Raw genomic sequence first — 492,377 nt, 5'->3', positions numbered from 1 at the left:
GATTCATCTTCTATTATTGGACTAGCAGTAAATAATAAGGCAAAGTGAATGCTATTTATGGATAGTGTATCCATTATTACCATCTGCTTTCTCTGGAGCAGACATCTTAGTAGATACTGCCTTTGACCCTCATGAATAAAGCAGTTTCCTATACTAAAAATGTAAAATTTATGGTAGCATGTATTTGATGAGATATAACATTTTTCACTAAATTGCCTTTAGTTGTGTAACTGTGTTATTGAAAGACCATGTAATTGCTAATTTTAAGCAAATGTTTTAGCATTGCTCTCAGATATCTTTCTGGCAAGGAACATATCCTGTCACCTTATAAGAGGTAATGACTTATATCTCAGGTTTTGTGGGATTTAAATTACTTGGTGAAAACAATTTTAAAACAGTTAGCATTTTTTTCCCTTGGAAATAATTTGCAAGTCACTCTATGGGCTGTTAAAAAGCTAAATAAAATAAAGTAATTTCTTTTTGGATAGGTATTAGAAAGAATGTTACAGATGATAGAAGCATCCCATTTTATCAGAAGCCAAGAGCAATGTTATATTATTTATGATTACTATCAAAATATGAACTTATAAAATTAATTGTCAGAAGAAGACTTTTTTCTTTTCAATGTACAGCATTAATCCTAAGAGTTCAGAAAAAGTAGTTTTCCTCCTGCAATTCAACTTTCAGAACTTTCCATTTTAAGATTCTGGATGTGCTAAACACAAGTCAAGGGAGAGCACTCAACTGAGATTGCTCACGAGGGTCTCCTGCTGAGAAATCTCTGAATGTTCAAAGCCTAGGATAATATTTAAAGGAAGTTTCATATTTTCTTACCCTGCTCTATTCTAACTCACTGCCAGAGAACAGATTTTGTTAGAAGGCCTGACCCTTTATGGCAGTTTTCCCACTCTGTGTCCTTATGTAGAGGAAGTTTAATTATGTGTCTAGCTTTTGACACTGCATAACACTGATATGCACTTTTTACTTCCTGTGAGGAAGCGCTCAGTGCTTTCTGGGATTGGAGTAATGTTTTGCGTTTTGTTTTTAATGGAAACATTGTTGCTGTTTGTTGATGTAAGGAATATTCTCTGTTAAGGTCAGGTGGACTGAAGGTTTTGGACAAGTCTAAGAAATCCCATGTAAGACCAGCTGGGCAGCCATGCATGCCCAAACCCACACTGAATCTAACATGGAAGGTGTCTTACATACCACTATACTAAAGCATACAGAAATTAATAGCCTTAAAAAGAAAGCATACTGTATGTTCTGTATAAATGTATTTTATTGCCATTAGCAGCATTGTAGTATTATACCATATGCTCATTATGAAGTCTACTCCATATATGGATCTTGATACACTTAAGATGCTACACTAACCTGTGATATAGCAGCTCTAAAGGTGATTTTCAAAGCACCACACATAAGGGAAATAGATGGTCACGTTTATTAAACAGCAACATCAAAAACTAAATTGAGAATTTGAAATGAAGATAATCAATTAAGCAACAAATCTGGGTCTACTTGAGGAAGTGATCATGTTTTGTTTTTCCCCAAAGTAATGTGTAACCATTTGTTCTTGAAATACATGGGGAAAGGAAAAAAAGCAAGTTGCTCCGGGGAAAAAGCTGGAGCTATAAACTGGACACGGACAATTTGAGTTCTCAGCTTCATTTAAAATATTCCTGAGACTCTTAATCTTTCCCAGTGACAGGAGTCTTTGGATCACCACAAGGTTTCAATGTTCTTTTTTGTAGCCTAGGAAATCACTCACACTGCACAGCTTTTTCATATGTTTCTCTAAGTGCAAGTCATGGTGTGTGACAATTCATGAGTCACCCCGTCAGTTTCTCTTCCAATTGAAAAATGAAGATGGTTCTAAGAAACGTGATGGAAATTCTGCCATTCAGGGGAGCTTTTGCTTTTGCAAGAGAGGTCGGAAGAATAAAGAAGCCTTGCCAAAATGATAATTTTGTCCTAACTCTAATGTCGAAAACCTTTAATCTAAGTAAAATTAATTTATTGGAGTCATAGGTACAAATCATGCTTTACAGTTTAGCAATGGAACAGAATAGTTAACCTCAAATTCCTGATTTGCATGGAAAGTGAATTACATATCTATTTTGTTCCACTTAACTTGTTTGTCTTTAAGGGCTATGGTTTTTCTCTTTTATTACTACTGCACATTTATACACCACATGTTCAACAGTATTCCTTCCCTTCTCTTTCCTCAACCCCCTACCTTTCCTGTATTGTAGTCTCCTTGGAAATCTCACAAATGGGGTGAAATTGTTTCAATTGAATCTTGCCTCTGGCCTGGTCTTTAAGTGGCCGAAGCAGGGCTCTGGCCACCCTACTATATTACAAAATTTGTTAAAACAATAGATGCAGAAGTCCAGAAAGCACTTTTGATATGTAAATTGCATTCTTCAGTAGAGTGTGTAGTCCAGACCTGTAATTAAGCACCAGAAGGTAATTACTATTTCAGATGTCACTCCTCTTTGTTACTTCCTCTGGGTCTGGGCATCATGCATAAGCACTGCTGTATGGTATAAACAAGTCTTGGAGTCAAGTTTGGGGCACACAACTCTCCTAAGCCAATGTTCAAGGAATAAAAGTGATGATCAATTCCACTTTTTTTCAGTAGTGGAGGTCACATGGTTTTGTGTTCACCACAACTTCACTTGTGGTTAGTGGTGTTCCCTCTTTCATTGTTTTGAATAAAGACCGAATGGTTCCAACTGGTCCTGACTATCCAAGAAATGTGTCTGAATTGGGATTCTCTGGAAGAAGTCTATTCACCCTAAGTTAAGTAACTTATCTTCCATCAGTGGATTAGTGTTTCTCGTTATCTAAAACATTAAGATCCTACAATGTTAAACATCCCTGCTGTGAACTATTTCCTCTTTCTTCCTTTTCACATCCAATACAGAGACTAAACTAGAAAATGCATTGATCGAATTCACAGAAGGTTTCAGGTGCAGCCAGGAATGTAATAAGGCCTCCTGGGGAAAAGTTCAATGCTTTAAGTACAGCTTGTACTTAAAGCATTTTTTTTTCTAACTTCAGAGAAGAGTTATCGACATTTGGTGCACTGCTTTGTTATGTAGATGTTGGTTCTACATATTAATTTGTAAAAAGGCTAGGACTTGGATAATGGATTGAACCACCATAGCACTGAAATCCTTAAGAACTCCTGCATGTATCATTTTCAGAAGTTCACCTTATAGCGTTCCACTGACTCCATTTTCAAAGGGCAGACTTGTGTCACTGCTCCATGCCCACACTTTTCTTATCTGTAAATCAGGTCTACCATCACTAAAGGTATTCTATTCATGTGAAGGAGGACTTTAATGATGGAACAAACTTTTAGCCCACAGCTCATGAAATAATTTAATGGGTGCGGATTAAAAACAAGCAAACAAACAAACAAGCAAAACTAAATTAAATTTTAAAAATATGTGTGTAAAAGCTAATGTGTAACTGGGTGGTTGGACTTCAGCTGCCACGTAGCTGGGTGCAGCATTATGGTTTATATTAGCCCTGAAGTTACTTAACCCCATCAAGATAGGAACAGCTCCCTCTGGGAATATTGGGATACATATCTTGGGATTCATATCTGGAACACATCTTTCCCATCAAGTCCCATGGTCTGGGTGGATGAACTGCAGCAAGATCAAGTGTAAAAGAAGTGTAAAGTTCTCATTTGGAGGAAAGAGGATAAGCAGCAGAGCTGTGCTCCACTTTTAGCTGCTTGCTCTAGCCACTGCCACCAGGCTTTTCTGGGCACCATCCGTGTAGCAAATGGAAAGAATATTAGGAGGAAGGCTCCCTTGGACAATAACCACCAGCCAGGAGAGGCTGGCACTTTGTGTATTCAGCCAGGGAAAATCTCTAAGGAGACCGGTTTCCTCCCTGAGGAGCCTTCTCTTTCCACCAGCAAGGAGAAGAATGAATATCTGAATTTCAGTAATTTCTGAAAGTGTACAAAGGCCTAGTTTCTCAGGGGCTCGACTCTATTTCCCAAGCTGACTCCAAATGCCATTTCCAGATCTGTATGCCTGTGCTTCCAATGGCTTTCTCTCAATTGACATCTGGGCCAATCCAGATTCCAGACCTGACCTGAGTGACTGCACCTGAGAGAAGGAGGTCTGACTGCAAGCACTGTAGGGTAGTACAGGCTGGAGACTTCTTCGCTGATGTCAGAGAGCCAGATTTCATTCAACTTTCATATCCATTGCTACTTCCCTTTTGAGATGAGTTGGACCAAGCAAACTTAAAGAATCCCTGAAATGACCATCTGGAACTGTGCCCAGCACAGCAGTCTCTCCTTGTCACTGTGAGTGCTGGTCAGGATGAAAAAACAAATGAGAACCCAGGCCTTCCAACAGGGCCAGTATCCAGCTGGGCTCATTCCCCTGAACACTCCAGTCTGAGGCTGGGCAATGGCTTTTTGGCAGGTTTCATAACAATGTGGAATCAGGAACGGATGTTCCATCCACGTTCCAGCTTCAGTACATAAGTCCTTTGAGGTTCCTCAAGTGAAGTGCTCTTCACTTCTTCCCATACATCATTAATGGAAGCACTGCAGTTTTATGTTTCTGCCACGATAGTTTAACCAGCCAAGGGAATAAAACAAGATTGCATCAGTATTGCAGGATTTGCTAAGTAAACAAAAAAAATATTAAGATGCCATCTATTTTGCTAGACAGTTTTAAGGGAGCACATCAGTAACTTGAGAACAGACTTGCCCTTAGCGCATTTTCAAGATTTTTTTGTTTATTTATTTTGGAACGGCTTGTCCATAAAAATTCAACTACTGCCCTATACACACCTTTCCAAAGAACCCCCCACCTGAATTAGAAAAAAGGAATGCGCTGTTAATGGGCAAACAGAGTAACATTTCAAGCTGTGATTGGTATTGTTGCTGTAAAAGAAGTTTGCACTGGAATATCACATATTAAGTATTATTACAACCACATAAGATTTTCAAGTAAAAAGCATCTCTAAATCATTAATCAGATCCCTGAGATGCTGGGTGCCATTTTTGCCAGATAATAAGTTCTGATCTCCTCGAAGTTGTGGCCCATCTAATGTTTTAGGCAACATAGGTAGATTATAGTTGAAGAATAAATTTGGATTGAGAGGCTTAGGCACAATGTATTTCTGGTACCTAGTGGTCAAGGTTCAGGGGTGCACACCAAACCACAGCCTCTCAGTCTTAAAAACCCTCCAAAGATCTTTTTATGTTTCTGCTGCAAACCCAAAGCTTAAAGCTTGTCCTAAACCTGTCCCTGAACATCTACACTTCTCTCATCCCAATTTAAGACTGTTTATACTTTCCATCTACCCTGGCTGACAGCAGGGCCAGTTCCTCCAGGAAAGACCACGGAGTGGTTTGTCACTCAGCCATGTGATCCAAAACGGTTTGGAGACACAGCAAGGCTGGTCTGTAGGGCTGATGAACACCTTGAGAACCCCCTGACAAAGCAATATGTTTTTCTTTGGACATAGAGTTTAGGCTGCCTCAGAAGACTTCCACTGTTTTTTTGTGAACAAGCAGTAAATCTGGTCCCATGGTAGTTCAAGTTCGCTTTTGCAGAGCAGTGGTGAATAATGAGGTAGGATGCAACTCCCCTCATTATTTTGGTGATGCTCACACTGGACTCCAGACTGTCTTGCTACTTCTCTCCCTGCATCCATCATGTTGAACACAGCTTTGAATCACCCCAGTGCTTATCAGTTTACAATACAAATGCAATTGCATGAGTGCTGCTGGAGTTACAAGCAGCACAACTGAAACATAAGGGTACTTAGGTCGAATACTGAAGATTATTTTAATGCTTTGCGTTCAGACCATGAACAGGATTGTATAACCTGATTGCCAACATTTTCAAGATGATTTAGTGAGCAAGGAAGTACTTTAGGGCTTCCATTCGGTGGTTGTAGGGTCACTTAACATCAGGCATGACTGTGACATGAAGGGTGGGTGTTCTGCAGCTGCTGGTGGTGCTCCAGTGCAGCATCCTACACACTGTACACAGACACCATGGAGCAACCAGCCAAGAGAAACAGCGCTGAATGTGGCTCAGTCTTAATTAAATTCCTTATCATCCTGACCTGTGTGTTATTTCTTCCAGATGGAGCCAGTCAAGCTGCTGCAGCCATGAAAAACAGTAAAAACGATCAGGATAAACTCGAAAGACAGAAGTAATCATGAGCAAATTGCACTGAATAAACAAAGAAAACATCAACTTTATTTGGAATGTGTAACCTGATGTCTGTGTTTGTCTTGTCTCTACCACAGCCTACTTTTCAGGTCTTCTAAGTACTTCCACAAAGGCAATTCCCAAAAAACCCTTTAGGCCACTGGAGCCATGTGCAGTTTTCTATAAAAGCATAAAGGAAGGAAGGAAGCATGAAGCCCAGTGGTCTCTTTTACCTTATAATGACAGCAAATCAACCATAGAAGACAGTCCACATATCTCAGTCCTGGTAGTCCTTCCTGGTAACCACCATTTAGTGTCTGTTTAAAAGTCTCCCATATTTCTTCCCTCACAGAAATTTTTCAGGGGAAGGAAAATTTGCCCTCTGGTTCAATGCTTTGGTGTTGCCAGGACACAGGTCCGTGCAAACAAACTTTAAGCTCTTTAGGGCTAAGCAGTAATTATCCAGCTTTGCCAGCTGACTGGTTGACTTGCTGCCAGGGGACTGAAGCAAGGCTGAAGACTTCTAAGCATATTGCCTGACAAGTGACAGAACATGCAGTGGGCCTAAGGGTACAGATTAGCACAGTTCAGTGGACAGAAAAAGAAGCAAAATGGGGCTAAATGGGATTTGGTCAAAATAGATACTTTTTCATTGGGTGCAAACTTCATATAGAGAATCCTGGGATGGAACTATTCAAAATTTCAAGGGAAGTTTCTCCCAGCTCCAGTTTGCCAAAAGTATTCTTCCTTAGTGGAATTTCCTTCTAAGGAAGAGCTATGGTTACAATCCTATCTAAACCAGTTCTCTTCTATCCTCTACCCAGTCTTCTAAAAGAAAATTTTAACTTCTACCTGTTTCATTGAATAAAAATGGCAAATCAAACCTGAAATTTAAGAGAAAAATCAGTTGCAGTGAAGCAAAAAACCAAACTAGTACTGCTTTTCCTTTGGAAGTACTAAATTAGGGATGCAGCTTAACTTTAGGATCACAGCCTAAATTAAGGAAGCTTTAAATTGTATTTGAAAATTCAGTTTGTTCATTGCTCTGCTTGAGCAACAGGAATCTTGATAGGAAGAAGCTCTATGAAGCAAGGTAATTAAGAATTAAAATCTGAACCAAAAAGTCCTGTTCAAATCATACCCTAATCTTCCCAGCACATGCAGGTTTTGCCATCTGCCCAATGGGAAAATGTTTCAGAGACAGGCAAAAAATACATAAGCAAATAAATATAGGTAGAATCTGATCTATGTGAAGAATGCCAGGCTAAAAGTGAGTCTTTTTATAATGTGGCATATCAAGAGGAGTCTGCCTTGATTCTCCAAAAACAAGAGGCATCACAGAAGTGTAGATGACTTCCCTTTTTTAATGAATCTAAAGTATTCCTTCCTTCTTGCTGTGAAATGCCATGATCTCTTCAGCAGTGACTGGACTCCACGTTGATGTGAGCTGAGAGCAATGTTTGTATTCCTCAGTGAGGCCAGATCCAGTCCCTACACAAGCAGGGATCACAGGTAGGAGCATTTTTCCTACCTTTAGACGTCCACAGGGTGGACCTATACAATCACCCATGAATCCTTTCTAATCAGTGAGGAATAATCCCCGTTTTGAGGGATGATTTATTTTATTTTAGATGTCTCCTGTAGGACAAGGTGAATTCAACCCTGGCAGTGGCTCTTTCTCTCTGCCAATGTAGTTGGAATTTGGGGTGGTGACTAGCACAGAAGTCCTTGTTTAATGGGGTAAATCCATCACTGGATACTAGGCTTCATGGGAACATCCCTGTTTACAAGGCAACAGCATGACAACCTGCTGAAATGCACTGAGATTTTGGAAAATTTTTTGATAGTTAAAACTTGATGTTGTCTCTTTGGTGGTGTGTGCAACACTTTAGTGAACAACAAATGATATCTGATGCCTTCAGTTGATTTTTAGCAGGACAAATAACTTTAAGTCACACTTTTTTTACTCTGATCTGGACAAAGAATTCAAAATATCTGTTCTCTCACTCCATCAGGAAAAGATTAATGTAATATTTGAACCCACAGGTTTAATTTTAAATAGATATCTTCTTTGAGCATTTAAATTGCAATTAAGATATTCTGCAACATAATTTAAAAAAAATCTTGATATGTCTTTAGAACATTGACACCAAAAATAAAAAAGACATTGGATATTATTAGTTTCACTGTGTACTGGGTTACTTAAAATGCAAATTGTTTTCTGAAAATTCCTAAACCTTAAGGTTTAATTATTGATATCTATTCTTGTCACTGACTAGCTGTCTCTTTTTTGGTCATGCTAAAAATAATCCTAGTACTATTTCTCTTTCTTCCTATTTTGTGGGTGTTCCTCACTGTCTGTTTTTTTCCTGGAATTTTAAACTAGCTTTTCTGAAAAAATAAAGTCCATATGATCACTCATTTGCTGACCTCTCCCCATCCCATCCGCTCAGCAAGTGACTTTTACATTTCTTGTCCTGTTTCAACCAAATGAAACAGAGGGAGAGAGGTTTTCAGAATAATTACATTCGTACCAGATCTGTGAAGACTTGCAGCTAGGAAGAGGAAAGAGCTGGACAAAGGGCTCTGCTGATGGACAGACAAACAGACCTAGGTCATGACACTGCTTTGACCCCAGTATGCAATTATTTTTGTGGTCTGTGGAGGACTCCAAGGGGACTTGGGGGGAATTTGGGTTACTATAGGATGAACACTTAAATGCACATAAAAGGAGGGGATCCCATTCAAGAAGTCTGATTTACCTATTACTTGTCTCTCATGAATCGTGTGATCTGATTTCTCTGCCTTTTTTTTGCCTCCTCGTTTGTTTTTCTTTACTTTACCCTGTTTAAGTTAACTGATAAGAGTTTTCTAAACTTGTGCAAATATGCAAACAGACTGAAAACAGAGTCCATTTGCCCTTGGTTCACTGCCTCAGAATAAGCTTTTCAGTGTGTTTTTAAGAAAAGCGTGTAAAATTCCAGGAAGAGAAAGCTGTGATCTCAAAGTTTTACCCTGAACTCCTTGAACTCAGAAGCAGGGCTGCTATTTCTGTGCCAGAGAATGACACACACTGTGGATACACAGCAATTAGCGTTACATTTAGTCACTACTTGTAGAAGCCTCAAATGGGATTGTGGCCTCTGAGCTTGATGTTTTACAAGTGCATGTGTGCAAGAGGAAGAATGAGACACAAACCAGAAGCAAAAAATGTTCAGTAGAGTTTTCTATATAGATTAGACATGGCCAAGAACTTTTCACCAAGGTGACTGTCAACACAAAATGCCAGTTATCTGAAATGAAAACTCCTTTTTGTACAAATGCATTTGTTTCGGTTTTGTTATTTGCATGCCATAGGAAGAACTCCCGGGCTTGGTCTGCCCTGTGCAGAAACCTGTTGCTGTCTGGAGAGAATAACCTCCCTGGAAGTTCACATACTGGATGATGAAGCTCAGTCCTGAAACTCTTACCAGGACACCCTGCCTGGGTGTCCTGCTTATGGAAGGAACCATGTGAGCCTGGTCATGGGAGCTTCTCCTTGGCAAAGCGTGGAGTAAGCTGCCCACAGCCCTAAAATGGACAGAGCAGCACCTCCACTCTGGGTCTTGGGCTCTAACTCAAACCGGAATCTCACTGTAAGAGGGAATTTTCATTTGGTAAGGAGGAGGTCATGATGCATCTGTCACTCATATGATTTTGTACTAACTGGGTAAAACCCTTAACCCCATAAAGCTTTAATACTACCACAGAAAAGACTTTACCCCACCCTGACTGTGAAAATTAAATATTTTAAAATTCCTTCTTTGTTACATATTGAGGCAATTGAAAGAGAAGAATTCTATTAATAATTAATATGGTTTTTTACTCCTTATCACATATAGGACCTGAAATTTATCTCTTAAAAATTCATATTCTGGTATGGGGATGGATTTGGTAATTTGCTGAGTAGCATAGAATCAAAGAATCATAGAACTGTATAAGTTGGAAAAGACCTCTGAGAACACTGAGTCCAGCCATTAACACAGCACTGCCAAGTCCATGGCTTAACCATGTCCCTATATGCCACATCTACACATTTTTTAATTTTTTAAAAATTTGAATTTTTGTGTATTTTTAAGTAGCTCCAGGGATAGTGACTGGGGTTGGTGGGATCAACACAATCTTCCAGTAAAGTGCTGTTGGATTTTGAAGGCTAAGTACTCTTTTCCTATTGTTCTTTTCTAGGAGTACTTACAGTGTTTTTAAACTTAAAAACTTGCCTTTTTTGCCAAAAATGGAAATAAGCTATTTTTTTTCTGACAGTTTCATAGGTTGTAATTACTTGACCCATCACAGAATTTTATGTTTTGAACCACAAATTGTAAGGCAGAACATTGTGTTTGGACTGATGGACACACAGACTTGCAGTGAACCAAGGGAGACAGTGTGATTAATGAGTTTCTGAACTCAAAATTTACATCTGGGTTGGAAAAGAAAGTCTAAGGCAAAATTTGGAGAAAGAGTTAGTGTGGATTAGTGTGTTTAAAATAGAGGGAAGATTATGGAGAAAACTTCCTAATTCAACTCCTCTTTGTGCTGGCAGTTTCATTTCAAGGAATGGCAGAATTATGTCCCACTCCTGCAATGTACAGCTGACGTTGGCTGATTACTGCAAATTAAGACAATCAGCAGACTAATTTGAGATGTGTTGGAAGTGAACCAAAGAATCAGGAAGTTGTTGCTTTCAATTTTGTTGTGAGCCTGTTCTCTCGTAGGGAGAATCACATGATGTGTATGCATTTGTTCATGGCAAAGTACATCAGACACATGATATTTCATAATTTCTGGTCTCACAGGCCACATGCCAGTGAAAAATAGGTTCAGACATTTATGCCCAATATGCTAGGCCCAGCACCTAGCCTGTTGTTTCTGAACAAACAGGCAAGGAGGGATGGAAAGGCACAGCTCATGGGATCTAAGCAACTGTGGCACATAGAAGAAAAGAGGGAGTCCATCATGTCCTTGCAGTAAGGAGCAGTTCTGCTGACAGCAACCAATTCCTGTTCCTTGGGCTCTGCACCCACGCTCTACCTTTGCTCTCAGCAGGTTGTAAAAGCACAACAAGCTCTTATTTTCATGTAGGTATAAGCTTTTGATATACTGACTTCTTAAGCTAAAGCTTTTGTGTAGGATCCTTCTGAACAAACTGGACAGGATCATGCCAATGCCTGTGTCTGAGCTGATTGTGACTCATTAGAGAGGGGTAGTGATGTTGGGGCCTGATTCCTTTTTAAAGGTCTGAACTAGGTCAGATGCACTGCCTCAGACCTCAGAAAGTGAGCATGCCTGTTCACTTTCTTTTGCTGTAAAGAAAGCATGCGATACAAGTAAAACTGTGCAGATTGTAACTTGTGTACAATTTGGCACTAATAAGAATTCTACTTCAGAAACAGTGCCACCTTAAAAGCAAATTTAAATTTTTCATTTTACTATAATAGTGTTTTCCAGCATTTTTACAGTAATTCACAGTAAGACAGTGTTTCAATTGGAATTGCCCCTCAGAATTAAAAGGCACAACGAACATTTCCTGTGACTCTAGCCGATGCTGTATGAATTGAATCATATCATGGATGTAACAAGATACTCAGACTGAAATAACTGAGAGCAGTGCCCACACTTAGAGCTACTGCTGAGGGAGAAATTACTGAGTTGAAGCGAAATGGTTTCGAAGTTTGACTCCTGGCCACAAATCAGCCAGTAATTAGACTGTGGAGAAAAATTCTGACAGACCATAGATGGATGTGGATTCAGAAAATAAATAGAGGAAGAGGTCAGCCTTTATTTTACTGAAGTCTATAACTGTTTCTAGATTTTATTCTGGATTGTCTGTAAGTTGATAATTTCCATTGTGTTCCTGGAAGAGCACAAGAAAGAGCAGGACAGGTAGATTGTGTGACACAGTGCAGCTGTGTTTGCTTTGTGAAGCCCAGCAGTGTTTGATGTATCAGTCTGTGGGTGCTGTCATGTGTCCATAGCTATAACTTGTCACTCTGTTTGCTTATATCTGATGGGAGATGTGGGAAATGGGAGCAAAATCCTCTTTCCTAAAATATCTTTTATTCCAGTGAAACTTCGCCAAAATAGCTTGCTATAATGTGGCTGTTTTCCTAACATAACATTAGTAACCAAACGTTTAACTCAAATATTCCTACTCAAGTGTGTAAATCATTGGAGCAGCTAATTCCCTTAGTAGGGAGAACTACAGGAAGAATTATACTGTATGCAATTCAACCCAAAGACAGTGATACTTACATAATTGTACTCTCTATGTAATGTTTCCATATACAATTTTCTCTGTTCCAGATATGCAGTGATGTATGTGGCTTTTCCACCCAGAGCTGCAGGAAAAGAGGAAGATGAGAAGTGGCACCTCACCAGCAGTTCTGGCCAAAGGCATTTTGCTGGGGGGGCTGCTGCAGGCTGAAATTTTCTGTGGCTCCTGGGAAAGCTCCCTTTGAAGCTGCTCAACATTGCTTTTTAGAAATGAACTCTACAGCCTCTCTGGAAATATCTGTACTTGAATTAGGGGACTTGTTTGTTACCTCTTTTTCAAGACAAACAAACCTTTTGAGGTTTGTAACCTCACAAAAGGAGTATCTCAGTTGCCTTTAACACAGGTACAGAAAAGGGAGCTGTCAAGGCCACATTTCTTCCTCTCACAAAAACTGAGGAAAACCGGAATCCAGTCATCATGGAGATATTGTTATTTCCTCTAAAAAAGTCCTCTTCACTCAGGCATGTTTTTATTACCTAATGCTACTCCTAGATATGCTGTGTATTATAATATACCTTGGCATATTGTGTTTAAAATAAGAGATTGCATGATCTAAAACCCAGCTCACACATTCACAGAGCAATTCTGAAGTTTAAAGAAGTCCTGCATCCAACTAAAAACTGAAAATTGAAAGGTAACAAAAAAAGAAAAAAGGCCAAGTATTATGACTGGTCTTTGGTTACCATTTTGGCCAATAAGTTGAGACTGACATATTTAGAGCTGGCAACAGAGACAGCCTGAATATATGAGAGCTATCTGCACATCTGGCACACCAAGCTGTGCTAAAAGAGCATGAATGCTTTGGACCCAATCTCTAAAAAGTTAGGAAATGCCAGGAAAAAAAATTGCACAGGCAACCTTAATAAAAATTAAATTTTAATTTTCCCCTTTGTACAGTCATGTTATAATATGGGCTTTAGCTGTTCCTTTTCCTCCAAAGAATTTCTGCTTTCATCTGCACAAAGAGGAAGAGTCCTGATTATTCAAGAGCTGCTCCTCAGTTTGTTTTATCCTGCTTTAGCCTTCAGCCTTTGGCCTGGTTTGCTGGCAATGGAATTAGAGGACAGTTGTTCAAAGCTCCCTCTGGAGTCACAGTAGAGAGACATTAGTGCTTCCTCAGAGTTTTTCAGTTCAGCATAGGTTTTGAGTTACTTTCTGGAAGCATTTCTTTCTCCCCTTTCTGTAGCAGGGAGCCTAAGGTGAATAAGTGCTTGTATCATGCACTTTTAATCAACATTTATTTAGGTGAAAAAAAAAAAAAAGCCTGTTCCATAGGCCTTGTTTACAAAAAATGTTCTGCCCCTTTTCTCCAAACAGTGGGTAATTTCCCTATGTGATTTGCCATGATACATATTGGTTCAGTATCTTGGTGCTTTCCAAATTATAACGTTCTTCAAGATCCTCTAAAATGAGGGGATGACACAGCTCCCATTTGTCTGTTGAGAGCTGATATCCTGAATAAGAATTAAAAAATGCTGTTAATTTTATCTTCTGTGTACTATGCATTATATATATATCAAGAGGGAGTTCTCGTTGCCTTGGCTGTAGCTCTGTATTGATGCATGAAATCCAGATCACTTCACAGGATTCAGGGCAAGCCCAGAAAAATGCACTTTGTGAGCCATTGTGAGTGGTCTTGAGTAGACAATCTGCTCAGCATCATTCAGGATGCTGTCTCCTAGAAAGGGCAGAGTTTCCTTCTCCACAGCATCTTTCTGTCAGCTGAACTGCATGGCTTTCCTCTCCTTCTCTTATCTCATTCACCAGTTGTCTTACAATTTCTGTTAGTTCAGGTCTTCCTGCTCCAGGTCTGCCTTCCTCTTGACCTCCTGCACTTCTCCAACTACCTCAGTCTGGGCTTTCATTCCCCTGAGCCACATCAGGAAATTTCCTCAGCTACCTCAGTACAGTGGAAGGGTCTCCCAGGAATAGCTCTTAACAGGAATCTTCTTTAAAAAGTTGTCTTGGCATTAAGTAACCGTCTTGGCTCTGATTTGAAGCTACATCTGAAAAACAGAATATCCAGCAGTGCATAGGTCAGCTCCAGCACTGAGTTGAGACTCTGGTTCAGATAAATTATCTTCCACTTGCAGTAGTTTTTCTTATCACATTTTGGTTTTGCTGGTAGGTTTCTCATCCAAAGAAAAGCTTGAACTCATTAAAATATTGGCCCTGTGGACTTTGTGTCATGTCATGACTGCTATTACTTTATGCTTACCACAGGGGAAAAGTGCATGCCAGCCTTCAAAGTTCAGAGGCAGAATCAAACATGACTGACAACTTTCCTACATTTCAGGTTTTCCATATAGACATCTTGAACCAAGTCTGAATGTTCTGAAAATTCAGAGACTAGAAAGTCTGGAGTCCTCTTCTGGATTTTCATTTAATCTCAGTTTTCTTGGAATTAAACACACAGATTTCCATCTGATTAGATTGACTTTGGACATAGTGCCAACAGAACACTTATTTTAGCTGGGAATGATTTGTATAACTCATTCTAAGAGCGTAACACTGAAGTTAGAAGCTTAGTTAAACAGAAATCAGGAGGTAAAGTTTATAATTGGTACAATATATTAAAATAGAATTACAAAGAATAACTTTTTATTAGCTTATTATGGTATTCATGCTCACAAGCTGCTTTTCAGGCCAGGAGAAGAGAAAGAGCAGATGTAGGGACAATGAGCTTGGGGGACATTTCAAAACACATTCCTCAGCCGTTTCCCAAATCATCTAATTTTCTGGATGTTTTGTGGCTGTTCCCCACAGGTCAAGCATCAGGTAATTTATGATTATGTCATTATGGCTGTATTAGGATCTTGGAAGCTCTCAGCGGCCTTAAACGTGTCTCATGAGAGCTGCTGTTCCAAGGACAGATGGTTGATACTTCCCTTACAACACCTCAAGCAGGGTCTCAGCCGCCTTGGCCTCTCGAGCTGCCCTGTGTTCCCTGCAGCAGTGACCAGCTGACATGGTCAGCAGTGTGCAGCTCAAAACCACAGTCCTGTCAAGCCAGTTATTTGGCAGCCACAGAGGCAGATGCAGCATACTCACACACTTTCATTCAGCTACTCCTACGCTGCTGGTAAAACTGTCCCTGGTGTTTCTAGTCGCTGACTCTGTGAACCTACATGACCCCGTAATATGACCCTCATTTAAGGCTTCTGCCCTGGGTTTTGCTGAGTGAATGAATGCACAAGGCACATAAATCACACATAAACCTTCTAGTAAATAGGCATTTACAGCTCTCCTTGTTTAGTACCATCTTGTCTAAATGTTCTATACTGGAACCACAGATTATACTACTTTTATGTTTTCGTTCTCCCTTTTCTTTAGGTAATTTATGGATTGAACACACTCTCTGGGCAACATGGATGTGTAGACAGGTTTTGAACTTAGAAGTTATGGCCTGTCTAGTCTCGTGGAAACATGCTAGACACTTTTGACCACAGCTATGAAACTTGTTGACTCAAGCACACAAAAGAGACCGAATCAAACCAAAAGTCATTTGAACCCAGGCAGATGTCAGATGGAACTTAAACCTGAAAGAGGGCATCTGCTAAAGCCCTTGATTTGTCCTTTATAAGTGAAAGGACAGAGCAGTTTCTTAATGGGAAGTGGAGCTAAGAAGAGCAGTCAGTTCTTGTCTTTAATACAGCAACACGTGAAGAAGAAGACAGGATTGCAAAATAAGAGATGGGCGTGTAAAAACACAGCTCAGGTAGGTGCTTTCAAGACATGGCAGTTGCAGACGGGAATTCCCAGTTAATGGGATATCTTGGATAGCTGATCCTCTGGTGCCTGGTGATCAGGCTAGTTTGAGCTGTGCTTTGACTCATCTGGTCTGGTCTTTCTCCTGTATCGCTCTATTAGCAGAGATGACAAGCTGCATCTGCTGTATCTCATTGCAGGAATGTTGCACTACATCTCCCTCATAAAAAGAGGGGAGACATTCCACATATCCATTCTATTTCTGAGTGGTGACTGTTGTGTTACAAGGATCAATAATATCCAAAATGTTTGTGAATACCAGAGTGCAATAAGGACAGCATGAAGAGTTAATTTTCAACACACCAGCAAAACCAATTCTGTTTCCCACATTTGCTCTCCCATCTGGAAATGGATCCTCATCTGTCCTAAATTGTCTGAAAGACAATTGGCAAAGAAAGAAAAAAACCATCATTCCTCCCCTCACTCCTCCCTAAGCTTCCCCAGCAGTAAGCCACACTCACACAGACCACTGCAATTCACAGTGCTTCTGTTAGCCTTGCTGTTACCCTCCCAGTGACTGGAAAAGTGGGGGCAGGAGCTGCTGAAGTCTTCTCTGAAAATTCCTGCTTCATGGAGCAGAAACATTCAGGGTCTAAGTCATATGAAAATATGTATAAAAACAGGATTAAGACACTTTTAAGTGTTTTTAGAATCACTGAGGGTTGGAAAAGCAGAGAACACTTTTCACTGAAATGTGTACTTGTAATTCATAAAAATACTGTGGATGCAAAATGCCTTTTACACTCTGTAAACCAGGCTGAGCTGTTTTTTATGCTCGCTTCACTTTTTTTCTGTGTGTTTTATTCCTCTTCTAGATGGCGCCAGTGTCTCATTACTGAGATGGCTCCTTGCTCACCGTGTATCTTATTTTTATGTTTTTATTTTAATGACTGCTTATGTAAAGCACTGAAATAGGTATTTGCCAAGACCCAGGTTTGCATCCTGTTCTGCTAAATTTTGCCAGGGGCTATTATTTTTCACACTGTCTTGGCTTTATGGTACGGAATATTTTCTACAGGTGTTCATGGTTTTAGTATTTCTTTTTCACCTGTTTTATGCCTTATTGTTGTTAAATGGAGCATGCCAGTTAATGTGAAATATGAAAGAAGATTAATGATATTAGTCCAATTTTTCCATGCTCCTGGGCCCTCAGGAATAGACATTCTCTAAGAGCAAAATAGAGCCTGTTTTTGCTGAGGTATTGTAGTTCATGTGTAAGGAAGAAATCAGGGGGGTTGTGGTATCCTTTCACATGCAGCTGATGCAGTTCAGTTTGTATTCTCTATGCCACTGTAGTTTTAAATGCTTTACCACCTAATGTAAATTGGTTCCTCCTGCAGGATGCATGTCTCTGGTTACAAAGAAATGTGAGAAGGCTGAATGTGAAAAAACCTTTTACTTTCAGATGAATCAGACAAAGACCCAAGAAAAGGACCTGTTAGGTATAAAGAGAAAAATACTATTCCTTAACGTAATATTTTTTGTTGGAAGGGTGGTGTTGCTTTTTAAAGTCTGGAATAACATTTTTTTTTTGTCTACCCACCCTGCCTAACAGAGTTTTTATTATATTGCTCTGTTAGTCAAAATCCATACCTGTCACAAGGTTTTCTACAGCATGTGTCATCCAAAACCCCAAACGCCCTCAGTGGAGCTGAGATTTTCTGGCTTTTCTAGTAGGAATGTTGAAAGAAGAAGGAGAATTTTGCAGCATACCTGAAGGTTAATAACAGTTTTTATCATTTTGATTTCCTTCAGGATTTCATTCCCCATTGGAAATCTTGAACTGCAAACATCTGTCTGTGACTCACTGCTTTGATGCTGAGATTTGTTTCAGCAGCCAGCATCTGCCTGGGTGGCACAGGGAAGAGGTAGTCTTGCTGTAGCAGGTGTCTGTGCCTGGACCTGATGCTTTTCTGCCCAGCTTCTAGGATGGGTGTTTCTCTGCTCCTTCAATACCTCCATACCACTGCCTTGGTAGTGCTGAGGGCCTGCTATTTGCAGCCCTGCAGCCTGCATTTTACTCCCAGCTCTAGAGCCTCTCACCACAGCTGTTGTGGTTGCAGATTTCCCAGCTTCTGAAGTGGTGCCTTTTCCTTGTTGAGCTCCATCCTCTTGTTTTTCATGCTCCTTTCATGGTTTTGTACCTGCAAACCCAGGCATGGCTATAATGTATTTTCACAGGAGACAATTACCACTGGCATGAGTCTGCCACCTTATTTCCCCTTTTTCCTTATCTCTCATTTTGTAGTTTGAATCAGAGAAAACCAAAACATAGTTTTTAGTAAAGTAGATAGAAATAATTTAAATACTCAATGAATATTGTCCAGCAATTTACATGCAATGCTTGCACCTAAGGGGCAACCAAAGGAGGACACTAATCTGGGTCCCCATCACTGCTCTTCCTGGTCTGACTGTTCTCTCAGACAGTTTTCCCTTTCTCCCTTCTCTCTCCCGTGGTGATTTTTTGTTTCTTCCAAAACCGAACTTTCATTATTAGAGGAGATGTCAGCCATCAGCTGCAGAACCTGCAAACAGAACTGCATGTGCACCTCTCTGAGCATTCTTTGTGCATCACAAGCACAAAGACAGCAGTCCTCTGCCATCCTGCAGCGACACTGTGGTGCTCCTAAAAATAGCTCACACGCTTCAAACCATACGAAAGAACAGGACTCCCTGGTCTCTCTTTTGACATACAAGGAAGAGAGAGAGAATACAAGTCTATATAAAAGCAAGTTTTTAGTTCAGACTGAAAAAGGCTTAATTGAGGAATTTTAATCCCAAAGCCACTTCAGTAAAAAAAAGCACTGTTTTTAATCCTATGATTGCAAAGTGTCATATGAACCACTCTACATGTAAGAACTTGCTTTCTTCCTTTAACAGGAACTGGCAGGGACTTTTGCTAACTCTGTAGATATAAATGGAGATCAAAGAATGCTCACACCCACAGATCACACATAATTCAGCAGATTACTGGAAAAGTTTTAAACCCCTTAATCAAATAGCAAATGGCAAAATTATATGACAAATAGGCTTCCATTAAGAGACTGCAAGAACCAGCATGCTTGAAATTCTGCTCTCCCTATTCACACCAATTCTCCCTATTCAGACAAATTCACTTTGCAAGCAGATTGACACCTCTTTGAGAAGTAATTGCAAGTCAGTTTTTAGGTATTTTTAGTATTTCTATAACACAATTGTTCCTTTTTCCAAACACACAAGTGAGAAGTCTGACCTTTTCAAAGATGAACTGAAGCTTCGCTGAGAACAGCTCTGGCTAATAGAGGCTTTGCCATCCCATGTCTTGAATTACATCAAATCTGTTAGGAGAAGCTAATAAAGTCAGCCAAAAGAAGGGGCAAGAGACTTGTGGCTAAGAAATTATCCAATTTTATGTGAAGTATTTAAGCTTGTGGGCACTGTGGCTGCATGTTCTGGCATTCTTCCCATATTTACACTGGTGCCATCCCGTCAGTAGTACCTCAGACCAAATCCTGCATCATTCCAGCACTGCTGTCCAAGTGCTGTCACACACCAGAATAGCCGAGCCCCTCTCTTCTGCTGTAAAGGACAGACTTTTCCAGTAGGACACAGCTGGCACATCTGGCCTTGCTCAGGCCTTGCACCACCCCTCAATGGCATCTCCTGCCTCAGTGCTGCCCCACTGCCAAGGGACTCAAATTTACCTCACAACAGGTAAGTGCATGAAGAGATTTTATGCTTGAGTAGCTGCTGTTTGCAGCCACAGCCTGTCCTGGCTTGAATGTGTGTCATCACCCTCCCAACATTTTGACAGAGACAGCTCAGATAGACAGGGCTTTAGAGCATTACAGATCATGGCCAGATTTAAACAACAGATGGAGATAGAAATCCCAAACAACAGAACTGAAACCCTGATTTTGCCTTCGTGATTTCCCCTGGAATGTGGGTAGAGAGTACATGTGTCTGGCATCTCTCGTAAGTTTCACTTGGGCACCCAGGGAAGCGTACATGTTTCTTTGGGGAGCCTCACTGTGCCACAGACTAGGGATACAGTGAGATCTGTGGGGCTGTGGCCATCAAAAGTTCTCTTGATGCTGCCTGTCTCCTGCTTAAGTGCCCTGGGCAGGCTCCCCTTGGGCACTGAGTGTGTCAGGCTGCAGACCCAGGCTTGTGTGGCTTCTGCAGGGCTTTCTCAGGAGACTGCCCATGAAAGCCCCACAGAGTCTGTGAGTGAGGAAGGAAAACGAATGTGTTAAGCCTGGCAGGGGAAGGGGAAATGAAATGTGTATTGCGTGACTGTGTGTGCCTTGCATCCTGACTTGATGCATTAAAGCTCCCAAATCCCACACCACTCCTTCATCACATCCAAGTATAAATCCCAGAGGACAGTTGCTCCCCCTCTCCCATGGCCTAGGCATGTGGTCTGTCATGTCCATGGGTGCTCCCAAGTTGTGCTGCTTTTGTCTGAGGTTTGTGAGCTCCTTCTGTGGAAGAAGGCCTTCAGACTTTTACCCCATGCCAGGAGAAGCCGTCAGTATGCTGCTGGTTTGTCTGTCTGTGTTATCTCATGGTCACCGGATCTTGTCCTCCCTTCTTCTGTGACAGGAGGCAGGCACCTTGCTGAAAACTGTTTTCATATGCTGAGTCACAATAGGAGCTAATGGGAATGAAGTAAATCCTTCCCAGGCCTTCCAAAATAAATTAGGGCTTAGAATTTTACACAGAAACTATCTATAATGTTGTTAGTAGATGCTGGCCAAGGGGCACATTTGACTTCTAGATATAGCATGGACTGCTTAGACTAAATTTACTTTCAAACATTCACATTATAAAGTTCTTCAGAAAGTGCATGGTGGTAACAATCCATTCCTAAAACCAAGAAAGAAGAAAGTGACAAATGACAAGGTGAGGAATGTTTGTATCCTTCAAGACAACATCTTTTCTGAGGTATAAACAAGACATGTAATAGCTTCTAGGATATAATACACTTATTAATCTGGTCAGGAAAATGAGAGCTCCAAGATTGGTTGAGTAAAATCATTTTAGTCTTTTTGTTAAACTTTGTCAGAATTAACTACAGGTAGAAATTACTTCCTTTTTCATTTCTGGTTCCTGTAGAGGGTGTTGAAGTACTTCTTAATGCAGCGTCTGCCTGTGCTTGTTTTGGTGGTTTGTAAAACTGCAGATACATTAAAATATGTCTTCTGAAATCACAACTCTGCTTTCAGTTCTTTGCTCAGGCTTGTTTTTCAGATTTTTTTTTCCTCTGTCTACGTGGAGATATTGTTGAACTGGAGACCTGAAATGCAAGGAGCACTGTATTGAGGAGGCGACCATCCACCCACATTTTGGCCCTTTAAAATGCAACTTCCGCTGTCTAGTTTTTTTGGAGCACTCCAGCTCTGCTGGGGTATTCAGTTCAGGGGCTGCAGCACCCCATGGATGCTTGAGGACTCTGTCCTTTCTGACAGTCAGGGATTTGTCACCTCTCAAATCATTCTTGGCATCTCATCCCTCACCCACAGTAAACCCAGAAAAGCCCATCACTCTTCATTAGCACCTGGCAAGGAAAGAGATCAAGCACAAAATGAACTTGGTGCACTTTATGACATTGTCCTCAAGCTTTGGCTTGGGAGCTGACGTGCTGGGCACAGTACAACCATTACTTGCAATAGAACAGCACCGGAGGGACTATTTTGGATGCCATATAATTTACCCATAGTTAGTAACCAGGAGCATATACAATTGACAAGAAAAGACTGCATTTGAGAATCGGAGTCTCTGTACCTTAAGTAACACTTCTGTATTTTGCAATCTTCCTCTTCCTGGACACTTCGGGTAGGCAGTGCAGTTACCAATATACCAGAGTGTGGGAAGGAAGAGCTTTAAGTGAAATCTCTCATAGATATTTCCCTGAATAGATATAATTTTCCTTGATATTTTTTAGACTTCTTTTCTATACCTTTATGAAGATGGTTGCTTAGTAGAAGTTCCAGGTATGCTGCAAGGGCAAGATCTGCAAAGTGCCTCGAACATTACTTTCTACTGACATATAATCATAAGGAGACAACAGCCCAAACTTATTTCAAAATTAATAACCTTGCCTTTTATTCACTGTCATGATTTTCTCACTGATGAAGCCATGATTTTAATGTGTATCAGAAATGAATGCATACTGAATCACTTCAAAGAACCTTTCTTACTGCATAGGTAAGCAATTTTGCTCTAAAAAAAAATCCTTTGCTATTCATCCAAGCATGCACTAGATACCTGTAGTTTTAGCTTGCTGACTGCTTAGATCAAAGTCCTTAAGTCATTTTCTGCAGGCTTTTTGTTGCTTTTGCTAATAAGTAGCCAAGAACAACCAGTCTTAAAACAAAAATATATCCAAGTGAATTTCAGTAGACAAAGTTTTAGTTTAGCATGGGTAGTTCAGCTCCTCAGTCAGATGCACTCTAAAGTAACTCAGTCTGTTCCTTCAGCTTATTTTGGGAGTTTTACAATAGTTTATATAAGAAAGCCATCTGCATCCAGTAAACTCTGTGCACATTCCCTGCTTAGTGAAATATCACTGCATCACCTGTCAGAGGTACAGTCACAAAGACAAGATGACAAAGCATCAGTTCAAGACTTACTCTGGAGTCAAGGAAGGTTACATTAATAGAATAGCTGGTCTTTTGGACAGAGAAGAGACACAGATGGGTGGGTTGTAAGACTTGTTATCATTTTCCTTTGTGCACATCTTGCTCGTACTTCTGCAAGGCTTTGCTCACCCCAGCTCCACAGATTACCATGGCTGAGGCAAGTGATTCTTTAACCAGACTTCACACAGCACCTTCTGCCAATAGACAAGTGCCTGTGCATCACCAGAAACAAAGTAAAAACAGACACCCTTTAAATTAACTGAAATATTGTCTATTAGTATTCTAAAATTGTTTTCTCTGCTGCAGCGAGATGAAAAAAATTCATAACCCTGGTGTTCTCTGCAGATTTGTTGCACTGGGGGAAAGGGGAAAAGGAGCTCACTGGCTAGTTCATTCATCATCACGGATTTGAGGTACAATTTAGTAATGTCTCCCAAAAAAGCAACTCCTCTGGCAAAGTCTCTCTTCTCCTGGACATCTCCACATGGGTTTTTCTCTCTTTTGCCTTTAATGGGAAATGTTTCAAGTCCTGTAACTGCTGAATCAAGATGCATGCCTGCCAAGTGGCAGTGGTTTTGTAAAATCTCCTTGTAATCTACTCCATGGACAAGATATTTATATTAAAAGTAGGAATGCTCAGTTCATTGCATATAGTGCTGGTGCCTTTGCATGGTAGGCAATTGTTAGTATATTTTTCACTGTCTTTTCCCTGCTTTGGGAGCCACTCTAAATTGGTTTTGCAGCCAAGGATCCTCTCCCTCAATTGAGATCTGCCTGTTTTCTTATAAACTCATTTTTTATTTACTCAGAAATCTGCTGTTTCCCAACCAGATTACGCCTCAACTCTTGTCCTGCGTCTCTGAATCAGCAGAGAAGATGAGTGTAGGTTTTAGTAGGTTTTAATCATTCCTATTTTTCAGCTCACTTCCCCAACCTATTGCAATTCCCATGGCTCTGGCTATACTAATAAGTGTGCTGACCCATCCTCTAACACTGAACTGAATTGGCCTACAAGCACCTTGCAAATCTGTGACTGCTTCAGTCTTTATGACCATTTATGTTTCCCAACTGACCCATCATAATGATCCTGGTAACTTCCAAAATATGCATGGAAACTGGAAGACGCCAGGCTGGCATTCCCAATACCAGATTGTTTTAACAATTTAGCACTGTAGACTATCTGGGAACATTTCTGACATCTGAGAACATCTCTGCGCATGTATCATTTCATTCTTCTAATTGTAGCCTGCATGTCTTAAAATAGCTGTTTCTTCCTAGGAAGACTCATGGTCTTCCTAGGAATATCCATTTATGAGATGGATAAACCCCAGTGGGGGGTTTTCCAGAAATAACATCTAAGGTTAGCATTTTTCCTACTGCAAATGCTACTAGTGTTTACTGTTCATCTCAAATCTTAGATACACAGAGTCATTGGTAATTTCTGCCAGAACCTCCCCACCTCTGTTTGAGGAGATCCCAGGGACAGGTTTCAGTGGACACAGTACACTGGTGGTCCTGTTGATAGTCTTCCCCCTGCCTCAAAAGCTGAAAATTTCTCACTGTATTCCCCTGGTGCACCCAGTCCTGTCTATCTGTTGCTGAATTTCTTTGATACCCTTCCTACAAGTGGATGAAATCTGTTAACAAAACTGTTCTTTCCTCTGTTTCTTGATTTAAGAAGTCACCCTCAACAAATTGCATACCTTGGGTCTTGTCCTCCTGGGGGGCTGAATTTTAGTCATGCAGCAATGGGATACTCAAACCCAAGACAGCCTTCAAAGTTCAATCTTCACCTGACTCGTGCTCCTAATGAATAAATGAATAATAAGTGAATAAATCTGGGCACCAAAGGTCTCATTCTCTCCCAGCACTATTTTGAATGATAGTATTCAAGCTTCCATCAAACCCAGCTTTACCAGCCCAGGCATTTGCAATATCAGTATTCATTCATCGCTGTGTTAGCAACAATCCACCTCATTCCATTGCTGTCCACACTTTATTAATACTTTTCCAAGGATAAGGAGGCATCACTGCCCTGAACAAACCGTAATTCCCACAAGACAATTCCTTGTCTCTGTCAGTTCAGGTCTTAGTGTTGATCTCTGTGCTTTGCTCTTCAGCCTGTCTTTATCTATTGATTAGTGATGCTACTGGGAGAGATGGAGACATCTCTGCCCACCCTCCGAGCCCCACTAGTCACGTTCTGACAAGTACTAAACGTGTCTGAGTTAGTCATCTTGTGCTATTAACAAAAACAAAACAAAACAAAACAAAACCAAACAAAAAAAATTCCACCCTTTCCCCTTGATTCCTTTTAGCTCTTCCTGTGCTTCAAGAAGCCCCCTTACAGCCTTTCAGTTAAATCTTCAGTCTCAAAACCTTCCTCTTTTTTGCCATGGAGTTTTAATGTCACTTAGGAAGGCATTTCATTTCCAGTATGACCCAAGTGTGGCCTACCAGCTGGCCTACTGGCTTCTATAAAAACAGATTCTCCTGCATCAGACACATACTTTTCAGGCTAAAATTAATTCCCTGATCTTTAATCTGAGGAATTAAGTCCTTTATTATGTCCTTAAATAACTCTTTCAGGAGTAACTTAATACTGAAATATTTCTACCTTACAGTGGAAACCACAAGAAGATGAGGTTTTTCCCAGGGGTGCCCTGACATTGGTGTATTTCCCTTACTAATCAGAGTGAAGTAGCTGCCATCACTCCCTTCCTTCGCCCAAGTGTTATATATCAGAATTAAGCTGCTTACATAAGATTAACCCTCTGGAGGCTGAGATACCCATGGAAGGAAGGAAAAGCTGTAGCAGTGGCCGGTTTGATCATTACCCATATAAATAACTGAGCTCATAGCAGTGGCTTGCTTGCCATGTGACCCTCAAAGCGCACCTGAACCAGCTTCTAGGAAATGCTGGAGAGGTGTTGGTACCTGTGACCTCTGTTCAGCAGGAAGCTGAGGATCAGGATCTCTCTAGCTATACTGTCCAAAAGGCTCTTGGGACATTGTGCAAGGCCAAGAAGAGGCAGAGATGTAACTCCAGCTGCGGGGAAATAGTCTGGGCTGATAGCTGCACAGGGAGTGCCTGGGCATTGGTCAATGGGCAGTAAGTAAATGTATTGTGTGTTGTTTTATTACTTTCTCATTTTTCACAATGTCCCTTTGCTACTAATAGCAATTACAATTGCTATTAGTAGTAGTATTATATTTAACTTTATTTCAGTTATCGTATGTTCTTAGCCAACAACATCATGGTTAAATCACAGCACCACATTGCATTATTTTGGGGTATGTTATTATTACTAGATAATATTACTTAATAATATCACAGAACATTTGTAGGCACTTCTGGCTACTGTCTACTTCAGTCACTCTGCCTCAGCTGGAGTAGATTACCTGGGACTTCATGAAGGAACAATATTAGCATTTAGTGACTTACTGTGGAAGAGCCATTTGGTAGTCGTGACCCTGATGTAAGTGAATTTACAGCATTTTCAGGATCAAAAGAAGCAAGAACACTCAAAGAAGCAACAGCCACATTACAGCTTTTGTATTTTGCAAAGGGGAGCTATATAAAGGAGAGGGTGCTTATTAGGTGTCTACAAGGGCATTGAATCTCTGCACACAACTTTAGTACCAGCTAAGGGTTCCACCATGGAGGGAAAAAAAGAAATCCCTTCTGTTAATCAAAAAAGATTTGAGAAAGCATTGAAGGAAGGCAGCATACATAGACACCGTTGAAAGGAATGCTGTTGCAGACAAGAAGACTTCCTTTAAACAGCTGAAGTTGTGCCCAAATAGGGTGAATGGGAAGATCTGTTTGCTGTAATTAAGGGCAAAAGCATAGCAAAGCAGGCCAAACAACTTCCTCCTTAATCCCCCTTCCGAATTCAAATAACCCAGGGAATTATTTACTAATATCAATTAATAAATCCTAAAACCACATCAGAAACCCTGACAGGGGTTTGTTTGAGTAGGTCAGTGATTGGAGTGTGAAACATGCAGGGAAGAAAAAGCCACAGACAGAAAAAAAAGAAGGAAGTATTCATACTTTTCGGATCCATCCACTGAAGAAGAGTCTGAATAGCTCTTCTTGCAAAAAATCTATCAGTGGACATCTCAATTTTAACTAAAAGCGTCTTGGAACAAGCAGACAGTATTAACATTAATGAGTCCCCATTACTTGATGGTTTTTATCCAAAGTGCACCCAAGAAGCTCCAGGCAGAAAGTGCTGTATTTCTCACTGTAATGTATAACATTGCACTTAGAGCTGTCTTACTACCAAAGGAATGGAAGAGAGTTAATGTGAAAAATTAAGCCACTAATTCGGAAACCTGACATGTGTACTGGGCAAATTACTTGTAATGGTCTTAAAGAACCAGAGAGAATTAGTGGATAAACCAGACAGTGTGAGGAAGGACTTTTTTCTGGTGAGGAAGAACTTTTTTCTGGTGAGGAAGAAATTTTACAGTGGTAAATTGTGTCACAAAAAGCATGTTGGGTTCCTCTGAATGAAAAGTTATGAGAATGAAGGAGGTTTGGATTCAGCATATCTGATGTTGTCTGAATAATATTGAAGAATCTAAGTGTAAACCTTTCAAACAATTGAGCAGCTGGTGCATAGAAGGGAAGGTCCTTCTGTTAATAATCAGGAGGAAGGGTGAAAGAAAATAATATTTTTTTTTAGGGCAAAAAGGGGTTGCTACTGGTGTGTTCCAGAACCTTTGCTGGGACTTAGCAGTTCCACATAAGGTAAAAAGTGAGGAGATAAAATTTGAAGATGAAATGCAGAATATTTTGCTTTTCTGCAAAATAGAAAAGATGAGAATTGACTTTGAAGAACTGCAAAAGCACCATGTGAGTATGAATAACAGAGCAATTAAATGACACATGAAATTTAGCAGAGACAGATGCAAAATGATGCATATCAGAAGCCTTCGTGTTCAGCAGTTTTACCTTTATCCCTAAGATGGGGCGCTCTGAGCTCATGGCTGCCCCTCAAACACAAAAATTCATTGTAATAAGACCTTGGAGTTCATGAGAAGACAAAACCCCCAAGTTACTGCACCACTGGGTAAATCCAGAGTTTTAACATTCTGTGCAGCATTTAGGGGCCCTGCTCAGTGGTTCTTAACTCCAATAAGGTTTACAGTTAAAAGTTACCAAGGTGAGCAACCTGTCTTCCATACGTGGAATGAATGTGTAGGCTGGGACCCTCTAGCCTGCCAGAAATGACCTGGAGTTGTGTCAAAGGTCTACAGCCTGGAAGGGGTCATTACAAATTGACTGTTCTCACACCAAGGTTGAAAATCAAAGAGAATTTTTCACCTATGTAAATGCCAGAAAGATGCATGCTTTCTTTCAAATGTACCATGATTTTCTGTACTGGTTCAAGGGGTCAAAAATAATTCAGAATAAACAAACAAATTTGTTCATGCTAAAAATAATTTCAGGATGGGAGAATACTAAGGGGAAGTAGTATATAAGTTTTACCTTGTTCCTGTCCTTTGTCACGCACACAGAAGACCGAATGCTGCTCTAGGTACATCCTCATTCTGAACCAGACAATGTTTTCTTCATATGTAGGAAGAAACAATTTTTTCCTCTCCTTTTTCTGTGGAAGAAGCAAAGAGTCTCAAAGAAAGGTGACAGTCAGCAGGTTCAATGACGATGAAAGAAAGGGATTTTCATTCAGGTAGTTCTAATATACGTATGTCTAATGTACGTGATCTAATTCTACAGCATTTTTTCTATGATATTTACTCATTCAAAGGAATTCTTCTGTGCAAGATGTTGTGTTGCCAAAGGCTGACATTCATTGAAGGAAAACCCATCAAGGGTTATTAAATCTGCAGACTTTTCTCCTGCAGCAAATCTTTAAGCAAGAATTGTAGACAGCTGAAAGACTGTTCTAGGAAAACGTTGCTACATACTTGTTTTTTATTGAACTGCTCCACAGGCATCCTTGATTTGTCCCTGTTACAATCAGGGTGCCAGGCAAAGTGAGCGTCTTGGCTGATTTTGTATGGCCTTTCTTGACATTTGACTTGCTCTTGCAATGATGTGAAGAACGTGTGTGTACATCCAGAAGTTTGATCTTCCAAAACCTGGTCTTCAGGATAAAGCTTGGGGTTTTTTTTAACAGTCAGCCGGCGTCAGTATGTTGGACATATCATCTCTTTCATTTTCATCACTGACACGAGAAAGAGCTTTTCCCCAAGCGCACAGAAATAGCTGAGATACAAGGCTAATTCTTATTGTATAGCTTATCATTCTGAGTGGTTTAAAGAAGGCTACTATTGAGCACTCTCAAAGGCAGTCCCTGCTTTCTAGCTATAGCCTCTTCTGTTGCTGGTGAACACAAGTATGGCCTTGGTCACCCAGGAGTGAGTTCATACATATAGATCAGCTATTCATCACTAGTTTGATTTCTTTTTTCCTTCCATTGAATAGTTGCATAAAGCGAAGCAAAATATTTATGTTTCTATGGCTATGGCCTGCAGACATTGTATATTGTATCTCAAGAAAGAGAGAAACATAATTTGGATGGTATCTTTATTGGTGAGAATCGTAGCTGTGGCCAAGATTTCCTTTCTGAAGCAAAGGAAGTTTTCATTTTAAAATATTTAAAATTGTGTTAGGTTTAGTACAGTTTGCCGTTTCAAATAGAAAAGAGCCTCTATCACCCATTTGCAAACTCTTGACATAGCAAAACTGTGCTTTCGTCTTTTGGATGATTCCAGCACTTAAGTGTTACAATTCCTGTTCTAATATGTGTCAGCAATACAAGTGATGGATCTATGCACTAGAGAGATGAAAAATGAACAGAAAACATTCCTAAAGTGGGAGCATGCAGTTTCCTCAGCCAATTTGCTTACACCAGCAGATGTTTTCAGTATTGCCTGTCAAAGGGAAGTAGAATTTTCCAGTGTTATATCTGGTGGATATTGTACATAATGCTGCTTTGCAGGGATGCAAGAAGAGGATATTAGACCTAGGAATTTTGCTTGACAAAGGGCAATGTTGCTGATATGTAAAATCTACTCTATTACCTACAGAGGCTGTAGTGACCATGCTTAATTATTAAAAAAGAAAGTAAGACTTGATACTGTAGGCAAATTAAAAAGATTTGGTTTGTTTGTAAAAATTGTCTTTGATTAGTGGTGTAAGGTTTAAATTATAATGTAATGACGCTAATACAATATAAATGCTGATACAAATTTGCTAGAAGTAATTTAGCTAGCTCATAGGAATTATACTTACTATCCTACTGAATGCACTTAGGCGATACTTAGGAAATTAAAATGTAGAGTGAAGCAAATGAAGTGCAAAAGACATATTAAAGGTCTTGTTCTTTGGAGCTTACCTCAGTGGCATTTTTTAGAGTCTGCATCATGAAGCTCTGTCAAGTCATTATACAAAAGGTAAATTGCTGCCTTGGTTTAGCATATTAACTTCATCTTGTTTCCCCTTTACATAAGCCTTTGACTTTCTGTAATAACTTTAATGTCACAAAATAACAAAGTTTGAGCATCTCAACCAGATGTGATGGGCCTCAGTCCCACTCTTGTCCTGTGGATGGCTACTTGTGATTGTAGAAAGAAAGAAAACTTACATTTCTCAAAATTGAGAAATGCAAAACATCAGTCAGTCAGAGACATAATTTACACTGATAAGGGCTTTCCTTAGCCCAGCACAGTGCCACACACACACACCACATGAGTGGGTCAGAGATCCCAGCAGATTTGGGAGGGTACCTCTGGGTTTACTGTTTATGTCCCCTTTCTGCTTGGCAAATGATGTTCTGATCCTAGGGAAATCAGTTGAGATCCTGAGGGATTCCTGCAGCAGCAATGGTTGTCTGATGCATGTGAGGGTCCCACTGGGACAAAGCATGAAATCCGTGTGGCAAAAGCCATCAGATTTCATCTGAACTGGAAATCTACTGAAAGCCTGCTCTGTGCTTTGCCTCTTGTCTCTCAGCCTGGCAAGATGTTATTAAAACCAGTCTAGCATGTGGAAAGCAAGAGCAGGGATTAATGTGCTAGGCAAACACAGCCTTCACAGGGATCCAGGATCAGCCTTGTTGCCAGCAGAGTACAGCATGACACCATGGAAAACAGGCAGCTACTGAAGATGTCACCAGCAGGGCAGACAACACAGACCTTTCCCGTGGAACCATTTAATCTGCCTGGGGATATTGCTTCTATGGTATTGCAACACAGATTCAAAACCTGAGGGAGTTCAGTGGGCAGATGTTTTGGCCAACGTTCATACTTCCAGAGTGGCTTCTGCTCTGCAGCCATGGAAGTGTGTTAGCTGAGCTTACAAGATGCCTGGGTAGAGAGGAGAAGACTGTGTATAAACTGTACTAGCACTTAGTCCCCTTGTGGTTTCTCCATGTCCTAGAATTAACTATACCAAAGCTTCCTGTACCTGGTCCTGTGAAGAGCCAAGAAGAGCTAATTGTGGCATGGACAGTGAGTCCTGCTGTAGCTAACTAAGGCTACAAAGAGTACATTTTCATTGTGTCATTCTCTTTAATGACAAATAGAATATGAGCTAATGCAGGAGATCCTGGGCAAGAGAAAGCTTTATTACATATAAAAACTTCTCTACTTTCCAACCAGTCTATTATGTGAAAAATGAGTCATATTTTTGAATGTGGCTGATAAGAAAAGTTGTGGCTGATGGACTGTGAGTACAAAAGGAAGCAGATGGATGGGTGTTGGAACATGCTGAACAAACAGCTTACTTCATTTTGTTTATTCTCTTCTAAATGATCAGTCCCTGGGTGTTGAGAAAGTTGCGTAAAACTAAAACCATTGTGCTAATTCCTCTCTGGTGGCATGCTCTGTATTTCCAGAGAATTACAGCGCTGGTCTTGTAGCAACACCAACAAAGTGGAAGAAACATCTCTGCCAAACAAAAGTGAATAAAATTGTGCATTTGTCTTTAGGTTGTTCTTCCAGCAGAAGACCAGTCAGACTCTGCCCAGCTTCTCCACATTGCACTGAGGGCTCTGAAAGCAGAACATGAGGTATTTTAGTCATCACTGTAAAACCCTATGCAAGATTGACTGACTATCGCCTCGTTATGTACCCAGCCCATGTCAGGCAGCTCAGAGCTGCCCTGACTCGTCCCCAACACTACTTGAGCTGGTGAACAAGGTCACCTGACGACAACCAACCACAAAGAGTGGTGGTGATATTGGAAATTATCTAACTTTCCCAACTAATTTTAAATTAGTTATTATTCATAAGCAGTGCCCACTTGTAGCCAGCACAAATTAAATTTTTTTTTTCACAGATCGTTATTGTTACTTTGATCACTAAATCACCAAAACCTGAAGTCTGAAAAACTTACCCTGGTAAACTTCAATGAACAAAGCTTGAGGGAGTCAAAGACTGGATATCTGGGATCTTAAATTTATGGCTCTTCAAGGACATGTTGGAGTAACCAGAAATACAGAGGAGATTACAGCCTGAGAGTTGGAGATTCCCTGTCTCAAAAGAAGATGATAAGAACGATAAAAAAAATGTGGACTCATTATCATGAGGAGTGAGAGATCATGTCACAAAAACATGTAGCCTGTGACAAAGATGAGCTTAAATGAATTCTCATTTTTATCTGGGGGGGACACTAGTTCCAAACTAATTACAAAAGAAATATGTTATCCTAGCAATTTTCAAGGCTAGAAATTTCATTTTTAAATGGACAGGTTTTTTTCATTGTATTTATGGCACATCGCAGACACATGGATATTGTCCTGAAATTCTGAGCGAAGAAAAAGGGACAGAAGGTCATATTATGATCTCTTTCAAAGCCACATCTATAGATAACTTCGTATGGCATTTTGAAATACAGTTTAAAAAACATCAAACAGCACACAGTAAACCGTTTCCCCAAAGTCAGTAGAGTAGAAAATGTGTCTACTGAGATCTAATCCTATCTGAGTTTTATCTGAAGAAACATCATTAAAATCCAGGCTGAGGACAAAAATTTAAACTTGCTTTGTGTTGGCAGCAGCCAATGCCTGGAGGAAGAACTTCCCACATGCCCCAGGGAGAGGGACCTCTGGCAGGTGGAACCCATCAGCTTCAGATGAAAAGGTTGGGGGACTCAGGTCCCACATTGTGCAGAGGCACATTGTGGTCTCTCGTAAAGTTTTTGCCAACTATCATTATGAGTACATTGAAATGAAAGCAGACTTAGTGGTAGTGGGTTATGTGGAAGGACTTGCAGGTTGTATCTTACAGTGGTGTTTGGCCATTGGATATAAGAAGCAGAGTGCCTACATCTGGTCATCCTGATTTTAGAATGTTGTGGTTGGATTTTATCCAGCTCTTGGGTCAGGGATATTTGAAAGCCTCACTAAAGAGAGAAAAAAGAAATCTTGTTTTGCTTAGAGTTTCTATATTTGTAAGGAAGGAGAGTTCAGCAGAATTCTCAGGATTCACAGAACATTTCATATGTGGTAAACACAGACCAAAATGCAGCACTGTGTGCATGTATGCATACACGTGCCGGCATATACAAATAACAAGTCTTTGGGAGACCAGATCTTGAGACAGAGGTGACTAGATTCATTGCCAAATCCTTCAAATTCTGCACTTTCATTATCCCGCCAGTTTGCAATCCTGCAAGGTCTGACACACAAACCAGAAATAATAACACAAGCAGAAAGCAACTTCAGCACCATGGTGATTGGTAAGTAGAGAAATGGCTGCAGAAAGATACATTTGAGAGGCACATTACATGAAGAGGACAGGCTATACCTGACACGCTGACAAGCTTGCACATGTTACATCTGAAATGCTTTTAGCTAGCTGAAGAAGAAAGAAAAAAGGAGTTGTTTTTTCTTACAGTCAGTTTCTTACTCTGTCTTACTTAGGTTTTAAGCCAAAAAGACACTATTCTTTCCAATGACTTCAATGGGTTTTAGATGAAGGCCTTAGAAGGTGTTTAGTGTTTTGTCCTGCTCCAGTTCGGTCTTTTCAGAATCAAGAATTGGATCGATTATTCTCTGGGAAGAGCATTAATGCTCCCAGCTGTCATCAGCTCCACAGCTTTTGGAGACAATCAATTTTTCCCAGGACCCACAGCCACCTTTAAAGGAGCTGGAAAAAACATTACCGGTTTTGGTGCTTCATAGTCAAAAAAGAACAGTTTATTTTACTTAAAGACAGCATTAGATGCCTTTTTCCATTCCAGCTATGTATTAAGGCTACTCCACTCTCAGCAGTATTTTAATGAGGAACTGCAAACAAATAAGACAGGACCACAGGCAATTAAAAAATATGTCATTACTAATGTTGCAAAAGAAACAGCTTGAAATCCGTCTGTGCTTTTCCTTTCTGTACAATTCCTTTTAAAATTGACCCTGCTTCTTCCCCCTTCTTCATGCAGCTGTCACTTTTTTCTTCCCATCCATCCAGCCTTACGGCTGACAGCAGATGAGCTACTAACATTGGATGCTGTTTTTTTCTGGATTGCACAGAAAATGAATGTAGGCTTGTAATTTTGGTCTCTGGAAATAGATATGTGTTAGTAGGCTAAGCTGCCGTGTTGAAGTCATGCAGTGCTAAAATCTTCAATGGAGGTAATCCCTTCTGGTTTTTTGACAGATCCATTTTTACCAAAAATCTTTTGGCATGAAAAAAAAGTGAAACTCTGCCACTAGGAGTTTGTGCCTCCAGACAGCAAAACACTGACTGAGCAACTGGAAAAATATGCAGGCTCCTTCACCTAGGTTGCCTGGGAGACCTGGTATCTCACCCAGTTCTCCTGTACAGGGTGTGTGCTACACAGTCTCCTTGACTGGCAGCCCCAGCATATAGTGCTCAGCCCATAAGGGCACTTGAACTAGCCTATAGGAAACTTTGAAAAGGTGAAGGAGAATCTAAATTTTTGCTTCTATTAACCTGGAGTACTTACTTCAGACCCAAAATCTGGCTTCTTCACACATTTGGGGCCCTCCCCTGTGGGCAGTACCCCTGTGCACGGCTGGAGGGCATGTGGTTTTATGAGCAAGGGGGAGGAATAGGATGAGTAACCCCCTCCTGCGTTTCTGTCTTGAAACTGGGCTGTTGTGGAGCCAGAAGTGCAAAAGGAAACAGAGACAGGATGGAGATTGCAGCCTGAAGGCATGGTTTGCACTCTGCTCTGTCCTCAGACGTCTATGCGTTTTATGGACTCAAAATTCAGAAACCGTCTAGGCTCTTAACTGTTAAATATGTGATATGCACGCAGCATCTTGTGATGAAAGTCTTTGATTCTTCATGATATTCTGAGATGTCTACTCCAGAATTACTGAAGTTTTTATTAGTAAGAAATGTAATAAACTCCCCTCGGAAGCTGAGTCATACAGCGAATGTTTCTAAAAAATTCCAAGCAGTCACTCCGGATCTAGCTCATCAGGTGCAGGGTGAGTTGGCAGCCAACCTCATTTATTCAAAGCCAGGCTAAAAGCAAAACATAGAATTACTTTATAAAAGGGAGGAAGCAGTACTCTCCAGAAAGCAGGGTGTTTAAGGAGGTGAATATGGGAAATTACCCAGGCAATGAAGATGTTCATATCACATGGTGAAATAGATGTTCTCAAAATATCTCAGGAAAATAAAATGTGATCAATGTCTTAACTTTTCTGCGTGTTTCAGTCTCCGATTCTGTATCTGAGAGCAGTCTGCCTATCAGTCTCAAAGTGATTATTGCCAAATGCCTTGTGATGGGAATGTCATCAGACTGCTACCGCAATGCCTAAATTAGTCTCTGCCAGTTGCAGATGAGATGCAGTCTGAGTTACTGGGGCATTGCCCAAGTGAAAACTAAGGCCAGAGCTGCCTTTTGCCAGTGGTCTCACTGGCTGAAGTGGCCTCAGTCCCTGATGCATATCATGTCTCTTTCCCAAGGGACTCTGTTCACAAAGATGCTCACAGGATGATTTCCACCCTGCTTTAGTCCATGTGACCTGGGTGAGAAGATTCATCCTGTTTCAAGTGTCTACAGTACCTGCCTCAACGACTGGGTGGGGTTAGAGAGCACCCAGGAGCCACTCTGCAGGCAGACCTTGGCAGACAGGGAAACAGCTGGAACTGCAAACAAAGTAGCCAGCACAACCACAGCTGGAAGAGGACACTTATCCATGGGCTTAGGTGCCAAAAGAGTTGACAAACAGTGGTTTGAAGAGGGTCCCAATTCATTGTTGTGCTGCACCTTGAAAATTCACCTCATGTGGGTCTCTATTGGGAAGTTTTTAAGCTGAATTTGCTCTGTCAACTCAAATGCAGACAAATGTCAAAAAAATCACCTTTTGTGCCCAGCTTGGAGACCAAAAGAGTTAGACTAGTTCTTCGCTAAGCTGGTTTTCTATGTCTTTTTTCAGCTCCACGCTAAAAAAGAGGACCCACAGAGCTGTTTGCGGGTCCAGAGATTTGTGAGTTCTGGTGACACAAGTCTTTGCAGCCACTGCACTTTACAACTATGACCCCACATGGAGGGCACACCCAAAGGACTATTTTGGCCGTTCTCAAGTTGACTTACAAATGGTAAATAGAGGAGAGATTACAATCTTTATTCAAAGCCCTTTGGGGTGTAGATAACTACAAGTGTGGGTGGCAAGAAGATTGGATTTTTTTGGAGACTCACCATCTGCTTTGCTAAGCAGCCGTGTGCGGACTCCTGACCTGCTGCCAATATGAAATACAGCACAGCAACCAGAAAGCACTTGGATGTGTCTGGTCCACCTGCACTTGCTGACAGCACATACAAGAACAGAAATAATCAAGCTTTTACACCTATAGTGTGTACAGAAACCTATTTCACAGCAGCAGTGGGCTCAGAGCACCCATCTGTGAAGTCAGCATTGCTCCACTAAGAAGTGAAACTTAAGGAGGTGTAAGGCATTCACTGCAGCCATTTGCTCATGGCCTAGCAGAGCTCTATCTGCTCCTATAAAAATTCAATGAAAATTAGTCCCTCAGCTTGTTAACTCAGCCTTGAATTACAAGTTGAATGAGATTATGCACCAAATCCCAGCAGCCTATTTACAATTTTGTTATTTATGTGTTTCCTGGGAAGTAAACAAAACCAAATATCCTCTCCTTAATTCCCAGAACATATTTCATGATTCATGCTAAGATTATTTGCACATTCCCACTAATATTTTGGGCAACTCTGACAAATGAGAGCACATATATAGAAGTGTGGGCCCAAACACAGAAATTCAGAACGCTTTTCCACATGTTGCTGTAAAGCCTCTTTCACTGGGTGAAAATAGTGAAAGACTGCCCCGTGATTGCTAGCACCACTCCTTGAGCGGAGAACATTTCTCTTTTAAGAATATGTAAGAACTTTTAATCAGGATTTACTTTCTTTACCCTGTTCATGGTTTTTCTTCGGCTTCTGCATTAGTGGCACTTGGTTTTTGCATCAAGTTTTTGTGGGTTTCCTTTCCATTAAAAATCCAGAAGTCTGTGAGCAACAGCAAGCAGAAGAAGGAAATACTGAACACACCAGAAGGACCTTGAGCTGAGGTAAGACAAGATTTGTCTACTTTCTCAGCTGTAGATAAAATGGTTGCAATGATTAAAATACAACATACTTTTCTTCCTCATTATTTGCAGTTAGGGTATTATTTGCCAGAAACATTGATAGTTGACCAAACTTCTCTATAACAAAACTGGTGTTGAGAAATTTCTTTGGCAGAAAAAAAGGGTAGATTTATGTAACTGGGATTGTTTGCCAGATGGAAGATAACAATGAAGTTGTGGATCTGATTAAGTGAGCCTTGTTTTTTAACTAGATGAAAAACATGTATTTGGCTTATGGTGAAATTTAAAAATAAAAGGTGTTAAATGTCAGACTCTTGGGGGTTTTTTTCATTATTGTGCATTTAGTGAGGTTAATAATATGCCATGCTTTGATGAATTTAGTGTTAATTCTAAATATTGCATTTTTTTTTCATTTATTCTTGGTAATCCTGCTCCTGAAACACAAAGTGAATATTAGCAATAAAGCCAATGAGAACTTTAAAAAAACATGAGAACTTCTGTTTTTCTTGGAAGTGCAGTAGCAAATGCAAGTGATCTCCTCTATAGCAGCAATATTATAATTGCCTTTCTATTTGGGTAACAAACAACAGACTCAGGTGTCTGGGGTCCTCTTCAGACAAAAGGTTACTGTGATAGATGCAAAGATCATCTTTTTTTTCCTGGCATACAAGAGGTTCTATATACTTATCACTTTACAGAGCCAAATTGTATATTTTGATGGAACAGCCTGACTTCCCTATTTAACTTAGCATATGGAGAACGTCTTATTAAAATGAAGTTGTTGTTTTGTCATTCCTCACGTTATAGTGAATGCAGTGTTTCAGAGCAGCAGATCTCAGATCAGCAGTTTGGAAATGGAGTTTATCTACACCTTTAGAGACAGTGGAGGTTTCATATTTTGCCCTTCAGCAGCAGCACCCCTCCACCATACATCTTCAAAATGACTGTGTCCTTCTGTCCAGGCATGGCACAGAAATCCATCCCATTCTCTGCTGAGATGCCGTTTGACTTGACTGACTGCACTCTGTATGAACAGGGGTAGCCCAGGGCTGCTGACTACTTCACTTGCCTCTCTCTGCACGTTCTCGAACTCCATAATCTTTGTTATGAATATAGAGACAAGAACTGTCCACTATGGGAATGCATCAAGATTTTATGCAAGGTGATATCCTACTTTATGGTGCCCCTCATTTTGCTGATAATTTTGGTTGCTTCTGCTGTTGTAGCCAGTGCAGAACCGACTTCAGCAAATGGTCAAGGATGCTAGTGCCAAGCGCCCTTTCCTGAATGCAACAGCCAGTTTAAAGTTCATGTAATTAGGCACGATTTAGATGATTTTTTCCCCAGCATGCTTCACCTTCTATTAAAATATACTAATTCTCATCTGCCACCCTTCCAGCATGGGATCTGGCAACACGGAGAACTGTCATCTCCAGACTGTTGATAGTGACGCTGGGTAAATCTAGTCTGAGTACCAAAACCTAGAGGACTCCATTGCTTATTTATTGAGTCCTCACTTTGCTTCCTACACATCAGCCAGCTTTCAACCCACAAAAGACTGTGCCTTCCAGCTCTCTGGCAACTTAGGTACTTAAGAAACCTTTGTTGCAGAGCTATGTTGAAGGCTTTGACAAATGCAACTCTATAAATGCACACATAACATAGAATCATAGAATGGTTTGGGTGGGAATGGATCTTAGAGATCATCTCATCCAAAGCCCTCTGCCATGGGCAGGGACACCTTCCACTGGACCAGGTTGCTAAAAGGCTCATCCAACCTGGCCTTGAACACTTCCAGGGATTCCATTCTCCCTTGCCCTATTGCTTCATGCTCTTATGAATAGTCCCTCTCAAGCTCCCTTTGTAGGGCCCCGTTAGGAACTGGAAGGTGCAATAGGGTCTCTCTAGGGTCTTCTCTGCTCCAGGATGAACAGCCCCAGCTTTCTCAGCCTGTCTTCACAGATGTGCTCCAGCCCTCTGGTCATCTCCATGATCCTGATCTGGGCCATCTCCAGCAGGTTCATGAAGTTCTTATGTCAAGGTTTCAGAGCTGAATGCAGTGCTCAGGTGGGGTGTCACAAGAGTGAAGTAGAGCAGAAAATCTCCTCCCTTGGCCATATATATGTATAAAATGACCAATAGGTCCCCTTCATCCATTGTCATCACAGCCCTTCAGTAGGTAAGCCAAACAGGATGCCTCTTTTCAGAAGACGTAAAGACTTCTGCTCAGCAGACTGGCATTTCAACGAGCTCAATGCCTCCGTTCTTAATGACAGATGCCCCAAAATGTCCCAGAGGAGGAAATTCGTCCTGGTGGACAGTAGCTCCCAGGACTGATGATGAGCTCATGGCCTTGAGCTGTCTTGTCAAGCCTTTCTGGTAAATGAGAGGTACACTGATGACACATTAGTCCCCTGGCACAGTGCCTGATTGCAATGGTGAGTTACATGCCTTGGCCAGCAGTCTCACAGTTGAGATCCTTTGGGATACTGATATGAGTGCCATCTGGTCTCACTTATTGGACTCTCACTTATCTGGTTGGTTTAGTACTTCCTGCCCACATCTGTTGAGTGGAGCTGGCTGCTCTGTCCTTTTTACTGCACCAGCCATGAAAATATCCCAGCATCGTTGGTTGGAGAGAGTGAATTCCCTGACTTTTCCTGCTATGAACTTGTTCCTAAAAGATCTTTTGCCATCAAATTCCCCAGTGCTTTTCAAGTGGTTTTTCTTCTTTCAGTAGGTTTACGAAACTTACTGGCAACCCAGAACATCCTTTACCAGAAGCTCTTCACTATTTTTTTTTTTTTTTTTTGTTTAATGCTCCTGGTTTTCTCTCCACGTTTGATCGGTCATAATACAGACTTTCCTGTTCTCCCCATTTTGACAAGTCTTCTGCTTTCCAAATGGAAGTCTTTTCCTTATGGTAGTCTTGGTAACTATTTGATAGACATTGGGCTCCATATTTCATAAAATTTTTTTTTGGAATGTAAGCTTGTTGAAATTTCTGTTTATTTTCAAAAACAGCCCCCAAATTTATGTAGGCTTCTTCCTTCTGGGACTGCTTCTCTCTCCCACAATGATGCCAAGCCCAGCTCTACAGTGATTAACAGCACACCAAAACCTGCTTGGACAAGGGCCTGTGCAGCACTAAAGATCAAATGGCATCTTGTAGAGGTACAATGCCAAGGTAGAATGGCATCTTATGTCGTGGATTTTTTTGCAGGACTAATTATTCTAGGAGTCAGGCAGCTGTTGTATATGGACATAACATCTCATCCTGCTGCAGCATTGTATCTTTATAAGGACACCCAAAACCTCCTCCCATTGCTATCTGCTTTAATCTTCCTACCCTCACTTAATGCTTTCTGGCTGTTGTCGTAATCATGGTAAGGAGTTCAGTAATGTATTCCTAGTACTATGTTTTTATTATTTGAGTCTGCTAACAAGAACCCTGTTGTGCTTCTCTTTAGCCACAATATTTTTACAGTTTTGCGAGTTATGTAGTCCCTCCTGCAAAGAGCCACTCCTCCACCCGAGCATCCTACAGTATCATTACCATAAAGCTGGTAGCATGGCAACACAGGCTCCTATTGATTATCCTCTCTCCTGCAGGTCTCTGAGATTTCCTTTGCGCCAGGGTTTTGGTCTAATGCCAAGCCTGATAGGTGCCCTGTCTCTTTTTCAGGTTTGGGATCGGTGCAGAATTGCATGTAAGATTTGGTTTTGATCAGACATTCAAAATAGCATATTGGATTTGTGGGCAGATGGATCCTGAGCTTAAAATATGACAGGTTTGAGGCATTTTTATTAGTTTAGTATCTCTTTCAATTAAACAAGTCTATTTTTACTTTTTCTCTATCAGCCCCCTACCTGTTTTGCACACCCATCCATTTGCTAAGAGTGTAAAATTCACTTTAGGCAAGGAATATCTGTCTGACATAATCTTACCTAAAATTGCACTCAACCCAGGCTAAGATAAAAGGAAAAATATATATTCATAATAAATATGTGTAATTTATAATATAGATGTATTTTTAAATGAAAGGTAAATATTTATTTATAAAATCCATTCTAATCAAGCTGTAAATATTTTTTAAAGATTTCACATACATGAAGAAAAGATAAAAACCCACCCAAACCCTATATCTAATCTACTTATGCAGCAATTATTTCAGAAAAGACTCCCTTTTTCTTTCTCAGCTGATCTTCTCTTTCTTATGCCAGGGAGATTGTCAGAGCCTCAGGACATGTGTCAGCTGCTTCTATTTGATATCTTCCATCAGTGAAACTCATATATAGAAAAAATATCTTGTTAGAGAATTTCTATCAGAGGAATCTTGCAGTACCCTTGAAGAGAGAATCCCATTTCGGTTTGTCCTTTTCTCTCCTTTTATTTTTCATAGGACTGTTAGGTCTTACTGCATATCTCCCTTCTTTTGGGGGACACAGAAAATTCCTATAGGTCCAGTCTCTCACCCTTAACCCATCCTGTTCGTTCCTGTCCCAGGACTTTTGCTGAAAATGAAGTTTATTGCCTGTCCTTGGATAGGTCGTATCTGTATATCTAAGAGCCATCTCCTAATCTTAGCTGGCTAATAACAGTTTCTGGATTCAAGGAAGGCTAAAATTCTCCCCTTATCCTCTGCGGTTGGTTGAGGTAGTCCCACGTGAAATATATCTTTCACTTCACTTTCCTTTCTGCATTGATCTGTATGTCCAGACACAGCTAACAGGAGTGTGTACATATGAAAGTTGCATGGGTCATTGTTGGCCCTTTATTGAGTGCAGGCACCAGGATGCTTTAAGAGCTCTCAGTTGACTGGTCTCCAGCTTCTTTCACTTGGACATCTCATAATAGCTTGAAACTTGTGTTTGAATAACTTGGAGAGGAGTCTGAGAACTGATTTTCTTGCCAGGGTTGAGGATACTGAATTTTCTCAATTGCATTTGCACTGTTCTACTTTTAGTCTTGGTCTAGCTGGAAAGAGAATTGAGGAGCATTTGTGCAGTTAGAGGAAAAAATAGCTTAAATGGTAGTTGTTAGCTAGATACCCTCGTATGAGAAGCCTGAGCAAAGTGCCCCTGTGCTTGTAGTGCTCTCCCCAAAAAACAGGGACCCAAGGGCTTTCCATCAACTGAATCTTCATTGCCCCAATCCCATCCTTCATCAGACAGCACTGGACACAAGCCATCACTCGTAGTGCTGAGCAGGGCTTGGAATTTGTCCACACTCCAAGTTCTTCAACCTCATTTGACTCCTCTGCCTCACAGCTTTCACACACATTGATGCTTGAAGGCAAGGTTGCTTGGACCACAAGAAAAGAGAGTCAGAAGGGCTCTTCCCTTTGCCATACCTCAGGCTGTAATGTTTCCCTGTAAAATGGGGGGATCATATTCAATCTGGAGAAAAGCTGGTCTTTGATCCCATACAGAAAATGTGTGTATCAGACAGTTGTTCTGTAAAGAAAGCCAAAACAATTAGAAGTCCTTTGATTGCAAAAGATTTGTCTTGAAGAAGAGTATCTTCTCCATCTCCTCTGTGAAGAAAGATGATCTCAAACAAGGAGGACATTAACTTTAGGAGCATGTGTTTAGTCAGTCCAGGGCTTGGCTGAGACCCAATATCCATGAAGAGCCCCATGGGAGCCCAGCCTGGGGCTGTGCATCCCATGCTTCCCATCTCAGTGGGGCCGGATAAAAAGACATCTGCTGTGGCACATCTGGTTGATATATTAAAGGACTTGGACAGACTCTGAGACACCTCCCTGGAGGTACCATGGCCTGCTCTGAATGTAGCTCAGGCTCCCACACCATGGCTTCAGTTTGCAAATTAGGTCCCATTTACAGCACACTGGGAATACCACACTGGGTAGCTGGGTGTTCAAAGAACCCAAATGTAAAGCCAAATTTATCCCCAAGGAGGCTCCACCTGTACAAATAGTTTCAAATTGTGAAGCCGGTGAAGTCCAGAATAAGAGATGGGATGTAGTCATATACTTGGGCACATTATCCCTCTCACTGGGGCAAAATTAAAAGCTTCTTTTTCCATGCATCTGGAAATGCCATGTAGTTGTGGTAAAAGGCTAAAAATTTCCATACCCCATCTTTAGAATATATTGGCAGATATGAAGAGAATTGCTCCCATTGTCAAACAAGAAACAATACTGACACCTCTCTTTGAAAATACTACTAGCTGCAGGACAGCAGAAAGAAGAAATCAAGAGTTCAGACGAGAAATAGACACTAATGAGAAAAAAAAAAACACCTATTATTTAGAGTGTTTTAGTAGTGATTGGGTTTGATTTGATTGAATTATAGTCTCACAGGAGGAAAAATGCCTCTCTCTGTGTACACAGCCCATTTTCTCAGAGGCTATTTTCATTAGGGCTGCAAATGTGGGCTGTCCTGGAAGCTGCAGCGTGTGTGGATGACTGACTGGTTCAGAACAGCTGAGCACAAGAGAGTTAAGAGAGTGGTACTTGAAGCAAAGGCCCCACAAAAAGAGACATAAAAAGCTACCAGGAATTAACAAGAAAGAAGAAATACTGTGCAAGGAGGAGGGAGTTAAAAAAGGAACCCTGCATAACTGGCATTGTGTTTGCATAGTGTTTAAGGTCAAAATGTCCTTAATTTTTACATGTATCAAAATACGTCTCGTATTGCTCAGGAAATACTGCCAAAAACATACCAGAAAAATTTCCCTGATTCCAAAAGGCAAATTCAGTTATTTTGGCCTTCCATCGTAATTTGAAATGCAGGCCTAGCAGTGGGCAGTGATTTCTTTCCTGATCAGGTTTTTATGTTTCCATGGCAGGTGACTGGGGACTCAAAACTTCCCTGCCACAAAATGGCTGACAGCAGGTTGGCTTGTTTTGCACAGCAAAGATCAGAGACTTGTCATTAAAACACACACATAGCACCTCTAAAAGGCAGCACTTTTACAGGCTGAGACAACAACCAGCTGCTGTAATACTGAAACTCATTAGACTTTACTTGGGGCTTTGTGTCTTGAGATGTGTATTTACTGGGACATCACAAGTAATTACTCATTAACAAACCCTTACTTCCCACTCCTGTCTGCATCTTGCAATTTCTGCTCTCAGTGAAATAGTCCCAAATAGCTGAACTCCCTGCCCTGCCTGTAACCCAGCACTCACACCACTTCTTTTCATTTTGGCAGAAAAATGGAAACACTGGCTCAGACTATGAATATTTCCAAGGTGGCACTAGATGGCAGCTTCACCAACAGCTCCTCCAATTGTTCAATTGACGGCTTCAAACAAGTAATTTATCCTATCATGTATGTCTCTATCTTTTTCCTTGGTGCTATTGGAAACGGCCTCTCCATTTATGTTTTCTTCCAGACTTCGCAAAGGACCTCAGTAAACATATATATGCAGAACTTGGCTATTTCAGACCTCATGTTTGTGAGCACTTTGCCCTTTCGGGCCTCATATTTCCTCTTGGGATCACGTTGGATATTTGGTGATATCCTCTGCAGGATCATGACTTACACCTTGTACATGAATATGTACTGCAGCATTTATTTCCTCACCGTGCTCAGCGTGGTCCGTTTCATAGCCATCGTCCACCCATTCAAACACAGAAAAGTGAACAGCACAAAGTATGCCAGGATAACCTGTGTGGCCATATGGATCTTTGTGCTGGCAGCTACCAGCCCTCTGTTAGACAAGGGAATTGCTGGCTATAGCAACCCGGTCAGATGTTTGGACCTCCACCCCTCCAGCAGGCAGAGGCTCCTCATGGTGAACAGCTTTGTCCTTGTAGTGGGCTTCATTCTGCCGTTCAGCACAATTGTGTTCTGCTATGTCTTTGCCATCAGAGTGCTGCTCAAGTCCAGGGCTCCGCAGAGCAGGAGGGCAATCTGTCACAGGAAGGCACTGTTAACCATTATCATCACTCTCATCCTCTCCCTCATCTGTTTCCTGCCATATCACATCCTGCGAACTGTCCACCTGATGTACAGCAGCTGCAGCCAGGCCAACCTGCACAAGGCGCTGGTGGTCACTCTCTGCCTCGCTGACATGAACAGCTGCCTTGATCCCTTTCTCTATTACTTTGCTGCTGAAAATTTCAAAGCAAAAATCAGAAGTTTGTGCTGCAGGTAGCTGGTGCAGAACTGCAAAGCTATAGACATACAGTTCCTGATGGGATCTCTAGACTGGGCTCATACTGTTCAATGACAGAGGCTGTGTGCGGTTGGCCAGCCTGCAGCTCTGCTGCTCACTGTCAGGCATCTCTGGAGCAGAAGTCTCTGAGAGAGAGCTCTTTGTGGGTGACCAAAACTGAGTCAGCATGATCAGAGGTCAGGTGGCTGGTAATGATCCCTTGTTGTCTTCTGTTTAGCAAGGTAGAGATACCTCTGTTGTTCACCCTCCCCAGGACAAGGCACTGAAAGGAATTCACCTTCCTGCTGGAGTCCCTTTATTTTATTTCACAATACTGAGTGACTCGAAAAGGAAACTGCTCACCTGACCACTTCAGTGTCTGTGCCTGACCCTCTCAGCGTTCCATTTCCCTGCATGTGCAGGCATTCAGACGCTGTGATTCCCTGCACATACACAGTACCCTGCCAGTTCCCCTTGCAAACACTGGCAAAGGGGTTGCACATTAAAGGAATGTAAAGCATCACTGATGCTTTCTACTTAGGCTGACTTAAAAAGCAGGAAGAGAGGCAAACAAGACTCTGCACTGGCTCAGGCTGCTCAGAAGTCTAAATTTTCCACTCTGAGCCAGTCATCAAGGTATTCTGCTAAACATTTCATGGGTTGCCAAGTGAGAGAATGATTTCAAGCGAGTGGCATCATCATGGAGTGTTGTGAGTAAGATGACTGCTGGCAGTGAGGGCAGGATGCGGGCGCCCGGAGCACTGGGCTGCATCCTGCAGCTCTTCATGTGGTGTCAATTCCTTCAAGGTCATTGCAACACTTTGTTTTTAAGCCCAGTGTTTCCAGTGCTTTTCACAAAGCTGAGGCTAAGCAGTTCCATTACCCTGCGGGGATCCAAAGACAAACTTTAAAAATTATTTTGGTCCAAAAAGGTAGCTAGGGAGTGGTTTCCTCTGTACAGGTCAACCAGTCTGACACCAAACTGCTGCCAAAGGCATTCCTAATCCCTCATTTTCAGTCTCCTCTGAGGAGGAAAGTGAACCCTTTTTTCATATGATTAACTTCCTGTTGGTTTGAATTTCCTACATCAAACGTGAAAGAATGCAATGGGGAAGCACTAGCCCAGGTACAGGAGGAAAGATGTGCAGCAGGGAAGGTGGAGAAGAGCCTTTTTAGAAAGCAATGGGAATCTACTCCTATGTTTACTTTGGAAAATTTCATCAAATGGCTAGCTGTATTTGTAAATCTCTGAATATTTTCTAAAATATGTTTTCTAAAAATCATACCTAAGTGAAAACAGGCTCCAAAGTCAGTTAGACCATATTTATATTTTGGGTTTAATTACCTCATCTTTTACTAAAAACAGACAAGAAGTTTAGTCATATTTTCCAAGAAAGCAGCTGGGATTATATGAAAACTAACAAAAATGTTGAAAGCCTTCCCTCACCATGAAATTCAACCAAAGAAAGGTTTCTCCCTGTGAAGAAACTTCTCAGTGCTCTGAACTTTTTATGGATAAAGAAGTTCATAAACTAAATGTTATTGCTCCCAAACAAAAATAACAGCAACAAGCTATTTTTAGTTCTGTCTGAAATATGCAGAAAACTAATCTTTGCTGGTCAGGTAGAAAAGTGCTTGGCAAATCACTGGGAAAGACACTTTTTTTTCTTGGCTATCTAAGGGTTATGTTCAATCTATTTCAGTCACTTGAAGCTGCCTTTGATGTAAACACAGATTTTTATCAAAAGTCTTCACTAAAGTTCATGCTCCAAATCCTTATTTCAATAATGCAGCAGCATAATTGAGAGCTGACCTAATGATGCCATGTGAACTCCTTGATCCCATGCTGTTGATGAAAAAGGGAATATTAGCAGTGGTTTGCAATGGGGATATGATTGAGATGGTAACTGTGCAGATATAGCGGGCACATAATTGGAAGGAAGGGGCAAACTCTTTTTCTGTGGTTTTCACCTGTCAGGAGTAGACCTGAGCAGCAACTAATGACAAGCTTGAAGCCTCTCATGAGACACCACCCACTTCAAACACTGCAAGAGAATGCAAAAAATTAGCCCAGTCTAAATTCACTAACATGCTTCTGTCTGTATCTGTCCAGTGCATCCGATTATCAGGTAATTTTGCATTTAGAGGATGTATGAATCTCACTTGTGAAGTCACTTTTTTTTTGTATTGACCACGCTACAACTTTGTTGGCAAATGAATTAACTGTCAGACCTGTGTTTTAATAAACTAGATTTACTTGTGGCTGAAGGTATGTTTTTTATTGATCGCACGTCTAACAAGGGATCTCCTCTGAGTGCAGGGGAGAAGGAACAAGAAACAGATACTGAGCTTCCCTAAGTGGGCCATTATTTCACAAGACTGAAATGTCCTTGGAGGTGTGAGAACATCCTGCTGCCTTATTCACTTTACTGACGAAATAGTGGGGAACATGAGTCAAAATCTGAGGTGCAGATAAAGTAATAGAAATTTTAGATTATGATTTACTTATGAAAGGATTCAAGACCATCCTTGTTAGGGATCTTCTCATGAAGTTTCAACAACACTTGTATAACATGCCACATTCTCGTTTACTGCCTTTTCTCCATTTACTGCTCTTGCATGTCTCTACTCACAGAGCTGAAGATTAGGGTTCTTCACTTCACTATCATAGTAAAAAATGTAGTTAAAAAAGCACCAACGTATCTATTCTAAAAAATAAAGCTCCTGACAGTTAAATTGTTAGCAATGCCTCTAGGTCCCTCAAGGGACCACATTCCCCTTAAAAAGTACTTTGATATGTTTCCTCTAATTTCCAGGAGGCAGAATCTAAGAATAGCTATGTGCATAGAAAGTTAAAGCAACAGTAAACTTGTGAGCTTGAAGGAGACATAAGAAGACGAAATGAAGTCTTTAAGTGACTGGGACCCTTAAGCAGCAGCAAATGATCTACTTTCATATGCACGATTTCCTGTCATTCAGGGAACCCCTGGTACTTCTAGGCAAAGTTAATTTTTCTGTTCAGAGCTATGCTAGAGTCATAGAGAGACAGCAGAAGGAAATGCCAAAATATTCTCTCTTCACAAAATATGCCACTCTTCACCTCAGCTTTTAAGCCCATTGGAGTGGTGTCACAGTGACCAGGGGAGCATTTCATGACTGTGATCCTCCCCCTCTACTCCGCTCTCATGAGATCCTTCCAAGAGAGCTCTGTCCAACTCTGGGACCTCCAACACAAGAAAGACTTGGACCTGTTGGATTGAGTCCAGAGAAGGGCCATGAAGATGGTCAGAGGGCTGGAGCACCTCTCCCGTGAAGACTGAAGGCTGAGAGAGTTGGGGGTATTTCAGTCTGGAGAAAAAAAGGCTCCAGGGAGACCTTATTGCACCTTCCAGTACCTTAAGGAGGTTACAGAAGAGCTGGAAAGGGCCTTTTGACAATGCAGTGATAGGACAAGGGGAAAAGGCTTGAAACTGAAAGAGGGTAGGTTTAGATTAGAAATTAAGAGGAAATCCTTTACTGTGAGGGTGGTGAGGCACTGGAACAGGTTGCCCAAAGAAGTTGCGTATGCTCCACCCTTACAAGTGTTCAAAGCCTGGTTGGATGGGGCTTTGAGCACACTGATCTAATGAAATGTATCCCTGACCACAGTAGGGAGATTGAAACTAAATGATCTCTAAGGTCCCAAACCATTCTATCATTCTATGATTTTATTTTATTTATTTTAATCAATTCATTATCCCACTAATTTTCATGATCCATCCTTTGCCTTCAACATACATCCTGTCACCATAGCTTATATTTTGCTTTGATTCCTAAGTGTGTTGGGAGAAAGGGGTGCAGATTTTGCTGATGAGCATCTCCTTCTGAGGTGCCTATTCCTTTATGCTACAACAGCACGCTGTGCTGGCAGCAGAGCAGGCATCAGATTTTTTTCCCCATCTTAGAGCTGTTGACATTTCTCTTGGTCCTTTGGGATGGGCAACATAGAAATGATCTGCTGCTGATAGGAGTGGAAATAAGATCTAGCCAAAACAACCAAGTGTAATCACAGTCAAGAGCAGTCAGATGCTGTTTCAACAGTCATTCCATCCCTGGGCTAGTGTTTTTAATTCCTGCATTGTATCTGAGGCAGTTTAAATGATGGCCTATTTAAAAGACAGTATAAATGATGTGCAAGCACAGATTTCCTGAGAGAGTCCAGTATTGTTCAAGGTGCTTCTGCTTCCTGGCCAGCATGGAGCATGACTTCCCAGGCACTATGACTGTCCCAATAGCCTTTGCAGCCCTCTCACATGTTGTGCTGTGTATATACAGGAACCTTCCTGGACATCTGCAAAGACAAGCAGTATATTTAATTGCATTCAGCTGATGTTATGTAGCTACATCTGTTCATCCTCCAGTCAACAGTTTAAGGAGGCCAAAGAACTTATGTAACTTTCTTTGTCCCAGTTTCCCTTTCTGCCTTTCAGAAAAACTGGCCAGAATTCCACCACTACTTCTCCTTTTGGTTTTACAGCTGAAAGGATGAAGCTGCCTAACACAGGGACCTGGTCACACAAGTCACATTCCTGTTCACAGGAGCAAAATGTGAGCCTTTACTTCTGAACCTGAGAAATAAAGCTCTGGACCTTGGTCCACCTCTCATACTGTGTCACTCTAAGTTGGAATGCTCAGAGAGGTGGCTGGCAGGTTTGCTGGCCATGTTTGCTGTCTGCATTTCCAGATACTGAGATGCTGAACATGTTAACAGTTGGATGATATTATGTCTTCTGAGCAGCCACGGCAGATGCAACTGGGGATGATTCACTCAGCGTTTGAGCTGTGTTTCATTACAAAAATTTTGGCAAAGGAACCCCTGAAGGGGGGATCTTTGCTCTCTGCAGGTTTTTCTTACATTATCACCAGTTTTCAGTTCTGGAGGCAAGGAGCCTGTCTCTGGCAGGGCCAGCTGCAGAACCCTTCTGATGTCCAGCCCAAAAAGCCTTCCATAACAGATAAATACCTTCTTGTGTTTAGTTTCTCCTTGCAAACAGTCTCTCACCAGAGTTTCAGGATGTTTGAGGATGTTTTGCTCATTGGTGAGATACTCCTTACATCCTGTAAGTTAATTTTTTTTGGCAACTACGAGGACAAACAATCCAGAAAGAATGAGCCATCATACATCTTCTGAACTTTCTTACTGCAGCTGGAGCAATCTCTTCTGGTGGTCCCTCACCATTAAAAAAGAAAATGTAAACACTGATAATGATTGAGGATATGCTGAAAAAACAGTGCTCTCAGGTAGGTTTCTTTTTTTTCTTTTCCTAATTTTGAATCTCACTCACCTAATCACTGAAGACACTGAAGCTTGTAGAATTTCCCTGGTAAAGCTGCTACCAGCAGCACAGGCATACCTGGATCCTCCAGAAGTGGAAGTGGTGCGTGGAGTACCCAGCTCAGTGCTGCTACCCCAGCTTTTCACAGGCACACAGTCACTGGGGCAGTCTGTGGAGCTGGGCAGAAGAATGCCCTGGAGGTTCACAAACCTGTGGCCAGCCAGGTTTGTGAACCTTCCTATTGCCTGGGAACAGTCCAGATACACCTGACTCCGCACCAGCACAAACCCAGCCCTTCCTGCACCTGTGTGCCCTGGTTGCCATGGAAAGGAAAACCAGGTGCAGAGACCAGATGAGAAGGACATGCTCCAGCAGGTCTCCAGCATGCATGACACACCCAAGTGATGTGTCTGGCCTTACCACCTCCACTGACTTGTTAGTGCCAGGTGCAATTGCAGATTGGCCGCTTCCCAGTTCCTCTCCTTCCAAATTCCTAATGGCATCTAGGTACGCCTGAGCTAGCTGAGCTATGTAGGTAAAAGTTGCCCTGGGAAATATAAGAGTAGATGGGCATATGGCCCAGTTGGGAATTGCATAGGAGAACATGTTACCCCATTCTCAGAGGAACAGGGCATTCAAGCCAACACCCAAAGACAGAGGAGCTGATGGCCACCTTCAGAACCATCTCTCATTGTGACATTTACTGTCAGGGTGATCCCAGAGCAAGTAGCAGCCCATCCTCTCACAGGGAGAATCAACATGCTTGCAAGGAGATCTGATTCAAAATCAGCAAAGTTCAGTAGCACAAGAGGACATGACATGGGCATCCTGGCAATGGGGAGAAGAACATATTCTTTGGGTTGTGCTGTGGGAGAGAAAAAATATGGAAATGCTGCATGTGCTTCAGACACCAGTTCCAATGATGCACTTTGCACCATCAAGGGTCAAAACATTCTTATTACTTAAAAGTGTTATTGCTGTCTCCCCACATATTATCTTGGGATTATCCAAAGCTATGAAAAAAAAATCAGGCCCTCAAAGCCACCATCCACCACAGAGATGTCCCTTGGCTTTAATCCAAGGCACTGCAAATGCCCATGGGTGGAGCTACTTTTAACCCATCATCAACAGAGCTGACACCATGGTCACCAGCTTGCTGAGGCAAAGATAGAGCACATCTAAAGAAGCCTTTCCCAACACCGCTACCAAAATAATGCCTTCTTTTCCCTGAATAAGCCATCAGTAACAGCTTTTAAAAGCCACAGGATCTCTTACTGAAAATCCTTAGGCAACTGTGCTCTTTTAAGACATCTTCTAGAGCAAGACTGCACACAGGACTACCCACTCAACCAAGCTAGCAAGATCAATTCAGAGAAACCCACAGATAAAAGGAAGCCACCAAACCAAAATACCTCCTCTCCTTTGCCTCTCCTGGTCTAGTACACCTTGCTGTTTCCACCCTTACAGTCTTTACCTCATCTAAGGACAGGGCCCACGTGGGTAAGGTAGCTTTGGAGATAGTTCAATATGTTGACAGAGATTTGTACCTGATCAGAAGAGAAGGGGCAATGACTGCAACCATTCCAGAGCTGCTTGGCCATCAAGAATACCCTGACACCTGCCCATCTTTCCTGTCCTCCTCTCCACTCAGATATATGACAGCTTTCTTACCTTGAAAGTCCAATGAGCAGAGAATCAGAGGGAAAATATTGACCTGAGCATGACTACGACTGACTCAGATGCATTTTTCATTGGGAACCTGGGTCACTTAGCAAAGAGAAATCAACAGTCAGGGCATGAATGCCAGAGACTTTCTCAGAAAGCTGCAAAAATCAAGGGACTTATGAAACCTCTGTGAGGAATACTATTTATAGTATATCTATACTATACATATTTCCAGGAATCGGGAGGAACTGTTGACTCCCTTGAAGGTAAAGAAACCCTGCAGAAACGTCTTGACAAATTAGAGGGCTGGGCAATCACCAACTGCATGAAGTTTGACAAAGACAAGTGCCGGATACTGCACCTAGGGAGAGGCAGACCTGGATGCATGGACAGACTTGGGAATGAGAGTCTGGAAAGCAGCACCTTAGGAGAGGACCTGGGTGTTCTGATCAGTGGCAGGTTGAACATGAGTCAGCAGTGCCCTGGAAGCCAGGAGGGACAACCCTGTCCTGGGGTACATCAGGCACAGCATCACCAGCCGGGCAAGGGAGGGGACTGTCTCCTCTGCTCTGAGCTGGAGCAGCCTCACCTCAAGTGCTGAGGGCAGTTCTGGGTGCCACAATGTAAGAAAGACAGGGAGCTATTAGAGCATCCAAAGGACGACTACAAATGTGGTGATGGGCCTTTGCGAGGAAGCCATGTGAGGAGCAGCTGAGGTCACTTGGTCTGTTCAGCCTGGAGAAGACTGAGGAGAGACCACACTGCAGTTAAAACTTCCTTGTGAGGGAAAGAGGAGGGGCAGGCACTGACCTCTTCGCTTCTGTGACCAATGACAGGAACTAAGGGGATGGCAAGAAGCTGAGTCAGGAGAGGTTTAGGTTAGATATCATGAAAAGGTTCTTCACCCAGAGGCTGGCTGGGCACTTGAACAGGCTCCCCAGGGAAGCGGTCAGAACACTAAGCTTGACAGCATTCAAGAAACATTTGGACAATGCTCTCTGGCACAGGTGTGACTCTTGTCCTGTGCACGGCAAGGAGTTGAACTTTGATGATCCTCATGGGTCCCTACCAACTCAAGGTATTCTGTGATTCTGTGTTCTGTGAATGGAAAGTCATGGCCAAATCTCAGTTTCAGAAATTCATCTACTTTGAACTGCTGTACCAGGAAGGAGCCTCAGAAGTCATAAAGAACTATGCCTCTGTTGCTTAGACTGTGTGTCACAGCCAAGAACTTTCTTTGTGTTTCACCCAAAAGGACATTTCAAGATATTTAATTTCTCGCTTATAACAGGCATTATCATCACCATCACACAGTACTATAATATACTTGCCTTCAGAGTGCCATCCTGATTCCCTATTTCTTCAAGTAATAAGTAACAAAGGGAAGAATGGTGAAAATTTGGAAATGATGCTAAATGATGTTAGTTCCCTGGAGATGCCTGAGGATGGAGCCAGGCTCTTCTCGGTGGTGCCAAGCAATAGAACATGAGGAAGAACTTCCTTACTTGCAAGTGACCATACACTGGAACAGACTGTCTGGACAAGTCTTCTCATCGAAAATATTCAAAAACCATCCGGATACAATCCTGAGTAACATGTTCCAGGTGAGCCTGCTTTAGCAGGGGTGTTGGATGGGATGATCTCCAGAGGTGCCTTCCAACTCCATCCATTCTGTGATTCTGTGATTAATTAGTCTTGGATTTTATACTTCACATCCAGTAATTAAAGGCAGCAGAAAAATTAAACACTTTAATACTTTAACCATAATAAGTAAGAGAAGTATATACATGTATTTATGTATATATATATATATATATATATATATATATATACATGTATTTATGTATATATATATATATATATATATATATATATATATATATATATATGTATGTCCAGGAACATACACAGTTTCATATTTATTTATTTTATCATTTTTAACATTTTTATCTGTTTATATATTTATGCACATGACCATAGATTTGCAAAGTCAAAAAATACGTATTTAGCAATCAGTGTCAAACCCCTCAAAACTAACGTCTCCTGTAAAACCCTATTCCATTAATATCTCAGTAATGGATTTAGTAAAAGAACATATTCAGGACTAACTCTGCTCAATCATGAAATTGTAATGTAGATCTGAAATATAAGAAAGTGAAACTTGTTCCCTAAGTGATCTATCAAAATTCATATCTGCTCTGATGAGCATTCTTCAATAAGGGAAAAGTCAAACCCAAATACCTCTTGTCCTACATCTTCCTAAACTTTGCTTGACATCCCTATTATGAGAAAATTTCTGCTTCCAGTTTCATTGTGACTCTGCCTTTGGCCTAAGGTGACAAGTAAAACCTTTGACATGCTGTCTTTTTTAAGAAGTTGACAAGCTGTCTATTTTTCACACCTGGGAAAAACTTGTGGAAAAGATTTCAAAAAACTCTGCTGACAGCTGTGAAATTAAGAACAGGTTTTTGGGCAGATGTTGGTATAGCAAAATAATGTTTCTTACCCTGTAGTGTGCAGACTGGTGGGCTCCACAGATTCTTCTCACACCACAGTGTGTAAGAAAAAATATCAAATCTGTTGTCAGTCAGATCAAATGTGCTATTGGAAGGTTCACGCCTTCAGAGGAAAGCAGAAAGCTGTCACAAGGCATCATTCCCAAATGTGGACATGTCCCTTCCCAAAATGCAAATGTCTGTGTTCTGTGCAAGCACTACCAGCACGCGTAAACAGGAGTGTAAGAGCAGCAAGGCTGACATTGCATTTTGAGAAATTCTGCACAAGTTCCTCGGGAGATCGCTGCACACTGGCAGTCCTGAGCATTTCCATTTGTATGAAGGAAAGAAAGAGATCTAGCAAAATTCAAGCCCTTTGAAATCCCACTAAAGAAAATAAAAGGTTCCTATTAAAATATTTAGAATTTAACCTGCTCCCTTTGATGGTAATCAAAGGCAATGTTCCCAATTACAACTAATTTATCATTGTGGAGGCCGTCAGGAGAATTCCAATCTTTAAATTAGAATGAAGTGATGTAAATGTAATACCCAAAAATAAAGATGAAATTGAAGACTCATGAGAAATTGAAATTGATTTTAAGGCCAATATAATCTTCCAGTAGAAGACAGTCTTATATCTTCTTTTCATACACAAATATATAAGAAGCAATCAAATTTTATTGTTTCAGAAAAGGTGTTCCGTAAGTGGAGGTGGTAACAGAACAGAGTCAGATTGTTCTGCTGCTCTGGGGACTTTTGCTCAGGCATTGTGGGATTGACCAGCTGCCTCTGGCAACTGTGGAAAAATATAAAATAAGATACAAACTGCACTGCTGCTAGATTTTCAAACTCCAAACAGAGTATTTAGTAAGTGTCCAAACCCAAGAAACATAGAAAAGGATGTTGATAATTATCTTATTTTTTTATGGGATGAGATAGGTAAAAAAGTAAGTCTGAGTAGGAAGAGAAGTGAGTATGAAGAGCATAACTCTAAAGAAATTCAAGTTCATGAGCATTTAGTTATGTCTTGGCATTGTCCGATGCCTTCCTGAACTGAATTAAGCAAGATTAATTAAAATTATTCAGGTTATTTAAACATCAATATTTCTTTAGCATGCTGTGATGTACAATAAACCTATATGGAATGGGTGTCAAGGCAAAGTCAAAGTTTAAACAGTGACTGTGGAAATCTGCAAGACAGTGCCCTAAAGAGCAATGATTTCCTTTACACAAACCGTATTTGGAGAGAAATCACAACAGTGCAAGGTTCAGAGACATGTGTAGAGGTCACATAGTGAGGATGTGGACTTAAAGCATCCCAAGTACCTCTGTCCATAGTCAGCTATAAAACTCCTGTGAAGGAGATTCACCTTGGATAATCTTGGCTGGAGATGCATGTCTCAAGCTGGAGGGCTGTGAAGGAAGTCCTCGAATGTTTCAAGAAAACACTCCAGCACATTAAACACGGTGTCATTTCTTAACACAGAATTCAGTGCAAGATAAGACATCATTTCCCCCTGATCTTTGGTGTACGAAACCAGCTCCAGCTCCTTGATGTCTCCCCAATGCACCCCATTGACTGCTTCAGGTTGTCTCTCCCCCTCCAGGTGGATTTTGCCCTGTCCTTGCAAAGGTTGACTCCGTTTTCCTTGATCTCTGCCCAGGCTGGTTGCCTGCAGCACAGCAGTTCTCACCCCTGCAGCCAAGCATGTCCCCGGCTGTGGGCAGGTACTGGGTCAGTGCTGCTGTCAGCCAAGGCGTCCCCACCTGCTCCATGAGTCATCTTGACAGGAATTGCTCCTGTTGCCTTTAACGGCAGCTCAGGGTAATTAGCTCCATCCTTGTTTCTATCTTACAAATAACTACACTTGGGCAGGACACATTCCATCTTAAATCTTCCAGTTCTCACTCATAAATACTGCAGGGACACAGCACTGGAAGAGGTCTTCTGGGAAATGGTGCTTTTTGCTAGCAACAACATCACCGTATGTCCATCTACACAAACTAATCAGAGTTGCCTGAAAAGGGTTACACTACTTAAGAAAAGATTTCTTTGACACTGCTTTTCCAGGTGACAGTGCTTTGATGGCAAAAAAAAAAAAAAAAAAAAAAAAAAAGAAAAGAAAAAAAGAATTTCCTGTTCCCACTCTCCGGTTTGACTCTCTCCTGTGCTTTGCTAAGTCATTTTTCTCCATCTAGAGGTTGTCTTCCAGGTATACTCTTGAGGGGATACATTTCTGGTTTAGTTTTTGCTAGGATAAACACGTCACATACTCTTGGAACAGTGTCTCCATTTGCTTTAATCATCCTGATCATCCTCCACTTGAGGTTAAAACTTTAGAACTTTAGTACTGTACGTGGTGTTTCAGCTCAAGAGAAAGAAAAATCAGCAATGGCCTTTTTTCTTGCTTTGTCAAGAAATTACATGACTGGTAAGTCTCCAAACCACAACAGATTTCCTGATGGTTACATCATGTTCTTGGGGCCCATATTTGCCCTGTGGCTACCTAGCATACTTCTATACACTCAAGCTTTTTATTCTCCATCAGAGTAAAATAATTTGTCTGCTTTTTCACTAGTCTTTATGGCAATTCCTACACTCTTGGATAAAGATGAGGCCAAGAAACCCAGACCAGCTCACACCCATACAGTCATGTAGAAGTGCATTGGATAGAACCAGCTGACATCCTCCAAAATGGAGTGAAGTAACAGGGTGCAGTGAAGCAGATAATCAGCTTCTGGTCTTGGCCTGGTTCTCTTTTATCTAGTGATGTGGAGACAAAGAGTATGTGGTTTCATAATCAACATGGTCAAGTGGAGACTTTCCCATCTGCTGTACCAGCATGCACACAAAAAAAGTTATGTGAAGAGAGGGAAGCAGGAGATAACAGAAGGAGGAAAAAAAGAGTGGTGAGGGGAAAGGGAAAGGAATGGTGAGGAGAAAGGGAAATGGGAAAGAAAACAGAATTGGAGACTTCTTAGAGGGATAGCTCATCATAGCATGAGTCAGCTAAAGGCACCAGACCTGGACCTTTCTCACGGGTTCAGGGACAGTTGTCTTTGGCTTTCCTTATTTCCGTGAGATGAAAAATGGGTGTGAGTGTCTGAATGAATGGCTTGTCCCAAGTGAGGAAGTGTGAGAAGTCAGCCAGACAGACCCAGATTCCTTGCTGCTACTGTTGGGAGAGGACCTGACCTCAGTGAGGAGGATTAGGGAAATATTGATAAAATAAATACCTTGGGGAGTAAGATTTTTGTACCAGATTGGATGCTGAAAGAAGCTCCTTGGTTCTAGGAGTATGGCTATAACCGTTGTAGTGGTTTGAAAGCAAAACAAATGAGAGGCTCCAAGTCAGAGATACAATTTAATAGGAAAAAAAAGGAAAGAAAGTAAAATAAAATAGATGCAATAATAAAAAGACCACTGACAGAGTCAGAATACAACCTGAGCGTAGTGATGGAAGCAGTCCAGATGAGGTGGTCTTCCTGAAGCAGTGATCCTGTAGAAAGGTCTGGTAACTCTGTTCCTCTGGGAATCCAGTGGGTAAGCGCCCCTCTGGTGTTCAGAGTCTCAGCTTATATCCAGGCTGGAATGCTTGGTTCCTCCCTCTGGGCGGAGCATCTCACAATGGGATGGTGAGTCATGTGATAAGGCCTGATGGGCCCATTAACAGGAGGTAGTCCAGGAGGGGGATATCTGTGAGCTGTGCAGCAAAGGTGCTGATGGGCCCATCAACAGAAGATAAGCCAGAGTGGAGGAGGCAGGGAGCACTGCCTCACCTGGTTTCAACAGTTCATGAAGATGGTGATAGAATATACTTCAGCCCAGGACAACTGTGTTTTGGTGCTAACTTCTGGCAGCATGCAAACTTGTTGCTTCTGCAGCCACAGAAAAATGGAGTGGGACACAGACCCAAGGAAAGGAAGAGGGAAGCAAAGGGAAGGAAAGCATACATTGGTGTGGACATGAGGACGAGGAGAAAGGAGAAATAGTGGGCAATATGGAAATGTGTGAGCAAAAGAAAAGGGACAGTAGAGAGAGGGGAAAGGAGATAGAAAGAAAATCTCAATGCTGAAGTCCGAAGAAGGAAAGCCACTCAGTGACAGAGAGGAAGATACATGCTGCAGTTAGAGTACTATGGAGAAGTCTAATATGCATCAGTCACACTATGACTGCGACATAAACTCAATAAAACTCAGCACTTACCCAGTCCTAAAGGGTTTGCTCACCATGGGAACAAAGAGGAAGAGAGTTTTTGCATGTAGGCACAAGCCATGTTGCACCACTCCGTCTCAGAGCGAAATAAGAGACTCTGGTCCGTTCTTTTCAGTGGTATAGAGGTACAGACAGAGACACCAGGGGAAGGTTTGGGTTGAGGCACTGATTACAGTGGAGATGTCTAAAAAAAGGAGAGATGAAACTGCCCTGGTTCACTGGCATCCCTCTTTGTACTATTCCCTTTGCTTTTCTGGCCCAAGCAAACTCTGTTGCTTCTCCATCACATGAGTGAGCCACTTGTTTAAACACGTAGCCTTTTAATTCTCCCATAAACAAAATGCAACAAGTAGTATGAAGACCTGTATGATTTAAAACAGCAGCTGTAATTCTAATATCCCCTTTCTTAAACTGCAGGTTTTTATCAAGTTTTTATCAGTGTTTGAAGAATTTCAGCTGAAAGTAGGAACCTGGGAGTATGAATAATTTTGCCTTGTTGCACCAATGTATAAAGTCTCTGTAGTGCCACAGAGGTCAAGGATGTTTCAGATTCCTACAGGTGAAACTGACTACGAAATATGAGCAGCCTTGCAGTGGATAAAACTAAATAAAAATGAATATAAATAAATAAATAAAAATCAGGTAAATCCTGCCCCAACACATAGACTTTTAGATCAACTTCATGCTAATAATTATTGCATGCAGCCTGGCATTCCTAAACATGATTTTTCAATAAAAGAATGCAAGCTTTTAAAATGCAGCCATCACAGAGCAGCAGACACCTCATACAAGTAAATCACTAGATGACAGCACCAAGCTTTTTAAGTGATAAACTTTCACCTATGTGAGCCAAACAAAAAGAAGCCTATTTTCTTGCTAAAAATTCACCACACAAGCAAATTGCATACACTCAAGCTACACATTAAAATGCAGAGAATGCTCTCTGGATTTGAGGACAAATATAGTCCTGTGTCAGCGCTGACTGATTTAAGGCTGGTTAAATGATGCTCTAAAACAATTAAAAATATCCAACAGTCCTGTCAAGATGCTCTACTGGGCTTTTCCATCTCCTGCTATGGTAGAGCAATTCCACAGTGATGGGCTGATGGTGATGCACTGTGACATATGAGAGTGTAAGGCTGAGGTCTTACATTTCCAGTCTCCAGTACTCCAGATAAAGGACAAGGAGAGGGGTGGTTGCCAGCAATCAGAGTCCTTGAACAGCACAAAGCTTGGAAATGTCAATGCATCCAGAAAGATAAAAAGAACTGAAATACACAGCAAAGACACAAAGCTCACAACACATTTTGAAAATGTAGATGTTTCAGGGTGATTAGGGAGGATGAGCATTGTATTCTCCTGGGACAGAGAATCAACATATGTTGGATTGGATTTATAAGCTCCTTGTTCCATAAAATTATCCCATATAAATTCTCAGTGAAGAGTGACTGTATCCAAGCATACCTTGTAAAAATCTTACTGTGCAGGAGCAGGAAGGTGAGATGGTGTGATTTTATCCAGCAAAAACATTCAGAGCTTACCTTGGCAGTCTAATCCATGGCTGTCATGGATTTTGGACCCAAAATACCTGGGTGAAGGTGCTGTGGGTATCCTGAAAATCCCTGATTTCCTCGTTACCTGTTTGCATTTCCAAAGAGATTAACTGTCTGAAGACTCTGAGACCAGAGACCTTGCTGGGCAAGAAACCTTCCTGACAACCACTGTCTGAGAGATGGGAGATTTTTATCTTCAGGCTTCATTTCTGAGAATCTCTGTCCAGCTGTGTATGGCTTTAGCCTTGCCTTACATGGAGATGGAACAAATCAGTCCTTCAGTGAAGTGGCTGCCAGAGACATGAATAATGTAACCTCCTACTTACACGACAACCTCCTAGCCTGACACGGTTTTCTTTTACTTCATACTTACATAAAGAATTTTTTTTCTTTCTGCTCTATCACTAGACTTCCAGGGTTTCCAGCAGAGGCAAGGTCCATAGGACTCTGTCCACACAGAGCAGCACAAATCTCTAGACCTCCCCATTGACAGCAGAAACAAGAACACAACAACTTGGTAATCCCCAGCATGCTGGGATATTTTCATGGCTGAGATCCCTCAGCTACCTTTTTGGGGCTATTCAGTTTAATCTCAAGCTCCTGGGACAACAGCAACAACTGAGCTGAATGCGGGGATCAGGTACAAGAAAAAGGAGCTGCACAGGCAGGCGAGACCTGTTTGTAAAGGTTGCTGCAATTAATAATAACCAGTTGTAAGGTTTATGGCTTTAGTACCTGTGGCCTTGCCTGTGGGGAAAACTAGGGTTAGCTGCATCAGCCATCACCAGGTGCAGCTAACATGAGAGCTGCTGACATTGTTCTGAAGGGAGAAAACATATTTTTCACTATATTAGCAATAGATTTTTAAATAGCCCATTAGCTGGGAAAGCACCCAGGTGAATAAAGACTCTTCATTAGAAAATGAAGTGATCAGGGAGGAGAAATGCATTGTTACCATCACTTCTCGGGTCATTTTGTTCTGGTGCTTTCAGCCATGTGCAAAGAAACTCTGCAAGGAAAATATAGAGAATAAATGTATAAGGCAATGAGTTATTGATTATCACAGACAAATCCCATTACCCACAGACTACAGCCTGGAGGGAGGAGGAGCAGAAGGAGCATGTCAGGAAATGGAGTTGAAGGAAATGTCCTCAGCTGGTCATAGGTCATTCCTACTACCTGCTCACAGTTAAAGATTGTGAAGTTGCTCATGGGTGCTCCTCAGCTGCAACCTCTTGTAAAAGATGAGCCCATCTAATGAAGGATGCAGAAGGATGAATGAGGCATCTCAGCACTGGCTACAGCTGCTGACTGCATCACAGAAACTTCCAGAGCTGCCAAAAGATGAGGACGCAGGAGATGAATTGAAGGTGTTTCCCAGCAGCTCCTTTGGGGACAGTATTTTTTCTTCTGCTCTGGCAGTAGCACCATCACCTCTGCTTCTTCCCAGAAGCTCAGCCCAGTAAGTGTTTGTTGTCACCTGTAATTTTACTCTGCTTCACTATAAAAACAAAGTTAAATGGCCATGTCATCAGCCTGACATTTCCCTGCACTAACTTCTGAATGTGCAAGCCAGTTATGACCCCATTTGACAATGGAGGGGTGAAGGTTTTAAGAAATAGGTCTTTATATTAACGGCATGTATGTTTTATAGTGACATTGGGGAGACAAGAGACATCCAGATTCACTGCCCCACAGAGCAAAAGGCTGCCATCACTTGTCCTCCCCGCTAGACCATCAACATTCTCTCATAGTAAGGGACAAAAGGGTGTAGGATTTGTGAACTGGGAACAGGAGCAGGGTACAGGAATCTGTAGGTGCCATGGTAAAAACTAGAGATTCAGTATTCCTATTATAAAACAGCTTATTTTCCCACGGTACTAGGAAAAGTGATTTTCTGCTAAAGAATTAATGGGTGGAAAATCAGGATGTTTTTCTGTTTATTTGGGGTGCCACTGGATTTGTTAGGTGGAGGGAGCCTGGAATGGTTTCTCCATAGGGATAGTGCAGTAAGGTCTCCAATCCTTCCCTTGCTCACACATGTACACATTCATACGTGAACAGAAATAAGGTCTCATGAATGGCAGTTCAAAATGTTTTTCTCATCTGTGGTGTCTGGTTGGAGTCAGACACATCTCCATATCTCTCACCCATTCAGCATGCCTCTGCTTGTTCCAGCTTACGGACAAGTGCCTACCTACCAAGGACCAAAACTCAGGAACTCCAGAGAACAATTTGTCTGTGATCTAAACAAAGGGACTCATCAATATAATCAGCTGAGTTATCCACCTATTATTAACAGGATGCTTGATAATTTACTTAGTCTTTAGTTTGAAAACTTTCTGTATGCTGAGGAACTCACAGCTCCAGATCATATCACACCTGACAGATGAACTGGTATCAGAGTTGAAAAGCTGCTGCAAACCTTGCTTTTATACTGGGTGTTGAGTAAGCTCTTACAAATGCCCACACACAACTGCACACTGCCTCCTTACACCAGGAAATTGCTTTGCCAGTCACAAGATATGGAAAGAGTAGAGCACAGCAATCCACACCATGGATATGGTTGGGCACTGGAGCAGCAGACTGCCATTTCCCTGGGCACCTACCACCCACATGGACTGAGATGAGGGAAGCCTGAGAAGCCTGGAAAAAATTGTCAGGCAAAAGTTTTCTTACAAGCATTTATTTAACTTGTATTTCATAGCCATCTCAAAACTACCACACTTAGGACAGGCATGAGACAAATCTGGTCTATCAAAGACTTTTCACTGGCAGGAGGGAAGTCTCTTGGGCATGAGTCCATTCCCAAACAAACCTAGTGGTGCTCCTGTGCTCGTCTTGGGAGCTGTTGTTTGGGGCTGCCAGATCTCAGGGTGCAGGGAAACCCCTTTCTCCACAGGTCCACACACACTCAATGCTCCCCTACTGTCACACACAGCTGGGGTAGGATGCAGATCAGTCTCTGTGTCAGTGAGAAGTCTAAATTTTCAGCAGTGGTGATTCAAGGCTCAATTCAGCCACTCGTAGTGCTGCTGAGCGATCTTGCAACACGTCCACAGGGCCAAGAGACATGGCAATGAGCCTTGGGGTACCCAAGGGCATCCCAGGGTGTGGCAGATGCTAACAGAGACTTCCCTCTCACAACTGCTCAGTTCAGAGGCTCATTAGGCTCCTCTGGCTGTACCAACATGGAACTGGGTTTCATTTGTCCAAACATCTCTACAAACTTGGAGTCGATTTGTGGTGTCAGCCTGATGCTGATTTAGATGGTGCAGGAAATCCTTCCTGTCTGGTGTAATAGGGCATGGACCTACTGTAATCACCGTGTCCTTTCTGCCAGTTCTTAGAAGATGTCATGGGACCACAGGGCATCTCAGAGGGCACCAGGTTACAAGATGCACCTGGCTGGAGCTGGCAGCATAAATATCCAGGTGGAAGAATCCAAGCTGGACCTGGATCCCACCCCAAATATCTAAATTACAAAGAAATTTGCAACTGCAACTTCTTCCCCTGGGTTTTCAGTACAGTTTGATCGATAGCAGCAAAGCCTCAAATCAACCCATAAAACACTCACTCAAGCACTTTTATTTTTCTCCTTCCCAAATTGAAACCCACCATATCAGATTCTTAAATTGAGCTATTACCTCCTCAGACAAAGACTGAACAGAGGGTTTTGGCATTTGCCCATCCAGGGTCCTTCCCCAGTCATTTGACAAGATGAGCATGTAATAGCAATACAGTAACACTTTATATTTCAGTGCTGTAACAGATCACTGGTATTACATCTGTACAGGTAATTGCTTTAATATTGATGAGTACAACCTACGCTGCTCTGTCTGCACAAGGCACCCACTGCTTCTACCCCTACTGTGTTCCAGGTAATCAAATAAACAAATCTAAAATAACTTTTGCCACACTAGCTCTGTGTTCCTTCCCTGCTAACTCTTCTGTATCTCTTATTAATAAGCATGATATTGGGTGCACAGTAATATCAGGTTTTATGGTCTCAAAAGCTGTAGACTTTCTGCTGAAATTTTGGTTCCAGTATTTCACGCTACTTACCTTGCTTCAAAGTTACTGCCCAACAGCTGGGGTTAGTTCAGTATTTCAGCACAGTCAAAACCCAGTGGGAGATCTTTATGTGCACCTGGTTTTGGCAAAATCTCTTTCCTCCAGTGACTTTGTGAATGGCTAAATTATGACTGACAATCTCACACAGAAAATCCATTCCTGTCTCATTTGGGATGTTCATAAGGACTTAGGAGCTGCCAGAGACATGCACAGGGACAGGCCACAGTTCTAATGCAGAGCTCTCTAACAATGTCTTTGATATAGAATATGACAAAAAATGTACATGGGAAAAAATATCCTCCCATCTGGCCTGCATAAGGACAGACAGTCTTGGTTCTGGCTGCCTCTGTGACCATGCCTAGAAGTCCTTCAAGGTCAGAAAGGACAGGCCCAAGTATTTATTTAGAAATATTTAGGAATTTTAAGCAGTGGGAGGATTAAAATGCGTGTCCTTTCCCTCAGATAAGCAAAAACTAACTAAAAATATATAAATATATGTTGAATTGTGGTTTGTTTTTAGAAGAGACAGGTGGGTTAAAGACCATATTGTGCCACCTGAGTGTGGACCTGAGTTACCCACCAGGAGGTGGAAGTGGGAGTTTGACAGCATCTGTATGGCCATTGCAACTGGGAGGGACAAGATGACAGCCCACAGATGGCTCTTGTTTGTCAAAGCCTGAGCTGCTTTAAAAAACTAACCCATAGAGCCCGAAGGAAGGAGAATAGCCCTCTGTCTTTTCTGACTGCACAGCACAAAGGATGTGGTTTTCCTTTTTCATGTGGGACTTGCCACAGTTGTCTTTTCTGCCACCTCCCAGCTGGAGAATGCTTGTGTGGCTATTTGAAGGTCACATGGAAATTTTTGTTAGCACAGGATGGATCTCCATGGCTGATTAGTAATGTTTAGCAGCAGGTACCTTCATTGTTTTCTGCCTGAAAATGGAGCTAAATCCTGCTGCAGTTTGAGGTGCAGTCCAACCAGCTCTTTTTAATTCCAGTCCTTTCTTGCTGGTGTCCTCTGTCTCTGACAGCTTGTCTCCATATTAAAAGAGACAACTTAAGTGAAGATATTGCCAGATCATCCAAATGTCTCGAAAAGAAAAAATATTTCTCCTTATATATATTGAAAATGTTTTCCCCCCTCCTGATTCTTCCTCCCATTTTTGTGTTTTCTCCTCTTGTATATTCTCTAATGGCAACTGTAACCTCTCCCAGAGTTTCAGATACTGTTTTTCTGGTTGAGCTTCAAACCCAACTCAATTTCTCTTTTTCAGCTTTGCCTTTAATTCCTTCTACATTCATGCATGTCTATTCACCCTCTAAATGTAACTTCCTTACAATGAAACCCAGATCTCTTCCCTTTGGCCTTTTCTGCATTATCTGTCACTGTGGACAACTCCGTTTTCTTGTCGCTGTCCTATAATCTGGCCTCTCCTCTCTTCAACCACACTAGATCTTGTCTCATTAAATCTTGTCATTGCTTCTTTTTTTATAATCAAGATCAGTCTTTTTTCATTGCTATCTCCAGTCTTAACACCTGATTCATTTTCTGTCCTTATGACAATAAGTTCCTGTAATACATAGATAACAGGAATGCTGCTGGAATGTTTCAGTATGGGAATAAATCCTGCTTGTCTACATTTTTTTTGTTCAGTCTGATTGATTTATTGCTTTATCATAGCCTGACTTTTCTTCACGGACAGAACAGACTTTAGGTGTAGTCCTGTTCTGTGTGCTGTTAATTGTATGGCCAGCATCACTTTTCAACATTATTGAACAAAATTTCATGTCGCATTTTGAAATTCTTTTACTACTCCATTGGAGGGTCATCTGATCTGTTTCCTGTTCTACAGTAATTACTTCATGCCACTCATTACAAGGGAACAAATTAATTTAGTTTGTAATCTCTGACTCTTCCTGTCAAAACACTTTCTCCAATGGGCTGCTTCCAGCCTGTGTTCTTCTCTGAGCCACTGACTCAATAAGCCTACACCAGATATCATGGAGAGAAAGATCTTTTCTCTTTATTTACAAATTGATTCAGTACTAGCCGTACTTTGATGGGAAAGGTGACAATTCCTCTACGATACCTCTTTACTTGAACTCTTTTATTTGCACAATCTGTCTCTGTTTTATGCATTGCCAGTTCAAACCTTTACTTAACTGGAACTGTATTGCTCATGCTCAATGCATTTGCAGTGTGTCCATCAGAAAACTGGAAACTGTGCCAATCATTACAAGCCCCTCTGCTTTTCAGTCACATCAGTTCCAGGCCAGGCCTTTAGAATCCTGTCATCACCCTTCAACCCTTAGGAATTCTAAGATCCATGACTCTTGTACATTTATATGTGTATGATGCTATATTCTAGAGAAAACTGGTAGGGATTCTTTTTCTTTAGGAGGTCTAAATCTTCCTCACTGCCAAGAAAATTTCACTTTGTAAGTCCAGGATGGGTTTTACTTCTTTGAACCATTTGGACACCTGGGAAATTGCAGTGACAGCAAGGATGAAAGGTGTGTGCAGCTACACATAAGTGTGCATATTGCATATACATACATACATACATACACACACATATATATATATTTATATATATACACGTATACACACACAGACACATGTCAGCCTCTGCCAAAGGAATCTCCACCACATTTGAGCAGCACAGGACCCATGACAGAAGCTAAATATGTCTGATTACTCCCAGCAGAGGTCAGTGGTATCTTAGCTGCCAAAATTGCTCCCCGTGTCCAGTCCAGCATGCACACACAACCCTGCATCAGAAAAAGTCACCGTGCAGAGGGATGCCTCAGGCAAAGGTTTACACCCAGCATTGGGAAATTTCATATGGATTTCTCAGTTTAGGGCCAGAAGCACTTCCCATATAAAATACTGCTTATTTTTTTCCTGAGAGGTGTATTGGACTTTTCATTTTAGAAAATGATACCTGTGGCTCACAGCAGCTTCTCTTTCACACTGGTTCTTTTTTGTCCATCAAATCATGTTGTAAATATTACTTTGTCCATTGTGGTCAATTTAATATAAAGTTAACGGTCTTCAGAAAGTTTTTTTTTTTTCTTTCTATTGAAAATACATTATCTATTAAGAAACTGTTTCATTTCATGTTTTCTTTTCTCTCTTTCTGAAAATGAGATGTATGTAAAATACACTCCCTGTCATTGTTTCCACCATCTTTATGACTCCTCCAAGACTCATGCTGCCAGTATAAAGTGAGGCTAGAGACCTCATTTAATAAATGGCATTGCAGAAGATAATTTTGTATTGTATTTTCCAATACAATTTCTTCTTCTTTCTGCAAAGCATTGCAAGTTTTATTTCACATCAGCTTTCAGTACAGCCCAGCCACCAAGTTTGTGACAGAAAGTACAAGTGAATGGTAACAAACTTTTAATTGGAGCTCAGTCTGCCTCTGTTAATATATTTCAGATTTAGCAACCTTGAAACACTTGATATATGGCAGACACTCTTATAATTCACAGTTACTCATCATTTAAATAGCAATAAAAGAGCTGCAGAACACTTAATAGATATCAATGACCCCTAGGGACCTGTTTGACCTAAGGCCAAGGCCCAATAACCTCAATTGATCATAAATTCCCAAACAAGTGCTTCAGCCAGAGTTCACCATTGCTATTGGAATCTGAAACAAGCCTGTTTTCTCCCCACTGTCAGATTCTGTGATGTGCATGCCCTAAATTGACCTGGAAATGCTGAGAACTAACAGAGAATTAACTTTCCTTGTGTTAGCCCACCACATTCCATTTTCATATCTGAATTACCCAAGTTCCCTAATTTAGAGACTAAGTTCCAGTACCCTGTAAGATTATTTAGTCCACAGGTTTCAACACACCCTTCTAGTGTTAAAATAAAGTACATGGTATTGAAATGTGCTACAGTCTTAATGTCAAAACCAAAGATGTTGAAGTCTGATCACCTACAGACTTTACTGCCTTCCTTCTGACATGGATTTGTCAATAGCTTTTATAGATGAACTATCTTCTGTAAAATAATGAGGATACCCAAGTCAGAGCATCCCAGGGCAGGGCACAATCCTTGTGGACCAGCAGAAGCAATGCTTACAGCTGAAGTAATATCTAAATTATTGATGGTATCAAAGCTGGAAGGGAATATAAATACTATGGAGATATCAATAAATCAATGGCTTTGGTGTGTAAGGAATAAATCATGGAAAACCTCCTGAGCCACTGTTAGGGAAAAAGAGCAGCACAAGCTCAGGATTGTATTCTGGCATGGCATGTCCCGTGCTGACTTTGATGCCCCTATGATATCAGGTCTGCCTAAAAAAGATGTAAGGCCATCTCCATGGAAGCACATGCTTGCAAACACTTCTGTGTTTGACCTGGCCAAGATCCTTCCCCCGGAGGCTTCAGTGGAGCTGATCAAGGGGGAAATTCCCATCAGCAATCTCCCTCACCTGCTCTTTATTGCACCTTTCCTGTTTGATTCCAAGGGAGAAGCAGGGACCACCCAAAGGGAAAAGAGGCGAGACGAGATGCTGAGAGACAGAGACAGAGCTGGAGAGATGCTGTTTTATGGGGAGGGCAGCTGGGCAAAATCCATCAAACCCAAGGAGGAGCTAAAGCAACAAAGACCTGGTGAAGGACCGTGAGTGTAAGGCCATTAATTTTTAGTCATGCTTTTGTGGGAGGTGAGGCTACGAAATTATGAGGCATACAGGAAGACAGGGGAGAAGGTGAAGGATGCTGAAAAAATTGACAATTTCATACCAAGATCGTTTATTTAGCACTGCTTAGGTGTTCTTAGGGCGCCCTGTATTGTATCACAAACTTGTAACCAAAGGGGAAGAAAAGATGTAATTTTCATACCTTCACAACTTCTACTGCCTGTGGTACCAAAACCACATGAACAAGTAAAAATATTTAAATGTTTCTCCCCAGATATATTCCTTTGTCATACTTAATTTTGTGTAACCTCCCACATCTATTTCTGACTCCTGAAGGATCACTGAAGTTGCACCTGGAAGATTTAAGCAGATAATCCACCTGAACATTACTGTGCAGAGCTCTTCCCTCCACCCTTTGACAGTACCATATTTATCATAATGACGCAGTGGAATCATAGAGTCATTAGGGTTGGAAGAGACCTTTAAGATCATCCAGTCCAGCCATCAATGCAGCGCAGCCACTGTAACCACTAAACCACATCACCCAGATGCCTCTTAAACACCTCCAGGGATGGTGACTCCACCACCTCCCTGAGCAACATTTTCCAAGGCTTGACCACTGTCACAGTGAAAGATTTTTTCCAATATCTGATCTGAATCTCCCATCTCAGCTCAAGGCCATTTCCTCTGGCCTTCTCACTGCAAGCACAGTAGAAGAGATCAGCTTCACTACATCCTCCTTTCAGAGAAATGTAGAGAGCAATGAGGTCCCCCCTGAGCCTCCCCTTCTTGAGGTTAAACAAATTTCATTCTTAAAACATTTGCATTTCTTACCTACGTGCCTACTGTCAGAAAGCAGAATTCTCTTCCTATTACTTAGTGCACCTGCCTGAAAAAAACACACCAGAGGAAAGATTTCAGCAGAATTTCTCTCCAAGTTATCTTTCCTGATCATTTCCTAGTATTTCAAAAGGTAAACAGCAGCACCAAAGCAGAGTTTTAAAAACTACTCAGCCAACAACTGGTTGTTTTCTTCAACTAGTTTTCTTGCAATAAATATATGGGCAGCACAGCATAAATCGGAGGGATAGGTTGTCAAAAAAATCTAGAAAATAAGATTCTCCATTACCTACAGTTTGTTACAGCTGCAACTGTACCCCTTTTGGGTTGCTTTTCTGCAAATATTTTTTATGGGTTTTTCTGCTTGTGTGGATGGATGAGTATTTGGATGGATGGATAAACAGATGTCTGGAGAGGGAATTTTATTCAAGGAAATGAAAATTCAGCATGTGAACAAGTACATTCATGCCAGAATTGCTTTCTTCCTTGTCATGGAGAGAGACATATAACTAAATATAGGTATATATATGGTTATAGGCAGAAATGCGAGATAAAAATGAGAGGAGTGTCTTTCGCAAGATAGAATTTCTGCTGTGTCAGGAGGGAAGACTGCTATTTAAAATCTGGGACCAACATATCAGGAAAACATAACACCCTTTGTTGGGCAACAAAAAATCCCCAATGAAAACATTGTTAAATGCTTTGATTTTTCCTAGTTTTATATTTCAGCTGTCTGTATCTGAAGTGGTGGAATAAACCCAAGCACCAACTAATACGTCTGAGCATCCACCTCCACTCAGTTATTTGAAATTCTCATGGACACAGAATAACAAATGACTGAAAACATATTTTGAGTGAAATAAAAAGTGATGGGGGAAGCTCCTACCTTTTTCTGCCAGCTTCCACCCATAACCTGAACACAGCAACAAGCACCAATGCAAAGACTTTGTAAACAGAACCCCCTGACAATGCAGCAAAGCCAAAACTGAAGTGCACCAGGACAAACTCAGAATGCAAATGCAATAGCAGCTGTGATGTGTTTTAAAGAAGTCTTACCAGCCTGCAGGACCCTGTGATGCTGTGAAAACTGGCAAGTGCTGAACATCCCCAGCAAATAAGCCAAGTGGGGAGGAGCAGAGGGGCAGGCAGCTCCTGGGCTGAGCTCAAGGCTTTGCACCTGCACAGCCGGGCAGCTGTGTGCAGGTCTCCTCTGCACTCGTGTACTGGGAACACAGGTGCTCACAGGTATGCACTTACACCTGGCAGCACATCTGTGCACCAGGACAACCAGCTGGTACCTGCATCCTGAGGGAGGGGGTCCTCTGATGCCCAAATTGATACTGAGATTCAATTTACTTAACCTAACTAGATTTTCCCCAGACTCAGGCAGAGGCCATCAGAGTGTATAGACTTGTAGGTGAAATATCTGTACAAGTTAAGTCTGTTTCTTTTGGTCACAGGATTTGCACAATGTGGATACAAGGGCAAGCTGAGATCTGAGTAATGCTCAAATTATTCTTTTTTGTCCAGCATCCCATGAAGCCCAGCTAGGAAACGCATTCAGGTTATGGGATGCTGTGAAAAACATGCTGTAACCAAGTGCCATGATGCAAATATTGCAGACAACACTATGGGCTTTGAAGGGGTTTCTGTTGAATTTCAAAGCAGATGTCCAGCTCTGCAGTCACAGGTAGTGGGGGTGAGGGAGTTCAAGGCTCAGTCCAGATACATCACAGGATGCCTATTAGTAAAAGAATTCCAATAATAGCAAAAATTAACCCTGGGACATAGTATTCTACATGCTGATCTTAAAATTGTTCCTAGAAGATACTCATGTGTGCTCCCTGGTGTGCTGCATTTGCCTTAGGAGCACAGATTTCTGATCTCACAGGCTCACATGCTTCACTTTGTGCTACAGAAAAGATCCCATCATGGTTTACTGGGAAAAACATATGCAGAGGCCATGTCTTTGCCTTATGAAGTCTTTCAGTAGGTTAGGAACAAAACCCACCCTCAAATCAGGGACATTGGCCTTTGTCTGCTGGGATAGCCCCCATTTAAAGCCATTATCACTTTACGGGGACCTGCCCGTTTAGCCTAGGGGAGCAGGCTGTCATGTTTGGTGTAATTTCTTTTAGCACTGCTGGAAAAGCCAGAGGGAGACTCATAAAGCAAGCTACTGCCCAGAGGGCTGTGGGTTGCAAGGTAATTTGGTGCTATGGTACTGGGATATTTTTTTCATGGTGAAGCAAGAACACGGAGCAGGTACTCTGCTTCAGGGAGACATTTTGAGACTACAAGCTTCTCCCATGTATCTTAGTGCTTTCCAAATACAGGAATACAACACCCAGCAGTTTCTCTGCCAGGAAAGGTCTTCTTTTTACCTCTGTTTTAAAACATGGCGCTCAATAGATGAGCATTTAAGATACCAAACGAACCAGACCTGCCCCTAGCTGCTGCCCCATGACCTGTGCCACTGCTGCTGTTCCAAACAGATATCTCAGACATGCTGAAGCATTGCAAACAGAATCAGGTGCCTGTGCAGGTGAGCTAAGAGGGGCGTTCAGCTGGAGGGCTGAGGCACCAAGCACTGACAGCCTGAGAAGCCGTGCTCCCCAGCTTGCTGTTCCCATAGGGGCCAGGGCTTGTGCTGGGATACCAGCAGAGACAACATCTTCTCCCAAAACCTGTTTCCCCAGGCAAGCTCATTTCACCTGCCTACTTTGGGCTGAAAAATTCAGTTTTGCATAGATTGCTGTGAAGCCTGGAGCCAGTTCTGAAAGACAACCCCAGATGTAGCATGTGAAGGCACATGGGCTCACAGCAATCACCATCTTTTGCCTTCCATCTCCTCTGATTAAACATGTTTGTGACAAACTGGCTGTGCATTCCTCCAGGAGAATATTCTATTAAAACAAAGATCCTAAATTGAAATCAAAACAAACCTGACAAGGCAAACCTGTTTGAAAACTGGGAGCTCTAAACTGTGTCTTTCTGAAGATGAAGTTCTTTTCAACCTCCCCCCTCTTCCCTCTAATATTTTTATACAAGGAGGAAATTATCTTGGGAATCAAAAGTCCAGTTCCTTTTCAAATGGGCATAGGGTACAGTGCTCTTTCAATCTTTCAAGGTGTGCACTGTGAGGGGAAGTTGGGCAGATCCTGGCAGCCACCTTGACAGGTCCAGCAGAGCCCTGGCCCCCACCTGGCCCAGCAGCCCCTCTGCCCATGAAAGCAGAGACCTCTCTGCCTCCTGCACAGATCACCCCAATGGCACCTGAGGTGCTCTGTGGCCAGCATTTCAAGGAGGATGCCAGGATGGGCTGTGGAGTGGGTGGTCAGCCATCCCCTAAACTACCTTTTGCTGCTAATACCTTTTTGGTAAGAGCTCAGGCTTGAAGGTGTCTGAAGAGAAGCAGTGTTACACAGGATGAGCCCAGCGTGCCTTAGATAAGGACATTGAATCTCTGCTATCTATTAGATACCAGGTAGGAAATGGACAGGATAAATTATTACCAGGCCTTTGGAAGTACTGTTCCCCAGCTGGGATACAGAAGCTCTGATGTGCATGGAGGTTTTCACCAGCCCCTGCCTGCCCCAGGTGCTGTTAAATGTCACCACGCTTCATGATGAGCTCTGGACCTTCATCTCCTCCTTCTGCCTCCAGCCCATCAGCCCATCCACTGGTAATTGAAAGCTGCCAGAAAATTACTGGTCAAAGTTTCTGCAGCACAGGAGAGGCTGCTCTTGTGTATTTCCTTCATGGTTTCCAGCAGCCTCTTGTTATGAATGTCAAACCCCTGCATTTCCCTTGAAAAGAGCTAACAAAGCCTTCACATGGGCTGTTAGTTATTCCGCTGCTTTTTACATCCCTTTCTCCTGACCTTTTGAACGGATTAAGAAACTCTCCGATATTTGTACCTGGGGGAAATCTCAGCTGCTCACCTTATATGCAAATTCTGAATGTTTATAATTCAAACTGTGTTGATTAGGTACAGTAAATAAGTATTGATTCCAACTAGATGGTTTATGTAACTAAGCAGCACAGCAGGAATGAAGCATTACAACTATTACAGCTGCATGTGCAAATTACAGAGCTCTCATTTATTGGAATAGTTGAAATGAACTTCTCCTGCTGTGCTGATTAGTTAAATAAGCCATCAAATCAGGGAACATAACCATGTGCCATAACACCATGCTCAGTCTGGAATGATGTATTGGACTGTAGCATTTGTGATTCATACCAACCCGTCATCTGTCTAACCAACTCAAGGCAAAGAGCCATTTGTCTTATCCTAAACATATAATGTGATATTCATCCTCCACAAATATTTAAATGCAGAGTTAGCCTGTGGTGACTAGCTAGGGCTTTGAAGTGTTTGTGAGCATGAACTGCACAGATATTAAATGTTAGCAGAGAGCAGGTGGGAAAGATTTTGCGAACAGGAGCCACATCTGAATTCCAGGCAGGGCTGGCCATGATCCTCATCTCTGCCAAATCCAAGTGCTCTCTAATGGTGCCCTGGCAAAGCAACTCACATCTCTCAGGTGTGGCTGATGCCCCAGCTGGTCCTTCAGGAGAGAATTGTATTAGCAGCCCCATGGTGAATTTTGTGGAGTGCTTACTTTCAGCATTTTTATTGTTTTTTGTTGTCACATCCACACAGCATGTTGAGACAAAAAAAGGCAGCAGTGCATCTCGCATGCAGGAGGTGTGAAGATTTGTGATTGTTCCTACTTTTGTGGTCTTAGATGATTATTAGCTACAAGTAGGCTTGCTATCCAGCTGGAAAGTTGCACAATGGGCTCTCCCATGCTGTTTTTGCACTCTTTCCTATGCATCAACTTCCTCCTCCATCCAGAGACCATCAGAATTCCTGCTTAGATGGACTTCTGGTCTGCCCCACTAAGGCTGTCCTCATTTTCTTACCTCTTGGACTGTCACACCTTGAAACTGTCTCCTGTCTTTTGAAAAATTGTCAGATAGAATATGGTGGAGAAGAAGAAGGGAACAGTAGAGCTCTGTGTGTTTGGGTGACATTGGACTGAGGACTGTGAGTTGAAGGAACAGAAATGAATGTGAGTTGATATTTTAGGCAATGCTGGGATTTAGGCAATGCTGATGCAGGGAGGAAAAAACCAACCCTATGGGCTGTGTGGCAGCCCTAAGGGATGCTCTGGGAAACGCTCTGACACAGCACACTGCCTTTTACTGGGGTTTCAAAGCGACGAGGTCCTCCTTTGAGCATACCCTCCCTGTTTATTCTTCACTCTGGACTCTGTACTTCCCCCATCAGCGAGGATGGTGGGCAAGGCTGGGGTACTGCCAGCCAGTGCTGGTCCTGCCACAGGCTCAGCGCTACAGAAAGCCACTCCAGCAAAGCCTAATAACTCATTTCATCACGTATAGATATGTGCTTCTCCCAGACATTTAACTGGTTGGCCCACTACATTAAGCTTGGCATCACACTTTAGTAAGCTTTTGGGGGGATGCCTGACAGTCCTTGCACAACCCATGTGAATGAGATATGGTTTCTCAGAGGCAGGGAGCAGCGCACACTAAGCCACAACAACAAAAACATGAGGCACCCATTAACAAGCTGGATCTGATTTTGCAAAATCTGCCCAGATCTTTGGCTTAAGCCTTACAGAGATGTGATGAATATCAAGTAGAGTGGAGTTATATAATGTTTTGCAGTGACTGGTAAGATTGATGACCTGGAAAATAGGATTTGGCACTGCTGGCAGCTACTGATGAGTGTGCTGCTGTTGCGTGCAGGTAATGGTGGGTCTCTCAGCCAGGACGCCTCTACCTCAGATCCTGGCTCAGGTTTGTTCCTTCCCTACACTGACGTACCTCCTGACTTCACACTGACATCCATACTCAAGAGATGTTTTCCCATTTTCTGTAAGCATCCTCTCAGATGCCTCTCAGTGGCCTGGTGAAGGGGGTGGACTGCACCCACATCCAGTTTGTGGAAAGTTGGGGGAGGGGTGAGCTTCAGTGATCCTACCTAGCCTGAATTCTTCTCTGGTTCTGTAAGTCAGTAATACTGCACCTGCTGTGCAAAAGGAGAGTTCATATTTTGCAGGGCAAATGAATCCTATCGTAATTGGAAGTCCAGATCACAGGGGAATAGGCAAAACTTTACTTCAGAGATCCTCTGGGAAGTTCTGGAGTTTGCCTCCCAAAGCAATCCAAGCATATTGCCAAAACAAATCAACTCAGGCTTAACCATGCATCTGCAACCTAAAGCTAGCAGAAAATGTTAGCTTCTGTTTTATATTGCCACAAGCATGAAGAGGATCACACTTTTGGTCTATCAGCCAGGCTTCATGCACTACATGACCTCCAGACATCCCTTCCAGCCTCAACTATTCTGTGATTCCATGACTGAAGGTGAAGGTTCTGAAGCACAAGTCATATGGAGAGAGCAACTCAGGGAGTTTGGGTTGTTTAGCCTGGAGGAAAGGAGACTGAGGGGAGACTTTATGGGTGTCCAGAACTATGTGAAAGGAAGTTTTAGCAAGGAGAGGATGAGTCTCTCCTCCCAAATAATAAGCAATAGGACAAAAAGAAATGGCTTCAGGTTGCATCAAAGAAAGTTTAGATTGGGTATTAGGAAAATTTTCTTCTTGGAAAGGGTCATCAAGTATTGGAACAGGATGCCTGAGGGAGTGGTTGAGTCACCATCTGCGGAGACACAAAGATGTATAGATGTGGCACTCAGAGACATGGTTTAGTGGTGGACTTGGCAGTGCTGGGTTGACAGCTGATCTTGGGCATCTTTTCCAACCTTAACAATTGTATGATTCTATGACTGTATTTGTTTAGTGCTTTCTCACAGAAAGCAGTCATGGTATTGTACAATACTCTGTTGCAAAATGCCAGTGAAAATATCAAGTCCTGGCTGAAGGGTTTGTAAAGGGCTCAGCACTGGAAAATATTTCAATTACAGTGAATTTCCATTAATCATCCTCAGTTCAGATCTGACTCCCAAGCAGCACAAAAATGCACGTCAAAATTCCTATAACTGTACAGTTTTGCAGAGCCCTTCAGAGTGAGCTTCAACATGGTTCCATGCATGTAAGGACTTGGTTACAGAAGTTGTCACAGGAGCATAAAAAGTTGAAAGCAGACTGACCATCATAATTAACCCATGATTATTGCCATGAATATAAAACATTACAATAAAAATAAAGAGTGACTTCTACCTGAAGTATCCAATTCTTTTTGGCCATAAAACTATATCACAATCAGGAAAATAAATGTATAAAGGCAGAAAACCTGATTGGACACTATGTGGATCTCCATCTCTTTGGGGTGCTCTGCCAAGGCACCACAGAGCCCTTCTGAGCTGAACAAAGGCCAATATTTCCCAGAAAGCATGCAAAAAGGTCAAGCCATGTTTGCCTCTAGGAATGAAAAACAGTGGCTTCAGGAGTGAACTCTTCACTGCAGCTAAAGGCTAAGGGAGCAACTTGCTAAGGAGGGTTATGTGAGGGCAGGAGCTTTGAGCTGGACTGAGAAAGGGAGAAAATTCCTGACATCATGACATCCTGACATCACCATTTTGTAGACTTGAATCAATATGGTTTTGTGCCTGGATTGTCTATAGGTGTGAGTGGTCCTCCATGGTGTGCTAGGGGCCAGTGGTTCAAGGGTTGGAGTGCTTCCCATCATTGTCAAGATCTGGTGGCTGAAGTACTTGGGGACTGGGAGTCCCAGTGACTGTTCCAGCTGCCCATGAGACCCCCAGAAGAAGCACTCTAGTGCACATCTGGAGCACTCCAGTGAGCCCCTCTCCCTGCTGTTCTGACTCCCAGGACAACAGAGATGGGAAACACTTTGGTGTGGTCATGGCCTTGCACCCTCTTTCCTCTGGCACAGAGCACTCAGTAAAACACCACAGGCAATGAGTGAAGACAACAGGTTTGTTTCAGGCAGCTAAAAGCAAACCTTGCTTTTGCCTCTAGGCCTGAGCAGCTTCCCACTTTGGGGAGCACAGAGGGAAGACGTGACTCAGCTGCTCTCACCTCACATGTTGTAAAATTCTGTCCTGGGTTGAAGTATATTCTATCACCATCTTCATGAACTGTTGAAACCAGGTGAGGCAGTGCTCCCTGCCTCCTCCACTCTGGCTTATCTTCTGTTAATGGGCCCATCAGCACCTTTGCTGCACAGCTCACAGATAACCCCCTCCTGGACTACCTCCTGTTAATGGGCCCATCAGGCCTTATCACATGACTCACCATCCCATTGTGAGATGCTCCACCCAGAGGGAGGAACCAAGCATTCCAGCCTGGATATAAGCTGAGACTCTGAACACCAGAGGGGCGCTTACCTACTGGACTCCCAGAGGACCCGAGCTACCAGACCTTTCTACAGGATCACTGCTTCAGGAAGACCACCTCATCTGGACTGCTTCCATCACTCTGCTCAGGTTCTATTCTGAGTCTGTCAGTGGTCTTTTGTATTATTGCATCTATTTTATTTTACTTTCTTTCCTTTTTTCCTATTAAATTGTATCTCTGACTTGGAGCCTCTCATTTGTTGTGCTTTCAAACCACTACAAATTCATATTGTTCAACAAGGATGTCACCAGAGGAAAGCCATTTCAGAAACACCTAGGCAGGGGGGTGGTGTTAGAGGTGCAGAGATTTTGAGAAGCAAAGGTGTTAAGAGGATCATATCTGAATGCCTCATATGGAAGCTCAGGGCCTGCCTGGACAGAAGCATACCCCAAGGAGGCTGCCTACATGGGACCACTTCCCACAGGCACCCTCGTTCCTTCCCCAACCACTTTTTCACTACCTTTTCACATTTCACTGACTTTTTCACTTCTGCTTTTCTCCACAGGACCTTGCTGTGGCCCTACCTGCTCTGTTGGATTTCAGCATCTACATACTGACTTGTTGTGTTCAAGCTGCCATCTCTTGTAAAACTGCAAACGGGTGGTACAAGAGACTGTATTTACAAAAGAAAAAAAAGAACAGAAAAGGCAAAAAGAGCAGAGTTTACAGTAATCAGGAGAATAAACTCAGAAGTGGACGAATTCTTCAAGGGGAAGGTGATGATGATTTTAGTTTTACTAGTGTTGCATACCTTTGCTGGATCTATTTAGAAAGTGGTAGGGGGTTGCCTTATCTCTGCGACAATTCATACTACCTGAGCACTTCCCACAGAGCAGACATGCTTTGCAGTTTCATTTTCCTTTTCATTTTTCATCCCTGGCCCACTGGGAAATCACTGCAGCAAGCACAGAGCTGTGTACACACACACACACACCCATGGCAGGGGCCAGTGCCAGCCCTGAGCAGGGGATGGGGACAGAGAGCTGCCCCGAATCAGGTGCCTGCTGCATACACAAGGAGTCTGCATGCAAGGGGATTCCCACCAAGGCTTTGCCTTTCCACGGTAAGAAGAAGACTCAATGGCAAATTAAATTCCAGAGGTGGTGAATTTAGCCAACTGCAGGCCTCAGTTCAAATGGTTGATAGAAGATCACACAGTAGTTCTCTGCTGGCATTAGCCATGGCACATTGCCTAAGACTGAAGGCTGTAGTCAATCCTCTTGAGTTCTGTTCTATGCTTTTTGGGCACTTTTGTGGGACATCTTCCCAACAGAGAAGGAGGAACAATATGTTTTGTGTTTTCAGGTCAGCCGCTGTCCTTGGGAAAAGCAGCTTATCCACGGACCATGACACCACTTCCAATATTAACAGCCTACAGAAACAATGTGCTGGGTTTGTGTGGGTGGTGGTGGCTCTGGCACCCTCTCAGCACCACACCTGGAAGACAAGAGGTGACCAGGATGATATGGTCAAAGAGAAGGAGCAGGAAGAAGTGCACTGAAGGATAAAGTTGACATCTGTGGAGATCTATGGTGCAGTCGCAGCTGTGGCATCCTCTGAACTCTGGTCTGGCTCTGGGAAGCTGCTGGGTAGCCAAGCAGTGCAGGCAGGTCTTCTGCACCCCTTCCGGCCTGGTCCCTCAGAAGGTTTTTCTCCGCAATGTTTTTGCACACCATCACCTCCAAGCACTCTGGCAGGGCAAAAAAAGCCTGTGTTTTTTAGCCTGACTGATGCCCCAAACACACATCTCAGGACCCATGTGGTGTCCATGCGGTGCGTGAAACCAGACTTACAATGCAAGCCCTCACTTGAGTGGGTTTTACTTTTGATGTTATTCAAAACAGTGACTTCAAATGCACTTGTGCAGCTCCGGAAGGGCAGTAATGTGGGCTAAAGAGGCAATGTCAAGTCTAGAACAGCAGGTCAATATCTCCTGCTCCTTTATCTCCTGGTATCTTGGACCAAAAGGATCAGGCTTGCTTTCTCCCCCATCTTTTTTTTCTTTATCATGCACTCTCCAACAGCATAGGTTCCCTGCCTCTGGCTACCACAGCAGCCCTCCCAACAGCCACAGCTGGCATCTCTTGACAACACCTACCACCTCAGATCTATATCTGCTGACTTTTATTGATTCTTCCACCACTTTTTCTTGGTCCCCAGAAATAAAAACTGTCTGTGGCTTGTCTGTGAGCAAATGAACAGTGTGAGGACTTATTAAGAAAAACATTGAAAACAGAGTTTAAAATAAAAATTTTTAAAAAAGCCCAGATTGTGACTCCTGGCATTTGGAAGGAGCCAGATCTGTGCAGAGAAACATGGAAACTCACAGTGGGAGCTGGCAGAGGCAGCCAAGTTGCATGCGTCACTGGGTTGAGTAGGGTCCCAAAGCAAGCAGCAGACCTGAGGTGACTCGTCCAGTGAGGAATGTCAGCACAAAGCACAGGCAGCAGGTACCTGGACTGAAAATTCTGGTGTGGCAGGCAGTGAAGAGACTGAATGTACTAAGGATAGGCATGGAAGAAAAGGAAGGAGATACCATGCTCACTGGGGGCTGACCAGGTCCCCATCATCTGTGCTGGCTCCAGGCCCTTTCTTCCCCAACTCAGTGCATGCTGAGGTCAAAGGCAGGGGTCTGATGCAGAGACAGAACCTTTGGGCAGCAGTCAAGTGAAAGAAGTGCTGCACGGGCCCAAGACTGTATAGGAGGGTGGGAGGCAGCATGTGTGGAGACACCAGGAAGGGGGAAGGAAAATGCAGAAGAGAAGCCTGTGGTAGAGCCACAGGAAGTCAAACCAGGGAATGACAGGGTCTGAAACAGCAGAACCAGGCCAGAATCAACAGCATTGCTGGATCCATGGGCCAAAGCCAATTGTGTGACATTCAACAAGGAAAAGAAACAGGTCCTGTACTTGGGTCACAACCACCCCATGCAGCGCTACAGGCTGGGGGCAGAGTGACTGAAAAGCTGCCCAGCAGAAAAGGACCTGGAGTTGCTTGTCAACAGTAGCTGAACCTGAGCCAGTGTGCCTAGGTGCCCAAGAAGGCCAACGGTATCCTGGCCTGTATCAGCAATTATGTGGCCAGCAGGACCAGGGCAGGGATTGTGCCCCTGTACTCGGCACTGGTGAGGCCACACCTTGAATCCTGTGTTCAGTTTAGGGCTGCTTACTGCAAACAAGGCATTGAGGTGCTGGAGTCCAATGTCATCTCTGTAATTGCATTTAGGTATGACATTTGTGTTCAAAGACCTAAATCTTTGCTGCTATGATTTCTTCATAATTAAATGTAATTATAGGTGGATGTCTTGTTAATTGCTCATGTCACATGAGTGCTTTTTCTCGTGGATTTCTTGACATCTCCTGAAAGTGAGTTATCCCCTCCTCGATCCTGTTGGCATTGGAGAAAGGAGAAGATTTTGCCTGGCCTCCTGTTACAAAAAAGGCAGCCAGATTTTCCTGACTTTTGGTATTCTTGGTGTATTCTCAAGGCAAATAATTTTCAGGGTTGTGCTTCCTTTGAGTGGGAAAGTATTGTGAAAACTTGTATTCTTCCCTTTGGTAGGAGCTTATTGCAACACACAGCACCCTGACTTTCAAATAACAAGGTAATTGCATCATCACCTAATCAGTTGCCTTAGTAACAGATTTGCTAAATTTCCCTGTTGCATTTGCATGTTCATAAGTATGAAAATCAGATGTGGGAGAAGGAAAGGAAATAAAAGGAAGTCCAAGGCTTTGTAGGATATGGTCCTCGATGGGAAAGCACTCATAAGGCAGTTTGCTGGTGGCCTGGGCTTTGTTTACTCGCCTTTGTGGTGCCTGTGGCTCCTCAGTGACACGGCAGCAGCTGGTGTTGGCTAAACTGTGGAGGGAGGGGACAAATCTGGAAAATTACTGGCATCTTCCCTGCAAGGTTTGGAGGCAAAGAGAGAATTAGATTATGGGCAAACCTTTGTATTTGTAACTTTCAAGGGAGCGCTAAGGCAGACCTGGGAAGTCAGCAGATAATGAATCATGGAATCATTTAGGTTAGAAAAGACCTTTAATATCATAGAGTCCAACAATTAATTTACAATTTTAGGAAAGCTTGGGGTAAAGGGCCTGGGTGTTGGAGTGCTGCTTAATCATCAATGCTTGATTCAGCAAAGGTTACCACAGCAAATGACATTTCCCTGGAATTTGCAGGAAGTGTTCCATTTCTGCTCCTGTTCAATACAGATTCAGATGGCCCCTCTGACTTTCGCACTTGGAGGAGACTCTGGAGATGCTGCTGCTTGCAATTTCAAGGGCATTTCTCCAGGCAGTTCCACTGCAGCTCAGTAACCAGCAGCCTTTCAAATCTGACACTGAGCCTCAACATGCAGTTTTGGCTTTTCTTGAACTAACCTCAGATGAGGAACCATGCAGCCTGGACCTGGAAAGGCTGCTCTCCTCCTTTCTGCCAAGCTTCACAGTAAGAAAATGAGCTGAGACTAACCTGAAAATAATAGTGAAGCTGAAGGTGAAGGTGCTGGTTGAACTTAGAACCATCATCCAGGCCAATTGTAATGGACTGAGAACAGCAATCCTGGGGGATGGATGGGAACTCGTCCATGTGAGCATGAGCCCTGCTTTTCCTGAGGGAACCTGCTGTGCCTGGAGATGGGATAATGGGCTTCTCCCTGCCCTGGACACTCATAGTTCCAAGCCCCTGAGTCAGTGAAGCCCCTGAACTTCTCTTCCTGATTGACCTTAGGGGACACAATATGTGAAGGCACTGTGGGAAATTATTTCTTTTAGTACTCCTCACAATTCATTATGCATCTGTCTTCAAGGAGGGCGCTAAGGGCACTAGTGAGGTGCCCAGGCTCCCCACCTTGCCCAGCACTGCCAGCACATAACTTTGAGACCTCCCCTATCAAGAACAAGAAACTGACAACAACCACAGAGGTATTTTTCATCATGTAAACACAGCCCAAGTGACAAGGCTGAGAAAAAGCTCCAGTCACACATTCTAAAATACAGCTGCACCTACCCTGTACCTACCCAGCACTGCTCACGTGTGGGAAGAGAGCAAAGGCTACAGCGTGAGGTTGAGAAACACAGCAGACACATGGCCACTGTGAAGTGGCTCTGATATCTGGAGTCTTGTTTTCAATTCCCCTGTTTAGTCTCTAACTCAGTAATATGCATTTGAGAACTAGAGCATGCCTTGCTAAAAGGTGAATGTTGAATACAATGAATTAAGAAAGCACAGTATACAGAGAGTTCTGTAATTATATCATCAGAGAATATCGTGTACACAGTGCAGTGTTATGATTCATGATGTTACAAGTAAATAACAGGAGATTAAAAATGTTCTTGGATTCTCATCTGTAATGTAGCCCAGTTCAGGGTTATACTTTAAAAATTATCAGTGGAAGAACACTATTTCAGAGCTGAGTCACAGAGTCACCAAGTCAGAGACGAAGGTCTTGCTGGGAGAGCTGGACTTTGTTGCCACAAGCAAAACCCTGAGGTATCCCCAGGGACTACCACATATTGAAAATACTAGGGAGAACATTACTGGATCTTTAGGGAATGGCTGTAAGACGTGGGTTTATCCCTATTTTACAGACCAGTTACTTGGAAAGCAGTTCCTCAAGGATAAAGGACAAGGTACTCCCTGAGCCAGGAGAGTAGCAGGGCATAACCCTGCCCCTGCTCAGTCTGGCAGGGCACACTGCCTTTGGTGGGTACCAGCTCTCTTCTCTGGGACATGCAGCCCCCTCTCTCATGCCAGCACTTCTGTTTTCACACCTAACCAGACAGAAGAGAATTTTCTCTCTGTGTTGTTAAGAAAGACTTCAGCAAATAATGTCAAGTGGCAGGAATTGTCATCACTGGGAGCTGCTTTGATAACTCGGACATGGACATGAGAAAGTCACCCTACAGAAGGGTGGGAGGCTGGGAAACAGGGTCCCGAACCTTCAAACCAATTTCATCTCCCTGTGTTGGAAATGGTAAGAAATCATTTCAGTTATCCAGGAACAAACTTGTCACAGAAAAAAGACAGTGCAAATACAAGAAACCTTGATGGTATGAGACAGGATTTCCCTGCATATTGAGCTGAAGAAGAAAGATACTATGCATGGAACAACTGATATCTGAAATAAGGCCAGAAATGGGTTTGACTGTAAACAAAGGAAATACTAGAATGGGATGTTTAAAGAACTTAATGTTCATATGAATTTTTACAGCTAATTTGAGAGGTATTAACCCCCAGCTTGACAGCTAGGCAAAATACTGAGCAGGGGAGGCAGAGAACTGAATGCAAGTGGGCTGATGACCTGTAAGAGGTCTCAGAAGGTGCAGTACTGACAGTGAGGTGAGTATCAATGAGTACTTTGCAGCAACACCTATGGGAGAGCCAGAGGTCCCTGCCTACATTGCAGCTCCATCCCAGTGGTCACTGCAGGGTGGCAGAGAGTCCTGCTGGTGCTCTGCTTTCCCCTATGGCAGGGGAGGCAGGGTGAGAGGGAGCCCTGTCTCCACAATTGCCAACGTTCAGATTTAGACACATGATTAAAAGTTTTCTTGCTGACAAGAGATGCTCACTACTCACATTTCAGGCCTCTCAGTATTAAGTGCCTTCAATAAATCCAAACCTTTGAACAGATTCAAGGTATTTAGTGGTACTACTGTTGATCCAGGAAAATTATCTCCCTTAGTGGTAAAGCTGTCTGTGGATCACTGAGTTCCTGCATCCTTGATCTGAGGTCTACCAGAGATGATTGAGAAATTCAGAGGCATTTCAGACAGGCTCCATCATTGCTATTGCCAACATAAGAGACAGATAACCAGTGAGGGGACAGCCATGGGTGATGTGTTCATCCCAATAGGCCATAGCATTTGTGAATGGGCTGAATCCATGAAGAAAGTAGCTAGCACAGCTGGGCATGTTTCAACTAACAGCTGAATCTCTGCCCTTCCAGCGAGCAAGCCAGCAGCTGGATGGAAGGTCTGGGACCAGGCAAGTATGCATAGAGCTAAAGTTCTTTGGCAGCTCCTAGATCTGTAGGGGGAAGCATGGCACTGCTGCTGACTTCAGGAATTATTGGGATCTGGGGATGCTGCTCCAGCTGGTTCAACATGCTGCCAAAGGTACACAGCCGTGGCCAGCAAATTGTGTGGTATGCTCCAAGGAAAACCTTCCTGCCTTGCCCCTTGCTCCCAAAGTGACCCACATGTGGAATCATCCAGGTATCAGAAATCGGAGCTCAACAAGAGACCCCAGAGACTGTCCAAGAGAAAGACAAAGATGTCTTCCCAAAGGCAGCACCTGGCTAGGATCAGATAGCCAAGGCAAAGGTGTCCCAGGTGCAAAAGCCCTTATGGGCTTTCAACTCCATACAAAAGCTCTTTTTGTCTCCTCTTGACCTGAAGACAGCAAAAAGAACAAAACAGCCATAGATTTCCTCTCACTGTGGTGAAAGCTGTAGCAGGGCTTTACTGATGGAGACTGGGTAAGTTAATGGTGCTACAGAGAGGTCAACAGTTCTGCCTTTTATTTCACCTCCAAGTTTTGGTTCCTGATGCAGTTCAGTGCTGCTACAGCTCTCTCTGTTCATAAGAAAGGACTCAGGGCCAGACAGTGATGTTAAAAGAACACTGAAGGACATTGCTGTTGGGCTGCTGCTGGCCTAAGGCTCTGTCCCAGTTCTGTAATATCTCACCACAACCCAGTGGTGACTGAGGAAAAACCTATTCACCAGAAACCTGCCAAATAGTGCACTGGAAACCTGAAAGTGTTTGTCCTTCACGCTATTAAATAATAAGGGGGTAAACTCTTTTTGTAGACAAGGTAACTAATAGTTGTTACATTAAACTATAAAAGAAAACAAGAGCTGGATTACTGAAGTCATTTATCAAAGCTGGTTATAGTTTTATATACAATAAAGGACACTATCATAAAACAGATGCCAGTTTGGAAGAAGAAGCAGAAAGGGATGCTTCCCCCTTGCTTGTCCTTTGAGGAATGACAGTAGTAAATTAGCTCTTTGAAGGTGCCCCAAGCCTTTACCACCACCCAAAGGTGGTTGCTTTTGGGAAGAGACACCCCAAACTGCACTGCTGTTACGTAGGGTAGGGCATAAATCCTACTTAGTGCTATGAATGGTGCACAGGCACTAGTGTGCAGAAGAGATACTTCCAAGGTATTTTTACAACTATTTCCAGGAAAAAAAAAAGTGACCCTTCGAAAGGGAAGAGAGGGCTTAGTATCCCTTATGTCAGCCACGTCCTTATGAGCCTTGTCAGCCTTTCATGAAAGGGAGGAGACTTCAGTGACCCATGGATGACTCACGTGGTCCCTATGTGTCCTCCAGCAGTGCCCAGAAGGAAACTGTTGAAGATGTCCCCAGCAACTGGGAATCCTCAGCTGCATTGCAGGGCAGTGCCTTCCATATCTGCCCCTCTTTGAGCAGGGAATGCCCAAAGAGGTGGGAGCAGCAGAATCCCCAGCCAGCCTCTGCCTGCCCATGCCTCAGCACAGCAGGCTCGCTGGCCCCCTGCAAGCAGCTCCTTTTTGACTGCCAGCAAAGCCCACGTTTGGGAACGGAGCTTTAGCAAGGTCAGACTGCGGTGAAACTGCTTTTCTGCAGCACACCGCAGAGATGTGAACTGACACGGGTGCTGCGAAGCATCCTTCCAGTTTACCCTGACTTTTCAGTGGTTTTTCCTCATTTTTATCACCTAAAATAAAACTCTTATGGCAGGAGGGGAAAGTATCAGTCCTATGCCTCATAAACTAGGCCTCCGATGCCATTTGGAGTCATCTTGTTTCATGATTAAAGCCGGGCTGGATATTTTATTCATAACAATCACGTTAGGCTTTTTTTCTGATGTTTGTGCTACTTCCTCCTTTGACCCCCCTTTTTGGGGGCATTGACGTGTATAATGATTTCCTCTCTGTGGGAGCAGAGTTCATAGTATAGGAATAAACACGCACTTTAGCCAAGGGTGGATTCATGACTTTAATTCATATTCTAAAACAAGGCAAGCCTTTTGCTTATAGACAAGCAGATCATGTGGTTGCAGTTGAAACTTAGGCATGAAAACACAAAGTGTGACATTTACAGAGCAGGATCCTAATGGAAGTGGAAAAAAGGAGCAGGGCACGAGCTGTCCCCTTCTGGCAGCTACCTGTCCAGATCCTGCTTTTGGCATTAGTGACCTTGCCAGGACATAATCCTGCGCTGCTTTCCTTGTTAAACATGTGGACTTAATTTTGATAAGTTTAAAAAGGCATGGAAAGGAGATGAGCTCCATTTGGCTGAGGAGGTGAGGATCTGCAGAGGCTGTTGAGTCACTTTGAAGCAAAAAAGCATGAAAATGAAATGACAAGATCTTTCATTGTCTGCCAGTCACACAGGGATCCTGGGAGCATCTGCGTGGGTGCTCCTTCATACCTGCAAAACTTGAGAAGGAAGGAAATGCCCTGCAGAAAAAGATATGTAGCTTTAAAAGAATAAAGAGTAAAACAGTCTGGTAAAGGGAGGAAATGCAAACAATCTTGAAAGCTTTCAGAGGCATGAGACTGTTGCAAAGAACAGTCTCATTCCTGCAAAGACACACAGCTAACATTAGAGGCAGAGCAGCCCCATCAGACAAATCTGAGCACACATTTATATTTCTGCCACATTACCACGTCTGTTTGTGGGCTTAAGTGCCACCTTGGCAATGTGAAAGGTGGACAAGTCACCATCTCTGGAAATCCAGGATTGGGACTGATCACTCAGTGCTCCAGCATGGATGGCAAAGCTCCCCAGAGAAACCTCATATTCCTCTCCCAGTTGAGTAGGTGTGCAGTGTAAAGAAGGCATGCACAGCTCCAGGAGTCACTTCAAATATATGTCTGAAGCAGTTCACACAAAGCAGCAAGCAGCATGCGAACACTCAAAATCAGCTGTGTCCCAACAGCTGAAGCCTTTACCTGTTAGTTACCCAGGGTTACGGATGCAGGAGTTGTTCAGTGAGCTGCAGACATGGGGAGGTCTTGTTTATTTGGGGAAATGTGTCCTTCAGCCCCTTGCCTTTGCATGTCAATAACCCAGCTACCCCGTGGCCTTTAGGACATCATTCCACAGGCAAGAGACAGCATAATGTGCTTCAGGCTTCAAGTTTTCTGTGCCCCAGTGGCCTAATAAATAAGCACATGCCCAGCACCCACCCAGATGTTATCACAGACAGGGCACCAACAGCTGGATTCACTCTGCCCTCATCTCCAGCAATAACTGCATCCTTCCCTGAGGAGCAGCCAATTTTCATGGCACCTGTAGAATATTTCACCCTGAGATGTCCTTCCCACCATCAGACTGGAATGAAACAAGGTCACAGGGTTTTGGGGAGGATGGGCAGGTGGAAGCAATAGAGAGCTAGATGGGCAGCCTCTTCAGCCTTGTTTCTTTAGCAAACCAAACTAAAAATAATAACAGCAAGAGACAAATATTTGAGAAGCTGAGAATAAGGCAAGAATGTCAATGATGCATGTGAATCACGGGGCCTAAAAGGATGTCTGGGCTATCTCAGGCAACTGCATTGTGTTACTCCTTTCACACACCATCCTCAAGGATGGTTTGCTCTTTCATTCCACCTACTCAATGAAAAGCTTAAGTTGCCCTTTATTCATCTGGCCACTGAACACATCCTCCTAACTTCCAGCTGAAATTGTCTTACTTAATTGGATAACTTGATTGAAACAAGAACTTAGATGGCACCCAATGAATTTAAAGATAAAAAGGAAAATTGTGAAATCAGGAAAAGTAATGTCAGTAGAAGAGCTGAGACAAGTGTTTTGAGAAGACTTCTGCAAGAGGCCTGTTGGTTTGCATATATCTGAATGATGTTTCACCATGTTCGTGTAACACCTCTCAAACAATGTGTTCAGGAAGTCAAAGCTCGACTACCACTCACACTTCTGAAGCTCAGTCTCACAAACATTGGTTTGAGGTTTTCTAGAGTTCACAAGCCCTTTGCTCTACAGTGAGATGCTGTTCTGAATGGTGCTGGGGTTGGAAAAAGGAAAAAGACCATTTTACTGTTCAAAAACCCTTGCTTGTTGCAACATGTCTTAAACAAAAAGTGAGGCTGAGGGTGAAATAGCAGGGGAAAGACAAGCAGAAGATCCTTTTAATATGCTAGGAAGTACTGGCTTGTGCAATTACTTTTCTTATCAGCCTCCACTTTATTTCTTGAGTGGCAGTTTTTCTTACAACAGCTACCGCCTCACCTGAAATCCACAGCAACGACAGGGCTGATGTGTTTGTACAGTGTAGCAGTTCTGACATTGCTGCCTGGAGGAGACAGCCCCAGGATGGGACTGCAGGCTGTCAGAAAATAGCTACTACTGCATGTCAGATGCATGCTGTGTAGTGAATGCACAAGCTTCACCAACCTGTACATATTTGGGTATGGATCAGGTAAGGCACCTTTGGTCCACCTACACAGCTGGACCTTACTTCTCCTCTTACACTTTGCAGCAGTTTGTTTCGTAGCAGCCTGTGGAGGAAAGGGTCAGGTTGAAGGAGGTTCTTCAGCAAGTGATGCAAAAAACCAAATATAGTGTGTGCTGTGAAAAGCTCACCGGGCACACATTAGGCATGGGAGATGGGTGAAATACTATGAAAAGGAAAATGGCAAAGAGACAGCATAAGAGCAGGAGCAGAGGGACTAATTTTTTGTAATTGCAGTATTTGGATAAGGAGAAATAGAAAAGTTCAAAGCAATCTTCACATCCTAAGGCTGGGGGACTTGGGGTGGATTATTTAAAAAGAAAAAGCATGAACAAAAGATTCCTGACTCAATATTTAGGTATGACAAGTAGGTGGTGTGTTAGTCGAGGACCTTTCCAGGGTGGAGCGATCACCTGAGGATCCTGAAAAGGATGTGTCATGAAGAAGGCCTGAAGAGTCCTCTTGAGCCCATGACCACACCAGCCACGGTATGAACCTGCTACAGTGGATGCCGTGGATATCTGGCAGTAGAAACAAATCCAGATTTCTCCACAGCCTGAGGTCTTCATATAAATTCTCTTCTAGGTAATAAAATGCCTAGGACTAAAGCAGTAGTCTCTCCCCAAACCACGATGACCGCTTCTGATCAGGAAGTGCACTCTGTGTGCTTCCCAAAACCAGCAGTTCCCATTAGAAACTAAACACCCAGTCCTTTGTTTCAATGTTCCAGCAGCATAAGCACAGGGAGCAGTGGCAACATTGGCAGCAGGCAGTGGGGTGGAGGGAGCAGTTGAGCACAGATCCTGGAGAGAAAACCATGACCTTTCACAGGCTGCCTTTTGTTTGCATGACTGGATGGAGGAGAAGGGGAAAGGCTGCAGTGACGTGTCAGGTAATTATCACCTGAGTGTGAAGGGCTCTCAGAGAGGCCAACAAGATGCTTTGCCAGCAAGGGCACATCAGTGTCTGGGTTTGCCCATGTTTTGTAGCCCATTGGTATCATTGCCCTCTGCAGCTGTAAATGCCAGGCTGACCAGGCCAAATGCAGGGAAAAGGCTGCCCAAATCAGGGCATGTTGTGTCTTCTGGCAGCACATTACATGCCAAGCAGGACTGAACACAGTTCCTGGACTCCTTGCGTGCTGACAGGGCATGAGGTTGTCACCCACAGCTCTCCTGGGAGACAGGCAGTGCTTTTGAGGTGGAATAGGTCCAAATGCATTTAGAGGGTTATCCCTACATCTGGGATCTTCCTCTAAGGCATTGTCCAGTTGAAGGATGAGAATGTGACTGACCTACACTGTACAGGCAAGAGGAGAAGACAGTCCCCATATTAATGAAATTTTCTCCTTCTGTGAACAGAAAAATTAAAATACCCCCTAAAGGTCTTTCCTTGATCAAAAGGTTGTGATTCCAAGAAATAATTGGCTGCTGTGAACTCCTACATTGGTATTTTTCGTTTGTTTTTTTAAAATAAGAAATACAGTCAATCCACATAAATGTAAATTGGATTTACAGAGGTTCAAGAGAAAGTCTTTTCTTTATTATTCCTGCATATTTTTGTGTCTTGTTGTGAGGACATCTTCTCCTTCGGCAGAAGCTATAACAGGATGTGAAGCCAGAGATACAGCAGCTCAGTCCTTTGTCAGTTCTGCAACTCTAGTTAACCTCGAGTGAGGACACTATCGCTGAAATATGAGTTACTGGGCAACATGATCTCCTGTTTCTCGAGTGATCAAATAAATTATTCATCCTTCTAGACTGAACCTAAACTGACATCGGCCTTTTCATTTAAAGCAAATGAAGGATCTCAGACTAGTTAACATGAATGATGATTTTTTTGTTGGTATTTTTCCCCCCTTAATTAAATGAAGGTGGATTTTATATTTTAAACATTCTCACACACTGTTGAATGAATGCAAATTTTTAATGTGATTATTCATGCGTTGCAACAGCAGGCTGAAAACAGCAGTGTTAATTCCCCTGTGATTCCTCCAGAATGTATAGGGTGCATACAGAGAGTTACAGTAGCTCCTGGAGACCTGCCATGGAGGGCTTCATTGTGCCAAGTCATGCACAGAATAATAGGAAATGGCAGAGTGTACTCCAGCATTTCCACTCAAAAGCAGAAGCTTAATGTGATGAAGAGGCTGGGAGCAACAAGAGGATGCCCTCCTTTCCCCACTGCACAGCACTGCACAACATGTGCGTGGTGACATTTGACAAAGCAAAGCCTGGACCATTGCACAGCTCCTTTCCTGGCTATGTCCATCCCTGCTTAGCCATGGGATAAGGCAGGGCAGAGGCAGAAGGAAAATGGGGGTTATGGATAAAGACGTGAACTGCGCCATGACTGGGGTGGCTGGGGCATACAGGCTGGTCATGCTTTGGGGTCATGCCTGTAGGGTAAGTCATGGGCAGGATGTCCCCGATGCCACTGCCATCGAGTGGGCTTGCAAAAGTGGTGAGGCTGCAAGGACAGTGCAGGTCCTGGCACCACTGGTCCTGGCCTCTGGTACTGCTCACCGCAGCCAGAGACCTGCATGGTGAGACATCCCTGGGCACCTGAGCAGGACAGGGTGTTGAATGTCCTCAGATGCAGATAACCTCTTCCCCAGTGTCATGCAATATGAGCTCCATTTGGAAGCAGTGGGAGACAAGAGCTGGTATGGGTGTGTGACTGAGCCACCCCACAACACCTGCAAAGCTATCCCTCTCTGGAGTCCCCTAAGGAGCCTTGACTCCCTGTGGTCTTTCCTTCGGTATGTTCCACTACCAGCATGACTCCCTACACTGGATCAGTTTGTGAAGAACTGCAGCCCATGGGAAGTTCTTATGATGGAAAAGTTCATGGAGGACTGTCTCCTGTGGGAGGGACACTGCACTGGAGCAGGGGAAGAGTGTGAAGCATCCTCCCCTGAGAAGGAACAGCAGAGACAACATGTGATGACTGATCACAGTCCTCATTTCCCATTCCCCTTATGCTCTGGGGTGAAGGAAGTAGAAAAAACTGACAGTGAAGCTAAACCCAGGAAGAAGGAAGGGGTGAGGGGAATTAATTTTAAGATTTGGTTTTGTTTCTCCTTATCCTACTCTGATCTGATTGGCAATACATTAGATTGATTTCCCCAAGCTGAATTTGTTTTGCCCAAGATGGTAGTTGTTGAATGATCTCTCCCTGTCCTTATCTTGACCATGAGCCTTTCATCATATTTTCTCTCCCCTGCCCTGCAAAGGAGGGAAGTGATGAGGCAGCTTTGGTGGATACCTGTCATCTGGCCAGTGTAAACTGCAAGGAATTAGAGGCCTTCTGAGCAGGAGATTGTATCTGCAGTATCATCCTTAATAATCAAAGTCAGAGGTAATTTATTCAGTCTGTCATGAATATTTGTATGGTTTCCACCTTCACAATTTGTACAGCAACCAGTTCCATCATTTTATAGGTACTCTGTGAAAAAAGTACTTTATTTTGTACTTTTGTACAAAACTTGATGGCTGGAGTCCCTCTATTCTTACGATGTGAGAAATAGTAAATGACCTTTATTCCTTTCACCCTTCTCTATGGCATCCCAAGTTCAGTGGGCCCCAATGGGACATAGAGACCTCTACAGAACCTCAGCTGCCTGTAACCCAGGGTGGAGACTCCTTATCCACTTTGCTTCTCTTAGTCAGGAGAGCACTTTAAAGTCATATCATTCTCTAGAAATTTTCTAGCTCTGAGATGAGGGAAAGCCACTGCATCCTGCATTCACAGTTGGAATACTCATTACTTAGTAACATAACGGGTTTTGACCTATTAATAATTCATTTCTTAACAATACCCTTACAATAACCTTAACAATAGCCTTTCTGCAATAGCACCATCTTACCTCTTAGCTAACAATTTCAAACTGCATTGTCTAGTATTACACCTCAGTCCACAGGAAATGTGACCTGACTTTTCAGTGCTTCTCACAATTCCCATTGAAGTTGTTCGACTCAAATTTCCCCTGAAGTGCAATCAGGTAAAGATATATGCATTCCTCTATGGAATTAACCTACATATTTCTAATGAGCAAACAACCATCTGTCTCTAGCTGAAATATGTACGCTGCAGAACATGCCTGACTAAGCCCTGGTGTTGCCGATGGCTCCCCTGTGACAGTCCTGAGCACTGGAGATGAAGCACTATTTTACCCCACAGAAACCTGTTGGCTTCAACTAATGTTAGCCAGACTTTAAAAGGAGTGCAGCCCACTAGAAATTATTAATTAAATTCAAAAAATGTATGTATGCATGTATGTTTGTAGGTATGTATGTATGTATGTATGTATATATCAGGAAAAGGAATGGCATCTAAGCAAAAGCATCATGAGTTGGAATTAGGCTTAGTTGTAGTGTTAGCCTTGGTGATTGTTGTCTGACTTAACCTAGTACACTACAGAACCAGATTGAGCTTGCTGTGTCCACATCCATGACCATGTTTCCTTGTGTGTTCTACTAGGCAATCAGAAGAGAAAAATCCATGGTTTTCTGTGCTTTAGCATCTCAAAACCTCTGGTTCTTCCTCATTCAACTGCAGGAAAATGCTGTTGCATATTGTTGAGTAGAGAAGGGGTTCATGGGGAGGCACTGGGAAGATGCACACCAAGTAGAGCACAGCACTGCACCAATTTTGACCTCTCCATATACTTCTTATCTGGGCCACCCATGGTACAGGGACCTCAGCCTCAGTAGAAAGCTGCCATTAGGGTTAAGGGTTAGGGTTTGGATTCAGAGAACCACCATGCCTACAAGCTCCACAGACCAGGGCTGAAAAAGGCACGTCAAGGAGAGCACGTTGCTGCATCAGCATTGCTCCATCCACAGCTTCCTGATCTTGACGACTCATGGTACCAGGGACTTCAGTCTCAATCCCAAGCCTCCATCAGGGTTAAGGAAACAGTTCAGAGAGCTACAAAAGTGATAGCTCCAGGGACAGCAGAACTGAAAAGGCATGCTAAGGGGAGCACAACCCTGCACCAGTATCAGTCTGTCCACATATTTTTTACCTGGGCAACCCGTGGTACATGTGGCCTCAGTCTCTGCCACAAGTGAAAGCTGTGAGTGGTCTCTGGTGAAATTTTTTAGTCTCTCAGCATTGGAAATCTTGTACCTTCCCAGCACGATGTCAATGTCATAGCCCTGAGAAGGGCTATCAGGGACTTCAGAGGAAGAAGCACAAAATTGAATCAGACCACTGTGGAAATATTCAAACAGAAATGTTTTTTTCCTCCTGTTCATTCAGAGTACAAATATAACTTGTACTTAGGATCCTCAGCCTTTCCAGAACTCACAGAGTTTTTACTCATTTTGAAATGTTTGATAATCAAATTGGGTATTTCTATTGTCCAGAAAAATATCCAGTTTTCTTTTGATTCATACTAAACTGCTGGCAAGAGTGTTATATAGTCCAAGTTTCTAGAATAATTCAGCACAAATTTGGAAATTTACTTTGAGATTAAGTTTTGTAGCAGGGACCTACCTCACAGAAACATTCACAAAAAAAACTATGAAAAATGATGTCTGGTTCTTACACAGCACTTCTCCATAGACCTCAAAATTATTTGCAAAACAGGTCTACATAATTTCACTTTTCCTTAAAACTGAAATGACTCATTTTTATCTAATTAACCAGGAAATTAATTATGTCAAACTTCTGGTATCACTCCAGGGATCTATCTAATAGTCTACACAGTCTTACAGAAAATAGATTAAATTATTGACAGTGTGACCATATGTAGACCTCCTGACACATGTGCATCTCCTGGGCATCTTTGTACTGCACAGCCACACAATGTGCCTGCACTGACCCACACCAAGTCACTGCTGAGCACCCTTGAGCAGCCTGGGTCCTTAGGGCAAAGACCAAGCAATCACTGGGCTGTGGTAGTAGAAGCAGGGCCCACAGGTCAAGGGTAGAGGCCTTTGCCCTTTACTCAGCACTTGTGGGACCACATCTGGACCAGGTGCTGTGTCTGTGTTTGGGGTCTTCCATACTGAAAGGCTTGAGCACAGCAGAGCAATCCCACTGGAGAGCCACCAAGCTGGCCAGGTGACTAGTCCATGGCATATGAGGGGAGGCTGAGAGAGTTTGGCTTGTTTATCTTGTAAAGGACTCAAAATTTTCCTATGTTTCGATGACTGTGGATTCTGAAGACCCTAGCAATTGTACCAGTTTAACAGTGGGTAATAAATCCCTGGATAGGCTCTGTTTACCAGTTACCAAACATTTGAGAAGACTTTGGGGTGAAAATCACAGCATGTAAGTTAAGATAATTATCAAGAGCTTTGAAGTCAACTCCAATGTGAATTTTGCAATTTTCCCAGCTCCTCCCTGTTAAAGATAATAGGTTCCATGCTGAACTGTGGAGCATTCAAAATACTGATCTAGGCAAGGCGTCTGGTGCCATAATTAGCACATCATTTAAAAGGAACCTTGAGCCCAATCTGTCTTTTATATAACCCATTGTACTAAATCCCAAAAGGTGGAATAAGGCTACTAGAATCAGCTGATACTAAGTGAAAATGTGAGTAATACTTGAATGTTTCAGAATTTTTTTTTTCTCCATAGTTAGCAATGTGTGAGTCACTCAGGCTCCCTAGCTACTGCACTGCATGAATGACTCAAAACTCTATCGAGAACGGAGGCACAAGCAGTTCTCTCTTTGTGCCAGATTTTCTCCTTTCAAATTATCCTTGCTGTATCTCTCATCCACTTCAAAAAGAAAGGGAGAATCTCCTTCCCTATTACTTCCTTCCGCCGTCCCCATGCAAGCCCAGATAAAGCATTGTGCACAAGGATGGTCAGTGCTTGTTGTGATTGAAAAAGTACAGGCTGTGATTTGTTAAAGTGAACTCAGTTAACCTTTTTTAAGAAGTGAAAATGTACATAAACTAGTTGCTTTGCTGAGCTCCTCTGAAGTTCTCGGAAGAGCAAGGACATTGCACTTTTAATCATGTTGGACCCAAAAGTCCTCTATGGAATTTTCCTGTATAACAGAGTCTTTGTGGTCCTGGAAATTGTAGTCAATCATTTCTTTGAGAGAAAGGTTCAAATTCAGTTAATTGTGGACTTTGAAACACCTCAGTCCCCAGAGACCTGTACATTTTCACAAACTAGTAATCCCCCTTTAGTTTAAATGGGATAAATTGCTGCTGAGGGGACCCATTTAATTTGTACTAGGTATCTCCATCAGAACAGCACACACAACCCCATTTTTACTGATGGCTGGCTACATGCCTGAACCTAAGTTCCCTCTGCAGAGTTCTGAGAAGCTTTTCAGGGTCACAGGCAAATCTGTTCTTGGTGTCATATTCCCACTTTCTCGTCACTTGATGCATCACATGAGTCATTTTCCAGGGACTGAAAGGTGGAGAGGGAAAAATCATGCTGGACAGTATATTAGCTGCCACTTGAAAAAAAAAAAATGCTGCATAATCTGGCTATTGCCTAACCCCATTACCTCACCCCTAGGCTGATCACCAGCTCCTTATTCTCTCATCACATCTATGTTGCAATGACCATGGGATATTTTGGACAGTGATCATTTCCTCTTCTCAAAACTCGTCCTCCATAAGATCAGTCTGACCTTTTGGTCACATAGCGGGAAGAAGTGTACACAGCCATTTGTCAGAGCAGATCTCAGTAAGACAAGCCACTGGTTTCAGTTCTGCAGTCTGTTTCCTATTTATAAGAAAGTTACCAAGTTCAGAAGGAATGACTGTGAATTGTTTTCCTAAACCATGTTTCCCATTACACATTTATAATTTAGCTTTTTTCAGACATTGTTTAATTCTCTTTGATTCTTCAGCCTGCTGGATACAACATCTTTATACAGACAAAAGCAACAGTTGTCCAAGAGTCAGGAGCTCCTAATGCTGTTAACACGAAGTCTTTTTGCTAGGATTTCTGTTTCAGAGTTAGCAATTTCACTGGTGGCTGCCTTAACCATCTGAATCCAACAAAATGATCCAAGAGTGGACTATTCTGCTAAGTAGGCAAAAGCCTTCACTTCCAGGTAAACTTAGTTTGGATGAGTCCCATCAGCTTGTCCAGAGTTTCTTCTCTTGTCACCATGAAACACAGAATGCTTCTGGGCCAGACATTCGTCCTCTTACCTTGGGGCTTCCGAAACAGTTTCTGATCACAGGTCTCAAACTGTGGTCACAAACCACTGACTTTGTCCTCTCTTTTGGCTAACACAGACTCCTGTTGGTGTTTAGACACCTAATTCAGGAGTCTAAGTTATGCTTTAGTCATCTGAGAAAGCAGATATCCAGAAGAACATGGGTATATGAGGAACAGAAGATGGAGTTGGGCTTGTTCAGCCTGAGGAAGAGAGAGTTTGGGATAATCTCATTGTTTACCACAACCACATTATGGTATGATACAGAGAAGGCAAACTCTTCTCAAAGGTGTAGAGGAATTGGATGAGAGGCAGCAGACACAAACTGCAAAACAAGGAATTCCAATCAGATTTTAGGAGACATCTTTTTACTAAGAGGACAGCGAAATATTGATAGAGGTGTTGGCATCTCCATTTTTGGAGATGCTCAAAACTCATTCAGACACAGCCCTGAACAACTTGCTGAAACTGGATGTGCTTTGAGTGAGGGATTAGACAACAGGACCTCCAGAGACTCTTTCCAGCCCAGATTTTCCTATAGCTCAATAATTCTGTGAGTTTTCAGGACATCTCTGATACAGAACAAGAGTCAAAGCTACCCTGCTAAATTGCCTTTCACATGTAGCTTAAGAAATTTTACACTGGGAATTTCCTGTGAGCTAATAGTTCTAATCTAATAGTGAGTTTTTGTCTCCTTTAAATAGTTTACTGAAGTTTAATTTTGTTTCAGGTGGGGACCTATTTATTTTTTAATAAAAGTACATCAGCCATAATGCTACCTGAAATACTTTGGACATAGACTAAAATCACTCAGTTCTCTCTTTCTTTCTAAGTCTTCCTAGAGGATCTCATTTTTCTCCTTGCTCATCATTTTACCAGTTGAATTATTCCTGTATATAATCTCTTCTATTCATTAACTTCTGCTTGTCTGTTGGCTGCAAAGATATTTAGCATTAAAAATTGACAGAGTATCAGTATATGTAGTGGCCTGATAACATGATTAATTAGTGCTTGGAGAGCACTTTGCAATCAGTCAAGGAAAAACTGCAAGGTTGTGAGGGTTAACAGTGAGATCTTTTCCCCTACTTTTTGCTTGATTTGTTTTATAAACAGTGACGCAAGCAAATACATCAGGACCCAAATTGGAAAGCCACTTCTTACTATGTTGGATTAAAGGAATAGAAGATCAGTGCAATGATTTTCCTCACTTTTTGCAAGATATGACAGCTTTGGCTTTTTCTATACATTTGCAGTCAGCTTAGTTCTCATCAGCCTGTATTTTGTCAGTTAAGTACTTATCTGAAACCCTTGCCCAGCAATCTTGCCTAATGATGCCTTTCTCACTACTGTTGCTTTCAAAGCAAAACCTCGCACAATCTTGTTTGGCATGTTATCTCCTATCAGCTCTTATTCAATTGAGAAAAATGTCTTCAAAAACAACAGGAAACCCAAGAAAATGTGATAACAAACAGCAGTGTATTAGGGTTTAGGAAAGTGTGATTACAAGCACCATGGAGACCATTGTCAGGTCAGATCTGTCTTCTTAATTAACTGAAATAGAGAGAAAATATAATGTTAATGAGATTAACAAATGAAATTACCAAATTGTAGGTGTTAATATTGCTAAGTATAATTTTGCTAGATAGGAGATATCAACCTAGCAAATAATTTTCTTTCCATTTTTTTAGTATGTTTCTCACTTCTTTTTTTTCTTTTTCTCCATCTAACAGATATTGGAAAATGTTCTGTGAGAGCCTCCTGAGGACTGGACTGGAATTGGCCTTCTTGTACTCTAGCTCAGAGATCAAACTCTTTTACAGAGAAGAAAAGGAGTGCTTTTGGTTTTCTCTTTTTCCTAACTTAAAGGTGTCATCCCTTGGGAAAAATTCTAGGCTGCAGCATGAAGCTTTCTTTATTCTTTTTCATATTTTCAGAATCATCTCCTGGAAAAACTGATTTAGGGACAGGATTGTTTGGATTTTTTTTCCCATTTTAAATCTTCTTAGTCTTCCTTTGGAAAGACGGAAAATAAACATCTTGGAGAGAGAGCACAGATACACACTTCTGTGCAAAGTTGGGGCAGTTTTATTGCAGAATCTGTGTCGGTGATTTGGAGCTATCTAAAACCACTGCTGGCAAATGTCATCATTTGCCATTAGCCAACCACCTACTAACACGTAAGTAATGTGGAAGACAAGTGATGGGGAGGACAAAGCTTGCCACAGAGACCAATCTGGATTGATCAGCACACATGCACCATGAAAACATAGTTTGGAATACACCATAGTGAAATGAAAGAATGAGTGCATGTCATTCAGGAAGGAGACAGATATACCTTTCTTCATATCAAGAAGTTCTCCAGTCATTTACTAGTAATATTTGCATTTACTAGTAATATTCACACTTACAATGAAAAAAAAATGAAACATGTCACTGGTACCACTGTCAAAAACTGCAGTCCTGCTAACATATATTATGAGGCAGCATGTAAACATTGAAAACTACAAAGAAGGAAAGGGACTCCTGCCCCTTTGATGTCTGTACAGCCTTGGCCACTTCCTTAAGCAGTGTTTTGGTGGGACTTTGTAGGCAAGAGTAACAATTCTATTTCAGTCTCATCCACCCTTTCTACTTCTTTATCCTATATAGAAATGACTAGAAATTAATAATGTCTTAGAAAATTTTGGCAATGCCCACACGGATGCCAATAACTGCTCCTTTCACACACAGAGTCCTGTACCAAACACTCTCCAGCAAAAATTGACTTTCCCTTTGTTTTTTATAGTGCACATCACAAAAGCTTACACAAAGAAAAAATAAACTGCTGCAACTATAAGTCATACAATTCCCCTAAACCAGAGATCTTTTCTTCTAACTGGAATTATACAACCAAGTTATGAGCAGGTTATTCTCGATATTGGAGACCTAAATATCTTCCTCCATCATACCACACTCCTGGTTCTCAGTATAAGAGGGACACATGACAAATACAGATATGGTGTGGAGAACCTTACAGAAGTCACTAAGGCTATAAGGAGCACATGAGCCCTCCATGTTTCAATATATCCAGAGTGCTTGCAAACACTACAGCAACAGCAATGCCAACCCAATGCCAAAAGATTACAGAAGGGTTCTCATAGCTCAAGGTTAATAAAGGCTGCCTCCTTCAAATAGATTCTGTGGTTGGCAAAGGCAATACCAAGCTTTTTCCAAGCACTAAATTTCAATATAAACTATGCAAAACACATTTTCACACCATCTTTTACTATACAAATGGGTTTGAAGTAGATATCCCATCCCAGGAAAAAGACCTAGGCACATTCACTTGCTGCCTCCCTGGGGCCCAGGTTAAGAATGTCACTAAGAAAATTCTCAGACAGGCACAGCCCTTAGACTATTAGCTGTTACTGCTCCTTCATCTGGGCGGCAAAGAAAAGAGTCCTCAGTGTGTTATGACAGTTGGCAAGGAAATCAGGAATACAGGTTATTTTTTTTCTCTCTCCTTCCAGTCGTGGGCACCAACACTGAAAGAAACAGACAGACCCAGTCTACTAATGGCTCTGTGACTGATGTCCACACCACAGTCTTGGGCTGACCTACACAGCACCAGGCCTGCAGCTGTCAGATGGGATCCACCTTTCTGACAGGGGAAGAGCTCAAAAGCTTGAGGTACTCCTTCGCAGAGCTTCAAACTGGACTTGAAGGGGGAGGGGGATAATATCAGGCTTGCCTGAAAAGCTGTGGGAATATCCATAGCAAGTTTATAGGGACAGAGAGCTAGTGAGGGCCTTAGGCCTATTTCTAGATTGGAGCACACTTGAAATCTTACGGAGATGATCCAGGGCCGCCTTTGGTAATAGGAGCCAGCAGGGAAACACCAGTGAAATGCCTCAAAAGATTTAAGGGTTATTTCTCTAAGAAGGTGACACATTCAACAGCCCTGCTGAAGTGCCTCTTCACCAATGCACATTGCACAAACAACAAACAGGAGGACTGCAAGCCACAATGCTGCTAGAAAGTCAGCTCATAGTTGCCATTACTGAAACTTGGTGTGACAAATCTGGTGACTGGAGTGTGGCTGCAGTCATCACACAATGGTGGACTTGGAAGTCCTGGGGAATGTGGGTCAGGCAAAGAGAAAAGTCAGGCCCCTCCTAAAGTTCACAAAAAACTTCCAGCTATTCAAGTAGGTCAGTAGGGCTGCCACCTGGGAAACTGCCCTCAGGAACAAGAGAGCAGAACAGAAATTATGGTCTTCGAGAACTCCATGGACCTCAAGAATCATTTATCCTCAGGTGCAAGAAATCAGGAAGGGAAGGCAAGGGATTGGCATGGCTGTGTCTAGATCCACTGGTAAAACTTAAGGACAAGAAGGAAATACACATCCAGTGGAAGCAGGGGCAGGCACCCTGGGAAGGGTATAAGGACACTGCCCAGTTATGTAGGGATGACATCAGGAGTATAATACAATCGATATGAGAGGAGAACAATGAGTGTATGGGGATTTCAGGAGAAGTGCATAGAAAGTATGCCAAGTAATGTGACTGCAGTGACCCAGTACACCCTCCTGCTCCCAGGGTCAAGAAGGAGACACAGCACAAAAGGTCACCAGGAGACACAGGACCCTAATCCCAGGTGAGAAGCTGTTTGAAATGATCTCTAGTCCAGGTCCTTCACAGATGATCTTCCTCTTCTACGGTTGCAGGAGGCTCAGCCTGGGACTCACGGTGAAGTCAGAAGGACAATGTGCCCAGCTCCACACCTCAGGCCATTGAGTTGGTACACAAGGACTTGTTCTTGGGCACGAGCAAGGCATTTGGATGATCCAGATAGACACTCCCAGTAAATCTTACGAACTCATGCTGACAGCATCCCAGGAAATGTCAGAGGAGGAGGACATGTCTCAGAGCTCTGGCTACCCAAACAGCAAGTAGCATTTCATGAGTAGATGACTTTAGGACAACTAATGAAATCTACCACTCCAGGTATTTTTTTCTAGGTGAGCCTTTAATTGTAAAATTTTAATATTTAATCTGTCTCCTCACAGACTCGCATAGCCTTTCTACTTTAACTGGATTCATTAGGAGTTTGTCAGAAGCACATTTTGTCTTGATTTGAATCCTTTGTCTTCATCTTCTCAGTTACTGCTGCCCTGGAACTCTGCCACTGGCATAGCTCTCCTATAGGGATGCAAAGGCACCAACTCTAGTCACGGCTCTATGCAAAAAGAAAATGACTGTCAGCTGCTTTCTTGGAGGCATTTTTGTTTTATGCAGGGTGGGAAAAATTTCTGAGAGAAGCATTCATTTCTTTGGTAATGAAGTCAGCCATCAAGTTAAGTGCTTCTGCCAGTAACTGTCTCCGTATTTCAGAAAAGAAGATTTTTGAGAATGAAATTCTGTGAACGAAGCACTTTTTTGGAAACCTTGTCTAGACAGTCTTCTCAAAGTACAGGTTTTTTTGTTGTGCTTTTTTTGCAAATACATACTACCAAATTTTTCTCAGTTCCCTAATCTGCCATTAAAATCAACAGGAATTATGCCTGTACACCTGAGGAACCATGTGTCTGGTAGTTCTTAGAAATAAGAGATGAATTAATTAAAAATGGATTTCCCATTAAAAACAGAGGAATCAGCTGACTATGTGCTGTAGAAAGGAAAAGAGCTGACTTAGAAAGCCTTAGGAATCTGGGTTATCACAGGAATTCTGCCAAGACATTTATCTGTAGTGGTAGATACTTCTATTTTGACTTGCACACTTCTAAAGAAATATAGACTTCTTTATTCCCTTGTCCCAGATAGATTAGTCAAGTACTTAAGCACTTTATCTTTTAATTAATTGTATCAGCTAAGTGTGTATTTTAAAACTGATTTTCTGTGCAGAAATCCTCAAAATATTAATCACTTCTTGTACACCCTTCTTCTCCACAGCCTGCCAAGCACTGAGTCATAATTCCATTTTATTCTATTCTTTCCATTGCTGCAAAACAATTACACAGTCTGTGAGAAAATTGTATTTATTGTTTAATCATCAGGGAGAGCAGCCTTTCACAAGAGGAGAGAGCATCCTGTATAGATAAAGGATGATTAAGGGAGGGTTGCAGAACATGATCTGGTTAAAATTCATCTAAACTCAGTAAATGGAAGATTTGGAAGCTGTGGTAGGAGGTCATCTCTTCTGGCAGACTATTTTGAAAGAAAAATTGTAAAGGAAGAATACAGCTGGTGTTCTCACATTCATTGTGCCAAAAAAGCAAACTTTTTGTTTTTCAAAACTTTGCTAAACTAGAAGAAACAGAAACTGCATGTGACTGTTGTTGAGGGTTTAGATTGTAAAACAAAATCTAAAATAAATCTTTCCTAACCACATATTGTTTTATTTGCCCATTGCGAATGGAGCAACACCAGTGGCTAAATACAGGAATAAGTCCAGTCAAATGACTCCTCCCCCTCATCCATGCCAGCATGGGTTTTTAGAAGCTGTGCTTCCCTAGAAGCCTAATCCTGAACCTAACCCTAGCTAGCACTGCAGGGCAATCCCTCCCTCCTGACCACTCAAAGAGAAACAGGAAAAAGGACATAGGAAAATTTGGTCACAAAATGCACATTTTTAAAGAATGTTGAATATATAAAATCTGTTTTCAAAAACTCCAAGGTTGGACAGTTGAATGGTTATAAAAAATTTATTTTCAAAAACTCCAAGGTTGGACATAGTCATCTTCTACTTCACAAGAAGTCAGATTGCCTTGACAAAAATCAGTGTTTTGGGATGTGTTTTGCAGATATAAGCATGAATTCATCATGAAACGGTTCCTGACTAGACAAATCAGATGCCCTCAGATAACAGCTCAAATCAACATGCCCGGGTCAGGGCTGTGCGGGCAAGTAGCCTGCCTTGAAGGACTGTGCCTGGGCTGTAGTTGCTCCATTAGAAGGCACAGTGGAAGGACTGTACACGGCAAACAAATAAATCCTATCTGTAAATGTCAGTGGAGTCTTATCCCAGATGTGACTGCTCTCTTCAAGCCAGACCTTGTGGTTGGGACTGAGCTCTCCAGACCTGCCTGGACCCGCTACCAGTGAGAGCACTGGCTCACCTTGACTCCCTGCAAGCTAGCCTGGTGCTCACGGGTTGATGGAGTAGGGGCTGTCAGGGCATGGTGGACATGCTGCCAGGCAAGTCTGCTGCAGATCAGAAGCTTCTTCAGCCACTGGGAAAGTGCAGATTTACTGTGTTAGAGGTCACACTGCTATGGCTGGTTTCTGACAGCATTGAGTTAGGACCAGGATCAAATCAAACCAAAAATGAGGCCTCGGGTGAGAGACTAAAGCTCTGGCAGCCAGGGGCTTGCAGTTACAACTTTAAGCCAAACTTCTGACTCATGCTGGATGTGTGAACATGAGCAATGCAGTTGGCTCCTTACTGCCTAAATCAGCTAGACTGGATGATTGAGTCGTGGCTGGACCTCCCAGAATCCAGATGCAAGGTCTGAAGTGACCTTCCTAGAATAAATAAGAACAAGTTTGCCCATTGCCTTCAAACTCGGCATATAAGTGTTAGTCTGTGCTAGAGAGCTACAGTGAAGAGGGTGAGGGAGAGAATGACGTAAGTTCCCCCTTCCTTAGCACAGTGGGGAGCTTCTTGTAGAAATGAATGGGGCCTTTTCTCTCTTACACTGTGGGAATGCTACTTTCCAAGGAGTTTGCACTTAGCTTGCCTAAATATACACTCCATAACATAGCACCATAACATAGCACATGAGTGTATCCAGGACACTGGAAGGAGAAAAAAATCCATAGAATCATGCAAGAATGGAGGTTGGAGTGGCCTCTGGAAATCACCCAGGGTGACCTCTACTCTCTTTACACCCCAAGGACTGTTTCCAAAGTTAAATCAGCTGGCTTAAAGCCTTGTTGAGTGAAGTTTTTGATGCCTCTAACTTGTGAGGTTTTTTGAGAAACCCATTTTAGTGTTTGACCATCCTCACTGAAGAAGTTTTCCTTATGTCTAGTCAGAATTTCCTTTGCTGCGGCTTGGTTTTCATCTTTCTCTGTCCACCCAGAGAGCTGTCTGGCCACATCTTCCATTTAAACCCTTTCAGGTTTAAAAAACAGTCTGTAGCTTTTGTCTTCTTCAGCCTAATCTCAGCCCTCTGGGAATTTTAGTGGTTCTCAGCTGGACTTGCTCCACCTTTTCAGCATTTTTCTTGCACCGGTGTCCCAAAGCTGGACACTGTAATCAATATGCAATCTCACTGGTGACAAATAGAGGGGACTAGTCTCTTCCCTTGGTCTGTTGGCTATGCTCTTCTCTTTCTGCGTATTCCAGTATGCATCAGTCTGTGCAAGGGCACACAGATCATGTATTCAGCTTGAGGTCCACTTTTGGTGAGATGCTGTCTAGCCAGTCAGTCCTCATCTTGAACAGTCACACAGGGTTTTCTGCCCCAGGTGCAAAACATCAGGAGTGAATCCATGCTAATTAGCACACCTATTGCTTTGGCTGGAGCAGTTTATAGCTGGAGCAAGCTGCATGAGGAGGGTATGGGGGCTCAAAGTTCCTTCTCCCTGCCATTACTAGGCAGGCTACTGGGCAACTGGAATGCAGGGCTCTGTCTAGCACACAAGGAGAGACATAGCTGAACCATGATCACAAGAGAGGGAAAAAGAGGTCATATGGATCAAAGATTTCTTCTTTTACTGGTCTGGCAGGCTCCTCACTCTAGATGGGTTCCTGAGAATGGCCCTTACTGAATGTACCTGTGGCTAAAGCTGCTCCTCAAAAACGGGAGGAAACATCCAAGTATACGCTCCCTTTGGGGAAGCTGAAATCCCTGTTATACCCATCCTCAAATGAAGAAGCAAGTGTGTGAGAAGCAGAAGAAATGTCTGCTGTAATCTCATACAAACTTCTGTCTATAAGTCCTGTTATGTTCCAGTTGTAGAGCTGGTGCAGAGGCAAGCAGGGTTTTGACACCTAGTCTGTGGCCATCCTAAGTGGATACAGATCTCAGCGTAAAGCCTCTGCCAAGGGCTATGCAGGCAACAAGGGGGCATTCAAAGTCAAGAGGCTACAACTCATTTCTCAGCTTTCAGCATCCTGGTGACCTTTAAGACAAAAAGGGGGACTTGTAATTGGGTCTTCTGAACCAACATGGGAATTTCTGCTGAAAAATCCAGTGAGCACATCTTGCCAGCACCTATCAGAGACAACTTGGGGAGAGGACTCAGTGCTGCCCATGGATCATGAGACAATGTGAAGACTCTGCCTTTCCCAGCTGGGCACTGTGAAAGTGTCTCACTTCACCTCCTCCTCGTCTTCTCCCTGGAGTGTCTCATGTAAGTCAATGTTATGCTCCTGCCACATCTTGTGTCACAGTGGTTGCACCCAAGTTAGATTACAGGTGCCTGGGGCAAATTCACATGAGGCCTGTTCCTAATGTGAAGTCAATTAAAATCAAGTAACCAAAGAAACACATCTGGTCATAGACATTCATGGTAATAAAGAAACTCCATTATGCTACTCACACAATACAATTACTAAGCAGCAATTTTTGAGATCGCCTTAGGAAGTAGCCGGAGCCACAAAACCGAGATACTTACTTTAAGGTGGATTTCAAACCTTTAGAGTCTATAGATAAATAGATTCCATTTTCTCTTCAGATTATTAAAAAGCTAGATCTTAAACACAGCATTGAGCCATACAGTTAGTTCTGCACTTTGAACACCTACTCTGCAGCAACTCCACCAGAAACCCTTACCAAGAAGTCACCTGTCGTTCTGATTTGGGGGAACGACAAAATTAGGAGAGTGGGAAAGCTTTAAAGCTGGGATCCATCATTTCAGTAAAACAGAGCAACACACCAACATCTTAATGACCTGAAGCAGCTAGCTCAGCCTGATTCCTGTGAATTTAACTTAATTTGCTCACTTTGAGCTTTTTTCTCTTTTATAACATCTATGAATCATTGCACCAACCAGAATGGATACAGACAGAATGCTTCCCTGGCTCAGAGATAACAGCCCCTTGCTTAGTCAGGAGAATGATTTAAGAAAATCAATGGCTTTGCTTTGGTTACAAAATAAATTTAGAAAATAACAGAGCAAGAGCTAAACAGTTGCAATGCCAGCAGGAGGATGTTTCATTTGACTTGCCTTCTATACCAAAAGTTTGCCTGACAGCAGTTAGATAATCATGTTTCTCAGCAACATCAAATCTTAGGCAAAGTCCTATAGCTATTATTCCATCACTAAAATATTATGAACAATCTTATTAGGGACTTGCCTTGCCCAGTAAGGGAGCCCCATGCACCCTAGCATTGTTCACCCTAATACAGGGCCAAAGCTAGGACTAGCCTAGATCTTCAGGCCACATGATCCTGATAGAATGATAACCTTAGCTTACAAAATGCTTGCAGTCATCTACAGAGTTGAATGTGGGTGTAGATAATTTTTTAGGCTGAAGCACAATTCAGTCCTGCTCATGGATGTTGACCTTGAGCAGAGCATGCAGTAATTCTGCATTTCCCAGCTCAGGAACTCCCATTCGTTGTTTTCCTGTCCTCCTTCTCCTTCTGCCTTTGATTTCAACTGCCAATATGCCACAAGAAAGTACCTGCAGCACACCTTTCCTTTCTACCCTCTGTAGCAGGACCCTGCAAGCCTTCATTTTTTGTCTACGCTGCTAGCAGCAGTGAAGCCTGGTGGATTGCCTCTGACTCCAACCCTCTCTTTGGGATTAAAGGGTGCAAAGAAGATGTTCTACCCCCTCAGTGCATATTGATGACATACATTGTTCATGAGAGCTTTTCTCCATTTGCTATGAGTTTAAACTGTGAAATACCCAGAAGAAGCACCCATGACAAAGTAGAGTAAATCATGGAGCATTCAATAAATATCTCAGCTGTCCCATAGGTTAAAATCTATTCTTTTAAGTTGATTAATTTCTAAACAAACTTCAAACTTACATAGCAAAATAAGTCTTTCATATTCCTGTTCTGTTATCCTATCTGGCATGCAGCTGGTACAGAAGCTGAGAGAGGTCTGTGTTTCCCACAGCTCCACATTTCTGACGGAAAAGTGCAAAGAGCCTGCATGAGCAGCTTCCTCAATCTTCAAGAGGGCAGAAGGAGAAACCAGACTCATCCTTGTAGAATCTCTGGCTTTGTGCTACCCAGCAAAAGTCCTTCCAAAGTGTGTTTTTTTTCACATCATTTCACCTGGATGCAATGCACACATCAGGCACTGGATTACCACCATCTCCTGGACTACCATAGTGAATCTAGCATTAATACTGTCAGCACAGGTTCCCTTGGCTTGCCCTGGCTGGCCCCTGTAGCCCATGACTGGAGGTCTTACTCCAGAAGATACATCCACCCCTGCTGAAATTCACTTAATTGAGGCCAACCATGGCATAACCTTTCACCATGAGGTCACTAGAACTGAGTCACCTACACTCTTTTAAAATAAGTCACTGAGTAACCGTAGCTTGGTAAAATGTTCAGTCACAGCAGATGTGGGCAGAGTTAGGATTAGTCATGGAGGATGAAAAGGCTTCATCAGCCACTCACCCTTAGAAATGACATTTCCATACAAAATAAATTCAATTTAAAAAGCAACCAACTTCTTAAATATGAAGGAAAGCCCCCTCCGAACTCAACATTTGTTCATTGTGAGCATCAGTGAAGCCTTCAGTGAAAACTAGCCTGCTTCATGCCCAGGGCAGCAAGCACCTGTCTTTCAAAAGCTTTCTGTTAGCCTGAGTCATCATCTGCTTCCAGTGGGTCTGCAGGGGAGAGATGAAAGGGAAAGAAATGCTTGGTTCCCTGACAGCAACACAGAAAAAACTGCCATCTGAGGAAAATGACAGCTGAATTGGCAGAGATCGGTCCCAGGGAGTGGTTATATCTCCATGATTTTACACACACATTTCCTCTAGAGGAAGCCCAGGAAAATCCCTCAGTCTTTCCAAGGACAGCAGACTTTTTGGAGGAATGATAGGACTCAAAGGAAACAGAAACAAACAAACCTGGACACACAAACATCCTTAAAACTTCATGTTCAGGTTGATGTATGACTGAAAATGAACATCTGCATTATTGTGCTTAAAAAATGGAGGAAATAAAAACAACCAAGAAGTTCCAACTGAAATCTTGGCCAAAATATTTTTCAGCTGCCTACTCAATACTGGAATAATTGCTCCTTGCATGCCTCGGGTACAGTCCCACCCAACAGGGGCTGCAGAGCTGAGGCTGCCCCGTGTGACAAGGCTCTAATCTCCAGCAAGTGTGGCCCCCCAGGCCATGTGTCCCTGCCATTTCAACACCCCATTGCTCCCTCACAAATGCAGAGGTCATGGCACAGGGGCTGTTGTTTTCATCTCCAAGCGCTTCTACATCCCAGTGACACCTGCAGCAGTGTGATCCAAGCTCATGCCCCCGGGGAAAGCAAACTGATGGTTTCTACACAGTCCATGTTTGTAGCCCACACTGGCAATCATGGTGTGGACCATGGAGGAATTTCATCTGATAAGCAATTTTTGCTGCAAAGGTGTCAAAAACTCATCTTTAAATGGGATGCAACCATCTCTCCTGCCATTAAAAAACAAAAGCAAAAAGGACAGCATGATCTTTGCAGATGACCACTGCAAGCTGGATCCTGTGAAGAATTCAGTGGAAGCAGGTGGACATCTATAAAGCAAAATGATGGCTGGGACCTCACTCTTTGTGACCCAAATACTCAGCTAAAATACTTCAAATGAAAAAAGTCAGTTGGCTTGCAGTCATCAGTCCACTGTGGATTGAAGAGAATCTCCAGTGGGAGAAAGAAGTTTATTAAACAGATGCTACAGGATACAGCAATATGGGGCAGAAAGGAAAACAATATGATGAAATTACTTCTGTCTCAGATACCCAGAACAGTTTTTATTAAAGTCAACAGGAATTGCACACATGATTCCAGGAGCAGGCACAATCCTTCAACAGAGGGTTAAAGCACAAGCTATGGGAAAATTGAAAGGTTTGAACACTATGATGGCTAAATCATAGCAACCTTTGATGCTTTTTACAAACAGTAAGGCTTGCAAATCTTATGTGTGCAAAACCTCAAGTCTGACATCTCAGAAGAACTGAAATTCTGCACCAGTTCCTCTGTAGAGAGGTGCAGGAGATAACCCACAGGCATGCCAAGCAGAGGAAGAAGTTTGGCACTTCCTCCCGTAACAGAGAAGCAGAAGCATCTGTGTAGATGCAAGCAGGCAATAAATAAATATTGCCGAGATTTTTTTGTGCATCAGACAGAGAAGGTTTATATAATGTGTAGTTATATTAGATTGCTTCATGCACTCTCTTGGATTTTTCTCCCAGTCAGACCAGGTGAAGTATTTAGGGAACTTTTGAATTTAATCACCCATAGACTATGCTGAGTAACTGGTCTGTGTAAGGTAGTGATTAAGTGTCATGACAAACCCCACAGCACTTGGCAAGATTTAGCTGCACAAAAAGATCTTCTCACTTACCACTGACACGCAGCCCTCTTGTGTTGCAGCTGCTTAAGAGTGCAAGCAACTTTCCTTTAAAACCACAGAGAAGAAATGAAACAGCCTTCTATAAATCCACCAGTAGACCTACCATCCTCTCCAGTAGAGGTACCAGCACCTCCCCACACCACAGTGCAGCAGGAGTGCTGTGACACCACAGAGTGCTCATAGCCCACCCACATGGCAAGTAATGCCACCCAGCACTAGCTACCACTAAATGCCATCACGTGGTGGCTGAAGATGACAACATCATGCATATGTATATGTATGCATATCCCATGTATACAGATGATGGCAGCCCAGCTGGTATGTGGTGACTAATGAAGGCATAAAGGGAGCTTAGGTGCAGGGTCCTGATTAGATATCTGTCTGAAGAGCCACCTTTTTGCTCCGTAGGGAAACAGTGGCCCAGTGAAAGGCCTGAGAAAGAGATGGAGTCAGGTGCTTTTCTCTCGCCCCTGTAACAGAAACAGCAACAGCCGAAGCTTTCCACACTGTACTAAGTTACTTCATTCCATGCTCTCTTCCAAGGATTTCTACCTATTTATGCAGTGAAAAGCAAACAGAAGTTCTCAGCGTGGTTTAATGATGTCATTGCGCAGCTAACTTGCAACAAATCATTGCACACATGAATTTTGCTATCCAAGTTCATAACAGGTTTTAATTCACACTGTTGAAAGGCAATATCAACTCATACCAGTCAGCTGAGTGTGTGCCAAATGGAGGACCCTAGCCATGTGACAAATCAAAAACACCATTAACAAGGGAAACTTCTATTGCTACGGAATTTCTTGCCTCTGGCATAAAGAACTTCTTCCTTTGGCAGATAGTGCAGTATTGGAACCAGGATCCAGAGACATAGTGCAGGCATCTCCAGCCTGGACGGTTTTCAAGACTTGACTGTACAAAACTACTTCTCATGTGACCCAGCATCAATGACATTCCTGCTTTAATTGGGAGATCAGACAAGAGCCCCTTGCAAGCAACATTTCCATGATCCTGTGAGCTCTTCCTGCAATCTCTCAGTATATTTCAAATGCAAATAATTTTCCACATTAAAAATGAAAGGAAATTAAGATTTTTATGGGGCTAAAATATACTTGATCTTTAAATGATCTTGAAATTAAATTGATGGGCATTTAAGAGGGATGTCCTAATGGACTCATGCAACTGTGCACCATAGTGTGGGCTATTTAGGGGCAGACCCTGAGATGAACATGACTGTTCCCACATGCAGTGATGCCAGCTCTCTTACTAAAGAAGGGAATGTCAGAGAGGGACAGTTGACCTTTAAGATGCCAGCACAGTTGTGTTAAATTTCTCTTCACAGTGAGAAGACTGTCAAATGTCACCATTCATTGTAGAACTGGTCAAAGCACAGGGCAAAGCTGTTGCAGCATTTTTCACACTAGAGCTTTGAAACAAGTAATTTTTATTTTTTTGTCTCTCATTCAGACCAGCAGCTCTAGCATGAAACCTTCCTCTGCAAAGCAGATTGAGTTGCAGAGACTTTTATTCATCCTCGCCAACTTCACGTGCTTTAAGATTTCCATAAAGCAAAGAACATCTGTATAAAGACTCTGTCCTTGATGGAGAAAACTGTCAACACCAAGTCACATGTTATTTCACATGAGGACAGGCTCTGTCATCTTAATCCAGTTTCGTATACCACAAATTGTTTTCCCTGCAGGAGAGGAACAGTGGTTAAGTGTTATGTACTCTTTCATATTAGAGCTTCCCCTTTTACCTTCCCATTGAAAAGTACCTTCAGTTAATCCAGGTTATGAATCAAGCCTCATATTAGTCTCACCACACTGCTCTGCACAAGTATGACTAATGCTTGCCCTTTAGACATTCTGTGACACTTTTAACAGACTTGTTTGGAACTGACCAAATTCAGCTGGGGAAAGGCAAGACGGAATAGGACCCAGACCACAAAACTCTTGTTCCGTTCCCTTCTCATTCAGTTCCAGGGTTACATAGGTCTGGCAGATCCCAAAAACCGGCAGAGTGGGGATTCCTGCAGTGATGTCAGCAGGGGAGCCAGAGGCAGCCTACCCTGGAGTCCTATAAGGCAGGGTACAGGGAGCAGAGCTGCTGTAGTTGTGAGTCTTTCTATGCTGCACAGACACACACAGGCAGCTCCTACCTAGGCTGAAATGATGTACTGCATGTACAGCTGCACTGTACTGTACTGTGCTGCATGTCTTTCAAGAAAGACAACACGACCTGTTTCCTGAGGGAGACAGAACCTGGATATGGACAAATCCTACAGAGATTCTCCAGCCTCTGCCTTTTTATTGCATTAGCAAGTAAACTTAGTTTTTTTTCAAAAACCTCTTGCAGAATTTTCTTTTCTAAAAAGCAAAGCCCGTCTTTGCAGTGCCTTTGAAATGACCTCAAAGTATGACATGTGGATGCCTGATGCAGAAATAGAAGGAGCTTGTCAAGCACCAAACTACAGTTTTTGGGTTTTTATTTCCACGGTTCCCAGTCAGACGCCTCTGATACTGATTTAATTGTAAGCATTGTTAACAATTTCCCAGCTTAGAGAGGGGATAAGAATGGGAACATTGAATTGCTCTGCTAGTCCTCAAGATGTGTGAGTGTGCATGTGCATATCTACAAATGCGTAAGCAGCGATAGAAAAAAAAGGAAAACTAAATAAACTATATAGGCCACCACCATACATATAGTGAACTCAGGGAGTGATTGGTTTAACTTTTTTGTAAGGAATTTTCTACAAAGGGGCTTAACACTATTAAAGCTTGCTTTTAGGCTTCTTTGTTGTTCACAAAATCTGACATGAAGTAGAGAGTCTCAGCAGAGATTTTGAACCAACAACTTCAGAGTGGGTGGTAAAATTAGACAAAATCAATCTTTCCATCCCTCAGAGCAGACACAGCTGCAGGTGTGGGTGAGGACTAAGGGGCATCACAAGACAACACAACCAGAACCCCAAAAAAACACCTTATAAGGAACAATGATATCATAAGTTGTTGCTAAAGCTGACATAATGTTCATGCCATTTGCAAAATCATTACTTTTCAGGCAAACCCTCCTGAAGTGTAAAAAAGAACAGGTGCTGAGTAAAGAGACAAACATTTATTTTAAATTTTCATCTGTGTGGAACTGGCACACTTCTAAAGTAAACATTATGGTAATAGCCAGGGCCCATTTAAAATTTCTAAAAATGATAAACGTCACCTCCAATTTTTTTTCCATGTACTGAAAATATCTTGATCTTAAAATATCTCGTGAAAGACCCCGAGACTGAAAAAGTAATGCATTTGCTCTCTCCATGTGTCAGTGGTACTTCTCATCCCTCACTTTGTGAACTTAAAATTCAAAGAAAAATCTGCAAGAAAAGAAGAATGATGACAAAGACCTCAATACCCTGAAAATCATCTCTCTGCTTCTCAAGGAATATCACTGTGAAAATGGCCACACTGATGTCAGCTCAGGAGAGGGTAACAATTGAATTCTGTATTTTGGTGCTGGCAGATACCACAGTGAAGAAATGTAAGCTCATTGATTTCTGCTGCACTGATAGTGTGAGATATCATCTTATCTTTCATATGCATTTGTGAAGGTGGTTAAAAAACAGTGTAACTTCACAGCATCCTTTCTGTTAGGCAAGTTATTATTCAGCTCCACAAGGCCGAGAGGAAATTATGCTAGCATGACCAGATTACAAAGAGCCTTATATATTTCTTGTGATGTAGGAGTTTTCCTTATGTATACATGCCAGCCACACATCTACTACTCTGCCTGTGGTAAATGTGAACTTTTTCTTTGGTTAAAGATGCTCTTTCAGGTACACTGGACTATGCAAAAAAATTGCATGCAACCTCATACCTATCATATCTGGCTTGCAGTATTTCTATCCAGATCATTTTATACCTGTGAACATTTTATCACATTCAGAACCTTATTAACTGGACCACAGGTGCCATAGAAAGTGTCTATTTCCATAACTTTTTAAAAGACAGCTGATAAATCATAGAATCATGGTTTGAGTCCGAAGGGAGCTTAAAGATCACCTAGTTCCAAACCCCCTGTCATGGGTAGGGACACCTTCCACTAGATTAGGTAGGTATGTATCAATTGTAGGTATGTGGATTAGTTACTATTAAATGCATTAAAGGTAAGTATCAGTGCATGTACAAGTGTTTGTAGGGAGAAACTGAAGATCCTTTTTCTCATTGCATGGTGGGTACGTGTGTGCTTGGTGAAGGGGACACACCCAGACAGAGAGGGCAACGTCTGGCCTTACACAACATTTTCAGCCCTTTATTCTAACAGATCTACTTGTCTTCCTAAATCCTCTGGATACAGCCTCTTACCTGGGTGTGCAAGATCCTTATGAGGGTTAATGGCTTTTTCTTTAGCCACCAAGAGCCCTGGATCCTATTTTATAAGTTGTGAGCTGAAGTTCAGAGAAACTTTGCTAACAGTCAGAAGTCACGAGAGAAATCATAGGGAAGTGGACCCGAACACAGCTAAATGAACCCAGTGTCCAGATCACGAGGCATGGCCCTAAAGAGCTTACCCAGCTCGTAGCAAAACAAGCCAGGATGACAAATATTTATGCAATGGGTATTTGGAATGCAAATGGTATGCATTGGGTAATGCAGAGCAAAAGTTCCCTGTGATAACAGCGGGGTTTGCTTAAGGGTATAGGGATACTAATGTCATACTGTAGCACCTACAATGATTTTATTTCAGATGTATTCCTTCACCCCCTGAGGTGCCCCTCAGGCACCTCTGACTGTCACTGTAGAGCTGGTAGGTAAAATAAAAGCTCAGTCTCTCCCTGACACCCCATTCAAGGAATTTGTTTGGATTTGGTCGTTGGGTTTGCTTGTTTTCAAAGGGATGATGTGACTGTTATTGGAAAGATGAGTCAGTGAAATGAGTTTTGCCATTCTGGAGGCGAGAGTTATTGGCTGCTTTTTACAAAAATGTAACCCCAAACGGCCTCAGGGCAGCCTCTGAATGAAGTTTTGACTCCACACTCTTAACATTATCCCTGAAAAAGACAGATATCCCAAGTCATTTTTTTGTCTATATCTGTGTTTAATAGTTTTCTCTTGCCTCAAGTAAGAGGGGTTTGTCTGATCAAAAGTGGGTGAACCATAAATATATGACACTAAACTGTATTATTTCATAGTAAAAGAGTAGATAAGCAGAAACATGGTTGAGCAAAAGGTAATGCTAAATTTGTCTAGTGTTTTTGCTGTTTTCAATCTCTGTAATATCAGACATGTGAGATGGCAAAGCTTCCTTCCCCCACAAAAAGCCTTCTGGAATCCGAGTGAAGGAAGGAGCTAAATATCAAATTAAAGAAATTACTTTTTAAGTGGGCATCATTTTTAAACTACATGCGTTTAGACTGTTAGAAGATTATTTTGCTTGAATCAGAGTTACAAGACTGAATGCAGTTATGCTAAAATTGAAATGCCTATATTTTGATAATTTAATAACAGAGTATCTACAGATATTTTCTAACATTTTCTCCCTCTTTATAACCTTCAGGGTTCTTTTGCACATAAGCCCCAAAGCCTCTGACTCTGATGCAAAACCTCAGGTGGAATACCATGGGTGATTTCAGGCTCCTCAGCCCAAGACAGACCCTGGAATACTGGAATGAGCCCTGCAGGGCACCACCAACGTGCTGGGGTTGCAGTACTAGTTGTATTTTGGAGGTGCACAGAGACCCCTTTTCATTTAAATTATTTAATTATTCTATTCTTTTCCCCTTCTTTTTCCTTCTCTGTGTTCAGTACCATTCTGGTAACCCTAATTCACTTAATCCTGTTTTGGCAAATAAGGATGTATAGTCCAGGAAGTGATTTGAAACCCAATTTCACCAGGTTTCTAGGTGTGGTTTGAGACAGTGTTTTTGTACCTTAAAAACTGAAACCTGACCCTCTGCCTCCCTGTTACCAGGCAGAGTAAAAGTCCCTTTGGAAGTTTGCAAAGGTCAGTGAGGCTTACTAGCTGGGGTTGACAATTCAGAGCCACCTTTTGCCCTCCCCATTGCAGAGCTTCAGGCAGCATCACTGTCTTTTAGAGTCAGCCAGATTGGTTCCCCCAAACCCCCTTGGTGTTGTCTCTTCAGGATATTAAAGACACTCTATATCAAAATAGGTCAGAATCAAGCTTCCTGGAGCATAGAAATTCTCTCCCTTGGCTTTGTTCTCCTTAACTTTCTCACTCTACTTATTAATTCTACCTTATGCAACTTCCTTTTTCACTCTTCCATTTTTCTTTTTAACATTTTACCAAATTTACTTACTGTTTGATCTCTGAAAACATTTATTTAATCCTACTTTTCTTCTAACTATTTCTGGCTTAACCCCTTTCCTCACTGCTGCAATTACCTCTCTTATTCTTTCTTCTCTTCTACCGTTCTGAAAACAAAAAAAAAACAGCTCTTAAGTCCCTTTTCCTAGCTTCTCCATCCTCTCTTATTTTCTCACCTGTATCTTCTGTCTTCTTTCATGCTGGAAACCTTTTTTTTTATTTCATCTGGCTTCTCACCAATCTATACTCCAAGTTGTTTCTCTGCTGTTGTTTCCCAGTTCATTTTCCAAGGCACTCACCCTGTTGCTAAACAAATGGCCTTTTCCCCTGCTGTTGGCATTGGCCATATTACATTATTCTTTTGCCACCAAAATACTCCCAGATTATCAGCGAAGTTGCCAAAAGACTCCAAAAGCTTTTCTCCTTCAGGGAAATCCACTGTGTCTCCACTCCAACTTTATTTCTCTTCTTCTACCTACACTGGTGTTGTCAGATAACCAAAGGGAATCTGCATCTGTCTCCTTCATTTAGAAGCTGCTCTCACATGTTCTGAGGGGCCACCTATGAAAAATAATTAATATTAAATAAAGCCTTCCCAAAGACAATACAGTAACAATATCTTCTGGAGCATTTTGCCCAGACAGAAGAAGCAAACATCCAGCTCTCTGTTTTCCTGCAAGAGAAGCCAAACATGGCACTTCTGCGCACGTTTCTTTGAGGGAAAGACTCATGTCATCCTCTCTGTGTAAATCACATCTCAAATTCTTTTTGAAGTCAGTTAAGTATACTTCCAGAAAAGCATCTCAGAAAATGAAAGTAAAGAAAATAATTATTTAAAAACTATGCTTTGCTTCCCATCCAAGGTTAATTTTTGGATACTCTGAAACTACAGACAGATGAGAAGAAACTCAGAATATTGAGAGAGTGCAATAATTTTGTGCAAACCTCTCACACCCACATACTCTCCCTTTTCTGTGTCTGGCTGAGTCAGACAAGTCAACTTCAGGGAAAAGAAGCACTTTAGGAAAGCATACCCCATCAGCAACTAATCTCCCAGTGGGGAGATGTGGCGAAGGTGCTTCTTTGGTCTCACCTTGCTAGGACAGCCAAAACAGCACTTACAAGTACAAATGCAAAATTTGGGAAAGAAAGGCTTGGTCAGTAGATGATCCCTTTTCCTCAATGTTTGTTTTTTGTTTTTTTTTTAAGATGGTAGTCAGGGTTCGTTGGTGGCAGTAGGATTAGAAGGTGAATTGAGTAAAAGTTCAGGGGAGTTTGTAGACCATCTGCTGTGCAATGTTTCGTGACAGATGTCTTATTCTTTCTGGCAAGCACTGTGGGAAGTGTGAATATTTAAGTTGCTGGATAACTCCATTAAGATTTCTTTTGCTCTCTTCAGGAATAAGACATCATTTTGAACCTGATGAGCCACTTTCTATTAGCTCCTACCCATAATATATCTGCATAATGGGGTAATATATCTGCATAATGGGGGCATAGCCAAAAAGGATCCTGGAGGATCACCAAACCAACCCTGAAAAACACCAGATCTGGAGCCAGGAACAGGCACATATCCGGACCTAAGGCAAGGATTCTTAACACCAGACGCAGCCCGGACATGCCCTCAGATGTACTCCTTGGCAAGCTCTTTTCCTCTGAGTGAAGTCTGGTAAATCCATTTGTGTCATCACTTATCTCAAAGAAAATATAAGGATATGTCCAGTAATAGCTAATAATCAGTTACTTAGACCACCATTTAATTCTATTGTGAGAGATCCAGAGGAAACTCTCAGTAAAAGCAGGCTTAAATAATCATTAAAGTCTCTTCAAAAACTCTTTTCTTTAACAACCAAAATTAACTTTGTGAGGTAGAAAAGACAGATTTTCTTTTTCTTTTGCAGAAAAACACAGTTTTCAATTAAGAGAGTATCACTGTCATACAGATTTGGACATGAAAACAACAAATTGCTTTCCACATTCATTTCTTAGTAACATCTTCTGTACACCTCTGTTTTCCCTGCAATAATGGAGATAATTGAATTCCTTCTGTGCAAGTGGGGTAAATTGAAATTATGGATCTGAGCATCGTTTCCCTATACATCCCAAAGTCCTCACAGAGACCACCAATCAGGAAGGCTGGGACAGGGTGAATGTGTAACTTGCTGCATTGCATAGCAATGAGTAAATTACCAAACCAAGTGGATTCAGTATTGCACAGTTTGGTGGCACCAAGATATCATCTCCAGTTTCCTGCTCTAAACTTGATGAGTCCTCATCAACACCACTATCAGTGAGTACTAACTGGCCAGCACATCTCAGGAAAATTCATAAGGGCAAACCCATTATTATGTCACTATTTATTTCTTACCAATTGTCAGTACCAGACTTGGATGCCTAAATTAGAAAACCACCCTTCCTGCCTGCCTTGGCAGTCAGTGCAAAGAGGAAGGTCACTCCCAAGGACAACTGAGAGAGGGCACTAATACACTAGGTGTATTCTCATCCATTATTTGTGTAGGAAGATGAAGCTCTTGTCCAGATGTCCCCACTCAGGTTTTGTACCTTTCTTGTCCCGGCTCCCAGTCTGTTTTCTGAAGTCCCTGTAACACCAATAACCTGACAACCTGACTGCTCTAAACCACCAGTATTGAAAAATTATTTTAAAGAGGAAATACCGTTTTACAGTTCAGATCCAAACTGTAGTCAGTACTGATGCATCCATTCATGTCTTTAGCAGCTCTCTTGCAGACCAGCAAAACACAAATTCTGAAAAATCCCTGAACCTTTCTCTGTGCAGTCAGAATCACTGGAGAGCCTTGACCATGTTCTAGGCTCTCAACATGGTGCAGCAGAGCTTCGCTTGGACTCATGCATTCCTCATAACTTATGTCCCATTTATACCCGGAATTGATTGCTCTAATTAGGTATTCAAATAGAACAAGGAAAAAACAAATTAGAAAAAACAAAGGTAATATTAAAATCATGTATGACTTAGCTAGTGGACAACTGTATTTGATTAACCAATTGCTAAATCTTAAGAACACCATTTGCCTGTTAATTGCTATATTTTAGCCAAATAACTCTATCAAGTAGATTTATCGCAGAGTCTGGACTATAAAGTCAATATGGGAGACTATGAGCAGAAACATTGCTTGAAAAAGCATGGAAAAAGCATCAAATTTTTTTTCCCCTGCTGGGACAAATTTTCCTTCATAAAAGCTATGAAGAAGGAAAAAAAAATCACTGACACATTTAAAAATTCTTGAGCACCAAATCCATTATTTCACCTATGATTCCATCAGTCAGAAAAACCAAACCAAAAAATCCCCCAAACCAAAACACCAAAAAAAAACCCCAAACTATAACTACATGTATAACTATGTATAAATAAAATGTATAAATGTATAAATACATTTGCTCTAAAGTAACTGGAGAGTAGCTGTTCTGTCTGCAAGACTGAAAACAGTTCTCCATTTAGGAGATAGTTTTCTACAAAGCTTGAGCATTATTTTCCTGATACTTTCCTTAAAGGACAATTGGAAAAAACAATGATTTACACGTGAAATATGAATAATTACATGTTGTGGAATTCAGGTTGGAATCCAAAGCAAAACAAGCAAAAAAAAAATCAGAATTATTTTACAAACCTCAAGTAATAGAAATCAAAGGAATTCAATGAAAGCTAAGATGAGGAAACACATTAAAACACTCTGTGTGGATCTTCCAGCAAACATGATGAAGAAAACAAAATTTCAGATGCAATATAATTTGCCACAACTGAACATATCAATATATGAGTGACCACAAGAGAAGAGAAGATATTCCTTTTAATTATAGGGTCGTCACAAACAACTTTGGATTTCATTAAATCTCTAGAAGAAGATACCCTTGGCAATTTTTCATTAAATAGCACTCTGCATATCAGTATTCTTATTCTTCATACACTCTGTCTGCTTGCAGTTTTGTAAAAATTACTAAAGCCAGGGTAAGAGTTTTTACATATGCAAATCTCAAAAGTCCAGGAGATCACACAATAGCACTGATATAAGAAAAGAAGAGGCAGCAGGGATGAAAAAACACTGTACTTCCAACCAGTGTAATGCAGCATAAATTACACATATTCTGAGTGCAGAATGAGTACTACAAATTGAGAACACCCATGGCGCAAATCTTGGGGCAAAGGAGGAATCCATGAACCCAGGAAATGCAGTTCCATAAAGGGAATAATACCTATTCCCACCAAGTAGGATGTCTGGGCATTGCACCCCAGTTACTTCTGTGAGCTGTGCCAAAGTTGTAGGTAGGCACTGCAGCTCTGAGAAGCTTTGAGCTACGCCAGGAACCAGGAAGGGATTGACTTCAGGGCCAGGGAACACGAGAAATTCACATGCAGAAAAAGCAACCCATCCACATCTTTAACATGTCTCCTTTCAGTGCAGATGAAATGCACCCAAGAAGTGCTCATTCCTCTCCATGACTATAAGGAAACTTAGAGTGCCTGGCTGGTGCACAGAACATTTCACAGCATTGCCACAGGGACCCCTATCAAATGCCCATGGAGACATGACCTTCACAGGCATCAGCTGTTCCTATTCATTATTCGAAGGGACTGCACACTGTCTGTCAGATGAAGGAGCTAAGTTAGCTTTTATAGAGGTTTTTGGGCAGACAATCTACAAGAAACAGAACTTTTTCAGGAAGAGTGGGAAGATAAGTATGCATTTTAAATAGTAACAAATGAGGAAATGTGTCTCATATGTCATGCTAACTGTGAACTCAGCCATTGAAGAATTCTAAAAAAAAGTCACTTCTCTTCCTAAGAATGAAAATAGTCTCAAAAACACTTTGAAATGACAAGTCCAGATATAACAAACATTAAGAAGTACAGAGTTGGCTTATACCCTCAATTGAATTGATCAGAACTTATCCAGACCTTTTGCACTACAAGAATTAATCCAAGAACTTCAAAAATGGAGCAGAGCTTTTATGTGTCTTCTTACAGAATTCTAGCACAAAATAAAATAATTATTATACTTTATACTTTTTAAAAGGAAAAAATATAGAAAAAAACAAAGCATAAGAAAATATAGAAATGCTATGTACAGATGTATTACATCATCTCAGAATATTGTCTGATGAGGGTGACAGAATGCACTCAAAACCAATATGTTTCAGAGCCTTCCATGGCAAATTACTTCAATAAGTTGGATTCAAAGTGAAGGAAATATTATAGCTGAACAATGATAGAGTGGAGATGGAAATCATCATATAAACAGAAATTAAGCTAAAAGCCAGAATAAATAATTTAGACCATTAATTCTTTTATATATATATATATAAATATATATATATATATAAAAGGAACAACTAATAAATGAAACTTACTAATCTGAAGTAGTCCTAAGTAGACATCAGAGGTAAAGGATAAAAACTCCTGCTCCAGGGACCTGCAAATTAGAAGCATCTCTACTCATAGGTTATTGCTGGGGAATTGAACACTGCCAACAGGGAATGAAAATTGCTGTTATAGTAATGACCTTGCTCAACACTTTTTGGAGAAGTTCACTCTGAAGAGACATTGCTTTGAAATGCATAGAACTCCAGTGCATACAAACCACGTAAGCACACTTCTCTGACTATGGTAAGAGGTAACTTTATTCAGCATATTGAGTGATGAAGTACTACAGATGCACCTACACATATGAAATCGTGACATAGCCAGCCAGATCCTGGAAAAAAAAAATCAGTAAGATAGTAACTTGGAGGTGAGGCAATATTAAGAATGCAAAGAAATCCACATGGTACTTCCAGGAGAAACTAGCTGAAATGTTCCATCAAAGGGCTGAATGACCAGAGGTGGGCTTCACAGCACGCTGCCAGGAAAGCATCACAGCGCTCTGCTGCACCCAGGCCAGAAGACAGGTCATACACTGTGAAGGTCTCATGCTTCTGTGATCAAGACCAGGTCTGTGCAGTGTCCAATCTAAGGCCTCTTGGCACAGCCATGTAAACAAGAACCAGATCCTTTGATTTCAAAATTGGTGTTTTTCAAACACAAGAAAGTTCCTCTGTGGGAAGTCTATGACTGAGATTGCTGTGCTATTTTGAGCTATTGACTGCATAAACCCATAGGAATATATCTGTATATTTGAAGAAATGTTACTTCTTTGAGTAACATAATGGTTTGGCAAAGTTCATTTTAGTTTTCCATGTGCAAAATAAGTTCTCTTTGAGAGATCAATTTAAGTAAAAGAGTAAAAAATAAGAAATACTCCTGTGATTTAACTGCAGAGTGATAGCTACAACCCTGTAATTAATCTGCCCAATAAAATAAGATATGTGCACTTTTACCACTCAGAGATAAAGCTTTATTGGCCTACCAAAGCTTTTTTCTACTTTCACACCTCAGCTTTCATGACTCAAGCTTTGGCATACAGCCAAAAATATGTGTGCCATTGCCAATATAGTGATGGAGAGATCACAGAGAAATCATGGGGATCATCTGGAGTAGAAGATCAAGGAAAAGAGGGTGCTTACCTTGTGAACAAGATTCTTTACAAGTATTTCAGGGAAGGTGCCAAACACAGCTTTCATATTTGCTTCTTAAAGCAGATCAGAAATCAGTGTTTCTCATATCTTACCACTTGAAAAAAATGGCTGAAACAACCTTCAGTAGATTGAGGTTCTTTTGTGGAAAATGTCAGCAGATTTTCTCATACTCCAAGGATTAATTGCTTTTTTCTGCTTTCTGCACTGATAGCTGCTCGACGACCCATTACCTCGCTGTTGTCCATTCTGACAATGTCCTGTCCACTTTCTATCTCCTCAAGCCAGGACAGACAACAAGGTGAGTCAATAATGCCTTTTTAGCAGGTAGTTTGCTCCCTCATGGTAAGTACCAGAGCAAAAAATGTAGGAGTATTTCAGTGCTCTCACATGTACAAATATACTGGTACTAAACTAGGAACCACTGCTCCAATCTAACTTTTGTTACCCAAGGTGAATGGAATTTAGCCTACAGTATTTTAGGGAAAATAAAGTATCAGAAAACTGTCTCTACACACATAATCCTAATTAAACAAGTTAGTAGGTATGTATTCAGATCAGCAGGGAAACTATTTCCTATTATTTCTTACGCTTGTGTATGATAAAATAAAAATGAGTTTTAGGGCAGTAGAGTCTGAGACATTTGAGAAAGGTATTTAAATTTAGAAGAGAGCAGAAGTGTAGTTGCCAAACAGGGTTTCATCTAGAGAAACACTGTCACTGATGACATTTGGATTGAGATAGAAAGCTAAAAAGTTGTGTAATGGACAATTCTTATTAGTGTGCCTCCAGAGGAAGTGTCTTCCTGACCCTAAATAGGAAGTGTCTGACTTTCATCCTGGAACATTAAGTTTTATAACTTTTTGCATGTAATTTTCTATTTAAGGCAGCAGCAGAAATTCTTATTCAACTCCTGCTAAAACACATGCTTGAGTAATGAGTTCTGAAAGTCTGTGTGCTTTTTGGAGAGATAGATTTCATCAGTTTGAGGGGTATTGCCATTTTAACCTCACCAGGAACTTCCTTGAGTTCATTCTTTTGCAGAACCTAAGGAAAATTTTGCTTATACCTACTATATCATCCCTTGTTTGTTCTTGCACAGCATCTAATAGCCTGACCTTTCTGTCTCTGCCTCAAACAGCAGCCTATTTTTGTTCCTTCCTCTAAAGCTTTTCCTGCTGTGTTCTTATTTCTGAGAGGATCTGACTTCAACACAGTGACTCCAGATATACCACTTTCCAACAAGATTTTCTAAAATGCTACTGGACACAGTCTCGCTTTCCACTAGTGTGAGATTCCTTGGCAGACTGTCTACAGGCAACAAGCATTTCCTGGAAATGTCAAAAAGTGGTCCAAGAGATTGTGTGCAAGACTGCAAGACAGGTTCTCTGCCTAACAGCCCACACCTTCAGTCTTGCAGATATTTGGGGGTTACTCTCATGATATGCACAAATCTATTCCAAGAAAGGCAGATTCTGCAAAAATGTAATATCTTAACATGGTCCACATTAGCCTTTAGTACTTCCCAAATAGTCCCACATCTTTTGGACATACCTTACATCAAATGCCCCCACAGTATGAAATGCTAAAACACCTACAATAAAGATAAATTCTTCAGCTACTGCACATCAAATTTATTTACTGGGAATATGGAAATTCTTCCTCTACTGAAAGCAAATGACTTTAGTAAGACTCACAGCCCTGAGCACAGGACCTAAAATCTCAATGATCCTGTGAATTGTAGGAGGTTGTGAGGCTAAAGCAGTCTCACCACTTCTCATAAAAATCCTTGAAGAAATAAGATGCCATCACTGAAAATATAAATATGCCCTAAACAATTGGAACAGGACTTTAGATAGGCAAAATAATCTTATCCTGTGTGCACAGAGAGATCTGTCTAGACTAATTTCCTTATCTTGCAGCCAAAATGTTCTCCATGTAGCAGTCAGTCATACCTTTCAGTGGAGTCTCTGTCCAGACACACAAAAATATCCAGAGCAGGAGCTCTGTAAAAGTCCATGTTCTGTTAGGAAAAACTATTGGTACTGTGTCACCAGATAAAGAGAATTCTCTTTCAAGTACCTTGGGTTGTAGTTAATGAACAAGCCATTGTGCCAGCAGCAGAAATAAATTAAATACAATAATATTATTTTGAAGAGTTAAACTAGTGAAAGTGCCAGAGGAGTTGAATCCCTACGGATATGCACAGAAGGCAACAACAACAACAAAACTATGCATTGCATCACCCTATATCTTCCATCACTATGTGCCAGTGGGAAGGAAGATTGTAAGAGACTTATGCCTGACAGCAGGCAATTTGGGCAGAGCTGTTCTCTACTCATTTTCACCTAAAGTCAGAGGGAAGTTAAAAACATTGAAAAGAAAAAAAAATTGTGGGCTGCACCACACTGAAAATAAAATAGAAGACTAATGTCTAAATCAAAGTTATAAAAAATTATACCAAATTGAAAGGATCTGTGACTGATCTAAGAGTGAAGACCCAGTACCCTGGATGAAAAAAAGGAGAAAGAGTTAGCCAAGGCTTTGATGACAGGGCACACTGTGACTAGAATCTAAAATGTGGAAAAATCATATAATTTGCATGGCTTTTACCAAGAAACCCAAAATTAACATTTCCCCAGGCATCTCAAATTTTGCATCAAACAAATTGCTCACTCCAGAATAAATGTTACTGTGTAAGAACCATGCTTGAATGTCCTCAGCAATATGAAACCCCAAAACACTACATGAAAAAAGGTCTGAAGCAAACTTTTTTCTTTTGAAATGTGATATTCATTCTTCATTCACTTCAGTTACTGGTATGAAGAACAGGCTTACACCTAAATTTAGAAGTTGATGAAAGATGAAGAAGAGGGGGAGAAATAATTAAGAGACATTATAATAATGATGACGCTCCTATATTTTTGAAATTCCTTTGTCTATATTTTAAGAAATGGTCAGAAAACTGAAATACTTACAACAGAAAGAAAATATTTGTGAAGAAAATACGTGCAAGATGGCTGCTGTTTCTTACAGACTTGATGCCTCTTTCCCAGACAAAAGTTTCAAATCACAGTTTTGCCCACAGAGAACTTCACTATATCCTGGGTTTCATCTTTCTGAAGGTGAATCTGATCTGCAAACATGGACAGGTATGTTTTGCACAATAGAGGGTGAGACAGTAGTGGAACTTCCCAACATAACACAGAGCTTAAGAGGGGTCTACTGAGGCAAGAGGGTTATACTATGTAGATTGTATCCCTGGACTCTTCTCACTTTCCAGGACCTTTGGAGTGGTGCTCATTTACCCTGGAATAAATGAGGAGTGATTCCTCCAAGATAAAAGACAATGAAGAAGAAATATATTTAGCTCTTTTTTACACCATCAATGAAACTTCAAGCTGTGTGACCCTTGTTTCCAAAAACAGGTCCAAGAATTCTAGGGCTGTTATCATTTGGAAAGTTAGCATACAAGAAATCTGCTTGAGTTACCATCACTGAACATATCCTTTGCTTGGATTCAAAGAACACTGAAGTGAAAAAAAATCAAACAGTAGCTCAAATGGTTTGTTTATATTCTTTTCTGTTTATTATTCTCAATACTTTATTAGGAACCATTTGTCAGTTGTCTATTTGTAAAAACATGCAAAAATAAACAGAAGCTGCACACTTCTACAGTAGAGACTCAGTGGAGTCTTTTAGTTTGCACAGAAGTGTCGGCAGTAGTCTTCCAAATCAGACACAGACAAGGTTTTAACTACCTACTGTCTCTGCTTGAATTGCATGGAAAGATTACAGGCTGCTTGGGAGAAAATTAAAGCAGAATAAAATAGTTTACAGAGATAAAATCAGCTGGAACCAAAGAGATGCTTCAAGGTAAACATAAGGATTTGATTTTGTTAAGCAATTTTTCCTGGCAAGAATCTAAGACCATAGGAGGTACTTATGTTTTCTGCTCGTGCCTCGCATACACTAATGTTCATCACCAACTACACCAACATACAGAGCTGGACAAATCCTTGGCTGGGGCCTTTCTTTTCAAGGAATAGTTTTTCCTTACAGATGAATACAACATAATTTAATTTCCTGATAGCCTACTTTTTGTTACAATCATTTTGCACATAAAAAATTTAAAAGCAGATGCAGATGGAAAGGCGTAGTAGATCAGACCAAAGAGCAGTTCTTGTAAAAGCCTGGCTGCAGCCCTGCCTCCAGCAATGGCCAATAGCAATGCGAGGGTCACCTGCAAAGAAATACTTACCAATATTTTCCCATCTTTTAGAAATTTGTATTTCAAAGACTCCCAAGCTGAGATGGTGTCTCTTTTTGATAGCCCTTCATGGCAAGGTTATTTCCCTTCTTCATCCTGCCATGCTGCAAATCCTTCTGCAGTCAGTGCAGTTGCATTACCCAAGTGACCAGCTAAATATTGCAGTTTGCTGAGAAGTTGTGTGTACATTAACCAGTGCCATTCTTCCCAAATGAACAGAGACAACATAAAAGCAAGAGATGTTGCTTTTCTGGGGGCTAAAACAAATTCACTTACAACACGATGATTAAAAAGGAGGAAACTACAATTCCAATAACAGAGTTTCCACTGCTTGTAGCACTGAGGTGCCTTAGCTATTTCCTGCCGCAGGAACCAATTGCCAGTTGCTTGACACTGCTAACATCTCTGAGACACCTCATCAACCATGACTTGAGCTTTTCACTGCACAGAACTTCAGAAGACAAGACTGTTCTTTGTGCTCATCCTGGTTTGAAGATTTTTCAATGGCTTCATTATTCTGACGCTAGTGCAATTTACTTGACTTCCACTGTCATGGAATTTTGAGGTGTGAACAGCATTTGTCTAAACACACAGATTGTGCTTTCACATCATCTGGATTCTTCATTTGGAAGAAAAATACCTGAAATAAATATGAGAGGAACCTCCAAGCCACCATGAAGCAGTTAAATTCTTCTGGAAAACCACAAAGAATGTTGGCGACATGCTAAATATTCAGACTTCTTGGGGGAAAACCAAACAAACAAAAAAACCAAACTAGGAAAATCTGAATGAAGAGACTAATTAGTATTCCCTGAGCACACTGTACTCAGGCTGTTATCTTGCCAAACAAGGACTTGCTCTGCAAGGTCTTTTATTGAACAAGCTTGAAATACACTCTTATGTGAAGAGGCTGATGAAAACTTTCTTTAAATTCTTTGTTTTCAAGCACAACATGGGTCTGCTATTTCAAAGGGCTGGGAAAAAAAAACCAGTCACAGCACAACCCCCAAATCCAGCATTTCAGGATGAGATAATGGAAATCTTGTGCTTCTTTCTCAATACTCCTCAATATAGGGGCATAGCTGCTCAAACAGGACAGGTAACTTCCTCTCATCTCCACTAGGTCAAAAAGTCCTAAGAACAATTAGTCCCTCTTAAACTCTGCCAGATATAGCTCTTCACCAAAAGAAAGAAATTCACATTTCACTCTCAGTGGTCCAACAGATGAAACCTACTTTTTATCCCAAGAGCAAATCTCCTGGAAAAATCTAAACTTGCATAAGAAATTCCTGAATATTCAAGAAGGAAAAAGGTCCTAAATAAATGTAGTTCAGAAACTTATCCACTTAAATTCTGCACCTGAGTTTTCTGTCTTTGTTTCCATACAATGGAGCTTTTAATGTCTAACTTTTCGCCACAGATTGAAAAGGAAGGCTACAAAATTATTTCCAACCAACAGCAAGAAGAAGCACAAAGTCAAAATATGCTTCTGGTAAACAATTTTATTACAACCAGGGCTGGCTGATTATTCAACTTTATTTATCACAAGCCAACTGCTAACTAGGACATCACTAAAGATAGTTCAGAAATACCTCTGTTCATAAAGCCAAAACTAACATCAGTGTTTTCTAAAAGTGTTGAGGACAACAAATATTGCTTTGTTGGTGTCTGCAACCACTGTTTTAAATATCACTTCAAGGGAAAAATAATATGAAAACACAGCTTTAATTCATGATGGGAAAACCACATCAAGTTCAACCAAGTGGCTGATTTCAACAAAGATTTGCAAGGTACAATATGATCAGTTGCAAGAATGCCAAGGTGAATGTAACTGTGAGGCATTTTTCATTGTTTGAGTTTTAGTTTTTTGACTGGAGTTTGAAAAGTAATATTATAACAAGTAAGTTTGCACCATATTTTTTTTCATTTTAATAAAGTAAGATAAATTAATCTGAGTTCCAAACCATGTATTTCATCTTTGTGTGTATGCATTTTGCTTTTCCTGTTGGCAAATTAACATATCAGAAAAACAAATGCCACACAATATGTGCTCCAGTGAATGTTTTTGAAGTCTAAATCATGGCACTAAGATTAAAAATTTTTGAATAAATTATTTTTCTTAAAGAGTTTGGTTTGGTTTAGTGCTTGAACATCCCAGGTGCACATTTCCATACCTGTTCCTGTTTTTCAACATCAGTTCTAAAAGTAATCCCATTGAAATCAAGGGAATTTCTTCAAGGAAATGAAACTAATCAGTCGGAGGGAAATGGCAGATTCCAGCTAACCTCTGAATTTAGGAAACTGCAATTTCGCTCAAATTCCTGATTCTGCGTTGGAGTTACTTCTGTAATGAGGAGTTGAATAGCTGAATTTTGTTGCCTCTGGTGGAATTAGTATTTTTGTCCATTTAATCCTCTCTTTCTTTTTGGTACCATCATTCTAAACTTTCAGCTGGTTCAGTCCTGTCATAGAATTATTTAGTTCATCATCCACATCCTGAAAAGCAGGTAAAGAAAACAATGAATTGTGGATTTGTGTCCATCAGCATTTTGAGAAAAGCATGGTAAAATATATCATACAATACTTAGAGTGTAACAAGTGTTAAAAAACAGTTATAGACATGATAAACATTTTATTACGTGCCATTGCTCAATGTGTTCAGAGTTCTACTAATTCACCAAATTGTGTAAAAACACAACGGATCATATCAATTAAATCCGAGATGCCCTTTTACCCGCAAACACGTATTTTGCCGTTGAAGTGAATCATGCTTAGCATTAAACTGCTGTCAGCAAACCTTTATTTTGATAAAACATTCTGATATTAAAGTTGGATATTTTACAGTTCAAAACCTTTCATACAAATCAGAAACCAGCAAATAGTTTATACTGATTGGCAGCCTCTTTGAAAGGAATCTGGACAAATCAAAGAATGTTATGCAGCTCAGGTGAAGACACAGGATGCCCAATGACACAGAGGAATCAGTAACTCAATTTTGTGATAATAAAAATTCTGCATTTTTTTTTGCCAACACATCAAAATTAAACCTCATTCACCTTGCTATTATCTATAGCAAGTTTACTTTAAGGGAGTAACAGTCACACATCATAGTCATTACTTGTTTTAGAAAATAAGCACCAGCTGTATTTCTTTCATTGTTGTATATTACACTGATGCTGCTTGTCAGGAAGAAGGCAGCAGTGCTACTGAACTCATGGCTTTCATAGGCCACAGTCCATCCACACTGCTCTCCTTGTGGCCTGTGAGACCAGGGTCAATGTTCCCACTAGTGGTTTCAGATGAAGTTTAGATGACAAACCTGTTTGTGAAGACACTGTTAAGTCTGACTGCAGGTCTGCTGATCTACATTTGGCCACCACTGCCCTTACAGGCTCAGGAAGCTGTGACAGCAGCAGAGCTGCCACTACTGAGAGAGGTCACCATTCTCCCTCCTGGCAGAGGTGCTACAGGTGATAATAAATTCAGCTGAAGTCTGAAAATGGGTCGTTCACTATGGAGGCTCATGCTGTGTGCAAGACACTTGCTGAGCTCTCTAACTTAAGCCACGTTAATTTAACTTTAGAACTGGTTTTCCCCATTTAACTATTGAATGCTTCATAGAATAGTTTGGTCTTGAAGGGATCTTTAAAGTTCTAGTCCAGTCCCCTGCAATGAGCAGGGACATCTTCAACCAAATCAGGCTTATCAGAGCTCCATTCAACACAGATTTAAATGTTTCCAGGGATGGGGCACCTTGCAAGAATGGAGAGAACTGGAGGATTAGATCAAGTGACGTAGGTTTTAAAACTATCATGAGTTGCTCAGTTCTGGTCCCAGCACCAGATTGCTACACGTTTTGCTGGATAAATACATCTCAATGCAAACCTGAAATAATGACTGTTGTAACACCAATTCTTTACAGTTGTCTGGAGACAGTAACTTGGTTTGACTGAAAAAATGAGAGCCAGAGGAGGAGGACATTATGATACAGTCACAACTGTATGTTAAGAGGGTACTCTGCAACACATTTTTGTATTTGTCTCCTCACCTCTCCTCTGCTGGATTTAGCTACCATATCAGATTCATAAATGTTCAATGATTAGCACTTGGATGTGTATCTGGTACATTATTGTAAAGAAATTCTGTCTGGAATGAATCTTTCTGGGAAGTTCGGCAGTGGATGAAAGCAAAAGCATTTGGTCAATCATCTAGAAGTACCTGAGAACCATATAGGCAACTTTGATTTGTAAATAATTCTAATCTAGTTTAGTTTTGGTTTAGAAAAATCCGTTTATTCAAAAGCCCCTAAAGAGAGAAAAAGAGGTCCTTATACTGGTTCCCCAATGCCTTCCACCCACTTTTAATATTATTCAGTGTGATTTCTAGGTGACTTTAACTGGGTTTCAAGCAGAAAATGGAATTTCATAAACACTTATTTATACACCTATGAGCTAAAAAGGAAGGAAGCAGGTGAAGGAGGGTGCCATGCAGTGCAAACTTACACACCACCAGGACAGTGTTTGGATGGGGAGAAGAGCCCTAAACTCTCTCATCTAGCTTCTGTCCTAGCTCTATGTCTGCACCCCTACATCCAAAACACCACACAGATTTCTTGATTTTACCTGCAAGGGAAGTGTGAGGGAAGCAGCCCTGGGAAGCCAGGAGGAGGAATGAAGGATGGTCCCTCCCAGGGCTCTCAGCAGTGGGGCACGAACAATCAGTGCTGCATCATCAGTTCAAACTGTACAGTCTGACACAAAGCCAGGATCTGTGGGTGCCTACAGTGGTGTCCATGGCCACTACCACCACTGCTGTTCTCAGCCCCACTGCCATTCCTGCCCCACTGCCACCAGTGAGTGGTGCCTGACAAAAGGTACTGTAGAAACCTTTTGCTGTATTCCACCATAACTGCTGGCCAGTTCTGGAAAACCAGCAGGAAACTGGAATAAGGCAGGAAAATTAGTGATCTTCCAACAGCTGCAGCTGGCAAAAATCTCCAGTTTATGCCCCTGAATGGTACGACCCACTAGTGCTGTGCAGTGGCATTTGTTCAGCCCTGACTCATAGACAGAAGAATGCCACTGAATGAATCACCAGCAGTATTTTCCGCAGTATCTAACGAGGTAGCTCATCCAAATATTGATCAGTCACAAGTCTCTCTAGTTTTTTGAGATCTGAGATATCACAGTCTAGTATGCTACTCACCATTAAAATTCTGCATTTGGGAAAGGGGGCCTATAGCGAGAAACCAGGTGATGACCAAACATTGGTCAGTGCATCCTTTGTTTATAGGAGATACCCTCTGCCTGCTGCGAAGCTATCAAAATTGTACTAACACTTCTGAAATGCAAGAGAAATAGGAACTTAGGAAGTTAATAACAGAGAGCTTTAAGGCAAATTAACAAAACCACTTTATAAAACATCTCATTCGGTTTGGTCCACTGCTGCAGAAGGTCATCAAGCCAAACACTGTAGTAAAATAATTTTGATGCATAACTGCTGAAAGGACAAACATTAAGCAAAGGATAATCACAAATTAGCATTCAGGACACCAGCTGAACATTGCAGGTGTTGAGGGAAGATAGTTCCTCCCTGCACAAGTGCCTGGAAAAGCACATTTCTTCCCCTTTCCTCTCCAATGTTGGACACTACATGGTTGGGCAGCAGGCAGGGGACACCTCAGGTGCTCACAGTCCTGCCCTGCTCACCCTCCACCCTTTGACTTTCACTGTGATAATGGCTGTATAGGAAAGAGGGAACCCTTCCTACACTTCACTCCACTCAGCAAGAGCACAGTCTGGGCAAACCTACCCCCATGATTTGATTTGCATGTTACAGGAATTACTACTGCAGAAACCACACAAAACAATGGGGAAGAAGCCTTACAAGAAGCAGGGCAAGTGCATCAGTGAGGTGGCTTTGGTGCCCAGTATCTCCACAAAACACACCTCTGCCATCCCAAGTGACTACCATAACTGGCGGAACCCGAAGTCATAGACTACATGAACTCCAGGGACATTTTATGGACATTTTGCAAGGGTGGTCCATCAACTGACAGAATAACATCTGAGTATTATATCAAATTCTGGGAAGAAGGGTGGTGGTTAGTGAAGTTATATTGAATAGCGTGAGGGCTGGCTGTGGCATGGAATGAGGGGTGGAATATGTGCTGGGTGTGGCTGAGGTAAATTTCTTCACAGTGGCTGGTAAGGGGCGATGTTTTGGGTTTGTGCTGAACACGGGGCTGACAATGTAGAGATGTTTTTGTTATTTCTAAGCAGGGCTTACACAAGCAAACCCTGACCCCAGACCCCGGTACAGGCTAAAGTCAAGGCTGAGCCCCGACCCCACTGACCCCACCGACCCCTTCCCGCCCCCGCCGGCCACGCCCTCCTCACAGACCACGCCCCCGAAGTGCACAAGTCACGCCCACACACAATAGCCCCGCCCCTCCCTCCGGCCGACGCCCCCGCCCTCCCGCCCGGGAGGACTCCGCGCAGGCGCACTGCGCGCCAGAGCCAACTGCCCCCTCGCGGCCCCCCCAAGCCCTCCCCAAAGATGGCGGCCGCGAGCCGCCGGGCGAGGCGGCGGGCAGCGCTGAGGCGGCGGGGCGGGGACGGCGGCGGGAGCGGGGTGCAGTGACAGGTGCGGGGAGGGCAGAAAGAGGCGGCGGAGCGGCGGCGGCCGGAGCGCAGGTACCTCGAGTGGGCGGGCAAAGGGGTGGGGGAAGCGCCGCCCCTGCCCGAGCTGCGCCATCGGGAACTCCCCCTGGCGCTCCCCGCCTCGGCGCCGCTGCCCGCTGGCGGCGGAACGCGGACCGTTAGCCGGGAGAGCCGCGGGGCCATGGCGGTGAGTAGGCGCTGATGGCGAACCGCCGCCTTCCCCTCCGCGGGGCGGTGAGAGGGGTGCGAGGAGACGGGGGCAAGCGCCCGTGCCTGCCCCCGGTGCCTGAGGAGCGGCGCTCCCCGCCGGGGAGGACCGGGAGCCGGCGCCTCCGACGGAGCCCCGCGAAAGAAACTTTGTGTCTCCCTCCCCTCCGCGGCTCGGAGATGCCTGTGCCGGCCGGGGCGCGGGGATCCGCCCGCTGTCAGCGCCGGGCTGCGGCGCGGCGGCCGCGGGAGGAGGCAGGCGGTGGTTGAGCTGGAGAAAGCAGATGCGGAGCTCGACCAGAACAGCTGAGCCGGCTGTGACAGGCGGGGAGGAGAAGGCAGTGGTGGTGTTCGACACCTCTTTCTCGTTGTTGTTGTAGTTGTTGTTGTTGTTACTGTTGTTGCTCTCCGCCTGAGCTGTAAAGGCTCCCTCGTAACGCCCAGCTAAAGGGATTGAGCTTCTCTGTGTAGGTAAAAACAGTCTTCCCGAAAACACGGTAATCATCTTGCCGACTCCGAGCAGAGGCGTTATTCTTTTCAGCCGGATTTGCTCCCGATTTCCCCCTCCCTGAGTATCGCCCAACCTAAACAGAAACTTTGCGTTGCTTCCAGGCAACTTAGAAAGTGAAACCAACTATAAGCAAAAATGAAACTTTACAGCTGATTTTTATTGTGCGAAGTAAAGAAAATAAGCAGCAGAAACAAGAGAAAATATATTTGGCAGGAGAAAATGTTATAAATGGCACCTCAAGACGTGTTAGTCATTTGTTTAACCCTGGCAAAGGCAATTTATTAGACACCTTGCATGTCAAGTGTTATTCTAGAACATTTCGCGTTATGAAGTAATTTCTGTGAAATGTTCTTTGTTTTCAGAATTTAAGTCTGCATTTGATCAAATACGTACCTGATTAGAAAAGCCTTGAATTTTCAAGGAGACTTAAAAACTCTAAATTTTTTGCTACTGAGTACTTTGCAGCTTCTGTCTTAGGAGCTGTAGGACCCAGTCCTGCTACGCTTTCTGCTTAAAAGAAGCTATTTTGTTGTTATGGCAATAGGAAACTTTCTGCTTTATACAGCGTAGAAATTTAACTGATGTGAATATGCATCCATAGATGTGTTTATTTTCTGTGTTGTGAAATAGTATGAGTCACAGCAAATCAGTGGTCCTTAGAATTCAGGGAGGATGATCAGTTACATTTTTTCTGCCTCTTTTTTGTTTTTCAAGGAAATGGTCTCAAATAATTATGAAATTTAATCACATGGTGAATGGGGAAGTAGCGAGCTGTCAGGTAGGGAGAAAGCTGTACACACATGTGAAAGCCAGAAGTAGCTGAGTATCTCCAGCACTCCATGTTGGCAAATTGGATAGAGTTCTTGACAGCCAGTGTTTCTACTAAGCATGAGGGAGCAGGAAGGGTGCTGGTCAAGTTTGAAAACACGGCATCTAGTTTAGATTCACTCTGTGGATACAAGCCATCTTGGCACACATATACTGAATCTGGGAGTTGTTTGTGCAAACTACACTAGAATGATTTTTCTGGTGACTTTGGAGTGGGGGAAAGTTGGTACGCTGTATCAGTTCCACAGGGGCACTGGACACTGATTTTTTAGCAGATGAAGCCCTGGTTAAGAGAGACAGAAATCCTTGTCCTCAGAAAGGCCAGGACTCAGTGATCTGTTGCTTAGATCACTTGGTCGGGGGCGAGCAATCGGCTTTGAGCAGAGTCACAGGCTGACTACTGTAGATGATAATATTAAAACAGAATTAGGTGAGTGTCTCAGGGGTTTTTGCAGGGCAAATGGAGCTCTTCTGAGGCTTTTTTATGTATGACAAGCACTAGGTGTATGAGTTACGTGAGGGTCAGGTCATTACACCAACACTAAAGTTACCTGATTTCAGTCCATTAATGGCATTTCTACCTTTTTCAAGTTGGAGTTTCTATTAGTTTGTGAACTTAAAACTCAAAAGCTTTAGATTTTTATGGGCAGTGATGTAATGGAGCTGCAGAAACTTTTAACTTTAAACCTCATTTGCTTTGGGCTGTGAGTCCTGTGGATCTTGGGGTGCTTTAGTTTGTTAACCTTTGCCTTGTGGCCATTTAATTTTACTTGAATTTGGACCTCCATCGGCTATCTCAGAGTTATGCTGATGATCATTTTGGCTGAAGATCTCAAAGGGATCCTTTAGAATTGTTATTGCAGCTTTAACTGCTCAACTGAACATGTTTCTGCAGTGTTCTGTCTTAGGACTTGAGAAAAACTCTTAAAGTCTGACTTCAGGAGAAGTTCAATTTTTGATCCTAGTCAGTACTTTATCATGGATGGTTTTAACATCCAAATGCTTTTAGATGATGCCACAATTTCCCTTGCTGGCAGGTTATTTCTGCAGTAGCGTGTGCTGTTGTACATGTGTTGGTCTCTAGAAAAGCTGAATGCTGGGAAGGTGTTACGTGCTGGTGTTCTGATTGTCTATTGATGCCTCTGTCAGTGGCAAATCCTGTAACCCAGCCCCACCCCACCCACTGCAAACATGCAGTCTTGTTCATTCCCAGACAGAGAGGTACCAGAGGAGACAGTTTTTTAAAGATGCAGGCCTACTTCCTAGACAGTGTTGTCTGCATCCATTGATGTTCCTTGTCAGTGCCTTCTGGAACCTCAGGAATTCTTATCTTCCTCTAGCAACTTTGCATCTTTTTATGACCTCCAGTGTCTAATTGTTGTGGGATTTCTAGTTCAATCTCTACTAAAAATGTCTGCAGATAACATCGTGTTCCATCAGTGCATTTCTGTTATCTAGAATATGAATTGGATTCTCTCTGTTATAGGTGTCAATAACACTATTTTATCATTGATTTCTTTAAGACTGTTGGCTTGGGGAAATTCCCAGGCAATTTGTAGTAAAATTCAACTTCACTGCAATTTGGAGTGCATGAGTTGAATTGAGAGCCGATGTTTTTCCAGTAGGACCAGATCTCAGTAAGAATGGATTTGACTTGGACTGTCAAGTCTTTAGTTTAACTGAAAGATACTGTGTGTATCTGAGGAAAGTGATAATGGTTTGGAATGAATACACTGCTGCTTTTTCTCTTCAGCAAACATGAACAATGTTTATTTTGCACATGGGGCCAATGTTTCCTGAGCGACAGAAATGACTGGTTGTTTGCTTGTTCTTTGCCATATACAGTAAACTTTGAGCTTCCTTAATGCTGATGTTCACTTGATGTCAATAGAAAAACACTATCAGCCTTTTTCCTTAATCTTGTCTATTCATGAATTTTAATGGTTGTGTTTATGTCCACTAGGATTTTGGATTGTTATCCTCAGGTCTGTATTTTGTAGGGCTGATGAGGTAGCAGGATGTTTAGGAAATGTCTGTAACACTTAATACTATTATATGCTTCTTGTAGGTTGTCATCTTTAATTGTTCCAATTAATTAACATTTGGATTCAGATGGAACAAATATTTTTGAAGTCATTTGGTTTGCCCCCCAGAAATCTGGTCCTACTCCAGCTGCTGACACACTCTTGAGCCTGTAACCACTGAAAATCTGCAGACTTTGCTAACCTGTCACAGATGACTTGATTGAAATGTAAATTAAAATAGCATTTTCTATGCTCTTTTGTCAATGATGAAATAGAATTTTTAGCTGTTTCTTTCATGGTGGACTCTTGATGACACTTGTTAGGTTGTGCACCTTTTCTTGGTTGTATTGATAATCAGTTTTGGTTACAACACATGCTGCAGAAAGTGTTGGTCGTCTTCACTTTGATGGCACAGTTGTGTAGAGGACTCTGTTATTACTCTTCTTGGATGTGTTGATTTAGAAAGCTTTTGTATTCAGAATTGCAGTACCTCAGGAATGGAATATCCTTTTATTTTCTAAATACTTTATTAAAACTTTAGTGCCATGCTCATTAGTGATGTCTTCACAGCACATTTCAAACTGAGTTAGGCTGGACATACTTAGCCCTCTTTGTTCATGACTCCATGTAAATTTTCACTGTTTATGTCCAGGCAAGCACATTTTTTGGCCTGTCTCACCAGACCTACCAATTAATCTACCAGTTTGTTTAACAGAATTTATATTCTGTCTCCCTTTAAGTTTTTACTTTTTCAGGATATGTGGACCTTCTGCTCATGCTGTTCTGCGGTCAGAACATCACTTAGGTTAACTTTGGCATCCTCTCTTTCAGTTTAGTGCCTTGGGCATCAAACACCACCCCAAGAGCAGTTTGCAGAAGTTAAACAGGAGCACTGAATATGCCTAATATACCTCCCCCCCAAATTTGCTGCCAGAGTTGTTCCAAAGCAGTTAGGACAGATGAAAAGATACACTGCAAATTTCTGCATTTATAGACAGTAGAAAATATTGTATCTTACTATATATTTAATTACTTGAGGCATAACAAATTGTCAAAAATTAAATTACCTACAAGTCTGCAATCCCAGTTTGACCAGTAGAGGTAATTTTTATTAGCCATTAATAAGAGGAGCACAGCACTTTCTAAGATGTAATAAAAGTCCTCAACAAGGTCCAGAAGGATTTACACTGTGACAGGTATGGATAGGTAGTAACTTTATTTTGTAACTGGAAGTGAAAAGGAATATGCAGGGCACGAATGTTAGCTTTACCTTCTGCATAACAGTTCTTTTTGAATCTGCTTTGGGTTTTTTTGTACCTTGGTTGAATTTAAATCTGTGAAGCTCAGTTCTTACTTGCTTTTGATATTGAATAACTTGAAGTGAAAATGAACTTAGTCAACCTTGAGCTTTACTGTTATTGGCAGTAAAAAGTAAAAACCACTGTGGTTCACAAGTGTAAATACTCCCTTGTAAATGGCGTTGAGTTTCCCCAGTGTATGGAGCCGATGTCGGTGGTATACAGGATCCTAAAAGCATGGGCTGCTGCCCAGCTGTTGTCTAATTTCCCATCACTAATGTAGCCTACTCCATACCAGATCTTATTCCTTTGATTATAAAATAAATCCTTATTTTCTAACTTCCAGTTTTTAAACTGCAAGGTTTTGGTTTTTGTAGTTTGTTGTCCTTTTAACTGGAAGAACTGTATCTACTAGATAACTTCACAGAAGGAAATGAAGACAATAGAATAGCAAGGAGGAGTAATTTTACTCTGTGACAGAAGAACACAATTTAGATAGGGATAAAAAATCAAGTAGTAATGATCTACACAAGAAGTGTGCAGGTAACTGGAAACTAATCTGTAAGCAGAAATTGAATGGATAAGAAGGTTCAGCACAAACTTTGGTGACTTACAGTGTCTTGGCAATGAGAGAGAGCTGTGACTGTAACTATGCTGTAATGTTTCAAAATACATATTGATAGGCTGTTACAGGACTTTTTTTACAGTAAGAATAAATGTCATAAAACACAAGAGTTACCATGCCTCTGCAAATCCTGTTGAGTCTACTAAAAATGTAAGTGGGGAGGGCGACACTCTAAGACAAGTATTTACCCATTTAGTCTAGTATGAAAGTGGATTGGAGTTGTTGAAATGAGGTACTAAGAAGTTAGAACTAAAAGAAGTTGTGGAAGTGAGTAGTGGCTGTTGGCAATAATTAATCTTATATGCATCTGAAATGTATTTTGTTTTAATTTGTTCAGGCTTGCTAATAACTTAACTGCCCCCATTTAAGAATATTAGTTTATATGCACATTCCACTCAGTGGTGGCATTTCAATGGTGAGGATAAGTTACCATACATCAAGCAATACTTCTTGAAAGTACCCCAGTACATTTAAGTATGTACATCATGGCAATACATCTCAAAACAAATCAGTTTCTGACTTTGTGACTGTATTGTTAACAAATCGACAGCTATTCAGTGTTGCAACTTTGTATGTAAAAGAGGAAGCTAAGAGCAGCTTTGTCCTCTTGACTTGATTGGGCAATCAAACTAGTTGGTCCCATGGTTTTTTGATTAACTAAAACTTTTCTAGGAGGATGATGTGGAACTTGGGAGAAGGGATTGCTAATATCACCTGAGAAACCTGCTCTCATTTTGCTGGTCTTCCCCTTCAGTAGTTGCAGATGCTCCTCCATTGGAGAAGTCTTGAATGAGTAGCACATTCAGACTTCAAGAATTGCCTTCAGGTTGAGATACTGATTGGCTGTTCTCCTTCTTTTTTTTTTTTTCCTTTTTTTTTCTTTTTTTTTTTTTTCCTGTGAGGTTCAAGTAACTGCTTCTGTACCATTGTGACTGAGTTTAATATTAAGAAATTGAAGAATCTAGCAGGTTGCCTCTTGACCTTTTTTACTATCATGGTCTGCAGCTTCATGAATGTGGTAGATTGACACTGGCAGAAGCAGCTCCTCTTGAAGCACTTCCTTTCTGTTTATTCCTAAATTTAGCATTCACTTGTGTATTTGCACATTTTTGTGTAAAGTCAGTCAGGAAACTTCTGTGTTAAAACTGATGAATTCTTATATGGTTAATTTTAAACTGCATCTGTCCTTCAGTTTAATTCACTTTGTTGACCAGTTGCTTGCAGTGGTCCAAGTGGGATCTGCTAGAACGATTTCGCTGAACTGACTTAGAGGAGTTTAAATTCTTGATAATAGAATGCCCTTCAAATGAGTTTGTTAGGCCTCAAAAGACCTTCTTTTTTGGTGATTTTTTTACTCTTGGGAAGCAGTTTTCTATGTCTGTCTTGATTTGTCATGTTCTGTTGTTGTCCTGTTCCTTATGGAAGCAGAGACCTACAGCTTTTCCAAAAGAATCAGTGGAGAGAAATTTTAAAGTCTCTTAGACTTGCAGCCTCATTGATCCTATGTCACCTTACATTTGGATAGCACAGTTTTCATTTTTCAGAATGAGCAGGAAAAAGCTGTTTCATAAGAGTTCTTTAAAAGCTGCTCATGCTGCTTGAGTCATGCACTCTTTTAGCTCCAACACCAGCAGCTGTCTCTGCAATGAATTTATCTCACTGACCAGTTGCAGGCATTAATAGAAATATATCCATGTTTTTAGTTTGCCTTAAAAGTATCGTACGAAAAATTATTTTGGAAATTTCTCGTTGCTACTCACAGCCTCTGAGAAAAGGGAGTCAATGACAAATGAGGAAGTAGCTTGATTCTTGGCATCGAATTTGCTTGTTTTCTCAAAAACTAAGCCTGTTATTAAACAGAAATGAAGGCAAAAGTAACAGTTAAGTGGGAAAGGCCAAGTTGGTTTTGAAGCCATGTGATTTTCAGTAAACACACTGAAGGAAATCCAGTCCTGGCAGAAGCTTAGAAGAATCTAGTTTTGCTGGTATAAAAGTAAAACTAGGAGGGTTTAAGGAAATTCTTGAAGGTTACAAGAGTGTAAAACAAAACATAGTTTAGATCAATGTAGCATAAATAAAGTGGAATTGCATTGCAGGTCTTTTACAAGTGGTGCAAAGAATACGCTATGCAGTTCACCCTCCTAATTTCTTTTCAGGGATGATTCCCATGAGCATCTAAATGGAAGGTGTTCTTCAATACAAAGGAGGTCACAGTATTGCACCCTCTGTGTGTCAGTGCATTGGATTAATGTACCTAGGTATAGATTTGCACCTGGCTGCTGACAGTTTCCTCATTGATTGTAAAATGCACACTATCAAACTAATTCCAAATAAAATTAACAGATTAATTTGATTTGTGTTAGGTTTGCACTTACCCCTTACTAAAAGCTTAGACTTCTTTGAAGGTCTAAGAGGGCCAGGCAAATAGGAGGGAAGTGCTGAATTTTTCACAGGCAACAACTTCAAGTTACATGTACTTCATCCAGATAAGAATTGTGGATTTTTAAAAAACAATATAATAATAACAACAACATTTAAAACCAGAATATGATGTTTTGAAGTCGTTTTGGTTGCACTGGTCTTGCTGTGTACAGTCAAGTGTTCTGCACTTGTGCTGGGCAAGCTGAGCTAGTAAGTGTCCATGAACATATTGTGCCTTTATGGATGACTGGTTTATAACTGTCTCGTTTTTCCTCTATGTAGTCTTCACCTTCAAAAGTTTAGTTTGCTCCATCAGCTACTGTTAAAAACTTAGCCTCTTTGGCTGAGATTCAAAAATTGCTGGCTCATAAATACAAATGCATTAAACTTGAACAGCTGGGGTATTTCCAATTATCTACTCTGCATTCTTATAGAGGTTATAGTACCCATGGCATGAGTGCATGAACTGCATTTGAAACTGCTCCTAAATCATTACAGTTTATAGTCTGAAGGTAACCTGAAATAAGTATTAATTTACTGTAGCACACTAAACTCCTACAGTGCTGAGGTTTGCTGTTGTAGGGCTTGGCCATTCTCACTCCGAGTAGATTGGGTGGTGACTATTGGGTGTGAGTCAGATCTGGTTGGCTGTTTGGCTGTTGACGTGCAGCTTTTGCATTTGCCCACAGTCAGTGTTCCCTTCACAAGAGTGCTGCATTAATTTTACACCTTTTAGTGTTCACCTTCCAGTGGTAACATACTGTGAACAGAGCTGTGGGTCGTGTTTCACAGGACTTTGAGAATTATGTTGTGTGAGTGCCTGTGACAACACTTGAAGTATTTCCATATTGATGTAGATGTTGTAGATTCTTTTAATAGGAACTTCCAGTGCTTATTAAAACCTTTAGCGTATCTTCACTCTTAACTGACTGTCAGACTTCGACTTTGTTGATTTACTTCATGAAACAATACTATTATTATGATTTTCTTGTGTTGCCTATCTGTGACTTTAGTATTATGACCAGCACTGAAGGGAATAGCCATTTCGTTTTCACTGTACTTAAAAGGGGATTGACCAATTAGCGAAAGACAAATGTTCCCCAGAACACCCTTCTTCTGACAAAAAATAACCTTTCTCTGTTCCGTTGGAAAGTATTTTATCAAGTGTCCCAGGAAAACATTTCTAAAACAGGAAAAATACTTTATCAGGAACAAAGTGTATATTTTAAATAAATTGCATATTAGTTGAAGTAATTAGTTCAGAACTGAAAAAAAAAAAGCTGGTGTACTGTAATTGCCACATCTGAAACTCTTTGACTGGAAAATGTGGTAAATGTACTGGGAGGGAGAGAAATTAAAATCCTTCTGCTCAGTTCTGATTCTTAAAAACAAACACAAAACTCTTCAGCATGCTTCATAACTTTAATAGCTCAGCTACAACCTTATGGATCTCTGGGTAATTATATTCTAATACATTTCTACACCAGCTGCATCACTCTATCTGAGCTTTTTCCAGTAGTGCATTAAGTGATATTACTAACATCTGTTGTATATTCTTTGTTCTTTCCTCTTCACCCTAGGGCTGCATTGGAGTATTCTAGAATTTTCCTCATTTTAGCATATTTGTACATCTTGGGCACTTCTGTTTGTCCACTCTTGTCTCATAAGTTGTGAACTGGATGGCTGATTTGGCAGATTGGAAGGAGTTAGTAACTTGTACAAGTCTGAAGTTGTCAGGCAGGAGATACATTTTGAGGGCTGTAGAAAATAATAAAGAATAAATTTATCTCACAGTAAACACTAAAGAACAGATGTGGTGAGTATTTACTTAAAAATATCTCACAGGAAAAAAATTAAATAGTAGCTTGCATGTTCTTGAAAAGAAGAGTCAGATGTGAGGCTCTAATGTATATAAAACAGGGCTTTTTTGCTTCAGCCATTTGAAAGATGCTTGCTTTTCAAGTGCATCTGCTGTCTCCATGTTGGAGCATTTAATGCATTAAGATTGGGTGATGGTTTTATGGTCGTCTAGGTTCTGTAAATTCATTCCTTGGTCTTTGGCAAAACCTAAGTGTTGTCTCCTGTTCAGAGCAGCTTTTATTTCTTACTGGAAGTTATCTGGACTGGAGGATGGGCCTTGCCTGTGGTTCCTGGGGAAGTGTAGCTGTGTGAAGACCCAGGTGAAGAAGGAATGCACACCTGTTCTGCTGTGCTGAACTCACTGCGAAAATACACCTTATGGCAACCTGGAAATGGCAGCTGTAACGTGATATTGCTTGAAGCACATATGAAACTGCAGTACTGACAAAGAAATGGTGGAAAAGCACTGGGTTTGTTACTTCTTGTGTAAGAGCAACATGCAGTTTGGAAACATTTAGTATTGATTTCATTAAGCCAGTTTCTTACACTGCACCTTTCTGTGTTAGGTGCTTTTGTCTCTTCCCTGCTTAAACTTCTGTCCTTGTGTTGTGTAGAATTCACAGCTCTTCTTAGCAGGTCTCCGGAATAATAAAAGTTTGTGTCTGTTGTTCACTAGATTTGACAGAATTAGGATGTGAGAGAGTATTAAGTTGCTGTAAGCACTGTGATGATACGTAGGTAGGTAGAGGAGCAGTACTCTGTAAATCATCAAACTGAGGAAAGAAACAGTGATGCAAGTTTCTCCTTGGTATGCACCAGCGATACCACTGTGGAGTGTGGCCTTATAAGTCCTCTCGTTGTGAAGAAATCAGTTAATTATATTTTGTATCAAACTCAATAACCAGAAGCCGTGAATCTCTAGGAAAGGAGTGGTCCATATGTTTTTCCTGTATACACCACTGTTACTAGATATCACTCTATCCTAGTAGTGCCTACATCCCAGCTGAACTGGAAAGCCTGTTTTTCCAGGATGTTCATGCAAAAGTGCAACTTTTTAATTCGTAACTATCCTCTTATGCTGTGTTCCTCTTTTCGGGGAAAGGCCAGATTATAAATTAGTTTTGTTATGGACAGAGTTATGTCGTCCAAAGTTTGAGCCTTAGGTGTCCAGGTTTGAGTTTTGATTAGCGTTGTCATTGTTACTTTGAAATTTGAATTGAGAATCTGACAGCTTTTAAGAGCTTGGAGGCAAGCTATGGTCCTCTCTGTGGGTTCTGATCTACTGTAAACCATTCAACTTTGGCATTATGTGTTGTATTTTGTTTAACTAATACTCTGGAATTCATAGGAGAATTCTGCTTGACAGGATCTTTGGAGATTGCCTTCTTCAGCCCTTTGTTAGGACATTGCATGGTCAGATTTTGACTTTCTACAGCACTGATCTCCAGATTTTTTGGTTGTGCACCTTGTAAGTAAAGAATGCTTTAGGCATGCACCTCCAATATAATTTAATTATATGCATATGCTGCTCTATTGATATATGCATACTATAAAGCATATGCAAAAAAAAAAAAAAAAAGAAAAAAGAAAGGATAAAGTAGAGATGAAAACCAGTATTTAAAAGGGGTTTTTTTTCCAGTGACAAAAAAATATTTTCTTCTCACGTGCCAAGAGTTTGACTTGTGCTGGGGTGTGTTTACCCCTCTTTGGAGACTACTGATCTACAGGGTTAAGAATTTTGCAGCCTCTCAGGGTGCAGTATGCCTGTGCTACACCATCTCATTGTCAGGATACCTTTTTTTTATCTTTATGGACAGACAGAATTTCCAGTGGTGCAGTGCATGCCCATCACAGAATCATAGAATATGCTGAGTTGGAAGGGACCTGTCGTGATCATAGAGTCCAACTCCTGGCACTGCCCAGGACACCCTGGGCATGCCTTGTGTCTGAGAGCATTGCCCAAACACTTGGGCTTCTGCAACACGTCTCCAAGAGGAATTTGATTTAAGGCTGTCAGCCAGCATCCCTCAGGTAGTGGCATCCAGCTAGCAGGTGACCCCTGGCTACTCTAGTGCTCTTAGCTCCTCCATGTCTTTCATGGGCCTAAGCCAAGGAACAGTCTTTGTGGCCTCTCTCTTGTAGTGTCAGGAGGAGGAGGTGGCTGAGAAGAGACAACTGAATGCAGTATTCCAGATTCCTCCTTATTACCACTGAATAGCAGAGAGTAATCACCTCCCTGAGCCCATTGGCTGTACTTCTCCTTAACAGCCTCCTGTGCCTTCGTTGCTACAGAACACGTGCTGCTGACTCATGTTGTTTTACCTTGGTGATCCAGCTGATATAATGCTGATGTGTTTTTCAGAGACTATCCTTAAGATCAGCTGCTAGTCTCTTGGAGATGGAAATGCTGATCCTGTGCATGTGCAGAGGAAATGCACTGAATGCACTGCCCAATGATCTCAGCCTTACAACACTCCTTAACCCTCAGTGAACAACTGACAGTAAAAAGTAAAAAGCAGCATTGTGTAGTGCTTTATAACTCGATGGTAATGACACAGAAACAATACAGGACCAAATCTGAAGGCATTTAAGGATTGAGTTAAATTGTCATTACAGTTCAGGAAGGCAAACTTGCATACTGAACTATGGAGTGGAACACAGTTCTTGAGCTTCAACATCATTTAGCCTTTTGCCTTGTTAGTGTAATTCATTTCTTAAAGGTTCCTCAGGCATAAGCCCTGGAGTCTAAACAAATCACATCCAGTAAATTTAGATACCCTCACTTTGTTTCAGCTTTGATAGGCTTCAGAAAACTCTTTCAAGGTATTTTCAAATTCATATAATAATAGGAAAAAATAATAGTTCGAGTGGGGGTAGTGGGCAATAGGTAGTTTACAATGTAAGTCTTGTACAAAGCGTTAACCTACACAATTTGGTTGTAATCTCGAGAGACCCTGTACTTGCATTGTAGAACAGACTCAGGACAGATTCAGAGTAGACTGAGTTTGCAGTCCTGAATTGACTTTGAATGTCTGCTGCTAGTTCAGTATATGCAGTAGCAAGACAAGAAATGAAATAGCTGTTCATGCAGCAGTTGTTGCTGTATATGAAGCAGTGAAGGTTTCTAAATAACCGTGCGTTTAATGCTCCACCAGTAGCAAATTACTTCTCAGCTGCTTCTGTGCTTAGCAACTGAGAATTCTCTTTGTATTCATCTAATGTGTCCTCTTCCTTGTCTGATCCCTTTTAATATGTCCACAAGAATGGTGCAGTGAGTAGGCCTTAAATAAATCCTTTGGTTCACCCCACACATTATTTTACCCCTTCTGAAGGTTGCTGCATCAGAGTTTTCAATGGTACAGGAAATCTGACAACAGGCTAGTGAATTGTTTGTAGTGGTTTTGCAGACTGAACCTTACCTGTTGTCCATATGCAAGTTGTTTTTCTTGTGCCCTTTTCAATACCTCATTAAGTCCTGAGTATATCCAGAAACTAGATGGTGTTGGAGGACAGTTACATCATCCAGAGCAGCTTTATGAGGATTAAGGCTGAAATTATGGTATGCACATACTTTGCTTTCAGTATTTTCAATATGGAACAATATGTTCAAGAAGTTGTTGCTCATACTTGGAAGAGTTAGCAGCAATTTTAAGTCAGAAAATTGGAGACAAAGCTTGTGAAATTATTCCAGTAGAGATGGTAGGTATTTGCAGCCAGAGGCAGGAAAAACATCCTCCCCTCCATGTTGCTAAGGGAGGTAAACCTGTTGATATAACTGATAAAGCCTTTTGGCAAGCTTGTGTTTGCCTGTCCACTTTTATTTTTCTGTCCTTGTCAGAATCAGTTCTTCACAGGATTGAGTTCACTCTTTTTTTGTTTAGAAAGAGCAGCTTTACCTTTATGCATTAATACTTTTTGCTATGCCTAACTTTTTAAGCTATTCATGCCATTTTAGTTGGCTGAAATGATTCAGTCTCTTATCACTGTCTGGGCTTGTCATTTTCAGACTTCCTTTTGACTTCCTTTTTTTAATTTTTTTTCTGAGAGGCAGGTTAAAAACATGTTCTGTAATGAGAAGCCAAGAACAGATATCTTCCCTTCCTACTGGAAACTCACATGGCTCAACAGCTCTGTACTGTTAATATTTAAGGACTGTCCATTTAGTTTTAATCCATCTGTTCTGTTTTTCTATTGAAGAGAAATGGTCTCTAATGCCAAGTAAGATTTTAAGGTTATTTTTCCACCTGTTAGTACCTTTTCCAGCAGTATCTATCACCAAAAGGTTTGTATGAAGTTAATTGGAAAAGGTTTTTTCAATCAATCTTAATTGTATTTTAGTTCTTTACAAATAACGTCCAGTGTTGACCTCAGATTATTGTTTGCTACTAGTTTGAAGTGTTTTACTAGGACTAGATTGTCCCCTTTACAACACAGTATTTAATGCAAAATTTTTAGTTTTCTTCCAGACCCCTGAGACTTTCCTAGGACCCAAATCTTTTTCAAAGGTCTGGGTAAATGTCTTCAAGACGTCTTGAATGCAAGCTACTGGGATCTGCTGATCTAAAAGCTCTGTCTGCACACACTTGAGGTCCTTGCATTGAATGTGATATAATTTATTTCCAAAATATATTTATTGAGCACTTCTGCTTGTCTTGATGCCAACCTTTTGTCCATTTTAGCTGACTTCTCCTCCTGCCACACATTCTCGCTTTTCATATTGGTATCTTCCTCTGTCCTCATAGCAAAAAAAAGAGGCACCTGCAATGTGTGACCATACCCTGTCTTACTGTGTGACCGCATTCCATGCACTGACTTGTATGGATTGCTGCCCCCCGACTATTGATGGGGAAGAGGCTTTTGGTGAACATGTAGTATAGACCCACATTGGTGTGAAGTTTAAACCTTTAGTCTTCGAGACTAGTTCAGTGACATTGCAGAGAAATCTAATATTGTATTGTCAAGAAAACTTTTTTTTTTCCTAGATTGATTACACAGTCTGACAGGTAGCACTTTTATTATTGTTGTAGAGGGTGTCAGGAATAACATTCTACATAGTGCCTCCTGTCAGGGTTTATTGATGAGCAGTATGCTCTGTCTTCAGAATAAATTAAATGCTTGAGTCCAGACATGGAATTTAGCTGTGTCCCACTTAAGGCACTAAAGACTGGGTGCCAAAGGTGAACTCCGAACCTAAGCCCTTGGGTGCCCGAGGGAACCTAATTTTCACACAAATCAAATCATTAAACGTCCGTGCAAGAGAATGGAAAGCTGCCTGGTGGAAGAGAGCCTGGGGGGTGCTGGTCAACAGCAGCTGAATATGAGCCAGAGTGTGTGCACAGGTGGCCAAGAAGGCCAGTGGCATCCTGGCCTGGATCAGCAATAGTGTGGCCAGCGGGACCAGGGCAGGGCTTGTGCCCCTGTATTTGGCACTGGTGAGGCCACACCTCAACCCTGTGTCCGGGTCTTGATCCCTCACTACAAGGACTCTGAGGTGCTGGAGCAAGTCCAGTGAAGGGTATTGGAGCTGGGAAGGGTCTGGAGCATAAGTCTGGTGAGGGGCAGCTAAGAGCTCGAGGTGTTCAGCCTGGAGAAAAGGAGACTCAGGGGAGACCTTATCACTCTCTACAAGTTCCTGAAAGGAGGGTGGAGCAGGTGGGGGTCAGTCTCTTGTCCCAGGTAAGAAGTGATACAGCAGGACGAAATGTCCTTAAGTTGTACCAGGAGAAGTTTAGGTTGGATAGTTGGAAAAAATTCTTCACTAAAAGGGTTAAGTATTGGCACAATCTGTCCAGGGAAATGGTGGAGTCACCATTCCTGGAGGTATTTAAGAGATACATAGGCGAGGTGCTTAGGGACATGAATTAGTGCTGGGTTAATGGTAGGACTTGATAATCTTAAAGGTCTTTTTTAACCTAAATGATTCTAGGAATGAATGAACCTGAGACCAGAGTTAGACGTGTTCAGAGCTATTCCTGTCTTGGAAGGCCTGGAGGTTGTAATGACATTTGTATTTGAGTCAGTTCAGGTTATGTTTAATTCTCACTGGTGTTCAATTCGATAGACATGTTTTGATTTATGCCTAATAAGTGGTGATCATACTGAGTGCATCATAAGTTATGAACTCAGTCAAAAGTGTGTGATAAAGGCAATTAGTGCTTTCTGATACAAGAGACTAGTCATTAGCATGGTGGCTTGGAAATAATGAGCTCCATTTACCTTAAACATGGGGAAATTCAAGCCAGTTTAGGGCAGGAGTGTGTGGCATTATTGCTTGGAGTGTTGGATTACCTTTCTTCCTGTGACACTTTAGATAGTAGCACAAAATATTTGGAGCTGTAAGACCAAGAAATGGCATGACATCAAGCCTGGTTGTAGCTGTTGTAGGTGGAGGGATGCCTTGATTCTAACCTCTGCTTTCAGGCTGTGCATTCATTTCGCATTAAAGAGTCATTGGATAATATCTTGGGAAGCTTACCATCAAACCTCCTGGCTTGAAAGGTAATCCAAATAACTTCCATCAGCCCTCTGCCCGCCTGCAGAAGTGGTGGAGACTGACTGTAGCCTGGAGGATTTGTTTGATAATGAGGAAATCTTTTAAAGTAAGGTAGAAATAAAAAAAACCCTGTCCTTATTGCTTGAGAGACCAATTAGTCTGGCTAAGCAGGTATAAATGTTTTGGCATAGGCATTGATGAATTCCTAAGTAATCACAGATAGGTTTGAGTGTTTTAACCTAGAGAGATTTTTCTTTCTCTCCAACTTAAATCTTTGCAGATTATGCCATGGAAAGAAATGAATCACCTAAATAATGTTAGAATGCGTTTTTATTGACGTTCCTAGTTTTACAGTAGGACAACCATCAGTATGGGAATAGTTCAGCTGGTATGTGTAGCTGTACAAGAGGCCTGTAGTGCTTTATTAATGTGTGAGTCCTCTTGTACTGAGAGCCCTGTACAATTTCAGCCCACAGCAGAGCTACAATATCCACCCCAGAGGAGCAAACAAGTAAAAAAATCCATTGGGTGGGATGAAGTTTTAAGCAATGCCCCTGAGTAGTAAGCTGTACCAGTTAACCAAGTATCTCCAGAGCTTGGTACTGAAGTTAGTGTCATTAAGCTGACTTTATCACTCCTTCTATTTTGTAGGGTTTTTTTTCATTTGAAGTTAATGCTGTGACTAGTAAATACCTCTGTTAATGAGCAGACAGTATATCTGAACTAGAAGTTTGGAAGTCTTTGTAGGGAGTTTCAGTAGCCAGATGATATCAAGGCAAAACTTGTAAAAGCCTGTAACACTACTGGCTGTCAGGCTGTATAACACAAAAATTCTATTTACTTTTTTTCACCAGGCTACTGTAAGTACTTGCTAAGAGAGGCAATTCTGCTTTAGAAATACTGTACAAGCTTCTTCTCAGCCTAATCTTTGTCTGTGTTTGATGTAAAGCACTGCTTTCAGATGCAAAATGTGATTAACTTGTGGGAATTCTGAATGTGCCGTGCACCCCTAGTGAATTCTTTCCATCTGTCTTTCTGTTTTGTTAAGAAATATCAGTTTCTCAGTTCTTGTTGATCTAATTCTTTTTTTTATTTCAAAAGCTAAGTGTACTAGGTCTAGCTGGGATTGAGTTAAGACCAGTACAGTAAACCAATGTAATTTAGTGATATTTTTTTAAACAAAATTAAGTGCAATTTCAGAAGCAGCTTCTTAGACTTGCAGTACCTTTTTCCAGCATGGAAAAAATGTTAATCTTCAGCTTTTTTGGTCTTAATTCTTCCATCCAGTCTTCATATAGCACTAAGATGCAAAATATCAGAAAACATGTTACTTGTGACTTGTTAATATAATTGAAAGGAATGCTGGGCTGTATTGTGCTCTCAGTAATGTTATGTGATATCCCTCAGAGTTAAAGGGTATCACTGCTTTCATGGGCCTCTTGCCCCTGTGGCTTTTTTTCTTGTTATCAGGTTCCTTGTAACTTTACAATGTGTGCTAGCAAAAGCTTTTTTGTAGTATGGTTATGAGGATTACAATTGTGTGTGTGGGCATTATCTCTTCCCTTCCTCTCCAAGTTCTGGCTGCTGATTAAAGGGCCACTGGTTATCAAAGTGACACAGCTTTATTTCTGGGTCTAATAATTTTTAAAATGATGAAATGTCATATTGTGCAGAAGATTTTTTAAATTATTATTCATTTATTTGTGCATCAGTAGGACATTTTCTAGTAACAAGTTGTTCCTAAAGTATTTATCCATTATAATAATAGAAAAAATGGGTCGATTATTAAAAAAGAAAACAAGTGTCCCTGTTAGTATATCTTGTTTTTTTTACCGATTTCACATAAACAAGAGAGCTATATATGTAAGTTCTAAAGCAACTGCTTTTTTCTTTTTTTTTTTTTCTTTTTTCCTCAGTAGGTGTTTAGTCAACAGTGCCTGTCAGATGAAACCTTGGTTTGTTACAAAGTGAAAAGATTCAGGTTTGTTAGCTCGAGGGCAGTGATCTATCTTCTTCTGAGGTTCAGCCGCTAGAGGGGGTGTAAAGCACCTTCTCTATATAACTAAGGCTAGTACTAGCTGACAAAAACACGTCTTCAGGCTTGTGTGATTGCTGGTTGTTGTGGAAACATACTTTCTTAAGGTTTCTAATTTCATAATCTTCTTTTGTTGTTGTTATTTCTAAAGTGAGGCAGGTTTTAAGGATAATTTTTCAGAAATATTTGTATAGTTTAACCATCTGAGTAACTTTTCTCTGCAGGTGATCTTGTGAATTAGTGTACCATCAATGATGGCAGAACATCCACCATTACTGGATACCACTTCAATTATAAGTAGTGAAATCCCTCTTCTGACTTCCCCTATTGTTAGTGGGGATGGAGCACAACAGGTAAGGAGACTTCAGTATTTTTTTTTCCCTTCCAACACATCCCTGACATGTTGACTTTGTAAAAGATAGTAATCCTTCATCTATCTATGGAATATATTTGTGCAGCTTTAGGCATACAGTTATGTTAGAGATTGAGGTAAACGTGGTGCAGACATGAGATTTGTAAGAAAACCTGTGTTGTGGAAGAACCTCTTCATGGAAGAATGGGACTAAATACCTGCCAAGTTCTTAAGCCATGATTGTGTCTTAGTTTGGGAGTTATATATAAATATTACTGCATGATCTTACTAAAGCAAATAAACCTTTCCCTATGGTAGAACATAGTAGCTGAGGCACAACGTGTGCTAATAACTATGATCTCCAGACTGATACTTAAGTACAACTGGATAGCTTGAATAGTGGGACTTGCTTTTGTATGTTAATGTCTGCCTGGATAGTTCTTGAATTTGTATTTCTCGATGGCAATGCAACCATCTATGTATCAGCTGCTCCACTTAGATTTGTGTCACTTGTTCATGGTGTGCTTTGTCCCATCATCCAGATCTTTAAAGAAGACTGTTGTCCTTGTCTGCCCCACTGTCAGCCACTGCAGTAGGTGAGCAGTGGATGGCCACCTGCTAGGCTTTGCACTGCTGATCTCAACATTTTGAGACTGGCACTTGATCGAGTTTTCAGTCTGCTTTGGTGCCTATGCTCTGTCTGTGCTTCATCAGTTTCTGTGTTGTTCAAAAGAGTGTCAAAAGCCTTGCTGAAGTCATGATAAACATTAACTATGCTTCCCCTCATTCACCAAGCTAGTAATGTCACTGTAGAAGGCCATGCAGGTTTGTCTGGCATGATTTACCCATTGTGAATCCATAGTGACTACATAGTCACCTTTTTGTCTTTAATGCATTTGGAAACAGCTTCTAGGAAGCTTTGTTCACTCATCTGCCCAGAGCTAAAGGTGATCTTGGCAAGCTTCTAGCACCCTGGATCATTCTCCTTGCCCTTTTTTGAAGATTGCACTGACATTTGCTTTCTTCTAGTCCTTGGGAACTTCCCCTGTTCACCATGAGCTTTCAAACATAGTTGAGACTGAGTTACTTGTTCTGCCCTCCATAAAAATAAGACTGTCAGGCTGTACTGTCAAGCTTACACTGTAATCATGCAAGATTTTGAGTCTTATGTGAGTTTAAATGTTCTTTTGGAAGGTATGATATATTCAAGTACAAAACATTGCAGTGTTAAGCCTTTTTCATACTTCCAAAAGATAATTATAATTTGAATACTTTTCATTGTATTCCTTTGTTTCCCTTTGAACTTTGAAGCTATAAGAAGGGAGAAGACTTCTGTCTTTATGATGGAGTTACTAATTTTTCTGTAAGTCTTTTTACTTAGCTACAGTACACACATTTTTAGTGATTACTTCCTTGATGTATGGAAAGTACTTCTCCAGATCCTTTCTTAACGGCATTGGTGTTGGATTGCATAAACTATAACTTAACCTGTAGAGCTGACAAAATTTGTGTTACTGCAATCAAAATTCAGAGCTGTTTTGTCCACATAAAGAAATGTATATTTTCTTCCATATTCATAGTGTATAAGTTGGTCTGTAGCTGAACTAATTAGTTTTAGTCAGTCTTGACTGAAAAGGTATTGAAAACCAGTAGAAAATTCTTTATTTAACAATTTTGCTTCTATGTTGGTATTTTTTATGTTAGACTAGCTAACTGTGTACTAAACTTGCAAGTTTTTTGTTCAGCTGTAAAACATCTGAGGAGTGTTTAAATCAATTTACCCCTTCTTACATTTTACTGGAATTAGCTCTTGTAATTATGGTGACTTAGATTGTTTATACTGCGTGAGTTACCAGACGGATACAGACCATTCCATACTTTTCTGGATCAGTTCATATCTTCAAGATAATCTATTTCAAATACTTGAAGTTCTGCTAGCAGTGCAAATGTGAAATAGCAGTACAAATATTTGAACATGTTAAGATGAAAGGTCATATGCTTCAAATAGCGGAAGTGTCTGATCAGGTTAAAGCTGTAACTTTCCACCATGTTTTAAAACAAAACAATCCAAAGTTAGAGGAGTGTGTTAGTGTTCAGTCAGGGAACATGGGGAACCATCTGGATGTTTGTATGTCCCTCAGTACTGTTGTAGGAGGTGCCTGGTTCTCTGTCCCACAGGATGAGGGAGTACTGTGTGTTTCATAGAAAAAAACCAGTGAAAAGGGAAAGCAAAGACCAAGCCCGCTGCCTCCTCCTCCTCTGTTCAGCACAGAAGTGCTGCTTGCTTTTACAACTTCCTATCACTGTTCAGCACGAGGGCATGATGTGCTTCTTATGTCTTGATGGTGAGTAAGGTTGTAGATGGAGAATGGAGCAGATCTATAGGAGTTGATAGAAGCCAAGTGAAACTGGGAAAACATGGTATGAGGACAGAAGTGCTTGAGGGTTTTTCACATAAGGGTATAACTAGTGCAGTGATGCTTTAGTGATTATTGCTGAGGCTGGACAGGAAGGATGTGCTTGATTATGTGAGTCCTGATTTGGTGGATGGAGAGGAAGAGAAGAGGCAAGAGTTCAAACTACTTTAACACACTGATGTTAAATTGTTTTGGAAAGTTGCTACAGCACCCAGGGCTATTCCAAAACAATTCAGTAAATTGCTGACACAAGTATGCAGCAGCCCTGGAGTTCTGGACCCTCACAGTACCTTCCCAGTAGAGCTAGCAGTTGCAAGGTGAGACATTTCTATATCACCTATGTGTGCTTTATTACCAGAAAATATAGACAGAGAGCACTCTCAAAGTAGTCCAGTACCTGTTAACCATTTCGTTTTCTCTGGGGAATGGGACATAGTGTTTGACCTTTAGTTGACTTTATTTCTTGGCAAGGCATAGGGATGAAGTAACACTTCTAGCTTGGGAGATTGCTTGCTTATACTCCAGATTTTATTGAGAAGTTTGGATGTTTGGTGGTTTTTCTAAAAATCCCACTCTGTGTGTATGTATGTGTAGAGTATCTGTATTGTGTGTGTGTTTAAGTAGATATTTGACATCAAATCTACAGGTTAGTGTTCCTAAAACCAATTTCTTCTTTAAACCTCTGATATTGAAGTTGTTATTATTAACCTGTTATCATAGGAGGATCTTCAGTCAGCAGAATAATACATGGCTATAAAACAAATGAAGTAATCCCCTTTTTGGCTTTCAGATTGTTTACATATTTGGCATTAGAGAAAAAAAATATAATGGTGAAGATGGTATTGGAAAATATAAATCTAGACTAGATTGCTAAATTAGTTTCCTGGGTTTTTGTTCTGGCACTTCTGCTTCTGAAAACCATATGGTACATTATCAAGTTCCAGCTTGCTTTGGTTTTGCCTTGCTGCTGAAAATCAAGCCTAGAACTGCAATATGTTTCATGATCTTTTCCTCAACAAGAAAAAAATATCTGTGTTAAAAGTTGTTTAACAACATATAGTGTTATAACTGTTCTCACTTTCTATCGCTTTCCATATTGTGCTGTTTTCCTTTCTTTTATCTGTGCTTTGATTTCACAGAACTCAGAGTATGTGCATGGCTGCTTCTGTCCTTTTTGGCTGATTTTTTTTACTTTTTTTTTTTTTTTAACTTCCCCTTTGGCTCTATTGAATTAGCAGATATTTCTAACTTTTTCATTTTTGAGGTTCATTGAAGTTTGTTTTAGTTGACAATTATTCTTCCATTCTTCAGTGACTTCATAGCACTGAAGCACAGCAGAAATGTATTTAGTGGAACCACTGGAACTCTCAGGCATGCAGTGCTTCAGTGCCAGCTTATGGAAGCTCATTATCAAGCTGTATTTTCCCCAGGTTTGATTAGTACTTCTGTGTAGCAACCATCACTGCAAAATACATAATCAAACTTATATGGGACATTCCATATACAGAAAAATCTTTTCCATGGAAGTTTTTAACTGGTTGTTGGCTATGGTTAAAAAAAAACAAAAACAAAAAACAAACAAACAAAAAAAAACCCCACAACCCACAAAAGCTAAAAATATGTGAGTTTTGATGACGAAAGGTTGGTAGATCCTTCCTCTATCTGACTTAATCCTGTTTTTAGTTAAGAAGGGTGAAGTTTTTTCTTAGTTAAGTGTAAAATTTTTTTTGCCTTAGAGATCAGAATATTTTTTCCAATTTATTTGAACCTTATTATTGATTGCAGATGCATTGAAAATTTGCTTTCAATTTCCTAGAAGCCATCATCCTCAGAAGAAAGTGAGATTCAAATTTCTTTGATGTATAGTAATGTATGAATACTATGCAGCTTTTGCTGAGAAGAAAAGATGTATTGCACAATTGATACTACCATTCAGATATGTTTATTTTAATGCTTTCTGTTTGAAAATAAGTGTAGAAACAAGAATAAAGGCTATGTAGCTCATAGCCTTTTCTGCTTCTATTTGGTATGGAAATGCATAGAATGAAGCATCCTCATAAAACATTTCAGTAATTGTCCTTTCTCTCTAAAATGTCTGTTTTCATATGCATGATATGAATCTTAGATTAATTTTGGTCTCTGATACAGTAGATTTCTCCCAAGATACTTGAGGCATTCAGCCCCTGTTGAATTAATCTGTTCAGAAACTGACATTTGGGAGAATTGGATGACACATGAAAATTAAATTTCAAGTCAGTTAGTCACTGTAGGTTGCTAATACAGTCAGTGGGGAGAAATAAGCATGTCCAGGAGATGATCCCTTTCATGGTGTACGAAGGTGACTAAAGGTCTATACTTTTTTTTTTCTCTCTTTTTTTGTCAGGTGAGAAGGTGCAAATTGCCTGGTGCTATAAGCATTGAGGTAGCTTGGTTTTTCTTGCAAATGGGTCTGGTTGCTGGGTCTGTGTGCTCATCTATCAGTAAGGTTTGGAAGGGTATAGTTAACACCTGAACAGTGTCCAGAACCCAGGCATGTCCCCATCTCCCCCCTTCTCTGTGCCATGGGACACTTCGTGCTGAGTAAGCCATGACCTGAACACTAAACTCCAAGACCTACAAAGTCACCCCAAGTGCTTACCTATGTTTCTTCAAAAGACAGCTCCTCTAATCTCTCTGTAAGTTGTGACAAAAATGTAACTACTTTGCAAAGACATACTTTTAGTTACAGAAACTCCACTCTTAAAATATGTGAGAATTACACACTTGGCAAATGAGTTATCTGAGGTACATCCTCTGCTAGCTGAAACCTGTTTATTCCTTAGGAAGCATTTCTTTACTGAGACAATGGTCAAATGCTGGAACAGGCTTTCTGGAGTTGTGGCCAAAGTCCCAAACCTGTCAGTATTTTAAGAGGCATTTGGACAATGCCCTTAACAACAACTTGGTCAGCCCTCAATCAGTTAGGCAGTTAGACTAAGTGATCATCAAAGATCCCTTCCAACTAAAATAGTCTGTCATATTCCATTCCCTAGAGACTGAGGCTTTGCCATGACTAGGTAAAGTCCATGAGCCCTCTGCATGTTACAGAATTACACACTTTATGCAGCAGCCAGAATGACATTCTCTGGAAACAGACAGACTCAGACTATAGTTTACACACTATAGCAAAAAATGGCAGTTGCCTTTATTTTTTCTCCCTCTCTCTTTAAAGTAGAGGATAAAATACATGGGAAAGGATTGGGGTTGTAGAGATTTCTTCCACCAAGCCCCTGGTCCATTACTGACTACGTCTTTCCAATCTGATCTAATTGAGATGTATCTTTTAATCTCCCTTCCAGCTCAAGTTTGTATTGTCATGGTGTTTTGATAGACAGTGATGCCCATATTTACATAAAACTGGGTACATAGGGTACTTTTTCAGGGTAAAAAAGGGCTACTTTAGAAGTGATACTGAAATTCTTAACATTTGGGGTTTTTTAATTAAATGCTCTTTTTAATAACTAGGAAACACTGTTCTTCCTTTGGCACTTCCTTTTATGCTGTATTTAGGGTAAAAAAGTTAAACACATCCATCAGTCTTAAATATTATGGGCTTTTAATTTGCTGTATCAGCAAACAGGAATCTGAGCTGTCAGAAGCAATGTTGGGAAATACAAAATTCTCTTCTAGTCCATAATACATACAGATTGGTCAGGGAAGATGCCTGCTGGGGGGACTAGCCCCTGTGAAGTGTTAGCTGGAAGCTTAGTTAGCCCCTGCTACCTGTTTGCTGTGCAGTGTGAACTCCATTTCTCATCCACTTTCGCTTAGTATTATGAAACTGAATTCCTAGGGACTTCAAAAACAAATCATGAAATGAGAATAATCTGATTGAAGTATTACAGTTTTTCTTTTTAGAGGTTGATGTGTCTAACCACTGGCCATGACCAGATGCCTCAAAGTTCCAGAGTTCAGTGACTGCCCCTAACACTGCTTCCTTCTAATTCTCTGTAAACATGGATTAGCTTAAAACTTTGAAGCCCCAATGTTTGTCTGTTGCATTATCCAGATTCCTTGAAACGCTGCTGTTATACTTATGTTTATACTTTTGCTGATTTAAAGATATAATAGTGGTAATATTTTAAGTAACAAATTTTCTATGCACTATCTGCTAACTACAGACTGTGTCAATGCTAATGAGACAGATTGGGTTTGTTGTAAATGAGGCAAACAAACCTTTGCTTAGGCAAGCTGTGAGAACTGAGAATGCAAAAGAGAAGAGACAAGAAGCAAGTAGATCAAAATTGTAATTATTTCTTAATACTAAAGAATGAGACAGACACTAGTGGAATGTACACTGATTGGCACTGTTATATGTGGACACTAACAAGTCTTGAACATTTATCAGTGACATTTGATGCAGAATAACATTTATCTTTTATTGGTTCTTCTCAAAAAAACTTGTATTTTTACTAAACAAGGCTAGAAATCATCTTTGCCTGCCCTTCTGAGTGGTCATCTTTTTCAGCTGATCATCTTCCATGTGAAAAGAAGGGGAAGAAACAGAAGTACAGTAAGAAATTTTAAAACCTTTGATAAATTTGTTCTCTAGGAAAAAACAAATCATCAGTTTTTGGATCTTTCCAGCCTACCTTTCCACAAAAAGCAATGGAAGTTTATTGAGATCTATAGTTTTTTAATGCCAGTGCCAGTGAACAGTCTCACCATCTTTCCAATCTCCCTATTTCCAGTTGTTTCTAGGGATATTCTGTCATCTTAGCACAATCAGTGGTGCTGGCAGTATCTTGTAGCAATGGTTAAAGATTAAATGTTTACTGATTTTATTATCTGTCAGCTGCCTTTTAAAAAAAATGATGCAGAGTTGCTTGGTCTGTCCTCTGAAAATACAGGCCCTAAAAGCATGTCACTGAGAAGATGGCTTCTTTCAATCACTTTTTCCAAACCTGCAGCTATTGTCTGTGTAAGCTGAAATAGTTTGGTTTGTATTTGGTTTTTTCAAAATCCCTAGCATGTAAATTGCTATTGCAACATATTATGTAACAATTAATTCTGTATGGATTTCCTCTCTGGTCCTGATACCCAAGATTTGTTAATGCCCTTTACTACCCATATGTTTACTATTCTTCATGAAGCAAGTTTTAAACTCCATATCTAGAGCAGTTAGATCCTTATAGCCAGTACTAGCAGATGTTAGGATAGAGAATTGTGTGGTCATGGGAAACCTGTAAACTGGAATTTGCTCAAATAAATACAGTGGAAAATAGAAGATTTACTTTGGTGTTTATGAGTGTTATTTCACATTATTTTGACAAGGATCAAAGTCTATAGGACGTTTCTATGAATAATGGTGAGAAGCCTGTTTTTGTCTGTCATTGATACTAAAACCAGAAGATAATTTAAGGGAAAAAAAAATCTAGTATTTCCTTATAGATAACACAGAAATGTTGTGTGCTGAGTCTGCCACGAATTGGTGTGTTATAAAGCCTAATCTAAAGTTTTCAAAACTCTTTATTGGTTGGTAGCCAATGTACATGTGGAGAGCGGAGGCTTTTATTAAGTTTAAAAGAAGATGGGAGACAGATCTTTTGAAAGATGACTTTAAGAAAGAAGCACTTGGAAGTACCACTTCACAACCATGAAATTCATAAGCCTTTGGCAATTTAAAACAATTTAAGGTGCTATTTTAATTTAGCTTTTATTACTGATGTCGGGTATTCCTATTTAATAATTATATACTCCCTGTAATAGCTGTTACACAGATCTTTTGCATTTTTCCATTTAATATGGTTTTTAAGTGATAGTGGGCTTGATTATGGAATAGAGTAGTTCATAGCCTCATTAGCCTTGTTATGATATAAGCACCAGATTTTGAACATACAGTCAATGGAAAAACAACTTGTGCTGTGTTTGTAACTGACATCACCTTAGCTCGACCACAGATGTGATTCCATCTGGCAATTTCTGTGCTACTAATGAATAACAACACTCAAGTCTTGCAGTATTCTTTGATCAGTAGCAAGTAGGAACTTACCAATACTGTTGGACTATCCTTGCAAGTGGGAACTCTGGCACAGGTGAGGTGACAAACCCACCAATCACAGGAAGTTTGTATGGGAGCCACAGCAATGTTAGTATCTTGAGTCTGTGTCTAGTTTTCCTTGCTCACTGGACCACACGCTGTGGAGCCAACCTAGATGTAATGATTCTCCTTGTAACAAAAGATGGGTGGAAAAACATCTGCTTTGAAAACTGAAAGTAGGTGTTCTTAGTAATAAAATGATACTGGATATGAATAATCAATACTAGAAAGCTTTGACGTGGTAAATAGTTTCATGCTGATCAAATGTTAGGAATATGACTTGTAGTTATAAGAAAGTTAGTTTTTTTATTTTAAGTAGGCTGTAGCTTTGAGTCCTTTTACATAAAAGGACTTTGCCCACTTTGTGTTTGTACACTACTTATTACCTCTGAAGACATTAAATGTTAGCAACATTGGAATTTTTTATACCTTAGACGGCATTTAATCTGTAATGTCATGTTTTGGCATTCTGAATACCAAGACAATTTGAAAGCAGTTTTCTATATCTAGTCTGCCTGTGGGTTAAGACTTAAACCAGTAGTGCATAAATGGTATTTGAAATAATTTCTCACAAGAAGAGAGGGATGTATGTTTTGCCTTGTGTAAACTGTCTTTCTTCAGGTGAGGGTGTGCCAGTGGTCCCCTTCTGTTGTTGGGTTTAAAAACCACAGATGTGAGGTTGCCAGCAAACAATACTGGATGTTTTCAGTTTAGCTCTGAAGTGGAGACTAATAGAGGGAAACCATCTTTGTCAGCTATCTGAAATGTCTCTAATATTAATATTTAATAAAAGGTATTTCTGTCTATAATATTATTCAGGGCTGACGTGTAAATTATAAAGCAAAGTTCAGAAACATACTTCTGTCTTTCCATTTCTCTTAGTAAATGCATGGTATAAAGTAACACAGTGTTTGAGAGAGTGCATTAGCATCCAGTTGATTCTTTCTTTGCTGTTTCCTTTTATTCTTTAGCAAAGTATATTTTTTTTCCCTTCTTTCTGGCTTACTTGAGAAATGAAGTCATAAACTGTATTGCAGATTATAAAGTCAGAAGTTGGTTCATTCTGAGTTAGTGTATCCTATCTGGGAATCAGGAGGCTAAATTAAAAATGCAGTTATAAAACAGCGTATATTTGGAAGCTTTGTTCTCTTAAACCCGAACCTTCTGTTGACTGACGTTAGATGATCCAGAAGCAGATGCTGCAGCAGCTATTTGTTGATTTAGTTGCTATGGTGACTTGATACATTCATGTACAGCAGGAAGCTCACTGTACGTTGGCTAATTTGATAGGAAGGAAGCCTTGAGGTAGGTATTGCTGACTATATTGTTAATTGATCCTACCTTTCACATCCTGCCTCCACATGCTTCGTGGATGCACAGCTTTAGAGGAAGGTGAAGGGGGATCCTCCTGCGTGGCGTTCAGGTTAAGGTGCCCTGTTAACGGGAGGGGGGGGCAGTGCTCAACACATCCCCGAAGATTACCTCAGTATTAAGTGAATGGAACAGATTGGAGCAGCCGGAGTGGTGCCTGTTGAATCTTCCTTCATCCTTTGTCACTGGGGTAGCACCAGTTGAATGAGAGAAATAAAAGGATGCGAGCAACAGTAAGTCTAAGTGCTAAGGCTTTTGAAATGGGGTATGAGATAAAGCATGTCACTAATTAACATCTTGATTGGAACTGTTAGTGGAGAAGAATGTAATTGTTCTGAGTACGTGCCCTAATGACAGAGCATAAATGTGGCTCTGCCTGGAAGTTGTGTTGCATTGTATTCACCCTTTTCTAGAAATACACCCTTTTATAATATTGTTGCAGACAGACTGTTAAAGATACAGTGTACATCTTACAAAGAGCTTCGCTGTACCACCCTCTTAACAGATTCAGTGTTTTAAAAATTTTTGGAGTCAGAATGACCGAGAGTATTAGCTACGGTGTTTTTCTAAATTTGAAAAATATTCAAAAATGCATCTACCTTTGTCCTTTTAGGTAAAAATCTTCTCATGAGTACTGGTGAGCTAATTTCACTTGCAGTATTTTTAGACAAACCACTGCTGTCTTTTTTTTTTTTCATGTTGATGTGTATTAGCAGTGCATTTGGAAATACAATTTTGGTCAAGTTTTTCCATTATTTGTGATTGTTGACAATCTTTTGCTACTGACTCAGCACCTATAACCATATAGTGCTGAATATAGATGTTTTAAGATTAATAATAAAGAAAAAAAAACCCAAAAACCCAAGCCTGAAACACTCTTCTCTTTCCTAGTAAAACATCTCAGAAAATAGTATAGTTTCTGTTAGTATAGAAATGGTTTGTGATTCTATTATCTTTAAATTATGGTTTTAAAGGTCCAAGCAAGGATTTTGGAACACTTCACCCTCTTGCATTTTAGGAAGTTTGTTAGTAGGAAAAAGCCCCAAAACTCCTCATAACCCCCAAAACACTCACATTCCCCCAAACCACTCCAGAATGAGGGAAAAACAGAACTCTGCTTTTTAGTAATATTGTTTTGCTCCAACTTGAAATCTTCTTATTGTGCAGGAACACTTCTTACTATATAGTTAGGTACATTTAAGTGTGCTTTAACCACAGTTTGTAATGTAACATACTCTTATTTCTTCAAGGTATATATTTAATATTAGCAATGGCTAAAATTATTGAACCATGTTCCAGCTTCCCTCCCCCGTCCACTTTCTCTTTCACATCTTACTTCCCCACATTTTTTGCTATTTTAATGTGTATGCCAAGCTAGGAATTGGCTTTGATGATATAGGATTGCTTTGTTTGTTTGTTAGTTATGATATATTTAGTGGTAGATCTATTAGCATTCTAGTTATGTATGTTCAGAGGCTTTTAGCTTGGTTGGAAAATTTGTCCCAGATTTCACTCATTCTCGAAAAATATGTAAATTCACAAAGTGTAACTAACTTCTTTTAGAGGAAGATACAAAGTAACGCTTTCAATTCCTTTCCCTTTCAGAGTGAGGTGGTGTGTGGCTTGGGAGAGGGAAGGATTCAAAATGTCCTTTACACTGAAATTCAGTCTGGTTCCTTTGGTTTTCTTGCCTTTGTGGCTGTAGACAGAGTTAACCTATGGAGAGAACAGAATGCCAGTTCTCACGTGTTCTTACCCCTCAACTTCACATATGACACAAATGTTTAATGTATTTTGGTTTCTTTAGTCTCAGTCAGGATTAAAAAATTTAACCTTTTTCTTTTCCCCTTCAGGAGGCTGGTAGTCCTTGGTACTGAAGGATGGGTTTGAGAGCCAAGATATTCTGGAGACAGAACAAGCTTGTTGATTTTTTTTTTCTTTATTGCAGATACAAAAATCTTTCTCCCATATCCCAGCAACTCTAAAATTATAGTTTCAGTTTTTTGGCTAACACTTAGCTCTTTTGGAATAAACCTATAAGTATTAAGAAAATTAAATTTTTTAAATTATGTTTTACATTTAGTAGCTAATGACTTCTATAGACAGAGAAGCTTTTAGGTATAAAAGCTAAATTTGGACAACATAGCATATAAAAGCATTTATTTGGACAACGTGGTTTGTTATGTGCTAGAAAAGATTTGAAAATTTGGCTGTAAATACCAAACTTGTAAACAAAGTTTCATTGTATCTGACTTGATTCTCTTGATGTTTGTGCTGGCTTAGAAGAATCAGAAACTGTATCAGTCAGTCCTGTCCTGTTAGAAATACAGGTATTGTTTGAACAGTGGCTCTAAAATGTGTAATATTTAAGATCATTATGATGTGGTAAGGGTAAGTTAAACTCTCTTCCATAAACCTTATTCAAATCTGCAAAAACCTTATTGTGATCTGCAAAAAAATTCTCCAAATTAGGAAGAGCCTCATAACTTTATAGAGCAGTGTGAAGGAGAAGGTTAGCAAATGTCTTAATTCTGGATTGGATTTGTTTTGTTTTGTGTCTATGTGAAAGAGTATCTAATATACTTTTAAACACAATCATTTGTTGTTTGGGGGTTTGTTTTGTTGTGGAGTTTTCAGGTTTTGGTGATTTTGTTGGTTTTTTTCTTACTTTGGACTAAATTTAAATTTTTAGAGCCTAAACAATAAATTAAGAGTATTATTAATATTTTGAATATGTAGGTTTTTTATCAAATAATATCTCTTTTGCCTTATAGGTCCTCCACGTGTATGTAATTGATAGAAATGGCAAAATAATTTTGAGGTACTAGTTTTCGACTGGCTGTATGGTGTATGTTTATTTGGGGAGGAAGCTTTGCTCTTTAGCCTTATAAATTTTTTTTTTGAGAACTGCTTTTGCATATGTATAATGGTGAGCAAAAGAGAAATGCGTCAAACTTGCTGTGAGATCTTTTGAAGTTAGCTTTTAGAGCTTTTTGATTTATTTCATTATTTACTTACCAGCTTTTTTTTTTTTTTTTTCCCCCTCCAAGGGGACAGAAATAGTTGGGACTTCTAATTGTATTTACAGCTTCTGCTGTGGGAAGATGTTGCCTTAAAACAGTGAAGATGTTAATGCTTAGGGATTAGTCTTAATCTGTTTTTGTTTTCTTGCTCTGCAAGTCTTTCACCTCATCTAGGATCCTTTTCAGGATGAATCTAATTTTGAAATTAGTATTTCACGGTGATGTCCATAGGTTTATGTTTCCATTTTTCTTACTAACCACCTGATGGAGACCAGTTATTAATTGTGCAAGGCTATTTATAGTTTGTTGATTTTTTTTTTTCCACTGAAAGTACCAGGGAAGGTTTTTCCTTCATATTGCAATGTAAATACACATTTGTGATGGTGCCACAAGTCTAATGCTGCCTTTCTTTTCTGTCAGGTAGCTGAAATTATTTTGAAACCTGTCAGTCTCCTGGTACATCACTACTTCTGTTAGGAGGATGGACGTTCAAGTAGAGAAACTTGTAGAAGTGCGTATCTTACAGAATGAAGGGTTGGTTTTAATTGTTATTTCAGTGGAGTTAATGGGCTTTTTGGCCTTAATTAGTGTGCAAACAAACAAATCCAAAACAAGATTAGCTAACTCTGTATTTTAAATTCCATTCTGCCTTCACTGTGCTCCAGTGAAGAAATAAGTTAACTCTGTATTCATCTGGCACGAGCAAAACCTTAGGTTGCTTCTGGAAGTATTCTGTATACCTAATGACAAAGATTAGTAAGATACAAGTCAGCTATATTTTATATTGTTGCTGTTTTGCTTTTCAAAGACACTGCTGTGACCATATTGGCAGAGTGAAATACCTCTGAGGATCTTACTTTGGCTTCTGCAGCCTCTGCTTCATGCTGATAAAAATTACTTCTAGACCTTTATGAAGATAAGTGTTAACATTTGGCCTTAAGTTTTTCCTTTCTTTGGAGCAGCCTGCTGAGTCAAGGTGGCTGCAGCTCTGCCTTGCACAGCTTTCCCTTCCACCTTTTGTTACTTGCATTCTTACAGGGTTTTCTTTATGACTCCAGACATTTTTATCAAATTCATTTCTTTCGTATTAGAAACAAGCTGAAGATTTGAAAAAAACATTAAACTCCTTTCCTGGTTCAGTCTTCAGAAATATCCTGTATTTTCTCTTGCAGATGATGAAGAATTTTACTGAAAAAAGATAAGATTGAGCATTCTCCTCTATGAACATTTGTACTTCCATTGATTCTTTAAATGCAAGATCTAAATACTTTTCATCCTGCTCACACTGATGTAGTAATAAATCCTATATGAGATCTTAAGATATTATAATTTTAAAATAATTGTGTCTGTTAATGGTAGTATGTGCAAGTCAGTGTTACATATCTCTGTAGGATGTGACTATACTACTTGATCTGCAATAAAATTATATTCAGTTTGGAATTCTTTAGAAAGAGAATTACTATAGAATAGTTTCATGTAAGAATTGTTATATTCTAAAAATGTATTTGCCACATCTGACCAGCTCAAATTGTGATTTAAGGTGTAGAATAGATTTTCAAAACCACTCAAGAGTGTCCCTTATTTAGTTTTTCAAAAAGGCAAACTATTGTAGTGCTTCTTCAGGATACTGTCAGTAATTGTTTACATATTAGTAATTTAAATGTGCTCCAAATGTTCATGGAGACTGAGGCTAAATGTTATGAAACAAGTCAGTTTTAGTAAATCTTTTTTTTGCAAACTGTGTAGTAAGAGTGATCTCAGGAACAGTTTTCAGTTCTGTATGGACTTGTATTATGCTCAGGACTACTGTAGCATATTCATTATTGCAGGTGTCTTTTCCAGCACCTGGGAGTGTTCCTGAGTACTGCTTACTTTGCTGATGTAGATGTGGCTTTAGGTATCACTGATGTGGTCAAGGCAATATAGCAATTCTCCCAGGAGAGATCAGAAATATTGAAACCCCTTGGTTTGTAGACTGGGTACAAGGAGATGGGGATATTAAAAAATGTTGAAGGAAGTGGATGAAATTTATTCAGAACTGTTTTTCAGCAAATCCCATAGCAGAGAAGCTAGGGAACCTGTAATTAGTAGGAGATGGTTGTAAAAAGTCTAAAAAGAATATTTTTTTGGAACTTACTGCCATAGGAGATTGTGGAGGCAATTCAAATTGTAAGTGAACTCAAAGAGTTTAGGCAAACATATGGACTGCACAAAGTGGCCTTGCTGACATACTCTCCTTAAACAGCATCTCAATTGATATAATAGAGTCAAAGTACTTGGCTAGATGGGCTGCTGACCCAGACCATCAGTTCGTTTCCTATGTTCTTGCTTGGCTTCAACTTCTGCCTGAGTTCAAACAGCAGTTTCAGGAAATACACACTGGGCTTTCTATTACATGGCATTATTAGTTTTGTTAGAAGGCTTTTTGTTAGGAGGTCTTTGCCAATCCAGGCAATTAAATTAAACTACTACAAAGCTCAGTACGTTACTCATTTGGTTTGGATTTATCTTCTAAAGTAGCTTGTATAGAATAAATTAAGTACTATTGAAAATGTGAAATTTCACTTCTAAAACTGATAGTTTTGACAACTGATGTTTCAGGTATTTCAGACTTCAACCATTCAGTGGCCACATTTTATTTACGCAAGAACTGCTTTTAGCATGTGTTTTTGTACTCTTGTATTGTCAACTTGTATGCTTATCTCTGGAAAGAGATTTTGTATTGTTTTTCATCAGGAGCTGTATTGAGGTTATGTGGATCATCATTAAACAACTGTTTAAAGGAAACAACTTATAGTCACGGTGGAAATGACATAGAACTAGTAGACCTAATATTCCTATTTCTTAATGGCAATACCTTAACATGTTTTGAGACAAAAATACATTGAGTCAAAATTCTGATAGCATTCAGAAATTACACTTTTAAATTTTATTAGGTTCCATTATAGTTGGTTGTGCTTTAAAAGTGCTTGTATGATTCTATAATTTGTATCAAGGCTTCAGTATTCTAAGTTCACATTATTTTGTTAAGATTGTAAAGTTCTCGATTAGTGTTTTGGTGATTTAGTAAGAGAAATAGCCCTTGAAAAGTGCCCATGCTAAAGATGCTTCCCACTGAGACATCACAAATTAGATTTTTTTCTGAGTACCACAGTTATCTTAGAGTAGCAGGCAAAGGATAGAATGCGTGTCAGCCTTTGGGTAGCCGAACTTTAGATGATGTGAGTAAAGCAACAGAATTTATCACAAAAAGGTTGAGGCACAGGAAGAGAGGCTGTACCATCAAATTTTTCCAAAGCTTTTCTCTTAGTTCAAGCCAATTTGAATGTTTTGCCCAGAAGAGGAAAGAGGTCAAGATCTAGAATATTCAGTGTGAAAGACTCTGGCCCTGGTTTTCAGAAGTACTGATGTCAGGGTGCATGCTTTAACATATCTGATGGGGTGGGCAAGGCTGCACGAAGGTAGCCTTTGAATGAGATGAAAAAGCTGTAGAGAAGCAACCCACAGATTTTTTTTTTTTTTAACCTAGAACATGATGCTGTAAAATCATGTTGCATTTTCCTTGAGAGAAGTTTTCTTGCATCCTTGATTATGTGCTGCAGACTTTCATTAGATAAGGGGGAATTCCTGTGAGTGACTGTCAGTCTTTAGTACTATCTTTTCCTACCAGAAAGGTACCAATCTCTCTTCATAGCATAGCTAATTTTTCTGATTTCAAATCATATTTACTGAGGTTCAGAGTGTCAGAAACGCCTTTCTCAAAGCTGTGATTGTTCCCTGGGGTTCAACTGTGATAAGGTCGGTCCAGAAACCACTTTTGGTCATGCACTGCCCCAACACAAAGACTTTTGAAGCCAGCAGTTCTTGAAACTAACGAAATTTCTTCAGCCCTGATTCAGAATCTCTTTTGGCACACTTGGCAGCATACACAGCCTACCTTGTAATAGCTGTAAAATAAAAATGTGAATGCACTACGTAACAGCAAGGCTGAAAGGGAGAGTCAGTGAAATACAGTCAGGCATCAAGGAGGCTTATTGTCCATTGGCAAAGGACACTCTATATCCTGTTTCTGGGAACTGAGATCTCCTTAAACTGCTTTAAGTTGGTGAGTCTCCCCACCATTTGGATTGGCAGTCAGAGGTCATCAGAGATGTGAAATTCTGATGGCATCCTAAGTGTCAGAATGGTGCTGGACTCCATTAGGTGACCTGTTGCTGCTGCTGAGCAGCACTTGTCTCACTGCTCACCATGGCTGCTGTGCTGAGCTTTTAGCTTCTCAGAGCACCTGTGAAGTGAGCAACAAAGGTGCTCACACAGGAGAAGCTGATTTAACACAAAACCAGGAGGCACAGGGCCCATTTGCTGCAGTTGGGCCTATGTGTATGTTCCTATGTTCCAATCCACTCTGCCAGCTGGAGCCTCAGGTTTGGATGGCCTGCAGCAAGGGGCCTGGGAGAGGAAAGCCAGCAGGTTCCCAAGAGAACGTTATTACCTGGATTACCAACCTCAGGCACTCACAAAGAATAAATAGGAACAACTGGGAATACCAGTCAGCCCACATTCCCAGGTACTTTAAAGCAGGAATCAAGGGCCAGCCATCACCCTAAAGCTTTTCTGCTCACAGTTCATATGACGCGACCAAGAATATTGAGCTGAGAATGGTACAGATTGACATGTCAGCTGTCGCCAGAATGGCTCCTCCCAGGATTTTGGACACCTAAATCAGCCAAAAGAGATGGGCAAATGTAGCTATCCAGCCCACACATAACAGATGGAGAGACATTCTCATGTACCATGAGGCTTTTAGGTACTTTTATTCCAGTCTAAACTTCAAACTAAAATTTTCAATTGTAGCAGAGGGAAGAGTATATCAATGAAATATGCCTTCAAAAAGTCATGCCTGCTTGGGGAATCCAAAAAAGTAATTGTAAGAACTCACCTATTCATATTTCTCTCCTTCATCACATTCTGAAGGTGATGATAGCCAGTTGTTAAAATGCTACCTTCCTTAAAAATAAAGTCTGGTAATACAGTATTTTCTGAAGACCTTTAGGTCTTCTTTGAAATTCATTACTGAAATCATCTTGTTTAGATTATATTATGAATGCTAACACTTAGTGAATTTTACTTTGAGCCAGACTTCAGAAGATCTGGAAGACATATTAGCTTGAAAAAATGTAAATGTGAATACAGTTCATTGTTTTTTCTCAAACAGCCTCAAGCTTCTAGAAAAAAACGTGTGAAACAAGGTAGTATTTTTAAAGTGCCTGCTCAAACCTGAGCTAATCAGTGTTGAAATCACACAGCCCAAGCTTGAAAATGTGAATGTCTATCATATCTCATCGATATGTTAGTGTTAGAAGATAGAACTTGCCATCTTTTCTTTAATTTGTGAAATTGCTCCACCAGAAAGGGAGGAATTCATATGATTTCTGCCATTTTCTTATCCTTTCCTTTGTCTCTGGTACTCCTAAAATGAGTAACACTTAAGTTTCCAGTTCTGGACATGTGGTTTTGTTTTTGTAAACATGAAAGTTTGTTGGTTTTTGTTTGTTTTTTTAGCAATTTAACAAAGTAAATTTTTGGCCATAATGCTCAAGTGTTGTGTTTATAAAGATTTTCTTTCCTTCTGATTTGTAGAGGGAGGAGGTCATAGGCTCTATTTAGACATGTGCAAACAAGACTGAAGGAAGTTCTGTCCAGAAAGGAAATTGTAAAATGCACCTGCTCTTCAACTTTTTTTAAGGGGTTTTTCTCCTTTGTTTGTAATTTTAGTTAGGTTTTTCATGTTTACAAACTTTTTTTCTCACAGAAGGGCAGGTTTCAAATAAAAATACAGAAATCTAAAATGGTAACAAGCTTCTGCTTTGGTACAGACTTTCTCTGTTTATTTTGGCAGCTGTGTGCTTTGCTATCATTTCTGCATTGCTTGGGTTTACAAAATTAGGATAGCCAGCTTTCCACAAATAAAATTATACATATTGTTTCATGCTGGGCATCTGGTACACTTACTTTGTCATGACTTCTAATATTTTTTTATCATTAATGAATGTACAAATATGCTTGGGTCATGTAAAGAGTGACATGACACAGTATTTTCCTTGTCTTGAAAACTTTTTGTCAAGTGGTTGATGTCAAACACTGGGAATTCAAGACTTCTTTCTGAAAGTTAATGTAATGGTTTGATTAATGTTGAAGTAAATGAAATTTGATGAAAAAACCTAAGCTGTACAAATAGCTTTTTAATTATACCAAGCAGTTGAGAAAATAAGATTTGTGCAGGTACTGTTTTACTTAGTTGTTATTCTATCTTTCATTCTTAGAAAAATTTTGTTTAAAAATATCTGTGTTTATTCTTGCTCTTATCTCTTTCTCTGTGGAATGAAGACAGCAAGAAGTGTGAAGTGAAAAATAATGTATTTACTAACCAGAAAAAAAAAATGTTTTTTTCCCAGTAAATTTTTTTTTGCGCATACCAAACTTCTGTTACATATTCCTGTGTAATGGTTGTAAATACTTTTTTATTTTTAAGGTTATTCTTGTGCAAGTTAATCCAGGGGAAGCATTTACAATAAGAAGAGAAGATGGACAGTTTCAGTGCATTACAGGTAAAGTTGTTAAATTTATTTTAAAATTTTCTGAGTCTGAATCAGGATTAATAAAAGGCAATTTCTGGTGAAAGTAAAAGAATGACAGTTTTTAAATACAAGTGCTGTTTAAAGACCTAAAAGATTATCTGCTAAGGATCATTGGGATTTAGATTTCACTGCCATAAACCAAGTACTTTTTCTTACATTATATTAGATGAAATTACATTTTTTGGGGGAGCAGAAGGGAGGAACAATTTCAGATTGCAAAGCAAACACAGGAAGGCTGTTGTAGCAACTTTTGACTAAGCTCATTCATTTCACAGACCTCAAATTAAAAGCTACAACTGTTAATATAGCTTGAGTTTAGTTTTTTTTATTCCTTGCTATCATGTGGACATTTTTTCCCTGTCAGTTATCCCACCTAGTTTCTCATTATCTCTAGAGGCCAAATTGCATTCTTTCTGAGTTCTGGCAAGTGCAGCTTCAAAGTACAAATGTTTCATCTAAGCACAGCATCCCCTTATGCAATGGTCAGTTTGGATGTTGTTTTCTATTCCGAATGACCATAGCTCCCAGTTAAGCATATCTAGAAAGTACTGTGAGAAATGAGCTATCAGCTGTTGCTGTTGCATAGAATACCATTTTACTGTCTTGTAAGAGAGCATCCATAGATTCAGCTGTGGGGTCACATTTTTGTTTGTCATTATCTGAGCCAATGAATCCTTCATTTTTATTTTTTCTTTCTGGATGTTAGCCCAGCTCCAACAGATATTGTTCTGGGAATTTGAAGCAAGTATTTTCCAGCTCCTTTCCCTCTTCTCTCCAGTCTGATAAGAGCTGAAAGGTCTGGTTTCCAGTGTCATAGGCAGGTCCTTTGGCTACAAAACAACTGATTCAAAGGAGGCCTTAGATGGTAATTAAGTTTATATTGACAGTTCTTAAAGTTTATGTGTCAGATAAGCACCATATTTCAAAACTTTGTGCTGATTGCATGGTATTCTTGCATTGCTGGGGCCCCAAATGGATCAGTGTTGCAGCTCATCATTCTATACAGCTTATTTGAAACATGATATGTAATAATTACTTGACAGTACATGAGGGAAATATAATGAGTTTTGTCTTGCAATTCAAGTTAAAGAACAGATAAGATATATTTTGCTTCTATTGCACAAAATACTGAGGGGAGTGGCATGCATTGCATATTTGCTTCTAATTTTTGATTTACCAAATGGTCTTACTGGTGGAGAATGAATTGACACTTTCCTGGCATGATTGTCTTCCAAGAAGGAAGAGTTTCATGAACTGCAAAAATATCAAGATCATGTCTTTACAGATATGGCTCTAACCTTCCATGGTACGCTATCCTTGGCTGGTGCCTCTATTTTGGAGTAGGCAGCTTGCTATTGTGATTTGATCCAGCTGTGGATTTCTTCATCCTTTTAAGCATGAAAGTGAGCATGAGCAAGTTACTAGACAATTGTTTCTGGGACTCACTAAGTGTAAGCTGAGGTACAGTCTTTACAACTTCCCCGAAAAATGGCACTGCAATCTGGAAAACTACATCCCAAATCAGTACCACAGCTTTTGCAAACCTCCTGCCACATAGTAATTCTTCTTGTCCTTCCCCCTTCCTGGAGATGAAATTGTGCATTACAGTTGGTAGTAAAATAGGGGCATAAAGATTTTTTCATATCTCTGAATTCAGTAACCTACATACAGAACCTGAGTTGCACCTGATCTTCTGAATGTTGCTTTTCTCGTCTATTCTTGCCTCTTCTGAGACATTTCTGTGGTTTTGAGTGCTATGCCAATAGATCTTTCTACCTTTTGGGTTGTTGGGTCTGTCTGCCTTAAAGAAGAAATTCCCTTAGTAATTGATGCTGTTCCTTTTTCATTATATTGTATTGCAGCTCATGAGGAGTATCTAGTGTTTGATTTTCTGTGTAGAGATTTATATAAAATAAACTATTTTAGATGGTGTAAACTATAGAGAGTAATTTGGTATTGGTCCTTTTTGTTTAGCCACAACTTCTCAAACATAGTTTGCTTTTGACTTGTCTACAAAATGGATTTCCAGTCTGCAAAATGGGTTACAACTGCAGGAGTCTATTGCATTGTCTTGAAAGTAAGAAACAAAATCAAGCTCGTATCAGTTCTTTGGTTTTTTCTTCACTGTATGTACTGTATGCACTCAGTTGTTAGGTGAAATCATAGTTAAAGATGCAGAAAAATATAATGAGAATGGTTTGGATAAATGTACAAAGATGTTTATTTTTAGAAAAGCATGAAGAGGAACAAGATGGCTGAAATTTAGTGGAAATGCAATCAATGGGAAGTTAATTTAGTCATTATAATGTTTCTTAATTATTTTTTTCAATCTTAGTTTTTCCTGTAAATATTTATCCATTTTTGTACTCTTCTCTGACTTAAAAGTCTCTGCAAAGAACACGTGCAGTTTTTTCAGTGATGTGTGATATAAAAAATTGGAATTATGTAAATACAGTACTAAAATGAAAGAGTGGAAGTTAAGAAGTTGCAAGCTGCTTATGGATTCCAGATAGCAGTGCAGATAGCCAGATACATTAGTTTGAATGATTTGGTAAGTCACGCTTCCTTGGATAATTCTAAATCTCTTTTTGCTTTATTGCTGGTCAATTCACCTTGAGATTGTGCTGTCTGCTGAAGTCAATGTGGATTGTAATAAATCTAACCATAATGTTAATTGTGTTTTCTTGCATCAGATATTTTCCTGTTGGAAACATTGAGATGCTCTGTCAGTCTCCATGCTGTTCTTGTCATCTATTCTGTTTTTAAAGAGAACTGTCCTTACTTTAGCAACACTGTACATAGGGTAAAATTTCTCAACCTGAAAATGATGAGAGTTAGTGTCTCTTCAGGAGAAAGGAGAGGTGTGAATGAAGTGGCTATTTAGAGCTGTTCTTGAGTCAATGAAGTAATGAAAACTTAAAGCACTAATTAATGGAGAAGCACACAATGCATTTTCTGTGAACTGTGCTTCTGAAGAAAATGCTGCATTTACACGCAGGTCTTTGTTCTGACTTACCACATGTCTGCTCTCACAGCTAGTCTGTAAAGCTGTTTTGGGACTACATTAAGTGAGAAGCAGCTTCTTAATGTGGTCCTCTTCCATGGCAGTGGAATATTGAATGAATAATATTTAGTGAAAAGACTCCTAAGAATAATTCCTGGTTTGAAATCTCCTAAGAATGGTAAAAGAGCAGCGATGGTTAAGGGATCATTTATCCTTGGTGAATTCCATTCCTTGATTTTGGTGACCTTTTAATGAATTAAAATAACATATATTTTATTCTTTATTTCTGTAGAATAAGAAGCATGGTTACTTTATATTTCTGTAATTAGCAGTCTTGGGTCATAGCTGGGTTTCTGTTGTCTGTATTTTGACTTAAATACAGCTTTGATTGAGCACTTCTGTGTGCCAATAGCCATATTTTTTGGATATTATAAAATATTTTCTTTGCCTGTGTAGTGATTTGTCTGATAGTGACAACTCATGCTCCCCCTTGAAGCAGCTTCAGTTTAAACCATTTGTCAGTCTCTAACTTTACAAAAACACTGGGCATTTCTTGGTAGACAGATAGGAACATATCTGTCTGTGTAACCACGTGTTAGACCAAAATGTTTCTTTTCAAAGGAGGTCTTTTAAATCTATGAACATTTTCTCATATACTGGAAATACATAGACTTCTGTGGAAACTTTCTTTAGGCCAAAATTTTCTTCTGTTAATATGAAATAATCAGCTACATTACAGTGATTCAGAAAACCAGGTTTGAAATACATGAATGGATTCTTGTTGTAGAAGTGAATTACTGCAGATCACTCATTCATGAATTCTTCCTATTGAAGGACAGATGAATGAAGATGACTCATCTTGAGGACATTTTGTAACAGTCCCAAGTTACAGCTAAAGGCTATTAAGTGTTACTTGACACAACAAGAGAGACCATGTTCTATATGTCTCTGCAGAGGGAAATTGCCATTTTCATAATAGAATAAGAAGAATTATGTAAATTGGAATGAGTCATAAATTCTTCATGCTTTGAAATTAAATGAAGTGTCAGTATTAAGGTTAGGCTCTGGGATAAAAGTTAAGCAAGCTTAACCTAATTTTTTCTCTTTGAAACAAGAAATAAAATTTCTCTGAAAAGTGTTTTCAAGGAAGTCAGGAGGAAAAGAAGATACATCAATTCTGAGACTACAGTAGTGAAACACAAACTTTAGTTTGTTGAAAGATCAACTTGAGCTTTGCAAAACCAAACCTGCCCATTGCCCAGAATATTATGTGAATAGAACTGTTACAGAATCACAGAATGGCTTGGGTTGGACGAGACCTTCAAAGGTCATCTACTTCCAACCCCTCTGCCGTGGGCAGGGACACCTTCCACTAGACCAGGTTGCTCAGAGCTCCATATAGCCTGGCCTGAAACACTGCCAGGGATGGGGCATCCACAGCTTTTCTGGGCAACCTGTGACAGTGCCTCACCACCCTCATAAAAATTTCTTTCTTATATCCAGCCTAAACCTACTCTCTTTCAGTTTAAAATGTTGCCTCTTGGCCTGTAACAATAGGCTTTGGTAAAAAGTCTTTCTTCATCTATTTTATAAACCACTTTATATAATCCAAGGCTGGAATAAGGTATCCCCAGCACTTTCTCTTCTTTAGACTGAAAACTCCAACTCTCTCAGCCTGTCTTCACAGGAGAAATGCCCCAACCTTCTGACCATTTTTTCACCCTCCTCTGGACCCTCTTCAAGTCCATGTCTGTCTTGTGCTGAGGAACCCAGGACTCCAGGTGGGAGGCAGAATCACCTCCCTCACCCTGCTGGACATGCTGCTTTTGATGCAGCCCAAGATACAGTTGGCTGGCTGGGCTGCAAGTGCACATTGCCAGCTTGTGTCTAGTTTTTCATCCACCAATATCCTCAAATTTTCTGCAGGGCAGCTTTAATCTATTTTCTGCTCTTTTCTGCTGTCAGGCTTGGCATGGTTTTGATTGTTTACAGATACTGTTAGAGCAGCCAAACTGAGCATCTTAAAGTCTGAAAGTAACTGCTATTTAAGTACATTTGAAGTAAAACCCCCTAGATTTATCTTGTTCAAATATCATCTTATGCTTTGGTGTTGAGTTTTATTTTGAAACAATTTATTAATACTGGAAGTGGTTAAAGACCTACCATAAATTCTGTACAAGTTGCTCCAGACCCCTGAGAAGGGACTTTGTTAGTTGCTAACGGTCATTTGGAGGTACTTCCCTCACAAGACCGCCATAGCTTATTATCAAATCCTAAACCGCTGTGGTAAGTGGAGGAGGTGTGTGCTGTCATTCTGTGGTGATTTTTAGAATGTACAAAGATACATGGCACTGCAGTAGTGGTCACATTTATAGACTTAAAGGGTGACATCACCTCTAGAAATACTGTATCTTTGTTAAATTACTCAGTATCCACATTAGCACTGGGCAAAGTTTAGGGATAAAAGAATGTTTATTTAAATACACAACTCTCTAGTAATGGAACAAACTAGCAAAAGCAATAAAACACTATTAACAAGAGTTCTCTCCTAGAGCTTATCCAGTCTTCTAGGTGGCTTAATAGGCTGAGTAATGGACCCCTTACAAGTAAACCCCGATGTGTATTACAGAGGTCTAGTGCTTTGGTTTTTCCAGCTCCCATTAAGAACAGTTTACTGAAGCCAGCCAGAGAAGCTGCTCTGGGTGCTCCTTTTCTTTCTGTAGGCTGAGAAGAAATGAATTGTTCATCCTTCTTTCCTTTTACCCGTTTCTCATTTCTAAATACTGAAGTGCTGCATGACAACATGTGTAAGTTTATTTGCTTTCCTTTTCATCTTCAGTGATGCTTTACAGCTTTTCTCCACAGTAGCCTTCTGAAAACACAGATGTAAGGTTTTATATATCAGTTCATTAAAAAAAGAGTCTAAAACACCCTCAAAACACCCTCACCCTAAATGGTAAATGATTTCAGTTGTCATCTCCATTCCTTCTATGTAGAAGATGAAAGATATTATGTAAGGCTAAAACTGGATATGGATACCTACATTAACATCCTTTTCTACATATTAATTTTAGGATCTCCACTGGAAGTATTTAGAGGGCCTTTAAAAAAGGCATTGAGGGAAGCTAAAACAAATCAACTGAAAGTATGGGGTCAGAGCAAGCTACAGTGGTTTGCATCTAATTAACTCTTGGTTGAGAGTGTCCATGCGGAGGGTCAGAGCTGAGTCTATAGGAGCAGCTTAACTCTAAAGCACCTCTGTTTGGGAATGACCTTCAGTATAAAAAAGTTTTGTTTTTTTAATTAAAGGGGGGTTTTTATTATTTCTAGGTATCTGCACTCAAACTAAAAATAATATTAGTATTGGCCAGCTATGTGGGAGTATGACTGCAGAGGAGACAGAATTCCATTTTGAATGGAAACAAGATGATGAGGGAAAGTGGTCACAAAGCGTGGTTGTAGCAGCTTGATTTGGAGCTGTCTCATTCCAAAATAATTTTAAGTAGGAGCTGCTCTTTTTATAACTTAGGTTGATAAACAGGGTCCATGAATGCCCTTGCAAATATTGTTGAGGACTTAACCCTTGTATCTTTTACTGGTAGGTTAGCTTAAAAATTGGATTGAGATATGGCAAATACCCTTCTGGTAAGGTAAAGAAATAATGATGGATTTAAGCCCTCACTGCAGTGCATGTATAATGCTCATGTCTTGGCTTTGACACATAGCACAAGTCCAGTTGGTAAGTCAAGTATTATTGGCAGGTAAAACTTGCCTGTAAGCTCTGCTGCTGCTGCTCTTCTAGTACAATTGCTGAATTGAAGCTGCGTTCAGACACATCTCCCTGATTCTGTAGGCCCTCTTGCAGTAGGGCAGAGGCAGTCTTCATGACCATTGTTCAAATTTGTTGTGCTAACTCAATGAAAATTGCAAAGTAGCGCAAAACAAGGTCATTCTCCCGACAAGAATAAAACACAGCAATCCAGAATTCTCTTCTTTAGATTGACTTCTCTCTGCTCTGGGAGTGGCCATGAGAATTACCCTCGTAAGGGAGCTCCCTCAGCCTTCTCTGGGAACTGCCTGACCTTGTCCTCCATTAATTCTGATGGCTGACCAGGTCTTTGTGATCCCAGTCTCATCGAACCATTAAAGAAGCAGGCAGGGATGACACAAGAAGCTGTTATTGGAAAAACTTACTTTATCAAGCTGCTTTTCTGCCAGAGCAGCTCGCATTACTGTGTGCCTACTTTGTTAGTGTTATAAATACTAGACTTCTAAGACATTCTATTCTCAGAACAAATTTAATTTGGTGAAAGTTTGATTAAAAAGCCAACTAGACTTGTTTTATCCTCTTCTGCAGCAGCAAATTAAAGAAAAAAAGGGAATGCATTAATTCATATCTCTCATGATGTTGATTGTCGTGTGTCTTAGGAAAAACATAGTTTTCTGCTATTGATTTCTGTTTAAAATGAGTTAAATAGACTCAATATCTTTATATGGAAAAAACATGTCTGTGACATTTTTTGTCTTATTTGTCATTCTTCTAATAGGTATTTTTTAACTTTTGTTTTAACTTAATTCATGCACTGTGAAATGTGAGTTCATGAAGTACTATATTCATTGTAAGGTGTTCAGTCAGGTTCTCCTTTTCCTGTTTGATTTTCTTGTATATTCAGATCAGCTAATCTTCCCTTGTACCTTCTTTAATCTTCTCCTTTATTCCTTCTTTTCACTACACTGCAGTCTCCACACTGCAAACTGAGCCTGACTGTAGGAAGATTCTGGAGACATTTGTTTGAAATATCAGTGCTTCAGCTGCATACTGAAGTCATCTAATTTTAGGTGTCTAAGTGTGTGTTTCTATATGTGGCCTTGGATCTAAGCTCCCATTGAAACTAGTGAAGATTTAGTCACTAGGTATAGTACACTCAGTGCTTTTCAGCTGACATCAGTTTGCACTCAATAGCTCTCCAGGCTCCACTGTCTGTACCAACTAGGTCTCCACTTGCTATAATGGGAATTTGAAGTCCTAACTTGCACGCAGACATATAATTTTAGATATCTAAATGAGATGTCTCCATTTTGGCACTAAAGCCTGACTATTATAAGCTGAAGTAAATAAGGCTACATCCTGAAAGTGCCTCATTTAGGTGTGTTGATTCACAGTTGTACCCTGAGTGAATGTCTTTTTCCTCAAGCACCTGAACTCTTCGAGCTCTTCCATTTCCATGAGCATATAACATCACATTTTACAAGGATGGTACTGGTTCTTGAAGGTGCATGTTGGGAGTTAATTTACAGCCCTAAGCTGCAGCTGGAGAATGCCCCTAATACTTGGTTTCCATTACTCTAGTCAGACATGTCTAGCCCCCAAGGCTGTGAAGTATTAACTCAAGCTGCTGAGATTCAGGTGCTGTTACTGCCTCTGGAATTAGCTGGATGAGCCTTGTATGTAGCATGTTAGGCTTGACAGGTTTGTGTCTGGCAGTATTATAATATTTCCATAGCTCTGCAATCAGTTAATCTGATTTCTTCTCTGACTGTGCTGTTGATGGGAAAGAAATAACCCTGTGTTACTTGCTTTATGGGGGAAAAGAAGGGGGGGAAATTGGTAGAATCTCTTCTTGGTCTCTAGTAAGTAGAAGTAGTTAGTAGTTTTTTCTAAGTGGAAAGTTTGTCTAATGTAAGCAGTAAACAGTTTGAATTAAATAAAAAATTAGAGCTGTGGACATTTTACGTAGTATTTTCACTTAATGTACAAACATTTAGCATAATTTAAACTGATAGCATTTTCTTTATCTTAATTGGATGCAATCTGATTAACTGAAATAATAAAGATTCATGAAGATTGCTAACCTTAAGAGTGGAAGAAGCTCCTTAATTTCATTATCTGATTATTTAAAAAGAAAGGGTGCTTTTATTTTGTAGAAACTCAAACTATGTTTTTAAATGGACTTTGTACTGGGTTTCATGAAAATGGAAAGGCTAGAACTTAGTATATAAAGGACTTTTGCTGGGTCCTCTTTCACAACTACGTACAGTACAAATACAGGCTGGTGTGTCATCTGTTGGAAAATGCTGTGCGTTGTTAGATGAGGCCTCAGGAGAGTTCCTTGTAGTTCTGCCCTGTGCAATTCAAGTTGTATTGCTGTGTTCTTGAAGTATAGTTGTAGATGTCAAACTATTCAGACTTCTATCCCAGAATTACTGTTAGTAAGAAATAGCTTTGAATTTATGTTGGTTTACTCTTGTTCCATTTGTAGTCATGGCTGCCTTACCCTGTGCCACTGCCACTGTCAGGCCCTTGGTAGTTGTGAAGGGTTGCAGACTGGAAAGGAAAACAGTCTTCAAAGTTGTGGAGAAGCTCTCTGTGGCTATTGTTTGTACAGTTTTCCTCAAAACAAAGCCAGTTCCTCATACATGCCCAGGCTGTCACAACCGTGTCACAACCAAGCTTACAAGCTGACATGACTCTGCCTCCAAGCCTTCTCTGATGCCTAAAGTTGTTGGGTTTAGTTGTTTAGTCTCCCTTTCCTTCATTTTCACCTGTGTAAGGCTAATGTGTTGATGTGTTGTCTGTTCTTTCAAGAATGTAATATCTAACTAAATGCTGCAAATTTGAATCCAGGTATTTTTAACTCTGTTCATAGTTTTGCTTTTTTTTTTCTTTTTTTCTTTTTTTTTTTGGTAGTAATAGATGAATCAGCAGCACATGGCTTGATAGATGTGGCTGTGCATGTGTTATTAATAGTAAATTAATAGCTGTCTTTTTTTGACTGTCTGTGAAATGACTGAGGTTTTGTGAGCTTCTATGACTTACGTGATCATGTCGCTCCTCAACTTTATTTAAAATCATGGTAATATAACTTCCCCTTCTTCCTTTTGCAGACATGCAGCAATCTGTTTTACATCTAAAGCAGTTTATTATCCAAATGAGGGAAAGGAAGAAGAGACAGAAGATAACCAAGGTCATTACATATAGGCTAGCTGTGCACAAATACAAAACAGCTCCTGTGTAATGTGAGTTAAAGACTGGTTACAAGTAAGTTCAGCCAATTAAAGCCATTAAGAAACCATGTAATCATAAGGAGTTTCAAAGCTGGAAGGGCCAAATTCATTGGAAGTGAGTACAGCTATCCACACTGCTGTTCTTGTTTCTTTATGCCAGAGAGAAGCTCTTGGTTGCACTCCAAAGGGCTTTCCAGTTGTCCTAGAAAACTCAATTGTCTACAGCAGGTGCTCTAGGACATAATTCAAAGAGCTTCAGATGTTTTCAAGTGAATGTATAGCATCCAGTAATTTGTAGGTGGGTCTCAGTTAATGGTACTGGAGCTTCTGACAGCTTCTGGAAGCTGACAACACCTTCCTTCCCTTTTGATTGATCAGCTGTTCAGTGAGGATATGGTTTATCTCCTTTGCTTGTTCTCGATTTGTTTTTCCAGTAGCCATTCCTCAAAAGTTTCCTTTCCCTTTTGCCTTGATGCTCTCTATATGGGCCGTTTTCATAAATACTGTGTATAATGTGTTTCCCTTGGATGATCTTTGGAGTTCAGAGGTTGAATAGATGTGCCTTTCAAAGCAGCTGAAGAAAGAGCTGCAGTCAGAACTATAAATGCCAAACCAGAAGTAAATATTAATGCTCATTAATAATTCTTCAAAGGAGTTAATATACAGAGAGTGGTCAGCCTTTCTCTTCTCTGTCTTTCCAACAAGTTGTCTTTAAGGTAGTCTCTTGAAAGATAGAATTTAAGTGAAGTGCTCTTGTGTTGAATCCTCAGCTGCTTTAAGCTTGAAGAGTTTATATTCTGAAAGACACCACTCTCTGGACAGAGTTAACTCTTTTGGTTTATGCAGCCAAGAGACATCTCAGTAAAGCTCTTAAGCACCAGGTAGATTTGGAAAATTATATGAAACATACTTAAGTTTGCATTTATTCTTTTTGTTATGCTTTCTATATACTTTGTATTTAGTTTCTTGTTTTGTGATCAGGCGAAGATTTTGGATCAATTCTTTTAGATGTACCAAAAAAAAAGGTACTTTGACACTTACCTAGATATAAAATTCAGTTAAATCTGAAATCTTATGTGACTTTTTACTCTTATTTTTCAAGTGATAGCACATACAAATAAAGCTACCTTGCAGGCACATCCTTGGGGTGCTTAAAGCCCGAGGTGAGATGGGGAATTTGAGAAGCTAAACTGTGTTTTTTCTGAGAGAGATTTTTTTTCTGAATTGGGGTCAAAAGCAGAGTGAATATCTCCCATTAGAGTTTGACACTGCTGGTGGTGCAATTTTGGGGAGCATCTGGTGGCTATGCAATGCATTAACGAGTGAAAATATTTAGTAAGTTACAAGGGCAGTCTAAACAACTGAAACCAGTTAAAGTTCTTCCAATATGAATGAGTTTTAAAAATCACCTGCTAAGTGAGCTGAAAAATAAGAGTGAATATAAACAAATATTGATCAGAGGTGCAGAGGACTGGCTAGTGTGAGACTAACTTCCATTCATTTCCCTGATCTGTACTACAAATGGATACAAGAGGTCTGTCAGGTGTGAGGTTTTTGAGATTGATTATTGATGGTTTGATCACTTTTTCGCTTCTGGCCCATGTGTGTTAGAACAGTGCATTTCTACACAGGTTGTAAATCTGACATGATATCTATGTATCATTTTCAATAAAATATTTGTAAAAGATTTGGGTTTATGCTTACTACCCCTTTCTAATGCTTATGAAAAGGAAAATTGCATGAACAGGAGGAAAATGTACCTTGGAAATACCCTAGCTTTTGTTTTAATTGCAGCTATATACACATCAAAGTTTCCTTGCATCACTTTCCAGCAAAGATATGACACATAGTAGATTATTAATATGCCCACACATCTTTCTCTGTTCATCCTCTGTCAGGTCTTTCAAATGCCATACGGAGCAGTGATTTCTCCACAATAGCTTTCCAGTTGTGCATTTTGTTCTTAGAATTGTAGTGTGTTGACTTTTTTTTAGTTACTGAGCCTTGTCCTCTCAACTGAAAAACAGATCTATTATTTTTGATGGGAAAAAGTCTAGTCTCGTGTTGGTGACTGTAGTTAAACAGAAGGGTATTGGGTTTGGAGTTTTTTTCAGAAGCTCATAAATGTATGTTGCTGGATCATCTTCTTGTATGGTGCTACTGTGCTGCTGGGTCTGGGCCAGTAGTATAGCAAACACTTCTGTGCAGCTTCAGAGAGCTGGAAAAAAGGTCTGAAGTGCCTGAGAACATTCCACAGAGAAAAAGAGGCTTAATGTTGGGTAAGGTTACATCTATTTAGGATATAGTTTCAGTGGATATGAAGGCCAGTGGGAAGCAGATAGGACTAGAAAATGCAGGTGTTAAGAATTGCAGGTATGCAGTGGAGTCTTGAGGCCAGATACCTGCATGTTGCCTGTTTCATTGAATACGCAGCACAGAATGCTTTTGATCACTATTTCCAAAGAACTTCAGCGGACTCAATATAACCTTTTTTTTTAAGGTTCTAAATTGTGCATGAAATAGGAAAGGATTGAATGCTAAAGTATGATGCACAGCTAGCCTAGGATGTAGATATATTCCTCCTTAATCACTCAGTAATCAATGCACTCAGGTGTCTTTCAGCTAACAAGACATTCTAGAAATACTTGGTATTTCAGCAAAGCTGATCATCCAGACAACTCTAATGGCACAGGAAATCCGTATTCCAGAAGTGGTTAAAGATCAACAAGAACATGCAGTAGTTGTCCAAAGGAGTGTTGTTTGAATGGTGCCACTGAGCTGGGTGAAATGCAGTTATATACAGTGCAAAGTTGTGCATAAAATTAATAAATTATAGATGGGGATCTCCTCACTTGAAACTTGATAATGAGGAGGAAGAAGCAAGCCGGCTATCTATTTGACTCACGAGATAAATATTATCTCCAGTATAATGTATCTGTGAAGCTTAGTGTGATCATAAAATGCATCAGGACTGTCATTGCTAGTATAGCTTAGGATGTTTAGTAGCATTATACAGGATTCTGCTGAGATTTCAACTGTAATTTGATAACTCATGTTTGCAAAGGATGAAATGAAGCTGACTCCAGGTGTTGTGAAAAAGAACTGTTAGGATAGTCAGGAGAAAATATAAAAAGAAAGTAGAAGAGCTTCATTTACTTGGCTAAAAACAACTTTTGATGGAAAACAACAGGGATTTAAAAAAAAATAATGAATGCCAGAGCTAGTTTAGAGTCCAGTTAGCTATAAAATGGCTGTGAAATACTTTTATATAATTACAAGAAACCTGGCCCCATAGGAGAGTGGTTCTCTAGAGGAGTAGTCCATGGCTTCTCAAATAACAGCTTTGGTATTGGTCTTCATGCCTCTACAGAGACATCCATTTATGGTGGATCTTGATGTATGATGATGGAGTAGAGGAATGAAATTGCAATTTCAGGTGAATAGACTTCGTTTGTGAGGTGTTTTTCAGGCCTTGAGCCCTCATGGTTCAACAACAGAAAATTTACATCTCCTGCATCCAGACAGTAGTGAAGCAATAAAAAGATTTCTGCACAAAGGGCACATTTACTTTACCACTATTAAGGAATTTTCTTGTCTCAGCTCCTTCATGGAGGGATATATTGATCCATACATAATGTATTGTAAGGCACTCCACCATATGCATGTGTCTTTTCCTTTCTTCTGGTTTGGAATGACAACTGTTTTATGTCTGAGCCAAGTTATTTGTTTCATCCCTGGCCTCTTGTTTGGCCCAGGTAAGTAGATTCCTTACATACTTCTTTCTGACTCCAGGTTCATTTTGGATGCCAGAGCAATGGGTATGTTACTTTCCAAAATGTATTTGGTTACAAAGCAAATTGAATTTGAAGAGAACACTGCAGTGGTATAGGCTTATCTTGATTTCTGGTCCCAGCTTACTGTTTTTGCAGGTATTTTCTTTAGGCTTATCTTGATTTCTGGTCCCAGCTTACTGCTTTTGCAGGTATTTTCTTTCTGGTAATATATGTTTATAAACATTACTGAAAGCTTTTTATCAAGAAAAGCCTTTTTCATAGATGCTCTTAATATTTGAGCTAACGTACTTCCCATGTGTGGTAACTTGCTGGAGATTTGTAGAAAATGATGCCTCATTGAAGTGATCTGCGAAGAGTTCATTGTGGAGAATCAAGGAGTCTTATAAAATACCAAAAAGACCAAATTTTAAACTTCAAATTCCAAAACAAACTTAAACATACAAATTTTAAAGTCTTTATTAGTTATTAGTTGGACTGCAGACCCTGAAAACCATTTTCATATCACTGTCAGCAGTAAAATGTGAGGTTTGCAGTGCAAATTGGCTGATAGTGTTAAGGGATTTGTGCAATAGTAGAAGTATTTCACTGCAGAAGAGGCTGCAGATGTTTGTAGCAAGCATGGCACCTTTATGTGTTGCTAAGTCTGACAATATCAGTGCTTTTTTATGTGTATCCTCGTTTGGGATTAATTTATTTGGGATCAAATTTCTGCAAAGCTTTTGGACATGAAAATTCTTATATGTAGACCTTAAGTCATTAGCAGAACGAGAAATCTTAATCTAAATGTTTAAGTATTTATCATGCTGGTCGCAGTGATACCAATGTTCAAGATTAGTAGTTTTTCAGTCAAACTTTTATTTCCAGTGTCTTCAGAGCATCCCCTATTTTAGCTGCATTCATAAGCTTGTTATTAGTGAAAAGACAGAGAAAAATATGTCTGTGGGAAGAATTGTGATTGCAAGGGGTCATGTTTAAGATGCTTGGATTCCACCTTAGTTGTAACTTGGATTTAGCTGCAGAAGTATCAGATGCAGCCCAGCTCCTGTTTTGACCATGGAACTCCCTACGTGCCTCTAACGCTACAAAGTTTGAGGCTGCAGGGGACAGTCAGGAGACAGACACCAAAGATAGAGACAGTATATAAATTATGCCTTTCTGTCTCTCCAAAAAGAAAGGCTGCTTGTCTACTTGGGTTATATTAAGTTTATACTGAAATGCAAACAGCATCATCAGCAGGAAATTGTTTAAAGCACTTGCCCACAACCGAAAAAAAATCTGAACTCTGCAAGTACCACAGAATTTAAACCTGTAGCTCCCCAATTCCAGCAGTGTCCCTTAGCCAGGAGGCTCTGGGAAATTCTGAGTTGGCCTTTTCTTTTGTTGTCTTTTGGAGATGGGCATCTTCACCTCAAAAAAAGATTCTAGAGGGAAAATACGTGGAAAGCAAGCTGCCTTTTTCTGTTGGTGTAATGGGGATTCCTCTATGATTTAGGTGAAGTCCTGGGTTCTACTTCCTGTTTGAAAGGCTGGCTCTGAATTTTCCACTTAGAAGCTCTTGGATTAAAGGAGTTAAACGTGTTCCATTCCAGTTTCTAGTGGTCCATCTCCAGCAGAAGTGAACATGTTATTTCTTAGTTCGATGTTCATAGCACTCTCCTAAATAGAAGCAAGCTGTGGTGAACGTGCCGAAGCAGAGACTTGTCTTCTGGAGGCAGCCAGTGAATCATGCTGCTGAAGCCAAGTGTTTGCTTTAGATGCTGCAAAGTGTAAGGTGTATGACATCAGATGTTTTCAATTTGGTCTTAAGTCTCTCTTTTGTCACATGATTCTGTAGAATTTGCCTGGGTCTTGTTCCCTACAGTTTGTGGCATGACACAATGATTTCTCATCACAAATGTCATATTTTGAATTGTCAGCCTCAGGGATTGTTTTCTCCACTCATGATTTGAAACAAAATTGTGTAATTAAGTGTGACTTCAAGATCTATTTCATGGTTAAGAAACCTACATCTGTACATTTGTTTGTGGAACTGCAGTGTTGCCAGAAACTTTGTAGATGGACTCAAGTGAACAGCACACATGGAGACATAAAAATAATTGTATGCAGTGAGTGTGAAGAGAGGTAGACCTGTAGGACCAAACTCTTTCCATTGCTTTGTATTATTACAAATAATCTTTTTATCTGATCAGAACAGCAGACTCACCTAATACAAGAACCACATCTAAGAGAGCAAAATTTCAGCGAGACGGAGCTGTTGGGTGAGAGGGTTTTTAGAAGTCAGCAGTTGACATTCACTTTTTGTATTACACTGAGAAAAAGATTTATCTCTGGTTTTGCACCGTAGAACTCTAGTGGTGGAGCCAATGTCTTTCTAAATTTTCCTGGTTTTCCCTTTTCTGCTAAATCATGTAGAATTCTGGATTATGGGGTTTCTGGAAAGCTGAAATACCCCACATCCTACTAACTTAGTTTTATGTCTTCTAGTTAAATATGATCACTCCCAAACTGGTCCCTTCAAAGGAAGATGCATCTTGTATTTATTTTACATATTAGGAAGATTTCAGCTGTTAATAATTATAATAACTTTTGTTCTGCTGTGGTTTTATTTTAAATGGGCAATATGAATCTGTGTTGTATTAATTTATATAATTAGATTGAAACCTAGACAACTCAAAAGTTTTCAAATGAAAGTACTTGTTTTTAGTAGATTCCAGAGATTCACAGTAGTATGTCTTTAGAGGTGTCTGCCTTGGATAGAAATAAAAATTTGAGTTGGGCACCGAATTCCTTCTTGGCAGCCTTTTCTGATAATAACTTCTTGCTGTGTTTTCTGACACTGTCTATGATATATTAATCCCAGTTTCTCAAACAGATATATATATATTTTATATATATTTATATATTTATATATATATATTATATTTATATTTTATATATATATATCCATAAATATATCTATCTATATCTATATCTATCTATCTATCTATAGATATAGAGATAGAGATGATAGAGATAGAGATAGAGATAGAGATATAGATAGAGATAGAGATAGAGATAGAGATAGATATATCTCCATGGACTATTCTCGCTTGTCCATAATTTTAAAATACCTTACCTTAGGATCTGGTAAAATTGTTCCAGCATTTATATGAATGCTATTGATTTTCTTAATCAGTACATTAGATTTGTATAAGTGTTACTCAGTAAGTCATATTCAAGCCATTTTATGTATCTGTGTGTATGTATATACATAGATATGTGTGTGTGTATGTGTGTGCATAATAATTTGGGAAGGGGTAATGTTAAGAAATTTGCACAAAGGAAAGGATGCTTCTTTGAATGCCAGCTGAGACAGCAGAATGTGCCAGATAATTCTACGTTCTAGTTTCAAGCCAGTGTAGCCAGGTAAGTAAAAAAAACCCCTCATTAGTGTAATAAGTTGAATATCAGGATGATGAAGAGACTTTCACAAGTAATTATACTATGCAATACTATTCTTAGCACAATCAGGCAGGCAGGGGGAGGAAGTTGAAGTTAATGCTTGTTCTTTCCAAGATCTGTCTTCTCTGGATCAACACAGTCTTTTGTAGAAGACACTGTCTACACACCAAGAACTGCCAACTGTTGAGACTCACTTGTGCTTTTCACTCTTAAGCAGCTGTCAGTAGCAGTGCTTTTTAACTTCCTGGTCTGCAGTCCTATATGGGAAAAAAAGCCAAACCCACCTGATTAGAAAAACACCAATTCTAGTAGTAACAACTGTTAGATTATTAAATTGTAGATTATTCTGAATGTTGTGAATCAAGCACAACATGGTTAAGCAGCATGCACAAATATAAAATTTCAGTTGGAAAAAATTTCAGATCTGTACTGCACAACATCAGTGCTAGGAAATTAAGCTCTTCTTGAAGAAAAAGCTAAGCAAATATGCAGTGCAGTTAGATAAGAATGAGTGCAGATTATTTTTCCTGCAAAGAATAATAACGTTTTTATCAAAGCCTCTCTGTGTGGTGTATCACATTTGACTCCCTTTGAAATGCAACAATTTATGGTTCACCCAATATTTAAATTGGAACTCTGTGAGGGAGTTAACAATTTTTTGACGTAACTCTTCAACAGAGTCACTAAATCATTGCCCTAAGCTGGAAAACTAAACAGAGTAATTCAACAGTCTGGGCTGCACAATACAAAGTGTATGTTGTATTTCCACATTAACATCTTTGAATTATTCTTACTTTTTTTTAGTGAAGTAGAATTCGTCACTGTGGCACACAGTTGCTTCAGAAAGTAGGTATTAGAAGTCTTATTATTGTAGTATCTCAAACGACTACAATCATTCTTCTGCAAATTCCCAAGTGTAACTTTGCATTACGAAGTTTGTGCTGTTCAAAGGCATGGAGTTGCAGTCTTTTTTTTAATTACAAAATTGCACCATGGTCATTGTTTAGAAACAGGTGAAATAGAACTGCGTTTAACATCTGAACATTGAAACCATTGTCACCTTTTTCCTTTGAAAGTGTATCAGGCCATTATAAAAGAAAACTGATAGCTGCATTCGTGATAAAGTGCTATAGGAACCTGTCATCTCTGCACTTTGCCAGAGAAGGGATTTTCTTGTGAATATGTATGTGTGGTTTCATGGGAAAGATCAGGATCTCATTAGGTTGTAATCTTTAGAAATACTCTAGTTAGGCTTCATAGCTTTCTGCTCTTTTATCCATTATTCCAAAGTCTCTGTAAAAGAAACTGATGCTTCCTTCCCTCCCCCCACTTTTGAAAGGAACCACGATAATGTCTTACCTTCCGTTTTTCCTTTTGTTTGCCAGCCTGCTGTCTACTGATAGGTTTCCTTTTTTTTTTTTTTTCCTAGTCAGTTAGTACGTTTCAATTGATGTTGCGGCTTTGTCAGCTGCTGTTCCCCTGCCTTGATGGCAAAAGTAGACAGATGGATGGGGGAAGGGGAGGGATTGTTTTGTCAGGATGAATTTAGAGCATAAGGGATGCGTTAAATTGACAGCACTGCCAGCTGAAGTCTTCTGATCACCTGTGTCCTTGCAGAGATCCCAGATCCTTATGTTTCTTCTCCAGTTTAGGCCAAACAGTAAGTTCTGTGCTTGCTTTCCTTTTTTCTTATTAGTTGCTTTTATTATGTTGCACCTAGTATGTGTAAAGTTGAGGTTAACCTAAAGTATTAATTTGGAAGTGTTTTCCCGGCATGGCTTACAAGACAAACATAGACCAGTTGGTGGTGGTTGTTGTTACTGGATTTTTTAAATTAGTTGTAGCTCTTGGGAGCCCAAAATAAAACTTTGAAGTCTTAGCCCTTATGTAAAAGACAGAGTGGTGCAACTGTTTGTGGCATCTGGGACTATTGATTTACTGCAGCCCATCAGTGTTAGAGGGGTGTGCTGCTACGTCAGCTGGCGCTCTATTGTTTCAGCTGCTGTGGCCTTTGTGTTTGATCCTGTCACTGCTTGCGTCAGTGATGCATATCATCGCCCGTGTGATGTCAAAGTGTGGGTGTTCGGTTATAGAGCCATAGTTAACCTAATGTGCTGCAGTAAATCCTGAATGCTATTTCCTCCTGGGGATAGCAGTGATTCATCACCGTTCACATTAGACTAATGCTAAGTATAGCACTGTTCATGAGCCGCAGTATCCAAATAGATTAGTATCAAAGTCATTGCAGCTCTCCAAACGCTGGGCCGGAAAGTGTTTGTTTGCAACCAGATCGGTTTGTGCACCCCCTTTCTTAGGCGTAAACTGATTAGCAGGTCAGCTCAAGGAAAATCCTCTGAAGGACTGGGCCTGAGTAATTCTTTAGCTCTTAATTATGCTAATTAACGTAAAAGCCTTCAGCTGAATGACTCGGATCACACCAGGCACTGACAGTCGGTAGATTACCGTACAAAGCGGAGCGGGGAGCCCCGCGGGATGGCGGAGGACGTCGCTGTCCGCGGGGGCGCTGCCCCTTGAAGTGGCGGCGCGGGCGGGGCGGGGCGCGCAGAGGCCGCGGGGCGGAGCGGAGCGAGCCCGGCCGCGCACCTGAGGGCCCCGCCCCGCCCCGCCCCGCCCCGCCCCGCTGCCGCGGCGCGCCGGGAGCTGCCGCCCGCCCGGCCCGGCCCGGCCCGGCCCGGCCCGAAATGAGCGGTAAGGACTCCCGCCTGCCCGCTTCGGCCGCCGCGGTGAAACACGACACCTGCGGGCCGGCGGCCTCCGCGGTTGTGCGGCAGTGGCGGATGGGGGAGAGCTGCAATGGCCGGGGAAAAAAAAAAATAAAAATCTGTGGGGCAGGAGTCGGAGCGCGGCCAGGCCCCTCAGCCGGTGGTGCGCTCTCGGAGGGGGGTGGCGGCGGTCCCGGGCGCCGCGGTGGCCCCGGAGCCGTGAGGGGAGCTGCTCTGGGAGGCCGTAGGAGCCCGGGTGCCGAAGCGCAGGGCCGGGCGCCCAGTGCCCCGGAAGAGCATTCCCTGCCCCGGCGCTGGGAATCCGGTGTGTGCACCTTTGCCCGGGGCTTTTATGAGCCGCTTATAATGGAGCGATGCTTCGTGGTTGAAATAAAAAGAAATGGTGTATCTGCTAGGCGAGCGGTGGCGGTGTCCTCAGGTCTTCAGGTGTTACTATGTTTAGATCAGCTTCTCACGATCCTAGCGATGATGCAGCGCTGGTAATTTTGCTGCATGATTATGGTGGCTGTAAGGAGCATAATGAGGTTTTTGTAGTCTGCTCAGATGGACACGATGGCGAGGTTCACCAGCTGTTGCCAGGGGAAGGAGGTATTCCTCCCGTTGGTGGGATTTTAGGACAATAATAAATTCGGAGTGTGGTGAAACATCTGTTTCTTGGGTTCAGTTCCATTACATTAACCCTTAGTGAGTTTGATGAGACATTTTTCAGTAATAAAGTAACACGAGTATGTGTTTGTTTCCACTCCCACAATGTTTCTTTTCCGCTTACAATGTAAGAGAACTCGTATACCTGAAAATGTATCAAATATTTGAGACCTCCCCTTACCAACAATCAAGTCATCAGCATTCATTATACGGTGATTTGGATGAAATCAATTCTATTTATGTGCAACATGGAAAATTAAATGTTTCCTTAAAATGAATTCTTGATCCTGTTGTTTGCTGATTCTTTATAATAACTCTCACCTCATAGTAAAACACACTGGTTTTGTCATGCAGCAGTCCAGCCAATACCTAAAAACATGAAAATTCCTCTTACAGTGTATTGCACCACAGGAGAGCTGCAATCTTCACATTACCAAAGAAAAAAATGCGTTTTTATAGCATATTAGTATTTTATCTTCAGATAAAAATTTTGCAGGTTGTAATGTGCTTCCTATCAAGAAATCAGCAATCTTGCTGTAAAACACAGCATTCATTTAAAATACCTGTCAAGTCTGCCAACTTTTTGTCCCCTGCTTATCATTTTCTTGGGTGTCCATCTAGAAATTTCATTTCACAGCCACCTGGAAACCTAATCAGAAGTAAATTAGAATTCTTGAATATTCAAATATGTTTTCAATAATTCTGGTACTTTAAAGTGCAAAGGATGGGATGCAAATTTCGAAACTACTGATTTGATTCTGTTCTAATACTGCAATACTTTTTCAGGTTCACATGCAGTTTATGCCTTTATTTTTGTGACTGCTAGATTATGGTATACTGAAAATGGCTTTGTGGACCAACCTTTGCACTGGATGGGAGATAACTGCTCTGTGTTTGTTTGAGAGATTAAAGTGTTAAATAAGTAAGCCTTAAAAAGGTTGTTAAACTATATTCTCTAGACGCTTCAAGCAAAACAAAACCAAAAAGCCAAACACAGATAATTACCAGTTCTCAGAGAAAACGCTTGCTTATGTGAGTTTCGTCATCCCCCAAGGACATTGTGTTCTGTAAGAAGTTCAAGTAAACGTGGTCTTAATTTTCTGTTTACTTGAAACTTACATAGTTTAAAATAGTGAGTTTGATGGAAGTGTCAGTGTTTTGTACTCATTATGGCAAAACTGCAGATAAGCAATGCAAGATACAAGTTGCATAAAATCCACCTTCTTATGTAAGAATTAAACCATTTTTATTTCAATGGCAACTTACAATAAATGTGCTTCCATTAATTTTGACCTTTTTGAATTTATTGTTGGAAGGTAATACACTATTTGAGGTTTCTCTTGCTGATTTTTGCTTCACTTTAATTTCTTTTTAGCACTTCATACTCTGGAGGAACTTTTGCTGAAACATTTTTGAGTTTCAGATGAGCAAAAACACTGGAAGAATGTTCAGTTCTCTGTAGCTTACTGTAGTCTTTTTATTCTTTGCTGCTGCACAGTTCAGTGAATAATTCATTAAAGACCTTGTTCTTAAAAAGTCTCTTCACCCCCTGCCCCTGTTGTGGGTTAGCATTTGGTTGATAATAAGGCTGTGATTCTTTTCGGTAACATGTTTGCAAACTTCTGTGTCTTATTGTAAAGAAGTTCCTATTATATGTGCAATCAAGTTGGATTGCATGCTGCTTTTCTAAGAAGTGCTTTCCATTCCTTTTCCCTGCTCTTGGCTTTCAGACAGAGGTACCTTTATTTTTCTGTTAAGTCCATACATATCAGAATGAGGTATGCTAATCTTATTTACTCTACTTTGCATTTACTTAGTACTTTCCATTTGCAGATCCTAACAGAGTTTTAAAAAACATTAAGGTGGAGCTGCAAATGCCCTTTCAGAAGTATGACTGAAACTGTGCCAAGTTGGATTGGTACTTTTAGTAGCTTCAATATCCTGAATTGGAAATTTGCAGAATGTAGCCTGCAGTGTCTGAATCCCAACCTTCTGTCTTGTCGCAAAGCTTGTTCAAATGATACTGTGTTTCAGTATTTCTTCCATTATTAAACTCCAGTGTTTGTTCCCTTGTGTATTTAAAACACAGCAAGGTAAGGATGTCCCCCTTGAGCCGGCACCAATGTGCTTGCTCTGGTAAAGGCCGGGATCAAATACTAAAGGGCATGAGGATAGGGCAGGCATGCAGAAGGAACTTCCTTGTTCATGGAACAAAAGTAGTACCTGTATTTTTTACAGCTCTTAATGGATTACTTCTCCCAAACTGAACCTAATCTTTCGTTTCTACACTGTTCTTAAAGCAAGGAGTTACATAATTTAGCTGTACATTTTATGAGAAATTCCCTTACCTGTTTTAAAACTTACCTGGTGAATTAGTTAACTATTTCTGGTTCTTGCAAATGAGAAACTATAAATTATCTATCTTCCCATTTTTAGGTGTTTTTTAAATAGGTCTTTTACTGTTCCTCTGCTGCCAGCCCTTTTAACCATCTTCTGCGGGAAGAATATCTTGAATCTTTCCTGACAAACAGATGGAAAGCCACTGTAAATGTTTTTTTGTTGTTGTTTTCTAGTCCTGTGTATTCTTTTTGAAATGTGGCGTCAAACACATTGCTCAAGGATCTGAGGTACAGCATAGATTTATAGCACAGTGTGATGATGTTTTCTGCTTGTTCCCTGTTCCGTCAGTAATGATTTTTTGATGTTCTCTTTCTTTCTGCGAATGCCACTAAACAGCACTTGACTGGGATTTCTTTAGAAATCCATGTAGTAGCTGCATTGTGTGTTTGTTTACATCTGATTTATGGCTTCTCACTGTAAAGAAACACTTCTGGTTTTATCCAGGTGCATCACTTTCCACTTGCCACCATTATTCCTTCTGGGTTTTTGTCATCTCGTCAGTGAGTACTGTGAGATCCTTTACAGCACTCTGAGAACATAGCAACAATTTATCACCTGGCTGTTCATTTTTCATTCTGGAAACTTCGTTTAGTACACATTACAGGTTCTTTGGGTGCCTGCGGGACTCTCTTTGGTCACTCAAAGAACTTCCAAAGCTGGTCATTTATTTCTCTTAGTTTCCTGTTCTCCAATCAGTTATTAATGGAAAGACCTTTTCTCTTTTTAATCAAAGGCAGCAGTACTTATTTAAGAGTCTTTGAGAGACATTGTCAAAAGCTTTTTGAAAATCCAAGTAATGTGACAGCATCCCTGTTCACTTTGAAGGTACCTGATTTTCTAGGCAATACTTTACCTACAAATGCCACCTCAACACATTCTCATTCTCTTGTTTATCTAAGTGTGTGTAAACTCCTTTCTTTATGGTTTGCACGGTACAAGGATCACCATGGTGTTCTGACTTTTCCTGTTAGCTGGAGCAGACTAACTAGTTGGTAATACACTGGCTTTTCCCTGAGACCTTGTGTCTCATTTGCCACCTCCCACTTCTGTGGTACTGAGACTACTTTAGTTGATAAGACCATAGTGAAAAACAGCCATTTTGTAAGTAATTTTCTTTGTGACTCTTAACTGAATACTATCTGGTTTCAGCAGTTCGTTTCAAATATTTTTGTTTGTTTCTGTTTTATAGTCTCTTCTATTGTCTTTTCATCTTGGGGCATTTCTTTTGATTTGTCGTCTGTTGAGTTTTGACGTGAGCTCTTCTGTGAGCTTATTGACAGAGATGGGAGGAATATTTGCTGGGGATTTTTTTTAGCTTGTTTCTGGTTTTCTTCAACTGTTTTTTTTTTAGATTTCAAAGAGTGCCCTTTGCTATAATTTTATCTGTACAGTTCATTGCCTTTGTTTATCCATGTTATCTTGTATATTTTTCACAGAGACATTGCAGTTCAGTATGTTCTTTCAGCTTTCTCAAATTATTAAATGGTGCTGTACTGAATATTTCTGTAACCCACTTAGGTCCTGCTCAGGTTCCAATGATGTCCCCAAATGGTTCAGTGCCTACTATTTATGTGCCTCCTGGATATGCCCCACAGGTATGTCACTTCACTTGCTTCTTATTTTATTTCTTTTCATGCAAATTTTGGAATTGGAACCATAATCGCCAGTTCAGTGATATAATTTATTAGTTTTCAGTCATTGTGATCAAGTGAGGAGATCAGAGATGTCTCTCAATATTTCTGAGCTGGGAGACTTCTCATGCTGTGTCTGTGCCTGTTCAGTTATATATTAACTATGTACATGACAGTAGCAAGCACAGTTCCTTGCTGAGTTCAGAATCCTAATGTGTCAGATCCCTTCTGAACATAAAATGCAGTCATGACCCAAACATCAGCTTGTGCAGGACTTGTACTGATTCCTGTGTCAGTGGATATTTTATCTTGGCAGCTATATATATAGAGTATATATAATCAAATATAATTTATACATGTACATAGTTCATGTCTGGGAAGTTCCCTGCAGATAAGGAGAAGCACAGGTCAGTTGAAAAAGTACAGCAAACAACATGGAAAAATTGTCAGCTGTCCATTGGGACTAAGTTATTATATGGTGTTTCCACCACTTATCTTAAAATGGGGCCCTCATTTTTTCACTGCTGTGTGATTCCTAATTTAGATGCCTGTAAATTAAATGTGAGCTAGATAACCTGGACATCCTTTAAAGCAGATTAAAAGGATGATTTCTCTTGGCTATTTTTGACATGTGAATTATAATGAGATGTGTGGCCTTTTTAGATGGTGCCTCTTTCTTTCCCTCACCTGCAGAACAAGTCTAGGGCTTAGTAGGTCAGATCTGGAAGTCAGAGCAGTTGAGTGCCACTCCCCAGGGTGTAAAGTCTCTCTCAAGGCATTCTGCTGTCGTGACCAGTCCACCTCTGACTTAGTGTGCATCCAATGGTATACACTGACAAGGGACTGCAATGCATGAAATACAGCAAAACAGCCCACAGTGTCAGCAGAGCTTGGACAGATTATCTGAACAACATTTAAAAATTTGTCCTCTAGCAAAAGAAAAGGCTGTTAGGGCAGGCAGACTACTACTCTGATTTTATCTTTCATCTCTTGGAAGCTGGCTGATAAATTGATTCTATGCATCCTGTGTAGTTGAGTTCCCAAGCAGGCAGAAGAAAAATGGCTTATTAGTATCACTAAATTTCCATCTATCTTCAGATGGTAATAAAAAGTCCTGATTCCTGTTAGAATTCATTTTTAAAGAACTGAAAGAAGTTTAGAGCTAAATGAAAATCGGAATTTTACCATATTATTTGTTTTCAGTTGATGAAATACATATTTTAAAAGTTGTGTAACTGCCAATCTGAAAAATATTTTTTTAATTAGTTTATCCTTCCTTGGAGGGCAGTTTGAATCAAAGATGCTGAAGGGCTGGGCCTTGCAGAGGCCCATTCATTAACCTTTCATTGGACTTCGTTAGTCCAAGCAGGTATTGTTTTAGCACAGGGCTCTGACCTTTGAACTGAAGGTGCCTCACATCTATCCAGCTCAGAGTGCAGGTGAATGCTCATCTGCTGTTCTCATCTGAGTGGAAGTCCAGGACAATTTGTAGTTTATGAGCCTTCTGAAGTGTTTATTACTGACAGAACATAACACACTTTGAGGTTTACGATGGGAGTTCCTCTTACAAGCCAGAAGATTTGATAGTAGTCTTGCAAAACAGGAAAGTCTAACATTATTGAGCTAAGAGTTTTCCCAGACTTACTGCAGTCCTAGCAAACTTCTATGGTTTCTTCAGGTATAGTATATTTTTAAAGGTCAGCAGCTGCAGCTGTATTTTGAGTTGAATAGGAAACCAGCTAAATGTCCTAAGCTGTCAGCCTGGAAGAACTTCAACATAACCATCTTTTGTCTCTCCATTATCATTTAGTTCTATTATGCCTCTGCTTGCTTCAGTTCCTGTTTGGCAGTGATACAGTGTACTGTCCTCTGTTAGAAGTTGGGGATAACCACTGAATAAAAGATTTACTTTTCTTATATCACATAACTAAATAGCAATTCGTCAGCTGATTTCCTTTTCCCTTCCTCTTCTTTTGAAACTGTAGTTGTAAAACTGAAAGAAAGCACATCTTTATTCATCCTCTCTTAAGCCATCTATATTCACTGTCTGCAGTGAGTTTTCCAGTGGTGTTTGGTTGGTTCATTTAACCAAACAGGCCTATGCCAGAACCACGTTTTGCTAGCACAGTTGGGGTAACAGAGAGCTTGTTTACTTTCCCAACTTAAAATTATAGACTTAGCATGATGCTGTGACTGCTTTTTGGAGTGGTTTTTTTTCTGTGGAGTTGTCTGCTAGAGGCCTACCAGTGAGCAGATGTTAGATCTGGAAGCACAGTTACAGACTTGTTAAACATAAGGTCCCTGCTGTTAGAAATTGGGTGACTATTTCTAAGTTGCTTAGGCTATTAGCACACCCGAGGAAACAAGGTATAAACTAAGCAGCTTGTTTGGTTTTTTAATGGAAGCTGCTTTCTACATAATCTGAGTTTACTCATAAAATCATAATAAGTTGCAGTATTTGGGGGGTTTTGTAACCAAAAGGGACTTAATTAAAACTACATTTCAGTGTTTAGAGAATTTCATTGGACAGCAGAAGTTCTAGTTGTATTTACTGCTAATATATTCTGCCTTTAGGATACCACACAGCTATGGTTACACAGATTTCAATAGTATTGTCTTTAATTACTCTTTCCCAATAAGGAACAATTTCTGTGTACTGAAAATAGCCCATTTCTTAGAATCATATGGTATGCATGTTTTTTAAAACTGTGTTCACTTAAGTAACATTAATTTTCAACTGTATATTAAGTAAAGTGGAGTCAGCTCCATTGTGTACACACTTCTGTGTCTTCTGAATGTTGTTGCATGTGCATATCCTACAGTACCAGAAGCATGCTGCTCTACCTACAGCACTGTTTCTCTCGGCACAGTGGTGAAGTTTTGAAACAATTTCCTGTACCAGTCTCACTGAGCTTGCATTGGTTCAGCTAGCAGGATAATTTAGGGCTGTACAAATTAGATTGCTGGCAGAGAAAACAAAATCAGCAGCTCTATTCCAGATGTACCAGATGCACACCAACCCCTAATGGGGACATGGTAAAACCAATGATCCTCCAAGCAGCTTTCTGTCATGGGCTTGATGGAAGCATTCACTCTAGGGCAGAGGGCTAAATCTAGCCAAGCATGATTCCATTAACCTTAAACACTGGAACTGAAAGCAGCTTGGCACTAAGTGTTTTGATCTATTGATCTCTTCCTGTTGCACCAGGGTGTTTATTTGTGTGTGTATACATGTCCCCATCTCATTTCAAATGTCAGTAGAAACTTATGTCATAGGGTTGCTTTGTCTCTTGTTATTGAATGTAGTCATGATGTTCCATCTTTCTCCCCCTTTTCTGGAGAAATGTTACATCTAAAACCTTACAGTGCAGTTTCTGCTGTGACTTTATTCTTCAGTGTTTTACTAGGAAATGAAGAACAGTTTATTCCTTGGCATCCCATACACTGAAGTTACTGACACCGTGATACACACAAATCAAAATATGCCAAGATCATCTCTAGGTGTCACCAACGCTCATGAATTTATGTGAATTTGCAAAAATTTAGAGAAGGTCATGATGTGAGGTGCTTTAGGGGCAGATCCTTGTTCCTGGTCTAGTTGATGACCTACCCTCATTTACTGAAGAGGGTGAGTCGTCAACAAGACCAGGAAATTTTCTGCTTCAGTACTTTCTACAGTTTGTGCCCTTGTGCCTGCTCTCTACCAGAGCCCCACGTGCTCCACAGCCCAGACATGCTACAAGTACCATGCTCAGGACACCTCAGCTCCCTGCATCTTACAGATTCTCATCATGGGATTGCATATGCTACTGCCATTGCTTGGAACTTCTGGCAGCATTGCTAAGGGCCACACTTAGGTGCCATTGCTAAGGGCCACACTTAGGTACCTCACACAAAGGCTGCTGTCACATCTCCCATTTGCTAATTTTTCACAAGCCCTTGCACTACAATCTGCCAGAGGCTGCCACATGGGCCCATGTTTTCTGAGTAGCACATGGCTCCCTTCAGGGTTCAAGACCTCTGAACAGGTGGAGGGATAGGGGGAGGAGAAGAAAAAAAAATTTAGAACAACTTGACTTGTGAAGGAGTTTTGAGAGGGCTGACTGCCATGCTGGTAGTTTGCTTGCTAACAGCCTAATGCAGATGATGGCTGCTGCAGGGCCAGTATGGCAGATGTCTCCTGGGTTAGTGTTGGTGGGCTGAGCTGGGGACAGAGCAAAAAACAGACACTTCTTACTTTTTCTCTCACTGTTGACACAGAGTGAAGTCTGTCAGTTCACCAGTTTATTTCTAGGGAGCAATCTAGTTGTTATGCTGTACCACAAATCCTACAGCAGTGTAGCATACAAGCAGTGTGAATGAGGGTGGAAACAGGACCCTTAGGAGAAGCTTGGCTTGGTGCTGTAAATGTACCAGTTTGGTTGTTAAATACCCTTACTGTCAGATTTTTTCAAGTTTCTTCCCCACCACATTGAGAAATTAATGGAATTGCTGCAGTTCATACACTCAACATAGATGGCCCTTTAATGTCCCTTTTCTTTTCCGTGCTATTTCCTGTTTTTCTTTTGTCAGATTTACTGTCCGGTTTACTATTCCTGATTTCGTTTAAGGATCTATAGAAACGTATTTCCCAGACTGTCATTTCTCTTTTGGTGCGCGGTGTCTCTCACTGTACAGGTTATTGAGGATAACGGTGTTCGAAGGGTTGTGGTGGTTCCCCAGGCTCCAGAATTTCATCCTGGTGGTCACACAGTGATACACAGGCCTCCACACCCCCCACTGCCTGGCTTCCTTCCTCTGCCAGCCATGATACCCCCTCCACCCCGGCACATTTACTCCCCTGTGACCGGAGCCGGTGACATGGCAACGCAGTACATTCCGCAGTATCACACTTCACAAGTCTATGGGGATGTGGGTAAGTAGCTCGTCAAATGTTGCCAGTTTTGTCAAAGGGAGTAATGTTCTGCTCATTTCCAGCATGTTGCGTTGTTGTGTGGGCTTTGTCAAGCAAGGCTTACAGCTTGAATGGGAACCATACACCAAACATTTTATGTGGATACCAGGCTTGATTTGACTGAAAGTTACTATTCCAGAAGTTGTTTTAATTTGTTTGGTTGTCTTTTCAGTGATCCACTAAACATAGAGATTACTTTTAACATGTACAAGTTACAGATTTTCCTAGGAAAGCCATGCAGAAAGTGTTTGTAGTGATTTAGCATTTAAATCCATGCCTGAACACTGTTCTGAGATCTCATGTCCTGCAAACATCATGTTTGAAGCATGAAATAGGAATTCTAAGTATTAAGCAAAAAAGTGGATTTTATATGCATTTAATTGAATGTCCCTTTGAAGTCCAGTTGGAGTAATGAGGTGCCACTAACCTAAACTTAATGAAGTGGTTGAAGCCATCTTTGGTAGTGCTGTTGACATCTGCCTTTACTGCGGTTTGGTGGCAAAGTGTATTTGTGTTCTAACTCAGGTGCTGGGTTCTTAGATAAATATTTACATTTCTGGTAGACCTGCTTTTCTTTAGATAAGGCAGGTGCCAACCTTGAAAGACTTTCAGATAGCAATTCTAGGTTGCTGTTTTTAGAGAAAACCAGAAGCTATGGAGAGGGGGGCTAAGCACAACTTCTCAGCATTCTGTGATACTACTAAAATAATCTAAAAATGGCCTTCATCTATTTGCTGAGCTTAAATAGTCAGGATGAACAAAGTGGTCAATTAAGAGTTTACCAGTTTTTTGATCTTCCTGGAATTCTTAGTGTTTCTGTATTCTTATATTGTATTTTATTTCTTCTTGCACTACTTTGATAACAGTACATTACTAGATGCTCTTTGGGTGCTTATTTGCAGTTTTATTAATTTCCTGATTTCTTGTGGATGGCAGTTGTTTGCTTTTAGTTTGCTAAATTAAGAAATTGGAATATGATAATTAAACGCATAAAAGATAAATTAGCTTCTTAATGGAATAATATTTGTTTAAATCTCTGCTGCCAGGTTCTATCACTTTAAATACAAATTCAGTGATAATTTGTGAAACTGCTAATGTAAAAAAAAAAGATAAAGTGGGATTCTTTGTTTGCTTTATTTTCAATATATGTTTAAAATGCCCTTGGGTTTAGGAAAGTAAAGGATTAATACTGTAATTTGTTATTTATTTGCTACAGATTTCATATTTAATTCTGGATCTCTGACTTTGGCTGTACCTTTCAAAAGTCAAAACCCACAGTTAGGCTCCTATTTCAGGAATCTAAATTTAAGGAAAAAACCAAACTGTTGCCAACAAACAAAAAAAAAACCAAAAAACTGCAAACAACAAAAAAAAACAAACAAAAAAACCCCACAAACAAAACAGATGCTCATAGAGCACAGTAGTTACCTGACAGGAGCACTGAACTCTCTAAAGGTAATGAAAATCACATTTCTAAATAGACGCAGCTTATGTAGAAGTCCTCTCTCAAACTTTCTGTGAATTAAGCTGACTTCTAAAAAATGGAAACTGAGAAGTTCTCTATTTTTTTTTTTGTTTTTATCCTTGCAAGGAAGTTCTTATTTGATCTTATTTTCAATACTTCCTATCTCACAAGGAATACCAAATAATGTATTCTTTGGACTGACTGATCCAACTTACCTGAAAATTAGTAAATTCTATGGTGATTTTGAAGGATGTACTTTTTTAAAGCTTTTAGCATTTATCATAGGCAGGGTTACATTGAGGAAAGACTTGACATATAAAGTCTTGAGTCAGTAAAGTGTTTCTAAGCGTACAGGTGAAATGAATACAATCGTTAGAACTGGACAGAATAGTTCACCAGTTTGCGGTTTAATGCTGTCAGTAGTCTGGTACTGACTTCTTTCCAAAGCCAGTTCTGACTTAAAAATGACACTTTCGTGCTGCGCAGCAATGCCTGGGGTTACTGTGTACAGGTATAGTGCACTTACAAGGTCTGGCCTTACTGTCTTCCATGTCTTAGTGTCTTTCCATTGCCCCATAGATCACAGGTTCTATGTTCCTAGGCTTTTAGAGCTGTTTTCCCTGTTGATCCCTGCTGAAGCATTGTTGAAGTATTGGAGCTCTAGCTGCATTCCAGAACTTAATGGATTTTTTTATTCAACATTAGATCAAACCTCCTCTAGTGTAATAAAGTAGCATGTTTTTTCTGTATAGACTTTATCTTGTACCTCACAGCTCAAGGAAGATTATAGAAGCATTTCAAGAATAATTTTTAAGTGGAGAAAATATGGGGGAGGGAAAGATTACACTCTCTTCCCTAACATATTGTTAATGTCCATTTATTGTCTATCAGTTTCCCTGCTGGACACTTCAGTTTTTAAATAGGAGTAGAGATACAATTTTACACACATGTGCACATTTAATGTACTTAGCATTTTTAGGTAGATTTTTAAATTACATTCTGTTCTTAATGATTTGTTTTTCCTTCCTTTGTTTAGATACTCTGCCTGCTCATGGAAGGTCCAACTTTAGAGATGAAAGGTCTAGTAAAACATATGAAAGATTACAAAAGAAGTTAAAAGATCGACATGGAACTCAGAAGGATAAGTTAAACAGTCCTCCATCATCTCCTCAGAAATGTCCTTCTCCTACAAGTGAACCTAATGGACTTACAAAAGGACAAGATACGGCTGGTATAAGCACAGGTTCTACCAAATGCAAGTCTTTGGGTAAAGGAAAAAGCAATTCTCAGACAGACACAGAAGTAGAAGGTAGGTGTTACCAAAAATATTACATATACACATACATTAATATATGATGCAAGTCTAATGCCTGGCTGAACATAACGTCTGTGAATTGACCACCACACTTTGACAGTCTTGAAGCTGAATAGCAGCCTGTAAATGCCCTGACTTACATAGAGTGGAGTTAAGGGTGATCAACCTGCTCATCACATGGGAATGTGGGCCTAAGAAAACAAGAACTACTGGTATGGAAGTCTTCATGTAAATTTGAGAAAATGACTCACTCTTCATGACACTGTTTAAAGAAAAATCTCTGCTTTGTTCAGAGTGCTCGAATTTTAAGGAATCACTGAATATTGATGACCTGCTTGATATTGTAGAAAAGATGGAAAGAACCGAGTGTCTGGATCAGAAAACAGATATCCAACTTGATAAAGAATATTTTGTAAAAGAGATACTGCTGTTACATAAGATTGATCTATCCCTACCCACTCACTGTTGAAAGGCCCTTGTAGAAAAAGGCTGGTCCTGACATTAGTCCATATGAGTTCCTGTTTTCTAAGACACTACCGTGGGGAGTGTGCTTATTACTAATATCTTTATTTCACTGGAAAGCTTGTGATCTCATAGATGGGCTGAATTCACTCAGTCATACAGTCAGTTATCAAATCTGATGATGTGTCACTATGTGATTTGAAGGTCTCTGCCATAGTCCTTCAGATTGTGAACATGACATCAAAGACTTGTTATTAGGCAGGAGCAGTGCTTTCAGAATAAGGAACTGTAATTGGTGATGCTAAGGAAAATAAACCAGGATTTTTCTCAATTCTCTGAAGTTCGCTTTGAGATAATAATTTTGCGCCAATGTATGTTAGATTGCTGGAAACCAAAAGAATTGTGAAGAAAGTACATCTAATCAAAACCAGGAAATCTCAGCCTGTGAGAGCTGTTTAAAAACATGTGTAGATGATATCCTCTGAAAGCCTAGAACCAAAGGTCACATTTGAGATACAACATAAAATCAGAAGTTGGGAACTATTGCTCCAAACTTGAATATTTGTCACTATAGTTTCACAGTGGCAGTGTACTTTCTGTTAGGCTTCAGTTTACTTTCAATTTGTTGGTGTTTATCTGTGAACTGACTTGAACAAGGCACAAGTGATGAAATGTACTATTGTTTACACATGTTACAAAAATGATGGCGATGTTTCCTTAGAAGTATTTTATATGAAGAATGGGAAAGTCCACTTTTCAAAATTATTTCCGGAGACACTGGGGGAAATTATGTACTTGAGAAAGACTTGTCAAACAGAAGGAGGTGATTTAAAGTTGTCATATAAGTCAGAAAAGCATTTGATTTTTTTCAACAGCATAAACCATCTCAGAAACAAAGTTATAAACAGATTTGATCTATGTTTCTTAAAGAATGTTGTCAGGCTTTGTTTTTCTTTTATGTTTAGTTTAAGGCAGGTTAAATGGATTAAAAATGCCTGGCCACACCTTCAAAACTGAGTAGCCTGCACACTTACACTATTGAGATAATAAAATTTAAATATTATGTGGGAAAAGCAGATAAAATGCTTTCTTTAAAATATAAATCCTTTATAAAGCTCAGCTATTCCTTCAGCTGACACAGAACACTTTGGATTGTTTCCCTTGCAGTTGAGGAAGGCCAGCAGTGTTACCAGTAGGCTTCCAGCTGATGTGCAATAACATATTTAAACTGCTGCAACTTGACGGCATCTACATCCAAAGAGAAATCTGTGGGAAATATCCAAGGTCTTAAGTTCTCCAGAACAGCAGTTGGTTTAAAGTTATACATTAATAAATGATAATCTGGCTTTCTGTATTCCATAAAGAATAGAAGGGCTTTGGAAATATTTTTGTATTAACAACTTCTTCAGAAGCTTTTTTGGTTTTATGTTGTCCTAGATGAATGCAAGTTAGCAAGATGTTCTACTTTATAAATGCTTTCTTCTGTGTGCAGTTGTTGGATTTGAAGAGCTATTTCACTGTAAAGTTACTGCACAATATTCATGGGTACTTCTCTTCTGCTTTGATTTTGTTTTTTAAGAAAAGGATGAAGAAACAAAAGCACTGGAAGCACTTCTTTGTAATATAGCCAAGCCAGTGGTAAGTAACAAAAGCTTTCCATAAAATCAAAATATATCTGTTGCTATTTTACATAGTCACATCTCCTTTTCTCTCTCTTAAGTTTAAAGGGTCCTTAATTTCCCATACTGAAGCAAATTCACTTAACTTCCAGTCACTGTACTGTAAACAACCTAAGCAATTTTTAGTGTATTAACATTATGAAACTAAAACTGTCTTGATACTTACTCCGCAGAATTCTTCCTGGCTATTCTGTGAATCTCAGTATTAACAGAATTATTTAAAAAACACAGAGAGAGATTGTAACATTACAATTACATCATTATAGTAGCATAATGATGCTGCTCAATGGAATGTGCTGCTTAACATTTTATACTGCAGAATCTCTTCTCAATTTCCTCAACTTTGTTTAGTCTTAATTGCTCAGGGACCAATTTTACACACCACATATCCCTAGGCATGAAAGATACCTGGCAAGGTTTTGGAAGCATCACCAAAAATGAGGTTTTGTAAAACCTTATTTGCAAAGTAGAGAAAAAATATGACCTATTTCTCTTTTGAGAGTTTCTTGCAGCTTCAGGGAAGAGAGACATAAAATTCACCACAGAAGGTGACTGTCAGCAGTGGACTTCTGACCTACCTGCTTGAAAATTTACCAATATATTTTCAGTTTCTAAAACTAATGCATATTTTTGTGTAGATACTCTTTAAAGCATTGTTGCCAAATTCAGTAGTTTCTTGTGTTAGAGCAGGCCAGTCTCTTTTTTTCTTTCATTATCTGGACTTTCCCTGGTCCCAGCCTTTCTGTGAAGATTTGCATATCTTTTCCAAACATCTTCACCACAATCCTGAGTCCACCATCTTGCCTGAGTAAAAAAAGTCCGTGTTTCCCATCGTAGCATAGTACATAAAACTGAAACTCGTAGAGGAGCTTGCCATGGGTTTGTCCAGTCAGTCAGCTACTTCCTCCATTCATCAGCTACATACCTTCTTCCCTTCAATTTCCAGGCAACCTCACCCCAGTTGAGTGCCCTAGTCTTAATTCTTCTTTCATATGTTTCTTTACAGCCTGATGAGGAGAGGCCAAGAAAGCTGGGGCTGTTTAGCCTGGAGAAGTGAAGGCTCAGAGGGGATCTTATCAATGTATATAGATATCTGCAAGGCAAGTGCACAGAGGATGGAGGCAGGCTCTTTTCAGTGTGCCCAGCATCAGAACCAGAGGCAATGGGCCTAAACTGAAACACAGGAGATTCCCTCTGAACATCAGGAAACACTTTTGTTCTGTGAGGACATCAGCTCTGGCACAACTTGGCCAGAGTTTGTGGAGACTGCCTCTTTGGAGGTACTGAAAAGCTGTCTGGACATAGTTCCAGGCAACTGGCTTTACATGGCCCTGCTTAAACAAGGGAGTTGGACCAGATGACCTCCAGGGGTCCCTTCCAGCTTCCAGCATTCTGTGATTCAGTGGTTCTCCAAGCTCTGAGCAGGGATTGTACAGAGGAAGTCCTGAACACTTGGTGTCCTGCTGTGTCCAGGCCTCAGGATAGATTGACATATCTTCAGTGCCCCTGTGTCATTGGTGGCCAAGCAGCATGGAGGTGGGAGCTGCCTGAAATCAGGGTGTTAGCAATGGCTGCATTGCCAAGGGGAGCTCTGAACTCTCTCTGAATGAGACTGAGAGGGATGGATCGACAGGTGGGGTCTTGTGCTGTGTTGCTGATGACATAGGGAAAAGCAATACAGTGCCAGTACTATCATGTTTTCTTTCACTGCTGCCCTCAACACTCAACCATCCGTGCCTTTTAGACAAGTGCCCTCGTTCCTCTCCCTGCCATGTTCTTGCTTGAACATCACTGCATGTAGCTGTGTGCAACAAGGGATCTCTGCAGGCCTCAGAAGGCAGCACAGGTGCAGTGTTAGTCTGCTACAGAGTGTACATGAGGCAGAAAGCCAGACTTCCAGCACTTGGAGAGGCTTATCCTTTATGAAGGCAAGGGACTGTCAGGGCTGTGAGGGGGTGGAAGTCTGGCTGATGTTGCAGCCTGGGGGAGTGTGGTGTGATGTGATAGGAGTCTGTTACCTACTTGAGCCTTGCAAGAGCTCAAGTCACCCTCCCACAGTTTCATCAAGGAAATGTTTTCCTCACTTCCCTTCAAATGAACCAGGACATTGTTTTTTTCACACCTTTTCTTTGTGGTTCTCATCAGAGATATTCCCGCAGGTTTTTTATTAGTGTTTTGGTTGAAGCACTTACTATGAGGATTGTGGTTTCTGATGGATCATCAGTACTCTGGTCCCTGGGTGAACCGTGCTGGCAGTACTGGCTGTGGTGGTGGCTGTACGATCAGATGATCATACAGGGGGCTGTCCAGGAGTATCCATTGCACCACATCCTACTCCAGAAAGCCTGGAGTAGTGCTGAATGCTATGATCTGTCCTGGGCTGTCCCATGTCTCAATGCCTAGGTCCAGGGCATGCACATCTAAATTAGGTGGTGGTCTCTGTCATATTCTTTCATTCACAAATACCTTTCAGTTCTAGGCAGTATGGGATGCATCAATTTTGCTACCTCCAAACTCCTGTTGGATTCTGATTTCCTTGAACTTTTCCTCATATGGATCCCTCATTCTTTCATACATGGCAGTGTTAAGTCACATTGGTAACATGATACTGATACCAGATGACCCTTCTACTTAGGGGTCTTGAACTATTTATACCCAGATATAAATTGGAGTGGTTCTGGAGATTGCACCTCAGTGTTTGAGCAAAGTCTTCACCAGCTGTCATAGCTGTTAGCCAAATAACAAGGCAGACAGAAAAGAAGACCTGAAAAGACAAAAGTCAAATGAAGAATGATGCAGAAGGCTGAGTATTTAATAAGAGGCAATAAGAGCTGAGAATTTGAGGGTTGGTTGTATAGCATGCAAATCCCTTGGAGAACATCATACTTTCTGGTTCTGCGTATGTTTGCAGACTTCTGGCATGTGATGCACCTCACTCACAGTTAAGTATCTTATATTACTGTGAATGCAATCCAGAATACACATGCTGAAACTGCTCTTTTGTTTGACCCAAATGGCATGTGTAACACATTTAATGAGGAGATTAACTTTGGCAAGCTGGATTGCTAATGAAAACATGACCACCTCTTGTTTCCACAGTGCTAGAGCCTGACCCAAGTATTATACTCTGCTTTGCAGAAGCGCATACACAGTGCTCAGAGTTGCAACCAGAATCAATTGCAGCTGCTTGCATAAGCATATAAAGTAATAAGTAATGCCAAGCTTTTTGAAAAAGCCATTCCCAAGTGTCTCAGAGCACATAATAGGAGTGGATTCTTCTGACCTTAAATCTTCAAAAATACTTCTTTTTCCTTATGTCACAGAGGTGGTTTTTTTTAAAATATCCTATGTATGAAGGAAATGTGATCTGTCAGGTGGCAGTTTGGCATTAGCAAAGTGTTAGATGGGATATTCTGGGCAAAGCACTAAAGAGAATCAGTGGAGATAAGGAGAACAGTGATAAGGAGATAAGGAGAACAGTGAAAATTACCAGATTTTATAGGTGAGGGGAAACTCAAATGCTCACAGTTGTCAAATGCATGAGAAACAACTGCAAAAGGAAGGGAAGATCTAATGTTCAACTCCATGGTGCCTAGGATTAGTAGGCTTAGCTAGTAGTAAGAGTGACACTGCCTGGACACTAGGGAAAAAGATGCAACTGTTAAAATAGCTAAACCTAGGAACAGATCATCTTAAAATGGATCTACTAGTCCTGAAGTACAGTAAGTCCTTGGGGAACCTGCATTTCTTTCCCTCAGGATCTCCTGCCACTTGCTTCAGCTCAGGAGGGTGGGGTAAAGATTGTCCAGGAGGGAACTTTATCAGATGCTTCCCACAAGTCCAGAGACTCCCTGAAATGCTAGAATTTTACTGCAGTGGTTATAGATAGTGTAGTTTGTGATTGCATCAATATAGTAGTGGAATTTTTTTTCCAGATTTTAAATGGAAACTTCAGTGTTTAGTCCTACCAACATTTGATCCCTTTTAGGATATGATGTACAGTCCTGTTAGTGCATAACAGTTTAGTGACATTATTCCCAAGACACTGAGGCTCACAAAGTGTGATTTTTCTTCTTTTCTGTTTGCTATCAATAAGTCATGTCCTCTTTGCTTCATTCCTGAAGCTGACCTATTCAGTTTTTTAGTTCAGTAGATTATAGCAATTTGAGAGCACCAGTTGTGAAGGTAGCTTTTTGATTCTGATACTCTGGTAATAGGTTTTCAAAAGCAATTATTCCAAAAATAGACATACACTATAGTCATATTGTAAAACTAGTAATTTCATATAATGAAATGTGTTTTGAGTTCTCTTATAAATGATTGGAAACAGTAGGTGGGTGCAACATATAAACCGCAATAGCAGATGTGCAATACTTAGGAACAGCCACAAATTTCTAGGCATTCTCCTATAACAGATCCTAAAAAATTGCAATCACCTGCATGCACCTGTGCACTCACCTACAAAACCATGAGTATCCTCAGCCTCTTGCAGCACATATGGGTTTTAGGCAGCACTCACTCTTTTGGGAGTGTGGGTGCCCCTAGTCACACATTTCCTTTGGAACATGTGGCTGCTTCAGTAGCTTTGTGTGTGACTGCATTGTTCCCTAGGATCTGTTGTTCCCTACAATGTGCTAATCCACAGGCCATTAAGAAAGCTCTCCACCAGGTCACATGCACTCACCAGAGCTGCAAGTCCATGCCTGCTGCACCCCAAAATGCTGTTGCACCAGCTGGGGTGCAGCTACTCAGAGCTTCCATCAGGCCTGGATGAAGGCAGCAGTGGTTGGCAATTTCTCACATTGTCAGGCCAGGTTTTGATCATTGCTCTGTTCCACTCCAGCACCTCTTACCTGTCCCCTGTGACAAATTTTCATGCTACCTCTACACTTCTAAAGCTGATGATTTCTATGTTTCAGGAGTCTCCTTGTGATTCTCCATTTAACCCTCCTGAGGGTCGCTGCCTTTAGCATGATTCATCTGCTGGGGCCATGTATTGGATAGGTGGAGCTCACTGACACTGGTTATACTCCTATTTCTGTCACACCAACTGTTCTTATCCAGGCCTTTTTGTAGTGGGTGGGGTGCTCAGGCAAACACCACTGCAGAAATTCTTCAGGATATTTTGTCTATGTGTATGTACATGGACCTTGTGAACGTGCCTTCATCTCTCTGTATTCCATAAGAAACAAGAAGGTGTTAAAAAAGTCATAGTGCTTCCGGTGGCTTCCAAGAAAAGGGTGCCATAAGCATGGTTTAATGAGGCGCCCGATGTCCCAGGATGTGCTTTTCTGTCCCTGTCCCTGGCCAGCACTCTGGTCCATGTTTCAGCAGCCCACTGGGTGGCGTTCGGTACCAACAGGCATCTCTGCCCTCAGCCCCCTGCCTGGCATTGCGTTGTTCCCGTGGCATTCCTTGCATTTCCAACCTGTTTTCATCTAAGAACTAGTTAGTTGCTAGCATATCAGTATAAATACTCTGATTTGCTAATGGTGCATGATTTTCCTTTCTCTTCTTTGATCCTTTGTGGCAAAGTAACATTTACATACAATAGCATTTAAATGGCAGAGATCTCAAAACCCTGTGTTTCTACAGGTATCAGATATTCAGGCAAGAACAGCATTGCTGATGTGGTCCCCTCCATCCAGTGACACCGGAGAAGTCACAGACAAGAATGACATACCAGAGGTTTATACTTATGAAGTGATGATTTCAAGTACTGGAAAAGATGGAAAGTATAAAACTGTGTACATGTAGGTGTTGGCTATTTTTATTTAGTCACTGCTGCATTGAAATATGTGGCTTAAAATCTCATTAAAAATCTGCTTGTTATAGATAGTGTTAGTCTCGTTTTCCAGAATGTTAAATGATTAGCAGTTTTGTGTAAATTTTGTTTTGAAATTATCTACCTTTTTTTTGGTAGGATTAGTCTCATTTTATTACTGAAGTCTCTGCCATCAACTGGAATGTAAAGATTTTGTTCTCTACATATTTTAATATCATATAATTAATAATTACATATTTAATATCACTTTTGCTGTGTTTCAACCAGCTGCACTAGACACCATGAGCTCTCAAACAGTGAGACATAAAAGTAGTGAGAAAAATAAATTGTATTTATTACTTTTTATGTCAGCACATGCTCCTCCTCCCAGTAAGGTTATCCCTGCCTTCACTAAAATTGATCTTGATAAGAGACCCTCTTATGATATGAAAAAAAAATAAACAAATTCGCACAGAACACAACTCACAGCAGCAGCAAAGCAAACAAAACTCTTCAATTGTTTCGTTCTTTACACAGTGGTTTTCAGACAGTTTTCTGCAATTTGGAGAAGTATGACAGTAAAATATAGAATTAAGGGTATAGAGTTCTCTAATAGTTATAAACCTTTGTATCTAGCTAGTTTATCTTAGTCACCTTCCATGGATTTCATGTAATTACAAGTTGAGTATCCCTATCCAAGAAACTAGAGGCAGAGAAATGACCTTTGCTAAGATAAGGTGATGCCAGCAAAAGCAGACTAATAGATGTTTTGATGCCTTTTCTGTTTCCTAGGCTCTAACAAGTAGGTATGTGCAGTCAGGTACAGTTTTAGATAACAGTTTTTGCAAGGCTGAATCGAGCTGCTGTAGGCTCCAGTACTTCAGTGTACTGGACGATGTACAATGATTTTTGAACAATAACATACATGCATACACGTGCAGCTTGTCTTACTAAGTAAAGAAGAAAATAATTGCTACTCTTTAGAAAGCAGCAAACAAATTCCCCAAAACCACCAGGGCAAAAGAACAGGAATAACAGAAGAAGCCTCTAAAATTCAGAGATAAATGCATTTATGCGTTACTGTATTTACCAAAAGACAAACTCTTAGCAAATACATTTCATGGAAGGTGTGTTGAGTTAGATGATACTTATCTTTTTTTATAAATGTATAGGATTCTGAAACAGTCTTTAAAACAAGTTTGTATCTCTTTCCAGTGGAGAAGAAAATAAAGTTACTGTAAATGATCTCAGGCCAGCAACAGATTACCATGCAAAGTGAGTATCTCGCTTTCTCTTCATAAAATTCAGTGGAAATGTTTTAAAAGCTTCATTGTGTATTTGCATCTTCCGAGGTGGTCTAACCACTTCTCACCCTCTTTTGAGTCACAAATCAAGATTCTTGACTTAGCTGACCACTCAGTCCAGTTTGGACAACATAAGACAAGATTGGTGCATATTCATCCTACATTCATGCTCTTATCTTTACGCCAGCACAGATGACCTTTTTCTGTTATTGGAGCCAGGCACAAATGCCACTTTTCAATTTTCCGCAAGCAGCAGAGGGAAGTACCTTGTCCTGGAAGATGCTCCCTGCTTGGCCCCCTGAAGGTCATATTATGCTGCTTTTGCTTTGCTCTAGTAGATCAGTGAACCTGACCCCATATGCATGACAAAATGTGCCCCCAGCTCAGTGTAATTCCACCCTTCTAGCAGAACTGACTACTTCAGTAGGTCAGAAGAAATAGCATAGGATTGGGGAAATGTGGTTAGGTGTTGTTCTCCCTCTTTTTTTAAAATATTAGAGGGTCATCTGGAACCGAACTTGGCAAGGGATGCAAGGACTAAAGGCTTCTGTAGCTTTGTCAGCCAGAAACAAAGGTCAGAGAAAGCGTATCCTCCCAAATGCACACAACTGGCAAACTGGTAGCTATGGATGAGGAAGATGCTGAGGTACTCAACAACCTTTTTGCCTTAGTCTTCACTGGCAACCTCTCTTCTCACACCTCTCCAGTGGATGAATAGTAGGATATCGACTGAGGGAGGAAAGTCACTCCCACAGTGAGAAGAGAACAGGTTTGAAACCACCTGAGGAACCTGTACGTCAATCTGCATCTGATGAGATTCATCCCAGAGTCCTGAGGGAATTAGCTAATGTAGTTGCCAAAGCACTCTCCGTCATATTTGAGAAGTCATGGCAACCAGGTGAAGTCCCGTGTGACCGGAAAAAGGAAAACACTGCCCTCATTTTTTTAAAGGGTAGGAAGGAAGACTGTGGGAGCTACCAACCTGTCAGCCTCACTTCTGTGCCTGGGAAGATCATGTAACAGATCCTTCTAAAAGCCATGCTAAGGTGCCTGAAGAACAAGGAGGTGATTCGGGACAGCCAGCACAGCTTCACCAAGGACAAGTCCTGCCTGGAGAACCAAGTGGCCTATGATCAAGTGACTTGTGTCAGTGGACAAGAGGACTGCAGTTGTTAGCTATCTGGATTTCTGCAAGACCTTTGAGGTAGTCCCCCACGGTATCCTTCTTGGTGGATGAGGAATTGGTTGGATGGTCACGCTCACAGAATAGTGGTCAATGGGCCAACATCCAGATGGAGATTAGTGACTAGTGGTGTCCCACAGGGACTCATCTTGGACCGGTACTGTCAAATATCTTCATCAGTGACATAGACAGTGAGATTGAGTGAGCTTCCAGCAGAAAACACCAAGCAGTTGAAGTGTCAACCACCAAGTGGTGCAGTTGACACACCTGAAGGACAGGATGCCATCCAGAGGGACCTAGACAAGCTTGAGCAGTGAGGCTATGGGAACTTCATGAGGTTCAACAAGGCCAAGTGCAAGGTGCTGCCCTTGGGTTGGGGCAGCCCTGGTACCATCACAGGCTTCAGGATGAAGGGTTTGAGAGCAGCCCTGCCAAGAAGGATGTGGTAGTCCTGGTGGATGGAGAGCCAGGTATGACCTGACAATGTGCACTTGCAGCCCAAAAAGCCAACTGTGTCCTGGGCAGCATCAAAAGCAGCGTGGCCAGCAGGGTGAGGGAGGTGGTTCTGCTCTTCTGCTCTGCTCTGGTGAGACCTCACCCGGAGTGCTGTGTCCAGCTCCGGGATGCCCAGCATGAGAAGGATGGTGACCTGTTAGAGTAGCTCTAGAGGAGGGCCACAGAAGTTGTTCAGCCTGAAGAAAACTCAGTACTTAAAGAGGGCCTGTAAGAAAGATGGAGACAGACTTTTTAGTAGGGTCTGTTGTGACAGGACAGGAGATAATGGTTTCAAACTAAAAGAGGGTAGATTTAGACTAGCTATATGGAAGAAATTTTTTGCACTGAAGGTGGTGAAACAGTGGAACAGCTTGCCCAGAGAGGTGATGGATGCCCTATCCCTGGAAACCATTCAGGGAGAAGTTGGGCAGGGCTCTAAGCAGCCTGATCTAGTTGAAGATGTCTCTGTTTATTGCAGGGGAGTTTGGACAAGTTGACCTTTAAAGGTCTCTTCCAACCCAAACTACTCTGTGATTCTTGGGTTTGAAAGAAATAGTGTGAATACAGCAGTTTACAAATAAATAACATTATGAAGGCCTCCTTAAAAGAAGTGCCTTTTCAGGAGGTAATGGCAAATGTAGAGTACCTTCTTAGACATTACTGAATGCCCTGCCTCTCGTGGCTGTGTGTACTGACCAAGGGAAGGAATTTAGAGGCAGCTGGTAGGGGAAATAAAGGGAACAGAAGTGTGTCAGAGTATGGGTCCCAGTTAACAATGTTCTGTCTCCTTCCACATCGGGTTTAGGATAGGATTTGCGTTGTACAACAGCCTTTTTGACATTTGCTCATGTGGGAGAGCTAAGTTCCCAGCTCTTGGTGTGAAGGGTCAGCTCCCAGAGCTGTTTTCTAGAGTATTGTTCTGGCTGTCAAACTGACAGCAAAAGAGCGTTGGTCTGTTCTTATCACAGCCCTCATTTAATTTGAGGCCCTGTATTTCCTGGAACACAAGGTCAGGAGAAGGATGAATGGTAAGTTGGCTCTAATCTCTTTCGTATGAAAGTGTTTACATGTGATTTTTGTTCCTATTTTTAGTATCATTTATGTATTTTACCCAACAAGGCTGAAGTTGAAAATTCATGGAACATAAGGGTCACCCTAATAAAAGTTTGTATCTCTACAAGAGATAGTGAGCCTGCCAAATACTACCATTATTTTCCACCCAAAGTACAGCTAATAATAGATATATTTCAAATATAATTGTGAGACTAAAGCCAACTGATGGTAATGATGTACATCCGAAGTAAAGGACTCTTTTCTTCCGTATTGCTTCTCTTGACTGAGATGTTTCTCCCAGTTATTTATTTATAATAGTGATATTTTAATAATGAAGTAGCAAGGCAGCAGCTTAATTCCAAATGCTTGGTTTTCTTTGGAAACTATACAGATTTTGAAGCAAAATGTTATTGACTCTTTTTCACTTTAGAGTCCAAGTAGAATGCAACTGTGTAAAGGGATGCCCTTCAGAAGCAGAGAGTTTTACCACAGCGAGTTGTGAACCTGATACTCCAAATCTGCCCAGGATAACTAATCGGACCAAAAATTCTCTTACTCTTCAGTGGAAGGTAAGGATTGCTTCACAGCCTCTAAAATAAATATTTTAAACTCTTCAGAATTGTTACAGATTTACCAATAAAATACCAGTGCATTGAAACTGAAAATTTTTGTCAAACCTACTCATTTCAGTCATAGTTCCTTGACTGGAAATAGATTTACTGGGTTAAATGTGGGCTTGAGTAAAAAGAGGAGGATTCACAGAAAAGCAAGGAGTCTTTCAAGGTAAAATTACTGAGTTCAGTACCCAATGCATTTCAAGGACTAAATTGGAAAAAAACCCATAAACATGAGACAAGCATTTATTGTATGGCGACTGAACTAGGACTGTCTTGGCAAGTGAAACATTAATTTAAGGGGAGCATTATTTGTCTTCCACTGTTCTTCTCATGGTTTTAAGTGGTCTTGTATCTAGTTAGAATTCTAATTTTCTTGTTTTCCTGTTACAGGCATCTTGTGATAATGGTTCCAAAATCCACAGTTACCTTTTAGAATGGGACGAAGTAAGCAAGTTATTCTATTGTATTTTTAGTCTTCTATTTTTTTAAGTAGCTGTATGTGACTGTGCACGTCAAGCTGTGTGAAAATATAGATTTCTGCCTAGAGGCGTGGGACAAATACATAATTCCTGAAACAATTACTATAGTTACTGCTCAGTTTTTTTCTAGGGGGATATAACATAAAAGGATCTTAATCTTGCATGATTCTGCCACTCTTAATAGTGGCTTTTTCACTTTAGTCCAATACTGTGTTCAAGAGCTGACACGGAAGGGTCATTTTCCTGTAAAAGTCTTGCTTTTTTAGTAAGTGGGTGGATCAACTATAGCCCTGCAACAATCTTGCAGTCTCTACCTGGACAGCTATCCTGAGATGGCAGAGCTGCAGGATCTTCATGGCTTTTATTCTTTCAGCCCCAAGGAACTGGGAAATGGAAAGGAAGGAAAAAAGCTGCTAATTGAATATAAAGTTTCGTATGCTATGTCTCACCATATGGAGATTCTTGAGTTGTGTTTAATTTCAAAAAGGATTTACTTCATGTTTGTGTGTACTTAAATTGATTGGATGCATATGTAATAAGGTGAATAATATGATTAACTTATTACTTTTTAGGGAAAAGGAAATGGAGAGTTTTGCCAGTGTTATTACGGTCAACAGAAGCAGTACAGGATCACTAAACTATCACCAGCAATGGGGTACACCTTTAGGCTAGCAGCCAAAAATGACATGGGAATGAGGTAAATACTCTTACATACATAAATATGGAATGCATATGCATGCGTGTGCTACTCTAGGAAGAACATGTGGTGGCATTTAAAGAAAAAGGTCTTTTGTCCAAATGGTCTGAAACGGAATATAGAATATATATTTCAGTTGTAAGGTACCTGCAGTAATCATCTAGTCCAACTGCTTAGTCAACTCACAGCATGTGATTGGATTATTCTTTTTGCAGGTAGCCTGTGTGCTGGGATATTGTCCCTTCATCTAAGGTGTCTCTTAGTCTCCTGTTACCCTGGGAAGTAAACAGAATATGACATTACCATATCAATTAATTCTTTGGAAGTTCTAGAGCTTATTATAAATGCTTAGGATATGTGGTTCATGCTTTTAATTACTACTTTTCAGATGCTAAAGAGCACCAAACTTTGTTTTGAATTTTTGAATGAATGACATGTGACTTCAGTGGAGAATATAAGTAAGAACTTGGAAAAAAATGTTTTGTGGAGTTACACTTGCATTACTGGGTGCTTTAGTTCTTAAGTGTGCTTCTTGGTCATCAGGCAAAGCAGATGCACCTGGCTAACAATCACACTACCAGAGCTCATCTCCTCTACAGCAGACTCCTGGTGTCCATGCTACCTAGTGGTACTTGGACCTTGAGGTCCCATGGGACATAGAAATAGTTTCCCTCACAATCAGCATAAAATTGCTTCTTCTGTTTGTTTGTTTTTTTTGTTTTTTTGGTTTTTTTTAATTCAAATATTAGGAACACTGTGCTGCAGCTCGCTAAAGTGGTATTTTTATAGCATGAAGTAGAGAGGATGTGTTGTGTGTCCTTTATCTGGCAGAAGGATGTGTTTGAAGCAACAGTTCCTGCTTGGCCAGTGTTGAAGAACAATGGAAAGAGTAGGGAGCCAGACCCAGGGTCATAATCCATGCCGGGCAGAAGGAATCTTCTGCAGACTATTAAGTATGTGAAAAACACAGCTGGCTCAGGAGATGATGTGTTGGGAGGCTTTGGAGAGTACTCAGGGAATGCATTGCAAAAAGTGCCTGTTCCTATGTCTTTCCTTAAGCAGCTGCTTTGTGCTGCTGTCAGAGGACATTGCAGTGGACTAGAATGACTTTTGGTGTGCTCCAATAGCCTTTATTACATTACTGCCTTCTGGATGATGTTCCTGGAATTAATTATTCTCTTGAGTTGCTCCTGTACTTTGTCTTGATGAGATTCAGTTGGAACTGTTAAAAATAAAGACAGGGAGGGAGCTGGCAGTTAAGCAGGGTGCAGTGCCTGAGCTCTCTTCCTGTTCCCCTTCTACACCTGAGTGTAAATGTAGCCCTCTAGGAATAGCTGCATATATTACAGATTCCTCCAGCATAAGCTTTGAAGACACTGGTCAGTTAAGTACCCTTCTTAAACTAATCACACTGAATAGATTTTTAAATCAATATTTCATAGTCTTGTGAAGATGTGCTTTATTGTCTTTATGGTATTATTTAATTAAGAAGTCTCTTGAAATAATATTTATTAGTGTAGAGTGCCTGTTTATCCCTTATGAAAAATGTTGACAACATTAGGCATCTGGAGACAGAATTTTGTCTAAATAATTTTACCAACAAGAACAGATATTTTATCTATGAGTTACTAATTTTTAAATTTAATTCTAACAGTGAAACATGACCATAAAACAGTGGTTAAAGAAAACTGGAAAAATAAAATCTATTTTCAAAAATAGATAGTACTGTACTTCTGTGGGAATTGTTTAATAGCCATTCAAATATGGCTAGGACTGGAACTCTTAGGTTTTTTCAGTGTATTTTGAAGTGGTTCAAGCAAGTTTAGAGATTAAATCTTTTTAAGATGTGGGGTTTTTTTACTTTATCTACTTGTAAGGTGACTCCTTCAATAGTTAGTTTTGAAAAGAGGTAGACATACTACTTGTATCTAACCTTTCTTCATGCTTTCTTTAGGCTGCCTACAAAATGCTGATTGTTTTTTAGTAAATATATTGTAGGTACCACTTAATCTCCATTCCAGAAATTTTCTTGCTTGTGACTTCTTTCAAGAAAAAAAATTATTATTCCCACAAATTTGGAAGTCTCCTTTTGTTTTTTACTTTTTTCCCTTCTTGCTTCACGTCTCTTTGACAGTCCTCACAGACTGTTTTCTGTGCTATCAATACTCTTGATAATGTGTTGTCTAAGATTTTTCCCTTAAATGCCAAAAGTACCTCAGTGCAGACTAAAATTTATAACGTGCATCACTATAATATAGGTTGAGTAAGAGAGAAAGTGAAATTGAGTTATCTTTTTATTGAGATTTCTCAGGGAAGTCAGGTTCAAAAGACATGAGATATTTAACTGGTATCTTTGTTTAAGCTATACAGAGGATTTTATTTTCAGGGCTTGCTGATGCTCACTTAGGTAATCCTTAGCTTTTAGGTTAATATTACATCTTTGACATTAGTTTCATATGGTTAAAAATAGACTAGCTTTAGGCTTGTAATTGATTCTTCAGATCTGATGTAAAGCAGCAAAGCCAGCTGAGAGTGGGTGGGGCTTTATAGTCTAGCTGGATGCATGTCAGACTATCTGTGCAAGCACAGTACCTGTTCACTAACTTTTGCATCCCTCTGTTTCACAGTAGCTCTTTATATGTAATTTGTTTGTATTTTCACCACAAGGTGTGTCTAATCTAAATCAGATAAGGATAACAGTTGTGTTAGGGGATTCACTGGTATACACCCTACTTCTTTTTCTGTAATAAGACTTTCATTTTTTCAACTCCTAAAGTAGCTCGCCATGGAATGAGACTGTCCTATTATTTTCTGAATCTCTACAGAAACCAGTACTTTAAAGTAAGCTCAGAACACATTAGTAAACTTTGTTTTTAGGTCTTGCCATAAATGTGTTTTGCCTTCATGTTTTCACTTTGAAAAGGAAGGACGCTGTGGTATTAATTTATTATTGCAAATAGAGCTTTAGTGTTTCAGAATACCGAGTAAATACGGAAAAACAAAATGTTTCGGTTAGCAAAACATTGTAATTATATAATACAAAGGAGTCTTTCAATTATGAACATGTTAACCTCGTTCAGATATTTTGTTACTGACAGACTCATGGGCAAGTGAAGTTGTTTGCGTGTAACAGCTTGCAATTTCCCATTGTGCATATCTCCAAGAAACTGTCATAGCTGTGTTTAGTAAGAATTTCGGGTTTTAGCTATTAATTATTGTGTCTAGTTAGTTTACATATTGTCTGTTTTAAACAGTGATTTTAGTGAAGAAGTCCTGTATCATACCTCAGGCACTGCCCCAACCACACCAGCAAGTCCTTTGTTGATTAATGCTGGAGTTACATGGTTATCCCTTCAGTGGACAAAACCCTCAGGAACACCATCAGATGAAGGAATCTCATATATATTAGAGATGGAGGATGAGAACTCAGTAAGTTTAGAATACTTATTCTCAATATGTTTGATACATTATTTTATTAGTGTAGCAATGACTATTTTTGCTAGAATATTCTACAAGGAATTGTATTTTCTGAAATTTAGCTAATGACTTGTCATTGCTGTGACCAAGCCACCTAGATTTCTTCTTTTAATTGTGCTAAGTGTTATTAAGTCCCATTTCTGCAAAGTCTTTTAAACTGTTTATAACTTTGTGAATTTGTGTGTGCAAGTTAAGCCTATAAGAGCTGGATCAAAGCAATTGCATCATGAAGTGTGGTCCCTCTAGATGTCATTTCAGACTAACAACATTTGTTTTAAAATCAGTACTGTTCTACCCTTTGAAAGTATTAGGTAAAATTTCCAGTGACACTGTATATGTCTTTCTTACTGATCTTTTCCCCTCTCCTGACTGGAAAATGGTTAATGAATTCACACCTCTTTAAAAAATGTGTTTACACAATGAAGGTGCTTATTACTTTGTCAGAGAAGCATAATAATTAGAGTTTGAAATATTAATTTATTTGTATGAAGTATGTTAGATCCTCTGGTCTGCAAAGATAATGTTTCAAATAATCCTATTTAATTCTGCAGGGATATGGTTTCAAGCCAAAATACGATGGTGATGATCTTACCTACACGGTGAAGAATTTGAGGCGTAGTACAAAATATAAATTTAGGGTAAGATTTTTTTCATATGTTTGGGCACCAGACTAGTTTGAGATTGACTTAGAAGTGGGGAGGGCCATTTTTAACGAAAACTGAATTTGATGCCAGTTTCTTACAGTTTCAGTCTCTTAAAACTGTCAGCTGCACACGTGCATTATTGTTTCTGCAGAAGCAATAAGAATCTCTGCAAGAGTATAACACAGTTGCAGGTATCTTGAAATTCCAAGTCATAAGCGCATGTTTTTAACCTCCAGGAGGGGATTTTTTGGCTGATTATTTGGCTATTTTGGGTTTTTTATTTATATTTGTTTCATATACAAATATATGATATATTTGGTTGATATTACTTAGTGTAGCTATGGGTTCTATGATAGTAAACACAATGAAGGTGTTAGGGTAAGGAGCAGCCTTGATTAAAAAAAAAAAATTGTAAGTAAGTCATCCATATTACATTGGTGCTGATAAGCTTGATGGTTCTAATAAGCTTGAGGGCTGAACTTTCAGTTCAGGAGGAAGTCTGGCCTAACTATGGGCTTTTAGGTGTGGTTAAAAGGTAGAAAGAAGTATACTGGCCGTGCGAAGGTGATCAAATAGCCATCAAGGGCTACAAGAAATTTGCCAGGACAAGCAGAGTTGAAGTCAGGGAAGCTTAGGATCAACTAGAATTGTAATTGGGCAAAGATAACAAAAATGACATAAAATGCTTCTTCAGCACAGGGAAGACACACAGAGGCCTTTCCTACATACAGGGCAAAGGGGCAAGTTACTAATAATGCCAGTAAAGCAGAGGTTCTCAATACGTTCTTTGCCTCAGCCTTACCAGTATAACTGGAGCCCAGATCACAGGATAAGCTATCTGTGACAAGTCTCGGGTTTGGTCTCTTGGAAGGGCTCAGTCCACTTCTGGATGTTAAGAGAAGTAGCTGACATTGCTGCAAGACCCCCATCTATAACATTCGAAAAATGATGCAGCTCAAGGGATATCCCTGGCATCTGGAAGAGGGCAAATGCAAAACCCCCCATCTACAAGAGGGGCCCAAAAGAGGACCCAGGGAACTACAGGCCCATTAATCTTACTTCGGTCCCTGGAAAGGTCTTCCTAGGAAGTACTACAAGCCAAACAAAGCAGGCAGTTGGGAATAGCCTACACCAAAAATATGGCTGACTACCCTGATTACATCCTACATCAAGGTAACACTTCCATTTGGTCCAAGGAGATCAGTGGATGTTCTCTACCTGAACTTCAGTAAGCATTCAGCAGCTTTCCACAGCCTTCTCCCTGGTCAAACTGGCAGGACACAAAGTGTATAGGTAGTATGTGAGATAAGTAAAAAACTGACCAACAGGTCCCACTCAGAGGGTAGTGATCAATGGTTTCTAGTCAGGCTGGCAGCCTATCTGAATTAGGAACTCCTAGGGATAGGAGGCCCCATGCTGTTCATTTTCACAACTGATCTTGACGATGGGATTGAAAGCACCCTCACCAAGTTTGCTGGTGACACCACACAGAGTGGTCAGATGAAGACATCAGAAGGCAGAACTGTCTTAGAGAAACATCTGGACAGGCTAGAAGGATGAGGTAGCAAAAACAGTATGAAGTTTAACAAAGACGTGCCAAGTTCTGCACCTGGGCTGGAATAGCTAAGCAGCCCACTCTAGGCTAGGAGCAGCCTTGCTGAAAGGAGCCTTCAGGCAAACTGGATCATGGGCTGACTCAGCAGTGGCATTGCTAGCAGAGATAAGAGATCTTCCCTGTATTCAGCTTGTGTCAGATCACACCTGGAGAACTGTGTCCAGTTCTAAACCACACAATCCACAAAAAACAGACAGAGTGGGAGTTGGTCCAAAGAAAGGTCACAAAAATTATAAAAATTATGAAAGGGCTGGAGAGCTTGCCCTATAATGAAAGTCTAAAGGAATTACGTATTTTCTCATTGGAGAAGGCTCAGAGGGACCTCATCACATTTTGCCAGTACTTTCAGCCTGACTACAGAGAGGAGGGAGGTTCTCCTTTCACAAGGAGCCACCTGGAGATGACAAGGGGCAAGAGGTGTAAGGTGCAGTGGAAGGGGTTTCATCTTGGCATAGGAAAGAAATTTTCCACAGTGAGATAGAGTAATCACTAGAACAACTTCCCAGAAATGTGGTGGAGTCCCTATCACTGGATGATTTCAAGATATGACTGAAGAGGATGTTAAATAATCTCATCTAGGTTCACTTTGCCTTGAAAGGTTGGACCAGTTGATCTTTCTGGGTCCCTTCCAGCCTGAGCTTTTCTATATTCTGTGTCACACTTGAATAGTTGCTTGGGCTTTGGAACAAAGCTCCATGTCCCACAGTATGAATCACAGAATCATTTAGGTTAGAAAAAACCTGTAAAATCAAGTCCAACTCTTAACCCAGCACTAAACCATCCCCCTAAGCAACATATTTGCACATCTTTAAAATACCTCCAGGGATGGTGACTCAACCACTTCCCCGGGCAGCCTTGCCAATCAATGCTTGACTGCACTTTCTGTGAAGGAATTCTTTGTAATGTTCAGTTTAAACTTCCCCTGGTGCAACTTGAGGCAGGTCAGAATAACCTCATCTGTCTGCAAGTGAAAAATGTTGATAGCTGTTGTCACAATACACCTAAAATACTATTTCTTAAGGAAGAATTGGGAACTGTTGAAGAACAGCTTCTCTTTGCAATATGAATGGCAATAGTTTAAGGGTTGATTGATTTGAGTTGACACTAAAGCATGTAAGTACCCCTTTTCAGATATTTCGCACTTCTGAATATAATTTTGTTGGGGGTTTTGCATAACTTAGTATTTAAATAATTTCGAAGTACAGTATGTTTCTAGCACTATTACGGCTACATGTGTACTAAAGAATAGCTAATTGTCTTGACACTAGCTTTTGCAGGGCATGTCCATACTCTTCCTTTGAAAGTAATACTACACATTAATCATACTCATTACTAGTAAATGTATAGTTACTTAAACATCCTAAGTTTCTCATTAAAACAAACTCCAGTGTTTATACCCTATTTTTATTAGCAAAACAATAAACAGAAGTCTCTGTTCACTCATTCACGGAGCATAAAGGAGAAACAAATGCTATGTTAATCAGGTCTTTAATTTTTATTATACAGGGGAAAGACTTAATTAGTAGTAATATTCCTTAAGGCTTTTGAAAGAATGTTTATAACCATTCGAAACCTTATTATAATACGTAAATGCTAACTGCCTGTTTAACTTCATTTGTAAGGGCACAAAGACAACCAGATGATTATTAATCTTGTAAACTCTATCAGGAGACTTAATGTCTGAGGGACATGTTAGCTTGCATTTCCTCTTCTCAGTCTGTACTAACATCACTGCTGTCATTTCAATTTTGCTTATTTTTAAAACAGATCTAAAAGCTGAAAAGGCCTTTTTACCTTTTTTCTTTTTTCCTAGGTGGTTTAGCTTTTAACTAAACTAAAAAGTAGAAAGTAAAAAATAGCAAGAATTTGTTTTCCTAGAGTAACAGAAAAGTCTAGGTTCAAAGGGACTTCTGGTGATCATCTGGGTCAAATTTGTGTAGAAAGCCAGGCCTTAGTTAAGGCAGTTCAACCCTGTCCCAGCCCTGTTGAGCTGAGATTTCGGTACTTCCAGCAAGGACAATTCAACTACTTCTTTGGGCTGTCTCTTCTAATGGTAATAAATTTATTTTCTCATTTCCAGCTAGAATTTCCCCTAACACACCTTGTGTCTGTTGGCTCTTGTCCTGTCATTAGAGATCCTTTGGAAGCAATGTCTTCATCTCTTCTGTAACTATCTCTTAGGTATTAGAAGGCTGTGATTAGATCCTTCCCAATAAAACTTCTTTTTCCTCAGGCAGAATAAAACAAAGCTTTCTTTCCAATGTCAGGTTCTCTAATCCTCTGATCATCATGCTGGCCCTCCTCTGAACTCTTTCCAGTTTCCCAGTCTCTTGAACTGGGAGGACCAAAACTGGACACAGTATTCCAAGCATGGTTTTAGAAGTGCTGAGTAAAGTGACATAATTAAATCCTTTGTTCTGCTGGGTAAATTCTTCCTGATGCAGCCCATGAAACAATTTGGTTTTGCTTCTGCCAAGATGCTTTGCTGATTCATTTGGCTTGTTCCTACTCAAATCCCAATGTCCTCAGCAGAGCTGAAAAAAGAAAAACTGGCTACAGTCAGACCCCAGACTGCACTGGTGCTGGGATTATTCGATCCCAGGTGCAAGACTGTATCTTTGTCCAGAGCTCATACAGTTCTTGTTCATGCAATATTTCAGCCTGTCAAAGTCTGTATGATGGCTCTTCCCTCCAGCATGTATCTGTCTTCTCCCAGTTTGGTGCTATATGCAAATCTGGGAGTATCACTCACTCCTGTCATCTAGATCACTTCTAAAGATAATTAATAGAATCTGACCTTAGATTGGCTGCTAAGGAAATCCACTCATCAGCAGCTGCTAATTTGCCTTCAAACCATTAACCAACACCCTTTGAGCCTGGCATTATGTCAGGTTTTCTACACCCATCTTGTGGTCCACCTGTTCTATCTTAACCACCTTGTCTATGTAGATGTTGTGGAGATCAAACTAAAATTAGGGTAGACGATGTCCCCAGCTCTCCCCCATTTGTTGAGCAAGTTGTTTCATCATGGAAGTACTCAGGTTGGTTAAACACAATTTACCCTCAACAAATGTAATTCCTTTCATGACAACCTTTGCCGTAATGATCCTTGGGACTGAAAAGTTTATAAAAAATCTTTGCTGTTGTTAATACATCTTACCCGTATAAACACTTCTTTTATCTCTGAATGTATTTCTGTAAAAGAACGTGCTATATTAGGATGGGAGGGATTTCTTTAAGGATTTGGGTTTTTCTGGCAATTCGCATGCATTTATATTTTCAGTATAGTGATTGTCTAACTAATGAAAATGTAAAGTGAATGTATATAATAACTTCCGTTCTCGTGGTAATTTATTATGTCTCTGTCTATTTATACAATATAAATTAATTTGTCCTTACCATAAACAGTGAATAGCATACCACTACCCAGTGCATTTACTGTATTTTATATATATTTGCAGGTCATTGCTTATAACTCAGAAGGGAAAAGCAGTCCAAGTGAGACAGTGGAATACATTACTTGTCCAGACAAACCTGGGGTACCTTCAAAACCCACAGTGAAAGGAAAAATTCATGCACAGAGTTTTAAAATAATCTGGGGTAAGAATGTTTTCCAGCTCTATTTAGAATATTTCTTCTGTATTTTTAATATATATTATATACATAACATTTTTTATACAGAGGGTCAGGTTTTACTTTGGTAACAGTTGAATCAACTGAGGCATTATGATTCATTTACATGGAAAAAGACTGACTCAAAATTCTTAGTGTGGCAGTACAACTAATTATATGGGAAGAATAATATATTAATTGTAATAGGGACTGTTATTGCAGAGGACTACAACACTTTTTAAAGTGTGGTTAATTGATGCACTAAAAAGTTCTGTTTCTCTGGCACAAAAAGTAGGTGCATGGCATTCTGGGTTCTTACTTAAAGAGAAGATTGAAGTTCAAGCTGTATCTTCAAACTATTTGGTTTTGATAGATAAATTTTTGTTCACTTAGGATGTTGAAAAACTTTTCCTCAAGCTCAGGAAATCTAGCCTTATGCTGTAAAATAGGAGAAGGTTAAACAGTACTGCGGGATACAGTACTTTAGCAGAAAATCAGACAGTAAAAAATTACATTTATTGTCGTTTCTTACCTATTTCTGTTTGATAGTGTGTTTAATTCTTTAGCATCAATAATAAGAAGTTTACTTGTAGAGTGTAAATAGTACTCAGCAGGTCCAGTCTTGCATCTTCCTAGAGTGCTTTGCTACATCGGGACCTAATACTTGATCTTTTATGCATAATGAATGAAGTTATTAAAAATACTTGATTTGTATATCAAAAGCTACCTAAAATATCAATTTAAATATAAAACTTTTAATAGTTTTTATTTGAAACAGTGATACTCTTTCTGTGTGGTAATTAATGTGACAAATTTATTTTTCGTTTGGAGTAATTTCCTTCAAACTAAAGAAGTGCTATCTGCCATCTAAGCCTCATTTTATTTAGCTGGTATTTTACGATACATAACCCTTGCCTAAGAGACAACATGATTTCATCCAGCACATCCATAATGTGATGTTTAGGCAAGAGTACCCTTCTGTGTTGAAGTATAATGCTGTCTTTGTATTTGTTCAAAATGTTGTTGTTTCACATTATTTTAATTTCGCTCTTTTCTAAGTCATCTTTGAGAAACACTATTAGGTTATATGTCAAAGAAAGGTCTGTAGATTTGTATGTTGTACATGAATACTGTACCAGGGAGGATAGTGCACTCAATTTCTAGTGATATATTAGAAGTTAAGAGATACATTTTCAGTGTAGAGCTCTTGACTTCCATTCTGTCCCAGAATATTTAGGTTTTTGAAATTCTGTCCTTAAATAATTGCAAAACATTTTTATATACAAATCCTTATGGTAATTCTTCCTGTCTGCAGTCCAAATTACAGGACCATTAGAGTCTGTTTCCCTGAATCCACACTCAGGTAGCCTTCTACAGCACTTGAGACTGAAATGTTTGCTGTGGCATCTCCCTGGGTTGATTCCCTTGTTCCTTTTCCTGTGTAGAGTGTACAGAAGGGCTGAGAGCTGGCTTTCACATAGCAGGAATGATTTGCCACTGCCCTGGACTAGCACACTCTCCACCTAAATAAGCACCCATCTCCAGCTGTCTGTTGATTTTGCCACTGGGAAATCCTCCCCAAAAGCTATAAAGCCATTTAACTTACCTCGCTTAGCTGGAATATTGCTGTTTTTTATAGATCCACCAAAAGACAATGGGGGAGGAGCAATAAATACATATGTTGTGGAAATGTCTGAAGGCCTAAGTGGTAAGTATTAGGATCATACATTAGCATTCACTTGTGTGGGTTTTTTTTTTTTTTCCTGTCTCTGTATGCATGTGGGAAGAATAAAATGTGTATTATGACAGGGAAAGTTATTGCCAGGGACTGACATCAAAAAGAAAATAGAGGTACATTGATGCTTGTACACAAGAAGTTCTTTTTCTCTGATTTAGAAGAGAAAGATGCATCAAAATTCTATGATGTAAGAGATGCTTTTTGTTTAACTTACTGATTAGATCTATTCAGTTTTGGAAATGAAATTATACATTTCAGACATTTTAGGGCAAGAAGACAGGGAAATGGAGCTTTTGTTGTCTACAAGGCAGATGAAAGAAAAACTTGTACTCCATTTACTGTTAAAAGAGAACAATGATGCAGCTGGGATAAGTTTCTGCTATTTCTTTTTCTGTTATTTCATACAGAAACGAAATTGACAGTATATCTAAATTGGACATAAACCTCTCTTGCTAAAGTATCTAAAAATCTAGACCTCTTAAGTAGCCTTAAGGAGTTCAGAAACACAATCACATTGAGACTAAAAGTTTAAACTCCTCCAGTGCTGTGTCAGATTAAGATAGAGCACTGCCCCCAGATATGATGGGAACCCTCTCAGGCTGTTAGTCTGTTCCTTTCCTCTCTCTGTCATGTGTGCCCACAATAAGTCTCTTTTGGAATGATGCACCCAAGCCTTTCATGGAAATTTAGTGAGCTGTGCTTTACATTTCATTCCCAGCCCTCTAAATTCTGTGGTGTATTGAGTTGTTGGAGATTTAAAAGTCCCCAGGCTCCCTGCTTAATCTCTTAAAAAGAGAGAGAGAATATTGTAGAGTTTCTGATTTAAGAGTAGCAAATAATGGAATCAGAATTTCACATGCTTCTGGGCCATTCAGGAACACAGCAACAAACTTCATCAATTGTAAACTGTAGTTTTAGCCTGTGAAATGGTAATGTAATGTTAGTTTTCATGAAAAATTTTACTTCTGTTTCTTTTCTGTTTATTTGGGTATGATGTTGAATGTGATTGCTGACCCAGTAAGTTCTCTTCTTGTTAAGGTAAATACCAAATAAGGAAGCTATTTCACTTCAGCAGATCTACACCTAGGAAACTATCTTTATGAAATTATAGGATCATCCAGGAAATTCAAAGCAGTCTCAGTTTCTGAGGTTTTTTAAATAAACATCAGGAATACACTTATTTTAGTGAAGTTAGGATACCTGCTGTGGCTGGTACTGAAGTGTGGCAAATTATACTTTGGTTCATTGCACACTTATTCCTAACCTTTCAGGAAACAAGTGGGATACAATATACAGCGGAGCCACTAGGGAACATGTGTGTGACCGACTAAATCCGGGCTCTTCCTATCGGTTACGTGTATATTGCATTGGGGAAGGAGGACAAAGCACGGTAATATCAGCTAATATTTTTATTTAATAGAATTTCTCTCAGTAAAAAAATCTGGTCCAGTAGATATTTAAGCAAATGTTGTGCAGAAGTGCCTAACAAAATAGCCATAATTAGAACCTCAGAGAAGTTCCAGTATTGCTGCACTGTGGTTTGAGTTTCTGCTCATTTCTTAAAGATATATATCTGAATATTCTTTTCTGATATTATCTTTTGACATGATTGTCGTATTTACAGATACTTTTCCTATGTGATACATTTATACAAGGTCATTTATTAGGGCCTAACCCAATACAGCAGTTTAAGAGGGGTACTTGAAAAGGCTCCCCATGGAATTGGTCACTGCACCAAGCATAACAGAGTTCAGAAAGCATTTGGACAATGGTTTCCCACACAGTGTGATTCTTGGGGCTGTCTTGAGGCCAGGAGCTGGACTTTGATGATCCTTGTAGGTCACTTCCCAGCTCAGAAGATTCTATGATTCTGTGAATTGAATGTATTTCTTTTAGTCAGTGGAGTAGCTTGTCTGAGTAGCCAAGTCACCCCAGCAGGCAGGGGAAGAAGTCTTCACTCAGGCTTTACAGGGTTCTGCTTCCTGTACCCTCTCATGCACAATTAAAATGTTTACATTGCTCTACTTTTCAGTATTCCTAAACAATTTGCTGTGCCATACTATGCTCCTTTATACACATAAATTTCATACACACATATGTGCGCTGTTAATTCTGTGGTGTAGTTCAGCTGCCAGTGCCAAAATGTCTTGCTGTATTTGCTCTCCCTTCTCAGCACCAAGTGTAACAGAGCCAGCCCTGGCTCTCTGCAGACTTCTAGCAGGGCCTTACTGTCAAGCTGCTGTCACAAAAATCATAAAGCCTTACATTCTTGGTGTTTGCCATTTCTACCCAGCCCTGCCTTATGACATCAAATGTATGTGCTCTTCCTCCACATAGGAGTCTCCTGCAAAGATAACCTTGACTACAGTCACCTTGCCTTAAGAATAAATCTGGACTCCTTCAATGCTGGCTTGGTTGCAGTGCTTTCCCAGTTACCAGACCACAAGTCTTTGGAGACTTTTACTGTGGCAACCTACTTCCCTACAGCCCAACCCCATGATTTTAGAATTAACATGAGTACCAAAGTCTTGATACTTTCTGTAGGTGTCAGAAATCAACAGAAGAACTGTGAAGAAAGATTTAATTAACTCTTCTGCAGCTTCTCATGAATATATGCGAAACATTCTGCCTTTTAAGTAGCAGCAGTTGTTCAGTGCATCAATATATTCAAAGGAGCTGAAAAGCAGCAGATCATCCAGTCCACTCTTTCTTGAACATACATAGAAACCAGCTGTGAAATGAGGCACTGAGATTCATTTCTTCTGTAAACCTAAAGGCTTTCCAACTTCCTGTTTGTTCTGTATCACGCTGAAGCAAATAACCCCTCATTGTCTCTGGTCACTTCTGTCTGCATCCAGAACAGTCAATGCCATCTGCTGCATGGGTTGTTATGTTCTTAGGCAGTTTTTGCCCAAAGTTCAAATCAGACATAGAAACTTGTTGCACATTAGGTATTGCTAAGCAATGAAGAAGTTGAAATGTTTTTTTTATCTCTTCTGATTGACACTTCTGCCCACTTTTGCTTTCTGAGAGGTTCTACCACAGAAAGTATAGAACCCTTAGAGTAAGGATTTAGAACTCATTAAACTGCAGTCTGATGCAAAAGAGAATTAGTTTACATTGAATAAATCATATTTCAAGCATCTGTACTAGGTTTATACTGATGATTAACCACTGTTTTTAATTCTACTCCTTGCATGTTTACCAAAATACAAAAGCAAATTTTGCATATTGTGTGATTATTTTGGCATGATTTATATTATGAGAAATACATACAAGAGCACTTTAGCATCTTCACAAATTTGAAGATGTTATTAAAAATGGGGAATATCTTGTTTCTGACTCAGGTATTTGCCTTTACTTGTGGCATAACGGATAGTTCTTGTTTTGGCCTGGATAACTTCATTCGTCTATCTTTCTGGTTTAGGTATCTGATTCCTTACTGGTGCAGACACCAGCAGTGGTTCCTGGTCCATGCCAGCCTCCGAGGCTACAGGGTAGACCAAGAGCAAGAGAAATTCAGCTGCGTTGGGGTAATTTTATTACAAGTGTTAGAAATTGTAAGGGGTCCAAACGTGTTATGTGTTAAAATTAAATAAGCTTTTCTTTCGTTCTTATTTTTAGGACCACCTCAAGTAGATGGTGGTTCACCCATTACCTGTTACGGTCTGGAAATGTTTCAGGCAGAAAGCGATGAACACAGAGAGGTTTACCAGGGTTCTGATGTTGAATGCACAGTGGGCAGCCTTCTTCCAGGGAGGATGTACAGCTTCAGACTGAGAGCAGCTAACAAGGCTGGGGTAAGGAGGCAGTCTGAAATGAAACTCATTCCAGAGACTGCAATCACTGATTAAGGATTTTTTTTATTTCAAAATAAGCATTTAACAGTAATTTTAAAATTAGGATTTCGTAATGTAGAGTCATTTGAGTCACAAAGCTTATTGTTGTGTGGGAACAGACGGTTAAACATCAGTTTATAATGAAGGGGATTTTTAGATGAAGGGAAGAGAAAATAGCTAATTATGTCTTTTATCTGAACAGTAACATTAGGAAATCATTAGGAAATGCTAAGGACTTTATTAAAGCTCTGTTACAACTTCACTGTTCTCATGTGAAGTAAGGTAGCAAATTATTTTCTGTATACAGCTTTGTAAATTGACCTTTATTTTTACAGCTGTTGGTGTTCGGAACATAATAATTAGTGTTTCCTGACTCTCCATTTTTATATTTAGTTTAACTTCTGAGTACATGTTCTATCAGATACAAGACTATTTTCCCTCTTTGGAGTATTAAATGTGTTTAAATCAATTGTTGCTGTAGAACAAGATTTTTTTAGTTATGTACCCAAAGTCCTGATTTCTTCAATAATGTACACTTCATTAAAAAATGTCAGGGTGAGTTGGCACTGTTTGTGGAGAGGTCTGCAGCTTAAGGCCTTAAAGCACTATCCTAACTTTTATCTCCTCTCCACCCTGCAAAGAATGGTTCATAGCTCAGCAGTTTTTGAATCCTTTATTTATTTTACATAGATATAAATAGGCAGTACCAACTGGTTTATGTTCCAGTGCAGCCATCGTGTAACTTCAGAATAAGGCTTTGGGTAGTACTTCCCTGGTTTTCTCAAGAGTTTGAAGTGTCAACTTTATTCACACTGCATTTGCTGGAGAGAAGAAAAAATTACAGCTGTTCTGGAGAACAGTCACATACTGAAATAAATCCCGAATCCACAGTCCACAGAAACTTATTTTATAAAGAAGTAATACGAAGTTTCAGGTTGCTGTTACATGTCCCTACTATGGTAAACTGTTTTTTAAAAAGTAGTAATTTCATTTTTACAATGTAGTTGTATTAACTCCCTTTTTAATAGTTTGGACCGTACTCAGAAAAATGTGAAATAACTACAGCACCTGGACCTCCAGATCAGTGCAAGCCCCCTCAAGTGGCATGCAGATCTGCTGCCTGTGCTCAGGTGTCGTGGGAGGTAAGAATGCCATGGTAACACTTGTCTTAACATAATGGTCTTCTGCATGTTTGAGTTCAGCTTGAAAAATCACTTTCTTTGTAAGCAAACTTACCTGATTATCCTCTAGGTGAACCCTTAGTCATTCATCATGCCATTATAAGGCAGCAGTAAGCTGGCAGGCTGCAGGTGCTGGATCTTACTGTGTTCTTTTGTTTAAAAGTTTTGCCACAGCTGCTGCTCTGCATTTGAGTGATGCAGTCTGGTCTTGAAATTTTTCTTTAACATAGTTATAGTTCCTCAGAGACAATGTATCCACATAATACAATAGATTATTGTGCATTTGTTGGTTTTATAATCTGATTTAATTTTGTATTATTACATCAGTAATAATATAGCAAAAGCCTCACAGACTTCCTATAAACCCATAGTATTTAGATGTCTGATTAAAAAAAAATGCAATAGATAAAAAAATAAGCTTGTTAAAAGCATCATTCTGTCTGAGAATACTCTTTAAACACAGCTTTTTAGTGGCTTAGAGATGGGGCGAAGTATCTGAGTTACACAACTATACAGAAAAAAAATTTAAACTGTTTTACCTGGAAAGTAGTGTTCATGCTTCCTACTGGAGGAATGTCAAAGGAGCACTCCTTAAATATCTACAAGGCAAAGCCTTTTTTAAAAAATACCATAAAACATTCAGGTAGAGTTAATTTGAGTGATGTTAGATGTCTGTTTTAGAGAGTCACACAGTAATTAAGGCTCAGGTAGACCTCTAGATGTCATTTAGTTCAACCTTCTATTCAAATAGTTTAAGTTTCTCAGGGCCTTTCCCAGTGAAATTATATTTATCTCTAATAATGAAGATGTTTCAGCCTAGTAAAACTGTCTGAGTAAACTCTCATTCTGTAGGATTTCTTTTTGTTTATGTCTAGTCAAAATACCCTTTAATGCAAGTCAATGACTCTTGTCATGGCACTGTGCCATCTTCAAGAAAAAAATTTGTCATAGTGTTTGTGCCCTCACAGTAAGTAATTTAAGGCAGCAGTAGGATCTTCCCTAAGCCGGATCACCTTGCTATCAAGTAAACTTTACATTTTTGTTGTGTGTTACACTCCTGCTTCATGACCCTTCACTGGACCTACTCCATTATGTCAATGTCCATTTCCTTTTGGGGATCCCAATACAGGACATGGTACTGGAGATGCAGCCTCACAACTGCTGAGTAGAGGGGAAACATTATTCCTTTTACCCTTCTTGCTTCTCATTTTCTAATACAACCAATATGTAGTTCACCTTCATCAGACACACACTGCTGATTCTTATTCAACTTTCTCACCAGGACACACAGGGGGTTTTTTTTGGTAAAGGTTGCTCCTCAGCTCCTCAATCTGTACTTTTTTCTATCAGTCCAGGACTTTGTGTTTGCAATTGTCTTACTTTCTGAAGTTTGTATCAGATCCTGCCTGTTATTTTTATTGTACTTAATTAAGAATCAGCAAAGAAATGGGAGGGTAAGACTCCTCTGGAACAAGAACAAAATATAGATGTGGTGAGTTTGGTTGATTATTTTCTGTTATGTCAGCATATTTAACTTTTATTTCTTGATATCCATTTTAAAGGTACCAGTAAGTAATGGAGCTGATGTCACAGAGTATCGACTGGAGTGGGGTGGTGTGGAAGGATGCATGCAGATCTCCTATTGTGGGCCCGGGCTCAGCTGTGAAGTGAAAGGGCTCTTGCCTGCCACTATATACTATTGCAGGGTTCAGGTAAAGATGTAAAACTATTGTTAGTGAAATCTGAAAACAGGAATTGACTCTGTCATAAAAACATGGTCTACTTTGGATTTGCAGGCAGTGAATGTTGCAGGTGCAGGCCCTTTCAGTGAAGTAGTGGCATGTATGACTCCAGCCTCGGTACCTGCAGTTGTGACCTGTCTTCGTGGACTAAGTGAAGATGAAGTTGAAAGTCCACACTATTCTCCTTCCACATGCCTTGCTATAAGCTGGGAAGAACCTTGTGACCATGGATCTGAAATCCTTGGCTACAGCATAGACTTTGGAGATAAGCAGCCAGTAACTGTTGGGAAGGATCTGACCTATCTTATAGATGGCTTACAGCCAGATACTACCTACAGGTATGTGATGCACAGCTACTTGACAGCCTACTGTTTCCTCCACAAGAGCAAGTGCTTTGTTTCCTTGTATTTTTTATTGTCTTCATTATTACTCTCAGAGATACGTTAGTGCACAGCCATGGACCAAAAAGAAGTTTTGTAATGATGATCATCATAAACAGATATGCTATTTTTATTTTCTGTCAAAAGTAATTTATGTTAGTTAATTGCAGTATGGTTGTATCCGCCTGGTTAATGTGTCAATTTAACTGCATTCACATCACATATTTAGATTCATAACTGGGTTTGGACTGGTTGCTTTTCTGTTTGAAAAGGTAAAATCCATCTTAGGAAGGACTGTGTCCTGTCTGATCTAATGACTCATTGCAACTTGCAATGCCTTTTCTGCAGAAAAAGTGGAAGTCAGCATGAACAGTATCAGTTTGAAAAATCAGCCAACTATGCATCTCTTTTGAAGAATTTTAGTTGCTGAAATCATCTCTTATGTTCAGTCCAAGGGTTACTGAAAGATACAAATCCAAAAATCAGTAGTTTTGCCTGAAGGCACTACATCCCTTTACAAAAACATGTCCTCAGTGTTAAAGAATGGCAGTCCCACTGAAGTCAGACTTTTAGCCCACTCTGATTTCAGTATAATTAGGATATCATCTGGCTACGCAGTTTTCCGAATCCTTAATTACTGTTTTATGGCTATTTGTCAGAATAATGTTTCTGTGTGCCTTATAATTATTTAACAATAATGCTGGCAGTGTGAAGAGCTGTTGCTCTCTGTGTCGTCGACTGAAAGAGTCGCTTCCAGTGTGGAGATAGGTCTACATTTCTACCCACATAAGTTTTTTTTATAGAATACACTGTCAACTCCTTGTGCAAATAAAAAAAAATTGCATGTATTAATCTTAGTTCTGGGCTGTAATAAATTAGGATAATAAATATTACAGTAGTGAAGGAGGAATATTTATTATTTAGCTTGCATACACATTTATGTTTCCACATTTTGCAGTTGTGTGGTTGACTGTTTCAGAATTTAATTACTGTGATTACTTTTTTCCAGTTACCTAGGTACTGTTTTGGACAAGCAAATGTTAAGTGTGCAAAATGAAATTAGACACACTTTGCTCCCTGTGGCCACCTGTGAAATTCATAAAGAGCCTCTGTTATCTGCTTTTTCCTTTTCAGAAATAAATTTCTTGGCTAAGTCTTTTAATTCTTACTTACAGATCTAATACCAGCATTGTCTTCCTTGGAGTATCAAAGAAGAAAATAACAAAACCCTACCTTATCCCCAAGTATCAAGTTCTACAACTTCCTCAGCTTTGTGTCTTTTGGCGACTTCTGGTTTCCCCCTCTCACTTTGCAGGCAGACCCAAGAGGGCTTGTGTTTGCAAGTGCCCCGAGATACGTTACTGGTGGAAACAGCAAGAGAGGTGGCTGGGCACCATCACTTTATTTTCACATGAATAGGATCTGTTCAAAAAAGTCCATAAAAATGTCTGTTATTTGTCCTTGAATTCACCTGGTAAAACAGTCAGAGATATGGTTTCCCCTCTTCGGGGTGGGTTTTTTCTACCTTCCCTCATCACTCCAATGTGACTATCAGATTTTTTGGTTCAAGGCCTGCACAGTCAGAGCGATGGACCACTACGGAAGTAACTCGTAGAGCTTTTGCATCTTTTCACTAATGTGAATTTATTTTGAATTTTTTTATTCCTAATCAAGCCAGCTCCTTAAAATGTAAGGCAACTGATGCACCTGCATATTCTTGACAATCTGTCAAAGCATAATATTGATAAAAGTCTTCATTGTAGATAGTACCATTATTCTCTGTTTAATGAGAATGGTGGATATGACCAGTTATTTTTAGAATCTAATTTCAGGTTAATTTATTCTCTCTTTTTCCAAATCTAGGGTACGAATTCAAGCCCTAAACAGTCTTGGAGCGGGTCCTTTCAGCCACACCATAAAACTGAAAACAAAGCCTCTCCCCCCGGATCCACCTCGCTTGGAATGTGCTGCATACAGTTCTCAGACTCTCAAGCTGAAGTGGGGAGAGGGAACTGCGAAAGCATTGACTGACTCCATCCAGTACCACCTTCAAATGGAGGATAGGAACGGAAGGTTGGTTTTGGCATTGCTTTAATCTGCCCAGTGTCGCCGTGGTCTGATGCTTGGGAGATGGCAGCAAAAGGCAAAATTCCATATACTCTGGTGAATGTACGGCAGATGTAGGAGGTCATCTCATCTGGCAAGGCAAGAAGGGCTCTAGTGTTCTGTGCTGAGAAGTACAAGATAAAAAAGGTCATTGTTTTTACTTACAGTTCAGCATGTTCAGTTTAATGCAGTGTTTCATACCAGCAACTTTTCTCTCTCACTTCTGGTTAAATATTTTGTCAAACTAACAAGTCCAATCACTGCTGTGAATTTTATATACCTAAAATTCATCAGAAGGGATGAATGCTTTACTCTCTGTTGCCTTATATGCAATTATTTTAGTGGAAATTAATACAAATTATTATTTTGAGGGATCCCTCGTCTCATGTTAAATAGAATGTCGGCTGAGGTGGTACAGCAAGAGCCCTTGCCTAAATGGTAAAATGAGCTGTACTGCTACAGAGTGTTCCATGTCTGATGAGTAGCTTTAGCTTGACAAAAAGATGAAAGAGATCTACTATGTGAAATTGCTGTGCAGTAAGGAGGGAAATAAATTACTCTTCAACTGGAAAGAAATTCATCACCATTACCAAAGACTAGGTCATTTGCAGCTACCATCTGTTTTAATTTTAAAAGATAAGAAAAAGCCAGAGTAGATGATAACCCATGCAGGAAGAGAGAAATCTCTGCTGTGTCCTGGGGACACCAAAACTGAAAATCAAACAAGAGTTGCCATGATCAGTTCGTGCAAGAATTGCCACATGAAGGAGAGTGGCCAGTGTACAGAACTCTCAGAAACACGTTTGGTGTGTGCTACAGGTGTGACTCTGCCCTCCTGTGCAGGTCTGCATGAGCCCATCTCCAATAATGATGTACCAGAGCAATTGGAACCATGGCACTTTTTTTAGGTGTAGTAAGGGAGAGTTGCAAAAGCTAAAATCTCATTACCTAATTTTGAAAAGCTAAAGATGTTGGAGGAGTAGATGGCCAAGGGGAAAAAATGCAGCTCATTGAGAGACACTACTGCTGTCTTTTCCCATTGTTTCAAATGCAAAATAGTTTCTTAAAATGCTTAGGAACATTTTTGGTATGAGAGAATCTGTAGTGTTCTTTGTGCAAGAGATCTTTATTTTAAAGACATGAGAAATAAAAACTTGCCCCTGGAAAATGAGCTTATTGTTTTATAGCAGCCAGAACACTGAAATAAGTGTTTCTGGGCTTTTCATTAGATTGTGGGAAATTGTGGGAACAGATTTCAAGACAATACTTTAGCTGGTTCAGAAGTCCTTTTCTGTGTTCAAAACAAGCTACTTGTTCCATTTTCAGGTTTGTATCCTTATACAGAGGACCATGTCATACATACAAAGTTCAAAGACTCAGTGAGTCAACATCATACAAATTTTGTATTCAGGCATGTAATGAAGCTGGCGAAGGTCCCCTTTCTCAAGAGTATATTTTCACTACTCCCAAATCTGTTCCAGCTGCCTTGAAAGGTGAGGGTGCTTCTTTTGTCATTTGGGGGGTGGGAGGGAATAGCAGGTTGGCTCTGGTATTATGTTGTATTTGGGATATTGAGAATACTAACCCCTTTTCAAGTGCAGGTAGGGATATTGGGAGAATGCTCCTTTCATGTAATTGCCTAAAATATTCGCTCAAAAAATTGAAAGACTTGGGGTTTATACATTCTTTGACATAAGAAGTTTGTACTTAGAATCCCCTGCTTACCAGGAGATTGGCAAGTTAAGGTGGAAATGCTTTCTAGCGTGTTTAGAATGATATTAAGCATTGTTTGGGGTTTTTTTGGTATATGATGCACACTTACACTCACTAAATTTTAATTGCTCTCTGTTGGATGATACCTAAACTGGGAGGAGAGGCCTGTATGAATTGTTAGCTGTTGCTCCACAAACACTGGAGGAAGAATAAATTTGAATCTGAATGTTTTGCCTCTCTGAGACAAAATAGTAGACCATAGAATTTTAAAGGTCATTAGAATGTGACAGTATGTGATGGGGAAAGCAGAGCTAGCTGTCACTTTTATGCTTCCTTCCTTCAGCACCAAGGATAGAGAGAATAAACGATCACACTTGTGAAATCACATGGGAGGTTCTGCAGCCCATGAAGGGTGATCCAGTTATCTACTGTCTTCAGGTCATGGTGGGAAAAGACTCAGAATTCAAACAGGTATGGTGTGCTTAAGTTATTGTCGTTTGTCATAACTAGTTCAGTAAAATTAGTTGAGATTAGATTTAGTAAAGCTTATTGTGTTCCAGTATCGTTTCAGTCACCATGTTAACTTTTTGTTACTAAACAATATAAGGTAGTATCTCCTAAACCCATCTTCTTCATCTCAGAAGGAGATTCTGTACTAAATACAGCCTCTCTGGGTTACACTGATGTTCACTAAATATAGCTTGACACATCAAGTGGTGAGGAAGTCATCCACTAATGGAACAACTTACAAAAAGAAACGTTTTACCTAATGGTACAGAATTGAGACTGGGGAGAAATGGGGCAAAGGGTTCTCTTTGCACTAAGAGCAAAGAAGCAGTTTGAAATGCCAAGGTACAAATTATCCTGCATTCAGTGCTAATTCTGCTTCCCAGTTTGTTTTTTTTTTTTGCCTCACAAAAAAAACCTGCCTGATATTTGCCATGAAATTAGGCTTGAAAACTGTTTTATACTAATAAGCCAAAGAACTTTCCTTCCAGGACAGAAACAGTTAATTCTAGTATATTATAATTTTATTATAGTTCAGTATTAAATAAGTTTCACCTGTGCTTTGGTAGATTATAGGCCTTAATATTTTCATAACTTTTAGTGTAGCACTGTGTTTGTTTTGGCTATTTGTTAAATTTTTTAGTAAAAGATGAACCATAAACTGAGATGTCTTGGCATATTCTTTTGGATATGAATATTGTGAATATTCTTTTTTGTAACTTCAACATTGTAAATGCAACATTAGGTACGTAAGGTGTGGTCTGTGTTGCTTTTAGACACAGAGTCATATCGCGTTGTGATTGTCAGTGTCTATTGCCAAATGATCTGGGCGAGAAAAAAAAGTATGGTAATAACAAAGTAGACGGAGGTGTGTGATTGCTTTTGCCTCTGCAGAGCAGCCTAGCATAGTAAATTAGAATAAAATAAAAAGACTAATTTGCAAAAATTAAAATTAGAACAATCAAGAAGTAAACAGTATGAAAACAGCCTTTAAGACACTTAGACATGATGGTGGAAATTTTATTTGACAGGGACAAAATAAACTGCCTGAAAGTCTGCTCTAAGCTGTTTCCTGCTATTTCACTGCCAAAACTTCACTCTCCTCTCCTCCTTCTTTGTGATCCATCATCCAAATTGCTCCTGTCACTGCTCCTTCCACGCTACAGACAAAATAAGTTAATTTGTGCTGTTTGAGCTGTATACATCAGTCAAAGATCTTAAAGGGGTTAGGAAGCAACCATATAAATAACCCAGAAAACACACTGGAGGAGGAGGCAACTCCTGGCAAGGCACTGGGGACAAGCAGCTGAGGATGGTAACCCCTGCCAGCTGGCAGAGCTGGAGCTGGAGTAGATGTGTGTCAGTGACCTGTTTGCTCACTCCCAAATGCATGATCCAAATCAGCAGAATTTTGAGGAAGCTGCACTTCCGATGGCCTGCCCTGCCTCAGAGAGAAGAGTCTCCAGGTTGTAGATTCCAGTGTAGCGCAGCTTGTCAGAGAACTCTAAGAGTAGCCTCAGGCACAGCAAGAGCTCTTTGAACAGCAGAATCCGAAGGGATTTCCTGTTTCTTTACACTTCTAGTTTGCGTTTTCAGGATACTATCTAATAGTATGGTAGCTGTAGGGAAAGCTCCTGATGATGTGATATTTCTGTATTGAGCTACCAGTTAAATAAAGCAAATCCAGATATTTGGAGGTCGGAGGATGAAGGGGTTTAAAGAGAAAAATCAAATTGCGCTGTGCTACCCACCTAATACCTCCATACCTATTGAAGTACCTATAACTGTGTCCTTGTGAGGTTTTGTTGGCTTTCACAGAACCTTTACATAGCTGCAAATTTAATTAATTTGCGAAACTGAAATTTCGATTTCACTGAATTAGGCACTCCATGCTGAAACATTGTGAACTCCTGTTTACCTGCCAACTGAGAGACCTCTGGAGAGCACCCTCATAAGTCATCTCTGTCTTGGGAATATGATGAAATTAAGAATCTCAAAGAGGACTCTGTGACTTTCCTGATACAGTGTTTATTGGGATAAATCATAATGTTTTAAATACAGATAACCACAACAAAGTACATTGGATTGAATTAGACTTCATGAATTAGCTTGATACAGAGTTAACTGCCTACAATCCCATGATACAATATTGCGTGTTGCATCCCATTGTGAGTGGTCACTGAAACACCTGAACTCTGGGGCTTATGACAGTTTATTTGGTGTGTACTCATTATTCCACACAAGCAAGCGTAGTTCTTGTGTTTCAGCAAAAGAACTGGAGACTCTATCTGGTATTTAAATTGCATGTTTGAGCTTTTTGTCCATTTTTCTTTGCATGGGTAAAAACACTGGTGAGTTGTCCTTTTTAGTTACCTTCACCATAAACCAAACCACGCTAACATACATGTATGTATACAGTCCTTTTTTACTTGATGTATCCCTTCTTTCCCCCTTATTGCCAGATTTACAAGGGCCCAGAATGGTCGTTCCGATACACAGGCCTCCAGCTGAACTGTGAATACCGATTCCGCACATGTGCCATTCGCCAGTGCCAAGAGGCCACGGGTCACCAGGACCTGGTGGGCCCCTACAGCGCCCCAGTGCTATTCATCTCTCAGAGGACTGAACCACCGGCCAGCACCAACAAGGACACTGTGCAAACCACAAGGACACAATGGTCACAGAGCGACCAAGTGTGTGCTGCTGTCATCCTTGCACTTTTCGCTATCTTTTCCATTCTGATTGCTGTTATCATTCAGTACTTCGTCATAAAGTGAAGAAAAGAGATCTATTTTATAATGCTGCCCATTACATTTTACTTTCTCATCATCTAAAAGTAATTCTGTTCTCTTGCTTTTACAAAACCAGGCATTTAGCACCGGCATTGGGACTGATGCAAACTTTCTCAGCCACTTTAAAATGCTTACTCGTAGGTGTAGGCTGACACATGTTATTAAAATGCAAGCCACAGAAATATAACCTTTTCTTTATATGCCTTCATACAGTACAAACTCTATATGGGGCAGGCACGCAGTGTTTAACGAAAAGGCTTTGACCAGTAAATGCAAGTGTAAAGATGATTTCCTGGCCCACACTTCTAAGGGTTGCTAACATAACAGGGAAGAATGTGTAGATCGCATTTAAAACTTACACTAACAAACTTGTGCTGTACACAATATTAATCTGATGCTGTGAAAGCAATTTAGCGCTGTATTTCTACCTCCTCATTTGTCTTAATTATTTGGGAAGCAGGATTTATGCTGAAAAACAGAAGGGGCTTTTCTCAGGCAGCAAATAATAAACTGGATGGAAGAGTATGCATGAAGGAAGCTTCTTATGTGATAAATGTGGAGTTCTTCACTGCAAGTAGATGTTTTTGAAAGACTACAAGGAGATGGCACAAGTGGTTTATCTTACCCCCAGGATCTGATGTTTACTTACAAAAATGCCTCTTTTACTTCTTCTGAATATAAAAGGGAGAGTGTGAGAGAACTTCTTAGATTTGTTATTTAAATTGAAAAACACATTTCCAAAGTTGACCTTTGATTGGATACAGTTTATACAGATGTCTGTTCCCTCTGATTTTGGCTAGTCAATAGAATTTTGAGATAAAATTCGTTATTGAATTTTTGCTGTTTCCCCAACATTCACTTGCCATATCAACCAGAAATAAGCACTGCCTTTTTTTTTGTTTTGTTTCTATCTTTCTTTCTCTTCTTTTTTTTCCTTCTTTCCTTCCTCCTTCCTTTCTTTCTTTCCTTCTTTCTTTGGGGCACCAAATCAGAAGACGAAGTGTAGTAATTTGCACCAGAAAACTTAAAGCTGCTTTTTTCTTGAGATCCTAATGTTTAATGTAATGTCTCTTTGGATACTGTACGTTGATTGCATGTAGTTAATGTTGCATTAGAGCACTTTGCAGTTGCATAACTCATCAATGTTTTGTGAGCTTGCATTTGTGAGTTCTTGAATGACCAGACTGAATTTTAACAAGTATCCCATTGAACATCTTGCTAGATGTCAATGATTGCCAGTGACACAAAGCTTGTAGTGAAACTATCTTTAAAAAAAAAATCCTTGTCTCATCACACTTATGTTATTTGTTATACACTTTGTAATTAGCTACTTTTAATTTATTTGAGTTACAAGATAGTGGATCATTAATGACTTCTAGTTGTGTTCAGTTTAGCATTTTTAATAGTATTAAACACTTCTGTCAGTCTTAATAATAATAAAAAGAGGAACCTCTGTCTTGTGCTTTGAAGATCTCTGAAGAATTTCTCTTATATTAGAACGGGCATGTATTGTAATTGTTTATACGTCCAATGATCTGTGCTGTAGAATAATGTTGCTGAGTTTCGTTTTTTTTTTAAGAAAAAAAAAAGAAATGGCGAAGAACTTGGCCTCCACGTGGCGAGAACGATCTGTCTTTAAAATGTACTGTATGTTTACATTTTATTTCAAATTTGTCATTTGTACGTATAGGCTGATACCTTCCCGCAGGATACCGCGATAACTGATGTTTTCTAGAACCTTCTTAAAAGTGCCATGTTTGGCAGTGCAAATGAGGTTGCGTGTCACAGCCCAGAGATTTCTTACGGTTGAATGTCTAAAACGGTAAGATTTGTTACTGCAGGTAACCTGCAGTGACTTACGTTTTTCATAGTAAAATTCAAATGAGCTCCTATTTTTGATAGTCATTTAATAGTGTATTTGCCATTTGAGCCTCAGTGCATATTACTGCATTGAAGACAGTTTTTAATGTAATCTTAATTTTACCTCATATACTGTACATTCCAAAAATAAAGAAAAGAAAAAGAGAAACTCTAAAGTTTTTAAAACGCTATAGATACACTACCAAACATATCACTTTACGGTTGTACAACGTCGGGCTCCATGAAGACGAACCTGTATAGTCTGATAGAAAATACATAAAACGATGTAGCAAAGTACCTTTAAGAGTCTGTGGACAATAAAAGTACCTTCTTTTTCGCTGCTGGTGGTCAGTCCTGTGCGCGCACCGCCGCCGCCCCTCTCCCCTCCCTCCTTCCCTGCCTGCCCCCTCCGTGCCGGCCGGGCCCACGGGGCGGGGCGGGGGCGCGGTACCTGCGCGGGCGGCGGAGCCGCGGGCGGGGCGGGGCCGGGCCGGGCCGGAGGAAGGAGCGGCGCTGCCCCGGGCACGGCGCGTCCCCCGGCGGGATGCGGCGCGGCGGCGGCGGCGGGAACGGCAGCGAGGGCGAGCCCGAGTGGCCGTGGCCGTGGCCGCCCTGCGACGAGCGGCTGTGCCTGGTGCTGCCCATGTGGGTGCTCGTTCCCATCACGGCCGTCTGCCTGGGGCTCTTCGTGGTCGGCGTGGCGGGCAATGTCCTCACGGTGCTGGTGATCCGCAGCTACCGCGACATGAAGACCACCACCAACCTCTACCTGGGCAGCATGGCCGTCTCGGACCTGCTCATCCTCATGGGGCTGCCCTTCGACCTCTACCGCCTCTGGCGCTCCCGGCCCTGGATCTTCGGGCAGCTGCTGTGCCGCCTCTCGCACTACCTCAGTGAGGGCTGCACCTACTGCACCATCCTCCACATCACCGCCCTCACCGTGGAGCGCTACCTTGCCATCTGCTTCCCCCTCAAGGCCAAGGTGGTCGTCACCAAGCGCCGGGTGAAAGCCACCATCGGCGTCCTTTGGGCCTTTGCCTTGCTCTCCGCCAGCCCCTTCTTCTTCCTGGTCGGCGTGGAGCAGCCCGACAACCACACTGACTTCAGCCGCGAGTGCAAGCCCACCCCGCAGGCGCTGCAGTCCGGCCTGCTGGCCACCATGTTCTGGGTCACCACTTGCTACTTCGTCCTGCCCGTCACCTGCCTCAGCGTCCTCTACGGCTTCATTGGCCGCGAGCTGTGGCGGAGCAACTCCCGCCTGCGGGGCCCCAGCTCGCTCCTCCGGGAGAAGGGGCACCGCCAGACAATCAGGATCTTGGGTGAGTCCCGCTACCGTCCCCCTCGGGCTATGGCTGGGGCAAGGACCGGGGCTGGGGGGCCATGGCAGGGCTGAAACACCCGCAGCTCCCGTACAGGATGGGGAATAGCACAGGGGGACGACCCAGCCACGCTGCCGAGCCCACCAGTACTCCCGGGAACTGGGATTTCGCTCCCTCCCAGCTGAGGCTTCACCCGCGTGGCATTGCACATCCAGCAGCACGACTGCCTTCCGTAGAAATACCCGTTGCCCGAATTTTACCAGGCAGAACCAAGTACAAGGTAGCCTGCAAGTTCAGAAAAACTGTGTTAACATCAGTGGTCTCTTCCAGTGGGCAGCAACACCTCTGCATAGAAAAATTCAGTTTCTGAAAAGCAAGTTCTTAGTGGTCATTTGTAGCTCTCCAAGGAGTAAATCCACTGGTTGCCCAAGGAGGCTGAAAAACAGCAACTTAGCCCATACGAGCTGTTTGGAGACAAATCCCGTAATACCGAAGCACTTCTACAGATGTAGGATTCTGATAGTTTTTAGTTCATTTTCTTAGTCATACGTTCAGTAACCCAGCATCGGACTCTGGAAAGTTAGAGATCTTAGTCTGTTCTGGGGCTTTAATGTTTGTAAGTAGTGACCAATCTGAAAGGAAAGAAAAAAGAAATCCAACTATTTGACTAAGGAATATAAAATAAAATGCCCCAATTATTATCTTTGCCTACCTTTAGTGTAGTTTTTACATGTCACATGGGAGACTTCTTTTACTGAGAATGTAATCAGCTGGATGGAAATAGCGTAGCACAAAGGAAAGAAGCAAATAAGCCTGAGAGAATTTTGCCGACTTATTTGAGGAAGGTACTGACGCTGAAGTAGGCACAAGGTTTTCCAACAGAAACACCCATATCCATGTTCTCAGAACCCACTGAATGAGACCAGTGCCCCCTTATCTCAAAGATTCAGCAGCACTAGGTGTGTGGTGTTTTTCAGATGTGAACTTTCTTTGACTGCATCCCTTTTATTTAAGCTCTGAGAAGCACGGAGGATGCTCTACAAATGATTGTTTGTTTTACTTACGTGCATTTATAAACAAAAATAATTTTAAGTATGGATACAGTAATACACTTATGTAATTGTTCCTCATCTGTTCCTGCTGTGTGGCCATTGCAAGAGGGTTTGTATTTGTTCTCATTGTGCTAAAATGTAACACAGGACCAGGCGAACAGCTGAAGCAACACGAGCTAGAGATCCATCTCGGCAAATAGCTGTCTCCAGCAGTAGTGGTCTGGGGATGCGTGAAAAAGCTTTAGTGGAAAAAAAAAATCAATAGCCCAACTCTACACTGTAAAGTCTTTATGTTAAGACACCGTCCCATCACAACAGAGCAAATTCTGTGGGAGCTTGGGTGACCGAGGTGCAGCCCGGGTCTTCTTCGGCGATGCAGACAAGTTAAACAACAACTCTGCGGCAAATGGAGCTGCTGTGGAGCTTCCACAAAAACTCCTCATTCTGACTTTTGTTTTCCTATCTCATATGTGGTGTTACAGACATAGCCAGCGGGAATTTCTGTAGTGCCTGATGTTATTATACAGATGTTATGTTGTCTGTTGTCATTCACATTTTTCTCAGCAAACCTCATCTCACAGTTCAGCTTAAAATTTTACCGGTTACCTTTAACTTCAAAGACTAACAGTCAAACTTGATGCTGTTCCCATTTTCATGGTTTTCCAACAATTTAATGCTGCTATTTCTATATATCATTTGTATCAGTTAGAAGAACCTGCAAAATCAGCCGCATAAAATCTAGTTTACTGGATGGTTGAAAAGTTAACTCACTCCTTAACTGCCGCATGTGTTATTTTGTCTTATAGCTGTGGTGGTTCTGGCCTTTGTAATTTGCTGGTTGCCTTTCCACATTGGCAGGATCATATTTATCAACACCCGGGACATGAGGACGATGTTGTTCTCCCAGTACTTTAATATATTCGCCCTGCAACTTTTCTACCTGAGCGCATCCATCAACCCCGTCCTCTACAACCTCATTTCAAAGAAGTACAGGGCAGCAGCCTGCAAGCTGCTGCTGCCACGCCGAGCTGCACAAAGGGCTTTCACCATCACAAAAGACGCTGGGGGCTACACAGAGACCAGCACAAGGAATGACTACACCACCAGCTTCTGAGGCTGCGCCCTGCACTTCTTCAGGCATTCTTGCCTAAGGAAGGCAGCTTCCTTCTCACGGGAGAGTCACAAAAGGATGAACATTTGTTAGGGCATGTGGTATTTCCTGACTGTCTGTATTTTGGGATGCCCGTATTTTTGATAACAGAGCAAGCAGGCACCATGAAGTAGGGAGAATGATGTGCAACTCGTGAAAGATGAAAAGTCAATAGAAAAAGCTGGAGTAAATTGCCAGTAAAACCACGGGTTTACTTTATTACATGTTGTTCATTGCACATGTTCTGTGCCATTTCTAGTATTTTCTAAAAACCATAACACCGAGGTCTGCAAAGGAGAACTTCTTGGGATCTGTAATGGGTAAGACTCCAAGACAGCCTTCACCATTTTAAAAAACGGTTTTCTTATAAATGAGATTTTACAAAACACAGTCTTGCGAGGAGATGGACGCAAAAAAAAGTCACCCACCGACCTGAAGAGCCCTGGAAAAAGAGGCATATGCTTTTAGTACCTGGTCTCGTAATCATGAAGGGGACTTTCCTGGGCAGTTTCACAGATTTCCCTTAGGAAAGCATCTGCTGCACACAACAGTCTCTGGGCTTAGCCCTTTTTGTCTGACCCATAGGATCAAATAAGGCTGTTTATTTATATGCTAACAACCAGTCCTCTGTTGTATAACTTGAGATATCCCAGATCACTTCCTTAAGACAGATGAGCAGTATTTGGTAAATGGTAGCGGTGTGTCTCCACTGCGTCACATTGTGTATTACATGTGCAAATAATATACCAAGTTAACCCACCTTGCCTCAAACAAGAGCCATCACTGAATGTGCTGGACTGTGCCCAGGACTTCATGCTGCATAATGCTGCACTGCAAGTCAAAAACCAACTCACTAATTCTGCTCCAAAAGATTTTAATTGGAAACTTCGACTGTACACTTTAGGAAGGAAAAGCTAGAAGCTGCAGCAGTGTTTTCTCTGGAGGATCATTGCCTCAGTGCATTTTCCTTGTTACTTTATTGGCCCTGGTGGTGTACTCTGCACTTACAGAGCGTCACTGATGGTTTGTCCATGCTTGCCCTTGGTTCTCTGTTAACTTCTTCTCCTTTCAGGCAGTTGTAGAGGGTGATACTGTCCCCTCTGAGCCTCCTTTTCTCCAGGCTAAACACCCCCTTCTCCCTCAGCCACTCCCGAGTTGTGCTCCAGAGCCTTTACCAGTTCCATTGCCCTCCTCTGGACATGGTCCAGCACCTCAATATCCTTCTTGTAGTGAGGGGCTCAGAACAGGATTTGGGGCATGGCCTCACCAGTGCTGAGTACAGGGCCTGGTCCTGCTGGCCACACCATTGCTGATCCAGGCCAGGATGTCATTGGCTTTCTTGGCCACCTGGGCACATGGTGGCTCATGTTCAGCCACTGTCAACCAGCATCCCCAGGTCCTTTGCTGCTGGGCCACATTGCAGCCACTCTTCCCTAAGCCTGTAGCGCTGCCTGGGGCTGTTGTGGCCAAATGTTGATCCTCATACAACTGTCCTCAGCACATCAATCCAGCCTGTCCAGATCAATTCAAGAGAATTCAACAGCTAGCTCAGAGATCTCAGGACAGCAGAATTGGACCCAAGTCTTCTCTGAGTTTTAAAATTATGACCAGTTCTCCATTAAAGAGTCTGTAACTCTGAGTCACTGAATAAAATCTAAAAAAACCTGAAGACAGAAAAATAATCTTTTCTCTCTCTGCATACATATTAAGTATTCTTTTTCTGTCAGCTTCATACTGGTGGAGAGCAGTTAGGTTAGGTTGCTTTTGCTGGGGGGTAGTCATTAAGATGTTCAGCTATCATAAAAGAACAGCTGTTATTTTTTGGGAGGTTGGACAAGTTATTATGAACACTAATCTTTGTAAATATATGTAGACCGGGGGGGGGTGGGGGGAGGGGGGGAAGCTTTATCACATTGATATGTGGCCGTGGAGCTGCTTCTGCATGCCTGTGGTCTCCTGATAATGGCTTTTTCTTTATCAATTCCTGCTAAATTGCACTGGGAATGAATACTTGCTCCTCAGAAATTTCCCCAGAGGCAATTGCATAGGTAGCAGAAACACAAGGTGAGTGGAGGAAGGAGGGAAATGCCCTGGTGGGATGCTGCCCTGGGCACCCTTTTCTAGGGTGCACTCCCTGCCGCAGACAGCCCTGGCACTGCTCTGCTGAGTGTGTGTGCTGGGTGTCCAAGGCAGGTCTCAGCTGGGACTCCAGCTGGCTGCTCCCAAGCTGCTCATGGAGTGACTGTGATTCTGCAGGGAGCTCCAGGCTTGGGCTGCTCCTGCCCAGCCTCAGATGCTGCAGCTGCAGGCTTCTGCTCCCACTGGCAGACTCCATGGAAATGCTCTGGTTTTCTGGGAGTCATTTGTATCCCTGTTTAAAGGTATCCCCCTTGCATGCTTAGTAGAATAACACAGGCAGCAAAATCCCACCTGTGAGATTGCAGTGCCTTGTTCTTCATGCTCTCTCCCCACCAGAACAGAGGCTTAGGAAACAGATGAAGTTTTGGGTGTTTACTCAGCACTAACCAGGCCTGGCACTGCTGTCTCTGGCATTAAGTACTGGATTGTGTAAGCAGGGATCTTGTAAATAAAATAGCTCTTCCCAGGAACTCTGACTCCAGGTGCAGGCAGGCTATCTCTAAGTATTTCAGAAGTAGGTTCCATACCATGAAGGCTATAAAATACAAGATAAAATGGACTAGAAAGAGAGAGAAAAGGAGCAGGGGTGTAAAAGAAAAGCACAGAGTCCAAATGATAAAAAAGGAAGCATGGTGAAATAGTCTTTTTTTTAAAGCACGCATGTAATTGTGTTGAAAATCACAGGAAAGACAACCAGTGATTTGACAGAGCCCTGAGACTTGCTAGAGTTGTGGTTGTACTGAGGAAGAGCTGTACCCCAAGTTAGCCACCTGAAGCTTGAAAGGAACCTAAAACTGTTCATTTTTGAACATGTGAACAAGTTTTCCATAACAGAGAGGAAAGAAATTCTTCCCATGGACCATAGCAAAAAAGCACAGCTCAGCCGCCAGCACTGAGGTGGCATTGGGGTACACCCACCAGGAAGGAAGGAAGATAAAGAAAATGAGAGAAAGGAGGGGAGGGGAGGGGAGGGGAGGGGAGGGGAGGGGAGGGGAGGGGAGGGGAGGGGAGGGGAGGGGAGGGGAGGGGAGGGGAGGGGAGGGGAGGGGAGGGGAGGGGAGGGGAGGGGAGGACTGTTTTAGAGAGGTTTGGTGCACTTGAGTGAACAAAGACCTCTCAAGTTCAAAGCTGCTCTTGTACTAGCTGAAGTGATGCTGTCTCCAAGGGCCATGTGCAGCTGGCCTGGCAAACAGAGAGGTGCAGGGACATGTTTTCTCCCCGCAGTCATGCCCTTAAAATTCCGTTTGTCACTGTGCTGCTTCACTCTCACAGGAAATACAAAGCCTAAGGCTATCTCAGCAATCAAACAAAGGGATTATACAAAGTAAGAGAAAAACCAAAGGAGGTATAAAATGGCCCAAACTGCTCTAAATTAGCTGAACCAACAAACGTGGTCTTGGCCTTGGATCTAGTCTGATGGGAACAAGCCCCAGCATCCCTGGGGTGCCACTTCCTATTTGATTTAGGAGCAGGCTTAACATTGCCAAAATAGGCCAGTTCTATGATAAAATTAGTATTCAGACGTATATTTCACTGCTTTAGGGAACTATTTACAAACTGGCATACTGTTGCTATATGCTCCTGGACACCTGTGATGCTGCACTTGAGCTTTGGTGGGGATTTCCTGTAACTCAGAAAAAAAACGGGGGAAAACACTGCAAGTGGGGAAATTGAGGAGTTGGGGAGCAGACACAAAATTTAACCACTTGGGACCAGTAGATGTTAAAAGATTTTCCCATCAGGCAAAGCACAGCGTTTTCCACAGGCTCAAGTCCAGTTGTTGCATTGTTGTTTACTGCTGAGGCAGGCTTAGTGTTTCTCATGATAAGGCAGACAAGGGCTTGCAACATCTGGGTGAATATCAAGGGACCAAGGATCTCTGGTGCCTGCCCAGACATCACTGATGGAACCTCAAACTGAACCTCAAAACACTGGAAAGCAAAAGCAATGCTGTATCCTGCTCAGTGTCCCTACTGTGGGAACCCTCTGGTGACCCAAAGTGTTAAGGCTGATGTCATCCAGTGCTTCCATGGGCCACATAAATCTCCAAGCATGCCACCAAAGTCTAAGGTTTGCAGAGCATATAAGAAAGCCAGTTTTGGACCAGAATATGGCTGTCCAGGTTGGGAAGTACCTAATGGAGATGAGGTTGGAATCTCCTCCTGCAGCAGCTCTAAGCAGCAACACTGCTTTGTTTTTCCTGGGGCTGTGCACATCCAAGAGCCCATGTCCTCAGTCCCCCATAGCCAGGATCAAAGCTGCCCTACGCATCACCTCAGTCTCCTTCCCAGTGGTTGGGGGCTTCCAGGCCCCCTGGAACAGCAGAACCCCAAGGGTATATACCCAGGATGGGGGTGGTAGATGCCCTGGGAGAGGACAAAGAGCAGGGGGGCTGACAACTCTGTCCTGCCTCTCACTTGCCTCATCTTCCCCTCAGATCACCCCATTTGCATGCTGCCCCTTTTCCAAGATGAGTCCCTGCTCCTTGTATCTCCACTTTCGGACTTCGTATTCCTTCCCCCCCCCCCGCTGTGGAGCACAGATAATGTTGTCTGCTTTCCCTCCTTTTCCCCTTCCTTCTCCCAGCCAGAACTCACCAGACGGATTCATTTATTTCTCTTTCAGAAGCTGCGTGTGACAAATATCTCTGCCAAGGAGCTCATCCAGGCTGCCAGGGATTGGTGGGAAGCCAGATGCTTCAACCACAGCCTGTCCCGGTCAGCCTTGAGCCTGTATGAGCTCACCTTAAAGTTGTTTAAAGTTTTAACAGCACCTCTGTGTGAGCTGATTTTAAAAAAAGATTAACCCTTAAGAAGGACCTGGGTCAATTTCTTCCCAAGATACGAAGGCCACGTAAAGCCCTTGCACAGGTTCCGTTGCTCCCCATAGCTCCTCATGGACACTGTCCTAGGGCCCACAGGCAAAAAGGCAGGGCAGGAGAGGAAATTCAAAGTGTTTTCCCTCAACCTCAGCATGATCCCTGCAAGCAACCAGGAATGTATACACAAGGTCAACCTTCAGTGTGGGCTGAAGTCAGGTGTCCTAAACCTGAGACTCCATCAAATACCACTGTCCTTAGCAAAGAGCCCAAATTCAGCACAGTGAATCAGCCTGAGATGCATCATCTGGAAATCACTAAAACCAGTATGAAGTGACAGGAATGCAAGCCAGAGGGGAGGCTGTATTTACCTGGAATGGAAGAACCACCACCAGTGTTTTGTTGCAACACGAGGCACTCAAATCCTTGTGGGAGTTGGTGCAGTTGCTGTATCAGAGGTGACAGCTACCCTGGCCAGAGTAAGAGAAAGAAGGCAACAAAAGGATAAAAGTAACCCTTTTTTTTCCCCTCTGGAATTTATTTAGCATCGTCCCATGTGACAAAGAGCAGCATTTCACCACAGCAAAAGCCAGTCAGCTCTTTGTCAGTGCTCTCAGAAACTCAGCTGTGAGGTCACCTCACAGACCCCCTGACAGTTCCATAAGACTGTTGTTGTATCGGGGGTATCCAAGCACAGCAGGACACTGCAAGTGGGTTCAATCCCTGTTTGGGCCATTCACTGAAGGGTTAGACTCGATGATCCTTGTGGGTGCTTTTCAACTCAGCATACTCTGTGTTATTCTTTGTAATGTTTCTGCACTCTGAAGCTCTGCAGAGGTTGCAAAGCAATGTCAGAAAACCTTGAAAGCAACAAAAATGACCTGGCATCTACTATAAATCAAGGATACCAGCACTGCCCAGCTTGCAGCTAAACTGATTATAAAGGGAAGCACATGCCCAACAAATGTGTGGCTCTTGTGCAACAAATTTTCCCCATCTTAACAAGGAAATTGGTTCCCTAATTTGAATATAGGTCTGCTTTTTGTCTGTGCTGTGCAAATACACCCCAAAGACAAGTTGTGTTTTGAACCTGTGGGAGCAGAAGCTGTCCACAACCACAGAAGAAGAGAAATTTGGAGAGAGGCTGAGTTTCCCCCTCTTCTGCAGCAGCTGAGCACAGCATAGGGAACATTCTCTTGTTCCAGGGTTTCAATTCTGCCAAGTCAGGCAGCATTCCCAGCCCTGGACTTTATCTGAGGCTTGTAGGCATTACCACTTTACAGACTTCAAGAGACTTCAGCAGAGTCTGCTGGACTGACCTGGACAAGCCATATCTGTGCCAGGGAATCCTCTCATCCACTTGCCTGCAGCATTCTGCTCCTCCAGAGCAAACCTGTGAGCTAAGGCAGCTGAGACAAAGGAAGCTGCTTCCACAGAGTGCCAGGCCAATTTTCCAGCCTCTGGGAAGTTACCACAAAGATGCAGAAGGGACAGACTCAGAGCATAGAAATGTTTGCTCCTTTCCATGCTGCCTGTTGTGAAGGGAGATCTCTCCTGCAGAGCCTGGGGATGGGAAAGAAGCAGGGAAGGATGGACATGGCTGAAAATAGCCCTGGCTGAGACAAGCCTGGGAAAGGCAAAGGAAAACATGGAAGAGCAGCAGGAGTTGGTCCCATGGAGCAGAAGGCCACCAACCACACAGATGGGATCCACCCAGATCCATTTCTTCCCCATAAACGCTTCCCTCCTTACGTGTTTTCCCTTCACTAACTGATTTGGTCTTTAGTGTCCATTTTACAGCTGTTGGTGGGAAACAACAGCTCATCAGGAGCTTGTAATCGCCAGAGTCCTCACTTTCATTTGGTTTCCCTTCTCAGACACCTCTTGCTTTGTGAAGTGCAGTGAGTGTGAGGAGTAATATGCCTCTATGCGGAAATGTCAAATGTATTACATTTTAGTCTGAGCTCTAGGAATACTGCATTTATTTCTAAATACAGAAATTAAATTGATTTCTTGCCTCCTTGTCAACAAAACATGGGACAAGGCTGTCAAAGGAAACACATGCCAAAAAGAAAAAATTGACAGATAATTTCTGTTACATAAAGGGAGAAATATCCAAATTAGACCATTTGACAGCACACATCATTGCATTACAACTGATGGTCATCAAAAAAAGACAACCTTAGAAGAAACTGCCTCTGTGGGCTTGCAGACTGGAAGAGCAGACAGGGTGCTGGTTTTGTGCTGGGCAGCCTTTGGGATATTTACAGAACAGAACCTCTAAAACCAAGCTTTATCACGCAAATGACAGGGAGAAAAACCCACACCTGTGCTTAGAGAAGCTGGATCGTGAATGAGTTTTGGTCACAGACCCACAGGGCAGGGTAGTGTGGAGTGACCAGGACCTCACACTCATCTTGAAGCCAGTGGAGGAAACTCAAAGTGGTTGCTGAGCTACAAAGGATCCTGGTAATACTTGGTGCCCTTTGGGAGGAACCCTGGTGCAGCCAAAAGGATGTTCACTCACCACCCCGCTAAACACCTCTGCTGTGCTTCAGTGGCTGCTATTGACCAGAAGATATAAGCAGGAGAGTGTTTGACTCCAAATATCTGTAAGTAACTGCAGAAGCAATCACTTCCAGGCTGTCTGCACAAACCTGGCCCTGCTTGGAGGGATGAAGGAAGGAAGAGGCATCACTGGCTGCTTTCAGTGACCAATGAGGAAAAAGCTGCTCATAAAGAAAGTATCAGTGGTGCCATGCACCACCAACATGGCAGAACACTGAACTCCCCCTCACAAAACAGGGACTGGGGCCTACACAACTTATACAGCAGGAGACAGGCAGAGAATTTGCAAAATCATTTTTTTCTGCCTCCATGACGTAGAGTTGACAGATGCTGCCTTCATTGTTGTCAAACTGACTTTTACATGATTCCTTATCTTGCTCTTTTTCAAAGCAGTGAAAAAGGCAGTGAGTGATAAAGACAGAGGCTCTCAGAGGGCCTCCTGCTCAGGGCAAGTTTCCCTGCTCAGCATTGCAGCCATCACAAATCCCACTGCTGCCACCACACACTCCAAATATTTCCCTTTCCACTGTGTGTACTTCAGCACGCTGCTTTATAAAGAACATCTGTTCCAAGGTCATTCATACAAGGGGTGTTAAGAGACAAAAAGAGCACCTTGTTGTATTTGCATGGCACTAACAAATATCAGGTATTTCCTACATGAACTGATGGCCCTAGCTGTTACAGATGCTTAACAGCTCACAGACAAAAATTTCTAAGAGGAGAAGGTTTGTTTTTAAATCCAGAAGGCAAAACAAAGGTCAAAGTAGAACTCCTAGAGAATAATAAAGATCCAAACCCCCAAGAATAAGCACTCTAAGTTCTTCTTACTAGTCTTTAAACAGATTAACAGCTTCACTGTTTATCATTATACTCCAGCTAGAATTTTGAGGTAGGTGCAAAGTCATCTACCTTAATAGAGTTGATGGTAGTGCAGGAAACCTGGATCTAGGATCTAAAACTTGCAGTGCATAGACACAGAAAAATACTGCAAAGTAGGTAACTGCAATGCAGGAATAATTTTTCTCAGCAAATCAACCCCAAAAGAGATGCAGATGGGGAATGAGATTTTCAGTCCACCAATACCATGAAGATAAGGGTGTAAAAAAGTACTAACAGTGGTACGAGAAGCACCATAAAAACCCAGCAAAACATCTCAGTAAATTGTGAGCACTGTTGCTATACCAAATGACTATTAAATTACTGCAAAGGATAAAACCCTGAAAGTCATCAGCCAAGATGATCACACAGCTTCGTAGCTGTGTATCAGAAGGTGCCTGCACAAATGGAAACATACCAGAGGTATGAGAACACAAGGGGTATGACAACTGCCAAAGGACATTGTGTCAGAGAGAGCTTTTGCTTTCTCCCGTATGTCAGATCAAAACACAACACGTCAGGAATGAAGAGCCTTCTGGGACACCTCAAACGGGACATCCAAGCAAATGGGTCTGCTAAGTAAAGAAAAAAGGGATGAGGGGAAATGGGTGTTAAGCAACTGATCACTTGAATGAGTTGGGTTTGTAAGACACAGATGCAGGAACAAACCACAGCTGTTAAGAGAAGCAGTAGGTTTTTTCAGCAGATCTCTTTCAAGGAGAAAAGGCCCATCCAGAAATTCTTGCCAATCTGTAAATTATAAAAATTGAAGTTCAGACATGCTGGTTAACTGGACAGGCTGAATTGCCCTGAATTGTATATAAAAGAACAGCAAGACTAAGACCTGCTTTTCCTCATTAACACCATCTTCTTCTCCTCTGTACCCTTGCCAAAAGAAGCCCACTTAGTCCCTGGGTAGGGATGATTTCTGCAGTAGGGTTGATGCCACTTTCCTTTCAACAAATTTTGGGGAATGACATGATTTCTCTTGGCACTAGAATGAATGAGTACCCTCTTCATGCTCCACACAGATGCTGTTGTCAGCCTCTCATGTAAAAGCTGCCCTCTAGTTTTTACCTGCAGCCTTTGTTGGAAGGCAAGCAGAAGCAGCAAATCCTTCAGTCCCACTCCAGTCAGTGGGAGCTTTCAAATTCAAGATCATAATTAGATTAAAAAGCCATTGTAGGATGGGACATTATCTATCTATCTATCTATCTATCTATCTATCTATCTATCTATCTATCTACCATGCTGCCTCCCCTCTTATGAAGATAACTCCAGCACAAAGAGGTGATAGCAAGTTACAGATGAATGTTGCTGTAAATTTGATTTCCACTTACTTCAGGCTTACTGACCCTCAAAAATGCCACTTCCGTGCCCAGCTCTGAATGGAAACCCTAGAGCACACAAGTCAAGTACTGTGTCTGAATCAGCAAGCTACTTGTGAAATAAAAAGTTTCTCTAACACAGAGTGGGAAAAAAAACACTTCAAAATGTAACAGAGCATAGAGACTTCTTGGAAGTCTTGGTTTCGTTTTGGAATACTGGGAGAAAAAAAACATACTGAAAGGTGTTACCCTTTTGCTTGATGTAGTCTATTTTAACACAGAATTCAGCCATGGTCTGGTCACATTTGAGAGACTGGTAAGTGAAAATGCATAAATCATTTTTGTGGTCTTTCATAAAGAGGGTGTCTAGAAGGGAATTTTTCCAAACAGAAGAAAAATTCATCTGACATAGTCATGCAATGCATGCACAACAAATAAATCAATTTTTGGCTATACAGGAAACAAAAGGATCCTTAGAAAGAAACTATTTATAACCTGCTCTCATCCAGTTTTTAGGCTTCAATTGACTTGAGACTCAAAAAATTCTGTATTGCTTTATGTCACATTCTCAGGTCACATTTTTGTCCTTCTGGTCCTTAGTCTTTTTAGTCTAGATGGTCTAGGACTTCTGAAAATCTTCAAGATGGCATTCTTTTGTTACTGACCCTGAATAATTATTTGGGGTTTTATACATGACAGCAGTTTATGGATGTATCTCCAAAAATGTATCCACAGAGAAGCTTTTACATATCCTGATATTTAGAAAAAGTGGCAGGGACCTTAAACACTCCACCCCAGAGGCTCTGGTCAAAAAGCCCAAAGGTCACAAGCAGATGCCTTGGTTTATACAGACCATGATGCCCTGCAGAGCTTATTAATGAAGGTCGGTCCCTGTAGACATCTCTGGTGAAAGCTGAATAACCTATCAGAGCACAACCCCCAAATCCCTCAGAACACCAAAAAGTAAAGCACAGTAGCAGAGGCTGTGGTCTTTGCTCCACCTGCACCCTTGCGGCTGAGCCGCCTGTTGCAGAAAACGCCTTTCTGGGATCCCATTCAAGTAAGAGTTGGACTTGATGATCCTGGTGGATGTCTTCCAACTCACAATATTCTCAGTCTTCTGCGATTCTATTAGAGAGTGTCCAAAAGAGAGCTACGAGTGTAGTGACGGGCCTTGAGGGGAAGCCGTGTGAGGAGCGGCTGAGGTGCCTTGGTCGGTTCAGCCTGAAGGAGGCTGAGGGGAGACCTCATTGCATCTTCGACCTGAGGGGAAAAGGAGGGGCAGGCACCGATTTCTTCTCTGCGGTGCCCAGTGACAGGACCCGAGGGAGTGGCCTGAAGCTGTGTCTGTCAGGGGAGGTTTAGGTTGGATATCAGGAAAAGGTTCTTCACCCAGCGGTGGTTGGGCACTGGAGCCTGACAGAGTTCAAGAAGCGTTTGGACAGTGCTCTCAGGCGCATGGTGTGACTCTCGGGGCTGGTCCTGTGCAGAGCCAGGAGTTGACCGGTTGACCGGCGCGTCGCCTCCAACGCCCTCACCCCGTGACCCCGCGTTCCCCGTGAACTTCCCGCTACAGAGCGCGGATCCCCCCGGGAGCCACCGCCCCGCCCCGCCCCGCCGAGCCCCGCCCCCCGCGCCCTTCGCGCCTCCCATTGGCCGAGGCGCCCGCCCGTCAGCGGCGTTTGCCGTGCGACCGGCCCCGGCTCGGGGCGGGGTGGCGGTGGGGGCGGGGCGGGGCCGGCGGCGGGGTCCCCGGGCACCGGCACCCATGCACGGCGCGGAGGAGGCGGCTGCGGCGGGGCCGCGGGTGAAAGCGGCGAGCACGCAGACGGACAGCATGGCCGGTGAGCCGGGCTGCGGGGCTGAGAGGGGGGGCGGGCCGGGGCCTGCCCCGCCGTGAGGGAACCGCGGCGCTGGCGGCGGGCCGGGCCGGGCCGGGCGGGTGTGAGGGGCGTGTGCGCTGGCCGGCCCCTCGCGGGTCTCGCCTCACCCGCCGGGTCCTGCCAGGGGCCGCCCGGTTTGTCCTCTTCTCAGGGGACTCTTTCCGCCTCTTCCCGGGGCTGTTCGTAGAGCCCGCGCCTTCCCCCTCCGCCGGTGATGCTTCAGAGAGTGCTCCTGCCCCTCACAGTGCAATAGAGTGTACACATACACATACACATACACATACACATACACATACACATACACATACATAGACATAGACATACATATGTGTATACATATGCGTATATGTAAGTGTGTGTATATATGAAGTATATATGTACTTATGTGTACCTATACTTTCATATTAAAATACAAATATATGTAGTGTATCTCTAGTAAATAAGTGTGAGTAGATACTTTATATATATATATATGCACACTTTATGCTATGTATACAGCGTGTGTATATATACATAGAGTATATCTATGCTTCTGTATAGTGTCTTTAAGCATATATCTATACATAAAATAAATTTTAAAAGAAATATATATATATATATATATTCTCCATCCTCCCCTGCTTGACAGTGCCCTTCTCCATGAGGGCCTTTTGATAACATAAGCTTGAACTTTGTTCCCCCCTTCCACCCCATTACAGTGATTTCTTTCTCCAGCCCTATACCAGATATATTTAATGTGCATACAATGCAATGTGCAGGAAAACTCTTGCCTTCTGAGGGGTGTTCTTACTGACCCACAGCAGGCCCATGGTATGGGTTTGGTAGAGAGCAACTTTCTCACAGGGCTGGGGGTGCCCAGCAGAAAACAGGTGCTGATGGATTCCACAGATCCCACTGCTGCAGTGCCAAGGGAGTGGTGTGTGCATACAGATGTGATATGTATGTGGTTCTCAGACTGAGCACCATGGCAGGGCAGCCAGGTCTCCGGGGTGGGTGTATGAGTTTCGTTTCATCCTGGTTTGAATTGCTTAATTCTGAAGATGGGGTGTAGTTTCCTTTTTCCAGGCAGCAGGATGATGTTGCTGTTAGCTTCCTCCTTGGTGTCAAGCCCTTGTTGGAAGCCTTTCAGACTTTGGACTCGGAACTCCTGCATTATACCAGGACATAATCCTGGATCTGAGCCATGTGTGGGTAGGCTGTGCCCTGCTCCTGTTTGCTTCCAGGTGCAGCAGGGTTGTTGGCACCAGCTTTCACAGCACACTTTCCCTGGAGCATGCCTCACCTCACTAAAGCAAGATCCTCCAAGCAGGAGGAATAAAATCATACCTTTGTGTGAAGTGGGCCTGATGCATCTGGAAAGGGCACTCCTTTTTTTTATGTGGCCTTGCTCTCAGTAGCAGAGCCTGATTCCTTTACTTCCCCAGTCTTCTGTAGCTGCTTTTAATTCTGTAAGACGTCTTCTGCCTTTTTTCCAGTCCACTTTAAATCAGCCTTCTCTTCACCCTGTTGAACTTAAGGGAGTGTTTAGCCACCTACGTGAGTGAAGGTGCACAGACATAGATATGATAACTGTAACTAAAGGTCTTTCCTTCTTCATAATATTTTCCTACTTCTCATTATAAATTCATGCCAGGATGTTCTTCGGTTTGTTTCCCATGTGTTTGACAGGTCACATCCCGGTTAGGTGCAAGAAAACAAAGAGTAATTAAAACTTTTTTGTGGTGCAGGCAGTTTTAAGTCCACTCTGTGTACCAAATCGTTGTCCATTTTAGAAAACACAAAGGTGTGTGTGTGTGCATTGGTATAAATTGCACTGTTTGTTTTAACTTACCACTTGGGAACTGTACTTGTGTGTGCTATGACAGGAGTTAACAGGGGCTGTAATGAGAATGAACTCAAATGTCCATTTAACAAAACAGATTCTGCTTCTTAGATGTGGCTTCTAGACTTACTTTTACAGCTTGCTTTTAGTACAAGTGAGAGCAAATCTTGCTGTGTGCTGCTTGCCATGTACATTTTTAGCACATGTATCTGACTGTGCTAACCAGGTGCCCCTTGCTGTGCTTGTGCCAAGTGGGGTAGCAGAGCTGGGCACCCTAAGGAACAATGGACAATGTGGCATCGGATAGTGCTGCTGACAGACATATATTTGCTTTCCCAAACCACACTTATGTGTGAAAAAAGCTGCTAAAATACCGTCTGCAAACGGTGTTTCAGTCATGGATTGCATATGTTTATCTGTTGTCCTCATTGTTTGGGTTCACAGACATGCCATTAAACTAACCCTCTCCCCCGGCCACGTAATCTTAGTGTCTGATTATATCCCTTCCAAGCTGCTGGAACTACTTAAAAAGAATGTTTTTCTCTATTCTGTTCCATTCTTGCCACTGCCATTTCCTCCTTTGCAAAAACTGTAACATTTGTGGGAAAAGATAAAAATAATGCTATAGTCATACAGCATGTGTGAGACCTGCAGAGGAGTATGTGTTCATTACAGCTCTCTGTAAGCACCCCTGAAATGGAGACTGGAGATATTTCAAAGACTTAATTAACTTCTTGCCAAGTGTGAGGCAAGACAGCTTTACATCTGGAACCGTGCAAGCTTTACTGAGCAGCGCAGTACTTCCTCCTTTTTCCTTTTGTGGGACACTCAGAATTGCTGAGTGCTGGCCCTCACAGGACAACTTCCAGATTTTGAATAGAAGCACAGCACAAGGTGGTGCTCCAAGAAGGGATTTTTGCATTTGGGTATTTTGTCAGAAGTGACAGCCTGAGCAAAAGGTTTAAATTTTTGTAAAAGCCTAGCCAAAATCTAAGCAGACTGTAAGAATCCAGAAGCAGGATCTGCAGAACTGATGGAGCTGGAAGGTTTCACAATGGCTCATCCACTCTTGCTGTGGGCATCTATGTAGGATCATGATATGTGTGCTTGGATATTTTTGCCCTCTTCTGTGGTGAGCCTGCAGCTGAATTAGAAGCTGTCTCAGATTTCTGTAAGCGTCTGGGAATCATTTGAGCACATTGAGTTGTATGGGATCTCATGATCTGGTCTGTGATTTCTGCCCTACACCTCTGAGTCAAATTAACTCACTGAATTTCAGTGAAAGTTTCACCAGTTCCTCTTGTTGCAGAAATCAGATCTCTGCAACTAGGTGTGTGAGCATCCTGAGGTGGGAATGACTGCCCTGAGAAGGATAGTGTTGATGTAGCAGCTGAAAGAGCACAAGGGATTGATGAACCAGCTTCTGTAGCAGCTGTGGTGTAGAAGACTTGAGAAATAATGTCCAGCAATATGGAGTTTCTTTATAAATATTCTCTAATAAATATTTCTTTATTTTCTTCTTCTTCATAACAGGTCAAATGCCAAGACTTTCTAAGGTCAACCTTTTTACTTTATTAAGCCTCTGGATGGAGCTCTTTCCCTCGGCTGAGCAGCAGAAAAAGTCCCAGGTAAAATGTCTGTGCTTATTGTTAATTGGTCTTTCTGAAGAGCTCCTTCAGTGAATTTAACCCAATTGCTTTTTGGATGGGACACAGTCCAGGTGAAAAAAACAAAGTCAACCAAATGTAATAAACTTTTTTCAAATATTTCTTAGAAGTAGAAAAAAATCCAGTGGTGGGAGAAAAATAGCAAAATGGCTAAATAGCATACTATTTCTGAAAAACTTTGGAAGGCAAGGTATACACCCCAAGAGGTGAAGCAAGCACTGAAAAACGTTAGGTGTTTTAAAGAGCATGACAAAGGAGGTGTGGTGTATATCCTGTGTGTAAAGTCAAGGCAGTTGTTGGTGTGGAGAGACTTTTAGAGTTACAATGCTCATGACTGTAGATGAGTTCCTTTATACAGTGGAGGTGTACACAAGTATTTGAAATGTTTGCTGATCAAAAACTTGTAGGTAACTACTTTAGTTACAAGGAAAAGAAACTGCCCTTGAGAGTGAGTCTTCTAAACAGTAGCCAGTTACTCTTCAAAGTCAAGAGACATTTTCAGACTGACCTGGAACAGGATGTTTCCTTTTGTGACCAGAGTTGTTACCAGTGTCTTTAAATGCTAACTGCATTGTGCAGAGCACACCCATGTGCTAAGATCCATAGCATGTGTATCAGCCAGGGCAAGGAAAGATAGGAAAATAATCTGAGAGACAATTAGGCCTCATTTTCAGTGCTGGGTATGTCCCAGGCTAGATCTGAAAGGGATAGATGAGCAGCACCTACAGCCTTCAAAAGCAGTTTGAGATTTAGTAATTCAGTTAGAAATGGCATTTGGCTTGTATGTAGGGCTTTAGTAAAGTCTCATTTCTGTAACCACAAAGCAGTTGTACAATTTACAGGTCTGAGGCAACAGTGTTCAGTAGCAGCTGAATTGCATCATGAGATCTGTTTCACCAGCCTCATCAAACTAGCTTGTATCCAGTTTTCCCACAGTACATGGGAATCCAGATGTAATAGCTCTCATCTGTGGTATGCAGACTTCTTCCATGGAAGATTCTTTAGAACCAGGACTCATTACGTAAATGAAGAGACAGAAATAAAGCTAGAGAAGCTGTTGGCTCTCAGGATGGTCAAGCTTTAGACAGAAATTAAATTCACAAGCATTTCCATATGCTGGCTGATTTAGAGAAGGTTTCAGCCATTACTGACAGATTTTTCTATGCTGCTTCTGGACATCGTTATGGGCAAAGCAATGACCAGAAAAATCAGGAATTTGTGACAAGTCCGTCTTTGGAGTTTGACAGAGACACGGCACCCTGATATTAACAGGCACATGTGAAAACAAAACAACAACAACAAAAATGCTTAAGAAAGTGCAGATCGTTTAATGATTCGTTTGTAGTGAAGAGCTCTATGCTTTGCTGCTGGTTGGTTACTGTCATCCAAGGAAGAGCTGTAACATCTTTATGGGCTCAATGTTGAAAAAAAGTAAAATAATAACAATAATGCCTTTTTCTGTAGGTGAAGAGGAGTGGTCTAGTTGTGGTGAAAAATATGAAGATTATTGGTCTTCATTGCTCCAGTACAGACTTGCATGCTGGCCAGATTGCACTCATTAAACATGGATCAAGACTTAAAAACTGTGATCTTTATTTTTCCAGAAAACCATGTTCAGCTTGCTTAAAAATGATTGTAAATGGTAAGCAATGACTGTAGTAGAGCAGGAGTAAATGTTACACTTGTGATTGAAAACAGAAAGCCTGTTTTCTCTTTGGACTGTCCCACTTGTGAATGCCAGTCCCTGATTTGGGTAGCCTGCACTGATGTTTTCCATAGTGGTGAATGTACATTTCCTGGAGCTGATGGTCAAGAAACTGGGGTTTGCTGCCCTGTTTCTCTGTAATGTGCAACCATTGTTACTCAGCTGGGATGCACTGCTGAGGTTCTGATGGTCCTTCTGCACTCTGCCAGAGCAGCCCTAAGCCTGTTGACTAGGCTTAGATGGATGTATTTTTCCTTGCTTTCCCATTGCTTGTCATTGACACCAGGGAAGAGTGAGTTTTTATGCAGAAATCAGAGGGAGTACTTAAGGGTTTCCTTTTCCCATGAGAGATGAAGACAAACCAGATCATTCACTTCCAGAAATGGGATCTGCTGGTACAGCCCTTCTGCAGATATTGTTTTTTAATCTCAGCAGCGATGTCTATCAGTGCTAACTTCTTTTTGTGTGTTGCTAATTTATCTGTTGGATTTAAGATGCAAAATTAGGCAGTCACAAAGATCTGAGAACATGGGTAACTCAAATTTTTACCTGTAGTCCGATTATCAAGTTGGATAACCCTAAATACTAGTATCTACCAGCATTTTTCTTGTCTAGACGCCCATTAGGCAGCACTTGGGGCCCTAAAGAAGTAAAACCAGGGTTAGGCAATAGCGTGTTGCAAATAATCTTCATGTTCCACTACACTTGCATGGTTCCTTCTGCTGCATTTCTTCTCTTCCAGCCGGGGTGAACAGGATTTCTTACTGGCCTGCAGATCCTGAAATCAGCTTGCAGAACGAGGTATCCAACCCAATGAGCACTGAGGATGCAAAGCTGGATGCCAAAGCCGTGGAAAGACTGAAGTCCAACAGTCGTGCTCGTGTGTGTGTGCTGCTTCAGCCTTTGGTGTACCAAATGGTGCAGTTCATTGAAGAAACTTCCACCAAGTTTGATTTCATTCAAAAAATAGCAAAATCACAGCCTGACTGTAACACTGACTTTTATACCGCATGTAGGCAAGAGAGAATAAAAGAGTATGAAAGTTTATTTCTGATTTCGAGTGAGGAAATGCACAAGCAAATACTGATGACAATAGGACTGGAGAACCTCTGTGAAAACCCGTACTTCAGCAACCTTAGGCAGAATATGAAAGATCTTGTCTTGGTCTTGGCGTCAGTGGCGGCCAGTGTCCCTGTCTTTGGCTGCTTTGGCTTTTACAGGAGTGGATCCCAAGGAGCAAAGGAAGCAGAGGATCAGTGTTTGCCCCAGGAGGTGGCAAGGCACTGTATGATCCAGGCCAGGCTGCTCGCCTATCGCACAGGTGAGTGTTACCGGGGCTCCCGGCAGTAGAGCAAGGTCCTCATTTCAGTCTTATTCTTCCAAATACTTCCTCGAGCAAGGAATTCTCAATTCCATTCCTACATGTGTGAAACAAGGGCAGCAGTAATAGTAAAGACTCCACAGGGGCACTCAGTATTGTGTGTGAAAGTTTTCCATGAGGAAGACGTGCCCAGCACCCACCTGAAAATAGAACAGAATGACATTTATATTCTTCAAGCTGCTCTGAGGCTCTTTTTACTGAGGTCTCACAAGATGCTTCTGTTATCAAATAAATGTCAGTATTTCAAGCAGATTATGTACACTTCAGAAAAAAAACAGTGAAATAATATCCTTCAGTAGGACATTAAGTAGAGTTATATTAAGTCTCTTAGTCCTAATGTTATTAGTGGAAGTGCTTACATGTCTGGTGGGGGTTTTCTTTGCACAGATGCTAGAGTTTTATGTCCAGGCTTCTGAGGTAGAAAGATGGTTATTGACTCTCTCTTGATAGAGATGACTTCTCTTAGCTGCTTTATTCTCTCTGGGTATCAATGTAGGGAAGTGATAACTTCTTCCAGAGAACAGAGTGTAAAAACTTTTGACTTGATGGTACTCCATAAAAATGGCTTTTTTTACTCTAGATCTGATAGTTGCTTTTTTTAAACCATTGTAAACAAACAAATAGTACATATATAATGCTTAAACTAAAACTAGTTCCCCAACACACCCATCCAAACTCAACCTATTAAGTCAGGTAAGCCTCAGCAAATCTTGTCTCCAAAAAATTGCAGAGATCACATTTTTTAGATGTAATTCAGAAGTTTCATGTAGCCAGTTATGAGTTTTTTGTGCAGCTGCTGTTATACAGAACAAGATGGAATGACCAAACTTGAGTACTCACTCTGGGGGCAGCAAAGTTCAGGTTTATCTGAAGTATTCAGCTTGGACTCAAGTCTGGGTTTTGAGTCAACTTTTATTGTACTGTAATGAAATTAAAATAAATAGCAGCTCACACACATATTTAAGTGCTTTAGACTATTATATAGGTGGATATAAAGGGAGCAAGAACATAGGATGTTTTCTATGCTGGTTTAATCAATCCTATCATCTTCTCTTCATCAGTGACTAATGAATATGCAGAATGTAAATTAAGACAGCTTTGATAAAATGCATCTTTGGCAGGAAAGACCCTCTTTGAGAGATTGCGTATGGTAGTGATACTAAGGACGATAGAAATGATTCGTGGAAACAGTGTGTTCTGCAGTATTAATCAATGTAAGCCTGAAATGTTTTTCTCCTTGATATGCTCAGTTTTAACTGGTCAAGATTCTCCACAGTAGCCACTGGGGAAGATTTTCAAGTGCCATAAAACCTATCCAAGTCATATAATGAAAGCTCTGTACCAGTTTTCCTGTGGTGGTGATAGAGTACACCCCCAAAATCCAATTGTTAATATTTCATCTCTGAATTGGGTATAAGATAGAACTAACTTTGGTAGGACTTCAGGCCACAGAACCATGAACTTAAAGAATGGCAGAAATTAAGTCATTAAATTAATAAACAACAAGAAGGTTTCTATCAGTTTGCTGTCTCACATTAGTGAACCTGTCCACACATATTCTTGGCACACATATTCTTATCTGTGTGATGGTTACTTCATTGCATTTGTGAACAAATGTACACAGCAAAATCTTAGAATGACTGCCTTGCAGTAAGAGCACACCTAGCTTTTAAAGTAAACTCATATGATTTCCAAGCTTTTAATCTTTCTGCATTTCTTTCCTCCCATTCACAAAATAACAATAAATGTTATTCCTTACTCTAGGATGTCATATGTTAATGTATAGGTAACTCAAAAGTGTTTTATTTGTTATTTACTCCTAAAATGTTATGTATTTTAGAGGATCATAAAACGGGAGTTGGAGCTATTATTTGGGCAGAGGAAAAATCAGTAAGTATTGAAAAAGTTACTTTTTCTTGCACTCACAATTCATACACTGGCTTTGAGCTTGTTATTGTCCTTAAAGTTTATACACTTCTGGTTTTCATGCACACACACAGCTTTAGTAACTAAGTTAATGACTGGTTCATTGGTATGCTTTAAGATGAAGGGGAAGTATAAATGATTTTAGTAACTACGACAGTGTCTCTACCTGGATTTTCAGTGCGCCTGCTTCCCCAGCCATTGTCAGTTATTCCAGGTATCCTGGCTACGAGGTTTTGCCACAGCTGCTGATCAGGCAGCATGTGCCTTGCATGGCCCCTCTTTGCAGCTCTTTTTAGGAGAGGTCTCAGTGCAATTACAGCCTGACAGTCTCCTGAGGATATTTGTTGCAGTTGAAATGCTGTATGGGCTTTAGCACATTCTTTTTTGGATCAAAGTGGTATTTTTCGGTGAATATTGTTACAGTGCTTTTTCCCATCCAAACGAAGTTTTTGTTCTTTGTATCTCTGCTTATGGATGTTACCAATCCCAGGAAGCGTCACTCTTCATGCAGCTGCAGCATACTCTTAATTTGTTTTTAACACTTCAGTCATCAGCTGCTTATTGCTGTTTTGTTTCTTTTCCTTATTTCAATCACCAGTGCCTCTTACCAGCCCACTGGTCACTGGGTCTGTTAAAAGACAGGCAAAACACCATCTCTGGCACATCAGGGATGAACTCCAGCTGTATTTAATCATGTACATTGTTAAGGACTAAATCCTTCAGAGTTCTTGTCCCTGCTGTCAGGATTACTGGCCAAAAGGAAAGCCTCAAAAGCTTGGTGCAGGCAACTGAGGTGTTACACTTGACCTGTGCAGCTCCTTCAGGGCTCAGTGGAAAAGCTTCCTACAGACATGGAGCAGTTGGCAAGAGCTGAGCTGTCTGATTATACAAAAGTATACATTGCACAGCACTTTGACTTAGAACTCAGTTAAAATACCTCCAAATTTGATGCTTTGTTTACTGTTGCAGAGAGGCTGTGATGGAACAGGAGCAATGTATTTTGTAGGCTGTGGTTACAATGCCTTTCCTGTTGGATCTGAATATGCTGATTTTCCACACATGGATGATAAGCAAAAAGATCGGGAAATCAGAAAGTTCAGATACATTATCCATGCGGAGCAGAACGCCCTGACGTTCAGGTAATAGGTTTGGTTTTACCACAGAGAAGAATGAGATGGTTTGGAAACAATTCCATGACAAATGCATGCTGTGGTTTAAGCCCAGTGGGGAAGGTGCACATCAGGCAGCCTCTCGCTCATCCCCCTGCCCCAGTGGAGTGGGGAGAAGAATCAAAAGTAAAACTTGTATGTTGAGACAGGAACAGTTTAATAATTGAAACTAAATTTATTAATAATAGTAGATGATAATAAAGATAAAACCCAAGGTAAAAACAAGTTATGCACATCACAATTGTTCACCAGCCACTGATACCCCATCCCCAAACTCTGATCAATGTCCCTTCTAGGTGACTCCCCCAGTTAATATACTGAGAGTGACACTCTCTAGCATGGAATATCTTTTGGGCCAGTTTGGGTCACCCTTCCTGCTTCTTGTGCAGCTCCTCAGTGCCAGAATATGAATCAAAGCACTTGGCTCAGAGTAAGCATTACTTAGCAACAACTAAAACATCAGTCTGTTTTCAACATTATTCTCATACTAAATCTAAAAGACAGCAGCACTGCACCAGCTGCTGAGACAAAATTAACTGTATTCCAGCCCAAACTAGGGCAATGTGTGATTTCACTGTGATGAATCATGGATTGCAGTCAGAGTTTTCTTTATGCCTGTGATGTAGAAGTTGGATGTGTATGGACACAGCCAGCTCCTGGGGTTTCTTCAGATTTCTTTTATGAACTTGGGTTTTAAAGGATATTGGCTCCTTCACTTATCCTTCAAATACAAGCCACTGGCTCTGCTTCTTGCTAGACCGTGCTATAATCCAAAATGAGGAAGTGTGGCAGTTGATGAAGCTTCCAACAATAATAGGTGTGGAGACATGGGATGGGTGTTGTTCACAGATAGTGAAACCAAACCAGATTCCATTGTGTTCTTGTGCAGTTGATTAGGAATAAGTTGCTTCTGAGAGTAAATAACACTTCTTGGCTTGCTTTTTGAGGTATCAATTTTGTTACAATTCAAAAGTACCAAGATACAAACTCTGAAATTCTGTTTTCTGACTGCTTGTAGGTGTCGAGAAATAAAGCCAGATGAGAGAAGCATGATATTTGTAACAAAGTGTCCATGTGACGAATGTGTCCCTTTAATTAAAGGAGCTGGTATCAAGCAGATCTATGCAGGAGATGTTGATGCTGGAAAAAAGAAAGCAGACATATCCTATATGAAATTTGGTGAACTTGAAGGTGTAAGCAAATTTACAGTAAGTGTCTAAATGTACTGTATTCTAAAAACGGGGGGCAGCATTGTTGGGAGAGTAGAGTGAGCAGTCATCTGCAGCCAACATAGATGAGTGCTGTGCTGCTTAGTCAGGTGAGTGGAATTGAGAGGTTGCTCTGTCATAATTCTGGGGAGCAGTGCTGTGCCACGTGCCAGAGGTTGGGGCCAAACACCTCTGTTTTCTCTGTCCACATGGAGGATTTCCCTCTAACTCGCTGTTGTTGGAGGTGGTCTCTTCATATGGTGAAGTTGTCTCCAAACCTCCCCTGTCACAGCATGGCAGCTGATTTGGGAGGTCACTGTGTGACTTCGTTGGCCCTTCCAGCAGCTCCCAAAAGAGCTGCAGTGGGTTTTGAATGTGGCCAAGTGCATCTGCAGTCAGGGCGGTCTCCATGACAAACTGCAGCACTGTTCCCCTTCTCGAGGAAGCTGGTGTCTGTGTGCCTATAGTAGTTATTTGTCCTCAAAGCAAGTGTGTTCACTCCATGTCATGCCTCTCAGTGAATACCTGTAGGTACTTTTCCTGTCTCACTTTGCTCCTTATTCAGTCTTCTGGAAAAAGTAAACATTTTCTTCTTCTTTTACCAGTGGCAACTAAGTCCATTGCACACTAATGCACTTGAATTCCATGACCCTACAGCCAGGGAAAGTAAGTATTTTTTCATTAATTCATTTTATGACTGAAATCAGTAAGTGCGATCACATTTTAAACCAACCTGATTCCTTCTGGGATTGTTTAGTCTTAATTAATTGGTCTTGATTTCAGTGAGTTAAATTTTGCTATGAAAAGTTTTCTGAGGTTTCTGAATAGATGAGGTAACTGTAATAGGTAATAACTACCTTCATCTGTAACAGATGAACTAACTTGTAACAAAATGTTTGGCATTGACACACATTACAAAATCTAGCAATGCCATTGTGAAGATCAGCAACATGCTCTTTGGTGCATAGATCATTTCAGACTACTTGATCATGTTTTAAATTTTGTTCTAGAAAGACTTTTTAGATAGTGTTCTAAAAACAGTACCCTTATTTTTCAAGAGAAATTGGACTGGACTCCTTCAAGTAATTTATCTGTGTTCTGCAGAACATTTCGCTGCTTTTATATTTGTGTATGTATATGCACATGTATAATATAAAGGTCACAAAATCTTTGTTGACACACACCCTTGTAGCAAGGGAGATGTCATCTTTTCAAAACAGAGTTTAGATAAGTCTTACTTTGAAGCCTTTTTGTTCTAGAAAAGTGACCCACCATAGGTGTCTACTGTCAGCTACCAGTCCTTAAAATGTTATTCATCCACACGGAAAAGGGCAGCTATATAATTTCTGTGCTTCAGGCAGGAAGATGCAGTGTAAAGATGCATTGAGTACTGTGCTAGGAGCATATAAATGACTGAAGGTAGTTTTTGTGGCGCACGAATAGCCACGTACTCCAAGCACATTCCTAACATGTACTGAGATACATTAGTGGAGAAGCCTTTTTGTTAGCTACTTACTTATGGTCTGGGGAAAGCGGGAGAAGGAAGGGCTCAAAGCAGTGTTTATAGCATTAGTGATCACTGCAAAATGTTATGGCTTGGTTGTCCCTCTCTCTTTTAATGGTTTTGAGACCCAGGTGGAGAAAGATTAATCCTGGGGTACTTTGTTTGACAACTTTTAACAGGGCCCATTTCTCTAACATAGTTTTCTTTAATGTGGTGTGCTTCCATCTTCAATTCTGAACTGGTTTAAATTCCTCTCTTTCCTTGGTGTGTTCCTCCTAGCTATGATTATTGCATGTTCCTCTGTAAGGGGAAGAAGACAATCTCCACCCCGTTCCCCACCCCCAGTGTTATTCCAGTATGCCTGTCCATGTTGAGTATTAGGCTGTGCTTGCTGTTGTATTAATGCTCCATGCATGTTTTTTCCTTTAGATGGGGTCCAGAAAACAAAATCGCTGGATGACCAGCAGCACCAAAGCAAGAAACTGTGTCTTGGTCATTACTGAATAATTAAGCCCTTCCTGCAGTCTTGCTTCGTCCTTTTTAAAATGCAGCCTGTTTGCACTTTCGAATAGGGAAGAGTTTTATTTATTGTTTGGAAAGTGAATTTTAGAATAAGTTTATTTATGATGTCTTTAATGTTTTACAGCGTTACCTGAAGGTCTTTTTAATTTAGAAGCTCCTGGCGAAAAAATGCTGCTTGTATTTTCTGTGAAAGTAACTGGGTGGCTGATCATTTTTAACACATTAAAAAAATATACTGAAAGTTCATCGGTGGTAGGTCAGAGTAATAATAAAATGGTGTCTTATTTGCTTGGGCTATGGATTGCGGGAATGGATTTATAAGTTCTGGGCTAGCAAATGGCAGAAATGAGCCATAGGTCTTCAAATACAATTGTCAAGGGAATCTTCTAGGAAATGATAGGTAAATAAACACCAGCAACTATCTCTTTTCTTGAAAGTGGCTTTTGCTCCTCAGTCTGCTTCTCAGTATAATGGGCACAACACCATTGGGATAGCAGTCATTGCTAGCTGAATGATTTGGGTACCAATCTTGTCTCTCATACACTCTTCCTACCATAGCAGCAGAGCTGTTCTGTTTTGTGGTATTTGCCTTGCTGCTCTCTGTGCTTCCTCACGTGCAGTCCATCTGAATTAATGAAGACAAAAATTAGCTTTGCTTTTTCTCAGCTTCTGGAGGCAGGCATAAAAGCTTTTGGCTGTATGCATCTCACTGACACCTACATACCTCTGAAGATTGCTAGTGTTGAGGTTTTGTTAATCTTCACTGACAGGCTAATAAATCACGAGTATCCTGTTGTTTCTTAGATAGGATGATCTGTACCAGTGGAATAGCCCAGATTTTTTTCAGGTGCCCATGTCTTGGATGGCATCACTACAAGGGTGACACTGAAACAGCCACTGATACTGCAGTCTGGTGTTGCTAGTTTAAAAGGGCAAGTAATGCGTAACCAGAACAAAGAGTTGTACCCAGAATCTTTTGATTCCCATCCATTTCCTGCTTTGAATCTGACCCCAAACTATTTGTTTTAGCAGATGTCCCAAGACTTTGTGTTCACTCCTGCTGAGCTCTCCAGTGCAAATACCTGAAATCTTTTTCTGCTCTTTCCGGTAGGATATATAAACAGCCTTTTCCCAGTTCTTTCATGCATCTTGTCTTTGCTGCCCTTCTTAAAGTCCTGCAAGGGGAATTATGTCTTGAGATGCATCTGTAGATTCTTTTTGTTTCTTTTAGGTTTTGGAGAAGCTTGGAACTGGGTAGCAGGGCTGTGACTGGATAGTGTACACTGTCCAAATTAGAATAAAAAGTCTGCTGCAGTCCGCCCACTGAAACCTTCTCATTTCCATAATCCATTGGCAATGCTCATCTACTTGAAGTAGAAGCAAGGAAAAAAAACAGGGCCAGATTTAAGGCCTCTTCAAGTTTTATAGTGATCAGTTTGGTGGTATCAAAATCAATAAAATCTGTGTCTTTATAGGAACAGCTAAAATTGAATAGTCATAAAAAGCATCTTAAGCATCATAGGTGGCCTGGGTACACAGAGAAGTAAATTATGTCAAATATCACATACATCAAATAACTACACTGCAGTGAATGCTGCTGGTAATCTCTGCTTCAGGAGGAGTTAGGATTCTACCTTTATTTTAATTACTTTTTATTTCTGTCTTTCTATACTCTACAAATTCTTCCAGAGGCTCAAAAATTTCTGTAGGCTCTGATTGTCACTATAATCCTACTTTAATTTTTACTGGAATTATGAAGTAGGGACTTAATCTTGGCCAACAGGAGAAATGCAAATAGGGTTCCTCTCTCAACCTAGGGACTCTGTAGGTGCTGCTCTGCTTGTCTGCTTACCAGGGAGAGCCACAGAATACTGGACATCTCCTGCAGTGCTTATTTTGCAAATCAGCTGTAAGATGTTTGTTTCTTACGTAAAAAATGCAAAGTATTTACTCAAGAAATGTAAAAGTTATATATTTTATACACTGTATGAAATTTCCATATGCATTTTGAGACTCTTTCATTCATTTCAGAACAATCATTTTAATTGCAAGTATTAACTGTCAGTAATAATTTGGCCTCCTGACTGAGAATTACAGAAATTCTCTGTTAATTGTCTGCCTTACAGCAAAACATGCTTCCTGCTAATAAATTAATCTGACAGTAAGTACTAAAGTGTATTTTTAAGTGCTTTGGGTTATTAGGAACATTACATAGTGCTTTGGAATGCTCACACTCCTTACAGGCCCGGTACTGTTTGCTGAACTGTAACCTCAGCTCCCTCTGCTCTGCCTGAAGAATTTGTCTCAACATGAGACCGTGCCTCCTGACAGCCCTGGGAAAGGGCTGGGATCTTCTTCCTCGGCCTGTGAGGACTGATTTCCTCAGGAGAGTGGGAACTGCATCAGGGAGCACTGCAAGCTGCCATCTTCACAGCCTGTTCCTTGGTTGGAGAGGATCGATGTAGATGAAGCTTTGACCATCCAACAGTAAAATTGGTCCCTGCCTCACCTTCTGCCTTGCTGCCCTGGATTGGCTGTATGGACATAGCCAGGTGCCCCAGTTCCCAGTCACTGTAAAGCAGAGCAGTGGGATCGGTGATGGGGCTGAGAGCGGTGCCAGTCCACAATGCAGCTGTAGGGCAGCGAGGCTGGAGCATCCAGTGGGTGATGCTGGGGCTCTGGCCCACTAGAGGTTTCACATCCGCCTGATTCCAGCCCAGGCATTTGGACTGAGGGCCTGATGGCCAGTGGAGTGCATTATGGCTATTCCTACAGTTAGTTTTCCTGTTCAGCTGAAAGGAATCCACTCAATGCCCTCCAAGACTGGCTCGTGTCATAGAGCCACATACAGTAAGTGGGGACTAATGGGAGATGTGTTTCAGAAGTGTCCATGAACTGAAATGTCATCGTAGTTGCAGTGAGCAGTCAGTGGGACACAGCCAGGCTGTCAAAGGGACAGGCTTCCCAGAGCCATGTTTATTGTGGGGACTACTCTGAAAACCTTTGTAGTCCTCTTAATAGATTTTTTTGTTTCAGCCGTTGTGCCTGCAAGCCAGACTCCAAATACCTGGCTTTAATTTGCTGGATCCAGTAAGTGACATTTCTAGGGGATTAGGACAGCAAAGAAGGCTGATGGTATGTGCTGGTTTCAAATAGATCTGGGTTACTGTTGTATTGGTTTGTGAGGCAAGGTTTTGGTAGTGGATGGCTTCTGGGGTTGGTTCTGTGAGATGCTTCCGGAAGTTTCACCCACACCTGAGAGATCCAATGCCAGCCAGCTCCAGGATGGATGAACCTCTGGCCAAGCCCAGCAGCTGCCACTATGGTGCCAACGGGATAATAGATTTAAGAAGTGGGGAAAAGCTGCACCATTGCAGCCAGAGAGGAGCGAGAATATGTGAGAGGAACAACTTTGCAGACACCAAGATCAGTGGAGAAGGAGGGGCAGAAGGTGCTCCGGGCGCTGGAGCAGAGATTCCCCGGCTGCCCCTAGTGCAGACCATGGGGTGGCAGCTGTGCCCCTGCAACCCAGGGAGGTCCATAGGGGAGCATGTATGCCCCTGCAACCCGTGGAGAAGTCCACGCTGGAGCAGGTGAATGCCAAAGGAGGCTGTGACCCCGTGAGAAGCCCGTGCTGGAGCAGGCTCTTGGCAGCATCTGTGGGAAGTCAGTGGAGAGAGGAGCCCCTCCGGAGCAGGTTTGCTGGCAGGACTTGGGACCCACAATGGAGCAGCTCATGAAGAACCGCAGCCTGAGGGAAGGATGCATGTTGAAGTTCATGGAGGACTGTCGCCCTTGGGAGGGACCCCACGGTGGAATAGGGCAAGAGTGTGAGGGGTCCCCTCCCTGAGGAGGAAGAAGCATCAGGGACAAAAGTGTGGTGACTGACCACAGTTCCCATTCCTCTTCTCCCTGTGCTGCTGGAGGGGAGAAGGTAGACAAATCGGGAGTGAAATTAAGCCCGGGAAGAAAAGAGGAGTAAGGGAAAGTTGTTCTGTGTTTATTTCTCATTACCCCGCTCAGATTTGATTGGTAATAAATTTAATTAATTTCCCCAGCGCGACCGCCCCCGCCGGCAGAGAAAGGCCGGTAGAGGGCGCTGTTGGCAAGGAAATGCCCGGCGAAGCAGCCCGGGGAGCGGGACCCAGGGAGTGCCGGGCTCCACCGGGATGTCGGGACTCGCGGTGGGCTGGGCTCCGGCCCAGGAGCCGCTCCAGCTCTCGTCTGCCACATCAAATTTATATTGTATTATTTACATATCTTATATTAGTGCAACAAATATCTTAGGGCTAGGTGTGTAAAGGTAGTGAGGTCACATTCTTTCTAGTGGATCCCAGTGACAGGAACGTGGAGCAACGGGTACACACGAAACACAAGGAGTTCCGTCTGAATATGAGAGGAAAATTCTCTATTGCGAGGGTGACAGAGCACTGGAACAGACTGTCCAGATAGACTGTGGAGTCTGCTTCCCTGGAGATGCCCAAAACTCACCTTGGTGCAATCCTCTTCAAGCTGTTTCTGCTGTAGCAGAGGGGTTGGACAGGGTGGTCTCCAGAGGTCCCTTCCAACCCCAACCACTCTATGATTCTGTGATTGTGACCGGTACCCAGAGAGTCCTGCTGCAGCAGACAGAACAAGACAAAGGTGTGCTGATGCTCATTGTAAATGTCAGAACACACAAGGCAGCTCAAAGCTCGTAAATGGGAAGAAGAAAAATCATGGCTGGCATATCTGCTGTGTAGGCAAAGGGCCTTCTTGCTTGGCATGCAGCAGCACAGGCTTCACCATGCTTGGGCTGGGAACAGACATGCAGAGGAAAATCCTGAGCATGGCTTTTTCCCTGGAGTATTTTGCAGTGTGATGTTTATCTTCTGCACCCCAAGTATCCGGTCTTTGTACAGGAAATTTTCCACTTTGACTTCCCAAGGAGCCAGGCTCTGTCTCAGGGCTGGGTGGTTTCTGTAGCTACATGGCCACTGTTGGAGGGACAGGTCTGTTTCAGCTTCAGAATGTTCCTCACAAGACTAGCCCTGACTTTTTCATCCTTCTTCGCCCTCATTGCTCAACTATCTGTACTTTGGCTCCAGTGAGGTCATCTCACTGCTTTGCCAGTGAATTTTCCCCCAGGGCAGCTAAATTTCTAACTTGGAGAAAAAACAAGGGGTTGAAGAAATGTGGGGAAACCACGAAGCACTTGGACAATAACTTCAGCTAGAGCCAGGCCTTAGGGGCATGGAACACAATTGCCAGCACAGACATTTCCTCCTCCTCCCCAATGTTATTTCAAAACTACCTGAAAAATATATGTAAGATAGAGTGAATGCTGATGCATTCACCTTCACTTAGTCTTTCGTTCCTATTGTGGGGCAAGACAGATTTAGCTAGAGAAAACGAAAGCCGGCAGGAAGGAGAGGAGCTTAACTGCATGGCTAGAAGTGGTATGTATTAGCAGGAGAGCTGGATCTTTTGTTAGAATGAACATATGTCTCTCCTCCCTCTGTAATGCCTGCTGCCCCCTGGGACACCCTGCTTTCTTGCCTGCTAGTCCCCAGTGTCACTTTCCTTTGAGCCTTTGACAGGAGGGCTGTCAGCCCACAGCAAGAACCTGCTCTGCTATGAGCTAATTGTGCCTCTGCCCTTGACGTTCCTTGGGGCACAAGGCGAGTTCATCTGTGAATATAAATTTTCTCCCACACCCAGCTTTAAAATGGGGAGGAGATGCCTTTCTCCACTTCCCCCATGGGGTTTCAAGAGCCCTGTTCCTTGCAGGCTCCCGCTTGTCCCAGGCACACAGAGCCTGTTGGGCATCTGACCATCTGCCTGAGCAAAGGCTGGGTTTGTTTGCTCCCTGCTGGCTGCTGGGGCAGGGCTGTGCCGGGGTGTGCCAAAAAGCCAACCCTGACTGCATGTTTGCACAAACAGATGCAGCGGGCTCTGCTTTGACAACGGTATTTTTAAATCTGCTCCAAACGCTTGTCAAGCCAGCTGTTCTACAAGGGAGTTGAAGGCCATTGCCAAAGCTGAGCTTCAGTAGAGGAAACATACCCAGCAATTTGGAAATAAAGGGCCTCTATTCGTAAGAGTTGAGTAAGGCACTTCATGGCCCCAAAGACAAGGTGCGCTCTTCTCCGTGCACTCAGAAGAAATAACTCTATTCACTGGCAGACTAGTAGCTCTACCCAGGAGAGCTGCTTTGGGGATTTGGGTGGGTTTTGTTTCTTTAACTGTGAGCATCTGGGCTATGATGCCATGACTGGGCTGGTGTCTGTCATGCAGCCAAGAAACTGTTCCTACCTGTTCCCTTGGTGGTCAGGTGCTGGTTGTGTCCAACTACTTGTCAAAGCTCAGCATGCTGGAGGTGTCTGCTGGCACAGTGTGGCAGTTAAAATACATGGGTTACATTTTTGGCAATGGGACAATGACATTTGGAAATTTCATTCCCAAACTTGTACTTGGGGGAGAGGCTCTGAAGAGAAGCACGCCCTATCCCATGGCCCTGTGGGCATCACTACGAACCTGCAAAACTGGTACACCGAGGGAGGGAGGGAGGGGGTTGAGACTGGGTGGGACACCTGGCCATGCCTGGTGCACCGCGCCACAGCAGGGGTCTGCAGTCTCACAGACAGCGAGGGCAGGGCGGGGCTTTCCTGGGCCAGTGGTCAGCAGCAAAGCCCTCCCGGTGGCTGTCAGTGCCCGTAGGGAGATGGAAACTGCCACGGGGCTCTTGTAGCAGTGGTGACCCGGCAAGGCACGGCACTGCCTCACAGTGCTGGCATCCCACCCGTCCCTGTCGCCGTGCGCCATCATTACTGAGCCAGGTGTGGGGAGTGGCCACTCTGCTGGGCCATGGCAGGTGCTACACCCTCGCCACACGCTGTCCCCGTGCTGCCACTCAATGTGACACAGCCTGAGGTGGGAAAGGTTATTTTTACCCTTTTTTGGAAAGCCTCCACAACCAATGCCATAGGAAGGGGGTGAGTTGTTCAATTGGTTTTCCTCCTTTCCCATTCCTTGAAAGAGGGGCCAGCTCAAGGCAGGCGCTGTGGAGCAAGATCATGAGTCAAGAGGGTTGGGCTCACTGCCTGCCTCTCCCTGGGGTTCTTGGGGGAGCTGGACCAAGTCACAGCCCTGTGAGACTCTTGGCTTAGAGCTGAATCACACGGCCAAAACTGCTAACCTTGTTTTGGGTTTCCCCTTAGCCTGATCCCATGTTGTCTGCCCAGCACCAACTGTGCTCAGAACTGGCTTGAGCTGCTGGTACCTTGTGACCTTACACATCAGACCCTGAGGGATTGGAACCTCTGCTGGGGACAAGGCTTCCCTTCAGTGTGGGCTGGGATGGCAGGGACTTTAGCTCCTTCTGCTCCCCAGGCCACAGCAGCTCTTGCTGAAGGCAAGGATTGCCTCTCACCAGGAGGCTGAACTTCCCACTGGAGGCTCTGGGACACCTTATACTCAGTCCATGGAAACCTGCATCTTTATGCAAGAATTCTTAGTCAAGGAGTGGGAGAGTTACGTACAATTCCCTTTCATGTCACAGAGACCAAAACCTGTATCCCCTCTGCCTCATAACAACTTTCACTGTCAGGCATAAGATGTTCTGCAGGAAGGTACTTCCAGCCAAAATGTTGAAGGGCTTCTACTTCAGAAAGAGAAATGAAGTATTTGTTGGCCCAGAGAAAAAGCTTCTCTACTGACCAAACACCACTGCACCCCTTGGAAAGAGGCCTGGGTTCTCTTAGCCCTGCTCCAATTTCACAAGCAAGAGCAAAGCACATGCTAGAGAACAAATGGGATCTGGATCTCCTCTCCCTCTTGTGAGTGCTGTTATCATTAGATAACAGCAGAGGCCCAAGTCATTCTTTCCTTCTCATCTGATCTTGTCTCTGGGGAATGCAGATTAAGAGGCTCAAGTGGTCTTAACGCCTACATTTGTGGAAGGCCAGAGTCCTTGGCCTCTCCCGGGTTCACACCTGCTGCTGTACACCAGGACACTCTGGGGCGCCTGTGGCTGCTTCTAATCAGATGTTCCTGATTTCAGCACAAGCTGCCCAAATCCCATGACAGAAGCTTATGGTTCAAAGATTCCTGGCACTCTGCTGTATTAAAAAAGGTTTGACATTGCAGGATCATACATCGTATGTTGGCAGAGATTCATTCATGCGATCCAAACCCCATGAATGCTGTGTGCGGAATGGAATGGAGAGGCTTCCTAGAGCTTCTTTATATTTCCAGTTTACAATCTTTTTTCCTGCCTTCACTCTGATGAACTATGTCCTGCAATCACACAGTCCCCCTCAGATAGTAATTTCAGATAAATTGTGAGTTCCTGGTGGGAGAACACCCTTAGGCAGAAGAACCACCTTGACTGAATTCACCAAAGGAAATTGGGAGTTCTGTCATTATTTCAGAGTCGCATTAGAAAAGACCTCATTTTCATTTAATTAGGGATGTGTCCCACCTGCTGTGAAATATTATTATGGTGCTTAATTTCATCTTCACCGATTTTTATGCTTTTTTTCTTTCAAAGATCTAAGCAAGTTGAGCTTGGGGAAGGCTCTGCATTGAGATGTGTTGTGTGATCTACTGCAGGACCAGCTTCTGGTAAGACAAGCTGCAAGGGCCCTGGCATGTGTCATTTTACCTGTAAGACTAGGTCTTCCCCCCACTCTTGCAGACACACACAGATCCCCTTTTTCACAAGCCCTCCTTACTACTTACTTTCTCATGTGGTCCAAAGACTCCTTGCCCTGGAAATGGCTTCCTTCGCAGGGCCGGGACCCATCACTGTTCCCTGTTGGCTTGACACATCTCTGCCTATGCAGACACCAGGGTGTAACCTCACTCCTCGTGTTACTGCTAGGTTTGGGTCACCTCAAGTGCTCCTCTGTGTCCACACCACACAGACAAAGTGCTCACAGTGTGACCCCTTATAGACTCTCTGGGCACCTCTGTGTGGGTCACACTCACTTCGTCAAGGGCAGGCATTCCCCAGCAGCACACCATGAGACACTTTTTCCTAGCACGACTTGAAAGCTCAGTGTTCTCATGTGACCAGAGGCTGAGGCAATGGACACGTGTCTCTGTGTTAATCCAGCCCTGGAGACCTGCCCCACCCCAGGAGCTCAGAACACAGCCAAGCACCCTTCGGATTCGGGCTCCAAATCTCAGATGATCAGACTTAAATGGCTTCAAGGACTGCAATTCCAGAGGCACTCCCTTATCGACCTGCAAGTGACCACTGCCAGCAAATACCACCCGCAGGGTGGGATGAGGCTCATGGCCAGGCTAAGCTGGGCTGGGGCTGGGGTTGCCAGACCCCTGCCAGCCAGGGCTGCAGAGCTGATGCTTCAGAGAGCATTGGCTCCGAAGGCAGTGCTCATCCCTCTCCATCTGCTGAAACTGGCGGGCAAAGGAGAGAAGGGATTTAGCATTGTATGGAGTCTGGCTATCCAGAAAGGCAAGAGAGAAAAAAAGAAACCAGAGACAGAAATAAAGGGTGATCAGTAATCATGCCTTTAATACTTTGTAAATATTTTTTTTTTAATTCCAGGCAACTAAGATGCACATTTGTTGTGTGTATCTGACATCAGAAAAAAAAAATGAGACCACAATCTGTTCTGTTTCTTCCCTTTTCTAAAGCACATAAATTAAAATATCAGTCACCTCAATATACAACAGTTTAATGAAAGAAAAGGGCATGTTCTGTTTTTACAGTTCAGTGTCACCTATTACCTGAAGCATTAGCTAGAGTTTTAGCTAGAGAGCTTTCTTACAGAAAATAGGAAAACTCAGAACTCAGGCTGTCCAGAAAAATTCAAGAAATTTCCACTCCCTGCTCTCATACTTCATTCACTTCCTAATAAAGCATCAGAATAACATTTTCCTGTTCGAAAACAAAAGACCCCAAAAACTCTCCAAACACACCAGGGAATCACTGTCTGTACCAAAGAGCTTATTAAACCCAAAACATTAATGGTGCAACAACCTCCTGTTCTACAACTTTAACACAGAACCTGAATTCACATCAGGAGGAACAAGGACAGAAAATGCCAGACTACGGATGGCCTTTGGTGCCTGTTGCTGCTCAGTGGCCTCCCGGGGGGCTCGGTGTCCAGTAAATGCTCTCAGCTGTGACAGCACCTGCAGGCTCAGGGACCTCAGCCCACGCAGCAGATCTGGCTGAGGACTTTTCATGATTCCCTTGCTGAACTCAGCTCAACCTCACCTCGCACAGCCAGGACTGGAATTCAGATGGAAAGAGACTAAGGACCCTCCTCTCGCTCTGGTGCTGAGGCTCAGCCCTTGTCACAATTCAGCCAAGTAGCTCTGGCTACCACCCAGTATTCTTGGCTATGGATGGTTTCCTTAGGTATGGGATCACTTTACTGGAAATACAGCATGGCCTTTGATGAGGGGGGCTTGCCCTTGCCTTTTCCCATTACAGGGCATATAAGCACCGTGGATGTGGGGCTGCTCCTCATGAGACTGCTTGGGGGCTGGTAGGAAAAGCCTGTGCTCTAGCACAAGATAGATCACACACAGGGAAATGGTAGTTAGGCAGTAACAGCTCAGATGGCTGATATATCCATCTGTTCTCTAGCATGGAATAGAAAACCTTTGATCTAGGGGAGGAAAAAAGATGAAAGAACACAAAATGAAGCAAAAATGTGACCTTTTCTGCTTTTTCATCTTCTGTAGTTTTGACTAAAGAACCTGACCTGTAAGTGCAGCTAACTCCAGAGACCAATGTACTCTTTCACAGTCTTGTGTGTGTGCAGCGCTAGAACCAAGTCACAACTACAGGTGTGAAGGAACAACATCACAGTCCTCAGAAGACCTGCTCTGTGCACTTGCCAGTGCTCGAGTTTGCTGATAAAGTTAAGCAAAGAGGTTCATTCTTCTTGAGCACAAAAAAATCTGTCAAACCAGCTTCTATTACAGAGAGATTCTAAACTGACATAAATAATTATAGTCTTGATTAAAAATAATATATTATTCTAGATTTTTGGTTTTTTAGTTCTCATGTAAAACCCCTATACTCTTGACATCTAGGAACAAAGACAAAATAAAAACCAGGCACTTGCTGTGCCTTCTCAAGCACTATTGTGGTGTTTAAGGGACACAGAGGAACTTAACATTTGAGATTAATGCCTACAGTGGAAAACAAGAGGTGTTCTTCATGCCGTTGGCTTTTTCAAGTCTCGGATTTGCTTAATCAGGTAGTTCTTCTCATCAGTGAATTGTTCGTCGTCCGTCCTTTCTTTCTGGAAATTGCTCAGAAACTCAATTAGCTTGGGTTGGTTTTTCAACAGGATCTCCACAATAGGCTGTGTTTTGTTTGGACTGGCCACAAAAACCTAACATGCAAACAAAATCAGGCACAGAGAGACAGCGGGGGGGTGGGGACAGAGAGAGAGATAGAGGAACGTCAGTCACAACATCCCGGTAAGTTACTTTCTAACAAGTCGGCTGAAGGCTGGCAGGCAGATACTCTACTGCTACTGCCTTGTCCCAAGGCAGTCAGACAGGAGTTCAAACATGTTGGTTCCGCAGCAAAACTATGCCTGCGTGTGGTATCGCTTCCCTTTAATTTTGCTCTTTGGTGATAAAAACGTGACTGTAAACCCAGCTGTTGAGAGGGAGCTATCAATTCTCAGCCTTTTCTCACCCACAAGACAAATACACAGAAATTAATTATCAGGAGAATGGAAAAGCTTTGTGCCAGTATTGATATCATTTCCATATTAAACCAGGCCTAAAATTAGACTTGCCAGCTTTGTTTTGGTTTGGAAAAATATGTCAGAGGCCTCATTTCCCTCTGCCTAATCCATTCATGGGAGCATGGAAACTTACAGCAGCAGGAGCAGGAGGGTTGTGGTGTGCCCAGCACCTTTGCAGTCCTGGCTGACCAGAGGAGGGTGGCAATGCAGGAAGGTGACATGAGACACAGATAATCACCTGGCACAGCCAGCCCAGCACTCTGTCTCACTGAAGAACAATGCTCTGATTTTTTCCTCCTGTTATCACTAAAGCTGCAGTTTTCCAGCTCTGAACATGACCCCTCGTGCCACAACACTTTCTTTAACATTTGCTCTGGGTTAAGTGCAAACCTAAGGTTGCAAAGGGCAGCAGTGAAAGGCTCTTTTCAGGGACCTCAGGATGCCACAGAGCTGGGGCTCTGGGGACGTCGGTCAGGAGGGGTGGATGGGGCTGGGGCTGGCGGTGGGAGCACACGTGCAGTGCACCCCAGGAGCAGCTCCCACATCTGGCTCGCAACGAGGTTACCATGGCTGGTCAACAAACACCGCCTGAGCGCTTGTGCAACGACAGAAATAACTCCAGTTATTCTCTACCCGATGAGAAGAAATTAAGGATGGACAGAACTGGAAAGTGTCCAGTTTCCCTCCAAGCCTGTCCAAACCAGAATGAAAACAAACATCTGCTGACAGTACAGAATGGCATGTTGTCCTGTCGAGCACAGGCGGCACCACCACTGGCTCCTGATCTGGGACTCTTCTGCAGGTCCCTTTGTCCCTCTCCCCTGAGGTTGTGCCCACAGGAAAACCTGGGCCACATCCAGCTGCTCAGGAAGGAGCTGTGCTACCTGGTGAGGATCACTCACACTCTGTCCTGGGGGGCTGTGCTACAGCTTCTCATCCCTAAGACAACACCTGGTAAACGCTGGGGCAGGGTTCAGACTGGACCCACCATTAGGCTTCATACTCCAAAACCAGAGGACATTATACAAGTGGTGGGGAAAGTGCCACCTCAGGGGAACATGCAGAAGGAGTGGGGTTCAACACACACCAACAGTACCCCACTGAGTACTTCTGCCCAAACAGGAAGCTAGAAGAACTTTTTCATTCACAAAGGTGAGGCAAAGCATCTGCTCTTAAACCCTGGCATCCTGATGCTAGAATAGTCCTAATCTCTCTCTGTGCTTTTGTCTCCTCTGGATCCCTCCTCCTCAGGCTGCTCCTAGGAGTCCCTGCTGCAAGGTACTTTGCCCTCTGCTGTACAGAAAGAGCTCTGTACAATCTCTGCCATGCTGGGTGAACTCTCTCCAAGTGTATTACAAAGTTTTCCTTGATCTAGTGTCCAGGCCATGGTCGTAGTGACAGTACACTATCTACAGTTATTCACACAGGCCTCCACCTTCTCTAATTACTCTGAGCTATCATCCTAAATGATTCCTTTCTATTCCCACTTGTCACCTAAAACTTCTCATGGGCAGCACCAACAGCCTCCGCTCTCAAGGATTCCCTACAGAGCAGCCACTTTCCTGCACGATGCCTGAAGTACTCACAAGGCAGCTTTGTACCAGGGACACATCTGCCTGTGGGTGAGGTGGCCGGTTCACGGCTCTCACTACACCTGAGGGACTGTAAACACCTGCAGCATCTGAGACCAGCATCTCCTCCTTTGCAAATAACTTTGATACACTGCTATTGATGCATTGGTTTCCCTTAGACTGGGAGAAAAGGGGTTTGGGGATGTAAATCTGAGCATACTTTACAGCTTTCCAGTCTCTGTTTTATCTAGGGAACATGACTCTTGAAATCTCCTGAGTGTGGACATTTGGCTCTGGATGAGGCTGCAGCACTGCATGCTCTCAGCTGGAGCAGCCCCAGGAGGCAGCTCCCTGTGTGCTGACCTACAGCAGGTGATCATGCTGATGGAAGCCAGATACTTCCAGGATTTGGACTATGTTAAACCCCCACTCATCTGGATGAGCTGCCTTGGGGAAAAGCAGGATGTAAGCCTACAGGCAGGGATTTACAGATCTTCATAAGAAATTTTTATTTTGGAGTTCAGTTTCCCTTGGTGACGAGGTGAAGAAACCATCAAATACACTGGCAGGACCCACATGTTCAGAAATCATCTGATGACAATGCAAATGGAAGCCATCAAAGAAGGCCTGACCTTGAAGTGCTGAACATCTTCCTTCAATGAATATTAGGCCTCCCTAATATTTGTCTGGAGGGTGACTCTCAAAATGAAGAAATCTGAATAGTTCTTCTTGTAAAAACTCTCTGCTGTGCAAACAGAACTGGAAGGGTGGTGGTAAACCTACTAAATAACATTTCATATTGGACCTACCATTGGCATTACCATAGCAAATAATAGATAACTTAGTTTCATAGAAGCTTAGTTTCATTTCCTGTTTATCTTCCTGCTCAATTATTTATAGATTACAATCTTCCCCTCGCAAAACTGGCAAAGTGAACATTCAAACAAAGATCATCTCAACTGCCAGTCTTGCTCAGTATCAACAGAGACTCCTAAAGAGAGAATGTTCAAGGACCAGAAAATTCCTGAAATGTTATTCAATACTTTGGCTAAGCAAGCAAAATCAATTCTGCCAGTATCAACTGACCAGTTTCACAGAGCCCAGGAGTAGGACCACCACAAGACTTTATGTTAGAAAGGGTCCCCCTCATTCAGAACTCTGTATTGGCATAGAGAACGAGATCAGTCCCTAAAAACAGAAACATTATTCATGCTATCTGGAACATTTCAACTAAAATGAAGTTGGATCAAACCAGAGAGAACTTGGTTTCACCTGTGGTTTTATTGTGAATGGATATTTGTTCTAGAGCATTAAATTCAGATAGATGATAGAGACCCAAAATTAAGACAGTACCCATATAAAAATTCCAGCTCTAAATATAGCTGTCTCAAAACAGAGACAGCTCCATTTCATAAGTATTTGGAAAAGGCCTGGAATGAAAATCAACTCTGAAGCTTCAAAAGTTGTCCGAAGTGCAACTGTTGCTACCTTCTCCATTAAAAGACCTAATGTATTTCTTAAAACAAACATCATAATTACTTGATTTGAGAATTTGACCTTATTTCCTTACAATTAATAACCAGTCATTACCACCTTCTGGGGCAACAGCAGAGCAAGAGCAATTACAGGATGCCCTGGACTGATTATTTTAGGACTTACTCTGGGGTTGTGCACAATGTCACTGTCAGGACACTGCACACACAGAACACACATGGTTCGTGCTGCTTACAGCACAATGCTTCACATAATAAGCCCTACCCTTTAGATTATCCAGCTGAGAAACAGAGAGAACACATCCCCACAAACACGGCCTCAGCTTCGTACCAAGAGCAAACTGTCAGTATGGTCAGATTATGTGAGGCCGTTTGCAGAGCAAGCTGCAGGAGGTAGCTCGTAATGTGCACGAAAGAGAATGGAAAAATGAAACTAAGGTCACAAAACACAGTGTACCCATTCTATTTTTAGATTTAAACAGTAAAATATATCTTGTTAAAAATCTCCTTAAGAGCAAGAAAGTCACATAATCCCAGTTCACTGCTGCAGGGTGTTTTCCTCAAAATCAGCAAATTGTGAAATCCAAGAAAGCTGTTCCTACCCTTTGTTTGTGAATATGTGAGGTCAAAGGAATCCCTGCACCACGTTCACATATGTCTGAAAGATGCAGCCTCCCCTACAGACAGGCAAACTCAAAGTAGGCTCCACTAATGGAACACATCTCAAACCCACCACAGGAGCTGGAGAGCCCTTCCCAGTATTTGATCCCCAAAGTGTGTGCGCTCGAGGCTGACATCTCTCCACTGAAATCACTGCAGAGAAGAACCAGTGACTGTCAAAGCCTGCAACTTTAAGTGATCCCCTTGGATTATTTATGAAGAAGGAGAGAAGGGGTGAGGTGTGTTAGTTTTTCCTCGTGATCAAATACTGGGTAATCCTTATGCATACGTTGAACAGGACATGCGGTTTTAGAAAGCAGCTGCAGGCCTTTAGGAGGGTGCTGCAAGGCAGAAGGTCCATTTTTTTCAGGCAAAAGAAGGGACTGGAGTTAGGAGGAAGATCAACCATCTCCTAAATGGAGAATGGAAGGAGGCACTGTAAGTGGGCACTCTGTCTTCATTTTCCCACTCACAGTTCGTTGGATGATTTAAGTATTCTCAGAGCTTGGGGGTATTGGCATTTTCCACCAAAAATGTTCCTCCAAAATAAGTTTGCACTAGAAGTGCTCATCACTTTAATCTCTATCTTACTATTTCAAATCTGCAATAATTAGAAATCACCTCAGGGAGTAAGAGTCATAAGCCTTTTTCTGGGTCAGCTGGGACATAGGAGTGTTGGAATCTGGATGCTTACAAAACAAACACTTTTTCATTTCAACTGTGTCTAACTGGTGAAACATCTAAATCAGGTAATTAAAACCCAAATCTTTTGGCAGCTCAGACAGAGCAGCAAGTATCCACTTCTCAGCAAACCTTTGATTCCAAATCACTGTGGTTACTCTACTGTAATTTCAGCCAGGGCTGCATAGGTATTTTGCAAGCATAACTTTAAAATGCAGGCACAGTTTAAAATTTATGAGATTAGAAGCTGAGGACAAGATTCCTCTCCCAGTTACATTAACATGGAATATTACAGCTGACAAGAAAACCAGACTGAGAGGCACAAACCCAGAAACAGGAGGCAGGGACACTGCAGAACAGGGCACAAACAGCCAGTCTCTTAAATACGTAAGGATTTCAGTACTTCTCAAGAAATTAGAACTCAATTTAAGAAGTGAAATCAGGAGGAAAAGAGTTTCTCTGACCCTCTCTACAAAGCTAATTCAGAATGCAATTTTCTGTAACAAACCCTGCAACAACCCTTCCCCCTGAGGAGGACCTGGATGCTGCTACATCCAAGGAACCCAGATCCTTGGTGAGGAGGATCCTAAAAGAGAAGCTGCTGCACCTCTCCAGTTACTCCATAGTGTGCTGCTGGAGCAACTTCCAGCTGATCAGGTTCTGCCCTGAGTCTGCAGCTCCCCCACAACAAGCACTGCACATGAGGCAGTGTGAGGAATGCCACGGATATGCTTTGGCCCTGCTGAAATGCTGCTCACTGGTACCACTGGAAAAGACCAACAACATCCCATGGAGGTGTCTGAGGACAGAGTTTGGCCCTTTGAACTGAAGAGACACAACATCACTGTTGCTCATGGTTTGTTCTGCAGGCACTCCAACGTCCAAGCATTATATCCACATGGCAGGAACTGCAAGTGGTCAAGCAAGGATGAGCCTGCAATATCCCCACTCTAACTGGAAATGGGATGCAACATAGTGGAAGGGAGTAATGGGAAGGCAGAATGGGAGGAACAGCAATGTGTGACATGGTTGCATAATGGAATCCTTTTACGTTATTCCGAGTCCTTTTGAATGCCTCCTAAAATAAGTGAAATCAGCCATTCCCAAGGCCTGGTCCATGCCTATCATTAATTCAGGAACAGCAACTCATGTCTTTCATAGATAAAGATCTTGCATTTATTCACAGAGTGGCTAAGAAGACCAGTCCTCTGATGTCTTCTCCCCACTGGCATCTCAAAGGCTGCAAGTGTCTGGAGCCAGAGTGCTCACTTATCTTGGAGCCACACACCTCCTGATAAGGAGGAGGAGTACAAGTTACTCACAGTGGTTCAGTTGACTGCAAGAAGTCAGCAAGGGAACAGCTTACCAAGCTTCTTATTTCAGGAAAGGAATTTTCTTTTAATCCTCCTTGAAGCTTTTTTTTTTTTCTTTTAGAAAACTAAAAGCTTTTTGGAGAAGCTGTACATTCTCTAAGTCTCCACACAAAGATCTGAAAGCTTTTTTTCCAAATCAGAAATGGCATAAGTGCAAAACTCAGCAAGTCACCCTGAATTTGTGGAGCGTGTTGTAACCTTTTTCCACAGTCATTTGGTATTATCTGGTATCTTTCTTAACCAGCTAAGGGAAGGGATATCCTTAGAGGCTCAAAATTCCTCTTCTGATAATCATTAACAACTCTATTTATAGTTTGAAATTACAATGTTCATTCCAAATTAGAGTTAGTTTTGCATAACAATCTGACTCACCCTCTGTTCCAGAGCAGAGAACTCTTTTGATAGGAAAATGGTAAACTTCTAACTTATTACATTGATCATCATGAAAAAAGGGACACTGGTTGGGTCTGGTAATTGTTTAACACTGCATTAATGTCACTGCAAAAGGATGGAAGGATAAAATTCATTTCAACCTCAGATTTACCAAACTTTTTAAATACCTTTAAAAGCATATTGCATTTGCACTGAGGCTCAGCACCAGCACAACCTACTTTTAATCTTAAGGTAGAGTTTTATGACCTTTTTTTATCTTTACCCAGAATCACATGGTAAAATGATCAGGAAGTGGGGAGAAGGTCCCCTGGATACTACCTAGAAGTTGTGTATTTTGCTATCTGTAGCTCATGGCTACTTGACTGAGTACCCCCAGCTCAAACCAAAATGATGCTGCTTTAGGTCTCACCTGAAGGCAGGCAAACAGAAATCAGAGGTTGAGTGATAGAAACCTTTTCAATTATGACACTCAAACACTGCAAGTGACTGTAAACCCCAACCTTTGCCTTAATTTTCTGGACTTCTTCTCATCGACCTTGAAATACACTTTTATGAGGAGAAGAGAAAGTCTGCCACCTCTACAACTCATACTGGCTCACCTTGAACACATGGAATGCTTCAAACTGAATGTTGGGGCTTTTATCTCGCAGCAAGTTCATCATCAACTTCAGGTTTTCTGGTTTGCTGATGTATTTTGTCATGATGGCAAAGTTGTGTCGGTCCAGAATCAGTTCACCCAGAAGCTGTAAGCACAATTAGAAAAAAAAACCTACTTGTTTTTTTCAGTTTACCATATCATTTTTGAATGCAAAGAAAGCAGCAGCCTATTTCAATATTTGCTTAAGAGGTTTCAATGTCACTACCTTAAAAAAAAAAAAAAAGGAGCTAGACTTCTTATCATGCAGTAGGTTACTTAATGCCCAATAATGCTCATCTTCTAAATACTACAGAGAGGGATCCTGCATATGGGCTGGGTGCAATAGGGACTGGTGTGAGCAGCTGGGACAAAAGCAAGTGTAGTGCAGCTGTCCCACAAAACCCCCTAATTTTATTCCCATGTTACATTCACACCCCCCTCTACCTCCATGTGCAGGCCATGGTGCACCAGACAGAGACTGCCATGTTACTGCCAAGTTCACTGGAACCCATGTTCTGAACCAAAGCACAGATCTGAGCTCAGAGAAGAAGTGATCGTGTTCATTCCATAGAAATGGCCCAGTGCTTCCCCAGAGGTCCAGGAAAGAAAAGACACAGTGAGCTCCTGTGCATTTCAGGAAGAGTATCACAAGCCCTTAGTCCTTTTCTCAATAGAAAAATGGCTATTCCATTACCATACATGCACCTTGATATTCTGCATAACACAGAGCACAAATTTAGGAGGAAAGTGCTAAGAGACTTTACCTTCAAAGATTGTCTCTTTGTTACGTAATTCTCAGAATGAAGGAGTTTTTCATAATCCTCAAAGATCTAGAGTAACAAGAAAACACAAATGCATCAGATTCATGTCCATCCTTCCTTCCCTTGGTCCTCCTCACCCCAGAGGAGCAGCAGAGGCTGCAGCAGTGCCACCCTCTAACACTTTACTGCAGTGCCAGGCCCAGCTCTTGTGGCCTTTTCTCTTGGCTGGTTATCATGCAGTGAATTAACACTCAGGAACACTCCTCTTCCAAGTGCTGCAGAGGGGGAATACCACATATGGACTGGATGAACAGGGGCTGGTGTGAGCCAACTGGGACAGAAGTAAGCCAGTGCCTGGACAGCCTTCTCTTACAGAAGGGTGACTCTGCTGCCAGGACATGTGGGTCCAGCACATAATGTCCACTCACTCATATCATGGTCTTGCCTGCCTGTGTGACTTAATACAACACCCCAAAATGGTGATGGGGCACCCCAAATGCTCCTTTTGTGAGGTGCCACCTCGCCTGCCTTCAGCACCCTTGCTCGTTAAAGCTCTTTGCCCGGCGAGGGTCACTAGGCACAAACCGTGTGCTGGATTTCGCAGGGATGGACCAAGGGGATCTTGTGGTCAGGAAGACTGAGAGAGAAGGCTGCAATATGTTCAAACTATCTACCAAACAAGTGGGGGAAATCAACACTGCCATCCAGTAGTCACCCAAAAGAAAAAAAGAAAATAAAAACCAACAAAACCAAAACGAAACAAAACAAAACCACACTTGCTTAGGCAATAGATACTTTAAAATTTAAAATGTCAAATAAATGCAGAATGGGGACTGTTCCAGTGCAGTGCGTCAGTATTAGGAGAAAAGATTAGCAGAGACACTTACTTTGCTCCAGTTAAGCTGCATTAGTGACTCAGCAATAATAAGCCTGCTCTTTATTTAACCTTCGTGGTAACCAGAATGAAAAAACTTTGTCTTTATTTCATTTTGGCAATGAAATAAAGAATACCTCAGGTAACATGAAAACATAACCCACAGTCTAATTCCATGATCTGTATCAATCCAATTTTAGTTGAATCCAATGGAATTTTTCTAACTCACATTTGATCTAAAAAGGAGCCAAAAAATCGAAGTGAAAAATAGATAAATGAGGGACTAATTTCCTTAGGAAAATAGTAGGAATACTCAGACTTCAGTCCCTCATTTAGGTACATGTAATTTCCAATAATGCTAAAACTTGTTTCAGTGACTCTTCTCCTCTGTCCCAAACTACAATAAATAACACCATTTTGGCCCTGTCGGTGCTGGGGTATCACAAAACTGTTTAAAACATGCACAGGTTTTCTCTCAAGATCTGTTTACATGCAAAGTTTCAGTTCCATCCACCCTTGAGGAGATCTGATACACGCAGTGAGGAATAAAACTTGCTCTTAACCTATGAGTTCTCCTGCAACTTTGGCATGTGTCCCCAGGTGTGTGCAGAGGGGGTATCCGCATTTCACAGGCCAGGCGTGGATTCTGCTCCAGTAGAAGGCAGTGCTTGGTTTCGCAGTTCTATGTGAGGAGTTTATGCAGAGCACAAAACTTCCTGCACATTTTTTTCCAGCCAAGCAGGAATAGATTTTTTAAAAAGTCTTTCAGCATTGATACTTACTACATCATAATTTTGTTCCAGAAATTCTGCCACCAACAATTTGTGTCGTGTTAACAGGTCCTGGAGAAGAGCAGAGAAAGGTTACCTGAGAGAGCGAGTGCCTTTGATTGTCCCTTGATTCTCAAATGTATTTCAGCACTTTTGACCAGAAGGCATTTACAACATTATTTCTATAGACGACACTGCATTCATTATCTGTTTAGTCGGACTTTAGGGAGAACTCAGGTAATGTAATGCTAATAGAATCAATTTAGAGCTATACTAATACTCTTTCTTTTTATTTCTGTTTCCCTCCTACCTTTTCTTGTTGTGGATAGGTCGAGTGCACAGTACTCACATTAAACAGGGATGGGGAAAAAGAAGAAATTAAATTGACTCTTAATGGAGGATGAGCTATGATCTCCAAGCCAAAAGTGATCTACATGCTACCCCACAGCTGGGTATGATGCTAAGCCTGAACTACTATTGCTCATCTCCAAGAATACAACAAGGAAAACTCAAATTCAACCACTGTATATACATTCAACTATTTAATAATGAAAGCTAGACACCAACCTAAGCTAAGCCATCCAGGCTCCCTCCACCTCCACTCCCTTCCCTGGAAGGAGTCTCAGGTAAGTGGGATGAGTCCTTTCTGTAGAGCTTTTTCTGCCCAAGGTTGGCTTTCTGACACAAAGCAGTAGTGGACCTTTCAGAGAGCTGGACGGACTGCCTCCCATTCCAGAAGGCAAACTAATTCAAATTTAAATTAAAAGAACCTCTCCCACAGAATGGGGATGGATGTTGGTGCTCAGCAACAGAGATGCAAATGTTCAGAACAAATTGAGTCTTTTTACTGGATGAATAGCTATGAAACGAGTGGCCAGCGCGAAGCATTTAAGTATCATTTTTATCTTGCTGGTTCTTTCAAAACATAACGTTGATCTCAATAAATGCTTGATGACGTCCATTCAAGTTGTTTTTTTTCAGTGAATCAGTTTCTGCTCTTTTTCATAATCTTTTTCTTGGTTTCCCTGCCCAGGCAGAGACTGAAGCTGATGAGGAGCTCCAGCAGATGGACAGACACATCCTCACAAATAAAATAAATCCTTTACATACTAATCCTTTCATTTATTTTTACCATCAATTATAAGAGGAGAGCAGAGTGCTACAAAACCCAGTGCCTGTTTTAAATACATCCCTTCATTTAGCAGGACTGCAGTGACAGCAGTTTAAGTGAAACATGTGATTCAGGAGCTTCTATGCAGGGCACTTAGAGGCAAGTATAAGCCATTCAATAGGGGGCACAAATGAAATATAATCCAAAATGAGTTTTTCATAGGAAATGACAAGGAGGCATGGAGCAGCAGCATTCAGCCAGCCCGTTCCAACTGCTGCTTGCACCCTCCACAGCCAGATTATACCTTGAAATACAAGTCCTTTTCCTCCGCATTTTTAACAGCTCTGTTTCCTCTCTGCAGTGCACCTGGATAATTTTAATTAAGAAGTACATCTCCAGATCATAAAAAATTCCAGTGCTTCCCTACTATAAATATCCTCAGACTTTAATGCACATTTAATTAAGCCCTCCTCTGGTGCATAGACTACCCAAGGCTTTCAGCTCTGAACCAGACACTCTGGTGGCAACTGCAAACTCAACATGGGGACAACAGAAACAAAAACGTGAGTTCAGTAATCCAGCCAGCAAACAATCACAACATTTATTTTTTCAGTATTAGAAATGAAGTATCTCCATATTTCATGATTCAATCACATCCACATCACTTTTTGCTGTTCCAGCTATTCAGAGTAACAGACAAAAACGAGATGAGATGAGCAGCTGGTTTATTTCCAGAACTGACCGTGTATCAGGTGCTAAGAGGCAATTAAAAAAAAAAAAATTTAAAATGCCGTTCACACATTTCCCCCAAGCATTTTAAAAGGCGATTTCTGTCCTTTGTCTGAGGATGAACTGCCCTCATACTCTTCTCTTTCCAGTGCACGTGAGGATGTAGAATCCTATTTTTAAATCCTGCTAAAAATACACTCAGTTCACAGGGGACAGAAGTACATTCTACAGCTGTAGATCTGTGAACAACATCAATCCCTCTTTTTTTGGGAGGGTTATAGCAGTCCATAGTCCCTGCCACAGCTTAAGGACCCCTGTCCCCATCCTGCCTCCTGGCTGGGGTGAAGACTGTCCATCACCACCAACACACTCTGCTGACCTGGGGAGAAGATGCAAATCTCTACTGTCAAGCTGGGAACTGAGTCCAGGAGCACTTTTTCTGGCCAGAGACAAATGTTCTTCTGAGCATAGGGTAAAATGCCAGAAACATAAGATTTAAATATCTAAGTTATGTTGCACTTTTATACCTTGCCTGTGTTTCTGTGCTACTCTGAATTTCATAACCTTTACCTAATGCACACCACAACAGGGAAACTTAAAATAAGGGAAAGATGCTGCAATTGATTAAGGGGTGATTTGAATTGCTAATCCTGCTCAACTCATTACTGAAGAATGCAATGTTATCTCCATTATGCAAATCTTTATCCCATTCAGTCGGTTAGTAAACACCGTAAAAAGCCAGGTTTCAGTGTATGTTGAATCACTGAGCTGAGCTCTAACATTCCTTACAATTACTCCTGAGGTCTATCTAATCATGTTCTAATTAGGTCTGAAAGGAAAGAATAAACAATGTGTTTCTATGACAGCAGGGAGCTCAGAAGAAAAAAAGGAGTTGCATCTATATTTAGAAGAGTCTTTAACTAAAAAGATTTTCCCTCAGCTTTCTTAAACGGTTTTTCAGGAATAAATTAATCTTCCCTGTATGTGAAGTTCACAGGCATCAAATTTTTTTGTTTGGTTGGGGTTTTTTGCTCAAGGACTGTACTAGCACCTGGTGGGACAGATGACGGTCACATACAAACTCCAAGAAATTTGGCAACTTAACCCAACCTCATTCTTAATACAACACAAACTCTACACAGTACATTCTACACTCTACAGAGTCTATGCAGTGCTTCCACCTACCTAGCTTTTAGCACTACAGTCCTTACACTGAGCCATGGGTCACAAAAGTAAGACTATGGATACATTGTAAAATAATCAGTGGGCTTGGCATTAATCTAAACTTGAATGCTGAGCTCAGAAGGGACAGAAAAAATTACAAGGATTTCAACTGTTAGTTTAAAATGATGCCTTCTATTTACTCATGTGGTCATGATGGGCACTGGGTTTCTCTTGGGGGAAGGTAGGGAGAGAAAAAGGTTATGCATTTTACAAGAACTGTAGGTAATAAATAATTAATTCGAGTTTTAAATGGTAGCATAAAGGTCCATGGGTTATCAAGGTGAAGAATGTTAATTAAATACAGATTTACATTTCTCTAAAGATTCTTTGCAGACTTGATCACTGCTGTGAATCCCGCTACAGTCAGACCAAGGGTTAATTAATTATATCCTTTACTGAACAATAAAAAAGCCAGCCAGTTCAAAGCAACACAATGCTCAGTGATGACTTCTGATGGAGTGCTGCTTTTGACACAAACTATGATGCATGTATTGAATAATTTACCTTGAATGTAGCAAAGGCATCAGAAGCAATATCAAATGTTGACATTTCCACATATTTAAAAAAGTCTCTGAACTGTTCTGAAAATAGTATGATTTTGGCCAAGGGTTCATGGCGGATACACTCTCTCAGCATAATTCCACAACGTAAGGCAATATTTGGGGATTCATATCTGGAGAATGAAGAGAAACAGAAAACATCAAAACATAGAAGAACAAAGATAAAGAGGCACCTTTCCAGCAACAGGGAACTTTGTAGCACAGGGAACATCTGTGCCAAAAGGGACAGCACACATGGAGGAGGTTAGTGCATGCCCCCAGTACACCACAGTGCTGTACCCAGCTGCAGGACCTCATCCCAAAGCTCAGGAGCAGACAAACAGATAAGGCTGCTAGAATTTTTCATTGCAAACCTCTCTCTTCCCAAGCCAAAACACATTTTGGTGTAAATTTGGACTACACCTCCTCTCTGTGGAAAGACCGTGGGGAGTGTGCAACATGTCAACGGAACTCCTTCACCCTTTTGGATTTGTGAGAAAGCACAGCCCATACAGCATAATAACCTCCCTTTTCAGATTTAATTCTGAGCTCCTCAGTTTATCCAAGAAAACTGTAACACCTCATGACCATCCATCACCTCCCACTCCTCCTCTAGAGGACATCATCCTGGAGTATTAATGAGGAAGGTAGAAAGAGTCTCTGCAGACAGTCTACACAGGATTAAGCTTTCTGAAGCTCTGAAAACATTTCTTTTTGTTTGTTTTTGGGTTTCTGGGTTTTTTGTTTTTGTTTTTTAGCAGTTTAGGAGGAGTTCTGCTCAATTCCTCTACTGCAGGGAACACTCTGGCTGTGTTCAGGACACAAGCACCCATTCCTCAAGTTACAATCCTGATGTGGCACATGCACTGCAATAGCCAGGAGCCAGCACACATCTCGCCCTTGGAGAGGAGGGGAAGGAGGGAGGGGGGAGGCAATTCAGAGCATCTTCCATTTCTATAAAGTCTTGATTTCTTTAAAGCTGAAATTAATCTGAAAAGTGTTAGAAACACATTAAAAAACAAAAAGGATGAAATCCAACAGTCAAGAAGGACTTAAAATGAACTTCTTCCAGCAGTTTGCCAGAAATCATGTAAAAGTGCTGAAGTCCAAGGGGACAGAAAGCACCCTCTGTTTCAATAAACTGGTTATACTATATCAGACCTGTGTATTATCACCCAGAGCTTATCAGCATCGTTTTTCCTTTGCACAATTAATTCCTATCACTAGGCCAAAAGAAATACAATTAAAAAAAAAAAAAAAAAGGAAGAAAAACACAAAATGCCATCTGTGCTGTAAGTGAGTGGGCCCTCAAATTTACCACTAGCGTGCAATTTAAAAGAACAGTAGTGTTCTGCGGGCATACCAGAGCTGCATACTTCAACCTGCAGTCAACAATAGTTGGCTTAATGAAAAATGAATTGCTATTCCAAACAGGCAAATGAAACTTCCCACCCCCAAGGAAATGCAGGCACTCAAGGAGTGGGGTTTGGGGAAGCATTTGCGAACTTGAATTTCTGGCTCTTCAGACAGCAGAAATTCACTGATGTTTCCCATTGAGGCATCAACTCCATTAACTGGAATACTAATTTTTAAGGAAAATGAGGCAGACCTGCTCCTAGGAGTGCAGCCAGGAAAATATTTAATAGTTGGCTAATGAATATTTTGGTTGGAATAAAAGCAAATTACATTGTTTCCAGCACAATAACTTTTAAAAACATTAAGTATCAACAGAATCATTTTTAGTCAAATGCTCCATTATCTGGAAGTGGGTTATGGACCTTTGGCTGTTCACACAAGCAAGGGAAGTTGGGTTTGGCGCCTGGAATAAGCCTGGAAGAAGTTTACAGGCTGCCCAGTCATAGCTAGCATGTCCTTTGTACCCACACTTACATGCAAAGCCACCAGGCAGGAATGATAGAAATGTGTTTCAAAATCACTTCTAATGAGCAATTAGTGCTCTATGCTGATGCATTTCCACAGCAGAAAAAATACTGAGTTCTTCTCTGTTTGGATGAACTTACAACCTAAAGAAACCCCCACACAGTGAATACTGGAGAGAACTAGAAAATGAAACAATGGCCTTGTATTTCAAAACACTCATTGTGGAGTTTGAAAGAGGCAAGACTAAGAGCAGAAATGCATTTCTGTGTAAAGGGAACCATTCTTCCATGGTTAGTGCAGAAGATGGTACAAAGTGAGGAGCACAGGCAGGAGATTTGGAAGGCATCAAGCCTGGGAGACACAAGGTCTTAAACAGATATATTCTAATCTGACTTTACACTACTTGTATAGTCTGAGTTTGTCCTTGAATAAACTCAAGGGGAATTCTGCAACCTCAGCCAATATACCATTAAAGCTCTAACTGCACTGCGATAGGAAGAGGTCATCACAACACAGGTTGGGGCAGTGTCTAGGGTAGAGATAGCATGTGACATGAGATATAGATGTATAGATATATAGACATATAGATATATATTCACAAAGAGGCTTCTAAATGTGTCACTTGAGAGAAACGATGCAAGTGCCATAAACTTAGCCCTCAACAGTCACTGCCCTAGTGGGAAAATATTTTAAATTAAAAAGGACCAAAGTTATTTCTGGGCTAATGCAATAGGCTGACACCTGAGAAAAAAATCAGCCCAAATTACACCTGGTTCTCTGTGTCACCAAATGCTGTTCTCATCTGAAATCGTATACACAAAGCCTGCACTCAGAAGATAAGATGCTATTAAAGCAAGTCCTCATGCAGTAGCAAAGTCAAATAACCTACACAAATGAAAGAAAGGAAAAAAAAAAAAAAAAGCAGACTTTGTGCTGTGTGTTTTCTGAAGCTGAGAAGCTGGAAGGAAGCAGGCAACAAGTAAAACCAAGCCAAAAAGGTAGGAACTGTTATCTCAAGCTGGCAGTTCCACTGGAGTATGAGACAGGAAACACTGGGCGGGAGCTCTGATTGAAGATCCTTCCCACCCAACAGAGCTCACATTAAGCCACAAAAAAGCAACCTTTTGCTGTTAGGGACTGACAGGAGGCAGAGGAAATGTTGCATCCAATATAAGTACAGCAGTCTTAGTAATTTTGGGCCATTTCTTTTATAGTCATGGTAGAGGTGATTTTTTTTCTCTCCAGGTAATGTTGTGATGTCATGTAACAAACATGGAATGGCACAAGTCAGCCAAACCCACTTTCCTTTAGCAGATTTTGATTTCTTGTATTTCCTATAGTATTATATAAATATGTATCTATATAATATAAATAATGTATTTCATTCAGCATTAAATAAATAAGAAAACACGTCCTCAAGTCACATTTTCACGTGGTGGTGTCTAACACAAGGTGCTTGTTTCCCAGTCCTGCAGCTGACTGTACACATGCACCCCACACTGTGGGCACACAGCAAGCTGTGTGTTCAGGGCCCTGCCCTGGCTGCAGGCACAGATTTTAGGTCTCATTTTTAGACAGACCCAGCAGCAGGACAGAGGCAGGGAAGGCATCATCACATTTGACATCATTACACTGTTCTGCAGCGGCTGTTCAGGCTGGGCAGGACTGACTCTGGACTTCTACTGATGGATTCAACTGCACTTTTTAACAAGACATTCCAGAAATGGCAGTTCTGAGCCAGTGCAGTGCTGCAGAGGGCGAATCAAGACATCATGAACAAGGAGCCTGAGGACCACAGACACACTGCTGCATGCAGCAGGATTCTCCAAAAAAAGCATCTAAGTGATGCCATTTAAATTCATCCTCTGACTCAGGCCACTTACAGTAAAATGTCTCTCAGAAGCATATATGCATAAAAACTTTACTATCATCTTAATATTCTTGGTTGCAACAGATGCCAAAGAAAATCTGGGACATAATCCAAAAATATTTTTTATCCTTAAATAAAGCCCAGACATATGGTAGCAATACATGCCCACCACGCTAGATCAAAATGAGTGAAAAACTGAAAAAGCAAAGACAGAGAAAAGGGAAGAAAATGATTGTATATACCTATGAAATTAAAAACAGTTTGTAATAATGATGGAGAGAATTATCATCACTGTCCTGAGGCTAAAAAGACAAAAAAAAAAAAAAAGAAAAAGAAAAAAGATTTAATGCTGAAAGTTGTGGAGTTAATGACAGAAATAATTTAAGGTTGAAGTTCACTTGTGGCCACAAGCATTGGAGAAGTCTGTCCCACAGGCACAACTACTCTTTTAATGCATTTTTCCTCCTCTCTGTTCTACCACACAATGCTCCAGTTTAACTCCAGTTATTTACAGACACCACTGTTGGTCACTCCTGCAATGCAACGATCTAAATGAACCTGAGCAGTCATCAACAATGCTACACAAGAGTTTGTGGTGAGAAATGCAGTACACATCACATGGGGAGCAGTCAAAAACAACCAGCACATAATTATTTCAATATGAAGCTTGGTGAAGAAAAAACAGCCAAATGAAATAATCATTTAAAAGTATAGAGTTCTGTAGAAAGAAAGTCAATATGAAAAAAATAAAGTAAGAAATCTGGAACAAAATCTAAAAATCCCCTTCTTTTTTTTTCAAACTAAAAGTGAGAAAGTAGATCAACTGCAATGCCAGCATGTTCCAGGCAATGCTCTTTAATGAAACTCAAATTAAAGCACCTACCCTTTTAGGAGCATGAATAGGATATGTGGATGGGCACTAATGTATTCCACAGTAGGGCTACGTGTGCCAATTTGTCTTCTCAAGATGTTGTTAAATATCTGGGAAACATCCTTTTTGCCCTGTTAAAGAAGCAAAATATATCTTTGCTTAGAAAAACATGAGCAAATGACCATTTACTGTAACATCGATTTAAAGTACAAATGAAACTGAAAACAGAACATGTCAGCCTTTTATTTTTTTCTCCAAAGTCTCTCTGCCTCATATTTGCTGTTTCCACAAGAAGGCTTCTTCCTTCAGGTGGCCCTGAAGGGTCCTGACTTTCCCACTGCCGTTTTCACCTTTTTTCCTAAATGTGCATTTTTTTCCTAGATGTGCATTCCTCTTACACAGTCAACCAAGTCCCTGGCTATTTCAAACAGCAACACTAAAGCCCCACAACAGCAAGCCACTACCCTGAGCCAAGCGTGCTGCTGCGTGTGCTGTTACTCCCGTGGTCTCCAAATGTGAGTCATCCAGCTGGTACCAAACCCCTGCCACACTGCCTACACTTAAAAAGCTAAAGCTTTTGATTAGTCAAATGCAAACAACTCCAAGTGTGATTACATTTCTGAAAGTCAGGGTTACATTAAAACTGTGCCCATTATTTACCATGAAAAATGAAATAACTACTACCAATAAAATGGCTGCACCACATACGTGTCTCTGCTTTAATCAAAACTAAAGTCCTTCTCTTCGCCCTAATGTTGTGCTGTGTGCACCTATCTACACAATCACATTTTGTCTTCAAATGCTTCCCTGTGAAAACAGCTTTCCAGAAGGTCTTTCCAAATCACGTTCTATTCAGCCACAGGGTTCACCAATACATCTTGCAGTAAAAATCCTTTTTCTCCCCTGCTGCTTCCTCCCCTGGCAGAGCAGACAAATTGATGTGTGAAGTTAAGGGAGGTGGGAGATGGCTGCACTAAGGAACAGTAACCAAGGCACTGAGTCAACAGCAGGTCACTATGCACAGGGCAAGCTAAAGCAAAAGGTCACTTATAATCTGTACATGCTTATTGATCTGTCTTGGGAGGACAAACATTCCTTGGCAGAGGACTCATTGAATGTTTGAAGCCAAGGAGCAGATAGTTTCACACAGAGGAAAATTCCCTGGTTTCACCTCTACAAATAAATCAGTGCTGAGGAACACAAAATATTCTGCTTTCCTACTTGTTCCAGCCCAGCTGGCTTGGAGACTTGGAGACTCCGGGAATTTAACAGGAGAATCAAATCAGAGTGGGCCAGTCCATCTGCCTTTGTCTGCAACACTTTTTTTGACCCTTGGACATAATTTCAAATAGGCTAATTCTGTATAAAGTCATCCCATTCTCCCCTATCTTTACAACACCCATATCATATGCCTGGAATCCTGTGATCCCCATGGGCTTCAGCAGTTACTCCAAGACTAAAACAATTCAGACAGAGAAGAGCTGTTGAAAGGCTGAGGTAAAGATGGCCAGAAATTAAGCGATCCTCTCTGCTATGCTTAATCTTATATTAGTTACTTAATACTGTTTGCATTGCAGCATAATATCCACAAGCACAGAGGAGATAGATATAGACATATAGATATAGGTATCCAATTATAGCTCATTTTCTAGAGATCAGTGATAGTGAAAGCCAGAGCTGATCTCTGTGGGTTCTCCAGGAGGGAATGGAGGCAGATAGGAGGGATACATTAAAATTCTAGGAGTACTTTTGGAACACTCCTTACTTGGATCTGCAATTGAATTTTGCCTTATAATGAAATACATATGGCCACTGAAGCACAAGACAGGGCAGCATGAAGAGAAAGTGGCTAGACAAGAACAAAAAAAACCTGCTAAGGATGCATTATATAAATAAAAAAAAAATAATATAAATACCATAATTTAGGCCCTGTTTCAAGGCAAAGTAGGGGAAAGATTATAAAATCACCAGTCCTGGGTTTGTAGTTTTTTACTGTCTATTTTAGGGGCTTTACAATTTGTGAACCTTTAGGCTTACACACAGTAACATCTACTTTTTTAGTTGACTTCCTCTGTTTGCACATTTACCTCGGTTCTTCAAAGTTCAAAAATAAATTTCATATTTTAAATTTCTAAAAATCCTGTCTGATCTTGATTCTGGGCTCCTGCCCAAACCTGACTTTGATGCTTCATAACAATGTCATCACTGAAATTATATCTTGTTTGTTGAGTGGCAGAAGCAATAAATCTGTGTTTTCTGTGGATGTGTGATGGATGTGTCCAAGTATCCCTCACACAGTCTTTGAAAACACACCTTCAAAGGGAAGTTCAGCTGTGAAAAATTGGGATCAAAGTGGGCAGAAGGCTTGGTGAAGAGGACACAGGGAGTCAGGACAAAGCAAAATAACATTATTGCCTTCAGAAATCAGATTTTCAGGAGTTTATGATTTGCTTTTTACCATTACACAGGGATCAAAAAGTTAACTTGCATGTTAAAGAGTGATGAAATTGTTTGTTCAATGAAGAAACTTAAACACCAACTGTGGCCACCAATATAACAAAATGGAAAGAGAAAAGTTGATAAACTGGAAAAGTCAGTGGGAAGAAATGAAGACAAAGCAGCACATGCTCGTACTGTCCTCTTGTTCAGTGACATTTGGTTTCTGGTGTTTTGTCCAAAGAACAAGTATAACAGTTTGGCTAAATGATTGGAAAGTTTTTTGTAATTAATAAAAATATATTTTGCAATAAGAATTATGAGAATTGTTTGTAATAACAGCAATTCAACAACAGATCATTGTTGTTGACAGGTATTTCATCCAGTGCTTGCTTTTAAAGACTGTATGTTCAATATGTTCATACAGAATTTTTTTTTCTGGCAGAAGAATACAGACTGTCATGTAACTAAAAAAAATGCAGAAGCGTCCCTTCTGTGCTTCTCCTTCCCTCTTCTCCATTTTTCTTAAAGGGTTTTTTAAGGGCTTCAGTTGTTGGGTTTCAAATATTTTTATAATTAGACATTGAACTGTAACCAGAGCAGACACAGAAAAGACAAAGCATAAAAAAACCCTCCTGAACTTAAGACCTGAGAAAGAGCGAGAGAATTCCACTAAAAACATTTTCAAAAATTAATACAAAATAAATAAATCAGTCCTTGATCCTGCATTTACTGGTGGTAGGGGGCGGAGTGGGAAAAATGAAACATAAATCACCCATTTTCCTCCCTTTCCTTCATTTGTAAAATGGAAAGAAAATTTCTTCTACACATGACTCCCACAAAAGGTGTCTCTGAGAGCATCAGATCTCTTTGAGAGACTGATTCTTCTCTTCAGCAGCTGCCTGCACATTGGGTACTCCTCCTGTTCCAGACCTCAGCGGGTGGAGGTTTGGATCCTGGGCGCTGGGGATTTCCCGCTGATTGTCGGACACTTGTGACGAATCACCAGCACCCAGGAGCCACAGAAATCAGGGAATACATAAAAGCAGCCCCTGGAGGCCACTATCCCAGCTGACTGCAAACCGCAAGAATGACAATGACCTGACAGTGACAGACTTTATTCCCATCCCTACCGGTCAAGAGTAAATTAATAGAGGAAATACTTATCCCGAATTACTGCAATGTTTGCTACTATAACTCTTCTTCACCTTACTTATAAGCAAGTTTAGTTGTCATAGCAGTTGTTTACTAGATTTTTGGCTTTAACAACAAGGCTGGCAAGAAGTTCTACAGAATATATAATGTTATATATAAATGTATAAATTAAATTATATATAGACATATACATTTATATTAATCTTTCTAGTGTGAAAAAAAAAAAAGGTTATATTCCTTTCTTCTTTTAATCCAAACAATTAGGTGGGGGACACCTAAATTACCTTGTGACCTGCTGTCTGTTTTTAAGATGTTTTTCAATTCCTTTCCTCACAACTAAACCATTTTGATTCATTCAGTCTTTGCCACATGAAATTCTCCATGCTTCCAATTATTTTTATTCCATGTCCCTGAACCCTTTCTAAATCGGACACTCTTCAGAGACAGCAGGTAGCTATAGCTGCACTATTCCAAAGATCATCCCTCCAGTTCACAAGGTTGGTCTTAGACAGTATTCTCAACACCATGTGCTTTCTTGCTTGGATATACATGGCAATATTTCTTTATTGTTTTTATTTTAATTAAAAAAAATAATTACTGCCAGTGTACAAGCATGTCCTTCCGGACACCAATCAATCTAGAGCAGCAACTTTCTTCAGCCTGTGGAAAACAGTTTTGAATGCAATAAAATTATTTAGACTTCAGAAAAATATGGCTCCAGTCACTGAAAACACCAAGACCAAGGAGATGTAGAAGTTTATGGATGTTGACCTACCTCAAAATCTATCAGCTGCAGGTTGGCAATAAGCGTCACTAGAAGGCCACTGTTGTAGAGCTCTTGTGCCAGCTGGGCCACGATTTCAGTGGGTGGCTCTTTGTCTGTGGTCCCACACAGAATTTCCTTCATTGCTTGCAGAGATTTTGACACTTCCTCCGATGCCTTTTTGCCAGCAGATATTGGGTTTTGTTTTTAAAAAATGAAAGAGGAAAAAAAAAGGGTGTTCTTTAAAAAGACATGCATTTCAAAACTAATGTTTCTAAATATACTTACAGTGATCATTATCTATTGCAAAATGATATCATAATTTTAGATAATCATGGAGGCTGGAACTGTACCCTGCAGGTCTTACACAAGATAAATTCAATTTAAACATGACATACCATCACTTACAGACCATGGGCATAAAATAGAGCCAAGAGAGCAATTACCAACCAGTGCCAGCAAGATCCTTTAACAGGTTTGGAGGCAGGCACAGCCCTGCAGAGGCAGCAGCAATTTCACAGTTGCTCCCCCTGTCCTCCCCAGTGGGTTTCATGGCACACATGGGGCAAGAGGTGCCAGGTGAAGGTACCAGACCAGGGGGCTGCTCCCACCAGAGGGGTGGCTGCTGGGCTGCCTCCCATCCACTGCTTCCTGATGGGCTGTCCCAGCTCCTCTGCTGGGAACCCAAATAATAAATCCTCGCAGCCCTGTGGCACTGCTTTACCCAGCAGGCAGCTGAACACCATACAGCCACTTGCTCAGTCCCCCTCTGTAGGATGGGAGAAGGAACTGGGGGGAGGAAGTAAGTTTTTAGGTTGAGATACAGATATCTTAATAGGATAGAAAAAGAAGGAAAAAATAGTAGCAATAACAGCAACAATAACAATAATAAACAACAAGTGATTCACAATGCAATTGCTCGCCACCCAATGTCCAGCCAGCTCCTGAGCTGCAGCCCTGGGCCAGCCTTCCCCCAGCATTACGTACTGAGCATAATGCCATGTGGTATGGAATATCCCTCTGGCCTGCTGGGGCCAGCTGTCCCAGCTGTGTCTGCTCGCAGCTTCTTCTGCCCCCAGCACACTCACTGGTGAGGTGGGGTGAAGAGCAGAAAAGGCCTTGACTTAATGTAAGCACTGCCCAGCAACAACCAGAACATCAGAGTGTTACCAACTTTATTCTTATCCTAAACTCCAAACACAGCAGTTTACCAGCTACTAGGAAAATAATTAACTTTATCCCAGCCAAACTTGGCAGCTTTGCATTGCCATCACCTATTTCTTCTCATCAGGTGTGGTTTGAGCCAGCGTCTTCCACAAGGGATTGCTCACTGAGCACATAGGCACTTCAGTCTCAGGCTGAGAAATTTAAATTAAACAATCTGCTTTAGTAAAGCTCCACATCTGCCACCAAGTGAAGAAAAGTAGATCTTTCACATCTTTTGCTCCCACCTGGAATATACAAATCCTGTGCAATGTTTCAGGTACCTAATGTAGAGGATGAATCAGGAATTACCTTACAAAGCATCTTCACCAGCAGGATTACAACAGGGAAAGGAAAGAGACATGCCTGTAAACAGGTAACAGCTTAGCATTCATGCAGTCAGCAAGTTTAAATCAGATGTGGGTGATAATACCCCACTTCCCAAGGAAAATGACCACTGGCTGCAGCATGGCAGCTCTGGCTCACGCTCTCCTCACAGCTTTGCTCCACTTTGAACAAATGAAGACTCTGTGGAGAAAAGGAGTCATTTTTTTTTCATATGGGTGTGTGTGCTGTAAATCCCACCTGCTCCACTCATGGGGCTACAGAGACAATGGCTCCGTCTGGGTCGGGTTATATTTAATACACACATGACCTGCAGCAAGGTCGATTGGATTCTTTGGCAGGGAGTGGGAAGGAAGTAAGGAACAGGTTTGAAAGCAAAGCTGAGAATGACAACAAAGTGCCAGGCAGGATGCTGAAGACAGGAAAGTATTTCATATCTTTGAAAAACCTTAACTTGAAGTTGGCATTTTGTTAGCATAGCATATGCAAAAAAACCCCAAGACAAATACAGAAAACCCAAGAGTGATTTGTAAAAGTTAACTGGAAATTAATGGATGTTCAAAGCCTGATGAATAATTTCTATATATCTCTCACATACATTGAAATTAAAAACATCATGCTTTCAAAAACCACCCCATCAATCTCTATAACATAATCCCACAGTGCTCTGAAGAGGCGTATCTCAACTGCTGCTGATCTCCCAACATTTTCAATCACAGATTTTACTCACATTAATGAATAAAAAATATGGAAAAAACTAGAAGTCTTAAAAGAAACCCAAACCAAAACCAACCACAGTGAAAAGCCACTTTTACATTGCAGCTACCTGGAAGATTGAAGCACTGATTTTGCACAGCATAAAGAACTGCTCTCCTCCAGTCTCTTTGTACCTACTCACAGTTTTCTGCTGGTTGAGATAGGTCAGCACGAGCAGTGTGTAAACGAACATGACTATGTGATAATTTCTAACAGCAGAAGTCTTGATGTTCCTAACCATCACTCAGCAAAAGAGCCTATTTTTACCTCAAATGTCAGTGGTGTGTCACTTGAGATATCCCACAGAGCACAGATGGGATTAACAACAGGGGCTCTATCTTAGAAACTAAAGCTCTAAATTTTTATAAGATCTAGGGAAATATTTTCATTTCAAAGAAAAAGCCCATTCATTTTTGGCTTTCCACACTTTCTGCTGGGCTGGGTGTGAATATCTCTGGCATTCTGTAGTTAAAAAAAAAAAAAAAAAAAAAAAAAATTAATAACTTTGCTTTTATAAGGAGGCCTTTCTGATATGCAGAAAAAAAGGTCTGCAGGACTCAGCTTTAGGTTTAATTCTCAAAAAGGAGGCCAAAAAGTGCTGTGTGAGAAAATGAAACACAGGACACTGGTGCTGGTGGGCAGAAGTGGCCACCACGGCTCGTCTCCTCAGCTTTTCCACATTCAATTTACATTTCATGTGTCACTTCCTCCCCTTCACAGCCTCTCCATTGTCTGTGTTTTAATGAGCAACTCGCCACCAAAAGTTATTCCTGGTTAAATCTAAGGAATGCTCCTCAGTGGAAATCCCTCACAATATATATGGAGGAAAGCCATAATCCCAAACACAGATTCTTAAATTAACAGCCTCCATTTTGACATTTCCACTTAATCTCACAGCAATTTTAGAATAATACCTTAAGTGCATAAGCACAGTTTCCAGGATGGAAACTTTCTTAAGACTCAGAGAAGAAAGACATTCCAATATCCAAAGACCCAACATCTGTCCAAAACAAAAAACAAAGCACCTTTATTCACTCAAATACATGGAAAATAAAAGATGAAAGAAACATATCTGCATAAGAAGTCAGACAGGTCCTGACCCTCTTTAGGAAAAATTGCAAAAACCAACAGAAAGCCTCAGCAAGACATCCTCCCCTCAACGATGTCACACACAGAATTTCAGTGACAAAAAAAAAAACAAAAATGATTTGCTAGAAACCCTTAAGTCTATTATGACTTCCATGCTACTTTTTATTTTCCATCAGTGGCAAGAGCAACGAGAGCAAAGTGCTGCAAACATCACTCCAGCAGAAGTCACAATGCAAAAGAAAGAGTTTCATGAAATATCAAAGCATTTCAGCCATTTGCCTTATTCTTGCAATTAGGAACAATCTTATTTCCAGCAGATTTTCCTTTTATGCTCTAGGTACAAGTCCTTTCCATCATGGCTGAATTTATGCCATTATATTTAGAGAGGCTGTTGTGAATAGAGGGGGGAAAAGGAGGAAAGGAGAAAACTAAGCACATAATCCTAAACAGAACAGCCTATACATATAGATACTAATGTCAGAAGTGAGTTATGCTGAACTTTGGACAGTCAGAAGTTGCAGGTAGATACGAGAAAGCAAAGATGAAATGCAGGCTGCTCCCCAGCACACACTCAAATTTAGCGTTTGCACCACTGTCCCTGCACAGATGTCAGGATCTCAACCTCCTAAGCCAAGTTTCTGGTCTTTCCAAAAAGTCTCTTTCCAACAAGAATTGACTCTGCATCCACAGAGTATAGTTTATAATGGCCATCAACCCACAAGTGGTTTTTGGGTCCATTTTGAAAGACAGGATTTTGTGTAAATATTGAAATCTAACAATCCTTGGATTTCTCTGCCAACCCTACTGGACTAGATGATCTACAACAGCCTTGGAGATGGAAAATAGACACTACAGATAAATCTGCATAACTTCTCTATGTTAAATTATAAACATGTTAAACATCCCCTCCTCATAAAGCTGATTTTTTGTCAGCATTTATGTGTCTTTCTAAAACCACCAACAGCTTCAACCAGAGCTGGGAATTTTGTAAGTTGAAGATTGTTGTCTCAGTTCATTTTACTCACAGATCAAAGTTTTGTCACTGTTGACTTAATGGGAACATAACACAAAGAAAGGAGCTTACAGAAAAATGATTCCCTGAAATTCTATATGAAAAAAATTATCCCTGAAAGACTGAACTTCACATGTGGGGTAGGCTGTGGAGAGGAGAGCCATAAGAATATGGCAAATGGGAGCATACAGCTTCTGTTTGTGTACCTAGCACATTTCCAGGTTGAAAATCTCTCTATAAACTGTTTTTCTCTTGCACAGCAGCAGACAGTAACACAGAGAGATGCCTGCCAGTGCGATGTTAAATACTCCAGTGTGTGATTCAGTGATCTGCCAGTACTCCATGCTATATATTGCAACTAAAAGCATAAAGCTCCTTGATTCGGTCTTATCTGGTTTAAAAATATTCTCACTGTGTGATTCAAACCAATTTTTCTCCTAAAAACCAGTGTCAATGCAGCTCTCCCTACATGAAACTGCAAGGATTCCCAAGAAAAGTCATTAGCGGAATCTGAATCCAACAACCACATAACTTCAAGATCACCCCAACTGAATTATTCTTGATGCAATTTCATATCAAATGGATCTACAGGGCCAAATTGAGGATATTTTGGATCAAGAGGCCTGACATCTGTCAACATTATGGACTAGTACTCAAGGAAGCTGGCAAAGACAATTTGGCCAAGCAAGTACAGCAGGGAAACGCCTTCTAAAAGGATGTATGATCAAATGGAGAAGACAGGTTTGCCCCACCTGGACATAAATTCCTTTCCCACTGTTAATCCTGCACTTAAGACAGAACTTAAGGTTCTAAAGGTCCTCAAAACATAAAAGCAACCAGAAGAGAAAGGTTTAAGCTCTTGGCACCAGAACCTGATAGTATCTGGAGTTTCTCCCACCTCTAGAGCAATAACAGACCTTAGCAGAACAGGGAAGCTGAAACATGAAATGTTCCACAAAACCCCGGGACACACAGAGCTAGGGAAAAGGGGTGCCAAACCCTTCTTATCTCATTCCCTCGGTTTCAGTGTGCAGCAATGAAATGGAAAGCAATTTTGCAACTGGCTCTGGCAGTTGCAGAATCGCATCCACGGGTATTCACGTTCCCGGCAGTCACGCAACTGCTCTTCCATGCAAATGCACACAGAGCCCTCCTCATGCACCTCATCTCACACACCAGTCCCCAGAGCTTTACCAACACAGCAGCCAGCAAGGTGAACAGCAGCCAGGAATGGCTTCCTTGTTGCTATGTAAAAAAGCAGGATTTATTGATAGAAGTATTTGCTCCAGATATCTTGAAGTCTTTTAATTGTAGCCTTAATAAAATGCTGCTCTCCTGACCCTGCAGAATAGCACCAAATTTGTTACAGCACGTGGAGATGAAAGAGAGGACAGATTACAGTGACCTACCTTGTTAGAGAGATTTAAGTGAAAGGGGCAGAAGCGCGACACTTCAGGTTATTTTACATCTCACTTCACTATGCTTCTGAACACTGAGTAAAGGCACTGCAGCCTGCAGTTCTACCTGACAGGAAAGCACTCAGCAGGGTGCTCTGAACCTGCTCCAATGCATTTGGGTTCATTTTCCACAATAAAACCTTGTCTCGGATCAGCTATAACAGAAACTGCAAATCTTTCAGCCCATCTAGACCACATGCAAAGATTAGACCAAGTTTCAACCAACCTCAGATCCGTTTGCTGCACTAAATTAAAAGCCTGTGACACTTGGAAGGCTTTTGCTGCAGGGCAGGTTCAGAAAATGTTACCAAACCTGTAGGCACCACAGATGGCACTGAGTCAGGCTGCCGCACCCGAAAGTGTTTGGTTAGCAGTAAGAGGGTCATGTGTTCAAGGACATCCTTCAGTGACAAAGTAGATGCCACCCGCACTGCTTTGTGCTGACTGGGCTCAGGAGCTGAACGCAAGGCTTTGAGAAGTCAGGACGTCACACCCCTGTTCTGTGAGGTTGGTCAGGCACCGTTTCTATCAATGTTCCTTTACAATATCCATCAACAAAAGACATGGCGACGCATCAGTAATAAATGAAGCAATGTAACTAGAGTGTCATATGCTGTCCATTCTTCTTCAGGTTCAACAGATATGACCTCTTGGTATCATGGCTTCTCTCCGCTTCACCCCTATTTACATGCATCCTCCAAGTGCTATAGGAGTTTGTGCCAGGAAAAAGAGAGTCTAAGCACTAAAGGCCTCCTTTCCTATGTTTTTAAATACTTTCCTGCTTTTCTAGGTAGTTCCACAGTGGGCATTTCTCATTAAATTCAAGGACTGATTGGTTCTACATGACTGAGATTAAATTGTAATGACATCTATACAATACTGTAATAAAACTTAATTAATTGTTCTTCACCACATCAAAAGCCCAAATAAGATGTCAGCAAATGTATATGCTCCAAGAACACCTTATTTTCTTTCAGATGTTGGAAGAGAGAAGGATTATTGATAAAGAAGGTTTTAGTCCGCTTTTTCAGCTCTGTCTTACCCTACTTAATCTCCCAATCATTGCATTAAATTTGCCAGTGCTGCAATCCCTTCTTTAAAATAAATATTATTTTTAAAAATTTGTAAAAACAAGCTATTAGAAAGAGCACTTCAGAGGAAAAGGAGCCAGATGTGCTGGCACTTTTCAACCTGTGGTCTATCAACCATCAAAATGAAGCTGAGAAAATGGTAAAGATTTAAGCACACATATATCCATGCAAGCAAACAAACAAGAAAACCCACACATGAAAGTAAGAACCAAACATCCTATTTTTCAGTTGGGAGCATTCGAAAAGCTTTAAAAAGCACTATGGCAACACTACACAAATTAATAGTTTAAAAAAACTTAGACACGTGGAGAAAGTGGGTCAAATTCAATCCTTATCTAAGGAGACAGATGCTAGTGCAGTCAATAGAATTCAGTTAAAGCTTGAATGGGTACTAATCCATGAGTAACAAAAAGCATAATGAAGAAAGAGTGCAAATTTCTGTATATTATGTGTGCACATGGAAATGCCTCAGAAAAGATGTGTAATTTCCTTTACACTTACAACTGGCTTCTCTGCATCCTATCCATCAAGTTATACCCTCCACCCTCTTCCCATTACCTGAGAAGTCTTAACTGCTCCGCTGCAAGGTTCTCTCTACCAGTGTACTGCAGAGCCTGGCAGGGATGATCCTTTCTGCATTATTTAAAAACATCCCCTCCAAGACACAGATGGCTCCTGCTGAAAGTTGCACAAAGATAATTTAGAAGCATCAAGCCCCTCTCTGTCTGACCTTGTGCCCTCCTGGCTGCCCACAGCATCTTCACCTCATACCATTTCTCAGCTGGGACAGGAAAGGACGTTCTCTGCCAGCCCTGCAGTTAATTCAGGCTTTGCCCCATTTCTCTGCCAATTCTGGCTGTATTAGCAGCTTTTGGCTGTCTCAACCCACATACCACATTGGCTGTACTACAATAACAGCTTAATTGTCACAGGATAAATCTTCTTGTTTAAGCATCTGAAGCAAGTCCTAGTTGGAAACTACTTCTCACGCAAAATCAGGGATGCTCTGGAGTTGTACCCTGGAAGTGCTGGGAACTTTAGTTTTATGGGGAGGCATAACAGCAGACTAGGAGCTAGACTGAAAAATTGGACAGCCCTGAGTTGCAAACTTCTCAGGTCGCAGGGCCACAGGGTCCAAATCCAGCTCTGAGACATCCAGGGTCTCTGACTCTTGCAGTAGTTAAACTTCTAGGCCCTTTCATGAAAGTTTGACAAATGTCTTCTCCCTCCAGAAATCAAATTGGAGGTAAAGCTAAAACTCTTGCTAGGTTTTCAAGAGCACAAAGTACAGCACTGTGCTTTGTTTCTCTTTGCTTTTGTTTTCAGTTAAATTTCTCTAATCATTCTCATGAAATGACATTATTCATTAGCATTACTGAGTACCTTTTGAAAACCTGTGGGCCACTGAAATTCTTCCCATTATCTTCTCCAATTCAAACTGCAAACAACACTTAGAAATGGCATTACTAAGTTCACAAACCTCAATGGATAGCAGCAGGTATGGTTGGGCTGACTGGTTTAGTAAGAGCTATTTATCATCATCTCAGTGGTAAAGACAGTTAGTCCTTACAATTTACCTCCATAAACTCAGGAGAATAAATTTATCTATTTTCTTTTACAGGTATTTATTTCAGGACAGCTCAGTGGAACACTTGAGATGAAAGGCAGAACTACCAAGGAATCTCAAACCTTTCCTTCTGCAAGGAAAAGGGGCCTACGTGCTTCCTTGACATTACAGCACAAAGTCCTGAGTCAACAGGCCACCAAAGCTTAAATCAATCCAAAAAAAGGCTTTCCTCGAATTCTGCCTTGCTGTTGAAGGGATTGCCTTGCGCCCCTCTCTGCTCTCCCCCGATCACCCACATTCACCCCAGGAGCAGCCTCTACCCCATAGCAATAAGTACATAAAAACTAAGTGAAAACCAGCCTCTTCCTGTAAAATAAACACCATTAAGTTCACGAGCTGTTTCCATTCTAATATGCCAGGGAAACATTCTGTATCTTTCGCTCTGTAAGGAAAACACACACCAGCTGTTCTGACTTTTATGAAAAACTTACAGAGCACTCAATTTTCTAAGAAGTCTGAATTTCTCCTTGTCACTGACACCCGAATATTCAAACCAGTTCAAAGCCAAAAATTCTCAAAACCACAACCCAGAGAAGTAACTCAGCAAAGCAAATCGAAAAGAAACCCAAGTTTGGAGCTTCTGCTTTGAATGACTAATCAGGCTCCAGAGGATTAATTCAGCAGGGGAGAACAGATTCTGTGGATTTATTTAGTTACTTATTTTATGCTTTAGTTCAGAGGCAAATTCTCTCCATTTTCAGGTTACTGAAGGTATTTCAGAATGAAACATCAAATACCAGAGGCCTCCCAGAAATCCATGTGACTTACCTTACGTAATAACACACTCTGAGCTATTTGCTTTGAACCAGAAAGTTTCAAGAGGATTTCACTAAGGGTGCAAAGGGCTCCCTGCCTACCTTTTGGGTTGGGCTTGTTTTCAAGTAACTTCCTGCACAAGGTGGGAGAAGCACAAGCACAAGCACTCATGCAAACATCAGCTCCACGGAAAATGTATTAGTGTCCCTTATCAGCTATTTCTGCTTCCACTGACAGTCACTTTTAACTTAAAATTAGTCTGCTGTTAACTAAAACCATGTACTTCTAGTACAGCAATAGTGTAGAGGGCCAGAGTCTCAGATGCAAAAAATAAAATTAAAAATAAATAAAATTTTATGCAAGCACAAATTCCTAACTGGGACCATTTTGTGTGTTGGGGTGTACCTCATCAAGTGGTCACTGGAAAAGCAGCAAAAGTAACTCGAGTCTGTATCATGGAATTAGAAGAGAGCAGTAATATTAGGAAAAGCCTAGCACTATAAATAGAAAATGAGTAGCACAGCTCTTTTAGGAAGCACTGGCACCCAGAATATTAGAAAGGATGGACAGAGTGAGATCTCTTTTATACACATCTGGACACATACAGCTTTCCTGGTTTCTGCAAACTTCTGTTCATCAGAAGTAGAGTTTTTGCCTGTGGGTACCCACACGTTAATTGGCAATCTCATTTGTTATCCTGCTAAAACCACTAACAGTACAATAATTTTCACACAGCCTTTCAAGCTGTTTTGTCAGATTCATTACTGCTTGAAGTAGTGGGAGATCACCCTTGGTTTTGGCTGAGGCTCCTGGATCTCAGCATTTTCTGTCTGACCCCCAGATTTTATGTATTTTATTTATGCCAAAGCCCCCTGATTTCAGCAGAACCATTCAAACACACAGCCACATCCACAGACAAGCACTCACATAACCAGGGCAGTGACCAAACACAATGTTATTCCCTTTATTCTGCTGTTCTCCCAGCATAAAATCCTTATTGGTCTTTTACAACATTATCTCATACCTTGTCTGTCTTTTTTTCTTGTTTTTCCAATATGGCCATGTTTTCTTTCAGAACTTTCACAATCTCAGCAGGATTTTTGTGCGATTTACTAAACAAAGGCATGGTCTTTCTTCACCCGAATTTCCTCCTTCAGGATAGAAGAGGACTGCCTTAAATCAAACAACAAACATAAACAGCTTTTAGGGTTTATACCAAAACACAATCAAAACACACAGACATTATGGAAAAGAAAAGGTTGTGCCTCAGGCACTACATTTTGCTTCAGCCACCCAGTGAAGCTGTAAAAATTCTCATGGTTAGTTCTTGCAAGTTCATTGAGGATTCACAAGCCACCACGGGAACACGAAAAACAACTACTCAGCACCTACACAGGAGCTGGATGCTTCCTGCAGGAAGCTCTGGCCTACAGGTCAGCACTCCAGCAAGTCCATGCCTATGTCCAGTGTATTTTGGACAGCGCACATTTGGCAGGCTCCACTAGATTTCACATATGGATTTCTGTCAAACTTCAGCAGCTCCATCACAGTGCAGAAAACCAACTGTAGATGCCAGCACACCAAAAGCCCCCTTTGTTTAGAGCATTGCAAATTGGAGTCCCAGCTTCTCTGCCATCTCTTCTTCTTCTTCAGTTGCTTTGCTTTGTCAGCCTAGGGGACCTTGAGAGGAAGCAGTTTAAGCTATCCCCTAAGTCTGACTGACTTGGAGAACCTGTGGGTCAGATCTCACTTGTGTAGAACATTGCCTGAGTTAAATAAGGAACAGAGGATCAGGCCCAAACATAAATACAAATGTATTCATGACATTTAAATGACAGACTGAGCATTTTAATGAAAATGGATTGTTGGTTTAATTTAAAACATTCTCCTTCTGTATGGTTAGAAAGGAAAATACCACATCACTGTATTTATATATGAAAGAATCCAAGTAACTCAGTTTCTGATCTTACAAAGCCTTAGGCTGTGAATTCTTACAGGTTGTGCTGAGGGTCCAATACAAAGATCTGTTGGAGTCAATGACTGACTACAGATGGGAATATGTTCTGGTCAGAAGCTCAGCACTGTTCCGGACTACATTCCAGTTTGTACAATAAAAAAGAGGTAAAAAGAAAAAAAAAAGAAAAAGAGCAATAAAATAATCTCAAACTTCCATCTTTTTCCACAACAACAACAACAAAAAATCACAATTCCTCCACACACACATCTGTAAAATTAGTTGTGAATACATAAATACACACACAAACCACTTCTATCCCATTATTCTCCAACATTTGCAATTTATAAAAAGCTTTATTCAAGAGGTTTCAAATGAGAGAATAAACAAGCACAATACACATAGCATAAAGAAGAAAACCCAGTGGTCCCAAAGAACCAGCTCCTCTCATGCTGCATTGTTACTATGGGCACACTACAGAGTCCATCAGGAAATATGATCCCATTCGAGCCATACATCCATGTGTTACTAATCCCCAAATAACCTATGGAATTAATACCCAGATTAGGCATACATTCTATTGCAACTATAAATAGTAACCATATAAAACAGCCAAGTACAAAGTTCAAATTTTAAAAGGAAAATCTATACAGACTTTGTCTTAATACCTTAAAAAAACATTTCAAAACACTTTTGCAGATCATCTTTAAAGGAATAGTTTCTAGGACACATAGGAAACATTTTTAAATGTCTTATTTAAACCAAAGTAGTTGATACAGCTTCTCATTTGTATATGGCTTCTCATTTCTTGCTAGGTCAGTTTTACAGGGATATTTTCACATTCAGTGTCTGGAACCTCACCACTTTCAAGTTCCCATTTTCAAGCTCCTCGTGGTCCTGTTCAAGCTCATCTTTATTTCTCTGGTTTTGGCTACATGACCTTCACTCCTGAGCTGAGCTCCCAACTGCAGTGTCCTGCTCCAATGACGCTCAGAGGTGCAAGTTTTGGCAGCACTACTCACCAGAGCAGAGTCCCACCTCAGCCTGACAAGGTGCAACGTTGAAGCCTGGGTGTAAAAACAACTCACCCTTTGGGGCACACTCAGCTACACACAAGCACTGGAAAAGACTGTGATGCCAGAATTTTACAATAAAGTTGTTTAGATACTGCTAGCAAGTCCCAAGCACTCTGTAATCCCACAGGTGATGCAAATAGAAGATTAATAATTCACAATACACTTTGAGAAGGACCTGATTCTGCATGTTTTTCTTATCCTGAAGGCATGGCATGAGGATGTGATGATGCAAGAGAGAGAGAGTGTCTGAAATCAGGAGCTTAACAGGCAAGTTGCATTTCAAAGAAGAATTATTTTCATCCAGGGTGGGGTAGGTATATTCAGACTGCTAAACTGAATTAGCATTCTAACTGAAATGACAATAAGCTATTATTTCCTCTCAAAAAGAAACTAACATGGCTGTCTAGAGCAGTGTTTGTAATAAATAATCACTAATTTTGCCATAGTTCCAGCACTTTTCCACTGCATAGTTCCAGTATCACCAGCAAGTCACCATATCACTGCTCAGTGATAAAATACCATTTTTTCCACTACATACCCTACCAGCATCTTAATCACAACGGCAAAAACACCAATAATAGGGCACAAAGGGACTCAAGAAACTATTTAATTCATCACTCTGTTGAACAGAGACAAGTCTCTGCATTACTTCATGAGATACAAAGTCTTATACACAAAGCAAAGCCTCTGCTATATGCAAGTGTAGGGGGGCAGAGGGAAAAAGGGGAAGAGCGACAGATGTGCATGAAATAACATTTTTGGATTTATCTCTTCTCAGGATATGGGTTTTAACCTGGCACAAGATGATCCATCACCTCAAAAAATGCATACTGGCAGCTGCAGAATTTTTGGTTCCCAATGCAAGAATCTTCTAGGGGGACACGTGCTGTTCACAATTACAGGCAGAAGCACAGAGGGATGAAGTCACTCTGCTTAGGTTTGGGAAATGTATTCCTTAGTCTTATGGCTGGCTATCCCATAAGGCAAGTGGCAAAACAAGGACTCCTCTCCTCCAGCTTTGCTCCACATGACTGGAGTTTCCAGAATCAAAGAAAGCACAAGCTCTTATTAAAGAAGCTTTTATCACAGCTGGGAACTTCTGTCCTGTCCTCCTCTTTGTATCAGCTCTCTGCTCTCCAAGGTTTTCCTTGGAAGGTCTTCTGTTCCATAGAGGCACAAATTTGATTTGGAGGTCCTATTCTTTACATCACTTATTTTCAGTATGTTTTTTGGAACTTGGTTTTTTCCAGGCATCTAGTCCTCTGTCAAGGTTGCTTGAAACTTCACAGTAAGTTCAAAAGTTACCATGAGAAGAGAATTAGGATGAGAAATGAACAGTGTGACCACATAAGCTTCATTTTCTCAAGAAATAATAAAAATAACTAAAAAACAAAGATTAATGACAACTGAAAAGAATGCAACACAGGCTCAGCAAAGGTAGCTCATACTAAAATCCCTTATATTTTAAACAGAGAAAACACAGTGGAATCCATGTATCTAATGTGGAAACGCACTGATGTGAATATAGTACCAAAAAAATTGTCGAAGAAGAAAATGATCATATCATCTGACTGAGAAGGGAAGAGCAATCTGTGGATGGGATCATATTTAGAGAGGCATAGGAATTAAGAGCCTATCCAAAAATTGTGGTGACTGAAAATAGAAAGATATTATCAACACATAACAGGACTTGAATATCACTACCTGGGAAACTGGATGGACTCAAGAACCAAGGTAATAAAAATGGGATAAAAAGTTAAGAGTAGAAAGTATTGGACAATGCTGAATGGTAGACAAGACACAGTCTGTAGATGTTCCGAATCCCCAGAAACATTTAAGATCAGATTGGACAGGTCTCTGAGCAGCCTGATCTAGTTGAAGACATCCATGATAGGGGGAATTGGACTAGATGACCTTTAAATGGTTCCTTCAAACCATTCTATGAATATCTGCTTCAAGCTGAGGACTTACCATGAGAAATTATGAAAACAAGCAGCTGCTGACATATGTAAACACACAAGTATTTTACAGATGTGAGAAAGACAGATGCTAATCTGTGATGAATCGCAAAAATAACGGTCAGTAGAAATCCAAAGGTATTTATGCCTTCGTACAAAGTGTTGATAGACTTTCAGTGGAACACTGTACACAGCCCTGAACACCCAGAGTCAAGTAAAATCAACAGAGGTTAGAGTGGGTGGAGAGAAGCACACTGGATGGCCAGAAAAATGGGAAGACCAGCACGTCTTGGAGGCTAAAAGGTGCCTACCTTCATAAGTTAAGAATAAAAATACAAGAAAGCTGAAAATGTTATTTCAGCTTAAGTAACAATAACACTTTATTTATGCAGAAGCAAATGGCTATAAACTGCTGATGAATAAACTTAGCTGGAAATGTAAAGGTTTCCACCCTTTGGAGCTTTGAGGTTTTGAAATGACCTACTCTACCAGGTACACTACAGAGCATCTGTTCATAAATTTTTGACACTGCTGTCTGGCAGCAAGGAACAGGACTGAATAAACCCCTTTCTTTCCCTCTTTCTAGGAAAACTTTTTTCCACCTAATGGTTATTCAACATATGTTTTCATAACATCAAAAATGGATTGTGGACACTCCTGAATTCATAATGGAGAACCAGCTAACTTGTGAAACAGTTCGTTTTGATGATGTTATTTCACTGGTGCTCTTGAGAGGAGCTTATGAGACAAAGGAAAGAAACAGCTGTGTCTTACCAGACCAACTCTCCTGGTCTCAGAGGCTGTCTCTCCCAGTCATGAGGAAAATGCCTCAGCAGTGCTGTAGGAGGAAATTAGGTTTCCTAAGCCTGCTGTTTCCATCAGTGTAAACAGGACATTTCAGACATCTGGGTTGGAGTGTCCAGGACATTTTAGAAACTCTACTTTTACAAAAACAGTTTCATGGAATATCATTCCATCTTTGTTTGGGAGAAAAAAAAATGGCACTGATTTTATATTAGATAAGCCATAGAAACACCAGAAGGAAACATTAAAGCACCACTTTCCAAATGTCAGGCTGTTTCTGTTCAAGTCAGGAAAAAAAGAGAAAAAAAACCCATGCGGACTAAAACAGTGAATTGAATCCAGAGCTGTATGTGGTTTACAAGACATGAGTTTTAGGGTTTTCAGTAGCATCCCTTCATATTCAGGGCATAGAGTCTCTCAGAGGTCTCCAACTCTACACACATCTAACCAAGAAGGAAAACACAGTTTCAAAAGCCCTATCTACCTACTTTTATTCTGTCTCCTCAGCAAAGGGGGAAGCTGAAACACAGAGAGATTGCAAGACTTACCCAAGGCCACGTAAAAATAATCAGTGGCTGTGTCAGGAATGCAACCTAGATCATCTGACAACAAAGCAGACACTTTATCAGGCTTCAAAATATCTCTTCTGCCAGTTTATCTGCTCATAAAGAGAATGTACTAAAAAAAAAACTTTAGAACAGCTATAAAGTACAGAAAGAGATCTAGTTCTGATTGTAGGCACTCTCCACAGTTGCTTTGCTTTTAAGTCATATACTTCCTCAAAATATTATAGTGCAACTGAACTTGTAAGCACAATGAAAGAAAAATGCACACAGCAACACCACTCTGCTCAGCAGCCCATCCCACTATGAAGTGACTCATTAAAGCAGCTCAGTAACAAAGGCTTTTTCCTGCCCACGAAAGCAAGAATGGAAGACAGCACATGAGCCCATCCATGCACTCTTTGCAGACGCTCCTCTGGAAAAAAAAATTTGGTCTTCAAAAATAAATAAGCAAGAAATTTTCCTCCCCATGGAGTATCAGACTTGCCTCAGCTTCCAACCTTCATCAAGTTATTGATCAGAATCAAAACATTTTAGTAACTCATATTGTGTGAGAGTTTCTGGAATGGAAAAAAAAGACCTTTGTTTCCCTTTCTCCACAGAGTGCCTATGACCCATTTATGTGGGTCCCGAGTTAGCACACTTTCTTCATCATCTTGTCTAATTCTGTCTCCACATAATGGAAGAGGTCCTTATTTCTCCCTCCTGTCATATTTGGGAAAGTTGTTGCAATGACAGAGCAATGTACTAAAACCAGGAGATGGAAGCCCCCATGTGTGATGAGCACCCAGAGAAGTCCAGTTGGTCCTTTCACCCTCCCCAGTGCAGCCCCCTCACACAACCCACATTTCATTTGATACACAGAAGGAATCAAGGCTATGGAGCAAGGAACTTCTCAGCAATTCTCAATCAGTTGCAGATTTTGGAGGGTGCACTGCAAACGAGACAGAAGATTAACAGAAGACAGGACAGCTTTATGGTTAGGCTGAATGAATGCCATCTCTGCTTGGCAACTCAGTTTTTCCAAAAACTCAAGAATTTATTTATCATAAGCTTTGATGCTGGTTACTTGTTGCATTGCCTGAAATGAAGATGTGTATTAGCTGAAACTTCACCTGAACACACAAAACATCACAGTAAAGTCTACCATCACCAGAAGTGTCACTTTTCTTAGCCGATGGCAAATATCCTGAAGATCAGACACGGAAAAGAAGTAGGCAGCTCTACCATTAATCTGATCATCTCTACAGAATGAGAATAGTAATATCACACAGTTGTTCAAAACTGTTATGAAACTGAAGGCACTCACGGTGATGCTCCACTCAAGTACTGTGTTGTAGCTCTGTGGAAGCACTTAAAGAAATTATTAACTCTCTTCAACTGAGCGCTTGAACGGCACTCTAGTAAAAAAAAAAAAAACAAAAAAACCCCACATGTATAGTCTTTCAGCAAACACAGGGGAAAAAATGAAACACCAAAAAGCAATCTGGTCACTGAGGCAATCTATTTTGATAGATGTTGACACCCTGCTTCACATGTCTTCACATCCCTACAGCCTCTGTGGGAGCCATTCAGCTGTTGCAGGGCCACATGGTGAGCCAGGTCAAGGAAGTGACCCAGGTTAACAAAAAATAGACTGCTGGGGGGAAAAAAAGGTCACACAGGTTTCCAGTCCAGTTCTGCCCAGATACAGTCTACAGCTGTACCAGCACAAGAGGGGAGAAAGGGGGATGGTAGGAGGGTGCAGAAACTGCTGGAGCAGATGCTACAGCTCAGATATTCACCAACCAAACACAGAATGAGGCAGTGATGATCATAAAAGGCATATAAATGTGTGGTAATATAAACAAAATACTAATCATAGAATAGTTTGGGTTGGAAGGAACCATAAAGATCATCTAGTTCCAAGACCCCTGACATGGGCAGGGACACCTTCTACTAGATCAGGTTGCACAGGGCCCCATCCAACCTGGCCTTGAACACTTCCAGGGATGGGGCATCCACAACTTCTCTGGGAATCCTGTGCCAGTCTCACCATCCTCACCATAAAAAAATTCTTTTTAATATCTAATCTAAATCTATCATGAGTAGGGTACAGAGAACAGAATTGAAGTTAAGGGCATTTTAGGTGTTCAACTTTGCTACCGTGCATCCTTCTATTGGAAGTCCTGTGTTTTCACATCCAATATTATTATTGTTGTTGTTATTATTGTTGTTATTATTAATTTGTTACAAAACATCATTAGCACACTGCAAGGCCAGGTAGCATTCAGATCCTCACCCATGCAGAAGTGGCATCCATACTCACACCAGCATCATTTATCTGTATCACAGGACCACACAGGCTCTCCCAATCATGCTAATGAACTAGCTAAAAGTGGTACGTTATTACTTCATGCTCAATAAAACTAGAAACATAGAAAACCAGAGGTTTTACAGCCATGAAATTTGGAGGATTGATGAGTCAAGAATATTTGGAATCCCAATTTGCATTTGCTACCACAGAGATCTTTAAAATCTAAAAGATTAAGAATTCAATTCCATGCCTAACTGTAGTCCATAGCAAATCTCCCACAAACTCAGTCATGCAGAAAGAGGTCTCTTAACTAATGTCTCTGAAGTACACACAACTCTAACAGAATTCTTAACAGCTTTCCATTTACTTAAGTAAAAGGGAAATCAAGTTAAATATCCATTTCTAGTAGGAACAGTAACTGTAGAAATAATGGAAACTAGTAACATAATTTAAATAACACAGGCAGCAGCCAAGAGGGAATAGGACTTCCTCTAAATCTATTAGTGAGGAACATGGATACTATTTTTGTATTTGGTCCAATATTACTAAACTTACCTCTCTACACAGCATTCACTTGATCAAGTTCGTAGCAACTCTGCTGTGTTACTTTCAATAGCTTCGTAATGGATTAAAATAATTTCCTATAGCAGTAATTTCAGTTTACTCATAATATTAGCCTAAGAAAGAGCCTTTGCTTTTAAGAAAAAACCCAACTTCCCTTAAGCTCCATTAAAGTTTTGCCTGATAAAGGCTTCATGAATCCCCCACGGCAGAGAATCAGCATTTCAAGTGGACAAGACCGATCGGCTGCAAATGAGGAGCAGGGACATTTACATACGCTGTTCCTTGTGGCAGTTCACACGCACGCTCATCTTCCCTTCATCTCCTTCCCCCAGCCTTATGCAAGTGGCCACGCTCTCATTCCTCCGCATCTCAAGAGCCAGTCCGCAGCTGCAGGCAGCCCGCGGAGAGGAGCAGGAGAAATGATATATTGCAGATATTTTATTTTTGGAAACCACACTGTAAATAAAGCCATTTCCAGAGATATTCCATGGACACGGAGTGCTTGGTCGCAGAGCCAGCGCCTTATGTAACAGGAGGAGTATTGTTTAGGGTTGCCTGCATTAAAGAGCCACTCCTGGTAACACAGTTTACAAAGCTATAAAAAGCTACCGGCGTAACTATCGAGAACAAGCAGGCAAGCGGTTTATTACCAAAAGGCCAGTGCTATCCGGGAAAAAAAAAAAAAAAAAAAAGGAAAGTTTCATTAAATCACCCAACTTTCCGTCGCTCGGAGGACATCACCTCGGCTGACACTTACTGCGAGTGGAAAGGTGGGGGCTCCTAGGCAGCCCAGCGCAGCCCCATGGCCAGGTGCTGAAGACAGCTCTGCCGCCTCCCTGCAGCCCGCGCCGCCAGCAGCCGCCTTCAGTGATACTCCATTTAATTCCGCTTTATTCCCCCCCGCCGATCAGCGACAAGTGGCAGAGACCAGGGATCCCGCGATTCGGCCTCCCGCTCTTCTCCTGCCGAGCGACCGCCAGCCTCTGGAAAAGCGTGAGCAGAAAGGATCACTTGGACATGCACAGGCGCTCACAAGCAGCTGTAAATTTCCACTCCCCGCTGCCTGAGGCTGGACTCCCGGCTCCGCGCTGTTCCTGCTCCGACGAGCTCTGTGCCTGGGTGTGCGTTTTTCCCCCACTGCCCTCCCCGCTTCCCACTCCCTCACTCGTCTTGCTCACAGGCTCACACACACACCCCCCAAACTCCACGTCAGAGGAACACGTGGAAAAGCAAAGGATGAAGTGATCGCTCCGCCGAGAGATTTCCCCAGGGTTAAGGGAGGACATGCGACAATTTCGCATCACTTCTGTAAGTTTCCATTCCACTCCAAAGTCTGTCGGTGCAGGGGGAGGCATCGCTGACGGGTCCTCGCACCATCACGTGGCGTAGGCTGCTGGAATTAAATTATTCACCTTGCCGTCCTGTTAGGAATGCAAATAAGGGAGCCCAACAGCGTGTTGTTGTTACAAGATAATAGTAAAATCAACACGCTCAAGCACCACATCTTTCAGCAAAGTCCTGCCCAGAAAAGCTGAAGTTAAGCTGCTTCCTGCCTGACTATACATTATTACACAAAGATCCATATACTTTTCCGCATAACACTTGAGGGAATCAAAAAAGCCCCTGACCTGCAGTATACTCTGAGCAAAATTTCAATCCTGACAAAGAAAAACATTAGCCCAAAGTACTTTTTCAAAGGCTAATGTGATGGGGGGAAAAAAATCATAAAGTATTCTGAAACAAGTACTACCAGCATACAAGCATACCAGCATCAAGCATACAAATACTGCAAAATGTAATTAAAGGAATATTTAGTGCTTCACTTCTCTCCATCGGCAACTATTGTTAGGCAAGCGCCACACATTCCCAAAGGGAATGGAGAGCGCTGTCCCCTCTGCCCCCAGCTGTTGGGAGCAGGGAAAGAAGGATGCCTTACTATAGGCACTACAAGGTGGGATTTAAAATGTATCCTCATCTGGATCTTGGCCGAGTCCCAGCAGGGATGTGTGCCCAGCATGTCTTTCTGCCAAGCTCTCCAGCTGGGGGGAAAAACTTTACCTCCCATCGCTTCTTCCTCAGGGCATAGCCTAGCCAAAGTCCTACATTATTAAAAATAATTTGGTATGCTACATTTGCTTGGGGAGTTAGCAGCACTCTACAGTTGCATCAGATCTTGATTTAAGGCTCACCTGCACTAGCTATTCACAGCCCTACATTAAAGGCAGCCAAATATGCATGAGAAACCTCATTTCTGAGGAACACAGATGAAACAGACACCTTTTAAAGGGCTACCAGCCTTTGCCTGCAATGCCAGCTCTGAACTGAAGCACACAGGAATATCCCAAATCTTCACTTTGAAGAGCCACTCGCCTGTCCCTCCTGGGCTCAGAGAGGCAGGAGCCATCCCTGCTCCCTTAACCTCCCTGCATTTGCTGCTGCCTTTGCACAGGATGTACCAAGCCAACCTTAGATCAGCAGATTTGTACTCTCAACTTACCTGTAAAGCACATCACCATTTCTGCTCACACTTTCCCTAAGAGATCATCAAGATCCTGCAGCCCTGTGTTTTTGAATTGCCCTGAACAGCACTGGGAACAGGCATTAATTAGTGCTGCTCCTGCTGCACCAGAAAGCACCGCAACAAGTGACACCAAGTGGCAATTTCTGCTACAAAACCCTTGTGAAATATTCTTCCAGCACTGAATTAAAGGCTTTGCATTAGCCACCACTGACCAGATTTCCTCTCCAGGCCATGTCCACAGAGAGCTCAGCAAAGGACACTAGACACCAAGCTCTGAACAGGATGAGCCACTCTTCGAGGCAGCCTCCTTCTCCACAAAGCTCAGGAGGCACATAAACAATCTGCACAGATGTGTCGTGGCATGAAAGACTTGGGGAGAAGAACCGGCACTGGGCATATTTTCAAGGGTGCCCTGCTCTGTCCCAGCTGGGTGGGGAGAGGGAAGGGGTGCTTGTGGTACCTCACACCCACTGTGGTGTTGGCCCTTTCTTTTTTATCAGATACCTCAGCCTTTGGGTAAACAGTGAAAGTCAAATGATAAACACTATGCCCTTGGGCTACTTATGAAGGTAATGGCATTTCCTAAGGCAACACAACACAACAATCAAAGTACATCACTGCTTCCACTGTGTGTTTTTAAGAGAAAAACTTTTTTTCCCCCTACCTGTCCCAAGAGAAAATATATATTTTCCATTGTAAATACACCATCACTTCAACAGATAACCGCCCCCCCCCAACTTTTTGTTGAACCATGGAGTTCAACAGTGGTAGGTGTTACCCTGAAATCGAACTATCACAAAAAAAGACTGAAGTATCACAAAAAAGCTGTTTTAGTTGCATATGAGGGGATAATTTGTGTATCACAAATACTCCAGAAAGTATTCCCAGACCATTCTGAGTATCCCTGTTCTTTGGAAGTATAGGAAATTTATCTACAAAGTAACAATCCTCTGTTTCAGACTAAATATGCTTGTTTTTCTGATTGAGAGCAATAAATTGGATTTGCACTCAATTACAGTTCAACTTTGTCCATTTTCTACCTGAGGAAATATTTTAGGGCTTTAATAGGAGCCCTATACATAGCAGGAGAGCAAGAAACCCACCTGCCTCCATCCCTGCATTGCAGTAGAAGAAACTGCAAAGCACGGTAGCTAAAGGAGCAGGGGAGAAAAAGATTCTCTGCTATTCCAATACTCTGTTTCATCTTAAGTAGAGCTAATTCTCAGATGACAGGAAAAGACCCTGAACCATTCAATAGGAATTAAGCCATAATTACTTGGTGCTCTTATCTGTTTGTTGGGGTTTTTTTTTGTTGTCAAGAGGTTATTAAATATTTCCAAAAATGTTTTCTTCAATTCTTAATTTGTAGCCATCTAAAATCTAGAATGATGTAATTATAAATAGACAAAAAAAATCTTGACAGTCTCAAAGTACGTGGAAAAAAAAATCACTGCACTGCTAAAGTACTCCAGCTTCCACATATTTAAATTTGATTATATTTGTTTCCTTTAAAGAGAGCAGAGTCCTCGGGCTAAAGCATGGTTAAAGTACTTTTGAGAAATGTTTGTCCTTGTTTTCATAACTTAAAATCATTCCATCTAATAAAGACCAAAGGAAGAAAACTTCGGTTGCTTTTTCCTGCCCCTTCCATTTATTTTCTAATGTGGAAAAGAGAAATTAGGGAACTTCAACAATGAGTGAAATTGCAACAAATTACAGCAGCAGATGATAAACACATGGCATATATATATTAATTCTGCTTATTTAATCATTCACTTCCAGTCTGTCTACCTCCTCTGAGATTACTTCCAGCATTCCAAAGCCCTAAGCAGCCTCTAATAATAATAACAACAACAACATCCTTCCTTCCCCCCAAATTGCTCAATGCCCCAGGCCATCAAAATTCAGTTCTCCACAGCAACAGGTTTAGTTGTGTAATGCTGAATATTAAGAGGAGAAGCTTTAGCATACTAAAAAGATTCCCCCACCCTCCAAAACCTGAAAACTAAATAACACCCCCGCAGGATTTCATGCTATTCTTACAAATCCCAAGATGTCAACATTTTGGCAGTTCATTGGGGTGGATGGAAAGTAAAAACAAGTAATTTATATAATCTGCATTGTAAAGCTGTTACACTTTAACTCAAAGCATTTAGCTTTACAGCGGACCAATACAAAAAGCGCCCAACAACACTTCTAAAACCTCATGAAATGAGATGCTTTACAGTAACTTTGTACTTCTGTGTTATTCTGCGAGTTCACAGATACTCAATTTCTTCAGATCCCTGCAAGAGCAATGTGACCACTTCATCTTAATGCAAATAAATTCTTCTTCATCAAGTAGATCCCAAATACAGACATACAACACACACACTTTCTCTCCATGTAATCTTGGACGGAGAAAAGCTTGGAACTGAGCCTGTATATCAGTCCCCCCCAAAACAGCTACCAGCACCAAAAGGCAAATTATTATTTGGCTGCTCATCCAAATACAAAACAAGGCAAGAAAAGAGGTACAGTCTACGGAGGCAGTGGTTTTCCCTACAGCCATGTAAAAAGCAGCAAAGCTTCTGGCCTCTCTTGGGACTAGAAAATGGAAATTTCTTCAGTGAAGTGTGGAAAAGAGAGCAGCAAGATGCAGTGGCTGACCTGTAGCTGCATTTTAGCTGAAGTGAGTGGAAGGATTTAAATGGATGCTTTATATAAGCTACTCCTAAAAATGCAGACATGTCTTCAACAATTATTTTCCCCTTTTCTTCCTCCTAGCTCCCTCTAGTGCTTTTAAGAACATATGGCCTTTTCCTTCCTGATTTATTTAATGCAAATAACAGTTGCTAAGATGACGCTTGGTTTAGTTGGAGTTTTGGGGGTTTTTAAGATCTGCAATAGCTCTTATAAACTGCTCATGAGTTTTTTATTGAATATGTTATTCACGTGTACAATCACTCCAGAAACCAAGCACTGACATTCGCCTTTCTAGCAGAAACATTTGTGTATTAATAGTTTATGTACAAGCCAGCGTATTTTAAAGTTTACTCTTTTTAAAGGCATCCAGCTCCATCATTAGAGAAAGTTAATTAAAATTAATCCCTTTCCTTGAGCATTCCCACTCCCAAGTGAATTGTGTCTAAACAGAAGGTTACTACAGCCCAACAGCTGAAAAATATAGCACATTAAATTTTTATGTCTGCCCTAAAGTCACTTATAAAATGTTAATTGTGCCCCTTATCTACTGTGTCCCAACACAAAACACAAATAAGAACCATAACTCCACTCCCACTTTTATGAGCGGAGGAACAGTAAACTCATGACAACATCATGATTTTACCTGCAGACTCATGCAAACAGAAACTAGCCCCCCAAAACCAGTGACTGCCTGAAGAGCCAAGCAGGTATTTTTAAAATAATTAAAGATTTCACCTCTCCAAACTGCTTCTATCCCAGTTCGGTACAGTCAACCACCCTTGTGGCCCTGTTAGTTTGTTTCTTTAAGGTTCATTCACAGAATTAAAAATGGGAAGAGGAAAGACTGTTTCAAGAGATGCAACAAAAAGAGCTTTGCTGAAGACCTAAAACTACTCATCACATGTGTACCAATCTTGCAGTTTCCATTGCAGCACACTAAAAAACTGCTTTTCTTCATGGAATTGAAAAATTCTTTTAAGCATATAAAAGCATTTATCTGTGATCTCCCATTTTCAAAACAGTCAAACAACATTAATATTGTTTAATTAATTAGTAGTGTTTAATCTTCTTGAAAGTACTGAATTTAGTTACTTGTCTCCACATAACTTCACCATGCACTTTTCTTAATGATAGGCAGCACAGTGTACTGCAGGTTAAGACATCCCCTTCCACCAGGCTCACTAATGCATAAAAACCCTATAGTTATTCCCTACAACTTCCTTGCAGGACAAAGACAACAGAGCACCCCTAAGCAGAACTTCAAACTTCCTAGGAGAGCTTGAAGCTGAAAGCTGTGTTAGTGTACATTCACCTCAGCAATGGTGACATGCAGTGAAGATGTTGGGCAGATCAACATTTGGGCCCTTTGATGTCTGTAATTTCTTGACACACAATGTGTGGCTGTTTCTGACAAGCTGGAAGGCTATTTGCGATTTAAGACTTTTCTTTTGCTGACCACTACTACAGAAGCTTCATCAGATGCTTTCAAGATGACTTGCAGACAAACAAAATTAAGTTAAATTTATAACACAAGTTATATGCTCCTGTGAGCCACTCACTGTAACACCCAATTTAGTATGAGGAAACTGAGGTGGCACCAAGCAAACACCCAAAGGTGTGAACTCTAAAATGTACTTTAAAGAAAACCAGGAGATAGGAATCATCATTCTGGACCAGAAAAAGATCTATTAAATCCTATCTTTAAGAGGGGCTGACACCAAGAACAAAGTAGAAAAAGAAACATATACCAGAGGAAGGACTACTCTATTCTGCTGGCAGCTAGCACCTTTGAGGTTTCCTCAAGCATCATCCAAAATCACTGTGATGTGGAGTTACACACCTTTCACTTTAAAGATCCCAAAGAGGCACTATTCCCCTTCTACCAGGGACTCTTAAATCACTTCTGCTATACTCAAATACAACAGATTGCTTAAAATTGCTTCTGACTGTCAAGTCAGCTCAGAGACTCCTATTTCCTGTAGATGAAGGACCAAACAAGACAAGCTCCAGCATCAACTTATTGCATTCCAGTTAGTTCCTTCTTCAGAGCAGCAAAGTCAGGCTTTACCTGCAGAACCATTGTATTTTTCAGGTGGTCACCCCTAGACAAGGGAACAAGTACTACCAGAAAGTTCCATATAGAGGCATGGTGTTATACCCATGAAGAAGATGAGTTCAGACCTAAAGATAGTTCCTACTTATGTCACACTATGTGATCTTGGAAAAGCCACTTAGTGTCCCCATTGGAAAATTTATGCATTCAAAACCATAAGGTGCTTTGACACTACAGTGATGGAACCCAAGCAAACACAGCAGGCAGTACTCAGCTTACTTGTGTCCTTTTCCTGCAGACTGGGATAACAGTCCTGCAGTTTGTGTGAGGCAGGCCTCCAGAGACGATGCCCACAGACACAACAAACTTCTGTCTCTCTTCTCATGCAGGTTAAGAGTCCTACTAATGCAGAACAGTTGAAACAGAACCAGAATATTAGGCTAAAAGTCTAAACTGCTGTTTTCAGATGAAGAATTACAGTGGGCTTTCTTTCTCAGTCTCAAATAATGAAACCCAAGCATTACTATAATTCTTGAAAAATGGCTGGTATACTTAAACTAGTGTTGCCCTGAAACGCCCTGACTTGCCTAAAATCACAGAAGAAAACCTCTGGTGGCCAACACTGTTTCCCTGAAGAAAGAGAACCCACAACTTCTCACATTTTGCTCTTTACTGGTTTCATCCTGCAACAACATTAGTTTAACATACTGGAAAAGGTTTGGGAACCTTAAGAACTCATCAAGCTCAAGTTGCACAAGGAGAGATTGTCTTCACAAGTATCCCAAAGTCATTCCTCCTGACAAACAATTAAGAATATTCATCACTTGTCAGATGCAAACATATTTGCCTTCATGTGACAGATTCATGGCCAGTTGATGAAACACAAAGTGTTTGCACTTTTCTGTCCCACAGTAAGTGTTTTACCATGACTTTAATTTATCTTCCTGTTAGGTGGTGAACAGTCCTTGTTGTCACAAAGCCCCTATCTCAGATTTTAGTAACATATTTTTCTGGTCCCAGGAAGGAACCTCTGTAGTCCATTCTGGCCAAAAAATGGATAGCCTTTGAAGTCCAATACTGTTACTCCCCAGTGGGGAAAACCTAACCATGCACATTCCCACACTACTAAAAAGCCTGCTCTCCCCATCCATCTAACAACTGACATTATAAATGAATTATGATGTCAGACACATGCAACTACAAAATGTCCAATAAAGGGCTGAGTTCCTTTTGTTTTAATTAATACACCAGGGACATGCCTTGAAGTCCTTAAATGGCAGCAGGCATGTTGCAGATTGGCATTTTTTGACCAAGTCTGTCCTGAACAAGGACCAACATGAGCAGTGTGTTCATCTTCAGGACAATTTCTGTTTTGGAGGGAGAGCAGCTCTGGCACCTGGGTGTGCTTTGATTCAATTCCATTTCTGTGTAGCCTCAACAGTGGAGATCCCTGACAGGCTCTGGACACCTGGAAGAAAACCACTCACCACCTGACATAAATGGCAAGCTCTAGAGATATAGGTTGTAACAGGTCAAATATACTCATGGAAATCTTGGCAAACACCATTCCTCGAGACATCTCCTAATGAAATCTGACAGCTTCAACATCACACACCACACAGATCTATACTCACAAACTTTGTCACACCCTCTGAAAATAGTTTCAGAAATCAGTTTTTTCATGATAATGGTCACTCACATACCTGTTCCCTTCCCACAGAAACAACTGATAGTTTTCTTCTTTGTGTGTGTTTTTGCAGTGTGCATTCACAAAATAACTTTATCTGCCATCAAAATCTACACCTTTTACTCTGAAGCGTAAAAGCCTGCTACCATCCACTTACAAAAGTCATATTGAACACTGAAAATAAGTAAGGCGTACACTTCTCAAATGAAAAAATAGCCTCAAGCTGGATCATCCCAAACATGAGAAGTTATCTACTATCTTTGGAAACAAACAATATTTTTTTAGCTAGATGCTATCTGAGCATGATCACCTCCAGAACATATTTTCTAATATACAAGCATGCAGCTCCTTGAATTTATGAGAGCTGCAGGCCCAATAGCAGAATTCAGAGAGAAAACACTCAAAACTGTTTTTTTCAGAACTGCAGTGCTAATAAGGACACAAAATTATGTCTGGCATTGTTGCAAATTCTGGAGTTTCCACCCAAGTGGAAAAGAAATGGCTTGTTTTCTGAGAGCAGGCAGAATCCCATGAGAAGGTCACCCAGCAAGAGTCGTATCAGTTCAACTTTCCATGACCACAGCAAGACAGTCTCTCCTAGCTGTCATCATGGGATGAAATTACTTTCACAAGCATAAGAACTTCCATTGAAACATTTCAGCACACAAAGGCCTGTATCCAGAGAGCTGCACAGCAGCCAGGTAACCAAAGATGCGAACGTAAGCTATTTAATACCTTGTCATTTAACCCAACAACCACATTACCTATTTTTATGGCTTTCTATTTAAAAAAAAAAAAAAAAAAAAAAAAAAAAAAAACAAAAAACAACCCTAAAAACAGATGACACAGAAGTTCAAAAGTAACAAGTAGTATGACTCTGTGACAGTTTACACAGACTGGCTTTTCTTTCAAAACTAAGAACAGGTTCTGTATGATTCCTACACTTATGAAATCAGACTTTATTTGGATTTAAAATAAGTTTGAAATAAATTTTTTTTGTTCTTCTCAAAATAATAAATGAATGTTGTTACTACCAGCAAAGGAGTTTTTAAAATTCAAAGATTTACTCTGGTTTCTGGAAGCTTACCAGCTTCTCGAACAAGAGGAGCTTTTTTAAAGATTTGGTATCTTGACACAAATTTCAAGTGCTGGAGAATCTGTGAAGTCCATTAATAACATAATGCAACAGTTAATTAGTTACCACTTTCAGTGTTTTGGGGTTTTTTTCCCTTTCTAGAAAATTCATATTCTGTTCTACTTTCTGCTCCCTGCCACCGTGATTCCTGTGTTTGCAAACATGTGCTCTTTGAAGGCTCTCCATTTTATTCACACATAGGTATATGACTGAATCACTTCAAACTCAGAAGTTACTTCTTCATCACCACCTACATTAAGTGTACAGATACAGTTTTCTGACACTTATAACCAGTACTGACTTCAATTTAAAAATGTCTTGAAGATAACCCATCAAACCTGATTGTTTTACAGAAGCGAGATCATTAATACTGCAAAAGAAATCTCCCACTCTGCATTCAGTGTATTCAACTCCTGTCAGCTCTTGGCTACCACTTATCTATAGGGACTGTCTTGTCCACTGCCTGTAGCCCATGAGTCTTGACACCTTGAAGTATTTTCAGATACTGTTCCTCATCTTTTAAGGCATATCCAGCCTCTTCCCATGGTTATTAACTTCACAAAGCTTTGAGTCCGTCTTTCAAAAGAGTCAGCCAACATGCTCTTTGATTCAATCAAATACATGAGGCTATGCCATCATTTGTCATATTTCCACTCTGCATGGCCTAGATAAAACTGTCAGAAAGGATTGTGCATTTTCTTGCAACCGTGTGTTCATTGGGGGATTTTTTTTTTTTTGCAAACAAACATCCAATGACTGAATGTCAAAAATTATATATCAATTTAAATATTCTTGACAGCAATATTTTCAAGACTGAGTTTCTTAGCCAGAATACATCAAACTCATAATCTAACAGAAATACAAGACATTTTATAATATGTTTTCTATTAATCATGTTGAATATTTTGCTTCATGACAATCCTTAAAATTTTGGAGTTTTACATTAGACATAAAAAAAAAATCTGTCTCCATGAATTTTCAAGAGTGTTCTTTCAGTCTTTATTTACTGCTGGAATATGATGGATTTGTTCACAGATATGTGATTATTTGTAATATTCATCTTCGTTCTCACTACAGAAGTACAGAACAGTTCTGTATTTTCAGCACCATTGTTGACAACTTTAGCACAGCCATCAGACAAATGTAACTGTTCTTTTTTCTCCCGGTATTTTTAAACTTCTTATTAGTCTTAAATCCTTAAGAAAATCCAGTGAGTTTTCTGTAATCACCTTATAAAACTTACTTGTACTTATTCCTATATACATAGGCTGTTGCCCTGGAGCCATTTCTAAATCAAGATGTGACTCTCCCTTTGCTGAAACCCTCTTTTTGTATTTGTATCTTTTTCAGACAGCCATGTGTTCCCACATCCTCAGCTGTTCCCCAGCTTTGGGAGACACTCTTGTACGCAGGGCTGGAAGTGGATCAGTGATGTAGCAGCACATCACATTGCAGAGAGATTTGCTCAGTCCCTCAAGTTTTAGCAGCAGTCTTCTCCCATGGCCTGATGACCTGTGTTGAGACCTTAGGAACTCTGGTGAGGAGACACTTAGTTTACAGCAAGGGAGGAAAAACAATAGATAACATCTCTGTGCATTTTAAACTAACACTTAACTGCTGCCCAGGAAACCAGAATAGCATAAGGATACCTTTGCAAATCTGCTAGAATCTTCCCTTCCCTGACAAAAGGGTGGCACATGGAACAATTGTAGGGGAGTGTACCTCCTCACGCTAATGTTGCTTTCTTGAAGGGAAAAACTTCCCCAAACAACACACAACCTAAAGACCACCAAGCCAGCTTGACCTCAGAGTACATTCAAACCTGTCCTCATTTAAACTGCCTTCAACCTAAAAAACTATATCTTTCACCTCCATATTGTGCCCAAGGCTGTGTGTGATCCTTGCAAACAGAGCAGTACAAATGTTGCAAGCAGTTACAGACCCAAACATGGATTGTAATGTAAAAGACAAGACCTGTTAATGGTCTGCAGATAAGAAATAGGACCAATGGTCAACACCATTTCTTAGTAATAAGCTTTTATTTAGAAGGTTCAGCCTTATTTGGCTCACTTACTTAAACTAATTCATGAAAAAAAAAAAAAAATAAATTTACCCTTCCCCCCACCCTTCATAGAGTTTTCCCAGGGATTATATGACATACACAATATTTGCCCTAACAGAGAACTACAACCAGCATGCAGTCCTGCACCCACTCTATAAGGTTCAATTTTGTGCTTACTTCTAACAACAAATAAATCATATATTGCAGACAGCTTCTCATGTAGCCAAAAGTAACAGGTAGTGAATGACCACCAGGAACTGGTAGTCCAAAACAATTATTTGAAGAAGTGAGAGAGAGCTGTCTGACTGCCAGTGAACTGCAGAAAGTGGGAGTACACAATTAAAAGGTACACTTGAAGAGGGAAAGCTGATACAGCTGTGCCTCCCTGCTGACATATGAAAATAGGCAAAACAAAGAGCTGAATGGTCAGGACACTACAGCTGCTGGAAGTGAACCCTTCCCACATAATATTAATCTCTCCATATTCAGCAGTCTCCAGTGCCTTGACTTAAAAAGCTGCACACAACTTCCTTCCCACACTTAAGAGCAAACAAACTGTATTTTTGCTCCAGTAAATTTGTATGTATAAATTTTTACAAGTGCCTTTGTAATATATTGACACAGGATCTTTAAGAAAATCCACCCAAAGGTCTGATGGCTGTCACACAACTGTCCCTACATTTCAAAATCCAGTTATGCGGTATTACTTTCTTCCATCTTAATTATTTGCTCTTGCAGCAGGAAAAACAAGGTACAAATCTGTGCTATCAGAAGGGGTGTTTTCAACTCATACTGTAAAATATTTTTAAAATGTTGTTTCACAATTAATCAAGGTGCTCTAAGGACACATTGCTGTCAAAATGAGAATTCTAGCCCTTATTGCCATCACCTCCCTTGCATCAGTTCTAGGAATGACATGACTGCAGAGGGAGGTGCATCAGCCTGCTGGGCACCATGAAAATTTAACAGCCAGAAACAAACAAATCCCTCTCACCTCCCCTAAAAGTGCAGCTTTTGGAGAAGTGAGAAGTGTGGGGCACTTACTAAATGTAAATTGTGTGAAATTTTTTGAACTACCTCTATCAATATGGACAATATTCAAAGAGCTAAAGGAAAAAAATTCCATCCAATCATGAACATTTTCTTGGGGTGGGATGCAATTTTAAAATATTTCTAAAATATGTAGCAGCAAAAACAGTTTAAAAAAAATTCTGTCCCTTTTTGCTGATTTCTACACCCAGGTTGCAACCACACATCTTGATCTGTTAATGCAAGGGTTGTAACAGCTTGCTACAAACTTGTTAACAAAATAATTTCATTCTTAAAAATTATCCTTTGTTTTAAGTGAAGGCAAATTATGCTACCAAACGACTTCTGAAGTAACTGGTTCATCACAAACTTGACAGAAACCAATCCAGCATATTTCACTATGATAAATAGCAGTGTTTGGTGGACTTTTTTTTTAAATGCACATTAAATTTATGTGTCTAGAAGCATTTAATCTTACTAAAGCGCTTTTTTTTTTTCTTTTTTTTTTTTAATGCCAGCCTGAATGCAATCTAAATTGTGATTACTTTGTAACAAATAGCATATGTATCCACTTCTGTGAGAGGAATGCCAAATTCATACACGGGAGTCACTGGGGTAACATTTCTTAAGAAAAAAATGTTGGGTTTTTTTTCTTAAGAAGAAAGGGTTACAAAGATTTGTGCCCACAGTTCCCTTAGTGAAAGAATGTCAAACATATTTTCAACACAGCGTCTTTGGTTCATTTTATTTGCAATGCAGCTTCTTTGGCCATTCAACAATTTTACAGGGAAAAAAGGTAATAAAGTTAAATGTAAGCACTCATGAGAGAAACCCATTTGTCTCCACTGTCGGTAAAAAGGCAGGAGGGGATTTTGATCCAGCACAACTGAGAACACAGAGAGGTCCAGGTTCTGCTGTGTGATTAGACCATCTAAAATAACCTAGATATGATAGGTATACTCCTCATACAATCACTTTGCTCATACTATAGAATTAGCTGGCTCAAACACTTTAAACTGAGATAAATTACACCAACAATAAAATTAGAAAGCAATCCATTGATTTCCAGATGCTCATTTTGCACTCAGGCCACCTCCAATTCCCTGAGAAAAGCACAAATAGCAAGTAGCTGTACAGCAAATTAGATGGGAAAAGTTATTCAGATAAAAATAGCTGAGCCAAATAAGTTTTTGTGGGGCTGCTTTGTTTGTTTTTGTTTACCTTTTTTGGTTGGTTGGGTTTTTGGGTTTTTTGTCAGTTTGGTTTGGGGTTTTTTTGGGTTTTGTTTGTTTGGGTGTTTTGTTTGTTTGTTTGGGGGTTTGTTTGCTTGTTTTGTTATTTTGGGGGGGGATTTTTGTTTGTTTGGGGGTTTTGCTGGTTTTTTGTTGTTTTTTTTTAAACCCCAACCAGTCCCCTGAGTAATGCCACAAAAGAACAGGGCAATCCAAGAAGCACAGGGACATCTGGACTGTTTCTTTCTTTGAAAGTGTCAGTTTTAAATGTTGAGGGGACTGTGGCTTCCCCGACCCTTCAAAACGCTTATAAACAAACCCAAATGAAATAAATATTAACATGACTGTACTCTCTCCCATTCTTGCTCCTCCTGTCTTGCACACCTTACTGCTGGTTCCACACCTCTACTAAGTTAAGTCAAACCAAGTGCTGATGCAGTACATTGAACTGGATCAAGGAAAAAAATCAACAAAAAAGTAGAATTTTCTTCAACTAAATTAATTTCCCACAGGAAGCTGTGACTAAGGACTGTTTAGTCCAGAATATTCTTATGAAGAGCTCTATTGTTGAGCCTCCACACCACAACACATATCTACCCTGTTTTCCAAGGTTTAGTCAAATCCCCTTTAGTACATTAGAAACCTTACAGGTTTCCGTTTTATTTGAAAGCGGTTATTTCACCACACACAATAATGACTTCAGATCGTTGTCCTATGCCTCCTTTTGACGGCTTTTATTAGTTCAAGTCCAGTTCTACACCAGGCACTGCCTCTCTGGCCTTTGCACAGCAGCTACCAAGACCAGCACCAGCCCATCAACCTTCTATCAGCTGGCACCACAAGGGCAGCTGCCTCCACACTTGGATCTAAAAGTTAAAAGGCAAATCAGAATGAAGTTGTAGGGGTCCCCACAGATTATCTCTTCAGAGTGGGAACACCACAAATTCATTAATTCTTGCAGATCGCTTAACGTCTGCTACGTGTTCTTTTAATGAAAATAGTTTGTGTGCATATTTTACCCTGCAGGCAAACCCACAAAGAGCTGTCAAAAGGGTCGGAATACTTTACAACCACAAGCCTTACTTCAGAAAGTACCAGTGAAAATTTCTTTCAGATAAATATACTGCTGTGTTCACATGAAAAATGAAGATAAAAAGGGTTTTAGGCATCCATTTATTTTGGATTCCTTTCATCATACACATCTACTGCCTGGTTTCCAGAGATCTCAGGCCCTTTCAAGTGCACTTGTAATCATAGGCTTTCAGATTTTGTTAATTCATTCATGTCACCCAAAATTAGAGGGCAGAGTTTAAGGTCTTAATCAGTGTGGTGGGGCTGTGCCACAGCAAAGGCAGCACATGCTGCTCAGCTTGGTCCCACATTACCTAACATCCAAAGCAGTCCTTGCTTTCTGTGCTCACACAGCTGCCTGGAATCTTTGCTGGCAATGAACACTGAGACTATACAGCAGAAACGTGGCTGAAACTTAAAACGTCTCCACTACGTAAACAGTCAGTAAAGATGAAATCCATTGCATTACCAGTTTCCAAATGCAGAGCTTGAAGAAAATGCCAGCCAGTGGATGGTTAAGAGTTTCAGCATATTGGGCCAGATTCCAAAACCCTCAAGCCAGTTAGTAATTAACAGACATCTAGGTCCTCCACATGAAAGAAGTCTATTGTTAAAACAGTGACACAAATTTTTCCTTTCCTTTTCCTAGCCAGTCTCTGCCTGTGTTTTAAGATTCCCTCAGGACTATAACAGCCTATGATTTTAGAACCTCCACTTCTCAAACAGACAATTTGTTAGACTTTCAGTTGCCAAGAATGCAAACATGCTAACACCAGAGGTAGAATAAAATTAATTCACAGGCTTCTCAGAGACCCATAATCTCCCTTTTCTTTCATTTAATATGCGGAAAAGAAAATAATATCTGAATAACCTTCTATGGTATCTACTACAGCAAAAGGATTACAAAACATAGTAACAAAACATACTGAGGGCTTGTAAATAGTCTGAGATGAGTCCAATTAGTGAGCAACATACCTACCGGGAATATTAGCCTGTGTCTTCATAGATAATGATGGGTTGCAGCAATATTTCTAAGACAGACCAAAGGCTGCCTCACTAAAACAATTGTCTTGGCAATCAATTTGTAAAGTAGGAACGATCTGTGATCTGTATAGAATTGCCTGTTCCCTGTTGTTACCTTACTGAAGATAGACGTGAATAGCAAGAGACTACATAAAAACCACATAAACTAATAATCAATGTATTAAAAGAGAAGATTATGTTAAAGTTGGATTTTGAAAGAATGAAGAGCAGACACTCACTGAAAGGAGTGGAGCAAGGGAGTAAGGGAGCAAATTAAATCACAAAGGATAACCAGGAGGATGTGACAGAGCAGGAGCTGGCAGAAGTATTCGATGAACATGTTGATACTTTAGGAAGAGTAAAGAAAACAAAGTGCCAAGCCCATCAGAAAAGAACAAAAAGCTCTTTCAGAATGAAAAAAACATTTTCTGAATGCCCATGGCTTTCCAAAGTATATGGCTTTGACTGCTTTGCTGTTTGCTGGAGTTTGACTGGTGTGTCTCTACCTCACCCAAGTCTATCCGGTCATATGAGGAACAACCCAAATCCCCACTGCATTCAAGATGAAAAAAACATCCCTGGAGAAGAAAACAGGATGAATTCCTTTCGGACCAGATGAAGTTTTTTAGGACCTCCTCCCACTCCAAGGAGCTACTTGCACTCTGCCTGTCTATGCAATTGCTCATTTTAACTCTCTACATATGGCCAGAACTCTGTAATGAAAGCTTAATTCAGCAACTCAGTCAACAGCCCCATTCACCAGGACAATCACTCCTTTTGCTGTCACCCCAACAAAGGTGCCAGCAAACGTGTAGGCACATGGGAGTGCTGCTCTCACCTCTGGTTACAGGTAGTCAGTCCAAGTCCAGACTGCAGAGCCCCAAGAAGCTCACACTGCTGCTGGAGGAGAGCTGCAGGCAGGTTGCTGGGATGTCAGATCAGCATCGCTTGTGAGCTTCTGCCACCTAACAAGTTTGGGAAGAACTGAGCTTACTGGTTCACTGGCAGAATTTGCTGCTATGTTGCAGAAAGCCTATCCTACAGTTCCAGGCTAAAAGCAAAATGACAGAAACCCAGGCATGTTTCAAAGGTGCCTCAATAATTTTGTTCTAAGTTATTAATTTTGCTTTAAGAAAGATGTATTTCCCATTCTTTTTTGCTTCAAATAGCAGGCATAATCTATCAGTACTTTCTGATAAATTCATAAATTCAAAATTTGTCAAAGGCAGGTAGTCATGTTCTTTCAGATTCTTCCAGCACTGGGCTTCATCTTCTCTGTATTTGGTATATTCCATATATACAATTGTAAAGCCCTAAGTGTATCCTAACATTCAGTATTCACAAGCACATTTATTAATAATTCAGCATAGCGAAATTAATCTGCAAGCATCACCTCATAATGCAGAATATTCCTAGAGCAAGAAAATGTAATTTTAAAATGAACAATTACAAGGGAGAAGCCTCTTCTTTTAAAACATAATAAACTATTTTTTTTTTTTATTGAGAGATTTGTCAGCACATCAGGAGTGCTGAGCCACCCTCACACCAGCGATGTTGCTGTGAGTTGTCTCATTCCTGTCTGGGGAGCTGGGCAGTTCTCACGGGCTGAACTTCAGCCACAGATGTAGGCACGTCTGTGTAAACATTTAAAAGGTTTTATAGAAGTACCAAGCAGATGCTGGACATAAAAATCTTCCAGAGGATCTCGGGTCAGATGAGAGCTCCAAGTCACGTAAACACAGCATTCTCGTCCCCAGAATAATTACATTTCTACCCCCGCCACAAGACTAGCAATATCTACAAGACTGGAAGTATTTTCCCAATTATTTAAGCATATCATGTTATCTCTACAGTTTTAAAGTGGTGGCAAAAAAAGAAGCGAAAAAAACCCCCAAACAAAACCGCACCTTCCCTGCTTTTTAAGAGTGGGGTTATATTCTTGCCCCTCTGAAAAGCGTCTTTACATAGCCACAACACCAACACTGGCAAAGGCAACGCAGCTGAAAATTTCGAAGGGAGATATAAAACTTTTCACACTTCGAACAGAAAAGGGCAGCGATAATTTAGCGCTTCATAGGGCAGCAGCTCAGCCAACAAGGAAGAAGAGCAGAGGCCAGCAGTGAAGTTACGCAACTCGTTCAGGTACGAAACGCTTTAATTTACGACACATTAACGAAGAGACCGCACCCCGACGCCCGCCCAGGCCGGCGGGCCCAACCCTCCCATGGCCCCGCTCTCCTCCCGGCCCCAAGATGGCGCCGGCGCCCCCACAGCCCCGGGGACAGCCCGCCCCCCACGACCCGCCCCCTCCAAGATGGCGGACGCACCTCCAGTCCCTCGGCCGCGCCCCCGCCCCGCCCCGCCCGCGCAGCCTCTCCGCCGCAGCACGGCCCCGCCCCCTCCCCGCCCTCCCCTGCTCCTCCATTGGCTGGCGCCACCGCCCCCCTGCCGCTGCAGCCAATGGAGAGAGAGGGAAAGGCGGTGCGCCCGCGGCCCCGCCCCCCTCACGACCGCGGGGCCGCCCACATCCAGTCTCTCGTCCTCCCCGGCGCGGTTGCTCCCCCTGGCGGTCGGGAGGAGGAGGGAGGAAGCAGCAGCAGCAGCGGCAGCGGCCGCCGGCGGGGGCCGGGACGAGGCCCCGAGGGCTGCGGGAGTGACCCGGGGCCCGACCCCTGACCGCAGGCACGCCCCATGCCAGCCTCCCAGCCCGACAGGCGCCCCGGCCCCTGCCCGCCGGCCCTCGGCGCGGGCCCTGCGGCCGTGCCGGAGCGCAGCGAGACCCCGACCTGAGCCGGGCTCGGCACACCCCAGCGCGGGTGACAGCTCTCCGAGCAGCATCCCCGAAGGATGGAAGAGAAAAGAAGTAAGCCTTTAAAAAATCATATATGTGTGTATATATATATACACACACGCATGTTTTGGGCATTCATTGGTCATGTAAGAAACATTTTTAGGAGTCAACTGTCTTAACCTATTTGCCCGTTCAACTAAAGGAAGTATCCAGAGCGAATGGAAAGGTTTGGGGTTGATTTCTTTTTTCATTTACAGCATAGTAAAGATGAAGTAGCTAACGTAAATAAGGCATGTTTTACGTTGTCTGTGCCCTTATGGGCTGCCCTCGGAGGTGGTGGACTTACTGTCCCTGCAAGTGTTTAAGGAAAGACTGGACCGTGGCACTGAGTACAACGGTCCAGTTGGCCTCCTGGAGTTTGCTTGTAGGTTGGACTGGATGGTCTCAGAGGTCTTTTTCAACCTATTTGATTCCGAGATTCATGGAGATAAAAAATTTGGAGTCTTCAATGTGGTTGAAGAGTGCTGCCTTACTTCTCCTTAGTATTCTTGCAGTGAAGGGTGTCTTGCATTTGTCAAGAACAGATTCAGTGATTTGTTTACTTTAAAAATCTTTCCTTTTTCCCCCTAAATAAATTAATTTAGTTGTAGTACTGCTGTACTGAGCACATCAATTTAGGAAAAAAAAATAAAAAGGAAAATTGTGAGTTAATGGTTAGGGGCGTTGGGTAGGCTCATCTGAATGTGCTGGAAAGTTTGGGTCATCTTGTGATGGCTTCATGCTTTAAGGACAGTAAGAAAAGACCTAAGTAAAAAAATTTCCTCACATTGCTTGTTTGAATGTTCCTCAGCTAGATCTTGACAAGGCGTGGGATAACTGTTTGAAAGGGGAATAACTATTTCAACACAACATATTCTCACACAGTGCTCCTCCTCATACCCACTGTAGTATTTACTTGTATGGATTTTGAAAAGCTGAGTAGCTACAACTGTTTTTAATTTCTCACTCAATCTCTTACTTACTTGTTCGTTCTGCAACTCTTACAGTGCTGTGTGACTTCTTTGAAGAGGAGAACCTTACCAGTTCCAGGAAGGAGAGCACTGAAGGTAGTATAATTTGGATTCATGGAGGGAAGGAGGAGAGGAGTGTATATTTGGCACTGCTTCTGATATGAAAATTACAACTGGAAGACCATAGCTTTGCCTTTTATGGCGTAAGAGGTTTGTCAGCAGCCCTAAGGAAAAACGCACCCAGGTTGTTTGTCAGGTAGTGGAGTAGCCTTGATCTTGGCTGCTTGTATCTTGCTCTAGCATCATTCCCCTGCACAGTTCTGGGGGGAAAAAAAAAAAAAAAAAAGATATGTGGTCACAAGGATTCTATAAAGGGAAAAGAAAATCCCTCCAGCCGGATGCCAGTGCACACCCTGGTCCATCTGCTGGAGAGATGGTTCTGAATGCTGACAAGGTAGATGTATCAGGTGTCTGCTCATTCCCTGTCCTTCTGGCCCTGTGATTGGTGATAGCAGCATTAGCACTGGAGAGATTAGTGGTGTGGACATCTGTCTTTTTTGACATGAAAATTATACTATCAACTTCAAATGCAATCTTTGCTTCTCCGCGCAAAACAAATGCTTTTGCTGCAGGAGTTTTGGGGCACTCCAGCATGAGAATTGGGGAGGCATTTCTATTGTGAGTGTTTTATTTCCTTATTGCCTATGCATTATTATAGCTGAGAACTCAGAAACAAGAAACTGTTCTGTCACCTATCCTCTGAAAGCAATCCATCCACCAGTGCTATCCAGAGGTAGTAAATGTATGGAAGTATCTGAAAACATGTCATGAATAAGGACAGCAGTTTTAATCTGCAGTGGAGAAACTTATTACTCAAATTTCTAAAGGCATATTTTTAATTGAATGTATTTTTTAAATTTTATTTTAAACAAAAATATCAAATATACTTTTTGTTATTTTAGATTTGTGATACTGTCATGCACAGCAAAAGTGTGGGAATGACACAGGGCAGGTGGCAACCCTTGGACCAGTAGTGTGGATTTCCAAAAATTGTTGTGACTTTTTCTGTAACTGGACTTTAAACTTTCCACATGTTTAAAAAAAAACTTCTCTGGACATAAGAGATCACTAAATTTTGTTGAGAGTTAGTGCCAAATCAAGCTATTGCACAAGACAAAGTGTTTTTATCCTTGCCTGTTGATATTAAGTATTATGCCTTTAGCTGCTGGTGACATGAGCAGCAGGGGTTGTGATGACAAAAGATTGTTACTTCTTTCACTGCTGTCATGGTGCTTTTGAGAGTAACCACACTGCCATAGCATCACTGGGCTTCTGGTACCCTGGGCAACAGGAGTCATTCTCTACTAAGTTGAAAAATGAAGGAGTATTTTTTTTTTATGAGGCTAACAAGAATGCAGTATTTCTTGATTGCTGGGAAGGTGTTACCTCAGCACATTTGCCAACAGAGATTTGCTGTCTGAAAATGGAATGAAAACCTAGTGTGGTGACAGTGGACTCTACCTCTACAAGTGGAGTAGCAAAACAGATTTGCTTCTGCTTTTGTGCTTGGTCATTGAAGAAGAGCAACATCAACTGAGAAAGAGCTGGTTCTTTCTTCTGCCATCATCTTTTGACACACTGTAGCATATTTCCTTCTCACAGTCCTTGACAAAGATGCACAGCTAAAGTTTTAACAAGAGCCTTCTTGAATGAGCTTAGCACCTCAAAGCTACATACCTTTGGAAGAGGAGAAGTTCTAAACCAGTAGCTTAAAAAACATTTCTAAATATTTCTAGTGGAGGAAGGAGGCATGGGGTGTGTTAATTACTTTAACTGATACCTCTTGTTGAACAGAATTCGTCAAACTGCTTTTATCTGAAAATATTTTGAACTTTTTTCCCCTACAAAACATACCAAAACTAATGATGGAGCAGGATAGTCAGTCTGTGCAGCTAAGAGAGGTTACAGCTATTAAAAAAAAAAAAATCCCAATGTCTTTTGTCAAGTAAAATATTCAGTTCATTCAGTTGAAAATAGTCTCCTGTGTCACTTTTGTGAGTTTCAGTGATTAATTTTTAGTGGTACTCATTTGCTGGTGTTTGAAGGAAGGCTTCCACAGCTCCCTTTGTGACCTGCTTAAAAAGTTGCTTAAAGGAGCATTGTGCACCATTGGAAGCCTCTCCAGTTCATCACTTGACTTGTGTTTCACTTTCTTGACTAGGTTTAGGAATAGACTTCTGGAGGTTTAATGTGTCCTGTTATACTGATTTTTTTTTTCAGAAGTGCCTCCAAATTACATAAGTGGGAGCCTTTGAATAGTCCACCAGGAGTTAGGTGTGTTTTTGGACTTCTCGGGAGCTGTAAATGGTAATTTGCATTTCAGGTGATGTGAAGATGTTTTGGACACAATTGGGAGGTAGAAGAGTGGATGTCATATTTGAGCAGGTGCAAAATGTGCTGTCATTGCTGAAGGAAAGGATCAAGAATGGAACTGCAACAAACCAAGGTTTGAAATCCTTGTAGTGGTTAAACTGGGCTGCAGAGTAGCTGTGGCCTGCATTGTGTGGGTCTGTGTGATATCTGCCATAATCCAGATATCTCTGAATTTTAATAACTTAGCTGTTGGTGGTTTTAAGCACTTTTTAAAAATGTCTTTTCTTTTTTAAAAAAGAAAAGTAATTTCAGGTACAATTGGCTATTTTCTTGTTTTGCCTGTATACTTTTTCAAACAATGCATGGCTCTTAAGCACACATATTCATTCATGAAATATTCATTTTTGAGAAGTAATGAAATATCTGCAGTGCCTTGTGTTTCGTTTATCATCAGAAGTTTTAGCTTTTCAAGCTGATCTCAGTGAATTGAATGGTTTTGGGGTGGGATAATAATCATCTCAGTATTATTTTTTGTCAGAGACACCATTATAACTTGAAACAATAGTATAAAAATGTGACACTAATGCATTTCAGATTGTTCCTGATTTTCAAGGCAATAACCTTCCTCTATCTACATCAAAATACATACAAGCTTCTGATAAGCTTGGAGCAGTACACAGATTTCCTTTTACTGATTTATTCAATTGAGTAAAATTGCTTTTTTTAAAGTCACCTATATAAATGTAATTATGGATCTTACTGGGGTTTTTTTGTGCAAGAAAATGTACAGTGGTGTAAGATGCTTTTAAATTAATTTAGCCACACACTCTGCATTAAATATATGTAATGCTTCCTCATCTATGTAATACTTCCTCTAAACTGGGAGTACAATTTTTTGTGTTCTTGAGCTCCCACATCTTGACTATTTTGACAGAATATCAAAGCAGTGCAGAGATAAAAGTTGAACTTGAATCCCCAGATGGCGCAATGAATGTGTGATGAAGTTCAATTTGATTTTTTCTGTGCTTTGTTCTGTAAAGGTTTCAAGCTAAAATATTAATATGGATTTTGCTGAGAGTTGTCTGCTAGCCTGTAATATTTATTGCATGGGGTAAGAAGTTGAGACAGAACGAGTCTCTTGCATTCTTCTACCTGAAGGCCATCCCCGCCGATTTAGAAGTAGCATTAATTCGGTCTGCCGAGTTCCAGCTCTTCCTAGCCTGAAGATGATCAGTCTGATTGTCTTTATATATATATTACTGCCACTGTGGGCCACCAGTTTATGTGTGTTTGGAAACATTCCAGCAGCTTGCCAAAAGCTGAGGGATATTCAGTGCCAATTCACAACTGCTACTGTGAGCTGTAACAATTTTGTAATTCCTAGATGTGTCTGCTAAGGTCTGTGGTACAACATGTTTCTAGTAGTATCAGTCTTGCCATGCTCTAGGGGAGCACAGTGAAGAGAAACGAGTGTCTGTGAAGGATTTAACATCTTGTTTTACCTATGGTCATTACCTAAATGAAACTTAGCATCTGTTTTGTTTTTTTTTTCCCTAGAATGCTGGCAGGCTTGGGCACTGGTGAATGAAGCTAATCTAGGTGATCTCTTAACCTTGGAAAATGGTATGTGAATTTCCATTGTGTTTGTTTGATATGTGGATTTGTCTTGTTTTCTCACCAGAAGCTCAACCCCCTTCTTTGAAATCAATAAAATAGATCTGAGAATGCCATTAGCATTACAGTGAGGAAAACCTAATTGTTAATTTCCTTAAGTACTGAACTGTGAACTCTCACCTGGTTTTGTATTTTTTGTGGTTTGTGTGTATATGTATAATATTTGTACCACAGGAAGAGAGTTTGAACTAGTTAGCCCTGATGAATCCGAGTTGTCTGTGAGCAGTTGTCCTGTGCATGGCTCCATTAGATGTAATAGCTTGGCATTCTTTTATCTCTAACCATGAAGGGAGATCTGTAAATGTGTTTCATGTGTGTGTTTTTTCTGGTCACCTTGAAAACCACAGGGAAGATTTTTCAGTAGGGCACCTACAAACAAGCTTTTTATTAGCTGTAGTTCATAGCAATGCCTTGTTGTAATGTGTTTTGTTAATTATCTCTTTTGTAACTGAAGTAAATTCAATCATAAATTGAAATCTGGATTGATTAAGTTTTTGCTCACATTCAATTATTTTCAGTAAGCGATAAGTTGAATGGAGATGGCGCACAGGAAACCAAACCCGAACTGCAGACTCTTCTTCCTGATGACATAACTGAAGACACTGTAGAAGCTTCTAACAGGTCAGTGCCTTCATTTCAGCTCCTTATTTGACGTATTCTTTACTGCAGTTGAGAGAATTCTCAAATTTGTATTTCTGAAGTCAGCGTTTTAAACCCAGTTTGAATCTTGTGAGTTTTCAAAGTGAAAATGTTTTTAACTTGACCTATGTGGAAAACCTGAGTGTTTGGATACACTTGTCTAATTTCCCACATGAGGACGCTGCAGAATAGGGCATTTGGTTGTGAATAAATGTTCATGGGTGTTATCAGGGTTAGAACTTAAGCGTCAGTTCTCAGGCTTTCCTTACTGTACAGATTGACAGGTGTGTAACTTAGTCTCTCTGTGTTTAGTATTTAGCCTCAAGTACTGATTTAAAAGATGGGGGTAAAAACATCATTCCTTTTTGTTTTTAATTTTCTTGCTGTATTTTAGCATGTAACTTCTGGGAAGAAGCTTTTTGGTTTTTTTTTAATGGAACTGAATATGTCTTTATGTGTTGTTAGGACAGTTTCACCATGTGAAACCTTGCGCCTTCTAGCAATGGGGCTAAAAATATTGAACTGCTCTAAAACTGAACACCACACTGGTTGTCTAAGATGCTGCTCTTCTTTCTTTTTTTTTTCCTCCTTTACTTCAAAAAGCAAAAAAGAGGACATGAAGAAAATCTGCTCAGGGAATAAAGAAGCATCTAGCAAAATTCAAGGTTTACCTTTAAACGTGCAGTATCAGAACCACAAGTGCTCTAGTGCATGTCTTGCCAACAGAGCAGCGGGCTCCTACAAGGGTGAAAATCCTCTGAAGATCCCAATCCTGTTTGACTTTCAAAGACGCCATGCGAAAGCAGACTACCTTTCCAAGTCACTGGATGTGAATTACAAAGCTCCTTGCGGTCGGAGTCTGAGAAGCTATCAAGATGTGCTAAATTACTTGTTTGAAACAGAGTGCAATTTCTTATTTATGGATCACTTTTCCTTCAACACATATGTGCTGTTGAGCAGGAACACCACGAATCCCGAGCCCCTCGTGTTTGAGTTTGATATTAGCAACGGAGCCGAGTCTGTGCCTGTCTCCTTCTGCAACCACCTCGACCATGCCAGGTTGCCTTATTTCAAGTATCGGAAGTCATCGTGGCCACGTGGATATTATCTCAACAATTTCTCCAGCCTGTTTGTTGATTCCTGTGACTGCACAGATGGCTGCATCGATAGGTAGGTAGAAAGGTCTCATCTTGGGCCAGTGACACAACAGCAGGGTGGTGGGGTGTGAAGGCACAGTAGCAAACAGGACCAGCGCTGCTGGAATATCTTGTGCCATGCTTTGTGTTGATTGACACCGTTGTGTCTTTCTCTTCTCCAGAACCTGGGTGCTCCTACTGGTGCACCCTCTGTTGTAGAGAAGAAAGCGATCAACAGGTGGATTATTTTGTTCCTTTTCCTTTCTTCCCAAACTGGCAGTGCCTCTTCTCCAGATGGAGCTGACAAGCAGATACCTTGGCTTTGGAAAAAGAGTAGGGAAGGGAGTCTTGTGCCAGCAGAGGTGGGCTTGTTTTCATGGTGGCCAGGAAAGGATCCTGCATGACAATTTCTGCTGCAGTTCCTACTGTAAAATGGCATCCTATAGATGGGGTGGGACAGCCTCCAGGGATCAGATGATTTGAAACTTTGAGGATTACTGAGGGCACATGGAGAAACATCCCTGTTCCCAACTTCTACATGTCATCCTTCCCCTTGTCTAAACAGAAACTACAAAACTCAGTGGTTACAGAATACACTTGTGGTCTGAGCAGTTCCAATACACTCGCTCATTGTCATCTTTTTCTAAATCCCAGCAACTCTGAGCTACAGATGCTGTGGGAACCTGCCACAGTTACCACATGCAAGTTTAGTGGTATTTTTGTTTACTTTCTTGAAGGGTGTTTGTCTGATCTCTGTCTGTAGGCATTATTTGGTGTTGCATCCATTTTGTATTATTGACAGCTAGGGCAGTTGCATATGCTGCTGTGCAACCTAGTTGCTAATGACCCAACAAAAGCTTGAAATCACAGCCTGGTATAATAAAACTTAATTCTAGTAATTTAGTTTCAGCTGAGTGGTGGGAAACAGCGAGCACATAGTGGCACAAGGTGCCACTTCTTTGCACTGAAGTCCCACAAGAATTGAGATGCTTTTGATGTGCAGTTTTGGGGTTTAGGATTTGCACAATCACTGACTTCTTGAAGTTGTCATGACAAACAATGATGAAGACAAGCACTGTTGCTTGACTTTTCCACATTGTAAAATTCTTCACTTCTTGGGGGCTAAGGAGGGAGGAAGATAACTGAGTAGTGGCAAACAGGCTGAGTTGCTGTGCCAGAAGAGATGACTTTTATTTATTCGATCCATTTGACAGCGTCCTGCTTATAATAAGTTTCTGTTGTACTTCAGCTGTTTGCATGTTCCATTTAAGGAGCTCGGCAGAAGAATGGGGATGGGGTGGAGAGAACATGGTTATTGCAAAGCACATGTAACCAGCCAAGAGAGTAAGGAAAAAGGTGCCTGAAACAGCCTCATGGAGTAAAAGGAACAGGGAGGGGGAATACAGGGGTATATATGGAAATGTGTGTATGTGTGTGTGTGTAGTCAAGTGCATTTCAAATTACCTGGATCTATGCTTGATTTATTCTGCTTCAAATCCATTCTGAGATGTTTTATTTTTAGGTCAAAATGCGCATGCCTACAGCTAACGGCAAGAGGCTGTAATAAAATTCCTCTGTCTCCAAGTAGTAAAAGATCCCTTGGATACCGTTACAAAAGACTGGAGGGACCTGTTCCTAGTGGGTAAGAAAGACTACAGGAGTAAAATAAGAGCATACAAATAAAACAGCAGTTAATAGTTCAGTTTAGGTGCCACAGGATTAAAATAACTGGAGTTTTTGGATTACTTAAACCTTCCATTTTTGTCACAATTTTAGTGACAGATCAGGATGATAAAAAATAATTAATGTGCCTTGAGTAATAGGAGGAAAAATTAAAACTTTTGTATTGCAGATCCTACAGTTTTCACAGCTTAGGTCAAGGTCCAGGAGAAGTGTGAAGAGTGACCAGAGTCCTAAAGACTCATCAGCCAGCTGCTTTTGCCAGACTTGGTTATGGGTGACTCTTCCAAGAATCTCTAAAGCCATCCAATGCTTCAAGTGTTTGCCCTTTCTTTTATTCAGCTCCTGTGGATTAATAAGTGGCCTGGAGAACATGCCAGTTACTTCAGGTGTCTAGGAGAGGAATTATGCAACATAGCTTTCTGCAGTATCCAAGGGCTTGCATCTAGAGGCTTGAAGAGCCCCTTTCAGTCAAACATATGTGATGTTAGTTTTTGGCTGACATGCAGAATTAAAGTTGTCAGAGAACCCAGAAACAGATGCAAAAAAACCCCACAATTATTAGTCCTTTTGGAAATGCTTCATTAAATCCTGAAATTCATGACACCTACAGTGAAGTCCAGGCATCAGCTGTCTTGTTAAAATCTGTTCCACTATAGAATTAGGTGCTACACAGAGATTTTCGTTTCTGTGTGATTTGCTCCTATAAAACAAAAATATAGCATTTTTTTCTCACATACTTATACCAAAATCTAGCAGACAGACTCTTAAAATTAATGAATCAGCAAACAAGAAAGTCACAAGCTTCAGAGCATTGCTGCACAACCAGTTTTAGCCAGAGTCTTTGTATTTCAGTCCACTGACTTTTTGATGCTTAGAAGGGGAATTAATAATAGGAACTTTGTTATGGTAATGCATCCATTTATATTGTGTTCTGTTTTTCTTCCTCTTGACAGGATTTATGAGTGTAGTGTGTTGTGCAGGTGTGACAAGCTGATGTGTCAGAACAGAGTTGTACAGCATGGCATTCAAGTCAGGCTGCAAGTCTTCAACACAGAGAAGAAGGGCTGGGGCGTTCGCTGCCTGGATGACATCGACAGGGGGACATTTGTTTGTACTTACTCAGGTAGCAGGAGGGGACCTGTGAAGACATGTAGCATAATTCTCCCACTCCTGTGGTGTGTGTCCTGGATTTTTTTTTTTGAGATCAGGGTTGGAGGAGAAGTGTGTCAATGTAATCTTAACTTGCAACATGATCAAATGGACAGAAGAACTTTGAAGAGATCTGTTATGAGATGGTGACAGACAAAACAATATGGAGCAAAACCTATCTCAGACTGCTGATTTTTTTCCCTCACAAACCTCTGCATCCTATGCCAGGGCTAATTTTCCTTCAGTAAAACCATAAAATCATAGAATGGTTTGGGTTGGAAGGGACCTTAAAAAACATCTAGTTACAACCCCACCATGGGCAGGGACACTTTTCACTAGACCAGGTGGCTCAGGACCCCCCCCCGCATGACCTTAAACACTTCCAGAGATGGGGCTTTCACAGCTTCTCTAGGCAACTTGTGCCAGTGTCTCCCACCTTCACAGTGAAGAAGTTCTTACTAATATTTAAGCTAAATGTGCTCTCTTTCAGTTTAAAGCCATTGCCCTTATCTAATTCAGTTTGTACTTCAGCCTATATTAACATCATAGAATTGTAGACAGCATTCATATTTTCCTTTCCCAAGTACTGCTCTTGTATTTGTTAATGTAAGTTTGACCTGTGATAGTGAGTGTGACTCAGCAAACAATCATTAAAAAAAAAACCTAGAATTTTTTTTTCTTTTTCTTTCAGGCAGATTAATGAGCAGAGAAGTATTGGGAGATGCTGAGCAAGAGCTGACGGAGAAAAGTGCAGTGAATAACAGAGGCCATGACTTCTCTTCCAAAAAAAGGAAACTTGGCATTGACCGTTCCGACTCAGTGATTGAACTGGTGCAGACTGACAAAAATGACATTCTTGAGAATCGGGAATCTTTGTCTCAGACTGTGGATAATGAACATAAATCAACCCTGTAAGTTTAGCAAAGTAATCTTAAGCACAACAGAAGTAATATTCTGCTAATCTAGAAATTCTGTTCCATAACTTAGGGCATGTCCTCTTATGAGGGTGGTGGTTTTTTTCTTTCTGAACTTCTTTTTAAATTCCCAATTATTTCTTTTAGTGGGACAGACTTTTCCCTCTGTCTTAATCTTACTTATGTGTACCACTTGGCATTTTCTAGAAATTCAGTTCATCACTTGGGTGTACTTGATCTGTCCAGGGCATTAATGTAATGCTATTTTGAAAGAATTAATAAAATATACTTGAGATAAATTGTTTAAAGATACTCTGAATGGTTTGAAAATGACACTGAAGGGTTTGATAATACATCAGCCACCAGCTGCTCTGCCCTTTGCTCCCAGTCTCTAAACCTTTTGTTACTTGTAATATAACCTTTCCTGCCAGAAACCTTAACCTCTTCTGTTAAGAGTCTGACAACACCTCACTTTTGCAGTGAATATGTTTTCCTAGTTGAAAGCTGTACTGTCAAAACTGTTGAAAGTAGTAGCAGGAAAAGGCAAAACTCTGTAGGTGCTCTATTTTGAGATAATCTGATATAATAATAGTAAAGCAACAGGCAATTTGCTTCTCAGCATGACATCTGGAAAAGGATGTAAAAGCAGCTGCTGATCTCTCAAAAAAGTTTAAGCAACTGCTTTCTTACAAATATTATAGAGAACTTAGCCTAGGTTTTAAATTCTTAAAAACAAAATACTCGCAGAACGTGGGGTGAGGCCAGACTGCAGGCTCTGCTATAGTTCCTTCTAGGGAAGAGACTGGAACTAGAGACTGTTAGAGAAATGTGTGCTGTGAGAGTTACTTATGGGTCTGTTTGTCTTTAATAATTTCCTTTTGACCTGTCTGTACAGGGTTCATCTAAAGAACTCAAGTAATGCAGCTGTGAGAAGGCCTGGAAGTAGAACTCTTGTTTTTCGTAGTCACCAGCTAAAAATGGTAATAAGTGGCCTTAACAGATTCATTTTTCAGTGTGCTGAATATGTATGTTAATTTTGACATTTTCATCATGTTTAGATAGTTCTAATGACCTTTCTTCATGAGAATGTGTCACACTGTGAGCTAGGCTGTCATGCTGGAAACTGCACCCTATTCCCTCTCCATTTTCAGTCCTTTAGCATGTTCCCCCAGGCCAGCACCATCTACTCTCATGGCCTTCCCTTCTCCACCCTTCACTTCACTCCTCAAGAGCCTGAAGTAATTATTCTTCCCCTGCATCCTTTGTGTACAAGGTTAGGGGGTCAGAGTGACAATATTTTTGTGATGTCTCCTCAAAGAATGGCATAGCAAGGAGAGAAGGGTATCTCAGGGTGTCTATGCAGTTTTCTCATGCAGTGGCAGAGTTGGGAGAATTGACCGGAATGTGACTCCAGACCTTCATGAGTGTGAAGTGTTGCCTGCAAACGTGTGCAAAGGAGGAAAACATGCTGTAGGTTTCACTGGATTCATTGCCCTTAAGAAATGCACATGGAATTTTCATGCAAACGTTTTGCAGTGCTGTCCATTCTAGAGGTCCTATAACTATTTGTCTTTTTGTGATGGGAGAGGAGAAATTCTGCCTTATCTGGTCATTTCATTGAATCGGTGTAAAAAGCTTGTTTGGGATTTGGCTCAGCAACTTACAATTCTGGTGAAATTGTTGGGACTTAAGCACTTATTTACATGTCTTATTGAGTGAAGGTCTTTTTTCTGGTTATTATGAAGGATAATTTGAAATTAAGATAAATGTTGCATTGCAGTAAATGTATAAACTTTTCAAATTCAGTCACAGCTATGCATTACAGCAGCTTTGAAACTTCAGCCTTGGAGTTCTGAAAGCCTCTTGCTGTGCCCTCTTGGCCCAGAGTTACATGCAGCAACAACACATCACAGCCTTTTCATTTGATACACAGGTGCACAGTGTCAGCTCAGATGAAGATGAAAGTTCTCAGATTCATCAGCCAAGCAAAACAAAACTAACCAGTGGAACAAAGAAAGGCAAAGAAAGTAGGTTTGCAGAGCTCTACATGCTGCATGCTTTGTACAGTTGTGTCTCATCAGGTGATACACTTTATTGTAGACAGTGTGGGCAGGCCAGTTCTCAGAGTAGAACAGGGTTGTCTGTAGATGTTGAGAGGTGTTGAACTGTCCAGACAACAGCTTCTCAAATACTCTGCAGTTGTGGGAAAGTCAGTCTCACAGATCTTGCTGTGTCACACCCAGTACCTGTTCCAGCCAACAAAAATTGAACAGGACAAAATGCTGGGGTGGCGGGACCTCAAGCTGGAGAGGCAGTGTGAAACTGATGCTATTTGCACATGCATCTTGCTTCTGTCTTAATTACAGTTTGTGATTCTCTTGGGAATTAAGGTGGAGAATGATAAAAAATGCTATGTGGGAGAAATCCATCTGGAATGGCATTTGAAAAGAGTGAGACACTAGGTCACTCAGAGGCACCTTGAGCAAGTGCTTTAGGCATCACAGCAGGAAAGTCATTTGTGGGAGGATTGATGAGAAACGTGGAAAAGTTGTGTTATAGGCTTGTAGATAGCAAGGAAGCTGCTTCGATTTTGGAGGATGTGGGAAAAGCGGGTGGCTAAAAGTTGAGGGCCAAGCAAGGGAAAGGCCTTAAACTGGTGTTGAGAAATAACATACATGTCCATTGACAGAATCCACCCAGCAGCAAAAGGAAGAACATCTGATGGAAACCGGTCAGACTGACTCTGCTGGTGTAGAAAGTGCAGGACGCGAAAGAAAGAGTCTGTCACTGCAGGATGTTGATTGTGGCAAGTCCAGTGTGCTGGATGACACATGTGTCATGACGCCATCCAACAATGCACCCCTAAAAGCTGACTGCAAAGAAAATAGCAGGCAGCCAAAACAAGATACACTTTGTGAGGAATCTGATGGTGATGGGATGCTTCCCAATAATGCTAATGAAGAAAATATTTATGTACTGGATGCCACAAAAGAAGGAAATGTGAGTCGTTTTCTAAATGTAAGTACCAAGTTGCATTGGGTTCTCTTTGTTGTCTCTGCAAATACATCATTTATTTATTTAGGCTTAAACTAGAAAGTTTTTGCACATAAACAGTGTGGGTGGTAGGTGCATGACAGGAGAGGCACATGTGGTGCTCCCTGCCATCACAGGTGACAGGACAGTAGGTTGGGTCACACCAGCTGTTTGTGCCTCCATAAGCTGATAATGCTGTTTGCCAGCTGCAGTTTTTGGCACCACTGGGTTCCTGAAAGACATGCTGCGCAGGAATGAATGATACCTTTTTCATGATGGCCTTTTCCAGAGGTTCAGAAAGCAAATAGCATATTTTGTTGAGCCACATGCCTTCTCCCAGCTTTGTTTACTTTGTTCCCCAGCCATTGTAAATTCTGGTTTGTGCTGGTTTAGGACACATGTGCTGTTGTACAGAACTTCCCTAATGTTCAGTCATAGGTTCAGAACGTGGTATGTCATACTGTGTACATGTTTGCTAACTAAGTCTCTCAATTTTGACTTGGCAAGAAATAAATAGCAATCAATTGCCAAGTACCTCCAGCTAAGACAAATGGTTCATAGGCACATCCACAGGTACTTTGGAAATCATTTATTTCTCTTTATTGGCATGAATATGTCTTACAGCAAAGCCCTTGCATATGTTTTAGATGTTCTTTCTTGCAGAGGTAATATGGTGTTAATATTAGTTGTGCATCTTGCAGAAACCTTTTTTTCTGCTCCCATGAGCATTCACATGTTCCTACAGGCACCTGAGTGACCTTTCACATCCTGTACTTGGCCAACACACAGTCACATAATCCATTGCTTGCTCCCTAGCACTGCTGTCCTGGCAATGGCATTGGGTGATACACTTTCCATGTGGGCTGGAGAAGGCAAGGAAGAAACTACCTTTTCTGGTGACAGATATCGGACTCAAAATAGATTTTTCAGCCAATGATGTGGTGTTGAACTGTTTCTTATTCAGATTTTCTGTTTTACAGCACAGCTGCTGCCCAAATCTCTTTGCACAAAGTGTGTTTGTAGAAACTCACAACAGAAGTTTTCCATGGGTGGCATTCTTCACAAACAGGTGAATTTCTGGAAGTTTAATGTTCATTCAAGACACAAAGAGGAAAAAAAGGGTGCTTACTTATTAGGGCATAATTACACTGAGGGGTGGGGCAGATGCTTAGATCATAAAAGCACAAACCTTCTTATAGGTGACTTCTTACTGTGCACTAAAGACAGAAGAAATACAGATCGTGGGTTATCACTAATGAGTTTTGCTTCAGTTTTGCACTGAAATGTAAAGTAGGGAAGGTTAATTTTGATGTGTCCACTTCAGTAATAATCTTCATCAGTGGAGAAACAGGTTTAACTCAGCATGGTCATTCGAAAAGCCAGTATTCACTCATCCCACTGTTGTGTCTCAAGGAATGGCCACCAGATCTGTGTCCTATAGGGCAGGATTGAACCCCACAGGACATTAGGGCTGAGACACTGTGGGCCAAACAAGCTGGCTTCAGTCCTTTTCCTCACAGCTATCAAGACAAGCAGGACTTTGTGTAGCCCAGCATGTCCTGGGGATGTGACAATAGGATGCTGAGAGGTGAAAATTTGTTCTGAAAATAAAAGATCCAGATATCTCCTTAGTGTCTAACAGAAAGAGAGGTACAGAGAGCTGGTGCCAAGACACAATATGGCAACAGCTCAACCCAGGAGAGGAAAGATGAACTGTATGAATAAAGTTAGCTGACATGCATGCCAGCAGTAGTAGTAGGTGAGAACAGAGAGGAGAGACTTCATGCTGACAATAAAGTTCCAGGGAGCGCTGACCTTCTATGGAGCCTTGCATCTCTGCTCCGTACTGACACAGATGCTGTGAATTGCACTGGGAGGTCTCCAAGAACTGTGAAAACAGTGTTTTGAAATATGTCTGGAAAAGGACTTTGTTTTAGAGTCTTTCTTGCTCAGGCACTCGGTAAAGAAATGCAGTGGGGACTGAGGCCACTGGAGAGAGGTAATAGTGACCAACAAAGACACTTAGGGAGGAAGATTGTTGAAGGACAGTTCCCCTCATTGGCTCTTCCATTTTCTGGGCATCACCCTTTTACAACTTTTCTAAATTAAGGACTTCATCTGGATCATTGAGCTTAATTGTGTACCTTCCATGAACTTGCCCAGTCGCCTTTTTATTTGTTTACATGTCTGGCCTCTAGAATAGCCTCTAGCACATCTCAAGTCAGCATGTCCCAGGCTGCAGTTATGTGCTGTATGGAAAGTCCTCATTGTTTGTTGTCAGTCAGCTGCCTGGGAATCCACTGGATGTCCCCTACACCATATCCAGTGAGAAACATCAGAGAATTACTCTCTTCATCACAATATTCCTATTTTATTACATTTTCCATCTGTTGTCCCTCAGCATCATAGTCTCAGCGATTTAGCTTGGCATTCATTTTGGACAATGAATTTCCTACCTTAGACATTTCTTCTATTGTACTACCATAGCAGCTGGTTCATGAGGAGCACGTGTTTAATTCTGAGTTTTGGGCTTTGTGCACATAGTGCAATTGCATTAAAAGGGAGCCTATCAGACCAAAGATGGGAGTCTTCAACAACATATTTAGAGATTTGTTCAAACTTCAGTGATGCATTGTACATAGGAAAAATAACAAAACTTTGTTATTCATGTAGATGTATCACTTATGTGGTTTTCCTCTTTTTTTTTGGGGGGGGGGCAGGGGATTTGTTTTGGGGTATTATTTTATGGTTTTGTTTTGGCATTTTTTAGTTTTTTGTTGTTTGGTTTTTTGTTTGATTGGCTTTGGTTTCAGTGGCGTTTTTTGTTTGATTTTTGTTTCCCAGAATTTCCCCCTAAGTTGGAGCACAGTGTTTAGACTCCAACCCTATCTGCAATCTCCATAGCAATTTCCATAGGCAAAGCAGCACAACTGTGCTGGCAACTCCTTGTGTTCCTTGTTTCTCTCCTAAAAAGTTGCCTGTGTGATGCTCCCTGCCCCCTACAATTTTTGGGTTTGCATGTGTGTTTTTGGTAACAAATTGTTAGCACAGTACTGTTTAACTTAGTTCAAGCAAATTGACTGAGTGTTTTATCTCTTAGACATGTGAAAGCTGGAACTGAACTCACATGGGATTATGGTTATGAAGCTGGAAGCATGCCAGAGGCAGAGATTTCATGTCAATGTGGCGTTCAGAAGTGCAGGAAAAAAACCTTATAGGCAAAGTTTTCCTACTGTCAGCACATCTTGTTCCTGGAGATTTATATACTAGAAGGGATGACTACTCAGCAAACAGCCTTCATCAAGTCTGTGGTGCTAATTGCATTCAACTAAAATGCCTTTTACCTGATGATTTTTTAAATTTACATTTAAATGTCACTTTTGTAGTTTACAGAATTAGAACTGTTTGTCCTAAGAGCAGGCATTAAACCTTTCCTAGGTAATTTCTGCTCTCCTGGTCTTCCTTCTCCCTGCTTCTAATCTGCAAGCAAAGTTCATAGTGCACTGGAAGAATTCCTGCTCCATGCCATCTGCAGCAGAGATACAACTGATGAGAGCAACAGTTCCTTGATGCTTTCTGTGCCCCTCCACAGTGCTGAGTTAGCAAAACTCAGGTTTTTGAAACTCATGATGGATGCAAGACTGCCTTTCTGCGCACTAGGAATTGCTAAAATACACCTAAGCCTGTTGGATCTCATGGGACAGATAGTCCTGAACAGAGACAGAATTAAACAGAACAGTTCTGCAGTGCTGTGTTTGTGCTACAACATGAGGTGGACAAGTCCTGCTGCAGCAGGAGAGAAATGACTGGGTTTTGTTGGATTGCACCCCTCTCCACATTTGTGACGCACAGAGAAATCCCTGAGAAATCCAGTGTACCTCATCTTAGTGCCATATTGTGTTTGGGACAGGTGGGCCACAGAATTCCTTACCACATGGTTTGTTGGTAAGAGAGAAATAAGCTACATTGGGAGACATGGAGTGCAAATGCAGGAGGTGGCTCTGAAATGGAGCAAGGGATGGGTGTGCAGGTGTGTGGCTTTTCAATGTGTCGGAGCCTTGGGCAAGCAAGGAGGTGTCGCAGATAAGCAATTTAGATGGTTGTAGAACCACTACCAAACCATTTTCAAAAAAATGGTTTTATTAAAAAGGTTGTAAAAGTAAGATTTAACAGTTTGATATCAAAGTTTACTCTGTTACAGCAGAGGATATGAAAATGATTTGAAGTTACCAATACAAAATCTAGTGGCACCATAGTACAAGGCTGTGTACAGTTGCTTACTAGAGACCTGCAGTTAATCGGGGATCTCTCAGCCTCGAGGAGTAACATTGAGAGCATCCCAGCTCACAGGAAGATGGATCATTGCCATACAGCCAGCTGATTAGCATGAGGGCCAAAAAAAAGGCCTCACTCAGACTGTCATTTATGGAATAAAGTGGTTGGCTTGAAGTCAAATTACCTTTATTGGAGAAGGTAAACATGAGAGTCTTGTACCTGCATCTTTCTTTGTTCCTTGATAAATGAGCCTTGGAAGAACCACCCACTATTCATGTGTTAATTACATGAATTGGTTGGTATCCCAGATTCCAAGCCTCAGTGCTCACCATGTCACCCTGCTCCTGTGGGGGTTTTCAGAGAAATGGTTGGAACAAATATAGGTCTTGGCCTGGTTATGTCCAAGCCTATACTGCAAAATGAAGGAGAAGCAGGAACCAGTTCTTAGCTCTGAGACCAAGAGGCAGTGGCTCAGGGTTCTGTTTTAATTGGATTGTATCTGTGCTGTGTAACTGTGGACAAACATGGTATGTGTGACCCTAAATGGTGGAGTTTTAAAATTTATTTTGGATGCTTCAAGCTTAAAAATCATGGGGTTGTATGGTAACACATGATGCTCTTGAATTTTTCAAATTTCAGCATGCATGAGGACTTTCGGCATGTTAAAAGTAGATCATTAACAGAGGTAACAGACCTGTGAACCATTCTGCTTACAGTGAAGCCTCAGATCTTCTCTCCTACAAGTCTGTTTGAGAGTTTGACACATCCATCAAGCAAACCTCTCCTCGGCTTTGGTCCCAGTCATCGCGCTCTGGGTTTGTGTGGCCTTACACCACCCATCTTCAGGGATAAATGCACAAGGACCGGGTTACCCCAGTGTTGGTGCAGTACCTCTTCAGAAGGTCAGAGCCACTCACTCTCGCGGTGATCAGCCCCTGTGTTAGCTGAAGACAGCATTCAACTCCTTTGTTTTTTGCTTCACTGAGGATCTGTCTCTACTCAGAGAGAATATGCCTTGGGGGAACATCTTTCGGTGTTAACCAGAGAGATGCCAAAGTGTATGACAAACCTGCAGGTAACCCAGGAGTGGTATTAACCTTTTAAACAAATGGAGATGCAGAAAACATCTGTGTCTATGCTTGACTTGGATGTGGAAAAGAAGATGGGAATGTTGTTAAAGCATCAGGAGCGGGGGGGAGGGGGGAAAGAAGGTACATTTTACTGCTGTTGATTATATATTCCAGATCGGTAGAAGGAATTAATGATACTGGGCTGGTGAGGAAAAGCCCTGTTTCTGATTTCAGGAAAACAGACCTGATGTTTCAAAAGAGGCAGTACTTACTTGCTCTATGTGGTCTGCAGTTACAGGAGAGCCTGCTCTGAATGTAATGTCACAGAAGGTGTGTGTATGAGACAAGGCTTTTTGACTAGCTGGGTTTATCATGTCTGTCTCCAGGCTGGTGCTTTTTCATTTTCCTCCTCCAGACCAGAGATCATAACCTATCCATGAGCAAAATCACCTTACAAGGTGTGATTTCTGCCTGCTTCTGTAGTATTACTAGAACAAGTTCTGCTGAGGGTGTCCTGCAAGTGTTCTCTGCAGGTAATGACCACAGGAGTGCTCACCTGAGCTCTCTGCTCTGCTGACCATTCCTCTGCTTGTCACAGCTCACAGATGGGGATATTTCTAAGCACAGCCCCTCCTGTAACCCGTGCTTTAGCAGAGCAGTGTGTAGAAGCACTAAGCACAAGCACTGATGGAAAAACAGGTGAAGATATTCCTAGTGAAGTACTCAGAAGCACCTATGGAATGACACATTTGGGATTTCTCGTCAGCCTGTCGGGGGCATCATAAATGAAGAGTGCCTGATGGGAATTAGTTGCATTGAGATGTGAATCGCAGCTCTTACAGTGAGCAAGACAGTCCCTATGGAGGGACAGTAGGGATGTGAGGATGTATAAGGGCTCCATGGAAATAAATATTAGCACCCAAGATAAGCACACAAATGCAAAGACAGATGAAGATCACTTATGGCATAAGTGTAAAAGAAACTGGTCTGGAGCATATTAACTGATTTTTTTTTTAACAATAAATCACTGAGTATTAATTTCCAGCTCTTTGTATTTCACAGAGTTATATGGCTTGATAGCACAACAGTTTGGAGGAAGAGCTCACCAGGGTTTTAGACTTGATTTTGCTCCACAGAGAATTTTTTCCTGTGTTGATGAGCAGACTTCTGTTAGGAAGATTTTACTAGTTTAAGATTTATGCACCTGTGGGTGCTTTAATCATGTTGACTCATTTGAGTATCATCTAGGTAATAGATCTGGGAATTGGAATTGTGTTGCAGCATTTGGCTAAATAGATATAATCTAATTCCAGGCCTGGACACAGGGCTTGACCTTAGCTCTGATGTGCTACATCTGGGGAGGTGCAAAGGGATTTAGGAAACCAGCTGGAATGATGCCAGCAGTACTGAAGAGCCAAAGCTGATCTGGCTGGTCAAGGGAACTGATCTTAAAAGCTCCATGTTTTGTTTGTTGTGGCCTCCTGATGGGCCAGTGGTTGATGAACTTGCTGGGGGAGGTTCGACAAGATGAAGTGCCAGGTCCTGCACTTTGGCCACAACAACCCAGGCACTGCTACAGGCTGGGGGAAGAGTGTCTGGAAAGCTGCCCAGCAGAAAACGACCTGGGGGTGCTGGTCAACAGCAGCTGAACCTGAGCCAGAGTGTGTCCAGGTGGCCAAGAAGACCAGTGCACCCTGGCCTGTATCAGCAATACTGTGGCCAGCAGGACCAGGGCAGGGATTGTACCCTGGTACTTGACCCTGGTGAGGCCACACCTCAAATCCTGTGTTCAGTTTTTGGGCCTCTAAAATCAGGAAGGACATGGAGGTGCTGGAGCATGTCCAGAGAAGGGCAGCAGAGCTGGGGAAAGGTGAGGAGCACAACTCCTGTGCGGAGCTGCTGATGGAGCTGGGAGTGTTTAGTCTGGAGAAAAGGGGACTCACGGGTGACCCTACCCCTCTATAGAACTGCCTGAAACGAAGGCAAAGCCAGGGCGAGGTCGGCATCTTCCTCCTGGCAGCAAGTGACAGGAAGCTCCGCCCGAGAAGGTTTAAGTGGGACAGTGGTTCTGTGATTCTGAAATCAGTGAAAAGTGAACACGGGGCTAGAGAGGGATGGCTTTTCCCATGGCGAAAGCCCTCGGGAAAGGGCGGCGCCCGGCACGGGTATCGAGCTCGGGTACCGGCTCTGTGACCCCGCCCGACCGCGCCTCCCTCACACGTCACGGGCATCTTCTCGCCAGCCACGCGGGGGCCGCAGCCAATCAGCGCCGCGCTGGTGCGCGGGGCGGAGCATCCACCGGCCCCAGCGCGCATGCTCCGTGCCCCGGCCGGGCACACTCACTTCCGCGCGGGAGAGTTGGGGGCGGGGGAGGGGGCGGCGGGAGTGGCGGCTGGCGCGGGCCGGTAAGTGCCACCGCGGGGCGGGGGGAGCGCGGAGCCTCCTCAGCGCCGGTCGTGCGCCCCCGCTCCCCCCGCGGTGTCAGTGAGTGGACCCTGCCGGGGCTCGGGCGGAGCGGAGGGGGCCGGGGGGCCGGGAGGCGGCACCGGGACCGCCGTGGGGGCCGCCCCGGGGGCCGAGGAGGTGGTAGGAAGAAATTCTTTACTTGTGAGAGCGGTGTGGCACCGGCCACCGGGTTCCCCAGAAAAACCGTGGATATCTGATCTCTGGCGGTGTTCAAGGCCGGCTTGGATGGAGCTCTGAGCAGCCCGGTCTAGCGAAAGGTGCCCTGCCCACGGCTGGGGGGTTGGAACGAGATGCTCACAAGTGAAAGGTGATCAGAAGGACAGCTTTGCTTGTTCGTTCTTGTTCCTTGCGAAGTCTGAATGTGTTTGTTTTGTATTGGTCTGGGGAGGAGGGGGAAGCGGATGTCGGCCGTGTTTCATGGCATTCACCGCAAGGCACAAATGAGGGACGCAGTGAGTGTGGAATAACAGGTGCGTGATTCCTTCCTTCCTTCCTTCCTTCCTTCCTTCCTTCCTTCCATCCATCCATCCATCCATCCATCCATCCATCCATCCATCCTGCAGTGCGCTGGAGGAAGGGGAGCGCAGAGCAGGAGCTGTAGCAGTGGGTTTCAATAGCGTGCTGAAAGCCAGGGGACTTGAGTTCTTTTCCTTACTCCCTGTGAGAAACGAACTTCGCTCTTCTAAAAGTTTAATAAGGGATAAAAGGGACAGTAACAGCACTGGGTGTGTAGCCGTAGCCGAAGGCACATCGGCTAACCACAGTCTTCATAACCTTGACTCTTACGTACTTTTTCTATTGCATTGGTCAAATGCATGTTCATAAAGATTGTACACATTCAAACATTTCTTTGAGCTTGTTTACACGTTCCAGGAATTCTTTAGCTTGGTTCGACCCCTGACCTGCCTTTTTAGAGTACGTGCAGCAGTGGTGGATGCTGCTTTGGGGGTCGTGTGTGTCACTTCCTCACAAGGGCCCATGTTCCTTGGTTCCAGCCGGGAGCAGTTATCCATAGCTGAAGGGTCAGTGGCAGAGTCCTTATCACATCCGTTCCTTAAATGTTATCTGACCATGCTGACAGTTTTGGCTACTTCCACAAGTACTTTAAATCAACATCAGCTATTTCACAAATATGTTCGAGTTGTTTTCATTGTTGGCAGTTAGTTCCAAACATAAAAGTATTAGTTACTAATTCACAACTACAGCTACTTCTGCAAAAGTTAACATTACAATGCACTACACATAGCGTTCACTTTAATATTTACGAGAGCTGAAACTATCACTGTCCACAAACTAAAATCTCATCCATAAATGATGTTCTGAGGGTACAAGCTACACAGGGGCCCAGGGCATTGGCCACAAAAAGCTGAATTATACTATATCAAAAGCTGTTTAAAGTGATTACAAACTGTACTATAGCAAAATGATTGTGATTAATAATAATTTACAAAAGCCAGTACATAATAGTGAAAGCCAACAACTACCTAGTTATTTATAACACTCACTTATGGGTATACTAAGAGATTTTGTCTGCTTAGTCTGCTCCTGTGTAAAGATGTGTAAAAGATGGATATTTACATACAAGGATGCTTTCAGAACTTGGTCTGGAGATCAAATATTTAGACAAACTGGTAATGGTGCAGCAGGATCGCTGAAAGTGGCGCAAGCCCTGCGCTCTTGCCAGCACTGTTCTCACTTTTTACTTTCTGTTTCCTTTCCCGTTTTCTTCCCTTTAGTCGCTGTTGTGAAAAAATAAAGAACCGAAACCAACAGCCCTGCTTCTAGGAGATGGCACAGGTACTGGGGAAGCAGCCAGCTGTGACTGCTCTCTCAGCTGCTGCTCTGCCTTCTGTTTTGCAGTGTCATTTGGTCTGTCATGAGCAAAGGGCAGCAGAAGGGCCCCTAAAATCTTACAGCTGAGTTAGGCCCCCTGGGTTCCCTGGGGTGGTGACAGTGGAAGTGAAGGGTTGCAGAAGGACTTTGGGACAGCAAGGGGTTGACTGTGAAACAGCAAGTGAAAATCCAGCATTGATAAATGGAAGGTGATAGATGTGGCAGAGAAACAACCATAACACTGATGCCCTCCTTACTTAATCTGATACCACTTACGGAGGAGATCTTGGGGAACTGTAATACTCTCTAACACTGTTCTAGTTGACAGGGCGATGCTGGGTCCTTGTTTGGACTTGTTGATCTCAGTGGTCTTTCCCAACGTAATTGATTCTGTGACAAGTATGTGACTCTCACTGAAAGGTGTCCCTTCTGGTGGGGTCAGGAGGACAAATCCATGGATCTGTTCCTCTGATTTCTGTGTTGAATCCTCACCCCCCCCCCCCACCCCCCCCCCCCCAGTTAGGAACAAATCAGGGTACTTCTCTACCTTCCATTGTTTGCGGTCACATTGCACGGAATACACCGGAGGTGCAATTGCTGCATAACATTTCCTGGTAAGCAAGGGAAAGCACAAGGCCACAGGGCTCCCAGGCTGCCTCACGTTCTTCCCCAGACCCATGGCAGCACAAACCACCAGCCCTCCTCCCAGGTTTGTCTGCTCTGACCACTGTGGGCCCCACTGCTGGTTGAACTTTGTGGTTTTTTCGCTGCTTTGTGCTTCCAGCAGTAGTTCTCTGGAAGTGTCAGCTCTGCACTCAGAAGCAGGCTAAAATGTGATTGGAATAGTGAGAATTATTAAGGAAAGAAGAAAAATAGAGAGTGATGTTGTGACTTTGTAGTGTAAATGGTAGCCCATCATTTTGAAAGTGGTTTGCTCCTCTTTGAATGTAGCTGGAGGAGTCGAGAAGGGATAGAGGTGAATAAAACTGATAAAACTGCAGACCAGCTTCTGTACAAAGAAGAGCTACATAGTTTCAGATTCCTTGACTTTAGAAAGAGACGGCAGGAGAAATAGTAACAGTGTAATGCTGTCATGAGTGCTACTGAAAGAGTGGAGCAAGGATTTCTTGCCTTTTCAGACAAGATCCAAGAGTGCCAACTGGAATCCCTGAGTGGCATGCTTAAGCCCTGCAGAAGCAAGGCATTGTTCAGATGAAATGTAATTAAACTGTGTAACTGGAAACCTGCCCTTAGCCTCTCCCTTCTTGCATAGGAGCAGCCAGCCAGCTCCACTGCCTGGTTCAGCTCTGTATCATCTTCCTGGTAGGGCTGTGTGGCAGAAAGCTCGGGAGGAGCACAGGCTCCTGTGGGGGTGTGTTGGGTTTGCACGGCCAGGTTTGGGTGGTGGTGGGACTACAGGGGTGGCTTCAGTGAGAAGCTGCCTGAAGTTTCCTCTGTGTCCGGCAGAGCCAATGCCAGCCAGCTCCAGGGCTGACCCTCTGCTGGCCAGGGCTGAGCCCAAAAGGGATGGTAGTAAAGTCTCTGTGGTAGCACGTTTAAGAAGGGAAGAAAAAAAGTTATTGGGCAGATATAATTGTGGGCAGAGAGGAGTGGAGTGGGAATGTGTGAGAAGAGCAACTCTGCAGACACTGAGATCAATGGAGAAAGGAGGGGCAGGAGGTGCTTCAGGCAGCAGAGCTGGGATTCCCCTGCAGCCCCTGGTGCAGCCCATGGTGAGGCAGCTGTGCCCCTGCAGCCCACGGAGGTCTGTGGGGATGCAGAGATCCATCTGCAGGAGGAGGTGGATGCTTGAGAGGGGGCTCTGACCCCGTGGGAGGCCCATGGAGCGGGGCCCTGGCAGGGACCTGCAGACCCCTGGGGAGGGAGCCCACGCTGGAGCAGGTTTCCTGGTAGGACTTGTGACCCTTGGGGAGACGGACATTGGAGCAGGCTGTGCCTGAAGGACTTCAACCCTTGGAAGAGTGACCTGTGTTGCAGCAGTTCATGGAAAACTGTTCATGGGTTGTACTCACAGAGAAGTTTTTGGAGGACTGTCTCTGGTGGGAGGGACCCTAGACTGGAGCAGGGGAAAGAATGTCCTTGAGTGTGGCAGAACAGTGAGTGATGGACTGACCATAACCCCCGTTCCCCATCTCCTCGTGCTTCTTGGGGGAAGGAGGTAGAGTTTGGAAAGAAGGGATGGGTGAGGGCAAGGTGGTTTTAAAATTTATTTTACTTCTCATTATCCTGCTCTGATTAGTAATAAATTCAGTTAATTATCCCCAAGCTGAGTCTGCTTTGCCTGTGATGGTATTTGGTGAGGGATCTCTCCCTGTCCTTAACCCACAAACCCTTCGTTATATTTTCTCCCATCTGGTTGTGGAGGGGAGTGATAGTGTGGCTTGGGGGAGTGCCTGGCATCCAGCCAGAGCCAACCCACCACAGGGGGACAGGATACGGGGCTAAACAGGGCAGTAGGTGCAGGCTGGCTGCTTCTGCACAGAGGGATGGCTAAGAGCTGTACTCCCACTGCTTCAGGATTCCTGCAAAGGTACTGGAGGAATCCTAAGGCTGACCATGATCAAGTGTCTTCTCTCCATCAGCACCAGGATTTTTCCGGAGCCTGTAACAACACCAAGGACTGTAGACTCCACCTTAAGCCCCTTCCTTAAAAAATTCCTCGAGCTGGATCCTCTGACTGGGCTTGAGCAAGGCCTATGTGTCTGCATCGATTCCAGGTACTGGTTTGCTGCAGAGAGCTTTTCCTCTATCCTAGGCCATTCAAACTCTAGCTCATTCTTCTTTTGAATTTCTTTCTATTTTAGTTCTAATATGTATTTTGTGTTTCTGTTTGTTTCTATTGTATTTATTTATTGCTCAGGTTCTGAAACTGATGTGATGGTCAGTCTGTAGTTGGGTATTGGAAATAAGTTTCTACCCTGCTTTGCTTACAAGACATAGAAGGACAGAAGGGAAAAAAACTCCAGCTGTGTGCAAAGGCAGAGTGACTTGTGATTATAAATCAATTGTCAGTAGTGTGAGCCAGAGGGGAGAAAACATAAAAATCCTCTTCTACTCTGGTGGTGTTTTCACTTGGGGCTACCCAGCCTGTTTTATGCAAGGGAAGTGGGAACTAACAAAAACAGTTTGTCTGTTGAAACCCAGAAAAAGGTTGCAGGATCTGTTGAACTATGAGGTTTCCTGCCTGTTTTGTACTTGAGCCTTCCTACCTCTCACTAGAATAATTTAACTTCAGATCTTCCTATTTCTTGAATGTAAATGCAGATTTTTCTTTTCCCTTGTCACACAGGAGTTTGTGCTGTCAGAGGTGACGTCTGCAGCAGAGGATAGTTTGGAGTATCACGCCTTGTAGGAGTGGGAAGCTGTTGAAGATTTCTGTGGTGGACTTGCACAAAAAACACAGACAAAGTAAAATTTCTCTTACAAATGTGGGGTGATGCTCTAACCTGCTGGTAGGGGATGTGTGTAAAGGCTTGTCCAGAAACACTTAGATTGCTTTGTGAAGTAAGTAGCTGGCCTCAGAATTTTGCAGCTGCTGGAGAAAGACTGTGTGAAGAGGAACAATTAAGACTTGAGTGGATATGGTCAGGAAAAGATAACAGGCACCCCTGGGGCAATTCCCAGGGCTCAGGGAAAATTCTGCCACTCCTGTTAGCATTTCACCTTGTTGAGAGAGAATGTTTGGATATCTCATTTATGATTTTTTTTTCTTGTGCCCCAATTTACTAGCAGACTTCTCCACACTACTTTTCTACATCCTTCTTACAGTAAGAAATTAGTGTTTCTTCCTTGTCTTCTGTGAACTCCTGGAAGGCACTGGCAAAGCTTGGCGGCAGCTGTTTTTCTGTCCTTTGTTGACTTGCTGACCCACATGTGGCAGCAGCAGGTTAAGAAAACACCAAGAGTGGTTGCCCTCCTCCAGATAAAAGGAGTTTCTCACCTTAGGGCATGACTTGCCAGGCTGCTCTTGGATCTGGTTTTGGAGCAGATATTGCCAAGCAAGCTTGAAAACTCTTGTACTCTTGTATTACCCCTTGTGACTGAACCACTCTTTCTCCTGCTCTGATTGCTGGAGCTCCTGGGATCTGCTTTCCATCCCACTGCTGTGCCGAGAACAGGCTTTGCTTGTTCTACTGGTAGTTGTTACTGGAGGAGCAAAGCACCAAGGGTCAGGGGATGTAGGTGAAGGAGCAGTTAGAGGGCAGGTGTTGGCAGGCTCTGCTTTCTTCTGGCCTGCTTGGCCTATAGAAGTTGTCATTTACTGTTTGTGTTTTGTCCCAGTTTTCCTGCTCTAGGTGCTTCCTGGATAATGGCGAAGATGGTGAGAAGAACATGTGCATTTTGTTCAGAAGGGGAGGCTGGCTCTGTGATGTATATTGCCACAGAGAGAGACATTGCAGCTCATCAGGATTGTCTGGTGAGTGCCTTCAGCTGCTCAGTACCAAAGAGAAGTGGAGAAGCAATAAGGGGGAAACTTCCACTGCTTATCTGATTTTGGTTTTGCAATGATGTCGGGATTGAAAGGCTGGTTACTCAAACCAGCAAGTTTATATAAGGTTGAAAAGCTGTGAAAAGCAATAGGACTTGGCCAGGATTTTGGGGTGGGAGAGGATGTGTCTGCACAGCTGGAGCTGTTGATTTGTGTTGATTTCTGGTGTTTTCATGTGTGTCTGTTGCTGATCAGTGGTCCCAGACACACATGAAAAGACCACATCTGGTCTAGCAACTGGAATAGGTCTTCTTGAGACACTGTTGAGACTCCTCCTCTTGGATGAGGATTCTCAGACCACAGAAGGTTGTATACTTAAACCTTTGCAGGAAAATATCCATATCACTTGATGGTTAAAAAACTGTCCATTGTGTGCCTTATTTAAAGTAAGGAATAAAAATATCAGAAGTTGATTATTTAAAAATATCTGTAAAACTCTTAAGTGTGTTGCAATCCTACTCTTATTGCCTCCTCTTTATTCTGGAATGTTGATGGAATTGGTTCTTGGTATTTTTCTGTTATCTTTTTTTTTGGTTGGTTTTTTGTGAGAATGTTTCACAATGGCATTGTTTGTTTTGTTTGAAACAGGTTTTATTATGGCTTTAATGTTTCTCCAGTGTTGAAACTTTTCTCTCTCTCTTTCTCTGTGATTTTTCTTTTCTTCTTTCTCCTTTCTTTCTCCTCCTAGCAGCTTTACTCATTTCTCTGCCTTAGGTTTGTTTGCACTGTTTGGGTTTTTTTGCAGTCAGCTATCACCTTCTGAGCAGACAGACTGTGCTTGCTAGTTGATGAAAGGGTAGTTCCCTTTTGTTTGGAATTAGCTACATATAATGCTTAGGAGAAAAATGCCAAGAACTTCCACTTCCTCGGTCATTGTCATGGCTCAGCAGTTCTGTGGCAATTAAAGTGGCTGTTAGAATGTGTGCATTTTTAGTGGGTTTCTCCCAGGATGTGTGCAATGTTTCTGGTTTTTTCCTGCAGTCAGCTGTTGTCAGCATTGGGCTGTATGGAAATCTTATTACAGGGAAATGCTGCATCCAACTGTAGGTCTGAACAACCGAGCACAGAAGAAGATGTCCAAGGTGTGGAGATCTGTTGCCTGAAGATCTTCTCATCCTTAGGCTGGGCACCCTGGAATTTCAGATTTTCTTTGTTCATGTTTTGAATAAGTTAACTTCCTCACCTTATTATCTTTTCTTAGTTTGCCTTCAGGTTATGTGAAATCTCCTACATGGAAGGAGAAACGTCTTTTGGCTGCAGAAATGTTTAAGCACAGTCCCTTGATCAGTTAGGTGAAACCTCTTGAAAACACAGAGAAAAATCAGCCTACTTAGGTAGGGAAAGTGCAAGAAGAAAAGATGTATTCCTTGTCTATTTTCTGCACTGGTGACTGAGTCATTCTTATTTTTTGAAATTGTCTCTTTTGTCTTTAGTTATTTTCCTCAGGATTTGTGGAATCTGAAGATCATAACCAAGAAAATCTGGGTATCAGGTTTGATGTGTCGTCAGTGTTAAAAGAGCTCAGGAGAGGAAAGCGGCTGGTAAGGAAATGTTTCTGAATCTGCTGTTAGTCCTATCTCATAGTATTGAAGGTTGTCTGGCCTGTTCTGGGCTTTAAAAAAATGCATTAAAGTAGCTGGTCCTTCTGATCTAGTAAGATTAGGGAAATTACAGGTTTGGTGCTGGAGTCATTGATTTAACATTTGGTTTGGTGAACTTTAGTTCATTCTGTATTAAAATGCAGGTGGGGCTTTTTCTGGCCTTTATGTCCTTAGTTGAAGTTTCCTGAGACTTTGGTGAAGAACTAAGCCTGTGCCTGAAACAAAAGAATGCAATCCACAATTGTAAAGGGGAACACCTTCTGAGTTTAGCAGAAAAAGATTTTTTTTAAATTGCCTTTGTCTTCAGCAGCCCTCCTCCCCTAAATCCTGGGTGGAACTCTTTTCATTATGAAGTTAGCCTAGAAAGTATAAATACAAACATTAACACCAATTAATGTTGAAATAACTTGGGAAGGTTGCTCAGTGCCCCCACGCGGCTCTTTGCCTCCTTTGACCAATTTATCAGTATGAAATAGAGGTACGATAGCAGAAATGTGGCTGAAATAATGACCAGGGTAGGAGTTTGCAGGAGTGAATTTGCCTGATGAATTACACAGAGGCGACTTGCAATGGAATACTGCATTTTCCCACAGAGAATGGCATTTGCCGTGTCTGGCAGGATTTGGAGTAGCTGCCTGTGACATTTACCTGGTGAACCCCGTCCCGTTGCAGGTGTGCAACTTCTGCCGCAAGAAGGGGGCCACGGTGGGCTGCGAGGAGCGCGCCTGCCGCCGCAGCTACCACTACTTCTGCGCGCTCTGCGACGATGCCGCCGTGGAGACTGACCAGGTCAACGGCGTCTACCGGTACTCGCCCAGCGTCCCCTGGCTGTCACTGCCAGCCCCTGTGGGTGGGACTTCGTTGGGCGGGGTTTAAAGGGTTTTGTAGGGAAGGAAGTAAGTTCTCCTATCCTAAAGTGATACTTGATCCTCTGGTTACAAACTGGGAGAGAAATGCTTTCATTTCACAGGAAAACGTCATTGCAGTGGGAGGGAATCTGTTTAGTGCTTGAGCCTGTAACATCACTGAAGGGTAACAAGGCCAAAACAGAGAGTCAGTCCTTACTGACTCTCCAGCTAATCTTCAAGAAGACTTTTATTAATGTCACTCATATTCTAAACTTTTTATTGGTTCAGAAGCTCCAGTAAACGTGATCTGAGCACAGAGCAGGTTATAGCACTTCTAGGTCTGCTCACATCAGGCATATTCGAGTAATTTTCCCTCCCTATGCTAGCAGAGAACTTTGATTCACACCAAAGGCCATGTGTTTCAAGTATGTTGCTAGCATTAACTCAATTGAATGGATTCTAAGTAAGTCTTCTGTCCTGGTCATGCTAGTCCTGGTGTCCACTGCTCTTGGGCTGCCTGCACTGCCATTGACAGATGGAACAACTTGTTTGGAGGATGCAGATGAAGGGGTTAAAAAATTGGGACTTCAGGGACCTTTTGAAATGCTGAAGTTATAGTAAAGTCTGAAGTGCATGAAAGCCCTGGTGCTCATTTCTGTGCAAGAAAGATCGCAGTCATGTTGGACTTAGATTAATTTGGGGATCATCTGATCACTACTTGTTTCGGAAAGGGGTGGACTAGTGCGGTCCCTGGTAGCAGTGGAAGTTGAGTCCTTTTGTGTCAAGACACTTGCCCTCCTGGCTGATTCACAGTGCTCTGTCTAAAATTAATGCCTCTGTGCAAGGCTGTAAGTCCAGCTGTGGGGGGAGGATGGGATGTTTAACTGATGCTTTTAAAATCTTTGTGAATGTGCAAAGGTCATGAAAGACTGTAAATGGGAAGAGGGAAACTTTCTGTGATCTCAGAATAAATGGCTCCCATCTTATAGCTTTAGAAAGGATAACTCAGGCTCAAGAAGACTGAACTCATGGTGTTGAAAAACAAGTGGGACTGAGAGCAGTCTAGATACAAACTGATAAAGAAGTGCTTGCATATACAGTTTGGTTTGGTGGCATTTTGGAGCTGGTGACCTTGGAGGTTTGGAAGAGGGACCCTTAAAAATGCCCTGTTTTAAGTCACTGTGTGACACTGACAGCCTAGGAAACTAGGCTATAGCAACCTGCATTGAAGAGCTGGGGAAGGACTGGATTAGCGAAAGATACTAGGACAACTTTCAAGGATTTGAACCTAAAGACTTTTGCACAACAGCAGTGGCATAAATAAAGCACAAAAATTATGGCTAGCTGAAATTATTAGAGAGTAGACTTCAAAAACAGTGGACGTGGATTGACAGCCCCTGCACATTTTCATGGTGAAATATACTGAAAAGAGAGAATTCCTTTGAGAGAAGCAGAGCTGGTGTTTTTAAATTCTGAGTTGCCAACGTTGTGATGATGAGTAGTGATCATCAAAACAAATTGAGCAGAATGAAAAGAGAGATCATATGGTGCTGTGGAAGTGGCCAGTAAGAGTAGAGGTGGAGAAATAAGTGCAATTTGTGCTGCTGTCTTGTGAAAATGATGGTAGGGAAGTGCTTCCAAATAAAGTGGTCTGAGTAGTAAAATATATTGTTAGTACTTTATAAGATGTTCATGTGATTAGGATGGGTTGTTTTTAAATAAAAAACATTCTCCAGAGGGCAGTATTAGAAATTCAATAGAAATAAGGGGTCTCAAGTATGTAGCTTTCTGATTGCATTGTTAGGTATACCTAACTCTGATTTTTTGTGCTTCAAGATGCATTTCATGCAAAAGAAATTCTTCATCAAGGCAACAGTCTGCATTTCTAAGGGCAGTGCTTCTGCTTTTGTTAAAAGAATGACAGTAATTAGAAAACATCCTAGTAAATGCAGTTCCCTTTAAAAATTACAGCAGTCTTGGCAAATAGATTTGTAAGAAAGAGATAAACTAAGCCATTCTCCTGACAAAGTGTTTTTGCTTAAAAAGTTGCTTGGGATCCTTCTGTAAGAAAGGCATATTGTAAAAGCTGGTTCATGTTCTCTGCATATCATTGTATCCAAAAGATAAGGAATGTTTTCAGATAAATTTGTTACATTTTGCCTCTTCCAAGGAATTCACATTGCTCTCCTAGAACCACTGAAAATATTCCCGTTTCACATATTGCTGAAGTCTTTAAGTAACAAATGGACTGAGCAGCTTTAGCTACTGGATGTCCCACAGGGTTGCCCTGCTTACTCAGGATTTGGGGCCATTCCCTGAGCACAGGGCAGTGGGAGCGAGGGGCACAGAGATCTCCGGGCAAGCAAGTGCCCGGTGCTGTGTGTGGTGCTGCCAGTGTTCTGCAGGGCTGAGCAGTGGAAGTGACACTGAGCAGATGTGTCTGAGGAGGCTCCTGGCCCACGTGGGGCAGGGCCAGGGGGCAGAGTGATGGAACAGTGTCAGCACTGAGGTGTTTCACCTCAGGAGAGTTAATCTTATTTCAGTGTCCCTGGCAGAGCGATTGCCGCACACGTGAAATGTGTCAGTGGGCAGGCCCAGACAGGGTGGGCTGATGAAACTGATCATTCAGAGCTCCAGTGCTGAGGGTCCACTGAGGCTGGAGAAGTACAGATACCAGGTTGTGCATGCACGGGACTCTTTAAAGCAGGTGGTTTCTGGGGTGGGTAATGCTGAACAGAAATCCTGATTTTTTTTTTTAACTGTCTTTCAGTTTATGTTCAGTGAAAAGAGGGAAAAATATCGGTTAAAATTGGTCAACATAACTCTATTTGCATATTTACTAATACTTCTTCTCTTTTTCTTGAAATTGAACTTAAATTTTAGAGTGTTCTGCCCAAAACATGACCCAGGGAATAGGACCAATCACTATGGTGAGTTTCTTTAATGACTTCATTGATTTCATTTGTTTTAAAAGTTTGGATCCTGCAGTCAGTAATTCATATGAACAAGATAAATATTACTACCTTCATATTAGGTGGTGGATTTCTGATCTTGCAGGAGTGGTTTGGTTGAGATCCACATGTATGCACAAAAATCAAGAAGGTTTTTTTGAAGTGGGAAAAGTTAAAATTTAATCCTCCCCGAATCTCCTTGAAAACTGACTTAAACTACAATGGACCCAATCCTTCATGGAATCATTCTTACTCTTCTTTGGGCAAGTAGGCCCAAGCAGCTTGAAAAGTCCATGTGAGACAGGAGAGCCACACACAAGTTTGCACTGGATTAGCAAGGAGAGGGCTGTTCCAGGAGAGGTCACCTTGGGATTTTATCTGTGGTTATGCAGACATTCACATTTGCATCTTCTGTATTCACTGCAGTAGTTTCTAAAATAGGCCCTTTCATTCTGAATGATCCCAAAGAGCTTTTTAAGTGTAACAAAAGGATTGTACAACCCCTGTTCAAGGATTGCTTCCTGTGCTACAGAAATGCAGCTTCATTTGGCAGTCCTGGCCCTTCCTGATTCAGAGGTATTTGGGAATCCCAACCAAAGCTGGACCTTGTTAGCCTGGTGCATACAGCTCTGCTCACAGTGAAGTGGGTCCTAGACTGGCCTTCACTTTGAATTTGAACTCAATGGAACTATGAGCACTTCTGCTGACAGTAGTGTGCTCTCACTGAAGTCTAGCAAGTTTTGGCTAATCTTGACAGTCTTGCTCTAGCTTGATGTCACTGAAGGGATGGGTTAGGTGATTATTATTTAAGCTTTTAGTCATGAGGGCTGAGACTTCTTAGCCAGACATACAGTCTGTTTAATATTTGATATTGCTGTTCACTAACCAATTGCATCTTCTTAGTTTACTTAGTAGCTTTGGTTTTTACTTATCCAGAGTTCTGAATGCTGACCTTTCTCATCTTTTCAAAATTATTTTGATTTCTGTGGCCTAATGGTTGTCAGAGTCTGTTGGGGCTGCCCAGGGTCCCAGGTGGTCTCCTGTGCGAGTACTGGACAGGCCCAGGATTGCTTTGTTTCCAGGACCAGATAATATCCAGACATTGGATCCAGCCCTCTAGACCGCCTAGTTCATAAGGAGGGCTCAAGTCTCACAAGGTTGAATCACAGAATGATTTGGGCTGGAAGGGAGCTTTCAAGATTATCTAGTTCCAGCCTCCTTGCCTTGGGCAGGCACACCTTCCACTAGACCGGGTTCTCAAAGCCCCATCCAACTTGGCCTTGAACATTTCCAGAGACAGGGCATCCATAACTTCTCTGGACAAACTGTTTTAGAGTGTCACCACCCTCACAGTAAAGAATTTCTTTATATCTAACTTAAGCCTGCTCTCCATCAGTGTGAAGCCATCTCCCTTTGTCCTGTCACTACATGCTCTGGTACGAATTCATTTTCTGGCTGTCTTGGAGCCCCCTTGAGATACTGGATGATTTTTGTGTCTTCAAATGCTGCATTTACAATATCCCCTGAGAGGAGACTTTTCTCCTAGAGGAGTTCTTCCAGAGGCATTTAATTTAGAGATCTTCCGTTTATGAGGGGTAAATGGATTCTGCTGGCAGTGTCTACCCTGCCTCCTGAATGAGCTTCTCTCACCTCCTGAGAGTAGCTTTGCTTTTTTTTTTTTTTTTTTTTTTTTTTTTTTTTTTTTTTTTTTTTTTTTTTTTTTTTTTTTTTTTTTTTTGCTGTACCCTGGGAAGTGGGGAGCAAGTGGGCGAGTTGAGTAGAAGACACTTGGTTCCCCAAGCCCAGTGTCTCTTGCTTCATAATTTGGAGAAAATGGGGTCAAGGAAGATCCCCTTATTCTTGGTTCATTCAATATTCTTGTGTTGAAATGTCAGTGCCCTGCTGTGTGATTGGAAGGGGATAAGGTGCCTTATGGGCCTAGAGCTCTCCTTACTCTGTGCAGTGAGGATGGGTGAGCAGCTTGGACTTGGAAACAGGCTCCAACCTCTGTTTAACTGGAAGAGTTGGATGTGGACAGAGTAAAGGCTGATAAATGCAGGAGAGCAGCCAGCACTGTGCAGAGCAAAAGGAGCTGGGCTGCTCTTCAGACTGTGTTCCTCTTGTATAAGGCATCCTTACAGTAGATATCAGGGAGAGCCCAGGAAAATCCCATCATGTGTCAAAAATACCATGCTGGACAGCAAGGAAAACATGGTGCACCTGCAGCAGTATCTCCCACAGTGCCCCAAATTAGGCCTCACAGGTTTGTTTTGGATGAAGTGAGAGACCAATTTCCTTTCAGGCCATGACAAATGCAAATGTACAGCACCAGTGCCCAAAGCCCAAACTTGTTTCCACAGCCTGTATGTACATCAGTGGCTCCTCATTCCTCTTGACGGGATGATTTCTAACAGGAAAGGCCTTACTAAGTGCTGCCCAGCAGTTCGGGAATTAAACAGGGAAGGGGAAGTATAGCCCCACTCTACTTCAAACATTCAAGTTTTGGTGGGTGATTGCACTCTTCTCTGCCTTCCTCTGCTCCTGCCATGTCTTCCTTGCCAGAGCTGTCCTTCTCTGCTTGTGATACCGTAGGTGTTTCCAAAATCTGCCAGTTACGGTGTTGGGAAGAGTCTGCTGTGTGCTATGGAAAGGATATAGTGAAAGCAGAGAGAATTTTTCAGAGATCTCATATCATATCACTACAAACACTTTGTAGCATAAATAATACTGAACTTACAAGTCAAATGTCTTCTGAAGGCTTTCTGGGAGGGTCCTTATGTTGATGCCATTTGTATATCTTTGAGACACCTAAATAATTCTTTATGTAGTCATAGTTTTGAGGGTGAATTAACATATGTAAGAATTGTTTGGAAAAGAAACCAAACAGGTTTTTTTTACCATCTAGAAGTAGTGCTGCTGCCAGGAGGAATAAGTTCACTCTGCCACAATTAAAAATCTACTGAGTTGAAAAGGTTAAGTGATATCCTAATGCTATAATGATTTGCACTTTTTCCTAATGGTTGGTTCATGCTTGCAGTTTTCTTAAATGGAAACAGTGTGAATTCTGCTGAGATGTCAGGTGTTTGGGGAAGCTGAAACATACTTTTGCCTTGCCACCCAAAGTGCCTCACTTCTGTAGCTTTTTTGGGAAAAGAAGGAATTTGAATGATGTGTGATGGTCAGTCTGAGGTTGTCACTTTTGTTACTTTGTTGTTTATTGATTCCTAGGTGCAGCTAATAAGAAGAGACGACGTACATTGACATCTCCCACCATCACAGAAGAAATGGTAATTCAGAATTTCAGTGGTACTAAAACAGGGGACCCACACCTGCTACAGCAAAGGACTTATTTATCAAAGTGTTCTGACAATGTTCAGAAAGAGCCTTGGGAGTTCCCAGTAGGCATTTGTTAACTTCTCTGATATTTGCAAATGCAGTGGTTGAGGAACGTGGTGTCCCAGGTGTTTGGCTTTTCATAAAGCATTTTTGCTTTGAAGCAGTTTTTGCTTCCATTTTCAAAATAGAATGTCTGAAGAGGAATACTGTTAGCCATGCAGAGAAGCTGACTGTATTCACAGAAATGTGTACTGCTTTTTATCTTTCTGCTGAGAGAGAATACGATAATGAGAAGAGCAGTAAATGTCAGCATGATGTAAAAATAAATTGTTTTGATTTTCTTACAGAGTACAGAAGAGACAGCAGAAGAAAACCATTTAGGAATACTAAAAAGAAAAAACAACAGGCATAAAGGTGAGACTCACTTTGATACCGGAAGGGTTAATTCACTTTTTACTGTGCCTGTGAAACTTTTCATGGAGAGACAAGGCATGCAAATACTGCTCCTCCAGCAAGGACAGTGGAAAGACAAGAAGTTATGTGGCTCAAGAATGCAGTGATAGATGGAACAAAGGACTGACTCTCTGGGCCCGGGGTGGGATTTATCATGATGGATAAATTGTAGTATGTATGTAGGGAGTGTATATAAGCAACACACTTAATGTAGAATCAAGGTGTCCACATAAGGTTAAGAGTATCCCCTGCAGGACCTCAGGACTGAAGAAAGGATGCGCTCTTGAACACAACTTCAGTGTTAAGGAGGCTTATTCTGATATTTTGGACATTTGGTAACAACTTTATGGAGCAATTAGGAGGTACTGTGATCTGATATGTTGAAGTGCAGAGCTTGGAGGTGGCTGGTAGCAAAAGCTGTGCTGGAAATGTATCTTTGTGATTCTCCTGAGACAAGTGGCTCTCTGTGCTCTGGTGAGGCAGCTGAAGTCTGATTTGCAGAATGTTTTAATAACTGTGCAGCAAACAAATGCCTGTGGTTTGGCTGAGTGAGACTTGCTGTGTGCTGTGGGCTGGTGATTCAGATGGGAATGCCCCCAGCCTGGCTGGCTGCTGCATTCAGCTCTGTCTCCTGCAGACAGGGGTGCCTCTGCCTCCCTCCTCCCTATCAGTAGTTAAATCCAAAATGGGAGCCCTGGAAGGCGTTAACGGAGGACGTGCTCTGAGGAGGGGCAGCACATCTTACCTTTGGCAGCCTGGATGTACACAGGGTGCTTAATACAATACAGTGTTTTACTGCATACATGTGGTGTTACAACAGTGAGATGGATCACAGGACCTGTCCTTCAGTGCTGCAGTTTTCCTGTTACCCTGAAGTTCCTGCCGCAGTTGCTTGTTGGGCTTCTGCTGGCACCTGGAAGCTTGGAATGTGCTAGTGGTGGTTATTCACCTCACTATGGATATGCTTAATGTATGGGCATGGTATTGCAAGTGGCTGCCTAGTGTTTGGGGTTTTTTTCTGAATTTCACTGCCACTGTAAAGAACAGGAAACCTATCAAGAATCCTGAAATACCCATAGAGCATCTTGTGTGAGTGGCATTTCTTTCCTCACAAATGTCTCCAGTAAAATGTAACATATTTTAATGGAAACTGGCAGACTTCTGCGAGCCCTCCAAAGGCTCTGCTTTTGAACAGCCCATTGCATGGATCTTACTAAAACTTGTCACTGACCTGCTGCTCTGAGATAAAGAAAAAATGGCTATTTCTCTATCAATCCAAATCTGACAAAGTAGATACATAAAATGGGCTGTAATAAAAAAGTTTAGTTGCCTGGATCACTTGGAGTAAAAGTAGCCTCAATTTGACCAAATCTAATACTGATTAATTTATTGCACTGTTTTCTGTGCTTTAGCCTGCTTGGTCCATGGTGTGGTCCTAAGGATTGGTGGAAATGCAAGCAAGAGAAATCACTAGGGGGTATCATGAGCTTTAGGAATGGCACATTTAGAGTTATGGAGCTGTTTGCTTGTGATGAACAAAGCCAAATCTAGAGCTTAGGGAATTTTACACCCAGCACAGTGCTTACGTTTGCCTGGCTACTTTTTTGTTCCCACTGAAAAGGGCTGTGTGGGTGGCTGGAGGAGCCAGAGATCTGCACAAGTATTTGTTACTGGTGGAAGGGCTTTGGCCAGGGTTTTAGTTTCTGAAGAGAGGGAGCAAAGCCCCCTTTACAGATCACTTCGGTATGAGAATGCTTTTGTGTTTTAACAGTTCGAATAGACTTTGTTAGGAAGTGCAAACAAGCCGGGCTTCTGGATGACATATTTGAAGAAATGCTGGACACACTTCACCTGGCTCAGGAAAAACTGATGGATGACAACACTTCAGAAACAGGTATGTTTCAGGGGACCCATGGTTGGAATTCTGCTGTCACAGCAGAGGTGCAGGTCTGAATTCTGGGCACTTAGCCCTGATCAGCTTCCTGAGGATACCATGGTGCTAAATAACTCAGTCCTTATTTCTGCAGCTGTGCAGGAGATTAAGAATGACCTTCCCTTTTGAATGACCACTTAAAATGAAAGTTCCCAGGAACTTCTTTCTCAAAATTATGTAAGAGCTGCCAACTCAGCATCTCTAGTGAGACCTTCAGCTTGAATTTTTGAAGCCACCTTTTACATGTTGGCATAAGCATAGGAAAGTTCAGTCCAGCCTCTTCTCCCAGGAACTGGAGAACAGAGAAGTCCTGAAGAGAACCAGGTTTTATTTAGGTCATAAGACTCTGTTGCTCTTGCAGCTTGACAGAGGGGCAGCTGTCTGTTAATATCCGCATTCCCATCTGAGTGAAAATCCCTAAGTATGTACGTTTTAAGGCTTTGCATGATTTGTTGCAACTGTGCTGTCAGCTGTTAGTGTCTGAGGTTTCTATGGGTTTATCACCTTGTATGAAGTACTTTGTTTTTTAAGAATCCCAATCTGATGTTGCTTTGCCCACAACACAGATTAAAGAAAGTTCGACCCTTCCTCTCCAATTGTCCTCCCAGTTTTGCAAAGTTACGAGTAATACCTTTGCATAAAGAATGCTATTTTATGCAAACTAACCGAAGCACATGCATGGAAAGTGAGATGTCCCACTTGGGAAGTCTTCCTTCATGAGCAGCTTGTGTGTCAATGGTCAGTTGAATTTGAACTCTGCAAGTGTTTTGTACTCTTCTTCAGCAGAAGCCTCAGGTATGAAACTGAGGTGTAATTCTTGGATGTTTCTTAACAGCAAACAGGGATAGCTCAGTCCCACACATGATCAGGAGGAGTTGGTACAGTCAGCTCTGCCATCACACAGTCCTGGCACACTGAAGTGAAATACGACTTATATTGCTCTTCTTTAAATTCACTGTTCATGTCATGCAGACCCAAAAAGGGAATAACTTCCTGTATGAAACTAAAAGGAGAGAACTGACAACTTGATCCTTCTTACTCAATACTGATTATAGGAGAAGAAAGACATCTTAAAACCTCAAGCAGTCAGTATGATGGAAAATAAGTAATTACTGTTTTGTGGTACTTCTAATGTAGGGCTCTTCAAACCTTTACTCAGTAGTATTACATCAAATGATCTCTTTCCCCAGAGTATGAAGAGACAGTGATGGCACTGTTTGACTGTGGACTGTTTGAAAATATACTGACAAATATTTATTCAGGTATGTGCAGAAAAGCTGTCAGAGGAGCAGTCGGTCTGGGGTTTGGCTCTGAAGTTACTCTAATGAGAATTTTGATAGAACAGTCATTTAAAATGAAAATTCCAAGGAACTTTTTTTTTTTCTCAGTGTTAAATAAACAGTTGAATAAAATGCATGGCTAGCTGAATCTTTAGAAATACAGTATATCAGTACCCCTGGACTGGGGGGGAGTTGTGCTTTGAGAAACAAGATGTGAATGCTCAGAGTGAAATGCAGACAAAGGCAGGAACAGTTGCTTGGGAGCACTGGTGTGGAAGGAAACTCTGGGGCCTGGATTCTAAGCTGTTTTAAGCAACAAGGCTGAAGCTGTTTTTCACACAGGCAAGTCTCATGCTTCCCATTTCCCTCTCCAACAGTTGTTCTAACTTTTGCTTTAATTTATTCTGGTGAAAAGGGTTTTAATTAGCTAATGTTGAGGTTTGGTATGTGAAGATGATGTTTGCTGTTTCCCCTTCACTTGACTGAAAAAGCCAGGCTCCCTCTCTACAGTCTTCTGTTCTTGCATTTAAATTCCTTTTTCAGCAGTTGGAGTGTCCAGTGTTGCAGTGTCTGACACAAGATTCCACCAGTGCCTCAGCTGAGGACATTAAAACATCTCTGCTCGGAATTCCTCATGTGACACAACCTTGGATCACACTTGTTTCTTTCACTGCAGCATCAATTATTTCATTCTCTTCTCAGCTTACAGGAAAATCTCTTGATACTGGCACGTCCCTGCACACAACCATGTGATTTTCATGGGTACTAGTTGTCCCCTCTCCAAATCCCCTCAACTCAGGCAGCTCAATTCTACCTGTACTACACAATCTTCTTTTCTGAGACCTTTTAATTTCAGGGTCAATAATGAGGTTAAATCCAAAACTGATCCAAGAGGAACTCTTAAAATGAAGCAGTGAGAAAGGAATGAAAACCATGTTAATTACTCTTAAGTAAGTGGCCTGTATGGGGATTGAACCCATAGCCGTGGCATTATTAGCACCATGCTCTAACCAACTGAGCTGCTTTGGTAATTTCTGATAACTAATTCATACCCAGATACTCTCAAAGTGGGTTTTTTCCCCCTGGTTCCACTTGTACATGTCCACTTCTTCAAGTATGTGTCGCCTGAGTGCAGAGGGAAGGGGCATCTCCTTCTCTTCAATGAGAGCTAGGCTGGGGCCCCAGGTCCCTCTTCAGTGAATGCTAACAGAATTTCCCATGGGCAGCAGGCAGCAACATTGCTCTGGCTGCCATTTGCAACACCCACACCCAACTTTGGGTAATGTATTTGAAAACGTGCCTATGTCCATCATCTTCCACATCCACCCACAGGCAGCAGGTGCTCTGCTTTCTGTGCTTTCTCACTACAGAGGAAGAAACAGGGCCAAAAAGGCCAAAGTGTTTTAATTTCATTTATTTATTCATTTATTTTTTCTTCAAATCAGTTAAGGCTCTCTTATTCTGAAGAGCGTAGGATAAATAGATGGGAGAGAATTTCTCCACTCTACTCATTGCAACTTTGGAGACATCCTTCAACATCTTCTCCCCCAAAGAAGAAAAATAGGTTCAGTTTGCACAAAATATCTTTCCCTTCTTACTAGAATCTGAATTCTCAACCTTGTCACACACCGAGAAAGTTGTTTGTTGTGCACAGAGCAGCCTTGCTCCTCAGAGGTCACCAACACCTCTGTGTATTGCGTTAACTGAACAAAGCAGGTGCTCCATTTAAAACTTGCAATTAACACTGTAAGGTTGTGCTAATGCTTCTGAATAGTGGCAAGGTTCCTTACTGAGCTCTCACTGACTTCAGTAATCTTTAACATTAGGGAAATGGAAGCGGCAGAGGGAGGCAGAAATGCAGTCAAGCAGGGCTATGCAAATAAGGTAAACAACTTGGTTAATCCCATCAGGATACTGTCAATAATGATTTTGCCAGAAGCAGGAGAATAAATGCTATTGAAGTGTGGTTTTGAGAATAGAATTGTTAAATGCAGTTGTCCAAACTGTCCATTTTTAGGTTTAATTTTGTTGTTGGCTAGAAGCCATTACGCTCGTAAATTTGCTTTAGGAGTGTGATTTAGAGAGGGTAGCTTTAAAGATTTAAAATATGTCATTGTTGGAGTTCTCACACAAACGGGCCCTGAAAACAGAACCATTAAAGCTCCTATGCCAGTTAACAGAGGGAGTTAGTAGCTAAATGAGTAATTTTTACATACGATGAAATGTTTTAAATTTAATCTTAAAACTACCTCTGTTAGAGACTTCAGCATATAGACGGCAGACTCCTGCTCTGTGCTCTCCCTGACACACCAGCCAGGCTCTCAGCAGCCACAGAGTTCAGCTCTTTGCGAAGACACCAGGGGTGCAGGGTGGTGGGTTACAGACATTGCTGCAGAAAGGCAAAGGTTTTATTGTAGGTTAAACCAAGCATTGGGAGCTCTGCAGAGTTAATGAAAATGTAACGTATTTTATATTTATACTAGTAATTTTATATTAGTTATACTTATGTATAATAATAAAATCCTTTTATCCCTTAATGACAAAAGCTTTTTACCTCTTCTTCATAATAGGAACAGAAGAAAAAATCCAGAAACTTCTGGAAAACAGAAAAAGACTGGATCATAAGATTGAGCTACTGCAGGACTTAAAAGAAGTCATCCTTCCTACTCCAGAGAACACGGCCAGTACATCCAGTACAGCGTCTGAATAACCCCTGTCTGTGATGGTGCAATAGTTGGGATTTTCTAATGATAAAAACCACAGAGCAGTCTGGTCAGTGCCCAGTTCCCCAGCCCCAAGAAGGGGGCTGAATGGGGTGTTATACTAATTTTTATACCTCACTGTTGAAATAATTAAAAAGTTCTTCAAGTTTTCAAATCTTCATCTTCAAAATTTTCCCTGGTTCCACTATAAATTTTCATTTATATTCCACAATGGAATAGAAGTGAATGTTATAAACCAAATTTAGCTTTTGCAAAAACTCAACAGAACCCTCCAGTGAAGACTTTTTTCTCAAAGCCAAGGGAATGTTCAGCTGCTGCAGAACAGTGGGAGCTCTCTCCTGGCTGGGCAGCAGCTGCCTCGCTGTCTATGTCTAGACAGTAATGTTTGAAGGATCATAGTGCTGCTTTGGCATTCCAAAAAAAGATAAAAGGAGCAGAACTTGCACACAAAGAAGCCTTCTGGATTATAAACAGGAGTTTAATTTAAAAAGCCAAATTGTTCTTTATGGACTGGTCCAGGTGCAGCTGTTTCTGCTGTAATGGCGGTGGTAAAGCAGTGGTTGCAGGCAGACCAGAAAGGGTTGGGTGTTACACTCAGAGCAAAACAGTGACTGGATCTGCCTTTCTCCATTAAGAAAGGGTTCAGCTTTCATGTTTTGTCTTTAAAATATTGTTTGAATACAGCAAAGCATTGTTCAGCCACAACAGGCTAAGTAAATGAAATAAAGCATTTTTTAAAGGAGCCGTGTGTGGAGTTGTGCTCCCTGTCCCTGCACTGGACATGGCCAAGAAGGGGGAATGCTGTCAGGCCATGCTTTTTACCCAGCCCTTGGCTGAGGGACAAGCAGAGCACTGGCAGCACTTGGCTTGACATGTGTGACATCTTGTTACAACAGCTGTACTCTCTCCATGACCACTTGGAATTCCTCACTTGAGCTTGTTCTGTAGGAAGGTGGGGATTGATAAGCACAAAGTAACAAGCTCTTGAAGTATAGGGTGTGCCTGATTCAGCAAAATAATGGTAATTTTAATAGTTTACACAATTCAAGTCTGCTGCCCTTCTGGGCCCAGAAACATCACCAGATTGCTGCCCAAGCCCAGGACTTGAGTGCCACTCAGCCTAAAAAACCCCCACCAAAACCAAAAGTGCATTAACAAGAATCTCTGTTATTAAACAACACAGTAAGAATGATAAGGATGTCCATACTTACCTTCTGAAGGGTTACAGCCACTTAAGGATGATTTAGTATAAAAGATCAGATCCATAGAGTGAATCACTGAAGTCTAAAATTGGTGCCTACAAACAAGTTTGCTCATTTCTGAAATCAAGATCACAAGTATTTTGTCAGGCACAGTGAAATCAGCAAGATTCATTGTACAGGGTGAGTTGGGTTTTGGCTTTATTTGTTGTTTATTTGAATTTTCCTTTGTTGTTTAGAAGAGGGTTTTTTTTTTTAATTAAGCAACTTAGATGCTGTATATAACACAAAAAGCTTGCAATGTTCTTCCAACTCCAAAGTTTGCTAGTGAAGAGGTACAAAAAAGTGAATTTTATTACATGTAGTTTAAATTTAGACAATAATTAAAAGCAAAACCCCACCCAGCTTTCCCTTCCCCCTCCGAGGGCACCAGCATAATCTGAAGTCACTGAAGAGTGGATTTCCATTAAGCATTATAAATATTGCTTGAACAGATTACACAAAGTACACATTACAACTTATATTAAAATATACCCAAATATAGAGATTTACTTCAAATTAGTTTTCCTAGTAACTTTTCTTCAAAGTCACTTGCGTAGGCTTTGAGAATACATTATTTTTGCACACTTGAAGCACTGGATACACTTGGTTAATGACAACAGCAAATGGCCAATTCATTGACAATCATGCAAATGCAGGAAGATATAACCGTGCCATTTGCTTCTCTATAATCCCAGGGAGTTACTGATTTAAGTGCCATCATTCAGTGGCTCAGCTCAGACTATTTTCCAACTCCAAACAGTAAATTGGAAATACGAGCAGGCGGTGCTAGAAAGGAGAGTTCCTAGGCTGGAAAGGCAAGTCCGGAACACCGGCTGGAATCTCTTGTCCGCTGCAGCATTTCCCCTCTGCCTGAAATCTTGAGCTGGTTCCGCCATCCAGGTTTGCTAAATGCGAGTCTTTTGCTTGACATTTTTACAACAGTTCACTCTTGAGCACTGAAAACATCTGTTTTCACTGTACCCTTTCAGGTCCTGTGATAGAAGACACCACGTAACAACTTGCCTGGACCCACAGAGTTACGTTGTGGCTGGAAAAAGAACCCTACCAACACCTTGACTTACGGCCTCATCTTTTCAGTTCTTAAAGGCTCCACATTTACTGGCTTTAGCAATGAATTCCTTCAGCAGGGGACCATCCATTTGCCAAAATGCTGTAGTTTGTGTCACTTCCGTCAAATGATTGACACAAAACTTAAAGCAGAATTCCTCTAAGTCCTAAAGAGGAAGAAAAAAAAAAAAAAAGAGGAAATGTTATCTTTACTTTCAATCACAGAAAATTTCATTGATTCAAAAATGCCTGTCTATGTTTTATTTTTGCAGTGAATTAGACAAACACACACACTGGCTCTCAGTGTTTCCCCCCTAACAGTCACTATTTAAATGCAACAGAAAATAATTATTCTACCCATATATGTCACTATGTAAATGCAGTTACTAGGGGAGGTAACCAAAATTTGTTTCTCACTATATAGCAGCAGTCACGAAAAACAGCTGTTCTGAGCAATATATATTTTAAGTTCACGCACTTGAAGAGTTTAATCTGCATTCTCTGACAACTTTGAAACTCCAATATAAATAGGAGATCCTGGGGTAAGGATATATAACCAAGACTACGGATAAAGAAAATTCAGCTCTTTTGATTCACAATATCAATAAATCTATTTGTAAGGTTGCTTGACTTCCTTCCTGCTTATGGAATGGCTTAGCTAGACCCTTGAAGTTCCATGTCCCAGGCTCAGTGCACGTGTATCCTGACTGAATAGTTTGTTCAGCAAAGATTAGGCAGAAGGTTTTTCTGTGCATTAGAAACAGACTCGTGCTACAAAGTACTTCACAGGTCTCCCCAGTGTGATTCAAATGCAGCCTGAAGCACAGTGCAGCACAGCTACTCCTGCAGAAAGTGGGCTCCAGATATTTGAGTTTAGTTGGAAATGCCTTCCATGTAATAATTAGAAAAGCCTCACAACCAACATTGCACCCGGGTGATGTCAGACAGAGGATGCCTTAAAGAACACAAGGCACAGTCCTTGTTAGTGTAAGGTTCCCCACAGAACACCTCCCACTCAGATTATTTCCAGCTCCTCCTTTGAGGAGGAAATCTACTCTGTGGCGAAGATCTAAGCTGCTCTAGGGAGGATGCCCCAGCCCTGACAAAAGGGCAACTCCCCACACTGTTCTCATTTCTTTATTAGATGTTTGTAGGACTCTGTATGTGAGAATACACCCCTTCTTGGCTGCTCAGCAGACTGGGCACTACAGCAAGGCATAACAAACTTGCAGAGCTCTCTAAGCCCCATGAGGTATGAAAGACTGAATAATATTCATGTTTTCTCTTAAGGTCAATACTGAAACTAGAGCAACTGTGTGTGCTAGTGACAGTTCTTGACACAACAATAATATAAAAATATATCCTGGCCTAAAACCAGGCATTCTGAAGCTGCAGATCTTGACTTGTGTGGCATCTGTGCAACAAAAAGAGACAAGCTTATTAGAACTGAATACTGATGGTTGTTTTTTTTTAATAACAGAATTAACTAGCATTTTAAAGAAAATTACATCATACACATTACAATATTTTGCACTGCTTTATTAAAAAATTCATATTCCAAGTCAATGCAACAGAAGCATACAATAAACAAAATTATTGTGGTATTAGTAAGTAACTCTGGAAAAACTAAAGTTCTGTATAAAACGAAAGGCTGAGTTTCATTTGCAGATGGACGAGCTCCCACCAAAGTGTACTTAATATAGACTTAGGTGAATAAAGGCACAAGGTACAGCTAAGGATTATTTTAAAAGCTGCAAGGAGAAACTAGCCCTGACCTAATTTTAGCCACTTCAGTCAGTCACCAAAAGAAACTGCAGGAGTTTCATGTCATGGAGGTATTTAAAATTAGTGAAGCAGCTTCTTTTGAGTGTTGTCTTCCAGGCACACACCTACCTGCATGAACTACATCAGCCAAGCAATTCCTAGCCCCCTGCCAGCATTGCAGCATGTAAACCCAACCTTTTGTTAAAGCCCAACCCCTCAGCATCACACATTCTCTCCTGGAAGCAGCACTGAAGCCTATGGTTCTAACTTCACTTAGCTAGAGAGGTACAGTGAGGCAGAGTAACTGGATTTCTTACAGCCCTTACAAGCAGAATCAATCACACACCAAAGACCCATCCTACAAACCACCTCTGGAGGTTAAAATATGGGAATCTTCCTATTTTTTTTATGAACTTCTATCAAAGACATCACTATTCACAGGCGATCAGAAGCCACTACAAACACTAACTCAGCCTTTGGGTAAGATCTATCAAACAAGCAACACACTTCAAGGCTCTGAAATAAGTTATGGCAACCTACATGGCAGCTGCTGGAAGTTAAGCATGAGAAAAAGCACTAAGTTGATTTACTGAGTACCAAAAACCTGCTTTATAAGCATAAGTAGCAAGTTCAAAACCAACCAATTGCAAAGTTGCCAACACAATGCACAGATACTACTGAACACAAAGAGCCAAAGCAAGCCCAGGAATACTTCCCGGTTAGTTCCTAAAGCAGCATGTTAGGGATCTCGTAGTGAAGTCAGACATTCCACAGTGAGGAGGTTTCACTCCCCTTGTCACACACTGGTGCTCTGTCTTCAGTGTTTATAAGGCCCATGAAGCAATTCTTATCCTGACAATTCATTAGCATACTCTGAAAACTGGAAGTGTATTTGTACCTAACAAAACAAAAAAGCCAAAAAAACACCCCACCCTACCAACCAAAAAAAATCCCAGATGCACTCAATCCCCAACCTACCACCACCTCATCACACACAACACACAGCCTTACAAATAAGTTACTTAAGGCTTAAAAGCCTGCTTTTCATTATGTTACTTTTTCTTCCTATTTAAACCCTCCTGTCATTTCAGAGTTAGTGTTCCCATCCTCAGAAACAGCTGCATACTGGGTCACCTTCCCAGTACTGGTTTATGGGGAAAAACAAAAATATAAAAATGAGATACAAACACTGTATTTGCCATGAGATGTAAGTCCAACATTCTCAAATTCTAAACATGGCAAATACTATTAAATGAAAGTAAGAGAGAGCTTATATGAAAATGTAACCAGCTGCTTTCCCCCCATAGTTTAAGTCAGGAAGCAGCCACCCATTTAAGAGATTGAACTTTAGAAGTTTACCTCTGCATCATATCTGACAGCAGCAGAGAGCAATGAAAATGCATTTTCCACAGTAATTCCTCTCTTGATAATGTGCTGACACAGTTTTTTCAGTCTGTTTTCACAGTATGAAGTAGCCAAATCCAAAAGACCTGCAAATAAACACCATCGTATCAGTCAGCTGTAAAATGATCTCTGCTCTTTCAACGTCACTTTCTGCTCCTGCAAAGCTCTGCATCTCTATAATGTGCTTTTTCCAAGTAGGTTACTACTCAGAAAACACAGATTACAGGCGAAGAAAGGCTTTTTATTACCTCATTCTGCACTCCTGATAATCTCTGTAAATATGAAAGCTGTCCTACTGACTTGCATACCTAGTGGCAGGCACTATGACATGAGTAAAAAAATATTATCAAGATATGGGCTTGAATTACAGCTTGCTGTAATTGCTCTGCTATCCAAGTTTCCTCCCCATTAGATCTACTGAGATCCTTTGATAGTATGCCAAACAGTAATTTACCCATTTTAGTAAAATATGCAATTATTTTCACCCAGAGAAATAGCTTCTCTCCCAACCTTGACTAAACTGTCCATTTCTAACACTTCATTTCTAACTGTTCATATTTAGTCTATTTCTAAATATGCACCATTTTTGCTGTAGTTAAGTTTCCTACAACAGTATTTTAAAGACAACCTAATTAATCACCAGTAAAACGCATTAAAGGCTAGACTAGAAGCCTTTATTTAGTGATTTATTCTGCATGCCCTGCCCCAGTTTTTCTGGCTGCTGCTTTCTGCCACAATTGGCCCCTCAGCAGTACCTATGGCATCTTCAGGCGGGAGGTCAACACTGTCCGTGTACAGGTACTCGAGAAAGGCACGATACACAGGGTAGGAAAACTGGTCTATTTCTATCACCTCCTTCATATCCTCGTTCCAGTAGGACTGGAACATGGTTCTGAAGTGCTCACACCTAGGAGACAGAGACATCATCTGGAACACTATTATATACACACACAGACAGGAATGTTACATTACAGGCCCCCTGAAACATATTTGGGGCACTCTGCAATACTCACAAATATTTTACCATGCCCCATCAGGGCCAGCAGTGCACATTTTGGTTCTTAACACTGTAGAGTTCATTATGCATTTAAATAAAATTCTTATTTTGCCCATGCTATAGAAACATCTGTGTATACATTGCAATCAGACCAACTTTTTTAACAGAGTTTATTATCCCAGGAAAAACAGGCACAGTGAAAAATGAATGTGGACCACCCCTATTACAATTACTTCATTTAAAGCTATTATGGATATCTGGATGCCATCTATTACAGGTTTAGGGGTCCCTCCTTCTCTCTTATTTTTTTTTTGTCCCTTCAATGATATCCTAAGAGTTTGTTCTGTACAAATAAGAGCTGTGAAACACGACCACTACCTGATTTTCAGAACAGCTTTGTGGACATGGATGTACTTTCCATCCACACGGAACTTCAGGTCTGAGGTCTCTGGGCTGTCAAACTCTTTCTTCAGAGACTCTGCTACTGTTAAAAAGTCTTCATGCTCTACAGAAACAATTTCAAAACAAACAAAAAACCAAGATGTTAAAAGCATCTTAAATGGAACATATACATCATTAACTAAAGCGAGCAACTCAACTAAGAGTGCACCAAGGAAAACAGATCCATGTCAGGGATCCATTGGCTTAAGTAGCAAAATGGGAAGGATTAATTAATCCAATAGCATTTCCTGTTGGGAAGGGCTGCTCCACAACAGCTACAGGCAGCAGTGGTCGGCAGTTCCCATTCCATCCCACTGCACAGAGGTAGCACAGCTCTAAGGGAAATACCTGGAGAACTCCATCACCATGTGGGCACTACCCATGCGATTCCCAGCCTTCAGGCAGCTCAGTGCGTGTGCTGGCTCAGCTCAGCCCTGCCCCCTGACTCACACAGTGCTGCTAATGGGAGCCTGCAACACCCCTGAACTCACTGGGGACGTGGCCTGCAGCACTCCAGCCACACTGACACGGTGAGGGCTGGGCCTGAAAAGAAAACAGGTCACCCCACAGTCACCTTTCTGTGCTGGCAGATTGGATACAGCCTGCAGGCTGATGAGGGCTTTGCCAGGGCTCATTAACATCAACTATCACTGACACAAATTACTCAGTTTATGAGTCAGTGATAACAACACAGAATCCAGCAGCAGTGCTGCTGAAGGTACAACCAAGGACACAGAACCTCAGCAACTTTGGAAGTGAATTAAAGCAGAGATACTACCGTTCTCTTTATTGAGGCCTATGGCACTGGTCCCACAGAGGTGCTACTCTGTGTCTCTAGAAATCATACAGGAGTTGCAGCACAAGTTGTCTAAGGCTTCTGGTAAAGCAAGGCCTCTGAAGTTTTAGAAAACCTAATTTAACCCATTATTTTGATGCATCTTGAAAGTGTGTTTCAAAGCATGTGGCTTCTAAAGTGAAGCAGGAAAAAGAAAAACAAATGGATTTCTACTAAATCTCTCTCCTGTGTCCCACAGGCCTGTATAGTGTCCATCCATATACAATCTGCACACCACTCTTCACCCTTCAGGACACTAAGTTATTTTGTATTTAAAAAGATATACTGCTGGAACAAACTACTCAGAACTAGCAAGTCATGCCTGTGCCACAGAAGACCTTGCACTCCTCTGACTTACACAAATTACCCACAGAGACTGCATCTCCTCTGGCCTAACTAAATCATGCTCCAATCCCTCTCCATTTGCTCATGTGATCTTTTTTTTTTTTTTTCGCTAGGTCATGAGCTTAGCTTAAACTACGCAGATCAACTTTCACTCCAAATACTTTCAGTCCTGCAAAAAGGCTGCAGATTTGTACTTCACCACAGCCAGTCCTGACTGGCTGATTCATTTTTTGGCAGAGACATCATAACTGTAAGTAGAACAATAACCTTTACACAGAGTTAGCTCTCCCCATGAAAACAAAACAACACCAAAAATCCAAACAAACAAACCATAAGAAAAAAAAGAAGGGTTGACTCCTAGGTGATTAAAACGAGTAGGAAAGGAAAATATGCATATGGAAAACGGAGATTTAAAAATGCCCACAGAATTAATTCTTTTGATTTAAATATTCAGTAAGATTGCCAGAATGTGTGGGGAAGAATCCCCAAAGGCTAAGAGGAATTAAAGTGCAGGTAACAGAGGTCAGACACCTGGCTCTACTCAGTCTGGGAATACATCACAAAAACCAGGAACTTGAAACCAGGGAGAGATGTCATAGCTCTCACTATTAGCAAAAGGCAGACTGGATAACCATGAGACCTCCACAAGTGGTGGAGGCAAGAGAGAGCAAGACCAGCACATATTGCAGAGGATTAGAGAATGGAGAAAGTGACAAATGGGATAAAAGCAGACTTAGATTTACTCAGGAGCAGACTGCTCAAAGTTAATCTTCTCTCTCTTTAGTAACTCTACTCAGTTCTCCCCTACAGGTAAGATGCTGTTACTTGGACCTCTACAAATGTGGTAACACCCTAAATGAGAAGTTAACAGAGAGAAGCTGGGTTAGGACAAGCCAAATGCAACAGTAAAGTCTGAGAGACTTCACTGGAGAGAGGTTACTTATGGTGTGATCCATCACTCCCCAAAAACAATTCCATACAGGGACTAACAAAATTAGGCTCTGTTGTCAATTTGAAAATAGATGGCCTAAGAGATCTTGAGAACTGAGGCAGCAGATGTAAGATGAAACATTCTTATTTTTCTTGAACATAAAAACACCTTCATGTTTTCCAGGAAGTGCAAGCTAAGCCCTTTATACCCTATTTGGGATCAAATTAAGAATTAGCAGCATGTGGATCAAAGAAAATCAAGAAAAAAGGTTAGACTTTATTTGTTGGACACAGAAACTGCATTCCACAGAGTAATCTAAGGCAGCATAAGAAGAGAATTCCAACAGAAAAAGCAATTATACAAGAGTCTTGTTTCACAGGGACTATCATTTACAAGTCTGCCCATCTTTGAGAAAAGTTAAACTAAACAGACTTGAGACAAACCATCTCATGAAATGAAAACTTGGAATTCTGTTACTTTCAAAACAAGAATACATAGGGGAGACATCCACTCCTAGAAGGGCAAATACTAAAGAAGGAAAAGCTACAGACTTAAAATCCAAAGTTGTTAGACACCAAAAAAAAAAACCAAGTCTCAGGAGTAGTCTTCCAAGCAGGAATAGCTGAGAAGAAAAAAAGCCCAAAATTTTGTTAAATGACTCAGGATTCTTTCCTGGACCTGAGCTGGAGTTCAAACAACACAAATCTAAGAAATACACAATATTCATTGCGCAATGGTAAAACATGGTTGGCTTTGGATATACACTGGCAAACAACCTTGTTAACCCTACCCTGGATCCCTAGCTGCTGAAATAGACTGTTTTCTTCAGAAGGAAAAACCAACTCGCCACTGAGTTGCCAAGTGTCCCTCCACGTAACAGGCGCCTGCCAGGGAAGCAGCATGCTGCACTGATCACTAACAGACACAGGTTAAAATGTATCTAAAAATCATGGGAACTGTATACAAATAGATTCAGGGGAGGTGGAAAGAAAGGTTGGGCCTGGATAGGCCTGGGAAGGGAACCAAAACTATGTAGATCCTGGAAACAAACGTTAGGTTTCGTCTTTACTAGATTGTGTACAGAAGAAACTGCACCTGCATAATCATCATATGATAAATGATATGATTGTTAATTGTAATGATTATTTGGTAATTGAATGTGATTATTATCTTAAACAAGGATCATGTGAAAGGATATTTGGGGGGCCTGATGGAAACGACAAGAATTCATGCTTGGATAAGACCAATGTATACAATAGAACAATATGAGTTTAATAATTAATATATATAGTTATATAACGAAAGGGTATAAAAACATGTCCCTCTCAAATCCACGCTGGAGTCAGATTCGGGTCTGTATCCTGTACCCCTGATTCCCAGAGCTCTTCAATAAAAGCACCTGCACATACTCATTCTGTGATTATGTGTTTCCATGCTAACAGGGACAGCGGGAGCTGGAGCTCACCTACGGAGAGCAGGCGCCACATGACGGCGGGGGTGGCAAAGCAGGCGAACACGTCGTCCGTGCAGGCGAAGTGGGTGAGGTGTGGGAAGGTGACGGACTGGCCCCGGCACTGGCCCCACATGAACACCTGCCCGCTCTGCGTCTTGGCCGCCGACGTGTGTGCAGAGTGGCACGCCGCGATCTCCACCACCCTGCGGGCACAAGGAACACCGTCAGGCACTCGCAGGGATGGGACCCAGGGATTTCCAAAGGCTTCGCCATAGTAACAGCCAACCAAACTATGCAGCAACATTCTTGTACCTGGGTTTTTGTCCTGCAGAAATGTGGTACTGCTTGAACAGGTGTTAAAAAATCCCACAATGACATTTTCAGATTGCTTGTAGATTTTACTGCAATCAGATATTGCTTTAACTATGCCATTCTTATCAATTGACTTTCCTTCTACTTTTTCATAACCATGGAAAAAGGGATGAAGAAAAAACAAGTTTTGTTTTCTCCCCTTAAAACCAACACGCATCAAACTTATTCTCAAGAAGAATTTTCTTCTACCTCCTTAGAATTTGATTTTTGTAGGTTGACAGAGATCTGACCCACTGCCTGTACTTCAGACTTCTTATTTTGCTGTTGAGCTTACTTTCCTCAACACTGAAATTCAACATGAAACACAGTGCTTCATTTGAGGGCAATGAATCCTTTAAGAGCTATGGTTGTTTTTAAATAAAGTCTACACAGTCCTTTCACCCACCTCCCACAGTTTTTTAAAATACTAAAGCTGCTGATGCTCACTTATCTATCCTGTTCTCCTGTTGCTCAGGCAATCCCTAGATTCTTATCTGAAACATTGAAAGAACTGAGAAGAAACACAATTCCAATTAAAACACCACAAAGACATTGCCAGAGTTTCTGTGCATGTGATAAGCAAAACAGGGAGGTTCCCATGTTCAAAATAAAAGCTATGCTTTCCTGTTTTTTCTCTGTGGTGGAAACACAGAGGATTTCATGCTTTTGTGTCAGAACACATCAACCAGGACAAATATCTTTCCAAGCAATCTAAGAACACACACACAAAAATGTGTGTTCCTTTACAGAACAATATCCATGAAGAGTAAAATTTTTAGGGGAAAAAATTTTTAGCACAATGTTCATATTTTAAGTGCAAAAATTATTTCAAGACTAAACTCAAAGGATCTACATCACTTTCAGTATATGTATCAATAATTCCTGGCACATAGAAAACTGATCAGTTGTTTTACAGTATTATTAACCTCTATGCAGCATCTCTACAAGACACATCATAGAGTATTTATTTTTGGGACAACTTAATTTTTATCACAGCTATCAAGCTAAACTACTTGCTTCTCCAAATCTTCTTTGCTTAGCAGAACAGATTCTTCATTCTACTGACTATACTACACTTCAGCAGTACAGCAGAACATGTACTCTAACACACATATGGTACATGTACACATATTTACAATACATGTACAGGGTAACATGTTAAGCATGCATTTAACACCAAAATTCAGGGAGCTGACCTTCACAGCTGTTCCTCCAAGCTAACACAAAATTTAAGTCTAAACATTCCTTACAAGCTGCATGTGCGATATTTTTCAAGACAGCACCAAATGAAACCTCCTAAGTAACTGCTGCCAGCATTAAATATAAATTACAAAAGAATTACATAAACTAAAAGATCAGGAGCAGCAGTAATGCACTTCATTGGAAATGACAGCTCACCCACTTTTGGCACTGTTTCCAAGGGAGCCAAGTCAAGCAAGATGAGTAAGTTCAAGTGACTTATCTCTCTCTAAGATCCCAAGCAGAAGTTCTGTGGTATTTCCCCCTCATTCATCCATTGAACAAATGCCAGTTTTATTATAACCCCATGCTTGAGTTCACATACAGTTCTAAAGGCAATAGTTCCCCTTAGTTCACTGATGAAATAAATCACTAACAAAACAAAGCTGATCTATCTGCAAATGTACACATTTCTCTTCCACTGCTTTTAAAAGAATAATTCATTTTCCTTCACTAGTGTCAGTCCCTTCACAGACAAACCAGCCCCACTTCAGTGGTTTTTATTGTAATAGTTCTTTTCTTTCCCCATCCCCCATTTTCTAAGCTCTTAAACATTCTCAGTACTATGGAGCTTTTAATTTAATGCTAAGTGGGAGAAACAACAAAAAATAGGAGTTACTTCCCAGATGGGGAGAAAAACCAAGCAGAAGTGTTTCCTAGTTAAGAGGAGATTGCAACTTGAGAGATGTATAGATCAAGACAAGGGACATTAACCTGTAGGTGTACACAAGGGCCCAGAGAATGGGACTGAGGTCCACATTTGTAGGTGACCAGCAAAAGAGCTATCCCCAAACATGAGAATAATGAAAGGGTGATGAAAGAGGATTCACAGGGGTTAATTTCATTCTTTTGTGAGTCCAGGAAACAAAAAAACTACTAACTGGTATGAGTAATAAAAATGGGTACTAACGGTCCTTAGCTCAAGCAACCTTGCAAATTGAGTTCTGTTTTCATGGTGGACCATTTTCAACCTTTCAAAAATTGTTCTTCCTCACATGTCATTTCTTGCAAAGGTGGTGTTTCTTTTCTACCCACTTTTTCTTTTTTTTCTAATATAGGCCTCAATTCATGGCTTGCCTTATTGACTTCATAGTTCCAGTTTTAAGCAAAGGAACCATATACAGAACAGCATAACTCTTATTCATTCATTATCTTTCAGTATCAGGTAAATGCAAAGTGTGTTTGTGTTCAATAACCATTAAAGACAGCAAAGGCATTCAGTGCTTACGGTAAACAGTAAGTTACCATCCTTTTCCAGGTTTTTAACATTAGCAACAGAAAAACAATCCACCAAGGCCTACACATGCATGCTTCCAGTGCTAGAGACTGCATAACACGTGCTCAGACTTTATCAATTCAGAAACAGCTTCAGCAATATTACCTTTCTTTTTCCATCATGATCTGCACGGGGCTGAGCTGGTTACTTTTATTGCCAGTCCCCAGCTGCCCGTAAGTGTTAGCTCCCCAGGCATAGAGCAAGCCCTCATCTGTTAGTGCTAGAGTGTGTGCATAGCCACAGGCAATCTGTAAGTAAATGTATAAAGCGTTACTCCTGAACCAAACACAGACGAGAAACAAAATATCTCACACATTACCCTTCGCCTAGCTCATGGAAAGTATCCCAGGCATTCCTCACTCAGCACCACAATGTGGTACTTCCCAGTACCTGCAGCTGACACAGGGATGTTAGCTGTAGGTACTGCAAGTCCCAGCTTTGTTAATTTAATTGGCTGCTCCCACATAATTTACTGCACGCTAGACAAGTCTCCCCAGATGCTACCTGCTTTCTTTTCAGGTGAGGAACACTGAACTTCATCGCATCTTGCAGTACTCTGAAAGTATTTCAGAGCTAGATTATTCTGAATGCTGTACAGTATGAGTACTCTGTAATGAGGAGAGCTGCAGCACAACAGCCAACAACACTTCAACCCAACTTATCACATTCAACTTTACAGAATGTTCCCAAAAACCCAAGAAATACCAAAATTTAGTTTGATTCTCTAGCTAGGAAAAAAAACCCAACTAAAATCCAAACAAACCTAACTAAACCCAATCACCAAACAATCAAACCCACCCCATGTCTCATCTTTCCTCTCCCCTTGCTTCTAAAGGACTAATTAGAACACTAGAATTAGAATACTTAGAACAAATTTGAACATCTGATTTGCCTTCATTTCTTGTCTTTGACTAGCACATTTCATTCAACTTTGTAACAAAAATGCACTTTGTATCCACAGCATAATTCACTAGTAGTTACAGTAGGTAACTTTAAGTCTTTCCAAGCATTTATCAAAGCGTTTCACAGCTTACTCTCAACGTTGTATCACCAAAATATAATTCATTGTAGCTAAAAAAAATGTCAGCACTGGAACTAGTGAAATCTAGCAGCAGGTATAATATTCCCAAGAGAGGGTCCCAGCAGAAGCTAGCAGCAGGAATGCACACTCCCTCCCAGGCTGGGCATACCTGGAGCACACAGACGCTGTGCAGCGCGGCCACCCTGCACGGCGTCAGCTGGTTCCCGTTGTTCCCAAGGCCGAGCTGACCATTGCCATTGTAACCCCAGCCATAGACCTGAGAGCACCAGGAAAACAACATTAAGCCACTCCTCGCTAGGAGCATGGAGTACAGGTAAGGCTTAGTACCGAGCACAAGCCAAGAAAAGTACTTGTTACTAAAAACTCTGTGCTATTTGAAGAGCAATACAGAGAAGGCTGAAAGATATTAAATAAACTGCAATGACTTACTGCACTCAACTCCTCCACCCTGCATTTGCCTTTTAAAGAAGCTAAAAAACATGTCTTTGAAGTACTAGGAATTTTGCAATAAACTTACACTACACCAAAATCTCTCTCATAGCATGAACACTCTGACTTTTATGCCATCCTTTCTCCTTATTACTTTTCCTTTTTTTTTTTTTTTTTTTTTTTAAGGAGAACATCAAATTAGTTATTCTGATGAACTGATCAGTTTAAATGGAAGTCCCCAGTTTATCTCTAATTCTTCCTTTAGTTTTGTTACAGTGGACACACCATGACTTATGTAAGTACAATGAACGCCCATCTCAGCCTCAGGGACTTTACAGTCCTTCCTTTCAAAAGGAGAAACCACCCTCTGTTTGGTGAGATGAAGTAAAATTGAGGTTACAGTTCATACATAAAAGCAAGACAGCACCATAAACTTAAGTCAAATGGAACACAACTGGAAGGCAACGTTCAAAAGAACATTTGGGGTTTGTTGCTGGTAATTAAGCAACATGTTTTAAAAACAGGATCAGCCAATGTATCCATGCAGAAAAATTAACTGCTTAATTGCACATGCTTTAAAGAAATAAACTGAGACTAATTTAATGAATTTAAAGAATTTAACATAACTTACGTTAAATAATCTATTACAACATGAAGACAGACGTGGTTAATACAACTGTTCAAATTCTTGCAGTTGCAGACTCGGGAAGAATTGTGTTCCAACACACAATTCCTTCTTTGCCATAAGAAAGAATACTGAAAGACTGCATCTCCAGTTCCTTGCAGTGCTTTCCTGCAGCTGGTCTCACAGAAGTTGTCAGGATAACTCTGTCAATACAGCCCTATCCTGAGCACTCCCTGTCAGCATTTCTCCATATTCATGCACCAACTCGGTAGATTCAGGTAACAGAGAATGAGGGAATGCAGCAGCAGCACTTACCTCACCATTGTTCACTACAGCCATGGAGGAGGTCTGGCCACAAGCAATGCCAACTACAATTTTACCCTGCAAGCAGTTGGAAACTCTGCGAGGAGTTGGCTGGTTGGCTGTAGATCCAGATCCAACTTGACCGCAGTTATTGTAGCCCCAAGCATACAGCTGTCAATAAAAACAAACAAACAAAACCACACAGTTTAAAGCTTAATAATAGTAATGATAGCAATAGATGATCTTCCTGTAGTCAGCACCAGATTGGGTAAACCATCCTACTTCACAAGCTAAAATGCTTAAAGTTCATTTTCAACAGATGAAAATTATAAACAGGATTAGGACTCATTCTGCAAATAGGAATACAGCAGTTTTTCCAGCTTATTGTAACAGACTAAAACAGAAAACAAAAAGAACATATTTCCATATTAAATACAAGACAGACTGTAAGACAAAGAGCACAGTGATTTGTCTTTATAATTTCATGATGTTGGAAAAAGGAATGCAAGCCAGGATGTCATTTGTTTCCCAGACACTACATACTTTTCTTCATAAAACTCTAAACCAGGTTATTGCTGGACACTGGACACTCATCATACCTCTTCTACATCTTTCAAGAGCTGTGAAAGAACAGGGTTTTGTCACCCCATGTTCCACAGTAGCTAAATTCTCTCTCAAAGTGGCACTAACAAAAAAACCCCACAATTTCTGTCAGTTTAAAGTTTCTGGTGGCAAACTAGTACTAATACAAGCAAAAACATGAGTTCCTTTCATCTGAAAGTCAGGAGGACAGGGAAGTAGCTTGTTATTAAAAAAACCTTATAACTCTGTGTTTTCAGTGCCTCCAATTTTTATTACATGTATACATGCCCACAGCTTGGCATAAAACTGTTCCTGATGGTTCATTCTCTGGTGCTTCAGACAGTTCAGAAGTTTGCCCTTTTAGAAACACCTTCCACAGACATGCTTGGCAGCATAAGCACACGGGCAAGGTACCCTCATGAGAAGCCTACACACCCTTTGGTGCCAGAAGCTGCCTGTTTACTGCAGCACCAAACCAAGAGTCATTAAAAGTCATTAAAAACTAACACCTCCATCAGCACCAAAAAAACATCCAACCTACTAAAGACAAGAACAGAAGACTCCCCATCAACACAATTCATTCACAATGAATATAATGAATTAAAGAAAGAACCGGTCCTTTGCTTTTTGTTACTTCTAACTGCTGGATCTTTGATTCCTACTGAATATTTGAAGATGCTTTATAAAATACTTTAATTTCAGTAACAGCAAATATTCAGGTAGAGAATGTCAGAAGGTAGATCAAAATACCAAAGGACAGGCCAGAGAAGCATGAATGTCTGCATTACTTTAATTCTATCATTAAAATACTTTTTTTTTTTTTTAGTTTGCACTGTATTGAAACAGCACTGAACCATACCAACCAATTATGTCAGGTATTTCCACAAATACTTTCAGCTTCAACATCTCCCCGAGGCTTCAGGTATATCAGGACACAAGGGGGTTGGCAGCCAAATCTTTTTGTAAAGATGTTTAACACATTTTGCTACTTTCAGTTCTGGTAAAAGCTCAGAGTACAAACAGACCAAGTTACTGCAAGGTACACCAGGGATAGATTTAAAGTACATTAATGAGCCACACGGGTGAGCCAGCTGCAGATACAAACCCCATGGCCAACACAAAGAAATTTCCCTGCCTCCAGTGAGATTTCAAACATGTCACATTTATGACAAGAGACAGCATGGCCTTCACAGGCAGCTAGCACACAGCAGCTGGCACCTCTAGTGTAAGTAATGTGTGAACGTCCTCTCCTTCCTGCACACTCACCAAGTTTTATAGTTTAACCAAGTCAAACATGACAGCACAAAACCTTTCCTAAGTGTAGGCTTCTCTTTGAGATAAAACACAGACCACTTAACTCAATCTCTCTTTCCTACCCTTAAAATACTTGGGTTTACAGTTGCAGTATTATTCCATATTGGACCACAACACAGACATGCTCAGATAACCAGGATGAGAAGAACTGTAGTTTCCCTTTTGTTTAAAATTAGAGCTTTTCTTTTGTCAGTGCATGGCCGAAACCAGATTTTCCACTGTGCACACATTGGTCAAATCTGCATAACTGGAAACTAATTGCATGTGTTTCCCACGACACATAGCCTGGAGCCACGTAAACAAACAGCATGAAGCAGACTTGGATATAAACCAAGTGCTCTTTCATCAGCTGCACACCAAGGTATTCAGAGGTACACAGAGCAACGTTCTTTTGCAGTAGCAATGCAGAAATGCAAGACATTTCTACAAGAAAAACACTAAATTCTAACCCAGTAAATAAAAATTCAACACACCCCCTAACTAACAGAACTGCAAACAAATAAATTACATTTTGCACCTCACAAACCATGTCACCTCTAAGTGGCACATCTTTCTAGTCTCACCCCTGTGAGAGACACAAAAGTTTACTAAGTTGTATTTCCCTTGGTTTTGGGGTTGCTATTTTTTTTTGGCAGGGAGGGTTAGTAATTTGGTTTTGGGGTTTTTTTTTAGTTGCTTTCAAGTCTGCGCTGAAGAAAAGGACATCCTAGTTTGAGGTAACAGGAGAAAAGGTTATGTTTGTAATAACACTGTAGAAACAGGGAGAAGTTCAAACTGCAAGGTCACCTCCATTATTCACTTCAACAACAAGATTAAGAGATTTGAACAGGTTTCAACTTACATCCCCATCCAATGAGAGCGCCATGGAATGATGAGAGCCACAAGCTACTTCCACCACTTTCTTTATTAACAGATTTGTGCAAACTTGAACAGGAGTAATGCCCTGATTGGTTGTGCCATTTCCAAGTTGGCTGTAACCATTATGTCCCCAAGCATACACTTCACCATCTGCGAAAATATTTGTGATGAAAACCACTGAAAATTCCAGGGAGGTTAAGACAGAATTTTAAGAAATTACAAAATACCAACACGAAATTGAAAGGATGTTAACAAAAAGTGAAACTTTTACAAGAATGTAACTATATGCTAGAGAATTATACATTTTGTTTTATATTCATATATCACAGCATATCCTCTAGATTGTGGAAATACATGGAAGTGCACAGGTAAGACAAAGTACATGCTACAACCTCAACAGAATGAAAATGGAAACTTTACCAATTACAAAATCCATTTACTTCCACTTTAGACCAACAAGAACCTCTTAGTGTACATTAGCCAGTTAACAAGTTAATACAATTACACCATAACCTATTCCTGTTAAATGCAAGTGCAACTTAAAATCTCTAACTTATGTTTCTATACTAAATGTTAATTTTCTACCTTCAGTACAAAGAACAACATGGGGTCCACTTCCATAACTGAGACTGGAGATCTTCTTTCCACATAAGGCTTCTAATTTCTTTGGTACTATTGTGCTCTGATTATCTCCAGTTCCCAAACAATTACTGCAATTCAGTCCAAAAACAAATACCTGAAAAACAAAAGAACACTCACTTCAAATGTTTTATGCTCAGGTAGGCACAGATGTGTAATAGTCAGGTCTTCATTAACTGGGGGCAGAGTTTCACCTTGGACCTCCAGGGGCCAGAGACTTCCCAGATGTGAATTAACAATCTCAAGAGTCAGCACAAGGGCACTTTGGATGTTAACTGATGAGTCTGAATCAGATTTGTACAGTCCTGGAAGTTAGGCTTTTTATTTTCAGGAACTGCACCACCGAAAGCCTGAAAGTGTGAAAAGTGGAATACACCACCTACTTTTACAAGCAGTTTGCAAATAGCAAATAAAGCATAACCACGTAAAGTGCTATACTGTGGGAGGCTCATCATACAGGCACCACTGATAGGACTTAGGGGGAAAAAAAAAATTCTTCTCTACCCAGTCTTATGAGAAACCTTCCCATTAATACATCCCAGAACACCTGGCTTGTTTTCATTCAACAGCACTATGCTAACTCAAAGTGCTTCTGAATCATTAAAATCTACAGATAACCTTTCACGGTATTTTTCACTTGGCAAGCCTTAACTTCATTTTCTAGCTTCATACCTGTTTACACTTAACTTCAAACTACCACACCTTCTTTTAAATTCTGCCTGTCTTCAGAAATGCATGTAATCCACAGCTTTTGCCATGTGAAATTATTCTAAATGGTCTATTTATATTGACCCCACACAAAACGTTAAAAAAAAAAAAATCAAAAGTTATGTCCACTAGGTTTTGGAAAACACAAATTTCACACAATGCCTTTGAGAAGCTATCAAATACAAACATTGTGAAGGCAGCTGAAGGTGGAGCAAGCAGCCCAACTCAATGGCAGGCAGGCTCACCTCGTCGTTGTGCGTGATGTAAATGGCTTCGTTGGCCGACGTCCCAAACACGCAGGCTTTCCGAATGGACGCAATCTCTTGGGGGGACAGTAAGGTGAATATTGGCCACTTGCCCACATCCACCATGATGCTGCTGTGGGTCATGACGCTTCTACAAGCAAGAGGACATTGCTGTAACAGGAAGAAAAAAAAAAAAAAGCTTATCAAAAGGAGTAGTTTGTGTTTTCATTAACAGACAACAACGTAAATTCCTTTAGGTGGAGAAAAAAAAGACATGGAGCTCTGAAAGCAAACACTTTATTCTGTATGAAATACGTAATCGTATTTCCATGCATTTAGGTGAACAAAAAGCTAGTCACTGGAAAAACAGATCCTTTTCTTAACAGGGTCTATAAACAAAACTATATCCAATACAGCTAAATATCTGCTCTTTAACAAGCAAACTTATTAAAAATTTGTGATCTAGCAAATATCCACTGGTGGTAGAGTGAAATTCTGAGGGAATATTCAAAGGGGATTTCAGCTGCAATTCCAATTTATAAAATTTTCACTGGTGATTTTTTCTTTTGTAGTCTTACAAGTTACAAATGCCATGTAAGCAAGCAGTTGATACATATGTGAAACATGCAAATAAAAATAAGGCTGGAGCTGCTGTGAACATGACCCAAATCTGCCATCTCTTGTGTAATCAAAAGTTGTTATGGTCAAAAAACTTTTCTGAGATCAGGAAAGCATGAGCTTGTGCAATTATGCAGTGAAACACAGCAGAGAACTGCAATTAAGTAAAATTGCCATCATCTGTTACTTAGAAACAAGGTAGATCACATTAACAGCTGGAAACATGACAGGGTATAGAGATCTTTGCCAATGAACACAAATGTACACAACCTATCCTTCTCCAGTGCTCCCCCTTGCCAGTTTCCTCAGAACAATTGCAGCAGCTCAAGAGCAGAGCTGACAGCACAAACATCCAGAGCTTATGAGGCATCCAACCCTGCACACAGCATCGCTCACACCCTGAAGGGATTCTGCCACTCAGTCTGTGATCCATGCCCAGGGCTATCAGCAAGTTTTGTGAAATGTGGAGAGCATTGGGTGAAGAATTGCACAGAACATCAGTGACAAGACAAATCTTCATCAAACAGTAAAAACCAAAAAGGGACGGGAATCGTTCCATGGGTAAGAATTACAGTCTCTACCCAGATGCCATCCTCTCATCAACACTTAGTTCTTTCCTTCTCATTTGTTTGCTTCAGTGCAACCCAATCCCCCTATTCTTTGCTGTGTTGCTTTCAAGTCTAGCTACCTCTTGATGATGCCTGGGTACCAGACATGGATAACAGTGAGAACACAAGACAGTCTCTCTCTGCTCTTCTTCTGATGCCTGGTTCTCAAACCTGTGCTGACAACCAAGGCTTGGCTTCAGAAAGCCATTTAACAACAGCAGTCAACTGTTATTCAGGGCAGATGTTTCTCGGAAAAAGGGAGTTTACATAAAGTAGCAATAATAACAATAAAAAAATGAAGTTCAAGAGACACTCAGGTCACTGTGGAATTATGTCCACAAAAAAACCCCCAAAAAAAGCCTAACACAAACAAAAACTGAGCAGGGTTGCTTCCTTATCAGATTTCATAACCTTGATCCAACAAACCCAACTCTGCTCTACAGGCACCTCTCTTACTAAGAGCCTGACTCAACCCTGCATTTCACATTTGAAGCAGGTCTTGAAAACATCTGAAATCTCCAGACAGCAAATTCATAATAGATTTATTTGCAGAACAGCTTTTTTTTGTTGTCTTTTTTTAAGTCTACCTGATGACAAGCACAGCACATTCTATACAGCTAAATGGGTTTGGATGCATTTAAGCCTTCTTAATTTCTTGTCCAGTTACCAACACAGGCTAGTTAGCTGCTAAGATCTATTACTTCACCTTGGCAAATCTTTTAAGGTATGACACTATCAATCAATTAAAACAAGGCAGCAATTACTTGTTCTTTTGAGCAGACTGGGGAAGTGTCCCTTCTGACCTCACCTATTTAACTTATCTCATGGAATATACAACTGACAAAGCACAAACGTGTCAGCCTGGATAGTAAGAAAACTATTTTCTTCACTGAAGTAGTTTTCAACACAACTTGTGAAGTTAAGATGTGAAGACAATGTGTTACTTTGCTAGAGAATATCCTAGAAAACTGACAAGTTTTACAGCACCCAGAAAACCATTTCTTCTCTTTAAGTGTAATGTGTTGCCTTTTCCCTCCCTTCCTGATCTGTGTGCTAGATCTCTAATCCATTTGACTTCTCTTCTGTATGACTCAGGTAATCACTGCTCTTTGACAAAACCTTTTCAAGCACTTCCAAAACTTATGCAAGTTAGGATGCACTTCCCACACCTCACAGCTCAACCTGACATCTTGTCAGACAAATACCAACAGATAAAAGCTTTCAAGCACAGGAGACTTCCCAAACTGGAGATATGAGCAATTAACTCCATCCACAGGTGAAGATCCTTACAGTTGTTAACAGGTGCTAGCATTGCTTTATCCAAAACAACTGTGTGTGTTTTCAGCCATTTCAACTGTTACTACAATTCTACAGTTATTTCAGGGGGTTTCCTCAAAAGGTTCTTAAGGACAACTGATCTGCCACTGGTAAGTTTATTACTTCAATAAATATCAATCCTAAAGTCTATCTAGGTTTAGCAACCAATGAAGGTCAACAAAATCCTTAAACCAAACAAACAACAAAAACCCCTTTCTTGCCTTTTGTGTAATATGTACTGTTTCCTCTCAAAGACACACTTTTCCCTCCTCTTGAAATATTAACTACTGCCCTTAGATTCTGCTACTTGCAGGAGCATCTATCATCACTGGCTTTCAACATTTCTATGGCAGCAACAGCAGCTTTTTCCTTTATCCTTTTGTCTAAGGGAGAGAAATTACACACAAACCTGAAAGTTCTGGGCCTTATACACTGACCACTGCTTCTTAACTGTAGTTGTGTATGGAAAGCTGATTTAACTACTTAGTCTTCATTTTCCACAGAAAACAAATTCTCCACCTAGGTAAAAGCACCACCTTTTTCCCCTCTAAAGACAGATTCCTTAACAACCCCAGCCAATTTCCTAGTTTTCCAATAAAAGTTCTGGCAGTCACAGGAAGGGGAAAAAAAAAGTCTACAGTGAGGGGAAAAAAGCATTTGAGGAATCCATTTTTAAATGCGGGACTGTAAATGGAGGGGTTAGTAAAGTAACTCAGTATTATCAAAACTCAAACCAAATTGATTCCAGCATCCTGTAAGACAAACCGCACACCTTCCAAAAGAGCAGGTGCTCTGTGGTACCGTGACTGACCCCTCACACCAAGCACACCCACACTTCACCCTGCACAACATCTGCCTGAACCTGGGGGGGGCCAGGAGTGTGCAGAGCTTCCCCTGGGCAAATCCCTGCCATGAAAGGCTGATGATCCAGGACACTCCAGACACACGGCACTGCAAGCAGCAGCACAGAGAAACACAGCATCCTTCACTCACCCTTCCTGCAGTGTGTCAGACCCACAACTAAGGCTATTTACTTTTCCTGACAGGACCCTGCTACATCACACACTGTGCAAGGGCTGCACCTCAGCTGAGAAGTTGGTAAGATATACCAGATGCAGCCCCAAGCAGTCAAGCCATTTTAATCTGCATACTAATAACTCTCTCAATATATTAGCTCTCAAGCTACTGCTCAGATTATGTGTGCAACAAGGCAGCAGTGGCTCTGAGGAGTATCTGTCATTTATCAACACACTGCTCTTAAGTTAATTGCAATAAAAACCTTATGAGTATAAAACCCCTGAGCTCAAACTGCTTACTCTAGGTGCTTTTTAGAAACACTGCATGCCACCTCTCAGCTGTTAATTTCTGCTGCATGATGCAGAGATAAACAATTATAAAACACAAAAGCTTCATTTCTGCTGCAAAATCAACCAGCAGAGGGAGTTGACATCAACAGCACCTCTTCTCAGGGCTCTGACATCTCCAAAATGATCCAACCACCTCAGTGTCCAAACAGGAACAGAAACAAGAGACCACTCCTTGAATTTCACTTAGGCTAAAAATAAGCAAGAAAAGGCGACTCGTAGAAGAAAGGAAACTGACCTGGCCGCATATTGTGATGAAAAAGAAATGGACCTCGGGCCAGGCACCAACATTAGGGGGAAAACATCTACATCTGCTCACAATTTTAAAGAGCCACACACTTTTGGAGCCTAGGCCTCTCAAAAATTCTGTGCTAATCTGCTGCCTACACATTCATCTCCTCAGTAATTTGCTTACTAAATAAAAAGCCTGCAGGCCAATTCACAGTGGCACATGAAAGACAAACATGAATCCCTGCCTTTAAAGAAAAAAAAAAAAAAAAAAGCAGCGTTTACAAAATGCTTTGTTAAAATGATTTTAGATACCGTTCTACAGAGTTTATAGTTCAGCTAAATAAATCCACGCGGGACAGAACAATAGCCTAACACAATATCCTACCGGGAAAACAGTACCAATTGTCCTCATAACAAAAAAACTACAGCAAACTCCTCAAGGATTATACCCTTATTTGCAAAGGCTGTTGGAACACAATGGCTTGTTTGTTTGTTTCACTCTTTTCTCAGGCTCCAAGGTTGCAGTTTATTCCAGCTGGGCAGCCCTGCTCCTGCACAGAAAAACTGCAGGCTCAGGCCTCCGTTTCTCCTAATTGTCTTTGGGAATTATGAACCGCAGTGAGAACACAAAAGCCGGGATATCTGCCTTTAGAGCAACACAGAGTGACTGGCACACTTAATCCCTTTTTAATTTGAAGTACACCTTAACCAAGGAAGAATCAAATCCTTCACATCTCACCGATCTTCCCCCAGTCTACGTTTGCTTTTTTTGATTTCATATTTCAGCACTGAGAAGGAATATGGAAACAATAGACTATTATTATATTAACAATACTATTGATATTAAGTAGATGTATGAACCAAGTGATGTTACTGAGGTATTCTCCTTGCCAACGAAGAGGCTGCAACCCCTGAAAGCATGTGCCTTAACTTACTTGCCTTGGACCTCACAGAGAGGAAAATTTCTATGGCAAAACTCATAGTGTTCCAAACCTCTTCACAATTCATTTTCAGATGCCCTTAATGAGCCATACAGGGGAGGAAAGAACGGCTGATTCAAGGGCTGACAACCAGACCTCCTGTATGCTTTGAGCAACCAGTTGAGAGAGATAAGCAAGCAAAAAGCACCATCGTGCACGTGAAGGCTACTAAACACGACTGGTTTAGCCACAGGAAACCACTCTTATGAGGATGACAGTCATCCACCCACCATAACAAACCTCCAATTACAAAACTAATTACAACCACGCTTTGCCTTTTTTTTTTCTTCCCTACGCAGAGCCATTAGCACAACTTATCAAATCCATTCACTGAGGACAAGACATCTTCCAAAGCAATGCCTGTCTTTCAACCGGACGCATGGATAAACATTCAAGGGGAAACGTTCATATTAAGGCACTGAAGAACGAATGCATCTTCCAAATAGCTTCTAAAGTTTTTTCCTACAAAACTCTTGTGCTCCAAACACATTTCCACTGACGATCCCTTGTACCCTTTTCTCTTAATCCCACCCCTTGTCGGAGCGATTAAAGCCCATTTTACCTTCCGTCAGTAGAGGACAACACAAGCGGTCACTTGAACTTGCTAAATCAGAACCCTGGAAATTCCTTCTAAAACAGGTAAATATTCCCTTAGTGTTAATTTACGAGAGCTTTCAAAACTGGAACTCTGCAAGTTCCGTCAAAAATCAAAAATCCCTTCAGCTTAGAGGAAGCGCCTTGAAAAGCCGAACAAACACTGTAAACGTTCATAGAAAGCCGGGCGCGGAAAAACAAAAAGCGTTGAGCTTTTCCTGCCCTTTTTTTCTTTCTTTCTTTTTTTTTTTTTTTTTCCCCGACCAGCCGGGTACCTCAGTCAGGCTTCAGGAAGCCGGCGACAAAAGGGAAACACCACGAACCAGGAAAATAAAAAAGAAAAAAATCAGCAAGAACACAGAGTGTTAAGGACATGCAGCAGGAGCCTTCCAGAGGGCTGTGGGGGAAACTGGCTAGCGGCGAGACAGAGCGCGGGCGAGGGTCCCCACCCCAGCCCTGCTGCGGCAACAAGGACGCTCTCCCTCCCTCCCTCCCTCCTCTCTGGCTCTCCCGCTCCACACGGGCACCGCCACCCTCGCAGCCCCTCGCAGCCGCGGTGCCCGCCCGCTGCCCGCAGCGCCCCAGCGGGCCGGCGAGGGGCGGGCGCTGCTCACCCGGTGCCGGCGGCCGGTCCCGGCGGGCTCCCGGCGGGCTCCCCGCGCCCGCTCGGCCCGGCGTGGCCCCCGCGCGTCCCGCCCGGAGCCGCCGCTGGCGCTGCCCCTCACGGCCGTCGGGGCCGCGCGCGCCGCCGGCGCCCGCGCACGTGACCAGGGAGGGAGGGGAGCGGGGGGGGCCGAGTGGCGCCGCATCACGTGACTCGCCGGAGAGACGCGGGAGCCGGCGGGGGGAGCCCCCCTCCCTCTTGACCGTTCGCGCGCGCTCCGTCACGTGGGCGGCTCCTCGCTCCCTATTGGGCGCCGCGGGTGCGCCAGGCGCGTGACACGTTCCCTTCTCCGCTATTCCCCCCGAGCCCGGCGCGGGGCGGAGCGCGGGGTGACGGGGACGGGTGGCGGCCATGGCCCCGCCACCATCCGGAGTCCAACCTCTTGGACGAATACCGCCGTGTCAACCGGACTATGGCACTGAGTGCCGCGTCCAGCCTTTCCTCACGCACCTCCAGGGACGGTGACTCCGCCGCCTCCCTGGGCAGCCCATTCCAATGCCCAGTCACTCCTTCTGTGAAGAAATTCCCTGGCACAGCTTGAGGCTTTGTCCTGCTGTCCTGCCACTGAATTACCTGGGAGAAGAGGCCGACCCCCACCTGGCACCACCCTCCTTTCAGGGAGCCGCAGAGGGAGATGTGGTTCCCCCCGAGCCTCCAGGCTGAACAATCCCCTCAACCCTAAACTCCCTCAGACGCTCTTGCTAAGACTTCGCTCCAAACCTTCCCCAGCTCTGTTGCCCTTCTCTGGACCCACTCCCGCACCTCAGTGCCCTTCCCGAGCTGACGGCACCTGTGTGCCCCCGCATCCTCACGGGCGCGGAGCCGAGGGCAAAGCGAGGCGGCTCAGCCCAGGCTCCCTGCCCTGGGGCAGGGGAGCGGAGCCCGGCTGTGGCAGGATCCCTGCTGGTCCTGCTGCAGGATGGTGCCGGTAAGGCCTGGGCCCAGATGGATCCCAGAGACAGGACTAAGGGTCTTCTGGCACGGTCACTCAGCGACTTCTCTTCATTCAAAAGTATTTAGGCAGCTTATAAACCCCTGCTAGACCTTAGCATTGGCACAGTCTTGTCCCTTTACTGCTCCATTTCAACACCTGCAGATCAAGTAGGGAGGGTCCAGGAAAGGGAAGATCGGAAACCGGCCTTCCCAAGAGAAGTCTTTTGTTAACACAAGGTTGTCACCAGGAAATGGTTTCCTCCTTTCTCAAAATGTACTTCTTTTTTTTCTTTTTTTTTTTTTTTTTTTCCCCTGACAGTGTGTCAGAAGGCAATTGGGGGTTGCAGGGAGTGGGGAGCTGATGGATCTGAAGCATAAAGCAGTAACATCAAGCCACTGGAGGTATTAAGCTCTTTTTGAGGGTGGTCAATTTAGGAAAAACTAAATTCAAAGAAAAAATTATAATTTAAAAAAATAAAAAGAAAAAAATCAATTTCAGCAACCCAGAGATCAAGTGTAGATGGGTTGCTCTGAGAGGGAATCAGTGATGCTGAAGAAATTCTGCTCTGGAATATGAGGCAAGGAAAGCACAGTGGTTGGTCCAGGGTAAAAAGAGAATTTTCCTGCCAAATTGCTGCTTACTGTGCTGCTGGCATCAGGAAGGTACTGCTGAATACATTGTGGGAGTTCTGGAGCAACAGAAAGAAAAGGCATAAATAAGATACATGGAAAAGTGTCATCAGCACCTCCATGGGAGGCCCAAAAGAGCCAGAAAGGGAACATACACAACACTTGTTTTCTGCTTGTGTTTGTGGCTTCGCAAAGGAGTTGACTGTCAAGAGCAGCTGCCTTTCCTGACATTGCTAGAAAATGGTGCAAAGGTGGAGCTGCATAAACAAAAATGTGATTTTAGTTCTGCAGGACAGCCTTGCTTAGTTACCATATGCAGAAACCCACTTGTTTTAACAAGCACCAGAACACGAGCTTCAAGTCAGGGTTTTTTGGTTGTTTTTTTTAGTTTGTTTTTTTTTTTTTTTTTTTCACATGGGTTTACTTTTCTTCTTATTAGTTATCACTAGTTTGTTTTCACATTAATTTTATCATGCAATAAGTCCTTAAACAGTGGTTGCAGGCAGTTTATGTTGTGTCTGAGCTTTACGAGCAGCTGAAACAGCTACAAAAGTGCTCTGTGTGGAGCAGAAATAATTTTATTATCTCGCAAATAACTAGCTTCAGTTCTTTTTCTCTCAGTGTGGCTTTTTGTAAAAGCCAGCAATAACAAAAAGTGACCTTCTTCTAACATTTCTTTTTCTACAAGGAAAAGGGTTATGAAACCTGATATCCGATTTGGAAAAGTTATGACCGACTGGAAATGTTATGAAATCATTAAATAGGCCAACCAGGCAAAGCAAAGCTATTCAGAGACAAGTTTTGTAGAACAAAAGGAATTGTTGCCCAAGACACCACACAGATAATGTGTGTTGCTGGCCTTGGTGGGTCAGCTCTGGTGCTGATCCCTCTCTCTTACACCAACAGCCTCAGTTTACATCTCTTGATAGCAGTAGCAGGTGGCGGTGAAGGGCTTTCCTCAAGTGACCAAAGTGGGGACGCTTGAAATTCAAAATGGAGAATAGCTGGGCATGGAATTATACCCCAAATCCTAATGCAGCCTGATTCTGTAATTTCGTTCCTAATGATATGCTATCAAACCCAGAGATCACAAATGTGTGCATAGTCATAGATAAACCCAAGTTTACTGGAATTTATGGTCTTGTTAATTGTGGATTTAAAAGTTTGTTCTGTATCTGCAGCTCTGGAAGTGACCACAAACAGTGAAAAGTTGTGATGGCAACTGTCAGTGACCAGTTAAAGATGTTAAAGGAAGAAAGTTCTTCAAAGTGTTTCTTGTTTTTCTCATTAAGCATTTTTTTTCCATCATTAGGTTAACTGTTTTCACTCAAACTGGGGAGTCCTAGGATATGATGCCAGCTAAATCTGATGTGAAAACAATCTGGAGGTAAATGTGACCTGCATGGAGCTTACATCTCACTCCAGTTCTGTTCTGCAGTGCTCACCATCGACTTCCTGTGGCACCCAAAACAAACCTACAGCTGCTGTTCAGCAGAACCTGTTTCAAAGTGATCCGGCTGCAAAAGGGTGTCGAGGGCCTCCCCATAAATCAAAGCAGGAACTCTGACATCTGCTGTTTGGCAGGACCTGATTCCGCTGGAGGTAGTCTCTCCATTGAGAAATGTGTGGGAAAACATTGACACTCTGTGGCCAGACAGATAAAATGCAACTTCTGAAATTTCACGGGTCTTCATCACTTTCTTCCATTTTACCAAACAGAAATGTAAGGAACAATTTGTAGCTTTTATTCTTGATAATTTCCAGAATCTTTTCAGTAAATTTTGATTATTGGTATGAAATGTCCTAAACAGGCAAGCTAAGACAAATATTAAAAAGAAACAATAACACAAAACTTTGCATCCAAACCTCCTGGATCTGAGAAGCACTGAGAGTGAGACTCCACTGTTGCTCTGGAGCCTGTCAAGTTGTACAAAGTACATTTTCAGGTCTATGCTTGCACTGTCATTTTAATCCCATTTTCTTCCTCTGGAAGTGTAACAAGGGAAGGCCACCTTAAAGGGAGCTGGATTTGTGTATTGCAAAGCAGGATTTCCTCCAGACTAATATGGAGAGATGAATTTAATCACCATACCTCCAAAGTATAATTTTTGCTTCCCATAGAAGTAACAGATAAGATATCACCTATATTATATTTAGTGCAGCTAGGGAGTAGGGTTAAGCATCATTAGATAGTCTCTTTAGGGCTTCCTCTCAATAGAAACCAAAGGAATACTAAAAAAAGCGCCCTCAAAAAACCCCAAAAGCCAGTCCTCGCTTCATGGCTTTTACATTCAACAGATGGAAAAGCAAACACTAGGATACAGGAGCCTTCTTTTGGCACACTTATCACTGATGTTTTTGTAAGCATACACTTTTTTTGCTCCTTTTTTTTTTCCTCTTCAACTAGAAGCATTAATAATAATTAAGAATTGAGCTAAAGGCCCCTCAAAATAGTCAGAGCTGGTTTTTAGTTAGTTTCTAAGGTGAAAATGGCTTGTGTGCAATATGTGGCATAGATGAGTGTATGACCTAAGCTGGGATAGAGACCAACTATCCTAGAAGAAGAAGAGTTAATGAATAGTATCAGGAAAGCGAATAATGGTGTCAGGATAGGTAAGGATGCCAAAGAAGCTTAATTTTAAGTTGTCCTGAGGAGACAAAGCTAAGATGTTAGGGGTCAAGGAGGAAGAGATCTGTGAATTTAAGACAAATGAAGAAGCATCCGGAATGAGAGTTTCAGTGACATAGAAGAATATGAGCACTGCCAATTTATGTGGGAAAAACTAAAACAGCTTGGGTAGCACTTGAATAAGTATGTCTGGAGAGAGGACTTGCATCCTGATAAAATTCTTGACAGCTTTGGAAAAGCATAAATTCAGATACTAGAGTAATAATATTTGTGGAAAATATTCTACAGTCGTATACAAAAGACATAGTACTTCAAACATAAATCAAAGCAGGGCAAATAATTCTCCTTTCCATGTCATCCTACTGTTGAAGCATCTGCCTGCTAAGGGATGAGAACGTGAGGGAAAAAAGTCTTTGCTCTGTGCCATATTTCTCCACATTCACCTTGTTGTCAGGGTGCAATGCAGAGAGTTAATGGCAGGGCCTGATGGTCAGGAGCTGTCCCACTGTCCCCAGCCAGGGAGCAGGCAGGCTTGGGACACGTGCAGGGGCACCACCTGCCCTGGCCGTCAGGTCTCTGTGTTGAGCAGGATCTCGCACTCGTGGGCGTGTTTGTGTCCTAGTGGCTGCCATCCTCCAGCACAGGGATGGGTCCCAGCAGGCCAAACAGGAGGGGTCTGAGAAGAGTCAGGCACCAAGCTTCCTCTCTTGGGAACTGTCACATGGCATCAGCGAGGGTGTAGCAGGTGAGGTTTTGTGCTTCCCAGCTAGAGTCCTTCCCTATTGGAAAGAGTTAACTTTGGAATGCACAAAGCTGATAGCCTGTCTGCTGCCAGTTATGCTACCAGAAAAACATTTTCCTTCACCAAATGTTTGTCCCGGAAAAGGAGGGGGAAACAAGGACCACAGGATGAGCTGGACTCTGAGAAAAAAGTCCTATTTCTAACCGCACCGGGAATGCCCTGGAAGTACCAACGCCTCTCAGAGTGCTTGATGGGCACCTGAAGAACAAGTGCTTAACATCTGCTGTGTCTTCTGTTGTGTGAGTCTTGTCATTCTGAACTTTAGGGTGTTGTTACAGCTTTAAGATCATACCTTGTCAAGAGACATCACTGCAGGCAGGCTTTTCTAGGGCATGTCGTAGCCTGTGGCTGTCTTGTGTAACTTTCAGACTATGCTAAGCCATGTTTCAAGCCTCTGGGAATTCTTCTCCGGGAGGAAACAGCTTGCCTTCAGCTGCCAGCTCTCACAGCTACCCAGTGACCCTGATGGAACAGGCAGCTTCCTGGGCTCGTGCCGAGTGAACTGGCATGAGTCTGTTAGAAGGAGTGAGTTTCCTGCGGGCACACCAGAAATCGAGGGCAGAACAAGAGGAATGGAGCAGGATGCAGGAAAGAAAAAGGCCAAACTTCTCTGAGCCTGAACCATTGCATTTGGCTTTGTTGTAGTCTTAGCCTGGCACCTTGGCTAGGTCAAATCCACTGATCCTGGCAGGTCCACAAGAAACTCTCACAGGCCAACCACAGAGAAGTCCCCTTCAAGGTGACTGCCAGCAGGAGGGCTGTGCAGGTCAAGACATCCACCTGTGTCGAGGGCCTCCTTCATCTCCCAGCAGGCTTTCCCACCAGCTGCTGCTCTGAGCATGCTCTCCATGGGTGGTCCTTCCATTTGAGATATAGTGAGGAGATCCTGCAGGAAACACAGGCAGGGCTGGGCGCATGGTGGCTTTGGTGGCCTTTCTCAGGGACACAAGCACGTCTGGATGGGGAGGCACACTGTGCCTTCGCTGGACTGAGATGTACTTGCTGTTCCAAGCAGATGCCATTTGGATGAACACTCACAGTAAGGACTAGAACTAGACCTGTTATTCCTGGCTCTGTGAAGAGTTGTCTCCCTGGAACTGCCTGCCAAAGAAGTGGCAGAGGTTGGAACAAACAGGAGTGAATACAGTGATCAGGACAAAATCCCTGTAATTTGAATATTTGGGGCATGGGAAGGAGTGGGGATGCTGTCCTATATTACTAGTACTGATTACTGCTTTTTTTGGGATGAATATCTAGGAAGCAGAGAAATGCATGCCTAAAGAACAGCAAACAAATAAATTGAAATTCTGTGAAACTATAAATGGAACTAGCATTGCTCCTGAGAATTCAAGGACATGAAACACAAGACAACATTTATTCTGTCCACAGGAGACACAGCTTGAATAGGGGCTGTCCTTGCCTCTGAACACAATGTCTGAATTATTTAGTACCTGGCCTTTCTGTTCCAGCAATAAATGCACTCAGAGCTTATCTTGTCCACTTTTACTTTCTTTTCTTTCATTCTATCTTAAACAGACTTGTAATTGCTCCTATGTATTATTTATTGGAAATACTATGCTTTTGTAACATAGCTGTGGGTTGAAGAGGCTCTATAGGCACAGGATCTGTATTTGGAATAATTGTCAGGAAGAAAGAAAATAGACTGGGGTTCAATACATAGGGTATAAGCATGTAAAAAAAGAAAAAGAACATAGTGTTTCCTCTATTTGCCCATAAATTGCTGTATTCTGTGCCATAGAAAACCTGGCTTAGTTGCATCCTTTATTCTGGATTTATTTCTCCCCTGCTTCCTGCACCTGTATTTTAATTTACTTGAAGGGAATTACAGTACTATGAATGTCTGGTCAGATTAAACAGATGTGTGTCACCACTGCCTGCCAAGTCTCAGAGAAGATGAGCAGCAGCAAAGGCAGGAGAAACATGAAAAGATCAAGACACAATTCACTTGAGCCACTGTTATGTCCAAAAATACCAACTATACTGATCTTAAAGGACAGTGAAATGTGGGACGGAAGGTTATTCCAAAATGGTGAACAAGCAGATCAAGGATTTATTTTAAAAAATGAAGAACATGGACAAAAGGAAAACCTTCAGGCAGCAACACACACTTCAGGGTGTGCAAGCAGTGCCCTGAAGGGCCAGAATCCGCTGCACATTACAGTTCTCTTTTTTTATCCACATCTAGAGAGCTTTCTGCCGATTTTGCACTTGCAGACTGGTTTTAGAACAGATCACACGTGAACATATGCTGCACAATTTTATTGTTGCATCTTGAGAAAAAAAATGCTTATGAAAGTCCTTATCACTGTGTTCCAATATTTAATAGATGATTACAAAGAAGACAGAGAATCCCTTTTTACAAGGAGTCTATGGAAAAAATGAGCAGTAATGGGTACATTTTACTCCTGGGGAGATTCTGATTGTGCGCAAGAGGACAACTTTTCACAATGAGAACAAGCCGCCATTGGAATAATCTCCCCAGGGAAGTGGTGTGTTCCACAGAACCTGGGGACACTAAAGATTTGACTGGAGAGGGTGCTGAGCTTCTTTTAGACCGTGCTTTTGCCTTGAAAGGTTGGTTGGACCAGATGATCCTCGAGATCCTTCCAGCCTGGTATTCCATGATTATTAAAACCCGTCTTACACATCCATAAGTTGCCTAAGCCTTGTGGAGGCTGTTGGTGCCAACCAGTTCTGTGGGTTAACAATGGGAGAGACATTTATAACAGTGGTATCTTGCAAAATGTGATCTGTTTTGCACCACTTGCAATCCCGTGCGGCCTAAGTGGGCAGGACTCCTTGTGTTCTTTTTTTTGTTTGTTTTTTGTTTTCTCCTGCATCTTCCTTTTGGTAAAAGGTGGAAAACTGAAGTACCTTGCCCCCAGAGGAAGAAATAATGCCTCTCAGTGACCAACTGACCCCACAGTCCCTTCCACATGCTGTGCTGAACTTCACCTCCAGCGATGCTTGTGACGTGGAGCTGTCATGTGGAGATTATTGCTGAGGAAACTGCCTCTCCCACAGATGTGTTAAAAATTCCCCTGTGGTCCCAGGGAAGCAGGGGTGAATCCCATTTCTTTCTCAAATGAAGGTGGCTAGAGTGCAGCTCTGCCTTACTGCTGTGAGGTGAGGTGAGGTCTGCACACCTCCGAGCAGCCTCTTAGGAGCCAAACCCAACCAATAAAGAAGAGAGATCATTACTGGCTTTGCTGGGACTCTGCTGCCTGTCATCTGCTGCTCTTGCACAAGCGAGTCTGGGAGCTGTTGCTGCAGCACATTTTTGCCTCTGGCATGTTAAGTGCAAGGGGTACTGTCTTGTTAAACTGTTTTCTGTTCTTTTAGGGGATTTTTGTACCTCCTCAGCCACAGGGGACTGACTTTGCTTCACTTAAAAAAGTTAAAATGTAGTAAGTACTTTGATGTAAACAATTTTATGGATTTTTTGCCCCAGGAATGGCATTTTGACTCATTGTATTTCAGTGAGACATTAAAAAAAATGCTTGTGTGCATTTTTTAAAATTGCTGTTGTTACCATTTGCACAAAAGGCAGCAAAAGCTGATGATACAGTGATTTTTTTTGTACTTTTTAACGTAAGACTGGCAGAAAAATAGTTGTCTTGTTGCTCAAAAGGCTTTAAATCCCCACCCTTGAGCTGTGATTCAGCAAATTCCCAGAGTAACCCTGGTCTGAAACCCGGGTTCCTCCTTGTCCTGTCCTGCCGGGGGTGGATTTCTCCTAGGCAAGCCAATGAACAGAAGCTCATTTATTTATGTATGTGGTGAGGAGGAAACTTGCTCCACAGTCTCCCCACCTCTTCCTGCAAAATGTTAGCCCTCTTTTGCACCAATCACTTCGGGTCCCGGATGAAAAGAAGTGAGCGGCAGCGGAGCTGGGGTGTGGAGCTGCTGTCTTGAGCATCACTCCCTGGCTCTGCTGCACACCTCATAAATAATCGCTCTCACCTCATTTGAGCTGCAGAGAAAAGCAAAACCCGGCTGCTCGCGACTTTCTTCGGCAAACCTAAGGTGCTCTTTCGGAGAGGCAGGACTGAGCACTCTGTTAATGACTGACATCATCAAGGAAATAGCTTGCTTGCTTTTTTTGGCTGCATTTTTCCCCCTCCCACCACAGCTGCGGCAGTAGATGGGGAAGCTGATCTCCAAAGGCTGGCGGAAAAGAGATGCTCGAGTTATCATTCTGGGGCTCGACTTTGCTGGCAAATCCACACTTCTGTACAAGCTGAAGAGCGGCCAGGCAGTGGAGACGTGCCCCACGGTGGGATTCAACGTGGAGCCTCTGAAAACGCCCTGTGGCATTTCCTTCACCCTCTGGGATGTTGGCGGACAAGACAGCCTGCGGGCCAGCTGGCCCAACTACCTGGAGGACATCAACACCCTCATCTTCGTGCTTGACAGCACAGACATGGCCCGGCTGGAGGAAGCTATGGCAGAACTGGAGGAGGCCCTGAGCCACCCCGGCATGGTTGGCGTCCCTGTGCTCCTCTTGGCCAACAAGCAGGATGTGCCGGGAGCGCTGGCGCCTGCCGAGCTGGGGGAGATGCTGCGGCTGGGGGGGCTGGCCAGGCACCGCTGGGTGCTGCGGGGGTGCAGTGCCCACACTGGCCAGGGCCTGCAAGAAGTCCTGGCCATCCTGGGAATCCTGCTGCGGGGCTCAGAGCAGAGCTCCCTATCCCAGGAGCAGCCCATCACGGGGCTGGCAGAGAGGAGGCAAGCTCCAGAGCAAACCTGAACCTCTCACATGGATCCTTCCCACTCACGGCTGCCAGCAGGTTTGTCACGGAGGGTTCCAGCCTCCAGGCACTCCCTACGAGGAGCAGAGCTGCAGCTGGCACACACAGTGAAACACCCAGCTCCTCACCACCAAAACCCACCAGGAGGATCTCTGAGCAAAACTCCCATCGCGGAACAGTTTTGGTTGTATCTCTTGGACTTTCATCTCTGGCTGCAGCTTGTCCCACTGCCACCATGTTCCACTCATCCACCGCACCTGTGTGTCCAGAGGTTCAGCAAGGATGCTTTTTAATACTTAGGAGTTGTAACAAAGATGTGTGCAAGGGACAGAAGTTTTCTTCGTTCTGCAGCTCCCAGTCCAGATGCATCTATCCAGATGGGGTGATCCCCGCACGGGAGAGTTTGGATGTGCCCATGCTGCTTCCCTCTCAGCACGAATCACATGTTCCTTGGCTGGGAACGCAGGAAGGCACTGAAAGGAGTGGCTGAACGGGAGCAGTGTAAGCTCAGGGGTTCAAATGGCCAAGCAGCTATTTGGTTTTAGTGTGGCATCTACAGGTTTAATAATCTTCAAGTCGGGATTTGATGGTGTAATGCAGTTTGAGGATGTGTGTATATTAATTGATGCGTTTCTTCTAATGGTTCTTTCTCCATTCATCATTTTTATCAAAGAATTACTTCATGAAAATGGTCCCTTATTTTCCTTGGATTATGTTTAAATAATACGAATTTATTATATATTATTAAAATATATTTCTTTAAATATAAAGAAATCAGACCTGACTACTAAGATGCTTGAAAATACATCTCCATGGCCAGTCAACCTCTAAATACTCTCATGGTGGCCTGAACAACCAAGACAAAACCCTGTCTCTCAGACTTTTGAAACTGCATGGGACCACTCCATATGCATTGGTTGGTAACCATGGGCATCTGTGGGCACCGGCAGGTTGGTGACCAAAGGTCTCTCCACACTCAGCTGTGTCCAGGGCAAATTAAAACACTCGTGTGGCAGTGATGGTTTTTGTCCAATCCTGCTCAACCTACCTTTGGAGAGACCTATAAAATGTGTGCCTGGGGGCTCCCTGTATCCAAGATTCTGTTATCCAGAGTTAAAATTAAAATATTTCATAGTAGTCCCTGCTTCATTATGAAATGAATGGGGGAAGGGGAGAGATAGGATACAACATCTTTATTTCTATTTTCCATTTCTGTTTCTATTCAGAAATCAGCTGCTTTCAAGGAACAGCATACTCAGCCTAGAAACAGCAAGGAGAAATACACAGCAAAATCCTTTTCTGTTCATACCAGAGCTTTTACAGTTGTTAAAGAATTCATTGTCCAGCTGTTACTGATGCTGTTATTAGCCACACTTCATAGAAGGCAGCAGCTCGAATAGAGAGCTCAAACAGTCACGAAGAAACAGGATCAGCCATTTATAGGAGAGTCTCAATAAAAGAATCCTTCCCAACTGTTTTAGCTGCATTAATGTAGAACTACTACGTGCTATAAAACAGTGCTGCACTGTCGATGTGACCTAAGCAATCGCAGTTATGAGTGTATTTAAACAGCACTGAATCATATAATTAATTACATGACCTGTGTGCATGGTGAGGAGGACAAAATCACATCTTCAAACCTTTACAGGTGACATAAGCTGGTTGATCTACCTCCAGCTTGTTGGAGGTGGGCATTTTTTGCCTCTAGCATGCAAGGCTCCCACACACCTGTTGGCCATTGTGGACACCAGTTCTAGGGGCACAACACAAAAGGCTCCGTGCTGTATTGCCATGCCAAAAAATATTGTCCTTGTTGAGTTTGCTGGTGTTTTGATCTTGTGTCTCACGTGACACAAAACAGAAAATTGTGCATTAAGGTAAATTCAACAGAGACTGAAAGGCTGTTGTGGTGATGTCTTACTCCCAAGTGTCCCTTTGCCTTTGACTCTACAGGATTGGCTGCTGGTAGTTAAAAGAGGCACTGAAGCCTTCCCATTCTCCTCTGAGTGTTTTTTAAGCTCTTTAAAAAAGATAAAAAGACAGCCTCCTCTGGCAGCAAATAGAGGTAACTACCAGTCTTTGGTAGACATCCCCAATTAAAAATGAAAACAGCAAGGTGGGAGGTGGGGAAGAAAGGGTGATGGGAATACTGAGTGTCTGAAACTGACGAAGCAACATTCCAGTTACTGAAATTGTTCTCACTTCCCCTGAAGCAGTTATTTGGCAAGACACCCCATCTCATGGGGCATCATGTGATTTACCATCCTTGTTTTCTGGAATAAGGCTTTTCTGGACGCTTGGTCGCATTACTCAGCCCATTTATGCCATTGTTCAGAGACTGTCAAAACAATGATGGGTCAGAATGTTTGAAATGGCAAGACAGAGTTTACTTCTAATGATTTCTCTTTTCTCCAGTGTTGGACAGCTGCTAAAACAAGTGAATCTAATGAGCACTGCACTGCTCTAATCAAAGGCTTGCAGGACGCTCATCCAACAGCACTTAAATGTTCCAGTGTCAAAACTCCTGCCTGGTTCAAAGGCAGCAGCATGGCAGCCTGCAGGAAGCAGCCGGCTTTAGGGAGGGAAGTTTCCTGGCAATTTTGCAGGAGACCCCCTGTCACAGGAAGTGATATTAATCCCTAAAACATCTCTCCTTGTGGATTTCAGCCAGGAGAGCACCCTCAAACTTAGTCTTCATATTCCTGGACATGTGATAGATGTCACAGTCTCAGCTCTGTGATTTCTAAAATAACACAGCTTCTCTCTGAATAGCAGGTAAAAGAAAAGTCCTTAGAACTTTGTTTCAGGTTCCTCATAAATTTGAAGCATCCTTCAGGTTATTTGTCCCAGAGCCCGTTCTGGTTGGTCATGATCCTTTTTAAGAAACTTTTCTGGATGCACTCTGGTGTGTATTAATCTTTAGGGTGACATAACCAGAATCCATAATTGTGCATTAATCTTCCCAGCCACGCCTCCACTATGAGAGATGAGCCATACAGGTCATTATCTCCCCTTGCTTGGAGCTGTCACAGCAGCCTCCCTGCCCAGGCCTATTAGCAATTCCAGCCCCTGGGCCTCCCATCTCTGCTCTGCAGGGATCACTGCAGTGGGAGTTGCCACCATGTCTTGCTGTTTTTTCAAGGACACCAAGACACTTCATTGCTCTTTGACACTGTTTACGAAAGGACAGAGCTTATTCCTCACTGATTTACTAACTTCTCTGTGGGACTGGTTTTTAAAGCAGCTTCCTGAGTATGAACCCAGCACCGATTTTTTTTTTTAAATTCTTGTCATGAAGTTTTCCATCCACCTCCAGAGAGCAGGAAAGCAGCAAACTGGGGGGAAAAAAAACCCCAATCAATCAACATTAAAACCAGGACCAACAATTCATCTTTTCCTCTTCACCAGCACAGGAAGGGTGACTCACCTTTCCCCGCTCTCTTCACAACTTCCATTTTTCAGCCAGTCCATGACACAAAACAGTTTCTACTTGCACAGTGGCTGATTTCTGCTGTTGGCACTGTTGCTTTATTTTCAGATGGAGCTACGTGCCATTTGTCCTGCAGTTTCTGGTGGAATTTCCCTGATGGGTTTCAGTATTGCTGAAGGGCCTGAGATCAGAGGGGAACCATGAGATCTCGGGGCTGCAGGGTGAGGGCACGGACAGTTGCCAAAAGTATTTAAAGAGAGAACAGGCAGGCACAGGGTGCATGAGAGAGATCTGTGACCGGATGTAACGCCGGGAGGAGAGTGTTTGGGCAACAGCCAGAGACCTGGAAAATGCCTGGGGGAAGAAATGTCAGTAAGAATTTTTTTAAAGGCTAAGAAGAGCCTTCTTTTCAAATACAGTGTGGCGGGGGGAAAAATCCAATCCCCTCTTTTTTATTAGGAGACAGGTTGTGTAACGCAGTGAAATGTCTTAATTTTTGGTTAATGCACCTAACAGCTGTAAAGTAATTTCTTCCTCTTAAAGAAACTCTGAAATACCGCCTCTAAAGATTGTCCACAGGTAACTCACCAACAAAAAACAGAGAGCAAAACCACGTGTGAAGTCATCTCTTAAAAAAATCAAAACTGGTGACAAATGGTATTAAAAGCCAGTCATGCAATAACGATTAAGACAAATGACAAACTGCTGTTCAATACATCACAGGCTTCAGGGGGTTAATTAACTGGCCTTCATCTAAGCTTTCCCACACTTGGTTTTTTTCATGATGCATTTCCTTGAGTCAAAGCCCTGAGCCTGCCATCTGGATATTGTTAAAAATGCCAGGTGAAGGCTGGGATTTGGGTTAGGAACTCAGCGATGCATCCACGGCCAGGATGGCATCATCCCCACACCTCATACTTCACACAGTGTGACTTGCATAAAATTCCTGCCAAAAGGGGAAAAAAAAGATAATTTAAGCAACTGCTATGACCCAGACCTGACAAGTGTGTCCCCCTCTGCCTGTGCTCCACCTGCCTCTCTGTGGTCAGACCAGAAGCACAAATCTCTGCTCCAAACCCACCTGGACAATTTTCTCCTCCAAAGTTTTAGTGCTTTAAACCAGACCAGCACCATCAATGTCTTGTCTGCTAATTGCTGTGAGAAACAGTCTCCCTGGAGCAACTAGAGCTGATAAACTATTCTTTAATTCTCCCTTACCCCTCATATTTTTTGTTAGGTTTTTTTGGCCTGTGCTGGCTTAACACATTTGGATGTGGCAATGAGGGGGTTTTTTAAAGACAGGCTACACCCACTTGCACAAAAACCCCCTGCCTGGTGATTGGTGACTCTGCAGCAACGCTTTGCGTTGGACATAGGAGAAATATTCGCTTTTTAACCAAACAGTGGTGGGGTTACAAAGCCACTGGTTTCTGCAGAGAGACAACAGAGTCACGTGGGCCCATGTGAGGTTTGATAATGGTGGGAAATAACTTTGGCAAGACTAAACTGGAGGTTTCCTGGGGAAGAACAATACCAGCTGAGAGTTGGGACCCTCATTTCCTGGGGGATCAGGCGAGAGTCTGTTCTGCTCATAAAGACACCAAATTTACACCTCACGATTTTCTAGCTTTTGACAACACTTAACAATAGTCCTTTCGTTTAATAATGGTGTAAATGAAGACCAGTGCTAAAAGTCCACCCTTCAGCACAGGCACTATTTTCAGAGACATGAGGTTTGGGTCAGTACATGGCTGGAGCTGTAAGGTGTCTGCACAGTGTACCTCAGGGTGGAGCTTACACAAGGATGGAGAAGTAGCTTCTCCCTGTTCCTTGGGGAAGGCCAACACGGAGGAAAAACATGACAGACCATTCCTGAGGATGCTCCATTTCTGCATGAAGGAGTGGACCCATCACTAGCAAAGCAACGGAAGCTCAGCCAGGAAGATTAGGTTTTGGGCTGCAAACACAGGAAAATAATCCTGAATCTCCAGAGCTGCCCTGGGAAGAATGAGTGTAAATATCTGCCGTGCTTCCAAGAAAAAGCAGCTCTGTAAAGACAGTGCCTGGGAATGACTGGGAGGGTGGGGACATGTCCTGCTGGAGATGGCTGCAGGTAACCCCAGGCCTTCAGGTGATACAGGCACCTTAGCCTGGCAGGAAGGTGCTGATTTGACCCCTTGGTTCCCCCAGGCTTTCTCCCTAGGAGAGACCATTATTCTCCTGTATTTCCTCCCCGGGAAAGAAGCACTTGTCATTTACTTCAACGAGATGCTACTCTATCTTAAATAAAAAATTCACACTCCGTATTTTTGTTGTTCTTTTCTGCACTCTACCCTTCTTCCACATCATAAAAACACTCACATTGCTATCTGTTCCCCCAGCACCTCAGCAGAGGTAACAAATGACCTTGTTGTAGCCCTCTCAGTGGAGCTGAAGGTCCTATTGACCGCCTCCACTGCTGCATGGCAGCTCATGTCCCACTGGAGGCAGGAAAATCGCTGGAAAACAGATCCTTAGAGAATTAATTCTCTGGGAAAGATGAGAGGCTCAACCAGAGAGGCTGAAAATGCCACAGAATGGCTTCTGACAGGCTGTGCCTTCCTGTGCCCTCAGGGCTGGCTCTAGCTCGCCCTACTTTTGCCTGTCTTTTGGATCAGCAGCCTGTGGAAATGATCCACCCAGGCCATGGCCACACAGGAGCATCTCACAGCCTCTACAATCTTCCTCGTAGGAGATGCATCCTCATCGAATTACTTCAGTCTCTTTGGTCCTAGAACTTAATGAATCTTCTTGCCATTTTCTTGAAGGTAATGTGCCCCAGGGAAGAGCTTTCGATTACATCCCTGCTGTGAGTTTTGAGACTGCATGTTATACCCATGATAGAATAGCAATATAAATAATACAGCTGTTAAAAAACCCAAAACAAACAAAAAACTCCCACCAAACAAACACCCATACCCTAAAAAACATGGACAGTGCAGGAAATTTCAGCTGCAAAACAAAAGCTGGGCAGCCTCAAGTTAGTTGTTCAGTTCCAGCCATCTTCTTTATAACCCTGAGCAAATACACACTGAGTAAGGAGCAAATTATGAGAGCACCAGCTTTCTCTGGTGTAATGGATGGGGACAGACTGATTTGGGAAGTCAGCCCCCAGGCAAGGAGCCTGCAGCTGGCACTGACACCCAACTAGCAAGGAGCTTTTACTTCTCTGCCACCACTTCCAGCTCTCACACCATCTTAGGTTGGAAGGAGCATGGATGCAGTTCATCAGCCTGTTGTCTGATGATTTCCAAGCAGGGAGAAGAGAGCCCCTAAGTCCTCCGTGTTAACACCTTAGTGCTTGCAGTGCTTCTCTTTGAGTAGGTGACTGGGACTGGGTTAAGGGCAAACAAAGGCCCTGAGGAATATTTGCTGTATTCTTGCAACTGGAAGCATGAGAAGCAGCCCCCAGATTACATCAAGAAAAATCATGGACCTCAGTAAACTTCCATTTCTAAACGTGCAGGACTCACATCTGCAAATTTTCTTTCCCATCTTTAGGAGCCAAGTCTTTCTTCTATTAAATTTAAACTAAAACATAACTGAGGTGAGTAAAACTTCTGGAAAAATTCAGGAGTTTAGATGTTGACTAAAATATCAAATACAGAGAAAACTGTGACCTTTACCAGAAGTGATTTCTTCCCTTTCCATCAGTTTTTAATATTTCAAGAACAGACCTCTGGTTGAGTTCACATGAAAACACCTCCCTGGATACTGATAGCCATGCAAAGCTCAGTGCAAACACTTGGCTCTGTGCTGCTGACAATGAGGTTGCATTTAAAACCCCAGCAGTTTGATAGCAGGGAGAAAGGAACATGTTGCTGCAGGAGCAAGGTGCTGCCTTGTTAATTATTCCCCTTGGATTGGGCCCTTTTCTCACCACAGGGTTAAATATTTCAGCACAGAGCCCTGAAATTTGAGGATTTGAGACTGAGATTACAGAGCTGGAAGTATTAGCGCTAAGTATCCAGCACATCCAGCTCCCTCTAAGTGTTCACAAATGAGCCCTTCAGACAGAATTTTTTCCATGCAAGATGCAACATTTTAGTAGTAGTTGAAACAAACATACATTTTAAAGGAGGGGGGGGTTAGCTTTTTTTTTTTAAATTGATATTTGTTCTAAACCAGTAAAGGCAGTGACTGAGAGATCTGAAACAACTGAAAGAGCACATTTCTTTTGACAAAGCAACACATTTTTTGAAATTTTCTACATATTTGACTTAAAAAGAAGAATTTGACAAGTCCAAATGCTCCCTCTACACCGATCACCTCCTGAGATTTATGTGCTGCCATGCTTAACATGACAAAACCTAAGACCAGGCAAACCACTCCTACAGAACCAATGTCAAATAAATACTCTCACAATTACTGGGCCAACATGGCAAGAACAGAAGGAATTTATCCCTTATTTTCAATGTCAGGAAATGCAGACAGTATGCAGATTTCAGGGAGTTCTGCCAGGATATTAAAGAATGAAATGCAGGGAGAACCAGCTGTGAACTGCATCAAACAGATAGGAACGGTGATGGGTCTAATCTCAGGCAAGAGCTGCAGCTTCCCCTAAGCATTTCTCCACACAAACCTAGAACTGAACTTGCTGAAGCCCACTGGCAAAATATTTTAATTTCATCCTCCCTCTTTGTATACAAATAATTTTGTATGGGTCATCATCGGGCTCTGTGAATTAGGGGTAAAAACAAGCAAATAAAGCCACTAAAGACGATCAGCCTGCAAATAGCAGATGCTGACACGAGCTCCCCTGCACTTCATTTCAGCACATTAAAAAAATCCAACCATCAGTTTTCCACAGGACCCTACTTAGGAAAAGAGGACAGTTAATCCATGTTCCACACCTTCGTGTGTCCCTGAAGCCAGTCTATTGAATTCACGGAGCAAATGGAAAACCAACTGCCTCCTGCAGCTCCCCCACTGCGTCCAGGAAGAGTCTCCCTGCAGGGTAGGTTCTCCCTTCACAGAACTTGCCATTTTTCCTGAGGTTGTGTGGTGACAATCACCTATTCTACTGCTATAGATGAAGGCAGAGAGCAGCCTAAAGGCTCCAACCTTCATTTTAAAACAAAAGAATCACGTTATTAACATTCTTAGGTTTGATACACGAGGTTGTGATCTCTCCACCATTAAAACCTTACAACTGAGGTTGGAAAAAATCAGCCCTCATGTTCCTGTACAAACTGGGATGCTGCTCCCGAAAGCTGCACCATGAATGCATTTGAACATGGAGTTGCTCCTGTGCCTGCAGCAGCAGCTGGAGAGCTCCAGGGTCACGGACCTGCCCATTACCATTTCTGTGGCAGGATGATGCACACACAAACCAGGAGCAGGGAATCAGAAAGCTGCTCGAGCTCCTAACTCTGCATCTTGACACGAGGCAGTTTTCCTGAGCAGCCTCAAGTAATGTCCCAGCCTGAAGCAGACCTGTGCAGCTCCAGCTCACGCTGCTGTCAAGGTGACAGTGACAATCACAACAAACCCCTGCAGCAAAATCTCCCAAGGCTTTGCCTGTTGGAGCCCACAGTTTTCTTCTGATCGGGTTTTTTTCCTTCTTCCTGAAAAGCAGTTCCTAATAGCTTGGCATCATTTGCTGTCCTACACATGTTTGAATAGAAGCATAATCATGTCACAACAAGTACTTTTTGTGCAACAAAATAGAAGGAACACAACACACTGCATTTGGTGGAAAGGACTAGTTTGAAAGACATTCAGAATCTGGAGGGCATTAGAGAAGAGCAGAATAACAAGGTGGGCCTCAACTATCACTGAGCCCACTGAGATGAAAAAAAAAAATCAAACATCTCCTGTCAGTGGCTCTTCTTACTCATTTCTCTGTTTAGCAGATCAAGCAAACAAAATGGAAGTGTCTGTACTTTCACAAGTATGGGGAACATTAAGGTAGCATCTAGGTTTTAATCTTTCTAAATTAGACATGTCTTAATGCATTATTTATTCCACTGTAGTGTCTTTCAAGTCCTCCAGGTACAATCTAGAGGATGATTAACAGGTGGCAAAAACCTAACACAGTTCAGTTTGTCAGCTGAAAGCTGAAGGAACCAAAGGGATTAAACAGCTTTTGGAAATTGGAATTAGGTTCTTCTCCAGGTGGCTCAGCCAACTGACACAGAGAAAGGATGGCAAAGCCACAGCTGCAGTCACAGGCACCTTTCAAACAGCACAAGTGGCCTCCTTCCAGTGGTGCTGTCCCGTAATTAAAGCAGGACTGTACTAATTAGGAGGCTGCTGGGCAATTCAAGTCTCTGACAATTCCAAGCTGTTCCCAAGTAGCAGCCCAATGAGGCCACTTGTGCCAGGGGGAGGGATACAGGCCATGAAAGGCTGTCTGGCCCAAGGCCAGTTTTGGTGCACACTCCCTCCCAACCCACACTGGGCAGGAGTTGGGCCCCCCGTGTGCAGCATCCTGACCTTAAATTAACACTGTATCAGCAATCAGCCTCGCAGCAGGAGCATGAAAGGATGTTTCTGGAGGTAGATGACAACTGTGGAAGTTCCTTGACACTTTGTCCACCTTCAAGCCTTTGAACTGAAGTTGCTATTTCAATAATTACACGGGACAGCTGCAACCCACTTACCCCAGCCCCTGGTACACACCTGGGAAGCATCTCCATACAAAGTATAAAACTCCGTATCCAAAGTTTCAGAGATGACTGCATTAGCTTACTTTATTCATACTTGTAACATACTTCAAACTTTGATGCGGAGTTCTGCTAACTAATATCTAGTCAAAGACAAAAACCCCTAAGTCAATCCATGAAGACTAAGCAGTTCCATAACCTTCAAAATAAGTTCTTGAATGTTTTATAGTATTTGATAGCAGCTTTTTATTGGTTACAAAACCTAAGCCCATATACAAAATTAGGAACACATTTAGATGCCTCTTTGAAAGAACGTTTTAGTCTATTTTAACTGATAGTTTAAAAAAATAATAAAAACAATGCAATTTTAAACACTGTTCTGAAAACGTAAAAGTGCAGCAATATACTTTGTTTCCTTTATTAACTATGAAATGGTGCAATCCCAATCAAAAGCTGATAAGGTCACAGCAGAAAGAACTGAGTAAGCACTTTGTCCTGCCTTACCCAGTTCTCCGATGTTCACTTTTATTGTAATGCATCAAGTGCAAGAAAAGGATCGAATCTTTACAGTAGAGGAGAACTGTTGTTTCAGTATCAATTTGTATGTAATCTCCAGAATAACAGTGAGTGTAGGCTGAACTGGGTATGCATCAGTCTATACGGCGTACAGGAGACTAGACTGAATTAGAAGGGGGGAAATATTTGTTCACAATAACATCTGCTGGAACTCTAATTTCACAAAAACTTTGTGACCTTACCTAACTTTGACTTTTTATTGTTTAGTTTTTTAGCGAACACCACACAGTTTCAAGATTTTAGACTATAGTGTGTGAATAGGATGCAGTTACCATATGAAGCTTCAACTCAACTTCTGGGAAAAGAAAAAAGGCACAATGAACTTCAACTCAATTTTATGTGCACAAGAGTTGAAAAATCTGAGCCACCTTAAAGAGAAATTGATTCTAAAATTTATAAAACCTATAAATAATCAGAGGCCAAACCACTATATTAAAACAGATTATCTAGCAAGTAAAAATCTTGCAGTTTAAACATACGCTTGTATCCAGCTGAGATACAAGACAACTCACTCTTTAAAGTGGCTCCACCTTGGCAGATATATATTTAATGAATGCACACCTGCTATGTGTTGTTCATCAGTGGAAAAACAGCTGATCCACAAAGCTCTGATGGCATCTGTCCTTATCTTCATCACAGTAAATACAACCCACATCCAATAACTAAATTAGTTTAGATTTTTCTATCCCTTCACATCAATGCATTGGGAAATTACACCCAGTAAACAACAGCAACAAAACCAGTTTGTGTGATAGCTTACAGAATTTCAAAATGACCAATCTTCGCCCCAGCAATACCAAAATCCCTTTGAAAGTGACTGGGTCAGGCGATTTTCCAAAAGCAATGACTTCACATATCTTATATAAAGTTATTTAATGTGCGCTGCACATCAGGTTTACGCTGAGTAACGGCAGCTTCGACACAGCCTCACACATCAACCAGTTTGTATGGTTCTAATCACATGAATAAGATTTGAGACTAACTTGTGAATTATTCTTCCAATACTCCAAGAATGAAGCTTTTATGACGCTTCTAAGTAGTTGCTGGTTTGTTGCCAACCACATCATCATAAGCACTGGTTACTAAGTAAAAAATAGTTTAAGACTAAATTACAGTAAACATGAAAGCTCCACAGTTTAAACCCAATATAAATCAACCATATCCAATTATCAATTTAAAACAGAAGATATTGACTACTGAAAGTTGAAAGCAAGATTCTTTTTAACTAATACATTTTTGGACAGAATTTTTTTTCTACAGTCTGGGACTCTTGCTTTCAGCTTAAACAGAAGTTCAAGTCCATAACAGGTTGTAGCTCAGGTAAAATACCATGCACAGCATTTGATTACTTCAAAACAGCAGGAACACACAGGCTGAAGTGAGTGGTCAAATAGGGCTCGCTGTTCTCAAAAATTAGGTATAATGGCAAAAGCTTTACCAGTCCAAATCTACAGTTCATTCTCCAACCCTGGTTTCTGAGGCAGTTAATGAACACACATCAATTACTGATAGCTGAAGTAGTTTTTTTGTTTGTTTTAAACTTAAGTGTTTAATCAATTGCCAAGTGTTGTGTTTTTATAAGTTACTTTTATTTCAGTTTCACCAATGAAATTCATTTGGCTTGCATTTTTGAATCTATTCTTCCACATAAAGTTTATGAAAATACGTTTGTGGAGGACGATGATGGAGGCTCAGAGCAAACTGGGCCCCTGTAAAGTCTTCCAAAATGTATGCATCATACCAAAGTGTCTTGATCCACAGCGCACCATTTTCCAAAGAAGCTACTTTTCCGTGGAAAGCCAATGTGCCACCACTATGGAATATTCTTAACAAAACTGCAGATAGCGGTTGTCAGCATGTGGCACCAGGAAAAAGGCAAAAAAAGGTAGTTGGGACTGTTAAAAAGAATTCTGAAACAGTTTAAGAGATCATGCATATGCATTTACAGTCCATGTGATAGTGATGTTTGGCAACTGCAAAGTGACCAATACATGGCTTGCTTTAGAAGCATCAAAACGAAGAGGCATGTGTGTCTTGGAGCCTTTTGTTTCTTCACTTGGTAGCCATCTGGTGGTGCTTCGTACTGGTGTGGGACAAGAGAAGCTGCACTTTTTCTGAACTTAAAAATTAAATTCTTTTGTTTGAAGGTTGGCTGTTGGGTCGAAGTTGTAAGTACCTCCTTGAGTGGCTTCAGGAATGAGACTGGGGTCTTCATCGATCTACAAAACACAACAGCAGAAACATGTGAGAGGCTGATTTCCTGCATAACTGGGTACACAGAGAAGAAACCCACAAATGTTCATTGGTTTGTTGTTTGTTTTGGTTTTTTTTTTTTTAATATTATTGCAGTAAAATTAGATCAGTTTTTCCAATTTAATTCCCCAAATATGCTTAAAAAGAACAACACATCAAGTCTGTTCTAATACCATTAGGGAAACAGAAAACTGTAATGGTTAGGGACAGTGCTGCTGTTTGGTCAAAACAGTTGCTATTTTAAGCTGTGCAGTTTAATTTTCAGTGCCAATTTTTAGTACTTCTGGAGTTAGTTAATCACTAGTTGTGGATTCCAAAATTAGTTCTGTACTTTCTCCCATTTTCTTTCAACATGAAAATATATTTTTATCAGCGTCTCATTGAAATACTTACTGAAGCTTAAAAGAGCTCTTAGTATCTCCCATCAGAATTTGAGGGATTTAGAACTACTCATTTCAGAGCAGTTTTATATGGGTGTCATAAGCACAATCTGAATATGATTTTAAACAAGAAGTACTTCATTGCTCTATGGATAGAGTGAAAGGAATCAGCAGTCAACTTCACCCAGCTTCCTCAGGAGCTGTTAGAATTTAGGTATTTACAGCCGCAAGGAATAGCAAATAACATGGTCAGTAGCAACAAAATGCACTACTTCAAACCCTACCCACTCTCCTGCAAATCACCAGTTGCACTGGTGATTCTGGTTGTCTGAGCCTCATTTGAGATCGTGTGTCATTCTGAAGCAGGAAAGAGACCTTGTGTGGGGGCTCTGAACAGCCTTCTGGGGCCTGGACCTGCAGTAGTGCACACATCAGAACTGACTCACCTAAAATCTCTCTTTACTTTGGGTGACACTGTCTGAACCGGGAGGAAGAGATTGAGGCCTTCTGTGACAGCAGCAATCTGCACATCACGCCCACATGAAGACCAGGCTGGTTCCAGAATGTTTAGCAAAAGCTTTTTGTTTTGATAAACTAGCACTTTTGCCTTCTGCAGGGATACTACAAAGTAACCCCACCTAAGCTCACCTGCCTTTAATACAGAAACTGAAGTCAGGAAGCTGTTAGTGCTGTTCCTAAAGTACAGGCTGTGCACTTTACAGGGCTCAGCAAAGGAACAGCTGAGATTAGCAATGAAGGGGCATGAAGAAGCCAGCAACATCTCATGAGAATCGAGAAGATCCTGAAGTGACAGAAGGCAAGAACACTCCTGGACAGTCCAGCTTAGCACAGCCAATCAAGTTACCATAGCCAATCTCTTGTCTCCCTGGAGCAACTACGGAATTTCTAAAATTTTGAGTTTCAGAAGCTCCAGAAAACATAGTAACAATATAATAACCTGAAGGAAGGTCCGGCCCTTGAGTAAAGAAGGCATATTCAGCCCATCAAGCATAGATTAAATCGTGTTAATGTAAAAAGTAAATGCAGAAAAGGGAGTAGTAACCTCAACGGGGATATTTTTCCACACACATTAACCAGACTGCGCTCTTCAGATAGACACAGAAGTTTTAGAGTTTCTATGGAGACTCTAGGACATTGCTCACAGAATCACTACAGGCATAGGGAACTTTTCACATATCTTAACCTCTGGTGACTAACTTCCCAATCACATGATGGGCCCATGAATTGAAAATATTGAGTCCTGTAGTTAGAGGTGGCATTGGGAGAGTTCAATTTAAGAGAAGAATTGAAAAACTTGGTCTACTAGGCTGCAGAACTACAGACAACCTGGAGAGCCTAGAGAAAAAATGATTTGTCTTTGAATTGCATCTTGAAGCACTCCTCAGGAACTCGGAAGCAGCCAGTAGCAGGAGGAGCTAGAACCAGAGGGTCAAAATACCTAATCTGGGTGCAACAAAATATTGGGTGGTTTAGATCAAACAGTTGCAGAGAGTGTTCATAGTTTTGATGACTCTGTTCACTGCAGAATCCAGACTGAGCAAATACAAGTTAAAATACAGAAATCTCAAAGTAAGGACCTGCTTCGCTTCCCCTTTCAAAGATTGATGTATGAGGAAATAAAAAGGAGGGACAGAGAACTGTTTAGATTCTAATCACAAGTAATTACACGTCAATCTGACAAAACTACGTGAGCATCAATCAATTTGTTAGGCAAAACTAGAGCAGTCCTCTTGATTTTGCTGAAGAAAAGTCCTACTATTGAGAAATTCTTCAAAGACTTTAAATTGAGGGAAATTGTGCACTGAACAAGGACCAGGAAAACTGACTTTGGAGATCATGTATGTTCACGACAACTGGAGCTGAGGAACACTGACAATGTACTTACTAAGCTAAGAGCATAGTGTATATACTTTTCCATCTTCAGCATACTTACATCATCACCAGAGAAATATTGATCTATAATTTCAAATGCTAGTTTATAAATGTCTTCGTTCTCGTGCTGTTGCAAGGCTTCGATTTTCTCTAACCCTGAATAAAAGAAAATGGAGAAGAGTTTTGTAAGATTAAACCAGTTAGACTACTTTAAAACAAAAAAAAAAAAAAAAAAGAAAAATTATTAAAACATTACTACTGAAACACACTAGAAAAGATGTAGCCCCGTTTGAAAATACGAGCTACACAGCAGCTATCTTTGTCTCTAAGAGGAAAGAGAAGTAGTTAGTGAACTTTAAAAGCCAGGGAATATTCCATTTTATGAACAATGGATAACGGAGTCTTCTCTTTGTTTAGATAAAACTCTTATTTTTCAAAACTTCTGTCTACTACATAACTTTTGGGTCAGTCATTGTGCTTTCTATGTATCCCCAAAAGGAAGTGGCTACATTTGTGTGTTGCCTGTTAAAACAGCAAGGTGACAAAGCAGATAAAACACTAGTCCCATTTTCAAACTGGATATAGAATAACACAAGGGAAAAGCTTCCAGTGCATTATGTTCTTCAGTATCTCTTTATTATAATACATTAATTAGCATATGTTACAACTTGGATTGTGATATTGAAAAGACTCCTCATCCTGCTTTGGTCTGTAACGAAATTATGATCCTAGAACTGCTTCCAAGGCAATGAACTAGAGCAAGAATTGTGTGTTTTACTGCAGGACAAAGTATGTGCAATTATCAAATGAAAAGAATTACAATTCTCATTGAAACCTAAAAAAATACCTAAGCTACAGAAAGCTCCTTCAACAATTTCATCTACACAGCCATCTCCAAACTGAAATAAACAGGAAAAAAAAGCAATATCTCTCATTAAAAAGTCTCCCTTGTTTACTCAAACAGCCCATGTTAAATAACACTGCAGTAGACATCAACAGCAGCAAGGGGAAGACAGAATAACATTCAGCCAATTAAATTTTTTAAAAGCCTCCTAAGCTCTTACCTCCACACTCTTCTATAATTTCAGCTATTGTGCTAGCCTCATCACCAGCCATTATCAGGATGTTTTTTAGGCCATCCAGCACCACCTGTACCACTTGAGAATCCTTTACTGAGAGTAGATTGCAGAACGGTGGGATTACATTTTGTTGAACAAGGTATTCAACCTAAATAATTAAAAAACAACAAAAAAAGCTTTCAACATTATGCTTCTTACACAAATGGCTGCATGTGCAACATTTCAGTGGCAGCTTGAAATCCCATGGCACATACCTGATCTTTTCTCCCACTTATTGTCAAATTGCTAATTGCCCAAGCAGCTTCCTTTTGTGTCCCGAAGTCCCCCTGAAAAATAAAATAATTAGCTCATTAAAATCAGCATGGAAACACCGGTCAAACTTATTAAAAATCACAAACTCCTCATGTCAGATTTATAAAAAGAGGATGACAACTTGCATAGCTGATAGCTTGACTGACCTTAGCCAGCTGGTGTATGATCATGGGGATTAGCCCAGCATCTATTACAGCCTGAACTTGTTGCTGGTTTCCTGCTGTGATATTGGAAAGGAACCAAACTGCTTCCTACAATGGGATAAAGCAAAAAAGCAAAGCACTTTGAAAAACTAGTCAGCAGATGAAGAAAAGAACTCAACCAAACCTGACCACCTCAAAACCTAAAATCATACCATGAGCAATCACTACACAGGCCTCCTCGGTAGCATTTCTAGCACACAAACTTTTATTGCACTGTGAAAGGCAACAGGGAATCAACGTAAAATTCATATGATTGATTCACAGGGCCAGATTCTCCCTCACACAAGGAGTGTCTCCATACGTCAGGAGTAATACTGATGTAAACCTTATATCCACTTTGCACTGCTGGAGTCACAGACAGGCTTTAAAATTTTAGTTTTACAAGGAAAATAGGAAAACTGGAAATGCATCACAAAAAAAGGACTTGTCTGGTAATCCTGTTACTGGCAGCTCAGTAGTACCTTTCTGCTACGATAAAAGGACTCCAACTCCCATTTTCTTTGTGTAACACGAAGTGGTGTCCACAAACCTCATTCAAGTATCACACATGACACTCTGTCCTGTGACTCTGCTCAGCAGTTACTCCTTCAGGAGGTTCATCCACACAGCTACCTTCTATCTCATGGCAGTTATAAATTCCCAGTAACAAAGGGGGATACTCGTCATGACAATCGAGAATATCTTACAAAGGCTCCAATCTTAAATAAAAGATGTGGCAAGCAGGCAATTATGAAGCACTTCAGGAAAAGAACAGGGGTTCCCACTTTTTAAAGGCTGTGTATCTTGATTTTATTTCTATTTTCCTCTCACAATATAGACTTGAAACAAAACTCGCAGCAATTCTGGACTTTTTTTTTTTACAAAAATAATTCCCTGGCATTTAAAAGAGCTCTTCATCATTCTTTTGTGAGAGTTAAGAGGGCAGGCAAAAATAAATCACATCAGTTTGACTGTCAAAGATAACTTCTTCAGAGATCTTCACAGCTGACAGGGCCTGAAGAAACAGAGATTCCTCACAAATAGATTTCTCCTCAGTGATACACTATATGGAGGAATCACATAATCTAAACAAAAAAGCCTTTTCCTCAGCCAGATTATCTTTGCAATGGAAGATGGCACAATGACTAAAAAAACCCAGATAACATGAAATTCAGCTCTGGAAAAGGAGGCACTGATCACTTTCATCAAACTCTCCCTATTCCACCCAATCCTTGCAGCAGTGAAGTTGTTTCTGCCAAAAGGAAGGAGATGAAATGCAGAGACAATTTTCAGGAAGGGACAGTGATACACCCTCCTTCCTTGAAGGTGAAGATGAACAAGTGAACAAATATCACTATGAAAAGGTAGAGTGGAAAAACTGGATCAGTCTTGTGCAACTCACTGGACTCAACTAAAATTATGAGAAACTGTAAATGAAGTTAGCCAGTAATTCGCTTCGCAAATGAAAAGAAAAAGTATCTCACTCCAAAAGCAAAACCCTTCAGTCCTCCCAGAAAGCACGAGGCATCAGCACCAATGCATGGATAGTCACTACGGCTGTTTGGTTTCAGTCCTAATTATACACCAGCTTCAAAGGCTGCATCTTTATACAAAATTGCTCACATGCTGGAAATAACAGCTGTAGGAAATTCATCTGTAATATACCACAAGCTACTGTTTCATTTCTTAAAAAAATTACTGAGTTAGGAAGAAGCAAATCATACCTTGTTTATCTTCTCTTTTGGATGCGTCAGGAGATGTGGGAAATAAGACAAAACATCACAATTGAGAACAACTTGTGTCTGCTCATCAGTACCAGTTACTATGTTGCCTACTGCTCTCAGTGCTGCTGTCTGAATGTCCAAAGTGGGAAGGAAAAAAAATTGCATGTTAAAGACATCGCTGTTACTTACGCTATAACAAAGATCATTTTAAGATGTCTCTTTATAAAAACACTTTGCAAAATACAATTTAGCACTTCATCCTCTGAGCTACATTAGAAAAATGGACACTGTTTCATCAAAAGACACAGTACATCACAGAATAAATGCACTGCAGCTCAACTCAAAAAGCGGAAGAATTACAAATTAAAAGAATATTAAAACTTTAGAAGATTAATTCATCATGTACCTGATCTGTGTTACAATTCCAACAACAGCTTCTAGGCTCTATGTCTGCTGAGGCTGCTCACTTCTCCATTCAGCTCCCCACTAGGGCATTCAAAACCTCACAACTACTGAGTCTCAGGTGACTTCAGAAATGGACTTTACATCTTTATGCATTGGTCAGTAAATGCTTTACAAGTGACAGAACAGCGGAGAGACTTCTTTCATCAGATGAACTACTCTCACAAATTTCAAGACAGCCAAATCTCATCCAAAGTACAAACTAAACAAACATGTCAAATGCGCAGATGCACAGGAGAGCTCCGTATTACAGCGGATGGTTCATTACAAACCCAGCACACATTAACCAACTTTTAGTTCCACATTGCCTTTAAAATTAATCAAGTAGGCTCAGTTAACCTTTCACAGCTAATTACAGATTTACTTTACTAAAAGGACTCCACATTTGCAAATATTTCCATACTCTAAAGGTTCCAAAATACTGATTTCCATGAGTTATTCAGACAGAACATGCAGAACCATGTACACAGCACCAGAAAAGAGTGTATATCACTTGAATTCTGGAAAACGTAAAATCTGTTGTCATTCAATATTTTAGGACTACAAAAGGAAGCCACCCCTGGTAATCACATAATGAAAGTTAATGTTTAACCTGTCACTTGACTTAAAACTTTGTTAGTATTGTTTTACTCGAGTTTTCTTTCCTTTCAATATTTTTTTTTCCCCAGTGTGGGTAACATTTTTCCTCAGTTTTATCTGCACAAAATGTAGTTAAAATGTTCATCTCACTAACTCCACGAATGAATACTGTCAGGCAAGGTTTTTGGCAAACAGCATACGAAGGACTATTCAAACACAACTGAATTGGACTTACTTGAACTTTAACCTCCTGATGACTCAGAAGGGGAACTAGAAAAGGAACAACTCCTGAATCAATCACCATTTGTATCTGTTCATTTCCACCATCTGTTAAGTAGGACAAAGCCCAAACAGTGTCCACAAGAATCTACAAATTGGAGAGAACATGGTTTACAAATTGAACAGAAAAATCCGTATAATGAAGGCTTAATTTAGTGAAAAACATTCCACTTATCTGGGGGTGGAGAGGGGAGAACATGCAATTTAGTTATAGGAAAAACTAAAACATGATTGTGATGAGACCTAATCAGTAATGTTAGATTATTATATAGAACTATGAAAACCAGGGCCATTTGTTCCATCAGAGTAATTTCCGTATGTCCTCTCAAATTCCTTTTCAATAAAATACCACATTTTGGTGCATAAAGTGACAGCATACATCATCTCACAAAGGTAAACTCTTGGGCTTGATTTGCATTTCCAAGATAGACAACTAGCTCAGGTAAGTAGTTGTGCTAGTAGCTTTCTGAAAATACCAACACAGCCTCCTTAGCATAGCTGTAATTTGTTAGCTGTGCTATCTTATGATTATGGAATACAAAAATTTTGTTAAGTCTCTAATCCATCTGACACCTTAGCATTTCTGATCCATAGTGTAGTTTTGAAGTGAAACTGCAAACAAGTCTGGATGTATGCCATTTCCTGCTTTCATATTAAGAATAAAAAACACAGCAAAGGAAAGGAGTTCTTATACCAACTAAAGGACTAGCAACTATTGTAATGTGGCAACTGTTGTAGTGTTCAAGCAAAGCAAAACCCACAGAGAAATGCCTATCATGCAGGGCCATCTGAGAATCTTAAAAGAGAAAAAAAAATACTGATGACTTGATAAGGATGATCAGAAAGCCCTCAAAAATAGACAGGTACAAAAGTTAGTCATTGAAAGGTAGTAACTGAAACAGGAACAAAGCCAGCAGAGAGGGATATCACATCACACAGAGATGATGTTAGGAATTGCAGTAAAAGAATTCTGGACCCTACTAAGGACATAATCTATTCAGGTACCTAGATCTAGCCTAGTTTTAAAACAGATACCCATTTAAAATTTCCAGCTATGAGAACAGCTGAACACTGCAGTACTAGAACACAGGAAGGATTTAGAGTCCTGACCCACAGGCTGCTGCCACCCAGCTCCGGATGCCAGCCAGCACAGCCCAAAGGCTCTCCTGCCACAGCCTGCTGCTGCCCTCACCTCCTGTGCTGCAGGGACAGCAGAACATGCTGCAGTGGAGCCACTGTGGCAGCAGAAGCAGTGAGAGATGGTGCCTCACCAGTTTGCTGCCCCACAGCCCTGTTGGTGACGAGAGCAGCAGCCGCCAGAAGCGCTGACAGGAGTGTGGGCTGACCTACCTGCATCACTGACTCATCTCCAAAGAAAGGTTTGCTGCTCCAGTACGGAGAGGCTGGGACCAGACTGGTACCTCCAAACTAGCACCTGACTCTCAGGATCAAAATGACGGACACCCTAATTGAGATCAGTCAAAACCTGGCATCACAGTCTCATACCAGCATCAACAAGCTCTCTCATACAATCATTGCTTGCAAAAGCTTTGAAATTGGGCAGGGAAAACGAGCCTACAGGTTAGAAGTATATTTGGTTTTGCAATGAATTCTGTTCAGCTCTGTCCAAATTACTCATTGAAAAGTCACCATGTGCTGTCTCCCACTCACATTACACTGGGAAAACCCTGGCAAGATCCCAGCTTAAACTGTACAAATATTTTGTGGAGACAAGCCCACTTCACCATTAAAAAAACAGCAGAAACATTGCTACTACAGCGTTGAACTAACAAATGGCAGTCCCACTGATCTTACGCTTTATTTTATCCCCAGACCCAACACAAGCGTTCAGTTCCTGCTTCCCTGAACTAAAGGATCACTATAGGGATTACAAAGTTCTCATAGAAGGAGGAGAAAAGCAGCTCAATATCCCTCAGTGACACAGATCTTTGTTCTGAAGTCCCAATATATAAGGCTTCATGAGGTAAATCCACTTCCTAGGCCATTACTTGGAAAAATACAAGCAAACTTGGAAAAATACAGGTAAACTAATAAATCAGGAATGTGGGATGTACTGAAGGTTTAGTACTAAAAACGTGAAGGTTATCGAAGGTGCCACAAAACAATAGTTTATTGCTGTTTGTTTAAATGTATTCTCATATGCAATTTCTTTAATTAAATGTTGCAAAGTCAGGCACCCAACAGGTTACAGAAGTCAGGTTTACCCTTATGATCACAATATTTGACTGGACTGATATACAGAATTACACGTAATTTTTTCACACATATTACATATCATCTGTGCAAAAATATAAATTGAGGCCGAATTAACATGCAGCTGATGATAAAGCTGGCACTTTCATTTTCTAGTGCTCAATTCAAAAGAAGGTTTTTAAAAGCTATTTCAAATGTCCAGGACAAAAAAGCCATCTTTTATAAGAGGTATTTCAGAAATGGTATTTGCACTTTCTTTTTTATGCTCTGAATGACTACAATCACATTAGTCTTCATATTTAATTATGCATTTTTGACTTAATTATACATAAATTAACACACAAAGCTAAGTTTACTACTTTAAGACAATCCTGCAGCATTATCCTTCTAGAGAAAACGAAGAATCTAAATATCTAAAACTTTAGAAATTACTTACGTTTATATCTGTATGGTAAATGAGAACACACAATGCTGGCAAAATCTGAAAAGAAGTTCACCAGTCATTACAGCAGAAAAAAATAGTGGTAAAATTATGAATCCAAGTATTGCAATCACAAAGCTTAGCCTGAGTCTGCTTTAGTATATTGTAATCACACACTTTCCAGCAGCTGGTCATTCCCTCAAAGTACGTATAAAAACATCTGCATTATCTGTAATTCAAATTTGTAAAAATACGAGACAGTACTATATTCCAGATACAGAACGTAGACTGTATTTTGAGGGAAAACAAGCAAGTAACAGAGATAAGACACCCTGCTGCTATTTTAAAAGCTCTGCTATCACATGCAATAAAAATTGTTAGTCTAATATCAATATATAAACCTCTTGGATTAAAGTTTAATTTTTTTATAATCCCATACGGAGAAAATATAAAACTGGGCCATGATCAAACTGCTTTGAACAGAATATTTTATTTGGTAAAGCATTACTTGAGAGTTTCCCTGTTTCTCTGCTTCGTTTTTAAATTCCATTCAAGTTTAGTTTTTAACAGTATTATACTTAACATGGCTTCAAAAACTGTATCTACATTTTTGAATTTATCTTAAAATCAAGAACTTTACTTACAATTACAGTTCTAGTCAAATAGTTCCCTTTTATTAACTGTGCTGACCCTACCAACTGAGCATTTGCACTGTTTACCAGTTTAAAAGGATTTTCGGGATTTCTGCTCAGCTTGGGACTTGGCATTGACTGCATGTGCACACCGAGTCAAAACACAAACCCCACTACATGCCACAGTTTACTTACACTTCCTCTTGCTGAAAATAATAACATTTGAATTCTTCTATGTACAGAATCACACTGTAGCCTTTTCTTTCTAATGAAAACATGTAATGCTTTCTGGTGTGTTAATTTTTTGCTGTATAGCTCATCACTTTAATCTTACTCAGTTTCAGATGTTACAAAGACCTTTATTACAGCTGTAGCAAGAACCACCAAATTGGTCAAATTATTTAATCTAACAAATGGCAGAGTGGCACAACACATGTGTAGTGACAAAAGACATGCAAAAATTCATAGTATGACAATGTAAAATATTTGGCCTCCAGCCCAGAGTATAAAACATTATCTGTCTCATAATTCTTTATTTACCTCCTGAACTGTCTCCATAGGCGGTGGGGGATCCTTATTCCTGCAGAGATTTACAATGACCCATGTGACGTTCCGAAGGAAGGTGATGGGAATGGAGGGATTGATGAAGGACAGAAGAGGTTTGACAACTCCCAGTGATATGACATAATCTCTACACTGAGGACCATCACCTACAGAAATGAAAATTGTTGCAAAAGAAATTACATTAAAAATGGAAAATCTTGAAATGTATGCAATGACATGTTGGGATACTGAAATTCTATGTTTCCTCACCAATAGTCTACTACTAAAAGGTCATACTTAATTAAATATACATACGTAAAGTTATGTATGTATATTTTAGGAAACACAAAATTTACACTGTTAATATTTTGCACAGCAAGTGATACCATTATTTAGAAAAAACCCAGGAGGTACATATGTAATTCTGGCCATATTATATACTTTTAAAAAAATTGTATCAAGACACAGAATTCAGAGGAAACATAGTCTCTTATGATAATGCCAATGTTAAAAAAGTCAAGTTCTAAAATGAAATGCTCCCTGAATTCAGATCATTAAAACAACAAATTACCTATAATATTTCCAAGAGCCCAGACAGCTTGCTCACAAACATTCTGATGTGGTGAATGAAGTAGTCTCAAGAAGAGGGGTACTGCATCTGCAGAATGCAAAGATTGAATTTGTTTAATACTGGATCTTGGTATATGAACAACATTTTCACTGATTTACACAAAACACATTCTCCACCATGCCTTATACATGTTTCTACTATGAAGGGTGCAACAAAACTTGAGTCGAATGTTTCTATATATATATATCTAGAGAAGGGAAAAATAGATTTGAGAACAGAATTATTAATCAACAATGCTCCCCACGTTTAAATGTTTCCCAATATTTCTCAAAGTGATAGGCAGACCCTCCAGTATGCAGGTGTGAGGTTTCATGTCCCAGTAATTCAGATTTTCCAGTTATGCAGGATCACAACACACACCAAGCAGAATGACATGCCTACTTGTGCAAACGTGCTTCGTAGCTTGACTTTAAGAAAATATCTTCCTCCCAAGAAGTGGCTATAGTTAGTTTCCATATGCAGTGAAGATTTACATCCATCTGCCAGTCCCAAGACATGTTTTAATTTGCTCTTATATAATGCCAGCAACACACCAAATTAAGGAAATGGTACTGATTTTAGGTATCATTCTCTGTGGAATTAAATATATTTGACAGAGCTAAGAAATCACCCCACTACTATTCTCATGCACTATTTTCCTTCAGACAACCCACACTGTTTGAAAGACAGTAATTCTTGCAGCAATTTTTTAAATCTATATATGATCATACTTATCCTATAGTCTGAATAAACTAGATCAATTTATATACTGCTAAAGAATATTTTTTCTTGCAGAAATAGCTTCACAAATTTGTAAAAAGTGCAACATAGTTTGTGAGCAACTGTGAATCAATGTTGTGTTGATAATGTAAAGTAATAATAAGCCAAAACTCTGATGTATTTTCCTGAAAAATACAGAGCAATAAAGAATGAAGACAACCTAAAATTCCTTCCCCGCCCCAGATGAGTGATTCAGCAATTGCCTATAACTGACAAGCAGGGACAGCAACACACTTGTTTAAGAATACTCACTACTGTAATAATCATCCCACTTCCATTAGCTCAAGTGGAATATTTTAGCTTCCTTCTCAGCAATTACTGAGATTACAGTTCAGCCATATATGCATTCAACATTTTTCAGAGAAGAGGGTCAACTATGTAGTTTATATTACACTGCAGCCCAGGTATGCTTCCAAAACCAGGAATGAAGTTATTTCAAAATAGCACTCAGGCAGGAGGACAACCTGAGAGAGCACGAGTTGAGGTTATCTGACCTACCACTCTCAAAAAATTAATTACTCCTGTTCCAAACTGGCTCCCGCCAAGAGCTATTCTGTGCATTTAATACTTCTCCTCTTTTGCTGGGCCTTCCAAGTACCATCTGTCCCTCCTGATTGCAGGAGGCCGCCTCCTTTTGTATTAAGGCTGCATCAGCCTCCTCTGTAGCTGCAAGAGTCTATTGCTTTGTTTCCTCAAACCCTTCCTCACCTAAAGGGAGAAGAGCTGGGAGACTGTTTTCCCTTGGTCATCTCCCAGTCAAAGCAGCAAGACTTCATGAGTAAAACGCTTTTTGATTTAGCAACTTTTCTTCTTTTCAAGCATTAGCTAAACAGATTTTGGGGGAAACATGTCCCAGCGTGAACTTCTAGCAATTGTTCAGATGACAACGCTTTTAGTTGTGCTGTACATACTTTTATTCTACTTTTAAGTTTTACTTTGAGATTTTTTCCTGCAAAGCTAATACTATAAGCATCCTTTCTGTTAGTTTCACTCAAACAGGACAACATTGTGGGACACAAAAAAGAAAAAACAGCGACTAAACAATGAACAAGTTGAGAAGGAAGAAAAAACTTGGGAGTAGATTTTCAAAGGTTCTTAGACACCAGAAAAGCAACCTAAAAACAGAGGTGCCCAAATCACATCAGGAATTTTTGAAACAAATTCAAGATATTGATTTTTCTTTTTTTTTAAGCTTTTGGATTTTTATCCAAAGGTCATTTTGGTAAGATCATTTTATCCAAATCTTATTTTGGTCAATACTAATACTACTACTGCTACTTGTAATAATTCTGTAGCTCCAATATCTTAACTATACAGAATCTAATGATTTTTCAGTCATTTTATTAGCCAGGAATACATACAAACCTGCATTTTCATTTGAAAGGCAGGTTCATACACTAACAAAAAAATCAAAAAACTAAGTCATCATTTTCCCAAATAAAAAATGAGAATATGAGTAAGTCAGCTTATCATATATTTTCTTATCTATAAACTGCTGTTTAATGACAACATTGTATTTAGCATAAAGGTGTTTGTTTTAAGTATGCTGATCATAAAAGCTATAGATATAATCCTGAAAAAATTATTTGACTGATTTATCTTCAATTGACTTTAGAGTCTCTTTTCTTTCTCACTGTCTGGTTAAACAAGAAATGAAAGCAGCACAACAAACTTGTGTATACAGGAGACACTAATCATACAGACAAGGAAAGGATGGTAATTTCCTTAACATTAAATGTATTTAAATGTGCAGCATTACATAACTGTATGTATCTAACATCCTTAAGATTTATGAACACACCTTTGAGGCAGAAAGAATTAATTCCTAACTTAAATGTTAGCAACAGAGCAATTAATGGTACATGATTTCAGAAATCAAACCAAGGATGAGAAAGGACTTAGATTTTTGCCATAGTTATTGTATCATCTGTCATTCCCTATCTTCTTCATGGGAAAATCCTGTCTGGGATCCTTAACATTATTTGTTAGTGACAAGCAGATTAATGTTTAAGAGCAAATGTAGAAATCTTTCCGAAATCTTCAATAAACCTTTGGAACAAACAAGTATTTATTACTTTAATGGTATTGATAAGAAATGGCATTCATAATACAAATACTTTCTTTTCCCCACAATACCCACCCCCAGTGCCTCCTCCCCAAAAAATCCAAAACTGCAACACTTACTTGACTGTACAACAGCTTGAGTCTGTGCAGAAGTGCCTGATGCTATGTTAGTCAATGCCCATGCAGCTTCAAATTGTAATGAAGGACTGTAATGAAAGAATTTTGTACTAGTAAGTTGAAACATGATCTGAGGACTATTTTATGGTTCATTCCAATATTACTAGCTGTATCCATCTAAAATACTCTATATTTAGGCAGTACCACTGGGCTAAAATTTTAAAAACCCGAACATTTAATCCTGGACTTTTCAGGGGAAAAGCGGTAAGAAAAGAGACATCTTGCATTCTGTGACCTTTTGTAAACCATCCATCACTCTGAATTAATATCAGTAACAACAACAAAAAAAATCCAAACAGCCTTGAATCCCAACTGAATTTGATTCTTCAAACATTACATTCCAGACCAAGTTTAAGCTGGTATACTTGGATACAGACATTTTTCTGCACCATCACAGACAGGTGAAAGATCTAGAATCAGTATGAAAAGACAGCATCACACCTGACTTATTAAACACAGGCAAAATTAGTTAGAAATGTCATGAAAGCTGGGAGAACATCTCTTCCAAAATGTCTGTCAACTGTTGGCTATGCCAACAGTAGTTTACTGAAATAGTTTGCATAAAAACTGCTGTTCAAGCAAATATTAGAAGTTAAAAGTTCTACAAGCTACAAAACAGTTCACAGACCATGGCCATTAGCACAACTATAAGTGTCTGGATTTTGAAAGAACAGAGAATATTTACTGTTAGTTGACTGTTTCATTTCCATCGGTTTTATGTCTTTCTCACTCATGTTTTATATATAGTCATAAGTATCTGCTTCTTCTAAACTTTCTAGTGTATTAATTTCCAAAGCAATTTGAGGTTTTATTGGGGATGAGATTGCAAAAGATTTAAACAGGAGGTAAAAACAAATCATACCTGTCAGCAGCTACTTATAAACCTTTACATTTTAGGAAAAAGTGCATTAAAACTCTAGTTTTAGGTTAGTCCCTTTTTTCTTTCTCTCATTATAAGCTTTCAATGAACAACATGAACAACAGCTTTAATCATTTGTTATGCAAAGTCTTTTCAGAGTCTTTTTCTTAACTCTCCTAAATATTATAGAGCAATCACAATTAAAAGGACTGCTTAAAAAAACCCGATGAGTTCAATTTTGAAAGACTTATTAAACATTCTAAAGGCGTAAAGCACACAAAACCTAGCAGAAGATTCAAATTAAAAGAATTTTCAAAGCATTGAACCATCTACTTCTAGAGCAGACAAGCGTTCATGACCCATTTTAAAATGCTTTCCTGATTTGAATGTTACTGTCAGCTGCCTTCTAAGCAACTGTTTTGTTAAACAAGCTGGAAAAAAAAAAAGCCCTACCCGCAGTTCGTAGTTTTGCAGCCATCGAAATACATTGAAAATACCAAAACATATTTTTGAAGTTCCTAGCTCTCATAGCTGCAGAAATAGCATTGAAAAAAAAAATACCATAAATACATTCATGTCTGCCTGAGATCAAAGCCAGCTGAAAATATTTACCTCAATTGTGTTAATCCCTATCTATCTGAATCAGGGGCTTGAGATTTGTTGAATATGGTATGTTTTGTTTCTTACATGTCATTAAACAAATGTATTCTGGAAAAGACCCCTGTTCACAACCAGGCACGTTCTCTGCCTTCAAGCAAATACACACAAGTCTGTGGCAGGTTCCTTAAAAACAGCTGGTAAAGGGCTGAAATATTAAAAACTAATGAGAAATATAGTAAAGTTTTCTCCATCAGCTGGATAAGCTCAAGCAAGCTCTAAAAAATTGATTGACATTTCAGTGGCAGAATAAATATTCCTGGAGAGCTTGTGATTTATTATCATGGAATGTGAACCACTGTGTCAGATTATATGGTGCTGGAATCCTCAGTTTCATTTCAAAAAATGATTTTTTTAAAATACAAATTTTCAGTAACAGTGAAGATTTTTAAAAGAATACTTACTTATCATCCCTTTCTAGGCATTTTACCAGAATTGGTAAAATTCCAGATTTTATTAAGTCATCAATAGGTGGATTTCTGTCACTGGATAGGAGTTTTCTGTGAAATCAAAAGTAAAAGTAAGTAACTTTCATAACAAAAAAAATTATGCATCAATTATGTTTCCATATCTTTATTTATCTTTACCTTGCAGCTTGGACAGCACTCAGTTGGATCACTGGGTTGTCACTTGTGGCATTCTGAAAAAATAATTTAAAAACCCAGTAAAAATTAAAACTGCACAGAACACACCCTTCTAGTTAAAAAAAAAAACCAAACCAAAAAAACAACAAAACCAAAAAAGTTAAATGTAACATACCTGAAGTATAGCTTCTAGTGTTACATTTTGCTTGAAAAGTAAAAAAAAAATTATTAATTTTGCTGATAAATTATAGCCTACTTAAACATTTAATATAAGCAAACTTATTTTAACAGTGTATCAGTTCATAAATTTGCTTTCAGATAACTGCAAGATAATGGAATACATTGTTCAGAGACATCACCGAAGTTTTAAAAGTAATTCCAGAATCAAGGAACTTACTGCTTTGAAGTCAGCATCAACATCAGAGTCTTCTAAGCTTTCCTCTTGAGGAACATTTCTTTTTTTCAAAAGATGTTCATCTCTTTTGTTCTGTAAAGAAATCACAAAAAAAATAAAGTCACTTTCAATGCTTATTAGTACAGGGTGGTGATACACAATGGACCCTTTCAACATGTAAGTATAGATAAGGTTGCCTTTTTTAAAAGACATTTGTAACTGCAAATAGAATTTGCAGTATTTTAGCTGTAAGAATCTGGCAGCTTGCTAATCAGACAGATCTACGACAATCCATGACATTTGAATTAATTAAAACTTACAGTCTGGGAATCAGTTTTCTAACAGGCATTCACAATACTCATAGCTCTGCATGACATTAACATTTAGCCACACATAACAGAAATTCTTTTTCAGTGTAAGATTATTTTTCAGCTAAACCTGTTTTGAAGCTCCCTGGTCACATCTATTTGCATTTTCTGTGTAAGTAGTATGCTCCATGCACACTGGCACTTGCAGTATTTCCCACTCATGCTACTAGCCTAATTTCTGACTTAAAACAAGTTACACTCCAGTCTTCGCTCTTCTAAGGAATTACAAAAGAATAAAATTATCTTTTCAGTGGTAAAAAACCCATTTAACATTTCATTTTAACATTCCTAAGGTAATGATTTTGAAGACATAAAACAGTAATTAAAAAAAAAAGAAAAAAATCATCAACTGTACACTTTTTTACAAATTTAAAACTTATTAAAAGTATTATAACAAAACCATGAAATGGTCTCTTCTAAATTTCAGACTTAGTATTTTGTTTGGTATGTCTAGAGGTACAAAGAGAGAAGGGACAATGGAAGATGATGACGCATCATATATATCTGAACACCTTTTATGTTTGGTTTTGATTTTTTATAAGCTAATTAAGATTTAATTCTTTAATGATGCAAAATGTTGAAAAAGAGTAAGAGTTTCTTCTAACATCTAGAAGAAATCTAGTATACTAGCAAGGAAAGGCAGGCTTTTCAGTTTCCAATTATCTGATAACCACAGTACTCATTAATGCGATTTTATTACACACATCTAGTTTTAATATGTAAAAAAACCCCCTAAACAGAACGATGTGTTGAAGGGTCCCCAGTATTTTTTTTATGTTAAAAACAGGCAGTTTATTGGCAAGTGGATCTGAAGAGAAGGAAGATGGAAAGGAGCAGGCAGTTAAACACTGAGCAAGTAGAGTTACGCAGACAAACTGCATCAGGCAGGAACACAATAACTGATGGATTCACCACAAAGATGTAATGTACTGCAATGCATTCACCTGGTCGTCCCACACCAGACACTGAGCTGAACAAGAGCCTGGCTCTCTCCTGTTCCAGTAAGCTTTCTGTACCTGCACACACAACTATCCAACCCTTCAGCACCATGAGCATACCTCAGAGAATGCCTTCTACTGTTAACCTTAACCAAAATAAGTACCAGTAACAGTTTATATTCCACCCCCTTAAAAGAAAGAAACTTCACAGGACATAACTGACCAGAGAATGACACTGCAATTTCTGTGAGTGCAGGCAATGTCTTCAGGCCATCAGCCGTGTGGTGTGATGGGCTCCAGAAAAAATTACCTCGGCCAAGGAAAGAAAGAAGAAGCAAGAACATAGCTACTCACTGTTTGCAGGTGGCTAGGTTGAAAAACAACTGTCAGAACCAATACAGAGAAGCCTCCACAGCAGCCTGAGGCAGAGAGGCTAGTACTTACTGAGAAATACTAAAAGTTTCTATTCTAATTAGCATTTCTTATGAAGTCCAAGTGTTCATGAAACCTTTCAGTTCTAAACAGTGTCTCTAAGGCTATTTGAAATAGCTCTGTCCATCTGCAAAAGTGTCCAATCCCTGGAGAGCTAAGCTGCTCTCTCCAGTCATTTGACAGGCCAATCACTCTCCTATGAAATGTAAAAGAAGATTGATTAGCAGCGTGCCATGGCTTTAAAATGTTTATATTTTGACATATTGTAGCAAACTCAAAAAGGTTTTGCCTAAATCAAAGCACCAGCCTCTTCTGCAGGCTCCCATGGTGAAAACAAAGACAAATGAATATACCTGGATACAGCTGTCCTGTTCAAAGCCTGGCGAGAAAGCCCTTTCAAAGGTAGAAGGATGAAGGGTAAAACCTTGCCACAAACAGAATTTAGCAGGTCTCCTTCTAAAGGGAAGATCCTCAACACTGCCTGAACCATGTGTGCTATATACAGTAAGTATGGAAGTTCATAAACAGGTGCTGACTGCTGGATATAAGCATTGCCAACATTCTGGTAGAGATCCCACTGCAGCAGCCTACAAAGGTTTATGTACAAACAAAAAAGGCATTGGTAAACACGCCAAATGAATAAAAACCAGTAATGCTATCAATGGACACTTTCTTGTCCAGTTTTTGTGACAGATGCCCATCATTTTCTTCACTGACAGTGGGATGGTCAAGCTAAATGAACAATAAGTATTCAAGTCCTCCAGATCCTGGCACTTCTTTTGTTTATCTTCTTGGAAGATGGCCACAGGATAAAAAAAAAAATATACATATATATACCAATGCAAGCAAATTTAAAATGTTCAAAAACATGATTTAACCGAAGACTCCTTTTGGGTAAAGGAAACATCCAAAAAGCTGCACTGCACTTAGTACTAGGGGACATGGCCAATGGGATGCTCTCATGGAACTGTGAAAGGTGTCAAATACGAATTTCTACATATTTTTCAGCACTAGACAGGTAGAAAAGCTCTGTGACGAGTGTCAGATGCTGTGAGACTTCAAGATTAAAAGGTTAAAGAAATTAACAAGAAAATCTTTCCCTGCAGGTGACAAATACCATTACAAAGTGTTTCTTCGGGTCAGGGGAAAGTTTAGGAGCTCAGCAACCAATAGAAGTTCTTGTGGCATCAAAGTTAAAATAATTACTTTTGAGTCTTCTGAGGACAAAAAGCAAAACTTCAAGAACATTTCAGCATTAGAAACTGGAGTTATTAATGCTAGCCAGTATCAGATATACTTACAGATTACAACATGCAGCTCTTGCCCCTGCTCCAATTGCATCCAAGGAAAGACTAAGGGTTCAAGCTAGTGATAAAGGTAGATTCGGATTTTCTGGACATCCCTTTTAAGCTACGACTGATTCCAAGTCAGATTCCAAGATTCTTCAGATAAAGCATACAGCTACAGATACACAGTTAGAAGATGTAGGCAACTTTCCTACATTTGAGTTCTGCTATTTCACCTTTGTGACAACAGAGAGCAATCCTAATGTTCCTATTTGGTTAGTATACCTCATCTGTCTCAGAAGAGGAGCAGAATGACTAAAAAGAAGTAGACACCAGTGTACAGCCTAAGACCTAACCATGGATTGCAAAAATTGAGTCCCCTTAAGTCAGGGGAACAGCAAGATCTCACCAAAACGGATTCAAGAAAGCCTCCAAAGAATTTCTTCATAGCCCTTTTTAACTAAGCCTCTAAAAGAAACCATTAAAAATGCAATTTTCCTCTTAGGGTATTTTTTTTTTTTTAATGAATCAGTTCAGGCAGGGTAAATGGAAATTCTTTTCCAAGAATTTGTGCTACTAATCCTTGATAGGGAAGCCTCCAGAAGAACATACTAATAGCGCTTCAGTGTCCCTGCAACTGTAGTCATTCTTTGAACTGGTAGACTTATATGGCATACTAAAATATGTTCATTAGAGTGAATGAAAAGCTATACATACACACTGAACTGGAAAAGACACTTAACTGATGTAAGTTTTACTGTCCTGATACTAAGTACTTCCTTTTTCTTTTGGATTTTCAGACTAAGAGTCAGAAAAAAGATTTTTTCCACCATAGCACTCCCAGCAACATGAAGACAGATTCCTTTCTTCAAGGAGTCTTCACTTTATTTAGGAGCTATCATGGACATAAGCATTCTTATTTAAGAAAGAACAGAGTAGAAACAAGGACAATATGCCAGGGAAAGAGGTAAAAAAGACATATGCCCATGACTCTTTAATCCACCACTTACTTAGCAAATAATTGCTTTGCCTTGCACCAAACTTAATTGGCAATTAGAGCTTTCATGAGCTCATGTCTATGAGCTCTCAGGGGCAGCTGAGTTTGCCAAGAAAGCCAAAAATAAACCCTGTGAGAGATCACAGAAGTTCTTAGGATTCCAGTTAGCAGGACAGTAAGCTGTGTTTCTGCTGAGGTTAGGAGTGCTAAGGCTTGCTTTGCAGGGTGACATCTAACTCAATGACCGTATCATTGACCAGGCTAAGGACTACCTTTCTGTAGGCACACAAGTGGCCCAAGTCAAACTTCATCCTCAGAGAAAGCCAAGTACCCAGAATCAAAGGATCTCGCAGAGCAATGGAGTCACAGGGTTCATTTAGATATAGAACCTTAAACTGAATCCTAACCATTGCATTCACCATATGCCCCTTTAGATTGAGACTAACAGACTAAGCCAGTTAATTCAGAGTCCCTGTTACTATCAGAGCAGCCTTCAGCTTTCTGGGATGCTGAAACCAAGTGAAAAACACTAAATCAGACTTCACCAAGACACTGCACTAAAATTTTTTTTATTTTAAATCCTGATGCAGTCTCCATCACCTGACACTGACAGTGTCAAAACTGACACTGTTAGCTATCAGGAAAGGGAGGTGGGCTCTCAGACCTGTTGCTGTACAAACAATATAAACAGAGACCAAGATTATCTTTCCAGAAAAGTAGCAGATCCATTCTCAAAATGCACAGAACACAAAGACAGTATGGAATCAGTAAAAGGGCACCTGACCATGAGGAGTGTCATCTGACTGGCTCCTGATGCCGACCCATGCCTGAACCTGGAATCTGCCAGACTACTGCTACCTTTTCATGTCAGATAGCTTTGTTAATCTTTGTTAATTAAATCCCTAAACAAATAACAAATGATTGAGAAACAAAAAAACAGGGAAGAAATAGCTTCTTCCTGAATAAGAGCTGTGGTATGAAGATAGTGAATAGAGATAATATATTCTTGAAACACAGAATGTGTTGCAAATGCACCTTGATGTCTGCAGTTTCAAGAGAATAAACATCTCACACTGATGCATGCAGAAATTGTTTACTACTGTTCAAAGCCATGGTTTATTATTTATTCCATCTTACTAAAAAGATATGTGAGCAATTTCATCAGATCCATTCATTTAATATTTATATCCACATTGATTCAAAAGACAAACCCATGACTATGTAGTGCTTTAACTGTACGGATCAAGAATACACTCAATTCATCTCTTTTCTTCAAAGCCAGGTGTACATGCAGCATCTGGGTGGCTGGGATAAAGAGAAGACATCCCTTTCCTTTGAAGAGGCACTGGTGGATTACTAAGGTCATGCCAAAAATTTCCTGAATTTGGCATACTCATGCTAGAGCAGCACTGTTAACTGTAAAGACTGAAGCAATGATATTACAACTTATCCTTTCTGCTGCTGGAACTTGATAAGACATATCCCTTAGCATTTCAGTCTCAATTCTGTACCAGAAGCAATGGTACAGAATCTCATCTGCCACAGAGTTCCCACAGCAAACCACGAGCACCAGCTGAGTTGACACACACTGAATTTATTATTAAAGCAGATTTTTTTCTGGTCTCTGCAGTGAAGATGTTTAACCAACACTCCAGAAGAACACCAACTCCTGCATTTAAGAGTGCTGCAGCTGCTGTTCACTCTTGATTTACAGTCTGACCTACATCCAGTGCTCAGGCTTCTCGTCTAAACGTGTAACTGATCTTCACATACAGTTTTCAGTGAGAAGTCACTGGCAGCTCATAGGCTTCCTCCTCATTTTCACTCACATATTACTAGCACATGCTGGATTCCTTCCACACAGGACAATCCCTTGCCTTAAGTGTCTGACTTGCTCCCCACCACGCTTCTGTAATAAACTGGCCTGGATATTGTGACCTGTTACAAAAACCAATCATAAGAATTAATTTAAAATTTTCACGTTGCGTTGCAAAGTTCTCCCCAAAGATTGCACTGGAATATTCACATTCCATCTCAATTTAACAAGCTGTATAAGGCTATGCTGCATTAGTTAAGCCACCTTTTACAGGTTTGCTTTGCTAGCAGGCACAGGCTGCCCAAGCATTATGAATGACTCTTCCCAGTACAGATTTCACAGTTATAAAGCGAGTTTTACACCAGTTCTGAACAAAGAGGGCCTCTAACATGTCAGCATAAACTTCCATTGCTGATCATTTTCGAATCACCTGGGTAAAATTAGATTTCTCTAATTATTATAGTCTCATGATGAATCTTAGAAATATTTATTGTTTATATTATAATGAGATAGAGAAGTTTTTTTCTGTAAGACCTGAAAAAACAAAGTTCCTTTTTCCAAAAGGAATAGAAGGATCCCAGGAAAACACTAGCATAAGATTTTTTGGTTGCTCCTACACTATCAGGCGATAAGTGCAGACAAAATTTCTCAAAAACAAGTCAAGCTGATTTCTATCAACCTAGTTTCTATTTACAAACACTATACACTTTGATTTTAGCAAGGATTTCGTCTTCTCAATTTGCAAATAATGAAAAAAAAAAAAAAAGATGGAATATGGTGGGTGTGTACTCCTAAGCGAGCACCACTCAAACTGTCAAGGATTCAACAGGGAAACTGGAGATAAGCATCAAAGGGGAGACCAAAAGGAGCTTGGGCTATACTGAGAATATTCAAACCAAACACTTCTCAGGTCATTAATGAAAATAATAGAAAATACAGGTTATACCATGCTGGGAAGGCCCTGAAACACACTGCAGAACAGAACAGGAAAGCCTGGAAAAAGCAGATTTAATTCAGAAGACAAAAGTCAAACGTAAAAAAATAAATATCTGCATTTATTTAACTATGCCAACAAAGCAAACAACTACATTTGCTTTGTGATACTCTAAGAAGTGTACAAAGCATACAAAGACTGTGTGCCTGTCAACAACACACTTAATAGAAAGAGGAATACTGTGTTAGGAACTGTTTTTCACTTTTCCATTTAAAACTCAGCTGCAGCTTGCATACTTTCAGATTTCAACACTTTCAGAAAACTACAGGCAATTTGGATCTGAGAAGCAGCAACAAGTCAAATCTAGGAAAGTTCAAGAAAAGGGTGAAGAACTGAAGGGGTTTTAACAGGATAAAGCTAAAGGGGCCAGTCTGAAGTCCTCAAATACACTAAAGGTACTCAAAAGCAAATAAAAGTTTACCCTTTCACTTAGGTTGTAAAACACCCTTCAGGAGCAAGTCTTTGCGGTGCCTAGAAAGGCTGTTTGGAAGAGTTATGAAGGGCAAGAGTGTACCAAATGCTCTAATTAGGCAGAGCTGTAAACTAGATCAGCTCTCACACTCATGATCTTCCCAGCCATACTGGCATTTACCCAATATAGCCAAAATCTGACCCCCAAATTAACTCCATTTACAGCACGGAAGCAATAATTTTCAGAAAATAAAATAAATGGACAACCTCACTTTCTAAATGCTAAAACTCTCCCTTTTCCCATTCAGAGATTTTAAACATTTGAACAGCTGACAGCTCCACTGTACTAACTGGTACAGAAACTGAATATGGATTATTTCCAAGTGATACACTGGAGTAAAGCACTACTATTCTGTTATACTGAGCTTCACAAATTGGAGAAGAAAAATAAATTAGAAACCACGGTTAGTATTTAACAAATTTACACATTTTCTATGCAAGTTTGTGGCTATAAAGCAAAGCTTATGGAAAAATATTTAGTTAAGACACCTGAACACTGCTAGCAAAGTACCACAGCTAATAAACAAAAGCTGGCTCACCTTCCGCAATTCAATTGTAACTTCATTTCTGTGTCTTCTCATAGTCTGTAAATAAATAAAAAAAAAAAAGCACGTCAAGAAAGTGGTAGTCTGTTTTGGAATCAGATGTTTCTGGGTAAAAAGTGCAGTTATTCATCAAAAGACATGGAAAACTGTGCATAATTTATAACTCATTCTTTCCTAGGAGGATGTATGTGTGTTTTGTGATGTTTTGCTTGGGTTGGTTTTTTTTGTCTGGTTGGTTTGTTCTGTTTCTTTCTTTTTAATTATACACCTTACAGAAAGCTTTGTCATAAACCACAAGAAATATCCCAAAGGTACAAAACATCAACTTCCCCACGGAATTTCACTAGAATGATTCTCCAGATGTTTTCACTGAAATTACTCTCCAGGCATTTACATGTGCCGACCAAAGGCAGTAGTAAATCCAGGTTAGACAATCTCACATTCCCATATAATCACATTCACAACCTAAACACAAAACCTATACCAGTTCTCTGACCAAAATCAGTCATGACTGACAGAAGATGACTGAGCTCAATGCAGCAAGACCGATCAGGCTTGTGGAAAAAGGAAACAAAAGTAGTAGAGTGGCACTGATTCTCCTCAGGATCTATAGCCTAAACCCTGCCACGGAAAACCAGCCCTTAAGCATCTTGGCCCCTTGACGACACCGGGCACTCAGAACGCATTCCTCACAATGCTGCTGCACCTCTTAGATAAGACAGACGAGAAGGTTGCCTTCAGTAGGCTAAAATTCTTTTTTAATCTCCTTAGGTACATTCAACTATCAGTGGAAAAGACATGTACCATCAGAATGCAATTCAAAGGAGAAAAGGACTGGATGACTGCTGGCAGTCCAGCAAGATCACCCACACTAACTAAAATTAGCCTTTTAAAATACTTTCTATACTTGCTACTGACCTTCACTGTCACTATCATGTTCCTTTTGAGTTAGGGCAAATAACTCCCTGAGCAAAAAAATACTAGTGAAGACCAGCAGTATACAATAAACACCAGCACTGCCCATCAGCTATCTAAGAAAATACCAAACATGATAAAGGTGAAATACTCACAGAAAAAATGAGCAGATTTCACACCATGAATATATACAGGACATAAGTACAATGGCTTCACTGCTCTCAGCCAGTCTGCACAGCAGTGCCACAGGCAGGGGTGCATCACTAGACCGGGGTGCTCAGAGACCCATCCAGCCCGGCCTTCAACACTGCCAGGGATGGGGCATCAGCAACTTCTCTGGACAACCTGTGCCTCACCAGTCCCTCAGTAAAGAATTTCTTCCTGGCATCTAATCTGAACCTATTCTCTTTCAGTTTAAAAATGTCCCTTGTCCTGTCACTATCTGCCTGTATAAAACCCCTCTCTCACTCCTTTTTATAAGCCCCCTTAAGGTACTGGAAGGCTGCAATGAGATCTCCCTAAAGCTGTCTCATCTCCATTCTGAAATTCCTTACCTTGGGTTCACTGCAGAGGAAGGAAGGCTTGTCTTCCTGCCCACTGCTTGACTAACCAGCTCACTCATGTAAATATGGACAAAATTCTCCTTTTACATCTACAGGGTTGACCTCTACTACTTTAAACAAAGCAAGTCCTCCTTATGGTAAGAGGACACCAGCACTACAGCATCTACCAGAACTGCACATATTTCCCCCTCTCATTATTTTGGTAAATCATTGGATACTTGTGACCACCTGAGCCTGCTGGGCAGACTGGACAGCTGGGGAATGGGAGGGCATTGGGTAGGTTCATTTGTCTGAACAAATGAAGAAGTCATCACATGCAACTGGCAAGACCAGTCTTTTAAATTTCTTGTTCTATTAGAACTTTATATTTGAATAATCTTAATAACCATGTCAAATTTAAGGACACTATGTAGCCCGAAGTTTTTCAACGCTTCCTCATGACAACTGCCTTCCAGTACTAAAGGGGAATACAAGAGAGCTGGAAAGAGACTTTATACCAGAGCATGGAGCGATAGGACAAGGGAGAATGGCTTCCAACTGAAAGAGGGCAGGTTTAGACTAGATATTAGGAGAAATTTTTTACAATGAGGGTGGTAAGGCACTGGCACAGGCTTCCCAGAAAAGTTATGAATGTTCCAACTCTGGAATTGTTCAAGTCCAAGTTGGATGAGACTTTGAGCAACCTGGACTTGTGGAAGGTGTCCTTGCCCATGGCGGGAGGGTTGGAACTAGATCTCCAAGGCTCCTTTCCAACTCACATCATTCTATGCTTCTGTAACTCTGCATTTCAATAAAAAGTTGTAGTTAGACAATGCTGTAAAGTCTCCTTTTCTTGATCATTCTGTGTTCTAGACACCAAAATTTTTCACTAGCAACACCACCCGACCTTCCCTTAAAATCTCATCTTTTATTCCTATTTATCTTAAATTTTAAGGCACACCCTATCATAATCTGTCAACTCGAGTGTCCACTAGAATTTTCCTCTCCAAAATCCAATACTGTCCACGCCAAATCTGAAGTCTCGGTGATTTAACTGATGCAAGGTACAATTCACTTTTAGATTTGCTCCCTACCTACAATTTACTCATTTATCTATGCAAGAATACTCTAGAACACTTATACTGAACAGAAAAATCAGACTCTGAAGTTCTTTAGGAGACAAGGAATATTTATCACATACAACTCTTCTGGACGCAGGGCAGATCTAAGGAATACTATATGCTTTGCTCAACAGTTCAGCAGCTTGGTATTTTTGGTGCAGTCCCAAGCAAGACATTACTACTCATTTTATCAATTTACTCTAAAACCTTCTCTAACAATACTTTGACTAAAGACAGTTACTCAGAGTCAGCCATCCATGAAGTCTCTGCTGGGAAGACTCCAAGCTTCTTTCTAAGGGCAAATAATTCACTCAGATTTTCCATTAGGGTTTTATCTTTGTTTCATACTTCCATTACTTCAGCCTCTCTGACCCTACCCAATTACAATTCTGTCTCAATATTTTTTATTTTTTTCTTGGTTTTTATCAAGCTGATCTTCAAAATATTTCACTACTCCACTACAGTTTTTACATCTGATGTGCAAAAATCTCCCATCTTTTCCTCATTTAGAGAGCTACCACTCTTTAGAAAAATCCATAAGAAAAGGTTATCACCTCTGCAGACATTTTTGCTGACCAGTACCATAGATTTCTGAGCTCTAATACTCTTTATTACAATCTCCACATTACCTAGGTTTCATCCTTTTAGCTGTTTTTGTATTTCATTTCAAACTTGCTATGAGTGTTTTCTCTTTTAAAGCAGCTCTGGTACATTTTCTTTTTACCTTCCTCCTTTAAAAGGCAGAACAGGCAGTACTCACCACTAAGTCCAGTGCTGCCTCTCCATTCACAGAGCAAGCAGGTTGATGGCTGGGATATCAGTCTTAACTCCTTGGAAACAATAAGTGTTATCTGCTCCCCCACTAAACTAAGGGCTCCCAGTCCTACAGTGTGTCCTGATTTGTCAAGGTCATCAGGATCACCAAGAATCAGTGATACAATGTTGGGGCTAGAGTCTTCCTAGAAGCACATGGGACTGAAGTTCCCAAAGGGCCTGTGGTGCATCCTGGCAGTTAAACTTGGTTGCCACGGCTGGATCATGATCAGTGCTCCCGGCTTGAAGTCTGTGCTGACACCATTTCTAACCCAACACTTGACATGCGAGATGACCACTGCATATCCATATCTTTAAGACCATGGATCCCACTTAATTCATACTTGTCAATTGTGGCAATTATAGATTGCACATGAAAAACATATGAATGCACTTTACATTGGCATGATTACCTAATTTGATTCATGCTGCTTACTGAGAATTTCTCCAGACTGTTGCCCAGCTTGACTTTCTCCTCTTTACCATTGGAGCTGACACACTAGTGACAGACTGCTCCATGATAAGACTCTGAATGTCCACAATTTAGTCATCCTTGCCTTGAGAGACCTAAAACACGTTTAAACTTCATATGAGAACAAGAAATGCAGGTATACATATAGCTCAGTATTCTGCATACTCTTGCTGGACTTTTGGAAGTTTTACTTTAAAACTTGCAGACCAAAAGGCACAATTTCCAATCTTATCTGGTGGAGTGAGGCGGGGAGAGTGAGACAGGATAGGACAGGAAGATTGGCAAAGCCCAAATTTTATTTCCCAAAAAACAAATGATTCAGACAATTTTTTGTCCTGTTTTGGCATTTCTTGAAAAGAAAGTATTTAAAGCTTGTGTTTCAGATGAACCATTTTAGAAAGACAGCAGGTCATCAGCACCCTCCTACAGCCTCAGAAGAGACACACACGATATAATGCAATAGCACATAAAAGAAGCAGTCTTAACTACCACTGCTAGCCCCCCCCTTCAAGCAATCATTACCACCGTAAGCAGAATAACATGCTTTTACACAGCCTGCAAGATCCAGCCTGTAGGGACCTGACAGGCCTTTACAATGGATTTATACACTGGTAGAAAGGCTAAACATTTTTCCCAGCTAATACAGGTCAGATAAAACAGAGAGAAGGGACAAAAATTATTCTGCAACTTAACCCAGGATTCATTCCCAGCTTCCAGGCTGGGAGGACATCAGCTGAAGTCTATACACAGTTGAAGCCTAGCAAGAGGTTACCAATGGATCTAATACAGGGTTTGCCATCCACAGCTTCTGACTATGATCATGTCTCAGCATCATGTGCTCAAACAAGTAACTTCATAGAAGACACAAACAGCACATCTCGACACTAACCCCCAAGCCAAGGCAGAACTGTTTCACTGAATAAAAAATACAGTCTCAAATCTCAGACAGGAAAAACATGGCACAGGCAAAATCCTACAAATCACAGAAATGATGACAGCTGCAGCATCTGAGACATGAGGACACTCCTAAACACAAGGTATTAATGCACCATGCACTAAGTGCAAACAGCAAAAATTAGTAATTACCAGTCAGCATTAAGAAATAAAAACACAAGACTTATCAAGCTGCGCTACAACGTTACATCTCAATTGCTACACATGAGGCAAGGCAGGCGTGGGTTCATAAGGCTTTTGTAACCAGAGATTTCTCCTCCCCAGTTCACCATATGTAAGGAACAATTATTTACCAGTATGTGTGACAGGCTGACATAACCATAGCAATGCGCCAAGTACTGTAAGTCCTGTTACTAGTCAAATAGATGCTGAGCAGTATTTCTAATTTCAAGTTCCTCAGTATTTTGTTATTTTATAAAATAAAGCATAAAAAAACACAGAAAGTCTGACAGATGTTAGATAAATCAGTGTTTCACTTCTACCTTGAATTTCTGAATATTCTTCCAAAGTCAGATACAGTTACATATGAAGAATCTCTCCTCACCACGTTCTGCTTGAAGGAAAAATAATTCCTAGTTCCCTCAAATCCGAAATTAATTTCATATGCCAAAGAAGAAAATCACTGCACACATTAGGGTTGCTGTGTTAGGGGCTGCAAGGAAACTTTGTTTCATTGTGGTACAAAACACAAAAATGCTAAGCTGACAAAAGACAAGAGATTTAAGAGACATTAGACCTTGGGAAAAAAAAAAAGGAGGAAAAGATTGCCACAGTCCCTGTAAAGCTGCCTTTGACAGAAGGAACACAGAATACAGCTGTCCTCATCAGATCAGTGTTTCAGATCTCTCAACAAGGGTGGTATCTATGTTAACAAGATGACAAGAAACTCAGAAGTTCAGTTTCAGCCACCTGAGGTGAAGGGAAATGTCTTCCTCATTTTTCAGTTGATACTTGTTTTATGACAGAACACAAAACTGAATCAAGCTCTTGATATCAAAAAGCATTGGCCTCTGAAATTCTGAATTATCAGTGTAAGCTGTACCAGCAACACATTCAAAGAATTGTTTTTCAGTGACCAAATATTTGGGAACCTTTCATTGACCCACACATGCTGCACAAGTACCATTCATGAAACTGCCTACGAGCTTTATATAACAGGATGCTCATGATGTGCTGAAGAGCCAGTGCCACTCCTGTCACACTACCACTTGGTACCTTACCATGAGCCATGCGGACCTTTCTCGAAAAAAAAGGGATTACTCTGAAGTGTTGAATAACATTGAGATTCTATGGAGGTAAGTCTAACAAGCTTTTCGAGCCTTTGCTTAACGTAAAAAAACATTTAACTGCATAATACATTAAACTACTTGAAAAGGCAATCCATATAGCTTCTGCAAACTAAAAATTCAAGGAACTCCAAAACCAATTAGCTGTACTTGTACGTGAGAACAAAACAGCATTTTCCAAAATCTTCGGTAGCAAACACAAAGTGTTGTACCAGAGTAGGGGGGAACAAAAACCCAAACTCTACTACAGATATACAAGGCTGCAGGAAAAAAATATCAAGCTATCCAAAAGGATAAAAATCACCCCTTAGGCAAAGCAGTCAGAATAGTCCTCCATTTATGAAAGAATGTTTTAAAACAATGTAACTACTTTAAGCAAGCTCAATCTCATCCACAAATATTAGAACTAGTCTTAGGGTTTCTATTAATCTTAAATTTCTACTTCATTTCTAAAAATCAGTCTCAATTGATTAAAAACAGTTTGAAGTCCCTTAAGTATACAACTTTTGGAGTCACAGAATTCTGGTAAGATTGCTTCATACCCAGTACAAATCAGCAAACCAAAACTATTTAAATGTGTGGGTGATACAACTAGTCAGAAGGTCATTTTGTATGCTGGGATACAGAATCCTTAAACAAAATTAAATATTAAGTTTCATGTACAGGGTGCCTAATAATGTACATTCTCTGCACAGAAAAAATAATCAAATGCTGCAACAGTAAGTGGTATGAATTTTATTAATTTTAACTACCTTTGGCTATAACAATTGTGTCAAGGAGGATTAAAGCATAAGCAGTATTTAACAACTAAAAATCTACCTACCATTGTAACAAGACAGGGAGCTCAGCGTGGTGCTCATCCTGAGCATCTACCACATTAAGTGGGAAACCTCAGCAGTGTCAACTTTTAATCAACACATTTAGATCACTTCCATTACAACTTGTGCAAGCAAGTCCACAAACCATCAGAAATGAAGAGGCAGGAAACAGATGTTTCTATCCAGGCAGCACGTCAATACTGCCAGGTAAATGCCCACCACCACTCCCCTGCAGGCCAGCCAGCACATACCAGCCTCGAGCTAGCCCATGGCAGTGGGAAAGCCAGGATCATCTTGATAAGATGAACACCACAGTCCAATGTCAGCCTTGCTTACTCTGTGGATACAAAAGTTATGTTTCCAGGAACTTTAGTAAGATGTGTATTTAATTCCTTTGAAAATTCAGCTCTTAAATGGAGAGAACAAATTCACTAATTCTAATGTCTCCAAATCTACAAACATCATTAAATTCTTTACTTCTGCTATTGCTTCTCAACATTACAGAAACAGGTCTCAGAAAATCAGAAGTTGCATGCTTAGAGGAAAGAGCTACCCTGAACACATAGCAGGGTTAGTAAAGCAGTTTGATCAAACACACAGGGTGCCCAAACAGCATTTGCAAGTCAATTCTAGACTACTTCCACCTGCCTAACTGAAAGAAAAAAACAGGCCCAGTTCCAACAGCTGGACTGGATTTAACTAATGCCTTCCCTCTTGCATATGAGCATATCATTAGTACAATTTATATACTTCACAACATAGGTGCAGGAGCAAGACAGTAAAAGGTGATGTTTGCATTGATGAAGTAAAAACTGTTCTTCCCTAAAAACTGCTTTACTGGCCTTTTCCCCCTATTCCTTCCCTGACGCCTCTTAACAAGTATGAAATACTGCAATGCACATGAAAATGCAGAAGCCTCAGGAGCCAGGCTGGTTTGGGGGAGAAAAAAACCCCATCAAAATGCTTGTTTGTATACAATTGATGAGATGATTAAGATTGTCAGCTGCCTATCTTCAGTTAACATCAGAAGCTAAATATTCTTAATTTGCATAGGCATATAATTAGTATGTGTAAAGTTGAGGCTTAAACCGATGATATTGTTCTACTTGTTCTGGTAACAGCTGGCTTCAGATAAAAACAAAGAACACTGACAGGATGTGACACTGCTGTTCTACCTGTTCACACTTCCAAAGTGCACATACCCCTTACTCCAAGAGCTGCAAGTACACCACAATACAGGAGGGAAAAATTCTGGGACTGCATCATGATGATCTGAATGCAACTACTTAATCCCAACTGGAGGAATTAAAAACAATGCCCTGAACACCAATCCCATCTAGTTCTTTTTGACATACAAAAAGATTTGACATCCATGCCAAAGTAAACCAAATGTTTAGCCCAAATTAACACTTCTAGCTAGGTTTGCTCCCTTACCTACAAGCATCATGGATTATTACCCATCTTTTTTCCCCCCAACCAGTGTATGTTCTAGGCAGACTCTTTTTCCCCAAGCCCAATTTTGAGACTTACTGAATTACCAAGTGCTCCTACATAAAGATTCAAATTGTACTTCTAAGAAAAAAAAAGGGATTTTTTTTTCCCCAGTTGTAAAGACGACAAAGCTAGAACAACTTCACTTCTGGCTTTGTTATCATAGCTCGACATTAAATTATGCTGACCCAGTCAAAAATGCAGGCAGGGGGCATGGATTCCACAGTATGACCAACAGATTTACCAAAGCAGCCAAACAAACTTAAAATGTGTCTATACCTTGATCTGATACTCCAAGACAGTTTTATTTAATTTGATTCCTATTTGACCCATAAGGTATTTGCTCCTCTTTCAGGTAAACATTCTATTATTTTGCAGAAGGTATTAAAAATTAGTTGAGATTCCCTGTGTGCTGCAGGACCATAAGATTTTAAAGCTTCCTTTTGGCTTGTAACATTTAACACAGTGCTAGGTACATTAAGAGCAGAGTGCAGTATTCAGGCTACTGAATTTTATGCCATCATCTGTCTGGGACCTACATTCCTCAGGGTTAATAAAGGCCGCTAAAAGAAAAGAAGATCTTTCTGCAGCTGGAGCTGCCTCACTTTGTTTTTTAATCCCCAGTTTGGGGCCCCTGAAATTAAGCCCAGCTGCCTTTTGTTAACTAGTCTGTGACAAGATAATTCAACTATCTGAACCTGGCTAGCCTCAGCAAACTGGATGAATGAGAGATCCACCGTAACTCTTTTACTTAGTGGTGGGTAATGACTCACTGAAGTCAGACTCTCATGCCAATATGGAAAGCCACAAACCTCCAATTACTACTGCTCATGATGCTGACTCACCTGAAAGCCCTGTGGAAGCAGACAGAGCTGCCCATCCACATTGTCTGCTTCTACTGCTCCAAAAGATCTTGGCAGAAAAGCAACTGCTATGCTTATTTCTTACCAGCTCTTTTGTAAGGATATTCTTCGAGGTCCTGGTATCCTCTCTGCAACTGTTCAGCCTCCATACTGAGCTACTACCAGCAAAGAAACAAGAAGTGAGCACCCACGTTTTCATTCCCATACACCAATTACTCAGTTTACAAGTACACACCTATCAAACAACCCCCAGGAGGCTGGACTCAAAGCAAGTTAGTTGACTGCATCAAACACAAATTGCACCAATACTGAAGGACATGAAGCAGTCTGGAATACAATGAACATGTTATCTCCTGGTTGATACAGAATAAAAGAGCTGGAATTCTCTCTTCTACATCAAAACTCAAGGAAGGAATCCAACATCTAGCCGATTTCCAGTTACTACCGTTGTGTGAATCAAGGACATTATATCCTGTCAAACATTTTACAGCACTTCCATCCAGATGTAGACCTTAACACTGTTAATCACACCTTTACTGACATCAGACCAAAGACCACAATGCACCCATTTGGGCTCCACCCGAAAGCAAAATCAACTTTCAAGGTAATTCAACAGCATCCGAAGATAAACTCATCGCTGCACAACAGCTGGTCTGCACAAACCAACAGGCAGGCAGCAAGGATCATCAATTCCAAGTTCTACTTTTGACTAGTGGTTCTAACAGGGCAGGGAACCTCTCCACAGTATGTCACAAAAAGCAGTGGCAATGCAGTCACTTGTCATCTCCATTCTGACAAGGTCTACCTTGAAAAACTTCACTGCAGTGTTTGGTCATTTATGCTGCAGCCCCAAAGAAACTGCTGGATGCCCGCATCACGTTTTTCTTGTCCTGTATCTTTTGGAAAGAGAAAGGCATACTGAATTTCACAAAGATGCCAGCTCTGCCATATATGAATACCGTAATACACCAAATAACCACCAAGAATAGTGGAAACCAAGATTGTCTAATTACAGGTGAGTCCTATTCATACTTCTTTTGCAAGTTTGAAGATTAAGGCTTCTTGACAAATTAAATAGGTACAAGGATTTGAGATTTGGTACTTTTGCATTACAGGAATCTGCTTTTGCCAGTACACAAACTTCTGAAAAGGTAATTAGTTATTTTCCTATACTGCATGAGCAGTGTAGTAAATGCATCAGTTACCTGGAAAGAGAAGCTTAACCTGTCCTTGAGGGAGAACAAATGATGCACCTACACAACTGGCCCAAGACATGACACCCCATCTGTGCTCTCCCTAAGTTTCTAAGCAAGCATCCCTCCCACCCCTACATTGAGCAGGGAAAGCAGCAGACCTGTCTAGTCAAGGAGATAACCTGACTGCCTCCACAAAAGACAAGGAGGCCTTTTCCCCTCCACAGTCCAGAAGAACTAGAAAGAGTCTGAAGAGTGTAGAAGACCAACTCAGGTACAGTTCCACTTCTTTTTACTAACAGATGTTACCAGAAACCAAACCCACCACCAAATACCATATTTCACAGACAAAATACCATATTCACTGGTGTACAGGACATCAAAGCAGCAGAGCAGAATTAGGATCTTTCATGGTAACTAGGTGCAAACAACTGACTAAAATTTTGATCTACATATCAACAGAAACATTTAAATACTTTCAAATGTAGAAACATAGGAAATTGTAGATAACCACTTTCAAGAAATTCATTATAAAATTAAGTGTTTGGTCAGAAAGGCTTCACAGATTTCTGGGGCAAACACCAGAAGACCAGATATTCTTAAACTTGCCAAATATTTATACTAGCTTCTCTTAGAAAGAAAAAAAAAAAAAAAAAAAAAAAAAATGAAAACATACAAGGCTAAATACTAGCCAGATACCTTCTTGTGCAATCTGTGTTTGAATAAAGACACTCCCTTTCCAGATACTTAATCAGTCTTCAACTGTAATATCAAAGTACCTCAGACAAACATTCTATGAATCCATGATATATTTATAAGCACCTCCCTATGAAGTGGGGAAAGTTTTGTTATTCCATCTATAAAACAGGAAAATAATTGCAATTTGCATACATTCACAGGGTGCCATGAAGAAAAACAACAACAGATCAAGTCCCTAGAGAGCTAGGCTATATTCAACCATAGCAATCTTTTTTGGTATAATATTACATGGCTCAAATGAAATCAGATTCTTTGCTGTTTTTTGAAAGATACAATCAAAAGGCAAAAAAAAAAGATTAAACATGTGCTAGCTGCCTAATTAAATCTGTGAAGAGATCATTCTGCTCAAGATGCAAGAGAAAACAACAAACCCAGCTGACAACACAGGAAGAAGATGGAGCATTAGGAATTAGGAAATACACTCTAGCAACATCCCACAGGCTTACGAACCTTGTCAGCTGCCCTTTTGATTTAATCATTTCAGTATCCTGAATTCTAGATGCCTCTACCTCACTTTTTAATGTGACGGAAACACAGAATTTGTGTGCTTACATTACCTGAACACCTTGGGTATCATACTTCTCATAATCATAATTCTCTCTTATCACAACATTCCTTAGGTTTCTCAAAATTTCAATTTACCCATCCCTCCATTAAAAAAAAAGGTGCTGTCACATTGATTGCACATGTCAGTGCTCCTTTAATGCCTCTTATCTGGAAGGCTGCTCCTCGGTGCTGTTTGATCAGTGCTATGAACTGTTCTTGCACACCTGGCCAGCAGTGGTTAACAGGATCCTGAGGAATTACAGCACAGCTCTCATTTCAGGACTCTCTCCTGATGTGGAAGGTCTTCTGTACCTGGCTGAAAGTCAGATTTGTATTGCAGAGAAATCACTACCACTAACTTTGCATCTAACATTACACATGCATGAAAAGAAGTAAGAGGCCCCGATGCCAAAAAGCTACAGAGTATCTGCCGGTTAGGGTGACTTCAGCTCGGTCAGCAAGGCACAACAATGTCTCTCCACAGAATTTCATCAACCTTCTGACTTACACTGTAGTTGACTAACAAAAGGCAAGGACTAGGACTCCAGGAAGTGCAAACCTGAAATCTGACACTGCACCTGGTCAAGAATCCCCACTAGCACCTCTGCAAACCTGGCACAAACCACCCCAGCACCCTGCGTGACTGAGCATCTTCTCATGCAGATGAGCTCTGAGCATGTTCCACACCAGCAAGTTTGTAGTGGGGCTTGAGCAGCCAAACAAACACATCTCCATCAATGCTTACAAGTCTTGAAAGGCAGCTGTTTTTCCAAACCAATTTTGCCGATCACTCACTCTATCACCACCTCCAAAGTCCACCTGTTACTGAATCTGACAATAACAAAGGTTAAAAATGCTCAAGAAGAGGTCCTCAGCTGATGAGACATGACAGAGAATGAGGGAAATGAGTAATTCAGTAACAGGTGTTTGAATGAAGAAGATACAAATTTGTCTCCTATTCTGCACACCAGTACATTATAGGTTCCTATTTTGTACTTGCTGTATTCTTTAAATACACACAAAATCCAGTTTAAAGCTGCCTGAAACATTTGGTTAGCCTGAGAAAGGAGACAAGTGTCAGGTGACCCAGAGGAACCTCCCCAGCAGATTTAATGGTGTTAATCTGATTGTGAAGGGATAACAACCCACCAGTTAAATACCACTAGACAAGATATACCTACTCCCCTTCACACTGACCTCTTTGAGCCACCACTGGTCTCCAGATGTGAAGGGCTGGCTCAGGAAGCTAAGGGAGCAGAAAATGAAAGAAACATGAAGAGCTTTGCAACTAGTTCACTCCAAGGCACAGACTGTTCTGATGCAGGACTAACTTTTTGGAAGAAACCAATGCTTTTGACTACCCACATCAAATTTTGTGATATGGAATACAAAGCCCAGTTTCTGCTATTATATTAGTAATTGGGACTGTCAATTCGGTATCAGAATTTCCCACAGCAGCTATTTTGAATAGAAAACTGACAGACACTATTCTTGGAAAAGATACAGGTTTTGGATTTCTTTTTCAAATCAGGTCAGTTAACAATTTGTCTTTACTACTTGATGATACAACCCATTATCTACTAGTTCATTGCCTCCTCTAGCCTGTTATAAATCAGATGCCTCATTCCACTTCTAATCCCACAACAAATACAAATCTGATCAGTTACTTGTAGCTGGTGCATCCTCCTAATTGCTGTCTTTTCATATAGCAGTTTCAGAGGACAAAACATCCTGCTTGGATATGTGCTGGAAGTATAAAATTACAAAAGCCTCAAAGAACTTATGTAAAAAATAGTTAAAGAGCCCTTAAAAACTAGTCTGACTGTTACACTGCTACCAGCTGTGACCAGATTTCAATATTCTACAAATTAAAAATCAATCCTTTCATAAAAGAAGCTTTAGAGATACCAGTGCCACTGCTGTAGTAGAAATACACAAGAATGAAGAAAAACAAATTCTGTAATTACAGGAAGATTACCAGAGGCTTGGTATATCACAACAGCAATAATTGGGCCTCAATACAGCAAGCACAGATCCCAATCAGCTTATGAAGATTACGTTCATCACGAGATACCATCTCCAAATTGCATTCTCCACAGGTATCTTTGAAATAAACAATGATTTCCTACTGTATCTGTGTATTTAAATATTTTAGAACGCAATGCATTCAACTGATTTTGAACCTCAAGGAAAACACTAGACAGTACATCTAAATGGACTTATTAGGTTTTGCTTTCTGCCAAGAGTCACAAACATTTCACAATGTTGTGCCATTTACCTGCAGACTAAAGCTTGGAAAATTCTGCAGCAACAGCAACCAAAGAGGCTTCCCACATCACTATCTTACTTCCCACCCATGTAATTCTTTCCAAGGGTAACAGCTTTGTCAAGAACACACTTGTGTTCTCCCAAGTGTGTGTGTATATAAATAAATAAATAAATATACACACACTGGGTTTAAAGGGTAATAAAGAAGTGACTGGAGTTAAAAACTCTGCATGAGAGTACTGGATCCTGTACTACATCTAGTTCCCAACAGGAAGCTACTTGACACCTGTGTCTTCACTCAACAATCCAGTGAACTTTTTAGGATGGCAGTACCTTAAACCTACCCAAACCAGCGGTTAAAGCCTTAATACCTTGTGGTATCCTTTCCTGTGCCAAAGTGAAAGGCAGAGAGCTGATCAATCTGTAGTGTGAAATCTTGAAATAAACTGCATGGGTACAAAGTAGCTGGGAGTAACAGGATTTCTGGGACTGCTACAACCCTTCCTTGTTTTATGAAGCCTGGGAGAATACAGGGAGACAGCAAAAACTCTACATAGTGCACAGAACAGCATCCAGAAAGGAGCTGGCAGCAGCTCACACTGCAGGTATGGAACCTCCACTGCAAAAAGCCTTGGACACTTGACATGAACGTGGCTTTAAGTCAACCTGAACCTTTTCCCAGGTGCCCAGAGACTGCATAGATTTGGGCTCCCCAGAAATTTCTTTCTTGCAAAGAAATCCATGCAGCAAGATAGAAAAATGGGAACTAATTCAAGCATCCTCAAAAACCAGATCCTCACCTTTAGCAATGCAAGAGCAGCAAATACACTGAATCTGCCAGAACTGATGATGGAGATCTGGGCTAAGCCCAATTTCTTTCTCTGCCTCATTTGGGGTGAGGATGCTGAAGGTACAGAATAAAAATGTATCCTTCAAAGTTCCTGCTCCCAAAGGTGATACAGACTAAAAGGTGATAAAGCTGCCTGTAACTGGGGAAAAGGCACCAATGACCAGGACATCAGAAACTGAAAATCAAACAGAGCAGGAATAGGTGAAAGAAGACAGAGTAGCTATACTTCCTTTTCATAAATGGCCCTCAACAAATTTTAGAATGATAATCCTACAGCCTAACCAACAGAAGATCAAGGATTTGTCTTCTTTTGACTTATGACTGGGGTATGACAAGTATACAAAAAGGAAATTTTAATCCCAGTCATTGAAGTGTTTTTACATAAAGTTATTCAGTTTATGACACACTAACTCCTTACTAGGTTTTGGGTTTCTTTCTCTGGTTGGTTGGCTTTCTTTTAAATGAGTGCACATGAAGTTTTAATTTAGTATGCACTTTGCTAATTACATGACCACACAGTCTCATTATATCACACACAAAAAACACCAGAAAGTCATGTAGACAGCTCTACAAATTATAACACCTCTGCTCATCAAGACGTTTTCCTCAGTTTTAGTCAGGGATGCTGACTAATCCTGACAGAAAGAAATGGGTTGATTGTTTGATCCATCACCTGAAACATCAGAACTGTGAGTCAACAAATGGGTACCTGCTACTGCAATGAAGAAAATGCAACATTTCTAATCCAAGACATTGAAGGAGTAAAAAAGGCTAGGAAGGATATTACTAAGCAAAGAATGAAGCTGAAAAACTGCAGAAATCAGAAGGTTCAAATTAGGTTTTCTAAAAGCTAGGCTAGCTTAGATATCAATATAAACAAACCCAGTTACAATGGGTGTCACTAACTGAGTGATTGCAACTGTTGAATTTTGTCCTGTAAAGCCTCAACTGTACTGGAATATTCAGTGCTGGATATTTAGGAAAAAAAAGCCACTGAGATTTAAGACTCATGTCCATAATGAACACAGGAAAGCCTTCTCATTTTATGCGTAACAATTCAAAAACCTCTTTCCCATCTCTGGAGAACACAGAACTCAGAAAGCTGTGAGGAGAGAACTGGCAGTTGTTTGTCCAGATGAAGCCATGAGTGTCTTGGCTCCTTATTGATCAGCTCTGCAGGGTGAGGTTAACTTTGTCTGCTGCCAATCACACATCAGTACCTATAAAAACAGAAAAATCTCACTAATAAAAGAAAGAACAGAAACTCACATTAAGTGAAGAACACTTAATTTCTGGCATTTGATTTTGCTATTATCCCTTTCGAGGGCTAAATATTTTTTTGGAATATTAATACCCCTAAACCAGAATTCCAGTTCAGTATCAACAACTCTACCTCCCTAAAAGAGAAACACAACAAAGAGGAATGGAACTTCCACCTAAACCTGAAACTAGAAAAAAGGAGAATGAACCTGTGTGCAGGTCAAAGATTCAGAAGCTTTGATTTCTGCTCAACAGATCTGTTCCTTTGCTCTTAGAAAAGCACAATGAGAAGCTACATGGGGTACATAACAAAATCCAAAAGTACTTACTCATCTTTTGTTTCCCTTAAAGTTGCATTAAGAAAAAGCAAATACAATTATATGGCTCAGCAAACCCAGTAATAAAATAAGAGTTAACTACAAATTAAAGGAGCAAGTATTTTGGTCTGCCAGAAGAGTCTGTACCCAGAGGGGATCAATAGTAACTCACGAGTATTTAATAGCAGTCAAAAGAAGATTACTAAAGAATGTGTCCAAGCCTGATGTGTTCAAAGGCAATGACTGCTTCCAGGCAGAAGGTGACTCAAGTGCCACTGTTTTCAAACTGAAGCTGAGCCTGTACAGCTTTGAATATTTTAAATTTTCCAGAGGATATAACCTAGATATCAGACCACGATTTATTATGCCATCATTCTAAACACTTCATTTCTCTTCGGTGGAATTTGACAAAATGAGAAGATGTAGATCAGTGCCAATGAAAGCACTGAGGCCTCCCGATTTCCAAAGCTGAGTACAGAAAACTGGAGGCAGGATCTCTGCGTAAAACTCTTCATTGCAGTACGGGGAGCAAACCAAGTGGATTTAATTGCTGACAGTTGGGAATTAGGTATATTTGATTTAGAAAACAAATTCTTTGTGAAGAGCCAATATCTTTCACTACACAGAGACAATCTGTGCAATCAGCAGGTCAGTCTGTGTACCAGTTCCTCAAGAGAGGCACAGCAACTAATTGCAATCATATAGCTCTGCTGCGCTCGTTCATCTTCTGCTCTAAACTTAACTTACATTGTTTCACTTTTAGAGGCTTCAGTTAGATAAAGTTTACTCCAGAAGGACACTTCTAACATGAACTTTTAAGTATCAGAAAAGAGTCAAAATGGAGGTTTAGTAGAAAATCTCAGACATTTAATACAAATTAAGTTGTGTGAAGGACACTGAAACATTTCCCATCTCTGAAAGTCCTTCAAATGAACCTAAATTTCATTTTAGCATATCTCCATGGGTATACACCTTTAAAATACCTCTGCATTTTACCTATTTGTTCATGCAAAAGAAATACGTTACTTATATTTTAACCCTTTTCAAAGGCAGATATGACACCTTTAACCACATTACCATTACTGGAGCTCTGCACCAGTCCTAGGCTCAGCCACAGAAAAGAAATCAGTCAGCACGCTGGAAGACAACCCTAGGGACATACTTCTCCATAACAGCAAATACACTACTCCAAAATAATTACTCCCCTTCAGGGGGAAATGAGAGCTAAACTACCTTAGCTGGTGTGACAGAAGTAATCTCAGCAAAGCTCACGCAGTCCATTCCCTCGTTCCTCCCCACGGAGGCAGACATTCAATTCCCCCAGTCCTGGGCATGCTATAACATAAGCAACCGTGGATGACAGATCAGTTCACACTCGGCATGAACATACCTAACCTTTCCCTGTTTAGAGCTCTGATGGATTCAGGCCAGTGACGGAGAAAGCAGCAACAAAACTGGTAACCAATACGGAGAGATGAGACAAGGACAAAATGAATGAGGAGCAGCAGGAAGAGCCTCACTGGATGAGAAGGGGAAAAAGAAATGCACCACGCCCCCTCCTTACCCTGAGAAGCAACTGCTAAGCAGAAGGATGGGCAATTTTTAGTTACTTTCTAACATTTACTAACGTTAGCCAGAAGTGTTGCAGTTATCATACTCTTCACATGCAATATTTTCTGTGAGAAAGATTCACTGCCGCAGACTTAAATAAAAATTAAAGATTATTTTACACTGTGAATGTCATCTTAAAGACACTGCTGCTGCTAAGCCTGACCTGCATAAAATCGTCTCCACCCCAACAACAGCAGCATAAGCGTGAATTCTGCTAAAATACAAAATGCACTTTCAAAGGACTAAAATTCCAGTCTATTGATTACAAAAGTTAAGTGATAAAATCAACAGAAGCATGGAAAACACCCTCAGGTGAAGTCAAAGTAATCTGACACATATTTAGGTTTTCACTCTAGCGAATCCTAAGCCGATTTCAATCCTAGCCTGATTTCAGAGCTCCCTCCCCCTTCCTTTCCTATTACAGAAACTTAAACATGAGATTTGGGATTTCCTCTTTCAACTGCGAGTAGAGCTGAAGATGTGACCGATAAGGATACGCAGATTCGAAGACCTCTGCAACCCCTCTAGGGAATAAACTCCCAATAACCCTAAGACTCCCAGATTCGGGGGAGTAAACTACTACCCCATTAGCCTCACCGAGCACCGCACTCCTTTCCCAGTTAGACGGAGACGCCCAGCAGACCATTACTGACGCGCCCACCAGCATCTGAAAATAGAATACTAAAACTGAAAAGAAGGGGTTGATACACCGTAGGGCACGGAACAAAACGGGACAGCACCGCACGCTGTAACAAGGCTCACCAGAGCGTGGGAGCGGTCCCCGGCACCAGCACAGGCCTCCGCGTGCGGCAGCGGCACGGCGGGGCGAGGGCAGGGCAGCCCCGGGCCCCGGCGGAAGGGCCGCCACCGCCCCGGGGGGCGTCACAAAAGGCGGCCGGCACCATTGTCCGAGGCCTCATCCGAGCCCCGGGCCCGGCGGCAGGACGGGGAGGCGGCAGGACGGGAGCGGGGAGCGCCGCGGGTGGAGAAGGTGCCGCACGCCGCCGGCCCTGCCCGGGCCCCGGCGAGCCGGGCGGGCGGCGGAGGGGCCCGCGGGCGGCCGGGCCGCGCCAACCCTTCCCCCCGCCGCTGCCTCCGCCCCCCGCCGGCCGCGCCCGCCCGCATGACGGCGAAGAAAAAACCCCCCTCGGGCGCTCCCCCCGCCGCCTCCTCCCGCCGCGAGCGCGGCCCGGCCCGGCCCCTCCTCTGGCGGCCGCCGGCGGAGGCGGAGGCCGGGCCCGGCCGGGGCCCCGCCGGCCCCGCACGCACCTCCGCGTCGCGGCCCTTGTTCTTGAAGCTCTTGATGCGGTGGCTCTCCAGGCCGGTGGCGGCGGCGTTCTCGGCCATGGCGGCTCCCGGCGGCTCCTGCGAGGCGGCTCCGGCGGCTCCCGGCGGCGGCTCGCGCGAGGGGCGGAGGGAAGCGGGACGCGCTCCGTGACGAGCGCGCGGGGGGGAGAACGGGCGGGGAGGGGAGGGGGGGGTGCCGCTGGCGCGCGCGCGCGCCGTTGCTGAGTGACTGGGAGAGGGGTGGGGGGGGCGGAGAACGGGGGGCGCGAGCGCACGTGACGCGGAGGGCGGGCGGACGTCGTCCAATCGCGGCGCGGCTTCCCGGCTTCGGTCCCGCCCGGCCCCGCCCCGATCCCGCCCCCGCCCCGCGCGGCATTCTGGGATGTGTAGGCCCGGCGGGCGGCGGCTCCGCACGTGGAGAGGTGGCCCGGCCGCGGGGTTCCAGCTCGACGCCGGGCGCTCCGAGGCTCCGGGAGACCCCCGAGAACGACGGGGAGGGCCTAACGGTACTGTGCATACAGAATCGCAGAACAGGTCAGGTTGAAAGGAACTACAGTGGGACATTGGTCCAAATTTCCTCCTCAAGCAGGGCGAGCCTATAGCACATGGCACAGGATTGTGGCCAAATGGTTCTTGATATCTCCAATTAAGGGAACTGCACGGTCTCCTCTCTGGGCAACTGTTCCAGTGAGTGGTCACTTGCACAGTAAAGAAGTTCTTCCTCATGCTCAGATGGAACTTCTTGTGCATAGGTTTCTGCCCGTTACCACTTGTCCCATTACTCGGCATCAATGAGAAGAGCCTGGCTCCATCCTCTTGGCACCCTCCCTTCACTTACTCACAGACATTGATGAGATCTCTCACTCAGGCCCAGCTCCCTCAGCCTTTCTTCATGGGAGAGATGCTCCAGTCCCTTAATCATCTCTGTAGCTCTCCACTGGACCTGCTCCAGGAGCTCCCTGTCTCTCTTGAGCTGAAGAGCCCAGAACTGGACACAGCACTCCAGAGGTGGCCTCAGCAGGGCTGAGCAGAGGAGCAGGATCACCTCCCTCCACCAGCTGGCAATGCTCCTCCTAATGTATTCCAAGATTCCATTGGTCTTGTTAGCTGTGGGTTTGTCCCCCCCAAATGCACTCTGGGGTGACCCCACTGGCATGGCTCATGCACAAAGTGGCCTCAGGCAGCTCTGCCAGCCAAGGCTGTGTCATGGATCTGCTCTGCACCTCCCTCTGTTCCTCATGACTGCACTAACATTGCTGGACGCTGCCTGGGAAATGCTGCTCAACAAGCACCTAAGAAATCCAGGTGTTTTGGGAAGCCTCAAATCCCCTTTGGTGTGTGGGTCTGCCATGCAAGCAAGCCCTGCCTGGAAAAAGCAAACCCAGTGCTTTTCCAACACACCCTTCATACCACATGTGCACGAGGCAGCTGCAGCCCTGTACCTGGTGTAATGCAGAGCACAAAGGGGCTCTGCCAGCCCAGCAAACTGTCCCCAGACTGTCAAAATTATTGCAGCACAACTCCCCATGTGCAGCTCTGGGAGTGTTTGGACAAACTGCAGACAGACCCACCACAAGGCTACGGATTGATGGTAGCCTGGACACAGCAGTTTGCGTCAAATACAGTGCCCTGAAGTCACACCTAGAATTTTCATGGTAGAAAAGAGGATGTACGTGGGTGATGTAGTTGTAGACAGTGGTAAGCAGTGATCTAACACCTTGCATAAAGCAGAGTATTATCCAAGAAAACTAAAACCCCAAAATAATGAAAACATGTAACATTCAAATTTAGCTCATACCACATCAGGTTCTGCAACAGATCCTTATGGCTATATATAAATTTTTCACAGACTTCTTTCAGAGTCTCTCCCTCTAACTGACAGCTCAGCTTTTTATTTGCCTTCTCCCAACCCCTCTTTGGATCATTCAAGTGACTGTAACTTGTACCTCACAGCTCTGGAAAAACAAGGCTTGCAGCCTGATGGAGAGGAGTAAAAATCTGGAAGACTAATGCTCTTCCTCACCGTCATTGAGCTGCATGACAAATGTTCTTATCTGACAGATCAATATAGCATTTCCATCTCTCTCATTTCCAAGTAGTTTTGACTCCCAATACACTTTCCTCTGTGCCTTTTCCCAACAGCTTTATCCCAGCATGCTGCACCATTGTTGCTAAGAGTGGAAGAGAAGAACGAGTCAGAAGCACAACTGATGTGGCCAGCATTTGTTAGAGATGGCTTCTAGGCTCTGTCACTTGCACGTTTGAAGGAAATTTGGTTCCAGCTGTCCAACTGTCTTCAGGAGGGCTCATAAAGCAGATTCAGCAGCTGAGAACTTTGTTTTACCTCCCTGAGAAAGGTGGCTGTAGCTGCCAGCTTTGGCAGACTCAGGCCTGGTAGGACAGCAGAGCAATGCTGATATGATCCCTGCTAGGCAGGATCTGTTCCCCTCTGGAAGAATTGGTCACCTTTACCATGAACAAAAGATTATTGTTCAGCACCACTCAGTGTAAACTGAGAGGTAAAAGGAAAACTTGCAACTACAAATCAAGTGTCTCCAGGTTGGGATAACTCAGTTTACCAATCCATAAATCTATACCCATTCCACTAGATAGGATTTATAGATTCACTGTTTTTTTTCTTTCTCATTTCTTCCTTGATATGAGCCCTTTGGAGTTTCTATAGTGCATTTCATTAGTCCTAGTAGACACTCAGGAATTGAACACCTCTCAGACAGAGCTACATGGAAATTTGCTTGGCTTTACTGCCTGAATAAAGCTTTGTGGTGGAGCTCTTGACTTGGTAATTGAAGTTGCATGTACTCAGAGAAAACATTTTGATGCAGTTAAGCAAATACTACTTTTTGGCACTGTAATTAACAGACACTACTAAAATATAAGGAATGAGTACTTTGCTACTTTGAAAACAGAACAAACCATGTGAATCTGGGTGGCTGTTCTTCATCACCATGAGTTTTATATCAATGTATTCTTGTTGCCAAGACCTGCAAGATGTGTGTCAGGGTCATGAGCACATTTAAAGGATTCAGTGACTGTGAGCAGCCTCCCTGTGCTCCATTTCCATCCTTTGCCCCAGTGATGCTGCAGTGGTGCCAGTCTCTAACTCCACTGTGGCCTTGGCCCAAATGTGGGTGCTGGGTGTCCTGGCTGGGTGGTGGGAAAGGGTGAGGGGGAGCAAAAGAGGATGGCTAGGACCACCAAGGTCTGTGGTGCCTTCAGTGCCCTGACAACATAAACTATGTAGCTTAAAGAACTACTATGAGGAGGAAAGATCTTTCATAATTCAAAGATACGGGACAGTAGGAACTTTTCAGGTGTCCTGTTACTGAATGAACTTGAGTAGTGTTTGTTTCTGGGATGACCTGTTGGCTCCAGCAAAACTAGATCAGCCCAATGAATGTTGCTATATTTTGGGGAGAGCATGTGGTCAGCTCAGGAGTCCACCTGCAGTGTCAGAGTCAGAGGCCACTCACCCTATGCTTGCCAGTCACTTATTCTTTTGAAGTCTGCAATTTTTTCTGTATCCACCAGTCAATAGAGCTGCAAGAACACCAAGCATGTAAAAAAAATGTAATGAATCTGAATCATGTTCTTGCTGGCAATCACTCCAAGAAGGATTGGAGAGGTTTAGGTGCACTGTTTTAAGATGCAGTCCCACCCTACTAATGGATGTTAGAAGGTGAGGCAGGAGAGACAAAATGTGTCAGCTCCTCAGTCTCTGTTCACAGCCATGAGCAGCTGAAGCCAAGACCTTTGGGGTGGAGGAGGCATGCATGCCTCCTCAGCAGAGGAGCAGGATGGCTGGCAAGGTGGGATCATCTTGAAACATTGCTGCTCACTTGGCTACAAACCACATGTCAAGAACAGTCTGTAAAATCATGCAACTTGTAATCACAGGAAGATACAAGGATTGCTACTTAAGTTTAAGCTGTTACCTAAAGCACCCATGGGTCTCATGCCTTGCTCCCCCACCTCAAAATGGGAAACTGGAGCACCTTTGACCTGGGATGCACTACAGCTGTAACCAAGTGTTACCAGTGGCACGCCAGAGCAAGAGAGAGCCTTTTTGCCCTACAAAATCTGTGCTATTCATGTGCCCTCTAACTCTCAGCAGATTTAACTTTCATTCCTTGCCTTCTAGTACCTCTAGAGACAGCATGACTGGCACAGGCTCAGACCCTTCCATGGCTGGGGTCCCTGCCTAGAGCCTCTGTGGCTGTCCTGCCATACATAGAGCTCTTCAGCAACTGGCTGAGCAGTGTCTCTTTGGGTGTTGCTTTCTTACAAAAAGGGATGAGTAACACATGAAGTAAATTAAAGCAAGGCCTCTGACACTCATTTTCCCTTAAGGTATATGTACTGTTTTGGTGAGGCCATTAATGCGTGTTTGAAGTTCTCTCCATCACCGAGGTAAGGAATTTGTCTTCACAGGAAAAGAATTATGTTCTTACCTCATTGCAACTATGGCTTAGTAATGACAGTGAGTTAAATCCTAGTAGACACTCCAGCTTTGTCAAAGGCTGCCAACAAATGCTGAGTGAGCTAACGTGCACACCAGGAGATGTGAGACAGATCCACTGAAGAGAAGCCCTTGGTAAGTTGCTGTGTAGAAAGATCCACAACCCTCAGGTCAGGAAATTCCTAAGCTGAAAACAGTAGAAACACTGGGAAACTGCTGGGGGGAGCATAATTTTTTTCTTGTTCTTATGCATTTCTTAATACAAACATTTACTGGTGACTGTTGGAGACGCAACAGTCTTACTGAATTCTTATTCACACATGCTTTTGGTCTGACCCACAACAGTCCTTATATTCACAGCAGAAAATTAGTGCTCAGTGAACCGTGTCAGTGTGAATTTGACACCCAAGTAGTCCCAGAGTACAGTGTGGTCCTCCAGTTTCAAAGCAGTAGGTTATGGGTGTCACCTGGTTGTCCTGTTGCTGCTTTGTCCCCTCTCTGGTCACCCACCCTGGAGGCAGCTCATCTTGTGCCAGACTCCAGTCTGGGGTGAAAACAGCTGCTTTTTTGGAGGAAAACTCCAGCCACAGGTTTGGATGATGTGAACAGGGCAACACTCTCTGGCTGCAGTGGGGCTGTGCATCCCATCAAATTGGCTATCTGATGTTGTCTCCCAGTCTTTCAACAGTGTCTCAGCAGCTCTGGCAGTCTGAAATACTTCTTTGCAGCAGACCACCTTATCCTGCTGCCCACAGGCAGCATGGTCAATGGCACCTTGCAAAAACAAGCAGCTTCAGTGGGCTCTCAGGAACTGTGCAGACTGGCAAAGGGCTCAGGGAAATGTGGTCTGCCAGGACCAGTCCCAGAGATCTGCCCTTTCTGCTGGTAGAAGTCACTTCTGGAGGCAGCACAAAGAGCTGGTGAGGGAGCTGGCATGAGGCTGGCTTTGGGAGAACCAGTGAACAGCCCAGGGTCAGGATTTACAAATGCCTCATTATCTGCAGACGAGGAACAGAAGCATTGAGGGAGCAGCTGGATAGTCTGCTAGCATTTTCAGAATCTGGGGGACATTTTTAGTGAAGGAGGAACTGTAAAACCTCTGGTTATTCATAGGTTCTCTGTGTTCTGTCTGAGCCAAGTTGCTGTCTCAGCATCTTCATCCATGTTTTAGCTGGGAGAATTAGGTTCTGCTCCTTCTGGTTCAGAGCATTGCTTTCCTTCTCTGCTATTCTCAGAGGAAATCCCAGAGTATGCAATATTTCCTCGTCTTCTGTCATCTCCTAGTCTTAGGCAGCTCCACACAAGAGCTGGTGAGCTGCTGTTGGGGGTGACAGCAAGGTGGGCATGAAATAGGGGCTTCATGGCCAAGGATCTTCTGCTATGGTACCCAAGCAAGAAGAGCTGAGACAGGTCTCAGGTCATGTCCAGGTCCAGACCAGGGAGTTACATCGCCAGGTACAGGGATAGCTGCAATGTAGCTCGGGCAGAGACCAAGGGCAAAAGCCCTACTTAAAAACAGTGCCTGAGATAAGGGGAGTGAGTCCTTGCCAAGGCTTCTCACAGCTTGTTCTCAAACAGCTCTTTGATTCAAGGCCAGGCAGCTGCACTGTCAAAGCTGGCCCTGGGCCCAGGCAGCCCAAGCCCCAGGAGGAGGGGGATGTGCTGAGGGCCCAGGCACCCACCTAGAGATGAAGGCATCCCTGTCTCCTGATATCTGGGCTCCAGGCAGCCACAGAAACTTGACAGGTCAAGGATATTCACACCAGCTTTTCCAAATTTAAGGCTGATGATCAGGAGCCAGAATGTCATCCTGCCCAGAGGATTCTGAGATACTGTTAGCAAAACCATGGATTCACCACCCTCTTGGCTTTGGCCTCGAGATGCAGGTGCTCAGGAGATTGGGCTGGGCTGTGCTACAAACAGCAAAGCCTGATGGGCTTGCTGTTTTTTTCTATAAAAAACATTTTGTAGAAATGGCTATGGGCAGTCTTCCCCACGGCCCAGAGCCTTTGGCACAGGCAGCCCAGAAATGCACGGGTTGAAGTCCAGTTCCAGAGCCAAAAAGGGCCAAGAAATCTCTGGCACAGGCAATGTTGTAGCTGAAGGAGATATTAAAGGAATGCAATTTACAGGAAAGGTCCCTGAGGACCTGGGAGTGACTGTCTGCAGGATGACTCTTAATTTATATTTTTAAGTGGATAACTCAATTGGCATAATTGGGAGTTTTGTCTTATTGTCATGGCCCTGCACCTGCAAGCCCTGCTATGATGTTCTCCCATGAGACATAATGGCCACCAGTGTGAGAATCACTGTGTTTTGTCACCTCTCTTCCTATTCCCTACCTCACTGCATCTTCTAAGCAGAAGGGCTCCTCAAAGTCTTTGTGCAAACTATGGAGACTGTGTCAAGTGGAGAATGTCACAGTGGTTGAGGGAAAGCCTGTCCTAGGAGCTGTGAGACACACATCAGCTACCCAAAGCCCCTGTACTGCATCCTGCAAGAGTCATGGGCCAGATGAAGGTTACTGCTCTCCCTCTATGAGGAGGTGACCACTGGGATCATGGCGACAACTGTCAGCATCACTTGCGGCAGGGTGCTGGTGTTGCACTCATCTGTGTGGCCACAGTGTGTGCACAGGATGGACAGTTCAGAGCTGGGTGTGCTGCCCAGGCCTGGTGTTGGTGTGGTTCAGCAGGGACAGGCAGCTCTGTTGTCACAGTCCACTCCTGACAGCTGGCAGGACACATGCCCATGTCCTGTCCTCCCCAGAACTACTGAAGCTTCTGCAAACCAGCCTGTACACCCACCTCAGGGCTTCAGTTGGACCATGAAACACAAGAGAGCCCTGGTTGGCTCTGGTTGGTCTCTCAAAGAGGAACCAGACAGGACAACATCATTTTAGCAAACACTTCTAAAGTCTCTGGGGTGCTAGTAGACTACAAGGTCAGATCTCAACTTGCAAACTCCCTTATGCTGACAACCCTAAGCAGTGAGAAGTTTCATAGAACCATAGAATACCCTGAGTTGGAACAGGCCCACAAGTATCATCAAGTCCAACTCTTGGCCCTGCTTATCAGACAAGGTCTCGTATTTTGGCAGCACGAAGGAAAAGGATAGTTTTTCTCTAGTAGCCTCTGATTTGGTGGCACTGGAGAATCACTTCTGAAATAACCTAACTGCAGGTTTGGAGCTCTGTGGTTGGGGTGACCTCCATCAGCTCCAGAACAATAATGAGTAGCCATACTGACAGCTTCCTAAACATCACAGTGCTGGGACACCGATGCTTTGAAGAGGAATGTGTAGTTTGATCAACCATAGTCAGATGTGTTTAGCTAGCACAGATGTGAAGAGCCAGCACATTACCATCTGTGATGGGATTCCATGGCAAGATTTTGGCAGCAGAGGGGCTACAGGGGTGTCTGCTGTGAGAAGCTGCCAGAAGCTTCCCTCGTGTCCTACAGAGCCAATGCCAGCCGGCTCCAAGACAAACCCAACAGACAAGGGCAGGGTGTGGGGAAGGTGTTTAAAGATTTGGTTTTGTTTCTCATTACTCTGCTCTGATTTGATTTGAAATAAATTAATTTTTCTGAGTTGAGTATGGTTTGCCCACAACAGTAATTGGCGAGTGATCCCTTCCTGTGTTAATTCAACCCATGAGCATTTGTCCTGTTTTTCTCCCCATATTTTGCTGAGAAGGGAGAGTGATAAAGTGACTTGATGGGCACTGGGGGTCCAGCCAGGGTCAACCCACCACACCATCACAAAGCATGATGACCTGTTTCAGATTTTGATACATGTTAGCAATACACTCTTTCCCCTAAACACAGTTGCTGAGAGCTGAAGGACTTACATCTGCACTGCAGAAAAAAGGCAGAAATATCTCAAAGTGGAATTGCAGTGACACCAAAGCCTTCACTTGGATTTGATCTGATTTCACTAACTCAGATTCGGGATTTTTTGTGTGTTAGCAAAGGCAATTTAATGACAATAATTATGACAAAAAAGGCAAAGATTACTGATGTATATCTGGGGGGCTTCTGGCCTTATCCCACCCCAAGCCCCCTCCCTTGATCCCAGCAACACAACATGCATATGCACACTGTGTCCATGTTGTGAAAGCAGTGCCTCCCTGCACCCAGCCAGAGCAGGCTGTTTCTGTCCCTGGTTAATGCAGCTCTGATTACAGCATCTTTAGAAAGGCGGATTTTCTTTCACATTCTCATATCCAAGTATTAACCTGCTCTGACATCGCTTCATTTGCCAGAGCTGATAGCACAGCTTGAGATTGCTTCACTGCAGAGATTACACAAAAGTAGAGGCAGATTCCAGTGACTTCTGTTCTGCACAACAAGTTCTAGTTTCTGCTCCACTGTAAATTTATATTTATGTATATATATATATATATATAAAATATATATATTTTATACATAGTTATATATGTATATATATTTACATTTATTCTCTCTCTCTCTCTTTGTGTAATAGCCTGTCTTCGTGCAGAGATAAGAAAGTCACAAGTGCAATCCTGTGTGAATCTGGAACAAGAGATACTTCCCTTTGTGTTCCTTGACAGAAGAAAAATTCAGCTTGAGTTATGGTACCAACACAAACCCTCTACAGCTGGCTACCACCATCTCCTTCTCCTTTGAGGATGCATATTTAAATCCTGAAAATACATTTGGTACTAGGCTGCTATGAACAATATAGAATATCCTTTTTGTTTCAGTAACTACGATTTGTAAGGAGTCACCAAGGTGCTGAGTCTCTGTGCTTACACATTGAAGCTGGTTTCACATGATTATTGGCAAAAGTGGCAATATTATTTTAAAACCTCCTGTGATCTGATCTCAGGATCTATTTGGATCTTCAGTCCCCATGGCAATAGCTTCTCAAAGCCTGAAAATAACAATGTGCACAGCTATTTTGACTGAATAAACCAGATGCCACGTATGCATAAGGCTAAGCATAACAGTGTGTGCTTGTGGGGTGAGGGTTTCATTTCAGCCATGAAAATAAACAGCAATTTCCCAAGTCCACATACAGATATGCTCTGCTTGGTCAGATGTGTCAAGTGAGAGTGTGACATTTTTGTATTGTCACTTTTTAAACCAGATCTGCATTCACCCCTTTGAATGGCTTTCTAATGATACCTGATGTGGCATACGTGCACCGGGAACCCATAAGGCATTACTCTTCCCAGCGAAGAACCG

The 492,377-nt window shown here is 41.4% G+C and overlaps 10 protein-coding genes and 2 long non-coding RNA genes across 28 annotated transcripts; 8 read left to right on the top strand and 4 right to left on the bottom strand.

Annotated features, from left to right (window-relative positions):
- Nucleotides 1-21,244: 21,244 nt before the first annotated feature.
- Nucleotides 21,245-25,603, bottom strand: LOC136285236 (uncharacterized). The gene is made up of 3 exons (XR_010719402.1): nt 25,528-25,603; nt 24,614-24,716; nt 21,245-21,565 (listed from the first exon to the last, which is right to left on the bottom strand). It is a non-coding gene; the product is annotated as an uncharacterized lncRNA (long non-coding RNA).
- Nucleotides 25,604-37,239: 11,636 nt separating this feature from the next.
- Nucleotides 37,240-45,598, top strand: CYSLTR2 (cysteinyl leukotriene receptor 2). The gene is made up of 2 exons (XM_066177449.1): nt 37,240-37,451; nt 44,650-45,598. Exon 2 carries the CDS (start codon nt 44,654-44,656, stop codon nt 45,596-45,598), a length of 945 nt encoding a protein of 314 aa, XP_066033546.1. The 5' UTR covers nt 37,240-37,451; nt 44,650-44,653.
- Nucleotides 45,599-135,695: 90,097 nt separating this feature from the next.
- On the top strand, nt 135,696-247,569 carry FNDC3A (fibronectin type III domain containing 3A). 4 transcript variants are annotated; one of them, XM_066176153.1, is made up of 26 exons: nt 135,696-135,746; nt 154,240-154,368; nt 173,790-173,865; nt 198,447-198,523; nt 203,237-203,474; nt 206,015-206,287; nt 208,335-208,393; nt 214,030-214,187; nt 215,414-215,473; nt 218,664-218,802; nt 219,241-219,294; nt 219,902-220,026; nt 223,281-223,455; nt 224,055-224,141; nt 229,224-229,362; nt 231,014-231,082; nt 232,384-232,502; nt 234,540-234,645; nt 234,737-234,912; nt 235,980-236,093; nt 237,695-237,844; nt 237,929-238,212; nt 240,118-240,327; nt 241,687-241,853; nt 242,417-242,544; nt 245,043-247,569. In XM_066176153.1, the coding sequence occupies exons 2-26, from the start codon at nt 154,267-154,269 to the stop codon at nt 245,355-245,357; spliced, it is 3,600 nt and encodes a 1,199-aa protein (XP_066032250.1). In that variant the 5' UTR covers nt 135,696-135,746; nt 154,240-154,266; the 3' UTR covers nt 245,358-247,569. The 4 variants fall into 4 exon arrangements, with proteins under 4 accessions (XP_066032250.1, XP_066032249.1, XP_066032251.1 ...); XM_066176152.1 differs by lacking the exon at nt 135,696-135,746 and adding an exon at nt 135,844-135,900; XM_066176154.1 differs by lacking the exons at nt 135,696-135,746; nt 154,240-154,368 and adding an exon at nt 135,864-135,900.
- Nucleotides 247,570-247,776: 207 nt separating this feature from the next.
- Nucleotides 247,777-252,419, top strand: MLNR (motilin receptor). Of its 2 annotated transcripts, none has more exons than XM_066176150.1 (2): nt 247,777-248,551; nt 250,410-252,419. In XM_066176150.1, exons 1-2 carry the CDS (start codon nt 247,777-247,779, stop codon nt 250,715-250,717), a joined length of 1,083 nt encoding a protein of 360 aa, XP_066032247.1. In that variant the 3' UTR covers nt 250,718-252,419. The 2 variants fall into 2 exon arrangements, with proteins under 2 accessions (XP_066032247.1, XP_066032248.1); XM_066176151.1 differs by having other exon boundaries at nt 250,462-250,573.
- A 9,820-nt stretch (nt 252,420-262,239) lies between these two features.
- Nucleotides 262,240-284,440, top strand: CDADC1 (cytidine and dCMP deaminase domain containing 1). 2 transcript variants are annotated; one of them, XM_066176149.1, is made up of 10 exons: nt 262,240-262,326; nt 265,721-265,815; nt 267,319-267,496; nt 268,302-268,880; nt 270,781-270,830; nt 271,836-272,005; nt 273,054-273,243; nt 273,849-273,909; nt 283,800-283,873; nt 284,367-284,440. In XM_066176149.1, exons 1-9 carry the CDS (start codon nt 262,251-262,253, stop codon nt 283,835-283,837), a joined length of 1,437 nt encoding a protein of 478 aa, XP_066032246.1. In that variant the 5' UTR covers nt 262,240-262,250; the 3' UTR covers nt 283,838-283,873; nt 284,367-284,440. The 2 variants fall into 2 exon arrangements, with proteins under 2 accessions (XP_066032246.1, XP_066032244.1); XM_066176147.1 differs by lacking the exons at nt 283,800-283,873; nt 284,367-284,440 and adding an exon at nt 275,177-276,588.
- A 322-nt stretch (nt 284,441-284,762) lies between these two features.
- CAB39L (calcium binding protein 39 like) lies at nt 284,763-344,689 on the bottom strand. 7 transcript variants are annotated; one of them, XM_066176142.1, is made up of 10 exons: nt 344,672-344,689; nt 328,093-328,318; nt 319,145-319,293; nt 308,797-308,961; nt 304,443-304,561; nt 299,774-299,942; nt 296,218-296,277; nt 294,565-294,630; nt 293,763-293,906; nt 284,763-286,629 (listed from the first exon to the last, which is right to left on the bottom strand). In XM_066176142.1, exons 3-10 carry the CDS (start codon nt 319,244-319,246, stop codon nt 286,450-286,452), a joined length of 1,005 nt encoding a protein of 334 aa, XP_066032239.1. In that variant the 5' UTR covers nt 319,247-319,293; nt 328,093-328,318; nt 344,672-344,689; the 3' UTR covers nt 284,763-286,449. The 7 variants fall into 7 exon arrangements, with proteins under 7 accessions (XP_066032239.1, XP_066032238.1, XP_066032237.1 ...); XM_066176141.1 differs by lacking the exon at nt 344,672-344,689 and adding an exon at nt 328,530-328,658; XM_066176140.1 differs by lacking the exon at nt 344,672-344,689 and having other exon boundaries at nt 328,093-328,487.
- Nucleotides 344,690-346,412: 1,723 nt separating this feature from the next.
- SETDB2 (SET domain bifurcated histone lysine methyltransferase 2) lies at nt 346,413-366,612 on the top strand. Of its 2 annotated transcripts, none has more exons than XM_066176133.1 (14): nt 346,413-346,696; nt 347,671-347,730; nt 350,018-350,140; nt 351,565-351,630; nt 352,200-352,302; nt 352,924-353,490; nt 354,979-355,098; nt 356,093-356,262; nt 356,980-357,199; nt 358,098-358,182; nt 359,136-359,229; nt 359,892-360,220; nt 361,216-361,304; nt 363,336-366,612. In XM_066176133.1, the coding sequence occupies exons 1-14, from the start codon at nt 346,681-346,683 to the stop codon at nt 363,451-363,453; spliced, it is 2,160 nt and encodes a 719-aa protein (XP_066032230.1). In that variant the 5' UTR covers nt 346,413-346,680; the 3' UTR covers nt 363,454-366,612. The 2 variants fall into 2 exon arrangements, with proteins under 2 accessions (XP_066032230.1, XP_066032231.1); XM_066176134.1 differs by having other exon boundaries at nt 361,221-361,304; nt 363,336-363,449.
- A 1,381-nt stretch (nt 366,613-367,993) lies between these two features.
- Nucleotides 367,994-372,568, top strand: LOC136285231 (uncharacterized). The gene is made up of 3 exons (XR_010719400.1): nt 367,994-368,353; nt 369,783-369,843; nt 372,483-372,568. It is a non-coding gene; the product is annotated as an uncharacterized lncRNA (long non-coding RNA).
- A 647-nt stretch (nt 372,569-373,215) lies between these two features.
- PHF11 (PHD finger protein 11) lies at nt 373,216-391,833 on the top strand. 4 transcript variants are annotated; one of them, XR_010719399.1, is made up of 11 exons: nt 373,216-373,308; nt 374,182-374,317; nt 375,823-375,930; nt 376,663-376,796; nt 379,722-379,768; nt 383,018-383,076; nt 383,473-383,539; nt 385,350-385,472; nt 386,702-386,773; nt 389,362-389,563; nt 391,745-391,833. XR_010719399.1 is itself a non-coding variant. In XM_066176137.1 (11 exons), the coding sequence occupies exons 2-11, from the start codon at nt 374,210-374,212 to the stop codon at nt 389,414-389,416; spliced, it is 831 nt and encodes a 276-aa protein (XP_066032234.1). In that variant the 5' UTR covers nt 373,216-373,308; nt 374,182-374,209; the 3' UTR covers nt 389,417-390,256. The 4 variants fall into 4 exon arrangements, 3 of the variants coding, with proteins under 3 accessions (XP_066032234.1, XP_066032233.1, XP_066032235.1); XM_066176137.1 differs by lacking the exon at nt 391,745-391,833 and adding an exon at nt 388,618-388,675 and having other exon boundaries at nt 389,362-390,256; XM_066176136.1 differs by lacking the exon at nt 391,745-391,833 and having other exon boundaries at nt 389,362-390,256.
- On the bottom strand, nt 390,898-416,063 carry RCBTB1 (RCC1 and BTB domain containing protein 1). The gene is made up of 12 exons (XM_066176135.1): nt 415,931-416,063; nt 409,605-409,775; nt 408,598-408,748; nt 407,996-408,162; nt 405,271-405,429; nt 404,050-404,157; nt 402,965-403,107; nt 400,006-400,196; nt 396,367-396,493; nt 395,747-395,898; nt 394,947-395,077; nt 390,898-391,990 (listed from the first exon to the last, which is right to left on the bottom strand). The coding sequence occupies exons 2-12, from the start codon at nt 409,746-409,748 to the stop codon at nt 391,850-391,852; spliced, it is 1,614 nt and encodes a 537-aa protein (XP_066032232.1). The 5' UTR covers nt 409,749-409,775; nt 415,931-416,063; the 3' UTR covers nt 390,898-391,849.
- Nucleotides 416,064-424,891: 8,828 nt separating this feature from the next.
- ARL11 (ADP ribosylation factor like GTPase 11) lies at nt 424,892-427,182 on the top strand. Its single transcript, XM_066177448.1, has one exon. The coding sequence runs from the start codon at nt 425,140-425,142 to the stop codon at nt 425,743-425,745; it is 606 nt and encodes a 201-aa protein (XP_066033545.1). The 5' UTR covers nt 424,892-425,139; the 3' UTR covers nt 425,746-427,182.
- Nucleotides 427,183-436,044: 8,862 nt separating this feature from the next.
- On the bottom strand, nt 436,045-482,865 carry KPNA3 (karyopherin subunit alpha 3). 2 transcript variants are annotated; one of them, XM_066176131.1, is made up of 17 exons: nt 482,673-482,865; nt 463,319-463,363; nt 455,481-455,570; nt 455,259-455,288; nt 455,087-455,139; nt 454,904-454,999; nt 452,927-453,012; nt 449,924-450,010; nt 449,350-449,519; nt 448,193-448,237; nt 445,499-445,630; nt 444,223-444,351; nt 442,463-442,567; nt 442,259-442,330; nt 441,990-442,152; nt 440,987-441,081; nt 436,045-438,618 (listed from the first exon to the last, which is right to left on the bottom strand). In XM_066176131.1, the coding sequence occupies exons 1-17, from the start codon at nt 482,748-482,750 to the stop codon at nt 438,520-438,522; spliced, it is 1,575 nt and encodes a 524-aa protein (XP_066032228.1). In that variant the 5' UTR covers nt 482,751-482,865; the 3' UTR covers nt 436,045-438,519. The 2 variants fall into 2 exon arrangements, with proteins under 2 accessions (XP_066032228.1, XP_066032229.1); XM_066176132.1 differs by lacking the exon at nt 482,673-482,865 and adding an exon at nt 476,295-476,314.
- Between the last annotated feature and the right edge of the window lie 9,512 nt (nt 482,866-492,377).

Source organism: Chamaea fasciata, unplaced genomic scaffold (genome assembly GCF_029207755.1).
Source record: "Chamaea fasciata isolate MVZ Bird 193981 ecotype frontalis unplaced genomic scaffold, bChaFas1.0.hap1 SCAF_2, whole genome shotgun sequence".
Taxonomy (NCBI): domain Eukaryota; kingdom Metazoa; phylum Chordata; class Aves; order Passeriformes; family Sylviidae; genus Chamaea; species Chamaea fasciata.
The sequence above is the reverse complement of the archived record's forward strand: the minus strand, read 5'-3'. Positions and strand labels throughout refer to the sequence as shown.

Excerpts from the sequence above, each read along its gene's own strand:
- PHF11 (XM_066176136.1), top strand. The coding sequence starts at position 374,210 with ATGGCGAAGATGGTGAGAAGAACATGTGCATTTTGTTCAGAAGGGGAG. Across the intron at positions 374,318-375,822 it reads CAGCTCATCAGGATTGTCTG|TTATTTTCCTCAGGATTTGT; the intron begins GTGAGTGCCTTC and ends TTTTGTCTTTAG. Across the intron at positions 376,797-379,721 it reads CAGGTCAACGGCGTCTACCG|AGTGTTCTGCCCAAAACATG; the intron begins GTACTCGCCCAG and ends CTTAAATTTTAG.
- KPNA3 (XM_066176131.1), bottom strand. The coding sequence starts at position 482,750 with ATGGCCGAGAACGCCGCCGCCACCGGCCTGGAGAGCCACCGCATCAAG. Across the intron at positions 455,289-455,480 it reads TTGATGCTGACTTCAAAGCA|CAAAATGTAACACTAGAAGC; the intron begins GTAAGTTCCTTG and ends TTACTTTTCAAG. Across the intron at positions 445,631-448,192 it reads TTTACCATACAGATATAAAC|ATTCTTGTGGACACTGTTTG; the intron begins GTAAGTAATTTC and ends TCCAATTTGTAG.
- CAB39L (XM_066176142.1), bottom strand. The coding sequence starts at position 319,246 with ATGCCTTTGTTTAGTAAATCGCACAAAAATCCTGCTGAGATTGTGAAA. Across the intron at positions 294,631-296,217 it reads TGGAACAAAATTATGATGTA|ATCTTTGAGGATTATGAAAA; the intron begins GTAAGTATCAAT and ends TTGTTACTCTAG. Across the intron at positions 293,907-294,564 it reads CAAAGAGACAATCTTTGAAG|CTTCTGGGTGAACTGATTCT; the intron begins GTAAAGTCTCTT and ends TTGTGCTTACAG.
- ARL11 (XM_066177448.1), top strand. The coding sequence starts at position 425,140 with ATGGGGAAGCTGATCTCCAAAGGCTGGCGGAAAAGAGATGCTCGAGTT.
- SETDB2 (XM_066176133.1), top strand. Across the intron at positions 347,731-350,017 it reads CAGGAAGGAGAGCACTGAAG|GTGATGTGAAGATGTTTTGG; the intron begins GTAGTATAATTT and ends TTTGCATTTCAG. Across the intron at positions 356,263-356,979 it reads ATTTGTTTGTACTTACTCAG|GCAGATTAATGAGCAGAGAA; the intron begins GTAGCAGGAGGG and ends TTTTTCTTTCAG.
- MLNR (XM_066176150.1), top strand. The coding sequence starts at position 247,777 with ATGCGGCGCGGCGGCGGCGGCGGGAACGGCAGCGAGGGCGAGCCCGAG. Across the intron at positions 248,552-250,409 it reads CCAGACAATCAGGATCTTGG|CTGTGGTGGTTCTGGCCTTT; the intron begins GTGAGTCCCGCT and ends TTTGTCTTATAG.
- RCBTB1 (XM_066176135.1), bottom strand. The coding sequence starts at position 409,748 with ATGACCCACAGCAGCATCATGGTGGATGTGGGCAAGTGGCCAATATTC. Across the intron at positions 405,430-407,995 it reads CGCTCTCATTGGATGGGGAT|CTGTATGCTTGGGGCTACAA; the intron begins GTAAGTTGAAAC and ends TTTTATTGACAG. Across the intron at positions 395,899-396,366 it reads AAAGCTGTTCTGAAAATCAG|GTGTGAGCACTTCAGAACCA; the intron begins GTAGTGGTCGTG and ends TCTGTCTCCTAG.
- FNDC3A (XM_066176153.1), top strand. The coding sequence starts at position 154,267 with ATGATGGCAGAACATCCACCATTACTGGATACCACTTCAATTATAAGT. Across the intron at positions 219,295-219,901 it reads ACCTTTTAGAATGGGACGAA|GGAAAAGGAAATGGAGAGTT; the intron begins GTAAGCAAGTTA and ends ATTACTTTTTAG. Across the intron at positions 234,646-234,736 it reads AGAAATTCAGCTGCGTTGGG|GACCACCTCAAGTAGATGGT; the intron begins GTAATTTTATTA and ends TCTTATTTTTAG.
- CYSLTR2 (XM_066177449.1), top strand. The coding sequence starts at position 44,654 with ATGGAAACACTGGCTCAGACTATGAATATTTCCAAGGTGGCACTAGAT.
- CDADC1 (XM_066176147.1), top strand. The coding sequence starts at position 262,251 with ATGCACGGCGCGGAGGAGGCGGCTGCGGCGGGGCCGCGGGTGAAAGCG. Across the intron at positions 262,327-265,720 it reads GCAGACGGACAGCATGGCCG|GTCAAATGCCAAGACTTTCT; the intron begins GTGAGCCGGGCT and ends TCTTCATAACAG. Across the intron at positions 270,831-271,835 it reads TTTGGGCAGAGGAAAAATCA|AGAGGCTGTGATGGAACAGG; the intron begins GTAAGTATTGAA and ends TTACTGTTGCAG.